Source organism: Suncus etruscus, chromosome 20 (assembly GCF_024139225.1).
Source record: "Suncus etruscus isolate mSunEtr1 chromosome 20, mSunEtr1.pri.cur, whole genome shotgun sequence".
NCBI lineage: Eukaryota > Metazoa > Chordata > Mammalia > Eulipotyphla > Soricidae > Suncus > Suncus etruscus.
In genome coordinates this window covers 19,018,113-19,594,828 of record NC_064867.1, presented here as the reverse complement: position 1 = coordinate 19,594,828, position 576,716 = coordinate 19,018,113, and the positions used below count along the sequence as shown (strand labels likewise).

Sequence of the window (576,716 nt, the reverse complement as noted above, 5' to 3'; positions counted from 1 at the left end):
TTTGAAGAATAAAGAAAAGGTATTAAATATGAACTGTAGCAGTAAAAATTATCATTTGTAGAAACAAATACAGATGTTTATCTACAGCTGTCACTGTATATAGGACAGAATGTTCTTTCTGGGAATACAGTTTATTATAAGCTTAATATATCCTCTATATTGTCTTGTATAAACTGAGACATTGGTGATACAAAACCCCATAGGCAAAATTTCAAGGCTTATAATTTTAGAAAATTGGCTACAAACAAACCTAATCTTAAAGTATATTGCATATCTTAAGTTCACCAATAATAATTAAAATATTTTATTCATTTATTTATCATAAGTACATGTATTTAAATATTTATATTTTATATATAGTATAGAAAAATTATCTTACATATATATTATAAAACTATAGCATAGCTTTCCCTTGAATAGGAAACAATGTCCTTAAGATATTATACCATAAAATTTAATTATTAAATGGTATCAAAATTTGATGCAACATATCATAATAAGTTTTTTCATAATTATCTTTATTTAAACACCGTGATTACAAACATGATTACAGTTGTATGATTACAGTCATGTAAAGAACCATAAAATTTAATTATTAAATGGTATCAAAATTTGATGCAACATATCATAATAAGTTAAGTAGTAAGAAAGATCAGAAATATAAAAGCTAAAATTCTTCTATTGAGTAAAAATTTCAGCTAAACTCCAGGAATGTTTAGAAAAGAACACAGAGAAAAGACATACATAATATGAATTATAAATTCAGAGTCAGGAATATGAATGAAAGAACACTCTAGTTTGAAAAAATGTTTTACATGATGTACAATAAAAAATTTAATTTGGAGCATATATTTGTCTACATATATACACATATTTTAAATAAAGTTTGTTGTATTAAAAGGAATTTACAAGTGTCTATAATTATTGATAAATGCATCAGGGCAAATAGAGGAAATGCAACTAGATACAACTATGAATTTAATAAGTTTAATCTTAAGAACATATATTCAAGATGAGAAATATACCAATCAAATGTCCAAAGATTAAACCATGGATTCTTTTTCTATCAGTCTTTACCACAGTCTTCTTATAAATGATTATTTCCTATCACCTGTACTATCCACTATGTTAAGGTGATCCTCCTTTTACAAATAAATTAGTCTGGCTATTAATATCCACTAAATAGATTCTCGGTAGGAAACAGAAAAATAACTTAAACAGAATTTTATTTCCATGCCTAAGCATAGAAGTTATGAAAATATTCACTTGTGCTGGGTTGTAAGGATCTCAGATTTAAGCACAGTAAATGACAAGAGTCCCTTTGCAGTAAAGCTTGTTATTGCATGCAGTGGTCATTTACTCCCACACATGCTCATTGTAGAAAACATGACACTGGTCTCATGTTTCCTGTGTATGTTTAATATCCACCCTTGATGCGATCTTTAGTATGAAAATGAGAAAAAGAACTCTTGGAGATTCAAAGAGTCATTTTGCACAAATTAGCTTTTCCTAGATTCTTTTGTCCAACCAGTCTCCACACCATTTTTAGATCCACCTCTTGAGGAAGATTAGCATCCTCCTTTGAAGATGATAACCACAAAACAAAGGACAGAGTTAAGATGTGACTGTGAGAAATGTCTACTCTTAAGTACTTACATAGATATTCATTCAGTGTTTAAGGGATTTTCTAAACCCACACCTGTCCACACCTCAACCATTTACACTTCAACTCTCTTCTATGAGATGAAGGAATCTAGATTCTATCTGTATGAGTGTCTTTGGGATTATCTCTCCAGTCCAGGAGATGATCATATGATCCACAAGATATTCCCTTCTACTTTCCACTTCTCAGGAGTTTTACTCTTCTCCTAAAACCTCAGGAGTTCTATTAAACCAAAAATGGGACCCAGAAAATTTGCAATTAAGTTTGGGTGGGAGTATGTTTTGGAGGATTTGTAGTTGAGTAGAAGAGATAAGCAAGCTTAAAATATCCAGAACTCCCTCCTCCCCACCTCCCCACCCCCTGTACTCGAGATAGGCTTTCTACTTCCCTCATTCATTCACATTGTTATGATAATTAATTATGTAAATGCTGATAGAGGAAGGAAGGATAGAAAGAAGAAGGAAGGAAGGAGAAGGGAGGAAGGAAGGAGAAAGGAAGGAAGGACAATATATAGGTTTCCATAGCCTATCTAATTACACTAAATGCATAGGTGTGCATATAGACTCTTGAATTACTATGTTATGTTTGTGTTCTTGATATAAAATCCAGAATGGTATCGCTGAATTTTACAAGTGTTTTCTATTTTTTCTTGTTTTTTGGTTGGTTTTTTTTTGAGAATTCTCCAAACTTTTTTTCATATAGGTTTAACCAGGTGGCATTACCAAGAGTGAAAACTATCTCCTCTTAAAATTTGTCTTCTTGTCTTTGCCAACACTTGTTGTTAGGTCTTTTTATATATGCCATTCTCACTGGTAAGAGACAATTATCTCATTGTTGTCTTGATTTTCCTAGTCAAGTGACAATGCATTCTTTTTTATATGCATACTAACTATCCATATATCTTCTGGGCAAAGTGTCTGTTCATCTCTCCCCATTTTCAGATTGAATTATTGAATGTTTTATTATTTTTTGATCTTTGTAAATGTCATATATCATGCATATTAGCCTTTTATCTGGTGTATTGTATGCAAATATTTTCTCCCATCAAGTAAGTGTTTTTTAATTTTAGCTTGAGTTTCTTATATCAATCCAAAAATTTTATATATTTGATAAAGTAATTTGCATATTTTTGTTTTTGTTTTCTTTGTCTGCTTTTCTATTCTTTGTCAGATAAGACACCTCTGATGTCCATTTACTGGAGAATTCTGCCTTTGTTTTGTGCAATGTACTTAACAGACTCTGGTTTAATCTCCAGGCTTTTAAATTAACTTCTGTAAATGAAGTAAGATATAGTTGTAGTTTTATTTCTTTACATGTAACTATCCAATTTCCCCAGCACCATTTATTGAGGAGACTAACTTTGCTCCACTTCCTGAACTTACGTCAGAACCTAAGCTCAAAACTGAGCTCAGAACTAGGAATACATCTTAAACACAGCCAGATATGGTCAAACCCTCCACCCAAAATACGTAATAATATTAACAAAAATACTTCTTACACCATATCATATCCAACAGTTTGAAGTTTTAAAGAGTCAAATCATTTAGTCATAGGACATCATCAACTGCTAGAAGTTTTATTATCTCAACATGATGTCTCTATTAACACAATCGGAGAACCACATAATCAACTCTTAAGTGCTAGAAACTGCAATAAGAATAAGAATATTAAATATAGATTTTGAGAATTATAAAATCCTTATACAGAAGTGATTGTATAGATCTAAAATTAGATTTACTAAGGTAAAAGTAATTACAAAAGTTGTTAAAATATCATAAAATTTTACTAAATGATTTTACCATTTAAAAATCTAATAGAATGGGTCAAAGTGATAGCACGGCAGATAGGGCATTTGCCTTGCATGGATGTGACCTATCAGGGTTTGAGCCCTAGCATCCCATATAGTCCCACGATCCTACTAGGAGTGATTTCTGAGTGCAAAACCAGGTGTCACCCCTGAGCATCACAGAATGTGGCCCCCCCCAAAAAAGCAAATAAAACAAATTTATTTATGAAGTGTAAAGTGTTGATTAAGAAGCTCCTCACTAAAATAATTTCCTCACCAATAAATCATAACTACTAAATGTTATATTTAAAAATGAATGTTTGGAAATTATCTTAAAAGCAGAGAACGCATGAAAAATATTTATTTCAGAATATCTTCACAATTATCTTGAAAATAATAAATCTGTTTTGATTTTGAATCACAATATTTTTCTTTGTTGTGTTGTGGAATATCCATCTGAGCTTTATGAGTATAAGAAGAAATAAGTTAAAAAATCAGTTCTTCACAAACATCAACAAAGTTGAGTTTACATAGATTAGAAAAATAGATTAAAACTAGAAAAATCAATAAAAATGATTATATATTACTACTATACTTAATAAATATCAAACAATATGAAATAATAATAATAAAGAAGAGTCAGAAAGATAGTACAGAGGGCAGGGTGCTTTCCTTGCTGATGGCTGAACCCTCTTCTATCGCTGGCACCCCAAATGGTCACCTGAGCCTAGTAGGAGTGATTATTGAGCACAAAGTCAAAACACAAAAGCACAAAGTTTTTGAGCACCACTGCCGGATATCCCCCCACAAGAAAGAAAACTATTTTAAGAATATAGTAAATTTAAATTAGCAAATTTTATATTAGCATAGAAAGTTTACATTCTATAAAAAATCAATATCTAAAAATTAACTGTATCTATATTTGCAACAAGTACTATAAAATAGAATTAAGAAAACCATTGTATTTCTAATATAAAATGCAAAATATTTATACTTAACTTACCAAAAGAGATGCAAATTTTTTACTCTTTTAACTAAATAGTGTGGCTAGAGTGATAGCACATTGAGTAGGACATTTGACTTGGATATGGCTGATACAGTTTCAATTGCTGGCATCTCATTTGGTTCCCTGAGCCTGCTAAAGAGATTTCTGAGCACAGATAGCCTGTGAGGGCCAGCTGGTGTGGCCTAAAAATTAAAACCAAAACAACTAAATAATATTATTGGAGAATTTTTAAAAGGCCTAGCCAAATTTTGAACTATTTGTTTCTCTAAGGGAAAAAACTTAATAGTAAAACTATCAGCATTGCAAACTTCATACATTAATTTACATGTTCAAAAATATCTCTTATTGGACTTTTTTGGCATAAATTGACATACTTGTAGTCCTAACATATAGAAATTAAGAAAAAAAAGCCAGCCAAAGCAATTTTAACATAAAATATAAGAAAAAATTGGAATCCACATTAATTTCATCATTTCAAAATGTAATATAACACTGTAGTAAGTAAGATGTGGCCCAAGCATAAATATGGGCATATCTATCTATAGAATAGAAATGAGAATACAGCAATAAGCCTTTATATTTGTGATTAGCTGATTCTAAAGCGTGCCAAAAGCCATTCAATGGAATAATAGTCTTTTCAGCATGTATTTTTGGAACAACAGGAAATCACATGAATTAAATATGAAATTATATTCCCATCCCATATTACATATAAAATATAACTGAAATTGATTAGCAACTAAGTGTAACAGTTAAATATACATAGTTCATAAGAAACAGGTATAAATTTTAATGGCATTGAATAGATGTTGTTTCCAAAACACAAAGTATGAGAAATATGAAAAAATTATCATCATAAAAGTGAGGAAAAACAATGTAGCTCCATAGGTACCAAAAAGGAAAAAAAAAGATGAGTAGTTGAAAAAGTGTATAATATTAGTTTTATATATATACATATATATCTTAAAAATCAGTATTAAATTAACTCAACTTTATTCACCCAGTACCCATCAGACAAGGGGCTAATATCTAAGATATACAAGGTACTAACAGAACTTAACAAAAAAAAATCTAACCAATCATTAAAAAAATGGGGAGAAGAGGGCTGGAGCGATAGCACAGCAGTTGGACATTTGCCTTGCACGTGGCTGACCTAGGACAGACCACAGTTTGATCCCCAGCATCCCGTATGTTTCTACAAGCCAGGAGTGGTTTCTGAGCGCATAGCCAAGAGTGACCCCTGAGCATCACCAGGTGTATCCCCCCAAAATGAGAAGAAATAAACAGGGAATTCCTCAAATAAATACAAATGGCCAAAAGACACATGAAAATAAAATGCTCCACATCAATTATTTTCTCAAACAAGAAATACAAATGACCGAAAGGCACATGAAAAAATGCTCCTTATCACTAATCATCAGGGAGATGTAAATCAAAACAACAATGAGGTAACATCTCACACCACAGAGACTGGCACACATCACAAAAAAACAAGAACAATTAGTGCTGTCAGGGATGTGGAGAGTAAAGAACTCTTACTCACTGATGGTGGGAATGCCGTCTAGTACAACCTTTATTGAAATCGATATGGATATTCCTCCAAAAGCTGGAAATCGAGCTCCCATACGATCCAGCTATACCACTCCTAGGGATGTACCCTAGGAACACAAAAATACAATACAAAAATCCTTTCCTCACACCTATATTCATTACAGTGCTATTTACAATAGCCAAGATGCTCTTCAACAGATGAATGGCTAAAAAGACTGTGGTACATATACACAATGGAATATTATGCAGCTGTCAGGAGAGATGAAGTCATGAAACTCTCCTATACATGGATGTGCATGGAATCTATTATGCTGAGTGAAATAAGTCAGAGGGAGAGAGGCACAGAACAGTCTAACTCATTTATTGGTTCTAAGAAAAATAAAAGACATTATTGTAATAATGCCCAGAGATAATAGAGATGAGTGCTGAAAAAATCAGCTCATGATATGAAGCTTACCACAAAGGGTGGTGAGAGAAAGTAAAGAAATAACTACACTAAAAACTATCATAACAATGGTAATAAGTGAGAGAAAGAAAATACCTGTCTCGAATACAGGCAGGGTGTGGAAGGAGGAGGGTAGGAGGGGTGTGGGGAGCATTGGTGGTGGGAATGTTGCATAGGAGAAGGGGGATGTTCTTTTTCTGAATGAGGAACACTGCAAACATTTTTGTTATTTTGAAGAATAAAATGTTTTTAAATAAATAAAATAATTCAACTAAAATAGGCAAGCAATTTAAATAAATTTATATCAAGACACTTATAGATAGTTTATTAAAAACTTATGGTCAACCTCATACATAATTAAGCTTGATATAAATTAAAACCCAAATTACATATCACTTGCACTATGGGATATTAAACTCAAAATATAGATAATATCAAGTTTTTGTAAAGAAATTAAATACTGGAATCCTTATATATTGCTGCTTAGAATGTAAAATATGAAACCACCTTGAAACCAGACTGGCAGTTATCAAACTCTTAACCATAAGGGTTACCATATAATCCAGCAAGGCTATTCTTAGTCATATCAGTAAAGAAATGTAAAGATAATTTAACAAGAAAAAAAATCACATATGGTGATATTATTTATCTGAAAGTGCAAACATTCATGTTCTGCCTATAAATGTAGAAGAAAACATATGAGATATACAAAGTATACTATTTAGCCAAATAAAATATGAAGGAATAATGTTATCACGTCATTGAACAATTCAAAGATTCTAAATGAAACAAGTATCAATAGGTCACATATATAATTTCAATGAGATAGAATATCCAATATATGTAAATCTATAGATAGATTAGTAGCGACTATAATAATAAGAGTTGTAGGGAAATGAAAATATTTGAAGATGGATATGGTTTTTCTCTTGTGGAATACTAAAATTTCTCTGGGGAGATTTTTGCACAAGATGCTCTAGAGGTCTTGTAACTTCATTGGTGATTTTCAGACAGTTCAGCGCTCAAAGGCTTGCAGGTATGATGTTTCTTGGGGTTTGCAATGAGGGGGTCATCTACTCCATATTGAAAAAGCAGTTGGACTTGGACACATTAGGATACCCCCATCCTAATGACAGTTGGGCCTGGACATGCTCCTTGGGTACATTATAAAGCCGATTATAATAGAAAAACTTGGATAGTTGAAAGGTGGAGAATAGTGGGCCAAGCAGCACCTGCCAGTCCGCAGAGGGTCGGAGATAAAGTATGGGTAAGATGATGCCTGCTTTGTCTATCCCTCTATCTTTATCTATCCCTCTTTTTCCTCTTTTATCTATCCATCTATCTTTCTTGAACCTGTGCCTCCGCCACCTCTAGTCAGTAAATCTCTCTCTCACTTGCTCTCTCTCTCTCGCTCTCGCTCTCTCCTCTCATTTTCTCTTTCTCCTCTCATTCTCTCTTTCTCATTATTTCTCTCTCTCTTTCTCTCTGTATATATATTCTAGGTCACTACAGATTTTTGCCCCTTGTTGGGCAGTTGGCCCCACCAGGAAGCTCGGCATCATTGGCCCTTGCAAGCCTTGTATTTGTAGCATTGGTATTTGGAAGCCTCTGGACCCTGCAGCATGCAGCTCTACAGACTTGCAAGTTCTTGTAGCCTTGCAGCAGCATCCGAGCACAGATAAACTTGCAGCTAACTTCAGTAACAGCAGCTTGGAGTTCTACAAAATTCTACAGGGTTGAGGTCCTAGTGATAGACCAGGGACCATGGGGTTATGCCTCGCATGCACCCTAGTTGCCATATTATCTTCTAGACATAAAATGTTCTTAAACTGTGTAAATAGTTGGAACAGGGTGATAGTACAAAGGTTAAAAGTAATCTTACTCCCTACACACACAAAATATTGCTAATGTTGGTTGCCAAACTCTGAATTTCGAATTAAATAGTTTAAATATGTGAATAATAGCTTATATTCATCTTGTTTATTTTCATTTAATAGAGTTCTAAGGATGTGCAGATTGCTAAATTTAAATTGTTTAATTTATATTCTTAAATTTTATTCTTTTTTTATTGTTGAGTTTGAGAGGGTTTGTCTGAATGGAACTTACCAGGTTTAGAATCCCTTGCACTGCCATGTTTCTATAAGTACAACCAAAAATGAACCCTAAGCAGAGATAAGTATGACCATCTCTGTGTAACCATTCTTCCCCCAAAAAATGCTTTCCTACTAAATGATAAACAGACTGGAATTAATATGTGATAGTCACAGATGTCAATGAAAAAGGCAAAAGCACAATGAAGTGACATAATTCTATGATTTTTTATCATATTGGTGTCATAAGAAAATTATAAAAAAGATTTTAGGCATTAGTAATAAATCTATTGAATGTTAACACAATGAATGGGAGAAGAAAAATATAAAAATTCAAGATAAACAGTGAAAGAACCAGTGTTGGATCACAGCCAATTTAAGATATAAAAATAGAAACAGGTTGATAATAGAATAACAATGATGAAAATTAAACTTCAAGTATAGAATAAAAAATAAATCAGGATGCTTATACTACAATAGAGAATATTTATATAAGAAATAAATATATCAGAGCTGGAACTATATAGCACAGCAGGTTGGACATTTGCCTGGTATGCGGCTGACCCAAGTTTGATCCTTGCATCCCATATAATTTCCCCAGCCTGCCAGGAGTAATTTCTGTGTGCAAAGTCATCAGTAACCCTAAGTGCAGCCAGTTCTGGTAAAAAATAAACAAATAAAGCAGAATAAAAATATCTTAAATATTTTATTTGTAAAAACCATCCTTTTAAAAATATAACAGTAAAATTAAGAATAAAAACATTAAAGCTTATCAGATAAATACAAAGACATTTTCAGTTGTATTAACTAAAACAGAATTAAATGTATAAAATACCAATTATTATGCAGTTAAGAATGTCTAAAGTATAATATATTATATAATATGATATATACTTTGTATAACATAATACAATCACTTTCTTTAAGATACATAAATTTTTAGTTAGTATGTAGGTTAACTAATGTATATAAAATTTTAATAACATAAGTAATTTTTATTTCTAATGCATATTTTGGCTTTAATACAAATTTAGATTTAGAAATTATAAAACAGGAAGTTACTACAAAATAAACCACATGAAATATCAATATATTTCAAAATAATGTCATGTATATTATGAAGATTAAACACAACTTAAATACAATATGTATTAATAAAATGGTTTAAAAGTTAAACATTAAAGGAAAACATTAAAATAGTAAAATATGCCATAGGCTTAGATAAAAGTGCACACACAAAAAACCCTATAAACTAGAACTTAGCAATGATATAATGACTAAATATTTGGGAGCTGGCAAGATTGTACAGTGGAAAAGGTCTTTGCTTGCATGCAGCCAATCCAATTTTCTTCCTTATCTCTATATATGAGACCCACCAAAAGTGATTTCTGAGCGTAAACTCAGGAATAAGCCCTGAGCACCATCAGTTGTGGCCCCCAAACAAAGCAAAAGCACAATGATTGGTGGTAACTTCACAATTCCAACTATAAAGTATTTTCATCTTTAATTATACATCTAAGAAAAAAGTAGGTTTAAATCAAATTAAATATTTAATAAAACTTAAAAAATTTAAATTAAGATAAATTAATTAAAATGATTTCAGTTTTATATTAAGTACAAGAACAAACAAATATGATACAAATATTAAATTTAAAATACCATATCAAACCTTACATCAATGGCTTAAAAGTATTGGCTCAGTTTCTCAAGCATCTAATTCATATTCAAAACATTTAACATTAATTTTTAAATGAAGGAAATTGGTGAATATGAATAAACTGCTATAAATTTGGTATAAAACATGAGTATTAAAACTAAATTTGGTATATTTAGGTAGAAAATTAATACAAATAAAAGTAATATGCTCTTCAGGTATTTTAACTTGGTCAATTAATTTCCAGCAGCACTAGCTAGCTCTATGAAAATTTTTTATCAAATTTTAGTAGCAAATAAATTTTTATTTATTTAAATTTTGTTAAATATACCCATCAGATAAGGGGTTAATATAAAAATATACAAGGTACTAACTACTTGACAAGAAAAATAACGTCTAACCCCATCAAAAAAGGGGGAGAAGAAATGAACAGACATTTTGTCAAAGAAGAAATACAAATGGCCAAAAGACACATGAAAAAATGCTCCACATCTCTAAGCATCAGAAAGAAAAAATAAAACAACTACGAGGTACCATCTCATGCCACATAGACTGGCACACATCACAAAGAATAAGAACAATCAGTGCTGGCAAGATGTGGAGAGAAAAGAACTCTTACTCACTGGTGGTGGGAATGCCATCTAGTCCAGCCTTTATGGAAAATAATATGGAGTTTCTTCAAAAAAACTAGAAATTGAACTTCCATCTGATCCAGCTATACCACTCCTAGGGATATACTCTAGGAACACAAAGATACAAATATTCCTCCTCACACCTATTCATTGCAGCACTATTTACAATAGCCAGGCTCAGGAAACAACCCAGATGCCCAACAACATATGAGTGCTTAAAGAAACTTTAGTTTCTTTAATTTAATTTTGATTGACATTATACTGCTTCATTATATTGTGAAATAAACAAAATTATTTTATTCTCATTAACATTGTCACCATAATTGTCAGAATTGTAACTATACTATAGTTATTTCTCTAACTGTACTCAACACTCTTTGTGGCGAGCTTCGTATAGTGAGCTGGTCCTTCCAGCCCTCATCTCTATTGTCTCTGGGCATTATTACAAACATGTCTTTTATTTTTCTTAAAACCCATAGATGAGTGAGACTTTTCTGTGTCAATCTCTGTCCTTCCGACTTATTTCACTCAGCATAATAGATTCCATGTACATCCATGTATAGGAAAATTTCATGATGACACATAATATTCCATTATGTGTATATGCCACAGTTTCTTTAACCACTCGTGTTTTCAGCCATTTGAGTTATTTCCTGAGTCTAGCTATTGTAAATAGTGATGTAATGAATATAGGTGTACCTATGCAAATGGCATCAGGAGAGTAATCTAGAAACAAGTTAAAAAGTCCTCATCCAGAATTTGAGGCGTTTGTAGTTAAAAGGAGGTGATAAAAGGGTCTAAACATGGTTTGATCTAAAGGTTGGTTTAAACATGGGCTTCTGGCAATATCCAATCAATAAGAGAGGGCATTTCTTTCTGGTAAAGTAATTACAAATTAACAAGACCCTAAGTAATCTTGAACTGAACCTAAATTCTAGAACTAAGCCCATTTTGTGCTTTATGTGACTGATATTAGATTGGATTCTACGTGGAGGCTTTATTATCCCTATTTGGGTCCAGAAAAGAGTTTTTACACCAAAACCATGGCCTTGAACTGAAGCATGATTTTTCTCTCTGTCTTTAGTTAAAAGTGGCTGTTATTTTGCATAGGTGCAGAAAGAAGGGAGATAGTAATGTTTTGTGGGTGTGGCCAACAATTGGTGGGTGTGACCACCATTAGGAGGGCACATGATGAGTGTGACTAATAGGTGGTTGTGGCCATCACTAGAAGTGGGCGTGATCAGTGGCACAATGGGCGTGGTCAATCGGTGGGCATGGCCATCATTAGATGTGGTCATGATTAGTAGCAGAATGGGCATGATAGAAGGGTGGGCATGGCAGCAGCCAGCATGGGTTTGGTCTTGGTAGCAAGTGTGAGTCCAGTCTGAACCAGGTGTATGGAGAACCTGGGAGAGGGAGATGGGGAGCACCTAGGGCTTGGGGCAGAGTCACTTTCCCCACCATGGGACCACCATGGGAAGTCCATTTCTCAGGGGTCTGCTGAGGCTGCTGGTTCTAGTCCTTCCACTGATGTTAATATGGGAAAAGTGCACTTTAAGTTGAGGTCATCCACAGTCTTAGCAGAGCTTTGTGAACCCGCTTTGGGTATCTTAGGGAAAGGAAAGGCGGAAAGAGCTAGTTGCAGTACAGAGCCAGGCACATGGTGGAGGGCCGGGTCTCACCTAAAAAAGGCCGAGGTGATGAGGCTCAAAATTCAGGGAAGCTCCCTTGTGCAGGTCCCTGCAGTGAGGGGAGTGGGGGGGGGCAGGAATGACTCATGGTTATCTAACTCTGATGCGCTGCTCAGTCCTTTACTCCAAGTCTCGTTGATGAAAAGACATCACTTTTGCCAAGAAAAGTTTCAAGTGCTTGTGGTCCACTGACTTGGGTATGATGGCCTGCACCACATATGTATAATTCCCCGAATTATGGCAGGATTAATCTGTGAGCAGTGCTGGGTGTGGGAGAAAGATAAGGAGAGAGGGAGGGAAGGAAGGGGGAGAAAAAAGGGGAAAAAGGGAGGAAGGGAGGGAGAGAGTGTAATTTTTAATCTAGATTTAGATTAGAGAAAGGTGACCTTTGCCAGGAAGCATTTGGTCTATATCAACTGCAGGCTGTGTTCATGTCAAGTCTTTTAATTTGCCTAAACCCAACGGGTCCTCCTTCTGGGTGCTGGGGAATATAGAAACTCATTTTCCTCATTTTCATCTAGTTAATAGCTGTCACTTTAAGACATCACAATTAACCCCTTGGTCTCTCTCATGCCAGGTTGGTACAAAACCTACCCCATTTTTATCTGAGACCCTCGGTGGGAATCACGTTTGGGGTGTTAGGATGTAAAGGCAATATCAGAGCAACTGAAGCTTAAGTCAAGCCAATATTAACAAGTGTTCTGTAAAATGTACCCGCAATTTAGAATTTTTGAGTTCCTAGGTCTAAGAGATTATCTAGGTCTAAGATTATCAATCTGGATCTATGCAAACAAGGAAACTGCTACAAAGTATTTTACAGACAGTTTTAAAGCAGGACCAGAGTTGGTCCCTGGAAATATGATCTCCAACTTTATGTGAAATTTGCAGTAACACGAGCACAGCATGTTCAGTCCTGATCAAAGTATATTGGAAGCACTGCACAGTATCTGTACTATTTTAACAGGAGAGATATAGCTGGTATTCTGTCTTCTCAGTACCTGCCCCCCAAACCTGTTATCCTACTACCACTTTGTAAAGGTTCACTGGATGCAGTCTTTTCGTGTTCAAGTTCCTATGTTTGGGTCCCTGTTCTCATATCACTGTTTAGGTACCAGCTGTTAATATAGATGGTGATGCCAGATCCCTGGAGAGTTTGAGACTGGGTTGCTTAGAGTGGGGTAGCACAGCAGAGGATGAGTACAGATTCAAACCATCTGGAAACTACTTTGAGGACATTACTTGATTTACTTTAAATGAGAATGGGATACTTGTAATGTAGTTCAGCTAGTCAGGTTAGGGGAAAGTAGGATGTGAGTTCTGTGCATTTAGGGAAAAGGAGGGTATGAACTCTGTGTTGAGGAAATTAGAAAAAATCAGGGTGTTTAGATATGTACAACTATTTACAAAAATATATTAATATACATTTTAATTTTTAAAAATTTACTCACTGTATGGTTATTCATCTATATTCATCAATAGTCACTTCCCACCAACAATTCCAGATCCATTTCCCTCCCACCAACCTGACATTAAGTATGTATTGGATTGTGGTTTATAGTACTATTGCTGATAGGGTTTCATACCTAAGGCTTTCAGCACTGATTGAATGCTTCCCTACACAATATTCATTGGTCCCTCCCCAGCCTAGCTAAAGAGGTGAAAGATCTACATAAAGAAAACTACAAAGCATTACTTAAAGAAATATAATAGGGCACAGAAAATAAAAACACATCCCCTGCTCATGGAATGGGAGAATTAATATCAAAATGGTATGCTCCCCCAAAGCATTATATAGATTCAATGCCATACTTATAAAAAAAAAAGTAATGGCACTTTTCAATGAAATAGATCAAACACCTATATTTCCTATGGATCAATACCTCCCACCACAAATAGTAATGTAATCGTTGGGAAAATGGAGATGGGAGACATCACTTTGTACAAATTCAAAATATACTACAAACTGGTAGTAATTAAACCTTACATTAAAACAATAATTAAAACAGTGAACCCAGATTCTCAGATCAATGGAAGAGAATTGAATATCCCGTGATTCCTAATAACTGTGTTCTCGGGAAGTTTATGACCTAGTTTTCCTACAATGAATTTCTAAAAATTGGTTAGTATAGATCAGGTTTTCCTATACTGTCTCTTGTTCCTGGTGGTCTTTATGGTTGCACTATCTCAAATCTCTGTATTTCCTGCTGATAAACACTTTGAGTATAATGATTTTATTGTGACCTAAATTCTCTGATGGATCTAGTAGAACTATTCAATTTGTTTAAAAATTTTAAAATTCTTTTATTTAAAATAAATACCCTTTTTAAGCACTATGATCAAAAACATATTTATAGTTGGGTTTCAATCATAAAAGTACACCCCTTCACCAGTGCAACCTTCCCCACCACCATTGCCACGTATCAGTTTGTTTAGCTTTCTATTGTTTCGGATTTTGTGTTGACTAACAGTTTCTTATTTGTGGGACTAAAAATTGGCTGGCAGTCCAAAGGCTTTTATTTTATTTTACTTGGGGGGCACATACCTGGTAGTGCTCAGGGGTTACTCCTGGCTCTGCACTCAGGGGTCATTCCTGTCAGTGCTCGAGTGACCGTATGGGTAGCTGGGGGTCTAACCTGGGTCAGCCATATGCAAGGCAAATACCCGACCTGCTGTGCTATCACTCCAGACTCTGATTTTAATCTCCTGTTTAAATGTATAAATTACTCTAACTTGGTTCTCTGGCTGCTGTCACCTTACCTTCTAAATCACTTAATCAAGTTAAATGTTCCTACAAGTTGCTATCAGTTCTTGGTGAACTACAACTGACATCAGATGTAATCAAATACTTCTGTCTTCTGCATTCAAGTTCATTGCTCATGTGAGTTTATCTTTGAATCTACCTGCATTTTCTCCTCATGACTGTTCCTCCTCATACATGTGTCCCTATATATGTCTCATTACTCCAATAAAGCACACCCTAAGTGTATTTAATTATTTGTAGAAACATTTTATATTTTCTGCAAAGAAAAGTAGTCTCTAATTATATATTCTCTATCTTTTATCTTTTCAAATGAATATTTATATACATTCATGCAGTTCTTTTTTCTCTTCCCTTAATATTCATATAGATATAGATTAATACATTTTTATCGACAATGAAGTTTGTTATAAATGAATACCCCTATAGCATTAGATTTTTAAACTAATTAAAAACTAACTTTTAGAGGCATTTTTCATTTAGAAAATAATTAATTAAACTCCACTTTTTACCAAGCACTGAGCACAGTGCTAAAGAAAGTAGATCTAAACTGTGCTCCAATAATATACAGGAAGTATCAGGGTTTATAAAACATCTCTATTTTGTAAAATGACTTATTTAAAATAATTATATTACTCATTACTCTGCCCCTTGCCTAGCACATTTCAATTTATCTTAAAAGGTTTTTATACTATAAAAACCACAATTCTGAACACCTCATATTTTCTGATTAAAAGCTTCCAGTAGTTCCCTGAATTTTCATGATTCAGTAGCAAACCCATAAAAAAACAGCATGTTTCTAATTTTTAGTTCCAAGCATACATCTCAAGATAGTGAATTTTAAAGCTTATTTCATCAGGCTGTACATTCTGAGTAAAATAATCATGCATTAATATTTTAATTCTTACGTGTTTATCACCTATGCTTTGATTATAATGTAATGCTACTTCTAAAGTTAAAATGGCCACATTACCAACTGAAATTCATCAAATATTATACCATAACACACTTACATAAGTTTATGCTTATCCCTGTGTCTAATCAAGTAAATACATCCTCATGTGAATCCATATAATTCAGATATTTCTATGTGTCTTCATTTCAGGTTTAAAGTTTTTCATTCAGAGGAGCCGATAGAATAACTGGTTAAAATTAATAGCATAACGTTCCACCAAAAAAAATGAGATGGCATTAGAGATTAGTCAAAAACCAAATTTTATAAATACTTTCAAAAACATTTGACAACCTTTTAGTTTTTACCTGAGTATTTTAACTTGCTACATTTGAGACAGAAAAAATATTATTGGTGATTCAGGAGTAATTTGAATCTCACTCTGAGGTACATTATTAGAAAAATTTCCTATATATTTTGGGGTAGATTACCATGAATAAGAGTTTCTGAATCAATTTTAATTAAAATGACTTGCTATAATGCTATCTAGTTACACATACCCCTATGTTCATTAACACACTTAGCACAATAACTAAAATATGGAAACAAAAATATGCCCAACTGCAGTTACATGGATTAAGAAACTGTGCACAATAGTATACTGTGCAGTTCTAGGAAAGAATAAAATCATGCAATTTGCACCAACATTAATACAACTAGGTATAGATAAATAATATATTTCATATATGTTACTTAAAGATACAAAGCAAGGTAGTAGCTACAAAACACAAAAGGCAACACAATAGGAGAACTGATCTACACAACTGAGTTGATGGGAGGGTGGTTTCCAAAGAAAAGATTATGAGGTCCTTTGGAAAGGGAGTGGGTACTCACAGGTTATGGATGTGGTTTTGGGATTATGAACATGAGATGCTATTACTAACCATAAATCACAGAATCTTTTTTTCCCACATTGATTTTCTTTTATTTTTGAAATGGAATTTTTATTAATATCTTTACTTAAACACCTTAATTACAAATATGATTGTAGTTGGGTTTCAGTCATGTAAAGAACACCTCCTTCACCAAATCACAGAATCAATATATTTTAAAACATAAAGTGGTATATTATAGTTTTTCCAGTTGTCCACTGTAAAGATAAGTTTCCCCTTTATGCTAGAGAGATATTTTTATATAATGTATGTATATATTTTTAGAATGATAAGACTATTCAGTTCTTTTAAAACTCTGTCTACTGGGACTGGTGAGATAGAACACTATGTCAAGGCATTTGCTTGTTCAAAGGTACCTGGATTCAATCTCTGACATCACTTATGATCTCCTAAGTATCACCAGAAATAATACCTGATCACAGAGCCAGAAATAATCATTGTGCACTTACCAGTAGTATGATTCCCTCGACCCCAAATACTAATTATATTAAAACAAAAACGTTTTAGGTTCTGTTTTTGAGTCATATTCATTGGTATTAATTATTCCTTGCTCTGTGCTTATGGCTTGGGTGGCCATATTTGATGCCACTGGGGATTAAACTGGGTTGGCAATGTGAAACAAAAGTTTAGTCTACTAATTTTAACATACTTAGTAGTTCAATTGCAATGATCATTGCAATTCTTACTGTGGTTTTTAAATAACTTTGTACTTCTCATGAATTTTGCATGTATTTGTATATGTTCAGCTTCCATGTTACATATTCATGTTACAAGGGCTATCTTGAGAATGGCTAAGTTCCTAGAGTACCTACCTTTCTAGTGGGAGGTCATGATTTACACTCTTGTCTACATGTGCTGAGCATAGTTCTGGCGGTTCTGCTCTTTGGAAACACTAATGTTGCAATACCATGTGTAATCTCTGCACTGCTAGATATGTACCAGCAACTAATGATGTGTGAGCACCATGGCCATAAACATATCATCTTTTCCCAAGTATGTTTGAGCACCACAACCACCACCAATGAGATTATATCCAGAGAGTACGTGAGAACCACAACTCAATGAGTACCACTTCAGGCAAGCATTGCAGTCAAGTGTGGGTCACAACAGTCAGTGACTGATAATTTATTATGGAAATTGCAGAAAATATAACAAAAATCTAAGGTTATTATGATACATTTATTATACAAATAAATAAATATTGACACATTACTAATATGTGTGATTATTCAGAATTTCATTTTTATACACCATCTTGTTCTCTGGTTATCCCACTTAGGATACCATTTCATAGCTTTTGTTGTGTTTTCTTTGGTTCTAATAGATTCTCAGACTTTGGCTTAAATGTTCTGAGGGTTTTAGACATACACATAAAATTTTTGGTAGGTTATTTTTTTCTATTGAAATGTTTGATGCATTTTCTTATTTTTTTTTTTGTTTGTTTGTTTTTGGGCCACACCTCTCAGAGGTTACTCACCCAGTGATGCTTGAGGTTACTCCTGGCTCTGCACTCAGAAATTGCTCCCGGCTTCGACGACCATATGGGACACCAGGGGATTGAACCGTGGTCTGTCCTAGATCAGCCATGTGCAAGGCAAAACGCCCCACTGCTGTGTCAGGAATGTTTGATGCATTTTCAAATTTCAAATTAAAGCAGAAGTAATAGTTATTATTTATCACTAATATCTAATCAAGATAGTTTTTCAGCTGTATTGTAAATCCATTCTTTTTAAAATAAGTTACTTTTTTAATTAAAAGTAGACTTTATTGGAAGGTACTGAGGAAAGAAATAGAGAGTTTAGGATAATAAAGTGAGAGAATAATGCTTTCAAGGGAAAGTATGGGCTTCTCCAAAGATAGAGAGCCCTGGCACACAACCCAGCATAAAAGTAGAAAAGTATATATCTCAAGAGGGGAAATGTGCCCAGGTACCATTTGTGCACACCAGGGCATACATGTGGGCAGTACCAAAATGTGGGCCTAGGAAGTTCATGAGCCAAAAGAAGTCATTTTTAATTGTTATAAACTTTAGTGGGATTGAATTTTATCATTCTTTGAGAAAAATTATTTGCATGGATGTAAAATTTCTGTGGGGATTAGTGCATGCATTCAATGCATTTATTCATACAAGTAGTATTAATATAATAATAGACTAGTACATATTTATTTTATATTTTATTATCTTATAAGAATACCTTCCTCTGTGAAAATTGCTTGTTTTGTCCACTGGAAGCCCATAGAAATTAAATGCAAATAATACATATTCTGGCAGTAAGATCTGTATCAAGAATGCACAGTACTTCACTAATTTCCAAAAGTACTTTAGGTTAGAATCTTTTTCCACACACCATTCAAGAAGGTGTTTTCACACATTGTAAAGGTTATTAGATTTTCTTGTTATATCTTCATCCTTCCTCAATTATCTAAACACATTTTGAAAAATTTAAATAAGGCTTATGTTTTATTCTATATTGGAATTGGTAAATGTATGGTGTTATATAGATATTATTAAAATATCATAGTTCATTTCCTCTATTCCAAAGCTCTTTATCCACCTACTTAAACCCCCACCTATTTTGACTCACACTTTTGCTTTCCCCAAAATGTTATAAAATTGGAATTGTACAATATATTCTCATATTTATGTTGAAGGCTACTGATGTTTGTTTTAGTAGTACAAGGAAGAAAAACAGTTTAATATTTGGACCAAGCAATGCCACCAGGGCTACCTATATTTGACTGGTGGTAGGATAAGCAGTGCTAAGACTTTGTATGGCTAATCTAATGCTGTACCACTTGCATTATTTTTCCAGCCTTACCTTTTATTTAGCATTATATATTTACTTCACATATTTTTGTAGTTTGACAGCTCATTTCTTTTTATGACTCTATCATACAAATGTGCCATAATTTATTAATTTAATATAAGCATTTACTTATATAATTTTGCATGTACATTCATTTTCAAATTTTTGAATCAGGATTTATGTAATGTTCAGAAAAACTTTTAAATTTGCAAGGAATTGATAAATTGTCTCTCAAATTGGTCACACTATTTTTACATTCCCATTAGTGATGAGTTTTTTCCTACCAGCAGTGATAATTTTACTTAGTAACTTTCATATAAAAATGCTATATTTATACTCAAAATTAGGGCATAATATGATTCTGAAAATATATACAAAACAATCATATTAAAATTGAATTAATAAATACTAGAAAATTGAGGGCAGTTTATAGGGCAGAGACGTTTTCACCGAGAAGTTAAATGATAGGGAAACAAAAATATCTTATTTGAGCTTTCAAATGAATAGGAATTAATGTTTGTAACTGTAAAATATCCTTAATAAGACTATCTCCAAGTTTGTAACAATGCACTGAAATGGGAACAAACGTATAAATATTAACAGAGATAAAGTATTTTCAGCTTTGGAAGTGAGGTATCTGAAGATTCATAGAGGAGAATGGCAGACCTCTTAATTGCCTCAAGAAAATCATAGAACACATGATTAACTTGACATATTGATATTAGACATAACACTATTCTGATTGAAAGAACATGGTTGAATTAGGGGGCAAGTCAGTCTCTGCTAATTCCCAAAACCACTCTACTTCCTTGATCCCTTGCTTTGAATTGCTGGTACAATTGGCCAAGAATTACCAGAAGTCCATGGATTTCTGAGGACTGTTTAGATGCAAACCTCAAGCTATTGATATTTGGCTCAGCTAGTTAGTTCCCAAGCCACTCTATGTTACTGGACTGCTTAGATACCATCCCATCAAACTCAGTAGACAAAAACAAACCAAAAACTAATAACCTATTTAATCTCAGATCACTTTCTAATTATAAGATTATATCCCAGAGATTTTGCCTACAGAGATAACATGCTCTGAATTGGAGAACCGAATTCTTCAATATTTTTTCCTGTGGGAAAATAGATATTCAAGTTTATTAAATAGTATTATGAGGTACTATTAATTTGTTAAGAGAAAATGGTGGCCTGAAATATAAAAAATAAGATTTATAACTTTAGAAGACTAGAAAAATTATTTGAAAATATAATACATTTATTATTTGAAGATTTTCTTTGACCATTTTTTCAGTGGAAAGTAGATGAAGAAAACACATAAATGTTCATAAAGTGATGTAAGATTAATTGGACTAAAGCTGAGTGTTTATAGAGGAGTAAAAAAGTATAATATTTAGAGAAAATGAGAGCAGAAAGGTAGCTGAGAGAATGAATAAACATTTCCATAAGTTGAACTGAGCACAGTATAGAGATTTTTAGGGGTCAGTTTTGGATTCATTTTGAAGGTCATTTTCCAATGTTTAAAGCTGTGCCATTAAATTATTATTATAGGCCCATTCTTCCTTCCTGATGATTGATTGCCAAACTATAGATTCTTTGCTTAGTACTGCTTTTGCTGAGTATCACAAATTATGATAATTTGTGTCTTGATTCTAGTTTGTTTCTAGAAATCTTTTGAGTTCCCTTTCACTTAGTCTCTGCCCTATTATTTGTACTGAATTGTTAATATAGACTGTGTGTTTTGGTATTCTCTCAATGTCTGATAGATTTAATTTTCTTAAGAAAGTCTACCTTGGGCCCGGAGAGATAGCACAGCGGCGTTTGCCTTGCAAGCAGCTGATCCAGGACCAAAGGTGGTTGGTTCGAATCCCGGTGTCCCATATGGTCCCCCGTGCCTGTCAAGAGCTATTTCTGAGCAGACAGCCAGGAGTAACCCCTGAGCACCGCCGGGTGTAGCCCAAAAACCAAAAAAAAAAAAAAAAAAGTCTACCTTGTCTGTATGGAGCCTCTTAAGCACTTATGTATCAGTAACATGAAAAAGCTTTCCATGACGAGTTTGAAACACATTAACTTGGTTATACAAGTTCAGTAGGAAGCAAGGCACTCTTGAAGTTAAAAATCAATAGCTTTGGTACACTGTGCTGTTTAATTAGAAATGTACTACTAAAAAAAGTTGAGTGGAAAAATATTTCTTGGAAGTGATACCTTACTATGTCTAATTCTGAAAGCATTGAGGGGGGGTACCATTGAAAGTATTTATTTTGTTTATTGATTTGAAGAATTACAAAGAATTGAGGGACAAGGCATTGTTTTCTTTCCTGTGTGCTGCATTTCAAAAAGGCTTAATTGAATGCAGCTGTGATATGGCACAGACCTAAAACAGGAAATGAGTATTTTGATAATTCTATATTTCCAAAGCACTTCATAAGACTGGTGTGAAAATACCAACAAAACCTTAAGAAAATAAATGTGAAGGGATAGATTTATCGCAAGCAACTCTTTCAGGAAACTCCATCAAAAATAATTCTGAAAAAAATTCCTTTTCTCTAAGCTGTCAGAATAGACAAAAGATAGTAGTAAAAAATGAGAAAAGAAGAAGAAAATGAGTATACTTAAAAGAAAAAGTGGTGTTCCAAGTAGACTTTTCTTCCTTGACTTTTGGCTGCCAAGTAGTTCACATTTTTTGATTTAAGAACAATCTTCTTCTGATCATTTTTTTAGTGGGAATGTGACCAGTGATGAAGTGCCTGAGTTCTTGGACAAGATTTTTTAAGAATTTTGCAATGATGCAGTTTGGGGAGAAGAAAAAACATTTTAAATTTAGACTTCCAGACTCAGGATGTATTTTGGATTACTGATGACTAATTTTGGCCTACTAGTTTTGTTATAGGCAGCATAAGAAATTCCTAGTTTTTCCAAGAAAAATTTGAATATTTCTCAAAAAGTTAGAATTTCCAGATGATCCAGCAATACCACTCTTATGGATATATATTAAGAAGCACAAAAACACAAAACAAAAATGCCCTCGCACTCCTATGTTCAGTTAAGCACTATTTACAATAGCTGGAATCTAGAAACAACCCAGGTGCCCCAAAACAGATGAACGGCTAAAGAAACTATGGTACATTTACACAACGGACTACTATGCAGCTATTAAAAAATGAAGTCATGGAATTTACCTATACATGGATAGAAATGGAGACTATTATGCTGAGTAAAATGAGCCTTATTTCATATGGTACCTATGTTCTCATTAATAAAATATGTTCATTTTAAATTTCACTTTCCTTTTATTAAAAATAGTTTTACTAGACTAAAATCATTCACTAATTTGGTTAAAATAGATGATTTTACCATTTGTTAACCATTTGCCATAATTTACATGTCTTCCATGTAAAGAGTGGATATTACCCTTTACTCTTTAGGTGTGTCAATTCTAATATAAATTGTATATATGGAATCAATGTCTCTGGAAGCAGTAGATGGTTGACACTAATGAAGAAAAAATTAATGTCAAATTAAATCAAGAAGCTTTTTTTTTTTTACTAATCCAGATCCAAGTAATGACCAAACACTGGTAAGTAGAGATGGATGGATGTATAGAACAAATACAAAAAACTATAAGGTATTTAGTTAAATATTAAGAAAAAAAAGATGACTTATCTATTCTTCCAATAATTGTATCAGAGACATTGATCTGAATATATTTATATTTAATTGCAAAAGAAAATGCACGAGAAGTGGCAGTTTGGAGTATTTGGATTGCTAAAAATTTCATGTAAGTGTAAAGCATATGGTGATTTCTTGTTCTAATCTGGGTCTCCAGATAAGGAGAGTTCTCAACGACACTCATGTACTTGCTCAGAGTGGAAAATACATAAGTGTGAAAACAGGGGGATTTACATAACAAATAGAAATCAGCAAAAACCAGAATACATAATATTTCAATTAAAGTTCCAGAGGAACTCAGATGGTAGTGAAATCATAGATTGAAACAAGAGGAGTAATGTTCCAAAAGGGCAAACATAAAAATAGCACTTTCTTTTCATGACTAAATCTGATACTGAGGAATTCAATAACTAGTTTACCTTCATAAAAAAGAGTTGAAATGAATCTGGGCATGAAAAAAAATTCAGATTTCTTGAAATGATAAAAAGTAAAGATTAGAAGACAGTAAATATCAAATATGTTTTGTCATTGTAATTTTTAAAAAGTTTGTTGTGGAAATAGACCAATAGTTCAGCAGGTATATGCTTGCCTTGTATGTGGCTGACCCCGGTTCAATCATCTACACCTCATATAATCCCTGGAGTACAGAATCAAGTTAAGCCTGGGTCATGTCCCCCAAAAATGTTTGTTGTAAATAAAAAAAATAAATATAAATGTAGAACAGGAGTTTTGTAATCATTTGAAGAAAATGTTAATAAAAGAAAGTCCATGCAATAAAAAAATATCTAAGAGACTTGGGAGAAAGAAGAATATAGGTAGTGAAATAATGTTAAATTTAAATATTAACATAATCATTGTGTATATCCATTGCTGTATGTGATTCCTTGTCAAGTGGACAGCCTGGACAAGTGGAACTATGAATATAGCTAGTGTTAGAATTTTAAGCTTCTATGCCCGAGTGTCTTACAGTCTAAATGGGCTGCAGAATTTTAAACAGTTGGAGGAAAGGAAGGTAAATATCATTTTCTACAGGAATTAAAAGTAATGTCAGGTAAATAAAGTTGATAGCCTGTGACAATATATCTTTTTTAATAATAACTTTATTTAAACATCTTGATTACAAACTTGATTGTGGCTAGGTTTCAGTCATGTAAAGAACACCCCTCTTCACCAGTGCAACATTTCCACCACTATTGTCCCAAATCTCCCTCCACCACACCACCCCCAATGAATGAGGGAAGTGGAAAGCTTGTCTAGACAATAAATCTTTTCTAAGCTATATCCATGGAAGAGGAAAAACTAAAAATCTCTTCTTGTAAATAAGCTGATTTGGAAATCAACAATTAAGACAAACCTGGAAAAAACAATCTTTCTCCTACAAAGTATGAATCTGAGTGTATTAAAGTTTAATGCCACTTAAAATATTGTTGATTCTTCCTTCTCACCATACTACTACTCATCAGACCTAATTTCTACCATAGTTAATATCACAATCATGGGAATGTTTAGATTTTCCAAAACAGTCAGTTTGTTTTGAAGACAGGTGTGTAAACTTGTTTCTCTCCATGATTAAATGAACCAGTGTGCCTTTTGACAGTCAAGCATACAAGCTTTCATTTTGCAAAATAGATCAATAAGAATGATCTTCTACAATGAGTGTCACTTCTGGTTTCCTCATTTGGTGCAATGACAATCTCCCTCTGAATCTCAGAGTTGATAGCTCCATGTATTATTTCCCACAAACAGAGCTGAATCATTTAGAGCATGTCTGGTCTATGATTAAACACAATGATAGACTCAGGAAAAACACACCAGAGACCAGATAACATATGTCATCACATGCCTATTGAGTATAAATATAGAACTAAGTGGTGTAGTTCAGAATCTTACTAGAAAAGTAAGGTATTCCTATTATTTCTTTGCTGTTAACAAGACTGGCAGAAATATAGATAAGTCAAGGTGTTCAGGGCAGGATTTTTGAGATTGACCAGGCAGGTAGAAAAAATGCAAGAATGATATTTGGTGATAAATAGTGAATAGACACATTGATTAAAGCTACTTAAAAGTTTTTGAAAATCTGGGGCTGGAGTAATAAGAAAAGAGGTCTTTACCTTGTACATGGCTATCCTGTGTTTTTTCCCTGTGTTCTATAACCACTGCATATGGTTCCCCAAATGCCAACAAGAATGATACCTGAATGTAAAGAAAGGAGTATGGTTTGTGGCCTGAGCAGTAGCACAGCTGGTAGGGCATTTGCCTTGCACGCAGCCTATTCAGGTTCGAACTTTGGATCTCATATGGTCTCTTCAGCCTACCAAGAGTGATTTTGAAGTGCAGAGCTAGAAGAAACCCTGAGGGGTGCCAGGTATGGGCCGAAAAAAAAAGGGAGGAGGGAGGATGAGGGGGATGAGGGGGTGAAAGGGAGACAGAGGGAGAGGGATAGGGGGAGGGAAAGGGATAGGGGAAGGGGAAAGAGAGGAGAGAGAGAGAGAAGTAAAATATGAGCATATCTGGGCATAATCCAAAAAATAAACAAAAAATGAAAATCTGATAGGATATTGAACCTGAGGTTTACTATTCATGAATAGAACTTGGAAATTAATTATTGCTTAATTACAGCATAAGAATTATATAAGTAATAATATATAAATTTTGTCATGAAATAAAGATAAGAATTAAGTCATAACATACTCAAAATTTAAGAGGCATAGAACATAGATCTGTATATTTCTGCTAATACAGTGTTTCATTTAATATCAAAATCTATATGAGTTTTGTAACTACCTTATCACCAACAATATGGGTATATTTGATGGGAAAGTATCTCCATAGCTGTCTGCTTAGAAGAGATTAAAACTATTGTTTTTAATCTGGAGAATAAAATTTTGAGAAATCCGAATCAGAATAGCATTCTGTTGTTATTTATTTTTTGAAGAAAGAAGTTTTTATTTGGTGGTACTGAGGAAGGAAAGGGAGAGGATAAGAAGAGAGAGCAACATGTTCAAGAGAGTGCACAGACTTCTCCAAACATGAAAACCAAATAGATTGACAGTTCTTTATAAAATTTGTTTTAGAGTTGTATGGCCTTAAAAGTCTAGGGAACTAACTGTAATAGTAAAATTGATTCCTGGGACAGAAGCAATAACACAGCAAGTAGGGAACTTGCCTTGCATATAGCTGATCAGGGTTTGGTCTTTAGCATCCCATATGGTCCTCCAACTCTCACCCAACGTGAAGTCTGAGTGCAGAACCCGGAATTGGGTGTGGCTCAAAAGTACTCATAACAGGGGCTGGAGAGATAACATGGCGGTAGAGCATTTGCCCAGCATGCGGAAGGATGGTGGTTCGAATCCCGGCATCCCATATGGTCCCTCCGAGCCTGCCGGGATCGATTTCTGAGCATAGAGGCAGGAGTAACCCCTGGTCGCTGCCAGGTGTGACCCAAAAACCAAAATTAAAAAAATTAAAAAATACTCATAACATTTGATTTCCATTTTAACTTTTTTTTAATTTTTTCATATTTATCATATCCACTGATGCTCAGCATTTACTCCTGGCTTTTTCTCTGGAAGTGCTCAAGGAATGAACCATATGTGATGGTGAGGTTTGAACCTAAGTCAGCCATGTACAAGTCACCTTCACTGTTGTACTATTACTCCAGCCCTAACTATTAATTTTTAAACTTTTAATGTGTATGTGGTTGTGTACAAATGCTTATGCTTTACATGTTCTGGCAATTTTCAAAGAGCACTATTCTATTTAGGACTTTTCCCATGCTGCTTTAAGCTCCTCCGTATACTTTGACTTAAACTGTTTTTTCATTGTCATTCTTACTAGAAACAAAATTCTTTTTAGACTATAAGATTAAATCTGTATCAAGGCTTGTTAAAGATGGATTTTAAAGTAGGCCATTAATCTGAGATTCAAAAGGTTTTGGATTTCATTTCCTGTCATGTGAAATGATCAGAATTGTCTGTTTTGTTGAGATAAGATGGACAGCTCTTAACAAGGTTTTTTTTTTTTTTATGGACTCTGATAAGCACCTTACTTAGTGGAAGAAAATTATTCAAATTAAGATGTCAACTCAAAATATTATCCAATAGCTAAAAATGTGACAGTAGAAAGGAAGATATCTCAAGAATCATGAGCTTTTAATACTCTAAATTGCAGGAATTTATGATACATTTTGAAAGACAGCAATATAAATTAAGAAAAAAAAACTTTATTTCATAGTGGTTAGATAAAAAAAACTTTCTAAATACTATTACTAAAAAAATCAACTGGGGCAGAAGATAGGTCAAAAGACTAGTGAGCATGCTATGTTGAACTTAATCCCTAGCATCAACTGTTCCACTGAAAATCTCTGGGAGGAATCCCTAAGCATTGCAGGAATGGCACAGAAACTGAACAGCAAACAAAGAAATAAAAATGAGAAAATAAGTTTTATTGCAGCAAAGATGCAGTCATCGCAATAAACATAGATATTTCCCAACTGACTTGCATTTGACTGTACTGAATGAAAATGTTCACAAATCAATGTAAATTATTTAATGATATTCTCATGCTACCCCCACTCAGCAATCCCTGTAAGAAAAATGGATCCCCATAGAATTCTACTTTGAGCTTTCCATTAGAATACTTTCAATGACTCATGTAATGATGCCTATGTGTCTGTTAATTGGAACAACTAGATCTGCTCTGTATCCTACTGTGAATACGTTTCTCGTATTTATCTCTTTCTTTGATAGACATTCCCCCTGACAAATTCATTGACTTGGCTAGAAATTTGTTCTGGAATAAAGGGACTGAGTCAATTAGGTTGGAAGCTTTTGATTCTGACCACTTAGATTTGAATTTAGCTTCTTTTTACCTCATTCTTTCACGTTTTGATATCACTCAGAATTTTATATAAATTGTCATCATGACCAACTGATTTATTTCAGCGACTCCTTATCATTTTATTTTTAGCAAATTAAATTTTTTATCTTTTTTTCTTTGTCTTAAGCCACATCTACTGGTGCTCAGGGAACATAATATTAATTTATATATATATATATATATGTATAAAATGCTGGAGATTGAATGTGGAAGTCAGTTGTGTGCAAGGCAAGTGTATACCTGCTGTATCCTATCTCTGGCTCTGTTCTTCCTACTTTAAAATAGCTATTTATAACATCAGCAAGAGTATACTTTTTAAAACTTTTCTATGCATGATTCATATTTACATGAGAGATTTTTACTTGGCACTAAGTATATCAGTAAAAAAAATCTGTAGAAACGTCTCTAGCTAGTAAATAAAAATTAAAATTAAAAAAATGTGATACGCATGGGGTTGTAACTCTAGACTTAAGAAGCTTGTTTCTACCTCTGGTCCAATGACATAGGTTAAAAATCAGTAAGCTAGATGGTGTTCCTATTTAGGCTGGCTTGGGGAAGTTTATGCACTTCTAGTTCTCACTTATTTTAGATCTAAGAGAGTTGCCCAGAGAACATGTCAGTTAACGGCACATTAAACCTCCCAATAACACACCTCTAATAAAATCCCAGTATAAATGGAAAGCTACCTAGAGGATATCCACCTAAATTAATTTCATTAAATTAACTAAAGATATCAATATCAGAGTATTATTTAACTCAGCCTTTCCTGTTTCCTATGAAACAGATAGTTGTGCAACTCACTATATGTGATACTCACTGTATGTTAATGCTAAAGTAGGTATCTGGGTTTATTTAAGGACCAGAAAAATGGAAGCCAGTCCTCTGAAATAATACAATCAAGACAAAAATTTTCCCATATCAAATTTTCAAGTACTTGGTCATTTTCCCAAGAAATTGTCCTTTCAGGCACACTTTGTTAAAGTATTTTGAACTAAAATAGTATGTTGAATGATAAAGATTATATGTAAACATCACATTTTTTACGATATGTGTCACATGCCACTATAAGTGAATGTCGTACTATTATATGAAAGGTTATATGTGAGGAAAGGTAAGTTTTCAAGCATATATAAGCTTGAAAATGATAAAATGATAAAATTAGATCAAATTCAAAGCCAGAGTGGTAGCACAGAGGTAGAGCATTTGCCATGCACATGGCTGCCCAGGATGAACCTAAGTTCGATCCCCCTTGTTCCATATGGTCCCCCAAGCCAGGAGCGATTTCTGAGAGCATAGCCAGGAGTAACCACTGATCATCACCGGTGTGGCCCCAAACCAGTAAAAACAAATTAGGTCAAATTCATGCACATTATATTGTCTTTTGCAGTTAAATCTGCCAGGTCCTGAGTTCTGGAACTTTATTAGGACAGTCTTCATTTTGTATTTTCTTAATTGGAAAGGAAATATCTTAGCCAAAATCTTCTAGTTTGCCTGTTAGATTTCCCAGTTTGTTTCACATTTGATAGTTTTCTTGTGATGACTGCTAACTTTTAATGTCTCTGAAAATATGTTAAAAATAGAACATCATTGCATCTAAAAATAGAAAACATTGGTTTTCTAGATCATTAATATACATTTAAGTGGATTTATGCATTGAAAGACATTTGCTACTAATGCATCATCCTATCCTTAGCTTTGCTTGGAATTCATCTACTCAATATAGCATTTCGGGGAATATAATTATTTACCTTCTTTCATTCTACATAAAATTATGTGTCGTTTGCATACCTTTTAAAGATTTTTTCTTTTTTCTTTATGATCTCTAAATCTTCATTGATTCTAAAATAAACAATTGTCCAGGGAGCCCATTGACCCACTCATTTATTTAATTTAATCTTTGGTGTTTGGCACTAGTAATGATCATCATTTCTGTGGAATAAATCATTCCTTCTTAAAGGCTGAATATTTAAATTTGAATTATATCATATATATTTTCTAAGAAATTGTACAGTTAAATCTAACTTATTTAATCATTTAATTTTTCTTTGGACCCTCTAGTACTCAGAGATTACTCCTGACTTTAGGGAACAGTTATTATAAAGTTCAGTTCAGTTTCTCTTTTTGTGTTTGGTCTCTTACTTCCATATCAAGTATTTTGTTTTTTTCCTACATCAATTTCCTCTTTCATTTAATTGTTTTCTTCTAGCTCATTAAGCTAAATGTAATTTCAATACAACACTAAGAATGTTTAATTAACTGACCTTAAACGCCATATGAGCAAAACAAAGATTTTAGACTCAACCTTTGTTCTTTTTAAGATCAGTTTGTGAAACTTTCTTAGTTTTAAGGTGAAGCCGCATTTAGTTGATTTTTGATCATCATTAACATTTTGTTATTCTCTGCACATTTGAGTAATTATCTTCTTTGCCAAACTTGATCAATTTGTATTTTGCATCAGGCAGTTGCATTTGTTCTCAGGTTTCTGCTTATAATATCCTCGAACATGTAAGACTTATTATAATCCCCTATTTCTTGGTTTGGGGGCAACTTCTCAATATTCCTAAACATGGATGGGATGGTGTATTACTGTCAAAAGAACTGCAGTAAAGAATTGTTTATTTGTTTCCTAATCAAGTGATATGGTAGAATGGCATTTCTGTCTAGGCTTCTTAGATGACTGTGAGTGGTTACTGTATTTGCTAGTAGATGAGATTATAAATTGTATTCCTTACATTGGAAGGGCATCAGGACTATTCCCACAGTTCTTGCAGTTCTTGCAACTTTTTGTTTAGGGACCTGACTTAAACAAGTATGCTATGTATTACTGTCTATCTGAGATTATGGGTTTTAATTCAGACCATAATATGAATAATAATCTTTGCTCAAGAAGTCTGATTATCAGACTTCTAAATGAATACAAACTATCCCAAACTCAAATTATCTGGTCCAACAGGACTAGCAATTGGGCTTTTCTCTTTTCTTTTTTTCATTTTCCTTTTCCTTCTTTCCTTTTCTTCCTTTCTTCCTTCCCTCCTTCCTTCCTTTCCTTCCTTTCTTTTTTCTTCCTTACTCTTTTCCTTTCTTCCTCTTTTCCTTTCTTCCTCTTTTCCTTCCTCCCTTCCTTTCTTCCTCTCTTCCTTCCTCTCTTCCTTTCTTCCTCTCTTCCTTCCTTCCTCCCTTCCTTTCTCCCTCCCTTCCTTCCTCTCTTCCTTCCTTCCTCCCTCCCTTCCTTCCTCGCTCCCTTTCTTCCTCTCTTCCTTCCTTCCTCCCTTCCTTCCTTCCTCCCTCCCTTCCTTTCTTCCTCTCTTCCTTCCTCTCTTCCTTTCTTCCTCTCTTCCTTCCTTCCTCCCTTCCTTTCTCCCTCCCTTCCTTCCTCTCTTCCTTCCTTCCTCCCTCCCTTCCTTCCTCGCTCCCTTTCTTCCTCTCTTCCTTCCTTCCTCCCTTCCTTCCTTCCTCCCTCCCTTCCTTCCTCCCTCCCTTCCTTCCTTCCTTCTTCCCTTTCTTTCTTCCCCCTCCCTTCCTTTCCCCTCACGCCCTTCCCCTCTCTTTCCTTTCCCCCTCCCCCTTCCCCTCTCTTTTCTTCCCCCTCCCTCCCTTCCCCTCTCTTCCTTCCTTCCTTTCTTCCTTCCTCGCTCCCTTCCTTCCTGCCTCCCTTCCTTCCTCCCTTCCTTCCTTCTTCCCTTCCTTCCTTCCTTCCTCCTTCCCTTCCTTCCTCCCTCCCTTCCTTCCCCCTCCCTTCCCCCTCTCATCCTTCCCTCCTCCCTCCCTTCCCCCTCCCTCCCTTCCCCTCTCTTCTCTTCCCCTCCCTTCCCCTCCTTTCCACTTCTTCCCCTCCCTTTTCCTTCCTTCCCCTCCCTTCCCCTCCCTTCCCCTTCCTTCCTTTCTCTTCTCCTTCCTTCCCCTTCCTTCTCCTTCCTTCCCCCTCCTTCTCCTTCCTTCCCCTTCCTTCCTCTTCCTTCTCCTTCCTTCCCCTTCCTTCCTCTTCCTTCTCCTTCCTTCCCCTTCCTTTCTTCCTTCCCCTTCCTTCCTTTCTTCCTTCCTTCCATTCTTCCTTCCTTCCTTCTTCCTTTCTTTCTTTTTTGCCTTTTATTTTTTTGACTGTTTCTGTGCCATAGAATTTTCAGAAGTTCTTATCTATTCTGGTCAAATGCAACTCATTGACACCCTCCACAGTGCTTAGGACATGTCATAGCTTCTTTCCTAGGCAGAAGTAGCAGGACCCAGGGGGTACATTTAGTCTTGACTCAAATAATCTTTCTTTGCATAACACTATGAACACGCACCACCCACATATCTCCAACCTGAACCAGACCTACCATGATTAGTACTGGATTTGTTTTGGGGTAATCAGCTCTATGCACATACCTGTCAGAGTTCCACTGAGCTTCCCAGCTTCAAAGTTTTTGCCAGTCTAATATCAAACAAAAAAACTTTCTGCATGCCTACTGGATCTGTGAAAATGCCTTTACCTTTTACCTCTGCAAACTTTGCTCTAAAGTCATAAATATCCACTTTAGAATTTGACTTGGGCAAATTTCTACCTGTGGAAGTTCCCTGGTTAAAGTGTTCCCTTGACTTATGGATCTTCAGATGAACAGTACTGGCTGGTTTTACTGTTTTGGCTCTACAGGTATGAACTCTGCTGAATCTTTGTACAGGTTGTTGCAGGTCTTCTCTGTCATATTCAAATTCTCAGTGATTGGGATGGTCCCTTGTTATCCCCTCATCATGCACTATCATAATAGGGCTCCATCAAAACTATATTTAACATTGGGGAGATGGTATTTTCCCCTGAGTTTTGTGTACTAGAGAAAACAGGGTCTAACTTGACAATGCTGTCCTTCTGGGAGATGAGTTATATAATTAATATTCAAATACATCTCTAACGTTTTAATGTATAGTTTGTTGTAGTCTCTGTCCTAGCCAATGGAAGGTCTGGACAATATCAACTTACTGTATTTCCACAGTGGTATCTTACTCTCAAATAATTATTAGTTGTTAACCTTGTCACTGGGAATCTAAGGTATGTTCTATTAGAATGACCTGTAATGATCTTTGTAATACTTTGCTTTAAATTTGTTGTAATTAAGTTACAAGGAAGTAAGAGTTTTTATACTTCTGCACGTATTAGAACTTGCAAATATTTTCTGGTTTAAATGAAAAACATATACTTTCATATAAAATAGTGCCTTCCAGTTTAAAGCAGAGTACCTTGACCAGTCTAAAGCAGCCTTCCAAAATAGATTCATCTGCTGACATGCAGAGAGATGACTGATAAGAGAGGAAGCAGTCCTGAATCCAGCATAAAGGTCCATGATAGTAAAACTTGGGAAATATCAAATGTCTAATGTGATGAAAATAAGAGTTTGTGGTATCATACTTCTCATAGTAATCTCATATGATCTTTGTAAATAAATAAATATGGATGCTGTTTTCTTTTTAATTCGCTTTTTCAGGTTTTCTTTTTCTTTCTTTCATTCTTTCATTTTCTTTCCTTCTTTGTTTCCTTCCCTTAATCTTCCTTCTCTTTCTTTTCTTCTTTCTTTCCTTTTCCTCCCTCCCTCCCTTCCTTTCTTTCCTCCCTCCCTTTCTTTCCTCCCTCGCTTCCTCTTTCCCTTCCCTTTTTCCTTCCTTCCTTCCTTCCTTCCTTCCTTCCTTCCTTCCTTCCTTCCTTCCTTCCTTCCTTCCTTCCTCCCTCCCTCCCTCCCTCCCTCCCTACCTCCCTCCTTCCCTCCCTCCCTCCCTCCCTCCCTCCCTCCCTTCCTTCCTTCCTTCCTTCCTTCCTTCCTTCCTTCCTTCCTTCCTTCCTTCCTTTCTTCCTTCCTTCTTTTTTTTTTCCTTTTTGTTCTTTGTGTATCTAGTTAAGGATTTGCCAATACTTTTTAAAAAAGAATATATATGTATTTGGGGGGGTTGAGCCACACCCAGTTACGCTCAGGGGTTACATCTGGCTATGCACTCAGAAATCGCTTCTGGCTGGGGATCAAACAGAGGTCCATCCTAGATCAGCTGCCTGCAAGGCAAACACCCTATTGCTGCGCTATCGCTCTGGTCCTGAAATTTTCTTAATTGTATTATGTTGTTTTTATTTCTTTAAAAAATAAAACAGGTTTTACCAAATCCACTTCAGGGCATTCATAATGCTGCTCTGATGCCAACATGCGTCAGTTCTAAATTTATACCCTGACAATGAGGAAATGGGAACAACTTGATCTAAGAGCAAGTTGTCCTTCCTCATCAGCCAACGATAAGACAAAATCAAAAAACATATCATCCTTTGACCCAAGCAAAAGCCAAGATCACTATATACAGATGGCTGGTTGTTGCAACCAGGACTCAACAGTATGCATCCCAGGACCAACAACAACAACAACAGCAATGAAAAGCTCTAGCCTAGCTTTTGGTCTACAGTCTGTTAACAAACAAGATCTCCAATTCCAGAGGTCTGACTGAGACAACCGCAACTGAACGGGTCTCCGGAAACATAACGAAAGACTATCCCAGGCTCCATCCTAGGAGCAACATAATGACCAAGACCACCAATTACAGAAGATGAATTAAAATGACACTGAAGAAGCAGAACTCTTAGAACCACAAAGAAAGATTCCATCATAAGCTCCATTCCTTGATTTGCACAGTCACCAAGATCTCTAAATACAGAGGTCTGAATTTATCATCCAAGACAAAGCAGAAGTCTTCCATATACCACAAAAGCACCAAGGGGAGAGTAAATGATCATGCAAGGAGTCTACAGTTAATTCTATGACGGTATACTTCAGGGGTGGAGAAATCCTGTAACTCCTAGGCCAAGGGAATTCCCTCTATAATATCCCCAATACTTAATGTGCCTCTGCAGGGGGGAAAAGAAAAAAACACACACAAAATAATCATCTTTCCACACATCTATTTATTGATTGATCCATTTTTTGACGTCTTTATTTTGTAGATATTGAAGATGATATTTCCAATTTTATTTCATTTATTTTATTTTATCTTATCTTTCTCTTTCTTTTTGCACTCCAGCATGATTTGATTTCAGAACCAAGACTATTGTATGGTGCTTATCTTTATTGCTGTAGTGCTCACTGGATATTTAATTTGATATTTCTTTCTGCATTACTGTGGTGTTTCAATTACCTTTTTTATGTCCTCTCTCAAACTGAAGTTGAAAGCTTCTAGAAGGTCTCCGCCCATTTTCAAAGTATTTGACTTCTTTTTTTATTTACTTTTTTTTTCTTATTTTGTACCCCATTCTATTGCTTTTCTTTCCTTCAAACAAAACCACATAACTCGATTTATCTAGCTCCACCTCTTAAATAGAGGGGGAAACAAGGAGGGTACGAGGACCAAACAGATATATGACCACTAATAGTAAGCTAAACAAAGAGGGGTCCACCTACTCTAGCAGCCTGGGGGATGATGGTGGGGTATATAGGTTGCAGAAAGGGAACTGGGATGGGGGGAGGAAAAATTTGGTGATGGGTATTCCCCTGATTCAATGTTAATATGTACCTAAAATACTACTGTGAAAAATATGTAAGCCATATTGATCACAAAAAATATTTTAAAAAATTTTAATTTTGTAAAATCAAATAAGTGATGAAGTCTATATTAATTTAACATTCTTAAAACTGTGTTAGGCTCCAACCATAATCTTTGCCTCTATTGTTTTATCCAGGATTGCATACAAATGATTAAAAGCAGATATTCATTTTATAAGCCCAATAAGTGGACTATGTAAACTTTACAAAAGCTTGTTGCACTATGCATTTCCCTTTTAATATTACTAGATTGTATTCCATAAATTTCAAGCATTTGTCTATATATTTTAATTTAATTTCCTGTATCCAAAAATTGTTATATATTTTTTTATCTCCTGTGGCCTAGTGGTTGTTTAGTAGTGGGTTTTTCAGATCCAAGTGTTTGAGTTTTCTCATTTTTATTTTTTGGTTAATTGCCACAGCAAAGCATTGAGATATGAGTGGATAAGTAAAGTGACTTCATTTATTTTAACTTTATGTACAGTTTTGAGACAAAGCATGTTGTTAATTCTAGAAAATGCTTCATATGTACTAGAAATGAATGTGTAGGCCTTATCCATTAACCCACTATGAACATACTTCCTTCTGATCTAAAGTGTTACAATGTCAGTTCACTCAACAACGTGTAGATTTTCTGTTCTCTTTAAATACACAATACATAGCATGCAATTATCATTTTACACTTCACTTTCTTTTCACTCAAATATAAATGCATGGAAAGGATTCACAGTATTCTTTTTTTCCTAACACATCACAATCTCATTTTACATAAACCATACTTCTATTAACAAAATGGTGTTATCTCTATACTTTATTATGTAAAGTGCTAAATACAGAAAATTTTACATATATAATTTTGTACTGTATAAATTGTAGCTGTGGAATATCTAGAAATGCGATTGTTAAGTACAAGAGTATGTTTTTGAAATGTTAGTAGCGTCTGCCAAATTACATTCTATAAGGGAATTTTTTTTATCATTTTACATTCCCACCACCAGTGTATATTTTCTTCATTACTTATCTCCAAAGCAACCTGTAAAACTTTGGATTTCAATCAATCTTAAGTAAAACTGATATAACAGTGCACCCTCCCCACATACTATAAAACTAAAACAAAAAAAAAGACAAAAATAAAACAAAGATATCTCTATTTAAAATAACCTTGATTTAAAACTTTTGAACATTCAGTAGAGAAGATGACATTTCTGCTATAGTTTTGGAGGCATATTCTTTGTGACTACTTTAGCTGGAATGCCTGTTTGGAAAACTAGTCATTTTTCTCCATGAGGACATTGTCCTCTAGGCAGACATATTGGTCATCTCTGATAGTGGCAGCAGCATTCCAGGAGAAAAATCACAAGCATAAATAACTTGTCTTTCCTGACATCCTAACAGCAAGACAAATCACATGACCCCAGTCAGTGTCAAATTGGATGAGAAAACTGTGGTAACAGTCTAGCAAAATCAACATGATTTTACTTAGTATTTCTTTAGCTAACAAGTTAGAAAATTGAATATCTTTAAACATTTAATAGAACTACTATTTTTTTTGCCAAGGTATACTATCTTTTTCATTCTCCATTATTTTGTCTTTTCTATATTTTAAGGCTTTCCCACATATTAAAGATAGGGTCACTTTTTTATAAATTGAGTTGCAAATATTTTACCTTTCTTAAAGACCAATTGCATCCTAAAAACTCATCTGTGGTACTTGCAGATTTCATATCATTTCATATTAAAATGTTGCACTCTTTTGGGTACTTTTGAGGCATTTTGTAGAGTGTACAGGTAGTAACTTATTGTAGTAACTTATTACTAGTCACTGCATTAAATTTCTCCAAATTGCCTTTTAGGTTTTCTACGTTTCTCTTTTACATTATTTTGGTAGGTGGAAAAACAGTAGTGCCCCATGGATTGCTTCTACAGACAATGTGGTGCTAGGGATTAAATTCAGGGCTTCTGTGTGAACACAAGCACTGGCCCACTTAGTTATCTCCTAAGCATGGTTTTGTTTTTGAATGGGTCTATAGAGATGTTTTTCTGATTACTAATTCATTTTGGTATATAGCATCTGCACAGATATCGTTTTTAAAAATGCAGACACTGTTCTATTGTTTCCTGTTTAAATATTAAAGTTAATTTCCTGCACTAGTTGTTATTTGTTGATTTTTTTCTAGAATGTATAGACATGAAAGAGATGTACAAATACACTTCCTTACAATACAACCAAAAGTACTTTTATTTGTACTATCTTGGACTTTGCAATACTTAAAAAAATGTATTCCCTTTCACTTTATGTTGCTTGGGCTCACATAAACTTAATTACACTAAGGATTTCTGATAGCTATATTACTATGACTACATTTTTCTCAAGTGTGGAGGAACTGGGTAGACTAAACGTTTTCCAGGTGTGGTAAGCTTGTAACCTCACATTTAAAAAACAGGCAGTCTGATCCTGAGTTAGATGCCCCCCCTTTTACTTTGCTATTAGAATAAATCTGCAGTACACAAATAGGAGTTTTTTTGCATGATTCATAAAATTCATATTGGCAAATAAGAGATAGCAGTTGTATTATAAAACTATGACTATAAAAGAAATAGACTTTTGGCTTCCCAAAAATTTCCCCAAATCTATCTCCTTCTCCTTTTGCTCTTCCTTGCTTTCCATGTAATATAATTAAATGACTGCTTTAGCCATAGTCTTTTTAGCCATTCCATATACTATATATAGTCCAAATTTCACTGAAATTAAGTTTATGAGAATTTCTTTTTTGCTCCTTTCTATACCTATTCAGTTGAGCCATGCTTCTTCTTGGCATAAACATCTTTATAATTGATGTATTTTTCTTTTTTTGTTTTGTTTTGATTTTGTGTTTTGGGTCCATGCCCAGTGCTGCTCAGGGGTTGCTCCTGGATATGCTCTCAAAAATCACTCTTGGGTTGGGGGACCATATGGGATGCTAGGGATCGAACTCAGGTTCGTCCTGTGTCAGTCGTGTGCAAAGCAACACCCTCAGTTATGCTATCTCTTTGGCCCTGATGTATATTCTTAAATAAATCGATTTCATGAAACAAACCATTATATAAATAACAAACAACTATATGTGTGCAAAATTATATAAAGGCTATCACAAAGTTATTGAAGTGAGAGACTAGTGAAAAAATAATGTTTGAGTTCAAAAGTCTTAGATTCATATGATACTCATACATTTACTAGTAAAATTATCAAATGTAAATTAATACAACTTTAATACAACGTCTTAATTTCTAATTTCCTATTTTGAAACTAGAAATGGGTATTCTTCAGTGTATTCTTTTTCTTGTTTTTTTTTTTGTTTTGGGGCCACACTCGGTGAAGCTCAGGGGTTACTCCTGGCTATGCGCTCAGAAATCACTCCTGGTTTCGGGGACCATAAGGGATGCTGGGGGAATCAAACCAGAGTGGTCCTAGGTTAGCGCAGGCAAGACAGACACTTGCCCCATTGTGCCACTGCCCCGGCCCCAACTTCAGTGTATTCTTGAGTGTTATAAGTTAATTATTATATATTACAATAATAATTGTGCATATAGTTTCTCAATGTATTACATTAATTTGAGGTATAGCTAACAGAAAATTGTATATTTTTCTGATGCAAACATATTAATTGGTTATTTGTATAAATTATAAAACAATAAAAATTGTTATTTTCACTCATCACTATATATAGTTTAAATATTACTAAGCAGGGCCAGAGAGGGAGAGCTTAGAGATTCGAATATATGTTTTGTAAGCAGAAGGGCTAACTGAGTATATCTCCTGGTCCCACATTTACAGCTTCAAGAGGCCTCCAACACTGCCTAGTGATTACACTTCCCCAAATTATGAACTACTTAATTATCATTTATATATACAACTATAATATTATTATTAACTATCTTACTATTATTAACTATAGTCAACAGGATGCATATAATATGATTTTCTCACATGATCTATTTATAAATTTATTTTAAATGATCATTTATGGTAATGTTTATTAGTTTCATTAACTTATATATTTCTTTCCTATTAGTTGCAAGGTTTCCACTTTCTTGTGCTCCTAGGTTTCTTTATATAATTCTAATCAAAACTTTGTCAATTTTCTGCAGGGAAAAGAATATCTGAGAATTTTACTTTCCTGGAACAAGGATGACCCCACACACACCCATACTGAAAAGCCCAGCAGAAAAATGATGCTTCTCCTCTACCAATTTCCTAAAGTAAGTAATGGCCACCAAGATATCTTAGGTAGTCTGGTGTGGAATGATACCTTTATGGCATTCTCTGAATGAGTGAGGGAAAATTGTCCTTTCTGCATGAGCTATAGCAGCTCAGCACCACACCCTACACTCTGACAAAAACAGCCCAGCTCTGATAGTTAACTTAATAATGCTGCCAAGTCCCCTAAACTATTTCAGATTTGTAAATCATGGAACCCCTTGACATTTCATAATTTTTAGTAGTGTTAGTCCAATAGTGTCAAAGAAAATATGCTGGGAAAGCTACATAAAAATCTATGAAGCTTAGTGAGCCTAGACAGTAACACAGAAGGCTTAATTAGTATAGCCAAACCAGAGCCCAGTAATTTCTTAGACACTGACTTTAGTAATACCATGGAGAAATACAACAATTATCTAAAATTGCCTCTTGTTGATCTAATTTTTATTTTTTTTTTTAGTTTTTGGCCCACACTTGGTGACACTCAGGGATTACTTCTGGCTATAGGCTCAGAAATCACTCCTGGCTTGAGGGAACATTTGGGATGCTGGGGGATTAAACCACGGTTCATCCTAGGCTAGCGCATGAAAAGCAGAAGTCTTACAGATTGTGCCACTGCTCTGGTCCCTGATCTAAGTTCTGATAATACTATTTGAACTAACTTTGTTTGTTCCTGAAAGGAGGACAGCTGTGGTGGTAGATTTGAAATTGGGGACATAGACACTGATAAAAGAAAGGTCACATTGGTGATAGAATTGATGTAGTAATTGTAGTATTTAATGCCTAAAATGACCAATTGGATAATCTCGGTAAATAACAGTGTTGACATTTCTTTAAAAATATTTTGCTAATTTTATTCTTGTCTATGTACTTGAAATAATCTTGTTTCTTGAGGTAAAATTACTATGAATTTTCCCCATGAAACTAGTTTTGTTGAATTTCATAAATATAGGGGTATTTTTTACTTTACTTAAAGAGATATTTGAGATTTGTTATCACAATTTTTGACCTATTAATTTTTAATTAGCATCCTATTTTATCTACATGTATTTTTTATTATTTTATTTATTATTTATTATTTTATTATTATAATAGATTCTTAGGTTTTTATAAAAGTGCTTGGAAGTGTTTCAGAATAAATTTCTTAAGACATGTTTTGCTCCCTAAAGTGCTATCCTGAATGATGTTCCCATTGTACTTGTTAAGAATGTAATTTTGGGAACCAGAGAGATAGCATGGAGGTTAGGCATTTGCCTTGCATACAGAAGGACGGTGGTTCAAATCCCTGAATTTCATATGGTCCCCTGAGCTTGTCAGGAGCTATTTCTGAGCATAGATCGAGGAGTAAACTCTGAGCGCTGCCGGGTGTGACCCAAAAAACAAAACAAATAAAAAAATAAAGAATGTAACATTGGGGATGAAATATTCTATATGTATTTATTTAATTTATTGGCATAATGTATTACTTTATTTTTCTTTAAAGATGGCATATTCATTGAGATAAGTGGTATATAAAATAAGTTATTATTATTGTGTTATTTATCTCTGGACCTTTGAATATACAAACTTGATTTCTTGAAACATAAAAGAATCCAAAAATTTTTTGTATTTTTCCTTAAACAAAATAAAAAGGCAAAACTACATTAAAACAGAAATATAGAAAATAGGACTAAAATTATAGGAAATATAAAAATATAAAAAATGTTAGGAAATATAAAAATATAAAAACTTATAAAATTAATTATAATACATACATAATTAATAATAACTTATATGAATAGAATTAAAATAGAAAATATAATGATAAAACCAGATATTAATAGATTCACAGATAAATAATAAAATAATATATTTATTTTCCACTTATATTAATGAATAAATACTTCCTAGGATAAATCAATAATAAATTATGTATATAAATTAAGATAATAAATAAAATTTAAACTGTTAAGATATAAAGGATTCTTTTTTACTAACCTAAAATTTTGTATGTTTTTGGGTGATATGCAGTGATGCTCAGGGACTACAACTGGCTCTGCCCTCAGGAAGTACTGTTAGTGGGTTCAGGGCACCATATAGGATGCCAGGGTCAAACCCAGATTGGCCAACTGTAAGGCAAGAGACCTACCAATATATAGGAGAAAAATACTGAAGAAAATAAAACCTATATAGAATTTTACTAGAGAAAAGATGTTTATATGAACTTTGATAGTTTTTTGGTTGTTTGTTACTTTATAATTTCTGTAGATGAATAAGCATTATTTTCTTTTAAACACTAAAGCCAACTTTTGCTTAAGATTCAACTGTTTTAATTAAAAACTATATTTCATGAGATTATGTTAAAATAATCTTTATTTTTAATAAAAGCCATTTGCAATTTGTCTTTATGTTATGTACACCAGGGCATAAATCAAGATGCTTGTGCATTAAAATTGTAAATAAACTATGTATTACATGATCAGCTATATAGGGAGTGAAGGTAATTTTATTTATGCATGTAATCTTAAATTTATTACAGCCTAGTTTTTGGAAAGGCTGTAATGTTAGCATATACTAATCAGTCTCACTTGGGGTGATGGTATTCCCCAAGTGAGAAATATTCATAGTCAATTAATGCAAAGAAGATAAGGTCTGGAGCAAGGTTAGAAATATATGCGTCTACATAGTGCAACCTAGGTTTAGGCAACTGAGGAATTAATTATAGTGAATTTGAGAAGACAGAAGGTCAATCAGTATTTCAGTTATTTAACCTTAGAGAATTATCTGTCTTGGATAATTCTGGAAACTCATTAAAAGACCTAGTGGATTAGTCTTTTCTCTAAAACTTGGACTGGAAATAATGGACTAACAAGTGGAAGCTGTGACATGACAAGGCCTAATTACTGGACTTATTTCTATGATGGGAACTAGAGAATTGATTCTGAAATTGTTTTGTCTTGTTAAATACAAGGAGGTAAGAATAAAGGTTTTTTTCTTAAACTAGGAAACTAGCAGATAACATTCTGAAAAGTTTTTAGTATGACTTAACACAGAAATTTCCCTAACAGGAATCAAAACTGAATTTTTCCTTTCTGAAATTGGTAAGTTTAAAAATAACCATTAAAGATAGCACTGATTTTAAGGGCAATGAATTAAACTAAAATCCCAATGTTTTTTACATTTTAATTTGAACATATAGGCAAATTGTATGCCTTTTTATTATTTTGACTTAAGAGAGAGTCCAACTTCTCTATGTACTCTAGTATTAATCTTTCTTCCATGGGAAGACATAAAATCAATATCTTTGCAAATCTGTAATTTTTTCCAGACAAAATATCTGGGTAACATAGAACAAATGCTATTTGCAGATCTTCCAGCATTTACATTTTTGTATACTGACATACCCATCTCACTTCTGACATCCCCATCATACATACTATCATATTTTTTTTGTTTTGTTTTGTTTTATGGTGTCACACCTGGCAGTGCTCAGGAGTTACTCCGGGCTCTATGCTCAGAAATTGCTCCTGGCAGGCTCAGGGGTCCATATGGGATGCTGAGATTTGAACCAACATCCTTCTGCATGCAAGGCAAACACCCTCCATCTATGCTATTCTCCAACCCCTACTATCATATTTTATGAGGAATCTACTAGTTCATTTTAGCTAATAATAGTTAATAGCTTAGGAGAGACACCAAAATAAAGTTACAAAATTTTTATGAGTATTAAAATATGTAGTTATCCAAAATAAAATATTAATTTTAAACTTTTTAGAATAGTGATATTATAAAATATTTTTCTATGTTCTTTCACCATTTCCCCAATTTCAATACTGTATATTTAATTTAATAATAAATCAAATGATAATATCTAAAAATATGTAGTTATTGGGCATGTCTGTAAAACCTGATGAGATGGCTGTATCATTGTCAGATTCCTTTGCATTAAAGCATGAAGTCAACTATATATGTAGTATGTCAAACTAGCCTATAACCAAAATATAGTTAAAAAATCCAGACATCAGGGCCTGGAGAGATAGCACAGCGGCGTTTGCCTTGCAAGCAGCCGATCCAGGACCAAAGGTGGTTGGTTCGAATCCCGGTGTCCCATATGGTCCCCCGTGCCTGCCAGGAGCTATTTCTGAGCAGACAGCCAGGAATAACCCCTGAGCAACACCGGGTGTGACCCAAAAACAAACAAACAAAAAAAATCCAGACATCAGCCTTTGTGAAAGTAGGTAGCCAAAGGACTTGCTATTGCTGAATAAAGGGAGAAAGGTTAGAATGCCATCTACACTCTTATGATATAACAGAGAAACTGCAGTGGCCTGCATTGAAGATCATAGGGGGACCTCAAGTGACTAAAGCAAGAGTTCGACACCTGAAACTAGGTACTATGAACAGTCTACTTTTCAGAGACCATGGCTGATAGTCTGCTGACACAGCTATAAGATCTTGCATAACAACTTAGACTGGAAGAGAGATTCAAGCAGATGCCTTGCTAAGATATAAGCAGCAGAATGGAGTCTAATCAGAAACTCAAGTTTTCAATACTCCAGAAAGTTTGGTCACAGAGGAGGGATTCACATAAATGAATGCCTAAGTCTGGATCCCTTAAACTACAACATTGGTGTCAATGATAAAGATTAAACATGGTGAGTGAAGCCCTCTTCTTTGGAACTAAATTTTTTTTCAGTCTACAGAAACTGCTCCACAAATCTGGCTGGCAGAGAATGAAAAAAAGAAAGAGAGAGAAGGGAGAGAGAGGAAGAGAAAGGAGAGAGGGGAGAGAGAGAGAGAGAGAGAGAGAGAGAGAGAGAGAGAGAGAGAGAGAGAGAGAGAGAGACTTTTCTTGGAAACCTAAGGAAATCTGTCTCTAGGATATGACACTAAAATCAATATATAACCACAGGTGACATATAATAGTGTTCAGCACTCTTTTAAACACCTATAGACTGGAACCTGTTTTTGCATACTATCCCATAGACCAGCAGTTAGAACCAAGATGGTAGACTAGTATTTGTTCAAATGTTCTATACCTGAGAACTAGCACTAGTCTGTGGACCTATGATTGAGAACCACTGGCTTAGAGGAAGGACCTGCAATCTCGGTTACAGAGCTCATATAGAGCAAAGGTAACAGCAAGGAATTTAATACTTGGTCTGCCCAACAGGGAAACTAATTAAATAAATTCATGACAACCTCTTACTTCCCCATATTCAAATTCTTAAAAATCAAAACAGCTCCCAAACTAGAATAAGCTCCTTCAAGATAAAAAAATTAGTCCCAAATCCAAATTATCACAAAATGAAACATTAATAAAATCATAAAGAAAATGTATGAACAAATTAAGTTATATAAGAAAGATTTAAGCCATTAAAATTTTGCTTCAACAGGAAATGTTGACTATGCAAAACACATCAAGTGAAACAAAAACTTCAGTACTAAGCGTAACAAGCCAGTTCAGTCATCAAGGGGAAAAGAATACTTAAAATTGAAGATTTAAATATACAGTAATGTCTCAAATGGAGACAATACATAAGATTTTGGAAAAGTAATGTTTTACAATTAAAGTCCATTAGTAGAGGAAACATTAGGATAATAGGTATATCAAGGCCAAAAAGAGAATGGCACAGAAAACCTAATTAAAGAAATAGCATCTAAGAATTTCCCAAATTTAAACAAAGTTTATAGAACATAGGAAGTTCTGAAAGCTCATAGAACATTTATACTTCTAAATGTGAATAGATCAATATGAAAAACACATCTAATTTTATTCTTCTGTAATTTATCTTTTTTTTTTGCTACAAATTTAGGTGCCCAAGGACAATGTGGCATGTGGTTAAACCATGTGTTCTAGTAGTTTTCCATCACTCTAACCCCACTACATCAATTTTAAATGATCAAACGTCAACAATATCTAATGATACTAAGGGAAAAAATATATGTAAAGGTACTTAAATAACTAGCATCAGATTTCTCAGAAGAAATTCTGTAGACCTAGAGTCAGATAGCATTAACTGAAATTAATTATTAGCCTAGATTTCTTTCTTTCTGCCTAGATTTTTAGCTTAGATTTCTTCACAAAATTATCACCCAATTATAATAGAGAAATAAATACTGGGTTTCCCAGGTAAACAGTCTACTGAAGTTTACCACCGGTATACCTTCACTAAAAGATACATCAAGATATGTATAAGGAATAAAATAAAACCCTGAGAAAGTTATTAAAGTTCATAAATAAAAAAGAAAAAGTTATACCGTAAGACATTAAAGAGAAAGAACAAAGTACAGTTTGTGTATTCCAAAGATGATGCACACACATGCAAACTATAATGGAAAGAGGCTCTAAAATAATTCTTGGGGATAACCACAAAATAAAAATCAGAGGCAGAGACACTTAGAATAATCAGAGAGACTGAGAAAATCAACAAGAAAAACAACCCAATTAACAAAGCAGATAAAAATGCTTGAAAAATGAAATACCCAATAACATTATCCAGCAAAGTAATTCTTTTGTTTTGTTTGGTTTTGGTTTTGGTTTTGGGTCACACCCGGCAGTGCTCAGGGATTACTCCTTGGCTTTATGCTCAGAAATCGCTCCTGGCAGGCTCGGGGGATGCCAGGATTCAAACCACAGACCTTCTGCATGCAAGGCAAATGCCTTACTTCCATGCAATCTTTTCGGCCCCCAGCAAAGTAATTTTTATTCATTTTAGTTGATAGAAAAAAATAATTTAGCCCCAAATACTAGTATTCAACTAAATACTAATGAAATAAATATACCAATCAAAAGATTGTATCAATAAAAGCATGACACATTCAATTATGCATGAAAGGAATTTTTTTTGTTTTGTTTTTGGGTCAGAACCAGCAGCACTCAGGGGTTACTCCTGGTTATCTGCTCAGAAATAGCTGCTGGCAGGCATGGGGGGGAGCACATGGGATGCTGGGATTCGAACCACCTTTGGTCCTGGGTTGGCTGCTTGCAAGGCAAATGCCCTACTCCTGTGCTATCTCTCCGGCCCCTGAAAGAAATTCTTATTAATATCAAAATATCTGTATCATTTACTGGGTTCAAGCATTTTAAACCAATACCACAGAAATAAATGTAGCTAGTATTCTGATATCGGATAAATTTGACTTTCTAATAATGTGATAAAGACAAACACTATATAATAATGAAGGGAAAAATAGACAATGAATATAGCATTGTCATTAAATGCTATGCACACAACATATTTAAGACTAGGAAATCTCAGCATCATTTATATTAAGAAAAGGTCAAAATAAATTAATGGGAAATTTAAATGAAGTAATCAATCCTTTTGAATATAAAGACAGACCAGAAATAAACAAGTTTAGCTAGAGAGTTGACAGTCTAAGGAGAAGGACAGAAAAAGATCTGAGGGCTCTTAATTTCTCAATTACCTGAACTCAGGCACCCATCTGAAGGCACAACTGGTGGAGTCCTGTATTCAGTCTTTTAATCTGTCACCTTTTCCAGAAGACAATCTTCAGAGAATTTTACCTAAACTTCCTCTTTCACCAAACATCTCTCTTTGAGATATAAAGACCTAGGTTATCTTGATTATCATTAAATAGGTATTTGCCTATTGGCTGCTGCCCTTTCTGTAACATTGATTGTCCCTGAACAATAAATACTGTATGTGAAGGACAGTCAGGGCTCTCAGTAAAAAAGGCAGGGAGCACTCTAACCCCATGCTTTTCTCTATTATGTCTGTCTTGTTTTCTTTTCTTTCTTTTTTCTTCTTCTTTTCCCCTTTTGGTTGGTTTTGGTTGGCCTGTCTTGTTTTCATTAATCCTCACAGTGCCCCTGCTTCTGCTTCTGCCCCTTTCACTCAAGGCCGTACTCTGGAAATTTCAATGGGATAATTAAACATATATAGATAATATCATCCTCAAGAAAATAAATATACAATCCACTAATGTGCACATAGAAAGTTTTTTGGGATGCAGTATATGATGGCCAATGGACATCCATCTAAGATGATTTCTTTTATGACTAGAAAGTTTCATTTAATCACAAAAACATTAGGAGAAGCTTAATCATGTAGATATTTAATACTATGCTCCTGAACAATTCTCAGGTAAGTGAAAAGATCAAATATTTGATAAAAATAGCTTGAAAAAAATGAGATGAGAATTGGGAGTATAAAATAAAACAGTGGTAATACTAAGGAAGATAATAATAATACAGATTCATATTCATTAAAAGGGTTAAATAATTTGACCTTAACTAATTAATATTAAAGTGATGCAAAATATACCAACAGAAAAAGAAAAAATCAAAACTATAGTAGAAAAAAAGAAAATAGAAATTTTAAAGATTTAAAATTTCAAATAAAACCAAAATCTGGTCCTTGTTTTAAAGGAAAGAAATTATTAGTTCTGTACTTGGCTCTTAAAAAAAAATAAGAGAGATGAAAATTTAACAAATAAATCAAAAATATGAAAGATATTAAGAGACATCAATAAATACTCACATTAAAAATTCAACAATCTACAATCAACAAATAAAAAACTTGAAATATAATATTCCAAGACTAAACTGAAAAGAATTATAAAGTTTGAACAGAACTATCAAAGGAATTCCTCATAACTCACCTTTATTATATTAACTAATTTATCTACAATGCCAGTTTGCAAATATCATGTGCCTTGGAGAGCCTTAATAGAATTTTGTCTCTAGAGATAAGTTCATCCATTCACATCCAACAGTCTGAAGAGTATTTGCCACACCCAAAGAAATTAGTTATGATTCCTGAAATATGTACTTCAATACTCTTAAACAGAGAATTAACCTTATTTATTCTTGATTCTCCCAAGTATACTTATAGGAGCCTTGCTTATAGTCTAGTCCAGTTAAAGAAATATCATTATTGGGGCCATAGAGATAATACTTGGGTTAGGCACTCATCTTGAATGGACACAACCCTGGTTCAATCCCTGGCACCATATAGTTTCTTGAGTATGTCCAAGAGTGATCTCTGAGTATGATGCTAGGAGCAAGCCCTAAGTACAACCTGAAGTGGCCTCAAACCAGACAAATATTATATTGTAGTGATATAAATGAACTGATTTTAAAAAAACTGGTTACATTTATTTCCAGTTTTTATTTACAAAATCTAAAGTGGAAATAAAAAATATGCAATAAATTGGGTTATTAGCCATATTTGAATAGTATCAGTGTAAAGCTTGAAATTAAGCAAGTGACAGGACAAATATCAAATATCAGAATTGATAAAACTGTTGGCCATATAAAAATAGTTCCTTCTACACACAAGCCTCTATCTCTTCATCTTGCAACTTAATTTCCATATTGTCAAAGTATGATAGGTAGGAATGTTTACTTAATTAGAGCTGGGCTGGGCAGATGATAACCACAAATATAATCTGAACAGCAGGTTATGTGCTCATCTCTTTACTCCAGAATGAGTAATTTTGTGTGGGAAACTTGGAAAGAGCATAACTGGAAAAACCATTATTAAATTAATTCTCTCATTTCTGAAAATCCAAGAATGGCTTATTTCACCTTTCATAAACCTACTGAAATTTCTATATTTCCCTTTAGGTTATTAGAAACCTGTAGGAAGTATTCCTTTTATTTTTTTTTTTTTTTTTTTTTTTTTGGTTTTTGGGCCACACCTGGCGGTGCTCAGGGGGGAAGTATTCCTTAATTCATTTTCCCTCCATTTTTTTTTCTGTTCTCTGAGGTGTAAGGGTTATCTATTCTGATCACACATATCAATTCTGCTTTAAATTTCCATGCAAAATGCATATAAAGTTATGACTCCTTTTTGTCTAACATTTACAGACTCTAAGGTATGAACATCCTCTGAAATGTTAATATGTATAGTTAAACCCTCTGTAGTTGGGTCATGAACTAGATCTTAAAATGTACAATTCCCTTATGGTACAGAAAAAATACTTCACCTCATTTCAAACAAAATGAGTAATAATTTTTTTAAAAAAATATTTTGCAGTTAATTTCAAGGAAAATAGATGCAAAAAAGCCAATCTGTTCAGAAATGTAAGTGGCCTTTCCAATACCTAACATTTCAAGTATCAAAGTATATGGTAAACATGCAGATAAAGAAAAGGTAACATATTTCCTATGTACATCGCAGTATTTTAAATCATAAAAATAAGTTCTATAAAGTATACCTGGCAAGTGATTCATAATATAGTCCAGATGTGACTTATTAAAACTCTCACTTGAATGATTCAATTGCAGCTTAATCAGAATAATTTTCTTTACTTCAGTTCCTTTTCTTTTTAAAGCAAAGCTTTAAGTGCATTTATATACACTATTATATATTACAATATATTATATGTCACATATACTCCTATTATTTTTATATACCTATATACTTGAGTATAAGCTGATCTGAGTATAAGTTGACTCTTCTAACTTTACCCTAAAAACTGGGAAAACTTAGTGACTCTAGTATAAGCAGAGATGGAAATGCAGCAGCCTCTGGGAAATTTTAAATACGAAAATATACAGCCAAAACAATTACAATAGTTGAGGAATCAGTAGGTTTAATGGTTTTCAATATTTATTGCTAAAGAAAAACTGTAAACTAGCAACAATAACTTTAAATAAAGTGCAGAAAACCGTAGCTTAACAGGTCATCAAGTTAAATTCCTTCAAAACTAGGTTCCTCCTCCTCATCATCTGTATGTCCAGAGCTTCAGCTATCTGATGGGAGGGTATCATCAGCATAGATTTGTCATCATCACCGAGTTTGCAGATATCATCCTCATTTCTGTCGGTCTCATACCAAGCACAGAATATTGTGTGTTCAATAGTTCAGTGGCATCCTGTTCAGTTCAGCCACCTACCTCTTCAGCTGAGCCACAACTTGTGGACTGAGCTGAAGAACTGGAGGCCTCCTCCAGCAGACTGGAGGCAGAAGACGACTGGAGACTATGTGCATTTGATTCTGTATACGCGAACAAATCAAATAACCTGTATGACCATAGTATAAGCCAAGTTCGGGATTTTGTCACAAATTTTGTGCTGAAAAACTCAGCTTATACTCGAGTATATAGGTATATTTATGCTACCTATGAAGCAATATTGAAGTTTCAAAATAGAAGCTTTTTTTCATCAAGTTTTCTCTTGTGCCTAAGCGATCTGATGGGCTCCTGGAGAAGAGCAAAGGTGGTTGACAATTTGGCAAGGACAGTGGTATGGGCTCTGTAAGGAGGCCTCAGCCTCTCTCAGACCACTGCCAGTACCAGCTGCTCCTTGCCTGGACATAAAAGCCCCAACAAAATCCTTCCTCTAGGTAACCTCGATGAACTGTAGGAAATCAAAATTTACCTGGAAGCAATTTAGTACAGATTGGCTTTAAAAGCCTTTTCTTTTTCTCCACACAGCAGCATTAACCGAGTGGCATGACACATGACTAATACCATCTGAACTTTTCCTGGTCCTTGCCACTCAAGCCTCATGGGCAATCACGAAAGGGGAATACCAGTGCTGTGGAGAGACAGTGAAGGAACAAACAAATATCTGACTGTGTGAAAAGTAGAGCTTTTCTTTGGTTTGCAACGACATTTCACATTTTAAGCAGTTACAGTGGACCAGGTGGCTGTAGAAGCAGCTTAACTAGAGCATCTTGGATCACGACAATGTGGACAACAGAACAAACAGGCTGTGAGAGGAATCGTAGACAATGGGAACAACATTCATGCACCTTTGTTCATTCTGTCTTTTGAAGCAACAGGCTAGACAAGGCTGATGAAGCCAAAGGCTTCCCTTTAAAGGAAAACGCTGTTCACTTGATTCTCCGTGGCTTCTCAGATTTAAATAGCTTTCCTCATCCTTTCCCACTTGGCTGCTCTTTAGATATTGTTCCTACTGTTCTAAAGTCTCTGTATTCATTTTATACCCCCAATTTTCCAGTTTGTTCTTGTCTAGACAAACTTGGCAAGAAATTTAATCAATAGTTTATAATCTTCAGCCACAGACGGTATACTTTATAAAACTTGTCTATGCTTCCATGATTGACACTCTAGGGAAAAGCTAGGAATCATAAGTACACAGCTCAAGAAGGTACATGATAAATGTTCTCTGAATGAAGAAACACGGTATAAGTCCATTATCCATTGAAGTAGGTTTTAATGATAAAAAATAGATTCATTCTTGAGTTTTTCCTTTGAATCTAATTTAAATAAAACTCTAACACTGCTTAGCAATTAGGTGGCTCACGTACTTAAAATAGAGTATAAATGGCGAGTTTTCAGCAAATTATAAAGATATAAAGTTTACCCTAAATGTGACAGTTTCATGGGCGATAATAATTCTTAGATGAAAAAGAAATAAAATATGATGCCGAAATAAGCCTAAGATCAGAATTTGAACTTATTTTCAGGAAAATATGGAGAACTTTGAATGCATCTTAATATAAAATCCTAAACAATTATAAAATATATATCTTATTGTGAACTCAAAAATGTAAACTATCTAGAGTATAGTCTATTGAACTCCCCATTCACTGATATTATAAATGTCAACTAGTTCAAGTTTTCTGATAAACTATGTGGATACTTCACAGAAAACTAGGAATTGAGCTTCCAGAAAATCTACTTTGGGGTATCTGACTAAAGGGTCCAAAAATCTAATCATAAAGGACATTTGCAATCTTATATTCAAGACCATCAAAATCTAGAAAACAATCCAAGTGTTCAAAAGCAGGTAACTGGATAAAGAAACTGGTGTGCATGTATGCATATTCTCTTTTAATTACATAGTATTATGCTAGCAATACTTTAAATTAAAAATAATTTGAGAAGCTGAATACACAATCTATGTCTTAACTATCACCATATCTAGAAAAGTAAAATGACTGGTGTATAATATTTGTTTAATAGTATATAATTTCAACTCAGCTATAGCTTATAGCTAATTAAAATTATTATAAACCCAAGGTCTGGGCATTTACGAAGCAGGACAGAGGTTCATCTTTCTTTGACATGCTATTCCTTTGGGAAAGTGTGATATTTTTTTCTGAGATTCCCTAATGTCCAGAGAAAAATCATGGATAACATACACATAAACACAGGATTTTAAGTTTCAAGTATGTAGTTTACAATTAAGGTGTTTGCTCTGTCAAAGAGACTTATTTAATATACATTATAGATTAATTTTCCTATTTTGAACATTTATAACTGCTTGTAGACTATATGACTAAATGTCTAATTATTCAGTTCAGTGGCCAAATATTAAGCAATGGCCATTTTTCCTAAATTATACTGTCCATGAAAATACATAACAAATATAAATTTGAATATTTTATTCTCACTCAAATTCTAGGTGATAAAAATTATGTGATTTATTAATTATTTTATCAGAATGTATGTTTGAGATATGAGTATTTTATATAAAAATCTGCTAGCTCTTCTGTAAGGATATGCCCATATAACTTGTTTTCAGCAATATTTGTCTAACTTTACTAGATTCATGAAATCTACGTGATCCTTGATGACCTCCAAGCTTTTTTCTGGAGAAGGGAGAGTACTTTGCATCTTCTTCCAATTCATCATAATTAGAAATAAATTAAAAACATGAATTTGAGTTCTGTATGGTATATAGGCTGGAAAATGCTCAGGGCAGCTGCTCTGCAACAATAGTCCTATCAGCTGCACTTCATTAGGAAAGGCAGTCGCCTTCACGGCGATTCCATGGCTATATGGCTATGCCATTAGAGGCTGGCCGACACAGCATTCATTAACCCTTTCCTGGGACTGAGTTGGCCTTTCCAGAAGCCAGAATCATTACTCAGAAGATTGACTCAACGTAGGAGTTTACAAGCTTCAGTTTTCTCTTTGCCAAAAATTTGCAGATGGCGGGGTGGGCAGAAAGTAAGATGGTCATTTTCACGTGACTGTTTTGTACAGTAGCACTTGGCTTTCCTGACTTCATTGCAGATTTGTGGCCAGTGCAGATCTGACTGGACTATTTAGCACCTGGTGCTGCACTGTGTGCATCAACTTCAGATACGACACACTAGTTGTGGAAGTTCGAATTGGATAACGACTTTACTGCTAACTGCTTTGTAGTACAACCACCTGCAAATGTACTCTCTTAGGACATCTTGTATTGTTTCAAATTTTCTTCTCTAGCAACTGCCTGCTCTCAAGATTCCCATTAAAGGCAATCCCCCTCCCTTTCACCTTCCACAGGCACTCAGGGATAAACCAAAATAGAATTATCTTGAAATATGTCACTATAATTTGTGGTTCTAAGAATAAAGAGACAAGGTAGCGCTAACAGTCTGCTTTACACACTATTTTTAGTTTACCCTTTTCACTTCTATCTCCTAGCTAAAAACAGTACTCAGCATTTACCTGGCGTATGCCAATACATCTTGGCAGAAATTTAGGTTAAAGTCAGTATTTGTATGAATAAATACAATTGTTGAAAATAGCTCCCATGCTACAAAGCTTAAGTATTTTCAACTATACATAAATTCTCAGTGTAACAATTATTTTCTGGCCTCATTTATAAAAATTTTAGTTGGAATCCTAAGTAAATCACAATCATTGGTGGCTTTGGAAAAGTCACTTTTTTAATGCACATCAATTTGTCTACAGCACTATATTAAATATTCAGAAGGTGTTTGAACAGTATTTTCAAATTTCATACTTTGGGGATATAGTGATAGTGCCACAGTTATGGTGTTTGAGTTGCATGTGGCTGATCCAGCTTCAATCCCTCTAAGAACTGCTAGAAGTTTCTCTTGAGAAAAAAAAAAGAAGAGTAATTCCTGAATATTCCTGAGTTGGCCCTAAAACAAACAAACAAAAATCAATCAAATCCCACACTTTCTATATTTATGAGGAAAGATATATATTTTTTTCTGTAGTTAGTAGCATCAAATATAAAAAACAGAAGAAATATTAGAAGTGCAACCCACACATTTTTTGGCTTGTTAATTTAATTGTTTGGTTTAAGGATTTAAATTAGAAAATGTGAATAGTTTCTGAGTTCATGAACATTTGTAAAGAATCATTGATTTTTCAGGGCAGTTGCATAAGTCATGTACTTACAACTTGCAGAAGTTCAGTAAGTTGCATAAGTAGCATAAGTCCAGTACTTTTATTATTCATGGAGCTTTTACAACTCCTAAATCTAAGGACCTACTATTTTACAATAACATTGTTCTTTATATTCTAAGAAAAATTATTTCTGAGCAAATATTATTCTTTCTTATTTCATAGAATATAAATTTTTATTTTTATGCACTCCCTAATTATGTCATTCACCAATTTCAGGACATTAACTAGTCCTCAGTACTTCAGAACCAACAAAAGCAAAAATAATATTCCTAATATTTTAATGGTAATGAATCTGTGAACCACACATTGGGAGACAATTATCAGGAAAGCTATAAGTCCCCCATTCAGTCTTTAATTCTTTTTATTGATGATTCAGAAAACAAATATTAAGAAAACAACTTGAATTTAGTCAGTTCTTTTATGACTCATGTTTAAATAATAGAAACCTGAATCCAAGCAATGAATCAAAGTGAAAATAACAGGATGGTAGAAAGTCATTCATATCTTTGTAAAAGCACAATGTTTAACTATGATCTATTTATTAAAATATGTATTAATATCTATACATGTGCCCAATATGTTGTTAAATAAGAGAACTAATATGTGTTTAGTATAGCACTTTGTTTAGCACCTTTAGAATAGAATGATGAGATCAGGTATCCAAAAGTATATCTCATGAAAGATTGAGACATAGAAGTAACAGGGATAGTGAGTGCTTTTATGGATGACATTATGAGATACATTATGAGATCTGGAGCATGGTGATGGAGTACATAGGTTAGGAGCAGAGTGAAGACAGAAATGAGACATGTCAGATGGGAAGTTTTCCAATTTTTAGGGAATTCATCATCAGTGAAGGTAAACTTTGCTGAGAAAAGGCTTCCTGGGTTAGATTGTGTGTGTAGTTTTTGTGTATTAAATTCCTTTTATTTTAAATACCTGTGTTTAAATTTCTTTTATTTTAAACACTTGTGTTCCTTGTTGTCTGTGATTGATTTGGAGTTCCTAGTAAAATGAAAATATAAGTTTCTCTTGATTTTCTAACCAAAATATGGTGAGAAATAATTATTGCAGTGTAGAAGTGGGGGAAATTATATAGTTGTTAGGTATAATAATAAGATAATATGAGAAAAACAAAATTAGGGAATTTTGGATAATTTCCTCCGTATGGAGAAAGAAAGGGCAGAGAGGAAAAAGTTCTACTCATATGTTACCTCATGATATCATCATTGATCATAACTATTTATTAAACAAATAAACTTTGGCTAATCTGAACTAAGCAATGTTTCAAAATATTTGTTGGATTTTATATATTTAGTATTAAATAAATATTTAACTTTAATATTGAATATCAGTTGAAATTTGAAATATATCTAATAGGTTCAATAAATATGGTACTTAATTTACTTTAATTTGTTCTGGTTTAAAAAAATTTTTAGGGGCCCGGAGAAATAGCACAGCAGCGTTTGCCTTGCAAGCAGCCAATCCAGGGCCAAAGGTGGTTGGTTCGAATCCCGGTGTCCCATATGGTCCCCTGTGCCTGCCAGGAGCTATTTCTGAACAGACAGCCAGGAGTAACCCCTGAGCATCGCTCGTGTGGCCCAAAAACAAAACAAAAAATTTTTTTTTTAGGTTTTATCATACCTGCTGTTGTTGAAGACTGGTTTCTGGCTAAGTGTTTAGGGCTCATTCCTGATGATGTTTGGGGGAACCATACACAGTGCTAGGAATTGAACTAGGGTTTGCTGCATGGAATTTAATTGTTTGATTTCTAAACCATCTTTTTGACCCATCTTTATGTTGTTTCTAAATCATCCTACAAATTTACATGTGACTTGAACAATGCTAAAATATACTGATTAAAATTGGTAATTCTCATAAACTCTTTTTATGTATTATAATCTACATTGCCTTAATTTCAAGAATTACATAAAGTCTAAACATACGTGGGAAGAATAAAATAATTTTGTTTCAAAAAACATAGGTAAGATGGAAAAATAATAGCCCTTAATTCCATAATTAGAAAAAATAAGCATGCAATTTCTGTGCACCTGAGTCTTTTGAGTAGAATTTGGAATGTTTAGGGGACAAGATCTATTTTGTACTATAAATAAAGCTATAAATTATGGCAATACAAATAGTAGAAATGAGAAAGGAGAGATATTGGGCTAGAGAGCTTAGCACAGCAGTAGGGCTTTTGCCATCCCATACAGTCCCCCATGCCTACCAGGAGTGATTTCTGAGCACAGAGTCAGGCCCCTGAGGGCCACTGGGTGTGACCCAACCCAAAAGAGAGAGAGAGAGTGAGAGAGAGAGAGAGAGAGAGAGAGAGAGAGAGAGAGAGAGAAATGACAAGGACCTCAGTTGCATTAATTGAGCAAGAATTCTCAAAAATAGTGCTAAAATACCAATTAATGCAGTGCAGATGAGATAAGAGTAGGGAGTAATTCAACAGGTATGATGATACTAGATAGCCATAATTTAAATGATACTTAAATTATGAATTTTATGTAAATCACACTATCTACTTAGAAATGTAACACTAAACTAGACAAAGATTTTGGGTTTTAGATAGGTTTGTTAAGAAAGAAAAAAATGTCATTTTCTTTGAAAATATGTTCACTTCTGTTGCTGATTTGTCAAGATCAGGAGACTTCACAACATGCCCTGATGTTGTAGACAAATGTCCTTATAAACCATTTTCTTAAAATCCACAAATAGATCTTATTTATAGTTTGGATGTTGAATACAACTATCTTACTCATCCTCAATTAAACATTTAATAAGAAAATCAGCTGCCTTTTAAAATATAGTAGTCAAGTGATGATCATAGAGTGAACAGCTACATGTAGCGGAAAACTACAGATGAAGAGTTCAAGGTCAAGGTTCAATAAAACAGACTGAAAATAATATAACCTAAGAAAGATTGTAATTCCTCTCAATATAAAATAGAGATGAGAATCTGACAATGTGTTTCCATTAAAATTTTACAAGATTATATAAGTTAACATGCTTTATAAAAAGAAATTTTATATAAATAAACATGTGATTAATTTTTGTTGGCTTCTATTTCATATTTATACACAAATTTTTTCCTCCAACAGAAATGTGAGTACATTTAGAAGTCAAGTTTTAATAATCTTCTATATTATAAATTTTGAACTAAAGAATACAGTACTCACTCACACCAATAGTAAATATGTATTGGTATGAGGGGTAGGAGTTTTATTGGAAGGGATAGGTATGGTTGTATTATTTGTGTGTATTTGTGCATGTCTGTGTTGAAAATAGGGGTGTAAGATGTATCAAAGCTAAAAAAATACACTTGATTGTTTTACCAAAAAATTTACAATTAACCCTACAGATCTGTTTATAATCTCAAAATAGCACAAACACATACAGTTGCTCTCATTAAGTTTGATAACCAAAGGAAAAAAAGAACAAATATTTACTTCTAAGCATATGTTTCCTGAATTTGGTTTCAGTGGCAGACATATGCTTTGACATATGATATACCTACCATCTTGTACAAAAATGCTTCTGACTCATATCTTAACAATAGCATAATGTACATGTGGGCATGTTGTTGTCTGAATTTCTCAAGTTTATCTCTAGAATTCTTTGAATAAACATATAAGCAGGACAATACATGGAAATGAAAAACTAAAATATGAAATATTCAAATTTTAATGCACATTATTCTCCTGTTCTGATAAAAAATTTGGTATAGTGCTTTTTATTTTTCTCTCCTGTGACACCTATCTGTCCTCAAATAACTTCCACAGTAATAAAATATACTGGGACATTTACTATAAATAAAATTGTCAAAGTCATTCTTTGTTTTAAGGAATCCAGTCAAACTAAACATCTTAAATAGTTTAGTACCTACTCTATTTTTAAAGTGTACACTCTGATGTAGTATGGGAAAGTTGTATGAAAAAACTATTATTTAACAGTATTGTAAGTCACAGAGTTTCAAATATTATAGAAATGAAGAAAAATGAAAGGAGAAGACAAGATTTATATATAAAATAAATCATTATCATAGCTAAAATGTGATATTATTTATTGAAAACTACTAGCTTCTGTCTCTACTGTCATAGTAAAGAAATTAATAGATAAAAGTAGGCAATGTCTTAATAAGGATGTGATAACTGGGTTATAATAAAAATGTGATATCTGACCTGATTTAAATCAAGGGATACTAAAAATATTTCAAAGAGTGAGCTGGCATTTTAACTTAAAGTAGTAACTTCACAATGTGAAAGTTAGAAACATTGCTTGTGCTAGTTGTGGAGGAAAGTTAATGTTAGCAAGAAAGGAGCTTTAGGGAAGAATTTATGTAAAATGAAATTCTTTTTTTTTATTTTTAATTATGAGAACAAAGATGCAAAGAAAAAGGACAAGGTAAAGTTACAGTGGAAGGACAATCACCCATAACATAATTCTCAGAAGTCCCCTTGCTGATATCTTAACTTTGAACTTTCAGCCAAAGAACATTAAGATAAATAAAACAAAATCCATGTACAATTACTTTGTCCCTCAAGCCCCCAGATTGTAACACATTATAATATTTCTTAACAGCACACAAGGCAATCTAAAGCATAAAACTTATGTAACTCCTTAAACATTAGAGGCATAGTATTTTTTACATTTCCATGTACATGCATATTAGCTTAAGTTAACCTCAAATTTTAAGTGGGATTTTTTTTTAAGGATTAGAGTCAAAGGAGCACAGTAAAAATGGTGTTAGAGTGGCAGTTGTTGTTTGCATAGGCTCAACAAAATATGAGGGGCATGGAAAGGAATAACCTTGGCCTAAATACAAAGAGACCCTGAAGTTTCCTGGCATAAGACCAACTCTAGGCTCCTGGCAAGCTAGATCGTCCAATCCAAGACATTGTCTGTAGAGCCAATACACTTTTCTTTCACACAGTCTCTGTTGTTGGTATCATGTTTCTGTATTAAAGATCCTGGAATCTGCATATTGGAATCTGCATTGAAGTCAGGATGTGGAACGTCCTCTCGTTTCACCTCACCATTAAAGGGCAATGCAGGGATCTAAACTGAATTTCACTAGAATCTTCTTCCTTCATTCATTTGCGGAAATGATTAAAATTGATAGGTATGCACAGTAAAGCACAAACAGAAATTTTCTCACCAAGAAATAGACCATGGTAACAAATCCAACACATCCAAGGACATTACCAAAAAAAAAGTATCCAGATACCCATTTTAAGTAATATTATTACATAGTATTACATAGTAATAGTTCTATTACATAATAATAGTTCTAGTTCTACTGAAATGTGAAACCGAACACTATTTAATCAAATGTATATATACTAACTTAAGAAATTATCACAAAAATCAGATAATTATACCATAAAGTATAAAATAATAGCCGATCCTGAGGCAGTAAAAATTATATAAATTTTCAAACAAAGAATTTAGGATGAAAGATAATACTCTTTTTGTTTTGTTTTGTTTTGTTTTGTTTTGTTTGGGGGGGCACACCCGTTTGATGCTCAGGGGTTACTCCTGGCTATGCGCTCAGAAGTCGCTCCTGGCTTGGGAGGACCATATGGGACGCCAGGGGATCGAACCGCGGTCCGTCCTACACTAGCGCTTGCAAGGCAGACACCTTACCTCTAGCGCCACCTTCCCGGCCCCTAATAATACTCTTAAAGAAATTGTTGCTTTACTTTGGGACCATACTTCGCTGTTCTCAGGGCTTAATACTAGTTTTTCATTCAGAGATCAGTCCTGGCAAGGCACAGGTGAAAATATGTAGTCGTGCTTGGCTATCAAATGTAGGTTGACTAGATTAAATAACTAATCAATGCATGAGCAAAACACAAAGTTCATTATAAAATTGAAACAAACAATCCTAAATAGAAAAAGGTGAAAAATGCAATATTCATTATAGATCTTTGAAAATGTGACTGTAAGGAAGACGCAACAATATGAAAGATGGAGTATTTAAAGTTACTTTGTTATAGAAGGAAAAGAAAATATAAAAAAGTGAAATGTATATACATATTATCTTCAATCAATCATCTTCAATTTACTTTTGTAATATTTTTTCTAATTCATGTAAATACTAGATGCATTAGCACAGAGTTATTGTTTGTATTTCATTTTTTTACTTAAAATTGATTTATAGTTTTATTAAATTTCGTATTAGCTCTACCTAAATATTAAATCTTTTACCACAACTGTGAGAAAGTGTAGTATGCTCCATAGCAATAGCACAGCAGTAGGTCAATTGCTTTTCACTTGGCTGACTTGGGATAACCAGCTTTGATCCATGGCATATCATATATTCCTTTGAGCCTGTCAGGAGTGATTTCTGAGTGAAGAGCTAGGAGTAACCCATGAGTGCCACAAAAACTTAAAAAAAAAAAGGTTTTTTTTAGACAAGGGTCTAGACAAGGGTTGGGAGGACTAGTCTATGGTAGGAAGATTGACACAGAGTGGAGGAGTGCATTTCATGCAGAGAAGGGATCACTATGACAGTGATAGTTTGAAATGCCCACTCTGGACAAGTACTGGATGCTGTAAGGAGATAAGATGACATGTATGGTACCCTTTTTATTATCAATAGTGCAAATCACAGTGTATAAGTAGAGAAGGAGAAAGAGGGAGGGATGAAGGAAGAGAGGATAAGTAGAGAAGGAGAAAGAGGGAGGGATGAAGAAAGAAAGAGAGGAATGGATAAAGGAAGGAAGAGAGAGAGGGGACAGAGAGAAGAGAGAGGGGAGGGAGAGGGAGAGAGAGAGAGAGAAGTAAAATGTCTGCCCCAGAGGCAGAAAGGGGAAGGGCAGGTTGGAAATTGGTGACATTGACAGTAAGAAATTTACACTGGTGATGTTGTTGTATAATGTATAACTAAAATTCAATTGTGACCAACTTTGTAACTGAATAAAAACTAGGGGTGATTTCTGAGTGCATAGCCAGGAGTAATCCCTGAGTTTCACCAGGTGTGGCCCAAAATACCATAAATAAATAAATAAATAAATAAATAAATAAATAAATAAATAAATAAATATTGCCAAAGCAATAGCACAGTGGGTAGTGAATTTTCCTTCGACATGGCTGACCCAGATAGATTCTTGTCATCCCAATATGGTTCCCTGAACATGCCAGGAGTGGTTTTAAGCACAGAGACAGGAGAAACCCCTAAGATATTCTGGGTGTGACCCCCCCCAAATAAAACCAGCTAAAAAATAGGTAGTATACTGTATTGTATTAAATGATTTTAATTTCTTGACACAGTTTAAATAATATAAATGTAAGTCATCACAAATTGAATTATTAATTTCTGATAATTATTTTTGCTATCCCTTTAACTTTTGTTAGAGAATATGAAATACATTTCTTATTTATTTAGCCAAAGGGGGAGAAGGCTGGGAGGTGAAAAGGGAACTGAAGCCATTGAGGGACAGAGGGAGGACTGGGGATATGACTGGTATTAGAACACTATATCCAGGACCAACTCTTTCATGAGCAACTTTGTAAATTTTGATGTATAAATAAAAATTAAAAGAGCAGGGGCCAGAGCGGTGGTAGGGCGTTTGTCTTGCACTCGGCTGACCTAGAATGGACCTTGGTTCAATTCCCTGGCTTCCCATATGGTCCCCCAAGCCAGGAGCGATTTCTGAGCACATAGTTAGGAGTATCTCTGAGCATCACAGAGTGTGGCCCAGCCACCCCCCAAAAATTAAAATAACAAAGAGAAAAAAGAGAAAAAGAGCTTATGTATACTCTCCAAATTCTATTGCTGAGTATCTTTATCAAGAACTCAAAAATATTAACCTGTAGGAAAGACCTCGTTTCAATCCCCACTACCCCAGTTACTCCTAAATTCAGACTGGAGTCAAGGATTCTTTGAGAGCAGAGACAGGAATAAGCTCTGACCAGCAACAGGTGTGGCTCCAAAACAAAATTAAAAGAACAAATATTTAATAATAACATATTTAGTAATAACAGACATATGACTATGCCATCTAAGATTCACCAATCTTCAGATATATAAAATGTACTTAGAATTTAACTACATGGGTAGAATTTGTAGTGGTGACAATTCAATATTCCTTGTTTTCTTGTCTACAACAATAATTCAGGATTACAATTCAGATGTTTTATAATGGGCATTAAAAATATTTTCCAGGAGCCAGAGTGTTAGCACAGCAAGTAGCGTGTTTGCTTTGCACACTGCTGACCCGGGCTTGATTCCCAGCATCCCATATCGACTCCCTGCCAGAAATGATTTCTGAGCACAGAGCCAGGAGTAATCCCTGCATGCTACTGGGTATGGAAGATTGTGTCAGATTACTTTTCCATCATCTGACTCCATTTTTATATTCCCTCTCCATATTATATTCTTGAAATTTCATCTTCCCAAAAATTCCTTCACCAAGCTCTAGTTTACAAATTTCAACCTTTCTATCAAAATCTCCATCTCCTTTTCTAACTCACTTAGTATGCTAGCCATTTAATCCATTTAATTTTATTTACATGCTCATGGCACATCTTTAATTTGTGGATATTATATATGTGTATATATGTTCATATACTATACACTCAAAAAGCCAGGGAAAACTGCTGTGGGGTTGGTGACTCTCAGGTCATTTTCAGTTAATCCAACCAACAATTCAATGCAATGGCTGCAGGATGTGATGTTGCTCTGATCATGATGTGACAGAGAGGACTCTAGTCACCCACATGATGCTGCTTAGGGCCTCCATCCAGATCTTAAGCAAACAGTATAGGGTCTCCTGGGTAGCATCTAGAGATGTCTGAGAAAGCATGCAATGTCAGGAACTGAACTAGTGTCAGCCTCATATAAGATATTTGCCGAAACCACTTTTATTTCTCTTGCCTACAGTATTAAAAAGTTTTGTTGGGCCAGAGAGATAGCATGGAGGTAAGGCATTTGCCTTGCATGCAGAAGGACAGTGGTTCGAATCTGGGTATCCAATATGGTCTCCTTAGCCTGCCAGGAGCGATTTCTGAGCGTAGAGTCTGAAGTAACCCCTGAGCGCTGCCAATGTGACTCAAAAACCAATAAATAAATAAATAAATAAATAAATAAATAAATAAATAAATAAATAAATAAATAAATAAATAAATAAATAAATAAAGGTTTTGTTTTGGGGTAAAACATGACTGTACTTAGAGTTTAGGGATTACTTCTGAAAATTGCCAGTGATGCTCGGATTGTCATATCCTGTACCATGGGATACAGGATCAAACGCAGGTCAGCTATGTATGAGACGAGTGCCATATCTGATGTATTATATCTCTGGCACCTACAATATTTTAAGGACTGACTATTTAAAAATATTATTTTACCTGAACAAATAATGGATGCTGGGCTTGACAAGAAGTGCTAAGAGAGTCCAGGGAGCCACTGCCATCTATTCATACCTAAATGTCTTGCTGGTACAGTGTGAGGACATTTCTTTAGGGTATTATTTCTCTAGGTACTTTTCTGGTATACTCTTATTCCAAATCCATTTTACCATAATGAAACCTCAACCTCATTATATAGTAATTTTTTTGCTCTTTTAAGAAAAAAAATATAGCATAGCTTATAGCTTTCAAGTAGTCCAACATATTCAACACTTTCAAGAATCCCTCTAATAAAATTTTTACACATAAAAATGACATCAGGTTAATTTTGGAGGGTCTTTGACACTTTCTGGAGAATGGAGGTAGAGTCAGAGTCAATTGTATAAACACTAACAATTTTAAATACTAATTTTTAAAATTAAAAAGCACAACTTACAAAGAAATTTTAATCCCAAATTTGCATTAGAACATTTGTGTCAAATAAAATCAAGAAATTTTTCTTATTCTCAAATAATAGCAAATAATTATTATTATTTAAATCTATAATTGTAAACAATTTCTTCTCATGGAGAGTTATCAGAGTTTATACTATTTCCCCCTTTTGAAAATAATTTGTTTCTGAACGAAGTCTATTTGGTTTATCAAATAATATTTGGATTGGAAATTCACACTTACTTATATAAACACTAAGATAACCCAAATAAGAAAAGGTCTTCAATTATCTTTGTATATGTATAGGTATAGCATTAAATAGATTTTTAACTAAAATTTGTTTTTTTGATATTTGGGCTAAACTGGATATACCTAAAGATAGAACCCTGATTAACTACATGCAAGGCAAATGCCCTACCTGTTGTATTATCTCTCTGGCCCTTTAAAAATGTATTTTTACTGTTTAGTTTGAATCTTGGATCCACAACTCCTTGTCATGTGCCTTTCTACAGAGAAGATCCCAATGCAACAAATCTAAGAAACAAGATGTAGAAGAATATAATGAGTCATATATAGGTACCAATAATACCTTGTGAAAATTTTATCTAGTCAATGTGTCAACAATAATAATCTTTCAAATTTTGGGGGGTTTGGCTTGGGGGCAACATCCATTGATGCTCATTTTGTACTCAGGATTGACACCTTACAGGTGTGTTTATATTTGACCATTAGGAGGAAAGGAGTCAGAATTGGGATTGCTCTTTATTTGGTTCTCTGTGTTTTCTTAGCTTTTGATCCTGCTTAGTGAGTTCATGATAGGACACATGAGCAATTGGATCCGCCTTTTGGCCAACTGCTAAGGCTCTGCTGGAACCCCAGAATGGTGTGCAGCATCCTCACCCTATTTCTGAAGACAGCAATTCTAAGGATTCCTCTGGCCGGGAGCACCCCGGGCCTGCATCATCTGTCCACCACGCGAACCAACTTGGATGAACTATGCCACTGATTTTGCACTACCATGCAAGGAAGCGCTCTGCTATGAGCTCTCCAAGCACTCCGAGCTCCCCTGTGGGAGTCCTTGCCAACTCTGGGGGACCTCGAGAGAGGCCTGCCCAGTCTGCACACAACTCTATATGTTTGGAGAACAAGTCCTTTAAGAAGACCCCCTCCAGATTAAGGAGTCCCGCTCTTGAGTGTGCTGAAGTCCTACAGATGGTCAAGCCAACGCAACTCTCACCACCTCCTGGCTCCGAAAACAAAGTGGAGAATCACCAAGAAGAACCAAGGATGGCTAATGTGGTGAAGTTGGCATGCCTACCTGCGATGCCTTTGGACCAGTGGCCTTAGACTCCAATTGAGCTGGCCACAGAGGTTCCAGTGGTTCAGTATTGTCTGTATCTTGCTGCTCCCTGCCAAAAAGTCAGCAATGCAAAGGCTGCCTGATGACCTGTAGTCCAGCTCTTCTGGTCCACTGATGAACACTGTGGCCATGACAGACACAAAGCCAAATTCTTCAGATGGCCCTCCAGGCAGCATTTTTTTCTCCAGATATTGCCAGCTGAAGGCCAAGCAAATGGGAACTTCCCATGTCATTGGAAATACTACTGTCTTTGCCTATGAACCTGCCCCTATCCTGGTGAAGTCGCCTTCACCTGAAAAGCCACCCTGTTTCTAAGTCACACAAGTTCATCCATTGATGCCTACCACTCAATAGAACACTACCATGCCTACTGACACTAATATGATTGACAGGAAGTTGCATAAAAGTGCATCATGCAATTCGCTCATGCCCTCAGAAATTATACTGTTGTGAAGGATATTACAATGCCACAATGTGGTTGGCCAACCTCCAAGGCCACCCAGTGGCAGCCCAATGAATTCAGGCACTGCTGGTTTCACTTTCCCAAAAAACACCCAGGCAAATCTTGGTGGAAGTCCAAGTATCTCCACCACGCATACAAGTGCATTCATGAAATTCGCTGATGCCCTCAGATATTATATCATTGTCAAGAACAGTATAATATCCACTAATACCAATGTCTGATCTCTACTTGATCTGACAGTATGCCAACTACTAGCAGATGCATGCCCTGCTGAATCAGACATCTTTACATAAAAACTTATTGTTATGAATCTGCCTCTGCTTAAGTATCTCTGTTTCAATTTAGTTATAGTATATGAATTGATATTTGAATGGGAATATATTGGACCAAACTAAACTGCCTACTTTCTTGTGTTCTAGTAACTGGGCAGGGAAAGGAATCACACATTCTAGCTGCACCTAATCTAGAAATAAGAGAATGAACACCCTTCACCAGTACACATTACATGCCACCAATATCCCAGAATCCGCCTTTCCCTCTGTTTTATAAGTAATTTACAAAATTTAATTACAGTGACATACAGTTAGCAAATATTTTCATGATTGATTTTCATTCATACAATGTTCAACATCCATCTTTTCATCAATGCACATTTTCCACCACCAATGTTCCCAGTTTTCCTCCCATTCTACCTCTGCTTTTCTGCCATCTACTATTTATGGCAGACATATTACGTTTGTATTTGGGTATTCATAACACAGTTTTTATTTTTCAAATAAGTTTATTTAAACACATGTACATAGTAGAGTGGTTTTTCAGTTACAATGTTGTTCATGATTATCAGTCATACAATGTACACCATCCTTTACCAGTGTGCACAGCACATTTCTTGCCACCAATTACCCCAGTTTTTCTCCCACCCACCCCCTACTTGGCTCTGTGGCAGACATTTTCTACTATTTATTTCTTTTTCTCTCCTCCCTTTTTCCCCCTTTAGATATTGGTTTGAAATTTTGCCCCTGAAAAGATATGCATATCACTTTACTTTGTTTCAGTATCCTATGCTTTTCCAGAGTGATTATTTACAACCATCACTGTCACTTGTCCCTTCTTTGCCCACACTGCACCCCAACTGTCATGGAAGACAGATAAAAGCTAGAAAAAGATACCAAGAATCGAAAAGAATGCATATAAACTGAAATTGTACATGGTTACACTACACAAGTATCTAGATTGTCAAAAGATCATTTTAAAAGCATCAGGAAAAAAGAAAATATATAAAATTTTCACCATAAGGTTTTCAGACTTCTTAACAGAAACTATTCAGGACTGAATTATCATATATATATAAAACCCTGGAAAAAAAGTACTTCACCAAGAAAACACTTCTGTAGTAAATAAATGCGACCTGACAGTTCCCCCTCTATTGTAGACTGCAAAAGAGAAAAAGGGTGGCAAAGCCTGTCTTAGATTGCTGCTGCAAAAAGACAGTAAATTTACCCGTCATTGGCAGAACAACAGCCTGGGTCTTTCCGAGAGGCCTGTGTGGGCAAGTCTCTGGAAGCCCTCTATTTGCAGCTCAGCTTCATCAGTTTGGTCCTGCTCTGAAGCATTTAGCTTAGAGTAGTGTACAGCCACTTGCTTGGCACCGATAGAATCAACCTGCTGCTTAATAAAGTAGGTCAGCTTACAAAACACCCATGAATATAGGAGTAAGGAAGGTATATTTGTATTGTACTTTTGTGTTCCTCGGGTATATTCCTAGGAGTGGTATAGCTGGATCGTATGGTAGCTCAATTTCCAGTTTGTGAAGGAATCTCCATATCGCTTTCCATAAAGGTTGTACTAGATGGCATTCCCACCAGCAGTGAAAAAGAGTTCCTTTCTCTCAACATCCCCGCCAGCACTGCTTGTTTTTCTTTTTTGTGATGTGTGCCAATCTCAGTGGCATGAGGTGGTACCTCATAGTAGTTTTGATTTGCATCTCCCTGACGATTAGTGATGTTGAGCATCTTTTCATGTGCCTTTTGGCCATTTGCCTTTCTTCTTTTTCAAAGTGTTTGTTCATTTCTTCTCCCCATTTTTTGATGGGGTTAGTTGTTATTTTCTTGCATAGTTCTGTCAGTACCTTGTAAATTTTGGATATTAGCCCTTTATCTGATGAGTGTTGGGTGAATAATTTCTCCCACTCAGTGGGTGGCCTTTGTATTCTGGGCACTATATCCTTTGAGATGCAGAAGCTTCTCAGCTTGATATAGTCCCATCTGTTTATCTCTGCTTCCACTTGTTTGGAAAGTGCTGTCTCCTCCTTAAAGATGCCTTTAGTCTCAATGTCCTGGAGTGTTTCACCTACATGTTGTTCTATATACCTTATAGTTTCAGATCTGATATCAAGGTCTTTAATCCATTTGGATTTTACCTTTGTACATGGTGTTAGCTGGGGGTCTGAGTTTGCTTTTTTGCAAGTGGCTAACCAGTTGTGCCAACACCACTTGTTGAATAGGCTTTCCTTGCTCCATTTAGTATTTCTTGCTCCTTTATCAAAAACTAGGTGGTTATATGTCTGAGAAACCTTCTCTGAGTACTCAAGCCTATTCCACTGATATGAGGTTCTGTCTTTATTCCAATACCATGCTGTTTTTATAACTATTGCTTTGTAATACAGCTTAAAATTGGGGAAAGTAATGCCTCCCATATTCCTTTTCCCAAGGAGTGCTTTAGCTATTCGAGGTTGTTTATTGTTCCAGATGAATTTCAGAAGTATTTGATCCACTTCTTTGAAGAATGTCATGGGTATCTTCAGAGGAATTGCGTTAAATCTGTACAATGCTTTTGGAATTATTGCCATTTTAATGATGTTGATCCTGCCAATCCATGAGCAAGGTATGTGTTTCCATTTCTGTGTGTCCTCTCTTATTTCTTGGAGCAGTGTTTTGTAGTTTTCTTTGTATAGATCCTTCACATCTTTAGTCAGGTTGACTCCATTTACCTAAGCCCCAGGGTGGGAGGCCTCGAAGGCAGCTATACCAGGAAGTTCTGCAAAGCAGCAGCAGAAGCAGACCAAGGGTGTGGGGCTGTCAGATCCCTGAAAATAAAGATAATAAAATCTAGTTTGAACAAGCAAATCACTAGGAAATTTATAGTCACTAGATGCTAAATGCTGAAGGTAAATGCTGAAGGTAAGCATTGTTGTTTTTGTTTGTTTAGTATCAGTGAAAAGGTATTAACATTATAAAAAAAAACAAGAAAGCTGTGTAAAACTCTGGAAAATGATAAACATACAGTAAAGTTAGAGTCAGTAAGAAAAGGATAACAGTAAATCTTTTAAAACTCTAGCTAAAAATAAAATTATACAGGTCAGAATGACAGCACAGTGGGTAGTGCTCTTTTGTCTTCTGTATGTCCAAACAACATTCAATCCCAGGTACCCCATATATTCCCATGAGATAATCACAGTGGAATCACTGACTGAAAATGAAGGGAAAATGTTCTAACAAATATTTGTGGATTAAGTTCCAAATTCTCAAAATTTTCCTAGTCTAATAAACATAAAATACATAAGTATGAATAATGCATTATTTCACTTGCCAGTAATAACCAGTATTTTCAAGAAGATAAAAGGAAGAGTGGGTAGAGCATTTACCTTATATATACGACTGACATTGATTCAATTGGCAGCATTATATTTGGTAACCTGGGCACTTCCAGTAGTGACCACTGAGCATACTTAGAATTCTTCAAAGTCTGTTTGCAATTAAATATATTTGACAAGGGACTTCTCTATGCCATCTGTGTCTAATGACCCAGTCCTCTTTACAAAGGCTATGTATGACCTTTTATTTTAACATACCATGCATATATGTCTTAATAGCCTCACCAATCCAAACAATTTTAATTATTTAGATTTAAACTTATCTACTTTGTAATAATATACATTAACCTGAAGATTCAAGTAACCTGCTTTTTATCTTTTCTACCTTAAAATTTTGCACAACACTTAAAATTTGCAAGAATTTTTCTTCCAAAAGACGGTATCGAATAAAAAGGCAGTGCTTCATTATTTTTATTGGTTTGTGCTTATTTGTTTTCAAAGAGAAGTACCATATTATTTATTGTTATATAACTATTGTTTCCTTGGTAGTGTTTGCGACTTGCAGGTTACTCTCAAGAATGTATGGTCCGGAGCTGGATGCCTAACACTTTCCTGACTAAAAGGTGTCAAGTTGTTCTATTCCAGATGTATGTACTAAAGAACACCAGAAGCATACAGTGCAGTATTCTGAGGCCATAGTCTTCTGGAGATTGAACATAGGGTTACCTACAAGCAAGGCATATATTCCAACACTTTGTCCTAAAATCAGCTCCTGAAGTTATTTCAGCTCAAATTAGCAGGCAAATGAAGCCAACCTGGCACCTATTGTAATATCTCATTTAAGTATCTTAAATAAACAAATGTAGTAAGCAATCACTGTTTTTTTCTGATATGTAGGAACCAAATATTGGGAGATTATGTAACTCTAAAGAATAAAAAACTAATAATGATAATAAATTTTTATTTTTGTTTTTAATTTTTATTTTGATCATAGCGGCTTACATATCTTTCACAGTAGTCTTTTAAGTACATATTAACATTGAATCAGGGGAATACCCATCACCAAATTTGTCCTCCCCCATCCCTGTTCCCTTCCTGCAACCCATATCCCCCACCATTACCCCCCCCCCCAGGCTGCTAGAGTATGTGGTCCCCTATTTGTATAGCTTACTATTAGTGATCATATATCTGTTTGGTCCTGGTACCATCCCTTGTTTCCTCTCTATTTGAGAGGTGGAGCTTGATAATTCGAGTTATGTGGTTTTGTTTGAAGGAAAGAAAAGCAATAGAATGGGGTAAGAAAATAAGAAAAAATAAAATAAATAAATAAATAAAATAAAATAAGCTGAAAACCGGTCGAGTCCTTCTAAAGGCTTTCAACCTCATTTTGAGAGAGGATATGAAAAAGGTAATTGAAGGCTGGGAAAATCTATGCCTACCCAGTGATTCCCGACTGTGAGAAACTGTGTTGCCTGTGCGTGATTTTCCACTGTCCTGTCTCCTGAACCTCTTGGGAGTGGGCCAAAAAGGGCCCAGAAAAATAGCTCTCCCAGAGACTCCAGAAGAGCACGGATGCGACTTCGCTTCGTGGCTGTGCACTCTTTCGAATAGAAGAACGCCACTGGAGGCTGTGCCTGTCTGTCTTTCCTGAATACCTGAAGCTCACCTTAGAGGCCTAGGAAGCACACTCCAAAAAAACTGTCACCTAGAGGCAGCAGAAGAGCTCGGCCGTGAAGTTTCGTGGCCGTGCACTATTTCTAACAAATGAACCCCACCACAGCACGCAGAAAAAATCACTCTACAAGTGTGACAAAGGGGAAACCTCGCAGGCAAACACCGTGCACAGCGAATGAAGATGATAGCTTATATGAACTAAAAAATTCCAACTATTTGATTAACCTCTTGGATAAGGAGTTTAGAATACAGAAATATAGAAGATGTTTGTAGAACTCAAAGGAAGCATAGATCGATTTGAACAGAACACAAAAACAGAAATCAGAAAATTCCAAACTGAAATAACAGATCTGAAAAGCACGATAGATCAACTGAAAACTCAGTGGATGGCCTCTCCAGCAGGGTAACAGAAGCTGAGGACAGAATCGGTGTGCTGCAAGATGAGATGCAGAAAAACTCAACACAGCAGAAGAAATTGGAAAAGAACCTTAAGATAAACGATCAGGCAATGAAAAAAGTACTCAAGAAATGTGAACAGATGAAAATAGAAGACTTTGATAAACTCAACAGAAACAACATAAGAATCATTGGAGTCCCAGATGCCCAGGTAGGAGATCTCCAGGAAGAATCAACTGTCAAAGACATCATCAAAGAGATACTCCCAGAGTTAAAGACTACATGCAATCAAATCCTGCATGCCCAAAGAATACCAGCTAAAAGAGAATTAATGAAAAATACCCCAAGACATATCCTCATTATGATGACAAATCCCACAGATAGAGATAATACTGAAAGCAGCAAGATCAAAAAGGGAAATTACATTCAAAGGAGCATCCCTAAGACTTACAGCAGACATGTCACAAGAAACTCTCAAGGCCAGAAGACAGTGGTGGGATATTGTGACAAGACTGAATGAAATGGATGCCTCACCTAGAATACTGCACCCAGTCTACTCACATTCAGGTTTGAAGGAAAGATATATAGCTTCATGGATACCCAACAGCTCAGAAACTTCACAAATAAAAAATCAGCCTTAAAGGAAAACAGAAAGGTATACTTTAAGACAAGAGAAACCAACAAACACAACAAACTTATCTACAAAGATGACATTAAATCCTATGACAATCATCTCCCTCAATGTCAATGGATTAAATTCACCAATTAAAAGACACAGAGTGGCAAACTGGATCAGAAACATGAATCCAACCTTCTGCTGCTTACAAGAAACACACCTGAATAGTCAGAACAAACATAGACTCAAAATCAAAGGCTGGAGAAAAATAATTCAATCAAACTTCATCCTTAGAAAAGCTGGTGCGGCCATATTAATATCTGATGACACCAAATTTATACAAAGACAAGTGGTAAGGGACAAAGATGAACACTTTGTTCTAATCAAGGGATATGTGCAACAGAAAGAAATCAGACTATTAAACATATATGCACCCAATGAGAGACCAGCAAATTATCTAATACAAATTACTGACAAATCTGAAAGAAGACATCAATAATAACACAATAATTGTGGAAGACCTCAACACAGCCCTGTCAACACTTGATAGGTCAACCAGACTGAAACCCAACAAAAACATACTAGCCCTGAAAAGAGTAATGGAAGAAAGAGGACTAGTAAATATGTATAGGACACTCCACGCCAAAAACACCTGGATACACATTTTTCACCAATTTACATGGGTCACATTCTCCAGAATAGACCACATGCTGACACATAAAACATACCTTCATAAAATCAAGAGGATAGAAATCTTGCAGGCTACCTTTGCTGACCACAGGGCTCTGAAATTAGATATGGACTACAAAGGCACACAGAAGAAAAACTTTAACAATTGAAAATTAAACAACCTGTTACTAAACAACCAGTGGGTTTGAGATGAAATCAAAGAGGAAATCAAAACTTTCTTGGAAACAAATGATAATGAAGACACAAACTGCCAGAATCTATGGGATATAGCAAAAACGGACCTAAGAGGAAAATTTATAGCTTTACAAGCACTGATCAGAAGGAAGAAGGAACATATGTGAATAACTTAATGACGCAGCTCATAAAATTAGAAAAACACTCACAAAAGGAACCAAAAATAGGGAGACAGAAGGAAATAACAAAACTGAAAGCAGAAATCAATATAGTGGAAAACCAAAAAACAATCCGAAAGATCAACAAAAGCATAAGTTGGTTCTTTGAAAAAATAAACAAGATTGATAGACCATTGGCAAAACTCACAAAGAAAGAGAGAGAGAAACCTGATAAACTATTAGAAATGAAAAGGGAGAGACCACGAAAGATATTGCAGAGATCCAAAGGGTAACCAGAGACTACTTTGAGAAACTTTATGCTACTAAACATGAGAACCTAGAAGAAATGGATAAATTCTTGGACACATAAACTTCCACAGTTAAGTAAGGAGGATGTAGCATATCTGAACACCCGCATCACTATTGAGGTATTTAAAAGTGTAATCAAATATCTGCACAAAAAGAAAAGCCCAAGCCAAGATGGATTCACTAATGAATCTGTTCAAACCTTTCAAGAGGAGCTACTACCAATCTTAGCCAGCCTCTTCCGTGAAATTGAAAAAACTGGAACACTCCCAAACAGCTTTTATGAAGCCAACATCGCCTTTATATCAAAACCAGACAAAGATGCAGCCAAAAAAGAAAATTACAGACCAATATTGCTGATGAATGCAGATGTAAAGATCTTCAACAAAATCCTGACAAATAGAAACCAATCAACATCAAGAAGATCATACACTACAACCAAGTAGGTTTCATCCCAGGAATGCAAGGATGGTTTAACATCCGTGAATCTATCAACATCATACACAACATCAACAACAAGAAAAATAAAAATCGCATATAATATCAATAAATGCAGAGAAAGCATTTGATAAGGTCCAACACCCATTCTTGATAAAAAAAAAATTTCTCAGCAAGATGAGAATGAAAGGCACCTTTCACAAACTAGTTAAAGCCATCTACCACAAACTAATGGCAAATATTATCCTCAATGGAGAAAAACTAAAAGCCTTTCCTCTAAATTCTGGTACAAGACAAGGCTGTACACTCTCACCACTCCTCTTCAACATAGTACAGGAAGTGCTTGCTATAGCGATCAGGCAAGAAAAAGATATCAAGGGAATCCAGATAGGAAAGGAAGAAGTCAAGCTCTCACTGTTTGCAGATAACATGATGCTCTACTTAGAAAACCCTAAAGACTCTAGCAAAAAGCTTCTAGAAACAATAGACTTGCTCACTTCATGGTGAGTGCAGTTATTGAAATAACTACACTGAGAACTACCATAATCATGTTAATGAATGAGGGAACTGGAAAGCCTGTCTAGAGTACAGGTGGGGGTGGGGTGGGATGGAGGTAGATTTGGGACATTGGTTTTGGGAATGTTGCACTGGTGAAGGGGGGTTTTCTTTACATGACTGAAACCTAATCACAATCATATTTTTAACCAAGATGTTTAAATAAAGAAAAAAGTTTTAAAAAAGGCAATTGAAATACCACATCAATACAAAAAGAAATGTCAAATTAAATATCTAGTGAGCACCACAGCAATAAAGACAAGCACCACACAATAGTCTCAGTTCTGAAATCAAACAATGCTTGAGTGCAAAAAGAAAGAGAAAGACAAAATAAAATAAAATAAAAATAAAAATAAAATAAAATTGGAAACATCAACTTCAACATCTATACCAAAATAAAAAAGTCAAAAAAATCAATCAATCAATAAATATATATGTGGAAAAATGATTATTTTGTGCTTTTTTTTCTTCCCCCCTCCCCCTGCATAGGCACAGTAACTATTGGGGATATTATAGAGGAAATTCCCTTGGCCTAGGAGATATAGGGTTACTCCACCCCTGAAGTATACTGTCATGGGATTAACTTGATGATTATTGATTAACTTGCATGATCATTAACTCTCCCCTGGTTTTTTTTTTGCTGTTGTTGTTGTATGGAAGACTTCTGTTTCATCATGGGTGGTAAAATCAGATCTCTGTATCCAGAGATCTTGGTGTCTGTACAGCTCAAGGAGTGGAGCTTATGATGAAGTGTTTCTTTGTGGTTCTAGCAGTTCTTCTTCTTCAGTGTCGTTTTAATCCATCTTCTGATGGTGATAAATTTTAACAATAAGAATAAAATGACAACAATGTTTGAACAATCAAAATTTCCACCTTAAATTCTACAATTTTGAAAGGGAAAATATGCATATTGTATTAATATTATATTATAGTGGTGCTGGACCTACAGCGGTGCTGGTAGGTCTTTTGCCTTTGAAGCAGCTGACCTAAAATAGACAGTTGTTTGATTTTCTGGCATCCCATATGGTCCCCAAACCAGGTGTAATTTCTGAGAGCATAGCCAATAGTAACCCCTGAGCTGGCGTCACTGGATGTGGCCCCAAAATAAATTTATATATATTATTATATTATCATATTAATAATATTTAACAAATATTATTATTTTGCAGTTGTTATTTATTATAACACCATGATTTACCAAATTGCTCATAATACAGTTGTTTCAGACATGAAATGCCCAAAACCAATTCCACCACCACTATGAGTTTACCTTCAACATTGACCCAGATTTCTCACCTACCACCCTAGCCTGTTGCCTTATATGCACCAACAAATTTACTTCATATTCTTTGTTCCAACAGAAAGGCAAATAAAATTATCAAAACTTACATCAACAAGGGTCAATTTGAAATAACTGTTCTATCTTCTACGTGCTGCAAATGTCTTTCATCTCACCATCTCTAGTGTGGATGAAATCCTTCATGAAAGGAAAGTGGGCACACGAATGGAGAAATATGAAATAAAGAGACCACACAAAATAAATTGTATGAGGACCCGCATCTTCAATAGACGTGAGACAAATTTACTCTCCATGTTGGAAAATATATACAAGTCTCTGATATGCAAGGTATTTCCATGCTAACTAAAAGGTGGAGTACCTTAGGAGAAACAACACAATGGTACCAGGCCCTAGAATATACATATCAAAAAACTAGCCTATACAGGCGAAAAGAATCCCGAGCTAAAAGGTAAGGAAATGACATGGTTCTTATGACAAAGGAAGAAAATTTTGATTTGTATTTTTACTAACCATTATGCTTTTAGAAATGCAAATTTATCTGGCCAGGGGGCAAAACTAGCAGAGCTTTGGTGCTGAGAATTTCCCTGAGTCATAAACTGAGGCCTGTCATTTTGGCCTGTATATTTGCAAGGGAGACAAAGCCAAATAATGGGAAAAGAGATTTTTAATTTCACTCCCATGTCAAGTATTTCAAAAATATAGCCAGTAATTCACATAGGGGGTATGATTAACACCCACCAACAGGCCTGCTGACTAAAAATTTCTGATATTTTTATCAGCTCACTGCACCAGGAAAGTCAATAGACAAATCTGCTGGGCTTGCTTCCCCTATAATGGAGATATCTATGCTGCCTGCCATATAGTATTACCAAAATCATTTTCTAAGGATTTACAGGGCTGTGGTTGAAGTTTTTGAACCTTCTGTGTTACATTTAAATGAACTAAACTTAGATTTCTATATTAGTTGCCCATCAAAATTACTTGGTTGACACTACTCTGAAATGTTAGGTGTCAGCAGCCATGGGGTTCAGGATCTATAGATCTGAAAGAAATTTGGTCAATTGACAGCTTAAAAAGGTAAGTGGTGGTGTTGGGAATGTTTCTTGTTGGGGCCGCAGGAGGCAAAGTCAGGGTGATCCTTGAGTACAAAGTTAGTAGTAAGCCTTGAACATTGGGGGGTGTGACCCAAACAACGAAAACAAAACAAAACACAAATAGATTCCTCTAGGGCAAGGCCACAAAATGTTGTACGAAGGGCTGTTTGCGGCCCACGGGCTTGAGATCCTTACGTAGGGTATGGCACTGTACTGCTGTGGCTTTAGGCACGGAAAGGAAATCTGCCTCCACCTATTCTGAGAATGCCTCAGAGGTGTAAATCTGGGCAATACTGTTGGCTACCGTGACCTGACTCAGTGGTTACTTTTGCAAAACTCCCTGCCATTTTTTCAGTGCTAAGTGCTGTATGCTATAAGCCCATAAGCCAACAGGAAAAAGGCAACCATCAAAGTAATAAAGTAACTTCTCAGCCCAGGGGAGGAAGACACAGCCTGATACCATGGAGCCAAATCTCCCATAACTTACATTCCTGAGTTAATAGCTAGACCCCATCGCCCTATGCAATAAAGCTTGCCCCACCATAAAACCTGCTGAGAGTTCCGGAAAGTGGTCTGCAGACCCTACCCAGGGTCATAGGGCAATTCCTTGAAAGCTGCTAATCTAGCAGGACTTGCAAGATTGTCTCACTGCCTTCCTTCCTTCTAGAAAATGATTTACTTTCTTTGTTTCTCCTAACCTATACTGGGCTTATACCTTATTTGGAATAATGAAGCATTTTGCGCGCCAAACGAATGATTGACATTGCCTTTTGCCTGCCCCCCTTTACCTTGTCTATATAAGAGAGTGCAGAATCATATTAAAGCGCCTTTGAACAAAGTCTGGTCTTGGGCCATTTTTTACTAACCTCTTAGATTTCTACAGGTGCGGTTTTGATCTGAGCTACGCAAAATAAAGGTGCGGCTGTCCGTAAGCCTCTCATCTACTCTCCGCTGGTTGGGCCCCCCCTGGGGGGCTTGCAGGCACCCGCACAATACTACCTGAGAAAAGAGAGTGGCCATTATTTTCTTTTGGAGCTTGGTAGAGGAGATGGACCACTATCTGCCAGGAAGATGGCATTGTGGGTGTGGGTTGCTGGGTTTTCCTGTGGGGGGTTGGGTATGATACGGTGTTTAGCTCAGCTGCATTCCAAAAATTATCCCAGATATTTTAGCCGTTAGTCTCTTCTCACCTGAGAAGGTTAGCTACTCAAATTATTGAAATTTCTTCAACTTCTGCATGCATATAGAGGCTCACAATTTGCTAAAAATTATATTAAGAAACAAATCATGATTTGCTTAAATTGAGAGACCAAACAGACTTTTTTTTAATCTGCCCTAGAGAAAGTAACTAAAAAGCCTATGTACTTTGAAAAAAAATTACAAAGCTTAAAACTTACTTTTTAAGTTTTTAAGTTTTTTACTTATTTTTAATTTTTTTTTTTTGTCTTTGTTTTTGGGTCTCACCCGGCAGCGCTCAGCAGTTACTCCTGGCTCAACGCTCAGAAATTGCTCCTGGCAGGCTTGAGGGACCATATGCTGGGATTCAAACCGATGACCTTCTGCATAAAGGCAAATGCCTGGGCCCGGAGAGATAGCACAGCGGCGTTAACCTTGCAAGCAGCCAATCCAGGACCTAAGGTGGTTGGTTCAAATCCCAGTGTCCCATATGGTCCCCCATGCCTGCCAGGAGCTATTTCTGAGCAGACAGCCAGGAATAACTTACCCTTGAGCACCGCAGGGTGTGACCCAAAAACAAAAACAAAAACAAAAACAAAAAAAAGAAAGGCAAATGCCTTACCTTCATGTTATCTTTTACTTATTCTTAATTTTAATAAAATTTTATTATTCTAAATTTGGCCACTGATTTTCTCCTTGCAACTCATGCTGCTGTATCAGAAACTTATTCCTTTCTAAATATTTCATTGGAATAAATAAATCAAAATTTGCTGATCTAAGTACAAAAGTAATAAGAGAATTAATAATGATTTCATTTGAGCGATGCATTTTTATGGTATATTTTCTTTCAGTGATATCTGCTTTTGTTTTTTGTCATGATAAAAAAGACATTTTAATGATGTATAAAGTTTAAGTTTTGGGATGTATATTAAGGCAAAAGACACAGAAGAAAAGAACAAGGAAAAATAATGTGAGAGAAAGAAAATAATAACAAATTGAAGTAGCTGTGTACTGATAACCAATATTTATTTCCCTCTAAGACATGATTTGTGGGACAAATTGAGAGATGCAGAATAGTCTCACTCATCTATGGGTTTTAAGAAAAATAAAAGTCATTTTTGCAACAATCCTGAGACAATGAGAGGAGGGCTGGAACTTCCAGCTCACTTCATGAAGCTCACCACAGAGTGGTGAGTGCAGTTATAGAAATAACTATACTGAGAACTGCCATAACCATGTGAATGAATGAGGGAACTGGAAAGCCTGTCTAGAGTACAGGTGAGGGTGGGGTGGGATGGAGGGAGATTTGGGACATTAGTGGTGGGAATGTTTCACTGGTGAAAGGAGTGTTCTTTACATGACTGAAACCTAATCATAATCATATATGTAATCAAGATGTTTAAATAAAAAAAGAAAAAAGAATAGAAATATAAAGGGAAGAGAATAAATAAAATTTAAGAAAAATTTAAAAAAAGAATGAAATTTAGCTTCTAATTGATGAGACATCATCAGCCCCATTGGTCTAAAAGCCAAAATGTCTCTGTCTGTCCAAGGCATGCCTGCTTCCATCATCTCAGGATAGTCAATTGCAAAGTTATTTTCTGTTGTTTAGGCCATACCCATGGGGTCTGAAGGGGCCTTGTAAGCCTGCAAAGCAGGTGAAAATACATCAGTGAGTTTTGGAGATGCCTCCAAATGAAGGGGAAGAGCCTCTGGGAGTGACAGAGCTGACAAGAAGGCTCAGGGTCTCAAAGGTGGTGGCAATGCAGGAAGGATCAGGAACATCCAGTAAGAAAAACATAAAAGAATCATGGAAAAGTTAGTCTGGAATGCAATTCAATGAAGTAGCCACACAGTACAGTGAAGAAAAAAGTCAGGCAAGGGATGATTTGGGTTGAATGACTAGAGGCTCTATGGTAGGATCATTTCAAGAAGCAACATTTGCCTTGCCTGTGAGTGGTCTAGATACACCTGTGTTTACAGACCCTCCAGTTAAGACAAAATTTGGTTATCATAATATTATGGTAGAAGGGAGACAATAATAGTGTATGAAAAGTTGAAATGTTTGATAAATTATTTACTTAAAGTAAAAAAGGAATGGATTTTGAGGCCCAGACACTAAGTTTTATCTTTCAGCCCTGAAAGGACAGAGAATATAATATATATCTGCATACTGATGTTTATTTTATACAGTCCAGAAGAACTTTGATGCTGAGTAGAAAATCCCATCCTAAATGGTCTATTGGGAAGAGGAAAAAGTCAGTAAACTATATTCAGTCCGTGACAAAACCCTTTTTCCCATTCTCTGCGCTCAAGAAATTTCCTCACTAAGAAATAAAACATTATAGTAAGTTCAACACATCCAAGTACATTGCCAAAAGAAGTATCCCAATACCCAAATTAAGCAGCTATTGAAGTTCTATTTTAACCATAGTATTAGTTCTATTTCTACTGCAAAGTGTGGAAAAAAAAACTGTTTAATCAAATGTACATATACTAACTTGAGAAATTATCACAAAATCAGGTAATTATACTATCAAATACCCTCTAATAATAGCTGATCAGAAGGCAGTAAAATTATAAATTTTCAGACAAATAATTCAGGATAAAGAATAATCCTCTTAAAGAATCTATTACTTTATGTTGGGAACCTACTTTGCTGTGCTGAGGGCTTACTCCTAGCTATTCACTCAGAAAATCATTGCTGCTAAGGAACAGGTGAAAATATGTAGTGCTGGGTATCAAACCCAGGTTGACTAAACTCAATAAAAAACCAATGCATTGGGCCCGGAGAGATAGTGGCGTTTGCCTTGCAAGCAGCTGATCCAGGACCAAAGGTGGTTGGTTCAAATCCCGGTGTCCCATATGATCCCCCGTGCCTGCCAGGAGCTATTTCTGAGCAGACAACCAGGAGTAACCCCTGAGCACTGCCGGGTGTGGCCCAAAAACCAAAAAAAAAAACACAAAAAAACAATGCATTGGAAAAACACAAGTTTATAATAAGATAGAAACAATCAAATGATCCTAAATAGAAAAAGTTGAAAAATACAATATTTATTATAGAGCTTTGAAAATTGAACTACAAAGAATGGTCAATAATATGAAAGATGGAGTACTGGAAGTTACTTTAGAGAAGGAAAATAAAATAATATAAAAAGTGAAGTATATAACATATAATGATATATATCATAATATCATATAATATATAATGCTCTTCTATTTCTTCTTTCAGAGGGAGGCAGTATACCCTTGTTAAGTTTTAGACTGATTGACTTATTAAAGGATGACAGGGTAGTGTAGAAATATCCCACTATTATTGTGTTGTTAATTAACGTCTCTCTTCAAATCCATCAGCAATTGTTTTAAAATTTTGCTGGTCCTTCATTGGATGCATGTATGTTTAGGAGTGTGATTTCTCCTTGTTGTATATATCCCTGATTATTAAGAAATGTCCATCTCTATCTCTATAAACATTTTAAGCATAAAGTTTTTGTTGTCTGATATTAGTTTAGTCACTCCAGTTTTTTAATGGAGTTGTTTGCAGGCAGCATAATATTGGATTCAACATTTTGATCCATTTTGCCACTATGTGTCTCTTAATTGGTGCATTTTGTTCATTGATATTGAGAGAGATGATTGTCATAGGATTAAGTGTCATATTTTATAGGAGTTTGCAGTGTCTGTTGGTCTATCTTGCATTTAAGTTTGTTTTTTTAAGGCTGGTTTTGATTCTGTAAAGTTTCTGAGCTGCTGCTATTTATCTGTGAAGCTCTGTATCATTCTTTCAGACCTGAATAAAAGTCTGGCTAGATGTAAGATCCTTGGTGAAGCATTCATTTAATTGAGTTTTGTTACTATATCCCACCACTTTCTTCAGACCTTGAGAGTGACTTGTAATAAATCTGCTGTAAATCTTAAAGATGCTTCTTTGTCTATAATTTCCCTTTTTTCATTACGCTGCTTTCATTATACTATCCTGATCTGTGGTTTTCATCAATGTGACTATTATGTGCATTGGGTGCTTTTATGAAAAATACAAACAGTGATGACTTCACTGACATGTACAGTACAAATAAATGAAGAAATTAGATAATCCCTTTTAGAACAAATCCTAAAATAGGGTCAATACAATTGCAATCTGAGGATTCTAAGAGGGTTGTGATGAAGAGAACCTTGGAATAGTGATGGAGGGATGCATGCTGGTGTTGGGCATGGTATACCAGCAGTGCAACTATAATATAATATATAATAATTATAATTAATATACCTGGATCAATGGCAGAAATTTAAGAATTGGAACCAGATAGAACAGTGGGTATGGGGCTGTCTTGTAAAATTAACCCAACTTTGATTTTGGTACTACACATGGTCCCCCAAACACCACTAGCACTGATCACTGAGGCAGAGCCAGAATAAGTCCTGAACCCACACATTGTGGTTTCAAATATTTAATTTGAAAACCCCTTCAACTTAAGCATTCATTTAGTAAGTAATGTACACTTATAGTCTTACATTCAAGAAAATGTGTTAATCTATTACCAAATCTCAAACCCTTCTCTTCATTATGTTTTACAGTTATGTTCAAGCAGGTAGCTTAAGTTGCATACTGCCAACTGGGGTATAATCTCCAGTACTCCTAATAGTCACCTAATAAGCCACACAGGAGTAACTCTTGAGTGAGAGTGAGGAGTAACTCTTGAGTACACTGAGTGTGGCCTGAAAACTAAAAGAGAAAGAAATATATCATGAGAATAGGAGATGATGAACACCTCTCATGTTGGGGATAAAAGGGTCAACCCCCTCACAAACATATATATATATACAATAATATAAACTGCAATATTCAATAATAAACACACAGTCAAAAAAGCATTTAGTAGGGTTTCTGGAGCAATAGCACAACATGCCTAACCTAGATTCAAACTCCAGCATTCCCTATAATGCCCAAGCCTGTCAGGAGCAATTTCTGAGAGCAAAGCCAATATAAACTCTGAGCCGCTGTCTGTGGCCCAACTCCTCTCCCTCAAATTATAGTATGTACTGAGAGATATTATAGTGAGTAAGGCATATGGTTTAGATGTGGCAAGATAATCTTTCAATCCCCAGAAAGCCATTTAGTCTCCTATGCCCTGCCAAGAGTTATTCTTTGAGAGCAGAGAGAATGGACTCTGACTACCAACTGATGTGACTCCAAAGCAAAATATCAACAACAAAATTTTAGTAATATCAGAAATATGCCTATGCCATCTAAGATTCATTTTTAAGTACCCATCTCCAAATATAGCAAATGTACTACAAGGGTAGAATTTGTAGTAGTGACAATTCAATATTCCTTGTTTTCTTGTTTACAATAATACTTCAGGAGTACCATTTAGATGTTTTATATTGGGAATTAAAAATATTTTCCAGGGGCCATATGATAGCACAGTAGGGTAGGGTGTTTGCCTTTGCATATTTCTAACACGTGTTTGATTCCCAGCATCCCAGCACCCCAGCCTGCCAGAAATAATTTCTGAGCTCAGAGTTAGGAGTAATCCCTAATTGCTGCTGGGTGTGGTGAAAAAGAAGGAAAAGGAAAATGGTCTTCCTGATTTAGAAAAAATGCCTTTCATTTCCTTTTGACTTTGCTCACTCTGTCAAAAACGCATATCCTTTCTATTACTTAAATACTTTTGGAAGATTATTGTCCCATTACTGTTCCATTGTCTGGTTCCATTTTTCTTTTCATCTCCATATTTTATTCCTTAAATTTTACCTATTCAACAATTCCTTCACCGATCTCTAGTTTATAAATTTCAACCTCTTTGTACAAATAATTTCCATCTCCTTTTCTAAATCACTTAATATGCTACCTAGCCATTTAATCCATTTAATTTTAGTTACATGCTCATGACACATTTTTAATTTGTGGATATAATAGATAGATAATAGATAGCTAGAAGGATAAATAGATCATCTATTATACACTAAACAAGCCAAGTAAATCAGGTGTGGGGTTAATGACTCTTCAGGTAATTCTTGGTTAATCCAAACAACAATTCAATGCAATGGCTGCAGGATATGATGTTGCTCTGATCATGAAGTATCAGGGACTACCTTAGTCACCTCACATGATGCTCAGAGCCTTCTAGTCTTACACAAACAGTACAGGGTCTCCTGGGTAGCACCTAGTAATGTCTGAAGAAGCATGCAATGCCAGGAATTGGACTTGTGTCAAACTCATATGAAGTATGTGCTTTAACCCTTGTTTGATCTCTCTGGCCTACAGTATTAAATGTTTTGGTTTGTTTTTGTTTTGGGGTTAAACTTGATAGTACTTAGAGTTTAGGGATTACTCCTGAAATTACCAGTGATGTTCAGGGACCGTATCCTATATCAGGGATCAAACACAGATCAGTTATGTGTGAGGCAAGTGCCTGACCTGATATACCATTTCTCTAGCACCTACAATATTTTAAAATCTAATAATTTAAACCAGGGGTCTCAAACTCAATTTACCTGGGGCCATAGGAGGCAAAGTCGGGGTGAGGCAGGGCCGCATAAGGGATTTCACTTACCAAATATTCGCAATAAAAAATCGCATTAGTAAGAAAATAATCGCATTAAACATTGACATATCCTGAACGGAACTGCTCGGGGTATGCGAATGTTTAATATGATTTTTTTCTTACTGATGCGATTTTTATTGCAATTATTTGGTAAGTGAATAATCGCGAATACTGGGATATTTGAAGGCCGGCAGCGGGCCAAAAAATGTTGCACGGAGGGCCGCAAACGGCCCGCGGGCCGCGAGTTTGAGACCTCTGATTTAAATAGTTTTATTTTACCTGAAGAAATAATTGATGCTGGGGCTTTACAAGCAGTGTTCAATGAGTCCAGTGAGCTCCTCTCAGTGATTCACAGATAAATAAATGTCTTGCTGATTCAGTGTGAGAGGGACCTTTCTTTGGGAAATCATTTTTCTGAGTACCTCTTGGACTACTCATTTTCCAATTTCCTTTTGCCATAATGAACCTCAACTTCATAATATATCAATTTTTTTCTTTGCACATTTAAGATAAAAGAGCATAACATAGCTTTCAAAGCAACCCAACATATTCAATACTTTCATGAATTGCTCTAATAAAATTTACACATAAAAATGACATTAGGATAATTTTGCAGGGTTTTTGACACTTTGAAGAGAATGGAGCTACAATCAGAGTTCACAAGTGTATAAATATTAGCATAATTATAAACATATTTATCTCGTGAAAATAAAAAGACACAATTTAGAAAAGAAATTTTAATCTTACATTTGCATGACTGTGACAATTTTGTTCAAACAAAATCAAGAAGTGTTCCTTATTAATCTGCAATGATAGCAAGTGATTATTTAAATCTGTAATTGCAAATGATTTCTCATGGAGAGGTTACCAGAGTTTATAATATTTTTTCTTTTCAAAATAATTTGGGTTCTGAACAAAGTCTATTCTAGTTTATCAAAATTTGTTTAGATAGGAAGTTCACATTTACTCCCCAAACTACAAAATAAGCCATATGAGTAAAGGTCTACAATTAACTTTGTATATGTAAAGGTAGATCATTAAATAGAATTTTAAGTAAAATTTGTTTTTCTGATATTTGGGCTATACCAGATAGATCTGAAGATAGAACCTGCATGCAAGGCAAATGCCCTACCTGTTTTGTCTTCTCTCTGACCCTTTAAATCTATTCTTACTATTTAGTTTGATTCTTGGATCCACAACTTCTCCTTGTCATGTGCCTTTCTACACAGCAACATCCAGATGAGAGAATATTCCAATGAAATAAATCTAAAAAACAAGATGTACAAGACTATAATGAGTCCTCTTTTTTTTTTGGGGGGGGGGTCACACCCGGCTTTTGCTCAGGGGTTACTCCTGGCTCCATGCTCAGAAATTGCTCCTGGCAGGCTTGGGGGACCATATGGGATGCCGGGATTCGAACCACCAACGTTCTGCATGAAAGGCAAATGCCCTACCTCCATGCTATCTCTCCGGCCCCATAATGAGTCCTCTTTAGCTGCCAATAATATCCTGTGAAAATTTCATCTAGTCAGTGTGCCAACAATAATAATCTTGCACTATATATTTTTGTTTGGTTATGGACATTGATGATCAGGGCTTACTCCTGGTTCTGCACTCAGGGCTGACTCCTTACAGGGCAAGGGAACCCTATGGAGTGCCAGGGTTGCATCCAAGTTGGCTGGGTGTTAAGGCAAACATCTTAGTCACAGTATTATCTCTCAGGCCACAACTTGACTGCTGAAATTTGAGACAGTAAGTTATGTGTGTGAGAAATCCCACAGCCTAGGATCAGTGGCCTAGAGTCTAATGGAGCAGGCCCCAGTGCTCCAGCAGGTCTGCTCTGTCAGAGCGGTCAACACCGCAAAAGCTGTCTGAAGACCCGCAGCCCAGCTCTTCTGGTCCACTGAACTCTGTGACCTTGGCAGACACAAAGCCATCAGATGGCCCTAAAGGGAGCATTTCTCCTCCAGACACTGCCAGCCGGAGGCCTTGCAAACAGAAACTCCATTGGAAACACTGCAGCCTTCCCCCTCTGGACCTGCGCCTGCCCTGGGGAAGAGGTGAGTCGCCTCCACCTGCAAAGCTGCCCTGTCTTGATATCACTCAAGTCCATCTACTGATGACTACCACTCAAAAAAACACTACAATGCCTGCTGATACCAATGTGGTTGACAGGAAGATGCATACAAGTGCCATCCTGAATTTCGCTGATGCCTTCAGAAAGTATGCCGTTGTGAAGAACACTACAATGCCTCCTCAGACTAATGTGGTTGATCAACCTCCAAGGCCACCCAGTGGCAGCACAATGAATTCAGCATTGGTTTCAGTTTGCCAGGCAAACCTTGCTAGAAGCCCAAGTTTCTCTTTCATGCTATGAGTGCCATCATGAAATTCGCTGATGCCCCCAGAAAGTATACTACTGGGCAGAACACCACCCTGCCTGCTGATAGCAATTTCTGATCGACCTCTGAACCTGGTTGGACTAGTGGGTGTATGCCCTGTGCATCCTAATCATTTTTCCTTTTTTTTTTTTTTTTTTTTTTTTTTTTGCTTTTTGGGCAACACCCGGTAGTGCTCAGGGGTTATTCCTGGCTGTCTACTCAGAAATAGCTCCTGGCAGGTCCCTGGATCGGCCGCTTGCAAGGCAAACGCCGTTGTGCTATTTCTCCGGGCCCCTAATCATTTTTCCGTCCCCCAATGTATGGACTTTTATTTTAGGCATCAGAGCATCAGACATATTTACATAAAACTTTATTGATATTAATCTGCCTCCACTTATATATTTCTATGTTTCAACTAAGCTATAGTAGATAAATTGTTATTTGAATGGGAATATATTGGACCAAACGAAACTGCCAAATTACTTGTGTTCTAGTAACTGGGCAGGGAGAGGAATCACATATTCTGGCTGCACCTAGGCTAGAAATAAGAAGCAAGGGGTGTGTAACAAAACAAAATGGCTTCTGAAGACTTATCTCTAGGTAAGAATTGTGTTGGGTTTAATATCACCAAGCAGGTAAAATCAGACTTTCTATTTTAAAATAATTTTAATAACTTATTATTAATATATTTTAATTTTAAAAACTAAGTTAATATTTAATTAATATTAAAACTTTAATTGTAAAAATTACTTTATTTAAAAACCATGTTTTAAAGGTTTCATAATTCAGATTTTTTCAAGTTACTAAGTTTTTGATGATTGAGTTTCAATCCTAATAGTGCACCCTTCACCAGTGCACATTTCCTGCCACCAATGTCCCAGATTTCCTCTTTTCCTCTGTTTTTAAAAGTAATTTACAAAATTGAATTACAGTGACATAGAGTTACAAATACTTTCATGATTGATTGTCAGTCATACAATGTCCAATACCCATCCTTTCATCAATGCACATTTTCTACTACCAATGTTCCCAGTTTTCCTCCCATTCTACCTCTGCTTTCTGCCATCTGCCATTTATGACAGACATTTTACTATTGTCTTTGGGTATTAATAACATACATTTTATTTTTCAAATAAGTTTATTTAAACACCATGTACATAATAGAGTGGTTTTTCAGTTACAGTGTTGTTCATGATTGTCAAGTCCTACAATATACAACATCCTTTTCCAGTGTGCACAGCACATTTCCTGCCACCCATTACCCCAGTTTTTCTCCCACCCATCCCTGTTTGGCTCTGTGGCAGACATTCTTCTTCTCTCTCTCTCTTTCTCTCTCTCACTCTTTCTCTCCTCCCTTTTATTCCCTTTAGATATTGGTTAGAAATATTGTCGCAGAAGAAATATGCATATCACATTGCCTCATTTCAGTATCCTATTCTTTTTTAGAGTGATTATTTACAACCATCACTGTCAGTTGTCAGATGTTTTAAATTATACTACAAAACTAAAGTAATCAAAATAGTGTTTACTGGAATAAGGACAGACTTAGAAATATGAACTATAATTGGAAGTTTAGAGACAGTCTCAGGTATATAGTCAGCTAAACTTTGATTAAGAAACTAAGAAAATGAAACAAAGTAAAATAAATGTGTCCTGAACAAATATTGCTTTTGGAAAACTAGTAAAATCACAAATTAAAATAATAACTCAGTTCCTTATCTCACAGGATGCACAATAGTTAATTTCAAATAGATTAAAGTCTTTAAAATTAGATCTGACACTATTAAATATTTGAGGAAAATATAGACATCAAATCTAGGGATGTCATCAATGATTCAATATGTTTATCCAAGTAAATGGAAGCAAAGATAACAAATGGTACTACATCAAATTAGGAATCTTCTGAGCAAAACATGATGACCAATATAAAATAATATTTCATAAGCTGGAGTGATAGCACAGGTAAGTCATTTGCCTTGCACACAGCCTACCTGGTCTCAATTCTCAGCTTCTCACATGTTCCTCCAAGCCTGCCAGGAGTAATTTCTGGGCACAGAGCCAAAAGTAACCCCTGAGCACCAGTGAGTGTGGCCCAACCCCCAAAACAAACAAACAAAAAATTTAAAATACATCACAAACTGTGAATTAATACTTGCCCACCACTCTTCTATCAAAAGTTTGACATCCAAGATTTTAAAACATTTGCAAATAGTAACAAATCAAATACTATTAGCTCCATAAAATAATGTAATAACCATTCGTATGTTGAAGGGCATCTTGGTTGTTTCCAGAGCCTGGTTATTGTGAATAGTGCTGCAATAAATATAGGTGTGAGGAAGGTGTTTTTGTATTGTGTTCTTGTATTCTTAGGGTATATCCCTAGGAGTGGAATAGCTGGGTCGAATGGGAGCTCAATTTCCAGATTTTGGAGGAATCTCCATGTCACTTTCCATAGAGGTTGGACTAGACAGCATTCCCACCAGCAGTGGATAAGAGTTCCTTTCTCTCCACATCCCCGCCAGCACTGATTGTTCTTATTCTTTGTGATGTGTGCCAATCTCTGTGGTGTGAGGTGGTATCTCATCATTGTTTTGATTTGCATCTCCCTGATTAGTGATGATGAGCATTTTTTCATGTGCCTTTTGGCCATTTGTATTTCTTTTTTTTATCAAAGCGTCTGTTCGTTTTTTCTCCCCATTTTTTGATGGGATTAGATGTTTTTTTTTTTTTGTAAAGTTCTGTCAGTGCCCTGTATATTTTGGAGATTAGCCCCTTATCTGATGGCTGTTGGGTGAATAGTTTCTCCCACTCGGTGAGTGACTCTTGTATCCTGGGCACTATTTCTTTTGAGGTGCAGAAACTTCTCAGTTTAATGTATTCCCATCTGCTGATCTCTGCTTCCACTTGTTTGGAAAGTGCAGTTTCCTCCTTGAAGATGCCTTTGGTCTCAATGTCATGGAGTGTTTTACCGATGTGTTGTTCAATATATCTTATGGTATCAAGTGATATCAAGGTCTTCAATCCATTTGGATTTTACCTTTGTACATGATGTTAACTGGGGGTCTATGTTCGCTTTTTTGCAAGTGGCTAACCAGTTCTGCCAGCACCATTTGTTGAAGAGATTTTCCCTGCTCCACTTAGGATTTCTTGCTCCTTTGTCAAAAATTAGGCAATTGTATGTCTGGGGAACGTTCTCTGAGAACTCAAGCCTTATTCCCCTGATCTGAGGGTTTGTCTTTATTCCAATACCATGCTGTTTTGATAACTATTGCTTTGTAGTACAGTTTAAAGTTGGGGAAAGTAATGCCTCCCATACTCCTTTTTTCTAGGAGTGCTTTAGCTATTTGAGGGTGTTTATTGTTCCAGATGAACTTCATAAGTGTTTGATCCACTTCTTTGAAGAATGTCATGGGTATTTTTAAGGGGATCGCATTAAATCTGTATAATGCTTTGGGGAGTATTGCCATTTTAATGATGTTAATCCTGCCAATCCATGAGCAGGGTATGTGTTTCCATTTCCGTGTGTCCTCTCTTATTTCTTGGAGCAGGGCTTTATAGTTTCTTTGTATAAGTCCTTCATGTCTTTAGTCAAGTTGACTCCAAGATATTTGAGTTTGTGTGGCACTATTGTGAATGGTTTGCCTTCTTGACTTCCTTCTATTCCCTATTATTATTGGTGTAAAAAAAGCCATTGATTTCTGTGTGTTAATTATGTGGCCTGCCACCTTTCTATGGTACATATACACAATGGAATATTATGCAGCCATCAGGAGAGATGAAGTCATGAAATTTTCCTATACATGAATGTACATGGAATGTATCATACTGAGTGAAATAAGTCAGGGGGGAGAGAGAGAGAGAGAAGATGAATAGTCTCACTCATCTATGCGTTTTAAGAAAAATAAAAGTCATTTTTGCAACTATCCTCAGAGACAATGAGAGGAGGGCTGGAATTTCCAGCTCACTTTATAAAGCTCACCACAAAGAGTGGTAAGTGCAGTTATAGAAATAACTACACAGAGAACTACCATAATCATGTGAATTAATGAGGGAACTGGAAAGCCTGTCTAGAGTACAAGTGGGGGTGTGGTGGAATGGAGGGAGATTTGGGACATTGGTGGTGGGAACGTTGCACTGGTGAAGGGGGCTGTTCTTAACATGACTGAAACCTAATCACAATCATATATGTAATCAAGATATTTAAATAAAGAAAAAAAGTTTAAAAAAAGATTAAAAATAATGGAATAAGAGATAGTTACTTTTTATAGAGAACATATATATGGACATCAGATATGTGGAAAAATTGCTCAGATTCACTGATTTTTCAGAGAAATATAAAGCAATAACAATGAGATGCCACCTCAGCTCACTGAGACTGGCACACACACACACACACACACAAAAGAAATAAAGAAAACAAATATTAATTGTTCCTTATCTTGCTAATACATGAATGTGGGGAAAAGGAATTCTTACGCATTGCTCATGGATTGTCGACTAGCTTAACAGTTTTTGGAAAACAATTTGGTTTCTTTTCAAAATATTCAGTTTTTAGTTTCAAAATGACCCATCTATTTCACTTCTTTGTATATACACTATACACCAAGAGATTGAAAACTATTCATTTAAAAAAACTTACACTTTTTGTTCCTTGCAGCATTGTCCATAATAACCAAAACCTTAAACTAACCCATGTATCCAAGAACAGATGACTGAATAGAGAAACTGGTATATAAATACAATGCAATACTATTCAACCATGATAAAAAAAAACATGCAATTTTCAGATTCAGGAATGGCTGACTAAGTCAGCCAGGAGTTAGTGTAAAATAATCTCATATGTGGGATGTTAAGAGGCACAGAAAGGAAATAACAAAGGACAAAGGACAAAGGTGACAGAGCCTGAGAACTGTTCTACATAATGAAACACACTGTGCTTGTAAGACTTGAGGCATGTGTTTTTGGGATTGAGAGCAGAAATAAAGTAGGGGCAGTGTCTGAGGATAAATATTGGGACAATGGTGAAGGAAAAGAGGTAACTGGTGTGGAGTGTAGTTATTGAACATTGTATGAATGAAATTCTATCATTACCAGTATTGTAATTCACAGGGCCTTCTATGATAAAAAATAAGCATGAAATAAGAAAATAATAGACAAATGAGCAAGTTTACATACAAAAAATAAGTAAATATTCAAGGTGCCTTTATCAACAAGACTTTCAAAGGCCTCTAAGATCCTTATAATCAGAATTTAAAAATAAGACATTCAGGAACTAGGTTTCTTATGTTCTTCTGACTCAGAAATTTAGTTTTTTGGATTCAGGTTTTCTGTGTGTTGGGAAACCCCTGTTATAAAAAGGACCCACAGGTTGTTTTTCTGCAACAAAGTTATTAGCATCTGTAAACACCATTAGAAGAATCACATTTTGATTTTTAACAGAATATTTATCATTTTATTTTAGCTTAGGTTACAGTTGCACAATGCTAAAGATTATAGTATTGATGTACAAATTTATAGTACACCACCACTACCAAGTTTCCATGATTCTTCCACCTTCCCAATGTCACTTTTAGAAACCACAGCTCAACAAGGAATCAATGAGAATATATTAGGGCTCATTTCACTGTTAAAATTAAGTTAATAAAAATTAAGTAAATAAAATTAAGAAAATTCATTCCACTGCTAAAATTAAGTAAATTCTGCATGTGGTTAACAAATTATCATAATTATCTCCAACAAAAATGTTATTATGATAAGAAATTTCAGACTAGGAAAGTCAAAAAATACAAACTTCCTTTTATGTGAGAAATAATTTATAAGGCTCTAATATAGAGCAAGTTGATCAGTCTGTAATAGCAAGCTGTACATTTGAAAGTCATTATTGGTAGAACTCAAATGTTCCTACCACAACAATAAAAAGAGGTAACCAAATATCGGAGAGATGGCTCAAGGGCTTGAATACATTATTTGCATCTTGGAGCCCAAGTTTTATATGTAATACTATATTATCCCTCAAGCACTACTAAATTTGTACGAGCACCACTAAGTATTATCCCCTACCAAATGGGCATAATGTGTCGTGAAAGAGTGCTAACTAAAAATTATGATGATAAACATTATACATATATTTCAGTAAATATTAAACCATCATAGTGTAAAATTTAAATGTATTGAATCTTCTGCATTCATAGTACCTCAAGAAACCTAGAAGAAGCACATCATGAAGGATATTATATAAAGCTTACATTGTTTTGGAAAAAAAATTTAGAGGGTGGATACACACCCTATGTTGCTCAAGGTTTATTCCTGACTTTACATTAGCAATCACTTCTGGCAGTACTTTAGGGGTAATATTACGTGCATCTATGAAATATGGGCAGCTGTGCGAGGAAAGCACCTTACTTGCTGAATACTTTTGTAACTGTATTACCTAAATTATAATAAAATTTTAAAATAAAAAGGGAAAAATATGGGGCCAGAGTGATAGCACAATGATAGGGCATTTGCCTTGCACGCGGCCAACCCTGAGGGACCTCAGTTCGATTCCCAGAAACCCACATGGTCTACTGAACCTGACAGGATTGATTTCTGAGCCAGGAGTAACCCTGAGTGCCACAGTGTGTGACCCCACCCCCCCCAAAAAAAAGGGAAAAATATGGCCATTCCTAGAGTTCATGATTACATATTATCTATGATGATAATTTAAAACTTAATACACTGTTCATTTTTTTCAGGCATTTAATGTATATGTGTGTGTCTGTGTGTGTCATATTTTTGTTTAATTCCTTTATTTTATTTCTTTCCTCTTTCCCATTGATATTCTGATGAATGGGGGGTATGTTAGTTGATTATAATGATTGGTGAATCACACATTAGGTGCAGCACTTACACTTTTCACCCCAGGGACTCATTTCCTTTAGATAGGTTCCTGCACGTGTGCTGGTTATAGTGCTCCCAGAGAATTCTGTGGTTCTCATACATGTGCTAATTATGTGGGGAGGGGCTCCCATTTCCAATTATAGTGATCACATACTATTTAAGTTTTGGTGTTTTTACATGCCTGACTTCAGTAAAACTGAAAATTACTTGTAGCACTGGGAATCACGAAGGGAACAGCTGAAAGCATATTTGTCAGGTATAAACATTAAATGTTAGGACTGTGCTTGGTGCATGTAATTGGCACTCTGGCCCAAACTCACTGCCTCAGATTTATAAGGCAGGCCCTTTACAAATGAGCTTTCTCCTCATTCTTTTGTCTATATTTTACAGTATAGAATAGATATCTCGTGTAAACTACTTGTTAAAAAAAATTAAATAAATAAAAGTCCAAATGCAAACTTTTCTACTCAATCATTTAAAAAGATGAAAGCAAAGATTCTTCTCATAAAAAATAAAATAAATTGAGTCTTTAAAATTAATTTTGAGACATTTGTCTAAATTTATTTTGATAACCATTTTAGTTTAATTTGAATTCTTTCTCACTGATATTTAACTAATGTTACTTACAGAATTGAACATCATTCTAATTTAAGATATATTCTCAAATAATTGTACATTGCTATTAATCTTTATAGTTTATATTCTCTTTTTCTCAAATGTTTAAAACAGAGCTTAGGGGTGGGAGCAAAAGAACAGCAAGTAGGGCACTTGACTTGCATGCAGCTACTCTAGGTTCAGTCCCTGGCACCCTATACTCTGGTTGTTGCTTTTATTAAAATACAATATAGTATTTTTATAACTCTTATTTATTGTTAAACCAGAAGTCAGTCGTGAGCAAATGGGAGTGAACAATCATTAGGTTCTCTGGAAACAGATCTTTGAAGGCTGCCACATATCCTCTGGTGCGAGAAATTGTTATTTAAAGACTTTTACCAGAAGAATCTCACCACAAACAAACTATATTACATAGACAACTGCATAACTGGACCTTATTTTACTATCCACAACCTCCTTATCCACTTTTTTCTACATAAAACCCAAGCCTCATTACAAAAGCAAGTGTAGCTTTTTTAGTACAAGTTTGTCATCTTCTCCATTTTCTAACATCTTAATAAAAAATGGGTATGTCAAAATAATAAAAAACCAACATTTTTGCTAACAGTTTACCTAAAAAGGGTAATTACATAAAAATATAAGCGATATAATATAAATAAAAATTGATTTTTAACTTTTTTTCTCCTACTCCCATCTCTCAAGTGTTGTCTGGCTATTTATTTTGGGGAACTCACAAGCAACGTTCATTGAAAAATATATCAGTATTACAAAGTCACAGTTTCAATGAATGATTTTTGACCTTTAAGCAATCAACACAAGCACATTTAACAGAAGAGTTTCACTTATTTTGCCAGTTTTATATTCTCTGAATTTGAGGCCACAGTAAAACTTGAATTGTAAAAACAGAGTCAGGGTGCTTTGCCTTTTGGAGGCACTTTTACTTCTGCACCTGAACACAAACACATGCAGAATCATAAAATGGCAAATTGTATGTTCAGATGCCAAACTGCAGGGCTAGATTGATATTTACACCTGCAATTACAAACCAAAATGCACAGTACATTTGATGCTCTAAAGAGATATGAGATCACATTTCACAGGCTAAGTCTGACTGCTGGAAATGAATCCTCACTGCTACACAATGAGTTTTCTTGCCTATAATCATGATTGCAGTTATGAGACTGTTTTTAGAGTTATGATTCAGAGAAAAGTTTCCCATTATCTGTTCAGCTTTAAGGATACTTCTTTTGCAAAAGAAATGGAGTAATCATTGTAAACAAAACAACCGAGAGAACAAAATAATTTTATGGGTGTTTGGTATTTGAGCTTTTGTTATTTTGGACCTGTCCAAGTAAAGAATTATTTTTAAAGATTTAAATTAGAAATGGAGAAGAAGAGCCGGAGCAGAGACGTAAGCTGTAGGGTGTTTTCCTTGCATGTGCTAACCCAGGATGGACTGTGGTTTGATCCCCTAACGTTCCATATGGTCCCTCAAGCCAGGAGCGATTTCTGAGCACATAGCTAGGAGTAACCCCTGAACATCACCAAATGTGGCCCCCAAAAAAATTTGAGAAGAAAAGAGAAATTTTTAAAAATTATATGGGCCTACTAAGTGTGATCAGGAAGACTGGGGTCACTCAGAGGCAACCCCTAGCTAATCAGGTCAACAGTTCAACACCTGGGCCTGAGGATGTAATGTTGCCCTAGGAATGCAATAGTTGAGATACTGGGGCCACCTCAGAGATGCTGGAATACTTCAGAACTTCCCCCCAACAATACTCAGACACCAGGTGGTGCTGAGAATCAAACTCAGGTTGGGCACAAGCTAGGCATAAATCCTCACTGCTGCACAGTCTCCTTGCCTAAGAAAGAAATTAATTTTTGTTAAAGAAGTACAAAAAACATATATTAAGATTTTTTTGAAATAAGAAATGTTGATTTATTTGATTTTTAGAGTGTGAATTATCTAGAGTAACACTTTATTTTTTAATAAATATAATTTTTATTTTAATCATAGTGGCTCACATATCATTGACAATAATATTTTTGGTACATATTAACATAAAATCAGGGGAATTCCCGTCACCGAATTGCCCTCCCTCCATCTCTGTTCCCGTCCTACTTCCCATATCCTCCTCCCTTACCCCTGGGGCTGCCAGAATAAGTGGTCCCCTCTGTGCCTAGCTTACTACCTAGTGGTCCTACCCCTGTTTGGTTTTGGTACCTGCCTTATTTCCTGCTCTAATTGGGAGGCGGGACTAGATAGTTCAAGTTATGTGGTTTTGTTTGAAGAAGAGAAAAGTAATAAACTTGGGAAAGATCAAATACGCCAAAAATGGGCACAGTTCTTCTGGAGGCTCTCATCCTAGGTTGGAGAGATGAAGGGGAAAAAGAAGGTGAAACACCACAACAGTACAAAAAGAGGTGTCAAATAAAATATCCAGTGAGCAATCCAACAATAAAAATAAGCACCACATAAAAGCCATGGTCTTGAGATAAAAAACAAAAAACAAAAACAAAAAAAACATGGCAGAGCACATAAAGGAAGAAGAGAAAAGAAGAAAAAAATATATAAATGGAGACAACAACTTCAATATCCACACCAAAACAAAGAAATTGACAAAGACTAGATAAATAAGAAAAATTGTTTTGTGCTTTTTTCTTTTTTTTTTTTTCTTTTTTTTTTTCCTTCCCTCCTGCACAGGCACAGTAAATTTTGGGGTCATTCGAAAAGGAATTCCCTTGGCCTAAGAGATACAGGGTTTCTCCACCCTTGAAGTATATTGTCATGTGATTAACTATAGACTCCTTTCAGTTTCATTTACTCTCCCCTTGATGCTTTTGTGGCATTTGGAAGACTTCTGCTCCGTCCTGGGTGATAAAATCAGACCTCTGTATCTAGAGATCTCGGTATCTGCACAGGTCAGGGAGTGGAACTTATAATGAAGTCTTTCTTTGTGGTTCTAGAAGTTCTGTTCCCTCCGTGTCCTTTTAATCCGTTTTCTGTGATTGGTGGTCTTGGTCTTTGCGTTGATCCTAGGATGGGGCCTGGGATAGCGTCTTTCGTTATGTTTCCAGAAGACCCATTCCGTTGCAATCGTCTCAGACAGACCTCTGGAACTAGAGATTTTATCTCATGGGGCTGGAAAGGAAGTGAGGCAAGTGAGACACTTGCTTTGCACACTGCCAATTCTGGTTCCATGTTCAGCACCTTCAATGATTCCTAAAGCCCCATCAGGACCGATTCTGGAGCATAGAGTAAGATGTAAGCCCTACACACCAGCAGTAGTGGACCCAAATCAAAACCAAACAACAGAACAAAACAAATTCCTATCTCATGTTAGAAATTACATATTATTTCAAATCTCATAGATTTTTTTGACTCAGAAATGTAGAAGAAAACAATAAAGAGTAGGGAATCAAATATATGTAGCTTAGAAAGATTTATATAAGGTAAAGTGTATTTGAACCAATATTTCTTTATCCTCCCAACAAAATTTCTGAAACTACAGATTCTTTAGCCAACAGGGATGGAGAAAGGACAACACTGGTGGTGGGAATGCCCCTCATTCATTACTACTATGTGTCTTAAATATTACTGTGAAAGATTTGTAATTCACTTTGCCCACAATAAAAAAATTTAGTAAGAACCTATATTTTTAAGACCTATATTTCAATTGTCAAAGAAATGGCTATAGATGCCAGATATAGAGATGAGGCATTGAACATTTATAATAGATAGTAGACAACCAATTATATACTTGTCAACAATTAGTGAATCTAGAAACAGGAAAATAGTCTTAAACCAAACACAAGAAACAAATTTTGAAACACGAGACAATTGAAATCTACTCCATAAAGTAATGTGTTTTCAAAATTCTAGGCTGGAAGATAATCAAAATGCAAAGTCCCATGAAGAAGAACATATAACATATTTGAAATCTTGGAATTAAAACACTGTTAAGGAGAAAACATAAATACAATGGTGTTATTGTTACTATATGTATTTAATGATACCATAGCTCAGTGATACAATACCTACAATGCATTTTTAAGGCCCTAAATTCAATCCCTAGCACAGAAAAATTCAAAATAAATATAATAATCATTTAAACTCTATGATATTTCTTTAGGAGATCAAAATATAGTCTCATAGGCAAACTTCTTGCCTTTTATGGGAAACAGTCTGAATTTAATCCTTGTTACCACATAGAGCTGTCAGTTGCCCATCAGGAATAGATGCTGAGCTCAGTCAGTCAGGAGTAATACTTGAGCATCCCCATTTTGTATTCTAGCCAAAATTAAAAAGATGTCTTCTGATATAATATTTCACTGATAAATGATAGGAGTTTTAGTTTAATCAAATATTAAAATCTATCAAAAATTATAAATAAAATTGTATATTAAGATATTTATTTATTTATACTTACCTGGCAGGGGAGATACCATGATCACGAAAGTGGTTTCCCCAGGGCGAGGCTCACCCATTGCACTCCGGGTGTGCTGACCCCTGCGATTTCCCCAAATGTGGGAAACTCGACTGCATAATTTGTGGTAGTGGGGGACTGCGTTCGCGCTCTCCCCTGATTAAAAAAAAAAGATATTTATTTATGAATCGATGTCTATATATATTTTGGTTTTTTGGGGGGGCCACATCTGGTGGCACTTAGGGGTTACTCCTTGCTCTGAGCTCAGATATCACTCCTGGCAGGCTCAGGAACCATATGTGTTACTGAAGATCAAACCCAGGTCAGTCTCAGGTCGACAGCAAGGCAAATGCCCTACCACTGTGCTATCACTCCAGCCACCTCTGTCAATATATTTATCAAAATAAAGCATGGTTAGTTATAGGTAACAGTCAGTTAATTGCACTAGACACTTGATGTATTTAAGAATATAGCGATTCTCTCAGCTACTGACTAAGTACATATTTCCCCAAATATTTATATTATTCTCCCAGGGCAGCTTTTATTTTCTTCAAACTTCAGGTTCATCTATAGTATTTCCTCCCTTCTCTAAAAAAACCAACATTGACTTACTGGTAATTTTATAAAGTAGCAATTTTTCAAACTGTATGCAAAATATACTTGAATTCAATATTCATCCTATCATAATTTACTTCCAAACATATAATGCAGGGTTCACAAGTCAAATAATTTTAAAGGGGATCTTAAAATTAATTACCATTTTAATTAACCCACTTGAGGATCTTTTGCTTCCTGTTTCCACAAAATCAGGCTCTAGAGGATTTCCTAGTTTTAAAATTTTGATTTTTTTTTTCAACTAAGGAACAGAAAAGGGATCCATACAATGTTAAGACGTATGGTAAACTATTTACAAAAATGCATTAAAATATGACTATTATAATCATTGTAGTGTATATTTTCTGAACTTGGCTTGAGGAATGATATCAGATGAAATGTAGATACAAAAGTTTGATGTCTTTGATTAACCTGGGTAATTTTGAAGACACAGTACCCATGCTTGAGTACACAGATGGTTATCTGAAGTCTTCTATAATTGTATAACAACACATATAATTGACCTATAATATATTATGAAATAGTATATTATATATAATTGATTCTATAATTGACCAACACCTTACTTTACTCAATCCTGCATCATTTCTTTTCCCATACCACTATACATCCAACAAATATTTCTTTTTTTTTTCTTTTTGATTTTTTGGGCCACACCCGGCAGTGCTCAGGGGTTACTCCTGGCTCTCTGCTCAGAAATTGCTCCTGGCAGGCACAGGGGACCATATGGGCACCAGGATTCGAACCAACCACCTTTGGTCCTGAATCGGCTGCTTGCAAGGCAAACGCCGCTGTGCTACCTCTCTGGGCCCCAACAAACATTTCTTAATTAACTTTCTAAATGTGAATCTCTGGTAATGAGGGAATCCAATCTACAATATTGTCCAAGGTAAGAGAGGATTAATTGCATCACTTTTGTCCTTCAGATAGAAAAAATAAACATACAAATGTGATTTTAGGGTCCGGGGAGGTGGCGCTAGAGGTAAGGCGTCTGTCTTGCAAGTGCTAGCCAAGGAAGGACCGCGGTTTGCTCCACCCGCCCCCCAAGGTCCCATATGGTCCCCCAAAGCCAGGGGCAATTTCTGAGCGCTTAGCCAGGAGTAGCCCCTAAACATCAAACGAGTGTGGCCCGAAAAACAAAAACAAAAAAAAATGTGATTTTTAAAAAGTGCATAGTAATGTACATAAAAGTGCAAAATATAACCTGGCACAGACCTCAGAAGAAAGGACATTCCCCTGAACCAGGGAAGCCATCCACAAAACATCCAGGCTGGTCTATAGCATCACCTGGAAGCAATCCTCTACCAAGGAAGACTCTACACTGCTCAGACATTGTCCTGCTCAAAAGAGACTTCCATTAACACTGAGAAGACTTAACAACAACAACGATTTGCTTACAGGACAGGGCTCCCTGCATTGCCCTTTGATTGTAAGGTGAAACCAGAGGACGCTCCACATCCTGACTTCAATGTTGGATATACAGATTCCAGGATCTTAAATACAGAAGCTTGATACCAACAACAGAGACTGTGTGAAAAATATAAGTGTGTTGGCACTACAGACAATGTCTTGGATTGGACAATCTAGCTTGCCTGGAGCCTAGAGTTGGTCTTGTGCCAGGAACCTTCAGGGGTCGGGTCTTTTTGTATTTAGGCCAAGGTTATTTCTTTCCATGTCCCTCATATTTTGGTGGGCCTATACAAACAACAATTGCCACTCTAACACCATTTTTGCTGTGCTCCTTTGACTCTAATCCTTAAAAAGAACCCAGTTAAGATTTGAGGTCAACTTAAGCTAATATGCATGAATATGGAAATGTAAAAAAAAAATGCTATGCCTGTAATGTTTAAGGAGTTATGTAAGTTTTATGGCTTTAGATTGCCTTGTGTGCTGTTAAGAAATATTATAGTGTGTTACAATCTTAATGTTCTTTGGATGAAATTTCAAAGTTGGGATATCAGCAAGGGGACTTCTGAGAATTATGTTATGTATTGTCCTTCCACTGTAACTTTACCTTGTCCTCTTTCTTTGCATCCTTGTTCTCATAATTACAAATAAAAAATTAAAAAAAAGTGCAAAATATAATGTTAAGTGAAAAGAAAAGGGGCAAGGTACAAAATAAAAGTATAAATAGGTGAGAGAAAGAGAAAGTTAAAAGTGAATATGAGCAAGAAAGATCCAAAAATATAATCAAATTGTTTATTTAGATTATTTAAACTAAAGACAAAATTAAAAATCTTTGTGCTTCTAGGTTTTTCTGAACACTCTAAATTTTTTATGCATCATTTGAAGTCGAAAGGAATTTTCTAGTTATAATCTCAATGATTGATCTAATAGGAAAGTTCATTGTAGGAATGTTCCGGGTCTTCTGATTGACACAGAGTTAGGAAGACTTCCTAAAATATACTATGGAAGACTGGGATAATAATACAGCTAGTGATACACTTGCCTTGCAGGTGACCAACTCAAGTTCCATCCCCACTACTCCTTATGATACTACCAAACCTCATCAGGTGTGATCCTTGAGCACAGAACCACAAGTAAGTTCTCAGTACTCCCTCTGGGTTTGCTACCAAAAATATATCATTTGAAGGTCTCTATTAACTACTCAATGTTAGTCATATGCAACAATTGGAATTGTCAATTTGCTTTCCTTTTGAGATAGAAAATTAAGTATTTGGAACTTTCAAATATATATCCTCTAATGACAACTAACTTTTTCACAATTATCTTCCCAGTAAAATTTTTAATTATCTGACTTTAAAGAAAGTCTCAGTTGTGGTCATGTACAATATACAATGCTTCAAGATAAAGAATAAGAATACAGGTCTTTGTTTTTGACCTGTGACAAACTAATTCACAAGCATTAAATCTATATCCATTATAACTTCAGGCTTCCAAAGAAGGATACTAAGAATATTAACTAATTACTAATTTCAATTACTTCATATAACATGAAACCTCCTCATGAGTCATTTCTCATCTGATAGATTATGCCCTTTATTATTCTTTTGCTCTTGGGAGAGATGCTTTCTCCTTCATAAATCAATTACTTCAAGAGTTGATTTCCTCTACATTAGAAAGATCTTTTATTTTGACTGACTTGCCGATGTGATGTCTGGTTAAATGATTGTGTTTGATGGGCTAACAGGAGTGACTGATACAGGGTGACAGGCTCAGGTAAGCAAAACAGAAAGCTATTGTCAGCTGCTGTTAAATGAATAATAAGGGGACTTATCTATACTACTTATAAATACTTCCAAGAATGGGAATATAAAAATTAGAACAAGAGAAAAGAAGTATTAACTAGTTCTCTATTGATATTACAGCTTTAAAAGGTGAACTGGAAGCCTCATACCCCATTTGTGAAAGAATTTGGCGAGTGCCATTCTGGAAGCAAATGCCGACACAGGAAATAATCCACACGAGAATGGAAAGAATAAAACAGGTTCGGGAAATTTCCACCACAAGCTTTCCGTTCACTAGCAAAAGACACCAGCAGGCAGATAGACAAGGTGTGGAAACCGAAACCGCAAGCAGCTTCTTTCTGAGACCTGATGTATTATTGGGAAGAGAAAGATCACCCCCATGGATGAAGAATGGGTGGGGTAAGGAGTCAAATCCAGAGGTTCTTCCAGTCATAAGTGACAAGTACAAGCAAAGAAAAATTATCTGAAGAGAATTAAACTGGTTACCTCAACAGAATAGGAAGACTACATTTTGTGGGCAAATCTCACTCATATAATTTCCTAAATTTTATATAATTTCTTAAGTTTCATGTTACCCAATATTAACTACATGAATTTCATTCTTTTTCCCATTTCCCTTTTTATAGACTTTCCTAATAAAATAATTTTCCAACAAATAGAAAAGAAAAAATATAGAGCATTTGTTATCAGAAATGAAAATATCCCTGCCATGCTTTTGCCAATTAAGTTCTTTGTATGCCCACATTTAATTTCATTTATTTTGAAGCAACTTGAACTTTTAAAACTAGCTAATAATTTGCATGACATACAAAGCTATTAAAGAAATTTGAATCTTTGAGCAAAGCTTACCGACAAATTAAGGAGACAGATGATTATCCAAGAAAGGTCACTATAATCTGAGGTTCTACACATTATCAAGTCAGTTCCAAGGCTTCATCAGCAGTTGATCTATTTTCAGCAATATTTGACAAGGCATAAGGTTACTGCATCAAAGGCATGAGGCAGGCTTATGGCATTCCTCACAGCGAAGGATTCAACTAAGTGAGAAGGTTTGGATTTATTTTGGAATCTTTTCTTCAAGTGCAAGTTATTTAGAACTGCATATGCTTGAAGGAGACAATTACGTTATCCCTTATGTGCCAAATTTAGGTGTACTTTCATGCATACAAAATTTGCCCCATATAAAAATATAAAATTTATCATTTCTAATTATGTCTTGCCAAGAAGACCCTCAATGAGCATATGCATTGAGAATAATTAAAATTACTAGAGAATGAAAGGTTCATAAAATAATAACATGAATACATGGCTATGAGTCGGAGTAGTTTAACTTAAAAAGAAATGACAAAATAATCAAGAACTTAACAGTTGATTTAATTTCATTGATTAATGCACTGTTTGAAATGGAAATCAAGGGGAACTATCTAAATAATTGCTTTTACAATAATTGAGACAAAAAGATTTCTAAAATATTAAAATAGAAGTTTTATTTATCCATTTCATTTTGTATTTCAAAATAGAAATTTTGAGATCTCAGTTATAAAAAACTTATGAAATGTTTTTAAGAGGAAACTAGGTTTACATATTTGCATAAGTATAAATTAATAGTGAACATGAATAAAAGTTGGTAGCTATTTTGTCTTTCTAAGTATTGAAGAGTTTGATATGTATGAATGAGTATTGATCTTGTAAAAATAACATATATACATGATTTAGAACTGGGCATTTATTTCTCACTAACACCTACAATCCACTTACATATTTATTTATTTATTTATTTGTCTTAGAGACCACAAGTTTGGTTAGAGATCATTCTTGGCAGGATCAGTGTTTCATATGAATTGCAAAAGATCAAACCTGGGTTAGAGTCAAGCACTTTACCTTCTTTGTCTCATATCTCTTACCCATAATTCATTTGTAACCCAAATAAGCATAAAATGTTAAAAGCATTTTATATAGAAATACCATTTCTATCCAACATTCCAATGGACAGAATTCTACTTTTCTGTCCTCTGTCTTCTAAAGTATTCATAAATGTATCAATTAGTTCATCTACTTGAATTCATTTTATTTCCAATACCATGATGAATTATGATAGAGAAAAAACGTTGATATAAAGTCTGTATTCTTAATTCCAAGAAGAATTAAGAATTCTTAATTCTATCACTAAGAGATAGTATGATGGAGTAAGTTTACAACTGTGCTAAGAATTTAGACTATTCTGTAATCTGAGTTTTCTATACTTTTCTATAGAGGTTTTATCTTGACATTTGCTCTAGGAAAAGAAATTTATGTTCATGAACTCCCAGAGACCTTTCAGTTTTTGTTGTAATAGTAGATTGCCCAGCAGCATTGAAGAGAGAGTATTGGAGGAACAGGGGAATGAGTAAGAAAAATCCTTAAAAGAGAAACAACAAATGTAGTGGGCTTGTTCAATCCCACCCATAACTCCTGAATGGAATTTTTATTATTATACCAGACTTTTTTAAGGCAAATTTAAAGATGGAGGCCAAATAAATAGATGACAGAATAGGAAGAAAAAGAACAGGAGAATCTGATGATTTGCTGAAGTGTCCATAAAAATTACAGGCTGCCTGCTTTTTGAATATTTTAAACCTGTAAGTTAAATTAGCATATTTGTTTTACAATTTATAAATAACTATCATTGGCTAATAGTATGTGCATCTCTTGAAAAATTCCAATTCTTAAAGTATTTTTTTAGTTTTAGTCGAATCTCAGTTTTGTTTGATGTTTATAAAACAAGCAAAATAGTAGGAGTTTGCACAAGAGATTTTTCCTAAATCTGAAACACCCTGAAAGTTCCTTCCTGTTTAAATAAAGGAAATTCTGCTTTAATTAGTCAGAATTTTTTTCTACCCGTGGTTAATCAAATTTTGAATATTATAAAGTAAATTATATAACTATCTTTTAATTTACACAAAATAATTTAAAATTTATATAAGAGTAAGACAATGAGATACCAAAAATAATCTCAGGGCAAGCCATTTGGTGACAAATGCAAATGCTTCTGTCTTCTGAGTTCTATGATATAATAGAATTTAGATGTAGTAAATAGTAATGAGTTGTACTTACGTCATTGTTATGCTAGGAAGGCATTGGTGGAGTAGAAAGCTTTTAGAAAAATCACCAAGAAAATTTAAGCCAGCTTTATGCTACAGTGAGAATTCAAAATCAGGGGAAATTTTATATGAAAAATACTAATAAACAATTGAACATTGTCTAATTGCTACTTTAAAAGTTAAATGAAGGTTTTGTTTATTTTATATGCATAGTTCTTATGTAATTTCAAATATTCCTAAAATTACATATGTATACATAGATGTAGCTTCTTCAGAAACTCTTTAAGAACATGTGCACATGGGGCCGGAGCGACAGCACAGCAGTAGGGTGTTTGCCTTGACACGTGGCTGACCCAGGATAGACCTGTGTTCTATCCCTGGTGTCCCATATGGTCCCCAAGCCAGGAGCAATTTCTGAGCACATAGAGAGGAGTGACCCTTGAGCATCATCAGATGTGGCCCAAAATACAAAACAAACAAACAAAAAAAGAATGTGTGAACAAACTCATGGTAAAGCTGTAAGTAAATCAATAAATGTATTAGGATGAACTGGAAATTGATAATGTGATTTGTAATTTTATTTAATGCTAGATATAAAGGATTTCTTAATTCAGCATGTTCATAAAATATATAGCAACCACAACATAACATTTGTTTGCTTCTAAACTTGATATTTAACTCAAGTAACACAAATGAAGGAAACAATAACTAATAAACACCAGTGTCTACATAACACAAGAACCCTGAGCTTGATGAATGAAGAAAAATGCCTAGCTGTGGGTGTACCTATTTGAGACCCTGAGACCCACCCATTTCTGGGAGGGGTCTTGGGAACCGGATAGTAGGTGTAACCTTACCTGCAAGACCCTCCCATTCCTGGGAGGGGTCTGGAAAATGTTAGATAAGGCTTGGACCAAGGGAATTCGGCCCTTTTGGCTCTTGGCCCTTTCTGCGCTGCTGTGCGCTTTGGCTTCTGGGTTTCTGTGTTCTGGTCTTTGACCAGCATGGAGCCCAAAGGGAAGATGGCTAACAGGAAATAAGATGCAGGGCTAGCAAAATATTGCTGTGCTTGAAAGGTTATGAATAGGCCACACACACGTGGTGGCTAGGGCTTGAATAAAGTTGTTTCTTCCTGGCGCCTGACTGTGAGTGAGTGATTTCACCTGGGCCTGGGACTCGCCAACTGCATGGAGGTTGCAAAGCCACGTGAACTGGAATGGCACGAAGAGAAATCCACCGCCATCCAGCCCCATCGTTAATTATTTAATGCAACACCTAGCATTTTGAATGATGTGATAATTAAGTAGGAAAAGGAATAAAATCCAGTACCATTTTCATAATGAAAGGTATATATTTTTAAGAACACAGATAGCCTCCACATTTGTTCAAAAGTCTACTGAAGATCAAGGGAGGACAACATGAAATAGGACAGTTGGGAGCTATTTACAACTTTGTGAAACATTTCTTTTAATTATTGTGTTACAGAATAAACTCAGGTTAATCACACTATGAGAGGGAGACAGAAAAAGAAATAAATCAGTCACAATATGAGAAAGAAGCTAGGAGATACATGTTACTCCCTTCTCCCAACTTCCTGTTTTGCTCACCTTTAGAGGCAGATCTACCCACATCTGAGAGGGGTGTTTGGCTTCCTGATTTGCTCACCAGGAGGATAAATTTGGGGAGAGATTCAGGAAGAGGATTGAGAAAGGATTCAGCAAGAGAAGTGGCTGGTAGATACAGGTTTGAAAGCAGGGCTACTTATGGAGCAGGCTTAAAAGGTTTAAAAAGCTTAGAAGCCACACATGGTGGCTTGGGCCTTCATAAAGTTGATGTCTCCTGAAAGCTGACTGCCTGTGTATCATTTCCTTCGTGCCAGCCTGAGTCGCCAGCTGAGGGGAGTTGCAGGCACATGGCCCTGGTCAGCAGAGAAAGGCTTCACTATCCCTCCACCCCATCACCATCCATTCCACTATCAAGGACTTTATAATTAATATTTAATTCAACAATACATATTTTACTTTGAAGATGAGAAAACAAAAACAAAGAATTATATTAGTAACTGATTTAAATTTTTATGAAACAATAAATATAAAGAGGTTTTTTTTTTTTTTAAATATGGAACACTTCACGAATTTGCTTGTCATCCTTGTGCAGGGGCCATGCTAATCTTCTCTGTACCGTTCCAATTTTAGTATATGTGCTGCCAGAGTGAGCACGAATATAAGGAGTTTTGAGATTAGCATAATATAATGTATATTTTGAAATTTCTGTCTTGTAAGTAGTTATCATATGGACAATTCCGATTTTTAATAAATTATGTTATAAAACAATGGCTAATAATGATGCAATAAAAACAGTACTTAGTTAAGTTATAAACAGAATAAAATTTTCTTCTTATGAGATAGCCTAATAGACTTATTTAAACCTATTTTAAAATAATGACATAATCATACAACAAAAATATTTATTTCAGTTATAAACAGAATAAAATTTTCTTCTTACAAGATAGGCTAATAGGCTTATATGTTTCTTTGATGAAATATAATAATCTCTCTCATTTGCTAACAGAGTTGTGTTTGTGGTAATTGTGAGGGGAAGAAATTGGTTAAGATCTGGAAAGACATGACTACATTTTCGATTGAAGTGAATAATAAATTTTAACTTAATTATTTTAGTCTTCCCTTTCCTGTTAACCTAATTTTCTCATGCTCTTTTAGTTTAGAATAAACTAGCATTATTTAATAGTTGTTTTAAAATATTAAGAGTGAATAACTGGAAGTGACAAAAATGTTCAGGAAATTAATTTTCGGGTTAAGTTGTAAAGTGAAAATCAATATGTTAATTTGTGCTTGTCTTCATCTGTTTTTACTTTTAAAAATGACAATCAATAGTATGAGTGGATTCCACGATAGTTTGGAAAGGGTTTGAATTATTCTAAAATTTAAAAAGTGAAAATTTCATTATAAAGTCCCTTTCTACACTTCTTGATTTGTTTTTGTCTGTGGGGCCATTAGTAGGTTTGCTGCAAACAGAGACCAGAATATGTACTTAAACATATAGTCTTTCTATCTAGTTTCTCTTGTGATTATTATGTAGTGTAGCAAAGGTCAATTTTATCATCTGAAAGAATCAATCTAAAAAGAAAAGCAAAACCTAGTCCATAGTCAGAACTGGAGACCCATATAGAGTTATCAGAAATCCTGAAAGAAACACAGATACAGACAATCTGATTGTTAGCAGGTTAAAAACAAGGTAATTTTTTTTTCCTAAATAGAAACCGGGAGTCTTATCACTTAGCTAAAGGATAAAATCTGTTGTATATGTTTCAACAAGCTTTAATAGAAATACTGCTGCCCACCACTCTTTTTAATGGCAAAATTCAAAGTATCGTTTCCTATATTTACATTTTCAATGCAAAATAATGTAAGGGTTTTGGCATAAAAAGAGTTTCAATACCAGCATCAAGCCATCTCTTGTCAGTGGAAATTTTCAAAAATAGTAATGATGAGGAATATAGTACACTTTTTCTGAAAAGTTACCCAATGGTAAACCTTTATTCCTATTTAAAAAAGAGAGCAAAATTCACAGTCTACAACTCACTATATTTGTACAGAAATATCATTAATGTTGATTTACTGATATGTAGCTTAAATGTAAATTGGCCTTAGGAATAAGTAAGCAAAAAATTTAGAAATACTTAACTCATCATATTAATCCTAAATTTTTTTTATTTAAACACCTTGATTACATACATGATTGTGTTTGGGTTTCAGTCCTGTAAAGAACACCACCCATCACCAGTGCAACATTCCCATCACCGATGTCCCAAATCTCCCTCCTCCCCACCCGACCCCCACCTGTACCCTAGACAGGCTTTCCATTTCCCTCATACATTCTCATTATTAGGTCAGTTCAAAATGTAGTTATTTCTCTAACTAAACTCATCACTCTTTGTGGTGAGCTTCCTAAGGTGAGCTGGAACTTCCAGCTCTTTTCTCTTTTGTGTCTGAAAATTATTATTGCAAGAATGTCTTTCATTTTTCTTAAAACCCATAGATGAGTGAGACCATTCTGCGTTTTTCTCTCGCTCTCTGACTTATTTCACTCAGCATAATAGATTCCGTGTACATCCATGTATAGGAAAATTTCATGACTTCATCTCTCCTGACAGCTGCATAATATTCCATTGTGTATATGTACCACAGTTTCTTTAGCCATTCGTCTGTTGAAGGGCATCTTGGTTGTTTCCAGAGTCTGCATCATATAGGCTGTATTTTTACCTGCAGTGAAATATAAATGGAATTTTAATTCTGCCATTTACTACTGACTGGGAAAATTTTACATTTCTGCTCTGTATGATCTATTATCTCTGGATGCCCGGATGGTCACACTCTCCTTGGCTTTGCCCATATTCTTATCAGCCCCTAATCCACCTTGACTAGAGTAAAAAGTACTCAGCTAACAAAAGCATAGTAGTATGAACAATCTTGCTTTATCTTGCTGTCAGATTGAAAGTATATGTAGTTTCTAAATGTGCATCACTTACTAATTGTATTCTAGAACTTCTAAAGGCATAGGAAGCACCAAGGTGAAGGTAGCCTAATGGGAAAATATCAACCTTATTTTCCTTCTTTGTACTAATGAGTCTAGGTAACCCACAAACTCTGGGAATTTTCCATAAGGGACCTGTTAAGATGTAAAAGAAGCAAATACAATTTATATGCAAGTGTGCTTTGATATTTATACCTAGGGGAGCAAGAAAAAGTTAAGAGCTAATTCAAATCATTGTGGAACTTCAAAATAATAGTTATGGTGAGCATTTTCATTGAATGTTTGAAAACAAAAAGTAAAATTTATAGCAACTATCACAATGGCTAATTTTATGTATCACTTTGACTGGGTCATGGGAACCATTGATTAAATGCAACGACTATGTCTGGAAAAATATTTCAAAATTAGATCAGCATTTGCATTTGTGAGTTGAGCAAGTAGCCATTTCCAAGGTAGGGGGTAATCTTTCAAACTAAAGTAGTTTCCAATTAGAATAAAAAGTCAGAGGAAAGTTCAGTTCACATGTAAGCGTAAACATGGAACTGTCTTCTTTGGTTTGACACTCAAATCGTCAGGACATAGATTAGAATTTGCAACAGCTCAGTTCCCTTAACTACATACTAAGGTAATATTTTTTGGTCTCAAGAGCAAATGCTGACAGTGGGATTTCTCAGCTTCCAAAATCAAGTCAACCAACTCTTGTAATAAATGTGTGTGTGTGTGTGTGTGTGTGTGTGTGTGTGTGTACTTTTGTTACTGGAAAACTGAAAAAGTAACCCAGAAAAATAACAGTGTTAAGTATAAATCCTAATCTCTGAGAAAATATCCACTCAAAACAGCGATTATTTTATTCAGAAAGGGAAAGAAATAATGTATTACAGACACATATAGAAAAGGTGGTAGAAATATTTACCTTAGAAATTTGATTTATTTATTCTAGACTGGGGGTAGTATCCTAATAATGTCACCCTGGTTTTTATTGAGGCTTGTCAATAAAAATTTTTCTGTCTTTGTTCCCAAGTCTGGGCATCTACCCTCTGTGTTGTTTCACTGGTGGGAAAATTCAAATGCATTAGATATTCTCACTCTCTTACCCTTAGAATATGCCAATTTTCATTCATTTATTCATACAGTCATTCCTTCATTTATTTTTTTTTTATTTGTGGACATTGAGATGCCACATATTAGGAAACATGATTTCTCGGAAGTTTGCCCCTTACTGTGTAAGCAGGATGGTCTTGGGAAATGTCTTCTGATTCACTGAACCTACATCATGAGAATGTCTGATTAACTTTCCCTACACTAAGTTTATCAGTTCTTTTTTTTCCTTGGAGAATCCTGATAAATAATATTATCTTTGAAAATGACAAATAAAATATTTTTAAATTAATAATGGATTGTTGGGCTAGAAGGTACTCAGGTTAAGGTCCATATCTTGTATGTGGACAATCCAAGTTCAATCCAGACCATGTATAATCTCTTGGAGCACCACTAACAGTGATGTTTTCCACTTAATTAGGAGTAATTCCAGAGTATTACTGGGTATGACACAAACCTCATATATCCTCAAAATAAATAGATAAAATATATTTGTAGGACTGTGCTTTTTCCCTAATTGTTTGACAACAAAAAGTTTAAGTTAAACATTTTAAAAGATTTTTTGAAAGAAAATTAATTTAAAACGAAAACTGAAATGTATATAAATGGTTATATATCAAAGTAGTATGTTTACACAGTTGCATTAACTTTGCCTGGAGCAAACTTGTAATACATTTGCAGAATACATTTAAGAGGATTTTTTGGTTTTGTTTTCCACTATACACTATTGTGTAAACTTATCTTTCCGATTTTTTCAACCATGACCTAAGCCAATAGGAACTTATCACATTTCAAATATTTCTGGCATTCTGTGGGAAAGGGAAACAGATGAAAAATACATTGCCATACTTGTAATCTGCCATGGCGAATTTTAAAATGTAAAACTAGAAACCACTGTGCCATTTCCATGTAAATGAACATTCAGGATATCATTACAGGAACCAGGAGGTTGTAAAAGCAGAGCAGGAATTAAAAGACATGAGATAGGAAGTAACTGAGAAATTTCCACACATATATCATCTTGACTTCTCTAATGAAATTTTGTATTCTTTCCTCCACCTACTGATTTTCCTCATCCCTCTCAGTGCTCAGTATTATTTCTATTTGTCTTTGCAGCTATGTGGTAACCTCCCCAGCATGAGATTTTGATACAAACTACAACTTTCATATGCTTAGTGAGGACCTCATATGGGAAATATGCAAAGCTCCCAAATAGTCAAGGAAAACTCCAGCAGTAAATCACAGTGAGTAGTAGAAAATGCATTCAGCTAAATCTGAGAAGACACAGGTTCTCTCCCATTCCTCCAAGGTACATTTGTGTGAGTCTTTTCATCTCTAACCTGCTCTATATAACAATAATGCTGAATTCAACCCAAATCCTGAAAACAAAAAGTTCAAAATAAGAGAAATAAATATTTAAATTGTATATAGTTCTAATACAAAAAAGCTAATCCCCAAATATACGGTAAGATTTATTAAAGCAGAGAATATACATCAAATCATGATAGTCAATAAAATTGCACACACAAATTTTTTGTTTCTTTTTTTTAGGGGGGGTCACACCCGGCAGCACTCAGAGGTTCCTCCTGGCTCTACCCTCAGAAATCGCTCCTGGCAGGCTCGGGGGACCATATGGGATGCCAGGATTCGAACCACCATTCTCCTGCTTGCAAGGCAAATGCCTTACCTCCAAGCTATCTCTCCAGCCCCTGCACACACAATTTTAAATTATAATGCACATCAGATACCAAACATTAGTTACAATGACAGCTTCTAATTAATCTTTTAAGACAAAGGCATGGCGTGCATGAGATAATACAGCAGGTAAGACACTTGCCTTGCTTGTGGCTGAAGCAGGATCCCCTGGCACTTCATATCAACCCAAAAGCCCTACCAGAAGATATCCTTGAATGTATAGCCAGGAGTAAGCCCTGATCAATGCTGGATGTAGCTAAAAGTCCCACACACTCACATACACCTATGCATACAAAAAATTAAAACAATGTCATGGGGGGAGGGCTGGAGAGAGTACAGTGGGTAGGGCTTTTTTCTTGTATGACGCTGACCAGGTTCAACCCATTGCACCCATATGGCCCCCTGATCCTGAGTGCAGAGCAAGGTAAGGCCTAAGATAATGCTAGGTAACATACTGGGGGGTAGAGGAGGGAGATATGGGATGCATACTGGGAACAGGGGTGGAGGGAGGACAGCACTGGTGGTGGGAATGCCCCTCATTCATTGTCACTATGTACCATAAATGATGCAGTGAAAGATTTGTAATACACTTTGGTCACAGTAAAAATTAAAAAAAAAAGATAATGCTAGGTAAGACACAAACATTTAAATAAATAAATAATAAACATTTTTAAAAGATATTTTTCAGTTTTATTCAAATTAAAATCTACCCTATACATATATGAGTTACCCAAGACATACTGATTTAAAAGGATTTAATAAAGGAGAAATAAAGAGGGAAGAGAAAAACTGAGAAAGCCTGATTATAATCCTATAGTCAAATAAATGCAATTGAAATTTTAAAATTCAGTAAATGAAACTAAAAACAAGTAAATTAAAACCCATCATATAACACTAAGAATACATGCCTGGAAAGAAACAAAAAGATAGCATCAATTTTCATTTCTGACTCTTTTTTAATAAGTTGAAATTCTAGGCAAGTAACCTGAGTTCAATTTTCTTATCTACGAATATTAACAAATATACCAATGAGTATTTTCCCTTTACAATTAATATAACATACCTTCAAAACATGGGGAAAAATGTCAACCACCACCAGATATTTTAATAATGCATAGAATATTTGTAAATATTTTGATTCTGATATTCATGTTTTTAAGTGCTTCTTTAGATTTTAAAACATCATATAAAACTAAAAACATCTGGCCCTTTAGACCTTGGCTAAGTCTAAGAAACTTTCCAGTGTCCTCTGGAAAAAATATTAAAAATAAAATTAAGACTAGTTCATCCAGCAAAATCAATTTCTCTTTTTCCTCTTTTGGCACCAATAGTCAATTATTGGATTCTAGTGCACAATTTTTTTTCCCTCATTATGGTTGATTTAATGTTAATTCTACAAATTTTTGAAACTATTTTGCCAGGTACTAAGGGAAATTGAACTCACTGATATAAACAGAGAGACATAATTCTTAGTGACTTCACTGGGTGGACTGTTTCCTATTTCCTTATTTGAGAGTGGTGGGCCACAGACAGCAGCATTCAGGGGTTATTCCTGAATCTGCACACAGAAATTATGCCTGACAGTTTCCAGAAACCATATGGGATGCTGGGGATGAAATCCTGGATCTCCTTAAGGCAAATTCCCTACCTGCTGTGCTATTTCTCTGCCTTCCTCCCTTATTCGAAGAAATTCTTACTCCGTTCAAGAGATTCTGAAATGCTTACTGGTCAGAAAAGTCAGTCTTGATCTTAAAAGTTTAGATGTGGAAGTAGTTGAGGTATGCACACAAGAGCTTAGAGTACTGTGAGGTGTGGATCAATAAAGGACCCTCCATACACACATCAGCAAGAATCAGCAACTTAACCCTCAAATCTTGACTTGGTTTCCTTAATTGCTGAGTACACAAAATTAGAGAACTTGCAGTCATTAAAGCAATACATCTGTCATTTGAACACTAAAAAAAATGATGGAGGAAAAAGGAAGGAAAAAGAACTGAATGTAATAAAAGAGTAAAGAAGGAAATAACAAAGAGAAAATCTTGTATATATTTATAGGTTTCAAACCACATAATTTGGTCTCTGAAGATCACTAGAATATACCTGTCTTTGACTTCAGCTTCTGCATTATGTATTTATGTAAAATACATTTAGCCAGGAGGAGACTTTGAAATTCTCATTACTATTCTATGGGGTAAAATTATAAGCTTATTCTTGCTTATACAAACTCAGAGAGAGTTGTCTGAGATTCTCAATTTAAATATTTAAACTTAACCTAATAGTGATGAGCCTTCTTTTCTTTTCTGCCATATGATTGATTGGCATGAAATTATCTCTTGTTTATAATATGTCATTAACACCATTGGATCCTAAGATCCTTTTTGTTATGCCATCATTCAATTTTAAAACCATATGCTACAATCAGTTAGATTTGATCTCTACTATACCTAATAGTCAGCTACCTACAGATTTTTCTTATATATTTTTAATTTTCAGGTCACTGGCGACTTTTGGATCTTAGATCATAATGAAAATCCAAAATGTTTTACTGAGATAACATATATTGAAAAAATAGTGTGAGTTGAAGTTGTAGTTCTTAATTTTGAGTATAAATAAGTCATTACAAGGCCACAGGAACCACATAACCATTTGGTTATGCAATTAAATGAAAGTCACACAGAAGTCCCAGTTGGGGCATTTGTGAACAATAGACCTAAACAATGATAAAGTTTTATCTTTATATTTAGTTTTGATTTGGGAGCCATGCACTGCAGTGCTGAAATATTCATATTCCTGGCTCTGTATGCAAGAGATCACTACTAGAGGTGTAACAAGTGCTCAGGGATCAGCTGCATAAAGAGTAAGCACAGAGTGAAATCACTCTGGCCCCATTAATGAGACACTTTAAAGTTGTAATTGTACTATTGTATGAGCGTTGGTCTTTAATATAGTCTCTGGGTTAACTGCTGGGCTTTTGTCAGATTAAAAGATTTAATCATTAACTTTGCAAAGATTGTGAAGATTTTCTAATAACTTAAATAATGAAAATGAATATAATTCTAAATACAATTCAGCATGACCCATATATCACCACAAAAATGACCTAAATGTCTGGTATTTTAATAACAGAATGAAATATATCTAGACTAAGATGATAAACTATCAACACAGCACTAGCTAAAAGTCAGTGTAGGAAAGATAATACCAAAACATATATGACATATGAGTCTCCCAATTTTGGGATGAGATAGGCAAGTACTTTGAGATCAATTAACTTTTTGCTTTACCTCTCAAAGAATTATTAATGTTCAGTCAAAATAACAATAATTAAATTGACTTAGTTTCCTCATGAATGTAAACAGACAGGCATTACATGTTGTAACACTGTTAAAACTATTTAAAAGAGAAATTTAAGGCAGTAGATGGGTTAAGTTCAACAACAGGAAAAAAAGGAAGAAACAGAAATGTTCATGGTTAGGGCTCATGCACATATGAATCAGCATTATTAGATCCCCAGTAAAACAGGGTCTCCATGCTAAGAGCATCTCTGAGTGTGATCTGGTGCCCTGGTACTGCCCAAGTAGCCCAAGTATTCCCAGAATCAGATAGCCTGAGCAGTATCATATTTTAGGACTCTAAAATTTTGAGAAAAAAAAAAAAACTGTTGGGGGCCCGGAGACATAGCACAGCGGCGTTTGCCTTGCAAGCAGCCGATCCAGGACCAAAGGTGGTTGGTTCAAATCCCGGTGTCCCATATGGTCCACTGTGCCTGCCAGGAGTTATTTCTGAGCAGACAGCCAGGAGTAACCCCTGAGCACCGCCAGGTGTGGCCCAAAAACCAAAAAAAAAAAAAAAACTGTTGGGTTGGCCAAAAATCACTGGTGGGTTCCTGGATCTATAAAAAGAAGAATGAAGAGAAGGAGGAGGTGAAAGAGAAGGAAGAGGAGGAGGAGGAGGAGGAAGAGAAGAAGGAGGAGAGGAGAAGGAGGAGGAGAAGAAGGAGGAGGAGGAGAAAAGGAGGAGAAGGAGAAGGAGAAGAAGAAAAAGGAGGAGAAGGAGAAGGTGAAGAAGAAGAAGAAAAGAAGAAGAAGAAGAAGAAGAAGAAGAAGAAGAAGAAGAAGAAGAAGAAGAAGAAGAAGAAGAAGAAGAAGAAGAAGAAGAAGAAGGAGGAGGAGAGGAGGAGGAGGAGGAGGAGGAGGAGGAGGAGGAGGAGGAGGAGGAGGAGGAGGAGGAGGAGGAGGAGGAGAAAGAGAAGGAGGAGGAGGAGGAGGAGAAGAAGAAAATGAAATGAAATGAAATTATATTAAATTAAATTAAATTAAATTAAATGAAACAGAGGAGTTACTATTTATAGGTCCTGGAAAACTTTTGAATCTAAGGACAAGTTATATCCAGAGTAGCCCCTCTCTTAGTGAGGTTAAGGTACATGAAGTCAGAGAGACAGAGACAAGACCCAGAGCACATGTATTTACTAAGGTTAGTTTATCTATTTATTTTGGGGTCCCCAGGCTAAAGTCAGATTGGTTAATTCAATCTGAAATGCATCACTGGGGCCTAGGGATTAATTAAGGATTGAGGATCTTTACTAAAAGTGACACTAGGGGAAAGCACTAGGAGAAAGGAAAAACTATTATAAGGGCCACAGGAAAAGTTCTATAAAAACATTACTGTGACTCAAGGTTGTCACTTGCATGAAAGACTAATGTCATTATAAGCTTTCACAAAACAGTTGTCTAAACAAAATGAATCTGCCAAGAAAACAATGCTGTGTATTGATTGATCTAAACTGAGAATCTAAACTCAGTCTCTAAAACCAAGACCTGGAGAGAAAGGCGTCTTGAAGCAAATGTCAATGCAGGAAATAATCCACACAGTGAAAAAGGGTTCAGGAATTCCAACACTCAAGCTAAGAATTCCAACAATGCCTTTCTAAGACCTCGGCTTTTTATTAGCAAGAATCAGACCACATCCTAGGGTGGAGAACAAATACTAAATAGAGAGGGAACCCAGGATTCCAACACCAGATCACACCCTGTAGTGGAGAACAAATACTGAGTTGGGAGAGACCCAGTAATCCAACACTAAATTTATGACAGAGGTTGTAATTCCTTTTATTGTTCAGTAAAATTAAAGAAACTGTGGAGAGAAGGGGGACTGTGGGGAAATCTGTGAACACTGGTGGTAGAAAAATGCACTGGCAAATTTACATTGTTTGACTGAAACTTAATCATAAACAATATTGTAGCTGTGAAATAAAACCTGGCTTTATTATGAAAAAATATATAAGTAAATTAAGTAAAGTTAATCCTCTTAATCAAAGATCACAGCTAACATGCCTTATGGATAAACAAAAAGACAAAATTTAAAAATAATTATGTACAGATTTTTCTGCCAATTTTATCAATGTACAGATTTTCTAAGTATATGAGTCATAAACAGAATTATACATCCACAAGTTATTCTATCCTATTAGATATTTTGACTTGAAAAATGTAATTTAAAATCTTTTAATTTGGGGGCCAGAAAGATCGCATGGAGATAGAGCATTTGTCTTGCATGCAGAAGAATGGTAATTCAAATCCCAGCATCCCATATGGTCCCCTGAGCCTGCCAGGAGCAATTTCTGATCTTAGAGCCAGGAGTAACCCCTGAGCGCTGCCAGGTGTGACCCCAAAACCAAAAGAAATAAAATAAAATAAAATAAAATCTCTTCATTTCCATGGTGATGAAAAAAAAAACATTCAGTAAACATAAGATATGTGTGTATTTTCCAAACCCAACACAGACTTTCATTAATCTGCATATTTGGTTAAATGAAAAAAATATAAATTATAAAAAAATTCCATTCAGATTATAAACTCCTTACAATAAAATTAAAATATTTTATCTTCTGTAAACAATGGTGCAAGAAGAGATTTTTTTGCTTATTTTTACATTGAGGTTTTATCAATACAAAGATTGCATCGTTTTTTATTTTCTTCAAAATGCACAGAAGCATTTACTCAAACTTGATTAAGAGATTTTTTTACATGTGTCTATAGAATAACTTTCAGTGATTCCCCCTATAAAAAAATAAAAAATATTTGAAATTACCCTTTCCCACAAAAAAAAAGAAAATATTGATCTACTGTAAATGTAGTTTTCAAGAACAGATCAAGATGAATGTTCTTCAATTTAAAAAAAAATCATGAAAGGTAAATAACTGGGCAAAATGATAATAAGACAGAAATTTACTTGCCTCTTCTCTAAAACTATTTGATGATCATTGAAAGACCATATGAAACCTACAAAAACATTAAATTATTGATCTTGAATTATTTTATACTGTGCGTATTGCAACAAAAAATTGTTCAGTGAAAAACATGACTAAATTTTTGAAATAATAGTGTTTAAGAATTGTTACTATGACTTTTGAAAAGTGAATATGTTTGATAACATTTTTTCACAATTTTACTAAAAATATAGCTTATATGGAATCTAGTTTTGATATCACAAGTTTAAATTATTTCTGTGCATTAAAATAATTTTCCTTTACATGATGATAAAATTCTGCATGCTTCTGGGTGCATAAAAACAATAGAAATTCTAGACAAGAGAAATATCTGTGAACAACTTCAGGTGTCAAAGACAATACTGATATGTAGCACAGATACAAAATAAGTCTATAGAGGGACTGTGCCTTGCACATGGCTAACACAGGTTCAATCACTGGTATCTCATATGGTCCCTGAGCCTGCCAGGGAGTAATTTCTGAGTGCCAAGCTAGGAGTATTCACTGAGTGCTGCCTGGTGTGTCTCAAAAACCAAACAATAACAACAACAACAACAAAATATGTCTATAGATGCCAAATAAATGACACTATTGTATTTTGATATTACTTATTCTTTTTTTTGATATTACTTATTCTTATACAAGTTGAACTGTGTCTTTTTAAAATTTGTATTTCATTAGTTACATGAACTTAAAACAAAAATATTTTTGTATGCTATTTTCATGGGTTTTTATAGTCACAGCTAATGATGTTCAGGATTATGTCTGATTCTGCTCTCATTGATTATTTCTGATAGGGTCAGGAATGGGAAAATAATTTGGGATGCCAGGATTAAATCTAAGTCATCCACAAACAGGGCATACTATACCGTATTTTTATGATTGTCTCTTTTACAATTTTAAAATTTTTTTCTTGATACTCACTTTTTATTAAATATGGTTTTCAAAAATAATTTTGATGTGGATATTGCCTATTTATTTTATAAACTGTCTCATAAGTTTTAATATATTTTATTTATTTTTATCAATTATTTTTCCCTATGAATACTACTTTTAAATTATATCTAAATATTTTTGAAAAATCTCACATCACCTAGATTGTCCATATTATCTTTGGGAAAATACCCTTGCATGTCATATTTAGATCTATGATAGATTTTGCATTAATATTTTGGTGAATATGGGGCCGGGCGGTGGCGCTGGAGGTAAGGTGCCTGCCTTACAAGCGCTAGCCAAGGAACGGACAGCGGTTCGATCCCCCGGCGTCCCATATGGTTCCCCCAAGCCAGGGGCGATTTCTGAGCACATAGCCAGGAGTAACCCCTGAGCATCAAACGGGTGTGGCCCAAAAAAACCAAAAAAAAAAAAAAAAAAAAAATATTTTGGTGAATATAATGTTTATCTAGAGTCCTCTATACTCTCTCTGTCTCTCTGTCTCTGTCTCTCTCTTTCTCGCTCTCGCTCTCACTCTCTCTTTCTCTCTCTCTCTCTTTCTCTCTCTCTCTCTCTCTCTCTCTCTCTCTCTCTCTCTCTCTCTCTCTCTCTCTCTCTCTCTCTCTCTCTCTGTCTCTCTTTCAGGTATGGCCAGATGCTTTAGTGTTTTAGCATTACTTATAAAATGGCTAGTCGTCTCTTCATGGAATTGCATTTGCAGTTTTGTTAAAGATTAATTGACTACATTTGTGTGGGTTTATTCGTGGACTCTAATTTACTACTTTAATCTATTTTCTCTTCTTTCAATATTACACACAGTCTTGATTCTTGTAGTTTTATAACAAGAAGGTAAAGTTGATTATTTCCTACAATTTTATTCTTTAATATTGTGAAGTTTATTCAAATTTTTTCTTTTCCATATATTTTATAAATAAGTGTATTGATATTCATTAAAATTTTGTTGAGTTAGGTACTGGGGTTTTAATTAATCTATATAAAATTAGAAGCACTGGCCTCTAAAATCTGAGTCATCATAAATGACAATGGCAATCTCTCAAGTTTAGTTTTTCAATTTTTTCTGTGTGTATGTTTTATAATTTAATTCATATAGCTTCATGTCTTTTGTTAGATGTTATTTAATTTTGGCACTGCTTACTTAAGTAGTATGAGTTCCTCTGTTTCAATACATGAATGTTAATTGCTAGTATATTCAGAAAATAATTGGATTTTATAGTTAACCTTGGATCTTGCAACTTTGCTATATGATTTATTTATTGTAGACATTTTATTAATTTTTAGAATATTATATATTGATAGCCATGATTTACTAAACAATATTTATACTCTTCCAAGCTTTATATATTTTTCTTGTCTTAGAACATACAGTTCAATGTTGAATAAAAGTAACAAGCAGGACATATATGCCTTGTTTCTGTTTTATTGGTAAAAAAAAAAAGACCCAATTCCTCACAATTAATATGACAGGACCAATAGGCCATATTTCCTACTTATTCTAACTATAAATTTTAGAGTTTAAATTTTCTCTAGTGTTCCTTTTTGGATTCTTCTGTTGTCCTTGGAGATTCTCAGATAAACTTAACTTTAAAATAGGGTCTGACATTTATGATACTTTCATTTAGTGTAGTTTTTGTTATTTTATAGCACCATTATCTTTTTCCTGGTAAACTCTGGAAGGAAAGGAAGCATTTGGTAACCCTATGCTGAGGTCTCAGTCTATGAGATACATAACTGACACCTTCATAAGTGCTATCTTAAGTAAGATTAAAAAAATTATAGGGAAATAGAGCTGAGTATATGTCTTTATCCTGTATTTAGATTCTGATTAAAACATACACATCTTAATTTCTGATGAAGTAGTTGTCCATCAAGGTAAAATTCTACAAAAGATAAAAGAATGCTTAGGCTTTTTTTTAAAAGTAACTACATTGCAGCTTCCTTTTCTTAAAGGATGAAGGTATTTTTTCCTAACCTTTACTTGGAAAATATGATGAAAGTCTTAAACATTAAACACACAAAGGTGTGTGTATTTCCCTAAAGATAGGTCTTTTGAAACATTTACCTTTAGTGTGTCAATACTGAAGTTTCCAACAGTTTACAAATGACAATTATAATATTTCTAAAACAGAAGCTTGTTTGGTATGCTTCTGCTTCTGCTAAATTCTATGTAGATCTCTAATCTGTTGTCTCCAACATAGAGAAAAGACTTGTACTGTGATGTCAGTTTCCTAGTAGATCCAAGGAAAGTTGATGTTCTTTAATATTGTTAGCCTTTCAAATTTTATTTGTTTTCTTTTGTCTTAGTTCTTGGGCTACACCGGCTGTACTTAGTATTTCTACTCCATGATAAGGTGTGATCTGGTTATTGCTAATAAAAGCCCAGATTTCGGGAATGCACAAACATTGGAAACATTAGAAACTTTTAGTGTGAGGTTAGAGTATTCAGTCCACATGTTTTGCATCTCACTATAAGTAGGAACTGCAAAAACAAAGAAAGCTATCATTAATGCTATTTGCATAAGGAAAAGCCAGGGTCTTCAACCAAAGATTAAGCCATTGTCACTACTTTAAACCAAATAGACATAAGCTTAAAAATCTTAACAGGTGCCAGAGGATAACACAATAGTAAGGCATTTGCCTTGCATGCAGCTGACCCAGAACAACCTCTATTGGATCCACAGCATCTCATATGGTCTCCCAAGCCAGGAGCAATTTTTGAGCACGTAGCCAGGAGTAACCTCTGAACGTTACTGGGTGTGACACCCCCCCCCCCCCAGAAATCAGAACAGTGAAATTCACTTAAGAAGCCACGAAAGTAACATCTCACCAAATTATCAGCAGAGTCCCTGTTACAGGCCCCTGTTCAGGTGTCACAAAAACCCTCTTCTCCTAAGGAGAAAAGTAGCTTAATGGAGAAAGACCAAAGAACAAGTGTCCTTGCCTTCCTGAAATCTAGTTTTTATTAGGATTAACCAGGTCACACCATATCATGGAGAAGGAATACTAAGTTGTTAGAGACCCAGTAATTCAACCACCAGATCACATCATAGAGTGCAGAATAAACATTGAGTTGGGTAGGACTCAGTAATCCAACAACTTACCACAGTGGATGCACAAACCTTTTAAATGTTTCCAAAGGCCTGTAAAGCCAAAAATTAGAACCAAGTGTCAATGGGCCAAGAGTGATAGTGAAGTGGAAAGGCATCGGCCTTGCACAAGGTGTTGCTGGGTTGGAGCTCTCTTGAGTTCTGTCAGGAATGATATCTGAGTTTAAAGCAGCTTTAGAAATTTTATGTAGAATAAAATATTTTAAATATATATGATTTTATATATAATATATAAATATATATAATATAAATATATACATAAAATATATAAAAATATATATGATCATATATTTTGACTGTATATATACATATATACATACATATATATGCATACATTTATATATACATATATATGTATGCATACATATATATATATATATATGGTCAAAGCCCATAATAAGAAGCAGTCCACAAGACTTACAATGTTGTAGTTAACATTCATTGGAAATGTCCAAAACAGGCAACTCTGTTGTTATCTAATGATGTTGATTAAATATTTATTTTTTTAAAAGAGACAGAACTCACGACTTCCTACCTCCATGCTCATTTTACCAGCAACTAAAACAACGTTATTGGAAAATTGAGAAAGCCTACAAATTGAAAAAGCCTATTATGGTGGTAAATAAAAGTCTAAAATCTTCATGTCTACATAATTTTGCTACTACATAATATAAAAAAGAACATTCTAATAATATAAGACTAATAAAGTTCAGAAGTCTTACTATAAAGAGCAAAAATTATTTTAGTTTATTATGAAGCATAAGAATTTAATAGTTATTTTAAATTAAACACTGGCAATATCTGTTTAAATTGTCCTATTGTATTTGTTCTTCTTTCAAAAGATCTTACATTTAGATATCTTGACATACACAATGATGGCTATAATTACAAAATAGTCCATGCAATTATGGTGCTATTGTTATTGTTTTGATTTGATTTAATTTGAGGGCTATACCCAATGGTTCTTTACTGGGGAAAGGCTACCTGTAGACTAAGAACAATTATTGTGCCTTAGCAGTTTGGGAGATAAAGGTTGATGTGGAGGAGGGAAAAATCTCTTTTTTAAGGCCTGTGAAGGCCCCAGGGCTGGGGTCCTGGCAGCAGGTCTTCTAGCCCTGCCGAGGACACACATCTCCTAGATGACAATGGATTCAAATGGTAGTGACACTGGGAGCTGCCCCACCAGACCTAGGCTACCTGAGCCACCCAATCCCGCCTGTGGGCAGAGTTACTTACCAGCGTTCCCTTCCCCAACCCCATTTCTCACCCACATTTCTGCTTCTGAGCTGGGGTGGTCTGAGTTCCCCATCAACCAGTGAAGGCCACGGGCCTGGGGTCCTGGCTGCAGGTCTCTTAGTCCAGCCAAGGTCAAGCATCTCCCAGGTGACAATGGATTCAAAAGGTAGTGACCTAGGTCTATAAACCTTTGAGTTGTCTCTTTGGCCAAGAGTAATCTTTCTTATAGCTACCTATGAGCAGGAGGCAACTAACAAGTAGTCACTCAAGTAAAAACCTGAAATAAATCCTATGAATTTATTTCAAATCCAAACTAATAAAGTATATACTCTCCCATAAATAATAAAGTATATACTGTACCATAAATAAGTCATCTCTAACAATTTTAAAATGTAACAAAATAATATTAAATAATGTTTGTCCTTTGTATCACAATAAAGAACAGAACTGTATGCAACTAGAAAAATAGTGAGAGAGACACAGAGAGAGAAAGAAAGAGAGAGACGATCCAGGACCAAAGGTAGTTGGTTTGAATCCCGGTGTCCCATAGGGTCCCCCGTGCCTGCCAGGAGCTATTTCTGAGCAGACAGCCAGGAGTAACCCCTGAGCAACGCCGGGTGTGGCCCAAAAACCAAAAAAAAAAAAAAAAAAAGAAAGAAAGAAAGAAAGAGAGACAGAGAAAATGTATATACTCTACAGATTAACAATGAAAACCAAGCAGAGGGGCTGAAGAAATAAAAGAATGGGTAGTGCACTTGCCTTGCAATTTCAGGCACCACTTAAGGGTTCTTGAGCCCTGCCAGGAGTGATTCCCTGAGCACTGCTGGTTGTGGCTCCAAAATCATAAAAGGAAAAAAAGTTTCAAAAATAAAACAACAAAACAAAGAAAACCAAGCAGAAGAATTTGTTAGTTTTGAGTCTCAGAGGAAAAAAAAAGAACAAGTAGCTAAAGACTGGGATAAACCATGAGGATCTTCATACATGAAATCTGAATTCTAAAGAGTCATCCAAAAATGACACTTTTAACAAAAGACTCCCCTTTAACTAATAAAAATAAAGAAAAACTTATACAAAAAGAGAATTCATATAACTAGAGTATCATATAGCTTCAAATATACCTGTCAAAACAGATCATAACTTCACAGACTCCTAGAGCTGTTGGAAGAAATGAGAGAGCTTAAAGAACTTTCATGAGTTTACGAGTTGGGCATAACAATACACCTGAAGTTCAAGTGAAAAAATCATAACATAAATGTTAATATTATTTTAATAAAAGATGAGGGTTTTAGGGGCCAGATCGAAAGTGCAGCAGTAGGGCATTTGCTTTGCATGCGGCTGACCCAGAACAGAACTCAGTTTTATCCCCAGAATGCCCTACGGTCCCCCAATCCCAAAGCAATTGCTGAGTGCATAGCCAGGAGTAGTCCCTGAGCATCACTAGGTGTGGCCCAAAAGGCAAAAAATATATATATGGGTTTTATACTAAAAATATTAACTCATTATATTATTACTATATTATTCAAATTATTATAATATATTGTAATTATTAATTATATCACTCAAATAACCTATTGACATTTACTGCTATTTGTTCCCAAATTTCTTCATCTTTTTGGAATTTAATGCTTTACAATTTTTATATAAATAATACTACTTATTTGATCTTAGACAGATGTTACTTCAGTTTTATCATTAAGGGTATGACTCAATGCGAATATTTTATATCTAATCACAGAAATTGATTTAACACCTAGCAGGCAAATATAGTCACATGTCTTAGTTACTAGCATTGTTTGGAAGGATGAGATGTCTTGGTACTTATACTATTGCACATGCAAATCAAAAGACTTGGGAAATTTTATTTGAGGTGTGGAAGCTTCTCAGCTTAATATATTCTCAACTGTTTATCTCTGCTTCCACTGTTTGGAGAGTGCTGTTTCCTCCTTAAAGATGCCTTTAGTCTCAATGTCATGGAGTGTTTTACCTATGTGTTGTTCTATATACCTTATGGTTTCAGGTCTAAATGGGAGAAGCTATTCACCCAATACCCATCAGATAAGGGTATTTAAAATATACAAGGCACTGATGAAACTTTACATGAAAAAAAAACTAATTCCATCAAAAATAGGGAGAAGAAATGAACAGACCCTTTATCAAAGAAGAAATACAAATGGCCAAAAGGCACATGAAAAAATGCTCCATATCAGTAATCATCAGGGAGATGCAAATCAAAACAACTATTAGGTACCATCTCACGCCACAGAGATTGGCACACATCACAAAGAATGAGAACAAGCAGTGCTGGTGGGGATGGGGAGAGAAAGGAACTCTTATTCACTGCTTGTGGGAATGCCATCTAGTCCAACCTTTATGGAAAGTGATATTCCTCCAAAAACTGGAAATTGAGCTCCCATATGATCCAGCTATACCACTCCTAGGAATATACCATAGGAACACAAAAATACAATGCAAAAATTCCTTCCTCACACCGATATTCATTGCAGCATGCTTTACAATAGCCAGACTCTGGAAACAACCAAGATGTCCTTCAACAGATAAATGGCTAACGAAACTGTGCTACATATAAACAGTGGAATATTATGTAGCTGTCAGGAGAAATGAAGTCATGAAATTTTTTATACATGATGTAAATGGAATTTATTATACTGAGTGAAATAAGTCAGAGGGAATAAATAGTTGCAGAATAGTCTCCCTCATCTATGGGTTTTAAGAAAAATAAACATTTTTGCAATAATTCTCAGAGACAAAAGAGAGGAGGGCTGGAAGGTCCAGCTCATGACATGAAGTTCACCACAAAGAGTGATGAGTTCAGTTAGAGAAATAACTACATCATCGAGAACTATCATAACAATGTAAATGAATGAGGGAAGTAAAAAGCTTGTCTAGAGTACAGGCAGGGAGGAGGGAGATTTGGGGTATTGGTGATGGGAATGTTGCACTGGTGAAGGGGTGTGTTCTTTACATGAATGAAACCCAAGTGCAATTATATTTGTAATCAAGGTGTTTAGATAAATATATTAATAAAAAAAGATTTGAGAAATTGTTGTAGAGTGAAAGCCAAAATATAGGAGTATAGATAGAGCAAAAGGCGGTGAAAGGCTAGACTTAAAGAAAGGTTGGGGCCAGGGAGATAGCATGGAGGTAAGGCATTTGCCTTTCATGCAGGAGGTCATCGGTTCGAATCCCGGAGCCCCATATGGTTCCCCGTGCCTGCCAGGAGCAATTTCTGAGCCTGGAGCCAGGAATAACCCCTGAACACTGCCGGGTGTGACCCAAAAACCACAAAAAAAAAAAAAAAAAAGAAAGAAAGAAAAAAGAAAAAAAAGAAAGGTTATGACAAAAAAAGGGGGAGTAGGAGAAGGGAAACAGTTGTTTATAAAATATTTATCAAAAATATGAACAATCTCAAATATTTTTGTATATTCTTTATTTGGAATATTGAGCTATTTTTTATTTCTATTTTGATCATATAAAATATTTTCCATCCTTTTGTATATCACCATTATAAATAACTTTTATTATTTTTATAGATATTGTGGTACTATATTTGTTGGCATTTATTAATTGAATTATTCCAGGTTTAATTACTGTATTTCAGAGTGGTTTTTATTTTATTTATTTATTGGTTTTGAGGCTATACCCAGTTGTTCTCAGATGTTACTTCTGGCTCTGTGCCTAAAAATCACTTCTGGCAGACTTGGAATATTTTCTTATTGTATTTTTTATTCTATTTGTTGGTTTCTACTTTGTCATAATATAAAATTACTATATTTATAGAGCCAAATTATACTTGATAATGTTGCAAGTCAGCCCTAGATGGGGTTGGCTGATGGAGGGATGGAGAATGAGGCCTTTCTCCTCCAGCTCGGACCACATATCTCTTACCCTGTTCAGTCAGCGGTTATGAGGTGAATGCAGCAGGAAGAAAGCCAACAGGCAGTCAGGCTTCTGAAGAAAACAGCTCTTTATTCCGTGTAGAGGCCAAAGCCAAAAGACCTATGAATAGGCCCCAGGAAAAAAGCCCCTCACCTTCCACAGACCCTTGCTTTTATGCCCCTGAATCAGGTACCACCTAATGCTGGGAGCAGAATCAGGTACCACCCCAGGGTGGGAGCAGATGCCAGGTCACACCCTAGGGAAGGGCACAATCACCAACCAGGGTAGGGTCAGTAATTTAATAATCGCATTAAAATGTTTACATACACAACAGATAATATTTGGCAAAGACTTTGATCAATATTTTAAAGAGAGGAGGGCTGGAAATTCCAGCTCACCTTATGAAGCTCACCACAAAGAGTGATGAGCTTAGTTCAGGGGTCTCAAACTCAATTTACCTGGGGGCCACAGGAGGCAAAGTCGAGGGGAGGCAGGGCCACATAAGGGATTTCACAAAAAAAAAATCCTCAAACATCATTTTTAACAGATTTAATTATTCTGAACATGAATAGAACATTCAGTGAAGATCATGAACAGTTCTTCTGAACATGGCATCTTTTGCCTATTCCTTTCTGCCAGAGACTTGACAGCGCTTCTTCTCACAAATCTGAACCACATTTGGCTTTAGAGAGGAAGCAGTTGAGACCCTCGGTATGGCTTGAAGATGATCATCATTAAGTCTAGATCTATACTTTGACTTATTGAGGTTCAATGTGGAGAATAACTTTTCACACAAATATGTGCTCCCAAAAAGGCACATGGTGCGCTTGAACATTCGGGAAAGCTCAGGGAAGATGGGGGCAATTCTCTGAAAAATTGCCCATGCATGTCTGCTTTTCCACTAATCTCCCTGAACTTGGCTTTGAGATCAGAGTTGCATTGCAGGTCAATGAGCTCCATTTGAAACACAGGAGGGGCATCTTGCACATCAAAGGAAAAGGGGTCCACAAAAATTTGGAAAGTGGCTCAGTGCTTTTTGAAGTCTCTGACCACTGAATGGTATGCCTGCACCCAGAAGTTTCTTGCATGCTTGGAAATGGCAAAGGTTTGTCTGAGAGGCAAAGATTTGTCTGAGAGAGCTGGGATTTCCATAACACAAGGTTTGTGTGGAATGCTCTCACGTTGCCATAGGCAGCACTGATAAGCTGCCCCGGGCCTTGTAACATCTTATTTAGTACATTCAGTTTATGTGTGATGTCAACAAAAAAAGCTAAGTCCATGAGCCATCTGTGATCACTCAACTCAGAAACAGCATTCCATCCTTCTCCATGAAGGCTTTCACTTCTCTCAACTCAAAAAATCTTTTCAGGACATTTCCCCTGCTGAGTCAACGTACCTCGGTGAAATAGAGCACATCTCCATATTCTGACTCCATTTCCTCTAAAAAAAAAAAAAAGCACGGAACCTCCTGTGCTTTAAGCCCCTGGATCTCATTTGGTTGATGCATTTCACAACAACAGACATCACATTGTCACACGGCAGGCATTTACTGCAAAGGGCCTGCTGATGGATAATGCAGTGAAGAGCAATGGCCTTCTCTACACCCTCCTCTTCAAGTTTTTTTTTTTTTGAACAAGTGCCACCAGTCCATTTTTCCTCCCTGTCAACAAACCTCTTCCATGGCAAACCTGCATTCTCAATGGCATCACATAGATGCCTAAAATATCTCATTAGTGGTGGTCTGGCCATGCATCGGAATTATTGTGAGCAGCTCCTCTGTCAATTCAAAATTGTAACCAACACCATGGACATAAATTGTGAGCTGCACAGTGTCTGTTATAGCTGTGCCCTCGTCAAAAGCAACTGACTATACATCAAAACATTTGGCTTTCTCACACAGTTGATGATAAATGTCACTTGACATGTCAGAAATGCGCTCTGCCACAGTGTTGGCAGAAAGGCTGATTTTGCTAAACTGACCTTTCTTTTCCAGACAGAAAATACTTGCAGCCTGTAACATGCATTTTTTTTTTTTTAACAAACTCTCCTGTGAATGGTTTCCCTGCCTTAGCAATCATCTCACTAATCATGTAACTAGCTTTGACTAATGCAACATTCTCTTTGGTTGCTTTCTTGAAGAAATCTTGTTGCCTCATTAGACATGCTTTAAGACTGGCAACCCGCTTGACTCTCATTTTCTTGATATTTTGCATATTCCTCAGCATGTTTAGTTGAATAATGGCGTTTCAAGTTGTATTCCTTGTGCACTGCAACTTTCTCTGAGCAAATAAGACATGTGGGGATGCCCCTGTGCTCAACAAAGAAATACTGCATCTCCCATTTTTCCTGAAATTGTCTGTGCTTGGCATCAGTCTTTCTCTTCACTGCAGGCTTTGATGAAGTCATGATGAAGGTATGACAAAATCTAATTCTGTAATAAACTTCTCTCCCTTCTTTCCCTTACGCCTCTGATAATGCAAGGGACAGCAGGCAGGAGCAGTGGAAAAGATGTCTGTACTAGGCACAAAGTATTCACGATTATTCACTTACTGAATATTCGCAATAAAAAATCGCATTAGTAAGAAAAAATTGCAAAAAATCGTATTAAACATTTGTGTACCCTGAACAAAACTGCTCGGGGTATGTGAATGTTTAATGCGATATTTTTCTTACTAATGCAATTTTTATTGCGATTATTCGGTAAGTGAATAATCTCGAATATTGCGATATTTAAAGGCCGGTCACGGGCCACAAAATGTTGTACGGAGGGCCGCAAATGGCCCATGGGCCGCGAGGTTGAGACCCCTGGCTTAGTTACAGAAATAACTACATTGAGAACTATCCTAACAATGAGAATATATGAGGAAAATAGAAAGCCTGTGTAGAGTACAGGCAGGGGTGGGGTAATGGAAGGGCGATTGGGGACATTGGTGATGGAAATACTGCACTGGTGATGGGGGGTTGTTCCTTATATGACAGAAAACCAACCACAATCATGTTTGTAATCAAGGAGTTTAAATAAAATTAAAAAATAATAAAAATATAAACAGATAAAGTTTACAGTTGCATACTATTTTGGTACTGTTATTTGTCTATTTTTGTTACCAGGGAAATTATTAAATTAAATATATTAGGATATTTTCTATTTTATGCATAAATAATTCAGAAATAATATGTTAATTTTAACATATAATAATTTTGCTGGCCTCATAAAATAATTATATTTTGAGAGGACATAAGGTAAATGCGCAGGTCTTTCAGTTACTTAATCTTAGGAATCTATAAACATATTCCAAAGGACATATATTCATTGCAGCACTCAGAACAAGAGCAAATATATGAAATTAACCTTGATGCCAAATGATAGATGAATAGATTATGAAGATGTAATATATTTATTTACATATTTACATTACTTACACATAGTGAAATACTATGTGACTCAAGCAATGATGAAATCATGCAATTCACTACAACTTGGATGAACTGGAAGATATCATGTTAAGTGAAGTAAACTCAGATAAAGAACAAACACAGGATGATCCCACTTATCAGTGGTATATAAAATAATTGAATGATGGAATGCAAGATGCTAACAGGAGAAATCTATAGATAACCTTTGATCCCAGAGTATAGAATGGGGAGTAACAGAAAAGGAAAGAAATTGAAGGGTAAATAAGAAGATATAAAAAGGAAGTACCAGATAACAGAGACTGTAGGCACATCCAGGATATAGAAAAACAGTTAAGCTATGTATGCAAACCGCAGAGTCAACAACACTGAAAGCAAGATATCTAACCTACAATAGACACTCTTGAAATGCTCCTGTCAGGGAAAAGGGTTGGGGAATGGTAGAAAACCTGGGGACAAACATAAAGAGAAGTTGACTTTCTAAGTAGGATTGGTGCTGAAACATGCCTAAACTCAACTGGAGGGGACCAGTGAGATAGTACAGAGGTGAAGTTATTCACCTTATACATACTTGACCAGGGTTAGATCTGGAACCATATATGGCTGCTGAACATCACCAGGAGTGATCCTTGAAGGCAGAGTCAAGAGTAAGCCCTAATCTCTGCTGGATATGGCCCAATACACAATCACACACATGAACAAAAAAATGGACTTAACTTTGTTAACCATGGTGCTTTAAGTAAATTTTGAAAACATTAAATTTTGAGATATATTTCTTACATAACTGCTAGATAGGGATCAGTATTATTTCTATGAATTAGATAATATCTATAAAATCTGTGTTAAACCATCCACTTAAAGCATATGCTCATTTGCGTGTATGGAGCCTGTAGTGATTCTCATGACAGTATGCTTCAAAGGCGAAGAAACCCAAAATCTCTTAGACCAAGGGAATTCCCTTTCTAACTTCCCCAATACTTACTGTGCCTTTGCAGAAAGAAGAAGAAGAAGAAGAAGAAGAAGAAGAAGAAGAAGAAGAAGAAGAACAAGAAGAAGAAGAAGAAGAAGAAGAAGAAGAAGAAGAAGAAGAAGAAGAAGAGGAAGAAGAGGAAGAAGAAGAGGAAGAAGAAGAAGAAAGAAGAAGAAGAAGAAGAAGAAGAAGAAGAAGAAGAAGAAGAAGAAGAAGAAGAAGAAGAAGAAGAAGAAGAAGAAGAAGAAGAAGAAGAAGAAGAAGAAGAAGAAGAAGAAGAAGAAGAAGAAGAAGAAGAAGAAGAAGAAAGAAGAAGAAGAAAGAAGAAGAAGAAGAAGCACAAACCTTTTTATTAGTTGTTTGTTGGGGTTTTTTGACTTTTTTTTGTCTTTGTCTTTGGGTTCTTTTTGTGTGTGTGTGTGTGTCTCTTTGTAGTAGCTGTCTTTGTTTATTTGTTTGTTCTTCTTGTTTGTTTTTGTTTGTGTTCTTTTGTTTTTGTATTTTTTCTTGTTATTGCTTTGTTGCTTTTTGGTTGTCATTGTTTTTTGTTTTTTGTTTTTTTTGTTACCTTTTTCTTCATTTTTCCCTTCTCTCTTCTAAATTGATATTTATAACACCTGGAAGGACTCCTTCTAGTTTTTTTTGCTTTTGCTTTTGCTTTTTCTATATCTCCAACAGAACCACATTGCTTGAATCATCTTGTTCAGCTCATAAATTTAGGGGGTAAAATAAATGATACCAGTCCAGACACTCACATGAATATTTAGTAGAAATAAAAAATGATCAGACCTGAACATAAACCCAAAATCAACAACAACATAATCTATACCTAATCCACAGCAAGCTGTACAAGGGGGGATCAGTTACACTAATATTCTGGGGGAGTAAAGGTGTAAGATATGAGATGCATGCTGAGAACAGGGGTAGAGAAAGGACATCAATGGTGGAGGGAATGCCCCTAATTCATTGTCACTATGTACCATAAATATTACTGTGAAAGATTTGTAATTCAATTCGGCCACAATAAAAATTAAAAAAAAAAAAACATGCTCATTTAAGAAAATTTTATAAATGTCTTATATACAAAACCTATATAAAAATAAATGTTAATTAAAAGACAATTATTTTGTTTTTCTATGAATTTCCATTTTATTTTATTTTATTTATTTGAACACCTTGATTACATACATGATTGTGTTTGGGTTTCAGTCATGTAAAGAACACCACCCATCACCAGTGCAATATTCCCATCACCAATGTCCCAAATCTTCCTCCTCCCCACCCAACCCCTGCCTGTACTCTAAACAGGCTCTCCATTTCCCTCATATATTCTCAATATTAGGACAGTTCAAAATGTAGTTATTTCTCTAACTAAACTCATCATTCTTTGTGGTGAGCTTCCTGAGGTGAGCTGGAACTTCCAGCTCTTTTCTCTTTTGTGTCTGATAATTATTATTGCAAGAATATCTTTTACTTTTCTAAAAATCCATAGAGTGAGACCATTCTGCGTTTTTCTCTCTCTCTCTGACTTTTTTCACTCAGCATAATAGATTCCGTGTACATCCATGTATAGGAAAATTTCATGACTTCATCTCTCCTGACAGCTGCATAATATTCCATTGTGTATATGTACCACAGTTTCTTTAGCCATTCGTCTGTTGAAGGGCATCTTGGTTGTTTCCAGAGTCTTGCTATGGTAAATAGTGCTGCAATGAATATAGGTGTAAGGAAGGGGTTTTTGTATTGTATTTTTGTGTTCCTAGGGTATATTCCTAGGATGGTATAGCTGGATCCTATGGGACCTCGATTTCCAGTTTTTGGAGGAATCTCCATATCGCTTTCCATAAAGGTTGGACTAGACGGCATTCCCACCAGCAGTGGATAAGAGTTCCTTTCTCTCCACATCCCTGCCAACACTGTTCATTCTCATTCTTTGTGATGTGTGCCATTCTCTGTGGTGTGAGGTGGTATCTCATCGTTGTTTTGATTTGCATCTCCCTGATGATTAGAGATGTGGAGCATTTTTTCATGTGTCTTTTGGCCATTTGTATTTCTTCTTTGTCAAAGTGTCTGTTCATTTCTTCTCCCCATTTTTTGATGGGATTAGATGTTTTTTCTTGTAAAGTTCTGTCAGTGCCTGTATATTTTGGAGATTAGCCCTTTGTCTGATGGGTATTGGGTGAATAGCTTCTCCCACTCGGTGGGTGGCTCTTGTATCCTGGGCACTATTTCCCTTGAGGTGCAGAAGCTTCTCAGTTTAATATATTCCCATCTGTTAATCTCTGCTTTCACTTGCTTTTAGAGTGCAGTTTCCTCCTTGAAGATGCCTGTAGTCTCAATGTCCTGGAGTGTTTTGCCTATGTGTTGTTCTATATATCTTATGGTTTTGGGTCTGATATCAAGGTCTTTAATCCATTTGGATTTTACCTTCGTACATGATGTTAGCTGGGGGTTTAAGTTTAATTTTTTGCAAGTGGCTATCCAGTTGTGCCAACACCACTTGTTGAAGAGGCTATCCATGCTCCATTTAGGATTTCCTGCTCCTTTATCAAAAATTAGGTGATTGTATGTCTGGGGAACATTTTCTGAGTATTCAAGCCTATTCCACTGATCTCAGGGCCTGTCGTTATTCCAATACAATGCTATTTTGATAACTATTGCTTTGTAGTAAAGTTTAAAGTTGGGAAAAGTAATTCCTCCCATATTCTTTTTCCCACTGATTGCTTTAGATATTCTAGGGTGTTTATTGTTTCAAACGAATTTCAAAAGTGCCTGATCCACTTCTTTGAAGAATGTCATGGGTATCTTTAGAGGGATAGCATTAAATCTGTATAATGCCTGGGGAGTATTGCCATTTTGATGATGTTAATCCTGCCAATCCATGAGCAGGGTATGCGTTTCCATTTCCGTGTGTCCTCTCTTATTTCTTGGAGCAGAGTTTTATAGTTTTCTTTATATAGGTCCTTCACATTTTTAGTCAAGTTGATTCCAAGATATTTGAGTTTGTGTGGCACTATTGTGAATGGGGTTGTTTTCTTAATGTCCATTTCTTCCTTATTACTATTTGTGTATAGAAAGGCCATTGATTTTGTGTGTTAATTTTGTAGCCTGCCACCTTGCTATATGAATCTATTGTTTCTAGAAGCTTTTTGCTAGGGTATTTAGGGTTTTCTCAGTAGAGCATCATGTCATCTGCAAACAGTGTGAGCTTGACTTCTTCCTTTCCTATCTGGATTCCTTTGGTATCTTTTTCTTGCCTAATCGCTATAGCAAGTACTTCCAGTACTATGTTGTATAGGAGTGGTGAGTAAGGACAGCCTTGTCTTGTGCCAGAACTTAGAGGGAAGGCTTTTAGTTTTTCTCCATTGAGGATAATATTTGCCATTGGCTTGTGGTAGATGGCCTTCACTATATTGAGAAAGGTTCCTTCCATTTCCATCTTGCTGAGAGTTTTGATCAAGAATGGGTGTTGGACCATATCAAATGCTTTCTCTGCATCTATTGATATGATCATGTGGTTTTTATTTTTCTTGTTGTTGATGTTGTGTATGATGATGATAGATTTATGGATGTTAAACCATCCTTGCATTCCTGGGATGAAACCTACTTGATTATAGTGGATGATCGTCTAAATGAGGCATTGAATCCTATCTGCCAGGATTTTGTTGAGGGTCTTTGCATCTGCATTCATCAGCGATAGTGGTCTGTAATTTTCTTTTTTCATAGCATCTCTGTCTGGTTTAGGTATCAGGGTGATGTTGGCTTCATAAAAGCAATTTGGAAGTATTTCCGTTTGTTCAATTTCATAAAAGAGTCTTTCCAGGATTGGTAGTAGTCCCTTTTGGAAAGTTTGAAAGAATTCATTAGTGAATCCATCTGGGCCTGGGCTTTTGTTTTTTGGCAGACATTTGATTACCGTTTTAATTTCATCACTGGTGATGGGGGTGTTTAGATATGCTACATCCTCTTCCTTCAACCGTAGAAGATTATAAGAGTCCAAGAATTTGTCCATTTCTTCCAGGTTCTCATTTTTAGTGGCGTAGAGTTTCTCAAAGTAGTTTCTGATTACCCTTTGAATCTCTGTCATGTCAGTAGTGATCTCTCCTTTTTTATTCCTTATATGAGTTATCAAGTTTCTCTCTCTCTTTCTTTATTAGGTTTGCCAGTGGTTTATCAATCTTGTTTATTTTTTCAAAGAACTAACTTCTGCTTTCGTTGATTTTCTGGATTGTTTTTTGGTTTTCCACTTTATTGATTTCTGCTCTCAGCTTTGTTTGATTAATATAAAATGTCCATCTTTGTCCCTTACGACCTTCCTGAGTATAAAGTTTGCATTATCTGATATTAGTATAGCCACTCCAGATTTTTTATGGGTGTTGTTTGCTTGGATAATTTTTCTCCAGCCTTTTTTTTTGAGTCTATGTTTGTTCTGACTATTCAGGTGCGTTTCTTGTAGGCAGCAGAAGGTTGGATTGAGTTTTTTGATCCATTTAGCCACTCTGTGTCTCTTAACTGGTGCATTTAGTCCATTGACGTTGATAGAAAGAATTGTCCTGGGATTTAATGCCATCTTTATATCGAAACTTGGTGTGTCTTTTGGTTAGTCTTGTCTTAAATTAGGTCTTTCAGTGTTTCTCTTAAGACTGGTTTTTAGTCTGTAAAGTTTCTGAGCTGTTTTTTGTCTGTGAAACCATGTATTCTTCCGTCAAACTGGAAAGTGAGTTTTGCTGGGTATAGTATTCTGGGTGAAGCATTCATTTCATTCAGTCTTGTCACAATATTCCACCACTGCTTTCTGGCCTTGAGTTCTTCTGGTGACAGGTCTGCTGTAAATCTCAAGGATGCTTGCTTGAATGTAATTTCCCTTTTTGATCTTGCTGTTTTCAGAATTCTGTCTCTATCTGTGGGATTTGTCATTGTGACTAGGATGTGTCTTGGGGTGGTTTTTCTGGGGTCTTTTTGGTACTCTTCGAGCATGCAGGATTTGATCACATTTATTCTTTAGCTCTGGAAGTTTCTCTTTAATGATGTTCTTGACCATTGATTCTTCCTGGAAATTTTCTTCCTGGGTCTCTGGGACTCCAATGATTCTTAAGTTGTTTCTTTTGAGCTTATCATAGATTTCTATTTTCATTTGTTCCCATTCTTTGACTAATTTTTCCATTGTCTGTTCATTTGCTTTAGGGTTTTTTTTTCCAATCTCTCCTGCTGTATGGAATTGTTATGTATCTCATCTTCCACAGCACCAAGTCTATTCTCAGCTTCTGATACCCTGTCCCAGAGCTTATCCATTTTGTCATTCACTTCGTTTACTGACTTTTTCAGGCCTGTTAGTTGACATGTTATTTCAGTTTGGAGTTTTGTGATTTCTGTCTTCATATTTTCTTGGTTCTTATTAGTGTTCTGTTCAACTCGATCCATGGTTTCTTAGAGTTTGTTGAGTATCTTCCATATTGCTAGTCTAAAGTCCTTATCTGAGAGGTTGATTAGTTGGTTGGTCATTATCTGGTCCTCAGAATTGTCATCTTCATTCTCTATGTCTGATACTGGCCTGCGTTGTTTCCCCATTGTCACACTTGTATTGTGGGTTTTTCTACGTGTTGTGGTGGTATTCATTGACTATATGATGCAGGCAGCACACTCCTCTGGCTCCACCCTTTCTGGATGGGCTGACTTGCTTCTAAGGGAGGGGAGTCCTCCGTGGATGAAGCCTCACACAGGATCAAATCTTAGGCCCAAGCACACAGCAGAGAAGACAGTCTGGAGAGAAATGCTTGCTTCTGTGATCCAGCACAGTTCTTAATGTGATTTTTTCTTCTTGTTGCGATGGTGTTATTTTCTTAGAAAGAGCGCATGGCCGCATAGCAAAGCAGAGCCAAAGTGCTCTGCTGGAGCCTCTTTTTGGCCCACTCCCAAGAGGTTCACACAACAGAATCGTAGACAGACACACACAGGCAGCACTCACAGTTTTTCACAGTCGGACCCCACTGGGAAGGCATAGTTTTCAATCGCTCGCTGGGCTGCTTCAGAATGCAGTATTTTTGGGGTTCGCTTTCCAGGACTTTGAGGAGATCTTCAAGAATTCAGGAAAGACAGAGAAGCACAGGACAGGCCTCCCTTCAAGTCCTCAGTTTCCTCAGAAGAAGCACAGCAGGGCGGAGACTCTGCAGGTAGGGCAATCAGCACTCTGCCTGGCAACCCCCATACCCAGCCATTTCTTACTCACTCACTCGCTGGATAGCTTCAGAATGTAGTTTTTTTTGGGTTCACTTCCCAGGGCTCTGAGGAGAGCTTCAAGAATTCAGGAAAGACAGAGAAGCACAAGACAGGGCTCCCTTCAGGTCCTCAGTTTCCTCAGAAGAAGCCTGAATTTCCATTTTAATGTAAATAAATTATAATTAAACCAGATCAAATTAAGTATATATATATAGTTTTTTTTGGGGGGGTCACTCCTGGCAGCACTCAGGGGCTATTCCTGGCTCTGAGCTCAAAAGTAACTATTGGCAGGCTCAGGGGAACCATATGGGATGCTGGGATTCAAACCGAGGTATGTCCGGTGTTGGCTGCTTGCAAGGCAAATGCCTTACCACTGCGCTATTACTCCAGCCCCAAATTAAGCATATTAAGTTTTAATTTGCTTTGGAGTAGATTCTTCATAGAATGCTCTATCAATTATGAAATACTAAGAGTTGTTGACAGGTATTGAAATCTAATTCCCTTCTTTATAGTATTAGTATATTGTATTGCAGAGGAGTTGAGGTTGCAGTTTAAAGAAACAGATGGAAAAGAACAAGCATAAAATAAAAATAAACAAATAGTTGGAAAGATTTAAGACACCACAGAGTAAGGTCTTATGGAAAGACCAGGAAACTCCCAAAGCTACATTTTAGAGTTCATTTAACACTGCATTCAGCTGTTTTTGAGGGCTGCAAACTTAAGGATCATAATCTTCTAATGTTTACTAAACAGTAAATTCAGAGAACACTGAGGAATTTTTCAAAAGCTTTATAAGTCAATAAAATATTTATAATATGAAGTCCTTATATAGAACTTTAACCTGTTTTTCAGATTGACAACTAATATTTACCAAATTTTAATTTATATGTCACATATGTGTTATGAGATTTACACCCAAAGCTTGTGCCAAGTACAACTCTGAAAACTAAATCTCAAAATATGCTTTTAATTTTATTTATTTATTTATTTATTTTTGTGTTTATTTTTGGGTCACAGCCAGGAGTGCTCAGAGGTTACTCCTGGCTCTGTGCTCAGAAGTTGCTCCTGGCAGGTTCGGGAGACCATATGAGATGTTGGGATTTGAACCGAAGACCTTCTGGGGTTGGCCAAGTGCAAGGCAGAATTCCTACTGCTGTGCTATCACTCCAGCTCTAAATTTTATTTTTAAAAATATAGAAATTTTATATGAGCTGAAGCAAAATATTGAGTTGGGAGCTTTTAGCTTGTACCTTAATGTAGCTGACCCACATTTGATCTCCAGCATCCAACATCATCTCATGAGCCCTACCAGAAATAATATCTGATTACAGAGCCAGGAATAAGACCTGAGCACCACAGGGTATGACCCCAAATAAGAAACCAAAGCAAAACTGTTTATTAATGGACTCTGGAGAAAACCATGTGGTAGAGCACTTTACCTGTGTAAAACCTGACCTTGATCTCTTGTATTACAAAATTTTTTTTGAGGGGGGCATACTTAGTGGTGTTCAGGGGTCACTCCTAGCTATGCACTCATAAATCATCACTGGTTTACGGGACCACATGGGATGCAGAGGATTGAACCTAGGTCTGTTCTGGGCAGCCTCGTGCAAGGCAAATGCCTTATCTCTGTGCTATCCTTGAAACTTCCAAGGTTCACCAAGGCAACACTGCTAGTAATGGCAAACCCAGGATGGCCTCTATTTTTTATATAATTTTTATTGTGATTGAAGTTCATTACACAAAATTATTTATGGTACATAGTGTCAATGAATGAAGGGCATTCCCACCACCAATGTTGTCCTCCCTCCACTCCTGTTTCCAGCATGTCTTCCATATCTCTTTCTTTTACACCACCCCCTCCCCCCAGAATACTGGTGTAACTGGTCTCCACTTTACAGCTTGTTGTAGGTTGCGTATCTATTCTGTTTGGTGTTCCAGTCTAGTCATTTTTTATTTACACTACATGTTCATACGATTGGTCCTGGTATCATCCTTTTCCCCCCTCAATTTATGAGGCTGAATGATTCAAGTGATGCTATTTTGTTGGAGGTAAAAAAAAAAAAAAAAGGTTAAGGAAAAGCCTCTATTTTTAAAAACGTAGAGGTTGGGGCCAGAGCAATAGTGCAGCAATAGGGCATTTGGCTGATCCAGGATGGAACTGGCTTTGGTCCCTGGCATCCCATATGGTCCCCTGAGGCAGGAGCGATTTCTGAGTGCAGACCCAGGAGTAACCCTGAGTGCCACTGGGCTTGGCCTAAAAAACAAACAAAAAAAGATTAAAAAAAATTTTTTTCCTTTCTCTTAGGAAGATGTCAACAGCAAAAAAAGGCAATATTATAATAGATCCTTAAATATCTGTCACTTTCATTACTTTACTTTATAGCTTTTCTTTTTATACATAGACCCACACTTGAAGCATGGATTATTTTCAGAAAATGTCAAAGATTCTATCATTTCAACCACAAATATTCCAGAATTCATGTCTGAAAAATAAGAAAATTCTATTGCTAAGGACTAAATAGCAATATTTTTATGACAAATAAACTCTTAATAATAAGATAAATATTCCATTAGTATTAGTCACTCAAGACACTTTGAGTGCAAAGGTTAAAAAATAGAAAAATACTTGTTAAATAAGTAATTAATATAGAGCATTATAATTAAATTAAGTATAAATGATATAATGCCTCAAATAAAACAGAATGTTAAATGGGATAAAATAATAACACTAAAATATGTAACTTCTTAGAAGAAATTTTAAACATAAAAGTACAAAAATATTAAAAATAAAGACTACAAAATCTATGTATGAAGGTAACTATAACAAAAGTTGTATAATGGTTATTAAAATGATTGGTTATCTTAATAAACAATGAGATCTTAGAGCATAAATTTACTATGGATTTTTATAGTCATATAATGATAAAAAGATTAGTCAGGTAAAGTAACAGTCCTAGTGATTTTTTTTTTATTTTAAGGGCTAAAAATGTGTGAAGCAGAACTGACAGAAAGTAAAAGATAAATAATAATGTCAATTTTTTTCAATAGGTTTTAACAAAGCCCTTCAATAACAGAAGAAAATAAACAAAACCTCGCTAAAGACAATAATTGGAGGGGTCAGAGAGATAGCATGCCTTGCATGCAGCCACCCAGGACAGATGTGGATTATATCTTCAGCATCCCATATTGTCTCTGAGCCTGCCAGGAATGATTTCTGAGAGCAGAGTCAGGAGTAGCTGGGTGTGGCCCCAAAATAAAACAAACAGAAAAAGAAAATATTTAGAAAAATTTGAATTATGTCATTTTAATTGACATTTATGAAATCTCCAATCCAATTTAACAAAATACATATTATTTTCTTTTTTGGGGGGACACACCTGGTGATGCTCAGGGGTTACACCTGGCTATGCACTCAGAAATCACTCCTGGCTTGGAGGACCAAATGGGACACTGGGGGATAGAACCGTGGTCCATCCTAGGTTAGCGTGTGCAAGGCAAATGCCCTGGTATACCACTTGCACCACTGCTCTGGTCCCAAAATACATATTCTTTTCTAATGCACACATAACTTTCATAAACTAGATCATTTCTTGGTCATAAAACAGTTATTAAAATGTTTTATAATAGTCTAACAAAAACTGAATTAACTGAAATATCAACAGAAATATGTTCAGAAAATCAACAAGAATGTTGTAATTAAAGAACTAAGTAAACTGTGGGAGTTCCAGAATAGTAGTTCCAGAGTAGTAGGACTCTTTTCTTACCTATGATCCCTCATAGCACATATGGTCCCCAAACACTGTTAGAGGTGACTCCTGTGCAATTAGTATATGAAAAAAAATTCTGCATCACTGATCATCTGAAAAAGGCAAATTAAAATGACTGAAATATATCCTCAAACCAGTGAGACTGGCATGGATACAAAAAAAAGTAGTTCTTACCCATTACTAGTGGGAAAATTGCCTGTGTAACATTTTTGGAAAATATTCAAATATCCTTTAGTAAAACTAAGAATTGGGCTTCCATACGACTCCAAAATTCCACTTCTTAGAACTGAGATAACTTAAGGGTCATTATGTTTTTTTTATTAATTTTTATTTTTAATTATGAGAACAAGGGTGCAAAGAAAGAGGACAAGATAAAGTTACAGTGGAAGGACAATCACCCATAACATAATTCTCAGAAGTCCCCTTGCTGATATCTTAACTTTGAAATTTCAGCCAAAGAACATTAAGATAAATAAGACAGAATCCATGTACAATTACTTTGTCCCTCAAGTCCCCAGACTGTAACACATTATAATATTTCTTAACAGTACACAAGGCAATCTAAAGCCATAAAACTTACGTAACTCCTTAAACATTACAGGCATAGTATTTTCTTACATTTCCATATACATGCATATTAGCTTAAGTTAACCTCAAATTTTAAGTGAGTTCTTTTTAAGGATTAGAGTCAAAGGAGCACAGTAAAAATGGTGTTAGAGTGGCAATTGTTGTTTGCATAGGCCCACCAAAATATGAGAGACGTGGAAAGAAATAACCTTGGCCTAAGTACAAAGAGACCAGACCCCTGAAGTTTCCTGGCACAAGACCAAGTCTAGGCTCCAGCTAGATCGTCCAATCCAATACATTGTCTGTAGTGCCAACACACTTTTATTTTTCACACAGTCTCTGTTGTTGGTATCATGTTTCTGTATTAAATATCCTGGAATCTGCATATCTTACATTGAAGTCAGGATGTGGAGCATCCTCTCCTTTTACCTCACAATCAAAGGGCAATGCAGGGAGCCCTGTCCTGTAAGCAGGTCGTTGTTGTTGTTAAGTCTTCTCAATGTTAAGGGAAGTCTCTTTTGAGCAGGTCGAAGTCTGAGCACTGTAGGTCTTCCGTGGTAGAGGATTGCTTCCAGGTGATGTTATAGACCAGCCTGGATGTTTTGTGGATGGCTTCCCTGGTTCAGGGGAGAATGGATTATGCCCTTTCTTCTGAGGTCTGTGCCAGGTCGTTATGTCAATGTTCAGGGTGTAAGGTCCCTTTGCACTACAAGATTTGTGTGTTCCAATCTCTATTAGATAGGATCTTATTTGTATGTATAGTATTTTCCCATTTTAATGTGCCTATGCAAATAAGAAGCAATGCCACATGGTGTTATTGGCGCATATGGGGGCCATAAGAACAATTACAATGATTCCCATGACATGGTTCAATTATAAGCATTAAACTGGGGGACTCTTCACCAAAATTCCTTGTTAAACAGCTCAAAAAGAGAAGATAAAAAGTGGTTAGAATCATCACTGAATAAGACAACATTTAGTGGGCCCGGAGAGATAGCACAGCGGCGTTTGCCTTGCAAGCAGCCGATCCAGGACCAAAGGTGGTTGGTTCGAATCCCGGTGTCCCATATGGTCCCCCGTGCCTGCCAGGAGCAATTTCTGAGCAGACAGCCAGGAGTAACCCCTGAGCACCATCGGGTGTGGCCCAAAAACCAAAAAAAAAAAAAAAAAAAAAAAAAAGACAACATTTAGTAAGAATTATAGCTGTCAGAGAAAAAACACAAAATATTCTAAAGAAATACGTGTCCATTTTATGTATCTTGAAACAGTTTGGGGTTGTCACACACAATCACAGCTTTGGACTGTGATTAGGATTGTACACTACTGAAGTTAAAAAGAGTAAAGAAGGTTAGTGATGTTTGAGAGGGGGTTAGAGAGTTAAGGAGTAAAACAGAGCTTTGTAGGGGTGTGGGAAAGGGCAGAATACAAAATGAACATTCTGTATACGCAAAACATAACATAAGAATAAGGAATATTCTGAATACATGAAGTACATGAAGTATGCGCGGGGGCTCATGCCCCCTTGCGGTTCTGTAGTTTTTAGGATGCCTAGGGAGGAATTTCTCACCCCCTCCCCCCAGGGCCCGATCAACCAGGCGTGGCCCTGAAGATCCGCCTTGTTGTGGGAGGGATCTTGTTCACCTGGACTAAGTGGTCAGCCCAGGGGTCCTATGGCTAGCTGTCCTGCACAGAGCCCCCAACATACCAGGCAAACACACCAAGAAATCCTGGCATGCGGAGTGTTCTGTGCCCAGCCGAGCCTCTGTAGTTTTTGGATGCCTAGGTAGGAATTTCTCACCCCCTCCCCCCAGGGCCCGATTAACCAGGCGTGGCCCTGAAGACCCGCCTGGTGTGGGGGGAATCTTGTTCACCTGGACTAAGTGGTCAGCCCAGGGGTCCTATGGCTAGCTGTCCTGCCCAGAGCCCCTATCATACCAGTCAAAAGCCCATGAAATCCTGGCATGTGGAGTGTTCTGAGCCCAGCCGAGCCTCTGTAGTTTTTGGATGCCTAGGTAGGAATTTCTCACCCCCTCCCCCCCGGGCCCGATTAACCAGGCGTGGCCCTGAAGACCCGCCTGATGTGGGGGGGAATTTTGTTCCCCTGGACTAAGTGGTCAGCCCAGGGGTCCTATGGCTAGCTGTCCTGCCCAGAGCCCCCAACGTACCAGGCAAACACACCAAGAAATCCTGGCATGCGGAGTGTTCTGAGCCCAGCCGAGCCTCTGTAGTTTTTGGATGCCTAGGGAGGAATTTCTCACCCCCTCCCCCCAGAGCCCGATTAACCAGGCGTGGCCCTGAAGACCCGCCTGGTGTGGGGGGGAATTTTGTTCCCCTGGACTAAGTGGTCAGCCCAGGGGTCCTATGGCTAGCTGTCCTGCACAGAGCCCCCAACATACCAGGCAAACACACCAAGAAATCCTGGCATGCGGAGTGTTTTGAGCCCAGCCGAGCCTCTGTAGTTTTTGGATGCCTAGGTAGGAATTCCTCACCCCCTCCCCCCAGGGCCCGATTAACCAGGCGTGACCCTGAAGACCCGCCTGGTGTGGGGGGAATCTTGTTCCCCTGGACTAAGTGGTCAGCCCAGGGGTCCTATGGCTAGCTGTCCTGCCCAGAGCCCCCATCATACCAGTCAAAAGCCCACGAAATCCTGGCATGCGGAGTGTTCCGAGCCCAGCCGAGCCTCTGTAGTTTTTGGATGCCTAGGTAGGAATTTCTCACCCCCTCCCCCCAGGGCCCGATTAACCAGGCGGGGCCATTATGTTTTATACCAAAAATATATTTGCTCATTTATAATCATTGCAGCACTATTCACAGTAGCAAAAATCTGGAAAAAAACACATGCCATGAACTGAGGACAGGATAAACATTGTATATATGATTTTTTGTGTGTATAAATGTTTATATATATTATATTTGTAAATCTCTTATATGTATGAGGAACAGATATAAATGTTTTATAAATAGGGTGCCCAGGAAAAATTAATATTTTATTAATATATACATATATACATACATACACACAGTGGAATACTACTTGTTTATAAAAAAAAAAAAAAGAAGAGAAAGTCAAGGGGCCGGAGAGCTAGCACAGCAATAGGGCATTTGCGGCCAACCCAGGAACAAAGGTAGTTCGAATCCTGGCATCTCATATGGTCCCCTGAGGCAGCCAGGAATGATTTCTGAGCAGAGAGCCAGGAGTAACCCCTGAGCACCACCAATTGTTACCCCCCCCCCCCAAAAAAAAGATAAAGTCATGCAATTTGTATCAATATGGGCACTTTATAGAATACCATGTTGAGTGAAAGAAGAGACAGATGCAAAATAACCTCTCTGATATGTGGGATATAAAGAATCATGTTAGGGGATTAATGCAAGTCCAAAATAAGGGAATCTAAGAAATGGTTTGTAGAGCTGAATCTATGGTAGTAAGCTGTGAGAAGGTTAGAATAAGATCACACACTAATTGAGGGAAACAGACACTTTTGTGGAGGTCTGATTTTAGCATGTTATATTTATATAAAATGTTATACAATACTACTATTGTATTAGCATTAAAAATAAATAACAATGACCAAAACAAATTATTAAAATACAGCAATTTTCTTTTTCTTTTTTTTTTTCTTTTTCTTTTTTTTTTTTTTTTTTTTTTTGGTTTTTGGGCCACACCTGGTGGTGCTCAGGGTTTACTCCTGGCTATCTGCTCAGAAATAGCTCCTGGCTGGCACAGGGGACCATATGGGACACCGGGTTCAAACCAACCACCTTAAGTCCTGGGTCAGCTGCTTACAAGGCAAACATCGCTGTGCTATTTCTCCGGCCCCAAAATACAGCAATTTTCAAAGATTAGATCTAAAGCCTTCTGGAAACTGTTTAAAATGTTTATCTAAACATCACTCTACATAAAATAAGTAAAACATTGTTTGCTAATCCAAACCACTCACATTTTAATATTTCTACATGAATCTAAGTTATTATCAGCTTTAAAATCTATTTGTTCTAATTAATTTCCACCAAATAACTGAGTTTCTCATGAAAGTAGATTGAATATTGCCATGCACTATCTCTCTTTTCAACACGAGTCTATAAATTGACTATAGCCTATAGAATTATAATTTGTTAAAATATTGTGTAAAAAGGAAAAGCAAGTATGTTAGTATTGAAGTTCATACCATGATTTGAACCTCAGATATTTTATATGTACTCATAGATAAATTATATAACTTCTTACTCAATGCATATGAGTAATAGTGCCAAACCCTACCAAATTAGTCAATAGGCATAAAATAGTTAGGACAGTATCAGGCCTTTAATAAATGTCCTTTTTTTTCCTTTTTTCTTTTGGACCACACCTGGCATTCCTGATGGTGTGCTCCTTGCCCATCACTGAGCAATTACTTCTGGCAGCCTTCAAAAGACCATAAGAGATGCTAAGAATTGAACCTGAGTTAGTTGTATGCAAGGCAAAGACCCTGCCCATGTGCTGTGGCTTTGGCCCCCAAGTTAATTCTTATTATATTATTCTTATTTCCTTTCTACCCAACTCCCACACATAACTTTTTCTGTAATTACTTTGAGCTTGTTTTTTTTTTCCTTTTTTTAAATGTTTTAATTTATGTTTAATTATGTGAACAATGATGCAAAGAAAGAGGACAAGGTAAAGTTACTGTGAAAGGGCAATCACCCAAAAACAGAGTTCTCAGAGGAAATCCCCCTGCTAACACCTTAATTTTGATATTACAGTCAAAGAACATTAAGAAAAATAAAACCAAACCCATGTACAATTACTTTGTCCCTCAAGTCCCCAGTTTGTAGTACATTATAGCATTTCTTAGCATATCTAAAGCAATCTAAAGCCATAAAATTTATGTAACTCCTTAAACTTGAAGGCATAGTAGTTTTTACATTTCCATACACATGCATATTAGTTTAAGTTAACCTCAAAAGTTTAAGTGGTTTTTTTTTAAGGTTTAGAGTTAAAGGAGCACAGTAAAAACGGTGTTAGAGTGGCAATTGTCATTTGCATAGGCCCACCAAAATATGGGGGACATTGGAAGGAAAAGCCTTGGCCTAAATACAAGGAAACCCTACCCCTGAAGTTTCCTAGAATAAGACCAACTCTAGGCTCCAGGTAAACTAGTTTGTCCAATCCAGGTCATTGTCTGTAGTGCCACTAGTTTTATTTTTCACACAGTCTCTGTTGTTGGTATCATGTTTCTGTATTGAAGATCCTGGAATCTATATATCCTACATTGAAGTCAGGATGGTGAGGAGTCTCCTCTAATTTCCACTCACAATTAAAGGGCAATGCAGAAAACCCTGTTCCGTAAGCAGGTCATTGTTGTTTAGTCTTCTCAGTGTAAGGGAAGACTCTTTTGAGTAGATTGATGTCAGAGCAGTGGTAGGGTTCTCCCTGGTAAAGTATTGCTTCCAGGTGATGTTATAGACAACTTTGGATGTTTCATAGATGGCTTCCCTGGTTCCGGGGTGAATGGAGAATGCTCATTCTTCTGAGGCCTGTGCCAGGTCATTATGTCAATGTTCAGGGTGTAAGGTCCCATTGCACTACAAGATTTGTGTGTTCCTATCTCTATTAAATAAGAACTTATTTGTATGTATAGTATTTTCTATGTTAATTTTGCCTATGCAAACAAGGAATTATGCCACGTAGGCATAAATCAGGGAACCACAAGAACAAGTTCAACAATCCCTGTGACTTGTTTCAAACATAGCATTAAACTGAGGGACCCTTTCACCAAAATTCCTTATTGAACAGTTCACAAAGAGAAGAAAAGATAAAAAATGGGGGAAATAAACCATCTGACATAAGACAGTGGACACAATTATCACCATTTAAGGAGATATTCAATAATAGCTATAGCGGTTGAGGGAAAATATCTACAATATTCAAAGGAGATATGCATGTCCCTTTTATGTCATTAGAGATAGTCGGGAGGAGGGTGCTGAATCCTGCACACCCCTGTGGTCTGTGATTTAGCCTTCTGGGGTCTGCAAAATGACTCCGCGCAGTTCCATTCTAGGGAAATGCATTTGAGTGGGAACTAATTAGAAACCTAGTATGGTAGCAACCACAGTTACACAATGAAGGAAGGAAGAGGCTAAGAGGCCACTGAGAGTAAACAAGTAGGAAAAGAGTACTGGTCTCTTCCCAGCCTGAGAGTCCATACTCTCATTTTTCTTTTCAATATATAAGGTACTCTCCCACATGGTTTTTAAAATGGAAACCAATGAGGAAAAAAATTACCAGTGAATGTCCCAACATACACCAGTGCTGCATTGGCCGGCCCTCTTCCCCATGCATCCTCCGATTATTGAAGAGAAAGAAAAGGGGGAAAGCAAGAGGACCACTATAAAGTCCATATGAGCCAGCACCCAGGGAAGGCCTGGAGTCCAGGGGAGAAATAGGGGAATGGCTGGGGGCCTGCCAGGCCTCCCAGTACCCCCCAAGCTAGAAAGAAAGCTTCCTGAGTGGGGTGTCCCCTAACCCCATATCTGGGAAGAGCTGGCCTCCAGGATCAGAGAGAACTGGAAGCCAAATTATCTGCCCGACTCCATCCAGTGCTCCTCCTCCCTAGAGTAGTGGGGGAGCCTAGGGCCCCTAAAAGGTCTCACCTGAATCCCACTTCAGGCCACCTGGGCCAGCACCCAGGAAAGGCCTGGAGTCCAGGGGAGAAATAGATTATCTGCCCAGATTATCTGCCCGGCTCCTCCCAGTGCTCCTCCTCCCTAAAGTAGGGAGGGGGAAAGCCTAGGGCCCCTAAAAGACACTTTGAGCTTCTTTTGATACAAATTCTAGGCTGTGATATTTATTCTCTTCTTTTTTTTTTTTTTTTTTTTTTTTATAATTTTTTATTATGAATTATGAGAACAAAAGATGCAAAGAAAGAGGATAAGGTAAAGTTACAGTGGAAGGACAATCACCCATAACATAATTATCAGAAGAAGTCCCCTTGCTGATATCTTAACTTTGAATTTTCACCAAAGAAAGTTAAGATAAATAAAACAGAATCCATGTGCAATTACTTTTTCCCTCAAGTCCCCAGATTGTAGCACATTATAATATTTCTTAACAGCACACAAGGCAATCTAAAGCCATCAAACTTACGTAACTCCTTAAACATTAGAGGCATAGTATTTTTTACATTTCCATGTACATGCATATTAGCTTAAGTTAACCTCAAATTTTAAGTGGGTGTGTTTTAAGGATTAGAGTCAAAGGAGCACAGTAAAAACGGTGTTAGAGTGGCAATTGTTGTTTGCATAGGCCCACCAAAATATGAGAGGCATGGAAAGGAATAGCCTTGGCCTAAATACAAAGAGATCCTACCCCTGAAGTTTCCTGGCATAAGACCAGCTCTAGGCCTCAGGAAAGTTATCGTTCACTCCAAGACATTGTCCGTAGCGCCAACACACTTATCACACAGTCTCTGTTGTTGGTCTCATGTTTCTGTATTAAAGATTCTGGAATCTGCATGTCCTACATTGAAGTCATGATGTGGAGTGCCTTTTCGTTTCACCTCACCATGAAAGGGGAATGCAGGAAGCCCTGTCCTGTAAGCAGGTTGTTGTTGTTAAGTCTTCTCAGTGTTAAGGGAAGTCTCTTTTGAGCAGGACGATGTCTGAGCAGTGGTAGGGTCTTCCGTGGTAGAGGATTGCTTCCAGGTGATGTTATAGACAAACCTCACCATAAAGGGGCAATAGAGCAAGCCCTGTCCAGTAAACAGGTCATTGTTCTTGTTGTCTTCTCAGTGTTAAGGGATGTCTCTTTTGAGTAGATCGATGTCAGAGCAGCTGTAGGGTCGTCCCTGGTACAGGAATGCCTCCAGGTGATGTTATATACAACCTTGGATGTTTTGTAAATGTCTTCTGTAGATCAAGGGGTAAATGGAGAATGCCCATTCTTCTGAGGCCTGTGCCAGGTCTTTATGTCAATGTTCAGGGTGTAAGGTCTCATTGCACTACAAGATTTGTGAGTTCCCATTTCTATTAGATAAGAACTTATTGGTATGTATAGTATTTTCCTATGTTAGTGTGCCTACGCAAACAAGATATAAAGCCACGTGGTGCTATCAGATATATGGGGGCATAAGAACATTTCCAACAAGACCCATGACTTGGTTCAAACATAAGTATTAAACTGAGGGATTCTTTCACACCAAATTCCATATTGAGCAGTTCATAAAGAGAAGATAAAAAACATGGGGGGAGGGATCATCACTGTATAAGAAAGTATTTAGCAAAAGTTATAGCCGTCAAAGAAAACACCCATAAAATGTTGAAAAGATATGTGTCCTTTTTATGCCTTTTAAAATAATTGGGTGGGTGATAACTCTAGGGCACCACTTTGGTCTGTGAATTAGGACTCAACAGTACTTAAGTTAGAAAGGGTAAAAAAGGAGTAATGATGATAGGAGTTAAAGAAGTTAAAGAGAAATATGAACTTATGAAGGGGTATGCAAAAGGGCAGAGTACAAAATGGACATTCTGCATACATAAAAACATAATTCAATGATAGTGAGTACTATTAATGTTTCTTGTGAGAGTACTATTAATGTTTCTTGTGCGCGCGGGGGCGATAGCCCCCGCGCGATTTTGAAAATGTAGACTGGACAGAGATTACCAGTGCCAGCCAAGCCTCCTCCTGCTAGACTCCCGGCTCCCAGGAAGGAGAGATCCTTCAAGAAGCTGGGAGAACAGAAGTTCAGAGCCCCACCCAGACCCTCCCTAAGGAGCCGCATGGATAGTGGGGGAAGGCCTAGGGTACCTTCAAACTCCACCAAGGGACCCAACTCACCGGCTTGCCCAGGGGTGTGGCCCGGGGAAGCCCTGGAGATCTGGAGCAAGGCGGCAGAGGGGTGTTGGGTTTCCCAAATCCCGCACCCCCCCCTAGGCCTGGCCAAGCAGGCCTCCGGCATGGCGTGGGCCTGCCAAGCCTCCTCCTGCTAGACTCCCGGCTCCCAGGAAGGAGAGATCCTTCAAGAAGCTGGGAGAACAGAAGTTCAGAGCCCCACCCAGACCCTCCCTAAGGAGCCGCATGGATAGTGGGGGAAGGCCTAGGGTACCTTCAAACTCCACCAAGGGACCCAACTCACCGGCTTGCCCAGGGGTGTGGCCCGGGGAAGCCCTGGAGATCTGGAGCAAGGCGGCAGAGGGGTGTTGGGTTTCCCAAATCCCGCACCCCCCCCTAGGCCTGGCCAAGCAGGCCTCCGGCATGGCGTGGGCCTGCCAAGCCTCCTCCTGCTAGACTCCCGGCTCCCAGGAAGGAGAGATCCTTCAAGAAGCTGGGAGAATAGAAGTTCAGAGCCCCACCCAGACCCTCCCTAAGGAGCCGCATGGATAGTGGGGGAAGGCCTAGGGTACCTTCAAACTCCACCAAGGGACCCAACTCACCGGCTTGCCCAGGGGTGTGGCCCGGGGAAGCCCTGGAGATCTGGAGCAAGGCGGCAGAGGGGTGCTGGGGTTACCCAAATCCCGCACCCCCCCCTAGGCCTGGCCAAGCAGGCCTCCGGCATGGCGTGGGCCTGCCAAGCCTCCTCCTGCTAGACTCCCGGCTCCCAGGAAGGAGAGATCCTTCAAGAAGCTGGGAGAACAGAAGTTCAGAGCCCCACCCAGACCCTCCCTAAGGAGCCGCATGGATAGTGGGGGAAGGCCTAGGGTACCTTCAAACTCCACCAAGGGACCCAACTCACCGGCTTGCCCAGGGGTGTGGCCCGGGGAAGCCCTGGAGATCTGGAGCAAGGCGGCAGAGGGGTGTTGGGTTTCCCAAATCCCGCACCCCCCCCTAGGCCTGGCCAAGCAGGCCTCCGGCATGGCGTGGGCCTGCCAAGCCTCCTCCTGCTAGACTCCCGGCTCCCAGGAAGGAGAGATCCTTCAAGAAGCTGGGAGAATAGAAGTTCAGAGCCCCACCCAGACCCTCCCTAAGGAGCCGCATGGATAGTGGGGGAAGGCCTAGGGTACCTTCAAACTCCACCAAGGGACCCAACTCACCGGCTTGCCCAGGGGTGTGGCCCGGGGAAGCCCTGGAGATCTGGAGCAAGGCGGCAGAGGGGTGCTGGGGTTACCCAAATCCCGCACCCCCCCCTAGGCCTGGCCAAGCAGGCCTCCGGCATGGCGTGGGCCTGCCAAGCCTCCTCCTGCTAGACTCCCGGCTCCCAGGAAGGAGAGATCCTTCAAGAAGCTGGGAGAACAGAAGTTCAGAGCCCCACCCAGACCCTCCCTAAGGAGCCGCATGGATAGTGGGGGAAGGCCTAGGGTACCTTCAAACTCCACCAAGGGACCCAACTCACCGGCTTGCCCAGGGGTGTGGCCCGGGGAAGCCCTGGAGATCTGGAGCAAGGCGGCAGAGGGGTGTTGGGTTTCCCAAATCCCGCACCCCCCCCTAGGCCTGGCCAAGCAGGCCTCCGGCATGGCGTGGGCCTGCCAAGCCTCCTCCTGCTAGACTCCCGGCTCCCAGGAAGGAGAGATCCTTCAAGAAGCTGGGAGAACAGAAGTTCAGAGCCCCACCCAGACCCTCCCTAAGGAGCCGCATGGATAGTGGGGGAAGGCCTAGGGTACCTTCAAACTCCACCAAGGGACCCAACTCACCGGCTTGCCCAGGGGTGTGGCCCGGGGAAGCCCTGGAGATCTGGAGCAAGGCGGCAGAGGGGTGCTGGGGTTACCCAAATCCCGCACCCCCCCCTAGGCCTGGCCAAGCAGGCCTCCGGCATGGCGTGGGCCTGCCAAGCCTCCTCCTGCTAGACTCCCGGCTCCCAGGAAGGAGAGATCCTTCAAGAAGCTGGGAGAACAGAAGTTCAGAGCCCCACCCAGACCCTCCCTAAGGAGCCGCATGGATAGTGGGGGAAGGCCTAGGGTACCTTCAAACTCCACCAAGGGACCCAACTCACCGGCTTGCCCAGGGGTGTGGCCCGGGGAAGCCCTGGAGATCTGGAGCAAGGCGGCAGAGGGGTGTTGGGTTTCCCAAATCCCGCACCCCCCCCTAGGCCTGGCCAAGCAGGCCTCCGGCATGGCGTGGGCCTGCCAAGCCTCCTCCTGCTAGACTCCCGGCTCCCAGGAAGGAGAGATCCTTCAAGAAGCTGGGAGAATAGAAGTTCAGAGCCCCACCCAGACCCTCCCTAAGGAGCCGCATGGATAGTGGGGGAAGGCCTAGGGTACCTTCAAACTCCACCAAGGGACCCAACTCACCGGCTTGCCCAGGGGTGTGGCCCGGGGAAGCCCTGGAGATCTGGAGCAAGGCGGCAGAGGGGTGCTGGGGTTACCCAAATCCCGCACCCCCCCCTAGGCCTGGCCAAGCAGGCCTCCGGCATGGCGTGGGCCTGCCAAGCCTCCTCCTGCTAGACTCCCGGCTCCCAGGAAGGAGAGATCCTTCAAGAAGCTGGGAGAACAGAAGTTCAGAGCCCCACCCAGACCCTCCCTAAGGAGCCGCATGGATAGTGGGGGAAGGCCTAGGGTACCGTCAAACTCCACCAAGGGACCCAACTCACCGGCTTGCCCAGGGGTGTGGCCCGGGGAAGCCCTGGAGATCTGGAGCAAGGCGGCAGAGGGGTGTTGGGTTTCCCAAATCCCGCACCCCCCCCAAGGCCTGGCCAAGCAGGCCTCCGGCATGGCGTGGGCCTGCCAAGCCTCCTCCTGCTAGACTCCCGGCTCCCAGGAAGGAGAGATCCTTCAAGAAGCTGGGAGAACAGAAGTTCAGAGCCCCACCCAGACCCTCCCTAAGGAGCCGCATGGATAGTGGGGGAAGGCCTAGGGTACCTTCAAACTCCACCAAGGGACCCAACTCACCGGCATGCCCAGGGGTGTGGCCCGGGGAAGCCCTGGAGATCTGGAGCAAGGCGGCAGAGGGGTGCTGGGGTTACCCAAATCCCGCACCCCCCCCTAGGCCTGGCCAAGCAGGCCTCCGGCATGGCGTGGGCCTGCCAAGCCTCCTCCTGCTAGACTCCCGGCTCCCAGGAAGGAGAGATCCTTCAAGAAGCTGGGAGAACAGAAGTTCAGAGCCCCACCCAGACCCTCCCTAAGGAGCCGCATGGATAGTGGGGGAAGGCCTAGGGTACCTTCAAACTCCACCAAGGGACCCAACTCACCGGCTTGCCCAGGGGTGTGGCCCGGGGAAGCCCTGGAGATCTGGAGCAAGGCGGCAGAGGGGTGTTGGGTTTCCCAAATCCCGCACCCCCCCCTAGGCCTGGCCAAGCAGGCCTCCGGCATGGCGTGGGCCTGCCAAGCCTCCTCCTGCTAGACTCCCGGCTCCCAGGAAGGAGAGATCCTTCAAGAAGCTGGGAGAATAGAAGTTCAGAGCCCCACCCAGACCCACCCTAAGGAGCCGCATGGATAGTGGGGGAAGGCCTAGGGTACCTTCAAACTCCACCAAGGGACCCAACTCACCGGCTTGCCCAGGGGTGTGGCCCGGGGAAGCCCTGGAGATCTGGAGCAAGGCGGCAGAGGGGTGCTGGGGTTACCCAAATCCCGCACCCCCCCCTAGGCCTGGCCAAGCAGGCCTCCGGCATGGCGTGGGCCTGCCAAGCCTCCTCCTGCTAGACTCCCGGCTCCCAGGAAGGAGAGATCCTTCAAGAAGCTGGGAGAACAGAAGTTCAGAGCCCCACCCAGACCCTCCCTAAGGAGCCGCATGGATAGTGGGGGAAGGCCTAGGGTACCTTCAAACTCCACCAAGGGACCCAACTCACCGGCTTGCCCAGGGGTGTGGCCCGGGGAAGCCCTGGAGATCTGGAGCAAGGCGGCAGAGGGGTGCTGGGGTTACCCAAATCTCGCACCCCCCCCTAGGCCTGGCCAAGCAGGCCTCCGGCATGGCGTGGGCCTGCCAAGCCTCCTCCTGCTAGACTCCCGGCTCCCAGGAAGGAGAGATCCTTCAAGAAGCTGGGAGAACAGAAGTTCAGAGCCCCACCCAGACCCTCCCTAAGGAGCCGCATGGATAGTGGGGGAAGGCCTAGGGTACCTTCAAACTCCACCAAGGGACCCAACTCACCGGCTTGCCCAGGGGTGTGGCCCGGGGAAGCCCTGGAGATCTGGAGCAAGGCGGCAGAGGGGTGCTGGGGTTACCCAAATCCCGCACCCCCCCCTAGGCCTGGCCAAGCAGGCCTCCGGCATGGCGTGGGCCTGCCAAGCCTCCTCCTGCTAGACTCCCGGCTCCCAGGAAGGAGAGATCCTTCAAGAAGCTGGGAGAACAGAAGTTCAGAGCCCCACCCAGACCCTCCCTAAGGAGCCGCATGGATAGTGGGGGAAGGCCTAGGGTACCTTCAAACTCCACCAAGGGACCCAACTCACCGGCTTGCCCAGGGGTGTGGCCCGGGGAAGCCCTGGAGATCTGGAGCAAGGCGGCAGAGGGGTGTTGGGTTTCCCAAATCCCGCACCCCCCCCTAGGCCTGGCCAAGCAGGCCTCCGGCATGGCGTGGGCCTGCCAAGCCTCCTCCTGCTAGACTCCCGGCTCCCAGGAAGGAGAGATCCTTCAAGAAGCTGGGAGAACAGAAGTTCAGAGCCCCACCCAGACCCTCCCTAAGGAGCCGCATGGATAGTGGGGGAAGGCCTAGGGTACCTTCAAACTCCACCAAGGGACCCAACTCACCGGCTTGCCCAGGGGTGTGGCCCGGGGAAGCCCTGGAGATCTGGAGCAAGGCGGCAGAGGGGTGCTGGGGTTACCCAAATCCCGCACCCCCCCCCAGGCCTGGCCAAGCAGGCCTCCGGCATGGCGTGGGCCTGCCAAGCCTCCTCCTGCTAGACTCCCGGCTCCCAGGAAGGAGAGATCCTTCAAGAAGCTGGGAGAACAGAAGTTCAGAGCCCCACCCAGACCCTCCCTAAGGAGCCGCATGGATAGTGGGGGAAGGCCTAGGGTACCTTCAAACTCCACCAAGGGACCCAACTCACCGGCTTGCCCAGGGGTGTGGCCCGGGGAAGCCCTGGAGATCTGGAGCAAGGCGGCAGAGGGGTGTTGGGTTTCCCAAATCCCGCACCCCCCCCTAGGCCTGGCCAAGCAGGCCTCCGGCATGGCGTGGGCCTGCCAAGCCTCCTCCTGCTAGACTCCCGGCTCCCAGGAAGGAGAGATCCTTCAAGAAGCTGGGAGAACAGAAGTTCAGAGCCCCACCCAGACCCTCCCTAAGGAGCCGCATGGATAGTGGGGGAAGGCCTAGGGTACCTTCAAACTCCACCAAGGGACCCAACTCACCGGCTTGCCCAGGGGTGTGGCCCGGGGAAGCCCTGGAGATCTGGAGCAAGGCGGCAGAGGGGTGCTGGGGTTACCCAAATCCCGCACCCCCCCCTAGGCCTGGCCAAGCAGGCCTCCGGCATGGCGTGGGCCTGCCAAGCCTCCTCCTGCTAGACTCCCCTATTCTCTTCTTTTATTCTATGCTTTTTCTGTTTCCATGCCTCAAATGCCATTGTATATCCTTTATTTTTTATAGAATGCTATTTAATTTTAGAACAAAATTCAATCATCATTTCTGCTATCTAGGAAGTTTCCCTCACACTATCTTTACCATCAAAAACAAAGGAGTTCATGGTTGTGCTATGTGATTTCTTTGTATACATGTTAAGCTCTTTGGGAGTCATTCAGGTTCACTTAAATTAATTCATTCATCCTTGGTCTCATAGCATATTTCAATTCTTGTAAAGGCTATTGAATTTACTTCTAGCTAGTGGAACTAAAGCAGATGTGACATGCCACTCTTTCAGATCCATACCCTCTCTAGGATTATCCACACTTTCTATGTCTACTACACTAAAGATTAAGCCAATTTTTTGAGAAGACAGAATCACTAAATGATAGATTCTGAATATTAAGCAAACCTGAGAATAAAATCAACCTAATCATTAGAAATAATCAGGCTGAAAAATATAGGATTTAATATCAGACTGTTTCATCTATTAGGCAGTTAGCATTAACCTAACAAATATATGTTGGAAGCACACTGAAAATATTAAAATTATATTTATACATACAAACCATGTATTAGACTATTTTAAGAATTCTGAGTTTAAAGACTATGAGACTTATTCTTATGTATGTCACTAATAAATGCAGATACTCAATGAATGCTAAATGTTTGAAGGATTACTTTCATAGACTAAAGATTAAAACATTCAGTGACACATAATAGAATCAACAAATTTAGGATATTTAAATCATAATCTCCTTTAGTTATCTCAATCACTCATATGAAATATGTAATTTTTACTTTATAAAGAAAAAAAAAGCAATATGAAAAAGCTAGTGATTTCACCAAGGTTGACACCCCATGTATTATGAATGAGAAATGATACCTGAAACTACCTAAATTTAAAACTTGCTTTACATTCTCAGAATATATGTCAAAGAATTTGTAGAAATCTTCAATTCTTATTAATAATTGTGTGTCTTTTATTTTCTTGAAAATGCTTAGGTCATAGTTTTTTATTCTATTGTTCTCAGAAGGAATAAAAATTATCAAAAATCCAAGAATTCACTTTTTTTTTTTAATAAGAAAGCTCTTAGAAATTATTTTCTAAAATTGTTTTGGTGGTCCTACATTGTTTTTTTAAGCAGTCTGTAGGCATCTCCTCGTATTAGGTACACAATTTTATATGTAAGGGAAAGGTGATTTTTCTTCAAACAATGAGGTAGTTTATGATTTAATCGAAAATAAAATACCGGAGACTTGTTATCTTCCAACAAGAACTCTGCAGTCCTTTGCTTGCACACTCCTTATTAGTCTCCTTGGCAACGGATAATCACTTGTTTCCCTTAAATAGATGAGATGCCAACAAATATGTAATAGTGGTTTGATACATCAGCAAAGAAAAGTGGTCTAATGACAGCATAATAAATCTGAACATGAAAAGTTAATAGCTACATTAGTGACAGCCTAACTATAGTGTGAGGAGCACATGGAGCCTGAATTTTCTGCTTCCATTTTATTTTCTTTGTGATACTCTGCTCTCCCTACAATGCCCTTCTCCAATCCTCTGCCTAGCCCCAAAGCTATAAAGCGATAGAAATACTTGCATATTAAAATATCCATTCTTCCCCTCCTAAGAAAGGATGTAAAATTTATGCAAACTCAGGTAAATATTTGTATTAAAATTTTTGACCATCGAATATTTTTAAAGAGTTAAGCGTGTAACATGATGCTGATATGCTGGGCTAAGTGCACTGCTTTTTAAATATCATCTTGATTTATTTCATTCAAGGTTATCAATATCCTTTAGGGAGTTTTCTCTACTTTCTGATTAACTATCACAGTTCTGCCATGGTTCACATTAGAACCCATGATTGAGGGAGTGGGCTTAGAATCTTTGTTTCTAAAGATATTAGTTATTGTGACCCTATTTACTTTATGAGGGACTCAGGCTTGAGTAAATGCTTGACTATATCATGTAAAAAGGAGATGACTTTATCATTAAAAAGAGATCTGTGTTGCTTTCTTTTCAAGAGCATATTCGCGTTTGGACTTGCATCTTGTTTGTCTGTTTCTTTGCCAATTATTTTTACTTTGAACAAGCTTTTATATTCTTTATATATAATATTATTTTTTAAATATCTTTATTTAAACACTGTGATTACAAACATGTTTTTATAGTTGGGTTTCAGTCATAAAAACACCCCCTTCGGGGCCGGGCGGTGGCGCTGGAGGTAAGGTGCCTGCCTTGCCTGCGCTAGCCTAGGACGGACAGGACCGCGGTTCGATCCCCCGGTGTCCCATATGGTCCCCCAAGAAGCCAGGAGCAATTTCTGAGCGCATAGCCAGGAGTAACCCCTGAGCGTCACAGGGTGTGGCCCAAAAACCAAAAAAAAAAACAAAAAACACCCCCTTCACCAGTGCAACATTTCCACCACCAGTGCCCCCTATCTCCCTCCTCCCCCACCGCCTGCCTGTATTTGAGACAGGCATTCAAAGAAAGCTTTATTTTTGCTTAAACATACATTTCCCTCTTGCTCTGCTTTCACATCTTTCTAAGCAAGTTTCAATCAATAAAAATTACCTTGCTTGACACATGCAATCACACACATTCACACACATAAACAATAATATTCAGATCTTTTGTCTCTTATCATTTGTTACTATATGCATTATTTGGTACTAGATTTATGAACATTCTTCAATGGCCAGTGGAAAGCACTTCTCCAAGAATTAATTGTGTTTAGTAGAGTCTCTTTGATTGAGTCAAAACTAAACCAAGGGGCCAAAGAGATAGTATAGCGGTAGGGTGTTTGCCTGGCAAGCAGCCAATCCAGGACCAACAGTGGTTCAAATCCTGGCATCCAATATGGTCCCAATACTTCAGGTTTCTTACAGTCTTTTCCACTTCCACCTATCCTATAGCACATAATTCTTTATTTTTCCTTGAAGTAGTAAGAGATTTCTAAAAAAAAAAAAAGAAGAAGAAGAGTATCATCTATCTGTAAACCAGCCAAAAGTAAAAGGGTGGAATTGTAGCATTAAACAAATTAGATCACTAGAAACCTAAATAAAATATAAATATTGTATTAATATAAGAAATTATTAGCACAGATCAAATATGTACTATGTGTCAAACAATAGTCTGAATACTAATTTCTACTGAATTTTTACACTACAAATACCACTTCCTTGAATATATATGCAACTGAAGTTTAAAAGATGAATAAACAACATTTTGTTCAGGGTCATATAACTACAGAGAAGCAAATATGGGATTTTGATTTACATCACTTTGTTGTCAAAATCAGAGTGGAGTTAGAATTCATTTGAGGTCAATTAATAAACATATTAACTTTTATTAATAAAAAATGTGGTCAGCCTTCATCCAGAATTTGTGGCAGGTAATTAATCATTGATTACTTCAGAAACTTGACTTCCAAGACATCTATTTTATTATTAATAAGAGAAGAATAACTACTCCTTATGTAATTCTTGGACTGTGTCAGCCTCACTCATAAACCAAGAACATGATTATTTATTCTATATTTGTGCCCACTGCAATCAGATACCTATCGTTTAATTATTATAGTTAAATGGCTCCTCTGTACCTTACTTAACACCATTTTGTTTATAAATTAGATTAGTTTCTTTCTTAATTCATAGGGTATTTATCATAAATAGATGGGGGTAACACACATATAACTATTGGAACTAAGATTGCATATAGGGATATTAAGTAAATACTAGTATAAGCAAGGCAATACACTAAGCAAATTATGTGTATTATTTATTTGTTTCTCTTAGTACCAACAATTGTATGTTATGGTGAGTGTGATTTTATAATAAAAACGAGGCTCAATTAGTTTTCCTAATTATCCAAAGAACATAGAGCGATCAAGACCAGATTAGGATTCTCTCCCAAGATTTATGTCTCCATAATCCACATTTTCAGCAGCTACACCCCTGGTTCCTTATTGCTGTTTAGCAGCATTGGTTATTGTTTCCAGGTGATGTCACACTGTTTGCGCAAAAAGTTAGTCTTCTGTTCCTAAGCATTGTTATTCATATAATGTTTATGCAAATGTATCTAGATTTAGGTGGTGCCAAAAATTGAACTGGCTTGAGCTCCTCAACAGCTGTACTGTGTCCCCCTTTTTTTATTTTGTGTGTCCCCTTTTTTGACATATTTTTTATGGGAAATTATTAAATCTTTAACTTTCTCAAACAGTTTTATGGAATTGGTTCTGTATCCTTTATCACATGAAGAAACATAAACACCCAGATTTAACTCTGTCTCAGACATGAGACACATTACTATGTGTTGGCAATGCATCAGGATTGCCTTAGTACAACTTTAGAAGAGTTGTTAACCTTTTATAGACATATTGCAAAAAATATCATAGCAATATGGACATTCAAACATGTAACCCAGGGACCAGAAAGAGAGATCAGTAGGGAGGGTTCTTGATTGTATGTAGCTGAACCAAGTTTGATTCCTGGCATTCTCTATGGTACCCTGAACAACTCCAGGAGTGAGAGTAGAAGTAAGCTCTGAGCACTGATAGGGGAAGCCCAGAAAACAAAAAAAAAATAAATAAAGATTAGTGAAAAATATACTCCAAATGAGAAAAACTTTCAAATTCTTGTATCTTGCTTAAAATATTACTTGATATACTTTTTCTTCCTGTGCTGAAGTTAAATCCAAAAACACTTTTTTCTTACTTTTTTAAATAATAAAGAAAACGTGATTTTTTTTTAAATTTTGTTTCAGGAGGATAAATAATGGTCAAAATTATTCAGAGAAACTAAATGAGAGATGATCTTTTGACTAAAGGGATAAAACTGTTGGAAGCAATTTCATACCTGCCATTAGAACAATAGACTTGCCTGTGAGAGTTTCCGATTTTATTTCCAGAACATCTAATCTTGATAGCTCCTCTCAAAAAAAATTGCAATTTAATGGGAGGTATGGATTAAAGTAATAAAATAAAATATGCAAGATAAAAACTTTAAGTAATTTCTACACAAAAATTCATGTTATAAATGTATATTTATGTTTTATAAAATATTCGTAATTGAAACCCACCACAAGCATGTTTGTAATTTTGGTGCTTAAGCAAAGATATTATAAAATATTTATGCAAAAATATGCAACTAAATCAGTATAACAGGTGTAATTTACAATGACAAAATTTCTATATTTTTTTCACAACTCATTCCTAACTCTGCACCAGGGTCTATAGTGAGGGAAATGAACATAGGGAATGAACAGACATCTCCTATACAAATGTTATTACTTGTTTACAAAAACAATTGAAGTATTATGGCATAATCTTTTGTATGACTATAAGCAAATTTTAATGTATATATCAATACTGTAAAATTGAGCCTTTCTGGGAGCCTGTTGTTACTGCATTTCTATCTAGTGGGTGGTTTACAGGCTCTTTCAGTTATGCCTACAGATGTCTTCTTACCTTCTAAAGGATGAACCTCTCTCGGCAGATGCTCTGCTTCGGATTGCAATTGTTGTTTTTGTTCCATCTGCTTAGCAAATAGTTGCTTCAAGAAATGTTTGTTAGGTGAATGGCTAAGTGGACTAATTAAGTGATAAGAACTAATAGCAAAAATCTTGGCATTACTACCTTTAAGGCTCACTAATTAAACATTTGTTAAATTAGAAGATGATTAAATAAAGTGAAAAGAGCAATTGGCTTTCAAGTAAAAAGAGTTTGAATTTTAATACCTATGATAGCAATTACTTGCTATTTGGTCTTGCTCGGATTGCTTAGCTTCTTGGACCATGAAATATTTCATAAATTAGGCCTAATAAAGCTTACCTCAAAGAATTTTTATGAAAATTAAAAAAAGATGATATGTAAAGGTTTGGCAATTATAAATACATGTATTACTATTTCTAAATCCAAGAACGACTCCACACTTTAAAAAATATATTTCTAGGAACCAGTGAGGTGGCGCTAGAGGTAAGGTGTCTGCCTTGCAAGCGCTAGCCCAGGAAAGACCGCAATTTGATCCCCCAGCGTCCCATATGGAAACCAGGGGCAATTTCTGAGCACTTAGCCAGGAGTAACCCCTGAGCATCAAACAGGTGTGGCCCAAAAAATAAAAAAAAATGTTTCTAAACTATATACTATTAAATACCTCACAGCATATAAAATCTACATATAAAACTTTAATATTAATTTTCTTTAATATTAGTGTTCATACCAATAAATTGTTTATCAGACATGTACATATGTGAAGATTAAATGCACATACACATCATGAGGGCTAATATATATTATATAATATATACTATATAAGTTATATATATTATATAATTTGTGTATATATATGTACATATATCATTACCTACATATCTCATATACAGTATGCCAGGTATTACTTCAAACACTTTGCATATATTGTTGGCTAATGGGCATAAGAACATGATGGTATGTATAAAATAGACAGTATTTTGGCAAGTACCTTGACTTGCATGTGACAAACCTAGCTTGAATCCTGGGACTACATCAGATTCCCAGAATATGACCAGTATGAACATATATGAGTCAGAATTAGCCTCTTAGAAATCATAAGCATCTTCTAATTAAATAGCAGGTCTAATCTCTGCAGCTAGTAAACAGTGTAATAATTTTGCAAGTAAACTAAGAGAATGACATAAAGTTACTTTATGAAACAGATGACAGTATAGGAGAAATTCCATAATTACAGAAAAATATATATCCACTATTATTGAGCTAAACTTCATTTTTAAAATAGCGTGACTATCAGAGCATACTGTACCAGTCAAAGTATGCATTCATAGACAAAAAAACTCTTTACATACTATGCAAATGAATATTGTTTTGTTTATTGGTTGCTATTTACTTTCATCTGAATTAAAAAAATAACCTCAGCCACAATACATTTCAAGCTGGGACACTTAATATCTTGATCCAGGGTGCCACTGGGATTTGGAGCTTATAATATGTTGTTGCAGTTTGTCCCTGAAATGGAATGCAGCAATGCTTAGGACTTGTAAATTCTCTAGAGGCTGCCTTAGCTATATAATCATATAAGATAGTATATAAATCTTCCCAAATTCTTGTATATCTGCATAATATCTAAGTCTAGTACTAGAAAATCCTCATGAGAAACAACAGGAAGACTCATTACGCACATTGTTGGACTCCATCTAGTAAAACATTGAGAAAAATTGAAGATAAGGTCTAAGAAATTGCACTAGATGAACACTGCTTAAAGGCATCTATAGTTATTTCATAGTTACCACCATATTTAAAGCTTCAGAAATAAAATAGCATTACAGATATTATCTCTTGACCCTTACATAATTACCTAAGATTGTAAAATATGCAGACATTCTTATATCAGATAATTATCTCAACTATATTACAGATTATAACAAGATCCTTTATTATGTGATAGAGATATTTTAGCTCTCAGAGGTTTTCAGGTGCCACCAAAAGGTCAAATTTGACCTTGTAATTTTTCTATTGTACTTAAAATATTCATTCCCTTTCATAGAGTTCATCTACATTATTCAAAACTCTTATTCATAAACAGTGAGGGAAACTGCCTTGTCCAGATGTCCTGGGGTCTGTGATTTCTGATTGTTCTTTCTAGAATTCATTAGGTTCAACAGGGTTTCTTCTTTAGGCTAAGTACTTGTTGATTCTCCTAAAATAATCTCATCATTGGATTAAAGTGACTACAACATACTGAAGATAATATTAATCAATTTGATATGTGTATAAAGCAGCTGTTGTAGTCAAGCAGTAATAATGTTGATGACTGGACCTAGACTTTATATTTTGGTTTGGACATTTTATATCATTGTATAGAAAATGTAAAACAGGAAAAAAATGAAATATTCTCAAACTCTCAATTTACCTGAGCTCAGCACTATCACCACCTTAATCTCTACGTTTGTTGTCTTATTTTTTCTTTTTTTAAATTTTATTTAATAGGGGCCCGGAGAGATAGCACAGCGGCGTTTGCCTTACAAGCAGTCGATCCAGGACCAAAGGTGGTTGGTTCGAATCCCGGTGTCCCATATGGTCCCCTGTGCCTGCCAGGAGCTATTTCTGAGCAGACAGCCAGGAGTAACCCCTGAGCAACGCCAGGTGTGGCCCAAAAACCAAAAAAAAAAATTTTTTTATTTAATAGAAATCCTTGTGATTTACAAAGTCCTTCATAGATTTCAGACATTCAATGAATCAAGGCCAATCTTACCACCAGTGCCGACCTTCCCACCAATGTCCCCAAACTGTATCCTATAATACCACCCTTTGTTCTCTGGCCTTCCAGTATAGCACGCCCATTTTAAGTTTAGATTGTTACAGTTTGGGTGTCTTGATTCTATTGTTGTTGACTTTGGCTTCTATATTTAGTTCTATCCTTTTTATCTTCAGCAATACACCTGAGACCTCTTGATCCTGGCCCCATCTTTTCTTTTCCCCTTATTATTATTATTATTATAGAAAAACACAGAAATATGAAGTAAAACAAAATAATTCTTGTCCCAAGGTTCTATGAAAATGGTGGGACCCTCTATCTGAAAGATAAATAGAGATGGCATTTTTTGCATAGGCACAGAAAAAGTTGGAGAAAATAGAAAAGCTTTGGCTTAAAAAACAGGGTGTCCCAACCTGTTGTATTAATTATTAATTATAGAGTCTTAGCAGTGCATGAATGGTGGACCTTGAGAAATTGGTAGAGGGACAGTGGCATTGGTGTTGGATGTGGAATTTGCACATTTTATGCCTGGAGCTATTCTGCAACCCAGAGAGATTAGATATAAATTAGAATAAAGAAAATATAAAAGATGCAGTGAAGACACAATGGAAAGAACTCCAATATAAAAGAATGTATTAGGGACCACAGTCAAGAGTCAGAACCTGAAAAGGTAAGAACAGATGATTGATTATTCTGAGTTTCTAAGAAGTTAAAAACCAACCCTTCCAAATCAACTGATCTTCATTTTTAGACTTTGAGAATTTCAATCTATCAGCATACATTTCTGTCATTGTAAGCCTCAAAAAAAAAAAAGATAATTTGTTTTGACAGCCATAACTAGTTACCATACCTATTTATATTATGTTAATGAATTATCATAATCTAACTGGCTATTATTGATAAGCCTCAGAAAACCCTATATAACATAAATGGTATGCTGATATTTTTGCCTCTTTCCCTTCCCCTCTCACTTAATCTGAAGAAAGGGAAATGTTAGCCAAAATCATCTTCATTTCTTAGAATTTTCCTTCTATTAAGTTGTGCGACTTTGGCTAAATAAATCATAATTTTTCAGAAGTTACATTTATGTAGTCTTTCCAATCATAACCCAATCCACCTGAAATACTCTGACACTCTTGAAAATAATTCCGGTTAATGAATAAAACATGATAAACTCATAATTAGCTTTTGAAGGTGAACTTTTTAGCAGGAGAGTAATTCAGTAATGTTCTAATTGTTTTCCCTAGCATTAGACCTCAGCTGACATTTTGTTTTAGCTTTAGCATAACAATCCCTGGGCTATGTTGAGGAAGACCATGAGCAATTTCACTAGCACTTGATTAGAAATTATTCAAAATGACTGAATTACACACCTTGAAAAATGTGAAGTTGTATGTTGTCAAGATTCAAAATCTAATCTTGGCTTACATTCCTGGCTTGAAATGCTCAGTAGGAATTTATAATCAGCAAAGAAAAATAATATGAAAGAGAACTTTGTTTAAAAGATAGAGGTAATTTTAAAATCGTGATTTCTCTTATCAGTATCCATGGGTAAGATTATTCCAGGTATATGGAAAGATAGACAATTTTCATGTTATGGTTAATTCTGTATTTTGAATTATTTTAAAAGTTAATAAAATACCATTTATATCAGTTTTCTACTAGTAATTTCATATTTTATATATATTTGGGAGAAATTCTGTAGTTAAATAAAAGGAGTCAAAATGCATTATCAAACATATGTTTAGAAATAAGAATATATTATATATTGTGCAAATGTGAAAAGAAATTAATATACCTAGAGTATATATTATAAATTATATATAATTTTAAATATAAAGTTTTAAAAATATAAAAATGAATAGATAAAATGTATTTTCCTATAAAATAAGTTTAATGTTTTTTCCTAATATCTAATCTCTTCTATTAACGATAGCCACTTGGCTGAAGGGTAACTCAAGAAAATATCAATCCCTTTCTTAAATAATATAATCCACTGCTTGAATCAATTTTTTCCTGAGGATCAACTCTTAGAAATATAGATAGATAGATAGATAGATAGATAGATAGATAGATAGATAGATAGATAGATAGATAGATAGATAGATAGATAGATAGATAGATAGATAGATAGATAGATAGATAGATAGATCAACTCTATATTATAAGATTCAACTCTTAGAAAGCTCCATCATTTGTCACATGTCATATTCTTATGAAGGAATATGCTTACTAAAGTTGGTGTTTGCAGCCAGGCTTCTTAGAAAACTTTCTGTCCACAGGAGAATTAAAATCATTGGAAAATAAAGCAAGCATTTATGAAATAGGAAGAGTGGAGAAAAATGCTTTTTTTGGAAAGACTCAGACTACCAAGCAAATAAGTAAGTGGTGGTTGAGAACTAGTAATCTCTATTGCATGTTGCAAATCAAATGATTGCACATGCCTAGAAAGAAGCATTGACCAGAATTGTGAGTGTACATACATTACTGTTGGTTATAAAAGTAGGTTTTATTTTTATTTTTTTTTGGTTTTTGGGCCACACCCTGTGATGCTCAGGGGTTACTCCTGGCTATGCGCTCAGAAGTTGCTCCTGGCTTCTTGGGGGACCATATGGGACGCCGGGGGATCTAACCGTGGTCCGTCCTAGGCTAGCGTAGGCACCTTACCTCCAGCGCCACCACCCGGCCCCAAAAGTAGGTTTTATTTAAAGGGAGCATTCACACTTCAAGGGCAACTAATAGAAACTTAATTGAATATTAACAACCACTTAATTTTTCTGATTTTTTAAGATTCAATATTTGGTTTGTTTGCTTGTTTGGGGACTACACTCAAAAGTTCTCAGGGTTTACTCCTAGCTCTGCACTCAGAATTCACTCCTATAGAGGCTCTGGGAATTATATGGGACTCTAGGGATTATATCCAAGTTACTTTCATGCAAGGAAAGCATTCTCCAGCCTCCTAAGATTCAATTTTTTAAAAAACTTCTTTTGTAGATATTTGGGAGTTAGTTAAAATTTGTTTACAAAAATAAATAAAACAACACACAGTTTCAGCCAAAATTGTTTCAGTCCAAAGGAAATGTGGATTATTATCTTCAGTCTCTTGACTGCAGTGAAATTTTATTTCCAACCATTGGTCTCAAAGTTAAAATAGCATGATTGTTCTGCTTTACATTTTACCAAAATGTACTTACTTAGCACTCAATAGAAAAATGCGAACTTTTGGGAATTCGGGACTCGTTCAGCAATAAAACACCTGCGTTATAAGCATCAGACCTGTGGCTCAGTAGACTTCAGTTCTATTCCTGGCACCACCCCACATGCCTGTGGGCAACCCAAGTGAGTTATATGAAATTCCTGTTGCTATCACAAAGTACATTGTGTTTAGGAAGTGTCTGGACAGCACAACAGTGTGTGACCTTTGGGAATTACCACAATCAAAATGTGCAAAGCACAAGAATAAAGTGCAAATATCCCTACCAAGTGTGGCTCGTTTGGGTGACCTTGGTTATCAAAGAAATAATAACCGGCAAATAATTTGAAAAATAATTAAATTTAGAAGTCTGACAAAAAAGAAACAGGGATAATGGAATAGTCACCATGTAAAATTAATGCAAATTGATCCTTTCTCATGCCATCATTTCTTAAAATAAATTTTAAATATCTGGTATTAAATGGCTTCACACATTCAAAGAAACACTAACTCTGAGCTATTCCTGGCAATGCTTTTCTTTTGAGAAATAGCCATGAGGTATGTTTAGAGAGGCACTGAAAATCTTATGTAGCTTTTCTGAGCAGTTCTAAAGCATCTCTAAATCGTGGGCTTGAGTGATAGTACAGCAGGTAGCTTGCAAGCAGCTGAGCTGGATTTAATCTTTAACAGATTTTTCTCTAAACTCACCAGAAGTGATCCCTGAACACTAACCCAAGAGTAAATCCTGGACATTGCCTTGTGGATCAACCTCCCTCCACAAATTAATACATAGAATAAGAAAGTGTTAAAACTTGGCATGTAGAGGAGCCGGAGAGATAGCATGGAAGTAAGGCGTTTACCTTTCATGCAGAAGGTTATAGGTTCGAATCCCAGTGTCCCATATGGTCCCCTGTGCCTGCCAGGAGCAATTTCTGAGCATGGAGCCAGGAAAAAACCCTGAGCACTACCGGGTGTGACCTTTAAACCACACACACACAAAAAAAAATCAAGAACAACAAAAAACAAAAACAAAAAACTTGACATATAGAATATGCCATTGATTTCAACTGTATATTCTAAAAGAAACTTGATACTTAAACTAAAAAGTAAAGTTTCCAAATTTCCAACATTGCCTATGTATTATTTGAGGATGAGAGGAAAATAAGCAACTCTCTAAATTTCATGAACTAAGAATAAGAACATAAATGTACCAATTTCCTGAAACCACTGGTAATGGTACATTTATCTGGACAATTTTGATTCATAAAAGAGAAGAGATAATGGCTTAGGATGTTCTCAGTGCTGCTGCAGAAACCAGCCAGGCTTTTATAACAGAAAAATATCACTAGTGTCTTTCTTTTATTGAAACTAAAACATTCTTTCTTAAAGAATTACTGATAAAAATAAAGATTAGTTTGTTCATTGCTGTACATTTTACCTGTCCTGGTGTGGCAGAAAAAAAATAAATTGTGCTGCATTTTTATTTTTCCCTGGAAGGTTGATAGAAATTTAATTTAATCCTGGGGAAAATATGGACATATGGTGATTTTATATAACTTAAAATAAAATGCATAATATGTTATATATGTTGTCCTGAGTATTGTTGTTGTTATATTTAAAGTTAAAATTTTATTGACATACAAGAGTTGATTCTTTGAGTCTGCAATTAAAATTAAAACATAATACTACAAATAATCAAAATCCAACTATAAAAATGGAAAGAAAACATACAAATTCCATTTCCATTTTCTATGCTCTCCTATACAATATCTGGAGACTTCCATGAAAGTTTATTCTGCATGATTTGACAAGATGAAAACAAGTTATTTCCTAAACACATGGGTTGGTAAGGTGAGACAAATTTGAATTTTTTTTTTGGCTTCTACTGCTCTACAATTTGGCTTCTATTGCTCTAATTAAGTTTTTGGATGTACAGGTGAAGAAGAAACATGCTATTTCTCCACAAGGTCATAAGATTATAGCTAACTGGTGAATTAAAACAGCATATCTATTATAGAGATAGCCCAAATACTCAACTACAGTTGAATGGAGCAAAAAGTTGTGATATATGCACACATTCATAGATATACATATATATATATACATATATATATGATATAGCATGGAGTTCTACAAAAGGATAAAATTTTGCAATTTTTTGCAATATAAAGAAAGCTAGAGAATATTGTGCTAAGTCACTCAAATAGTAAGACTATATACTGAATGATATCATATATATGAGATTTAAATAAGGAAAGATAGCAACAAAGTGCAAAAGGCAACAGAATGGAATACTTGATCTCCAGCCCTCTGTGAGTAGGAGGATCCAGTTGATTAAAGGTTGGATCTTCATCCTCTGCATTTTCCTTCTTCCAGGAAATCTGGCAGATGTAACCATGCCCAGAAAAGCAGTCACCATGTTCTAGCCCATAGGCTCACTCTATTTTCGAATGAGATTTAAACCAAGCAGTGAAAATGCATTGATAAACCCTCCATGCAGCAGAGAGAAGGCAAATCTCAGAATAAGAGAACAGGCCTAGCTCTGGCTCTGCTGAAGACACGCCTGCTGCATCCATCACCCAGAATTACCATTTTGCCTATGACTCTGCCTCAGTATTCCTCTACAATTCCCTTTGGGGACACGAATCTCACCAAATTTCAGGTATGTCAGTATTTGGGTTGATATCACCAAGGTTTTTTTGGAGCAAGTGTGGGCACCATCACCTCATAGCTTTCTTCTTCCAGGAGTCCTGGCAGCTGAGTACATACTCCTAAAAGTCTCTATCAGTAGTAGGACTTTAAATTTCTGAACAACTTCATTTGTTTAATGCAACTTCATTTATTAATTCTATAGGAACACTCCAATTTAACAGACAGGACAGATAACAGCAAAAGCTTATTAAATTTTTTGCCATTTTATAATGACTTTTTCAGAGATATAAGAATTTTCACAAATTGCTTGCTACTGTACTTATATTTTTATTATCTTTTGTTCTCTCATTATTTTTATTTTCATTTTTAGTAATAACTTTGCTCCCACTTATTAAGAAATAAATGTATTCTGTTTAACTATGTCAGCTATGTGATGCATTTTCTTCAAATAAAGTAAAAATAAATAGATGGGTGTTTTAAAATCTTGGAGACAGAGGCTATTACTAACATGATGAGTGTGGTGTTGTAATTATGAATACATGGTACCATCAATAAGGATATTTTAACTAACAGTACTTTAACCAAAAAATAAAGATTTTAAAATCCTTTATATGCTTAAATTACTTAATTTTATCCTAGTTTTTTTCTTTATGCAAAAAATAAATTCCTGTGCCATTTGTACATTTTATGATGTTTGTGACAATGCCTTTTCAAATAAGAATTCTTACTGTTATCAAGTAAAACATTTGCTGAGAGAAAATCCTGCTTACATTTGCTAATTTATGAGAATTCAAAATGAGAAAAATCACATAACTTTTTCCCTAAGTAATTTTCTTTTGCAAAAATAGGTACGTACTGGCTTCAGTTTGTGGTAACTAAAATGCTCTGTATGGGGCTTGAGACTAAAGTGCAAGTTATTTCATGTCAGTAAATGGGCTTAATTTACTTAATTTATTTGATTAAGTCGCTACCTAGTTCAAATGTTAAGAAAAATCATTTAAATATAATCAAACATTCAGTCATGAATATTAAATATTTTATCATTGAATAATAATAAGCATTTTTGTTATATATAATCATTCTTTCCCATCCCACTCTTACCAAATCTTTTTCTAGCACTACACTCTCTCATCCCTGATGTTATTTCACCCTATTTAACACTTTTTACCCTCAGTTCTTAACTCCTCAAAACCCAGAAAGTTCCCCCACCGCTAACCAGCTCCCAAAGTGAAAAGGCAGAATCCAAGCCCAACATAACTCAGCGCAAGAAGCTGCCACCACTGTAACTGCTGATTTGCTCTCAGCAGCCTTTTTTCTCCCGTATCCCTTTGCTGTAAACTGTTGCTCACTACCAGATTCGGTTTCTGAGAAACCCCCAACTTGAGAACATTTCCTGATATATGACTGCTGGGAACTATTTTTCAGTCTCCACAAGACCATGCTGCAGGCTGCAAATGTGATCTGGATTTTATCCCCTACCACACTATTTTAAAAGACTTAAAGGGGATATGTATATCTCCTTCATATATTTCTTTAGATGTATTTCTTTAATAAGTATAATTCTTACTGTTTATTTTCATACGTAGAGGTAGTTTTTCCCATTCTTTTTACTTAGATCTGTTCAGTAGGAAATCTAATAGATAAGTTTCTCTTGGGTTTTGAGTTCATGTTAGAACCAGGTTGTAGAGATTGTTTATCTTATTATTTCTACCCGCAGATGCACTGCTAGTTTCATGTGGCATTGTACCTTTTTGGCATAGGCACATTAAAATAGGGAAATTTTACATGTGCAAACAAGTTTCTTATCTAATAGGAATAAAAACATAATGTGGGGGGGTTGGGGCACACTCCATGACACTCAGGGGCTACCCCTGGCTATGTGCTCAGAAATTGCTTCTGGTTTGGAAGACCATATAGAATGCTGGGGGATCAAACTACGATCTGTACTAGGTCAGAAGCATGCAAAGCAAATGCCTTAAGGCTGTGCCACCACTCCGACTCCAAAACACATAAATTTTATATTGTTGTGAGGCCTTACACTCTGAACATTTGTCATTAGGATTCAGATGTTTGGACATTGGCCATTCAGGCCAAAACCTTGGGTGCCATTTATGGAACCAGCACAGTTTTCTGCACCAGCACCAGGGAAGGCCTTAATGCTGCCCTGGCACAGACTTGTTTCAGAGTGGGTTCATATGACATTCTGATGACTTGGTAACAACTTGCTTTCAGGGCAGGGATTCCTGCATCGCCACCTAACAGTGAAATGAAACCAGAAGCTGCTTAGAGATACCCTGACTTCGAAATAGGAACTGTGTAAAAACTGGGATCTCTAACTACAGAAACCTGACTATGACAACTATCATTGAAAAGAACTGTTTTGGGGTCCACAAAGAAAGACTTGGGATTAAACAACTTATTATGCCCAGAGCCTGTAGTTGGTCTTATGGCAGGATGCTTCATGGGTAGGGTCTCCCTAGTTTCAAGCCAAAGGTTTTTCCTTTCTGCTTTCCCCATCTTTCGCTGTGCCTATGCAAAAATCAATCAAACAACAACCAAAAAAAAAATCCTGCCCCCCACACACTTTTCTTTCTTTTTTTTTTCTTTTCTATTCTTTTCTTTTCTCTTTTCTGCTTTTCTATCTCTTATCTTTTGAATAGGGGCTCCCACCATTTTCATAGGACTTTGGAATACAGATTACATTGTTTTACCACATATTTCTGCATTTTTCTATAAAACTATAATGGAAAAAAAGAAAAGCTGAGGATCAGGGTCCACGTTGTCTCAGACATTGGTGGGAAAAAATTAAGGACATAACTAAATATCCAAGCCAAAGTCAACAATAGAATCAAGAGACATAAACTTTAACCATCTAAACTTAAATGGGCCTGTGATACTAACAGGCCAGGGGGCAAAGTGTGGTGGTATAAGATGCACTCTGGGTTCATTTGTGAAGAAAGGTTGGAATTCGTGGTGTATATCTGAAATTCAACTATGAAGGACTTTATAGATTATAATGGTTTCAATAAAATTAAAATATAAATTAAAAAATAATTGACTTAAATATAAACACTAAAATAAAAGAATTAAATTAGTTAACATATGAAAAATATATTAAGAAGCTCTTAAATATATTTTACATTAAAATTTTTGTATTTATATAAAAAAAACTTCAATTGAGAAAAAGATGAAGGGAGGGCAATAGGAATAGCACAGCAGGTAAAGCATTTGCCTTGCGTGTGCTTGTCCTAGGTTCTGTCCCAGCATCCCGTATTGTCCTCCATGCCTACCAGGGATGATTTCTGAGCACAGAGCCAGAAATAATCTCTGAATGCTGCCAGGTGTGACCTAAAAAAAAAAAACAACAACAAAAAATACAATTATCAGGGCCAAGAAATAGCACATCAGGTAGGGCGTGTGCCTTACATGTGGCCAAAGTGGGTCAGGTCCAATCCCTGGCATCTATATGTGGACCAAAACCAAATAAACAAACAAAAAAGATTAAGGAAACAACGCAACTATTTATTAAAGGAAAGCAGTGAATTGAGCATAGAGCTATATGTGTATGTAAGGAGATACTTTAAATTAATCCATAAAGCATTTTTCAGGACAAAATTGAGTATTAATATAGCTACATGTTGCTATATATTATGACATCATATCAATCTGACTTCAAATATGGAGGTTAAGTTAGTGAGTAGTACAGTAGTTTAAGTGTTTACCTTATATGAGGTTGACTTTGGTTAGATCCCTAATGCCGCTAATGGTCCCCAAGTCCTGCCATGGTGACCCCTTGACCATAGAGTTAGGAATAAGTCCTTAGAGTTAGGAATAAGTACAGGAGTAGATCAAAGTTTCACACACACACACACACACACACACACAAACACACACACCCCACCAATACCAAATATGTAGGATATGAACATTAAGCATAAGATTTGCTTTAAAATGGGACCAGAGCAATAGCACAGAGGGTAGGACACTTGCCTTGCATGTGGCCAAAGTGGGTTTCATCCTTGGCATCTATATTGATTTTATGAGCCTTCATGGAGTTATTTCTGAACACACAGCCAGGACTAACCCTTTAGCATAGCCAGGTGTGCACCCTCCCCTCAAATATATTTGTTTTAAAGCAATTTTATTAAAGTTTCTTGAAAGTATCCTGATTTTTGAAACTAATTTTAAGAATTAAATAACTTGCTTTTAACAAATTCATTCATGTTTAGGTGACTTTCCTGATAATGTGTGTTGAGAGCAGAAATTGTGTTTATTGTTCAGTGATGACCAGTACTGTTTCCAAATTTTTTCCAATATTCAAAACTTCAAAACACTTTTTTAACCCTTTAAAAAATGAAATAAGATACCATTCTCTGACATTCTCAACTGTTTTTGCAAATTGTACACTTTCCAGAATCTCAAGAGTTCTTCTCTATTTCTAATAAAATTAGTTAAAATTTACATTTAAACAGGGGTCTTACTCCAATATTGGCATCTCTAGTCTTACCTAATCTTACCTCTAACCCTAATGTCATCTGTGAAATAGCACAATAACATTTCATAAATTTGTTACAATAATGAAACTCACATTGATATTTTAGGGTAATAAAAATTCACTGTTATTATGACTTAATATTCGTATAGCAGGGGCCAGAGAGATAGCATGAAGGTAAAGCACTTGCCTTGCAAGCAGAAGGTTGGTGGTTCAAATCCTGGCATCCTATATGGTCCCCCAAGCCTGCCAGGAGCGATTTCTTAGCACATAGCCAGGAGTAACCCCTGCGTGCTGCCGGGTGTGACCCCCCCCCAAAAAAAAATCTGTATAGCAGCTGAATTTTACAATAAATTGTAATTCACTACATTTGGACAAGTCAAATTGCCAGTATTTACTCCCCTGCCCCCCCAAAAAAAGAAAGAAATTTGAGTTTTTATAAAGCTCTGTCAATTTTCTTTAGTCCTGCTTTATCAAGTACTATTTAAATTTGAAGATAATTTGCAAGGTCTCAATTTCTATACCTAGATTATAGTCAGTGGTACCACTGAAGTATAAAAATCTGACTGTTGGCATAATAAACTTACCCAAGAATTGAGGGAGATGGGGAGCATTGGTTGTGGGAAGGTTTCACTGATAAAGGGGGTGTACTTTTTATGACTTTACTTTTTATGTTTGACCCATTGTCAAACACGTTTGCAATTATGGTGTTTAAATAAAGATATTATAAAAAAATAATTGAGTGTCTTGATGTTATTTACATTTGCCAATTCCAACACCCTGAAATGATTGATTCTCAAGTGAGGAGTTATAGTTCTACTTCTTAAAGTATAACACAAGAGAGCATTTTAAAACAGATATATGTCATAATTTTGGAAGAATGAAAATAAAAAGTTATTAAATTCATGTAACAGAACCATCATGATAGGATAGTGAATAGGTTATCTTCCTTGCATGAGAACAACCTAAGTTCTTTTTTTTTTTTTTTTTTTTTTTTTGGTTTTTGGGCCACACCCGGTAACGCTCAGGGGTTACTCCTGGCTATGCGCTCAGAAGTTGCTCCTGGCTTGGGGGACCATATGGGCCACCGGGGCATCGAACTGTGGTCCGTCCGTCCAAGGTTAGCACAGGCTAGGCAGGCACCTTACCTTTAGCGCCACCGCCCGGCCCCAAGAACAACCTAAGTTCTATCCTCAACACTATATATGACACCCAGAGTCTATCAGGCATGATCACTGAGTGCAGAGCCAGAAGTAAGGTTGAGCACTGCTCGATGAGGACCCAAATTTAAAAATATGTAAAAATTATAAAATAAAATTGAGTAAATATACACTAAAATAATAACTGGCAGTAACCAATATACTTCAGTACTAATTTTAGTTACAATTTTATTTATAAACCCTATTATTTCTTAGATTCCTCCTACATGTGTAAAGTAAGCAATTGGAACTTGCTATAATTCCCTTGATTCATTTGCTAACATTACTGCCTCTGCAATTATTGAAGCATATCATTGAAATACCAGAAGACATGCCTCAGAAATTTGATTTGATAAAAACCAACACCAATAAAAACATTTATCAGAAATTATACCATTTTTGATATAACTATGATAAAATGGCATAATTGGTATCCTTTGGCAATGAAATAAAATAAAATAAGTGATCTTTAAATTAGTCATTAGTTAACCCAAGGCAGAATTAATGATTGCTTGGGGACTGTTTCTACAGAAGGGAGAAAGCATATTAAAAGTACTTAGGAATGACATTTAAAAATCTATTTCACATTTCTACAGATACTCTTCCTTTTCTTTCTTTTTTTTTTTTTTGAGGTGGATTTGAACCTCTGGTGTAAGTAAATAGAACACCCAGCGATTTCTCTGGGCAAATATCAGCTTTTCCTTTTGCTCAATGAAAGGTGTAAGGAGATGTTGTTGTTCTAGTTCTGCACTATCGGAAATCCATAATTAGGCAGTATACCATAGCAATGCTCAGGGTCCTCCAGGTTTGTGCCCAGTGATGATTAGAACGATATAGTGTAGGAGATTTAACTTAGTCTGACACCACCATGCCAGGCATGCACTTTAACTCCTATCTTTCCACTTTTTCCATTTTGCAAATGCCTATCCCTTAATTGTGGGGTTGACTTTGCTCAATAATTGTTTAGACTTGCAAAGATCCTATATGACTTGGTTGTTATTTCAAATGCAAATTACCCAATCTAAATGGTTGGTGTGGCCTATCATTTTATTGATAAGTATAGCCTCTTGCCAGAGGTAAATAGAAATACAAAATGTTTTTTAAACACATACAAATATTTGCGTAGTTGCATGGTCCACTACAAGCGAGTTTTATTTCTGAAAGGATAAAAGAAGTACTCCTTCAATTCATAAACAAGTGAGTTCAGCCTTAAATCTAACCTCAGCAATAGTACTGGCGAGGAATTTGCACAATACACCTGAAATAGCCACTTTGATGTTACCCTACAGGCCAGAGATAGTCTACAAAGGCTGATATTTTTTTCAGACATTATTTTCTATACTGTTCTATGAAACTTTCTTAGATCAAAGTTATTAATAGAATTTTTAGGTTTATGTATAAAAATGTGAACTCATCTTCAAGCACATAGATGACAAAAATTGATGACAATAATTTAAATTTTAATCGTAAATTCTAGATGGAAACATGAGTAGATTTTGCTTTCTTATCCCCCTTGGAGGCATATTTTATGGTGCTCAGGGATTATTCTTAGTTTTGAGTTCAGGAGAAAACTGCTATCAGGGCTTGGGGTACAGGGAATTGAACCTGAATTGACTACGTGCAAATCTAATACCCAACTTAGACACAATATGAAAATAATACAAACACATGGTCTCTCCCTATCACAGACCCACAACTATACATTCACATTTTCCTCTGAAATCCCTAAAATCTGACTGAGTGAGAAATAAAGTCAAATAGAAATGGGCTAAGGAGGGGCCGGAGCAATAGCACAGCGGTAAGGCGGCATTGTGTTTGTCTTGCACTGGGCCAACACAGGAGAAATCCCAGTTCGAATCCCGCCATCCCATATGGTCCCGTAAACCTGCCAGTAGCTACGAGTAGCTACATCTGAGCTCAGAACCCGGAAGTAACCTCTTACCGCAACCAGGTGTGAACCCTGTGTGAACCCCCCCAAAAAAACAAACAAAAAGTAAAACACACAAAAGAGATGTCGACAAGGGGCATTTGGGGCAATATTTCATGAAGTCCTCACCTCCATCTCTCCTCACAATTGGTTCCATAAACAGGTAAATTTTGCAGACTCATCATGACTCATAAACCCACAAGCCATTTCAGCTTTTTCAGCCTTTTGCATTTAGCCTTGAAATTCACCCCCACTTCCTCAAAGACTGACATTTAGAAATCAAGTGAACTCAAGAATCAACACACTTAAGAGTTTCTACTTACAGGCTACTGGTCCTATTCTGGCACAGTCCATTGTGTTCAGGCTTAAAGGACAAAGACATTCACCTGTTCATTTTAAGGCATTGGCCCAAAATCAAATATCTAATTAAACTAATTTCTACAAATGAAATTTACTATCCATGACTACTATGTATTAACTGTTTTTAATAACATGGGTGGATCCACAATAAACTACAGGTGATCCTATTTTTAAGACCACATTGTCTTTTAATATTAAATATTCTATGATTTATGACACTCCATTTCCAAGTGAATATAAATAGGCTCTTGGCTAAATAATTCCTTGGCAACAAAATAACTATATCAATGATAAGAGAAGCACATTATTGCAAATGACAAAGAGAAACCTGAGTACCTAAAAATTACAATCTTTGCAGGTGAGGTTGTGGTGATATAAATTGCCCAAGTCCAACTGTGTTTGCTTAAGTGAATAGGACAACCACTTTTCAAACCTTCGACCAATGAGAAGAGTAATTTGTCATGTGTAATTACCTGTTCTCTCAGTAGAGAAATATGGCACCTCCTTCGAAGACTGTTTTCCATTTGTCTAGATGATCTGGATGAGGTGCAACAATAGTTTTTCCAGAGGCATTTGGCTCTTGCAATGCATTTATATTTGTTTCAAATGAAATCAAAGATACTTACTCTATCACTTCCTTGCCATGGATGTGATTCATGGTAAAACATATATAACCATAAAGTCAGACCACCTTTCTGTATTTTTCAGAGCACCATTGCTGGCCAATCTGAATTATTGATCTTTATTCATGAAAAAGTTCCCTAAGGGAAAGGCAATAGCTTTACTGCAGTCTGAACTATAATAGATGTTGATCTACCTTTTGACAAATATGTGGAACAGAGGGAAACAATTCACAGAGAATCCATTGTAAGTTCTATGGTTAGGCTTCATCCTTTATTAGGTAGTGAGTAAAAGACAACTGATGCGTACAACTCCAATTTAAGAGACCATTTAAACAAAAATGGTTCCATTGTGAAGTGAGGCAAAAGGGAGTTAGGTATTTCTGAGCTTTTTTCATATGGCTGATGGAGAAAATATGGCTGAATTGTTTGTACCCAGAAAATCATTAACGTTAGTAACACTTTGTGATCTAGGACTCTATCCCACAGGCCCTACCCTCTAGTGGACTGGCTCATTCACTTTGGTGAAAATGAGGAATAGCAAACGCACATTGGAGTGAGACTGCATCAATTAACACCAACAGAAAAAGAGGTTTTAGCAGGTAAAAAGGTGGTTGGATATGGATTCAGGCTGATTTATAATGAAGGATAAAATATGTGACAAAGCAATAAACAAAGCAGTAAAAAGAAACGAAAGTTCCAACTGGTCATAAGGTCACAGGAGCTACAGAGAGAGCCACAAACAACAGACTCATAAACAACACTCCACCTAGATGAATAGGCAAGGTTTGAAGGTGACAAAGGACACACCATTGCTAGAAAGAAGATATAATAGTAAATGCAAAATGATCAAACATTAAAAAAGTTAATGCTAACTACATGTCTAACCAGAGAGATCTGCTTTAGAATTTTTCCACTGATTGATAGAATGCTTTTCTCTTTTTCATTCTTTTTCTCCATTATTTTGACTATTTTAATTTTGATTGTTTAACAAAAAGATATATAAAATCAAATGTTTTAAGATATGTTTATATGACAAATGCATAGAGCTAGATAGCAGATAAGAACCCAAAAGAACATGATTAGTATTGAGCACCAAGCACATATGGGTGGTTGTTAAATATAAAATGATGAATGTTCAATACCTATCTCTTAAATGTTTCATCTTGAATCTTTCTACCTTTTAAAATTACTATAGTTTAGATAAGAGTAATTTCAGGAAGGCAATATGGAGTCCTTCCAGATATTTTTAAATAGTCTTTACAAAACTTTTTCAAAAATATTTTTCTCTAAACCTAAATCACATATGGTTTATTTGTACATGTTGTATCATTGCTGTAAGTTTGAATGTCATTGTTCTTATTCCCCATCATAAGTGATAGGTATATGTTAGCCTATGGGAAAAAAGCATACAGCCTTTATCACAAATTAAAGGCACAGCTATTTTTATGCCATTTGTTACCAACTTCATGATAACATGTAACATGGGATGGAGATATAATTATCTTATATAGATTTTCTTTTCATAAGTTATTCTCTTAGTCTTTCTAACATATATACAATATACATATACATTTATATATACCCCTGATAAATCTTGTTTAATGGTAAAACATCAACTCTTTTCAGCCTTATGGTGAATATCCAAGGCTATCAGTTTTTCACAACTCCACTAGAGAAATGATGGTCGAATGCATCTTATCAGTATTTTTTTAACACTGTATCCTTGGCCTGCAAAAGACTCATATTCATTGAACTGTTTTTGCTAACATAAATATATATTAATGGTTTATATCATGTCAGTAGGAAATCTAAAAACGACAATAAAAAATAAAAGCCCAAACACCTATGTCTACCATCCTGTTCAAAGCAGAAACCTAAGAGACAGTCCTACTGATATGATATAAAAGAGATATTGCAGAGACATAATATTCTCTGGTTTATTGAATATATGCTAACATAAAAATCTTTTCTTAGCATTATCATCCTAGGTTTTAATTATTCCTTATCCATGAACCATAACAGTTGAGCTGATTTCTTTCTAAACACCCATGATACATGGGCTTATCTATTTTCACATAAAGGTGCATTACAGATAGAACATTCTCTACTTTCAGCAATTCTGCTTCAGGGTGGAAAAGTGCACTTTACTAGAAACCATGTTTATTAGCATCTCCCCCTCCTCTGGGCTTAGTCATGTTTTGCTTTTCTAAACTTAAGATCATCCCCATGCTGGCTGTGGGAAGGGGAGAAGGTAACCAGGAGACCTTCACACCACCATAGGTGTCGGTTTGTTTTTGAATGCTTATTGGCATGAAATAGTTGTTCATTCCACCATTTGTAATTCTTTAAAACCTAGTGGCAGAGATTTAGACACAGCACTATTGTTTTACAAGACATCTACTGCATCTACTTTTGTTGGGATAAATACCCAGGAATTGCTGTCATAGCAGGAGGACCAGCATGGGTACTACTATTCACAGTGTTGCTTTTGTTTTTGTGTTTTTTCTTTTTTCATATTATTTTCATCTACAGAGTAAATTATTCTATATACATCGGAACCAGTTAATGCCCTTAGACAATGGATAGGTGTTTTCATAAAGCAGGAAAGACAATGCAGGGGGGAAAGGTGCCCCAAAGCACAAGTCACAAAGGCTTCAGAAATTCTAGGATACCACTACAAGTCAATGTTGGTGATCACTTCTAAAACAATCAATGTTCAAGAGGAAGGCTTTAATTTGGAGAAAAATACCACCCTGGGCCCTCCCATTCCCAAACTTCCCTCCATTTTAATATTTTTTCTTTAAATAATCATTTCAATTCACTATCAAAAGTCCTGGCTCTTCAGATAGACTTTAAACTATAAATAAACACTGCATAGTTCTCTTTTGTTTGTTTTGTTTTTGTTTTTTGTTTTGTTTTGTGAAAAATTATTGCAGTACAATGATTCCCTTTTGGAATTCAATAAGGAGCAAACAGCACTGGGGTGTGGGCGGTCCGAATGGGCCCAGGGGCTGGCCTCAGGAGCGCTGGAGGAAGAGCAGATGTTTGGAACAAAGTTGCTGCTGGAGCAGTTCGAAGACTGAACGGGGAATTCACGGCCACCGCGGCTGCAGCTGCTGCAGCTGCAAGAGGATTGGGTAGAATTCTTGGAGCCAATGGCTTTGAGGGTTCTTTTGAAAATACTAACTTTACCTGCAAGGCAGAGAACAAAGAAAAGTGAAAAGGTTGTTTGGGGATTAACACATCATCCCGAAAGGTGATCAGTTTTGAAAATGGGATACCAGACAACTACAAAGCTATGTACATACACATTTGTGTACTAACAGACAAAAAAAAACAAAAAACAAAAAAACCTTGGAATCAACTTTCATTTGGGAGACTTGAAGCATAGTGCCCAAAATGTCTACCTAGAAAAACACTCAGGCTACATTGCTGGTGATATATTTATTCATTCATTTATTTAATTTTTACATTTATATTTATTTATTTTGTTAAATCTTCATTTAAGCACCATGATTACAAGCATGATTGTAGTTGGGTTTCAGCCATAAACAGAATACCCCCCTTCACCAGTGCAACATTCCCACCACCAATGCCCCCCCTTCTTCCCCACTCCTGCCTGTATTCCAGACAGGCATTCTACTTCTCTCATTCTTTAACAATGGCAATCTAGTTGTTAGTGTAGTTATTTCCCTAATAGCACTCATCACTCTTTGTGGTGAGCTACAAATTGTGAACAGGTCCTTCTGGCCCTCTGGCCCTTAACTCTATTGTCAATCTGAACTTGTTACAATAATGTCTTTAATTTTTCTTAAAACCCATAGATGATTGAGACTATTCTGTGTCTGTCTCTCTCCCTCTGACTTATTTCACTCAGCATAATAGATTCCATGTACTACATTTTTATTTAATAATTATATTTCCCAAGGAAAATGTTCTTCTTGAGATAAAACAGAAATTTATAATTTTACTCTTTATATTAATTATAACCATCATGAACAACGAACACCGTTTTAATTTTTAGGATATTTTTTCATGGGGGGAGGGTTTGGGGCACCACACCCTGTGTGCTCAGGGGTTACTTTCTGCTCTGCACTCATGAATCACTCCTTTAGATGCTCTGGGCTGCTGAGGAAAAAGACCAAGTCTCATGCATGCAAAGCAAGTGTCCTATTTCTGATCTTTCTAGAGAATAATTCATCAATGCTTTTAGTAACTACTAGGCTACCCAGATGTGTCAACTGAATAGCATAATGTGGTGTGAGTTATTAGCCACAGAAATAAATATAAGAAAAATTTATTTTCCACAAAGAAGAAAAGTGACGGCCTTTGAAGTTTGGCAGGGACTACTTTCCCTTGCAAATGGTAAGACCATTCTTTTAATCCCACTCTAGAAAAGCCAATGTTGTTTTCTGCCTTCAGCATTAATGAAGCATAGTTCACTAGAGAAAATGTTCTTACATGGAAGCAGTAATATGGTGACAGTGAAGAAAGAGCTTAGATGTGAGCACTAACACAATTGGACTCCATTGTTTATTTAAGAACCTTTTTTTGATTGTCAAAAACCTCAGTAATATTAATCAAAAGCATGCTCAAATATATGACTAGAGATTCTGAAACATCCATTCTGAGCTCAGAATCTACAGCTTCTCCTGGCAGCAAAGAATGGCTTCAGTACAAAAGAGTTAAGTGGCTTCATTTGCATTAAAATGGGCGATGCCACCAAATTAAATGGGTCAACTCACACTGAGGTCTCATAATAGATGATTGCAGTTTTCCTTTAACTATATTTTTATCTGTCAGCAGCACATAATAGAACCCACTATTAATAAGATCTATTTAAAAGAAAACAGATTTCAAAATGCACAATTCAGCACATAGCGCAAATTAGTTTTTCTTAACTTCTCCTTGAGCCCTTCGTCTATTCTATTCAATGATAATTTAGGTCAAGTCAATGAGTGAAAAGAACACATGCTTGCCCAAAGTGTCCTAGGATGTGAGGAAGATCATAGAACTCCCCTAAAAAGCCTATACATTTTTTTCGTGGTCACTGTATAATTATTCCCTGCCACTAAACATTCTTTGAAAGCACATATCACCACTCCATCAAAAAAATAAGAATAAAAACTAAAAGCACATTTCAGGTGATGGAAGAGAGATTTTTTGTTGTTGTTGTTTTGCATGGGAACCACACCTAGTGGTACCAAAAATCAAACCCATGACAGCTGACTGGAAGGAAAGATTGTTAATATCTCTTAGCACCTGGCTTGAACATTTTTAAGGAAATATTTCCTTCAAGTTTTAAAAAGTATCCTTCAGTGAATAATTACATAAACCATGCTGTTGGGCAGGATTAATCAAGATCCAAATTCCTTGAAAATTTTCATTTACCAGAGCTTTGTCTGGTAAAGATTTGCAGAAAGAAAGCAAGAATCTTTATTTCACTAACTGTTATTCTTCAAAGTACACTAAAGTTTAACCTAGATTTTAGATGATAATTTACCAAATGATAAGGACAAAGGCCAACAGGCAGGAATAGACTAGGAATATGCTTTAGGAAGGAATACATGGTCTAAACCATCACAGTGATGGGCCCAGAATATGCCTGATAAGCTAAGTAACCTAAATGACTCAGCGTTGGTCTTAGATGTCCATCTCAGCATGTGAACTCTAGTCTTACTGGCCCAGCTGCTTTAAACTCAGTAAAAAGTACTCATCCACATCCTTTTGATTTGAAGGTATAAAAAAATGGAAAGATTTTTGCGTTCCTCCTGAGATCCCTTCATTAACCTCGGATCTTCTTTGTTTCTTTTTCCCTTCATTTCCCTTCTCTTTTCTAGGGCAGGAGAGATAACACACTATGACTTTGTTGACTTTTATTGCCAGCACCCTATATCTTTCCCAAAATTAACTAGGAATTATTCATTGAGCACAGAATCAGATATAAGCCCTGAGCATCATGTGAGGTGGCCCAAAGAACCAGAGCAAAATACAATTTTTTCTGTATTTAGTTATCTGATTTAGTTACCTGCTTTCAATTTGATTGCTTTGAGAGAATAATCTGAGCACCTCTGTTCACTATAATACCACCTAGATCTTTTTCTATCTCACTATACTCTACCATAATCCTAAACCATACCTAATACTGATACAGAGATATAACATTGTTGGGTAGGCCTCTTGCATTGCATATGGCTGGCCAAGATTAGATTCCTGGTCCCACATAACTTCTTGAAAAAGGAAGTCTCCATTTCTGCCTTGCCAATTGTTGCTTGTGATTCCATTTAAATTGACATAATTCTACATTATAGAAATTCCTGCAAAGTCCTGGACTATCCCTGAGACTAAGTAGTTTATACTTTTGCAAGAACATAAAATCTGCCATGGGCCTTGGTTTCACAGGAGACTGAGAAATAATGTAGACAATACTGGGCATTTGATGGGATATATAACCTAAAAGGTTTGAAATAAACTATTTCTACCAACTAAATGGGAATTGAAGCTATTAATATTAGCAATATAAATAGATCTTAAATTAACATATAGGAAATTATAACCATCTGAGATTATTTACAAGGACAAGTAATATGAGAACCCAGTTTGCCTACTGAAAAAATAATCATACAATATTGGGGCTGGAGCAGTGGCACAAACAGCATGGCATTTGCCTTGCACATGCTAACCTAGGACGGACAACAGTTTGATCTCCCAGCATCCCATATGGTCCCCAAGCCCAGAGCGATTTCTGAGCATATATTCAGGAATAACCCTTGAGCGTCACTGGGTGTGGCCCAAACCCCCCCAAAAAAACATACAAAATGAATCATATTTAGTCCTATGCTAAGTTCCTCTCCTGTTGGGTAGTTACTTTCTCTTCTTACTTTCCAACAAACTTTTCTATTTTTTAACTGAATTGAGCATCTTTTTATCATAAAATATTTTCATTCTTGAAAATATTGATGAATTGGTGAACTGTGGATGAACAGATATCCTCCATCGAGGATTCTGCACCAGTAACTGAGCACTGCCAGAACTACTCATTGAGCACAGAGATAGAAATAAACCCTGAGCATTTCCAGGTGTGTCCCTAACCCCACAAATATTAGACACTGGTGTAAAGTGGCAAAATTCCCAAAGGCCTTCACAAGGCCAATAATTCCTTTGGTAGTGTGTGGGTTGATCCTCAAATCAATTGTCATACTTAGATATCTTCATTTATTTTATTTAATAACTGACTCCTCCCAAATGTTCCAAGTTGAGTAGGTGAAACATGAAGTATCATTATCATTTGAGAAAAAAAATGGCACTCACCCCCAGTGGATGTGCTGCCTTCTGTAGTTTGTTGTAAGGGCTGTATTTAGGTTTCGGGGGCTTCCCAGCAGCTCTGTCTTTGTGCCTTCTACTGCTAATGTGCTATTAAAAGTCATTAAAAATGATAACTTTAAAAATTTATCATAAAAACAAAGACATCTTCACAAATATTGCTTTAACCTGGGAGATCAAATGGATTCTTTCATGAAAGTTTCAGAAAAGCAGAAATAGAGAAGCAGACCTTTTTGTTCTTAGATTTGATGCCATTGGGACATGTATTTTCATTCTATCCATTTTAGTATTTTTTTAATAAATAGCAGAATCATCCTTTTCTTAGATTTTCTCCATATCACTGAACAGATCTGATTTTCTTTAGAAGAGAATTTTCAAAGAAGGGGAATATCTAAAGGAATTTTTCTGTGCAAATAAACAAAAATGGACCGGCAGGCGTGAATTTATTTCCATACTAATATTTACCTCACATTTGTACAGCCAAATGTCAACCATTTAAATTCTAAAGATAAATAACTAAGGTGAATAAAATTAGCCCAATATCACAAACATGCATATGAAACACAACACAATAAATAGACTAGGCTTTCCATTGGCAATGCGCAAAACGTATGTCTTTGGAAGGCTATTCAGAGTAAAAGTTAATGCGCCAGAATTAGATAGCAGGTGACTGAAGGATTTGGAAATAATGTACAATGTCATGCAAGGAAGTACATATAATAAAAGAATAAAATAACTAGCAGCTAAATATCTAACCAAGAATAAATGGAATATGACAATATACATGTTAATGAAAATGAAAATTTCTTGTCTAATACTTTCTAAAATGTATTAGTACCATTACATTTTAGAATTTCAGCAGCAACTGAAGTGATTATAAATATATTAGAAAGGTGAATAGAAGTTAAGTGGATGGATAGACAGATGGGAGATAAAAACATAAAAGGGAACAAAGGAAAAACAGCCATTATAGGCAGACCATGTTCCATGTTTTTATCTCTGGAATTGTATTGCCTTACCTGTTTAAGTTGTGTTTCTGAGTTGACATGCACATCACAGATTTCACAGTGAAATGTTTTATTTTGTAGACCTGTATTTCCCTTATTAACAGGTCCCTTTCCTTTCACTCCTGCCCTAGGAAAGGCTTTGATAGTCCCACTTCCATTACGGGCTTCTAGCATAGTTTTGTGCTTTGTACCTGTAAGGGATATTTAGATACAAAGAGAAAGAAAAAAGAGAGATAACTGAGCTGGTATATGACTTTAAAAAATGCTACACAAGAAAATAGTGAATTTTATCTAGTTTCTATGTTGTTCTCAGGATTATGGCTTAAGAATCTGACATTGCCATGAAGTTTAGTAACCAACTAATAGAGTACTATTTTAACTATTTTGACTCATTTTAACTACAGGACCCTCCATTACAAACAAGTACCACTACTCGAGTAAATTCCCCAGTCACTGGGAAATTAGACAGTTGTGATTCATTTTCATTTTCTTTTAATGCTAATAAGATGAGGAAGAGTGATTTATTTTGCTGAAAGTATAGTTGGAGGTGATGTGTAACAAATGTAATCAGGTTAAATATGATGTATTTACAGAAGTGGCACTAATGAAATACCCATCTTCTGAACAGAATACAACAAACTTTCTTGGTTATGTCTTTTAGTTTCAAAGAAGAATACTCCTACAAAGACATGAATATTTCAGAATGGGAGAAAACACCCATTTGAAGCACAAAATTTACAATAATTAATTAAATCATTTCAAATGTAGAAAAAAATAATCAACAGAATTAGGTGAAAAAAAACTGAATAAATGTTTTTTTAAGCCTCCTTGAACTCTCACACATAACTGATAAAACCACAAACATTTTAAAAGAACCATTGAAGATCATGGCCATTTTCTCTCAAAGTTTTGCTCACAATCTCTAATTAAATGTGAAGCATTATTTTTTTTCATTTAGTTATGGTTTTCTATAATATTTTTTCTAAAAATTGTCCTTTTTTGTTACTCTGATTTTTAAATCCAGTTGAATAGTAGCTTTTCCTAATATATGTTACATTATTATGAGTTCTACAAGCATATGCACAAAAGACTAACTTCTGATCCTTGGGCTAGAACAAATGAATACTAATGAGAAAACAGAGGTAGAGGACACTGCCAACAACTATCAACAAGAAGCAACACATACTTGAAACAAGTTCAGAAAGCAAATGGTTTTGACTTTACTCAGAAGCATATAAAAATGTATGTTCTTGCAATTTAGGTGTCCCACCTCTTATTCCTCTTATTCTTACATGAAACTTACTATGTTCTGATTACAAATTGGTAAGGAATAGAGACTCTCTCTCTCTCTCTCTCTCTCTCTCTCTCTCTCTCTCTCTCTCTCTCTCTTACACACACACACACACACACACACACACACACACACACACAGAGTGATGCTCAAGGGTTACTCCTGGCTATGCACTCAGAAATTGCTCCTGGCAAGGAGAACTGATTGGAATATTGGGGGATCTAATTGAGGTCCGTCCTAGGCTAGCACGACAAGGCAGACGCCTTACTGCTTGTACCACCACTCTGGACCCTGAGAGATTCAATATTTTATGAGAAGATGGAAGGAACTGAAAGACAGAGAGTTGCTTCCTGATGGGCTATACAACCACCAGTTTTCTTTATTTTTATCTCTTTGCTATATAGTTTCTTATTTTCATGTTCATGTAAAAGATGGCTTAAGAGAGAATGAGAAAAACATTGTTTTAGAGCAAGCATTCTTACACACTGTGTTGCAGGGATGGGTAGATTTTTTTTCTCATTCCTTGATCCCAGCAGATATTTTTTTTCTTATTCGTCTGTCTTTTCCATACAGAATCTTCAAACTGAGAGACCTTTTAGAACCAGTATGACTTATGAATGTCTAATTCCCATCCTGTTTTGAGGACTCAACTCACTTTCATTAGTACACTTTTTGATTGGGAGTTGGTGTTTAGTAATTGAAACCTAAATAACTCAGACTTGTTTTTACCTTTTCATTAGAACCTTCTGAACCATTAAGTAAATTAAAATTCCTAAGAGGAGGAAAAAATCAGACGGAGGTGCTTTGCTTCTGGATTGAAGGTCAGATGAGTTAGAGAGAAATGAGCACAGAATTTCAAAATTTGATTTAAGGGCCAAAGTGATAGAGTGGTGAATTACTTGCCTTGCATGCAGCCATCTTAGGTCTGATCCCCTATCCTATATGGTCCCCGATTCTGCCACAAGTGACTCCTACCTACACACATAATCAGGAGTAAACCTGATCATTGTTGGATATAGCCCAAAACCCCCACACACAAAATAAAGATTTGATTCTAACAGTAGAAATTTAGCAACAATAGGGGGAAAATTCTGCAAGTAAAATTTTTCCTATAATATTTTGGTAAGCTAAGCCCTTCCTATATCATGTAATTAGTGGAAAATCAAAACGAGACATGAGGAAACATATCTCATTTGAGAACATTTTATTCCTTATAAAATGTTGTTTGTTTTTAGCAGTATGATTTTAGAAAAGTCTCTGCACAAAGACAAAATGTAGTAAAGTACATTTATTATTTATATTACTTAATATTTTACACTAATCATATATATATGGTTAAAACTTGGAACCATATTTGGGTAATATTCTTAATAGTTTTACTTTGGGCTTGTTATCCATTATCAAATACAGTGGAAGTTTTTTTTGTTGTTGTTGTTGTTTTTTGTTTTTGGGCCACACCCTGTGACGCTTAGGGGTTACTCCTGGCTATGCGCTCAGAAGTTGCTCCTGGCTTCTTGGGGGACCATATGGGACGCCGGGGGATCGAACCGCGGTCCGTCCTAGGCTAGCGCAGGCAAGGCAGGCACCTTACCTCCAGCACCACCGCCCGGCCCCAGTGGAAGTTTTTGTATGATAAAATATCTCTCCCATTTAGTAGCAAAAACAACAATTAGATAGCTTTATAAGAAGTTAAAACTTTAACTGGGAAGTTGTAGCATTTTCTTCAAGTACACTGACAATGCAGGGAAGCACTTCCATTTGAAACAGAATGCACATCTGTGATATAAAAATGACAAGTCTTGAGATAAATCATTTTGCTTTTAAAACAGCACATGTTGTGACAAATTGTGCTACAGTTACATACTAAGTTAAGTGTTTTGTGGACAGAGAGACAGGGGAACCCATGTGTATTGGGAAAAAAACACTGTCTGGAAGCTAAATTGGCCCAGAGGCATAAAGAACTTTGAGACTCAAGACCCATTCGAAGAGACCTAAAAAACCTTTAATTACATTGCATTCCATGGGACCAGAGCAGTAGCAAAATTGCAGGGCATTTGCTTTGCACATGCTAACTTAGAATGGACCGTAGTTCAATCCCCCGGCATCCCATATGGTTACCCAAGCCAGGAGCGATTTCCTAGTGCATAGCCATGAGTAACCCCTGAGCATCACCGGGTGTGGTCAAAAACCCCCCCAAAAAACATAAAACAAACAAACAAAAGAAGATATTGCATTCCAAGTCAAGAGCATGGCTAGACTCCATGGAAGAAAATGTTGCACCTTGGAACAAAAAGTGCTCCAAGCTCTATCCTTTAGCAACTATCCTAGATACAGACTTTGGTTTGGCAGTGGTTGGGGGTAAATAAAACTGTATGTATACTAGAGTGAAAGAAGAAAACGGATGCTTGTGTGTTGCATTCTCCATCTTGGGAATTTGCTGCAGCTCTACTTGGAGGTATGCTCTTTACTTTATCCATTCTGGAAAAGCCTATGTTCTTACTTCAACTTGAATATCAATCGTCTTTCCCTATCATTCCTAGAGAATCGTAGTTCACTATTTATATTCTGAAATTTAATTCTTTATGGAAAGATAAAAGAAATGAAAAGCCTGGGTAGGTTTTTGGATTGACTTTCCTGCAAAGATTAATTCCTTACTCCATAGCACCTAGAGAAATCAGTTTTATTTCCCACACAATTAGGCAGAATAAGTGTGACTCAAGTGCTGTTTTATGACTGTTGCATACAACTGGTGAGGCTTATGAATGCTCACAGCAAATTTTCACAATTCCTACCTCTAAACTTCCCACAGCACTTCTCTGGGTGACAAAGGTGAGAGAAATAAAAGTGATACACTCTGTTCTTGAGACTGCTGCCTCTCTGTTTCCATGATGTAAGATGCTCTGTGCATCTTAGTCCTGTTGAAGTCACACAACCCACCCACAAAAATTATTTTCTAGGCTCTCAAGCAAGCACTTGATTAAAATAAGTACCTCCATGCCCTTTACATCTAGTCATGTATAGCATCTAGTCTGTATAGCAGAACACTGTGAAACATGATGTTATGACTCTGTCATGACCAATGAGATCAACTTATTTCAACATCGTGTAAACCTCTCATGAATCTCGTGCCTTCCTCTGGAATGAATGACACAGCAGGTGACTTCAGTATTTTACTTTTCTTTCTTCTCTGGTTAGAACCTTTAAGTTAGTAAATGGATTCTTTCTTCCTATCATTTGTACACTGCTGACAGGGATGATGATCTTTATGTGACACTTTATGACAATATTCCAAGCACAGAAATATTTAAAAAAGAATTGTTTCAAGAAATGCTAGTTTGTTTTGCTGTTTATTTCAATGACCTTGGATCAAGGTCCTTATTGATATTTTATCTGAGAAAACATAAATTAGACATGGTAGGTGGGGTGAAAGAGGCTTATATCCTCACCTTCCTTAGTATATTTACAACTTTCTCTTTGTAGGTGGAGTTTAAGTTAGGTGAAGTAGAGAATAGAGAAATAGGAAGGAAAGAAAACTGGCAAACAACTTTTTCAAAATTAAAGAAGCACATAAATTATTTGGTAATAGAACATTTCAGATAAATTTTTAGTAGATGAAATTATGTTCCTTCAAGAGTTTTTGTTATGGAATAGTTTTGATTTTCTATTTATGTATTTGCATTTAGATAACAAGGTGACTTTACATAGATATTCTCAGGATTTGACATATACTATAAAAATGCACACGATCTTTTATTGTTTATTGACCACACCTGAAAGGGTTTATTCCTGGCTTTTCACTAAGGGATTACTTCTGATGGTGCTTACAGAGACCAAGGATTGAACTTGGGTCTGCTATGTACAACTCAAGTGCCCTACCTGATACACCATTGTTCTGGTTACACAATGTACATGATTTTAAATGATTGAATAATTATAATATCTAATTAAAATATATCATAAAATGCATCTATTATTAGATATATGTCTGATCCTAATTTCCTATTCCCCAAAATTAAGTTATAGGGAACCTTTTACTCATTGAATCACTGAATATTTACATGTTTGGTTATTTCCATAGTACAGATTTTTACATGTGCTTTTACAAAGACAATAAAGGTGATCATTTAAGTTTCCCAATTCAAATTTCCAAATTTCTAAGTATTGTAGATCAATGCTTTAGAGGGATTCATTTTCTCAAAACTTTATCTGGCATATTTTGAAAAATTTCCCCTCTATAAAACACATTTTGGTAACAAAAAGTTCTATATTCTAAATATTCTAAAATAATAATCCTGAAATAAAATTCAGTGTTGGGCTGAACCATAATAAGTGCAGAAAATTACATAATGGTTTAGTTAACTTCTCATTGATAACTTTAGTACAAGTATTAGCATAAGCTTCAGTTTAATTTTAGTATCAGTATAGTTCAAAATACAAATCAGTGAGCAAGAAAGTTTCCACATCAGCCTATTGAAGCACACAAGTGCTTTTAAATTGGGTTTACTTATGACATTCAGTATACTAGCACTATAGTCCAACTTTTATATATCAAGTATTCCCTAAAGAAGAAAAACTATCTTGATTAATATACCTGAATTTTAAAATTGGCATTAAAATCCTACCATATTATTTACATTTTATTCCTTAAATGTTGAAATAAAACCTGTATGCACTATCTACTTTTCTTGCAATCATACTTTTATTTTGTCTTCATTCTAGGAAATCTTGCTTTATTTTTTCATATTGCCAGAAAACCACTAAACATCGGAATGACATCTATGATGTTAAGTGACTTACTAATATCATGAATGACTCAAAAATAGTTGTATTTCTGTTAATTTTCTCATTGAAAATAACAGGATGATTCACTAATAATATATTGAAAGTGCAAATTGCAGAGGTGACGATAGAAACAACAAAAAATGAAGTCAAATACTTACAAAAGGAGAAACTTTTATTTTTAGAAAAAACAAAAACTCAGTGCCTGAGAATATCTCCAAAAAAGGCTCTGCAGGCTCCATGAGCCAGTGTGTAGGTTATGATGTGGAAATAATCACAGGAATCAACATAGCTATAACTCTGAAGAGCCAGTATATGAGGGGAAATATCAGGCTTTGAGAATGCCTCTTTTATCCTTAATAACTGACTACAGGGAATACTGAAGCTTTCCCGTGCTGCTCTAGACATGTTTTTAACAACCTTTATGTGCACCTGTTTCATCTTCTTAAAAGCATGGAAAAATGCCAACCTGCTTTTATATCCATTTTCTAAGAGAGCCTTGCCAAAGGGTCTTCACAAATAAGCACAAAGCAATAAATAAATGGGTAAATTAGTCACTCCTTTATAGCTGGGCAGAGATAAAGTTGTCTTAGTTATTTATAAAAGCCATAGTCTCCCTTACCATTTTGCAAACTTTTTCTTTTAAAATTTTTATTATAAAAATGACACTTGCTCTTCACTGAAAACAGAATTAGATGGTAAAAGTAAAATTTTTAAAAGGCTGGCCACTTTTTAACTTTGATACACATTTTCAGTAAAGTTTCATTTTAATGTCAAAATTTCTAGAATTGGTCTAAATACCAATAATCTTCTCATAGGTTTGAGTCATAAAAGAACATTGGATTGGCATTCTACTTGGTATGCAAAGGAAATCACTCTTATCAGTAATGATCCTATCAAGATACACAGTAAGAATATGCATCTTGGGGCCAGAGAGATAGCGTGGAGGTAAGGCATTTGTCTTGCATTCAGAAAGACATTGGTTCAATCCCTGGCATCCCATATGGTCCCCCGTGCCTGCCAGGAGCTATTTCTGAGCAGACAGCCAGGAGTAACCCTGAGCACCTCCGGGTGTGATCCAAAAACCAAAAAAAAAAAAAGAGTAGTAAACCCTGAGCGCTGCTGGGTGTGACGCCCCCCCCCCAACTCTGAGGTCAATCTTGATTGTTAACCAGTGTGATGTCATCATTTTGAAATGACTATACTCTAACTTCTCATAAGTACATAAAAATTCTTTTTAATTAGGTAATATAGCAACTCTCCAAAATCACAGACCATAATTCTCAGACATTTTTCATGAAATACATATAATCCCAATGCTAGGATAGAAGTCTCTATTGTGATGAAAATCTTCTCCATTTGTTCAGATTGAAGTTTTTAGTACATGTAGCTCTTGAATACTTGCAACTAAACTATGGTGACTGAGAAATTAATTTGAAGCTGATTTTAAATTTAAATATCAATCTGGGTGCAATTGTTAGTCTATTATCATATAATTCTAATGGGTAGTTTCAAATACGCACTGCCTGGGCATGTGGATGAAGAAAGATGAATAAAAGCTAAATTTTACTTTTTAAATCATTTGTAGAAAGTTTAAATAAAATGCCACAACAAATCTGTGATAGTCTGTTTCCCATCAAGATGAAGTCTGGAAAATGATGATAGGAGTGGCAGATAAACTTAAACATTTCCTAATAACAAATTCATGAACACTGATGATAGTTGACTCTCTTAAATAAAGTTTGTATATAATACAACTGGCATATCCCTTTATATAAAAAGTCTTTCCATATTATATATGATATATATAATGTAATATATTATATATACATATAATATTACATATATAATATAAGCAAAAAGATGCAAATCAGCAACATGCTTCTTGAAGGCAAGGCCTGAGCTTTGGTATAATAGTATTCTCAGTTCCTGATTAACACTAGCTAGGTAAATAGTAACTATTGAATTATATATGAGTATATATGAATATGTATGCTATAAATTATATATATATATTATATATGACTAAGGAAATATTGTAAAGACCTAGGAACTCAAGCAGTGGGAAACTGTAGATTAGAATTAGTCTCTATCAACAGTATAATTTATATTATTTATGCCTCAATGTCTCTTCATTGTGCAAAAGAAAATTATCTGCACTACTGAAGCATTTAAAAGAATTTCTGTTTTAAGGATTGTTAATGCTATTTCCATGTGCTTGGCATATTTTAGCTAAGTACGCCATATAAACATTATTTATGTTTAAACATAGTATTAGAAATCCTTAAGAATCAAAACATTTATTTAATGTCATCCTTTGATAATTGGCCTTTCTATAAAAACTCATTGATGGAATGATCAACTTCTAGGAAGAGAAAAGATGAAATGAGTTTAGTGAAAATTATCAAAAGTGACCACATAAAGCATTAACAAAAAGTGACATCACAAATTAGTAATTGTAAATTATCCCTTCCCCCAAGGCCCTAAACTTCTGTTGAAATGTTAATTCCTCCAGGATGGTCAGACCTGCCCACACCTGGAATGGGTGGGTGATTTTGAATAAGAATACAGAGAGTTTGCCTAGGGGCAAACTGGAGGGAAGGGAAGAGAAATAAAGGTGGAGAGCCTGAGCAAAAAAAGCAAGAAGTGGCTAGGCAAAAAGCTTAGCATAGAAGCCATGTGAGGTAATGCACATGGCAGATAGGGCCATAGAATAAACCAAGCTGACTGCTTATGAATTAATTTCTTCGCAGTTACGCTGCAATCTTCAGACCCACTGGCTACAGGTGCTATGCCAAGGGAGGCCTCACTAACATATGGACTTTAGACTTTATATTTTATATTTAATCAACAAATAATAATCAGGGGCCTGAGGAGTGGCACAAGTGGTAGGGCATTTGCCTTGCACCGACTAATCTAGGACTGAACTTGGTTCGATCCCCCTGAGTCCCACATGGTCCACCAAGCCAGGAGCTATGAGCACATAGCCAGGAGTAAACCCTGAGCATCACTGGGTTTGGACCAAAAACCAAAAAACAAAACAAAACAACCCCCCCCAAAAGAAAACATAAAACAAAACTAAAATAACCCAAGTAACAATTATCAACTATATACATTTGGAAGTTTGGAGCTTTTGTTGTTTTTGTTTGAGTTTTGGTTTTAGAATCTCACCCATCAGTGCTCAGGACTTATCCTACCTCTACTCAGGCATAGCTCCTGGTCCTGCTCTAAGAATCAATTATGGTGCCAGGGATTGACCCAGAGTCAGTTAGATGCAGGCCTCCTATTCTCTCTCTCTCTCTGGCTTACATTTAGAAGTATTTAATTTAGTTATATATAGAAAAACTATCAAAATTAGTAAAGCAAAATGTTAGATATTTGAGGAAAATTTCTTCAAAAATAATAAAAAAAAGAAAACCTTTTGTAAATTTCTATACCTAAAACATACAAGATAAAAAAATTTCCAGACCTCATAAAATAACTGTGTCCTCTCCTACAATGACTTAAAAACTCAGATTATTTTATGAGTCCTGCATCTGTGACTAAGAAAAACTAAGGGGGCCAGAGAAATAGCACAGCAGTAAGGCATTTGCCTTGCATGCAGAAGGACAGTGGTTCAAATCCCAGCATCCCATAAGGTCCCCCGAGCCTGTCGGTGCCATTTCTAAGCATAGAGCCAGGAGTAGCTACTGAGCTCTGCCAGGTGTGACCCAAAACAAACAAACAAAGACTAAGGAAATATTGTATAGACCTATGAACTCAAGCAGTGGGAAGGTGTAGATTAGAATTAGTCAGACTTTAGAACTAGACCCAAATTTTGAATAAAAAAAATGTAGGGACCTGAGCAATAGCACAATATGTAGGGCGTTTGCCTTCCAGGAGGTTGACCCAGCTTCATGCCATATGGTTTTCCAAGCCTGCCAGAATTAATTTCTGAGTGTAGAGTTAGGGGGCTGCCAGATGTGGCCCAATATAAAGGAATATAAAAGCAAATATTATAGCAGAAATAGTTCAAATTCTGCATTTCAATTTTATGAAATATATATATGTAAATTAATTGCAACTTTGTTCACACATTAGTGGAAAATACTAAAAACTGAGTGAAATAACATAATTAACATTTTGAATGTTCTACGTACACAAATAATACTGCTATAAAAATTATTGTTGTGGTGGGTATAAAACCTCATTAGAGACATAGATTGAGATAGATTGAAACCGAGATTCAAAGAGGGCAATTGACTTGCCTGGATTCACATAAAAATATTTATGGTTAAAAGTAAAAATTGATTCTGATCATTTCTAGTTAAATACTGTACTATGTCACAGTTTGTTATTGATAAATTTGTACTCATCAAATGTGATTGTAATAAGATTGCATTTTCTTTGGACTGAGAGATAACACAGTGGTTAAGTTACTTGATATGTATGCAGAAGATCCTGGTTCCATTGTCTGCATTTGAACACCACCCAGCGTGATTTCTTGGCACAGATCCAGGAGTAAGCCAGTAAGTGTGTGTTCCCTGCTTCTTCCAATAATGCATTTCCAAGATTTTAAGAAAATATGGGGCCAGGAAGAGAGGTCAAAGGGTTGAGCATATGCTTTACATGCAGGAAGCTCAGATTTGATTCCCAGAACTGGACCCTCAAGCACTATTCAAAACCTCAAACACTGAGTATGTGGTTCAAAATATAAAAATAAATAAATAAATAAATAAGAAAATAAATAAATGTTGTGAAAGTTCACTGGAATCCTATGGTAAAAATCATAATTCTACATTCAATACTACAGGTAACATTTTTAATGATAATAATGTGCTTCTAAGGGTAAAAATAAATCACTGAACATTAAAATTTTCATACAAGGGATACTGCTTCCTAGCCTATAACCTGATTTCTTTTGATTTTAGTTGATGTTCAAATTTGGTTCTCTGGTATACATAACCCTGTCTCTATGGGGGTTTTCTAGAGAAGTCATTTAAAGTTATCTTAGAGGGGCCGGAGAGATAGCATGGAGGTAAGGCATTTGCCTTTCATGCAGGAGGTCATCAGTTTGAATCCCATATGATCCCCCATGCCTGCCAGGAGCAATTTCTGAGCCCAGAGCCAGGAATAACCCCTGAGCACTGCCGGGTGTGACCCAAAAACCATCAAGTTATCTCAGAGTAGTGGAATAAAGTGTTCATGCAGGCAGTGGAGAACTTCCAGTGGGTGATGTATGCATTCTGTTCTGAATGCAGGTGATAAGAAACATATTAAAGGTAATTAGAAAACAATAATTAAATAGACTATAAAAAGACAATTTGCTTTCCACAAACACTAGAAACTGGCAAATCTAATGTCAGGTACAAAAGACAAATACCTAAAAGTATTTTATTGGCCTCTATTCTAAACAATTGATGCCATGATTATTTAGATTTAGAACATATTTAATTAGCACATTGGCTTACTTCTCCTATACTTAACATTATTTGCTATTTGGAAATTAGTTTTCAGAACTCTCAATTTAGTCAACACCAAATACATGAGAGAATTTGGCTACAAGCAATTGTTTAGTTGCAAGGTTAATAACAATTCAATATCCTTTGAGCTTACAAAGACTAGCTAGTTCAGAATTTCAATCCCTGTGGTACTACACAATTACCAATGTAAACAACAAAGTATAAATAAATAATAACAGCACAGTGATTGCAAAGATGAAGAAACATAATTCAAGTTAGTTCAATTCTCTTATTCTCTGTGATAACTCTTAAGTTTTTATGTTTAAAATGGTGCATTAGAGAGTGAACTAGACCCCATTTGGTTTGTTGAGTGGTCCCCACTTATCCATGTTGTAACTGATGAAGGGGCATATCCCTTGACATTGGCTACCTTCCTTTCTCTTTTCCTTTTCCTTAAACCTGTTTTTCTATTGCACTTTCTAAAAAAAGATCCATCCTCAAATCCTTTTACTTAGATTTTGCTTCTGATGGAATTCAAACACAACACAAATCCAATGATGAATCTTTTGCCTCCTTCAATTCATTAAAGAAGAGTGAGTGGATAAAGAAGTTTTGTTTTGTTTTGTTTTGCTTTTGGGCTACACCTGGTGATGCTCAGGGGTTACTCTTAACTATGCACTCAGAAATTGCTCCTGGCTTGAGGGACTATATGGGACGCTGGGGGATCGAATGCAGTACCCCCTAGGCCAGTCATGTGCAAAGCAAATGCCCTACCTCTTGTGCCACCGCTCCGGCCCCAAGAACTTTTATGGTTTATTCCAAGAACAGTTCTGGGGGCTGGAGATATAGCACAGCGGTAGGGCTGTTGGCTTGCAAGCGGCCGGCCTATGTCCAATGTTGGTTCGAAACCTGGCATCCCATATGGTCCCCTTTGCCAGTCAGGAGCGTGACTTCAGAGCACAGAGCCAGAAATCACCCCTGAGCACCACAGGGTGTAGCCCTAAAACAAAACAACAACAACAACAACAACAAAAAAAAACAGTTCTGAAGGGAAGTATAAAGATGCACAGGGGAGAGGGATCATCAATAGGTACAGCCTGGGAGGGTCCACAACACCAGGTCCTAGCATTTATCTGAATGACCTGGAGTAATCCTGGTCTCCTGAGCAATACTCAGATTGTACCCAAAAAAATTCGGGGAGAAGATGAACAAAGTGGTTGGAAGATTGTTTACTACTTCCATGATTTTCTTTATCCTTTGCTCTCACCACTTTCAGGACATTAGGCTAATGTTAGATCAGAGTGAGACCTAAAATGAGCAATGACGTGAACTCTGGAAAATATCTTTGACATAGGAAAGGAAATCCAGGGTAAGGAATCCCAAGCAATAGCTAGAAGGAAGAGAAGTGGTAACAATTCCCTGATTAAGCTGAAGTCTTGAAGAGAACATTTCTGTAAAGGAATTCAAGTGAGTGAACTAATCACATTTTACTGCTTTGAATTCCAAAAAATGGTTATGGTAGTACTCAGCTCTGATTGAGCCATACTTGTGAGGGTTTTGTTTTTCTTTTTCTTTTTCTGAACACGATAGCTTAGAATAAGAGTTCCTAGCAGTATGTAAAATTTTTTTTCAAGAAAAAAAATAAATATTTAAAAGATGCAAAAATAGAGCCTGGGGATATGGATAAAGAGGTCAACCATATACTTTGCATGTATGAAACCCTATAGCTGATATCTGGCAATGTATGTCCTCTAACCAGCACCATTCAAAGCACACTATGTCTCAAAATATTGAATATATATAGCTTTCTGGAACCACTGGGTGAATTCCCAAAGTACCTAAATGTATATACTACATATATACATACATATTTATATATACACACAGATATGTATATTTTTCTGTTTTTTTGTTTGTTTGTTTGTTTTATTTGACCATACCTGGTGACGCTCAGGGGTTACTCCTAAGTAACCTATGTGCTTAGAAATTGCTCTTGGCTTGGGACCATATGGGATGATGGGGACTGAACCCAAGTCCTTCCTGGATCAGCTGCATGCAAGACAAACACTCTACCACTGTGCCACTGTGCTATTGTTCCGGTCCCAGATATGTATATTTTTAATGCTCCATATATAAATTTTGACACACAGAAATAAGACTAATATGAAATTAAAATAGAAATGACCTCATGTGATATAAACAAATATGTAATCTCTCTATCTTCCTAAATTGAATATTTCTGATAAGAATTCAGGAAGGATGAATCTTTTTTGATAAATAACTCGAGTTATTTATCAAAGGGCGAAGTTTATCTGTCAAAATTTATCCCTTCTCAAATGAATGCATTTTTCAACCTTTATATAGAATGATAAGAATTCTTGAAAATTAAATGAACTTCCAGTGATATTTATGTTCCCCAATTAACTTGTATTGAGGTAGAATGTACTCGCATGAGTAAATAAGGCAAATCTGCATAGTATAGATTCTGATTGGGCTAGATGCTTCTGTGTTTCGCAACTACTAAACTCCTAGACTCAATCTCTCTCTTTCTTACTTTTTCTTTCTTACTCTTTCTCTATTGATGTTGTATGCAGAAGAAAAAAGATACATGCTGAAGAAATTATTTTCCATCTGCAATTACCCACTTAGAGTCTTGAAGTCAATACTCTAATCCAACCGCTGTAGCACAGTGATTGGTCACTGACTCAATGAACCTAAAGCTGTGACATTAACTTAGAGTATGGTTCACAAATGATTCTTTTATTTTTATTATATTTGCTGACAGAGTTCTGGAAATGAACTCAGTCTTTTAGGGAAAAGCCAATTTTGAGCCAATCACTGATTAGATTCTCCAGAAGAGTATACATATATTAGTGTTTTAATGTTTTTATTTAGATCCACATATAACATTATATAGCTATCAACATAAATCTAAATATATATATATACTATTTTACAAATGTAGACATATTAAAAAAACAAATGTAGACATATTAATGGGAATAGGTAGATGATATAAAATATATTGGGAAACTATCCTTGGCATTTTCTATTACTATTAAAGTGTACTGTTTAAAGTGGAGGGGACTGCATTTGAATTATCATGGCCACTTAATTAGTTTTGCTTCTTTTCTGGGCTCTCATTATAAACAAATCTCCATTTTGCCAAAAATATAAATAAAACAGTATAAGTAGAAATCATATCTTAATGAGGATTCATAATATGCATTATACTTAATTGTCTAGGTCATACAGATTTCACCCAAACAATATTTCTTTGCCATAAAAACTAAAATAGCAAGGCCCACAAGTAATATGCAGTCAAATTTTGTAACCAATTTTGTTACACATTTAAAAAAACTACTTTATTTAGGAGCAAATCTAAGGAACACATAACAACATAAAAATATATGAATGCAAAGCTTATACTTTAGAATTATTTTTTACTTTATCTCCCAAGGCTCAATAAAATACGCAAACACATATACAACGTGGTATCAAAACCCTCTCTTGTAAAAGACACCTGCTTGTCATTTTCATTTTTTAATGCTTAATGAATTCCATGTAATAATTGCCAGTTTTCTGCCACCCCTTTGTCCCCTGCTGCAAAAGATCTAATCTATTCAGAAAAAAAAAGATAATTGCAGAGCTGTTGAGACAGAAGAGAAATCACTGCATCTCACCACTGTTGTGCGCCTCCAGCTGTGAGGCAGAGTTGACAGCAACCTTGCATAGGGAACAGTATAGGAGTCGTTTTGCCTTTTCTTCCTCAGTCTCTGTAGAAGGACATGAGCTATTGCCAGTGGCTGTCGTAGGACTTTTTTCCACTTTAGAGGTGATCTCAGTTGTCATAACACTGCTTTTGCGAATTTCCACAGTTGTCGTCGTCGATATTGCTGGTGTCCCTGTGGTACTGTCTGCATTCCAAATAGCATGGGGGTGGGAGGAGAGGGAAAAGACTAGTATTATCTTTCTACTTATTTTTGAAATGCATCACATTGTGTTAATAAACATAAAAGCAGCTGACAAATAACTGTTTATCAGCTAGGCATCAGGAGAACACTTATATAGATGACTATGTATAATTTTGTACAGCGATACAATGTGTTTAGACAATTTTTAAAAATATACAACAATATAAAATTTTACTGTGATGTGTAAAATATATTCTCACATTTCTCTGATATATGACCTTCTTAATGTAGCATTTACAATGTATTGCAGTTAACATATATTTCTTTTTTTTTTTGGTTTTTGGGCCACACCCGTTTGACGCTCAGGGGTTACTCCTGGCTATGCGCTCAGAAATCACCCCTGGCTTGGGGGGACCATATGGGACGCCGGGATCGAACCGCCGTCCTTCCTTGGCTAGCGCTTGTAAGGCAGACACCTTACCTCTAGCGCCACCTTCCCAGCCCCAACATATATTTCTAAAGAAATGACTTTTATAAAGTAAAATGACAAAAATGTATTTAAGGTATTTTTATTTGCAATCTCTTTATTCTTTTTCATTTAACACTTGTTTCTATAATTGAACAATAATTATTTGGGTTTATTGGTGGGGGAGGGGCCACACCTAGTAACACTCAGGGGTTACTCCTGGCTATGCACTGAGAAATGTCTCCTGGCTTGAGGGACTATATGGGATACCGGGGAACCGAACAGCAGTCCGTCCTAGGTCAGCCTCATGCAAGGCAAATGCCTTACCGCTGCCCTATTGCTCAGGCCCCAATTATTTGTTCTTTTATATATTGTCATGCCACAAAAAAATTAAAAAAATTATGTTTACATATTGCTTTGCTCAGATAAAAAATTTAGGAAATTATTGCTCTATTTATAAAGAGATGCATATTTAACACCAAGTATAAAAAACATAAATAAGATAATATGATAATGGTATCAGTAAGAAGGATTCTAGTCTGACATATTTATTAAATGAATGCTCTGTATTCAGTCTATAACATAAGTATATAAATTTCAAAAACCCTTTTTTATAAGAAAGTAATAGAGTGGTCTAATTACATAAATATCATAATATTTTAAAAGTTTAATGATCATGAAAATGTTGATAATACTATTTCTACTGGATCTAATGTAGGATCTATCTACCTATCTATCTATCTATTTAACCTATCAATCTTATCAATCTACTTATATCTATCTAGATAATTATATTAAGATAGTTAGATTGATAGATAATCTCTGATTCAAAGTCTGATTCTAATTTGAATGAAAAACTTACAAAGTAAAACATTGTATTCTAACTCATGTCAATATATACAGCTATAATTTCAAATATGCCAATTACCATGATGTTTATATTTAGGAATAAATTACAAATGAGCTCTACACTCGAGTTCATCTCTTTTAGCCATTTTGCTTTTTTCTCTTTCCCTTCTCCCACCACCTGCGCTCATTTTTATCTAAACATAATACTTTTATTAAAATAAATTTTCATAAAGAAGTATGAATGGAGAGAAAGAGAGAGATATTCAAGAGAGCAAAATATTCTCCAGAGTGGAAAAAGCCCTTGCTACCTGGTTCTTTCTAACTTTCTACTTAAAACCTTTCCAACTATACATACCATTGAAATGTTTCTCATACTATAAATTACCATGTCATTCTATAATGACATATTGGAAACTTTATAAAAAATGAATGGGCCAGTAATTATAAAGGACAGTGATCTGCTTATAATGAACTGTTTTCATGACAAATGTTTACTTCTGTCTTGCTAGATCATTAAATCAAATGCTGATTGCAGTTACAGGATAACTTTTAATTTGGATAGCCTATTTGATCCTTATATACATGGGAATTTAAATGTAATTGATTCTTTCCCAAATATCAATCAAAGAGAATGGACTATTGTTTAGAAGTGTTGTACAAAATATGTAATCTACACCTTATTTATTTTGCTTAACACTTCATAGATAATTAATAACATATTTAGCTGCTAAATCATCAAGTAAATCTTCAGTATCATGGAAAATATCTGCCAACCATGTTTTAAAAAATCTTGCTGCTAATTGGTCTGTCATGGCTGGGGCAAAACAAAATTAATCTAACACTGTTTTACCATCAAAATAAATTTATTCCCTGAACAAAGTAGAGTTCATTTCTGCTCAGTCATTATCTGCATACCAAAGTGCCAATGTTAAAATTTCAGGTAATAGAAAATGTTTTGAGAGCCTAGATATGTCATAAACTTAATGTCTACTTTAAAATTGTCCAGACATTATTCATTGCTCTCAGCATCCAGAAAATTACTGTTTGAAAGCACATACATGTTTATTATTAGGAAATAAATTTAATAAAATAATGTTAAGTATTCTATATAGATAATGACATTTACTCTTACACAAACATATACAAAAGAAGAACTTATATATTTTCTCTTTTTTTTGGCCACACCCAGCACTGCTCAGGGGTTACTCCTGTCTCTGCATTCAGAAATCATTCCTGGCAGGCTGGGGTACATATGGGATTCCAAGGATTGAGCCCAGGTCCATCACAGGTCAGTGCATAGTCTCTTGATGTGAAGTGATGAGAAAAAAAATATCTCTGTAACCCTCTTCCCTCAAGCTCATAACACCTCTTTAAACATAGAAAAATATAGAATTCAAAAATTCTCAGAATCAGTCACAATTTTGAGGACTCTAAGGAGACATGGAGATTAAGATAAGATGATGTCCTAGTAGAGGGATTCTGGGTCAAAAGAAAAATAATATTAAAAACTTGTGAAAAAATAAATAGACTGTACTAATTATTTTTCAATATTAACTCCTTAGTTAAAGTACTTGCAGCACAGCAATGTGTGGTGATGTTTAATAAAAGTACATGGAAACTTCATTTTCTATGTTTTTAAGTAAATCTAATGTTCTAAAAATAAGTTTATTAAATCAGATAAATTGATATATAAGTAAAATAAAGTTATATTCAGCCAACAAATAATCTGAAAAATAGGGATGGATCATTATGAGAAAAAAAAGAAATGATTTCATTGTATATTTCTCTTGGTTTGCAGATTTTCATAAAACTACTTAACACATATAGTAACTTTGGGCAGAAAATACAGCGTGACATTGTACTTCTTGATTCTAAACCCAGTGTTTGCTTACCATTCTATTGGAATAAATCAGGTTTTCAAGAGAGAGAAAAAGCAAGAAAGGAAGTGTGAGGAAAAGAGAGTTTATGAAGTGTGAAAATGACGAACTCTAAATTGGGATGAAGGTAACTCTAAAATGAAGTGTATCCCTTTATCTACTTAGCTCATAATTGTACTCTAACATTTTGTTTTCTAACATAATTGGAATGATTGTATCCTAACATAGTTGGCATAAATTAAGAACTCAATTTGTGTGTGTGTGTGTGTGTGTGTGTGTGCTTTTTTTATTGCTTTCTTTTTTTTTTTTTTTTTTTTTTTGGTTTTGGTTTGGTTTTTGGGTCACACTCGGCAGTGCTCAGGGGTTACTCCTGGCTCTATGCTCAGAAATTGCTCCTGGCAGGCTCAGGGAACCATATGGGATGCCGGAATTCAAACCACTGACCTTCTACATGCAAGGCAAACGCCTTACCTCAATGCTATTTTTACGGCCCCAGGAGCTCAATTTTTTATATAAACTCTTTATTTAAGCCGCATTATTACAAGCATGATTGTAGTTGAGTTTCATTCATAAACAGAACAACCCCCTTCACCAGTGCAACATTCCTACCACCAATGCCCGCCCCTCCTTCCCATCTCCTGCCTGTATTTGAGACAGGCATTTTTACTACAGTTACTTTTTTCTTTAAGTTTATAAGCATTTTTTTAAGGATAAGAGTTAAAAAAATACAATAATAACGGTGTGAGAGTGTCAATTGTTTGCATAGGCCCAGCAAAATATGGGGAAATGGAAGAAAATAACCTTGGCCTAAATACAAGGAGACCTTACTCCTGAAGTTTTCTGGCATATGACCTACTATGGGCTCAGGCATACTAGGTTGTTCAAGACCTGAGTCATTCTCTGTGATCCAGATGAAATATTTTTGCACATTAGCTGTTGTTGGTGTCAGGTTCCTGTAAGTTAAAGGTTCTGTAAGTTAAAGTTAAAGATGCATTTTCTTCATCGACGTCAAGATGATGTGGAGAGTCCTCTAGTTTCACCTCACCATTAGATGTGGAGAGCCCTGCCCTGCAAGAAGGTTGTTGCTGTTGATAAGTCATCTGGGTGTTAAGAGAACACTCTTTGGAGTAAGTCAATGCCAGTGCAGTGGTAGAATCTTCCTTGGTAGAGGTTTGTTTCCTCGTGATGTTATAGACAATTATGGTTGTTTCCATAGATGGTATCCATGGTTCATGCCCATTCTTCTGAGGCCTGAGCCAAGTTATTATGCCAATATTCAGGGTATAAGGCCCAACTGCATTACCAAATTTGTGTTTCTATCTCTATTATATAAGAACTTGTTTGCATATGTAATATTTTTCCATTTTAATGTGCCTATGCAAAAGAAGAATAATGTCACAAAGTATTATTGGTGCATCAGGGGCCAAGGGAACAAATCCAAAAATCTCTGTAACTTGGTTCTAACATGAACTCTAAACAGAGACTCAGGGTAAAAAGGGTTAAATGTGGGGTAATAGGTGGTGGGGGTTAGGGAGTAAAGAACTAGAAATGAGCTTGTAAGGTGGTGAACCAAGGGGGGTGGGAGAAAGTATACAACATAGACAATCTGTATATTGTCGACATAGATTAAACCCTATGATATCTTACTAAACTATCTATATTTTATGTGCAGGGGCATAAACTTCAAACTCCTTTAAACTCCTCCTAGGACCCACCTCGCTGGCCCTCTGTGGGGGGGGGGGGCACCTAGGGATAGCCCTAGAGTTCGAGAGGAAGGAGAGGGAATGAAAGCTTCCACTCCCAGAAGAGAAAAGAGAGAAACTCAATACTTTGAAAGGAAAAATGAATAAACAATTACAATCAATGACTATAAAAGCACTAAACAATTAATAATAGGTTAATTCAATTCCCATAAATTCAAGTCCCATAACCCCCTAGAAGATAGCAATCCTTTGCAGCTCTTTTTTGAGAGAAAAGACTGCAGTAAAGAGAAATTTGGAAAATTGCCTGCACGAGGATTGCCAGAAATGAATGACTTGAACTGTTTGGCTCAGAAACACATGTGTTCTATTTATTTTTAATTGCTAAAAATGTTAATTTGGGGGACAGAGTCTTCTAGTAAGCACTCAAGAGACTTAGGGGCCCCACCAGTGACTTTTAGCCAGCTGGCCTATTGTTTAATGCATATCCTCAGGATGCAATAATGCTCTGCCCTGTGATATTTGGGGATACTTAGGTTATCCTTGTGATGCAATGAGGCTCCACTGTCCTACCTGGACTCCAGGGATAGACATAGAAATGCTAGCTGGAGTATGGTAGGTTGATCATATGGGTTGATTGAGTCTAGTATGCACTTATCTGCTATATTGACTTTGGCCCTGTAAAAATAAACTATATATATCTATTGGTTTTTGGGTCACACCCAGCAGTGCTCAGAGGCTACTCCTGAATTTATGCTTAGAAATCGCCCCTGGCAGACTCGGGCCAAAAAGGGGTGCCAGGATTCAAACCACTGTCCTTCTGCATGCAAGGCAAATGCCTTACCTTCATGCTATCTCTCCAGCCCTAAACTATATACTTTTTATAAATAATTTTCTACTGCCTTTCAGGTAATTGAAGCTGGTCATTATTTATTATGCATGTTTGATGAGAGCATCTCAAAAATTAAACTTTATGAAGCCAAGATGTGCCTCAAATAGTAGGGCATATATATGCCTTGACTAAGGCCCTGTATTCCGTCCTTCAGGTTCAGAAACTCACTTTCTCATTAGCAGAACTGAGACTCGCCCAAGTGGTTTGGTGTTCCCACCACTATACTTTAAAAATTCATTTTAAGAAAAATTAAGTGTGCTAGGTATGCTTGTCCAATCACCCATTCATGCTCAATTAGAAAAAGGAAGAGAGAAAAGGTAATTGGAAGTTCTTAAATAACCTCTTGTTCCAAAAAAAAAAAAAAAAAAAAGTAATGCTGATGAGTTAGCACTGTTGGAAAATTTCTTGCCTCACATGTAGCATACAGGGATTTGATCCCCTGAAGCCTATTTGGTCCCCCAAATACCACCAAGATTGAATCCTGATTAACACCTGAGCACTTCCAGTGTGGCCAAAAAAAAAAAAAAAAGCAAACAAAAAAAAAATCAAGTCATGAAAGTAAGTGCATTTCTTTATTCTAAGTTTGTTCTTTCAATTATCAAAAGATGAGAAACTATGAGATTCACTATCTTTAGTAGTTTCCAAAGACGAGTTCACATTTCTTTGAGATTTGACAGGGAGTTAAAAAAAAATAGATGCAGTTAAGTGGAAAAAGAAGGAATTGAGGTGGGTTGGGTTTTGTGCTTCTGTTTCTTTGTTCTATCAGTGCTGTGCAACAAATATTCAATATTGCAAATAATTATTTGGTTTGAGAATAAAACATATTCCTAATATTTTATGCATTTAAAAAAATTGACCACAATGCTCAGGGGTTACTATTGACTCTGCACTTAGAATTATTCCTAGGGGTTCTTGGCTGGACCATATGGGGTGCCAGGGATAAAATTCAGACTCCATACAATGCAAATACCTATATTTTGTCTTACTCTTTTGGCTCAGAGTGGGGTTTTATCTATCTATCTATCTATCTATCTATCTATCTATCTATCTATCTATCTATCTATCTATCTATCATCTATCCATCCATCCATCCATCCATCCATCCATCCATCCATCCATCCATCCATCTATCTATCAATCATCTATCTATCATCTATCTATCTATCTATCTATCTATCTATCTATCTATCTATCTATCTATCTATCTATCTATCTATCTATCTATCTATCTATCTATCTATCTATCTATCTATCTATCTATATGTGTGTACTGATAATAGCCCAATATTGTTCCTCATTCATATACAAAATTATTATATAAAATATATATACACACATATATATTTTGTTGTTGGTTACACCCAGCAGGGCTCAGGGGTTACTCCCAGCTCTGCGCTCAGAAATTACTCCTGGCAGGCTTGGGGAACCATATGGGATGCAAGGGAATTGAACCAGGGTCCATCCTGTGTTGGCTGCATGCAAGGCAAACACCTTAACTCTGTGCTATCTCTGCGGCCCAATATATGCAAGCATGTATTTTATGATGCTATATTACTTTATATTATATTATTGAAGATTCCACATTCCGCTCTATATTATTGAAGATTCCATATTTCACTCTATATTATTGAAGATTCCATGTACCACAAGCCACTATGTTAAAAATCCCAAATTAAAGACTAAGATAAGATTCCAAGGGATGAAGCGTGAGTATTAATTCCTAAGCTTGATCTGTGGCTTTGCATGGTCCCTCGCATGATAAGAAGTGGCCCTAGTGAACCTAAATGCTTCAGGACCCAAGATTTCAGGTCTTCATTCTGAATTGAGCATTATAGGATTAACCCTGTTCTTCTCCATACCAGAACATTTCTAAATTACAAGCCTATATGAATCTAAACCTTCTCTGAGTTCTGTGAGTTGTGAGGTCACCACTTTTGAAAAGGTATTTCAGAAATATGATGCTTGAACTCCCACACAATGCTTATTTCCATAAAGTTTCAGACTCTGGTAACGTACCTTGACTGAAGTCCTCCCACTGAAAGCAAAATCTTAAAGGGAAATAGCTAATGCTAACCTTACTTTTCTATTTCCCAGATAATGTGCCCACAGTTACTCTTTGGAACAGTATTTTCAAAGTAAGTAATATTACACCCTATATTGAATATATCCAGATAGGTGGTGATAAACTTAGAAGAATTGGGGATAGGGATAGTTTCTGTTTTATCACTTAGAGAATGTATATGTTCAGGTGGTGTGAGTGATTTTTGTCTAAAAAGGGATTGAGTGGAAGGTCATATAAGTTTGCAAACTGCTTTTAAGAAAAATATATTCAGCACAAGTTATATACACTTGCTAAGGCATTTGCCTTGCAAATCAACTATTCAGGCATGATTTCCTTATGGTTCCCTGAGCCCTACCAGTAGTCATCTCTGAATATAGAGCCAGGAGTAACCTCCAAGCACTTCTCATTGTGGTCTCAAAACCAAAAAGTGAAAAAAAAAAATCAAAGAAAAAAAGGAAGAATTCATAAGGTACTCCTTCTAGGATAGAAACTTTAATGTGCTTTATCAGTTATGTGAAATGGTGTATAACTTAACATTCCGGTGATGTCCTCTTTTGAAGACAGGGTTCTCCAGACAAAATCCTCTCCATATAAAAATCATATATAAGTTACTACGAATATGGCTAGAGAACACTTCCGGAAATTCTTTACAATACTAACCCGGAATTCAATGCAAAGTCCCAAGTATATGGTGCCACTCAATCCTTGTTGGTTGTGTACATGAGATTACCTGAGTCTTACTCCAAAAGTGGTCAGTACTCATTAGGTCTTACCTGGCAATTCTAGGAGGAACAAGTAATTATAGATTTAAAATGTGGTTGGCCATATGAAAGGCTTGTGTCTTAAACTTTGTATTATATTGTCTCTGGATGCTCAATGGATGTTCAAGTTACTCCAACAATATCCTTTTGTGTGTGGTCATGTTGGAGGCTTGGTTCCTAAAATCAATAGGGCTGACAAACAAAACTATAATCTAGAGATGATAGTTAGATATATAACAGCTGCTATCAACTAATTGTTTTTGTTAGTTACTCTAAAGTGGAGGTGATATGTCTGTGAAAAGTTGGCAGATAGAAGAAACCAACATTTTTCAGTTTCCCAGTTCCAAAATATTTCAGAGAGAAAAAAAATCTCCAAGTGTCACATGCTATAATAACAGTTTCCAAATCATTCACAAAATACAATGAATGAAAATTTTGATTTCTTTTTTTTTTTTTTTTTTTTTTTTTTTTGGTTTTTGGGCCACACCCGTTTGACGCTCAGGGGTTACTCCTGGCTATGTGCTCAGAAATCGCCCCTGGCTTGGGGGGACCATATGGGACACCGGGGGATCGAACCGCGGTCCGTTCCTTGGTAGCGCTTACAAGGCAGACACCTTATCTCCAGCGCCACCTTCCCGGCCCGATGATTTCTTTTTTTTTTAATTTATTTAAACACCTTGATTACATACATGATTGTGTTTGGGTTTCAGTCATAAAAGGAACACCACACATCACCAGTGCAACATTCCCATCACCCAAGTCCCAAATCTCCCTCCTCCCCACCCAACCCCCGCCTGTACCCTAAACAGGCTCTACATTTCCCTCATACATTCTCAATATTAGGACAGTTCAAAATGTAGTTATTTCTCTAACTAAACTCATCACTCTTTGTGGTGAGCTTCCTGAGGTGAGCTGGAACTTCCAGCTCTTTTCTCTTTTGTGTCTGAAATTTATTATTGCAAGAATGTCTTTCATTTTTCTTAAAACCCATAGATGAGTGAGACCATTCTGCGTTTTTCTCTCGCTCTCTGACTTATTTCACTCAGCATAATAGATTCTGTGTACATCCATGTATAGGAAAACTTCATGACTTCATCCCTCCTGACAGCTGCATAATATTCCATTGTGTATATGTACCACAGTTTCTTTAGCCATTCGTCTGTTGAAGGGCATCTTGGTTGTTTCCAGAGTCTTGCTATGGTAAATAGTGCTGCAATGAATATAGGTGTAAGGAAGGGATTTTTGTATTGTATTTTTGTGTTCTTAGGGTATATTCCTAGGAGTGGTATAGCTGGATCGTATGGGAGCTCGATTTCCAGTTTTTGGAGGAATCTCCATATTGCTTTCCATAAAGGTTGAACTAGACGGCATTCCCACCAGCAGTGGATAAGGGTTCCTTTCTCTCCACATCCCCGCCAGCACTGTGTGTTCTCATTCTTTGTGATGTGTGCCATTCTCTGTGGTGTGAGGTGGTATCTCATTGTTGTTTTGATTTGCATCTCTCTAATGATTAGTGATGTGGAGCATTTCTTCATGTGTCTTTTGGCCATTTGTATTTCTTCTTTGTCAAAGTGTCTGTTCATTTCTTCTCCCCATTTTTTGATGGGATTAGATGTTTTTTTCTTGTAAATTTCTGTCAGTGCCTTGTATATTTTGGAGATTAGCCCTTTGTCTGATGGGTATTGGGTGAATAGATTCTCCCACTCAGTGGGTGGCTCTTGTATCTTGGGCACTATTTCCTTTGAGGTGCAGAAGCTTCTCAACTTAATATATTCCCATCTGTTAATCTCTGTTTTCACTTGCTTGGAGAGTGCAGTTTCCTCCTTGAAGATGTCTGAAGTCTCAATGTCCTGGAGAGTTTTGCCTATGTGTTGTTCTATATATCTTATGGTTTGGGGTCGGATATCGAGGTCTTTAATCCATTTGGATTTTACCTTCGTACATGATGTTAGCTGGGGGTCTAAGTTCAATTTTTTGCAAGTGGCTAGCCTGTTGTGCCAACACCACTTGTTGAAGAGGCTTTCCTTGCTCCATTTAGGATTTCCTGCTCCTTTATCAAAAATTAGGTGATTGTATGTCTGGGGAACATTTTCTGAGTATTCAAGCCTATTCCACTGATCTGAGGGTCTGTCCTTATTCCAATACCATGCTGTTTTGATAACTATTGCTTTGTAGTAAAGTTTAAAGTTGGGGAAAGTAATTCCTCCCATATTCTTTTTCCCAATGATTGCTTTAGCTATTCTAGGGTGTTTATTGTTCCAAACAAATTTCAAAAGTGCCTGATCTACCTCTTTGAAGAATGTCATGGGTATCTTTAGAGGGATAGCGTTGAATCTGTATAACACCTTGGGGAGTATTGCCATTTTGATGATGTTAATCCTGCCAATCCATGAGCAGGGTATGTGTTTCCATTTCCGTGTGTCCTCTCTTATTTCTTGGAGCAGAGTTTTATAGTTTTCTTTGTATAGGTCTTTCACATTTTTAGTCAAGTTGATTCCAAGATATTTGAGTTTGTGTGGCATTATTGTGAATGCGGTTGTTTTCTTAATGTCTATTTCTTCCTTATTACTATTGGTGTATAGAAAGGCCATTGATTTTTGAGTGTTAATTTTGTAGCCTGCCACCTTGCTATATGAGTCTATTGTTTCTAGAAGCTTTTTAGTAGAGTCTTTAGGGTTTTCTAAGTAGAGCATCATGTCATCTGCAAACAGTGAGAGCTTGACTTCTTCCTTCCCTATCTGGATTCCCTTGATATCTTTTTCTTGACTAATCGCTATAGCAAGTACTTATAGTGCTATGTTGAATAGGAGTGGTGAGAGAGGACAGCCTTGTCTTGTGCCAGAATTTAGAGGGAAGGCTTTTAGTTTTTCTCCATTGAGGATAATATTTGCCACTGGCTTGTGTTAGATGGCCTTCACTATATTGAGAAAGGTTCCTTCCATTCCCATCTTGCTGAGAGTTTTGATCAAGAATGGGTGTTGGACCTTGTCAAATGCTTTCTCTGCATCTATTGATATAATCATGTGGTTTTTATTTTTCTTGTTGTTGATGTTGTGTATTATGTTGATAGACTTACGGATGTTAAACCATCCTTGCATTCCTGGGATGAAACCTACTTGATCGTAGTGGATGATCTTCTTAATGAGGTATTGAATCCTATTTGCCAGGATTTTGTTGAGGATCTTTGCATCTGCATTCATCAGCGATATTGGTCTGTAATTTTCTTTTTTCGTAGCATCTCTGTCTGGTTTAGGTATCAAGGTGATGTTGGCTTCATAAAAGCTATTTGGGAGTGTTTCCACTTGTTCAATTTCATGAAAGAGTCTTGCCAGGATTGGTAGTAGTTCCTCTTGGAAAGTTTGATAGAATTCATTAGTGAATCCATCTGGGCCTGGGCTTTTGTTTTTGGGCAGACTTTTGATTACCATTTTTATTTCATCAATGGTGATGGGGGTGTTTAGATATGCTACATCCTCTTCTTTCAACCATGGAAGATTATAAGAGTCCAAGAATTTATCCATTTCTTCCAGGTTCTCATTTTTAGTGGCATAGAGTTTTTCAAAGTAGTTTCTGATTACCCTTTGAATCTCTGTCATATCAGTAGTGATCTCTCCTTTTTCATTCCTAATACGAGTTATCAAGTTTCTCTCTCTGTCTTTCTTTGTTAGGTTTGCCAGTGGTCTATCAATCTTGTTTATTTTTTCGAAGAACCAACTTCTGCTTTCGTTGATCTTTCGGATTGTTTTTTGGGTTTCCACTTCGTTGATTTCTGCTCTCAGCTTTGTTATTTCCTTCTGTCTTCCTATTTTTGGGTCCTTTTGTTGAGTACTTTCTAGTTCTATTAGCTGTATCATTAAGCTACTCAGGTAAGCTCCTTCTTCCTTCATGATGTGTGCTTGCAAAGCTATAAATTTTCCTCTCAGTACTGCTTTTGCTGTGTCCCATAAGTTCTGATAGTTTGTGTCTTTATTGTCATTTGTTTCCAGGAACCTTTTGATTTCCTTCTTGATTTCATCTCGGACCCACTGGTTCTTGAGTATGAGGCTGTTTAACTTCCAGGTGTTAAAGTTTTTCTTCTGAGTCCCTTTGGAATTCACAAATAATTTCAGAGCCTTGTGGTCAGCGAAGGTAGTCTGCAAAATTTCTATCCTCTTGATCTTATGGAGGTATGTTTTATGTGCCAGCATGTAGTCTATCCTGGAGAATGTCCCATGTACATTGGAGAAGAATGTGTATCCAGGTTTCTGGGGGTGGAGTGTCCTATATATATCCACTAGGCCTCTTTCTTCCATTTCTCTCCTCAGGTCTAGTATATTCTTGTTGGGTTTCAGTCTGGTTGACCTATCTAGTGTTGACAAAGCAGTGTTGAGGTCCCCCACAATTATTGTGTTGTTATTGATATTGTTTTTCAGATTTGTCAACAGTTGTTTTAAATATTTTGCTGGCCCCTCATTTGGTGCATATATGTTTAGGAGAGTTATTTCTTCCTGCTCTACATACCCCTTGATTAATATAAAATGTCCATCTTTGTCCCTTACAACCTTCCTGAGTATAAAGTTTGCATTATCTGATATTAGTATGGCCACTCCAGCTTTTTTATGGGTGTTGTTTGCTTGGATAACTTTTCTCCAGCCTTTTATTTTGAGTCTATGTTTGTTCTGACTATTCAGGTGCGTTTCTTGTAGGTAGCAGAAGGTTGGATTGAGTTTTCTGATCCATTTAGCCACTCTCTGTCTCTTAACTGGTGCATTTAGTCCATTGACGTTGAGAGAAAGAATTTTCCTGGGATTTAATGCCATCTTTATATCGAAATTTTGTGTGTCTTTTGGTCAGTCTTGTCTTAGATTAGGTCTTTCAGTTTTTCTCTTAAGACTGGTTTTGAGTCTGTAAAGTTTCTGAGCTGTTTTTTGTCTGTGAAACCATGTATTCTTCCGTCAAACCGGAAAGTGAGTTTTGCTGGGTACAGTATTCTAGGTGAAGCATTCATTTCATTCAGTCTTGTCACAATATTCCACCACTGCTTTCTGGCATTTAGTGTTTCTGGTGACAGGTCTGCTGTAAATCTCAAGGATGCTTGCTTGAATGTAATTTCCCCTTTTGATCTTGCTGTTTTCAGAATTCTGTCTCTATCTGTGGGATTTGTCATTGTGACTAGGATGTGTCTTGGGGTGGTTTTTCTTGGGTCTCTTTTGGTTGGTACTCTTCGAGCATGCAGGATTTGATCACATATATTCTTTAGCTCTGGGAGTTTCTCTTTAATGATGTTCTTGACCGTTGATTGTTCCTGGAAATTTTCTTCCTGGGTCTCTGGGACTCCAATGATTCTTAAGTTGTTTCTGTTGATCTTATCATAGACCTCTATTTTCATCTTTTCCCATTCTTTGCCTAATTTTTCTATTGTCTGTTCATTTGTTTTAAGTTTTTTTTCCAATCTCTCCTGTTGTATGGAATTGTTATGTATCTCATCTTCCACAGCACCAAGTCTATTCTCAGCTTCTGATACCCTGTCCCAGAGCTTATCCATTTTGTCATTCACTTCGTTTACTGATTTTTTCAGGCCTGTTAGTTGACATGTTATTTCAGTTTGGAGTTTTGTGATTTCTGTCTTCATATTTTCTTGATTCTTATTAGTGTTCTGTTCTATTCTATTCATGGTTTCTTTGAGTTCTTTGAGTATATTCCATATTGCTACTCTAAAGTCCTTATCTGAGAGATTGATTAGTTGGTTGGTCGTTAACTGGTCATCAGAATTGTCATCTTCATTCTCTATGTCTGATGCTGGCCTGCGTTGTTTCCCCATTGTCACACTTGTATTGTGGGTTTTTCTACGTGTTGTGGTGGTATTCATTGGTTATATGATGCAGGCAACACACTTCTCTGGCTCCGCCCTTTCTGGATGGGCCGACTTGCCTCCAAGGTAGGGGAGTCCTCCGTGGATGAAGCCTCACACAGGATCAAATCTTAGGCCCAAGCACGCAGCAGAGAAGACAGTCTGGAGAGAAATGCTTGCTTCTGTGATCCAGCACAGTTCTTAGTGTGGTTTTTTTCTTCTTGTGATGGTGTTCTTTTTTTAGAAAGAGTGCAGGGCTGCGTAGCGAAGTGGAGCTAAGTGCCTTCTTGAGCCTCTTTTCAGCCCACTCTCAGGAGGATTAGGCAACAGGATAGCAGAGAGACACACACAGGCAGCACTCACAGTTTTTCACAGTCGGGCCCCACTGGTCAGGCGTAGTTTTCACTCGCTCGCTGGGCAGCTTCAGAATGCTGTATTTTTGGGGTTCACTTCCCAGGACTCTGAGGAGAGTCACTGGCTCGCTGGGTAGCTTCTGAATGTAGTTTCTTTGGGGTTCGCTTCCCAGGGCTCTGAGGAGAGCTTCCAGAGTTCTGGAAAGACAGAGAAGGGTAGGACAGGGCTCCCTTCCGGTGCTCAGTTTCCTCAGAAGAAGCACAGCCGGGTGGAGACTCTGCAGGTAGAGCAATCAGCACTCTGCCTGGAAACCCCCACATCTAGCCATTTCTTACTCACTCACTGGCTCACTGGGTAGCTCCCGAATGTAGTTTCTTTGGGGTTCGCTTCCCAGGGCTCTGAGGAGAGCTTCCAGAGTTCAGGAAAGACAGAGAAGAGTAGGACAGTGCTCCTTTCAGGTGCTCAGTTTCTGGCTCGCTGGGTAGCTTCCAAATGTAGTTTCTTTGGGGTTCGCTTCCCAGGGCTCTGAGGAGAGCTTCCAGAGTTCAGGAAAGACAGAGAAGAGTAGGACAGGGCTCCCTTCTGGTGCTCAGTTCCTCAGAAGAAGCACAGCCCGGTGGAGACTCTGCAGGTAGAGCAATCAGCACTCTGCCTGGAAACCCCCACATGCAGCCATTTCTCACTCACTCACTGGCTCGCTGGGTAGCTCCCGAATGTAGTTTCTTTGGGGTTCACTTCCCAGGGCTCTAAGGAGAGCTTCCAGAGTTCAGGAAAGACAGAGAAGAGTAGGACAGGGCTCCCTTCCGGTGCTCAGTTTCCTCAGAAGAAGCACAGCCCGGTGGAGACTCTGCAGGTAGAGCAATCAGCACTCTGCCTGGAAACCCCCACATGCAGCCATTTCTCACTCACTCACTGGCTCGCTGGGTAGCTTCCGAATGTAGTTTCTTTGGGGTTCACTTCCCAGGGCTCTGAGGAGAGCTTCCAGAGTTCAGGAAAGATAGAGAAGGGTAGGACAGGGCTCCCTTCAGGTGCTCAGTTCCTCAGAAGAAGCACAGCCCGGCGGAGACTCTGCAGGTAGAGCAATCAGCACTCTGCCTGGAAACCCCCACATGCAGCCATTTCTCACTCCCTCCAAATTTTGATTTCTTATTTGATAAAACATATGTCATAGTTTTTCCAATAAGGTCCTCAAAGAGTTTATTTAAGTAGCAGAAGTTTTTTGCTGTCTGTCTTTAGTTTGGAAATATTGATTTATATAAAATGTAATGATTTATATAAAATGTAACTATCACGGGTGTAAAATAAGTTCACATGAAGTTTTTCCAATCCTAAGTGAGCTGGTCTGATGCAGGCATGCAAATTAACAAACACCAACTGAGTCAAGGAAGAATCATGGAATGGGTGACTTCTGTAGTTACCAGTTCAAATTCAACTGGGGGATGGGAGGGTTCAAGGAGAGATAAAAAGACCTTTTAGACTTTTACAAGACAAAGGACTTGGTGAAAAGAAAGAGAAAGTTGAAGAACACCTGTGTTTTGTGTAAAACCAAGGTGTAAGTGAACAGAATCAAAGATACTAGGAATGATCTTTGATTTGGATAAAACAAGGTATAAACCAGGGGCCTTCAAACTACGGCCCGCAGGCCACATATTGTATCTATTCCCATTTTGTTTCTTCACTTCTAAATAAGATATATGCAGTGTGCATAGAAATTTGTTCATAATTTTTGTTTTTACTATAATCTGGCCCTCCAACAGTCTGAAGGACAGTGAACTGGCCCCCTGTTTAAAAAGTTTGAGGACCCCTGGTTTATAGGGGCATATAGTTCAGAGGTAGAACATTTGACTGCATAGCTATTAAGAATTAGGCTATAAATGACCTTGCATCTTGAAAACATTTACGAAATGAAAGCAAACAATAAGTAAAAAACAAAATTACCTTCTGACTCATGAATTTAGATGTGGAGAATTGAGATCTGTCATATATAAAGCAATTTAGGATACAGACCTAAATTTGTATACAGAAAATGGAGAAGTAATCCACACCATAAAAAGAAAATAATAGGCACAGATTTTCAATCTGTGTACTGTAGAGCTGTCTCAGAGTTAAGAAATGAAAACAAATAAGGTGGAGCCAGAGAGATAGCACAGTGTTTAGGGAACTTGTTTGTACTCAGCCAACCTGGCTTTGATCCTCAGTATTCCATGTGCCCTCCCTCCCCCACCCCTTAGCAATACCTGGAGTGATTCCTGAGTGCTGAGCCAAGAGTTACCCCTGAGAACATCTTGGTGTGGTCTCTCCTCTCAATATAAAGGGTCACAATGAATGGTGCAGTGATAAACTATTTAGTATGAATATGTTTTAGAACATTGCTCCATCTAATATCAGGCATTTTATTGTATGATTAAGACTTAGCTGCTTAGTTACGATGTTACTGATTCATAGATTGACTATACATAAAATATATTAATATGCAGAAAGAGTGGAATGCACCTTTTATGCACTTGTTAGAATGTATTATTTAGCTCTCTAGATTAAGAGTTATTTTATTAAGATTATTCATATAATATTAATAACCTGCTGTTTATTAATAAATATAATTAATAATTATCAATAAATTATCAAGGATCTTTTTATGTGCATGGAATCAGGAAAGCAAATTTCAAAGAGTAAGTGCTATACATACATTATGGAAAATATCTCAAAATTTGAGGAAAATACAAAAAATGGTTCTTCACAACATTTTTTTCATAAAACATTTTTTTTTACCTTTTTTCATAAAACATTTTTAACAACTTTTTAACAACTGCTAAGCATTTTCTGTTAGGGAAGCAGGTTTGAAAACATCATATAATATAATCATAGATTGATATGATTTCTCCTAAACAGTCCCTTCTTTGTTATGAAGAAGTCTATTAAAGTCATGAAGACTTTCTTCAAATTTGGAGAAAACACAAAGTACAGTGAAATGTAAAATGTAAATAAAATGTAGAATATAAATGAAATTTAAAAGAAGAAAAATGCATTTTATGTACTAAATGTTAAATCCTGGAAAATTGATGGCACTTCTTGTAATATAATATACATGTCTAACTTGTCTAGAAAAACCAAAAGACTTATTTTCATTAAAGCAACATTTATTTTATCTAGATAAACCATATAAACAAATTTTCTAAAATTCCTGATATAAAATTATTATTCTTACAGTAAATAAATCTATGGAATATTATATCTTAAATAAATTTTATCACACAATAGATTCTTCCTTTGGCTTTTGAGAACACAATTCATTTAAATTGTATCACTAGAAGTTCCTATTGCATAATTGTTAGCACATGCTATTTAAATAAAGTTTTATCCGAATTTCTCAGAAATGCTACTTTATTAATAAAATAGTCATTTTTTCCTGTATAAATGGTACAGTAGAACTAATAATATTTTTGAGGTCTTCTTTAATAGAGTATGTTGACCTTATTAAAAAAAGTCCAATTTGTTTTTTGTTCATTTAATCCAAATTCAAATGTTGAGTTTTAGTATACTTGAAGAAAAAGAAGAGTTCTTGGTTAGCTCTGTCAATCATGGTGAATTTTTTGTTTTTTGTTGTTTTTTTTTGGGTTTTTGGGCCACACCCGGCCGTGCTCAGGGGTTACTCCCAGCTGTCTGCTCAGAAATAGCTCTTGGCAGGCACGGGGGACCATATGGGACACCAGGATTCGAACCAACCACCTTAGGTTCTGGATCGGCTGTTTGCAAGGAAAACACCGCTGTGCTATCTCTCCGAGCCCAATCATGGTGAATTTAATACATAAACATAAATATATCTTACTGCAGTTCTTTTAATAAAGAAAATACTACCAGCTAATAAAATTCAATGAAAATTGGTATTATCTCTGTTAGTACTAGCTATTCTAATCCTTTATATTGCTAAATATATATTTTTTATTTTTTGGGCCACATCCTGTGATGCTCAGGGATTTCTCCTGGCTATGCACTCAGAAATTGTTCCTGGGGGCTGAAGCAGTGACACAAATGGTAAGGTTGTTTGATCCTCCACCGTCCCATATGGTCTCCCAAGCAAGGAGCAATTTCTGAGCACATAGTCAGGAGAAACCCCTCAGCGTCATCAGGTGTGGCCCAAAAAACAAACAAAAAAAATCGCTTCTGGCTTGGGGGATTATATGGGATGCTAGAGGATCAACCAATCAACCATAGTCTGTCTTGTGTTAGCCACGTGCAAGGCAAGTGCCCCACCGCTGCGCCATCGCTCCAGCCCCTATATTGTAAATATTTTTACAACCATCAAAGTTTAGAACTCTAATTCCATCTGATCTGATCTGATCTTTGAGAGGATGCTGACACTTTGATTCCATTAAATTCTCTGGGATCTCATTTCATGAATGAAAGCAGAGGACTATATTAGTGTTGATTTGATATGATTAAAAGTTCTAAAATTTCACTGTTAAATTTAGATAAACTAACTTTAGGATATAACTCTGATGGTTTAGAAAAGGTTCTTATGTTATGTATACAGTTTTATAAATTTTACTATCTCTCTTAATTATAACAGAAACCTAATCATGCATATCAAAATTAAAAACTAAATTTATGAGTGCATTACAGGGCTTTATAAAACACCTTTAAAATTCTATTCTAGATTTTTTTTCTCTTTTATGTATACTGCTTTCTATTTAAAAATCAACAGTTGGTACTTTTAAGATGTATCTGGTAACATCTTGTTGATAACTGTGACTAGTTATATTCATATCTCACTGTCAGGCTTCTCTGGCTCAGGGAGAAAGTTAAGCCAAGAATGCTAACATTGCAAAGCTAATGTACTTAGTCCTATGATTGAGCAGACAGGGAGTATGTGAGGTAACCACATCCAAGTCTCAAAGTTGGAAGACTAATGCAAACCAGTCAAGATCACAGCCAGGTCCCAACAGTCAATTTAGAGAGCTGCAGAGAGAAGTTAGAGCCAGAAGGTAAGCTGGGTGTGAAGAATGAGTCCTGGCCATTTGAGAACAAGGTTTAAAACTATGGCAGACACACAAGGTGGTGGCCTAGTCTGGTTATTTTTAACATGAAGGATATACCACTTAAGCTGTCTTGTCATCATTTTACTGAAGACAGAGCACTCAAGGTCACTATCTGGTATCCTGAAGATAAAGAGAAGAGGCAAAGGAAAATATAGAAGCAGGATCTCTCTAGAACTGCCTTTTTGTGTGTGTGGGAGGGAAATTTTAGGCGAGCAGTACTCAGAGATTATTCCAGATTCTGTGCTCAAGGATTACTTCTGAAATAGCTCAGGGTACTAAGTGGGATTCCAGCAACTGAATATGAATTGGTTATGTACCCTATTTCTCCAGCCCCAAGGAGACCTTGTTCTTAACCTTTGGCCATGGTAAAGGCATAGGGATGGCTCAATTCCCTTTTATTCCTTTTATTTTTTTCTCAATTTCTTTACATTTTAGTCCACATAAAATAACAGCAAAAATGAATAAATAGTCCTTAAATCCAATTAATTCACCCTGTACAATTTGAATTTGCTCATTGAGACATTTCAGGAAGAGCAATTTCTAAACTTTTAAGATTTGAGAGGTGAAAAACAAAAACAAAACATGAATTGACCAAGGTTGCTTCAGACATCAATTAAGTTGTTTTGTGTTCTGCACTCGGAAGGTCATTTGGAGATCATTGCAGTTTGCCACAATTTGAAAAAAGTCTGTTTATTTATTATGTTTTCAACTAAAATTGAACTACCCAAGTAAATTTATCTAAATAATTTAATTTTCTAAAAAAATTCAGTGTTGAGGGAATTCTTAAAAAAAATGACTAGATAAATGAATTTATTTCATGGAATTTAATAATGGTTTAACACCAGAAATATAAATGTTTAGCAAAACAATACCATAATTTTAATAGCCCTTCTTTATGGCACAAAATGCAAATCTAGGACCTAATATTCAAAATACATATGAGGAAGGACCCAGCAAGGCCAGCACAATGTGGTGAGTTGGCTCTGTCCTAAGAGCAGCAACAAGGTGAGTGTACACAACTGCCCACACAGATTCTGTGAGACAGGGAACACAACTGTGTCCTGCTTTTCACGTGGGACCTAGAAAGACCAGCACAACATGGTGACCCAGCCTTGCATCACAGTGGGCAAGACTGGCACAAAGAGAAGAGTGCAGCTACTCCATTCTGCAATGCTACATTTCTTCTAGTCAATGAACTGAAGCAGAAAGCATAAAAAACACAGTAAAGGTCACATTAAGCCACCAGGTTTAAAGAATGAAGATGATAGCTCTGAAGACATGTCAAATATAGGCCACTTATATAGTTTCTCTGATAAGGACTTTAAAGAAGAAATGTGGAGGATGTTTTAAGGAACTCATCTGACCCAAGGAACAAACGAAATAAACCACAAATAGAATTAAAGAGGATATGAGTGTAGAAATGAGAAAAATTTAAACTGAAATAATAGGTTGAAAAACTTCATAGGAAAAAATAAAAAACTCACTGAAGTTTTCATTCAACAGCAGAGGAACAGCTGCTGAAGACAAAATCAAAAATCTGGACAACAAGCTCTATAACACCTCCATTCAAAAGAAAAGTTGGAAAAGATAATAAAAATAAATGACCAGAAGATGGAAAAATTGCTCAAAGCAAGAGAACAGACAATAATAAAACTCTGGGATAAATTCACTAGAAAAAAAAACATAAGAATCATGGAGTCTCAGAAATCCAGGAAGAAAACTTTAGTGAAGAATCAACAGTCAAGGATATAAATTCTTAGAAATTCCCAGAGCTAAAGAGTGTATGCAGCCACAATCCTGGATGACAAAAGATAACCAGCTAAAAGAGATCCAAATAAAAGCACCTCAAGGTATATCCAGTCACAATAACGAAAACCAGAGATAGAGAGAGAAAATACTGAATGCAGCAAGATTAAAAAAAGAAAATTAAATACAAACATGCATCCTTATGATTTATGCATGCTTAAGATTTATGCCAAGCAACCTCCAGGCCTAAAGGCAGTGGTGGTATACAGTAACAAAATTCAATTAAATGAACGCTTCACCAAGAAAACTATACCCAGCTAGACTTTCATTCAGGTTTGAAGAAAGTAAACACAGTTTTATGGATAAACAACAAACCAAAAATTTTACAGACTCAAAAGCAACCTGAAAATAACTGAAGTGTCAACTTAAGGCAAGGTAGACCCAGCAAATATACCAAGCTGCTACAAAAATATGGTAATAAATCCCATGACAATCATCTCTCAATGTCAATGGACTAAACTGCACCACTGAAGAGACACAGAGTTGTAGAATAGATTAGAAAATTGAATCCTACATTTTGTTGACTGCAAGACACACATTTCAATAGTGAGAATAAAAATAGACTCAAACTCAAAATTTGGCATACAATTATTCAAAAAAATAGCTTCCTTAAAAAGAATTGAATGGCCATACTAATATGAGATGACATAACTTTAGGCTCAAAAAGATTAAAAGAGACAGACATAGCATTTCTTAATAATCAAATGATGTGTAGATCAAGAAGAAACAACACTCCTAAACATATATGCACTGGAAGAGGGGTCAGCAATTACATAAAAAGTTGCTGATAGATTTGAAAATAGACATCAATAACAACACAATAATAATGTGAAATGTCTACATTGTTCTGCCACTCTTGATAGTTCAATCAGGCTAATATTTAAGAAGAATAACTGTCTCTAAAGGAAGAAATATGAGGGTGCTTTATATATATAGGAAAATGTGTAGCCAGCTTTCAGGGGATGAAGTGCCATAGATATATCTATCTATCTACATATCTATCTATCTATCTATCTATCTATCTATCTATCTATCTATCTATCATCTATCTATCTATCTATCTATCTATCTATCTATCTATCTATTTATCTAATATATCTATGGCACTTCATCCCCTGAAAGCTAGATACACATTTTCCAATTCACAAGGGACATTCTCCAAGATAGAGCCCATGCTCTCATTAGGAAAGTTGAAAAGAACTTAATAGCACAGCATAGGAAATAGGAAATAGATCAACAAAATGAGCTGAAAGTAGTCAGGTGGAAGAAAATAATAAAATTTAAAGCAGAATTTAATGAACTGGACACCCAAAAAATAATAAAAAAATCAATGAAAGCAAGAGTTGGTTCTTCAAAAAAATAAACAAGATTGATAAACCATTAGCAAAACTCACAAAAAAAGGGAGAGGAAAACTTAATAAGCAGAATCAGAAATGAAAAAGGGGAAGTCACTACAGATAATACAGTCATTAAAAAGATAATTAGATATTACTTTGAGAATATTTTTGCCACAAAAGAAGAAAACTTCGAAGAAATGATTAAGCTTTTGGCCTCCTATATTCTCCCAAGTTTGAGACAAGGCGATCTGCAATAAATGAACAGACATATTCCTATTGAGGTAATTAAAATGATAATCAAAATGCTTCTAAAAAACAAAAGCCTAGGTTCAGAAAGATCCACTAGTGAGTTCTTTCAAACATTTAAGGAGGATGTGCTGCTAATTCTTTTCAATCTCGTCTAGGAAATTGAGGAAACAGAAACATCATCAAATAGTTTCTTTGAAGCCAAATTCACACTGACACCAAAGGAGACAAAAACACCATAAAGAGAATTGTAGGCACCTCTCCTTGATGAACACAAATGCAAATATCCCCAACAAAACACTAAGAAATAAAATCCAATAACTTATCAAGAATGTTATGCATACACCATATTCAAGTTGGATTCATTCCAGGGACACAGGATGGTTTAATATATGCAAGGAAATCAACATAATACACCAGATTTTAAATAAAAATAACAAAATCTATACAATTATATCAATAGAATCTGAAAAAGCTTTTGACAAGGTCCAGCACCAGCTTATAATAAAACTCTCAACAAAATAAAAACTGAAAGAACTTTCCTCAATATTGTCAAAACCATTTATCATAAACTAATTGCCAATATTATACTCAATGTCCCCAAAGCTAAAAGCCTTTCCTTTATGATATGGCACAAGACAAACTTAACATTCTTATTACTTCCATTCAATATAGTGCTGGAAGTATTTGCCATAGCAATTATACATGTAAAAGACATCAAGGGCATCTACATAGAAAAGGAAGAAGTGATTCTCTCACTGTTTTCAGATGACATGATATTGTATTTAGAAAATCCTAAAGACTCTATAAGAAACCTTTTTAAAAACAATAGAGTTGAGTAAAGTGGCAGGCTAAAATATTAATATGCAAAAATCCATATCTTTTCTATAACAAATAATAAGAAAGAAGAGATATTAAAATAACTATCCAATTGACAATTATGCTTTAGAAAATCAAGTACCTTGGAGTCAATTTAACTATAGAGGTTAAAGACCTATATAAAGAAAACTACAAATTACTGCTTCAAGAAATAAATAAGTACACTAAAAATGGAAATATAGACCCTAATCATGGATTGGTAGGATTAAAATAATAAAAATGGCAATACTTCCAAAAGTATTGTACAGGATTAATGTAATTCCTATAAGAAAACCTATGAAATTTGCCAAAGAAGTTTATCAGACCCTCCTTACATTTATATGGAGCAATAATTAACCATGACTTGCTAGAGCATTTGACAAAAAAAATTGGCGGCATCACTTTCCCAAAGTTAAACTGTACTATAAATCAGTAATCATTAAAATAGAATAGTATTAGAAAAAAGACAGATCTTCAGGTCAAAGGAATATACTTGAATAGATGAACCAGAGATTTATGATCAATTAATTTTTAATAAAGGAGTAAAAATACATAGTGTGCAAGGAAAGTCTGTTCAACTAGTGGTGCTGGAAAAACTGGTCAACTACATGCACAAAATCCCATAAACTCAGATCTTTCTTTAACACAAAAGGTGATTTGACAAAGATAAAATCAATTAAAGAACTTGACATTAAACCTGAAACCATAAGGTACATAGAGGAAAATAGACAGAACACTAGCTAAAGGCATCTACAGTGATGAACCACCATTGGCCAAATGCAAAGATAAACAAATGAAACTACACTAAACTGAGAAGTGTCATCACTTCAAAGGAAACAGTTCAGGATACAAAGATTGTCTAGCCAATGGGAGAAATTATTGACCCAATATCCATCAGATAAGAGGTTAATACCAAAGATATAGAAGGCACTGATAGAAGGTTGATAGAAAAAGAGAGTCCTCCGCACCCACCAGCCTGCGCGCCTGTTCCCAGGGTGAATGCATTCCCCTGAGGCCACTCCACGTGGGCACACAGAGTCCTCTGCACCCACCAGCCTGCGTGCCTGTCCCCAGAGTGAGTGCAGTGCCCTGAGGCCGCTCCACGTGGACGCACAGAGACCCCCACGTCTGCCACCCTGCGCACTGGTACCCAGGGTGAGTGCATTCCCCTGAGGCCGCTCCATGTGGGCAGACAGAGTCCTCCGTGCCCCAAACATTGTCCCCAGAGTGAGTGCAGGGCCTGGACTCACAGAGACCCCCCCCCCCCCGCATCCACCACGCGCACTGATACCCAGGGTGAGTGCATTCCCCTGGGGCCGCTCCACTTGGGTGCACAGAGACCCCCTTGCCTGTCGCCTCACTCTCCTGTCTCCAGAGATCACCCCACCCAACCCGAGCTTAGACAGGGGAATGCAGTTCTCTCGCATGTAGCCAGTCAGAGACGCCTGCGCCAGACCCACTCTGTGCCGCTAGGACAGGCTGGGACCAATAGACTGAGTGAACTTGGGCCTGCCACCTAGACCTTTGGGTAACCTAGAGCAGCCCACCCCCCTGAGCCCCAGAGTGGACCTGGGACTCCCCAAGGGCTGAGGGCAGCTACCGGGTGGGTTTGGCTGCGGGAATTTCTTCTGCTGAGGCTTGGAGGGGGCAGAGCTCCATTGACTTCCCATTAGGGGAGGGAGGACAGAGAGCTAGGCTCAACAGTGCCCGCAACCATTGTGGCCAGGAGCGGAACTGCACCGGCTGAGAGGAATAAGGAGAAGGAAATTGACCAGACCCACTGAAGGAAGGCTGACTTCCAGGTAGCAGAGGGGTGGTGAAGGAGTTAGGCTCAACAGCGCCCTCCACCATTGTGGTCAGGAAAGGACCTGCACTAGCTGACAACACAACGGACCAGGCCACATAAAGAGCACAGGAGTAGCCAAATCTCAGCGAACTCACCCAACAACCCCCGCTAGAACCACGCTCAGGGAGGGGACCCATCCCCACACCACAGGGGACCAAAGAAGGCTGAATTTAGAAGGCACAGCACTGCAAACCACACCAATAAATGCAAAGAAATATGGGTGAATCAAGGAGAACCTTAACATCTGGAGATACGGAGACAAACCCTAGCAAGTTTCCAAGTCCACCAAAATGCACAGATCCTCGGGAAGGAGACCTAAAAGCAGCCATGAGGAAGGAAATACAAGAATTGAAAAACTACATGAAGAAAAGCTACCTACCGAGTATAAGAAATCTATGGATGAACAAATCAGCCAAATTAAAGAAGAAATATTAAAGAACATGAGAGATTCCATACAAAAAGAATTGAAGGAATTAAAGGACAAAGTAACAAGCCTTAAGAGCAGAAACACAGAGTTGAAGAAGCACATTGAAGAACTCGAGGAAAAGTGCAAACAAAAAATGAACAAGAAACTAACAAAGAAATAAAATGCAAAACACTGGAAGGAAAAGTCCAGTATCTAATGAACAAGGACAAAAGAAACAATCTAAGAATTGTGGGTATACAGGAAGTGGAGGAAGTAGGGAAAGTGAAGAACAAGTAATCAGGGAAATAATAGCAAAGAACTTTCCTACCCTCTGGAAAGAAACTTCAATGCTAATTCAGGAAGTGAAGAGAGTCCCTAATAAAATAGAGCCTATAAACCAACACCAAGACATATAATAATCCAAATGGCAAAAAACAAAACAAAACAAAAAAAAAAACAAAGAGAAAGATGAACTCCTTAAAGCAGTAAGGGAGAAAAAACATCAAGTACAAAGGAAGGGACATAAGAATCAAACCAGATCTCCCATTTGAAATAATTCAAGCAAGAAGACAGTGGAATGACATATTTAAACGACTGAATGAAAGAAATTTCCAACCCAGAGTCCAATATCCAGCAAAACTATCATTCATATGGGAGGGCAGACTAAAAACATTCTCAAACAAGAACAAACTTGAATTATTTGTGCAAACAAAGCCAATCCTAAATGACCTACTCAGAGATGAATTACACAATCCAAACCCCCAATTGTAACAACAACCACCCTACACAACACAACTGAATAACAGTCATCTCTGTCAATAATCTCCCTAAATGTCAACGAACTAAACTGTCCAATTAGAAGGCACATAGTAGAGAACTGGATTAGGAAAAATAAACCAGACTTCTGCTGTCTGCAAGAAACAAACCTACAAATATAGGATAAGCACAGGCTTATAATAAAAGGATGGAAAGTAATTATTCAGGCTAATGGAAAACAAAAAAGATCACGGACAGCCATTCTTATATCAGACCAAATTGCATTGAACCTCAAGAAAGTGATCAGAGACAAAGAGGGTCACTACTTACTGATCAGGGGAACATTAGATCAAGAAGTACTAACACTGGTCAATATCTATGCACCTAATGTAAAGCCAGCAAAATATGTGAGGCATCTGCTCACAAACCTAGAGAAACACATGAAGGAAAATGTGATATTAATAGGGGGACCTCAATACTCCACTATGACCACTAGAAAGATCCACCAAACAGAAAAATAGCAAAGAAATAAGAGCTCTAAATGAAAAATTAGAAGATCTATGGCTAATAGACCTATATAGTACCCTCCATTCCCAGAAAGCAGAATACACATTCTTCTCAAGCCCACATGGAACCTTCTCCAGAATAGACCATGTCTTAGGATACAAAGCCAACCTATATAAGACCACAAATGTAAGAATCATTAGAAGTACCCTATCAGACCACTATGCAACAGAGGTCAAAATAGACTGCAAGAAGAAGCAATGGAAAAAAACTAATACCTGTAGATTAAACAACATGCTGCTCAACAACAGCTGGATCAAAGAACAACTCAAGGAAGAAATAAAAAGATTCCTTGAGACAAATGATAATAAAGAGACAACATGTCAAAATTTGTGGGACACAGCAAAAGCAGTAATTAGGGGGAAACTAATAGCAATACAGGCCTATGTCAAGAAACAAAAAAATGACAAAATCAACAATTTAAAGGATCACCTCAAGGAGTTGGAACAACAGCAGCAGAGAAATCCAACCACAACCAGAAGGCAAGAAATAATAAAAACTAGAGCAGAAATAAACAACATAGAAACTAAGAAAACAATACAAAAAATCAATGAGACCAGGAGTTGGTTTTTCAAAAAAATAAAGAAGATAGACAAACCACTGGCAAAACTCACCAAAAAAAAAGAGGAAAACACCCAGATCAATAGGATCACAAATGATAGGGGAGAGATTACAACAGAACCCCAAGAAATACAACATAACATGAGATCATATTATGAACAACTATAATCATCTAGGCTAGAGAATCCAGTAGAAATCGACATATTCTTGGAAAAACACCCTCTTCCAAGACTGGAAAAGGAAGAACTAGAAAGCCTAAACAGACCAATCACCTCAGAGGAAATTGAAGATGTAATTAAAAAACTCCCTAAGAACAAAAGTCCAGGCCCAGATGGATTTACAGGTGAATTCTATCAAACATTCTGAGAAGTTTTACTTCCACTTTTCCATAGGCTCTTCCAAAACATAGAAAAAACAGGAATCCTCCCCAACTCCTTTTATGAGGCTAATATCACACTCATTCCCAAAGATGGCAAAGACACCACCAAGAAAGAAAACTACAGACCAATCTTACTAATGAACATAGATGCAAAGATACTCAGCAAAATCTTAGCAAACCGAATTCAGCACTTCATCAAAAAGATCATACATCACGACCAAGTGGGTTTTAAACCAGGAATGCAAGGTTGGTTCAACATAAGCAAATCAATGAACATTATACATCACATCAACAACAAGAAAGACAGAAACCACATGATCATATCAATCGATGCAGAGAAGGCGTTTGACAAAATCCAACACCCTTTCATGTTAAAGACACTCAGCAAAATAGGATTAGAAGGAACCTTCCTCAAGATAGTTACAGCTGTCTATGAAAGGCCTACAGCCAACATTATACTTAATGGTGAGAAACTAGAAGCATTCCCACTAAGGTCAGGAAATAGGCAAGGCTGTCCACTTTCTCCACTCTTATTCAATATAACCCTAGAAGTCCTAGCAATAGCAATCCGACAAGAGAAGGGAATCAAAGGAATCCAAATTGGGAAAGAGGAACTCAAACTATCTTTATTTGCAGACGATATGATGATATACATCAAAAACCCTAACGAGTCCACAGTTAAACTCCAAGAAACAATTATCCAATATAGCAAAGTGGCTGAATACAAAGTCAATACACAAAGGACAGTAGCGTTTCTATATACAAATAATGAAGTCGAGGAGAGAGTGATCAAAAATACAATTCCATTTAAAATAGTATCAAAAATATCAGCTACCTAGGAATCAACATTACAAGGGAAGTGAAAGACCAGGGAAACTTCAAAACACTTCAGAAAGATATTGAAGAGGATCTAAAGAAATGGAAGAACATCCCATGCTCATGGATAGGTAGAATTAACATAGTTAAAATGACTATCCTACCCAAACTACTATATAGATTTAATGCAATCCCTATCCAAATTCAGACATCATTCTTTAAAGAATTTGAACAATCAATCACAAAATTCATCTGGAACCACAAAAGACCCAGGATAGCCAAACACATTCCGAAAAACAAGAAGCTGGGTGGCATCTCCTTACCTAACTTGAAACTATACTATAAAGCCATAGTAATCAAAACAGCATGATATTGGAACAGAGACAGGACCTCAGACCAGTGGGCCAGAACAGAATTCCCAGACATAAACTCCCAGATATACAGCCAACCAATATTAGATAAAAGAGGCAAGAACTTGAAATGGAACAAAGAAATTCTATTCAACAAATGGTGTTGGCACAACTGGAAAACCACATGTAGGAAAGTGAAAAATGACCCATACTTCACTCCTTATACAAACGTCAACTCAAAATGGATCAAAGACCTTGAAATCAGACCCGAATCTATAAAGTTCATCAAGAATAAAATAGGCAGAACACTCGAAGACCTATATATCAAAAAGGTCTTCAAGGATGGAGCACCAATAGCAAGAACTTTAGCATCAAACATAAACAAATGAGACTATATCAAACTAAAAAGCTTCTGCATGGCAAAAGAAACATTACTTAACACAGGAAGACAGTTAACAGAATGGGAAAAAATCTTTTCAATCGACATATCAGATAAAGGGCTGATATCTAGAACATAAAAAGCACTCAGAAAGCTGAGCCCCCCCCCAAACCAAATAAAGCCATAAAAATGGGGAGATGAAATGAATAGACACTTCTCTGAGGAAGACAGAAGGATGGCCAACAAACACAAGAAAACATGCTCACCTTCACTCATCATCAGGGAGATCCAAATCAAGACAAGAATGAAATATCACCTTACATCAGTGAGGATGGCTCACATCAAAAATAATGGGAACAATCTCTGTTGCTGGGGATGCGGTATGAAAGGAACTCTCATCCACTGCTGGTGGGAATGCCCTCTAGTCCAACACCTATGGAGAACAGTCTGGAGAATGCTCAAAGAACACAGAATTGAGCTGCCATTGAACCAGCAATTGCTCTTTTAGGTATATACCCCCAAGTTGGAAGGACATTCATTCCAAAATACGTGGGCACCCCACTATTTATAGCAGCACTCAGTATAATAGCCATATCTTGGAACCAACCCGATGTCCAAAAACAGGTGAATGGATCATTAAGATGTGGTATCTATACACAATGGAATACTACATGGCAGTCAGAAATGATACAATCACAGACTTTGCAGCAACATGGATGGACCCAGAACATGTTATGTTAAACAAAGTAAGTCAGAAGACAAAAGCTAAAACATATACTCAGGAGCAGTGCCCAAAATACATGAAAAAGGAACTACAAATGAATACACATTATACCAAAAAGAAACCAGCAACACCAGAAACAGCAGCATAGAGAGAACAGATATGTAATCAGCCTTCTACAACAAAGGCCCATAATAATCCCTTAGAGATCATATACAGGATCACAAGTAAAGAATACCACGGGAAATCACTGACTCCAAGGAAAACATCCCATAACAATATGTTTTAATGCCTTTATCTTACTATATTTAAAATAACCTCTCAGCTTTTCTGTCCACAGGCGTTCTTGGATACAAAGGGTGGACAAACTAAGATGGCAGCTAGGGGCTCAGTCACAGGAGATACCATACCTAGCTTGCACTACAAGATGGTCCCAAGAAAACTCTTTAACATACACTTTATCTCTAGGTTATACCTTCTTTTAGGAATTGAAGCACATGACCAGTCAGACCACCAAAGCAGCAACTGCGACATACAGACTTAAACTACAGGCTCTACTCATCGAACACATTCAAGCAAACTAGCATTCCCTTGCTATTTTCTCCTCTCTTCTCACTACTTTCTTTTTTATTTTTTTTATTTTCTTTTCTTCTCTTTTCTTTTTTCCTTTTCTCTTCTCCCTTTTTTTCTAACTTCTCCCTTCCTTCCCCTTCCATATACCTTCCCCTTTCCCTTCTTTGGAAATCCAACTATCCCTTCACTCCTCAATCCCATCCAGACCTCCCATTGAATTAAAACTCTTCACTCTCAGTCCTTAATCTATTAGGCATCAAGATTGACCTCCTACCCGAACGAACCAGTATCCAGCACTCAAGCAAAGGGACACCCAGTCAAACACACACCTCGTCCCCTGCAAGAAAAGGCAGCCAACTCCCCTGCAAACTCATGCTGCATGGCCCTCCCTACCAATTCCCCCTAACGTGGACTGTTACTTGAAACTGGACTTAGTTCCAAAAGTATCCCCAATGCAAGAACTCTTCCAAGACTTCCCTGCCGCAAATCTTTTGCCAATCTGAAGAAGGTCAGGGGGTGTGATGGAAAGGTGCCTGGGTACCCACACACCATAAGAAAACCCAAAAGACAATGGGAAAACCTGTACTTCCAACATAAGCATAAGACCTGTATTACACCACCTTTTTACCTGCTTTTCCCCAAATGTAAGGTAGTCTTTTGCATCACTTTGGTCCTTTAAATACTTTAATTCTTTTTTTTTTTTTTTGTGGTTTTTGGGTCACACCCGGCAGTGCTCAGGGGTTATTCCTGGCTCCAGGCTCAGAAATTGCTCCTGGCAGGCACGGGGGACCATATGGGACGCCGGGATTCGAACCGATGACCTCCTGCATGAAAGGCAAACGCCTTACCTCCATGCTATCTCTCCGGCCCCTAATTCTTTTTTTTTTAAATGCCTGTTCTACATATACATATGTGAGCACATACATTTTTATTCCTATTTTTATCTTTTTTTGGGTGTATGACCTGTTTCTGTTTTCCTCTCTGTCCACCCCCAAGTACACTGATAATATAATGTAGCACCATTTCTCCCTGCAAAGGCACACTTGATAGGCCCCCAGCCTTCCACTCTTTTGCCCCTGGCCTCCAGGCCTTCTGGGTGGTAGCCCAGGGGGCCAGACAAGGTGGGTGTCAGTGGGTCCTTCCTGGATGGGGTCCCAAGCTTTCCCCGCCCTTCCCCCAGCTCTAGGGTGGGAAGGGCACAGGGTTTAGGGCGGGCAGATCCTGGCTTCCGGCTCTCTCCATACTCTCTTGAGCTGGAGGCTAGCTCTAGCCACATGCGGTTTGGGGAGACCCCATGTGGAAGGCCTTCTCCCTAACTTGGGTGCGCTGGGAGCCTTGATAGACCCCCAGCCTTCTCCTCTTCTGTTCCCGGGCTCCAGGCCTTCTGGGGTTCCAGCCCAGGAGGCCAGAAATGGTGGATCTTAACTTGGGGTGTGCTGAGATTTGCTCGGTTGCGCTAAGTTTGTCACTGGCAATTTCTGACTAGTCCACATATGGAAAATCGCATGGGGGCTAGCGCCCCTGCGCACACTGCATGTATTAAGAGTATCCCTTATCTTTATGTTTGTTTTGCGTATCTAGAATGTCCATTTTGTACTCTTCCCTTTCCCACACCCCTACAAAGCTCATTTTTACTCCTTAACTCTCTCACCCCCCCCCAAACATCACTAACCCACATTACTCTTTTAAAATTTAGAACTGCACAATCCTAATCACAGACCAAAGCCATGCATTGTGTGTGACAACCCCAAACTGTTTCAAAAGACATAAAATTGACATGTATTTCTTTAGAATATTTTGTGTTTTTTCTCTGACAGCTATAAGCCTTACGAAATATTTTCATATACAATGATGATTCTAACCACTTTTTATCTTCCCTTTATGAGCTGTTCAACAGGGAATTTTTTTGAAAGAGTCCCCCAGTTTAATGCTTATGATTGAACCATGTCATGGGGATTGTTGGACTTGTTCAAATGGCCCACATATGCGCCAATAACGTCATGTGGCATTGCTCCTTTTTTGCATAGGCACATTAAAATGGGAAAATACTATACATACAAATAAGATCCTATCTAATAGAGATTGGAACACACAAATCTTGTAGTGCAAAGGGACCTTACACCCTGAACATTGACATAACGACCTGGCACAGGCGTCAGAAAAAGGGCATTTTCCATTCACCCCTGAACCAGGGAAGCCATCCACGAAACATCCAGGTTTGTCTATAACATCACCTGGAAGCAATCCTCTACCACGGAAGACCCTACCACTGCTCAGACATCAACCTGCTCAAAAGAGACTTCCCTTAACACTGAGAAGACTTAACAACAACAACAACAACAACAACTTGCTTACAGGACAGGGCTCTCTGCATTGCCCTTTAGTGGTGAGGTGAAACAAGAGGACACTCCACATCCTGACTTCAATGTAGGATATGCAGATTCCAGGATCTTTAATACAGAAACATGATAACAACAGAGACTGTGTGAAAAATAAAAGTGTGTTGGCACTACAGACAATGTCTTGGATTGGACGATCTAGCTTGCCTGGAGCCTAGAGTTGGTCTGATGCCAGGAAACTTCAGGTTTTGGGTCTCTTTATATTTAGGCCAAGGTTATTCCTTTCCATTCCCCTCATATTTTGGTGGGCCTATGCAAACAACAATTGCCACTCTAGCACCGTTTTTACTGTGTTCCTTTGAGTCTAATCCTTAAAAAAAAAAACACTTAAAATTTGAGGTTAACTTAAGCTAATATGCATATACATGGAAATGTAAAAAATACTATGCCTCTAATGTTTAAGGAGTTACATAAGTTTAGATTTAGATTTAGCTTTAGATTGCCTTGTGTGTTGTTAAGAAATATTATAATGTGTTACAATCTGGGGACTTGAGGGACAAAGTAATTGTACATGGATTCTGTTTTATTTATCTTAATGTTCTTGGGCTGAAAGTTCAAAGTTAAGATATCAGCAAGGGGACTTCTGAGAATTATGTTATGGGTGATTGTCCTTCCACTGTAACTTTACCTTGTCCTCTTTCTTTGAATCTTTTTTCTCATAATTAAAAATAAAAAAAATTTAAAAATGCCTTTTTTACATATACATATGTGTGCACATACATTTTTATTCCTATTTTTATCTTTTTTGGGTGTATGACCTGTTTCTGTTTTCCTCTCTGTCCACCCTAAGTACACCGACAATATAATGTAGCACCATTTCTCCCTGCAAAGGCACACTAAAAAAAAGGGGGAAATTTTACATATAAAAAAGAGCTCTTATCTACTAGGGATAGGAACTCATAGTTGTTTACAATACAGGGATATCTCCTACGTTGAAAATATGTCACGTGGACTCAACTTAGACCTCAGTGATTAGACACCATCCATTCAGCCTTGAACCCTGGATCCCAGACATAGAAATGGCACAGTTCTTCACAACAGCTGCAGGAAACAAATCCCATCCGGGACAGCCTTAATACTGCTGGGTCACCAACAAGTGCCAACTCTAATATGATATCCTGACAATGAGGAAAATGGGAATAACTTGACCTAAGAGCAGGTTATCCTACCTCACCAGCTAATGATAAGACAAAATCAGAAGACTTGTCACCCTTTGGTCGGTCCAAAAGCCAAGATTGCTATTTACAGATGACTGGCTGCTAGAACCATGACCAGACTGTATATATCTTGGGACCAATAAAAAAGCCCTAGTCTAGGGTTTGAACTATGACCTGCACAATAACCATGATCCCCAGTTCCAAAGGTCTGGCAGAGACAATTGCAACGGAATGGGGCTTTTGGAAACACAAAGAAAGATGCTATCCTAGGTGCCATCCTATGTTCAGTGCAAAGACCAAGACCACCAACCACAGAAGATGGATTAAAGTGACACTGAGGGAACAGAACTTCTAGAACCACAAAGAAAAACTTCATCATAAGTCCCACTCCTGGACCTGTGCAGATACTGAGATCTCTCGATACAGATGTCTGATTTTATCACCCAGGACAGAGCAGAAGTCTTCCAAACACCACAAAAGCACCACCGGGAGAGTAAATGAACCTGAACGGAGTCTATAGTTAATCCCATGACAATATACTCCAAGGGTGGAGAAACCCCATATCTCTTAGGTCAAGTGAAATCCTTTTCGAATGACCGCAATATTTACTGTGCAGTGCAGGAGGGGAAAAAAGGCAAAAAGCACAAAATATTTTTTATTTTTTATATATTATTTTTTATCTTCCTTTATTATTATTATTTTTATTTTTATTTACCTATCTACTTTTTGTCGATTCCTTTTTTTGGTGTGGCTATTGAATTTGTTCTCCCCATTTATACTTATTTTTTTCTCTTTTTTTCTTTCTTTATGGGCTCTGCCATGTTTCTTATCTCAAGACCACAGTTTTTTTTTTTTTTGTTTTGTTTTGTTTTGTTTTTGTGGTGCTTATTGTTACTGTTGGAGTCCTCACTGGATATTTGATACTTCTTTTTGTACTGCTGGGGTTTTTCACCTTCTTTTTCTCCTTTGTCTCTCAAACCGATGATGAGAGCCTCTAGAAAGATTCTGCCCATTTTTGGCGCATTAGACTTTTACCCCAGTTTATTACTATTATTATTATTATATATATATACAATATATATAATATATTATTATTATTATTCTCTTCTTCAAACAAAACCACATAACTTGAACTAGCTAGTCCTGCCTCCCAGTTAGAAGGGGAAATAAGGGAGGCACAAAGACCAAACAGGTGCAAGACTACTAAGTAGTAAGCTAGGTACAGAGGGGACCACATATTTTAGCAGCCTCGGGGGTGAGTGAGAAAGATATGGGAGGTAGGATGAAAACGGAGGTGTAGGGAGGACAAATCGATGATGGGAATCCCCCTTGATTTTATGTAAATATGTACCTAAAATATTATTGTCAACAATATGTAAGCCACCATGATCAAAATAAAAATTATATTATAAAAAAATTGAAAAAAATAGAAGTTTGATAGAAAAAAATATGGCCCCATCAAAAATTGTGAATTAGAATTGAACAAACGTTTTCTTCAAGATGAAATACTGTGCCAAAAACCACATAAAATATACTTTTCATCTCTAATCATCAGGGAGATGCAAGTAAAAACAACGAGATATCATCTCACACCAAAGAGACTACATACATCACAAAGAACAAGAACAGTCAATGCTGGCATAGATGGGGGAAGAAAGGGATTCTCATTCACTGCTGGTGTAAATGCAGACTGGTTCAGCCTTTCTCTGGATACCAATATTAATATACCTCAAAATTTAGAAATTGAGCTTCATTATGATCCAGAAAAACCACTCCTAGAGATATAGACTAGAAGCACTAAAACATAATACAAAAATGTCCTCTGTACTCCTATGTGCATTGCAGCACTATTTACAATAGCAAGAATCTGGAAACAATCCAGGAGTTCAATACCAGATAAGTGGTGAGAGTACACAATGAAATACTACACAGTCATTCGGAACAATGAAGACATGAAATCTTATACATGGTTGGAGATGTAGATTATTATGCTGAGTGAACTGGGTCAGAGGAAGAGGAAAGACATAGAATAATCTCATACATTTGTGATATATAAGAAAACAAGGGATGATATGGTAATAATACACAGATACAATCGATATACGTGTCATGAGAATTAGTTCATAGTAGGAAGTTTTTCACAAAGAGCAGTGAGCGTAGAGAGAGTAGAGAAGTGTCTACTACGACAAAGCTAGTAGGACCTGATCACTCGGACAAGAACTGGGTGCTGTAAGGGGAAAAAGTGACATGCATGGCACTCTTTCCTTAACAGTAGTGCAAATCACAGTCTAAAAAAGTAAAGAGAGAGAGTCAAAGTGTGAAAGAAGCAAAATGCCTGCCCCAAAATAGACAGGTTTGGGGGTTGAGAGGGAAATGAGTGACATTGGTGGAGAGAAAAGTTCATTGGTGAAGGGTGTTGTACATTCTATGACTGTAACCCAACTATGAACAAATTGTAACCACCACGTTTAAATAAAGCAATAAAATATCAAAAATTTAAAAAAGTAGTATGCTTTGAAACATCACTGAAATGACCTGATTTTTATGAAATCCCCTTTCATATCAGCTTTCCTCTACTCACACTGAGCAGATTCAAATTTGAAAGCATTGTGTTTTTTGGACTTTTTTGTTTGTTTGTTTGTTTGGGGCCACACCCTGCAATGCTCTGGGGTTATACTTGGCTCTGCACTCAGAAATCATTCCTGGCAGGCTCACGGGACCATATGGGATGCTAGGGATCAGTCCTGGGTCAACAACATGCAAGGAAACATCCTATCAGCTGTACTATTGCTCTAGCTCCTCTTTTTTCAGTTTTATGACTAGTTTAGGTTGCCTCATTTTATATGATTTAAATGAGTACCTGATACTGTTTATTAGTTCAGATGCAATTATTTATTTATATTCTGTGTATAGAACATAATGATTTTATGAGAAACCTAATAGTGTGGTCATGTCTCTGTTCTTTTTTTAAAAATCAACTTTAATTGTAAAATGGCATAACATTAAATTAATTTGAATAAATATTCTTCACCATGAAATAATAGATATTCACCCTCAGACTATTAAGTTGAATAGGTCTAAATAATAAGAGCTTAATTGTATTTGCTTATAATTGTTTTTACTTAGAAAATTATTAAAGGAGAAAATCACTAGATATGCATCAAATTTACCCTTCTAAGTCACTGAAAAAAAAGTGAAAGAACTTTTTGTGAAGTTTCTGTTCTTGTTTTTTTTTTTTTTTTTTTTTTTTGTGGTTTTTGGGTTACACTCAGCAGTGCTCAGGGTTTTTTTCCTGGCTCCGTGCTCAGAAATTGCTCCTGGCAGGCACGGGGGACCATATGGGACACTGGGATTCGAACCGATGACCTTCTGCATGAAAGGTAAACGCCTTACCTCCATGCTATCTCCCAGGCCCGAAGTTTCTGTTCTTAATGATGTTTTTTATCACACAGTTTAGATAGTTTGATAAGATGAACCAAATCACAAAGTTTGGAGGAAATCTCTTGTCCTTCAGGTTTTGAAGTTTCCATCATTTATGATGGTATTTCTATTAAAGGATATAGCCTGTTAAGATTTCTGAAAGCAAATGGAAAAAGTGCCACCAGATATAATGATTTATAAACTCTGATGGATCTATCACCTAAACACACTAGTGATAAATGTCAATACAGTTTATAGTTGACTTTGCAGACATATGTTATATACTCAAAATGATAAATAATACATTGTGCAAAAGGAGATAATGATGTACTCTTCAACTATATGTCTCATTATCTTGCTATTTAAGTATTTCATGATACAGGATACATTTCTCAATAAGCTAGCAGTCTTTTTTGATAGAAACTTATTCTAAATGTCAATACCACTACATGACTCAGCTTTTGGGTATAATTGTGCTGTCACAAATATAAAATAAAAGATAATGACATTATTCAACAGGTAAAGACAATTTATAAGATACTTAATAATACTAGTATTCTACTGCATTCACCAATGTGGGTATGAGATTGATGGGAGGGGCCAATGTCTCATTGATGGAGAGAAGCTAACACTCTGGGATGGATATGAATCTACAAGACTGCACACATGAAATTATCATAAACAATATTGTAATTTAAATGCTTTTTTAAAATTGGAGAATTTTTTAAAATATAAAAATATATGGAAAACAATCATTGTTAAAGTCTGGAGTTTAAGTTAGTTTCTAAAAACTTGTATATATGCTTCTTTCCTTTTATTCTCAAAAAACAAAAGAGATCAACTTATTTATTTTATAAATAAGAGAACTCTTTTTGATATGAAAGAACTAGCTAGAACTTATATACCTGTTAAGCAGCAAGGCCATAATCAATACAGAAAACTTAAGGCTTATTCTTGCCATCTTATAGAAAATATTATCCTTGGGGCTGAAGAGATAATACAACAGATAGGGTGCTTATCATTTATGAAGCGAACTAGGTTCAATCCCTAACTCAAAGCACTACCATGAATGATTACTGAACAGAGAATCAAGAATAACTCCTGATGTACTGCGAGATGCTTCTCCAAACAAAATATTAAATCAAACCTAAAACCATACCAAACAAATATAAAATATATTATCTTTGATGATAAAGAGATAAGGGTCTACAATAATATTGATAGGGCAGTGAAGTGACAACAAAGTATCTTTTATTTTGATAAAAGTAGATCTAGGACAACTTATTTGCCTAATACACATTTTTTTATTAAGTTTATAAATATACTTTTAAATATTACCTTTTATAAATTTTTTTTAACACCACCCATCACCAGTGCAACATTCCCATCACCAATGTCCCAAGTCTCCCTCCTCCCCACCCGACCCCCGCCTGTACTCTAAACAGGTTCTCAATTTCCCTCATACATTCTCATTATTAGGACAGTTCAAAATGTAGTTATTTATCCAACTAAACTCATCACTCTTTGTGATGAGCTTCCTGAGGTGAGCTGGAGCTTCCAGCTCTTTTCTCTTTTGTGTCTGAAAGTTATTATTGCAAGAATGTCTTTAATTTTTCTTAAAACCCATAAATGTGTGAGACCATTCTGCGTTTTTCTCTCGCTCTCTGACTTATTTCACTCAGCATAATAGATTCCGTGTACATCCATGTATAGGAAAATTTCATGACTTCATCTCTCCTGACAGCTGCATAATATTCCATTGTGTATATGTACCACAGTTTCTTTAGCCATTCGTCTGTTGAAGGGCATCTTGGTTGTTTCCAGAGTCTTGCTATGGTAAATAGTGCTGCAATGAATATAGGTGTAAGGAAGGGGTTTTTGTATTGTATTTTTGTGTTCCTAGGGTATATTCCTAGGAGTGGTATAGCTAGATCGTATGGGAGCTTGATTTCCAGTTTTTGGAGAAATCTCCATATCGCTTTCCATAAAGGTTGAACTAGACGGCATTCCCACCAGCAGTGGATAAGAGTTCCTTTCTCCCCACATCCCCGCCAACACTGTTTATTCTCATTCTTTGTGATGTGTGCCATTCTCTGTGGTGTGAGGTGGTATCTCATCGTTGTTTTGATTTGCATCTCCCTGATGATTAGTGATGTGGAGCACTTTTTCATGTGTCTTTTGGCCATCTGTATTTCTTCTTTGTCAAAGTGTCTGTTCATTTCTTCTCCCCATTTTTTGATGGGATTAGATGTTTTTTTTTGTAAATTTCTGTCAGTGCCTTGTATATTTTGGAGATTAGCCCCTTATCTGATGGATATTGGGTGAATAGTTTCTCCCACTCAGTGGGTGGCTCTTGTATCTTGGGCACTATTTCCTTTGAGGTGCAGAAGCTTCTCAGCTTAATATATTCCCATCTGTTAATTTCTGCTTTCACTTGCTTGGAGAGTGCAGTTTCTTCCTTGAAGAACATCAATAGCAAGAAAAATAAAAATCACATGATCATATCAATCGACGCAGAGAAAGCATTTGACAAGGTCCAACACCCATTCTTGATCAAAACTCTCAGCAAGATGGGAATGGAAGGAACCTTTCTCAATATAGTTAAGGCCATCTACCACAAGCCAGAGGCAAATATTGTCCTCAATGGAGAAAAACTGAAAGCCTTTCCTCTAAATTCTGGCACAAGACAAGGCTGTCCTCTCTCACCACTCCTATTCAACATAGCACTGGAAGTACTCGCTATAGCGATTAGGCAAGAAAAGGATATCAAGGGAATCCAGATAGGAAAGGAAGAAGTCAAGCTCTCACTGTTTGCAGATGACATGATACTCTACTTAGAAAACCCCAAAGACTCTATCAAAAAGCTTCTAGAAACAATAGACTCATATAGCAAGGTGGCAGGCTACAAAATTAACACACAAAAATCAATGGCCTTTCTATACACCAATACTAATAAGGAAGAAATGGACATTAAGAAAACAACTCCATTCACTATAGTGTCACACAAACTCAAATATCTTGGAATCAACTTGACTAAAAATGTGAAGGACCTATACAAGGAAAACTATAAAACTCTGCTCCAAGAAATAAGAGAGGACACGCGGAAATGGAAGCATATACCCTGCTCATGGATTGGCAGGATTAACATCATTAAAATGGCAATACTCCCCAAAGCACTGTACAGATTTAATGCGATCCCCCTAAAGATACCCATGACATTCTTCAAAGAAGTGGACCAGGTACTTTTGAAATTTATTTGGAACAATAAACACCCTCGAATAGCTAAAGCAATCATTGGGAAAAAGAATATGGGAGGAATTACTTTCCCCAACTTTAAACTTTACTACAAAGCAATAGTTATCAAAACAGCATGGTATTGGAATAAAGACAGGCCCTCAGATCAGTGGAATAAGCTTGAATACTCAGAGAATGTTCCCCAGACATACAATCATCTAATTTTTGATAAAGGAGCAAAAAATCCTAAATGGAACAAAGAAAGCCTCTTCAACAAGTGGTGTTGGCAAAACTGGGTAGCCACTTGCAAAAAATTGAACTTAGACCCCTAGCTAACATCATGTACGAAGGTAAAATCCAAATGGATTAAAGACCTCGATATCAGCCCCAAAACCATAAGATATATAGAACAATACGTAGGTAAAACACTCCAGGACATTGAGGCTAAAGGCACCTAATACACATTTTATATTTGTGAGTTACTATATATAATACTAATAATTTAAATTAATATATTATTAGAATACAATGCCATATGTTTAAGTTTCACTTATATTTAACAAGTCTTCCATTGTTACTTTAAGAAACAATTTGGGGGCCACACCCGGTGAGACTCAGAGGTTATTCCTGGCTAAGCACTCAGAAATTGCTTCTGGCTTGGGGACCATATGGGATGCCGGGGGATTGAACTGCGATCCATCCTAGGCTAGCACCATCAAGGCAGATTCTTTACTGATTGTACCACCGCTCCGGCCCCTACTTTAAAAAATTGTAATAATTTAAAGCAAGGAACATCCAGTCTGAGGGGCATAAAATCACATGGATTGGTTCTGGTACATAACATTTTTCAAGGTCTAGAAAAATCAGTTGATGCATTTCATTAAGAAATATTTCCAATATTCTTCAGAACACTAAAAATAGGAATATATAAAAACTAATGAAATAATAAATATAAAAACTAATAATGTGTAAAATTCAAGACTAGGAAAATTTCCTCTCTCAACACATAACTATATTAAAAAATTTTAGAAAATATAACTAGATATCCAAGAAACACATTGAAACTATCTTTTTAAAGTCAAAGGTTAAAAACTGAAAAACAATTTTCTACTACTTTAAGTTTGTTCTCAATATAGATAAATTTTATAATTCATTAAATCTACATAATATATATACTACTTCATTTAATGTTTACCAATTGAAACATCATCATTGACTAAAAATGCAGGTTGAATTTTTTCCATTTAGTAAATCCTAGAATGATCCAACCAACTAAAAGTATCTACCTTTGGAAACTGTACAAACAACTTTTGAGCTAGTAGCTTAGAAAATCAGCTTCAAATATAATAGCTAATATGTTTGTTCAGTTATTTGGAAAGCATGCTAACAAATTTCCTCAAAATCTTAAAAATAAAATTACATATAACCCAGAATGTACCAGTCTATACATCCATACCTTCTTCCCATCCATACCTTCGAGAAAGAAAAATGTCATACAAATATAAATATCCACAAAGAAATTTTCAGAATACTTCAAATGAAAAAGCACCTACAAATATTCAATAGAAGGAAAAATACTTCTATATGTTTATATAATAAGTATTATTCTGACCAAGAGAAGAAGAAAGTCTTGATTATGCTGCATCAAGAAACAACTTTAAAATACTTTGCTAAATAAAACAAACACAAATATTATGTGTTATGTCATTCTACCTAAAAAAATATAGAGCACAGCTACATTTATAAGGAAAAAAGGATTATCAGAGTAGAATGCTTTGGATATAATAGAGAGTGATTGTAAAAAAAAAGAAAGGGTGATTTGTGGAGCATTGTTCTAAAGTTGACTATAATAGTGATCCATAAATAATGCATATACTAAAAAATTTACTTATATACTTTTTTTTTTTAATTTTAGGATCACACTGTGCAGTATTCAGGGCTTACTATTGGCACTGTGCTCAGGGCATCATATAGGATGCTAGATTGAACTTGAGTTGGCTATAGTCAAGCCAAATGTTGCTGTACATCTATAAACCCTAACTTGACATACACTTTTTTCGGGGGGCACACCCAGATCACTCCTGGCTATGCACTCAGAAATCCTGGCTGGGGGGACCATATGGGATGTAGGGGGATCGAACTGTGGTCCATCCTAGGCTAGTACAGGTAAGATGCTACCTTACCACTCCAGCCCAATTGACATGCACTTTAAAAAGAAAACGTTGTGGCTTTCGAATTTTATTTCAATAAAGAACCAATTGTTTTAAATTAGTAACTGTGGACATTTGGCAGGCTCAGAGGAACATATGGGATGCTGGGATTCAAACCACCGACCTTCTGTATGTAAGGCAAATGCCTTACCTTCTTGTTATCTCTCTGGCCCCCTTGACTGTGATTTTTTTAAATTGTGATCTACATGTTGAGATAGATCATTGTTGCATGTGATATAAAATTGACATATTTTGACTGATATAAGAAGTCACAAATTTGGTGGGTGGAAAATAGTGTGGAATTAACACAACACAAGGCATATCAAGACATATTTTACTCTCAGTGAGATCTCATTCCCCACGAAGGGAGCATTCTCCATGCTAAGTATATCTTATGTTGAAGACACATGATCCATTAGTATAAGTCAACTACTCTAGCTATAATTTTCCAGAAGTAGCATTACAAATTGAATTGGAAAAATGTATAGAGAGGCCAGAATAATAATATAGCAGGAACTCTTGTCTGTATACAGATGACCAGGGTTTGATTCCCACCAGCATCCCATATGATCTCCTGAGCACTTTAGGAGTAATTTATGAGTAAACTATTTATTTTAGTTTATCTATTTAGTATTTTGCAGTGTGTAGAGGAAGTAATATTTATAACTTTGTTTATCAATCACATACATTTAAAGGAAAAATTTAAGAAAAGTACTGACTTAATAAATTTCAATCTCAAAATTGGTGATACTGTAATTTTACTTAGTAAAGATGTAGAATTTTATATAAAAAAAAGCAATCAAGTAGAGTAACTAAATTTGTTATCTCATTCCTAAAAGACTCAAGGCCAATTTTTATGTCAAAAATTCTAATAATTGTATTCAATATCTGATTTTTTCAGCACTATACAATTTACTGAATGCTTTTATTCTCATTCATTTTCATGGAATTTTTTTAATATCAAAGCAAAAAATATATTTCTTTTAAAATGAGGTCATGGGTGAGAGACCACAGTGGGAAAAAGTGACTTTCATATAGCTGAACTGGGTTTTATCCATGAAACTTCATGTGGTCCCTTCAAATATTTCCAGGATTGATCACAGAGAGTAGGACCAGCAGAAAGTCCTGAGCACTATCAGGTGTGAATCTCTAATAAAAATAAAATATCATATTTACCGGTGTATAAGATTATTTTTAACCCATAAAAAAAACTTCTTAAAAGTCAAGGGTAGGGGCCGGGCGGTGGCGCTGGAGGTAAGGTGCCTGCCTTACCTGCGCTAGCCTAGGAGACGGACCGCGGTTCGATCCCCCGGCGTCCCATATGGTCCCCCAAGCCAGGAGCGACTTCTGAGCGCATAGCCAGGAGTAACCCCTGAGCGTTACCAGGTGTGGCCCAAAAAAAACCAAAAAAAAAAAAAAAAAGTCAAGGGTAAAAGTCGAGGGTCATCTTATACGTAGGTATACATCATGCTGAAACTTACTCCAGCTTCAGGGACGAGTGATCCGCCCCTTCTTACCGCCGCATCTCATCCAGCTGCCAGGCGTCATCACTCAGTCCTCTGCTTGTCCTGATTCATTTTTCAGGGCACACAGAGGAGCTGAGTTACCGAGTGCTGCATTCCATCCAGCCGCCTGGTATATGGCTTTCCGGTGCTCAGTCCTTTGTTCAGCTTTTATGAGACACAGAGGAGACGCTCTGTGCCTCTGCTCCCTCTCCCTGCTCTTAGTGTAAATCACAATTAAAAAATCACAGTCATTCATTGCAAATGACAAATGTAAAATTATTGCTGGCACTCCAAAGTCTAGCTTTATTAAACATATACTGTTAACCTGTGAGGCTTCTACTCTCTCTCTCTCTCTTTTAAAATTTTCATTTGGTGTGTATTAAAAGAGAAGTAGTTTTATATGGCAAATATAGCTCAAACCCTATATTTTAACAGGAAAAGTAGGGGCTAATCTTATACTCCCAGTTGTCTTATATGCCAGAAAATACAGTAATAAAAATAAAAGGAAACTATAATTGGTAACACTCTACAGTTAAAAATGTCCTTACATTTTGGTACATATAGAGTGGTGAGTACATTAACTGGATAGAGAATAATTTTACAATATGTATCAATTCAACATGATGTATACTGTAAACATCTTTAAAATTTATGTTAAGCATCTCAATAAAATATTTTTTAAAACAGAAGCAAAACTTAAGAAACATGAACTACACACTCCACATGCCAGGATTTCTGGGTCTTTGACTGGTATGTTGGGGGCTCTGGGTAGGACAGCTAGCCACAGGCCCCCTGGGCTGAACTCCTAGTCCAGGGGACCAAGATCCCCCCAAACCTGGTGGGTCTTCAGGGCCACGCCTGGTTAATCGGGCCCTGGGGGGAGGGGGGAGAAATCCCTCCCTATGCATCCCAAAACTACAGAACCGCGCGGGGGGCTCACGCCCCTGCGCGTACTTCATGTATTAAGAGTATTCCTTACTGTTATGTTACGTTTTACGTATCCAGAATCTTTATTTTGTATTGTGCCCTTTCCCACATCCCTACAAAGCTCTTTTTTATCCCTTTACTCTCTATCCCCCCCAAAACATCTCTAATCTACATTACTCTTTTTAATCAGTAGTGTACAAGCCTTATCACAGACCAAAGGTGTGTATTGTGTGTAACAACCCCAAACTGTTTCAAGATACATAAAATGGACAGGTATTTCTTTAGAATATTTTGTGTTTTTTCTCTGACAGCTATAATTCTTACTAAATGTTGTCTTATATAGTGATGATTCTAACCACTTTTCATCTTCTCTTTTTGAGCTGTTTAACAAGGAATCTTAGAGAAAGAGTCCCCCAGATTAATGCTTATGATTGAACCATAATTGTTCTTATCACCCCCATATGCGCCAAGAACACCACATGGCATTGCTCCTTTTTTGCATAGGCACATTAAAATGGGAAAATAGTATACATATAAATAAGATCCTATCTAATAGAGATTGGTACAGACAAATCTTATAGTGCAAAGGGACCTTACACCCTGAACATTGACATAACGACCTGGCACAGACCTCAGAAGAAAGGGCATTTCCCTGAACCAGGGAAGCCATCCAGGCTGGTCTATAGCATCACATGGAAGCAATCCTCTACCAAGGAAGACTCTACACTGCTCAGACATTGTCCTGCACAAAAGAGACTTCCATTAACACTGAGAAGACTTAACAACAACGACCTGCTTACAGGACAGAGCTCCCTGTGTTGCACTTTGACTGTGAGGTGAAACCAGAGGACGCTCCACATCCTGACTTCAATGTTGGATATACAGATTCCAGGATCTTTAATACAGAAGCTTGATACCAACAACAGAGACTGTGTGAAAAATATAAGTGTGTTGGCACTACAGACAATGTCTTGGATTGGACGATCTAGCTTGCCTGGAGCCTAGAGTTGGTCTTGTGCCAGGAACCTTCAGGGGTCGGGTCTTTTTGTATTTAGACCAAAGTTATTTCTTTCCATGTCCCTCATATTTTGGTGGGCCTATGCAAACAACAATTGCCACTCTAACACCATTTTTGCGGTGCTCCTTTGACTCTAATCTTTAAAAAGAACCCACTTAAGATTTGAGGTTAACTTAAGCTAATATGCATGAATATGGAAATGTAAAAAAAATGCTATGCCTATAATGTCTAAGGAGTTATGTAAGTTTTATGGCTTTAGATTGCCTTGTGTGCTGTTAAAAAATATTACAGTGTGTTACAATCTTAATGTTCTTTGGATGAAATTTCAAAGTTGGGATATCAGCAAGGGGACTTCTGAGAATTATGTTATGTATTGTCCTTCCACTGTAACTTTACCTTATCCTCTTTCTTTGCATCCTTGTTCTCATAATTAAAATAAAAAAATTAAAAAAAAAAGAAACATGAACTAACACAGCATTTGGTCAATACACCTTTCTTATCACAGAGGGCATTTAAGGAAATTGGGTTAGGCAAGGTTATATATGAAATTATTCTATTTGCCTTTCATCTTTAAAATAATGTTAATATTCAGTTTTTCTATTTTGAGAAGCACTTAAAATGGGGGGAGGCGAAGTGATAGTACAAAGGGTCTGGTGTTTGCCTTGCATGCAGCTGAACCCCTAGCTCAAAACCCAGCATCCCTTATGTTCCACTATGCACTATGAATAATAATTCCTAGCTAAAGAGCTAGGAGTAACTCCTTGAACACTTCAGAGTATATCCCCCAAACAAACAAACAAACAAAATTATAGGGGATATATCCAGTTGTATTTTGGAGACTGAGGACATTTAGGATACTACCAGGATGCTTTTTGGGGTTACAAGTTTGTTCAATTGTTGTCAGAAACAGTTGAGTTACAGTGAAGTACTAGGGATGGATCTGGGGGCCTCATATATGCTAGGCCTGTGGTCTATCACTTATACCATTTCCCCAGACTGGTTTTCACTTTAAAAATCTTCTTTGAAATTAAGTTTTAATTCTGAAGAAGACAAGAGAGCAATTCTAGTAACATCATAAATTCAAATTATTCATGTTGGGCTAAATGTTAAATAGTAACTTAATTGTCTTCAAAACTTCACAACAACTAATTAGGCCTCTAGCCACTTAAAATCACATGCTATTAACTTGTAGTTAAGCTGTACATATCAAATGTTTAGAGAACTGAGCTGGATGATCTTCTCTTAGTAGGTTTCCTGGTCATCTGCAGATATGCAGCAAAAAAGGAGTTGCTGGTACAAAATGGACATTCAGTCATATTAAATATGAATCTCCAGTCATATTATATGCTTTGCATTTATGATAGTTAAAGAAGTAGAAATAAAGTAGCAACTTAGTAAGCATTTTATGTTTGAATTATTATCTGTCATTAGAACATTTTTATTCTTAAACTGATAGTTTGACAATATCTGCATGTACAATAACAATGCAAAACAGAACCCTTAGACTAGGAACTACAGGTTGCTTCACAGTTCCATATTCAAACTGAAATAAAACCTTTCCTACTTTAAATTTAATCTTCCATGTTACATTCCAGAGTTAGGGTGCAAACATTCTTTGGTAATTGAGATTCTCCATGGTATAATATTGTGACTTAGGTTAGATCTCCAGGAGAAAAGTTATATAGTGATTATCTGTAGCAGGTGTCATGAAACCAACTGGAAAAGAGATTTATTACTTCAGAATTGAGCCACATGTCTTTGACTTCTTGCAATTTAGAAGAAGAAATAAAACTTATAGATATTATCAAATAAAATATTAAAGGTTGCATATTATGTCTATTTTACTTATTTACTCTGCAGTTTCTATAACAATTAAACATTAATGTAAGGGTAATACTAAAAGGTAGAATTAAAATACATGCAACATTATGAATTAAGTTAATATAAATTGAAAGTCAAAGGTATAAACAGGCAAACAAAAGATAAAATAATTTAAAGGTTATAAAATTGAGTCTATATGACTATTTTACAAACATACATAATAAAAATGGACATATTAAATAAATATATTTTATGAATATAATAAATAGTATATACTTATATAATTCATTACATAGTAAACTAAAGAGCTAAGCAGCAATACTAGGTAAAAAAAACTTTAAATATTGGTTGATGGAAAAAATGGCAAGGCTTTCAATGTTAAAATAAATGAAAAATATCACATATAATTAATTTTCTAGATAACTCAACTAGCACTTATATAAAAATTAAAATAGATTAGGAGTATAAACAACACCACAGAAATATAAGGAACCCCAAAATTAGATAATGTGATATGTTAATTTTAGGTATTGCTTTTTATATTAGAAAAAATAAATACTTCCTAAAGTAATGAAGCAAGAGCATGTAGAGGGACATATCAGGGTTTGATATGAATCTCATTGGCTTAGACTCACACAGAATATTTAAGGTTTATATGAAAGAGAGGTAGGAGACCTGGAGACTAGATCCAGACTGGACCACAATAATAAAATGAGTAGACCTACACACTTTCATATCTGACCTAGGAGATAGAGCTTTCTATAACAATTGACTAATATTTTTGGCAGCCATGACTGCAGACTTACTTTTTTCACAGATGCATGATAAATGTGTACAGATGCCATTTTCCAGATGGCTACAAACCAATACCAAAAAGTCAGGGAGTAGGGAGAAACCTCTTCATCTCTGATGTCTTAATTGAACATGAAAAGATGATGATAGATGAAATTTCAATGATAAATAATGTTAAAAGATTTTGGCTTAGAGAAAAGCAGAGAGTTTAGAGTTTATGGTTTTCTTCCTGGAATGTTACTGTCATGTAATGTATTCTTGAGAGAGCCACTTGGCCTCAGTTTCCTCAGACCCAGCAGAAATAAGGAACTGTGTTCTATCCTCTCATTTATTTGGCTAATTTTGTTTACTATCTTTTGATTTACAGTATGGGAGATAGGACCTAAGACATCACATATTCAAGGCATGTACTTGATCAGTAAGTCACATTTTGGTTTCATATCTCACTTGTGTTACAGGAGGCCTATACAGAAAATAATTGAATTGTAAATAAAAATGATTTTAAATGACATAATTTAACCAAAACCAGCTGAAGTAAATACTATATTGGATTCTTGGCCAAATGAATTGACTAAAGGATAAAATAAAACTTTAAAATTTACATAAATCTCAAGCAAAAGAAAACATTTAAGTAATGATATTCTTAATATATTTAATCAAAGAAACAGAAACTTTTAAGAAAGTACCAGCAATGATTTCTCTATAATCACTGCCAAGAAGTTTTTGTTTTTTGTTAAACTTACATTATTAAGAAAATTTATTACATGAAATATTTCATTTCCAGGGGTAGATAACATAGCATATACAGCGCTTGCCTTGCATACAGTTAAAACGCGGTTTGATCCCCAGTATCCTATTGGGTTCACTGAGTGTATCTGGGGTAATTGTTGAGTGAAAAGCTCAGAGTAGTCCTGAGAACAGCCAGGTGTGACCAAAAAACCAGAAAAACAAAATTTATTTCCACTCTGTCTTTGCCTTTCTTTCCACTTGTAGACACACATACACATGTGTTCCAGGAGCCAAACACTCAAAGCTTATAGCTGTTTTCTCTCTGGACCACTGTATCCGCTTCAAAACAACAGCAGTCAAATCTTTTCCAAACAGAATGGCTCTAGAATTGCGGCTGTAAAACCACAGCTGTTAGAAACCGCATTCCAAAGTTAATGTTGATGCTTTGTTGTCAATGCATAGTCTACAAAAATCCTTGTGTGTGTGTGTGTGTGTGTGTGTGTGTGTGTGTGTGTGTGTGTGTGTGTGTGTGAAAAGCGTAGCTATACATACTCAATAATTTTTAGCCACCAGAAAATAAACACTTAGAATCACTGTCACACATACACTCAACCACCATTTTTTCAATAATAGTTGGATTAAAAGGAAAGATTACAGCATATGTGTAGTATATTAAAAGGCACACAGAAATATAAACTATGGAAATATATATAATATACCCCTGCTTACCACAAATAACTCAGCGACTCTGCTTTTACAGTGGGGTGAAAGCAGAGGGAGTCAGACAAATTTATGAGGCCACCATCTGACCTCATAGCTGGCCAAAGACTCTGGTATGAAATAAGAAGCTATAAATTTCTTCCTCATTAAATACTTAGTCATCTTCACAGAAATATTTTATAGTCAAGTACACCATCTTCCTGTGTTCAACAAATTTCCAGATCATCTCCTTTTATATGTCATATGTTCTGTTAAATACAAAATATATTTCACATATGTTTTCACTGTCACCTAGACAAACCCAATATGGGAAAATACATTTATATGTGAGAAAAATATATAGTCTTCACAATATTTTTGTTTTAAATCATATTTTAATTTAATTCATTGTTGAAATACATAAATTTTAAAAGTTGTTTTTAACATCAGGCATTTTTTTGTGTTTTTTTTTGTGTTTTGTTTTGTTTTGTTGTTGTTTGGGCCGAAATGGCTCCTGGCTTGGGGGACCAATTGGGATACTGGGGACTGAACTCAAATCCATCCTGGGTCAGCCACATGCAAGGCAAACACCCAGCCACTTTACTACCACTCTGGGCCCATCCAGGCATGGTTAAATTCAGAACCATGATTATATAGGTGCTAGAAAATAGTCTATCAATGCCATATGCAATCTCATATAATATAAAACATTCTCTATCCACTTATACAGATTATACAGATGCTAGATTTAATGAACTTCTCTTTTCCTATCTTTTTTAGGTTTGTTTGTTTTTGGGCCACACCCAGTGACGCTCAGGGGTTACTCCTGGCTATGCACTCACAAATCGCTGCTGGTTTGGGGGACCATGTGGGATGCTGGGGGATCAAACTGCTATCCTTCCTAGGCTAACACTTGCAAGGCAGAAGCCTTACCACTTGTGCCATCACTCTGGTCCCTCCTATGCATAGTTTTTTAAGCTCTTCTTATTCTATCATAAGAGAGTCACATTCTTTCACTTGACAAAGATAGATAATAAAAGACAACATTGTTAAAGTCAGGAAATGTCATAAAATAGTTCATGTATCTGTAGTCAAACTTGCCAATTTGATCAAAGCAAAACAGTCAAACACCTAGAATATATTAGGGCTGGTTTTCTGCAATCTTGTTTCATATCTATTTGAGTTTTGATCCACTTGTTTCCTGTCCTTTTATTTATTCTCTCATTGTGAAAAGCAAGCCATTCATAGCCCTCCTGTAAAATTTTATAACATTTATATAAACTATTACCCATTTTATGTTTGCAATTAATTGCATGCTAGAGCTAACTGGAAACTGAGAATATGATTGGGCAAAAAAACAAATACAGTCTCCAGGCTGATCCTATCACTTAGATTACAAAATACTTACTGTCCATCATTCTTTAGTTTATGGTGATTGATATGAAAACAAAGACAGAGAGCTTATTTTATATAAATTGTGTTAAGTAGAAATTTTACATACCTACTAGGGTTTTCAAGAATTTTTGAATTTAGGAACAAATATTTGCATTGAAATATACAAAGCAGTATTTTTTTTAATCACTAAAACTATTGAACTAGAAAATGACACAATATCACTAAATTACCCAGTGAGATTTGTCTGGGCTAACAATTCTGGGCCTTCTTGAAATGGGGTGAACATATTCCACTTTCTGCCAGAATCCCAGTATCTCTTACTCACACCGAACATGCTATAGTATTGCAGTGGCCCAGTTCTACGTCATGTAGCCACCAAATTATTCCAATTTATAGTCTACATAGTTGTGGAAACCTTCAAATTTCTTAGTACTTACAGTCCAGTAGAACCATAGCAAATTTGATGGGAAATTGTGAAGAACTCAATGAATGAAAATAATAACTGAAATAAACAGAAGAGTCAAAGAGCATCAAACAGGTCAGTAAATCTTCAGACAATGGTTTTAGTAAAACTGATGTGAAATATAACAATTATAACAAGTTATATTATGCCTAAGTTTATAACAAGTTATGTGCTGCCTAAGAGAGCACAACAATTATAACAAGTTATAACGATATTATAACACTCTGGTGTTTATAAGTAACTGGCAAAACTCAGAACTTTAAAGAGGATATCATTTTTTTACCTTTTTATTTTGAATCACTAAAATATTTTACAAAGTTGTTCATGGTTGAGTTTTGGTTATAGAATGTCCAACATCTATCTCTTCATCATTCCTTCACTGTCCCTTCACATTAGCTGCCATCAATATCTCAGTTTGATTCCCCCATCCACCTTCATGCATACTTCTATGGCAGATATTTTACTTTACCTCCTTGCAGCACTAATTCTTTTCCAGTGTGATAATTCTCGACTATTATTATCACAGTGATCACTTCTCTGTCCTAACTGACCTCTCCTGCTCTTTATGGCAAGCTTCCAAATTATGGATAAATCCTGCTAATTTGAAAACAGGAAGATATCTCTAACTGTCAAACCAATTGATAATGGAGAAACTATAACACTAAGTGATGGAACAGAACAGCTTATTCCAAGACATTGATCAAGAGAGATGCATGTTCTGGATGTGACTCCTAAACTTCTTCAGTCCTGTTTTCTACAACTACACTAAGATATTTACAATAAAATTCATTAACTTTCTCTGTATATATTATTGGATACTTGCTCTAACATTTATTCATTTGTGCTGAGTAAAGCGAGATATAGCTGAAGTAAGTAGCATTTAGAACTTTTGTTTTGTTTTGATTTTTTTGGGTCACACCCAGCAGCGCCCAGGAGTTACTCCTGGCTCTATGCTCAGAAATTGCCACTGGCAGGATCGAGGGACCATATGGGATGCCGGGATTTGAGCCACCGTCCTTCTGCATGCAAGGCAAATGCTCTACCTCCATGCTATCTTTCCGGCCCCAGAATATTTTTTAATACACATAACTTTCTTTGGGAGGACAAAAATATAATGACATTAATCTACTCCTTTTTCTTTTAAAGATTTCCTTCAAAGTGGGACAGAAAAATGCAGTGTAAAATAAGTGAAATTTTAGCTACAGCAGTTAATATAAACTGACAATCAGATAAGAAAATAAATTTAGGTTTACATCATGGAAAAAAAGGTTTCAGTTTGTTTTAATTATGTTATCCTACTGATGTTCAAGTTTCATTTATTATTTTTTAAAATAGCTTCTTGACAATGTGAGGAGCTCAATTACTTAAGAAATGTTTTTAGTTTTCTTTTCTTTTCATGTAACAAAGAAATTGACATAGTCATGGACACTTAAAGCTCAAAGAATTATTAAAATAAAACTCAAGGTGTTAAACAGGCATAGGAGAAGACATGAAAAGATAAAAGAAGGTAATTATATTGTGGTCTAGAAGTTTATTACTGGAGATCCAAAAGCAATTTCTTGTTTCTTACATAGTATATCACAGAGCAGGTGCATTAAGAATAAATTGAAGAGTGAGAAGACTAAGAGTATACTTACTAATGGAATGTGTTGATTGTGAAGGTGGGTAAAATAAAAGTCATATAAAATAAATGTAACTGTATTTCTCTAAGAACTTTGTGTGTTATGTGTCATATTAGGTACTTTTAGCACATTATGCCTCCTGAAAATGTCAGTATCTATCTTTCTATTTTCTTGCTTCACCTAATTTAGAGTTATACAGATCAATGATTTGACAAATATGTGGTGATAGAATTAAATAACTTGGTTCACAGTGTGAAAGATTTTATACACTAAAATGTCCTGAATAGTGAAGGGATAGAGTTTGAAGAATAAAGACAGTTGTAAAAGTTTAGAATTCTCAGTCTAAATTCTCTAGCAGTGTTCTAAAATAAGATGAGTGAAGATCTGTCTTCTCTTTATTCTTCCCTTAAGTTTCTTAAAATTGTCAAAGCAGTGCTTCAAAAATTGATAAATACCGGGGCCAGAGCGGTGGCACAACAATAAGGTGTTTGCCTTGCACGCATCTGACCTAGGACAGACCGCAGTTGGATCTCCCCGTGTCCCATATGGTCCCCCAAGCCAGGAACGATTTCTGAGCACATAGCCAGGAGTAACCCTTGAGCATCACCGTGGGTGTTACCCCCGAGTGTACACTGGAATAATGGGCCTGAGTTGATGAATGTGACTGAAGCAGTTGGGGACATTTTCTGATTGTAGCTTAAAGGTAGATTTACAGTGGGATGGAGACAACTGACTGTTTTGTCTGTTTCTGAGAAGGAAACAACTTTGTGAATAGCTCTGTCAAACATAATGGGATAAAAAACAATGCTAAAAATTTCCAATAATAATTTAAGAAATTTATTTATTTAATAAATTTCATTAAAATGTATCCTCTAGGGTGACTGGAGAGATAGGTGCTAGTCTTGTATGTGGCAAACGGGTTAGATACCTGTAATTCTATATGGTCCACTAAGCCTCACAGGAGTCATTTCTGAGTGAAAACCCTGAGTAATATATGAGCATTGCTGGGTATAGCCATAAGACCAATTCCAAACAATAAACTTAACCTCTAGGGGCCAGAATGATAGTACAGTGGTAGGATAATTATTAAAATAAAATTATTAAATTATTAAAATACCTCTTACCCTTTATGTTTACCTGAACCTCCCTGAGTGCAGAGTCAGGATAAGCACTGAGCTCTGCTGGATATGACCTAAAACAAAAACAAACAAAAGAAATGTGTCCCTCAAATAAATTGATACCATAAAATGTATACAAAAGGTCAAATTAACTGATATTTAAATTTCCTTTTGTTTTTTAGAAAGCAAAACTAAAAATAATCTTTATAGCAAAGTGATAGGCAACATTACATATTAAGATATAATTTCCTTACCATAGCAGACCAACATATTTAAAACTATTCTGAATACAGACTGTATCATTTGGACTTGACTATGGAAGTGAAATCTATCTATCTATCTATCTATCTATCTATCTATCTATCTATCTATCTATCTATCTATCTATCTATCTATCTATCTATCTATCTATCTATCTATCTATCACCTATCTATCATCTATCTATCTATTTATCTATCATCTATCTTTCTATCATCTATCTATCTATCTATCCATCTATCTATCTATCATCTATCTATAGATCACAGCAAAACACAGAAGAAAGGGTCTGGAGTCAACTACTCTCTTGTATAAATCTTATTGCATCATCATTCCCAACCATTAGTCACCAACTATCTTTATATCCTGGAATATACTTTAGGAAGGTTGCAATTACATTTCAACATAAAACAGCCATCAGTGTCTGACAGAATACTAACTCAAGTAAGAGAACTCTGATTCATATTTGGTATCCAATTCTTCAAAGCAATATAGCTTAGTGACCCATTAAATTACCAAATTTTTCTAGCTAAAATGTAGGGTTCACATTGTAATTCTAAATTTAACATGAAAACACGGGGGTCCAGAAAAATATGGATCACTTACTCAAGATAACATACATACCTCATGTCAGCCAGTGTCAATTCCAAATTCTCTCAAATTCTGACTTAAAGGCTCTTCGCTACACTTTGCTTTATTGCGCTCATTCTCCTGTTTCTTTATACACTGTATAGCTCTCTTATCATTATTTCATAGGATCCATTTATACAAGGACATTAATTTCATGAACAAAGTTTAAGACATATTCTACAAAGATTCAGCGACTGTTTCACCTGTAATATAATTCTGTAACTCTCACTAAAAAGTCCAGAGCAACAAAGTAAATTAATTTTCCTCACAAACTATTAGCATATTATACTAATGGTGAAATATTTGTGTTAATTAGTCTACTACATAAAATTTATTAATAAAATATTTTAATAGAATGGAGTTTGAAAAACACTCCTCAACTCTCAAGTTAAACATTAAAATATTTTTATGATAGTTTTGTCTTATGTGAATTAAGCTGCATTTCAAAAAAGTAACATTTCCCTCTGGATCTTTAGCTATGATTCAATTGGGAAATTGATTTTATTCTTAATGTATTACTGGATCCTTTTAGCTTATCATTGTACATAAAATTTCTAAGACAAAAATAATTATTATTTTTTGTTTCTGTTTCCCTTTCTGTTAGATGGAAATAGAATTATTTATTTCTATTTCCATACATGAGTAAGTTCAAAAACCAAAATGTTTTAGTTACTATATTACTTTGCTTAATTCAGGGAAAAAGTATTGTGTAATTCTTGTTAGTAACATCGTGGACTTGAATTATGCTCAATATAGTGATGTGCATATTTAAATTTTACTAATCAAATTTTCTTCAACAACTTCTCAAGACTTATAATTTCTTATTTTATAATAAAGCCATGTGAACACAGGTTAACCATAATCAAAGGGTGTAACTTTTCATTTTTTTTGGTGTTTGGATCACACCCGACAGAGCATAGGGGCTACTCCTGGCTCTATGCTCAGAAATCGCCCCCAGCAGGCTCGGGGGTACCATATGGGATGCCGGGATTCAAACCACCATCCTTCTGCATGAAATACAAAAGCCCTACCACTGTGCTAGCTCTCCAAACCGTAACTTTTCATTTTGATTTAACATTTGTTGATATGTGTCACATATATTGAGGGGTAAACAACTAAATTTTGTTAAAATATCAAAAGAAATGTCTATTGTTAAATGTTTTTAGCAAAAAATTCCCTAACATGGGGTCAGAGTGATAGCCCAGTGGTAGGGTATTTGCCTCGCATGTGGCTGACCAAGAACGATACTGGGTTCAGTCCCCGGTGTCCCATATGGTCTCCCGAGCCAGGATCAATTTCTGAGGGCATTCCAGGAGTATCCCCTGAGAATCACCGGGTATGTCCCCGCTCCCAAGAAAAAAATCTCCCTAGGCAACTTTCTTAATTCCAATCAATGCTGGATTTCATTCAACTGTAAGACTGTTCCCTCCTTATTGTCAGTCCTAAGATCTTAACCTTCAATCCACCACTTCATGTTGAAGTACCTCCACATTTCATTCTAAATTTACATACATCAACTTAATGTTCTGTCTTATATCTCCACTTTTATTCATAGATGCTTTTATTAGGATTACATTTTTATTTTCTTTCTTGTTACAGCTTTGCACCTGAGGATGTTCAGGGGCTACTTCCAGCTTAGGCAACTGGTTAGTTTTGACAACTCTTGCAGGATCATGCAGTTATAGTGTTCAATTCCACTCCTCTTGTATGCTCTACATGTACTCCATCTCACTAAGTTAACTTAATACTTTACATATATCTCCAAACTACTTATTGTAAACAGTATCCATAGTCCTGTATTAAGTTTTATATCTTACTGTTACCCCTTTATAAGAAATCTTAGCCTTGGTCTATTATCAAATGAAGCTAGAAATGTTTAAAGTTGAGTAGAATTCATATATTTAAGTGTTAATGCTCTTTATTGTCACATTTCCCCTAAATCCTAAAGATAATTTCCTTTTCTTTTCTTCTTTTTTTTTTTTGGCCACACCCTGTGACGCTCAGGGTTTACTCCTGACTATGCGCTCAGAAATTGCTCCTGGCTTGGTGGATATTATTGGACGCCAGGGAATTGAACTAAGGTTCGTTCTAGGTCAGTCACATGCAAAGCAAACATCCTACCACTGCACCACTGCCCTGCAACCTTTATAAAAGTAATTTAAAATTCCCACCAACCCTTTATCCATGAGAAATAAATAGATCTGCTATTCATCCTTGTTGACTCAATTTTGGTATAAACTTTAGCACATAGGAGATATCCAAAATATTTCTAATGTCAATAAATAATTGCATTGTGGAGGTTTCATTGATCAAAATATTTAAATCCTTTTTTCCATAAAAATACTGTATAAAACTATTTCCCATTAATATTTGGGCTCTCTGTGACTATCAGAGCTTGTCATCCCCCTAAAAACCCATTATTAAAAAGTGTGAACTATGCTATTTCCTAGTAATAGGTTTAATATAAAATGTGACCTAACAGTTATATTTTCCTGTATCTTGAGACAAGCAATACCTAGATATAAATACTTTATTGACTATGTCCAAAAATGCAGGCATAATATTTAGCAGAGTCCGAGTAAAGGACAAGACTTAGTTTTTATAAAGCACTTGAGGTCCAGAGGTCATCTATGACATCACATAACTTAGTTTGAGCTGTCTGATACAGGAGATATCAAATATTTGAAGTAGGATTATTCACTTTATCACGGGCTCTGGAAAAAAGAACAATTTCTTTTATTCAAGATTGTGAATATCTGTGACATAATAACACTGCTGCCAGCAACATTGAAAATTGAGTGGACAGAGATATAAGCTCATTATGTTCCTTTACTCTTAAAATTTGGCAGCAAGAAAATTTTTAGGAAAGGATACATTAGGAATGTAGTTTTAATTTTGTAGAACATAAAAATCTTATACAACATTTATATATAATTAAAATAAAAATAAAATACATAAGATTAAGTGCCAATCATGCATACATTTGAATATTTGATGAATAAATTCTTGTGAATGTATTAACTAGTGCTTTTGTATTTGAACCCATAGCATGGAATTACTGGTATTGTTCACTTTATGGTAAGCCTCTAAAAAAATTCTGGAAATATAAATAAATTTCCTTCAATATTCAAGTATGAAATGCAGATCTCTGAATAATGTCTTTTAAGAATGGTTTTGAGTCTGTGAAGTTTTTGAGCTGTTGTTTGTCTGTGAAACTATGTATTGTTCCTTCAAACCTAAAAGTGAGTTTTGCTGGGTGCAGTATTCTAGGCGAAGCATTTAATTCATTGAGTTTTGTCACTATGTCCCACCACTGCCTTCTGGCCTTGAGTGTTTCTGGTGACAGGTCTGCAGTAAATCTCAAGGATGTTCCCTTAAATGTAATTTCTCTTTTCGATCTTGCTGCTTTCAGAATTCTGTCTCTATCTATGGGATTCATCATTGTGACTAGGATGTGTCTTGGGGTGTTTTTTCTGGGGTCTCTTTTAGTTGGCACTCTTCGGGCATGCAGGATTTGATCACATGTATTCATTATCTCTGGTAGTTTCTCTTTAATGATGTTCTTGACTGTTGATTCTTCCTGGAGATTTTCTTCCTGAGTCTCTGGGACTCCAATGATTCTTAAGTTGTTTCTGTTGAGCTTATCATAGACTTCTATTTTCATCTGTTCCCATTCTTTGAGTAATTTTTCCATTGTTTGATCATTTGCTTTGAGGCTTTTTTCCAATTTCTTCTGCTGTATGTAATTGTTATGTATCTCATCTTCCAGTGTACTGATTCTATCCTCAGCTGCTGTTAACCTGTGGGAAATCTCAAACATGTTTTTCTTCAATTCATCTACTGAGTTTCTCAGACCTGTTATTTGATCTGAAATTTCCGTTTGGAGTTTTCTCATTTCTATCTTCATATTCTCCTGATTCTTTTTAGTTTTCTCTTCTATACTTTGTTTGAGTTCTTTGAACATGTTCCATATTGCAACTCTAAACTCCTTATCTGAGAGACTGACTAGGTGGTTGATCATGTTCAAGTCATCAGAGTTGCCATCTTCATTCTCTATGTCTGGCACTGGCCCATGTTGTTTCCCCATTGTCACACTAGTACTGCGTGTTTTTCTACGTGTTGTGATTGTATTCATTGGCTAAATGCTGTGCACCGTCGCGAAGGGGAGCGGAGCAACCGTGCTCCTCTGGCTTCTCCCTTTCTGGGCGTGTCAACTCACCTCCACGGAAGGCTCACAGGAAGGCAGGCTGGCAGATGGGCCGCACCCAGGATGAAATCAGGCCAAAAATGCAGGACAGCAGAGTAGAGAGGCAGAACGGTGCTGGCATCTGAGATCCAGCGAAGTTCAGTGGCTCCTCCCTTTCTGGGCGTGTCGACTCACCTCCACGGAAGGCTCACGGGAAGGCAGACTCCCCGGAAAGCTCACAGGAAAGCAGGCTGGCTGATGGGCCGCACCAAGGGTGAAATCAGGCCGAAAATGCAGGACAGCAGAGTAGAGAGGCAGAAGGGTGCTGGCATCTGAGATCCAGCAGAGTTCGGTGGCTCCTCCCTTTCTGGGCGTGTCAACTCACCTCCACGGAAGGCTCAAGGGAAGGCAGACTCCCCGGAAAGCTCACAGGAAAGCAGGCTGGCTGATGAGCCGCACCAAGGATGAAATCAGGCCAAAAATGCAGGACAGCAGAGTAGAGAGGCAGAAGGGTGCTGGCCAGATCTCTGAATAATGTCATCTAGGTTACCACTTGAAAATATTACTTTTGCTTTTTGTATATTTTTGAAGATATTTTTCTTCTTAGAGCTGATCCATAATTTAGTATGTATAATTAACACATGTAATGATGTGCTAATGATCTCTTATTTATACAGAATCTAGTTCAATGAACACAAAATACTTTATTTACTTAATTCATTCTCTAAACATACAAGTGGAAATAACTTTAGACTTTAACTTCACTAAAATATACTTCTTTAAAATAATATTTATTTCAATGAAAGAATAAAAGCATGCTCTTAAAAACATATTTAAGGTTTTTGTTTTAGAATTGAATACCAGAAAAGTATTATTATTCTCCTATCAGTGTTCAGCAGACTCCTGATGTCTATCTAGAACTTTACATTTGATTAACATCAGAAATTTCATTAGTAATAAAAGGCTACTTGGCAGTTGCAGTTAATTTTACATTTACCTGCCTGTATAATTTGCTTTACTTATGAATGTCTATTATATTAATATTCATTACAAAATTCCCTTCTAATATTACTTGATTTGACAGAAATGCATTAGCTATGACAAATGCTTCATAATATACTCAGACAGTATTAATGCAAGCAAAATCTATGGTAATTATTTCTATTTAAAAACACAGATTATTCCTTCTGGTCTTCTTTAAAGAATAATATAAAATCTACAGGAACCAGAGGACAAATATATCTAATTTTTAAATACAATTTATGTTAATATTATATTTTCATAGTATGGAATATATAAGATAAGGGCATTTAATAAATATGAAAGACCCATATTCAAAGTAAAGAAGGAAAAAATAAATGATACAATTTTCACATATGGGAGAAAAGAAATGTCCTTTGGGAAGATGGTTAAATGACCCTCCAGCATGCAAAACAGAAGGGTTACTGTGGTCTCCAGTATGATGCATGTCCTTCATGCATCACCAGAAGCATCCTGAATGACTGATCAAGCTAAGCCTTCAAGAAATTTGTCTGTGGTCCAACAAAGAATACTCTAAAAAGAGGTTTCTACCACTACACTGCTAAGAAAGCAATATACAGAAGTCCAGAACACTTACTGCATAAATATGGTAGTTCTGAAAACAGAAATAGTATTGGCCACATTTATAGCCTCTCTGATAAGAAATTCAGAGAGAAAATGTAGAGGATGTTAAAAGAATGCAAAGAAGCCAGAGAGTGAATGGTGAATAGGACCTAAAGGATCTGAAAGTAGAAATTAAACAAAGAAACAAACAAAGAAACAAAACCTTTCAAATAGATGATAGAACTGAAAAACTTGGTAGGCAAAATGAAAGACTCACTGCAATGCTTCACCACAGAGTAATATCTGCTGAGGATAGAATCAATGAACTTGAAGATGAACTGTATAAAATTTCCAGACCACAACAGAAGAAAAAAATGTGTGTTAAAATAAAGAGATGGAAATAATCCTCCAAATTAATGAACAGATGATATAGAACTTAAGGATAAATCCATTAGAATAATAAAAATCACTGAAGTCCTAGAAAGGCAGGAAGAAAACCCCCACAAAGAAGCAATAGTCAAAGATATCATTGTGAGAAGTTAGCAGAGTTGAGGAGTATATGCACCCACATCCTAGTCAAAGAATTCCCGTTAAAAGAGACTCAAATAAAAACATCTCTAACAACTAGAAGTCACAATGATAAAAAAAAGTAGAATACTGAAGGCAACAATATAATAAAGAAAAATATATAAAATGAATTATCCTTAATATTTACAAGCAGATTTATCATGACTGACCCTTTGGTCCTGATGGCTAATGAAATAGTGGGAAATAGTGGGAAATAGTTGAAAACCTCAAAGAAATGAACACCTCAGCAAAAATAATTCACCCTGTTAGACTTTTATTCAGGTTTGAGCAAAGGATATACAGCTTTAGGGATAAACAGCAACTCAGAAACTGCACAGACTCAAAACCAATTTGAAAAGAAGAACTGAAGGGTGTACTTTAAGGAAAGACAAGCCCTATAAATGCACTATCTACAAAACAGTGGCAAAAAATTTCATGACAATATCTCTCAATGTCAGTGGACAAATGCACAATTAAGAGCTGCTGAGGCAAAATAAATCAGAAAATTGAACCAAAAAGTTTGTTGCCTAAAAGAAATACATTTGAATAATCAGAGCAAACATAGGCTAAGAGTTAAAGTTTATTAGACAAACCTTTGAGCAAGCACATCCCTTAAAAGTGGCTTACGTGACCATATTAATATCAGTCAATATAGACTTCTGGCTTTAAAATACTATAAGAGACATTGAAGTTAATGTCTTAAGAATCAAGGGATAATTAAAACAAAAACAAAACAAAAACAAATAACTGTTCGTTCCCCCAGCGTCCCATATGGTCTCCCCAAGCCAGGGGCAATTTCTGAGTACTTAGCCAGGAGTAGCCCCTGAGCATCAAACGGGTGTGGCCCCCAAAACAAAAACAAAACAAAAAGAATCAGGGGATAATTACATCAGGAAAAAATCATACTCCTAAACATATATGCACCAAATGAGGGTACACCAAGTAATTAAAATAACTGCCTACAAATTTGAAAAAAAAAAAAAGATAGCAATAGCAAAACAGTGGTAATGGGAGAATTCAACACTGCTCTATCACCTCTTGATAGATTAGCCAGGTTAAAACTCAAAAAGAATATATAGGTTTTGAAGGAATATAGGGACTTAGTATATATAGATAAATATATATGTATGTATTTATGTATTTACATTATATATAGGCTTTTTCACCCTTCAAAAGCTGAATAGACACACTTCTATGTACTGGAAATTCTTCAAGATAAACCACATGATGGAGCACAAAATATAATTCCATAAAATCAGAAGAATATAAATTATATAATTATCTTCTTAGACTATGATACTCTGAAAATAGGAATAAATTACAAGCATGAATGGGGAAATAATTTTCATACCTGAAAATTAAACAACTCACTACTGAAAAAACAGTTGTATACAAAAAACCCATATATATATATATATATACGCTCAGGAGTTAATCCTAGCTATGCTCTCAGAAATCACTCCTGGCTTGGGGACCATATGGGATGCAGGGGGATCGAACAGTGGTTCGTCTTAGGTGATCTACGTGCTAGGCAAACATCCTACCAGTGTGCCACTGATCTGGCCCCAGCAAAGTCAATATTAAGAAGAAAATTTGTAGCTTTGCAAGAATTCACTAAGAAAGATGAAATGAAAGTGCCTACATAGCATAGTTTAACAAACTTGAAAATGAACAACAAAATGAGCAGAAAGCTCATTTTGGAGGAAGAAAATAATAAAACTTAGACCATAAATTAACAAATTCAACACCTGAAAAAAATCCAAAAAAAATAAAGAAAATCAATAAATGTTTCTTTGAAAAAATAAATAATATTGATAAGCAAGACTCATAAAAAATAGAGAAAGACAACCCTAATAATATTAATCAGAAAAAAAGGGAGATTTCACAACAGGTAATACAAAAATTCAGAGGGTTACCAGGATTACTTTGAGAATCTTTATGCCACAAATGAAAGAACTTGGAAGAAATGGTTAAATTCTTAGATACCTATAACCTCCTAAGGTTAAAAAAATGTCTAGATTACTTAAACAGACTTATTACTATCAAGGAATTGAAATGGTGATCAAAAGTTTTCCCCAAAACAAAAGTCCAGTCCCACATAGTTTTACTAGTGAATTCTTTCAAACCTACAAAGAAGACCTACTACTAATTATTTTCAGGATCTTCCAAGAAATTAAAGAAACAGAAACCCTCCCAACTAGTTAGTATAAAGTTTAATATAAAGTTAACATCATCCTTATACTAAAAACAAAAACACCACAATAAAGATAAATTATAGGATAACATCATTGATGTACATCCTCAACAAAATACTAGAAATAAGATCCAACAATTCATCAAGAAAATCTCATACAATGACCAAGTAGGAGTCATTCTAGTGATGCAAAGATGATTTAGCATACTAAAGTAAATAATATAATGCACCATATAATTAAAACAAAAAAAATCATATGATCAAAGCAAATGGGTTGAGAGAAAGTATTTGACAAATCCAGCAACTATTTATGATAAAAAATACTCAAAAAGAACTTTAATCAATATAATCAAAGTCATTTAACAAAAGCCCATGCTAAACGTCATACTTAATGATAAATGAAGTAAAAATTTTTCTTTAAGAACTGGCACAAGATTTGCCCACTCTTGCCACTTCTATTTAATATAACACTGGAAATATTTCGCATAGCAATTAGGCTATAAAATATATCAAGTTCATACAGATAGAAAAGGAAGAAGTCAGTTTTTCATTAGATGTAGATACTTGATACTATATTTAAAAAATCCTAAAGACTCCACAAAATGGTATTTTAGAAACAATAAATTTGTATAGCAATTTATCAGGCTACAAAACTAATATTCAAAATCTATAGATTTTTCTATATACAAATAATGATAGAGAAGAATGATATATTAAACAAATCCCATTCACAATTATGCCTCAGAAAAATCTATTACCTTGGAATCAACTTAACTAAAGAAGTGGAAGATCTGTACAAAAAAAATTACAAAACACTGCTTCAAGAAATAAAAGAGGACACAGGAAATGAAAACAAATCCAGTGCTCATGGATTGAGAAAATCGGCATAATTAAAATGACAGTATTTCCAAAGTTCTGTACAGATTTAATTCAATAATTATAAGGATATCTATGCCATTTTTTTCAAAGAAATAGATCAAATGCTCCTAAAATCCATATGGTTCAATAAACCATCATGAAAAGATAAAACAAGCCTTGGGTTAAAGAAGATTGGAGGCATCACTTTCTCCAACTTTGAACTTATATAAAATAGTATTTAAAAACTGTGTGCTATTGGAATGAAGACAGACCTTCACATCAATGGAATAACTAAAAATTCTGAGATTGACCTTCAGCTATATGATCAGTTAATCTTTGATAAAAGGGCAAGAAATATGAAGTGGATTAAGAAAAAACTATTCAATAGTATTAGAAAAATATGTCAGTATATGCAAAAATACAAACTCTTACCTTTCTTTAACATCTTGCACCAAAGTCAAATCGAAGAGGATTCAAGATCTTAATATCAAGCCTGAACCCATAAGGCCCATAAAAGAAAACATAGGCAGAACAATTTATGAAATTTAAGCTAAAGTCATCTTAAAGGATGAAACATCATTGACCAAGAAAATAGAAGCAAAGATAGCAAACGAGACAAAATTAAACTATAAAGCTTCTTCTCCTCATAAGAAATAGTGACTTTGATACAAAGAATAGCCATAGCATGGAAGAAACTATTCACTTCATATCTGTCTGACACCAGGTTAATATCTAAGATATATAAGGCAGTGGAATGCTTAAAAAAAAACAAGAAAAATATCAAAATCATCCAAATATGAGAAGAATTGATAGACAGTTCCTCAAAGAAGAAATACAGATGCCCAAAAGGCACAAGAATAAATGTTCCACATCATTAATCATCAAGGAGAAGAAACTCAAAATAAAAATGAAATTATCATTCTATATCACAGAGACTGGCACACATCATAAAAAACAAGAGCAACCAACACTGGCATGGGTGCAGAGGGAAAGGACTTTTTCATTTCACTAATGGTGGAAATATCAACTGCTCTAACCCTTTTTGAAAACAATGTATATATTCCTCAAAAAAATAAAAACCCTAGAAATTGAACTCCCCAATGAACAAACAATAAAATTCATAAGAATATACCCTAGGAGCCCAAACACCTAATGCAGAAAAGCCCTTTGTTTTCCTATGTTCACTGCAGCAGTACTCACAATAGCCAGAATCCGGAAACAACCCAAGTGCTTGAGAACAAACAAGAGGATAAAGAAACAGGGATTTGTCTACCCAGTGGAATATTATGTATCTGCTAGGAAAAATAAAGTCATGAGATTTGCTTAAACATGGATGATATGGAGAGTATTATGCAGAATGAAATGAGTCAGAGGGAGAGGGATATACATAGAATGATTTCAGTTATTTGTTGGATATAAGAAAAGATATTATAGTATTAAAATTCAGAGAGTGGGACCATTCTATAGTAGGAATTTTGACACCAATAGCTAGGGAATGCAGTTATGACAGTGAAGGGAACGCTATGACAATGTTAGTTGTAACTCTGGACAAGAACTGGGTGCTGAAAGGAGATAAAGTGATAAGCATGATATCGTTTTAGCAAAAATCTTGTAAATCACAGTGTATAAAAAGAACAACAAAAAAGAAAAGAGATGGAGAGAGAGCGAAGTGAGGGAGAGAGAAAAAGAAAAAAGAGAGAAGAAATATATTTGTCTAAGAAGCAGGCAGGGTAGAGAGGGCTGGGAAGAGGCCAAAGGGAAAATGGGGATATTGGTGGTGGGAAATGTGTTCTGGTGAATGATGTTGTATACAATATGACTAAAAATCAATTCATGAGCAACTTCGTAACTGTGGAAAATAACTGCATTAGAAAACTTTGTATGCCCTGGTGTTTACATGAAGTAATTTTTAAAAATTAAAGAGTGGTCAAATGTTTACAAAAGATGTCTAAGTAACAGTTCAGCAGGTACAGCATTTGTGGACATCCTGGGATTTAGATCCTGGAGTATCATATGATTTCTGTGCACAGCATTAGAGTACACCTGAGAACCACTATATGTGGCAAAAGAAGATATTATTGGGTTTCACATTAAGGCTGAGACTTCTTATCATAAAATATGTAAAGATTTAATTATATGGTAAGTAAATTTGAAATTAGCCATCTAAACTGAAAAATTTAGATTACTAAAGGTTATTAAATTATATATGAGTAAAATTATTTAGGATCCTATATCCAAATACCTTCTGGATATTTTTTAAACAGCATAACTTTCTACCTCAACCCTACTGAATAGACCATTTTAGAAATTTTTGTAAGTCATTGGAAAAGAAATACTTTGCATGTTTGAGTTCCTAGATTACATACCTGGCAGAAAACACACACACACACACACACACACACACACACACATCCACAAGAATGAAAGGAGATATATACAGAAGGGTAACATGTTAGAAGACCAAGATAAACACCCATCGAACACCACAAACCCCAAGAACCCAGGAATCTCTCTCAAAAGCAGAAGTACCTTTTGCCTAATAATGCCTTTAAGTCAGCATTTTCCACATTTCTGCAATCAGAGGAATTAACTCTGAAATATTTTTAAATTTCCAAGTACTTCTATATTTGGATCTCAAGTATGGATCTACCATAGAAACTCAAGTATATGGCTTTGATGGCTTCAGTATATTTTTCTTAGTACTGTTTTTCTACATGGTACCCTCTGCTTATTCATCTTTTTATACTTGTGGTGTGTGTCTGCTTCATTTTTTATTTAGAGTAATATTAGGAACACTGATAATATGCAACAATAGCATATATTTTATGTAGTGTTCATTTATATTTTTCTAATGATAGCATTTCTGTATTGGAGTAAAATAATTAAAACTAGAAAATGGACATTGCACAGCATTAACTACAAAGTTTATTCAGAGGCCAAAGTGGTAGAACTATGAATAGGGCACTTGTCATATATGTGACCAACCTGCTTCAATTTTTGGCATTCCATATAGTTCCCTCAAATCAGGTCAAGAGTGATCCATGAGAACAGAACTAAGTGTAAGTTTACACACTGCTGGTTGTGGCCCCCAAGCAAAGTAAGCCAAATTCAAAATTTACCAGACTTAACATGCATTCATTTTTCAAAATATGTATTTTTCCAAATAATGTGAACTTCAGATATTATAAGGTTTCATTTATAGACTGAACTATTTTTTAATCAAAAGGGGTAGTCCATACATGGTGTTCAGGAAACCATGTGGTGCCAAGCATGCAATGCACACTACTGACCTACTCTCTGGCCCTGATTGACAACTTTCAAACATTTTACAGTAAATTTTATTGACATTTATGAGAATACTGAGAAAATGTAATCAAACATGATAAAAATAATCAAAACAATAATCAGCAGTAACAATGACCTTATTATTTCAGCAATAGCTACTGTGTACAACACATTGTAAGTGTGTTAACTGCAGTCAATCCCCTCACTATTATCTGACAGATAATGAAAATTAAATGGTACAAGAGAGATTTGAAAACATGTCTGCTTTCAATTGTAATCTAGCTTCCACAAATGTACCCCTGATTTTATGCTCCCACTAACATCAGCCTTTTTGTATGTACATTTAAGCATACTACAAATTGATAATTTTGTTTTATCTACTAAGAAGACTAAAAGCTTTTTTGACGAGTGTGATTTATCAAATATCTGAAGACACATATCCAGAATAGAATTCTGTTTTAGATGCAGTGGCTACTAATTATCAGAGATAAATTTAGAGACCATTTCCTTCTGGAAACTGATTTAACAAGAGATTTAAGGTATTTCTCTGGAGAGTACCAGCCTAGCCATTGACCAGCTGAAAGGTGATTAGTAAATAATGAAGACAGTCTAACTGATGATCATAATATGACCAGGCATTCACATGAGCACCCACTTCCTGGTGAGATATCGCTCTATAATTAAATAACTGCAACATATAGAGAAATAAACTGGGTGACACAATTGCCACTTGAAGCCTTTCAAGCGCACATATCTCAGAGATACATATTTGATGATGATACCTAATAAAAGCACCTATCGATCATGCCACTGTCTTCCATCCTGATTACATAGTGTATGCTGTCCATTTCTCTGAACATGATGACATGTAATCAAAAGATGATAAATGTCCTTACAAACAGGTTGGGTTCAACAAATGCTTGCAATATTTCTCTGTGGTTTTACTAAGACAAACTGCTTGACTGAATTTCCTATCTATATGATAGTAAAAATGAACAAGGCTTTACCTTGCATCAAAGTCAAATATAAAGAGATAAAAATCTAAGCAGCTAGGTTTGGAATAGACATGAAATTACATCAAGCATAACTGCAGTCTGGACCTGGAGCTTGCTCTAAAATGCTCCTAACTACTATTCACAAGGCTTACTAGAGTTCCACAGCACTTAGGAGTCCCCAGGAGGATTTTATATGATAGAATTTTTTTGGTATATGTTTCTGCACTTACTGCTTGCATCATAATATTTAATTTTCAGAACAGATTACTCAACAAATGAAAACAATCATAAGGAAGACTAGCATACTCCTGCTTTTAAGAAGCATCCATTTTACTGTAGATGCCAAATAAAAACAGTTAAATAAATAGATTATTTATGCAATAAATTGTTCATAAATAAGTTCTTTATATTGAACCTGGTGAATTATTTTAATTTTCACCAATTATCATTAATTGTACGTGTGCATATATGTGGAATAAAGATTTCACTTCTACGTGGTGATACACCAAACATTTGAGAAACACAGACATCTTGTTTTTATTTTGGGGAGAACTGTGGTTATTCTCAGTCCTTACTCCTGTCTTTAGACATAGGCTTCATTCTTGGATGTGCTTGGGTATCACAAAGGGTTCTAGGAATCAAATCCTGGTCAGTTCCATGTAAGGCAAAAGCCTAACCTACTGTACTATCTCTAGGGCCCTAGTGATTCTGGTATAGTACTTATATTCTATGATCCATAGTATATTTAAGTTAATATCTTAGCCTCAAATTGTCTCCAAGGAAAATGTGCTCCAAAGTGATTTGTAACTTTCACATTAGTCAAATTCTGTGACCCTCTTTCATCACTCAAGTCCTACATTCTATGTATTTTGGTCCTGCAATTACAGGGACACAATCTACCTTATATACTCATGATAAGTTGATATAATTAATTTCACAGACCCAATATGTAACGATGAAGTCATATGAATACATAAAAAGTAGTGTTTCTATTCCTATTCCTAGTTCCAAATACCACCTATCAGTCTGACATTAAATTTAACAATATCAACTTAATCCTGGTCAATACTGTGACCTTGCTTGTAACTCCAAATGCATATATTCTTGATTCAATACACCAATACATAACAACTAATATTCTTAAAAATAAGATGGATACATATGCATTCAAGAAAATCAAATAAAGTGTCCACTAAACTAAATTATCTAGCTGAATTATCTTACATCACTAAATTAGTAGGCTCTGGAGCTAGACTTGTTGAATTACTATTGTGGTTCCATCACTATTAGCTGTGTAATTCTGGTATAGTATTTATATTCTATGATGCATAATATATTTTAAAAATATGGTTAGAGTCCTAGTGAAGCTAAGATAGCAATAAAATAAGTCAATTTACATGAAATATCTTAATGTTTAACTCACATAAATTCTATAGCTGCTTGAACTATGGTCACTATTTCAATTAGAGATGCAATGAAGAGTCAATTTCTTATGTGGGAAGAATAAGCTAAGTCAGTCTCCCTTATCATTTGAATTATGTTTTATTAGGATATATGGGATGATGTAGATTAAATAGTCAATTTATATATTCATGTTTTTACATTCTCTAAAGGGTCATCATCTCTTCTGGATTTCTTGTTCTTTGGGGAGTCACACCTGGCTGTACTCAGAGTTTCCTCTTGGATTGTGCTCAAGGTGCACTGGGATTGAACCTGCTTTGACATGCAAGGTAAGCACTATATCTACTATATTAGATCACCAACCCTTTGATTATTTATAACTCAATGAGATGGAAAGCTTGCATGTTTCTTTCTCTTCTTGTGGTTGAGCTGGCTTTTCTTCTTTATTTTCATTAACTTCAGGGGGAATAAAAAATTGCTCATAAAATGTACTCTAACTTTCTAGTAGTCAGTAAAGGCAGAATATACCATTATCATAAGTGAGTTATAAGTTATCTTTGTTGAACCAAGCAGATATCTTCCTATCAAGAACACACACTTCTACCATACTATCACAAAGGCAAAACTCCAAATGATCTTGTGTATTTGACCTTGTAGAATAATTCACTCTGGTTTTCAACCTTCTTTCCTTCTAGTGTCACAGTTCTTTAGAAACAGGACAGAAATGACATTAAAGAGATTGCAACTGGAATAAACTTGAGCCCACTGGGCAGTTTGCTACTTAAGTCTTGGCTATTTTCTTAGGTCAGAGTTTTTAGAGCATGAATAAATTCAGTCAGTTTTGGCTCTGTGGAAAGAAAGTTTCAGCATTTATTTGTTTAATCTCTCCAAAGTAGTCCAAAAGCATTACCTGAAGGTAGAACTTAGAATTGAATTTCTAGTCCCAGAGGACACCATTGTTGCTGCTAGAATCACCCTAAAGCTCTAGCATGTAACAAGCACATTTTCAGTAAGAGTCTATTAATAAACTGATGAAAGCTCACCACTTAAAAGCTGAAGAATGCTATTTAATGCTCTCTTTTGCTTTTAATGGACTGAAACCTGTTAAAATGCTGCTAAATAAAAAGGCAAAATTTTCCTGTAGTTGCTAGAGGAAAAGGAATAAATACAGACTGATAATTGAGAGACTAATTCCAACAGACTCTACACCAAAATCAGAGGGAATGAAACAAAATCTGTGGTCTAGAGGGTCCAAGTCTTGAGATTAAACTAGAGACATTTCATTCAGATAGAACTTGAATGATTACATTATCAACTTTTTCTTGGACTATTAAATCAGTGGAGCAGAAAACAGGCACATTTGGTCTAAAGCTAGAGAGCTGGGGACAGTGGAGAGCGGATTAAAATGGCACAACAGATGTCTGGGGCTTTTGTATCAAGGTGCGTGCTCTGAAAGGCTCTTCCAGGGACTCTAATGCAGAGAATGGCTTATTGAACGCAAAAATGAGAGAACTTAAGGGACAGAGTTTTTCAAGGCTTTGCTCATTCTTTAACTTCCCAGATGGGCAGTTTCATCTATTTGTGGATCTGTGATGTCAAACTAACCAGTTGACAGTCATTTTTGGTGAGCTCTTTGCTTTTATGACACTTATTGGAATATAGCTTCAGATTCATCACTTAGCTCTCTTTCCCCAGCTAAGTAATAGTCCTGTTATATGAACCACCCTATGACATAGTTTGTCCTTGATGCCAAAGAGATCCAGTAAACCAAAAAGATTATGGAAGTTTTAAAACATGGTTTTGGTGTAGAAACATCTCATCTTTTCTAGTTGGAATTATTTTTCTAAAGTATTTCTTGCTTACCTAGCTTGTGGGGTGGGATGGCTATACACTTGGCAGTGCTCAGAATTTATCTGGTTTTATGTTCAGAGATCACATCTTAGCAAGGGTCAGGCAACAATAGAGGTGTCATGACTTTAACCCAAGTATGATGAGTGTAAGACAGGTAACCTCCCTGATGTACAATCACTCTGACCCCATAGATTTGGATTCACATTGTCACTATGAAAAATTTCAGCTGTTTTTTTTTTCCATGTGTTTCTAAAGCCAGTTGGCTTCAAACCATGGCTCTAGAGTTTTGAACCTCGTTCTAAACTGACTTACCGTATTTGCCAGTGTATAAAACGACTGGGCTTATAAGACGACCCGCTAATTTTGCAGTTAAAACATAGGTTTAGGCCTATATTCTCTGTATCAGACAGAACGTTCCTGTACGGCAACTGTATGTACCACAGTGAGCCAATCACAACAAGCAAAGGTTCAAAGGTTATACTGTAATAGACTTCCTCTCTGACTCTGGCCAATCTGAGCAGGCTTTTGACAGTGTAGATTCGGGTCCAGAACATTGTCTAATTTGCATGCATGGCCCGGAGAGATAGCACAGCGGTGTTTGCCTTGCAAGCAGCTGATCCAGGACCAAAGGTGGTTGGTTCAAATCCCGGTGTCCCATATGGTCCCCCGTGCCTGCCAGGAGCTATTTCTGAGCAGACAGCCAGGAGTAACCCCTGAGCAACGCTGGGTGTGGCCCAAAAAAAACCAAAAAAAAAAAAAAAAAAAAAAAACTAATTTGCATGCATAAAAAGCCTGCTTGGATTGGCTGAGTTAGAGAGGTGGTCCCAGCAGCCTGGCAGTGATTGGTGCAGGATCAAGTTAGAAATTTCCTTTTGTGGCAATATTCAGACAATTTTTGTTTAGCGGCATATTGAAACATTTTTCGGGATATACTCAGCGTATAATACGACCCCTGATTTTCGGTTGACTTTTTTGTTTCAAAAGTGTCTGGGCCCAGAGAGATAGCACAGCGGTGTTTGCCTTGCAAGCAGCCGATTCAGGACCAAAGGTGGTTGGTTCGAATCCCGGTGTCCCATATGGTCCCCCGTGCCTGCCAGGAGCTATTTCTGAGCAGACAGCCAGGAGTAACCCCTGAGCACCACCGGGTGTGAACCCCCCCCCAAAAAAAAGTCGTCTTATACGACAGAAAATACGGTAAGTTCCAGCTGGTTTAAGTAACCATATATAAAATGCCTTTCTCTTATGTCCCCATTTCTCCATTTCTCCAACTTCTTTGCCCAACTTTTCTTATCTTTTCTATTACTGTTATTCAATGAAATGGAATAATAATGTAGCAGATTTTACTGTAAAAATATATATCCTTAGAAATATCACCCATATAATGTCCATCGGTGAAATGGAGGAAATTTCAGCAAAGAGGTATAGAAAAATGATATTATAATTTTAGAGTTTATTTCATGAAAGTAAATAGAACTGAAGCCAGGATCTCTATTTTGAAACAAAATAGAGGTTCTTGTCCAATGGTCAGTATCACCAGCGTGAGTGAGGAAGGCTTTGGTATGACACCAAGAAATCTGGTATCCAACTCAAGATACATGGAAGATAGTCTTTACCTTCCACCAAAGCAAAAATTATCTAATTACTCAAAAATCATGCTAGCAATAATATGCTATTCCCATACAAAAATAGTACGTAACCCATGCATCTTTGTTGTTTTATTTCATAATTAAGTTGGGAGCAGCTTGTTTTGGATATACCAATATGTAAAACAATTGTTGCATAATTGAACATTTGTTACTACCAGGACAGGGAATACACACAAAATGATCTTTGGGTCAAAGTCAGCCAGATATATGTTTTCTTTAATTATTATTTAATTTTAGTCACTATACTTTGCATTTATTTTAATGGTAGAGACTTTTGCATAGATCACTCTAGAACCACACCTTCCATAGAGTATCCTCTTCCTGCCAACTATATTTTAGAGTCCCCCAATAAAAACATTACTTTGATTTTTGTTTGGTTTTTGGTCCACACACCCAGTAATGTTCAGAAATTACTCCGGAATTTGTGCTCAGGGATCACTTTTAATGGAGGTGGGGGACCATATGGGTGCTAGGGATTGAATCTGGAATGACTTTGTTCAAGGCTAACATATCACACACTATATTATTGTGCCACCCTAAGTCCCTACTATATTATCCCCCATCTCCAATTTCCCTTTTAGTAAGTTTTTCTTTGAAGTATAATTTTCAGTTTTCTTTGCCTTTGATAATTTGATATTATCCTATTATGTTTTTCAGTATCCCATATATGAAAGATTTCACTTGATCTTAGCCAAAAGGCCAAGACGCGATTCATATATGAGAGATTTCATTCTGTATTTTTCACACTGTCACTCCCTCTCTCAAAATTTACTCAGTCTGATAATCTTCAAAACTATCCATGTACAATCAATTTGCATAATTTTATCTTTTCTTATAGCCAAAGTATCCATTGTATATATGTACCATAGTTTCTTTTTCTACACTGTAAAAAACCAGTTGGGTTTTATTCACCAGTGCAACATTCCCACCACCAATGCACCCCATATCCCTCCACACACACCCCCTGCCTATATTTAAGACAGGCATTCTACTTCACTCACTCATTAACATTGTCATTCTACTTGTTAGTGTACTAACTGCACTCACCCCTCCTTAGGTGAGCTTCATATCATGAGCTGGTCCTTCCGGCCCACATCTCTGGATATTATTACAATAATGTCTTTTATTTTTCTTAAAACCCATAGATGAGTGAGACTTCTGTGTCTATCTCTCCCTCTGATTTATTTCATTCAGCATAATAATTTCCATGTACATCCATGCATAGGAAAAATTTATGACTTCATCTCTCCTGATGGCTGCATAATATTTCATTGTATAAATGTACCACAGTTTCTTTACCATTCATCTGCTGAAGGGCACTTGATTGTTTCCAGATCTGGCTTTTGAAAATAGTGCTGCCATGAATATAGGTGTGAGGAAGGGATTTTTTGTGTATTTCATTTTTGGAATATATTCAGTTCACTCACATATTTTCAATGGCTTCTTTTATAATAACAACCAAGTTGAAATATTGTGATAGAAATTTCATGGCAACAAATAACATTTCAAATCTTGCCCAATATAAAAAAGTTCTCTTAAATTTCTTTTTTTGTTGTTATGTTTTTGCGTTTGGTTTAGTTTAGTTTAGTTTTGTTTTGGGCTATACCCTGAGACACTCTGGGGTTACTCCCGACAATGTGCTCAGAAATCGCTCCTGGATTGGGAGACCATCTGGAATGCCAGGGATCGAACCAAGGTCTGTCCTGAATCAGCAAAGTGAAAGGCAAATGCCCTACCACTGCGCTATTGCTCTGCCCACTCTGTTAAACTTCTTTACAATAGAAGAAAACAAATCTTGGACCATTTCAGAGATACTGAGAAACTTTGAAGTTCTTCTTCCTGAACAGCATGTAAAAATTTTAGCATTTTATTTTTCTCTTATTTTTCTTGAATCCTCTAGAAAAATTATCAGTGGAATCAGACCTAGTTAAAAATAATAATGAAGTGCAAGTGAAATAGAATCATTCAGACAAAATATCCTATATTTTTACCCTGAGTGTGTTCAAATTGGACAAGCCCAAGATTTTCAAAATTTGTCACCTCAAGATATTTGACTCTAGCTTGCAGGTTATTTTTGAGCAAAAAGTAATGAAAGTTCTGGAGTACACTATGAATCCTTCCCCTAATCAAATGAGTAATCATTGCTTTCTATAATATGATTGAAGAACACTTTTGGGAGGTTATTATCATCCAGGCATAGGTTTCTCTGAAAATATGTCCTCTCTAATAACAGTATCTTTTTTCTCAGAGTAAAAACTGCCTCAACCACCTTTCTCCTTTATTTCTCAAGATCTCTCACCAAGAGTTACATACTTTTATTTTTGATAAAATGAGAAGTTTCTTTGAGAAAATGAGAACTCTGGAAAACAATATGAATATTCCTCAAAAAACTGGAAATAGAGCTCCCATATGATCCAGCAATACTACTCCTAGCATTATACCCTAGGAACACACACACACACAGAAAATTAAAAATTGTCCTCTGCACTCATATGTTCATTGCAGCAGTATTTACAAGGGCCAGAATCTGAAAACTACCCAGACACCGACAACAGCTAAAGAAACTGTGGTATATCTATATGATGAAATACTATGCAGCCAATCAAGAAAAATGAAGTCATGAAATTTTCCTATTCATGGATGGACACGAAAACTATTATGCTGGGGCCGGAGAAATGGCGCTAGAAGTAAGGCATGTAGTATATGAAAAAGTTTCCATAAGATTATTCTTGGAATTGTTGTATATAAAAGTATTTCCTTAGGATTGTTCTGTGACTATTGCCCCACCTAGCCCTTCCAGGTGGGGCGCTGTGGAGTTGGCAATAAATAGCTTGATGGACAGGGGAGAGGGATCCTTTTGCGAAAGCTGCAGGCTGCAGGAGGATTCTCTCGCTTTCTTTGCCCAATCTTTTACACCCTATCCTTCTTGTCTGTGTGGATTATTATTTGCTGAGGATAAATATTACCAAGGTTGCCCTCCGAAAGGGGACAAGGGGATGGGAAGTAATTTCTCATTCTGGGGACTGTTCTTGAATGCACAAATACCCAACAAAGGATTTAACAGCGAAGATAACTTACAAATGGCACCCGGGCGCCATTTGTTGTGTTAAATAATTAATACTTGAAGTGGATGGAGAAGGATGTAGATGGATGGAGGTGGATGGTGAAGGATGGAGGCCTTTGTTCTTAGGCCCCAGCCACGTGGCTTCATCCCCCATTAACCGGCGGGTTTGGGGTCCAGGAAATCTACGGGTATTGAACTCACTCACAGGCAAGCATCAGGAAGCATCAGCTTTATTCATACCCTATCCACCACATGTGTGTGGCCTACATCATAACCTTTCAAGCACTAGTTATTTTTGGCCCTGCATCTTAACTCCTTTCAGCCATTTTTCTTTGACCTCCATGCTGGTCAAAGACCAAAAGAGGCAAAGAGCCAGAGAGCTCAGCAGGGCAGCCCCTAATCCCCTGGCTAAAAGGCTTATATGCCTTTTCCAAGACCCCTTCCAGGAATGGGTGGGGTCTCGTAGGTAAGGTTAAGTTACCTAGGGAGAAAGGGTGGGGGATGAGGCTTCAAGGCATCTGCCTTGCAAGCGCTAGCATAGGATGGACCGTGGTTTTATCCCCTGGCATCCTATATGGTCCCCCCAAGCCAGGGGTGATTTCTGAGTGCATAGCCAGAAGTAACCCCTGAGCATCAAATGAGTGTAGCCCCCCAAAAAACAAAAAAATTAAAATAAAAAAGAAAGAAAACTAATGCTGAGTGAAATTAGTCAGAGGGAGAGAAATAGACACAGAATAATCTCATCTGTTGGATTTAAGAAAAATAAAAGATAGTATGATAATAATGCCCAAATACAATAGAGATGAGGGCTAAAAGGACTAGCCCACGATATGAAGCTTAGCAGAAAGAGTGATGAATGCAGTTAGAGAAATAACTACACTAACAACTATCATGACAATGGTAGTGACTAAGAGAAATAGAATGCCAGTCTCTAACACAGGCAGGGAGTAGGGAGAAAGGAGATGGGGCATTGGTGGCTGGGAGGTAGCACTGATGAAGGATGGTATACTTTTTATGACAAAAGCTCAACTACAAACATAGTTTGTAACCATGTGGCTTAAAAAAGGTATTATTGAAAAAGAAGTTGTCAGGTTTTTGGTAGATATCCTTAAAAGACTCCAATTTTTCTACTTGTGTTCTAGCATTTAGCATAAACACTCTTCATGAAAATGATTCAAAAGAGTGTGCAGTGAGAACTAATTCCACATTCAGTTTTCTTTTTCCTGATAGTAAACATCTTCACATCTATTGAGTGGTCACTTTTCAAATCTTCTTTGAAACAAATCTGTAATATTTTTGGTCATACTTAAATTTGAGCCAGGCTTCAGAAACAACCCAATAGCCCAATGACAAACAAATTTTAAAAAAGTTCTGGCTTATATACATGATAAAATACTATGCAGCCATAAGTAAAGATGAAATCATGCCATTTACTGATATGTGGATAGAACTAGAGAGTATTAGAGGCAGAGAAGCAAAATAAAGGACGAGAGAAATTTGTTATGGTGAATATAAGAAAATTCAGTCAGGAAATAACAAATGGTCAATGGTGACAGGTCCAGATAGTGGTCTATAGAACTGACTTTGCCAAGGAGGGTAGGTGGTGGGTGGCAGGAAAAACCAGAGAGACAGAGAGAGAGAGAGAGAGAGAGAGAGAGAGAGAGAGAGAATGAGAACTTGCATAATCATCATGGCTAATCTTGTCTACATTATTAAATTAAAATTTCCTTTTCTGGCTCATCTGATGTTGTTTTGATACCAGCCATTCCTAAATGGAACACAGAAGGATGGGAGGTTTCACTGCACTTTAAGCACCTTGTTGCCTCAGAGTTTGATGAGGCATAGTAAATGATTTATTCAAATTTAATAGTGCAAAATGTAGTTAAGGATGATCCTAACTTAAATCATAACAAAAGCAAAGCCGTCAAAGCACTGACCAAGAAACACAAAAATGATACCCCAGGGAGTTAAATGTGTTCACTGCCCTCAAGTTTAACCCAAACCCAGTGCCACTCCCTAGAATTAATCAGACTCAATCTGACTCAACAGGGCTTTTTTTGAAATGTTCTTAATTCTCATTAGAAATTGAAGTAGCACAGTAATTTAATGATGAATTGGAATGCAATTATGATCATTAAAATAGCAACTTAATTTTATACTGTCTCTGGGAAATTCTCAACCCAAGGGTTACACATTCAAATTCTGAGTTACACTGGTTAATGTCTTTGATTTGTATAACAAAGTAGATAAATGCAATAGAATTCAATTAGTAAAACTAATTATATGCATCCAAATTGTTACTATAGGTTTTACCATTAAAATATTCTCAAGATAATATTCATTACAATGAAATTGATAATATATTGATATTTTAATGTAAAAAATCTAGTTACTGTTATAAAGATATATGGGCTATATTGGTGTACATACTAACAAGGAGAAACCTTTATAAAGTTGGCAGACAGAAATTTACACTTCACTTTGGGCCATAAGAGGCTGTAAATAGAAGCCTGAAGGTAGAAATTGGCCAGATCAAGTGTGAATCTATTTGTCTGTTTGCAGTCAGGCATATATGTACTGCACACAAATGCGCATCTTTTATGCATCAACAGGTGAGTCAAGGGCCGGAGTGGCAGCACAGGGGGCTAGATCGATAGCACAGTGGTAGGGCATTTGCTTTGCCCACATCTGACCTAGTACGGAAGAGGATTCGATCCCGAGTATCCCATATGGTCCTCCAAGCCAGGAGCGATTTCTGAAAGTTGATCCAGGAGTAATTCCTGAGTACTGCCAGGTGTGGCCCAAAAAACAAACAGACAAACAAACAAAAACCAGGTGATTCATTGATCGGGAACGCACATGGAGAAATCTTTGAAATCAAAAGAATGCACAATCCTTGTTTACAATCTTCCCGTAAAAGTTGTAGGCAGCCAGTGATGGTGAACACATACTGGAAAATGAATAATGTCTGATTTCAGGCTTTGTTTGGAATTCACAGAACATCAAAGAAAATATCTTTTTACTTTAAATACTTGATTTAGTTTGGGTTTCACTGAGTCAGTACATGCACTATGTTTCCTGACTTGAAAAACTTGCCATTTAATATGTTTTATAAGTTATATATATATATATATATATATATATATATATATATATATATATATCAACAGATCTCCTTTTTTTTTGGTCTGATGCCTAAAAGATGCACATTTGTGTGCCAGTACATACATGCCTGGCTGCACACAGACATATATATATGTATATATATATATATATATATATATATATATATATATATATATATATATATGTAGAATTTTTGCATTTTGGGCTACACATCACACTTTGCTTAGAAATAAAAATTCTCAATTGACTATATATATTATTTTGTCTACATATATGTAGAATTTTTGGAATTTGGACCAAAACTCAAAATGCTCAGAGGTTAATCTTTATCTGCACTCAGGAATCACTCCTGATAGTCTTAGGGGACAATATGGATTGCTGAAGATTGAACTTGGGTTGGCTCTTTGCAAGGTAAATACCCTACCAGCTTTACTATCTTTCTGGTCCTTGGCCATATCTTTTAACAAGTGCTCATTTTACATGATCATATTTTATCACTGTTCAATGTTGTGTTACATTTAATATTTCTGACTTTAAAAATCATTATTTTAGTTAGATATTTTATTAAATGATTGCTTTCATTAGGTCAGTGGGAAATCATGAAATATACATATATACATACATATAAATATGTAAACAGACACACACATGAGAGATGTTTCTAAAAGTGTAGAATATGGTAGATAAAGCTACTGGGAATTTCATTTTAAAATTCATTCATATTTCTGACATTTTATAGCTATGTCAGCTTTTTAGTTTATCACTTATTTTTATTGCAATGATATTTCTGATGAAGAAATCCAAATTGTCACATGCAAGGAGTATGCACATATCACATGCAAAGGTATAAATATATACATTCCTAGTATATGTTGAACCTGGTGATTGGAATACAACATTAAATTAGACACAAGCTCTAAGTTTTGTTCTTATCTTGTATGCCATATTCCAGCATTAAAACAGAAAATAGACAATATATTCTTTCAGATATTTAGGTTTTTATAGCTTTGCTTGTTCACTATATTGAAGAAGACAATATGTTCTTGTCCAGATGCAGAATTCATTGTGAAATTCTGTACTGTAAGAAGTAGTTTTATGTATTGCATCTAGGTCAAAATTTTTATTCTTTAACAGAACCAGAAAAAAATCACTCATCTTGATTTTCTCAAGAAGTAAGAACAAGAAAGCTTTTTGCTGTTGTTATTTCCACACACTCCTAATATATAATTTGTTATCATTGATTCATATACAAATATCCTGAAAATCACAAATACACAATTGTAGGTGTTTTATTTTCTTTTTGAATTTTCTTTAAAAAAAAAATCTCACCAGAGATCTGTTATCAGCATGCTCTGCTAGCACTTATCACACATCTTGAGAAAGGAATACTTGATAAAGTCTCTTTCTTTGACCAATCTAAAGCAAGTCAGAAGCCAGTGGCAAGAAAAGAAAAAACACTTTAGGCATAAATGGTCTCACAGTGGTGCTTCAAATACTGAGCCAAGATGCAAGCAATGTGGTCTTTTATCATAGTAGTGATTGTCCCCAGGAGGCTTTGGTTAGGAGAATGGGTCACAATAGAAAATCCCCAGGAGCTAGTACAATTTCCATTACCTCAAGGGAATATGTGCTGATAGTAAAATACTCTATTCTGACTGCCTTCATATTACCTCAAACTTCAACTAAACTATGAATTCATGAGCCACAAAAATGTCTTTTAAAAAATATGAAAGGCTTATTATGAAGATCTGACATAGTGTAGAATATTCGAGAACTGGTATGGAAAGCAGATTCCTTCTTATAAGTAAACATGTATATATAATATATGATATTATGATATAGAAGTGATATAGAGGAGATAAAATCATTCACACAAATATGTAACAGAATGATATTATAATAATAAGTCCAACTTGTTGTTCAACATAATTTAAAACATTTCAGATTGTTATTTGAACTCCACATCAAAAATCTCTGAATAGGGGCCAAAGCAGTGGCTCAAATGGTAGGGCATTTGCCTTGCACTTGCTAACCTAGGATGGACTGCAGCTCAATTCTCAGCATCCCATGTGGTCCCCCAAGCCAGGAGCAATTTCTGAGCGCATAGCCAGGAGTAACCTCTGAGCGTCACTGTGTGTGGTCCAAAAACCGAAAAAAAAAAATATCTTTACATCAAGAAAACTTTTTCCTTCTATATTTATATTTCTATATTTATATTTTTATATATTTCTATTCTTATAAAAATAAAAGCAATGCTAATTCCCATTTGTACTGTCTATTTTCTAAATGATACTGGGGATGGTTTTATCTTTGGATTATTAATTTTTACCTTCTTTCTAGATGCTCATTATCAAATTTTGAAAAGGGAGAAATATATACCCTAAGGTTTTTTGTTGTTGTTGTTGTTGTTTGGTGGCAGTGATTTGATGGAAACAACTGGCTTGAAAAGAAATGTTCAGGAAAGAAAAGAACCCATATTTTTGTGAAAATACAATTGACTCATTTTCCCAAAGGCATTATTTTTAACATGTTCAATTACTGGCCATCATTTTACATCTGATTTCTTCTTTATCATAAATAATGCTTTTTATCGCTCTACGTCCCAGAACAAATAATGCACACTGCAATACAAATTTATAGTCAATTTCAGAACAAATAAATACTTGACATTTGTAGACTAAGTATAGATTCAAATTCTTTTTTACTATGGGAATCTTACTCAAATTAGTATTTTTAGTAAAATAATGTAAATCATGTACCTTGAATAAAATTTAATTTAAAAAAGAGAATGGGAAATATATAACACTAAATCACATTGAAAGTGCAAATTTAAATGGCAGTATAGGAGTTTTAGCCTACAAATTTATTTGTGATTTAATATTCATTCACTGGAATTAGAAAGGGGTCTTAGATTTATAGATTACATAATTTAATCAAGTCTACCCACTTAATAAGATAGCTAACTCTCTAATCATAGCTACCAAAGGGATATTAATAATGACAAATTTTATTTACTTGTACAACTAATGGCTAAAGGCTAACAAAAAGGCAAACTTTTAAGTGTTAGACTTGATGTCTAACACTTGTAATTCTGAAATTTAATTAGCAATATCTGAGAATTTCTTAAATATGCTCTCTTACATAATAATATATGCAGTTTTATTTTTATCATTATTATTTAGAAAGATATAATTTTTATTGAAAGGTAGAAGAGGAATAAAATTCCCAGTCTGTAAGAATTTAGTTTATAGAACCAAGTTTTATTTAAGATATATTCTGCAAAAAAAAAAAAGTTAATGAAAGGTTAATCAAAGTTTGTATTTTCTATGAATATGCCATTTAGCAATATAAGGTAGAGGAAATTAAATTTTAAGAAATGTATCTTAGCATTATTAGAAAGGTATGTATTTTCATTGACTTCTATGGGAAAAATTTGAAAGAATAATGCAAGGCATAAAGATGGCAAAGAATAGAATATTTTTAGTAAAGTATAATAGAGGTGAGAAAGGGAAGTTTGGAATGCAAGTTGTGGATAAACTATGAGGACCATGTGGTTCAGGAAATAGCATTGAAGGAGCTGGAGACATAGCTCAGCACCCATATGGTCTCCCAGCTTTCCAGGAGCTATTTCTGAGTGCAGAGAGTAACCCCAGAGAGTAACTGGGTGTGGCCCATTGAAAACTGCAAATAGATAAGTGCTTTGATGTTTGTACTTATATATATATATATATATATATATATAGTATAAATAAACAATGGAACAAAGGGCATGACTTTTAATTATAGATAACGTTTTTAAACAATAACTTAATTTAAGCATCATGATTACAAACAAGCTTATTGTTGGGTTTCAGTCATAATAGGTACACCACTCTTCACCAGTGCAACCTTCCTGCCACCAATGCAGCCTCCTCCCCTACCCCTTCCTGTCTTCAAGACAAGCATTCTATTTCTCTCACTCTCATTGTCATGATAGTTGTTAGTTTAGTTATTTCTCTAACTGCACTCACTGCTCTTTGTGGTGAGCTTTATATCATGAGCCTGTTCTTTCAGCCCTCATTTCTTTTGTCTCTGGGTATTATTACCATACTGTCTTTTATTTTTCTTATATCCGACAGATGAGTGAGGCTATTCTGTGTCTATTTCTCTTCCTCTGACTTATTTTACTCAGCATAATAGTTTACTTGTCCATCCATATACAGGAACATTTCAAGATTTCATTATTTTTCTGATGGCTGCATAGTATTCCATTGTGTATACATACCACAGTTTCTTTAGTCACTCATCCAGTGCCGGGCATCTGGACTGTTGGTCTAATACAATCAAAACTGAACTTGCATGAACTTTTGGAATACTGCAAGCTATCTCAGTAAGCCCAGTGCAATGGGCTTATATGCTTTACTAGCTTTCTGGCCACTAGATATTTTTTTATATACTAAGGAACTGGATTTTTTTTAATCAGGAAAGATTTGTTCAACTTAGTCAAAATATGTGTGTATCTTTCAAGTATAATAAACTTAAAATAGAAAACAATTTACAATAGCACATTGAAGAGCATGATTTGTAGTATCAGAGTCTAAGAAACATATCTTATATGTAGCTTACTACAAGTTGATTTCTGGATCACATAGTGCCTTTGCATTATCAGGGATGGATGGACCTACCTGGTGGACCCCTAGTACCATTAACGTGGCTTGGGCAATTATCGATACCTAATATCCTGGAGGAACACTGCATCCTCGGGACTTTGCCTAGTTGTGCACCTGGGCCTCCTACACCAATTGGGACAACACCCACCCCTCAAGAAAAATAACAATTTCAGGACTAAATCTCTATATCTGCCTCCAAACATATTATTCTTTACAGAAACAAACTTGAATTATCATGCTTTTTTTATTTGAAATTGTACTCTGTATAAGGAAGCAGAGAGTAAAAAAAAAAAGCCAAGGAATCATTTTCAGAAATCTCCATTCTGTCATCATAGATATCTCTGATTTATACTGCTGCCTATCTGAGACAATTCTATTAAATAACAAAGGAGGGAGTCTCATTTGACATTTTCATGGAAATTCCATTTAAAAAACATACTTTGACTTAAAATACTTGATAAGAATATTAAAATTTGTATTTTAACTCTAAAATTTAATGATTATTTTTTCAGCACCTTGGTCCTTATGAAAACTATGACATTCCTAATGTCCTTCATTTATTTGTTTCAGTTTTAGGATTTTTTTTAAGCTTTACAGACTTGTCCTATAAACTATTCTGCATTAGAAAACAATGCTTTTCATATAACAAATATTTTCATTTTGTAGCCTTCCTGGAATTGACTCTAGTTCCAGTTTGTAAAAGACAATTAACCATTTTTAAACAAAAAATAATTAGAGAAGGTCAGGTAGCTCCTGTAAAAATGTGCTTATTGTATTTATTTTCTCACAACTCAATTCAATACTTGCTTCCATTCAATTTACAACACAATAGAACCTTGGCAATTTTGGACTATTTTAATTTAGTCTCTAAATTTAGTAATGGTGTTTTATATATACCGTTCATTAACAAAATAGAGCCCACCTATGTGAAACTTTTTCTAACCCAAATAATTAGCTCTATCAATATATGAATAGCCTCATTGTCAGAGGTATCTTTGAGTTTGAAAGATAAATCTGGCAAATAGAAACTATTGATAAAACAGAGAGTAGGAAAGCTTGAAGGCAGACCAATACTTTACATCAAATTCTTGCCTTTAGGGGCCGGGAAGGTGGCGCTAGAGGTAAGGTGTCTGCCTTACAAGCGCTAGCCAAGGAACGGACTGCGGTTCGATCCCCCGGCGTCCCATATGGTCCCCCCAAGCCAGGGGCGATTTCTGAGCACATAGCCAGGAGTAACCCCTGAGCATCAAACGGGTGTGGCCCAAAAACCAAAAAAAAAAAAAAATTCCTGCCTTTATATCAAACTCTTTTGTATCAAAATCTTCTCTCTTATTTCACTGTTATACTTACACAACTTGAAAACATTTATTCAGGGAACACATAGCTTAAGGAATCTTAAATTTCACCACAATATTTGGGAGTAAAAATTACACCTATTTCATGTTATATTTATGCCCCAATAGTCCCTGAACATGAAGTTTTCCATTAACAGAGAAAAGATTAATTCTTTCTCTCTAAACGTATGATTTATATGTAAATTAATAAACCAACACAATCCAATTCAGTTATTGTTTTGTATGCTAAATAAGTGAACATGACAATAAGTTCATTTTTCTTTTATATTCTAGGTGACAAAATTAAACAAATCATAGGGAGGAAAAAAGGTGAGACAAAACTTAGCCACCCAATAGACATTTTGTCAACACCTACAACATGCCCAAGATAATATTAAGATGAGACTTGACCAATAGTACTGTGGAAATGCTGCTTGCCATGCAAGCAGCTGACCTGAGTTTGATCCCTACCATCCCATATGTTTCCCTGAGCACTGCCAGGAGTAATTTCTGAGTGTAAAGCTAGGAGTAATTGCTGAGCATTTCCAGGTGCTGTTGAAAAACCAAAAAAAGAAGAAGAATAAAATAAATTGCTAATATAATGTTATATTATAACATATGTTATATGACAAATGTTACTCAGTATTAAAGATTATAGAATTCCAGGAGAAGATTTGTGTGGTATATACTATTAATACCTGCATAAAGAGTGTAGCATGATCACAGAGATTCAGAAACATCATTATCACTTACAGATCAACAAAAGAACAACAAAAAATAAACCTGCCTATATCTTTTTCTACCAGATGCTGTAAAATTGTTTTATCTGTCTAATTTTTATGTGACATTTTGTATTTTCATCAATCACAACCAGATTTTCTTCTAGTTAAAACAATAACATCTATGTTGATAAGAACAACTGACATTTTCAGACTGAAAAAGTAAAGTCATTTTTTTCCCTAGAAATTGATGTATGCACATCTATGAATCAAACAGAACTTCTTTTAATGCAAATTCTGGAAAGGAGTGATCTTATATTTTAAAATTCAAGAATTCAAGGAAATCCCACTAGTGTCCCCTGCTGTGAATATACTAGTTGTTTGTAGAAACTATCCCAAGTGGCCATTAAGAGACTATTATTGCACTGTAAAGACTGTTAAAAAGAATAATTCGTTTCAATAACACTTACCTGTATTTGCTGAATGAATACTACCCAGCCATAACAAGCTCACAACCAAAGAGTTACTACTTAAAAACAATGCAATGCTTGGGATTTATGCTCTAAAACTGTCAGTAATAATGTCCTTATTGGGGCCTTCTCAATTTATTGAGCATACTTTGCTTTGTATTTAGAGTTAAATCAAATCTAGTATGCAGTTACAAGATAAGGTGGTGCATACAAGATGTGAACAATATACACTGAAAAGGTTCACTTTGCCAAAGGGTCATAGAAGACATAATTTCAAATGTCTTTATGATTTGTGTGTTCTTACGGAACAGCCATATGACTGTTTTAAATGCCAAATATGCATCGTTACTAAAAATTTACTTAATTGCTTAAGGATATTAGAAAAATGAGTGAAAGAAAACCATTGCCATTACACAGAAAGATGGATTAAGTATGAATCAATGCAACAGGAACATAAATAAATAAACATGAGGCTAGACAAGAGAAGGAACCCCAAAGAACACTGATGGCAACAACGAAGATCATTGCTTAACCTGTTTTGTCAGAGCTGGTATTGATGGTGTTGGTAGTGATGGAAGTGAAGGTAGTCTTTGCGCTGTCCTTGGCAGTTACAGATTTCTGCTTATTTTTCATGGCTTCCAGTGCTTTGAGCTTCTTGGCATGTTTCGTGCCTTTGTAGTGGGCCGCCGCCTGGCTCTACAAAGAAGAAAAAAATGAACCATGCAATCAGGCTCATTTCTAAACTGACATCCTCTGTATTACTGCAAATACAGACTCCCTTTCAATAAAAGGTACCATTCAAACAAATTCTGGCCATGACCAGACAGTATGATTCTATTTAGAATGATGCAAGAAAGTAATGAGAATTAAGCTTTAAAAATCTCTGGAGAGAAGAAAGAAAGGCTATTCTTCTCTTTAAAGAAATAGAACTGACCCCAAACACATCAACAACACTTTCTTTTTTGAAATGGGAAAAAGCTAACAATTGCATCGGTTTTGCCTCTGCTCTTCCGTGGCAGATGCTGGGTTCTCAAAGATAAACAAGGGCCAAAGAAAAGAATAATTATCACCCCCTTGACTCAGGAGATGTATTTTCTCTATTTACAATGTGTGGTATTAATACAGTGTCCAACAGATGTCTACAAGCAAATGTTTCTATATAACAAGTGAAGCAGGCACCCTGACGAAAGGAATGAAGTTTGAGCTCTCAAAAGTAAATGCATTACCTATGTCCAAAGGATAGTACATGGAAGCTAGGTAATTTTCCGATTTTTTTCTCCTTGCTTCCTATGGAGAGGTGTGTGAGAAATTCAAAATAGAGGCATTCTTTCAAAATACAAATCTACGATGCCCTACTTCATTGTCAGGAGGCTTCCCAACAGGGCCAGTGCAATGTCATTTTTTGACTATGCCTTTTGAGGATTGGTTATTTTTGTACTCTACAAGTTTCTTTTTCCTAACACTATTTTTTGAATACTAAAGAAAAACAGATAAAAAAAATCTCAATAAATAAATAAATAAACATTTATGATAGCTTTTTCATTAGGAAGAAAAAATCATTGTGAATGGGTATAAGCAGGAGGCTTCTGATATCACAAGTTTTCTAGCATAAAGCGTTTTAAAATGTCACTTTATACACAAGAAATCTCCATGAAATATTGCCTTTTATGTGACCCATCATTTCAAAATATTATGTAAACTCATTTTTTACTATCCTCTGCATCACTGGGAACTATAGTCAGAGAGAATACTGCAGTAAATATTCTTTATAAATAATAAAAATATTATTTGCATCATTCTGATAACTAATTTCCAAAGATTAGGTACCCTTATTGAAAGCACACTGGACAAGGAAATTATATATAAGAAACAGTTGGAACAGAGAAGACACTCATGCATCAGTTATAAGTTTTTCAATAACATACAACATCAAAAGACAAAGTGTAAGTCAAACGATGGTGTTAAGACGGTACAGTGAATTAAAAACCAGTGATATATTGGATTTATTGGTTTTTCCATGATGAATGCTACTAAATAGAGCAAAGTTCCTTTTAATTCTGTCTTGCCTTTCTTTTTCATAAATCAAATTGATCAGCTTTATCTTTTCAAAGCAATATGCTATGTTCAATTTTCTCCAGGTAGCGGGTTAAATTTTTTACCTTAAAGCAAAAAATTCTCTATTCTCTCTGCATTCTTTCCCCTAGTTTATAAGAAAATGCTTATGTATAACATACAATAAAATATCAACTATAGATTAAAATGCTATTTCTGGGGCTGGCGAGGTCGCGCTAGAGGTAAGGTGTCTCCCTTGCAAGCACAAGCCAAGGAAGGACCACGTTTGGATCCCTCGGCGTCCCATATGGTCCCCCCAAGCCAGGGACAATTTCTGAGCGCTTGGCCAGGAGTAAGCCCTGAGCATCAAACAGGTGTTGCCTGAAAAACTAAAAAACAAACAAACAAAAAAACAATGCTATTTCTTCTTATGCCTCAAAATATATATTTATATTTCTACCAAATTTGCAATTCAGTGATATATGAAATCGATAATTTACAGTTTTAATACAGTAGACTGAAGTTAATATATTGAGAAACTTACTTGTTTCATAATATTACTAATAGTAAAAATATAAAGAATTTTCAAGTTAAAATTTACTTAAATACTTTACTTCCAAATAGACTGAAAAGTAGTGCTTCTTTTTTTACTCATTTTCTTCTGTATTTAAACATCTTGATTACATAAATGATTGTTTAGGTTTCAGTCATGTAAAGAACAGCCCCTTCACCAGTGCAACATTCCCACCACCAATGTCCCAAATCTCCCTCCATCCCACCCCACCCCCACCTGTACTCCAGACAGGCTTTCCAGTTCCCTCATTCATTTACATGATTATGGTAGTTCTCTGTGTAGTTATTTCTACAGCTGAACTCACCACTTTTTGTGGTGAGCTTCATGAAGTGAGCTGGTGTTCCAGCCCTCCTCTCATTGTCTCTGAGGATTGTTACAAAAATGATTTTTATTTTTCTTAAAACCCATAGATGAGTGAGACTATTCTGCGTCTCTTTCTCTCTCCCTCTGACTTATTTCACTCAGCATGATAGATTCCATGTACATCCATGAATAGGAAAATTTCATGACTTCATCTATCGTGACGGCTGCATATTATTCCATTGTGTATATGTACCACGGTTTCTTTAGCCATTCGTCTGTTAAAGGGCATCTTGGTTGTTTCCAGAGCCTGGCTATTGTGAATAGTGCTGCAATAAATATAGGTGTGAGAAAGGGTTTTTTGTATTGTATTCTTGTATTCTTAGGGTATATCCCTAGGAGTGGAATAGCTGGGTCGAATGGGAACTCAATTTCCCGATTTTGGAGGAATCTCCATATCAATTTCCATAGAGGTTGGACTAGACCACATTCCCATAAGATAAGAGTTCCTTTCTCTCCACATCCCCACCAGCACTAATTGCTCTCATTCTTTGTGATGTGTGCCAATCTCTGTGGTGTGAGGTGGTATCTCATTGTTGTTTTGATTTGCATCTCCCTGATGATTAGTGACGAGGAGCATTTTTTCATGTGCCTTTTGGCCATTTGTATTTCTTATTTATCAAAATGTTTGTTCATTTCTTCTACCCATTTTTTTTATGGGATTAGACGTTTTTTCCTTGTAAAGTTCTGTCAGTGCCCTATATATTTTGGATATAAGCCCCTTATCTGAAGGGTGTTGGGTGAATAGTTTCTCCCACTTGGTGGGTGACTCTTGTATCCTGAGCACTATTTCTTCTGAGGTGCAGAAGCTCCTCAGTTTAATGTATTACCATCTGTTGATCTCTGCTTCCACTTGTTTGGAAAGTGCAGTTTCCTCCTTGAAGATGCCTTTAGTCTCAATGTCATGGAGTGTTTTACCGACATGGTGTTCCATATATACCTTATGGTATCAGGTCTGATATCAAGGTTTTTCATCCATTTGGATTTTACCTTCATACATGATGTTAACGGGGTCTATGTTCATTTTTTTGCAAGTGGCTAACCAGTCTGCCAGCACCACTTGTTGAAGATATTTTCCCTGCTCCACTTAGGATTTCTTGCTTCCTTGTCAAAAATTAGGTAATTGTATGTCTGGGGGACAATGTCTGAGAACTCAAGCCTATTCCCCTGATCTGAGGGTCTGTCTTTATTCCAATACCATGCTGTTTTGATAACTATTGCTTTACAGTACAGTTTAAAGTTCGGGAAAGTAATGCCTCCCATTTTCCTTTTCTCTAGGAGTGCTTTAGCTATTCGAGGGTGTTTATTGTTCTGGATGAACTTCATAAGTGTTTGATCCACTTATTTGAAGAATATAATGGGTATTTTTAAGGGGATCACATTAAATCTGTATAATGCTTTGTGGAGTATTGCCATTTTAATGATATTATTCCTGCCAATCCATGAGCAGGGTGTATGTTTCCATTTCCGTGTGTTCTCTCTTATTTCTTGGAGCAGAGCTTTATAGTTTTCTTTGTATAGTTCCTTCATGTCTTTGGTCAAGTTGACTCCAAGATATTTGAGTTTGTGTGGCACTATTGTGAATGGGATTGCCTTCCTGACTTCCATCTCTTCCCTTTCATTATTGGTGTATAAAAAGGCCATTGATTTCTGTAGGTTGATTTTGTAGCCTGCCACTTTGCTATATAAATCTATTGTTTCTAGAAGCTTTTTGGTACAGTCTTTAGGGTTTTCTAAGTAGAGTATCATGTCATCTGCAAACAATGAGAGCTTGACTTCTTCCTCTCCTATCTGGATTCCCTTGATATCTTTTTCTTGTATGATCGCTTTAGCAAGAATTTCCAGTACTATTTTGAAGAGGAGTGTGAGAGCGGACAGCCTTGTCTTGTACCAGAATTTAGAGGAAAGAATTTTATTTTTTCTTCATTGAAGATAATATTTGCCATTGGCTTGTGGTAGATGACTTCAACTAGATTGAGAAAGGTTCCTTATATTCCCATCTTGCTGAGAGTTTTGATAAAGAATGGGTGTTGGACCTTATCAAATGCTTTCTCTGCATCTATTTATATGATCATGTGATTTTTATTTTTCTTCTTGTTGATGTTGTGTATGATGTTGATAGATTTATGGATGTTAAACCATCCTTAAATTTTAGGATGAAACCTACTTGGTTGTAGTGTATGATCTTTTGGATGATGCATTGGATCCTATTTGCCAGGATTTTGTTGAAGATCTTTGCCTCAGCATTCATCAGGGATATTGGTCTGTACATTTTTTTTTGGCAGCATCTCTGTCTGGTTTTGCTATTCAGGTGATGCTGGCTTTATAAAAGCTGTTTGGGAGTGTTCCCATTTTCAATTTCATGGAAGAGCTTGGCTAGGATTGGTAGTAGCTCCTCTTGAAAGATTTGAAAAAATTCATTAGGAAATCCATCTGGGCCTGGGCTTTTCTTTTTGGGCAGATGTTTGATTACAGTTTCAATTTCCTCAGTAGTGATGGGGTGCTTAGAATACTTAAATGTGGCAGGTTATAAGTGTCCAAGAATTTTTCCATTTTTTCTAGGGTCTCATGTTTAGTAGCATGAAGTTTCTCAAAGCAGTCTTTGATTACCCTTTGGATCTCTGCAATTTCTGTCGTGATTTCCCCCTTTTCATTTCTAATATGGGTTATCAGATTTCTCTCTTTCTCTTTCTTTGTGAGTTTTGCCAATGGTCTATCAATCTTGTTTATTTTTTTCCAAGAACCAACTTCTGCTTTTGTTGATCTTTCGGATTGTTTTTTGGTTTTCCACTTCATTGAGTTCTGCTTTCAGCTTTGTTATTTCCTTCTTTCTCCTTATTTTTGGTTCCTTTTGTTGGTCATTTTCTAATTTCTTGAGCTGCATCATAAAGTTATTCAGGTATGCCCCTTCTTCCTTTCTGATGTGTGCTTGTAGAGCTATAAATTTTCCTCTCAGGACCGCTTTTGCTGTGTCCCATAGATTCCGGCAGTTTGTGTCTTCATTATCATTTGTTTCCAGGAAAGTTTTGATTTCCTTTTTGATTTCATCTTGGACCCACTGGTTGTTCAGTAGCAGGGTGTTTAATTTCCAATTGTTAAAGTTTTTTTTTCTGTGTGGTTTTGTAGTTCACATCTAATTTCAGAGCCTTGTGGTCAGCAAAAGTAGCCTGCAAGATTTCTATGCTCTTGAGTTTATGAAGGTATATTTTATGTGTCTGCATGTAGTCTATTCTGGAGAATGACCCATGTACATTGGAAAAGAATGTGTATCCAGGTTTTTTGGGATGGAGTGTCCTGTATAAATCTACTAGTCCTCTTTCTTCCATAACTCTTTTCAGGGCTAGTATGTTTTTGTTGGGTTTCAATCTGGTTGATCTATCTAGTGTTGATAGGGCCGTGTTGAGGCCTCCCACAATTATTGATTTCTTCTTTCAGATTTGTCAGTAATTGTATTAGATAATTTGCTGGTCTCTCATTGGGTGCATATATGTTTAATAGTTTGATTTCTTCCTGTTGCACATATCCCTTGATTAGTACATAGTGTCCATCTTTGTCCCTTTACCGCTATTCTGAGTATAAATTTGGTGTCATCAGATATTAATATGGCCACCCAAGCTTTTATGAGTGTGTTGTTTGTTTGGATGATTTTCCTCCAAATTTCAATTTTGAATCTATGTTTGTTCTGACTATTCAGATGTGTTTCTTGTAGGCAGCAGAAGGTTGGATTCATCTTTTTGACCCATTTTGCCGCTCTGTGTCTTTTAATTGTTGAATTTAGTCCATTGACATTGAGGGAAATGATTGTCATAGGATTTAATGTCATCTTTGTAGATAAGTTTGCTGTGTTTGTTGGTCTCTCTTGTCTTAGAGTAGACCTGTCAGTTTTTCCTTTAAGGCTGGTTTATCATCTGTGAAGTTTCTGAGCTGTTGTTTATCTATGAAGCTATGTATTCTTCCTTCAAACCTGAACGTGAGTCGGGCTGGGTGCAGTATTCTCGGTGAGGCATTCATTTCATTCAGTCTTGTCACAATATCCCACCACTGTCTTCTGGCTTTGAGAGTTTCTTGTGAAATGTCTGCGGTAAGTCTTAGGGATCCTCCTTTGAATGTAATTTCCCTTTTTGATCTTGCTGCTTTCAGTATTCTATCTCTATCTATGGGATTTGTCATTGTAACGAGGATGTGTCTTGGGGTGTTTTTCTTTGTTCTCTTTTAGCTGGTAGTCTTCAGGCATGCAGGATTTGATTGCATGTAGTCTTTAACTCTGGGATTATCTTTCTGATGATGTCTTTGACAGTTGATTTTTCCTGGAGATCTTCTTCTTAGCTTTCTGGGACTCCAATGATTCTTATGTTGTTTCTGTTGAGTTTATCAAAGACTTCTATTTTCATCTGTTCACATTTCTTGAGTACTTTTTCCATTGCCTGTTTGTTTGTCTTAAGGTTCTTTTCCAATTTCTTCTGTTGTGTTGAGTTTTTCTGCATCACATCTTCCAGTACTCCGATTCTCTCCTCAGCTGCTGATACCCTGTTGGCGAGGCTATCCATTGAGGTTTTCAGTTGAGCAACCATGTTTTTCAGATCTGTTATTTCAGTTTAGAGTTTTCTGATTCCTGTCTTTGTGTTCTGTTCAGATCGATCCATGCTTTGTTTGAGTTCTATGAATATCTTCCATATTTCTATTATAAACTTCTTTTTTTTTTTTTTGGTTTTTGGGCCACACCCGGTGATGCTTAGGGATTACTCCTGGCTGTCTGCTCAGAAATAACTCCTGGCAGGCACGGGGGACCATATGGGACACTGGGATTCGAACCAACCACCTTTGGTCCTGGATCAGCTGCTTGCAAGGCAAACACCGCTGTGCTATCTCTCTGGGCCCTATTCTAAACTTCTTATTTGAGAGGTTAATCAGGTGGTTGGAATTTATTAGGTCATCCGAGCTTTATTCTTCATTCTCTGTGGATGATGTTTGCCTGAGAGATTTCCCCATTGTCATGCTTATAGTGTGGTTTTTCCTGCATGCTGTGGTGGGGTTCTTTGGTTAGAAAGAGTGCGCGGCTGTGAAGCAAAGTGGCTGAGCTCTTCTGCTGCCTCTAGTTGACAGTCCTCAGAGTGAACAAAGGCACAGCAGGGCGGAGCCTCCACAGGCCAGAGACCTCAGCTTATTGGACAGCAACCCCCCGCAGCCAGAATGTTCTTACTGGGCAGCTTCAAAATGCAGTTTTTTTGGGGTGCGCTCCCTAGGCCTCTGAGGAAACCTTCAGGGATTCAGAAACACAGGCAGACAGGCGTAGAAGTTTCCCTTGAAGTCCTCAGAGTGAACAACAACAAAAAATCCCAAAAGTAGTGCTTCTAACAAGTAAAATAGGTCAGGGATCTGGGTATAGTGAAATGAGAAAATGGGCAATAGTTGAGAGTCACTGTATTGAGACACCATGTTATATTACAAAAGTAGAGTAAAACCAAATATTTTACAAAAAATATTTTTCTACAGAACCCTGAAGTATCAGAATTAAATTAATTTAATTATTAAAATGTGGCTTTTAGGGCCCGGAGAGATAGCACAGCGGCGTTTGCCAGAACCCAAGGTGGTTGGTTCAAATCCCGGAGTCCCAGGTGTCCCATATGTTCCCCGTGCCTGCCAGGAGCTATTTCTTTTTTTTTTTTTTTTTTTTTTTTTTTTTTGGTTTTTGGGCCACACCCGGTGACGCTCAGGGGTTACTCCTGGCTATGCGCTCAGAAGTCACTTCTGGCTTGGGGGACCATATGGGACGCCGGGGGATCGAATCGCGGTCCGTCCTAGGCTAGCGCAGGCAAGGCAGGCACCTTACCTCCAGCGCCACCGCCCGGCCCCCAGGAGCTATTTCTGAGCAGAGAGCCAGGAGTAACCCCTGAGCAACGCTGGGTGTGGCCCCAAAACAAACAAACAACAACAAACAAACAAACAAAAGCAGAAAAAGAAAAACAAAAAAATTTTTTGACTTTTAAAAATTAATTAAAAATAATAAAAGAAAACTTCCTACACGTTTGAGGGTAAAAAAAAAACGGTATGAAGTTTCAAATGATATGGAAACACCAAAAAACAGACTTAGAAGGAAATGTTGGTGTATAAAAGGAGTGAAATTCCTAGTTGGGACAATATGATAAAATTGTATAAGATTTTAGTTTCTTGTTGAAATGGATATAAAAGTTATTAACTTATTAGAGACAGGTGATCTTGGTGAATTCTTTTTCTTTATCTCCTCCCTCCATCCCTTCCTTTTTTCCTTCTTTCCTTCTTTCCTTCTTTCCTTCCTTCCTTCCTTCCTCCCTTCCTTCCTTCCTCCCTCCCTTCCTTCCTTCCTTCCTTCCTTCCTACCTTCCTTCCTTCCTTCCTTCCTTCCTTCCTTCCTTCCTTCCTTCCTTCCTTCCTTCCTTTCTCTTTCCTTCCCTCTCTCCCTCCCTGCCTTCCTTCCTTCCTTCCTTCCTTCCTTCCTTCCTTCCTTCCTTCCTTCCTTTCTTCTTTCTTTCCATCTTTCCATTCCTCTTCCTTCTCCTTCCTTCTCCTTCCGTCTCTTTCCTTCTCCTTCCTTTTCTTTCTTTCTTTCTTTCTTTCTTTCTTTCTTTCTTTCTTTCTTTCTTTGTTTCTTTCTTTCTTTGATTCTTTCATTCTATTTCTCTTTCTTTCTCTTTCTTTCTTTCTTTCTTTCTTTTTCTATCTTTCTTTCTTTCTTTCTTTCTTCTCTTTCTCTTTCTTTCTTTCTCTATCTTTCTTTCTCTTTCTTTCTTTCTTTCTTTCTTTCTTTCTTTCTTTCTTTCTTTCTTTCTTTCTTTCTTTCTTTCTTTCTTTCTTCTTTATCTTTGTTTCTTTCTGTGTTTCTTTCTTTCTTTCTTTCTTTCTTTCTTTCTTTCTTTCTTTCTTTCTTTCTTTCTTTCTTTCTTTCTTTCTTTCTTTCTTTCTTTCTTTCTTTCTCAGTCTGCACTTAATGTTTGTAAATTTTATTGGTAAGCTCTTGGATTTTATAGATATCACTTCTCCTAACTTCCAGCTATTGACCTATATAAGTCCTGGTCCTGCTTCATATAGGTTTGTCATACAAAAATATAGCTATAGCCTCTAAAAGGACTCCTCCCATTTGTTTGTTTGATTTTTGTACTCCCCTCTTTTTATTCTTTCCTTCTAATAGAACCACTTGAAGCATCTTGTTCTGCCTTACAAATTGAGGGAGAAGTAATGGAGGGTACCAAATAGTTATTTAAACATTTAGTATAAATAAAAATGATCAAACTTAAACACCAAATCCAAAACCAACGACAACAGAATCTATACTCAGTCTACAACAAGATAGACACAGAGGGGACCACTTATACTAGCTGCCAGGGGGGCAAAGGAGATTATAGAATGCATATTGGGAACATGGGTGGAGGGAGGACAACATTGCTCATGTGAATGCCCCTGATTCAATGTCACTATGCATCTAAAATATTACTGTGAAAGATTTGTAATCCACTGTGGTCAAAATAAAAATTATTTTTAAAAAGTATATTTATTTTATATATAAGAAAACCAGTTCTCCTTATTTCTTTGGGCCACTTCAGTGGATGATATTGATATTGATTATTTAGGATAGCTAAATCTTTCTGTGACTTTATACAAAGGTAAAATCTGAGAAGTAATATTGCTAGGATATTTGAAAAATAACAGTAGCCAGAGAGGTCTTTGAGGCTCTTTGAGCTTCAATGACTTCTTTTGGCAGAAAGAAATAAGCCCCATTCCTTTCCAGGTTGTTTCCTATTATTTATTAGTCAGTCTCTGAGTCAGATGTTTCCCAGAAATCTGGGACTTAACAGACAAAGACAGTTATTTTTCACAAGAATAATTTTGTGGTTACATCCTTATACTAATTCTGACATACAGCACATTTCAGAATTCTGTCTTTTAAAATTTAAATAAAATTAAATGGTGGTAGAATGCGTAAAATGAGAAAATATGTAAACTGGCACTAAACAACTTACTTTCAAATAATTTATAAAATACGAGTTTATTTTGTAATAAAACATAACTGCCAGCCTTTCAATAGTATAAAACACCTAAAAGCACACAAGTGTCTCCAAAGAGATCAATATAGATATTAAAGCTATGCCAGACATTTTGTACAATACAGTGCCAAGTTAAATGTCATTACTACACCTAGGGTTTCATACTCAAATATTTCATTTTCAATTTTTTAATAAACTTTATATTTATCAACAATTAACATATTCCTATTAGCATGAACATTTTGGCATTAGGTTTAAACTTCAAATTTTATCTAATAATTTCAATATATATTCAATTACATTGCGAAGTAGATAAAATATTGCTAAATGGCTAACGTTTGTTACAGGAGGTTCATTCTTATGAGATATATACACACATTAATAAACTGAGAAATCTGTGTAAATAAAATTATAAAATTTTTATATTTAATATATTTCAGATTATCCCCTGAAATTCACAGAATATTAGTAATAAAGTATCATGTGTACTCTTTGATTCAAAATCCCTTACAATTTTACTCTGAATTCATTTTCTATCATATAGTTTTGATTTTTAAATGAGAATGTTTATGAATAACATATCTGGTTAACAAGCTTTAATTAATTTTTATAGTCACTTTATTTAATAAGGAATGGAATAGTGTTTGTTAATGTAATACCACATACGCTTATATCATACAAAATTTTGTTGTTTTGGGGAGCCTCTTCTAGCTGTCCTCAGGTCTTATTCCTGGCTCTACACTCATCTATTATTCCTGGAGGGGTTCTGGGGGCCATATGTATTGCTCAGGAATAGAGGCAAGTGATTTACCCACTGTGTATACTATTGGCCTGGTCATGTAGTCTACAAAATTTTACAGCATATAAAAATTTTAGTAAAATAAAAAGAACATCATTGCATTACAGCATTGGATCATAAAAAGGAGGATTGATTATATTAAAAAATCACCAGTGTCAGGCTGGAATGTTAATGCAGCAGATAGGGCACTTGTCTTAAAGAGACTAATTTGTGTTTGATCCCTTGAGTTCCAGTTGGTCCCCTGAGCATGTCAGGGTGATCCCTGAGTACAGAGGTGAAATAAGCACTGAGCACAGCTGGGTATGGCCCCCAAACTAACTAGTTAACTAAATGAATTAAATTCACCAGTCCTGGTGTGTGCGTGTCAAGAGATAAAAATTGGGTCAGAGGAATTCTTTATTTTTATTCTTTCTGGTTTTTTGATGTTGTTGTTGTTGTTAAAGAGTGGGTGGAAAAGGTGGTGTTTGGTCACATTTAGATTATTCAGGAGCAACTGTTAACATTTTGCTCTGGAGTGACCCCGGTGGTGCTTAGGAGACCGTAATTATATCAGAGACAGCCATGTGGTTGACTGCATGCAAAGCATGCATTTTATGTATACATTGTATCTTCAAATGATTTTTAAAAGATATTAATTGATTTGAAAATTGACTTAGGGATTTTAAAATAGTACAGAGGTTAAGGCACTTGCCTTGCCAGTAGATGAGCATAGTATGTTCCAAATATGATTAAGTACTCTTATTGAAAGAACTCTGGAAAAGGAAATTACATAATATAATAATTTGAACAGAAACAATACTTATGCATTAGACATAAGTTCTAGAACTACATATGGTCCTTCAAGCAATATCAGAAGCAGTCTCTGAGAACAGAGCCAGAAGTAATTATGAGCAATGCTGGATTGTCCCACCCCAATCAAAATAACAAGAATTAGCCTAGCTGTTTTGGATAGGAAGGACAATAAAATCATGATGTGGTAATATGAACTCATAAATACACCTTAGATATATATTTTGAAACCTATTCAAATTACTTCAGGAAAAACAAGTAGTTTTATCTATCTTTGCACAGTTATAAATATGTTGCCTACATTCACTGAAGTCTGATAATGAAACTTAATTCATGTGAATTAAGGAATATTGTATGTTTGTCTGTGTACATTAAGATCAGTTATATGTACTAGATGTCCAGTGGCTAATAACTATTTTAAAAATCATATATATATATTTTCAAGTCCATATTTTATTTCAATTGTCTTATTATCAACTATTGTATTCATTTATTATATGGATAAAACATTAGATTTCTAAGTATGATTCCTAGACATTAGTAGCAAGAGCAACTGTTGGAAGCTTTGTAGGAATTCAAATATTCAACCTCTCTCAGATCAACTGAATCAGAAACTAGATTGGGAACTTACGCATTAGAGGTTCTTAAGTGATCCTATACTCATCTTAAATATTAGTGTAATTTCTCTTTCGATAGCACCTTCTTGTATAAGTAGCCTAAATCTACTATTTTTAGGTGATTAATAATTTAAAGACAGAATATTTATGTTAGCAATATGTATTACCCAAGATAAATAATCAAACTTTTCTTTCCTTAAAAACAAGTCACAGAGTGGTACCGGAGAGATTGAATGGAGGTAAGGACATTTACCTTGTATGCAGAAGGACGGTAGTTCAAATCCCAGCATCCCATATGGTCCCCCGAGTCTGCCAGAAGTGATTTCTGAGTATAAAGCCAGGAGTAACACCTGAGCTCTGCCGGGTGTGACCCCAAACCAAAACCGAACAAACAAACAAAAAGAACAAGTCACAGAGGCTTGAAGAAAATACATCTGGATTTGAGCCTCAACACCTCGTGTTCCTCCAATAATTTCTGGGTACAGTTCTCTAGGTCACAAAATACTGCCAAGATTTCCTTCTCCTGCTCCTTATTGTAGTGGCCTGAGCAATTTCCAATGATGAGCCAGAACAGTATAACATTCTTGGATTTTTGCATGGATCTGCTGACCTGATTGGCCAAGAATCTTTGATGCAATCTCCTTGCTACCCCACCAAAACACACACACACACACACACACAAGATCCAAGTGATACATAGTAAAATAAAATTCAAATTAATGTAAAGAAATCATAAATCTCTGTACAAGAGAGATGGACTTAAAATAATAATAACATGGGGCCGGGGCCGGGGCCCGAGCAGTGGTGCAAGCAGTAGGATGTTTGCCTTGCACGTGCTAACCCAGGACATACGGACCGTGATCAGATCTCCTGGAGTACCATTGGTTCCCACAAGCCAGGAGCAATTTCTGAGCGCATAGCCAGGACTAACCCCTGAGCATCACCGGGTGTATCCCAAAAAGCAAAAAAAATAAAATGAGATAAAATAAAATTGTAATGACAGCTTTGGAAATGTTATCATTCTATGACCCTGTGTAGTGCTTTTGTAATTATTTCTTCTGATTTCACTTTCCAAAAATTAACCTTTATTATTAAGTTAGTAATTGGTTACATCCTGACATTCTGACCTCATTATATTTCTCCTGTACTGAACAGTTTGTTATATTGTATTAAGGATCTCCATGCTCTAGGGAAAAAATGAACAAAATTCAACTCTATGCCATAACTATTAAATCTTAACTCTATGTATCTACTCTAATTCACTATCTTATTTATATTAAATTGATTTAAAGTTATTCATATTTAGGTTCCTTGTTTATATATTTGGAGAAACTCATAGCAATAGGAAAATGAAAACTACTTTAGAAAGTCAAAAAAATATCTTCTATGTTAATCCACACATTTTTTAAAAGAAGATATGAAGAGAAAAATAGCTCATTATATATTTTCATTCTGCTGTGAATGTACATAACTTTCAAGTTCTCTAATGCAAGGTGGAAAATGCTGTAATATAGGTATATTTATATTCCTTAATTACATGCACCCAAAAGAATATTTAATATTTTGTTCTAACTGGTGTTTGTGTAGCTAACATGTAAGTAGATGACTACATTATGAATACAAATGAAAGCTCATTTGCATTGGCTCCCAAAGTAGAAAAAACATGATTTAATCAAGTTACTCTTTCTGAGCTCAATTGATGCTTTGTTTTGAATGTGTTCCTGTCTTCTTTATACTTTTTTTTTTTTTTTGGTTTTTGGGCCACACCCGTTTGATGCTCAGGGGTTACTCCTGGCTATGCGCTCAGAAATCACCCCTGGCTTGGGGGGACCATATGGGACGCCTGGGGTTTGAACCGCTGTCCATCCTATGCTAGCGCTTGCAAGGCAGACACCTTACCTCCAGCGCCACCTTCCTGGCCCCATCTTCTTTATACTTTTATAACAAAAATCAACAGTAACAACCAAGGGATAGAAAAATAGAGGAGTAAGAAAAAACAAGAGAAGAGTGATTTTTATACTTTGCTTATATTCAAATGAGCCTAAAGGAAAAAATGTGATAATTTCTCAAATACATCAAGCAACTAACACTTATTTTACAATCAAAGAAAATATCAATTCACAAAGTTTTATATGGTCGAGGAAAAGTTCAAGTTGGGTTCGGTAATCTTTCTTGCCTTCTCAACTAGTCTACAAACGTCACAATTTTAAACATTAATCATTTGATGTTTTGAAGTATCTGATATGAGTGATCAAAATGAACTCTTATTTAAGTAAAAAAAAGTTAACTTGAGAGTTTCTGCCTACTTCTGGCAAATAAATCATTCGTTTTGTATATTATCTCTTCTCCAAAGAAGCTCCTTGTTAAACTCTAATGGCGGGGTCAGGATTAGGGCATTAAAAAAAAAAAAACAAAGTAGGCTCTGGAAACTTATGGAAATGGTGCAAATAAGTTAAAATTAAACATTTAGTCAAGGTTTTGCTTTATTAATCTTTTAAGAGATTGTTTTGAGCCAAAGAACTTAAATTTTAAAGCTCATAATATAATCTTAAAAAAATCTCATATGGAATTTATGAAGTCAGGAAATAATCTTCTCTTCTAATCACTCATATAGTAAACAATATCCCTTTACCATGTTCATAGCACTTAAACAATGTATGATTGTCACATGATATATGCAAATGTGAGGGTGATTAGACATTAAATGTTAGATCTAATTATCTCGAAGAGTCAAACTGTCACAGGTGTTGGTATCAGGAGGGGAGAAAAATGTTTATTTCCTGGCATTACATGAATGCTTTTTCTAAGTAACTCTAAAGTTGTTCCTGTATATAAAAATTAACTGGTTCCCCACCCACAGTAAACCTAATTATAATGACTGTTCTTTATTAAAAAATAAATTTTTGGTAAAGATAAATCAGCAAAATTTCTTCCTCTATTTTAAGGGAAATGCCATTCAAATAATTATTTTCCACACCTTTCTATCTATAGCATTTTATGAGCACCTTTATTTGACTGACTGCTGTCAGCCAAATTAACCACTTGCCACCTCTGTCCAAAAGTTTTGGGTATGCTAGTATGGTAGAACTTATGTCACTACTATAGGAAGGGTTGAATGACTGCCTATTCCCTCTAATAGAGAATGAACTCTTCAACAGGGGGAGAAAGACCTGATGTTACTCATATTTTTGTCCCCAGGACATAGTAGAGAGTTCTAAATAGGTGTCTATTAAATGCATGTTGAATTAATTTCACATTTGGATTTTAAAGTTAAAATACGCATATGGTGTCTCAATGGGTTTTGTATGTGAACAGGGTTCAACTTAATTCTCTGCCATTCTTTGGCACATTGCCTTATCTGTTGAACACACTTCAGGGAATTTTTATGGCACTTAATGCTGGAAAAGCATCTGGCACAAACACAAACTATTATTTTTTCTCTGGGACAAAGCTTATCATCAACTGCAAATTGTGCTATTTATGGGAGCTCTCATTGCCTAGAATGTAGCAAAGGAATAATAAAGAGACGGTCTCACTGTTTAAAAAAATTGATGAATAACTAACAGGCCTTTTTAATTGGTAAATGCAATCAATAATTCCAGGGATGATACTGCTTTTACATAGTAAAGAAAACAAGTTCTCTTAAGTATGCAGCTAAAATTTACAGTACTCAGAATAAGATATTTATCTGATAAACCATTTATAAAATTTTAACATTGAACTTTTTATGCTCTAAAACAATACAAAAAATTAATTGTGACATCATCATCCTATTTTCTCCCTAAAAATCCACATCATTATATATATACATGTATATATACATGTGTACTTTATGAAGAAGAGCACCTTTTTATTTGAGACAAATAATTTCAATCCTTATTTCTTAACAAAACAAGTCAGATTTTTTGTAGTTCTGTAGCATTCCTTATATATAATTCAAAACTTGAGAGTAGTTTTGGAGAATAGTTTTGGAGAGGAGTTTGGGGACTTTGTCCCCAAAATAAACTCTAGAACATGTACTTGTTAATTTAGATTCATTTAGTCAACAAAATGATGATTCATATTTGAGTCAGAACTTCTATTACCTTAAGTCTTGTGAAATATTTTAGAAGAAAAAAGAATCTCAAAAATGGATATTTTTATAAGTAAAAACTACCCGACTCAAGTATTTACACTGTTAATTCATTTACTGGAACTCACTAAGCTGTTATAATACATTATTGTGGGATCAGATATTAGTCGTAGAGTTAAGTGGACATAGAAAAAGTTATTGTGATTATAGGGTTAGAGTGGAGAACAAGTTAGAGTGATAAGCTATATTTACTAACTCCCTGTATTCAGAAAGAAAGCTTCAGGGGCCCGGAGTGATAGCACAGCCCTAGAATGTTTCCCTTGCACCTTGCTGAACCCTGAGCCTTCGAGAAGCAATTTATTTTTCTTTCATTCTTTTCTTTTTATTGATGTTTGGGTCACATCCAGAGGCATATTAGGAGAAACAATTTCTTTTTTTTTTTAATTTGACATATTTATTTATTTATTTATTTTTACTGGTAACCTTTTAAAAATATTTTATAGAAATCATTGTGATTTATAAAGTTCATCATAGTTGGATTCCAGAAATACAGTGTTTCAGGGCCAATCCCACCACCAGTGTTGACCTTTTTCCATCAATTTCCCAAAGTGCATGCTGTGCCACCACCCCTGCCTCCACAGCCTGCCAGCATAACACAAGCCCATTTTAAGTTTTTTTTAAATTTCTTTATTTAAACAAATTTATTACATACATGTGTTTGGGTTTCAGTCATGTAAAGAACACCACCTATCACCAGTGCAACATTCCCATCACCAATGTCCCAAATCTCCCTCCTCCCCACCCAACCCCTGCCTGTACTCTAGACAGGCTTTCTATTTCCCTCGTACATTCTCATTATTAGGATAGTTCAAAACTTAGTTATTTCTCTAACTAAACTCATCCCTGTTTGTGGTGAGCTTCATGAGGTGAGCTGTAACTTCCAGCTCTTTTCTCTTTTGTGTCTGATAGTTATTATTGCAAGAATGTCTTTCATTTTTCTTAAAACCCATAGATGAGTGAGACCATTCTGCGTCTTAGGAGAAACAATTTCTTAGCACAGAGCTAGGAGTAAACCCTGAGTGCTGCCGAGTGTGACTCCCTCCCCACTAATAACCTAAAAACAAAGATGTTGTAAATATATTTTAAAAAACATGTAATGTTCCCAAGTTCCAACAAGAAGCTATATTTGGGCATGTGAAATAATTAGTAGGCCCTTGCATTGCACATAGGCAATCTGAATTTAATCCCAGTACACAGCACCACGTGACATGCCACAATACTGCCACCAGGAGTAAGAGCTGAACACTGTCAAATATAAACCCCTAAGTAAGTAAATAAACAAAAAAAAGTTACATTTAACTTTACATAAAAATAGAAAACAAGGGAAAGAAATCAGCCATGAGAAAAACTGGCAGAACCTTCACCCAATTTATTTGTTTGTTTGTTTGTTGGTTGGTTGGTTTTTGGGTCACCCCCAGCAGCGCTCAGGAGTTATATCTGGCTCTATACTCAAAAATCGCTCCTGGTAGGCTGAGGGAACCATATGGGATGCTGGGATTCGAACCACCGACCTTCCGACCTTCTCCATGCTATCTCTCTGACCCCACCGTTACCCAATTTAATGATATAGGTTATGTCTAACTATGTGAAGCTCCTGGAACTAAAATAGGAGCTCAATAAAGAAAACAAATGTCAATCTTTGGTGAGCATAATGAAATGGTAAATTCCACTAGTATAAACCTATTAGGTTTCTAGGCTGAATTTCTGAAAATTAAGGAAAATTGTGAGTAAATATTAGTTCAGAGAAAAACTCTTCTGCATAAGTCAAATTTAGTTAACATATCACAAAAATTCTGTTTAACCAAAGAAGACTTTAGTGAGTTATTTTATGGAAAATATCTGAATAATTGATCCAATATTTCAAAGTGTCTTCAGAATGCAGGAAAATATTTGGTATATAGAAATTATGGGGGCCGGCGAGGTGGCGCTAGAGGTAAGGTATCTGCCTTGCAAGCGCTAGCCAAGGATCAGGACCGCGGTTCGATCCCCCGGCGTCCCATATGGTCCCCCCAAGCCAGGGGCAATTTCTGAGCGCGTAGCCAGGAGTAACCCCTGAGCATCAAATGGGTGTGGCCCGAAAAACAAAAACAAAAACAAAAACAAAAAAAAAGAAATTATGCATTTATGTTATTGTTCTTAGGGTTCATATTATCAAAGTTGACAAAAGAAATGGCTTTGAATTTTAAAAAAAGGTGAGCTAGAAATTGACAGAAACTACATTGCAGAAGTCTGAGTTACCATGACCTACAAAAGGGGCCTTATTTTTGGTTCACAAAATAGTTTTCTAATGTATACTAAATATCTCATGTTTACGGTACATGAGGTATGCAAGCAAGAAAGGTCATCAACTCCAAGATTTTAATGTTTAAGGTACTAAATGAACAATATTTTCTAAAAACATTAAGTAAATGTAGTTCATTTCTGGCAAGAGAAATTTTTCAGGGTAATGCTTGGAAGATTCAGTAGGTGCATAAAAGGCAAACTGCTGTTCTCTTAAATGGTGTTTTTATTTTTTTTTGTATGCAAAAGCAAATAAAGTACAGGTATGTCAGTTAATGTGTTGAAATCTACACAGACATATTTGCATTTCTTAAAGTAATTATGAGAAAATTATCACGGTAATTGTATTGATGAGAAAGATTGAGAACTAGTGCATTTACACACATTAAAGAACAAAACAATTCATTTATCCTAAGTCTAATTCAGAATATCACTTGTGTTGTGTGTGTGTGTGTGTTTTTTTAAATCAAAAATGGTATAGACAGCAAAAACCCAATTGATTTCATTGGCAGCCCATGACTTATTGGTCAGAAAGCATAATTAGTAGTACAATAAAAATAAAATTTATGGAATTAAAACATTATTTAGCCTTTGTATGATAAAGAGTTGATACAATGAATGTAAAACACATAAAACTTAAGACATAAACCAAAAATAAACAACCACATCTAAAATGGGGAGAACAGAACAGCTGAACAGTTTCTCAAAGAAGACATTCAGATGGTGAATAAATATATAAGAAAGTTTTCTATATTAGTTACTATCAGATAAATACAAATTAAACAACAGTGACATATTACTTCACAAAGTGAAACTACAATCACAAATAAAAAGGAATAGAACCAATCAGTGCTAAAGAATTAAGAACTGAGTTTTCACCAATTCCATTTCTTGACATTGACCCCAATGGTAGAAATACTTTTAAAAACCATTCCAGTGCTTTTATATTAATTGAAGTCTACTCAAAATACTCAAGTCTGGAAACATCCCAAGTGTCCAAAAACATATCAGTGGATTAATAAAATATGATATAAATTACACAATTTTTAGGGCTCAACTGTAAGAAAAGATTAAATTATGCAATGTGCTGCTAAGTTGATTGAACTAAAAGGTAATATACTGAATTAACTAAGAAAGGCAAAGAGCAAATACAGAATGATTTCTCTCATGTGTGAAATTTAAAAAACTAGCAAGGAAATCATGTATGTACAATGACAACAGAATCTGATAAATGAATTACAAATCAAATTTACCAATAGGGAGGTGAAGGTCAATGGGCATTGGAGGATGGGTATGTCATGCATCATTGGTGCAGAGAAGCGAAGACTCCTGTGGGGTTGTGAATTCAACACACTTTATACATGAAACTATCAAAATGAGTATTAAAATCATTTTGCATTAAAAACTAATAGGCACATAGATATTATATGCTTAATAAAAATTGATATGTTTAGTCATTAACATATACTTTTACTCACGCTCATTGTAGCTTATATTTTCAGTACTATTCCTATCATGAGCGAGAGAGTTTACTTTCTTCAGCTGATTCAATGTCCACTCAAAAGAAATTAATCTTGATGTTCTAAATTTAGGCAATCTATGTGATGTTGAGATTTTTCTATTCCAAAATATGAAGCATTCATTATCATTTACATATGTCAGCTCTTGTACAGAAAAACTTCTATGCCTTCTAAATTCAATTAAGAGCCATGATTTTTAATAACCAAACTTTGGTCTTAGACTACAAACCTGAAATTATGATGCAGTGTGGAAGAGGTGGGAGAGAAGGAAAGGAAGACTAGAAGTAATGTAAGAACAGTAGTGGAGGGAACTAGACATTTTGGAGGGGATGAGATGAAACAACTGCATGCTAAAACCATTACTATTAACAGTATATGTAACAATGTTGCCTAAACTATAATATTAATAAGACCAACAATTATAATAAAGAATAATATTCAGGGCCTGAAGATATAGTTTAAAATACTAAAACACATGCTTATGGCCCCAAGTTTTATCCCTGATACTACATGGCTGCTAATTCCAGCAGTTTTGGTAGTTCTCATGCACACATATTGCTGTGCCAAGCAACATTGTATTGCTGTAACATAGCATTGAACTAATTGCCATGTTTATAGGCAAATATTTCTGGCAATGGCTACCAGCTCTGGGCACTCCTGGGAAACCAGCTCCTCTGCACTAGCATTAATTATTAAAAGTAATAAAATATTATGTTTTGGGGTGTAGATTAAGTGAAGTCCTTTGTCCAATATCCAAGTAACAGAAAACAAAACAAATAAAGCAAAGTTGAATTATATTATCTCCCTTTTTAAAAGGATGGGAACAAAAAATTTTTTAGGAGTAAACAAAAAAAAAGGGTTGGGGAAATGGCTTCAGAATTCTACAGTACAGAGGAATGGACAGATATTATAACAGGCAGGGTGCTTGCCTAACATAACACCTACTGGGGTTAGAGCTCTGGCATCCTATTTGGTCCCCTGATCTTGCCAGGAAGATACTTGAGTAAAGAGCCAGGAACAACCTCTGAGTAACTGGTATGGCTCCAAAACCAAAACAAATAACAAATAAAAGGCTGGAGATAGGCTTTCTATGCAGAGACCTAATCCACATGATCCATTGAGTTCCATGAAAAGTGCATTTTCTCTTAAATTTTAAAAATTAAAAAAAATACACAATATATCCATTTTTCTATGAGATTGCTTTGATAAAAAGGTTAAATGAGATGAGAGAAAGGAATAATATATTTCAAATAAAACATGGTTACATTGGCAAATTTGATGCCAGGAAAGAAAGGAGAAATAGGGAAGAGCAATTTGATAAATATGTACATTGAAATGTCAAAATCAGTGTGGGGGGGCTAGAATAGTAGTCCCCTAAAATTCCTTATGCATTTCTGCTACATATAAATAAAGAGGTATTTTTCCATTTAATTATTGAAATTCCAAGATGAACACATGTTTGCAAAATAGGAGAAAAATAACACTTGTTTTAGGATAAATTGAGTTTTGCTTAGTCTTTAAAATAGTAAGTAGTTAGTAGGGTGGCTTTGAAATGCAAGATGAAATCTAGGCTGTAGCTAAACTGGGGAGTTATCTGCAGCAGATATAACTGAAGCCATTGGGAAAATGCCATTTGAAAAGCAAATAAAAGATATTTTCCTGTTCTAATACTGAATCACAATCTTTAATCAACCAACATCTGAATGAAGGAGAGAAAACTCCAATTGATAGTGTATAGGGTAAGATATTTTCTTAATCTTTTCTGAGCTTCTATGTTTCATCCGTTAGGTTTTTACTTTTTTAAGTATTTTATCTAAATCTTGAAGTGACATCCATTGGAGAAAAAAAATCACCCTTTTCATTCTTACACCAATGGTAATAGAAAGGACACATATTTCTTCTCTGTTGAATATCATATCTCAGCATTGGTTTTTAGAGGTCAAATTCATACAAATAGTTGATCTCTCAACACAGTAGTAAGGAAGACTGCTAAAGTTCATCTATTCAAGCTACAAATGTAATGGCTTCAAACCTGACAGAATGGTTGTTCTCTGTGAGCTAAAATTGAATGAATGGAATTAGCCCTTTACAGGAACCTTATTAAAGGGTAGGTCAAAAGAAATAAGGCAGGATAGGAGTACTAATCAAGGGCTGACTAAAATGTAAGAGATGTGTGCTTAATGAATATTATTAACATGTCTAAAGTAACAGTAAATTTGTGGAATAGGTTTTATCCTGACAACCAGGAAAGGAGAATTTAAAAATTAACTTCAAATAGTCTTTCTTGTTCTCTCTTAATATTGGAAGAAAACAATTTTAGCTCCTAACATGCACTCTGACCATTATAACCCCAGGAAAAAGAGACTGCTTCATGTATTATCTACACTGAAATAAAAATATATATAAAAGTAACACTTAAAATACTTTAATTATAAAATTTAAGCACCTTCCGGCTTCTACACATGAAGGTAAAAACATAAAGTTATAACTCAGGGAGGTGAACAGAACTAGGGTTCTGTTCTGTAATTTTTCAATGTTTCTAAATGTTAAATTTCACTTTATAAATACACCTTTAATTTCAGTACTTTGAGGCAGAATGTCAAAATAAGAATGGGATTTGACATGAATGTGTTTTTTTTTTTTGTTTTTTTTTGTTTTTTTTTTTTTGCTTTTGGTTTTTGGGCCACACCCGGCGGTGCTCAGGGGTTACTCCTGGCTGTCTGCTCAGAAATAGCTCCTGGCAGGCACGGGGGACCATATGGACACCGGGATTCGAACCAACCACCTTTGGTCCTGGATCGGCTGCTTGCAAGGCAAACGCCGCTGAGCTATCTCTCCGGGCCCGACATGAATGTGTTTTAAAATTAAAGTTTCTGTGATTAGTATTCCCAGATTTTCTTTAAATGAGAATAAAATGTTGACTGCAAATATTAAAAAAATTCTAGAAAGCAAGATTTTCTGACATTATCTGAATATGTAAATTATTTTAATTGATCAAGGTCAAAGGGAGTTAACAAAAGTAATGAACATTTATATTTTTCAGATAATTTGGAAACATTTTAATGTAATCTTAAATATACTAGTTGTCTTAGTGATGCTGTTAATGTCACTGCTTTAACTACTTAAATCAGTAAGTGATTTCTCCCCTTGGGCATATATTAATGATTTACATTTTGCAGACAAGTGCACAAATATGATTAGTTTTTGCAAATTGCTCTTTATTCTGTTACTGGTAAGTAAATTTTATATTATTACAGTGTAAATAGATGCTATTTTCCACTCCATATTCAGCTGTAATGAGCTAATCTAATGTGTTAAAATAACAAAAGAACTTCAAGAATGATTCAGTGATTTAAGTTGCATGTAAACCAAGAAAAAACTCAAGCATAAAATTTGCAAAATTATTTCAAAATTCATTTTTCCTTAAAAATTTGTTGTGTGGAGCCGCTGCTCTTTGAGATTGTTAATTAAAAAGTAGTGTTTTCACCTTTGCAGGATTGTCCTGTGAACAGTTTCAATGGACACTTTAATAGGCTATTCTGTCATCATGCTCCAATTTCCTGAAACTCCCAGTCAATACCATCTCTTTAGATTAAATATTAGATTTATTTATAAGCTTTTGTTCTGTTATTTAAACATTCAATGAGGTGTTTACAATGGGAGGCATTCTGGTATAAAAGGAGACATTATGGTAGTAGAGTAAGAAATAAAGACGATATAATAAATGGAAAGAATATAAAAATTTGAAAAGTCTCAGGTGGGAGATAGCATAAAGGGCAAGGGACTTGCCCTACACACACCAGAACAGGGTTTGGTTCTAGGACTAAGTCACATCAAAAGTGACTTCTGAATGCAGAGCCAAGAGTCAACGCTGAACATAGATTGGTTTGATCCACAAACCAGAAACAAACAAGCAAAGACAAAAACAAAACAAAACCTTGAAGAATTTGGTAACATAGAAGATGAGAGAGATAACAGCTTTCCATAAGGGGAAAATTGTCATTTTTGACATTGACTACCAATCTTATGTAAGAGAAAAGCAAAAATAAATGTTTACTAGATATGGTAAGATGTATATTTTGGTGAATGTGATAAATGACAATATTCAAAATTTAATAAAATAATAATAAAATACAATTTAAAAAGATTTGGAATAATTAAAGGATCTGAAAGATTGATTATCTATTTGGCAATACACTTACCTTCCAGATTCAAACTTTATCAATTTGATTCGAGTATTATTGATCACTATTTTCTTAATTCTATTAATATGTTTCTACATTATTAATATATAATATATTATAGATAATATATATAATAATACATAGAAAAAAGCATATATATATTTTGTTTTGTTTTGGGGCCAAACCCGTGACACTCAGGGGTTACTCCTGGCTATGCACTCAGAAATCGCTCCTTGCTTGGGGTACCAAATGAGATTCAGGGGGATCGAACTGTCCTTGTCCTTGGCTAGCATGTGCAAGGCTGACCCCTTACCACTTGCACCACCGCTTTGGCCCCAAGACTTATATTTTTATTTAATCATTTATAAAAATATGAATTGAACTTATATCTTAGATACCATCAATTTATTAACAAACATTTAAAAACATGGTCCATGATTTATAAATTATTGAAAGTGAATAAAGAAAATAAATTAAAGTACCATTAGTATTAATTTTTTGATGCTGTCTAGACTTTTTTTTCTTTCTAGAGACATGGTAGTATTCAATATCTATTTGTTGAGTAAAAACTATATTATACCAAAAATTAGAGAAAAATTATTATTCTCGCATAAACTGACTTATTAACTTAAAATTAGCTTCAGTGTTTCTATAAAGGTTATTTTTATTACTAATGCATGGTGAGCTCTAGCTTTATGGAAATATGATATAGCTTAATAAAATTAGCAACATACTAAAACACTAAAGACATTTCCCTCAGTTGGTCTCCAAACTTTAATGATGTATTTAACATAAACTAATTAATCTCCAATATGATATTTTTAGATTTTAAAATGAAGCAATGGGAGACAAGTTATATTACCACATTAATGGTAGAAATATTGACGTTTTACTTAAAAGTAAATCATTTGATGGAGAATAAATAACAGTATAACTCCAATAATCTATAAAAATATTTGTAGGCTTTCCTTTGTAGATCAGTATTTCAACTTGGCTACTCTCTGGGCTATTGAATCTATATTTCCAATAGTCATGACTTATTAAATAACCCAAATCACATTAAACAGTTTCATGACAACTGGCAATGGTCACTGTATAAAAAGACTGGAGAGATAGTACAATAGGCAAAGTAACTGGTTTTCATGTGACTTACATGGGTTTGATACTGCACACATTATTTGGTTCCCTGAGCCTTTCTAACATGATCCCTAGATATAGTACCAGCAGTTAGCCAAAACACCACCAGGTGTGGATCAAAAAAAACCAACCAAACAAAAACCAAACAAATAAAAAAGTAGACATCAATGCTATCCAAGTCTCTTAATTTCAAGTCTCACTATTATAGCCTTAGCATTGACATCATTTATACAAAATATTCTCAGGCATACACAAATGAAAAACAAAGAACATAAAATTACTCTAGTAATGAAAATAACATTTTCCAGAAATTAGTCACAATCCATTACATGTACTATTACAGGAACTTTGTGCAAAGTTGTAAAGTTTATAGTTTTATTCAAAACGAGGTGTTGTTGTATCCTTCAGACAGATGATGTCATTTTTGTTCACACTGGTTACATGACTAACCCACAATCCATACAAATCATGCAACAAAGAAGATTTGTAATCAGATCTTCCTTTTTCCAAAGTTTAATCATTCATCAATCCCTAATGAAGTTTTCATATGCATGTTTTAAATGACAATGAGTAAAACAAATATGCTCTATAACCAGTCCTTGCTTTACTAAACTTCCCATGCATAATTTTTCAGGCTTCTTTTTTCTCTCTCATTTTCTTCTCCTTGTTTGCTGGTCTAACATAAGAACAATAATCTTTGAAGAGACCTTTTAAAGATGCTAGAATACAATACATAATTTTTTGATTTCTAAATCACTTCTTTGAAGAGAAGAAAAATGAATTAAAAATATGACTTTTGGAGGTCAGAGAGATAGCACAGCGGTAGGGTGTTTGCTTGCATGCTGCCGACTTGGGAAGGACCCCGTTTAATTCCTGGCATTCTATATGGTCCCCCAGCCTGCCAGGGGCGATTTCCGAGTGCAGAGCCAAGAATAACTCCTGAACGCAACTGGGCATGCCCCCCCAAAAAAAGCACTCACTCAATAAAGTTTGAAAAAACATAACTTTTGGATATTACATGAGCAAAAATTAAATATATAGTTAATTAGTCGGAGGGAATTTCATCAAATTCATTCTCTATGGAAGAAATTGTGATTTCTCTCCAAAGGAAAAATAGATTTTCCATATGATAAAGTTATTCTATTCCTTAACATTGAACTCAAGAATGCAAAATCATTAAATTGAAAGGAGATGTGTACACATTGTTTACTGCAGCTCTAAGTACAATAGGATATGAGAAGAATCTAAATGTCTAATGACAGAGCAAATGATACAAAAAGATGATATGTACATACAATGAGATATGCATCTGTTAAGAAAATAAACTAACTCTTTCATGTTGCTGCAACCTGAATAGAATAAGAAGTTACCAAAGTAAAATACATCAGGAGAAGGGAAATACCAGATGATATCACTTATCTGTGGTATGAAGATAAACAAAAAAGGGAGAGACAATACCAGATGATAACGAACATTTGGAATCTAATTACAAAAACAGATTACAGACCAGCAAGCGGAGAGTTGGCAGGGGGGTGAAAGGAAGAAGAGACCTACAAGTAAAACATGAACAGTGGAGAAGTGAAGATCTAGTAACTGTCTATCAAACTATATATTTGGTGCTGAGAGATGGTGCTAGAGATTTGGTGCTAGAGAGATTAAGACCAAGATTAAGTGTTTCTTTCCTGCAACGTTGGATGCAGTTCTGGAAAACTTTCAAGCATCATCATGTGTGGCCCTGTTTTCAAACATTGCTAAGGACACTACAGGGTCCAATAGCACCTAGACCCTCTCATTGAAACACAGTCTGGTTGACCAAGAATTGCAAGCGGAGTACTAGGGATTTCATGAACACTTCTTAAACTCTCTTATAAGGAAATAAATAAAAAAAATAAAACTCATGAACACTATTGAGATCATGTGACCAAAACTACTACACACACTATATATGCTATATAAATATACATACATATAAATATATATATTTATATATACATATATCTGGAACTATAGCATAGGTAGCATTTAGGCCATTTGCCTTGCATGTGGTCAACCTGAGTTTGATATCCGGCATCCCATTTAGTTCCCCAAGCCTGCCAGGAGTAATATCAGAGTGCAGAGACAGGAGTAACCCCTGAGTGCCACTGGGTTGTCCTGCCCAAAAAAGAACTCAAGGGGAAGAAATAACTATAGGTATATAGTCAGATGTAACTTTCATTCCAATGCTAAATGCTATAATTATTTTATTTATTTTTGTCTGTTTTTTTTTGAAACACAGCCTTAAGTGCTCAGGGCTTAGTCCTAGATCTGTGATTAGGGTTCACTCCTGGCTGGGGTAGGGTAACCATATGGGTGGTGCTGAGGATCAAACCTGATTGGCTACATGCAGGACAAGTATTCTAACTGCTATACTGTTGCTTTCACTCCTTATCATGATTATTTTAAAGATATAGACATCAAGAAAATTTTTTTCCTTCCTTTATTAGTTATATAATTATAGTTAACATTACTTGAAATTATATTCCAGAGTAGTTTTTATATTCTTTGTGTTGTTTGTTGTTGTTGTGTTGTTTTGGTTTTTTTTTTTTTTTTTTTTTGGTTTTGGGTCCACACCTGGAGGTGCTCAGGGGTTACTCCTGGCTGTCTGCTCAGACATAGCTCCTGGCAGGCACGGGGGACCATATGGGAAACTGGGATTCGAACCAACTACCTTAGGTCCTGGATCAGCTGCTTACAAGGCAAATACCGCTGTGCTATCTCTCCGGGCCCATTGTTTGTTTTTAATTAAATGCTGACAATGATGACTATCATACTTAAGAGTCAATTCTCACTATCTTATTTTTTCTGTAATTCATGTCCCTAACAATATAGAGAAGGAAAAAAACATAGAGGACAAATGGTATCTTTTTGTTTGGGGGCGTAAATGCAACAAAATACTCTAGTTAATTAGAAGCAGAAAATATAAGGTCACATAGTCCTAAATTCACATATTGTGGTACCAAACTTAGCCCCATCAGCTGACGAGGATAAGGAAATTAGATATGTTTTAAAATATTAAAATTCTAATTGGTAGAATAGAATTAACAATCCCTAATTATTTATTTATTCTTTCCTCAAATGTTATAATCCCTACAGTTAGCTAAAAAAATGCTAAATACTACAAATGTAGATATGGAAAAAATACTCAAATATTTAAAAGCTTGGCTTTCAAGTGATTAAAGTGGATGGTTAATTCAAAGACATAAAATTTTCAAGACATTATAGTTATCTAAATTTTTCAGAATAATTATCATTATATTACATAGACCAATCTTTGCATACATTATGATGCTTTTAGGACATTTGTATATTTATATTTAATAAAAACAGCAAAAACAGTGCATTCTATTAACAGATGAAGTGTGTTTCTTCCACAGAGAATTGCTTACAGAATAACAAAATATATTCACATGCACATTTGTATTACTCATATTAAATTGCGAGTCTTTGATCATATCTGGTTTATAAAATATGTGCACCTGATTATATCAGCAATAGGGGAAAAGGAGTGTGAGAAGATTTGGAAGGAAAATACAAAGTAACACGAAGTATATCTCCCCCAAATTTTTATTATATTCAATATCATATACATTGTATATGATATATGTACATATAGTGATCCTTAGGCCAATTTTTTGTTTTATTTTTGTTTTGAGGTCACACCCAGCAATGTTCAGGGATTACTCCTGACTCTGCCCTCAGAAATTACTCCTGGCAGTGCTTTAGGGACCATATAGAATGCTGCCTGAGAGGCAAGCACCCCATTCACCATCTGGGCTGATGCTTCTTAGGTTTTAATACTTTATAAAAATAAAAAAATTGTCTTCTGACTATGGCTCCAATATGAATTCTAAAAACTAGTAAAAATTTCTTTTGAAATCTACACTTATAACTGCAACCAATGGAGGCAGTATTTGTATAAAACATTCTATCAGTTGTTCAGAAGACATTCTTCTTAGCAGACATTCTAGATAGAAATATCCAAAAACGTTCAGGTCATATTTTTCTTTATATTTATGTTTCATTCTTTCTCAATTCTGTCTTGCATTTACTGGATTTCCACAGCAATAACAAAATGCCTGTGAAGGCTAGGCAATATTCTAGGGACTTTGTGTTCAAAAACACGCTTAGGGAGTAAGTCAAAATATGTTACAGAGATAAATAACCTATAAAACTCATTTTTCCGGTATTCAAAAAATATCACTAACCTTTTTCATATGAGGGAGTTTGTAGAATTGGGACTTGAGGCTTAAAGATCTTGTATTTTAAATCCCGAGTCTGTAGTCCATGAAGAAGCCTATAATCGCTGCCATAAATCTATGAGTTATGCATAAAGCTCCAGTGACAAACAAGGCCACAAGTGATCACAGGTTCCTAAAATTACTGATGCACTACCAGAGTTTTTGGACTGAACAAGCAGGTGGCCCTCACCTGTATATTTCAGCTCTAAATCTTCCCAATGGAATGGGAAATAAGAACTTCACCATTTAACACGTGCAGAGGAAGTCACTTTATCTTTGGCCTGTCATGTGAAGTGCTGATACAAGAAACTTTTTCCCACTTAGAAAAACCACAAGTACCAGGCAATTGCTTATCATTTGGAAAATGTCTGACATTTTTGGCATAAGTTAACCATCTCGGCTTTGGAAATAAAGGCCAATTTCTCTTTTGAAAAACATTTTAGTACACTAAAGCATTTTTTTAAATTTTAATTGTTTTTACTTTCCAGTATTTGCTACATACAGTCTTGCCTGAAATGATAAACTTTAGAATTAGTGAGAAATAGATTTTTCTCTTGAGTTTTTAGAAATCATGTAGAGCTTCGTAAGAAGTCATTTGTTTCTTCCTTTATTATATCTTAAGATGCCAAGCCTGAGAAACCTATGACAAGAGTTTTACAAAGTGCATGAGTCAAAGTACAGTTTAAATAGGAATAAACACATGTTCCATAACTCCCAAAATATCTAACACAAATATTTCTTCCCTACAGTACAGCCTTTAGAGAACAGTGGTTCTCACCTGAGAGGTACTGGTGACAATGTAACTATGATGAAGAGGTGATACTAGTAGCCAATGGGCAGAACCAGGGATCTGTTGAACATCCTATAACCTACTGGATGAATCCCACAACAAGGATGAATCCCACAACAAAGCATCCAGTCTGAATGTCCACAGTGCCAGCTTAAGATCCCATGTTTCAGAGTTAACTACATGTGAATTTTTACTGGTGTATAAATTTATTTATAACTATTGCTGTGTATTATAACATGTATACATAAATGTGTATAAATGAGTATAAAATGTGTATAAAATGATTATAAAATGTGTATAAATGAGTCAGGAAACTCTGTCTGATACTTAAATAACAATGAACTGAATATCATTTTTGAAAGATGTTAGGAAAGTTTACATTTATTACACAAGACCTTGTGATTTAAAATTAGAAAGCAAGAATCAGGAAAACTAGGATCAACTTATCAGTTACATAATAAGGTCCTAAATTCCAAATAATCAATTCATGATTATATATAGTCTATATATATGTATATATATATATTTTTTTTTTTTTTTTTGGTTTTTGGGCCACATCCAGTGTCACTCAAGGGTTACTCATGGCTCTGCACTCAGAAATCGCTCCTGGCTTGGGGGACCAGATGGGACACAGGGGATCAAACCAAGGTCTGTCCTAGATTGACTATGTGCAAGGCAAATGCCCTACTGCTGTGTAATCACTCCAGCCCCTACAGTTTAAACTTTTAAATGTACACTACTAGTTCCATATTCAAGGATTTACTAGAATGAAGAAGTGAACAAGGGATAGGTACCTTGGCAGAGAAAAATAAACCTCAACATGGAAAGGTAAAAGAGCTATTGAATATGTAGCAATTCTTGCCACAGATTGATAACTTGTAATTTTGGCAATATATCCAGTAGGAAAATTTTTTCTATGTTTGTTTTTGGAAAGCGGAGAGTGTTGAGTTTCACATTGTTGGGCTCGAGGTGTAAATGTTTCTCAATAAAAAATATTTCTTCTGGGCCTCTGGACACCAAATGCAGTTCCAGAAATTGAACATGGATTGTCCTCAAGCAAAGTAAAACTCTATCCATGCAACTATCTCTCAAGCCCCAATCTTGTTTATTTTTATGGCAATAAAAGATCCAAGAAGTAAAGAATATTAATACTATTGGTAAATCCATTACTTTGCTTATACTACGTCTTTGAATTCTTAAAGACAGAGTTACTATTTTCATTGGTATTGAAGGAAAAGGAAAATAAAACCTTGCAAAATCAAAAACTAACAAGTATAGACTTTTAGTCTTTCCAGTTTTTAGAGCTGTAATAGAAAATATCCTAAAAAAGATCCCTTTCTCATATGAAAGCATTTTGGATTATACCTAAGTAAAGCGTGATTTTGAAATTATTTTTCAAGTTCCATTCAAAGATTTGAAAAGATTTCTCCTTAAGATTCTGCAGATATTTATTTTCTTACCTCCATCCCAGCCTAAATCCCAGAACAGGTGCCACAAAAAATGAAACAAACAAACAAAACAAAAACAAAAAGAATACCATCAGTAAACTCAAATTCCTTAGCAGCATTATCATTCACATTCTGACCAGAGAAGAACAGAAATTGTGCTCTTTCATATGCCTCTAACTTCGATGCACACAGCTGGGCTGAGGAGACCTCTCTTCCCAAATTCTACTGCCAAGCTGAATTTTATGATCTTCACTGGCAGATGATCAAATGCAAACTCTTAACTTACAGCCAAGTTATCTTACAGCAGCTGTTGGAAGAACTAATTTAGAATGCAAATCAAGCCCTTAATCTATGAGAAAACGGTTGCAATGATGGATGGTTTTAAAGCAATAGTTCATAAAGGACACTCCTGAAATCCTCTAGGACTGTAGAAAAAGAAACATTTATTTGCCATTTGTGCTTATTTTTCAAATTTTCGAGCAATAGTACCTAGAGACAGTACTGGTACACATTTGAAAAGATGGTCCAGGTGCTTAAAATCTGTCTCAATTTTCTTTTTCAAATAAGCAAAACTGAGATAAGTATATATACAAACATCAACTTACAATTAATATGTATTTTAGTATGTAGGAATATGCTATAGAAAAATCACTTAAAATGCAGGCATTAAGAATGGAATAATATATCAGGAATAAACAATGATGTCAAAAACTATCAGTGCCTATCTTGCCATCTTACTATCTTGCTAACTTTCTAACAGTGCCTTACTTACCAGGTGTCTAAAGAGTTTTTCTATTCCAACTATAGGTTATCTAAGAGTGATTACTTAATTATAAAATTAAAAGGCTAACATTCAGCTAACATTGACCTAAATGCTTTCATAAAAATGTTGAAGTGGGAGTTGGAGTGATAATACAGGGGATAGGATGTTTGCCTTGTATGTGCCTATTTTGGGATTGATCCTCAATATCCCATATGGTCCTTGATTCTACCAGAAATGGTTAATTGCAGTCAGTAGTAAGCCCTGAGTACAGAGTCAGGAGTAAGCCCTGAGTTCTGCCAGGTTGAGCTCTAAAATAAATAAACAAAATTAAGAAATCATTATACACACTTGCTATTTATGACATCATGTAGAAACACACTTAAAATTACCCAATCATGATTATTATAAAATTTATTATTTAGCTCAACTTTGGGGGCTTCTATAATAGAAAAATATCTCTCTGTTCCTGTTTGTAATGCACAGAGAATGATTCTTATGCAATTTAAAATTGATTCAAGTTATTATCAGATTAATAAAAATGAAGAGGGGCTGGAGTGATAGCACAACAGTAAGGCATTTGCCTTGCATGCGGAAGCACTGTGGTTCAAATCCTGGCATCCCATATGGTCCCCCGTGCCTGCTAGGTAGATTTCTGAGTGTAGAGCCAGGAGTATCCCTGAGCGCAGTCGGTGTGACCCCAAACAAACAAACAAACAAAATAAATAAAAGTGAGGAAATTGCTTTCGTAAACAAAAAGTTATAAAAGGGCCACAAGAACACTGTGCTGACTTTTGTTTATTTTTCAGTTAACTTTGTTTTATATTTTTAATAAATCCTTTGACTGAATAACCATGAGATACACAGTTACAAAGTTGTTCATGATAGAGTTTCAGTTATACAATGTCCAACAGTCATCTCTTCACCAGTGCATATTTCCCCTGACAATGTTCCCAGGATCCCTCTTCCCCTCTCTTTACTTTCCCCACTTCCTGCCTCTAAAGCTGAAAATTTTGCGCTCTCTCCTCTCTCTCTCTCTCTCTCTCTCTCTCTCTTTTTTCTTTTAAGACACTCTAATTTTCAATTACTGAAGGGGTATCATGCATATTACTTCATCTTCTTTCAGCACCCAGTTTTTCTCCAGAATGATAATTTCCAACTATTCTTGTCATACTGGTTCCTTCTCTTCACTAACTACACTCATGCACTATTTGTGGCAAACTTCCTACCATGGATTGGACCTCCTAGCCTTTTCTTTATTTTATTTGGTTTTATTTCCAAACTATTGTTTTTTTATAACCCACAATGAGTGTAATTATTCTATATATATCCATCTCCTTCCCTGACTCATATCATTCTGTATAATACTTTCCATATCCATCTATATAGAAACAAATATCATAACTTCATTTTCCCTAGCAGATGGATAGTATTTCTTTTTACAGATGTACCAATTTCTTTATCCATTCATCTGTTCTTGGGAACTTGGGTTGTTTCCAGATTCAGACTAATAAAAAATTTTCTTCATTGTGTTTTTGGCACCTAGAGTATATTCACAGAAATAGTATTGCTAGGCCACGTGGAAACTAAATTTCTATTTTTTTGAGAAATACACATATTGTTTTCCAAAAATGCTGGACCACTTGACATTCTCTCCAGCAGTGAATGTGAGTTGCTTTCTACCTGTATCCATGGGGAACAAAAACACTCCACAATATTAATAATCAGGGAGATGCAAATCAAAACTACAATGAATAATATTGTCTCAAACCACATAGACTGGCACACATCAAAAAGAACAAGAACTACCAGCGCTGGCACGGAGCTGGGAGAAAAGAACTTTCATTCACTGCTGGTGGGAATATTGACTGGTCCAGCCTTTTGGGAGAATAATATGGATATTTCTCAACAAACTAGAAATTATTTGTTAACAATAAGAACCCCAGATCACTGTTGTAATTATGAAGAACTTCAGGATATCTTTACTAATTTTCATTTATAATCCTCTTTTCTCCTCACTCATTAGATCAATAAGACTGGCTATAAAAACTGGGGTTAACTAATATCAGAAAAGCATCAAAGAAAAGCAAAACCAGAAATATGCATAATTAGTAGCACCTTTCCTTCTACTCATGTTGGCTCATGTGCAAGTGACTTCATGGAAAGAAAGTGAATAAAAATACATCATGTATGAAGAGAGGTTTTAATCTAACATGTAAAATTTAATTGTCTGGCCTACAAGGATTTCTAAGTTGCACAAAGTTAAGTTTTTTCAAGAAAGAGGATAAGGACAAACTAAAAAAAGTGCTGAAATATTATAGATCTTGCTGAAATAAGACTTAAAACATGACACGTAAGCATCATGCTGCTCACTTTGTCATTAATTTAGATACTTAATACCTATTTATTAAATACAACATATCAAGTACTTGTTTAGCACAGCTCTTCAATAAAATAACACATAGCAACATTATTTACCTTGTTTACAGTTTACATTTTAATTAAAAGTGGACAGTCAACATAACAAATCAATAGATGACTTATTCTAAAAGATGTTTAGTTTCTAAATAGAAGAAACCAATATCAGGGCCAAAAACTAAATAAATAAAAGCAGTCTGAGGGAGATGATGATGTCAAAACACTCATTTGGGGTTATACAGATAGTTCAATGGCTAAGTGTATGTTTTGCAAACATGGGGGCCAGATTCTATCTGCTGTATCATTTCTAAAAAACACCAGAAATAGCCACTGAGCACACTGAACTGGGCTAAAACAAGCATATACCTCAAGAAAGAATGTTCATATGGTTGTGTAATCATTTTAAGGATTTTGCTTTTTAGTTTATGAAATGCAGCACAAGTGGAAGATTTATAAGTAGAACAAATACCTATTCTCAACATAATCTTTTAAATGTGAGTATAAAGAGTAGGAACAAGGAGGATAATTAAGAAATCTTTAAAATAGTCCAGATGTGAGGTGATGGTGAATTGGGCAAGAGGAACATTTCAATGTAGTGAAGTATGGTGAGATTATAAATATAGTTTGATGCTAAGACTAAAATAATTTGTGGGGAGACCATGAAAAAGCTGATAGCAATTTTCCGGATGAACCAGAAAAAGAGATCTTCCTTTATCAAAGGAATACTAAGCACAAAGTAAGCTTGTTAGAGTGAGACGGTGTCTTTCCATAATTTTGAACATTTTATAGTCAAGACATTTTTCTTAGTTATAAGGCTACTAAACAGTTGATACTCAGGCATGAACTTGAAATTTCACTTGGAGATATATATATGGATAACATATTCTATATTGACAATGCAGTTCTCTATTTTACTTCTAGGGGCCACAGTAATTTTTTCTTAAATAAATTTGAGAAGTCTTACAGAAAGCTCATATTTTTTATCTAATAAGATAATTTGCTTCCACTTTTTACATTCCTACATTGTCTAGAAATTTTTTAAGTAAAAAAACTTTTGTCCACATGAAGTACTTATTATGTATATGCTACATTCTATGTAGTTTTACCTCTTAACATTTTTTTAATTTCAAATTAAAGGAGATTATATAAAATGGTACAATTGGCCACTACCATATTAATGCCAAATTTTCTCAAAATATGCATTAATTTGTTAATGTATAGTGTTCTAATAGAATTACAATGTAAATTAAAGTCTTTCCAATGAGAAATAAAAAAAAGTGAGTAGGATAAAATATATAATTATATATTATATATAGTGGCTATTTAATTTATAATGTTGTTATCAAAAAAAGAAAAGTTTTTAGTCAATATGAGCATTTCATTAATATAGAAACATGGCTCCAACTTGGGGTTGATTTTCGAAATTATTCAGTGATATACTGTGAATACTATTAAGACATATAGAATTTCTATGGTAGGTTAAGATGCCAAGTTTCTTTTGGAAGCTTTAAAATAACCTGCTAGCATAAAAAGAGAAATGAACTAACTTGACCTACTATTCTTCATGACAAGATCCAGTCTACTGACTCTCAATAAGGCATGATAAGAGTTATTCAACAAACTTTTCATTAATTACTAAACATGCATAATGTGAAAGCACTTCTCAGCACATCTAATTAACTTCTATTTGGGAAAGATATAGGACCACAAAGATACCAGTGGACCAGTTTCTTTTTTTAGCTCAGCTTTTTAAAACCAAATCCCATTTAGTATTTTGTGGTATGAAGTTCCTGCATGAATAATTTCCTTGCAGATTTATTTAACTTGTCCTTTTTTTGGTTTGGTGAATAAAGAACTAACAACATCTAAATATTGCTATAAATGCAAACATCACACTTTGTTTTCCTAATTTACTGAAAAATAGAAATATACCAGTAATAAAAATTTCAGTTATAGTAGAAATTTTTCTTATAGTCTCATAATAAAAAAGAATGATTTCAAAGTTATTCCATGTTATATGATAATTTAACATTCTATTCATATTTTTATGTTTTCAATATAAACTTAAGATATTATGCTCAGTGAATTACTTCTTCCATATTTCATAAAGCAATAGAAATAAAATAAGATAAAAGGAGAAAATGTGGAATAATCAAAGATATATCAAATGTTTAAGTATATTTACTTTAAATACTTTATAAAGTCAATAAATATTTTACATGAAATACTCTTGTCATTGCTCTAATACTATTCTAAAAATACCATTTTAAGAAATATGAGCTGGATTAGAGAAACAAGAAAAGCTTTCACTATGTATAACACATACTATATACACGCTAAAAGTAATGCTGACTGTGAGCAATAGATTTTAAAATAGTTACTTTTCAATGTCTTGTTAAACCATGGGATAGCTAGTTAGTGTTACTTAAAATAAAATGAAATTAAGGATAAATATTCCCTACTCTAAGCCAACACATAAAATAAAAAACCTAACTTAGGAAACCATTAAAAATCAACAAAATTAGACTTGCAAACATTCAAGGAAAACATATGCTAACGTGCTTTTTTTCAGAAGTACTGAATATTCATTGAATTATAATTCATATGATTTTAATTTCTTCAATAACTGCACTAAGAATGGGAAAAGTTCATGTGAAACCAAGGATACAACAGATCGGATGCTACTCTTGTGATTATAAAGACAAAAAAAGGATAGTAATAATAACATACAAATTATCAACTAAACTTTGAGAGCTATTATCAGGGAGCATTTTATATGAGAGAGCAGATAAAGTAAAAATAGACATGACAACTCAATGAGACTCAAATGTAAATGATGAAAACATCCACAAAGCCTTGAAGAAAAATGCTCTTCACATGTAGGGATGATTTGTACTGGACTCCAGGTGTAATATTATGTGCATTGATGAGCTGATCAACAGAACAGAACTTCTACCCAGCTGTAATCAAGAGTGATTGATGGCTGGGACAAGAAAGTTGATTATCATGACAAGATCTTTGATGCAGGGAAAATAAGCATTGCTTGAGAAATGGATAAAACCTGCTTGGAGACTACCTTTAGAAACTTATTTATAAAAGAGAGGTTTAAAGTTGTACAGAAGCAACCTACTATCCCAATAAACCTAATAAGAATAAATTTGCCTTACATCAATCTCTATAGATTGAGTAGGTAAAGGGAATTTAAAAAGCTCATTTAGTCCTCCCAAGGAAACATGAAACACATAGGTTCAACATTAAACTGAATGAATAAGTCTTAAAAGTTGCCTTGATTTTCAAGGTACCATGGAATAAACATGCACAGATGCAGAAAACGAAGCTTCATTTCATTTTCATAGCATTCCAGGTATTCATTTGCCTTCCTCATCTCTCACACTTCACAAGATATGAGCTCCCAAAATGATTTCTACAACATCCACCACTATCAGATTCAATTTACATCAAAACATGAATTTGAACAGAGCCAACAGATTCCAGAGGCAGTATTTTGCATTTTGAATTAGTTTTGGCAGGCTTCAAAAAGATGAATCTGGTCCAGAAAACTAGGGGTAGTTGTATTCTAAAATAGCAAGATCATCTGCTGATTCTGAAGGAATACATATTGAATCCTTTTTTAGTTGTTGGTTTTATTGTCATAAAATCTCTAACATTGTAATCTAAGCAGGGTGTGATTTTTTTGCATGCCTTGTACAATGTCATTCTTCTTAAACTTTGACTAAACAAAGACACTTCTAAAATAGTAATAATTAAAAAAGTAATAGGGTTGTCTAGAGAGATTAGACAGCAGATAAGACAATAGTCTTTTATGTGGTTGACCTGGTTATGATTCCTACAATACCATAACATCCCTCAAGCACTAGCAGGAATATCCCTGAGCAGAGTCAGGAGTAGAGCCCTAAACATGGGCCAAATGTGGCTCCTAAACCAAAATAAATAGATTTATAAATTAGGGGTGAAAAAGATAGAATGAATAGGTTCATTTTATGAATGACATGTGAACACTTGAAAAAGTAAGTGTATTTTAACACAATTGTTCTAGTTAATCAATACAGAGAATAAAAGGACAATGACAAATGACAGGTTGTTAAGAAACGATAGTTATAAAGTGCCACTTTGGGGCTATAAACAAAGTGTAAAGGCATCAAAAAGAATTATCTTTATCTTTTACTCAAGGTTCTTTGCTCTTCTTACCAGGAATAAGTCTTTCTTATTGTTCAATGTCCAGGTTATAACTGAATTGATGTTTTATAAAATGCTGATATAGCATATAAGTGACCTTAGAACAATAAGGTTATGAACTATGCTCGACAACTTACACATTACATTTTTATGCCAAAGTTTCACATTTAAATATTCAAACAACAAATGTCATTTTATTGAATCCTCAGATGCCAAAGCCATGAATATTTAGGGTTAATTATTAATTATATTCTCTTATTTCTTTTTCATTATTAGTGATTGAAACCAAAGACAAACATATATCAAATGTTCTACAGATGAACTATAGTCCTGAGTCCTATAAATTATTTTTAACTGTGAAGTGAGTTGTTGCCCTGATGCATGTAGTTCAGCAATACAGTGCATTAAAAATGGGCAAGGCACAGACAAAAAGTGTCTAAAATGAAAGGAAATGGGTGACAAAATTAAAGTTTGTAATTTCAATTATTAATAACCATTAATACAATTACTGTAATTGGTTGAGTTTGCTGTTGTCTGATAATATTTGAAATGAATATATTGCAAAAGATAAGTAATAAAATTTATATTATATTTCAAGCATTTTCTGGGCCACTAGATTAAATCATAAATTTATTCTATGGCTAATAAAGACTTGATTAGTCAGACACTGATGAGTTTGCTGGAATATTATAAAAATATCCATGATGCTTAATAAAATTGAAATAGAAGGTTTTTGAATAAAAAAAGATTTCAAGAGATTTTTGAAACAAAAAGACTTATTTTTTCTCAAATCAGCTAAAATTTAGTGATTTCCATAGGGCTAGCTTTCGGGGTCATAAGAACTAGCTTCTAGGTAGTGCTTCTATTTAATTCCACTTATAATCTTGCAAGTTATGTGAATATTCATTTTTTATTTTTAGGTTTTTGGGCCACATCCAGTGATGCTCTGGGGTTACTCCTAGCTATGCACTCAGAAATTGATCCTGGCTTGGGGGACCATTTTGGACACAAGGAATGGAACCACAGTTCATCATAGGTTATCTGCGTACAAGGCAAATGCTCTACTACTTGCATCATTGCTACAGTCCAGTCATTTTTTATGTTTAGAGAGAAAATTGCTAAAGTTATGGATCTTTTATTGCAGGGATATAAGGCATAAAGAAAAAGGACCCAATAATTCATTTTGGTGAGGTACATTTGTGATACTCATGGCTTACTCCTGGTTCAGTGTTTTAGGATCATTCCTACTGGGACTTAAAGGAAAATATTTTGTGCAGTTTACCAACCTGAGTCCAGGTTGCTGCAACCTGGGTTTAAGCACCCTACCTGTTGTATTATTTCTATGCCCTCTTAAAATTAATTTTAATCACAAGGTAGAAATTATTTTAAATGTCCTTAATGAAATTTAAGCGTAGAATTTTTTTGTTTGTTTTCTGGGCCACACCTGGTAATGCCCAGGGGTTACTCCTGCCTATGCGCTCAGAAATCGCTCCTGGCTTGGGGGACCACATGGGACACAGAGGACGTCGAACCACTGTCTGTCCTAGGCTAGCATGGGCAAAGCAGTCACTTTACGACTTCCACTATAGCTCTGGACCCATAGAACTTAAGTATTTAATTCTGCTGTGATTTTCCTTTTTGTCAATAACGAAAAGTATTTCTCACCCCAGGTATCTTATTTATTTAGTTTTAGCATTTATTGACTCTTATTTTTAGAGTATTTTTTTAAAAATTAATAGGCTGCTGAGCTTGTTCCTTTGGGTCTTGTTATCAACTTTTATTCAATTGAATTGAAAATATTCCTCTTATTGATCAACTCTTGCCTACAACCCCCCATTACATTCTGTTTCTTGTGCTCTGTACTTACTTTCTTACTTACTTACTTACTTACTTACTTACTTACTTACTTACTTACTTACTTACTTACTTACTTACTCTCTACCTTACTTTCTTTACAAAATGTATTACTCATCATAGGTGTTATCTAAAAAACATATTCAATGTATATATTTTATCATGTCCCCCCCACTCAAGTACTAGCTTATTGCAATAGTCTTGCCTGTAAGTGATTATTAACTTTGAGATGTGTTTCCAGATTCTAGCTGACCTTGACTGATGTGATTATTAACTATATTTTGCATTGTGTGCAAAATGAAGTGTCCAGTTAAACTGGGTTGAACCTATCAGAGTATACTAATGTAAATCTTAAAATACCCCTTAGGATATGCCCTCTGATCTCAAACATATAAGCAGTAGGTTTGGGATGGTGAGGGATGTTTCTAGACTAACATTTCTCTAACAGGGATAACCAGGTAATTTCCAAGAAGTATTATTATTTTCTGATGAGAAGGGGATTAGACATGAAAATCATGTCAATGAGGGATCATAGCAAGGGGGTAACAAGAAGCAAATGATTATAATTGGGTCAGATGAAATGAAAACCACTGTTCTAAATAACCTAGTGCACTAAACAGCTTTGAGACTTTAAAAAAGCCCTCTAAATATTCTCTGTCTTTAGTTTACCCATCTATAGACCCTAACAAATGGACATAATTATTCTGTAGGCATTACTTTCTAAGCTTTAATATAAAACAATCAGTAGGTGTTCAAAGTGCTTCATAAAAAAGTCCTCTTCAAGTAAGATTATGGTTATATATTATGGGGTTGAGGTTGCATACATATTAATGAGAGTTGAATTGTATTCAAATCAATTTTTTTCTCTTTTAAGTCCAAATTTCCCATATCTTTAGGTCAAAAGTAAAATTTGTTATACAGTGTCTCCACAGGAAAAAACTTAAAGAACTAGGGACTCTTTCTAAAAGAGTCTACATGTGAAGGTTTGGGAGACTAAAGCCTGAATGAGAGTCCTGAAATGTATTAAATTGTGAATTTTCATTTCTTCTGAAATCTTAACAATCAGACATAATAGTTTTACTTGGTCTTCTGTGTAGTTTTGTTTTCTTGGAATTACTGTTAGAGCCAGGCTTTATTCAAGAAGTAAATTTATCATGGCCATGTTCTAAGAGTGAGGCAGGAATACACACTCACTGGAGAAGTCATCCAAAAGAGATCTCCAGACACTTATTTCAAAGGCAATTGCTGCCTAAAGCTTATCACTGCATATTCTGGAACTAAACCACACTGAGGGCACTAACCGCCCAGAAATACCTCAACAGGTTCCTGGATATGTCATCTCTTTGATGGAGGCAAAATGGCCCTGTCAAAGAACTGCTTTGAAAGACGAAAAAGCACTGTGTAGAAGGTCCCATTGCTCAGGCCTAAGTTCCACATAGTCCTGCGAGTTGTGGAGACTAACAGAGGGACACTCTCTTATGAAAGAGATGTTTCAAAGCTGCCTGAAAATTTAATTTATACCTGAGTCCCTCAGAAAATCTTCTGGGAGTTAGTAGCAACTATCGATTTAAAGAGGTTGAAATTTAAAAAAAAAAATACAGCTTTGCTGGTGCTAAGTAAATCTCTGAAGCTATAAAAACATAAATATTTGCTAGACATGAATACCTCCAATATTAGCATAATATACATACTAAAAACAATCGTTATTGACAGAGCTTATCACCCTAAGTACTTTTCTAAAAGACAGAAAAGATTTTTAAAAAGATTTTGTATTTCGGGGTCGATGAGGTTGTGCTAGAGATAAGGTGTCTTCCTTGCAAGCGCTAGTCAAGGAAGGACCTCGGTTCAATTCCCCCCCCCCCCCCCCCCCCGCGTCCCATATGGTCCCACCAAGCCAGGGGTTATTTCTGATCGCTTAGCCAGGAGTAACCCCTGAGCATCAAATGGGTGTGGCCAAAAAAAAAAAAAAACCAAAACAAAAAATTTTGTTTTTCTTTGGAAGTAATTTAACATTTAGAAAAAACACTAGTGTAAATGTATTTCAATTCCATAAATAAAACTATTCTTCCTAATTTAATTTACAATCCAGTTTATGATTCAATTTTCTGCACGTTATAGCTTATGATCCTTACAAGATGTTTGTGGTGAATGTATTGTCATTTAAAATGAAATAGTTGTGGAACCTATACATTCAACAAGGAGCCCAGGAGCATATAGCCAATTAAGCAAGCTGCTTCTATCCTGACCCAATGATTTTTTGACTCACATTCTCCGGGAACTTCCAGGTTTGGAATGAAAGGATAATTTCTCATATGGAGACTTTTATTAACCTTCAGACTAGGATATGTAATAATGTAATAAATGTTAAAATATGATTATGACAATATAACAACAATAATATCAATGAGTTCTGAGTATAATTTGAGACTGCAGACAAAAGTCTTCCATTATATGGATGATGATCCCGTGGGTCACCTTTTGGAAGTGTCCATAATTTCCAAGAAGCATTATTATTTTCTGATGAGAAATTTTCTCTTACACTTCAAAAAAACAGTCCCCATATTATTGTTTGGCGGTGTTCTGTGTCATAAAGGACATGTTATTATTCCATTGCAACTCAGTAATTTTCATTTCTATTTAAATTTTCATCTTGCTTATAATTGTTTTCTGACCAAATATGAGTGATATAATAAGATACTTCTATAAACTCACAAAGAAGCAGACCCAGTAGTTTTCAACTTCTGGTCAATATATTTGTTCAGTCCAGAGTGTAAAAAGGTAATAAACCACAGAACAAATGAGACTCCAAAACAGCTCTAATTCCCTCCAGTTAGTTCACAGGAGAACTTGAGTTCCTCTCTCTAGTACTGTATAATAGAACATGAAACACAAGCTTCTCTCCCTGCCATTACTTTAGCAGCTGCTAGACACTTTGATCGACTTGCTGCCCTACCTAGAACAAATGAGGCAGAAACAACCAGGAAATGAAATTTATGCCTGCCAGCCAGCTACTGCCATGTGATATAGAATAAGTCTCCAACATTCTCTGTTCTATAGTTTCATCATTTAGAATTAGCAGAATGCTTCTGCTCTAAAATATTATCCATTCCTACTGTTACAAAGCTAATTATAGTGAACCTTAGGTATAGTGATTTTATAATGGTTTATATTTTATTTTACATCTATACATAAATGGTCATCATGTACTAATTCTTTACATCATCTTATATTAAGACTGGCCCCTCAATATGTTTCTTTCAAAACATATACTTAATAACTTATTTAACTCACTTTTCAAAATCATGCTTACTAACCATTGTCCAGGCCTCTGGTTATTTATACTTACTTAAGATGCTGTTAAAATAATTGGGCAAATTGAAACCTTTTATTCTTTATTCAAAAGCTTTTTTAAATAAAACCATTCATATTTCACAGAATAACACGTTTTATTTTTCAAAGAAAAAGCTTACACTAAAAGAAGTTGATCTGACTTAAAATATATGCAATATAATTTACTCTTTTTAATTATATTTGCAGGACAAAAAAGAAAATTGCACTGTAAACAGATATGCCATAAAGTCAACCCACAGAATTTTAATATAAAAGGGTTAATGATAAATAGAGGCATATGAAAAGGGAAATTGAATTTTCATGATGTAGAGATAAAAGGACCACAGGTTATTATTTTCATTGTAATGGGAAGAATCTTTGAAAATTTAAAAGGTTCATTTGGCAAAAAATTCTTTCCTATGTGATAGAAGATTCAATCAAGCATAAAAATGAATTAGTGTTACCTTTCCAGTCAGAGTCTACGTTTAAATATGAAATAAGAAAATGAATCTGAGATTTACCTGGAAAGAACAAAGAATCATTTGTATTGGTATTATAAAACATTTTACTTAGAGTAAAAAGATTTTACAACTTTTATATGGATTTTTATTATTAGAGATTATTTTATTATATGTTGATGAATAAATAATATATTCAATAATTCTTGACATGCCATATTGAATATTTGATAAAATTAGTATTAGTGGCTGGAGTGATAGCACAAGCAGGTATGGTGCATGCCTTCCACTTGTCCATCCTGGGTTCTATACGAGGCATCTCATATGGTTCTTTGAGCCTTCCAAGAATAACTTCTGAGCACAAAGCCAGGAGTAACCCCTGGGTATAGCCCAAAAACAAACAAAAAATTAGCATCAATGGACACAATCAATAAGTAAATATATCTCTTATTTCTAACATTAAGTTTTATTGACATACTAATCCTACCAGTGGTCCTCAAACTATGGCCACATATTGTATTTGTATCTGTTTTGTTTCTTCATTGCAAAATAAGATATATGCAGTGTGCATAAGAATTTGTTCCTAAGTTTTGTTTTTACTATAGTCAGACCCTCCAATGGTCTGAGGGACAGTGAACTGGCCCCCTGTTTAAAAAGTTTGAGGACCCCTGCATAGACCTTTGTTTTTAAATCTCAGTGGAAGTTAGAATAGAAGGAACTTTCCACTCCTATATATTTTAATTTAGCAATGGTTATTTTCCATCTGGAAATCATAGCTAAAATATTTCTAAATAATATATAAATTTAACTAGTGAAGGATGTCACATTTAAAATTACTTGAAATAATTATAAGTAGAAAAATATACTGAATTCATGAATAAAAATAAATACATAAAAGCAAAGAATGGGGGCCGGAGAGATAGCATGGAGGTAAGGCATTTGCCTTGCGTACAGAAGATCGGTGGTTTGAATCCCGGCATCCCAATGGTCCCCTGAGCCTGCCAGGAGCAATTTCTGAGCATAGAGCCAGGAGTAACCCCTGAGTGTGGCCGGGTGTGACCCAAAAACAAACAAACAAACAAACAAAAAGCTAAGAATGACAGTAAATTCAGCTGAATCCAGATTAAATTTTTTATTAGCTGATATAGTAGGTGGTCATGAAATTCAGTTCAAATTCAATGTAAACCCTAAAGAGTAGTAAGCAGAATACAAGTGCTTAAATTTAAATTCCTGAAAACTATGAGTGTATTAAATGACAGTGAAGGTTACATTAGCAGATTAAATAAAACAGAAATTGAGAAATAAAGGTTTGTGATATGATGGAAAAAGATAAAGGGGTAGAGTACATATCTGAGTTGAATAATTAGCACAAGTTTATCTGTGGGCACTTTACTTATAGGCCTGATAGGTTCTAAATCCTGCGGAATATTACTCTTGTGGTGACCCCAACCTCAACCAGGCCCAAAGTACAATAGTACTAGACCCAAATACTGAGCCATTATCCCATTGTAGATGTATGAGGAAAGCCAAGAGTATCTATCTCAATGGGAGAATTCTATTGAAAAAAACAAAACAACAGACAAACAAACAAAAAAAAAAGAGTAATGACACATAATTATTCAATCGAGTTTCTGGTGATTACCAGATTCTTTAAGTATAGATAATAGATGCAGGAAAGTGGAACATTCTTTTATAGGAATAGGGATTCAACCAGATTTTTATTTGCTTTCTATGAAGCTGGAAGGAGGTCAAGAGTGAAGGAACAAAGAGCATTTAAAGCATGACAAATAAAAGACAAAGAACTAAACTGTCCCCTAGTTCATTCAGAAGAAATAACCCTGCTGTTACACTGATTGGTCCAGGGAGACCTATTTCAAAGTCTTCACTTCCAAAACTATAAAACAACAAATGCATTGCTCTAAATCACTGAGTTTAAGTTGTAACCATGACAGAAGATTAATTCAGTGATAGCTACAGTATGACTGGACTAAATCTCTCAATTACCTTGGACATTTTTTACTTTGACCACAAGCCTGATAAAACTAAAAACAAAGTTATTATAATGAGAAGCAGTTATCCTTAACAGACATATATTGAATTTTATATTACATTGAAACTTTATCAAACTTTATTAACAGAATAGACTGTCATTATCTCTTTTCAGTGAACTAAGGCTGCATTTTAGATAAATAGTTTATAAATATTCTACACTATCTATAATGTTATACTTCTTAGTTATTGATTTTGTATGCATGTTTCTTAAACCCCATGTGACAATTTATCTATTTTTCAAAGATGGCTTTGATATTTATCTATTAGATAAAAAAATAAGGTAAGAAACTGCCTTGAAATAGTATGTGTATCCATAGGGAATTAGTCAATCAAAGAGCTAACCTATCTAAAGCAGATTGCTTTCTTACAGTTAGGGGAAAACTGGGTTCAATAAACTTGAAGAGACTTTTTGATACACACTATACAGGAATTGTTTTTTTATAACAGAAAATTTTTGACATGAAGAGCAATTTGAAATAGTTTCACAAATATAAGAATCTGCTAATGTTGATCCTGAAGATATTGTTTGGTTAGTTTTAAAATAACATAGTATGATTTAAAGGAAAAGAAATCAAGAAGGAGATACTTAATAGGCTATTTAGGAAACTATAAGATTATTTACTAAGTGTTAGGATCTGACCAAAATAGTAACTATTGAGCTCTATAGTCTCTCTTTTTTTCCTTTGGTTTTGGGGCCACATCCTGCAGTGCTCAGGGAATACTAAGGCCCTGCGTTCAGAAGTCACTCATGGCAGGTTCCGGAGACTATATGGGAGGCCAGGGATAAAACCCGGGTTGGTCCCAAATTGGTCAAGTGCAAAGCAAATTCCTACCACTGTTCTATCACTCTGGTCCCAAGCTCAATACTCTCATTTAACATGATGAAAGGACATTTTTTTAACAGTAGAAGAGATCACTATGTTAACATATATCCATTGAAAATACTCATTATTGAATTAAATGTAGCAAATGTATAAATAATCAAATTGAAATAATATAATCTAGAAATACTTAACAGCAAAATGAAACAAAGTGCCCACAAATTTATTTCAAATAAAGTACTGGTGTTGAGCCATAAAGATAGCACAGCAGTAAGGTGTTTGCCTTGCACACAGCCAACTCAGGACAGAAGGTTGTTCGATTCCTGGCATCCCATCCCATATGGTCCCCCAAGTCTGCCAGGAGAATTTCTGAGTGCAGAGCCAGGTCAACATCTGAGCACCGCCGGGTATGACCCCAAAACAAAACAAAACAAAATAAAAAAATACTAATTTCTTAGTGTTTTCCTATATATAGTAGGTATACTTCGATATTATGTAGGTCATCTATTTGTCTCTTTGGAAGTCATCTGAAGGAAATATAAACAATTATCTAATAATTTTACCAATAAGTGTGCTTTTTAAGGATAATATAAATCATTATACATAATTAAATAACCAGAGAAGAGTTACTTATATTTATCGCACAACCCTTATTTTTGTGCCTGATTGTTTATATGGCCATCCCCATAACTAGTACACCAAGAGAAATACTACCACTAGATTAAATACTAAAAGACCTTATAATCTATAGAAACTATTTTATAGCCAGCTCTACATTACATATAAACTTAGGACAAAGGAATGGCAATTTGGAAAGAGCAATTTGATAGAATAGGGCTTACGTTTTCCTAAAGTACCATCAATGAAGAATTTAACATTTCTTCCAAGCTCACATTCCCTCTTTAAGGTTTTGTTTGGGGATGAGGAATAGTATTTTTTATATTAGTCACAAAGCAAAAGTGTTAAATTGAACTGTGTTAAGCCCAGAGTCCATCCAATCATCATTAAAAGAGGAAAGATATTTGAAATTAAAAGCACCAAGATGCAAAGTGCTAATCATCTTCAGATATCTCTCCTTTTATTGTGCTTCCCAGTTACATTTTATTCATAAATTTTTATATATTTTAAAGTATCCTGTATTCACATTAAAAATAAAGTGCTTTTAGGGCACTAAATTGAGATCTATGATACAAATTAATTCAAGATGCCAAAGACTAATCTGAATTTGAGGATCATACCAAAGTTGACAAAAGGAATTCACAAATCCAAAATCTCAGTCTTAAAATATGACTCGTCACTGTCCCTATTTTAGAGGTAAGCCTATTTAAATCCTTACTGGTTATGAATTTTATTATTCTCCCAAGAAAATGTATTATCTAAAGTTAGCACTCCCAAGAGATCAAAATCAGAAGTAATTTAACTAGTAAACTTATAAATAGATAAATTTTATAACTCTAAAAGTAAATATTATATTATTTTACAATATATTTTGCATAAATATATAACAAATTGTATTGTTATTATATAACATAATGTGCATAATTGTATATATGTGCATTTTTCCATAGTAAACAAGCAATGGTAATGCAATAAACTCCAAAAAGCACATAAGGGGTTAAAATAGTATCTTTGAAATTCAACATGCATAGTTATTTGAGAAAAATGTTTAGGAAATCTCTTCTGCAAGATTAGAACAGCATAATATATTTTTGTGAATACTAAATGATAAACTTACATCAGAATTAAATCTCAACTGGCAAATGTTGCATGATATGATTTGCTTTCTTCGATGAGGAAGAGGAACCCCAAATGTATGATTTATTACAGCTTTCTGAATCGGGTCCATCTGTAATGAGAAAAAATACAACAAATAGAAATAAAGCTTGTCAGTTCAATTGGAATGTTGCCTATTTCATTAAAGAGTCAATCTGTACAGCTTCAATCTACTGCTCACATTATAAAGAACAATTTTATACTAAGAAATGGCATTTCCACTTTCTTGGAAAATAGACTACAATAAGCCTGAAGCTTAGCATGATAAGGAAATGATAAATGTACCCATTAGAGTCTGCATATTAACTGTTTTTCTCATTTAGGATCAACAATTGTCTCTGTTTGATAATCCTAAAATATAATTAAGGGTTTATCAAAATGCAAGTTACTGCTAAAGCCAGCAATCCACAGAGAAGTATATCTATAGCGCTGCTCAAAAAAGACTGCAAAATAGGCTTTGTCTGGGGAGCAGCTGTGAAAATTAATGGTGTGCCTAATATTATCCAATGTTCATTCGATGCTATTTTATACTATTTGACCTTAAAACTATAGTATAAAAGTCTTGCTTAAAATTTTTAAATATGAATATATATCACTTTTGTCAATAAACACTAACCATATAATATGTACTGTTTTCCTATTAATTTAGTGCTTGTTGTCTATGGTTTGATTTTTGTTTGTTTGCTGTGGGGTCACACCCAGCTGTGATAAGGGTTTACTCCTGGTTCTGTGTTTAGGGATCATTCCTGGCAATGCTTGAGGAAACCTTATGTGATGACAGGTACTGCAGCCTGGCTCGACATGTGCAAAGTTATATCCTGCCCACTATGCTATCTGTCTTGCCTCGAGGTTCATAAAATTTAGACCAAATGTCAATTATCTATCTAAACCCCATAAATAGGATAGGACAGCAATACTGAAAATAGAATGTCCACAATTCAGCTCTAATAAATCTTATTATCTCTGAATTAACTTTTGTCCTATGGAACACATCATGAATCTTAATGTTACTCAAAAAAGAAATTTTCAACTTTTTCTGGGTATTTGTACAGTAACTGTGCTTATATATCTAAATATTATGATTACAATAAGGTTCAAACATGATAATTCATCATAGATAATTAGCATTGTCTGTGCAGGGCACAATAAACATTCAATACATGTTAGCTATTAAATTTGTTTTTTCTTGTTTGTCTATCTGATTTTTTGATATGCAAAGATCCAGGTTAAACCTAGCTTTCAACTCTATGGTCAATCTTCTGTCTTCCAACTTTTAGTCTCTATTCTTTTGTTGTTGTTGTTGTTTGTTTTGGGGACACACCTTGAGTTATTTTTGGTAACTCAGAAGTTACTCAGGGGTTACTCCTAGTTCTGTTAATTCAGAAATTACTCCTGGCTGTGCTTGGAAACCATACTGGGGATTAAAGTTGGGTTGGCTTTTGCAAGACAAATGCCAAAGACAAATGTTACAGTGTAACACTGTAACACTGCTCTGACCTCTAGTGTCTATAATTTTGCCTTCTATTATAGTCGATGTAAAATAAACCATAGAGTATCTTGTCTTTTGTTTTTCATCGAGTGTCTATAATTTTGCCTTCTATTATAGTCGATGTAAAATAAACCATAGAGTATCTTGTCTTTTGTTTTGGCATCTTAAATTCAAAATAGTGATGTTAAAATTCATCCATAGTTCTTCATGAATTAATACATTATTCTTTCTGAGCAGTGAGTAACACCCCTTTGCATGTTTATATCATAAGTGTTCAACTATTGATCATCTGTTGAACACCCCCCAGTAAATTCTACGATATTTTCAAGTTTTGTTATACATTGTATTGTATTCCTCAATTAATTTTATTATTTTAATTCAAACATTATAAACTAGTTTAAGCTCATGATGTCTTCTCCTTTTGTTTGGATTAATTATTGGCTAGGAATATTAAAGCCAAATATTCGATTATTTACTATCTCTTACATATTACATATAATCTGTCTATCTGAATTTAAGTTTTCCATATCCTAACTTAACTTTCAAATATTACTTACATAATTACACTCCTGATAAATGAACCGACATGAACAATGCACAAAGACTGAGAAACCAGTAGGAACACAAATGTGTGGACTAGGAGTACAGCATTAACCTTTATTCTTCTCAGAATTAGTCTAGTAGTAATTTAAAAGTGCCATCATAATACTTTTATGACAACAATTCCAGAGAATTGTCAGGAATAACATTCCTTTTGGCCAACAATTGAAGGAAAATTAAAAACAAAACAAGGTCATCAATTTAGAAATAGGACTGCACGTGTTTTTGCATCAATGGATCTCGTTTCTGTCAGGGGCATTATGTCTATAACTCATTTAGAGATACTTAAGTCCCCTAAAATAATACTTTGAAACAACAATGAACTATATCTTTACATCAAAGTTTCTCTAAATATATGCAGTCGCTGTGTTTTTATTATAGATTTTGAGCAGCATATTAGTTTGGTCTTTCAGTAACACTGGGGAAGCAGTTACCATATTCAATTCAAATTTGTGTAGGAGGTATTGTGAAACGAGGCACTTCATGCAAATGTGGCATATTCTCTAAATTTAATTCCTTTGTGTGAATTGAATGATATTCTGATCACTGTGTCTATAAAATTGAATTTCAAACTACAAAGTAGTATATTCTTCTTTAGAGACTATTTTACTTCACAGTACATTTAAAAAATTAACTGAATTAGCTGAAAAATTGATTGTAGAAAATGCAACTAGATTGCCTAAAGTGATTTCTTATTATTTTAAGTATCTAGCAACAAAATGACCTAAGTTTAATGTATTTATTAATAAGTAAAAATCAATTTTGCATTTCTGACATATAGTAATAAATACATCTAAAGATGTTTACATATTTTGAAAATCCAAATATAAATAAAACCAGTTACATTATTAAATTGATAATTAATTGATAATATATAGTATGTAAAGAATTTGCATCTGCTATCAACTCAAGTGTTGCACATAGCCAATTGGACCACTTTGCTTACACATACAATTATTTATAATATACCATTTTCTTCCAAAAGGAAACTCATATGTTGGTTTCTCCCCATTTCTTTTACTATGTCTGATCTGCCAGAATAACTACACAAATTTCTGTGTATGAATTGTGTCACTAGGAGATATTCTTGTTAAATTAATTTCAAGAAATATTCATTTGTCTATGTATGAAAAATAAACTATATAGATACATGAGTGGTAGAAACTTTGATAATATACAATGTACAATAAAGTATTAAATCTTGGGGGTTATCTCACAACATTTTCTTAAATAAACGTTTGCTAAAAGAATATAATAAAATGTTTCATTGTTCATTTAAAAATCATTATCCTTGTTCAAAGCATACAATTTAGAAAAGGATGATCTGGAAAAATTGATATAATTATGTGAATAAAATGTAGATCCTTCAGTACATAAGTAAGGCATGAAACTAAAACTGCATTGCGGGCCTGAGCAATAGCAGAGCATCAGTGCATTTGCCTTGCATACAGCCAACACGAGACCTACTCAGGTTTGATTCCTGGCATCCCATGTGGTCCCCCAAGCATGACAGGAGTGATTTCTGAGTGCAGATCCAGGAGTAACCCCTCAGTAGCACCTGTAAGTGTGGCTCCCTCAAAACAAAACAACTGCATTGCATAAAAATCAAACCCAGAGAAACTTCCTTACATTTCACATAATCTGGACAGGTCTAATTTTTAAAAGTGTAATTCTACATGATACTTAAAATGTTTTAAAAAACATTTTTTTAACTTCTAATCTAGAATATTTAGCATCAGAATTTTCTAAATATATAATAATTCCACCTTCACCAATGCCAAAAAAAAAAGAGTAAAGAATAATACATTACCAATTGAAATTCTTATCCAAAATGCTAGATTAAAATTCAGTTCAACCTGAGCCTATGGTTTTATTTTTAAAGCCAAATGAATATGTTTTTTTATTCATTTCTGTTTTAAGGATCTTTATATTTCTATCTCAGCCAAACCTTTTCTCATCACACCTCTGGGCATTCTGCTAAATTGATTTGTGAATGAGTGTACAAGGGCAGCCTCAGGTGGAAAAGAGTTGAGCAAGGTTCCCTCCCTTAGGAAGTCAGTACATTTTAAGTCTGGATGGAGCTTAACATTGAATTTATTTTTCCTGCTCTTAAAGACCCATTTTGTCTCTTTCTATTATTATAGCTTTCCATTTTTTAATCAAAGACTACACACTTAAATGGCAGAAATTTTTGTTTTCCACATATATAAAGACCATCTCTGCCAGTTGACATTTCTAGGTAACAATGGTAAGTAACAATAATTTTAAAGGTTATACTAACATCTATTCTGTGGTTTAATATTTATAAGCATTATTTCTATCCTAATAACCACAGAGGGCTGTCGTGGTTCCTTAGTATCACACAACCAGTTAGTGTTAAGTGCCAGCTCAAACTCAGAAATTCCACTCTGTCCCCTGTATCTCTTAGGTGCCACAGTCAATCTTGGTAATATCCAGTATTCTGGCATTTATAAACTTGAAATAAAATGTGACACTAATTAAAAAAACCTAATAATTTATTCTCAATAATTAAGTACAAAATCTGCACTCATATTACTTATATATTCACATTAGAAAAAATTGGTCATTTCAACATTTTGTTTTTGTTCTTTTTATAGATTGACTGGAAAACTTAATTGCATTATTTTTATTGGCTGCATAACTTAAACTCAAACCTTATTGGTTGTAGTATTTATTTTTTAATGTGTACAAACTTCTACATTAAATAATCCAAATAAAGATATAGAACAGTTTAAGTATCATATCATAGAGTTCTCTAAACCTATTCCTATCCTTAACTATTTTGCTCCCATTTTACATATGATAATGTTTTAAGTACATATATATATGTATATATATTAACTGTATTAGACTGTTTCAGATAGGCTTCCTAGAACTGTTATTTAAATTCAAGAATCTGACACTAAAATATTTTACTAGACAGGCTGGAGAAAAAGTAAATGGGTATTGTGCTGGTCTTGTAAAAGGCTAACCTGGGTTCAATTCCCCGAGTCCTCTATAGATTCCAGAGCCTTCTAAGAGTGATTCCTGAATGCAGAGCCAGGAGTAATCCTTGAACATCACCAGATATGGCCCCAAAAGCAAAAATAAAACAAAAGAAAATAAATGAACTCTAATTATTAAAAAAATCTACTGGGTATTTTAATATAAAAACAACAAATATAAATATGATATGTTAAAATTTTTAATATGCAAAGAAAATACCTATAACATAAATAAACAATATATCCTCTGATCACACAAATGAAGTCTCTAAAATTACTATTTATGACAACATAACAATAGAAAAATATCAAAAGAACTTTTTTCTACTACTTGGATTTATGTCTCATGGAAACTCCTACATATTATAAAACTCCAAAAATCTTATGACCTTTTATAAGTATTTTTTCTGGTATTACTATTTCTAATTGTTTACAGGAGTGATTTATCAGCTTTGCCACTCTGATTTTCTTTGCCTCCTTTTGTTTTATTTTATTTTTTTAATTAATACATTTTTTAAGCATCATGATTACAAACATGTTTGTACTTGGGTTTCAGTTATAAAGGACACCCACTTAAAGGAAACTATGAATTGTCAGTAAAGATTATAATTGTTACTTTGGAAATTAAAGTTAAAATTAAAGTGATGTAATTATTTTGTACAGTTGTCAAAAACATATCTGACAACATTCATTATTGACAAAGATTAAAGAAAAGCAAAGAAAAAATTGACAGCACCTAGTAAAATATAAAATATGCTGAATATATGAGTTAAACTTGTAGTCTCTAAAAGAAATTTGGCTTGTGTGCTACACTAGATAGTTACTATAAATTATTCTAAAGTTTTGTTTGCATGAGCAAAATGATTAAAATATAAAAGATGAAGAATAAAAGAATTATTAAACATCAAAGAGCTATGTGATAGAATAACATATAGAACTCTACATCCATTTATCCAAAATTTATCACCTATATGTTGATTTGCTAAGTAAGGTATTTAAATATATATTGTTTGTTTGTTTTTGTTTTGGAGCCACACCCTGTGTTGCTCAGGGGTTACTCCTGGCTATGCACTTATAATTCACTGCTGGCTTGGGGGACCATATGGGACGTTGAGAATTGAACCAGGTCCGTCCTGCTTCAGCCACCTGCAAGGCAAATGTCTACCACTAGGCTATTGCTTCGGCCCAAAATAAGGTAAGATATATTGAAGGCTAATCATCAATATATAGTATCTGTGTTGGAATGGCATTGACAAAAAGCAGGAAGAATGTAGGCTCATGAGGCAACCTTAATTATTAAGGATAAAAAAGCATTTAGTTGCAGGCATTTGAGAAATTTCATGATACAATATGGTATGTAAAATAAATTAGAAGTGGAATCAAATAATGCATATTAGCAAGAAGAATTTAAATCTCATCTATTGTCATCAAATCACAAGTGAAGTGTTTGAAGTTCTTTTTTAATTTATAAGTGATGTGACAACAGAAGACCATTTTCTACTTGGCACTTTTCCTACACAAAGTTTAGTAGTAATATTTGTCCTCTAGTCTACTAAGGAGAAGTTGATTTTCTTCAGAAAATAAACGCTTAAATTGAAATGAGAAAAACCATTTGGATACTCTCCAATTACTTAGACTATGTCTAAATATATGAAAAATTTCACTGTCAGTGACTTTCTGCTATGATTATGTTCTCTAATGTTCTATGAGAAGGCTAATAAAGTGAAATAAAGGAAGTTCAAGGTAAAGGATGGATAAGTTTAAGGGAATCTTAAGACATTATTTTCTTAGAATCATTTATGTACTCAAGCAAATCACATTTAGCTAATAATGACCTTGTAATGAAATACTTATAGACTCTGGAAATTTTAAGTAGAAATACAGAATTCTACCAAAACAATTTCTCAGCCATGGAGGTTCAACCCTTTAGAAATCACTGATTTATGGAATTTTGATGGATAGGCACTAACTTTCATCCATGTTGATGCCCTCCTTTGATTCTATCTCCTTTCTATTAAATCCAAAGAATGTCCAACTCATAGTTAATCTTTCTACAACTTCTCATTTTCTAAATGAGAACAGACTATTCACCCTAGAACAGTTATGGAGTGAAGAAAAAAAAAAGGAAGAGTATAGGTGATTTCATTAACTGATGAGTCTTAGTTCTCTACAATTTTTTCCTACTAGCCTAAAGAAAAGTGCATTCAAAAAGAATAAATAAGGGGCCAGAGAGACAGCATGGAGGGAAGACATTTGCCTTGCATGCAGGATGGTGGTTTGAATCTTGGCATCCTATATAGTCCTCCCGAGCCTGCCAGGAGCGATTTCTGAGTGTAGAGCTAGGAGTAACCCGTGAGCACTGCCAGCTTGACCCAAAAACCAAAATTAATTAATTAACCTTTATAACACTAATATATAAAGGTCAGAGAAAGGCAGAGAAGACCCAGTTGAAAATTTAAATACTTTAGAAACCTTGTTATCTGCATTTCAGGGACTTTATTTCACTTAAATGTTTCTATTAAAATTTTGTTTTGGTAAACATAAGACCTTTCTTACAATCCAATGGGCCTGCCTATAAGATGGCAAATTTCTCAAAGATTTTCAATGCTGCCTAAGAAAATAAAGCTAAAAAATTTAAGAGTTTATTTTCTATTTATACAAAGACCAAGGCATTATTATTGGAGCAATATAAAAATTCCAGTTATTCATTTGATTAACAGTTTTTATTTATTTATTTGCTTATTTTTTGCTTGTTGGGCCACAAGCTCAGGGATACTCCTGGCTATGACTCAGAAATCATTCCTGGTCTAGGGGACCATATGGGACTCCAAGGATCTAATGAAGTTTAGTCCTGGATCAGCCGAGTGCAAGGCAAAAATCTTACCTCTGAGCTATCACTCCAGCTCCAATAGTTGTTGTTTTTTATTTATTATTTTTATTAGTTGTTGTTTGGTTGGTTCGTTTTTGCTAGTTTTTTGGACTACTCCTGACTGTGCTCAGAAGTTGCTTCTGGGGGCCGGCGAGGTGGCGCTAGAGGTAAGGTGTCTTACAAGCGCTAGCCAAGGAAAGGACCACGGTTCGATCCCCCGGTGTCCCATATGGTCCCCCCAAGCCAGGGGCAATTTCTGAGCGCGTAGCCAGGAGTAACCCCTGAGCATCTAACGGGTGAGGCCCAAAAAAAAAAAAACAAAACAAAAAAAAAAAACACAGAAGTTGCTTCTGGCTCAGGGGATCATATGGGATGCCAGAGATGCAAATGCCCTACAAGCTGTGCTACCACGCCGGCCCCTTGATTAAGAGTTGAACTTAAACTTTTTACAAACACATCTAGTTCCCAGCAATGTCATGTGACTAGGGTTAAATATCTTCTAAAAAGATATTTTTTGTATATAAATCACATATCACTAGGATTCTCTTCTTTGCAAAGTCCTTCCTACTTTTCTGTTAGATTTCTTTAACAATATTATGGTTATTATGCTGCATTAAATATATGCTGTGGCTTGAACAAACTAAGATGTGAAAGTTCTATATAAAATAGATTAATATTTCTTTTAAGTTTGTAAATCGGTATCAAGTTAGGAGAGATAGTGTTGGGGTCAAAGACTTGCCTATGTAAAGCCAATCTCAGTTCAACACCATATACAGATTTAAAAGTACTTCCAGAGTCATCCCTGAATACAGTGCCAGCAGTAGTTCTGAGCTCTACAGAATATGTCCAAAAATAAACAAAACAAAAAGTAGTTTTTAACTGTATATTAATTTTCAATGGGTGATAGAGCGCGATGTATCAAATATTTATTGATTCAAAATAATAGAGGTTCATTAACTTTCAGTGCTGGAAATTCAATATCTGAAATCAAGGTTTTGGTAAAATGATTTCTATCTACAACTGTAATGAGAAACATTCGCTAGCCCGTTTTTTAATTTCTGCAGTTGACAACAAACTTGAGCTAGTAATGCATCACTCCAACCCACTGCCTTCAATTATTACATTCTCCCAGCTTGTATTTGTCTCAATGTTTTTATTTCACATTTTCACAAGGATGGCAGACATATTGGATTAAGAACCACTGCTCTAAATTCATTTTCACTTTATTATCTATTTTAAAAGTTTATTTCAAATAAACAGATGGAAAAAGAGAGTAGTTATTATTCAGTTCATAACAAATGGAATGGAAAAATATAAAAATCTAGAAACCAATGTAATATTTTATCTAATTTTACTAAATTTTTATTGCCTAACAATTTTGGCTAAAATAAAAAATAAAAGAAAAGTAAGATTTCTTGTTTTAGCAATTATAGCAAGTATTTATCAATGATTCACCAAGATCACTCCTATTACCCTCTCCCTAATATAAAGATATTTTCACCTCAAAAAATTTGGTAATTCAAAAGATTTTTCAATCTCCAAAATAACAAGTTCAACGAAATTATACATAGGGATGAGAAGAGAGGAATGAAAAGTAGTAGAAATCTTTATAGAGAGCCATAAAATAATGTAGAAGCATTATTAACATTTTACAAAGTGAAAGTTATAAAATATACAGAAAACAACCAATGGTACATTGGTTTGAGCTATGTAAATGACTGATCTGATACTAATCACAGTTAATTAATAAAACATTTTCAATTGAAGCTTTATATTTTGTGTTTATTATTATTTTACTTGAGGCAACACTGAATAATGCACAGGGCTTACTTTAGACTGCACCCTGGTACACTACTGCCAGATCAGGCTCTGGGTACTATAAAGGATGCCAGGAATGGAACCCAGTTTGGATACATGTAAGGCAAGCATCTTACCCACTACACTAACTCTCTAAATTATGTATTTGATATTTTTGATTATTTTGAATATTTACTTCTATGTGTCAACCATCAATTGATTTTATAATTCAGTACAAGTTATAAAAATTTTTATCTCTATTTTACATGTTATCTGATTGTCTGATGAAGACTACATCCTAATTCTCTGTTAGATTTCTTTAACAATATTATGGTACTACTAAAGTATGTTGTGGCATGAACAAACTAAAATGTAGGATGGAAATTTAAAGATAACAAAGGTACATAGAATTAAGCACATAAAGATATATATACTTGCTTGTCTTCATATCTTTATTTCAAAATGCAAATAAGTTTATTTTCTTTTTTGGGGGGTTGGATCACACCTGGCAGTGCTCAGGGATTACTCCTGGCTCCATGCTCAGAAATTACTCCTGGCAGACTTGGGGGACCACATGAGATGCTGGGATTTGAACCACCGACCTGCATAAAAGGCAAACGCCTTACCTCCATACTATCTCTCCGGCCCCAAATAAGTATATTTTCCTACCTCTCATCAGTCAATTTATTATCTGTGTGTATCTATTATTATAAATACTTATGATTTATTTACTAGTATATATCCACCAGTCTCTTTATAGTTTCACTGCTTGAAATTGTCATGATTCAATTTCTTTTTGTATGTTAGCTCTTCTCTTAAAATATTCTATTTCTTTTTGTATTGAGGTATTCAATTACTAACTTAGGCACACATTACTCTCCATTCATAGGGCACTAAGCAACCTGAACTCTTAGATTATGATATAGAATTGAACCCACATGAGGTTCAATATTGATATTGACATATGCTTTCTGTGAGCTGACCTAGGACACACATTTTTGCATAATTTTTATCCTGTATTTGTTGTTGTTAAATGAACCTGCTGGTAATGCCTTTCATAATCCAATATAAATTGTTTCCTTATCTTTTGTACGATTCTTTTTTCTCCATCTTTATTTATGTGCTACATGTATATCTCCTTCCTATCCTTTCAACTGCTACTTGTTACCAAGAAGATTCCCTCTAGTCTCTCAGTAGGTAAAGCTAATTATCTCTTTTCTAAGTTTTTAAGATACCTGTATATTTAGTATTGATCCATATGTTATCCGTTATTCAAATATTTTTAAATGCGGTAATTTGATGTAAGCAAAAAAGAAACTACTAAAAAGTTAATGGAATTATTAGTGCAGAAAAAGGTATTTGATATGTAAAAAAAAACATTAAATTTTACCAAATAATTTAAGGAGAAACATGTAGCAAGAAATTATGACACACTGTTCAATTTTGTAAAAAATGCTGTCATGTGAGCTTCACATAGTGATTTAGAATGAAACATTATATATGGGTTGTATTTTAAAAAATAAAAATAATATTTGGCCTTAGAATTCTTGTAATGTTTTTAGGCCAATCATTCCCAACCCAAGCTGTATACAGAAATCATCAGGGGAGCTTGTTAAGGGTACCGAGTCAGAACCCCAACACAGAAAAAATGTGTTCAATGTTTCATAAATGCCCTGTGAAATGACTAAGTTGTACTGGTCAAAACCTGAGTAATAGAATCTACTTCCTGTATTAATGTTTTTACCATATGTTTAAAAAATAGTGTCTTCTTTTCTATCCATTAATATTTTTTATAAGTAATCTTATAATGTACACATTATTCTGTCTTTGTACAAATATAAACTGAGGAATATTTAATAAATTATTTGTCATGATATACTATAGGCAGCTCCAAAATTGAAATGAAAATTTAATTTTATTTATTTATTTATTTATTTTTGGTTTTTGGGCCACACCCGGCATTGCTCAGGGGTTACTTCTGGCTGTCTGCTCAGAAATAGCTCCTGGCAGGCGCGGGGGACCATATGGGAGAACCAACCACCTTTGGTCCTGGATTGGCTGCTTGCAAGGCAAACGCCGCTGTGCTATCTCTCCGGGCCCGAAATGAAAATTTATTAACATACAGTTTTCTTAACTTTCAAAAGTATAGTGAATTAACAGACTCTAAATTCTATCTAAAAACTACATCTAATTTCGAAATTTTAGAGATTTGGCAAATCACAGAAAAAAAAATAAAAAATACACACATATATTTTAAAAATCTAATGGAATTCAGAGAAATACTACAGAGAAAAAAAGTATGTGGTAAATCCCACTTTGATACCTGGCAATACATTTTATCCAAGTATTAAACCTGAGCAGAGTCAGTTGTAAACCCTGAACTTCTGGAAGTGACACAAAACAAAAATTAATTAAAAAATACTAAATACTAAATATTAAGGAAATAAACAAATATACTTATTTGCATTTTTGAAATAAAGACATGAAAGCAAGCAAGTATATCCTTATGTGCTTAATTCATGTACGTTTGTTATCTTGGAATTTTCATCCTAAAAAATGACCAGACAATCAATTACAGATACAAGAAAAAGATATCAAAATTTCATAACTCTTACTGAATTCTGAAATTAATTGATGGATGACACATATAAGGCTATGGTAAAGTATTTCTAACTTGCTTTCATATATTATGGTTATTCATATCCCTAAAGTGTTAGCAAAGCACTGTACCATGTCTCCATTATTTGATCATCATTATGTGATCTTCCTTAAGGATTTAAGTTTCATAGTTCATGTATACATGAAATATAGTTAAAGTTTGAATTGGGGAGAGCGGTTGGAAGGAATGAAAATTGGGTCTTCGTGGGACGGAGGTGAATACATTGATGATTTTGGAAATATATAGGAGAAACTATTTATAATAGTATTATAAACCATAGAAACTCTTTACAAATATATTTTTTAAAATATAAATTTGAATTAGATATAATAAAGGCAGAATACCAAAGAATGACGAAGTTAAAAGTATATGGTACTTTTGTAATAATTTAAACACAAAGACAATTCAATATTTTAGAATATCAAGTTGTCTGTCACATTTTGCTTTATATTAAATATGTTTGACAACAAACAGAAATATGTGAACATACATGTGAATTCCCAATACTGTATTGTCAAACTATTGGTGGCTTACAGTATAAATTAGATCAGTGATTTTTTAATCACTGGTCCAAGGACTAGTGCTAGTTCTCGAGAATAAGGATACTGAAAACCACTGAACTAGAGCACCATATGTGCACATTAAAATATAAACCAAAACCACTTAAATTGCCCTTCACATGATCTGCTGGAGTTTACAAATCTCGCATTAATTAGCATGAGCAAGAACCGCTGGTGTAACATGCAGCACATTTTGTATTTTCCGTGCATTTCAAGTCTTCTAGCATCATAACTGCCAGAATATACTGTGCTAAAATTTTGTTTTCATGTTTATCAAGTAAGACACATGGTAACATTCTAACAAATAAAAGAGCTTCAAATGAAAAAGCAAACCCATCACTTTAATTTTCCCATACCATAAAAAATACCTGAAATGCTAATTATGTTTTCCACAATTTGACTATGTACTTGAATTAGCTTTCTGATGTGATTATAGGTATAGGCATTAATAATGTTGAGAAAGTGACAAATACAGCTATTATACTCTCTATCTTACCTTCGATATGTTTTTGTAGACCTTGCAAAGTTTTATAAATTTAAACAGTCTATTATTATTTTGAAATTGTACATATATATCTACAACACAAATCCAGAGTTTATCATGATTATACAGTTATTTCACAACTGTATGCAAATATGTATGTAATTTATATGTATATATCTAATTACTATTTAATTTTATTAGCTGAATCAGTTTCAAATTCTCTGAAGACTTTTACTTGTCTTCTATCTTCTATTTCCAATTTCTCTTATACTTCCACAAATTCAAACTGAAATATTCGGTGGTCAAGAATGAAACCTTATTCTAGATACAGGCATCTTCAAGGAGGAAACTGCACTCTCCAAGCAAGTGAAAGCAGAGATTAACAGATGAGAATATATTAAGCTGAGAAGCTTCTGCACCTCAAAGGAAATAGTGCCCAGGATACAAGAGCCACCCACTGAGTGGGAGAAACTATTCACCCAATACCCATCAGATAAGGGGCTAATTTCCAAAATATACAAGGCACTGACAGAACTTTACAAGAAAAAAACATCTAATCCCATCAAAAAATGGGGAGAAGAAATGAACAGACACTTTGACAAAAAAGAAATACAAATGGCCAAAAGACACATGAAAAAGTGCTCCACATCACTAATCATCAGGGAGATGCAAATCAAAACAACGATGAGATACCACCTCACACCACAGAGAATGGCACACATCACAAAGAATGAGAATAAACAGTGTTGGCGGGGATGTGGAGAGAAAGGAACTCTTATCCACTGCTGGTGGGAATGCCGTCTAGTTCAACCTTTATGGAAAGCGATATGGAGATTCCTCCAAAAACTTGAAATCGAGCTCCCATATGATCCAGCTATACCACTCCTAGGAATATACCCTAAGAACACAAAAATACAGTACAAAAACCCCTTCCTTACACCCATATTCATTGCAGCACTATTTACCATAGCAAGACTCTGGAAACAACCAAGATGCCCTTCAACAGATGAATGGCTAAAGAAACTGTGGTACATATACACAATGGAATATTATGCAGCTGTCAGGAGAGATGAAGTCATGAAATTTTCCTATACATGGATGTACACGGAATCTATTATGCTGAGTGAAATAAGTCAGAGAGAGAGAGAAAAACGCAGAATGGTCTCACTCATCTATGGGTTTTAAGAAAAATGAAAGACATTCTTGCAATAATAATTTTCAGACACTAAAGAGAAAAGAGCTGGAAGTTCCAGCTCACCTCAGGAAGCTCACCACAAAGAGTGATGAGTTTAGATAGAGAAATAACTACATTCTGAACTTTCCTAATAATGAGAATATATGAGGGAAATGGAGAGCCTGTTTAGAGTACAGGCAGGGGTTAGGTGGGGAGGAGGGAGACTTGGGACATTGGTGGTGGGAATGTTGCACTGGTGATGGGTGGCGTTCTTTACATGACTGAAACCCAAACACAATCATGTATGTAATCAAGGTGTTTAAATAAAAAAAATTTTACAAATAAATGAAGATAAATAAATTCAGTGGGAAGAAGTTAAAAGCAAAAAAAAAAAAAGAAAATGATTAAATCTAAAAACTGATCCATACCATCACTATAATTGTGTTGCTGTTTATTTTTAATAGGAGTCACATGCAAGTGAAGCTGGGGGAGTAGGGTTATAAGGTCATCTCCTGCATTACTTAGCTCAGTTGTGCTGGTCCATATTGTAGTGCTGCATAGGCAAGGTGTTCATGTGTCATAGGGTACAGTATTGGCAGTCTAGGAGTCACACTCAGTGCATTGCGTTTGCTAGTCATATGTCCTTCTACATTAATTACCTCTGTGGCTTCTGTCATTGTTTTTTTATTTTATGAAGACAAAGATGCAAAGAGAGAGAACAAGGTGAAGTTACAGTGGGAAGACAATCACCCATAAACAGAATTCTCATTTTCATCCAAAAAGTATTAAGAAAAATAAAACAAAACACATACACAATTACTTTGTCCCTCAAGCCCCCAGATTGTAGTACATTATAACATTTCTTAGCAGTACAAAAAGCAATCTAAAGCCACAAAATTTATGTAACTCTAACATTAAAGGCTATAGTATTGTTGACACAGTTGATCACAATACATTATTTCATTAAGGATAAGCCAAAGGAGCACAGCGAAGAAGGTGTTAGAGTGGCTATTGTTTGCATAGGCCCAGCAAAATATAGGGGACATGGAAAGGAAAAGCCTTGGCCTAAAGATAAGGAGACCTTACCCCTGAGTTTTCTGGCATAAGACCAACTCTAGGCTCCAGGCATACGAGGTTGTCCAACCCAAGTCATTGTCCATAGTGCCAATACACTTTTATTTTTCACACAGTCACTGTTGTTGGTGTCAAGTTTCTGTAGCTAATGATCCTGGAATATGTCCATATCCTACATCAAAGTCAGGATGATGTGGAGTGTCCTTTAGTTTCAACTCACAATTAGAGTGTGATGCAGAGAGCTCGGTCCTGAAAGCAGGTCGTTATTGTTGTTAAGTCTTCTGGGTGTTTAAGGGACGTCTCTGTTGAGTAGGTCTATGCCAGAGCAGTGGTAGGGTCTTCCCTGGTAGAGGATTGCTTTCAGATGATGTTATACACAACCACGGTTGTTTTGTAGATGGCATCTCTGGTTCAGGGGTAAATGGACAATGCCTGTTCTTCTGAAGTCTGAGCCAGGTTATTATGACACTGTTCAGGGTGTAAGGACGCACTGCATTACAAGATTTGTGTGTTCCCATCTCTGTTAGATAAGACCATGTTTGTATATATACTAATTTTCCATTTTAATGTGCCTATGCAAAGGAAGTACAATGCCACATAGCATGATTGGTGCCTATGGGGATGCTAGAACAAGTCCAACAATCCCCTTGACTTGGTTCTAACATAAACTTTAAATGGAGGGACACTCCTACAGACTTCCTTATTAAACAGATAACAAAGAGAAGAATAGACAAAACAAATACATAGAGGGGAAATTTTGAAATAGTTGGGTAGGGTGTTAAATTCAGTGAACAACCTTGGTCTGTGATTTGACCTGTAAGCTATTGAAGGTAAAAGGGGGAAATAGGGGGAAATAATGGTAGGGAATGAGGCAGTAAAGGACTAGAAATGAGCATTGTAGGGCAGTGTCAAGGGCACAATACAAGATGGATATTATGCATATGTAAAATATATGCATAGAATATTATCAATATCTATTGTACGCACGGGGGCGCTGTCATTGTTAAATTGCATCATTTACTAATTTCCAATGCTTTTTCTGCTGAGCAGATAATGGTATAAATTAGGCTTATTTTTAATAGCTGCAATATGTAAGCCTTATACTATTTAAAAGTGACTATATTAGTATCAAGCAAAGAAATTTCTATTTTACATTACCAATAAGTGATTTGATAAGTGATATGTTACTTATTTTGAACCAATATATAAAAACATTTTTTTTTTTTGTTTTGGGGAAATACCCTGTGGCTCTCAAGGATTACTCATGGCTCTGCACTCAGAAATCACTCATGGGAGGAGTAAGATGCTGGGGATGAAACATGGGTCAGCTGCTTGCAAGGCAAACTCCTTTCCCACTGTTATTGCTCTGGCCCCCAAAAACAAATTTTTGCTTCCTATTTTTGCCTTTCCTTTAATATAAGTATATGTCTTACCTTATTATAAAGTTCATTTTTCCTCTTCTTCATTATTTCCATGCTTTCTGCTAATAATCACTCATAACATTACTTGCATTAAACTCTGATTTCAGAAGTTCTTTAACTTGATCCTTTTCTCTACTTTCTTTATATATGCACTCTCATATATTATCTGACTTCCTGCAATATTTATATTTATCTCTTGACCCAAAATACCTCCAATCTTTTACAGCTGTATCTCTATTTTGCATTTTTATGTTCATCGTCCCAGTTGAAGATAAGGGAATTTGTAATTGTATTCTAGGTAACAAATATAAAAACAGGAAATCTCCGTTTCTAAATGATATACTTCTATAGTAACTATTATTTTATAAAGGATAGTATGCAGGTATAATGATTATTGTTATTGTTATTGAGTAAAAACAAGAAACCTACATTTTAATAATTTATCCTTTTAGATATTACTTTAACACCCAGAACACAATTTAAGATTTCCTCTGAAGATTTCTGGGAACTGCTACCCTTTACCCCACCTCCCCCGCACTTTATAGAATACATGAAAATACTGCATGGCTATTTATTTTAGACTTTTCTTTTGGTTTCTTTGGGCCACACCAGGTAGCACTCAAGGGTTACTCCTGGCTCCTTGCTCAGAAATCGCTCCTGGCAGGTTTGGGGGGACTATATGGGATGCTGGGAATAGCTTCCTGAGTCCTCTGAATGCTGGGCAAACCCCCTACCGCTGTTCTATCTCTCCAGTCCCAATTTTATACTTTCTTGAATGCTTAATTTACTTGTTTTTTAAGTGAATTGTTTTTGTATATTTTATTGAAACCATTGTGATTTACAAAGTTCTTCATAGTTGGTTTCAGACATAAATGATTCAGGGCCAATTCCACCACCACTGTCAACCTCCCTCCATCAATGTTCCTAGAGTGATCCCATGCCACCATCACAGCTCCCCAGCCTTCCAACCTAACTGGCCCTTTTTAAGTTTTGATTGTTCAAGTTTGGGTCTCATGATTTCATTGTGTTCACTTTTGCTTGGATATTTAGTTCTGTCCTTTTTTAACATTACCAATACACCTGAGGCCACATGGCCCCTTCCTTACTTCATATTTAAGTTTCTCCTTCCCAACTCAATTTTTTTCCTTCTCCTTTCTATATTTGGGCCAAAAGTTTGAGACAACTCCCATTAAAACCATAATCTTAAACCAGAAAGTGAACTTTCTAAAATAGTTCTTAAGAGTTTCTTGGTAGCAATTTTCACTTTCTAAAGAATTCTTGGCTGAAAAAAAAGCAAACATTTTCAAAGGTAATGACAATGAAATAAACTAATGTAAAGACTTTTTTGTTCATTACCTGGGGCAAGAGATTCTGCATTATTACTTCTGGGATACCAATGTTAATTCTTAAAAAAAAAAAAAAACACACCACAGATCAAGTGTTAGGTTGCTAAACTGAATTTTAAACAATTCCAAACCTTTCAAAAAAATCTCTATACACTGATGACATAATTCATCAAGATCTTGTTCTTATAACCATTTGCCTTTTCTCAAGACAGATATAAAAATAACAAACAAAAAACTTCACAGGATTCAAAAAGAAGCAGGGTGATGTGTACTTTCAAAATGCAGAAATAAAATTGGTTCAAAAGTGTGTATAATATGTATTGTAGAATTCAAATGTCATAAGAGACAGATTATAATTTGTTCTCTGCAGAAATCTACTAAAAATTGACCTTAGAAATGGGTACTGAAATTAAGCTAAATAAAATAACATGTGAAACATTGAAACAGAGTCAGGAATGATCAAGATCAATAATTATTTTCAGACAACTTCATCTTCTATATATTAAGGGCCAATTAATTGAAGACATAATTAACATTTCTGTTTCCAATGCCTGAAAGACATTATTATTTAAAATTTTTATATCAATTTTACAAGCACATCAGTGTGGCAGAGGTTTATATAAGGGTATACATATGTGATATTTATGTCTATATATACACATATATAAGCTGCAGTGCCAACAATATTGAAAGCATAATATTTAAACTACAATAGACACATTTGAAAATGTGATTTTCAGGAGGAGATGGGAGGGAACCTGGGGATATTGGTAGAGTGAATTCAACACTGGTGGTAGAATTGGTGTTGGAATATTGTACTTCTGAATTCATATTTTATACAAGTTAGTAAAAATTAAAACAAGTGAATAAAATGAGACAAATCATGAGTTTTAAAGTTTTAAATATATAGTAAAAACATAGTAAAGTGAAAAGCAGCTTACTAGGCTTAGGCTGGTGAAAGGGAAACATAACATAAGCTTCTCCTGAATTTCACTGAGTTCTTCTAAGGAAGGATATGTAATTTAACAATAGGCAAATAAACTATTGCAAAACAAACTTGTTATCTCAGAAAAGGAACATAAAAATTAAAGTTAAAAAGCATGTAATTAAATTTTAGTTTTAATTAAACACATTAAAAATAAATATGATGAGAAAAATGAATTAGGAGCACAGGAGGGACTACTAGGTTTAGAGTTGTACTGTAATATGTCAAACAAATAATCATATTTATATTTAATGAGTTACTAGTTAATTAGACAAAATGGAGATCTAACAATTTTTGCAATTTTACTCAAGAAAGGGCCTATGAGAATGTAATGTTGTAAGCAAGCATTTAAAATCTAGGCCAGAGGAATGGGAGCAATAACACAGTGGTTCGGACATTTGCCTTGCATGCAGTCAGCCTGGGTTTTATCCTGGGCCTGCCAGGAGTAATTTCTGAGCATATAGCTAAGAGTAATCCTTGAGTGCCAACACATGTAGCCCCCAAACCAAAAAAATAAACAATAATAATAAAAAATAAGCTTGAACGTAGAACATGGTGAGAAGATATATAAGTGACAAATAAAATTATCCACTGACCTAATGTGTATCTATGCAATTAATTTGGAATTATAACCAAGGTGATATTTTCTTTATGGGGAGTGGGGATTGAATCACATTCAGTTATGTCAGGGATTATTCTGACTCAGGAACCCTTGTAGTGATGCTTGAAGGATCATTTGGGATTCTGGGGATCAAACTGAGGTAGGTTGCATGGATAGCAAGTACCATACACACTATACATATCCATTCCCTACAGCAGTAGTCTTACGCCTGCAGACAGGCTTTGCTCTGTGGATTGGTTGTTAAGTACTGCTACTCTAGACAAGTGGGACTGGGACTGGGACTGGGACTGGAGTTATAAAGAGATTATAAAGACCAAATTCTTGGTCACAATGCATAGTCCAGTGTGAGAGATTAATAGAGAGACTATTTCAAAATTATTCAAAAAGTTGTAAATGCTTTTGAACATTGTTAAAATTTTATGAATATTCTCAAAAAGAAAGATCATGGTAGAGAAACTAATTTTACAGGGTTCAGAGTGTGGTGTGGCGCAAGCGGTAGGGTATTTGCCTTGCATGCGCTAACCTAGGACAGACTGTTGTTCGATCCTCCAGCATCTCACATGGTCTCCCAAGCCAGGAGCGATTTCTGAGGACAAAGTCAGGAGTAACCCCTGAGCATCACCGGTGTGATTCCAAAAGCAAAACAAACAAACAAATAAACAAAGAAATCTAATTTTAATGGTGATAGAAATAATAATATCTTATGCTGGGAGAAAGATCATATGCTAAATTCGAGTCTTTTTCTTCATAATCAACCTTTTCCTGTAGTTTTTATATATATAAAACATGTATATATATGTATATATACATAAGTGTGTATTATTATATATAAGTCTTATGAAGCACTTATTAAATATTAAATATATATTTATTTATACTTATTTACATATATATTACTTATATATAAATAAAGCACCATGAGTTACAGAGCAGTTCATACTAAGACATTTATAAAAATACATTTTTGTTTCATTAGTTTAGTTACAGTTTCTTGTTTACCCGGTTATCTTCTGTACAGCTCTTCCTACCAAAAATAATTTTTCTTGCATGTCTTATTTATTCTATAATCTAAGGTCTAGAATTGTTTAGTTATACCACTCTTATTCTCTTAATTACTTGGCATTTCCTTGTCTCTGTTTCTATATATCAAATATAAGTAAAATCATATTGTATTTGTACTTTTTCTGACTTATAGTAGTTTAATGTATTTCTTTTTTATCAGAGTATCTCTTAGATAAATAGACATTTGGTAGATAATTATAAGTATAATCCATTTCTAAATATACATTTATTAAAATTCACATTTTATTACTTAATATTTATAATAGTGTTCATGTTTAAAGATAAACACATTCTGAATTAATTAAAATCTAATTATAGCTATGTTTATAGAAATAATAAGTATAGAAACTAATAAAGACAATTTTAAGATATAATGAAACACATTAAAATGAGTTGATTTTGGGGGACGGGATTTTTGAGCCACACCTGGCAGTACTCAGGAGTTACTCCTGGCTCTGTGCTCAGAAATTGCTCCTGGAACCATATGGGATGCCTGGGTTTGAACACGCATCCTTCTTGGGTCAGCCACTGCAAGGCTCTGTGCTACAACTCTGCCTTGTAAAATGAGTTAAAATATTTAAAATATATATCTATTCACTTCAACATTTATAGAAACAATAAAAATTGAATCAAGATTGTGATTATTTTCTCATAAGACTTGATAGGATAATTCTCAATTGATGTAGAAGAAGGAATTATCCTGCAAAAATTATATTTAAGAAAGTAAGATTTGGGACATTGGTGGTGGGAATGTTGCATTGGTGATAATCTTTGGTAAACTTTTTGTTTGATTTTTATTTTCACTCAAGCAAAAAAAAATAAATAAATTAAGATTTCCAGCATCCCAAATGGTCCACTAAGCCTGCCTGGAGCTACTTCTGAGCACAGAGTCAGGAGTAACCCTTGAGCACTGTCAGGTGTGAACCTAAACCAAAAAAAAGACATAAATAAATAAAACAATTCAGAGGGAGAAGCCATAAAATCAGATTATAAGGTGATCTTACTTATCTGTGAGTGTGGGAGACAAAATACAGCAATGGAAAATATTGGATGATCATGGTTCTTTGGCATTGAATTACAAAATTTAGATTATAGACTATGAAATAGGTTGAATGTGGCAGGGGGTTCAGAAGCAAACTCAAAGTGATGTGCAAAATTTATGGAAGTTTTAGATACTTTTCTGGAGATTTAAGGTGCAAAAACTGTATGCATCAAAGGCACAAACAATATTTCTGTAAATATGTTACCTAAGAAACAACATAGAAAAGCCAGATTCTATCAGACAGCAAGCCTTTTTATAAAGCCATAAATGAAGACAATATTACACATCCATATTAATAGAAATGGAGAGGCTAGAGAGGTAGTATAGTGGGATAAATACCTGCCTTGTATGTGGCAGGTCTGAGTTGATTCATGGCATCACAAATGGTCCCCTGAGCCCACCAGGAGTTATTCTTCATCCTGAAGTAAGCACTAAATGAGCATCACTAGGTGTCACTCAAAAAACAAATGCAAATTTTAGTATAGTATAAAACTAAACTAAAATAAACATACCAATGATACAGGCCTCAAGGGTATGACCAGATCCATTTTTAAATGTCATTTGCTCATTAATTCACTTGTATAATATGTGACCATTATGTGCTAAGTACTATTTTGAAACTGGTCATACAAAATGATTTGAAACCATCCTTTTCATAGTGCTTACATTACAGTGGGCAAGAGCATAATAATTATGTCAGGTAAATTCAAACAGCAATAAAAATGAGAAGATAAAAGCAGAGGGAGAATATTAACAAGCTTAGGGTAAATACTAATTGATGATATAAATAAACATGATCTCAAAGCAAAGCAAATCTAGAAGAAAGAATCTGTCACTATCTGAGCAAAGAACACTTCAGGCTAAACAAGTGCAAACATTCTGAAGTGGGAATGAACCTGAGGCATATATGACATTGTCTTTGGTGGAGTCAGAATTATTTACATTGGCTTACTTATAATGTGTCAGTTACATGACTATTGCTCTGACAATCAATGCTTAATTTTATGAACCAATGGAAGTTAATTCCCAGTTTTATTGTGGAATTTTCATGAAATTTTATGCCCAAAATTAATTGTGAATAATTTTATAATTCAAGGTGACTATAAAAAAGAAGACAATGGTATTGAGTTCAATATCAATACAAAGACAAATCAAATCTCTTTTTTAGTTTGTTTGTTTGTAGGGCTAATCCATTTGGTGATGAGGGGTCACTCCTGGACACATATACTGTAAATTTCATGCCCACTGTGCTGTCTGGTTCCTTCAATTCCTAACTCCTACCAGTACTGGGATGTTAGACTTTAACTCTTAAAATCTGAGATTCATAATTAATAAGTATAGATATTTGCTTGAGATATTTTTTGAGATTGCACTGTTCGGGTATATAACAAACTTTTCTAATTATAATATATAATCATTGAAAGCTTTATTAGTTTGTGTTAAGACAAAAACAAAAGAAAATGCATATGTAGATTTCCTGCTTGTTTTCCATAAGCTTGAAGCTTTTCTATAAGCTCCTTTAAAAGATCTTATTACTTTATCTCCTCCTTTCTACTTTTCACCATTTTGGGGGCCACATAAACTCTTCTGAAGAATCATGCTTTTCAGTGTTCAGAAAACTAAAATATGGTGCTGGGAATTGAACCAGGCTAGCTACATGTAACGTGAGTATTTTAGTGAGTTATTTAATGACTTACTTCCCTAATAATTCCATTACTTAAAAGTCTCCATGCCCCAGCATTCTATCACTACTTTAATTGCATTACTGTTTTACTTGTTATGCTTTGGTATCCCTATAAAATAATATGGCTTTTAAAAAATATAAACAAATATCAAGAGAAACATGTTAGTGATTGCCATAGATGGTAACATCAGTATATCTTGTAATTTCCTTTTCTGATTCCATTATTGTAGAATTTCTGTGTTCTTATAAAGACTTCCCTTTTCTTGATGAGAAAACTACTATTATTGCATTATGTGTAATTTTCTGCTCTTTACGGGAGGAAAACACACTTAAAAAGATCTGTCCACAACTAATGCTTTAGTTTGCTCAAATCCTGATACTCAAATGAGCTCTTTATGATGTGAAAGGAATGATGACATCTTTTTATTATGTAGAATCCAAGGAAAAGATACCTTTTAAGAATAAAACTTTTTCCATTTTCTTCTAAGAAGAAGGCAGTTAGAATCTGTCAAAGTACAAAACTTTCACAAGGGAAAAGCATTCTGGACCATAAACCCATTTACTGATATAAATCAAATGAAAAGTTGGAACTCTTCAGCAGTTTTTTCTAAGATTTTGTCAAAGAGATGCTTGACAATGTGGGATAGTCAGAACTCAACTCAGTCATGTAAAGTAATCCAGTATCTTTCCCCTTTTGTCTTCTTTCCCTTTTCCCATCCTTTCTCTTCTTTCTCCTTAACCTCCTTCCTTCTTTTCTTTCTTCTTTCTCCATCCATTCAATTCATTCCTGTCTCCTGCCTTCCTTAATTCCTTCCTTCTTCGCTTTTCCCGTCATCCCTCCTTTAATGCTTTCTGCCCTCCATTTTTTCCTTTCTCCCTTTTCCTTCCTACCCTCCTTCTCCCCTCTTTTCCTCCCTCCCACATCCATATTTTTCTTCCTTCCTGCTCTTTTCTTTCCTCATTCCCCTTTTTCCTTTCATTCACTCTTTACCTCGTCCCTTCTCTCCTTTATCGCTTGTTATCTTTTTTAGTGTGTGTGTTTGTGTGTATGTATAATCTGTGTATGGACCGTACTTGTCAGTACTGTGTGATGTTGGGGATTTGGCCTGGGTTCCACATGCAAAGAACATATTTCTGCCCTCTGAACTATCCTTCTGAAACCAATAGGTTCTTTCCTTAATAAACTCTAATACACCGAGGAACAAATATTCTTAACTGAAATATTAAATCATATATTTCCTAATGATTTCCTGACATGATATTTTATAGAAGATCAAAGACTGTTCTAAGCATCCCAAGCATATCTGCAAATACCAGTGAATAATAAACCCAGGTGGATGCCATTTCTATGCTGCTTCTTTGCAATGCCCATTATTCTGGTTATCAACTAGTTCATTTTGAGATCATTCAACCTAATTCCACTTCTCATTTTGTAGTGAGGCTATTAACTATTGCTATCAACAGGAAGGACTGGTGGACTAGTTTTAGTAAACAATAATAAACTCTTCTCCATCATCTCCATTTATTTTATTTCATTTTAATGGTTGTGATTTTAGCAAAGTTTCTGGCAACCCTTCCATCACTGCATGTCCCAGACAAATATTTGGTCTTGCTGGTTTTATCCTTGAATTTGTCCCTGATCTGAGCCAAAATACATACAAAAAGGCCCCCAAACAAAAATGTATTTACTCCATTTTTTGTGTACAAAATATCTTATTTCCCTATGAGTTTAAGTTAAAAGGAAAATATAAAAGAGGAATATAGGTCTAGAAATCTTTTTTGCCATCTCTTATTTTTAATATAAACAGAGTTTGATTATGTGGTCATAGTAGCAATGTTCAGGAACTGCTCCCAGTGACACTCAGGAAAGTCTATGGTGACAGGCATTAAACCCAGGCTTCTCATATGTAAAGTAGTCATGGTTTTAGCTTTTTGTTTATTTTGGCTGAGCTCAATATAGAATCAGGTCCTTACACTCTGAATACTTCAATGCACGATTCTACCATCAAGGCACAAGCATTCAAACAGCACATATATACACATAGAACATTTTACTTCTGTTTTTTCTTAATGATGATGCATTAATTTGTTAGTGTATGCTTTAGATGTAGTTTTATAATCCCTCAAAGTCTGTCCATGTAAATACCAATATTCTTCCACTAAAATGGACTACAAAAACTTGAATACAGTTTATTTTTATTTTTAGAACTGAGAAATATGTTATAGACTTAATTTGAAATAACAATACTGGAGCCAGAGAAATAGCACAGCAGTAGGGTATTTGCCTTGCATGCAGCTGATTCGAACAGACAGTGGTTTGAATCCTAGCATACCATATGGTCCCCCGTGCCTGCAAGGAGTGAATTTTGAGTGCAGAGCTATAAGTAACCCCTGAATGCCACCAGGTGTGACCCAAAAACCAAGATAAATAAATAAATATAAAATAAAATAACAATACTTATTCAAAGGAAAAGATCAACTTGAAGAGTTATCCCCTCTGGTGTTTATTGCAGTATTATTAATAATACCCAAAACATATAAAAACAACCAAAATGCCCTTATATAGAATACTGGCTAAAGAAGATATAATTTATATACACAATGAAATCCTATTTAACTTTTAAGAAAGACAACATTTTGCTATTTGCAACATTTAAAAAGTGATAGAAAAAAGTTATTCAAAGCAAAATAAATCATACATAAAAGAACAAATACTGGCAGCTACCAGTGGAAGGAAATAACATCAAAGAGCAGATAAAGCCAAAATATATGTTAGTCCCCCAGAAGAAAATGTATATAAGAAGAGGATTTAAATAAAGCTAAAGAAACATGCCAAGGCATTGGTCAGAGAGATTTTCTGCAGAGTTTATCCTGCCGTGGAAAGCTTAAGCCACCTAATGCTTTTTTTACTAAAGCTTACATGACAGATTTAGAGCTTAGGTGAGTGAGTGAATGGGCATGAAATAGTTAAAGAAGTGCAACTTCTAGGAGACAGAACAGTAGATTTTCATTGCAATTACTATCAGAAGAATACCGGAAATAGAAGACTCCCTAGCCTTCTAAGGGTGAGCTTCTTTAGAAAATGTTCAAAAGGTATTCTTTTGTCAATTTCCATATAGTCCTTGACATCCAAACTGCCAAAATTTTTGACTATTTTGCTAACTACATTTGTCCTTTGGCTTTTCTGTTTTTGCAGCATCCCCCTCAAAATGTAAATGATAAATACAGAAGAGGTATCTGATTAAAGAATTCTGTGAACCTTTGTTATAAAATAGAACTTTCTCAGCTACGACGCAAAGATATTCATTTTAGGATGTGAGGAATGCAACACTATGTGTGAAGAAGTCTGGAACTTCTTTCTGGATTTGGTGACCAAAGGGTGACTTTCAGTAATTTTTGGACAATTCTAAAGTCATTCAATGTGTGAGTCAAGTATGGGGTACTTCTCAAGCTCTTGGGTACAGGCTTGAGTAACACCCAACAGTACTCAGAATTTGATCCATATTTAGACCATGCCCAAATATGATTGAAGGTTATATGGCACTGCTTTGTATGCACTTAACTTCTACACCATCTTTTTGTTTTGTTTTGTTTTGTTTTGTTTTGTTTTGGGGCCACACCTGGCAGTGCTCAGGGGTTACTCCTGGCTCTATGCTCAGAAATAGCTCCTGGCAGGCACGGGTGACTATATGGGACTCTGGGATTCGAACCAACCACATTAGGTCCTGGATCAGCTGCTTGCAAGGCAAACACCGCTGTGCTATCTCTCCGGGCCCCTACACCATCTTTATACAAGAATTTTTTAGAGTCATGAGTTGATAAGAGACTTTATAAACATGAGGCAAGCAAGACAGGGCAGAAGCCAATCAGTGTTGGGCTTTCACTCCTCACCTACAACATTTTACCTCCCAGAAAACTTTTTTGCCTGATCATATAAAGTGTCTGGGGACTAAACTCTGCTGCAGTTTGTTCTGACCGGAGGCAAGGGAGTAGACTGGCATATTTTCACATCTGTCAATCACTGCTAAGGACTTCCCGAGGGAAAGTTACACTTCTAGATGTGTCTGCATTCTGCCTGGACTGAGACAGTAGCTCTTAGAAAAACAAGTGCTATCGTATGAAGAAATAGCAGAGGTACAGCATGTTGAAAGCAAAAGCAAACAAAAATCAAGAAGGGAGAAGAGGAATAAATGAAATGGACAATGCACAGTGTCCACTACAGTTCTTTCATGTAATTTAATATCCTAATAAAGATATTTAATCATATGTATATTGTAATGTCATAACAATGTTATAATCATGACTTATAATAAATATGAAGAACATAATACAGGGTATGACCACTCCTTACAAACAGCTATTATATATAATGATCATTAATATGTGCATTTAAGAAATATATGGGGATATTTACACATTAAAAATTAACATGAGTTTAGAGGTAAGGTGTCTGTCTTGCAAGCGCTAGCCAAGGAAGGACCGTGGTTCGATCCCCCCCGGCGTCCCATATGGTCCCCCCCCCAAGCCAGGGGCGATTTCTGAGCGCTTAGCCAGGAGTAACCCCTGAGCATCAAACGGTGTGGCCCGAAAAAAACAAACAAAAATTAACATGAGTCAACAGCATACAAGATTAAACTACTCATTTATTTATTTATTTATTTATTTATTTATTTATTTATTCATTTATTTATTTATTTATTGTGTTTGGTTTTTGGGCCACACTCGGTGATGCTCAGGGGTTACTCCTGGCTATGACCTCAGAAATCGCGCTTGGCTTGGGGGACCATATGGGACGCCGGGAGATAGAACCTAGGTCCATCTTAGGCTAGCTCAGGCAAGGCAGGCACCTTACCTCTAGCGGCACCACACCGACCCCCTCATTTCTTTTATGGATAAAACCAATGACATTAAATGTTCTGGCCTTTCATAACTAGTATTAAATAGCTAAGAAGCTATGACATGCTCCAGTTCAAGATTTTATAAAATAAGTTTGGCTTTATAAAACTTAGATGAAGAAAAGAGATCCTCAAAATATGTTTATCACTGTTCACACTTGGGAACAAGTTCCACCAAACTCATTCTTGGATCATGCCTAGGATTTCCCGCATCTACATAATACATTTGTCTATAAACTCAGACTTCTATTATTCGTTATAAACCAGTATAAATGTTTGTAGTGATCAGTAATTACAGGCCTCCATTCTTTGCTTCATACTTTAAACTCGTTGATTAATGTATCATGGGTCATCTTATTTCTGAAGACAGGAAATCACAGATTGAGTCTCATACATACTCATATACACACAATTACACACAGAAACATGAAGATGATGTTTAATTTCATGACAAAAAGAAAAAATTAAAATAGAGTTAAGGTTTGTTTCACAAAAGCCAGTCTTCCATTAGCAAGACTGACACTTCCATACTTCTTTTTCTGGCAATTGCTTTATACAGACCTCAGTCATGATATAATATCTGGTTTTATATATCGTTGAGCTACTTAACATTTTTTAATATCTGGTATAATTTGATAAGTTATTTGGGGAGCATATGAATTCTAAAAATATTTTAAAAAATAGTTTATATTAGTGTGTATTTTAGGAAAATAACTGCACGTTTTCAAAGTACAACCACTAAAAATATACCAAAACCCCTCCACCATAATCCACTGGACGATTTCTCTGGCTCAGTCCCTCCCCACTGATAATATTACATCTGCAGTCTCAATTTTTGGGTTTACTGGTATTGTTTGGTTTCATCTGTTCCTTTGCTTATTTTGCTTATGTACCAATATGAATAATGTGATTTAATATTTTTTCTCTCTCTGACTTACTTTCCTTAGCATAAGCCCATTCATTTCTATTAGTGTTGTTTCCAATGGCAAGACTTTTGCTTTTCTTCTTATGGCTGCATAAAGTTTTTCTGTTTGCTTTGTTCTATTTTGTTTTCTGGTTCACAACAGTTATGCTCAGGGCTTACTTCTTGCCCTGCACTTAGAATTGTTTTCTAAACTTGCTCAAGAGACAATATGAAATGTCATGGCTTGAACCCTGGTCAGCCGTGTGCAAGGCAAATACCCTAAACCATGGACTATCTCTGTGGCCCCTGCCTTCATAGTATTCTATTGTATTTATATTATTTGCTTTTATTTTGGAGGAACAACACTCAGTAGTGCTCGTGCTTACTCCTAGCTTGGAGCTCTGTGATCACTCCTGATAAATGGTTTCCAGGGACCATATGTGGTGCTTGTGAGATCGAGCTCAGTTCGGTTTCATGGATGGCAAGTACCCTGCCCACTATCTATGTATCTGGTTCCTCTATTGCTCATTAATATAGCACATATTCATTATTATTAATTTTCTTTCTTTCAGGGAAGTGAATTGTCAAAAAATTTTACCACATAAGTTAATAGAAATTGTTTCTTTTTCTTTAGTATTTTATAGAAACTCTACTTTCAAGTAACAAGGAAGACCTCTGGATAAAAAAAAAGTGGTATCTGCACATGGTACATACTAAAATAGCAGAATTTTATCACAAAACCTCCTCTCAAGTTTGGAATAAACAAAATCTCAGTGTCCTATTGCTACAAATATCCTATATGTCAACCTTTATGTCATTGTGACATACTACCCAAAACAGCAGCACATATTCACCATAAAGAAATGCACTGCTTTCAGCAGAATTACATTTTACCAACAAAATAATTTCTGAGAATCAGAAGTAATGATAAAAGTCTTTTATTGAAGCAAACTAAAAAAAAAAAAAAAAAAAAAAACACCTTAGACTTAAACTTTCCCAAGCAAGGATGACAAAGTATAAAAGATAAGCATGACATTTCAGTGTTATCTTCTGTGAATACCAATATGCATCAAATATCTGCCTTCAATTCTTCATTATGCATAGTTGTCATAAAAATAGTGCACAGTAATGATTGACTGAGTGTTTTCTAAAAGTCTTAGTGTAATGCATAAGTGTCAATACTATTTCACAAAACAAGTTTTATTATTCAGGTCACAAGAAACAACAATTCAACCGTTTCAAGACATGTTAAACTAGATATTCATAATGAATATCTACGTAAAGTATTCGTAGAAACTCATCAAAGTCTGATTCAAAGAAAGATAACCTAGGAGAGAAAACGAGCCAAAGTGATTCAGAATTTAAGTTAAAGCAGTTGCAATAAAGATAGCAAGCAATTTAAGATCAAGAGTAAGTTACTTTTAAATACTTCAGTAAATTTATAACAAAATTGAAGTGACAAATAAAATTTAAGAAGCAAAATTAAAAAGTCACAAACCACACTGTGTAGGTAACAAAACTGGGACATGGAAATTTACTATCATTTCTTCTTCAAATAGTTTTATAAGAATATGATGCAATGAAAGGGCACATACTCAGTTATTAAGCCTCTAACATAGCTAGGAGGAAATAGAAGCTTGGAGGAAAAAATAATCAATAAAAAGTTTTGATTTCTGTCTATGCTGCTCTGGATTTAAGTCTTTGCCACCCTCTTTTATTTTCACTTCACAGGTAACAGATATTGTCAAGGTTAAATATGGCTATCTATAGCCATCCCATAGTTTGACTCACTTGGCAAATTCTAGATCTAACAGTAATTAAAACTCAATTGAAGATTGTATTCCTCTGATGATATATAGTAAGCTTTACTTTTAATATTTATGTAAATTTTATTTATATGTTTGGGTCATATTATGACAACTATCTTGATTTTAAATAAAATTTTAGTCAATGCCTATATTCTGTAAATGGATACATTTAGATATGTAAAAGTGCACTAAACTAATACTAAGAGATTTTAATTAAATTGTTTTTCATAAAAATAAAACTTTGCTCTAGCTCAGGTTTTAATCACTGGCAATAATTTATTATATGATTGACTTCTGTTTTTTATAGGAATTCTCATAAATATTATTTTCAAATTGTGTTATCATGGGACTCAGGAAGTACTAAAATTTACACTGCCCTGATATTTATTCAGTGGAATAAAAGTTTTCTGCAGCTGTATTCCACTTACATGAGTCAGAAATTTATATTTAAAAATGAATCTAAAAAATAGGATTCCCATAAAACATACATAGAATGTAGACATATGAACAATGATAACTAATACATACACATAAAATAGCATAAGTTTCAGAAGAGTCACAAGAAAGAAAATTAAAAAAATGACTGACATAAACAATGAATGGATACTGACATAGGGGGAAACGATTATAAAGTTTAGAAAGGTAGCGCCACAAAAAATAGAAGTGGTAAGGTGTACAAAAGAGCATGCAACTACATATTAAAATAGATATATTTGCAAAGGCATGGAGAAAGAAAAATACCTTGAACCAAATTAACACCTTGTGACTTTATCTATAGATTTCAGGTGGGAATAGTTAATTAACTTTGGAAGATAGTTTTAAGATAAATTTACTGCAAGAACACATGCATTTTTGAGTGAGTGGAAATAGGTTTATGAACAGTCTTTGGAAGATTAAATTAACATTCAAGGAATGATGGTTGCATAGGGAAAAAGGACGAACACACAGAAACCTGTTTGTTAGATATCTCTGAGCAATGATTCAGTCAACATTTAATGACTGATGAAAAGCAAAAGTGAATTAGAAGATGACTAAAATGACAAAAAAAAGAATTAATGGAATTGGCACATTATGTAATGATCCATATGCTATTTTTATAAAGCCTACTGTTCAGTGATATATCTATTAGTAAAGACATGTTATACTTTTTTTTTATTTGTTTTTACATAACAATCACTTTGCTCAGGGATTACTCCTGGGTCTGTGCTCAGGGATATTTCTTGGCAGTGTTTGTGTTTTCTGTGTGTGTGTTTTCTGCGTGTGTGTGTGTGTGTGTGTGTGTGTGTGTGTGTGTGTGTGAGTGAGTGTGTGTTTGGGGGGTAGGTGGGGAAGTAATGCTGCAGATCATCAAACCTGAGTCAGCCACAGGCAAAGCAAGTGCCTTTCTGACTGTAATATGTCTCCAGAACCAAAAAATATACTTAGAAGGATTGAGATAGGACTGGATTTATTTTGGTGAGATGTACCCAGTGTTCTAGTATGAATCATAGTGAGGTACTTAAGAATTTCTCCAGTGTGTTTAGAATACTATGATGTGCCTTGTTCTCATATGCAAAATATATGCTACATACTTTTTGAGTCATAACCTTGATTCCAGATGAGGCTGATTAATTCATAACAGATGATAACTTCATAAATATTAGATAAAGTAGATCTTAGATCCAAACTAAGTGTTGGTTTTAGTTGTGTTTTCTTTATCTCTTTCAAAAGTAAAATTAATTTTACTTATATGAAAATAGATAATTCTCACATGGCTCATTTTCAAAGAATTCTGGATTTAAAATAGTATTCAAAAAGGTAATAATAGAATAAAATAAAATATAACATATGCATTTTTTATCTTAAGGAAAAACAAACCCAGAAAAATAATTTCAGAAAGTTTTATAGAGGCATTTTACAGAAAATTTTACAGACCAGGTATTTTAATTGGACTTATTCAAGAAAAATGCAAAAACCTCAAACAACAACTATACTTTCATTAATTTATGTCTCTATCATAAATTTAAGTGTTTTACTTTAAAGCAAAAATTAGATATTATTGATTTATGACAAAAATAATTTAGGGACTTAAAACATAATTGTCCATTTTTATTGTTTAAATGGTATGTCAGCAGTGTTTCTTCTGGCCCCTCAGACAAAAATAGAAACTCTTCACTTCTAAAGCTGTGTGTTTTTGCAACTTACTTGAAGTTTCCTGGTAAATTCATTATGTTGATTTATATTCTCAAATTGGGATTGCCTATATGATTGACCTGAATAGAACTAGGTAATCTGAAGTCTACCAGTCATGTTTAGAAAACTATTTTGGAGGGCCAGAATGATAGCACAGTGGTAGGGCATTTGCCTTGCACTCAGTCAACCCAAAACAGACCTGGGTTCTTTTCCTGGCATCTTTTATGATACCTGAGCCTTCAAGGAGCGATATCTGAGCTCAAAGCCAGGAGTAACCCCTGAGTGCTGCCAGGTGTGGCTGAAAAACAAACTAAAAAAAAAACTATTTTGGCTATAGTATTTATAATAAGTACTGAAAAAATACCACCAGGAATGGTATTGATTTCCAATAAAGCTACAATTATTTTCAAATGTAAATCATGGTTCACATTTAAACATTAAATATTTCTACAGGAAGAACTGAAGAGCAAATGCAAATTATACCTGCTGACTAATTCTATATAATTTAGAGAAACTATTCAACTTACAGACATTCAGGGCAAGTAAATTTTATAAATTTGCTTCAAGTATTATTATTGCATAGATAGGAATGGTAAAATTAAAATGGGTCTGGACTATTTCTAGGAATAATAAGTAAAGTGTTTGGAAATATTGAACAAATAATTCTTGAGATAGTAAGTTACATTTTTTTGAATAATATAGATATTGTTTTGGGCATATATAGACTAACTGAATTCTTGTGAAACATATTACATATATAAAGGTTTTAGAAATAAACATTAAATATTTAGGAATTTGATTTTCTAAGATGATCAGACATTTTACAAGTTAAATATTTAAAGAAAGATTAATAAAAAATCAATTTATAAATCACAACAAATTCAAATAAAAATATGGCAAAATTATCTTATCAGTGAAAATGAATTTATGTGCCTGTCCTCTATCATTTATCAAAATGAAAGCAATAATATAAAATTAAGAATTAAAATTATTAAATTGTCAGAGTAATTTATGTAGAACTTAGTATATTGATTTCTCTCTTCATATATCTGTATTTATGTCTAGATATTTATATATCTGTCTATATTTGCCAATATGTACTTAGAGAGATATTAATCTGCTTTTCCCCTGAGAACCACAATAGAGTCAAGAATTTTCTCCTGGAGCTGAAACTTCATGATTCAATTTAGAATTTAAACCCCTTAACTATACTGTTTCCTCTTCCCAAGTCCTTGAGCCAGAAAGTTGCCAGTTTTGATATTTATCTGTCCAGCACAGATGTGAATACATTCCAAGATAGAACTCTTATTTCCAGGAAAGTAGGCTATAGCACTTCTATCTCTCAGACAATATATAGCCTCAAAACTCAGTTAATCAACCAAAGTAACTAGTCTACAATTTCTCAACATACTCAAATAACCCTGCATGGTTAGGGAAATAATTTGAATTGGAGGTGTATTAGTAGTCACTATTCAGTGGACAATTCAACAGACCACATCTCAAGTAATAGGAAACCTGACATTCCACCATTACTAAAAAATGTCAAAGAACAATGGGAAAACTAAGGAGTTCACCTGTGTATAAAGAGAAAAACTTAAGCAAATCTGCACATGCATCAGATACTTGAGTCAATTGATAAGGAATAAATCAACACTCAATCCATTGATAACAGAAATCAAAGAAGCATTAGCTAATAAAATTAAGCAATCAATAAATGAGAAACTCAAGCAATTCAAGAAAGAACGCTTTTGAAAGGTGAAAGAAACCTTACAAATGGGATTAAAAGGAGCTAAAGACGACAATAACCAGATGTAGTAACACAGGAGAACTGTATAGATGAACATCAAAATAAATTACAAGCCAGCAATGATAAAGAAGTAAAAAAATATGAGACAAAAGAATGAAAGAAACTGTAAGGGACCTAATGAACAAAGATGAATAATCTATTAATTACAGGAATACAAGATAGAACAACACCAAGATATACTCTAGTAATCAAAATGTCAAAAAAACAAAGAGAGAAACTGACATCTTAGAGCAGTAAGGGAGAGGAAAAACCTTAAATACAACGAAAAGAACAAAAGAATCAACACAAATGTCCAGGTAAGAAACAAGTTTTCTCATATATTTCATGAACTCTAGTTAAAAATTAACTTTTGAGAGTGGACCATGAAAGTCTAATTCAATGCTCTATTTATATCGTGGCAAGATCAGTGGTGGAGGGTGATAATACTGGCAGCAGATTTTCATTAGTTAATTCTAACTTTAGTGTCTGGGAATCTTATTCTAATGTTTTAAATGTTATTGAGAAGAGTTATTCAAATTTATCTTTGGTGGCTGTTTCTTCAGGGTATTCATTAGAACTTTCTATTATTATGAGATAGACTAGTACATTAACTTCTAGCTACATGTAGACACTGAATATTCAGAAAGCCACGATTACAGTCAAGGTCCTGGAATTTCATTTTATTTTAGTTTATTAGCCAAATATGGCTAATAAACACTACACTAGGCAGTATACGTCTAGATATTGGGATATAAAAAAGAGTTTCATCAATTATTTTGGTATCGACTAGCTATATTCTTATTTAGCACATTCCCTACCTAAATGTCTACTTTGATATTTTCTTGTGTTGAATACTTTCAGGGACTATACCTAATGTTTTCCATGATAATTTATCCAGAATAATACAAAAATAGATTCCAGGTCTGTCTTTTAAAGCACAGATACTGTCTTTTAAAGCACAGATACTGTGCTTTAAACTCCACTGTGCTTAAAACTCCACTGATATGCTATTTGATATCACAGTGAATTCTTTCTTTTTAATTAAATATTTTTAAATTATTATTATTTACAATTATTCATAGTTGATGTTTAGCCATACAATAGTTCAGCACCAACCCCACCAGTGTCAATGTTCCTCCACCAATATTCCTGGAAGTCAATTCTATACATATTCCCTCCCCTGCCCCAGCCTGTCATAATAACAGGCACCTTTTTAAGTTTAGTTGTTAAAGTTTGAGTCTTATCATTAGGTTGATGTTGATTCCATAGTTTGAATAGTTGGTTCTGACTTTTCTTAACACACTCTATACACCTGAGTCCCTTTGACCTCTGTCCTTCATTATTTCACATTTTTCTCCTCCTCCACTCAATTTCCATCCTTCCCCTCACAATAATCTGGGCCAAGATTATGCCCTAGAAAACCTCCACTTAAACCACTGTGTTCCTTCACACAGTTATTTTAAAAAACACATAGAATTGACATCATCCCATATTTATACCTCTAGCTTATATCATTTAACATATTTCCTGTTATACCTGTGTTGCAGCTAACTGCTAGATTGCATGATTGCAACGATGCAGTATTCCATTGTGTATATGTACTACATCTTCATTAATAACTTGTCTCATTGAACATTTAGGGTGTTTCTAACTCTTAGTTATTTTACTGAATAGTACAATGAATAGTATTGTGAATATATCATTTTTTATTTTTTTTGGTTTTTGGGTCACACCCGGCAGGTCTCAGAGGTTGCTCCTGGCTGTGCGCTCAGAGATCGCCCCTGGCAGGCACGGGGACCATATGGGATGCTGGGATTCAAACCACCGTCCTTCTGGATGTAAGGCAAACGCCCTATGTCCATGGTATCTTTCCAGCCCCAGTGCATATATCATTTTGAATGAATGTTTTTAGTCCTGTGGCTAGACAACCAAAAGTAGAATTGAGGGTCATATAACAGCTCAATTTTGGGTTTACTGAGAACCCTTCATACTGTTTTCCATTCTGTTAAAACAGCATTCCAACCAGCAGTGTATGAGCATTCTTTGTTCATTACATCCCTGCCAACACAGATTTTCCTAATATTTAGATATGTGCCACCTTCACTGGCATTGTCATCTCAACTTGGGTATACCTAATTATTAGTGATAAAGAGCATTTTTTCATGTGCCTGTTGCCCATCTGTTGGTTTCTGTAAGAGAGTGTTAGTTCATTACTTCTCCCCATTTTTATAGAGTTTTTTTTATGTTTCTCAGGGTTAATTTTGTGAATATTTTGTATATCCAAATACTAACCATTTATCTGATATATTGACACCATTCAAAGAAACTGCTGAAAGAAAGTGCTATTGTACCATTATACTGTGTAGGATTGCTGCTTTTGCAGTTGGTTATTTGATTTTATTAGTGACATATCAATAGCTCATTGAGAGTTGATTTGGTTATAGTGAATGTTGTCAGATCTTTTTTGTCTGATATGTTTTTATTTTCCTTTCCATATCCATGCTGGGGAATGAACCTTCTTTCATTCAATAATGTAAATATGCCATTTCACTTGTTTATTTGCCTGGACTTTTTGTATATGGTTTGTTCTTATGTTCTTTACTTTATATTTAACGTTTTTCTTCGCCCTTAAATAGAGAAGTTATTTTTAAAAGTATTTAAATATTATATCCAAGGTGTGTGAGCTGTGCAAGTGTTAATGTGTATGCCTTGCGTATGACTGACAGTGGTTTGATTCCAGCCACTATATATGGTCTTAAAATCACTGCCAGTGGTGATCAGTGCACACAAGCCCATAAAAATTTCTGAGCACCACTGTGCACAATACCACATAAGTAAAATAAAATAAAAGGAATATCAAATGCAGTGTAAAGCTATTAGAATTTATAAAAACAAAATGAAACATGCAAAAACAGTATGAAATACCCCAGATGGTACCAAGGCCAGACAGTTGAATATTCATTTGATGAAAATAAAAACTGATCAGACATGAATACCAAATCCAAAGACAATGACAACAGAATCGATATCCAATCTACAACAAGCTGTTCAAGTGGGGAGGCAGTTGCACTAGCATTATGGGGGGAAAGGAGGGAGATGTGGGATACATGCTGGACACAGGGGTGGAGGAAGGACAACATTGATGATGGGAATGCCCCTCACTCATTGTCACTATGTGCCTCTAATATTACTGTGAGAGAATTGTAATTCACTTCAAGCAAATTAAAATTAAAAAAAAAACTAGGAATGTAGTTAGACAGTGTCCTTCATGTGAAAATATCAAATTTGCAAAAGTATATTGTCAGTGAATTTTAACATTTCTTGGTGGTGGTGGAATATATTAAATATCTAGAAGGAAAAATACAGTATAAAATTACAAAACAAACTTGAGAAAATGTTTTGAAAATTACAAACAGGCCAAAGCAAGAATCATATGTAAAATTGAAATAAAGGTTAATAGAAGGGCATTATTTCTAATAGAAATCCATGACATAAAGAAAAAAATGCTGAAAATAATGCAAATAAAGTAGTAGAAGACAATTATGAAATAGTTGGGTTTTATAAGAGTTTGGGGGTTACACCTGGAAATGCTGAATGTATTTATTCCTGACTCTGTCCTCAAGGATCATTCCAGTAGTGCTCAAGAGACAGTATATGATTCTGGGATTGTATCAAGGTCAATTGTATGCAAAATAAGATACTCTATCTCAAAAATGATACTCTTTCTAACCCATAGGATAAATATTTTATTGTTCATATGTTCATTTTATCTTTATTTCATAAAGCATATGTATTAATTAATAGAAGCTAAAATACTTAGTGTACGAAATATCCTACAATTTTACAAAATGAATTTGAGTCTATTATGTGGATGTTTTATTAAGTTATTTGCAATGTCATGTATTTGAGGGCATTAGAGTTGAGAATCCCATGATAAGGAGTGAGATTGCATAGCCGATAACCATGATAACACTCTACTACATTAATCTTTTAAGTTTACTCAAAAACAAAGTATTAATTTTGAATAAATCTTCTCCTGGGGCTTTAGAGGGATTGACTATGTTTGTGAGATCAACAGGATAAATCAAAAACATTTTTCTTTAAAAAAAAACAGCAGATAAATAGGTCAAATCACACAATTATTTTTCTGACTCATTTGCATTTATAAATAAAAAAAAACATAGAGATCTGTATATAGAAAAGACTGCAATTTTTCTGGTTTAGTGAAAAGATTTCAACCAAACTCCTGAAAGAATAGGTTGTTGAAGACCAGGGGCATATTTTTTATCCATCCAGATCAGCAAAGGTATAAACATTGTGTATTATCCAATGCCCAAGTTCCCAAATAAGTTGTATGGACAAAAATGAAATCACCTTTTCAGTTTTTCCCAATGCACAGATAATATTGATTCAAAAGACATACTATCTAGTAGTCACAATTTTACAGAATTCTTCAGAACATGTTATAAAATCATCCCTTCTAGTGTATACTACAAACAAACATTTCCTCACTGGGACCCAATCTTTTCAATCAGTTTTCAAAATATTCTAAGGATATTTCTTGACTGTTAGTGGCTCCAAAACTGAAGTTTTCAGTTTGATTCTATAATAAGTACACCTATATTATAACATCACTTTTTTTCAGTCAAGAGCATTGACAAAGAAAAAAAGAATACAAACCACAAAATGAAAGCTCTAGTTAATGAGAACATTTGTACAAAATCATTAGCATGAATACTTGCAATTGATCAGCACAAAGTATTCTAAGAAAACCTCTAGTACAAAGTAATATTGATTGGAATCTTCTATACTAAGATGGACTAAAATCTTGTAAATGAAGCACTGGAGAGTTAAGAAAAATATCTCATAACCAGGAAACTGAACCAGACAGACAAACCAGCAGTGGGGACCTCTTTGTGACTTAGAAGAATCATTTTCATTCCTTTGTCATTTTCTGTGCCCCAAGAAGGGTGAGCTACTCAGCTTTACTCTGTAGGCACACATTTCTTCCAGTCAATGAGCCAAATCACAACCCATAAGAAACACCATCATAACTGCAACAGTCACAATGGGAAAGCAATGCAGAGCACATCACACTTGGTGAGCTAAGATAGTAGTTCTGAAGACCCAACTAGTATGGACCATCTATATAGCCTTTTCTGGTAAGAAATCAAAGAATTATTGAGGATGTTGAAGGAAATGAAAGAAAATATATGAAGTGATTAGCCAATAATATTCAAGAGAATATGAAAATAGAAATGAGAAAGGTTCAAACAGAAATATCGAACTAAAAAACTTTGTAGGTAAAATAAAGAACTCACTGGAAAGCTTCACCAGCAAAGTAACAGCATTTAAGGGCAGACTCTGAGCTCACACATAAGCTACATACCACCTTCAGAAACAGCAGAAGATGGAAAAGAAACAGAATAAAAAAATAAACCATAAAATGGAAAATCCTCAAAACAAACAAACAACAATAGGACTTTGGAATGAATTCAACAAAAACATCTTAAGAAATACTATGTTCCCATTGAGCCAGGAAGAAAACCTTTATGAAAAAGCAACAAAGACTTCATTGCTGAGAAGTTACTAGAGCTGAAAAGTGTCTACACCCAGTTTCTGGATGCCCCAAAAGTACTAGATAAAAGAGACCTAAATAAAAACACCCAAGACACGTCTTAGTCACAATATTAAAAACCATACAAACAGAATACTAAAAGCAGGAAGATCAAGATAAACATTTCTGTCCTTACTGGCTAATAAAAATCTTCCAGAAAGAGAGATCTACAATTATTTACAAGAATAATACAAATATATCATTTTTATTTAGTACTTTTAAAAGAGTACTAATTGTGGGGACAGCAAAATTAAATGCTAATTGTTATAAAAACACTACTATTATTTTACAAAACAATAATCCCATCACTTATTTTCAAGCATCCATAATAACCTGTTGGCTGAGAAGCCAGGTGATTACATTCTTTTACAGATGTACTTAATACTATGATCCCCTTTCTGCAAAAAGAATGAAAATATCAGATTATGTGCTTATGGGGTGCTCCAACTATTAGATACCAGATTTCTTTATAAATCTGTGTTTCTAGCACTACTCACAATATCTTCATTTGGTACCTATTTCTTGGTACATTTGGTATCAAATTATTTCATTTGGTACCTATTCTCCATCTTAGTTCTGTATGCAAGGCAAATGCCTTAACCACTGTATTTCTCCAGCATAGATAATAATTATTTTTATTTATGTTAACACTTTTCTACTTGTTTTTTTTATATTTAAAAAGATTTATAAACTGTGCTTCTTAATAATTACACCCAGAACTACTCATAACATGGTCCAGCACACCTTGGCAGGTACATAATTTTTAATATAAAAATAAACAAAGGATATTTTTCTTGTTGAGATGAGAAGATGCAGGATTAGAAACACTAATATCAGTATACATATCAGCTTGCAGAAACAAGATATAGAACTTAGTTGTTGCTTCACTTTTTATTGTTTGTTCTAAACTTTTTGGGGGGCACACCCGGTGACCCTCAAGGTTTTTTCTTAGCTATGTGCTCAGAAATCGCTTCTGGCTTGAGGGACCATATGGGACACCAGGAGGTCAAATCTATTGATCTGTACTAGGCTAGTGCTAGCAAGGCAGATGCCTTATCGCTTGTGCCACTGCTCCAGCCCCTGTTGTAAATTTTTTAAATACCTTTAACTATTCAGTCCCTATTTAAGTGTCTCCCAAGTATTTCTATACACTTCTCCATTACCTAGTTACATCCCATCACCCCTATACTGGCAGACAAGATAATTTTAATTGATTTATTTCTTTATTTTATGGATTTTGTTCTTCACTAAACCATTCTTAGGACTTATTCCCAGCTCATCATTCAGGGATATCTCCAGGTACTTGGAGGACTATTAGAGAGTTTCAGGTTGACTTGGGGTCAGTTACATGCAAGGCAAGTGCCTTACACAGTACTATTTCTCTAGCCCTTATACTTACCATTTAAATGAACTCAGCTAATGATAGCAGTTTTATGAGCTAAAAGATGATCAGTTAAGTGCTTTGCATGCTGCTGAGCAGGATTCAATCTCTGGCTCTGCATACGGTCTCCTGAACAGAACCAGGAGTGATCTCTGAGCACAGACTCAAGAGTAATCACTGAGCAAAGCCTGGTTGAGCCTCAAAATGAACAACATTAAAAGATTTGTAATAAATCTTTATATACACTTAAAATTATGTAAATATAGTCAAGAAAGTAAAAATAGAGACGAATCATTTTTAAAGACTTGGAGTGAATATGTGAAATAGGGATTAATATGGTTTCATTTTTATCCATTAAATTGAAGTCTTTAAAAGTTTGTGCATGTTTATGTGATTGATAGAATAAAGAAATATAACTAATAAAAGAAAGGTTGCATGAAATTATGCTAGTAATGTATCCTAGCCATTGGAGTGGACATAGGCTGTATAATATTTGGCAGACACTGACTGGTAAAGACTACACAAAGTGGACCATGTACTCAAATATGATCACTAAGTATGGCCAGCTAAAGAACTATGAGAAAATTTGAGCACAAACAATATCTATCTACAACCAAAAATAGTGAAAGTGTTTATGTAGTTTACTTCAGTCATACACAGGAGAAATAGTGTTAAGTCAATGGAACAGAATTGCTAAAGGACTATAAGAACATACCTTGTTTCCCATGAAACTGCAAATGTGATCAATAAACTTGTACTAGGTAGCTACATGAGATTTTAAGCCATTCCCTTACTAGAGTCATGTCTAGTCCAGTTAATAAACAACATGAAATATAAAATATTGTTTATTTTTAAATGTGTATTTATATGTTTTAAGAGAATACCAACTATAAGTTGTCCAGTGGTATAGAAAAGTTCCCAGCAAATGATTTGTAGTTTAGAGGCAAATGAAAGTAGTGATCAAAATGCAAAGCTCTGGTCAATTTGTTTGATTTAAGATGATAAATTTAAGAGGTGGCTAAAGATTTTTGCTTTTATTTATTGGGGGGGGGCTGTTTTAACCTGTAAAGTGACATGATCAAAATATAGGAATTTTATTTACTTAGAAAGTTAGCATCACAAGGCCACAGCAATAGTACAGTCATAGGGCATTTGCCTTGCATGCAGCCAACTCTGCATAAATCATTGTTAGATTCCTGGCATCCCATATAGTCCCTCCCCCGAGCTTGCCAGAAGCAATTTCTGAGCACCAAGCCAAGAGTAACCAGTGAGCACTGGAAGGTGTGACCCAAACAACAACAACAATAACAACAACAACAACAACAAAAGTTAACATGACAATGGTAGGCTAGAGGGGTGCAGATTCAGAATTTAATTAATTTAATATAGAATTTCTAAACAGGAGATCTAGTTTTGGAAATAGAATAAATGTGCTCACCAAAGAAGACAGAAGTCTGAGAAGTCATGTTTTGAGTAACCTAGAATCCACAGGCAAAAGAGGAATGAATGTTCACAACATAAAACCTAAAGGTAAATAAGGAATTAAGTGATTCAATATATTGACAGATAAAAATAATTTAACAGAATAAAATGGAAAGAAAATAGAGTTTAAATAATGAGAAAGAAGACAGAAAATAGGGATACAGTGCAGAAGCACGAGAAATATGCAAAAAGGACACTTATGAGATCAGCTTGAGGAAGAGTGTGAGTTTTAAATATACACATACTTAAGTTATATATATATTTTAGATTATACAACATTTAACTTACATACATTTTAAAGTTAGTTGTCTGTTTATGGATTTTATATATCTGTTTAAATAGGAAAGCTAATGAAAACTTTATGGAGATAGTAAGAAACCAGTTAAGAGAATTTTGTGATATGATCTCCAAATTTGATTTTACAAAATCAAAGACATAGGAAAATAAAGTAGCCTGGGCATATTTTAACACCAGGATGAGATATGGAGAAAATAGATGAAAGTTTCTGAAGGTATAAAAGAAAAAATGCAATAAAAAATTAATGTATTCTAACACCTCTCAGGAGAAGAAACAGGGCATGCCCTTATATTAGAGCATTCAAGCTGTCCACTGTGTCAAGCAAAGAGGTCAATAAGCAGGGAAGTGTGGCTTTTGGGGGCACTAAACTTCTAGAAACAGACAGCGAGACATCTTTGGACATTTAAACATCATGGAGGGTTCAACTACACAAGGAAACATTCAGTCATATAACACAGCCTGGGGACAGAGTAGAAGAGAAGGGTCTTGATGAATTTAAATTGAGGTGAGAAATGAACAGTAAAGGTGTGAAAATGTCATATCTCTGATGGAATTTTCTAAATGTTTGGTCACAGATGTGAGCCAGAGCAGATAATTATGTGGGTGTTCATGGCAGATTATGAGCCAAACAGCAAACAGGTTACTGGGCACAGATGTGTTTTTGTAGTCAAGTATTTAGCAAGAGAAAGCATTTAGACCTTGAGAGGTCAGAACTTCTTATCTCTCCAACAAAAATGTCAACTTACAGAGGTTTTTAAGGTTAAAGAGCCCAACATTTTCATCTCCTTTAAGAAGTGTGATAACCCTTACCCACATGGAGTTTATATCTATAGCTCTCCTTTGCTTGAGGGTCACTACCTTTACCTGCATTGCACTAAAATCATCATGGTTGCAATTCAGATTATTTGAAAATAATGGGAAAGGGTGGTAGTCCAATTTCAGGAAAAAATATCACTTACAACTTACTTCTTGTATAAAGGATTCTCACTTCATTATAAGAGGGAGTATGAACTAGCACCCTAGATTTATTTGGGCACTAATTTTTCAGCGGTCTTTTCCTACTTCTTCCAGAGTCTCTTTTTCTTCATGTCTTTTCAGAAAACTCAGTGCTCAGAAACAGCTGGAGTAATTGTAAATTCATTAGCATTTTATGCCAAGAGCCTACATTTGACCCAACAGTGGTAGGTATAACTGAGTTAGAAAATCTTTTCTTAATCACACTGAAGATCATTTCTTCTTCAGTTGTCTATTTTTATGAACCTTTATCATTTTTATCAACATGACTTAGTTTGCTTTACCTATAAATATATGAACAACTACTCATAGGACTAATTAAAAGATGTTTTAAATCTCACTTAATAATTACTACCACCTGGTAGGTTAGGCATTATCATTAATTGCAAGGTTATAGATGAAGAAATAGAAAAATCCATGCTCCACACTTTAATCCAGTCATTAAAATAGTTGAATATAAACATTTCCTAAGAACAGCCTACTCAACATTATCCACCACTTGATGAAGCCAATGAAAAATGATTCATGCACACAGCATTCAGGAAAACTGTGTAATGCATAACTCAGAATAAGAAGAGTGGACAGATCAACCTCCTTGTGGCCACTCCATTCAATTCCGGAGATTTTGTTCTGTTCTTTTTTTCCCTGTAGAACTCATTATATAGGCCCATTATTCACTTTCCCTTCCAAATGAATCTTGTTTTTATTGAAACCATGAAGCCATGGAAAGATGGGTTGATAAAAAAATGTAGAAGTATCAGAGTATACTTTTCTACAACAGACAACATCTTCACACCTAATAACTCTCCTTTAAGATGATATAGCTTAAGTCCTCAGGGTGTTCCACCATCTTGTGCAGCCCAGCTTTCCAGTGGTCTTATTTTTCCACCTTGTCCGTTCATGTCCGTTCATGTCTAGACTGTTTTAACACAAGATTTTGGTTCCTTTAACATTATACTCACCTTTGAGCACAGTCCTTTAATATATCCTCTTCTATCAAGTATGATTTTTATTCTTATTAATAGCATGCCTGTGATACAGAGTATATCTGAAAGGTACAACTTGGCACATCAGCAATATAGTTGAGATCCATAGGGGACTTTAGAATGTATTTGAGAGAAAGCATAAAATTGTGACTGAGAGAAGTAAATTGGCTCTCAGCTTGCAATGCCTGGATGAGCAAAGTGGAGGAGGGCAGCTCACTCAACTCCCAGAACAGATCTGTGAGCCATCACCGCTTCTTCACAAGGGGGCCTGAACTGGAAAACTAAAGGTTTCAGTTATAGGAAGTAGCTGCAAGATAGGTAGTGCAGTTTCTATTAAATAAATTCCACTATCAGACCTTTTCACCCCATCGTCAGAACAGTCCTAGCATCTCTCTCTGTGGAGATAATTAGGATTTAACCTCCATGTTGGAGGCAGAAAGCTGCTAGGTTTCAGAAAGAGATGTTACTTAAGGGTCAAAACTATTTTCTTTTAATCAATTCTACTGCAAGTGGATGAAGTTCTGATATCTTCTTGTTTTGAGGTGAAGAGGCATCCTTTATCTCTCTCTTGCAACTTATAAAAATATCATATTTTTGAGCAAAAAAAGGCTCTTCACTAAAATAATGTCTTAGTCAGATAAGGCAGGGGGTTTACTTCTATTCATAAATTGAACTTTTTTTCAATAACCCAAATAATTTTTACTATTTATTATAAATAATCAATGGCAGTATTTTTAGGTATATACACATACAAACATATATTCACAGGTCAATCTATATATGGAAATGCACATATATAGATAGCATTTTAAAACTAATATGAAATTAGTTTAATCTAAAATAAAAATGACATTTATTTACTATTTATTTTGGAGAACTTTTACTGATTTTGTAAATATTCTAAATAAAGATAGCATTTGTAATTGTTACTTCATAGTGACAATGAATAAATGCATAGTAAGATGAATAAAACAATAAAGAAGGACAGCTTGCTTGAAAGTAGAAAACTATAACTTTGTACGTATGCATTTCTATATAAAAATCTATACTCTCAGTGTCTGAACTATAGTACAGTATGCATGGTCCTTGCCTTGCACAGAGCTGACCAAGATTCAATTTATGGCCCTCTGGCCCCCAAACCCCCAATGATGCCAGAATACAGAGCCAGAAGTAAAACATAAGCATCACTGGGTGTGACCAAAAACAAACAAAAATCACATATTCTTTGAGTATAGATATTACTCAACAAATTTAACATATGCTTTCTATGGAAGAGGCTCCAATTTAATCTCTAGCTCCTCATGGTCACCTAACCACCACCAGGGGCAATTCCAGAGCACACAGCCTGTGGTAGTCTCTGAATGTCACCAGATGTGCCCCTCCCAAAAGAAACAAAAGCAAGAATTATTTCAATATTTTACCATCTACAATCAATACATGACAGTTTTAACACTGATATAAAGAATAAAACTATTTGAGACTAGATTATTTTTTTACCAATGATTTCTTTTCAGTCTTTGTGTATCTTGAAAAACTTAGCCAACTTGTAGCATTATAAGGAGAACAATCCTCAGGCAAAATTCCATTTCCTTTCTTGTAAATTTAGATTTGATTCAAATTCTATTAGTATTTAAATGAAAACATAGTGTGGGAGCCTGAGCTGGAGGTTAGATCAAGGAGACAGACAGCAATAGCGTATCTCCAGAGAGAAGCAGGGCAGGACCCCTTAGTTGTGGAAAGAGAGATCTCAGTTCTTCAAGGTTTTTTAGTTTCATTCCTGTAAGAAGCCTAATTTCATTCCTCACATGAATTTTCAGAAAGATGTTCCTTTATCACTTACTTTGATTTACATAAGCAAATTTTAATAATTTTGTGATAATTGCAACAAAGTGAATGATAATGCAAAAATAATTTTAATAAGTCTATAGATCTCCTAGGACTGTTATGAAGAATAGGAATGCTCAATTTTCTGGTTATTAAACCATAACATTAATGAAAGCTCACATAACTAAAAAGCAGATATATCAAAGTGATTAGAAATTTGGGCTCTAGAGTCAGAGAGATAGTATAAATGTTAGAGTTTACCTTGAACAATACAAATCCCAATTCAATTCTGACACTACTTATGGTCCCCAGAGCATTAACAGAGCATAGAGCCAGGTAAAGTGTTGCACACAGCCAGGCATATTCCCCCAAACAAAACAAAATAAGAACACAAATTTAGGATCTGTGTTCAAATTCCTTTGAATATAACTAGTTCTGCTTCCTGTGTCTATAAATTATCTAAACATGTTTCATTCATTCATATTTTGCTTTTATATAGAACTCAAGCTTTCACTGACAAGAAAATAGCTCCAAATTCAGTTATAAAATAAAGCAAATAAAGTCATTAATATTAGCATTTAGAGTTTTTTCTGTATCTTCATTTAGATCTACAATAAGTAGTAGTTATAGTCATAAGAATAAGTTAGGATGCTGAAATTCTATAGAAATAAGGAGGAAACTTCATCTTAAACATCTTTTCAATAATGAGTCAGGGAAACTCAGAATTTAATTGAATAAAGTGCCTAATAAAAATTCTTGTCACATTTATAAAATAAATAACTGCAGTCACTTTGTCTATAATAACTGTCCTACTGTACTACAGAAAATTATGCTAAAGAATTTGATTTTTCAGTCCTACATCCTGATGCAGGTATTTTGAAATGAAGAAGAGTGTGTAGATTCCATATTTCAAAAAGAATAAAATCTACTATTTCACGAAGATATTTACCCATCACACCAGCCTCATTAACATGTAGCCCTAGCCAATTGAGCTAAATAATTAGGGTCAGCCATAGACAGAATTACCATTAATTGTTTTCATATTTCAATCTCTGGGCCTTTCATTCCAGATCTCTAATTAAGATAAGGAAGAAAAAAGTGCTTAGAACTGTTGATTCAATTTATGTTTTATACTTACCTATTAGCAAATAAAATAGCTAATTTATGAAGAATATTAAGTTTTCCAGTAGTAAATATTTAAAATCAAACACTTTAGTGTAATGTTGCTAAGCTGATTCTTGATGCTACTCTTTGCCAAATTAATATATTTTCTCATCCTTCTTTAAAGAGTAATTTCACCTATACCTCTCATCCCTATAAACAGTGTTGGATCAAAGGGCTATTGTTAGTATCTTAATAGTACCTTTTCCAGGGTAGCTGAAATTATTGATTTGAGGTTTCCATATCAAACCTCAATAATCTTTAACTAGGAATATTTTCATGATGAAAATAAGAAAATATTCTTGACCCATTTTCCTTGAAGTTAAACTAGATTGACTTAACACATTTCTAATGTCAGAAGAAAATAAAACATAGATGAAGAAAGAAATATGAAATGCAGAGAAATATGAACATAAAACCTGGTGCCAATTGAATCCCTCCTTCCATCTATGCTTGAATGTAATATTACTATTTCCACTATATAACCTAATACATTTCCCATTTTAGTCCACTTAATCCAGACTTTTGTGTCCTGCCACTCTCTTAAAATATTACAATTACTATGTCACTCTATTAGGATTACTTAAAAAACTGTTGAGTCTTGCTTTAATTCAAAGACTCTAAAATATTATAAGGGCAATTTAGTAATGTTAATAACTACTCTGATATATCTTATTAAGAAAAATGAAATAATAAACTATATATGATGAACTTAATCAGCCTTTCAAATCCAATGTTTACCAAGTATGTGAGTTAGTATAAAATGTTTAACCATTTTTTTTAACCATTTTTTTTATCTTCACATAATTTTAATCTCAATAAAGCAAAAATAATTTTAAAAATTCTTGCTTTTTGGTTTTGCCCTGCATATTGTTGACATTGGTTCAATCCTTGGCATCATATATAATAACCACTGTTCAATTCCCCAAGTGGAGCACAGAGTAAAAGATTAAACCCTCAAGAGTCAGTGGCACAACCCTCAAGTGGCACAAAAATAAATAGTGTTTAAAATGTACTTTCTAGGTGTGGAATGATAGCACAAAGGGCATTGTCAACCAGAGTTTGATCCCTGAAAGCACATAGGTCCTTTATTCCCTGCCATTTTTTTGTGTGTTTTTTTTTGGGGGGGAGGGGAAACACCCATTTGATCTCAGGGCTTACTCTTGGCTAAGTGCTCAGAAATCGCCCCTGGCTTGGGGGGACCATATGGGATGCCGAGGGATCGAACCATGGTCCTTCCTTGGCTGACGCTTGTAAGGCAGACACCTTACCTCTAGCGCCACCTCTCCAGCCCTATTCCCTGCCATTTGTTATCCCTAAGCACAGTCACAAGAAAGTCATGAACACAGCTGAATATAGCCCCAAAATAGATATTTACATATGTGGACACCCTATGTTAAAAAGAATATACTCGGGCCCGGAGAGATAGCACAGTGGCATTTGCCTTGCAAGCAGCCAATCCAGGACCAAAGGTGGTTGGTTCGAATCCCGGTGTCCCATATGGTCCCCCGTGCCTGCCAGGAGATATATCTGAGCAGACAGCCAGGAGTAACCCCTGAGCACCGCCAGGTGTGGCCCAAAAACAAAAAAACAACAACAAAAAAGAAGAATATATTCAAAAGAATAAAAAATAACAAGTTTAAGCAAAGTTTCAGAATCCACTCTATATTCAAGATAAATTAGAAAATTCTTAAATTTAATAGAAAATGTAAAAATTACATAAGAAATAAATCAATTAACTTTAGCTTGTAATTATTACATAATCACAAATAGACTAAGAACATATTGAGACAATTTTGTTTGAAGAGAATATAATGTCCAATGTAAAAACACATAATTTCTTTTAAATGTTTAATTTATACTTCAACTTGAAACTAGCAAGGGTGTTTTACTTGCATGCAGTTGATCCCAGCTTCAATCATTATTGACTCCCCAAGCACCAACAATGATCCATGAGCACAGAGCTTCATATGAGTATGCCCTAAGCCAGAGAACCTTGAATTCTCAAGATTCAAGAATTGAAGAGAATCTCCAATATTTTAACCTTTATTTTGATTTGATTTTGTTTTCGTGGTCCCACGAATTAAAAGCAGGATCTCTTACATGCAAAGCAAATACATGATCTACCACTGAACTAATTTACTAATTTACCACTGAACTAGATTTACTAATCTACATGTCCTATTACTCTATGACATTTATGTGTGTCTGTGAACCCAAAGAAATGGATTTTAATTTTAAACCACAACTATTTTTCAACTGATAGTAATACAATTGCATCAAACACCAAGAAAACAGCAGTAGTAACAATATAACAAATATTTCATAGTCACAGTTGTTTTAAATAAAAGGAAATCAGTTGGCTGATAAAGAAGGATCTCATTTTAATAAAGACTTATCACTGTGAAAGGATCAGAATTTATAGAACCCAGATATGAAGTTTGCATAATATCTATGACTTCTTTTAAGAAAAAGGGATGACTAATCACAACATAAAATAATATTGGCAAATAATTCATTATAATAAGAAAATATGTAACAGACAAAATCAAGTTGTCATGATGATATCTCCAACTCAGGGAAGAGTTGTTATTTTTACATAATCAAGTTAAATAATTTTTCTCTCTTTTCATCTCTTGAAAATTCCCTTGTTCTTTTTGACAAAGATTTTATATTGCAATTTCAATGAAGAAACCAAAGCCACCTTATCACTGTTCCTGTATGACTGACTTTCATTTCAAACTGAATTGTTTAGAATATGCTTTCCTCAAGCTGAAATCACCAGGACTTTTGTGGAGTGAATGCAGGCACTCTCTTCCTCCACCCAACTTCTTTTACTTCCAAAAGTCCTGGCAACTGAAACTATGCACCTCAAATGCAGTTGTCATATCTGCATTTGGACAGCTCCATAGACACTATATTCAAAAGAATTATATAACAAGCAGTAAAAACTCACATGTACACTGGCTATGCAAGTGAAAACAGCAGTTTCGGGAGGAGAAGGTAAGCCAGATCCCTAACCAACTGAAGCCACACAGCAGCATTCACTTCCTACAACTGCCATTTCTCCATTGGCTCAACTGCAGCACTTAACCACTGACTTCTACAGAATCACCAAACTGACCCAAACTCCAAATATGCCAGAATTTGGGCTGACATCACCAGGACATTTTTGTACTGTGGACACCCTTCCCACAATTTCTTTATTTTTTGGAAAGCCATGACAACTGAAACCATGTTCCACAAAATTGCAATATCAGACATAAAGCTTGGAATTATTAGGCCACACTGGTGCATATGTAGTCACACAATACCTCCAATTCTTTTCAATACTACTATCTAGTAAGAAAACATCAATTTAGATCCTAATATGGATTCAAAGTCACCCTATGTTCAGAAATAAAAAAAATAACAGAAAATCAACTAACAACAAATCTCTTAGTAAGTCTGCCAATGACAATGAGTTCATTGAGATACATTAATTTTCACTAACTTTCTAATTGCTATATATTTTAAAAAATAATTTTATTACCAATTACCTGTAAAGAAACTATATAAAATATAATATTTCATTCTAGCTAGAAAGTAGCTTGGGAATGCGTGGGAAACTGGGGGAAATGGTGAGAGGAATTTTATATTGGTTGCATGAGTGGTCTTTGAACAAATGTATTATGAGCAACTATGAAATGCATGGTCTTTAAACAAATAAGTTTAAAAGAATTTGTTTCTTTCATTCTTAAAACAATCCCCATTGACAATATGCAATAAATACATAGCTTTGTGACCAATTTTAGAACACTTGTAATAACTTTTTTAGAGATTTTCAGTAAAACATCTCTGCATGATTTCAAAGACAAATTATTATTTCATATACATATATATGCATATCTCAACTTTCATTTCTCCAATTTCAATGATATGTTTTCAGTATTATCCTATTTAAATTTAGTTCCCAATAAAATATAACATAAATTAATATCCTTTGGTATTAATTTTTATGTAACTGAGAATATAGAAAAAGAACAGTATAGCATGACTTGGTCAATAAGATCTATGGCAAAGTTTACAATGTTGGATAACTTGTATATGTAGAAATTAGTCATCTGATTACCTGAAGCAATAAATAAGCAATCTTATTTTTGCAAATTATAATAGAATAAAGATATCAGGATTGAAAGCTGAAATATAACATGAGTGTAACCCCACAGTAGTGCTCTAGAAGAAAATAAGACACACTTGAGCTTCAATTCATTTCCATGCACAAGCACATTTGACAATCAATCTCTGCAATATATTTGTACCCAGAAAGAATCTGTACAAGTTTGGATGGAAGTAGGCTGTTCTTAATAGACTTATAACATTAGAATTAATTAAAGCAATATTTAAATTTTGTCCAACAGACAATATTGGATATGAAGTTAATTGAAGTGAGAATCTAATCCATGAGATAATTTAGGAATTCTAGATGATAAAAATTCTATCAGCTTTAAATAGCAATTTCAGAGGTCACAGAACTTGTTAAATATCACTAATAAAACATAAAATAACTACCACAATAAAGCTCTGGGTGTTTTATTTTGCTAGTTAGTAGTTTTCAGTGGTTTTCAATTGTGGGTTCATGTACTTTTGTGGGATTTCCAACAAAAAAAAATTGAGAACTGTGATTTTAAGAGCAGACATCAACATTTTCACATTTCTGTCAATACAAATTCAAGAGCAAGGTGTTAGTATACAGGTGGCCATGTTATCACTAACTCTTCATACAAAGTAGTCTCTTCATGTGTGTGTAGCTGATGTCCCTATGTTTTCTAATCTCCATTTTTCTGGACACTAATCATATTGGAAAGGGTGCAGTCTAGCAACATTATATTAATTTAGTTAATTTAAGGATGTAATCTTCAAACACAGAGGAATTAGGAATTCCTTAGCATATTGGTGGAAAACACAACTGAATCTGTAATAGTCACTTTATAATTTTCTGAAATCCAGTCATGCAGAATTCAAAGAAATATAGAGCAAAATCATCCAATGATCTACAACATTACCTACTGTACAGGTTAATAATCAGTTCTTATCTAGAGCTCAGATATAAGCACAGAAGTTGTCTGTGCTTATAAGAAAAGTCTCCCTGGTATTAATTTTAGTAGTTATGAGTAACTCTGTGCAACATCATATAAAATTGTATAGGGACGTTAGTAAATGCAGCTCAGATAACTATATAGGCAAGAAAACCATCTCTCATTTAACTTGTTTCTTGCTCTTGTCTCTTAATTGTCTTAGTCTTGCTCACTAGTTAAGCCCTCAACCTATTATTTTTTTACTAAAGTTTAATAATGAAAGCTTTGTTGTTACTTCATTCTCTTTGCTTTCTTTTCTTTTTTCTTTTTCAATGAAAACCTTTGGATGATTTGGGATCCAGGTGGCCAAACAGTTTAATAATGCTGTTTGCTCCAAGCTCTAGAAATGTGGGGGTAGGGAATGTATGCTTGTGTATATGTGTGCTAAAAAATGATCAATTTAAAAAGAGCTTATTATACAGTGAAGAAATGAAAAATGAGTAACAAGCTAATCTTTGCAGCTTCAGGAATCTGAATAGTTTTATTTACCTAGGAGATGAAAAGAAAACTTTCTGAAAGGCTAATCAGAATTAATGAATAAAAAATTAAGGAATAAAATTAATGCATAAAAAACAGGAAAAGAAAATTTGTAATCAGGCATTCAGTTTTTTTCTATTTAAACAGGCTGAAACTATTAGAATTTAAAAAGTAAATTCACCTTTAAATTACCTTCCTCCTTAAAAGAAAAAAAATGAATAAAATTAAGAATTTAAAGAATTAAACTAAGTTTAATAGTGGTCACAGAATGTCCATCATACGATGAAAAAAATAAAAGGTCAATTCAGAGGTGATACAGACAATATCTAGTAGGTGAGTTAAGAATCCAAGCTGGCCACAATTCATGCTTCCCTTTTGAAAAAGAGACTGGGTAATAGAAACAGGTTGAGAAATAGCCTAATTCTTATTTACTGTTGGGGATATGTAGACATCTGACTCACTGATAGTGCAAAATTAGTTGCTTCTTCAATGATGCTAAAGATACCCTTCAGTATCTTCCATCAGAAAATCAATTTCCTTGCAGGAAAGTTTCTGAAGAAGGCCAAGAGATCTTCGACTATTATGCTAAATACTAGTCACAGCAAACTGCACTTTTATTCCTGCAATGACCTCTAGAAAAAGCAGCACTTTTATCTTGCAAACCACAACTGCTTCTCTGTCCCCTAAATCCATATAGCTGTACCATTTTAACAATTAAAGGAACAATTCAACACTTTGTTTATTTATTTCTTGTTATTCTTAATGTAAGTGGTATGTTAAAATGACTCCATGCAATCAAAAACTGCTGTGGCTCACTAATTGACTACAGATTACAAGAGAATACTTTTCATTCTCTCTGTATGCTTTTGATAAATAACACATAAGTTATATTCACAGATTATTTTGAAATTGAAATGTCAATGCATAATAAAAAGAATGTGTGTATTGTCTTCACTGATGAATCTGCAATAGTTATTTATGACTGCAAATACCCAAATTATTACTTCCTCTTGTGGGTCATTTTTTTATTTAGTCTTAAAGTTGAAAGTTACCACTTCTGCAAAATTATAAGCAAGCATTGATTTTTTGCCCCTTTTGCGTATCTTAGATTGCGTATCTTATATATTTTTCTTCTTTGTGAGAGCCTGAATTTCAGCAACCTCCTCTGTCCTTGAAACCTGCACCATCAATAACAATTTCTACATTTACAAGCCTTAATGGTTTGAGTAATAGAAAATTTTGCCTTCTCTGGCCACAGAGGATACCAAATTTTTATTTCTATTAAAATAGTTTCAAGCAAGGTGTCTCAATCACTCATGCACCTCGAATGATCTAAGTTCTTCATATTATTTTTATAAAGAACTTGGAGCATTGTATGAATTCTGGGTACAAAGAATGACTACATTGTAGAGAGCTAGATTTAACATATATTATTAAACATGTGACCTTAAATAAAACACCATTCATAGTACCTCCTAAATATACATTTGTCTATAGAGCAAGATTTTAAATGTCTATAGAGCAAGATTTTAAATGATATTTGCTAATGATATCTCCTGTTCTCATGCTATGCACTGCTCTTGTGGTCAGTTATTTCTCTGTTCCTCACTTGAATTATTTCTCTTCATCTTCAAAATTAAAACTTGAATGGGTTTATTTTTCATTTAAAATATATGGTGTCTGAGTGGTAGCACAGTGGTAGGGTGTTTGCTTGCACACGGCTGACCCAGGACGGGACATTCCTGGCATCCCATATGGTCCCCATAGGCAGGAGCCAGGAGCAATTTCTGAGTGCAGAGCCAGGAGTAATTCTGGAGCACTGCTAGGTGTGACCCCCCCCCCCGCCAAAACCCCAAATATATATATATTGGGGAGATGTAGGGCTATCCTGGTAGTGTTCAGGGATGTTCTGACTGTGTGCTCAGGGATCACTACTTGCAGGACTCTGGAACCATATGCAGTGCCAGGATAGGGATGGAATAACCACATGCAAGGAACGAGGCTTAACCCCTATACACTTCCTCCACAAAAGCAGCACTTTTGTGACCATTCATCTATAAACAGAGCAGCTCTTCATGTTTTGGTGAAGTTAAGAATCCTGCTTAATCAAATACATGGCTCAAAATGTTGTAGGATATGCATTTCATGTAGGAGGACTGGGTTCAATTCCCAAAACAATATGGTTTCCCTGACCTCCACTAGAAGTGAGTATTGCTGGAAATCATCCTAAAACTAACACAAACAAAAAGAATTCTGCTCAAAGTAACAATTAAGTGACACAGACTTATCTACCCTATATACGTTCTGGATACTATCAATCATTTTAACAGAGCTGACAGATTTAGTGTTCTGGTTGAGACTTTAGAAACAAATAACACAGTAGACGAAAAAGGCACCTGTCAACTGGACACTCCCTGTTAGACATTCTTTTGTTTGCTTATTTATTCAATGCCAGGATCTAACCCAGGGTCTCATGAACAAGAGATTTGTATTCTGGCTGAGTTACAACCCTTCCATGTGATACTTGTAAATAGTTGGGGGTAGGACTAGAGAGATTGTTTAATAGACTAAGCACAAGCTTTGCATGCCCAGAGTCTAGATTCAATATGTAGCCTTGCACCACATAGTCCCCTGAGCAGATCTAGTAGTGATACCCAAATCTAGGAGTGATAGCTCCTGAGTTCTCCCAGTAGTGATCAACAAACAAATTATTAAAAAAAATAAGTTGCATGTGCTACCAGATAAACTATCTGTGACTAATGATTTCTTAATATTCTATGGTATCAATACCTCCAAAAGGATTAAATTTTTCTCAATATGCCCAAAGTAGACTCTTCAAATAATTGTTTCCTGGATCAAGGGACAAAAGAACATGAGAAAATAAAAACAGTTGGTATTGTACATGAATGCAGAGTAATTTAAGAGCAGTGAAAATTCTGGAAGCTTAGGAAACATTTGTTTCTAACAAGTCTTTACCCCTTTTAATCAAAATAGTGAGTTTGTTTTTCTCTCCCCAATCCTCTATGATCTAAAACGATTTAGTTTAGGGTTATCCTAAGATGTCTATGTGTAAGATATAATTTAATCTATCTAAGAGACTTCCACCATTTTACTAACAGAATACTGATAAAGTTGTTCCCTTTGAGGTATATAAACTCCACTTGATATCTATATCCTTTAATGTTGAACCCAAATCCTTAACCCACTATAATTTACTTTAGAATTTGCTAGAATGTAAGTTGTCAATATATTCGTTTTTTTGTTTGTTTTTTTGGGGGGGGGTTTGGGCCACACCCATTTGATGCTCAGGGGTTATTCCTGGCTACGCGCTCAGAAATTGCCCCTGGCTTGGGGGGACATATGGGACGCCGGGGGATCGAACCGTGGTCCTTTCCTTGGCTAGCGCTTGCAAGGCAGACACCTTACCTCTAGCGCCACCTCGCAGGCCCCAATATATTCGTTTTATAATTACTCCATAAACATGTTTTTAAATTGATTTCTTTTGGATTTTTGTGCCACACCGCTGCGCCATCGCTCCTGCTCCTTAAATTAATTTTTTATATAGGTAACTTGGTTGGTGCCATTTGGATTAATAATACAGATAGAGAAATCAGTGGGGTAAGGATTTTCTCAAGTGCCTTAACAGTTATCTCCACTTCTCCATTTTTGCAGTTTTAATTCTGAATTAACCATTTATTTACCATTGGTAATAGAATCCTAGATTCCATGTACCATGATTTATTTCCTTCTATGTGCTAAGGTGAAAGATGGTCAATGAGAAGATATGCCTATGTCTTAAACCTCAGATCCTATGATTATTACTTAATAAATCATCGATAAATGCTGGCATATTAGGGGAAAGGGTCTTTGTAATTAGATGTAATTAGATGAAGCAACTTTAAACACTAAATGCTAAATAACAAGGCACAGAAAATTTCATTCCTCAAATGACTTTTACAAAACAGGCTGAATATTTATAAATATTTTACTATAACTTGCTTTACCAACAAAATACTTTCTTAAAACTTTTGCTTAAAAAAACAAGCATAGGAAGATTTCACACAAGAATCGAGAAGGACACAAGAAGATGAAAGAAGAGATTAAATGATAGACTTCTGATATTTCCAGAGAGCAGTGGAAGCTAAACAGTGACAAAACAAAATATTTTTTTTCTAGAACAATCAGAAGAAATAAATTCTGCTTATCTGTACGTGATTTTTCATTCTTAGCCTCCAAGATATAAAAAAAATTGCAGTTGCTTTAAAAATGTTAAGGTATAATAATTTTTATCAGGACCCCTAATAAATCAACATAATTTTCAAAATAAGATGGGGAAGCCAGAAATATCTAAAATCTTTATATCCCAATAGTTACATAAGAAATGTGCAACTAGCATGATCTTCTTTTAAAAAATCACATCATAGAATTTTTTTTTTATTTTTTGGGTAAAACCCAGTGACGCTCAGGCTATGCTCTCAGAAATCATTCCTGGCTTGGGGAACCATATGGGACACTGGGGAATCAAATAGCTATCCATCCTGTGTCAGCCCCATGCAAGGCAAATGCTCTACCACTCATCATCATTCTGGCCCCTAAAAATCACATGATAGAGATCAATATATCTTAGGCCAGTTATGTGTAGATTGACAGAAAAAAATATAGCAAGGAAGGAAATCTTAAAAAAAAGAAATTTACCTGTAAAATAATAAAAGTAGAACTATACAGAAAATGCAGCCAAGAAAACTTGAATTTGAAGAATAATTTTTGGTAGAAGCTCTGATTTGCAAGTACAAGATATGAGATTTGTAATCCACAGCATTACCCCTAGATTACTACTATCTCAATCTAAGTGTGCTCCCATACCCTCCATCTAAGTGTGCAAACACCACAACTCCCTGTATAAGCTGAGGTGAGAAGTGCAAATTAAGTGTGCTTGAGAAACACAGCTAAAGTTTGTAAGCAATTATTGTACAAACATCACATCAAAAACACAATATCTTTGCTTACAGTGACAACAGAAAATGTTCAAATGAGACAGAGTAGAGAAAGAGAATGAGAAATACTATGTAAAATTTAAATCTGCAAAGTGCATAGAAATGGTTAGATCATTTCAAGAACTCCTGTAGTTTTCCTAATTTAGAATTTTTCAAATTCTGAATTCCTTGCTCATTATCTAATTAAACCATTGATTAATACACAAATCTAATGATTTCATTTTTCTGCTGAGATGGTTTCTACATCAAAAATTACTCAAAAAGTTATGGTTTCTTAAGGATGGCCAGGATGGGTTGCAAAGTCTTTAGTGCCCTCAACCCAGATTTCCCAAGGGGATATCAGTTTGGAAAATTCTGCTATTATCTCAGTTTAATTGATGAAGTGACTTTATCTGCAGCAATAAAGAAATTATCAGAACTCAAGTTGTTGTAACATCTAGTAATTGTAACCACTTTCTACTAGAGAAAGACTCAGAGGAGGGAAGTAATTGTTTTGTTTTTATAAAACAACACTTTTTAGGACATTAGACATAGAAGAGTCACTTCAATGTGTGACATTAACAAATACGATGCAACAAATATGACACTTGTCTGAAAGCCCATGAGATTTAGCCTTGCAAGTAGTCAAGAACCTGTTAGTAAAGCATTTGAACATATTTCAGTGTTAACTGAAAGGCATTTCAGAAAGCAGTGAAGAGAAGATTAGAAATAAATATACCATCAGTAAATTTATCAGAGAAAAGTAAGGCAGTCAGAGATCTCTAGCTAAATGGTATTTTAAATTGGCACTAGAAAGAATCCATATAGGAGATATTCCACCTCTTATATTTAAACAGTAGTTTAAATGAGACAGATTACCATTAAAATGAAATATCCTAATTCATTTAAAGAACACTCCTTTTTTTTTTTTGCCTGTTTTGAAAATATTCCCTGTCTCCCACCTCCTAGGTTGCTTCTTAGTAGTTCTTTTTTTTTTTTTTTTTTTTTTGGTGAATAGATAGGTTATTAGGATGAGACATTTTTCCGTCTTCCAAACATGGAAGCATTTATTAATGAAGTGCCATTTTATGCTAACAAGATGATAATAGTCTCATTCAAACAGTCAATACATACAGCCTTGAATGCAGTTGAGTTCTCCATACATTCTGTTTTTTGCTGGGCTTGTCTTATTAGCAGTAGCATTGTCTGGTTGGGGGTTCAGGTCTCACAGAAGAATAAGCAAAGTATTTAAAACCTAGTCTACTTATTTTTTTCCATTAAATACCCTTAGCTCATCTGATTCCATGTTTTGGTTTTATTCAATATGCAGAATTCTCAGTCAGTGCCAAGGGAAATATGGGTGGCTGTGATATTATGCCTGCCAATACACTTCATCCCTGAAATGTCATGGTATAAAGCAGTTTTCCACAAAGGACTCATGAGGCAGAATTGGCAAGGGTCTCTAAATTCAGAGATAGAAAGCTACCTATGCAAATTACTCTGAGCATATTTTACTATAAAAATTTTTATATGGGAATGTGAAACAAACAGTTGATAAGTAAGGCCCCTGTGGCTACATGTAAGTGCATGATGGTACAAGCTTGTGCACATACAAACACACACAAAACCATGTACATTATTTATCTTCTGAATCAGTCAATTTCTGGAATGAAGTAACCATTAGTCAACAGAGAGCAATCTTTTTCTTATAGAAACCTGTACTACTTATCATAAGAAGGTGCCAGAGGTACAATTTTGAAAGGTGGACTCTTTGCTACAGAAACTGGGTGGCCTTTTCCTTCTGATAATTATGCATTTGCTGCCTAAGATTAATCAGAGAAGTTAATGATGCAAAAAATTACATTTATAATCCAGTCTGAATACAGCTGTACTGCAAGCTAAGTTCTAAGTTCTATTAAAGTAAATGGAATTAATGGGCTGTCACTGGCAATCTTTATATCTATCAGTTACTAATTAACATTCTTCTGTAAAGAATAGTTTGTGGTGGGGAAAAAATAAAACATACCTTAGTAGCAGCTATGGGAGAGCTTCAGCAAAGTCATTAAAGGCAAGTAGGGTATTCCCTATACAGTGTACAAAAAACTGCAAATTCCTCAAATCTTTGGATTAAGCAAAGTACATGTGTGTGTGTTTGTGTTTGTGTGTGTGTGTGTGTGTGTGTGTGTAAGTTGCATCGGCAACTGATCACAACTAAAAATGACCTTTCAGTGGGAAATGTTGACTGCAGCTAAGAAGGTATGCAAAGAAGCAAGCAAGCTTTAAATAAAAGAGTTTAAATTGGTTACTGTGGAAAAATGAATGGAGCATATTATCTGCATTAATACTCATGTACATTTTCTTTTTGAACCACAAACTTCTAAATTGATTACTAATTTTATATAGTCTGTTCTTATACTAATTTGTATCCCATTCAATCCTTTACCGGTGAGGGTCTTGTTCATTCCTCAAAACACACTAGTAAATGTGTTTCACTTATAGAGTCACCAATATTATTCTTTTGTACCTAGCTTTGCTTTAATTTTCTTATCCCAGAACATGTGCTTTGATGAGATATTTTAGAGTACAGAGGAGACTCAATTTGCTAATAAAGGGGACAAGTCTCTTTCACAGGAGATACAAAGAGTGTTCACTTCTATTTCATTACTCACAAATTGATATTGATGCAATAAAATATCCCTTAGGTCTTATCTTAGATAAAAAAATATATTTTAACAGGGAAAAAGTGACTGAAGAAGGCATTCAAAAATAATGTGAAATTCATTTTGGCACAAAGTAGATTACAGTCTAAAGAATTGATTTGTTTGTAAATATCCTAGAAATGCACAACTTTTTGGGGAAAATTAGTTTCATTTTTCTCTCCTATTGCAGAGAAAAATCATATGTTCTACAAAATTAACACAATAAATAAAATCTCAATTTTTTAAAACGCAAATTTTGATAGAAAAGATCAAGATTAAAATTGAAATTGACGTTTTCTTCCTAGGTGAGAATCCTGATTTCTTTCTTTCTTTCTTTTTTTTTTTTTTTGCCACCAAAGTGACAATAGTATATTGCCTTTTTTCTTTCAAAGGAGGTTATCAGGCAGTAAAGTGTTCTTCAACACAAATCAATTCTTTATTGAATCCTGTCTAACCCTATAGTTAAAAAGGATTGGTGTATCTGCACATAGTCTAGCAGAGAAGTTTATCTAGTGTTGGACCAGGAAATCAATATATCCTTACTCTGGGAAGGAAATCATCCTGAGGTCTGAATTTTGTGGCACTTGCCTTTAAAACTTCCAGCTCCCATGAGCATTCCCAGTTGCTGATTAGGATTGTGTCCTGAATAGTGAAAGCAGATGTCTCCAGACTTCAGAGATTGGCATCTCTGAGGTTGTTCTTCACAGATTGTGGCTAACCTGCATGGTTCTAGGAGGGTAGATGGTGTCAGCATACACTTTCTCAGGCTTGCAATGAAGTTATCTGTTGCACCAACACCTGATTTGTGCATGTTGTGGATTCTTGCATAATGACTGCCCAGTACAGACACTGCTTGAACTGTCTTTGTTGTGTATCCTGCAGCAATGGCAAGGACAGTGGCCCTGACTCTCACACCAACTTCTGACACATTGGAGGGCCACACACATCCACTGCATAGTCTTTCAAATTTCCCAATAGGCATTCCTATTTAACAATAGATATGTGGGTCCATGGATTGAATATTGCTTACTCCTGCCAACCTTATCTTCTCAACTTCATCTCAAGTTTTTTCAATACAGTTCCCAATGAGTTTGTGCTACAAAAGCAATAATTACTGCCTAAATTATTCATAATGCAGGCAGAAATATTTTACAAATAGCATTAGAAAACTTCAAAAAATTGTTTTTAATTTTCTTTAGTTTGGGGGTCATACCTGGTGGAGCTCAAGGGTTACTCCTGGCTCTGTGCTCAGAAGGAGGACCATTAGAATGCCTGGATTCAAACCACCATCTGTCCTGGGTTGGCCACATGCAAGGCAAATGCCCTACTGTTGTGCTATCTCTCTAGCCCCCAAACTTCAAAATTTAGAAGTAGAAAACTACAGCATATTTAACTTCACAAGAAAGAGTGAGAGTAAGAGAAAGAATTATTATTCACGCTTTCTTGCCCACTTGGAAGACTTGCAATCAAGAGAGAAGCAAGTTAACAACAATTGAAAGGGTGACTTGGAGTCAATGTTTGCCTGGAGCAAAATAGAGGAGGCTGCTCAGCACTCACTATGTGACAGTCCTTAAATAAAGTATGTTAGAGAAACAGCAGAAGCAGTAAATTTATTCTGTTTGGATACGAACCAGCTGAAGAGTTTTTGCACTAGATTAATAATACCATTCTTATCATCTTATTCTGGGAGATACGATGTCAACCAAAAATTGTGGACCAGACAATATAGAACAGATCCCATAAAGAAATTCTATCAGTAAATAGATAACTTTATCCATATTGTAATCTTCAATAAATTACTATTTTTAAGGACTCATGAAATACGATTTTGTAATCAACTTGTATTATAAACAATATTACCACCAAATATTATTTCCCTGAGCTCTGCATATACTAGGGCACACTGCTTTGCTTGCTGTTTTCTTTATCTACCTCCTCTCCAAAAATATAATAATAAGATATATAGACTAGGAATAGCTACTGCCATGCAAAAATGAACCTTTCAGTTGAAATTCCATTCAGTTTACATGCAATAAACACAATAGCTCTGGCATCTCAGAGCCCCAATGCTCTGCCTGAGAGCTGCCTGAGATCCTCAGAGGCATCCCAAGATTTGGCAAACCACAGCTAGTTTTATACCACCATAACAAAAAGATTCAAACCCAAGCAGGTATGTAAAGTGTCTGACTCACTACCCTGTGAACACTTCAGGGATCCCTGACAAGCTCTATAATCTAAACATGATTGGACTTCACAATAAAATTTGAGCCCCAACAATATGTGAATGTCACATGTAGTTATAAATTTAAATTATAAATAATATAATTATAAAATATAATACAAAATACAACAATATAAAATAGTATACATATAAGTTATTAATTGATAATATGCAGAGAATACAATCAGTTATGTGGGCAATCCCTGATAATCAAAACAACATCAACAGAGGGAAAATAAATTATTTTAATGCATTTAAAAATAAGGAATTTTAAGACAGGAGTAATAATCATGAAGGTAGAATGCTTGTCTTGCATATGGCTGACCCAAGTTTAATCCTTGGCATCCCATATTGTCACCCATACTTGCTAAGAGCACCAATTTCTTCTTGATGCTTAGTCAGAAGTAATTCCTGAATACCACCGGTTGTTGTGTCCTCCCACCAAAAAATAAAAAACAAAGTATATAAAATGAAAAAGTTTCAAAACACAAAGATACATGATACACACCAACACACAGTGACATATATATACATATATATATATATTGTTTATCTATAGAGTCAAATTTTGAATTCAATCCCTGAATACAGATTGAAGTCTGATTTTAATTTCTTTCAGACATGATTATTGATTTACATTTTAATGTTAAATAAGTGTTGTTCTCTATCTCTCACTTTACTCACGGATGACTATAATATTCCTATAGCCTTGGTTCATTTTAAATAAAATTTAGAATTCATCTGTCCTTTCAAAATGATTTATGTGGATGCTTCCAGCAAAATGCAGTCATAAGAGGAAATAACAATTGAAAAATTTTGGTCCCAAGTGAGGAAGAAAATGTTTATTAACTTTTCTTTCCAGCTTGTCACTGAAAAAATGTGATGCTAAAATAATGTTCTTAATTAGAAGAACTACAAGGTTTCATAGAGGCAGCATAACTTGTGTTTGAAAATACAGGCTCAGACATTATGCTGTTGTCACCTTTATTACAGCTTTTGTTGCTATTGGTCATGATTTGAGCTTCGGTTTTCTCATGCATAAAAAGAATATAGAGGTGAATAAATTACATATTTTACCTAGAAACTAGAATATATTTAACATTATTTCAACATTTTTATACATTTTATCTTCTACTGTATCAATGCTTTTACTTATAATATTTTAATGAGACTAAATATTTTATAATACAATTTTGTAGCTGATCCTGGAAATATACTAGAGTTTCTTATGTGGTTTTAAGTGTAATAATAGTACACATCTTTCAATCATATGTGACCTGGTAATACTGAGTTTAAACTATTTTATTTACATTTGCTTTGTCACAATAATTTGCTCGATAGATTTCACTGGCAAAAGTAAAGACTAAACCTCAGATCAAAAACAGTTTGTGTTAAATTATTATTTGAAATTAAAAGCTGAAAAATGTTACAATTATTAAAAGTATCTATAAAAAGGGAGTAATGACCCTAAGATATTTGTAAAGATTATGTTTTTAATGTTTTAAGACATACATGGTTCTAAGGATGAATCTATTCATGGCAGAACATGAACAGAATCATGAAGAAAAATAATAATACTGTAAAAAAGAAAATAAAGGGTATTAAGTTAATTTATGTTCAATTTAATGTAAACAATTGACTTTTGTTTTGTTTTGTTTTTTTTGGGCCACACCCGTTTGATGCTCAGGGGTTACTCCTGGCTAAGCGCTCAGAAATTGCCCCTGGCTTGGGGGGACCATATGGGACGCTGGGGAATCGAACTGCGGTCCTTTCTTAGCTAGCACTGGCAAGGCAGACACCTTACCTCTAGTGCCACCTTATTTTTTTAAAAAAGAAAAGGCACTAATTTAAGACATGTCTATCTCCATCATTTGAAAATAACTATTGTATTTGCTGGTGGAACTTTTCAGGTTGGTCATAGACTTTAGTACAGAGTCAGTCGATACAAGTGATTGTTTGAAACCCAGGTAGTTAGAAAAAAAATGCTGGCTTTATAACTTCCCAGTGAGACTTTGAGTACCTAGGCAGGACACTAGAAGGAAATCATCATTCACCAGCTCTAGTCCAACAGCTTTAGAAGTCCTATAGTCTCAGGCCCTGTGGAGATCTAAGACTGAGCCTTCAAAATCCAGGAGCCAACTTTGATTTAATTCTTGGAAGGTGAGAAAAGAACATTTTATTTCAACTGGACTTATCGAAGTCACCAGATTATTTCTTATTTTTAACTTGAAACTAAATGTGATTCCATCATAAGATAAAATAATATCTCCTCAATGTAGCCTGCTAAAGGCACCTCTGTGTCACCTACAAACTTTTTCTTCTAAAACTGAAGCTTGTCAATCTCTATTCAGTGGTGAATATTATCATATTGTGCCTCATGCCTATCTCTAACATTTTCATTCTTAGAAAAAAGCTAAAATTCAACACAGCAGTTCAACATTGAATTAGGCATTTTTTTAAAAATGCATAATTTTTTTCCTGTTTTTATTCTGTTTTGTTTTAATTTTTGTTTTGGTTTACACCCAGTGGTGCTCAGGGGTTACTCCTAGCTGTGCACTCAGAAATTGCTCCTGGCTCTGGGAACATATGGGATACCGGGATGGAACTCAGGTCAGTCAAGGCAAATGTTCTACCACTGTGCTACCAATCTGGCCCCACATAAAATATTTTGTTACAAACTGTTTATTGTTGTTTGGGGACTATACCCAGGAGTGCTCAGGACTGGTTCTGTGGTCATTTTTTGGTGGCATTTGGGATACCATACGGGGTTCTGAAGATCGAACGTGGTTTAAATCTAGAATGCAAGCAGCCTGCTTGCTAGGCTATTTCTCTGGACCCATGTAAAATATTTTTATGGCATATGCAGGATATCACATAAAGTACTAAAGATATACACTAATTAGCTTCATAAATGAGAAGCAAAGAAAACATTTTCTAATGATTCTAAATTCAAGGCAAGGGATTTTCTAATCTTTCCCAAGGTTCATATGCTTGCAGATGTAGGCATTTTACACGTTTTTGTTCTTCCTCTTCAGAGTCATAACATGAAATTATCGCAAATAGAAACAAAAGACAACATGAGAATTCTGTAGAGAAACTCGAAGGAAATTGATCTAAAACAGCCATTGTAGAGCTTTCATGAATCCAGGGACAGATTTAGCCACTGAAACTTTTTCTAAACTTAGTCCTCTCAAACAAAAATACTTAGAACATGTTTCTCTGCCTTCACTGGTGGCTATGGAGACATATACCAAATCCACAACACTGACCAATTTAATAGACCCATGCTACTATGTTAGTAAGTCTTGACCGGGACCCTTTGCCAATAGATTAAAATCTAAAATGGTTCTTGTCTATTTGAGGATGAGTGTTGAGTTTTAGATAAGTGTGGCTAATAAATACATTAGAGAAATCACCAATCAGTTCTGCGATCTCACTAATTGCTTTCTTGTGTGCTGTATTCATATGTGCACAGTAGTTTTGTCAGCATAGCCAGTTCTATCTGATAGCAATGTCCATATTCAATGCAAACTTGGTTGACATTTTGCTCCTTCTTCCAGATTTCTTAAAATTTTCTTTATTTAAAATATATTAATTCATAACTTACTTATTAATAAATTATATTATTCTAAAATCTGTAAGTATTTTCTACATTATATCTTCACTACCCCCTGAGAATAGCAGTTATAATTATAAGATATATTGACAGAATTCTGGGATAATTGACAACTGGAGTAAAGAGAAGGTAGTTTAACAAACTATCAAGGTGATATATTTAATAATTAACCTCAGATCTATCTAGTGCAGAACCTTACTGTAGGAAGCTTCTAGAATTTTAGGGCTATTACAAAGGCACAGATAAGGGAACAATCCCACCTAAATATTCTTCCTTTGTGCCTCTTGGTGACAACATGATGGGGAAACTAATAGTAAAGGAATTGATATGTTTTCAGAGCTGCTTTGCACTAGAAACTACAGCAAATAATGTTTTCTCAATTCTCAAAAGTTCACACAATGTCACACATACCTCAGAAAAAAGGCAAGAATCACTTATGTGAACTTAAGATGACAAGCGGCCTACTTACTAAAATGCGTGAAATGTCATTTATTTCTTGAGATCAGATCTGGTTTTGACTTGAGATATGTCCTCTCTTATCTGATGTCCTCGCCTATCTGATGTGAGGTAGAGCTCCTCAGTGGCTATGGCAGGATAAGGCACTGGGTTTTATCACTACCACCACCTTGTGACAACCTTGGCCACTGCAGCTACTCCACTCCCAAAGACCCCGAAGACACTGGAAGTAGACCTTGAAGGAAGATGCCAATGGGAGTGCCAAGAAGTGAACTTAAAAAGTACAGTTCACGGTGGGTGACTGTACAAGGGAATTCAAGACAATTATTGGTAGGTAAATAATGAAGAAATACCTGGTAGACAGGTTGGAGAGTATGTGGGAGAAATGGAGACAAACCAATGTGCTCAAATATATAAACAGTGAGTGATCCAAATGTAGCTCAGAGACAGATTTCAAACTGGTGGGATAGTTTTATGATTGAACAAACCTAAAAGTGGTCCGGAAATCCTGAAAGGATTTCGGTACTGAGACTTAGGGAGGAAAACTTGTCAATTAGAACATCAATGATGTACAGTACAATTTTAAAAATGTGGTCGTTTGGGGAGGTATTTTTAATGCAAACTAAATAACTACAATGACAGAATTATCCATTTTTCCCATTGGACGTTTTGGATATTTGTATTTTAAATGACATAATACTAATTTATATTCTAGCCTTTGCATTTTAATGCTTACTCTTGGCAATTAATTTAAATACTAGTGAACTATTATGTTAACTCAAAATGTGTGTATATGTGACAGAGAGAGAAAGAGAAACATTCAGTTTTATTGCTGGTTTGTAAATACTAAATCTAGAGCACTTTTGATCTGGGTTAACTAGTGAGCAAATTAAGTCCAGTCTCGATATTCTCAAGTTACAAATAGGCTACAATTTACAGAGGTTCTTAATATTTTTAAGAATTGCCTTGTAATTTTTGTTTAGAGGAGAAGATTCTTTAAAAGTTCAAAGATCAAAAAACATAAATATCAAATGTCTTTTTCTTACCAAAAATTTTTTTTCCAATTATCAAAACTTAATATGCCTCCATTGCTTTTGAGGGAGATAAAAATTAATAGACTGCAAATGACATACAAATAGTAATTTTTCAAGTTAAAACTATTTTTCAAAGCTTATAATTGTCTTAGAAATGTTCCAGGAAATATTTTTTTATAAAATATACTTGCAAAAGCAAGTATACTCTGTAAAGTATTTGCTAACCTGACTTAGAATTTTCTCACTAAAATAGTGCATTCTTTCAATCATTTAAGTGGAAAGAGGACTATTGATCCCCTAGCCACCTAAAATCAAGAAATACTTTTGGTTGACTTTCATTGATTTTTCAATCACAGACATAATCTGATTTTTAAAGAATTTATCTTAAATTCTGTTGTGCAAAGAGGCTGAGTATACTGAAGTCAAGTTCTGTGTTGTTTTAGTTTTTTCGAAAAATATTTAAATATGAGAAGAAAATACAGCCTTAATCTTTTTGGTGTGTAATTTGCAAAACAACACTGTGTCATGAGCAATGAGCCCATTTCTCTTTCTACCCCCCAAGACTCTCAACAGAGCTTTATGCAATGGGAAGTTCTACTTTAGGAAAGCATGAAAAACTTGACAGGTGGTAATGCATTTAGGACACCTGATGCCATAGAGCTGAGCAAAGGGATGGTCCAAAACAGCTTCGCCATGACACCATGGGCTTTAACTGGCATTTCATTGTCAGATGGAGTCACATTTATTACTTAGAAGCAGCAGCTCTGCTATTAGGGGAAGTGATATCAAACAGAAGTAGACTGTGGACTTTCACAGAGGACACAGTAATTGGCAGTGGGGGATGAGGGAAAAACAGTTATTCCCAAATCTGCTACTAACTAGCTTCGTCAGCTTAGGCCAATCAATTTTATTCATTTCCTGAGGGGGACTCTTGAATAGAAAGGAACTGAAGTGGTTTTTTATTATTATTTAAATATAAAGAAGAAAATCAATTAAAAAAGAAGAAAGCTGCTTAATCTCTCAGCCTCCATTTGCTGTCTCTTACGAAAGCAGGTGAATTTATTAATACATGAATTTCTAAGGCTACTAGCCTTGGAGTAAAGGAATCCATCTTCTTTATAACAAATTCCTTGAGATCACTTCTAAAGTCCAATAAAGTTGACCAATAGATATACGAACAAATGTGTATACCAGTGATTTTTAGGAAAATATAAATCAAGGTGACAATAAGGAATCAGCTCACATCAGTAAAAGTATTCTCTATTATAAAGTTGGAAAACAGTATGCTGATGCAGATGTGGCAAGAAAGGCACTCTGATCTGCTGCAGCTGGGACCATTGTTTGATTTGGCCTCTTTTAAAAAAATGGTTTGGAGTCTTCTCCAAAAATTAAGACTAGAGCTTCTATTTGCCCCTGCAATTCATCTATCCTCACAATCCAACACAAAACATCAATCTCTAAGGACACAGGTACACTAATTTCATATTCATATCATTATTTCTAATAATCAAGATCTGAAAACAACTCAAGTGCACAATAACAATGTGTGAATGAAGTGTGTTTTGCTGCAATTTAGAAGGAATTTGAGAAAATCAAATTGAGAAAGATAAACACCAGCTGATCCATTCACTGAAGAGAAAGAGAGAGAGAAAAGAGAAAGAGAAAAAGAGAGAGAAAGAGAGGTGGAAAGTAGACAATTGCTAGTGGAAACAACACTGAGATGACATCAGTAAAAATAGAAAACTAAGGAAATGATTGTAATGAGGGAAACCACAGAGTGTGAAGGAATTCTGGCACTCTGATGGTGGATATGGTGGGGTAGCAAAGCAAGTGTCCAACTAATATTGAAAAATTCATGGAATTTGTATTGTGATGAGCCCCAAAGTCAATACCATTACATCATTAAAAGTGGGGGAGAAAAAAAAGTGGTAGAGAAAAATTTCCAATGAAGCACTTTACCTCTTTCCTTCCTGTAACATACTGAAATTTTAGTCTGTTAAAGGCATTTGCTATGAGAGTACGAGAATGATAATCCTTTGTATATAGTCAGAGATGTAGTTTAGTAGTATGATAAGTGCTTTTTTTTTTTTTTTTTTTTTTGCATCTATGAGATCCTGGCTTGGATTCCTAAACACATTTTTTTAATTGTTTAGTATTTTTCAAAAGCTGGCCAAGTCTTCTTTGAATTTGGTGTGAAGGTCGTGAGCACTAGAAAAACAGTGCCAATTCACAATTTCTCCCTTCCAGTGCTCTATAAAAATCTACTTTGGGGGCCGGTGAGGTGGCGCTAGAGGTAAGGTGTCTGCCTTGCAAGCGCTAGCCAAGGAAGGACCGTGACCGCGGTTTGATCCCCCGGCATCCCATATGGTCCCCCCAAGCCAGGGGAAATTTCTGAGAGCTTAGCCAGGAGTAACCCCTGAGCATCAAATGCGTGTGGCCCGAAAAAAAAAAATCTACTTTGATTGCCATCAATTTTTATCCAGGTCTATTCTTTCTCACAAGCTAATAAGGCATTTTTTAGAACAGCAGAAAATATATACGTGATCTATATTTCACAATCCACTTGGAGAGGTTGACACACATGAGAAATACCCACTTGATCTGATATGCGCCTTAATCAAGCACAATTTTCTGCCTCTTCACATGCAGGGAGGACCTTATATTTATATTCCTTGTTTTCTTTTATATATTTTGATTGAAACTTATTTAGAAAGAAGGGAGGGGGGCTGGAGCGATAGCACAGCAGTAGAGCGTTTGTCTTGCACGTGGAAAACCTTGGACAGACCCAGGTTCAATCCCAGCATTCCATATGGTCCCCTGAGCCTGCCAGGGGCGATTTATGAGTGCAGAGCCAACAGGAATCCTTGAGAGCTGCTGGGTCTGGCCCCAAAACAAAAAAGAAAAAAAAAAAAAAAAGAAAAAAGAAAAAGAAAGGGAAGGAGGGGGAGAAGAGAATAATAGAAGTACATGTTTAATAGAGAACACAGGTTTCTCCAGAGTAAAAACAGGCCAGCAAAGAAGCAGACACAAGTTAGTGATGTGTTCAAGAGAGAAAACAGGCTTGAAGAGAAAGACCTACTGTAACCAGTTATGCACTTTTTTCAGTTCTCTTCTTGAAAAGGGTAAGTCTCAACATCCATCAAAATATATGAGACCTTCATTATGGGGAATAAACTTCAATTCCTATGCAGGATTATAAAGAATGCAGAATACACCCAAAGATACTCAGGGACTACTCATGGTTTTTTTTTTTTTTTCCTGGATTCATTTTAGGATGCTGTATGCAAGGAAGGCCAATGCAAACCTGAATATCTGTACTGTCTGACCCTCGAACAAAGGACCTTCCTTTGCCAGGGAAGGACGTGAAAACTCCTAACAGTATTTGTTTCAAGGATCTTGTGAAATGGTTAACAAATGTATAATGTTTCTCTGGAATGACCCAGGAAGAGAGTCCTTCTCTGTATATTTGTCCTCATTGCATCCTCTCATAAGTCCTGTACATAATGGTTTACCATCAATACGTTAAAAATAGAAGGTATAAAATATAAGTACTTTTCTCCAAGTATGTAGCTTGCAAACTATGGGATCAGAATTTAAAGTTGACATTTTTCAAATCCATACTCTGACTATCAAAAGTTACGCTGTACCTGTACTCATGAAATGCCACTTAGCACCACTAACTCACTATGTGTGCACTCAGCCATTTTATCTTTTAAAAACTCATTTTGTTCATCTTTAATTAAGAGATACTCATTTAAACAAAATTAAAAAACTAGTCCAGCTTCAATGAATCTGTAATATTTTAGGAGGGGGTGCTCCTGGCACGCTCAGGGGACCATAAGGGATGCTAGGGATTGAACCTGGGCCTGTCCCAGATTGTTTGCATGCAAGGTAAATGCCCTACTGCTCCGGCCAGAATCTGCTATTATTATAGTAATAAAAATTGTGGAACTTGAATTTCTTTTCATCATCAACATCACCATCATTATCATCATCATTCAATAGTTTTATATATTATATTAATATATCATCAGTAATAGCTACAACTCATCAGGTCTGATTTAAATCCATAACACACGATACAAGACAAATGCTATTAAATTCTCCTTTTCAAAGATAAGTGAAGAAAACACTAAAGTGTTCACATATTGGTAAGTGATAAAGATAAGATATTAATCCTAATATCTACAAAGTATAATATAAAGATATTAAGCAATTGTCTTTTGACTCATTAGAATATATTATAATACATTTCACAGCTTGTAACAAAATTATCATCAGTTCATTTTATATTTTGATTATGGGAGGAGAGAGGCAAGTCAACAGGACCTTAAACTTAGATTAAAATATAAACAATTTTTTTCTAGAATCCTTTCCTATGCTGAATCTGAAAAGTAGTATCATCTGGATCTTTGCTTGTTTCCTTCAAAAGATGGCCAAGAAATTCCAAAGTTTTTCTCTCCCACCTTCCAAGACATATCAACTTAAAGTTATCTGTGAGGACTGGCATTCTGTGTTCACACCTCAGGACTCAATTCCAGTAGTCTTTATAACAACAAATATTCTATGAGACCCTCTCCCTTACTCAATCTCCATTATAGACAGTGTGTTGATATAACTGGAATAAAACATAGAACATTTTTTTAATTATTTTTATTTGGGGCTGGCCACACCTGTTAGTACTTAAGACTTATTCCTAGTTCTGCATGCAGAGATCATTCTTTGCAGGGTTCAGACTATATGGGGCAAGTGTCCTACTCACTATACCTATCTCTTTAATCTCCAGTTTCTTTTTATTTATTTTAGAATTTCTAGCTTGCAAAACTATTGAATGAAGAACTTGTAAAATAAAAATAATTCAATAATTGATTCAGGAGGGGAAAGGTATTTGTGTCAGAATGTGAGTAGTGAAATAACATATCTCCTAGGGAACACTGGGATAAAGTTTATAAGAAGGTGTTATTATTTAAATCCCAGAAATGGAAGATTCTATTCTAAGAGGATACTCAGAGATAGATCCTTATTATCTTGAAGTTCATATAAATTCAAGTGAATATAAGTTTACTAAGATTATATATATATATATGTACACACATGTTTATTTATGTATATCCAGCAGAAATCACCTATATCTAGCCAAAGTTAGTTGAATCAATTTATAGGTGCCAGATTCTATTCTAGGCACCACTGACATGGCTATGAGAAAAAAATTATTTTCACAGAGAGTATAGTTATAAACAAAACTTTGTGTGCCTTTAAGCACCCTTGTACTATCACACTAAAAGGCATTCTATGGGGCCTCTATGGTCCCCTGGGCTTGTCAGGAGTGATTTCTGAGCACCAAGCCAGGAGTAAACACTGAGCGCCACCAGGTGTGGCCCCCAAAACAAACCAAAAAGGCACCCTACAATTAATAAACTAGCATTGTTTTTTTTCCATTTAAATGGTTAAAATAACCTATCTTGGGAAAGACATTCTTTTGGACTGGATTAGAACAGCACAGACTTTGGAATGATAAGGATCTGAGACCCTCAATGGACAGAGTTTTCAGTGGAGGTTGAAATAATAAACATCTGATTCAATCTGACTTATGTTCTCAATTTTATATACAAAATTATACCTCTCACAACATTTCTCTAACAAATTTGGACATATAATTCATGATTATGGTTGTTTATTGTGATTTTCTCAACTGTATGTGCTAATCTTTTTGGGTTTTGTTTGCTTGTTTGTTTTTGGCCACACCATTTTCACCCTCAGGGATTACTCCTGGCTATACACTCAGAAGATGCTCCTGACTTGGGGGGGAACTATATGGGACACCAGTGGATTCGTCTTAGACTAGCACTTGCAAAGCAGGCACCTTACCTCTAGCGCCACCACTCCAGCCCCCTGTGCTAATCTTTTCATTTCACAAATATGTATTCCATTTTCTTCTGGAAAAGACTTAACTATATAAAGTAACTCTACCTTGCATAAACTGCTGCACCACTTCCCCATTCTGAAGCTACAATTTTTTGCCAAACGATCTAGTTTTCTAAGTTTTCTAATCAATAAAGTTCTTTTTCAGCTGTTTTGTGAATTTTATATGGTAATATTCAGTGGTCTAAGAATTTCAGTTTAAAATGCGGGAGGGGATTACAGTATTCACATCTTTGATTGTTTATAACTAATTATCAAAAAAGATGCAAGCAAACAAATATGTAAAATAATGCCATATTTTAAAAAATTAAAAAATATTGCTGGAAAGGGGCCAGAGCATTACTGATGACATAAGAACATTTGCTAAACTTTAATTAAAACAGACTGACTTGAGACTCAATTTCTTAATTTGTTTCGTTTACTGAATTTTTACCATCAGTGTACACCCTTGGGAAATAGATTAAATTTTTACTTACTTCTCATGCTGATTTTTGTCAATTCAAAACAATTCTGCATGAAATGCATTAAGTTAATTTCCAAAAGAATGTAGCTAAGGGGGAAAAGGCAATATAATAGCATTTTGCTTTGGGAGATTGAACAGTAATATGAGATATGAATTGGACCACAGAGTGTATTCTTTAATGAAAGAAACCAGAGAAAGGAGACATAACAAATCTATTTTCAGATTCAGTTGACACGGACTGTTGCCTCTCCTTAATTTGTAGTGGAGTATACATCATCTTTGTTGGATTGGATGTGACAAAATTTGGGGACACACAAAAGAAGCCATTGTTTTTGGAGAAAATTGAAATAGAGTTACAATTTGTAGTTCTGACACATAGGTTTTTCATATATTTGAGTTATATTTTACCGATTGATGAATTAATTTATAGGACTGTTATTCTAGTTAGGTGAGACATTGTATGTAAAGATAGGGGAAAAAAAGAATATATTAAATCAGTACTTTAAATGTGTAGTCCTAATTTTACTGTACTATTTTGCTTTACTATTTTAGGTACTCTATCATCCATGCCTATTTGAGTGCCTTTGAGGGCTGACTATAACACTTAAATTATACAAAGTCAGACACTAGAGAAATAGTACAGTGGCAAGGTGCTTGGCTTGCATGTGGCAGACCTGCATTTGATGGCTGGCATCCAAAATGTTCCTCTAAGCATTGCCAAGCATGATTCCTGAGTTCAGAGCCATTAGTAATATTTGAACATCACCAGGTATGACCCCAAGACACAATAAATAAATAAATAAATAAATAAATAAATAAATAAATAAATAAATAAATAAATAAGTAAATTATACAAAGTATATATGTCAAAATGACATATTTTATTTTGAGAAAAACAAAACAAATAAAGCTAAAACAAGGGACAAAAATATCAAGTAAAATAAGCCATAAAATATGTTAGCTTTCACCTTATTTAATTAAGAAAAGTTCAATTCATAATTTATTACTTAATCAGTATATTCTTTTGGATTCATTAAGATGTAGCTTTTAGCAGTGTTCAGATAATAATTACAATAAAAGAAAAATGATAATCAAGTATATCCATTTTACAAAACTGCATAATTTTTCAAACTGTCTAGATTCTCAATGTACTAGTATTTGTTTATGCACACAAGTATACATACATTATCTATAACACTTTGGTAAAGTAAATAAGTCCATAATTTTTTTTGTTTTGTTTTGGCCACATCTGTTGACACTCAGGGGTTACTCCTGGCTATGCGCTCAGAAATCTATCTGGCTTGGGGGAACATATGGGACGATGGGTATTGAATCGCAGTCCATCCTAGGAAAGCACTGGCAAGGCAGATGTCTTACTGCTCCAGCCTCATAAGTACATCATCTTATAATTAAATACTTGTTTTTACCAAAGTTTTAAACTTTTGCTTCTAGTGCTAATACAAAAAACAAATAGGAGATAAAAATGTTCACTTTTTTATTTTTAGAAAGAAAATAAACCATAGAAATGGTCATAATACAAACCCATAGATTTCAAGCTCTAAACAGCATTTTGCTACATGTGCTATTTTTAAAAAGGAATTTAACATTAGATATTGTGAAATTTAAGAGGTGTTTTATCAAAATCTATTTATTGTTCCCCAGTCAGTAAAACTAAACATAGTTTTAAACATAAAGACTAAAAAACACTCTTCTACTTTTTCCAACTATGTAATTATATTTTGGTATGTATTTTATGATGATTTCTCAAATTCACAATACCCAGCTAAGCATGTCACATGTAAGCAAATAAATGTTCAAAACCTGATTATTTTCCTTCAGTTAATGCTATGATTTAAGTCTTGCTTAATTTTTTGGGTTGCAGTTTTTTCTCATAGATTTTATTTTACAGTGTGAAGAAAACTGTCACCTAGAGGAAATGCAATTTAAAATTCAGTCAAGAAAATCAAATTATTCATCAGAATATATATAAAGATAACTTGTGTCAATTAGCCTATAATTTCAATGGAATAAGCCATGTTATCATTTTTTTTCAGGTATAATGTGCTATCAAGAGGCATGTCTTTAAAAATACAAAACGATCGTTAGGCAAATAGAAACCGACATAGACCCACACAGATAGGCTCAGTATATTATCCACAGGAATTATTTTTAGATTCTATTTTAATTTAATAAAATATTCATTGTGGTTGCCTACAACTATAAAGATCTGTAAGCAATACAATAGGAGAATCAATCTACTTGACTGAGTTGGGCGGAGGTAGAAAGGAGAGACATTGGGAAACTTGGTGTGAAGTAAAGATGGACTTAGTGAAATTATCATAAAGTCTTGTGATTCACAGTACCTCAATCAATAAACTTTTTAAAATTATATATCTAAAATAACTAAATAAATACATATCATGTATTTTTGTATATTGCTCTGTCAATATGCTTAATAATTATCAATTTATATGGCAATCAAAACAGTCCTACAAATTATTCCTTTGTCAATGAGAAGACTAATGCAAAATAAACTAAACTTTTCCCACATACAGAGTGACTCACTCCAGAAAAGGCAGCCTGCTCTAAGGCTGTGTGAGCCTTTGAAATGGACCCTAGGAGAGTACCACCACCAATACATTTTTGACAAATAATTTTAATGTAGATTTTAAAGAATGCATCATCACTTAAGGGTCCTATTGTCTCTTTCTATTCTGCTTCTTTACTCCATTTCTCCCCATCATATCTAGGCATAATGAATATTGCTCTGTTGATAAGGCAATAAAATTTGAAGGAACTCCCAATTATTTCTACAGGTCCAAAGGGTCTACTCTTGGTTAGATATAAATTGAACATAAATTTTAGTCCATGCCACTGTCTCTGTACTTTCTATATTAATCTTTAATTGATCCTTTATTACACAAAAAATAGAAATTATACTTGAGAAAAATTATAAGAAACATCGTGGTAAAAATCAAATACTAGTGGTTGTATAAATTAATATAGATGTAAGCCTGCAACAATTTTTCATAGAAGCTCACATATATGAATAAACTCAGGCACAAATAAAATTTAAGAAAATAAATATAATTATCAATATATTAAATATGCAATATTCAATTAGAAGAAAATATTCCATGGGTTTTTATAGCTTTGCCCTTGAACCAAAAGACTTAAAGAGCTTTGTCCTGTTGGTACAGAAATTAGTCTTAAAATGTCTCTGATTAAAGAACAGATTAGTTCATTGACTACTGCAAAAAAGATGATGTTTCTATTAGGTCAAAGGTTAGGTAGGAGGGGCCGGAGAGATAGCATAGCTGCGTTTGCCTTGCAAACAGCTGACCCAGGACCTAAGATGATTGGTTCGAATCCCGGCGTCCCATATGGTCCCCGAGCCTACCAAGAGCGATTTCTGAGCATAGAGCCAGGAGTAACCCCTGAACACCACCAGGTGTGGCTCAAAAACCAAAGGTTAGGTAGGCATGCTACAAATCTCCTTTAAAAGAGTGAGACTTTGATAAACTCAGCTGTGACTCATCCCAACAAAGTGAGTCACCTCAGCCAGAAGTAACCAACTTGACCGTGAAGCTCAAGGTCACTAATGGACAGCTTTAGTCATAAGGCCAGGGGATCTAGTAATCGCAAGTATTCTGTCAGAATCTAAACCTGTGAGAATTGTTAGTCTACCTGTCATATAAAGTCAAGGAATGATCAATAAATTCCTTTAAATTTGTAATTCTTGGCCAGAAGGGAGCATCCCAAATCGTAGTCAGAGGGTTCTAGAGCCACTCTAAGTGATATTTGAATAAGCAGATCTGTGGGTTAGTGTGAGGCTGTGATCCTCAGAGTCTGTGCAAATAGGGAATTGACAATGCACAGGAGACCTCTAATGTCACCACTAGAAGGCCTTGGGGCTTTGCTTGAAAGCCTTTGGGGTTGCTCTAAGAAGTGTTTTGGGGTGGTGATTGGGAAGTTGATGGGGATTAAACCATGGTCTTGTCTTTGCAGGGCATGCACCTAAAATACCATACATTTCCATGAATATCAATCTCTTCAGCCCCAAGGTGAAGATTTTAAGTGCACATGAAATAATTTAGTTCAATAATAGGTATGCTGGTTTGTGTACATAAACCTATTTATTTCCATATTCATGTTTGATTTCTCATATTTCTGTAAGAACTCTAAGTAAAATATAAGCTTTTACTTGAACTTGGTAGGTCCTAATGTCAATTACAATTTAAATATTTAAATTTCCTCAATATCTGTAGCATATGAATATATTCATAGCCTTGAAACTACAAGGAAATGGCAATGTCAAAATAGATATTACCAAAGGCAGTCTCTCACTTCACCAGATACATATAAACAAATTAAAAAATTAATTTGTTTAATCTCACTACTACTCTGTGATAGCAGATTTCAGAACCTGCAGAGAAACTAATAATTTTCCAAATAATCTAAGGACATTGGGCTAGAATTGATAATATAGCAGGTAGGACATTTGCTTTTTACGTGGCTGACCTGAAGTTTTTCCCCAGTAGCACATATTGTCCCCTGAGCATGCCAGAAATGATTTCTCAGTGCAGAGGCAAAAATAAGTCCCTAGCATCATTAGGTATGACCACAAAACAAAAAACAAATAATCTAAGGACAATCAAGATATTATATGAGATTTAAAAATTCAATAATACAGAAAAGCACAACTAATGTACGTGTATTTCTTTTATCTCTTTATGAGTCTTCATATTTAAATATTTTAATATTAGAATCATACTATGTACATTATTTTTATTATGTGCCTCTCCATTAAGAAGCAACAGAAAGAACTCAAACTTTTATTCTAGACAATTAGAACTATATTTGGATATGATAATCAAAGTAAACAATTGATTGCTGAATAAATTAATTAGTGCATGAAATAGACATGCTGATTAAATTTTTCAGAAAATTTAGAAATACTGGGAAAGCTTATATGTAGTATTATAAATTAAAATATCATGAACCTTTCTTTGTATATTCTTTCTTTATATTTGATTATTTTATAATCCATAAAATATATGATTCCAGAAATTCTATTTTATGATATATCATAAAAATATTTCTTCATTGTAAATATTTGTCTTTTTTTAGCATTTTGACATCATCAATGATCTTGCTTAATATTTTCATAAATATCAATTTTTTATTATATAATGTTGCTTATGTATGACAGTCTCATTCCACTGAGTCATTTATTTCATGATAAATGTCCTTTATCATGAAAACCAATCATACAACATGAAAAAAATGAAGATAAAACATAAGTTTATGGGGCCAGTGAGGTGGCACTGGTGGTAAGGTGTCTGCCTTGCAAGCGCTAGCCAAGGAAAGGACCACGGTTCAATCCCCCAGCTTCCCATATGGTCCCCCCAAGCCAGGGACAATTTTTGAGTGTGTAGCCAGGAATAACCCCTGAGCATCAAACGGGTGTGGCCTGAAATACCAAAAAAAAATTATATATCTATAATTTATATATAATGTATAAAGCAAATTAGGAGCTAAGGATAGTATAGTATATAAAGCTCATGCCCTGCATGTGATCAACAATAGTTTGATCATGCCACCTCACATATAATCCCTAAGCACAATTGAGAAATGCCCTTAAAGCAAAAGCAAATCCTTCAGAATCAGAGGTGGTTCAGTGGTAGAATACCTGCAGTCACAAATTTAATTCCTAGCAACACTTCTACTTGCTGAGTGAGGGCCTTGTGGCATTGCTATCTAGGATTCCCAGTGCCCATAGCAAAGAATGAGGAAAGGGAAATAGATCAAATAAAATTAAATAAAAATGTTTTTTTGACTCATAAGAATCTCCTGGAGAGAAGAAATTCTGTCACCACAATATTATAGTTTAAAAAGAAAATTGAGAACAAGTACTTCAGACATAATTTTACCATACAAATAAGAGTTTTAATAGGCTTTAAGACTTCTGAGTGATCTTTCTGTTTTATTTCTCTTTCCCAGAGTTTTAAGTAACTAAACGTTTAATTCATTAACAACAAATTATATTGAGCTTTGAAACTGAAGTTCTATTCTTAAGAGTTTTAACATGTTCTGTATTTGACTCTTTGAGGAAAAGTAAAAGACCTTGAAATATACTGGATATTGTGGGAATTTTACACATTGTTGGAAAACCTGTTTTTTCCATGTTTTTCAACTCATACATACATACATTATTAAGATTATTTTGATACCTGTCATCATAATATTTTTACCTCCCTGGCATTTTTCCATTTTTTGATTGAGCAGATTTAATGTAGCATTAAAAAGAAAAAAGTCAATTTCATTCAAAGCATGTTCTTAACACCTACCTCAAATACAGATTACTTCAGATTCACCACTTTTTAATTCAGATTATTACAGCTTTCCGCATTTTATTTTTTCAAGATACTAAGAACTGTGACATTTAAGATGTTTTTATATGACAAAATAATCTTAGAGTAAGATAATAAGAAACCCTGCTATATAGGATAAAAACTTGCACAGAATATGGCAGGTTAAGAGTTAATATCCAAGATATACTACTAATCATAAAGTTTATCAATAAAATAATTCTTGAGTATACTTAAGGAAACTAACATATATGTCTAAACACAAATACAAATATGTCACATATTGACTTCCAAGTGTTATTGCTCAAACACAAATATACAGAATTCTTTTAGTAAGATATCTGATATCTCTGCTTCAGTTACTTCAAAGGTAGCATGTGTTTGATGACTTTGAGCTAATGTGAATTTTAGTACATTACTCTATTTTTCTTCATATTTTATTGTTTTAAAATCAAGTTTCAGTAATTACATAATATTATTCTACATGGTTGTGGTCTAAGTTTACTCACACATAAGCATGTTTTTGTTGATGTACATTTTAAAGTGGTGGGACTTTCCAGATTCTCATAAAAATTTCCAAAGGTTGACAGTTGCATTAGGCTTTTTTTATATACTAATTTGATGAAATAATTTTCACACTTGCTCCTGGAGTGAATACCATTTTATTGGTCTTCTTTTACCACAGTGCACACTATTTTATCTTCATTTGCTAGAATTATTGTATTCTATCACATGAATCAAACAATAAAATAATACAAAGAAAATTTTAGCATAAAAAATTCAGCATAGCTATAGACTTGTTGGAGCAGGAAGAAGAAAAGCAAGAAAGAATACAATAAAAGGAAAGAAATGAGGCTTGAAAAAAAGCAAAGAGCAATTATTTTATTATAATTTGGAATTTAAATCATCTGGAGTTTCACATAACTTACATTTAATAGTCTTGCAATATTTTTAAGCTCTTAATTCTTTTTAAAATCATTTTTGCCTCTGTCCATTTTCTTATTCCCACATATTTCCCCACTTTCTACAAACCAGGCAAGCAGAATTATTTTCACTTTACTCTCTAGAACAAATCAGCTCTTCTTTCAGTCTCCTTAAAAATCTCCTTATAAGTCAAGATGTGCTTTGAAATATTTTCACTCACATCTCATTTAGACAGGAGCATTTACTAGTTAATAGAAAGCAGGCCCTAGGCACTTACTCAAAAGATTTAAAAACAGACTGCAATACCTATTTGTTCACCTATGTTCATAGCAGCATTATTCACAATGATCAAGTGAAGAGGATCCAAATATCTGTAGATGGGTAAATTGATAAACAAAACATGATATATACAGAAAATAAAATCATACTCAACATTTAAAATTAAGATGAGTTTGGTATCAACTACAACATGAACCCGAAAGACATATGAAGTGATATAAATCAGATACAAAGAGACAAATATGTGGGAGTTGATTTATATAAGGTAAGTCAAAAATATAGAGATGATTATGGTGATGAAGAAGAAAAAGAAGAAGAAGAAGAAGAAGAAGATGATGATGATGATGATGATGATGATGATGAAGAGTACTCTTATTCAAGCTGATCAAAAGGAGAAAGAATGGTGGTTACTATAGGTTGAGGGGAAGACAAAATAGAACTTGTTTAAAGAATTCAGGATTTTAGATTTTAAAATTATAGAGATAGAAATCACTGCATGATGTTAATAAATTTAAATCCATATATTAAATGGATATTTTATAGTAAAAGTATATTGAGAGAATTAAAAATAAAATCCAGAAGCAAAGACAGAAATTTTATTACTAAAGACCAATAAATTCTAACAGATATCCTTTTATTGTTTGTTTGTTTGTTTACAAACCATAAGCTTTAAAGGCCACCCTCTATGAAGTTTCCACAATAAGGAACCAGACTGAGAAAAAATGCTTGCCCTGGCAAGAGTCAAAGATTTTTCTTTGTTTTTCACACTTCAAAAGGTAACACCAAACTCTGGGCTCAGAAAATCAATAGTGAGTCGAAGAAAACAAAATCAGAAAACTTGATGGCAAATAAGAATCAAGATCACAAGAGTAGCCAAATTACAGGTCCATCACCTGGTTTAGTGGAGAAAGAAGAGAAAACTTCTGTTTTGCTTTTATTTTCATTCACAAACTCGTCACTAAGGAATCTTAGAAAAAGAATGAAAAAAGGCAGAGCTTTTTTTTTTTTTTTTTTGGCCAGAAAATTCCAAGAAAAAAAGTAAGCCTGGATGGAGTTAGAAGAGATATAAATACATGAAGCAATGATCCAGAACTTCAGAGTTAAGGTCGTCTAGAATGCTTAAGCAGAACAATTTGCACCTTGTTGTCTTCAGAGCTAAATAATTTCATGCTGTTTAGAAATTGATAAAGTGAATTGACAATACAAAATACAGTGGTACTAGACACATGAGAGTATAAATAAGTTTATGCTAATCGATTACCTGGTGTTCAATAGCATTAGCCACATTTCAAAGTAAGACTAGTGACAAGAAGCTAGTGTCTATCCATTTACACTCTCATATGTAGAATATTCCTAACATGAAAAGAAGTTGTTTCAAAAAGGACTGGGTTAGACCTAAGAGCTACACTGGCAATTTAGGTGACAGGATAACTAAAATCATTTGGAATAGAGGCATTGTATCCTGCCTCTTACTAATAAGGACAGAAAAGGACAAGGAATCCGATCTCCTGTCCATTCACCTTTTTTTTTTTTTAAAACTCAGGATAATAGATAGCCCAAGGCATAGAATGCAACTTCAGTCTTAGGAAAAAATAAGTATAGAGCTTCCAGATATACAACCCAATGGATTAAAAGCACACATAAATCACATTTTCCTGAAATGAAAAAAGATAAAGAATATTCTACCGTGACCAAGAGACTTAGTACATTTTCAAAATCAAATTGTTTCATTCACCTCTACAAAAACTGAGTGCATACTATTCTTATGTCTAGGTCTTTCATTCAGATCATTAGTTTTTATTCAGATGGCTGATTAATAAACTTATGTTCTCATGAGTACACAAAATAAGGGTTAACATATTAGAAGACATACTGATTATGCTGAATTTACTCCTAGATCTGTGTACTGAGGGAAACATGGGATTATGGGGATCAAATGCAGGTCAGTTGCAAGCAAGCAAGAGCCTTACCCACTGTACTATATCTCCACCCTACTGAGATGTATTTCAAGTGGCATAGCACATGCAGAGCATGTGCAATGACCTGATTTCCTCCAGCAAGGGATGCCCCTCGAAGCACCATCAGGAGTAGACCTGGTGGTCTCTCTAGGGAGCTGCTGGAAGTAACCGTGTTTTCCTAGAAATAAAATTGACAAAATTCAATGGGAGAAAAAGAAGTTGAAAAGAGTAAGAGCCCAAGCCCTCTAAGTCTGGAAACAGCCTGGTGTTGATGTGTTGGTCCCTTAGAAAGTTTTGTGAATTTGAAATTGCAGCATAAATCAGCTCCGTGTACCTACTGGCAACAACAGAACTGGCAACAGCTGTACTATCAATTTACACTAATCAGTTAACAACTGTTCAAATCACATTGTGGCCAAGGTTGTTAGAGCTGCTGGTAAAATAACAATGGTTTGAGAGGGAGATGGGTGAAGCTGGTGAGATACCACCAGCAGCTAGGATGTGAGGTGTGAATGCATAGGCACAGGAAGTTAGATATCAGTTGAGACCTTTGAAATAACACACATTCAAAGACTCCAACAAAAGTAACCCTCTATCCCTCCTAATTCCCCTAATACTGGGGACCTTCGCTGCAACTGGAAGTGACATAAAGAGTGAATGAGCAAATAAACCTCAGTAACATTATTCCTTGACATGTGAAAAGAAAAACTGGACTTAAAAATAAATCATAATCCTCTGGCAGGCCAACTTGGGTATTTAAAGCTGGGCTGCAAATTTGAAGAGAAGAGCTATTAAATGAGCTACTTGGTACAACTGCTACGGATGTTTGTGTGACCTAGGAGTTTATGAGTTTCTGGAAAAGCTGAAGTTCCCTGCAATCCCCACCTACTTCCGCAGCAACCACCCACCCTCATTGTCAGCCAAGTTAAAAGTCAACAGACCCTGCGTAGGGGGCAGGGGAGGTGGAGAAAGTGAAACACGAAAAGACAACTGGACAAAAGCACCCTGACTTCATTCCAGCCCATTGTTTTCCCTCCTTCATCACGAAGTCACAGCTGCTGGAGTTGGTTTTAAATTTAGCTCTTCTTGGTCGATATTCAATATGAGGACACAGAAAAACACTACATTAATAAAACTTCGCAAAGAACTCTTTCCAACAAGTAGGATAGGTAGATGTTGTGTTTCATTATTTTAGAATTCAGTGAATTAGGTGAATCTCAAATCTATATCAAAGGACAGCCAAATTCAAGAACCAAGTTTAAACAAATATTTTATAAAAATTTCAGAAGTGTAGTTCTCTCAGATGATCTGAGCAAGGGCTTAGATGGAGAGTAGTCTCCAATAAAAAAAAAAAAAAAACTTGAATTCATAGGAAAGAGAATTCAGGGAATTTTTTTTTAATTTGTTTCATTTACGGTGGTTAGGGAATGCTCAAATTTCTTCTATGAATGGTTTGCTTATAGAGTTCCAGACACCTCATAGGTGCCCAAATACCACCAGAAATAGCCTGAGTGCTCCACAGGATGTGCCCTATCCAATTTATTTTTTCTTTCAAAAATTCAGAGTTATGTGATTTTGGGTGTGGAAACAATCCATAGCAATTAGTGGAAACAAAGATTGGATATGTTTGCAAAAAGAAAGAATGGTGGAATAGTCATTTGCTGAATATATAGTTATCTAGGACTTTAAATAAACAGGTGTTTTTTTTTAATCAAAGGCTTTATTTACTACTATATTATACAGCATTATCCTGATTTTGTAAATAAGGAATTAGTTTCTTCTTAAGTCAAAGCAAATAAACCAAGAGACACAACTGCTAGCAGCAAGATTTGATTTGAATTTAGATTGTTATTTTCAATACAAAACTGGAAACTCTAAAGCAGATTTATAAACAATAGATTATTTGCAGTTATAACTGAATCTAAAGCATTCGACCATAATACTTTCTGGTAGAATGTGAAAACATCAAACTAGAAAAAAATGTTTTGACAACTTCAACTTTCCACTCATTTTAGAGGTACAAGGGAAAAGGGAAAAAGTTTTCTCCTTTTTTCATGGTCACAAACTGCAGATGATTCATTCCTTTCATTTTTTCCATATATTATCTGCAAGTATATTCAATATGCGTCATGAAAAAACAGCTTTAATATTTCAGTCACAAAGCTTTGGAAAGTTATTGATCAGTCTATCTTTAGCAAAACTATAGCTTGGTCCTCTTTATTTGATTCTCTAATTTACTGAAATAAGGCACTGCAGAATTAAGTGCAAAGTGATTGTGTAATCTGTTACTTATTCTATGCTACCAGAGATCTTTTTAATAGGTAATGCATTTTGTAATGGCATATGTGGTTTCTCATTTTTTAAGAAAAACAGAATACAGGAGGAAAATAGCAGGTTTAGATAGATTCAAGACACTCGGTATCATATTTAATAGAATTCAAATTGCCAGAAGAATATTCATTATCCAAATTCTGATATTGTGATTTCATAAACTCTAGACTTTTGAAGAGATCACCCAAATACTATGTCAGAAAAACAATAAAAGCAAAAAATTCCTAGCTGTATTACTATAAATAATTTTTAGTTCTATAATTATTTGGCAGAACATTATGTATGAAATGGCAGCATGAATCAATGCTTCATTCTTTCCCTTCCTCTCTTCCTTGTCTTTTTTCATTATTTGCTTCCTTTTCTCTATTTTTTTGCCATTTAATTATGCCAAGCCTATTTTTAAGAACACCTTAAATTTCCGAAGTATACCAGAGAATATGGTTAACTAATTATTATTGAAATAACTGAATTCCTAAATCATTATACCTTTACATTTCCACTATGAGTATGTCTCTTTTTACCCACAGAACTAACCATGGTGGTAAAAGTTGTTTTTCCTATTATATTCCTGACCAGGTTAATCTAATAATTTCTCAAAATATGTCACTGTTCATTTTAAACATAGCCTTAACAGGTTAATAACTGCCTATATTTATGCTTAGGTTTTTTGCACTCTACTACTTTATGCCATCCATTAAATTTTATAGACTTAGCGAATAAAATCATCATTGATCTTTTCCATATGAATGTTATTAAGAAAAATGGTATAAACTTCAACTGATTAAAATGTTACTTAATATGCTTTATGAAAATTTATTTTAAAGCCATTTTTCTCATTAAGCCTTGACAAATCTGGAGGGCACTTCATTTAATCTCTTTTATGAGGCTAGGCTGTTTTGCATGCAAAGAAGAATCCGGAGGATCATGAGAGTCCAGAGAAATTTGGGAGGTCTATGCTGGATATATACACTATTATATTTTTTAGGTCTGCTCTGGAAACTATTTCTTACACAAATCAAGGTAAAAACAAAAGCAGGAACAAAAAAATTCCAATGATCTAATTTTTATATAAACAATGATAAATGGAGTAATGAATAACTGTCATTTGCTATCAGTGTGATTCTTAAACTCTTTTTGTGATCATTTGATTAAAGTATCTCATTATAGGAATTCAACATATTTTATAATATTAGGCTGTAATGAGAATTAGACAAGATGAATCAAAAAATGTCAAAGGAAGGCCTGGAGTAATAATAGCGTGAATAGGATGCTTGTCTTGCACACTGTTGATTTGGGTTTGATTCTTGGCATGTTTGGCCCCCACTAGTTTGTCAAAAAACAGATACTTGAGCATAGAGCCAGGAGTAATTTCTGAAGACCAGTGGGAATTCCCCTCCCTCCCCAAAAAAAGAATAGAAGAAATAACAAGGAACAATTATTTTAATTTTTAAAACTATTAAAAGTTAATAGAATATTTTGCAGTTAGATATATTGAAAGACTTTATTCATTTAATCTATAGATAACTCATGAGGTAGTAAATATACTATTATTCCTATTTTACAGACAAAGAAACAGTAACTTTATCAATCTATCATATATAAAATAGAATGAAAATATAAAGCACAGATTTTGACTACAAAAGTCATAATTTGAACTCTAGATTTTGTTCTTAATGTGTATGTAGTTCATGGGTGGGCAGCATTATACTTAACTATAACTTTGTTAATAGTCATCCTCTGGCTTAATTGTATACTGATATTTGAAGAATTGCTCTCTACTTATTATTTAAACATACTAGCCTATATTGTTTTATAGATTAATTATGATGCAATATGTACATATATACATAAGTGCAGGGAATGTAGATCAGTAGTAAAGTAAATACTTCATACAAATTGGGCCTGGAGTTTAATATCCAGCACAATTAATATTAAACATGGACAAGACAACACTAGAAGGCAAATAAGGATTATATTTGTGAAATAGAAAGAATATTTGGGAAGCAAAATAGCACTTGGATATCATTAGTGGCTATTTTTCCCAGTAGCTTATAAGATAATATGGACATGCTGTACTTTTAGACAATTATGAAGGGAGTTATAGTGATTCGTACACCCAAAGACTACATAGTAGACTGGCATCATGAAAATCTACCAAACTTGCTTATGAATGATAGTCCAACCACATTTAAAACTTTTATTTCTGAAATAAAACATTTTATTTATCAATTTTTTACTATAAAAAACATGTTTTGTGATAATTTACTTAGAAAGGAGAGAGATTTTGGTAAAGCAACTGTTAAGAACCAGAAAATGTTTAAAGTTCACTTTTTTTATTAAAGTTTTAAAATGTTCAAGATTAAATTTATTTTGAATGCAAATTTGAATAAAGCTATTTTATTTTAAAAAACACCAAAGTCAAGGAAAATGGGATGGGATAGTATATTTTTATAATGTTTTTCTCATATTAGAGCAACGTTTTCAAAGGAAATCAATCTGTGAAATTGAAAATAGTATTTGACTTAAGTAAGGTTTACTGGTTTCTTATGTGAGCCTCCTCAGTTAAATTTTGAGCTTATTCTTTATTCTACAATCTGCCAAAAACCTTTCATTCTTATATAATCTCTTAGAATACCTAGCATGATATGGTTGGATCTACATTAGTTATATAATAAGTGTTTATTAAAATATTATTAAAACCAAATTTACTCAGGTTTCCTGAATCAGCACTCATAGTTTCTTGGAAAAAAAGAAAAAATATAGATTTTAGTCATTTTTGAATTTTCCATTACTAGATCTTTGACAAAGTGTGAATATTTGTTCAATTAGGAAACAGGGGCTGGAGTGATAGCATAGTATGGAGTGATAGCATAGTCCAGTGATAGCATAGATAGGGTGTTTGCCTTTGATGAGGACACCATATGAACCCGGGTTTGATACCATATGGTCCTCAGAGCTTGCCTTACCAGGAGTGATTTCTGAATGCAGAACAAGCAATAACAGAGTGCCATGGAGTGCCACTGGGTATGCCCTCCACAAAAAAATAAAGGAAAATGCGAAATAGGTTTCATAAAAGTAGGAAGTTGACCATAGTCTGAAAGATTATGAAGTGTGCTAATTCTTTACAAAGTGGTCATAACTTTTAGTCCTCCTGACCATCATTTCTATTTTCTTTGGATATTATTAACCTGTAATATTTCTTTATGTCATTCTCTATCTGTACCACTGACTCATTACTACTGACTCATTTCACTTAACATAATATGCTCTATATTCCTATATACAATACATTTAATGACTTTTTACAATGACTTTATAGTATTCCATTGTGTAGATATACATTTCTCAGAGTACCTAGCATGGTATGGTTCCACATTACTAATCTGATAAATGCTTATTAAAACATTATTAAAACAAAATTTACTCAGGTTTCCTGAATCAGTACTCATAGTTTCTTGGGGGAAAAAAGAAAAAATATAGATTTTTAGGCACTTTGTATTTTCCATTACTAGATCTTTGACAACGTGTGAATATAACTTCTTTAGCTATAACACAGAAGGTCAAATTAAAACTAAAAATAAATTTAAAAAATAAAGCCTAGAAGCTATTTTATAGCTTCTTTAGCAATGCATTCGCCAGTTCTTGAGCATTAAGATTGTTTCTAGATTTTTATTTATTTATTTTTTATTTTTTTTAAAGCAGTTAGTTTGTTTATTGATTGCTTTTTGGGCCTCACCCAGCGATGCTCAGGGGTTACAACTGGCTCTGTGCTAAGAAATCAATCCTGGCAAGTTCGGGGGACCAGATGATCCCAGGAATAGAACTGGGTCCATCTTGGGTCGGTCTCATGCAAGGCAAATGTCTTATCACTGTGCTATCTCTCCAGCCCCAAGATTTTTAATACTGTGAATAATGCTGCAGTGAACATACAAGTACAAGTGCCTTTTTTGTATTATATTTTGGCATTGTTACAAGTGGTGATATGGGTAACCTTGTTTTATGTCCAGTTTAGAGGGAAGGCTTTACATTTTTCCCCAAAGACTATAATGCTTAAGAAAAGTTTCCTGGGCCCAGAGAGATAGCACAGCTGTGTTTGCCTTGCAAGCAGCCGATCCAGGACCAAAGGTGGTTGGTTTGAATCCCGTTGTCCCATATGGTCCCCCATGCCTGCCAGGAGCTATTTCTGAGCAGACAGCCAGGAGTAACCCCTGAGCACCACCGGGTGTGGCCCAAAAACCAATAACCAAAAGCCAAAAAAAAAGAAAAAAAGAAAAAAGAAAAAAATAAAAGTTTCTTAAGTTCCCATTCTGTTGAGAATTTTTATAATGAATTTGTCTGGATCTTCCCAAATGCCTTTTCTGCATCAAATAATATGATCATGTTTTCTTAATTTTTCTCCTATTGATATGATATATTGTGTTGATTGGCTTCTGTATATTAAACATACCTTGCATTCCCAGTATGAAACCCACTTGCTTATGGCATATGATCTTTTCAATGAGTTATTGGATTCGTTTTGTTATTTTCTTAAAGATATTCACATGTATATTCACTAGCGTTATCAACCTGTGTCTCTCTCTCTCTCTCTCTTTCTCTCTCTCTCTCTAGTGTCACTCTCTGCTTTTACTACCAGCCTAATGTTTGCTAAAACAAACTTTATTTTTGCTCTCATTAAAAAGGGTGATCACATTTATAGTGTAGTATAAATATTTAAATATAATTAATTATAATCTAATTAATTTAAGGTATAAATTAGCAAAACTACCATGTCCTAAAAGTCTATCAACTTTATTATGACTATTCTAGGCTTTATATTTTTATTTATTTTTAGTTTTAATTTATCCTTCTGTGTTATCTGTAGTAATCAAGTTGACAAATACTTATGTATTTAAAGAATATTTTCTCAAAGGTAATCCCTCTGTAAGTTTTTATTAACCATTAACTTTTATGATGGCAGAGCACATAATTTTGAAACATGCTTGATTATTTTAAAATAAGAATTAATTTGTTTAAATACATAAACGTCAATGCTAAAGACAGACACATTTTAAAGGTATAAATACAATTCAGATTTTATAACAAACTTTCTTTGAAGCCCATCAAATCCACAAATTTTTGTTTATTTCATTATTTTAAGTACATGGAGAATAATAAAATGGATTAATTCAAACAAGAGAGAAATATGTCATTTATTAAATTTCACTTTTCCCATTCCAGTTCAAAAACATAAAACACTGTTATGAATTAAAAATAATTTCTGGCAAACAGGCAAAACATTCATATTTAAATAAAACAAGTATATTGGAGATTTAGCACAGGGGTTAAGGTGCTTATATTGTATATTGTGTATATTGTCAATCCAATTTAGGATATTCTGTGCCACATTTGGTCAGGAATGACCACTGAGCACTGACTCAGGAGTCATCCTTAAGCATCACAATTTGTGACCAACACCAAAAATAAAAGTAAAGCATCTAAAATAGTTTTTTAAAGCAGATATGATAAATTTGTGATCATGTCACTATGAATAAGCTAATTATCATATTTACAATCAGTGAAGTTGGTGAGATACAAAGATATGATGAGAAATGTATTATAGAATTCTCGTATTAAAAAAAATCAGAAAGTGTAGAAAAATATCCAAAGTAACAGAGAAGCACAGTGAATTCACATTTCTAATAATATATAAAGTAGTATAAACAAAACAGACTTATAATCTGTCAAATTTAAATCTCTGAGAAAGCATTAAGGAGTCAAAACACAACTTGGAACATTTCCGTTGTTCTTGTGGGGAGCATTTTTTTTGTCAGGATGTTCTTTTGAATTTATTTGCTCTGCTAAGGGTGAAGCTCATGCCTCATGCTTGTCTCTCTGCCAACTATGTTGCCAGCTATGGCAACAGCCTTCTTAACCAGTTTCAAAAATAATAAACAGCTGAGTGGGAGGAATAATACAGCAGGTAGGGAGCTTGCCTTGCACGAGGTCAACTCATGTTAGATTCCTGGTTCTCCATATGGTCTCCAGAGCCTACCAGATGTGATACTGAGTAAAGAACTGGAAGTATGTAATGAGCACTGCCAAGTATCATCCCAAAACAAGAGAAAACAAACAAAAAAATAAACAGATGGCATAATATAAATGAGATGGAAAGGGCCACATGTTTTGGTTTTCTAAATTACGTATGAACTATTTTAAAACAGAAGTTTTTTTTAAAATCCTTTGAACAGTGTGTGGTCTTCAGCACAAGATTAATGACTTATGATATATAGGGGCTGGAGTGTTGGTGAAAGGGTAAGGTGTCTGCCTTGCTGGGACTACCTTAGGACGAACCTTGGTTCAATACCCCCACGTCCCATATGGTCCCCCTAACGGGAGCGATTTCTGAGCGCATAGCCAGAAGTAACTCCTGAGCATTAGAAGGTGTGCTCCCCCAAAAAAGATATGATATATAATGTAATATATGTTTAATAATTCTAAGGGCAATTAGAGCTCTCCATTTTCTATGTTTTCCACTCACAGATACCCAATGTTTTCAATCATATTTTAACAAGAAATCAGTGGAACTCAAAGTTTGAACTTTCACTAGATTCTTAACTATATTCCATTGGTATAAGAAGATTTTTGGTCCAATTCTATGCCATTTTGAATATTACAACTTTAAATAATAATATAAAAGCAAGATATACAATATCCCATATCTTTTGCTGATAATACCTCAGATATTTGGGGGTGTGATGAGTTCAGGTAAATTTTAGTAGATTTTATTCTAATATATTAAAGCTTTAATAGGAAATGTATTAAAAGTATATACATCCTTTTAGTAGGAAATATAATTTTGACAATGTTAACTCTTATAATTCATGAATATGAAATATTTTTTCTATTCTTAGTGTCCTCTTATTTCCGTAAAGATATAGGAATATTAAAAAGAAATTCACTGTCATTTATTATCAGGGAATGCAAATTAAAATTACAAAGAAGTACCAGCTCAAACCAGTGAGAATGGCATATACGAAGAAGACTTAAAACATCAAGTGTTGGCAAAGCTATGGTGAAAACTGAACATTCTTTGTTATTGGAATGTCATTTATTTCAACCTCTATGGCAAATTTTATGAGACACCTCAAAAAAATGAAGACTAGGGCCAAAGAGATCGTTTGTAAGGCACTGTTCTTATATATGGTTAACATTGTTTCAATCTTTAATACCACAAATGATCCCTTCAAGCATAGATAGGAATGATCTCTCTTATTATTTTTTTACTAAATTTTTAAATTGAATCACAGTGGAATATAATTACTAAGTTGTTCGTAATTTTCAGTTATCCAGTGCCCAACACCCATCCTTTCTCTCTCTGGTGCACACTTTTTGCCACTAATGTCTCCAGTTTCTCTCTTGTCCTCTCCCTTTTTTTTTTTTTTTTTTTTTTTGGTTTTTGGGCCACACCCTGTGACGCTCAGGGGTTACTCCTGGCTATGCGCTCAGAAGTTGCTCCTGGCTTCTTGGGGGACCATATGGGACGCCGGGGGATCGAACCGCGGTCCATCCTAGGCTAGCGCAGGCAAGGCAGGCACCTTACCTCCAGCGCCACCGCCCGGCCCCTTGTCCTCTCCCTTGACTGCCTCTGTGGCAGACATTTTTTCTTTGTCTATCTATCTGTTTGTCTCTCAGTTTTTTTTTCCTTTTGTACATTGTAGTCTGCAGTACTTTTACTAAATGATATCATGCATACTACTTAACCTCCTTTCAAGAATAACTTCAAGCGCAGAAAAAGGAGTAATTGCTGAGCATCAGTGAAAGTGTCAAAAATTACCATTACCTCCACCCCATATAAAACACTAAAAAAAAAAAAAAAAAAAAAACTTAGAACTTCATATGACTTGTATACTATTTTTTGGCATCTAAACCAAGAATGCCAAATCATTCATTAAAATTATTTTGCATAACTATTTTAATACAGTGCTTAACAGAACTGCTAGGATATGGAAACAATTCAAATGTTCTTTATCATTTCATTAGATAAATTTGTGATATATATAAAGGAATTCTATACAGCTATTAAGAATGTGACTTTACAGTTAGCCGAGCTTTGGTTGAAACTAGAGGACATAGCATTAAGTGAAATAAGTAGGGGAAGAAAAAAGTTGCTAGAAAAACTCACTCATTTTGTGGCATACAGAGCAAGAGAATGATATCAATCCCTTGGCCTTTGTTTACAAAACTGAGATTACCAAGTGTTAGGTTATACCTTATTTTACAAAAACCAAAGATCTCCCTGATTTCTCTGTATCTGTTTGTTTACAACTTGGTTTCACCCAAAACAAAGATCATCCCTGTTCCTTTGTATCTATTTATTTACAACTTGGTTTTACCCCAAAACAGAAATTGTCTTACATGTAAATCTGGGTGGGGCCAGCAAAGGATAGTCTGAGCTATCCTGTACTTACTCTCTCCTTACTTCCCCACATAGGGGAGTCTTCCATACTCAATAAAATTGACAGTTCTGGCATGCAACTCACTCACCATATGAAGTAGAAGATTGCCAGACTACAGGTGTTTTATCTGCAGCCTAGTCTGGAATATATTTCATGTGTGACCATCCTTTAGACTTATTGACTTGGGGCTGGAGATACAGAATGTGGGTGATTTTACAACCAAGTACTGTGGTTGTGGAAAGGCAGAATGGAAGTGATATAAGGAAGTGGTGAGGGCTCTTGGGCACTCTTAGTGGTAACACAGGCACAGAAAATTTGTTCACCAAATCCATGAGGTTTAAAACAATTAAACCTTATTACCTAAACTTCATTAAAATTAAATTATGTGTATATAAATGTTAATGACATAGAGATAATAAAAGATTACAGAGCATGCCTTGCATGTGATGAGCACAAGATATTTTCACAGTAAGATATGGTTCCAGGACCACCACCTGAAAAAGCACTTCAGAACAGCCAGCTGTGAATCAAACTCTTACCTCCATAAAATAAAAGATGTTGAGATTTTGTTTCTCATTTTGGACTTTAACAGATACTAAGTTTATCTTAGTAGATAGTGAAATGTGTTATATAGTACTTAAAAAATACTAGTCAATCAATTCAAAGACTTTTACTGTTTTAAAAGGAGCTGTACCACAACATTTTATAATAATACCGTGTATCAAAGTTCATAATGGGAAAAATATGCAGAACACCTCCCCCCAACTTGTGGCTGAAGAAGCTAGTTCTTGTATCCCAACCAATACCTTCATGACTTTGGAGAGGAAATATTATGGATGTTCAGCAAACAGAGAAATAATGGAATAGATAGTCCAGATGATTGAATAGGATCTGAGAGTATAAAGGAGAAAACTTCAAACAGAAAAATTAGGGCTGAAAAAAAATAGATGAAATGAAAACCTCACTTGAAAGCCTCACCAGAAGAGTAACAGCCACTGAGGACAGAATCAGTAATATAGAAAATGATTTGCATAACATCTCCAAAAACAGAAAAGACTGGGAAAATCCTCAAAGAAAGTGAATAGATGGCAATAAAACATTGGGATAAACTCAATAGAAACAACATAAGAATTATTGTAGTCCCAGAGACCAGGAAGAAAACTCACACAAAGAATAAACACTCCAAGACATCATTTCTGAAATTCCCTGAACTAAAGTGTGCATTCAACCATTCTGGATGCCTGAAGAGTACTAGCTAAAAAGAGATCCAAAGAAAAGCACCCCAAGGCAGGTAAATAAGAGACAGGGAGAGAATATTAAAATAGACAAGATCAAAGAGGAGAATTTTATTCAAAGAGGCATCCTTAAGAGTTACAGAAGATTTATCACAAGCAATTCTCAAGGACTGAAGGCAGTGGTGGGATATAGTGACAAAACTCAATGAAAAGAGTGCTTCACCAAGGATACAATCACCCAGCCAGACTTTCATTCAGGTTTGTCAGAAGGTTACACAATAGGAAGAATAAGAATAAACAATATCTATGAAACTTTATAGACTCAAAATCAACCTTGAAAGAGGAACTGAAGGGTCTACTCTAAGTCAAAGTAACCCTATAAACACGATAATCTCCTAAAATAAGATGACACTTAATCCCATGACAATCATCTCTCTCAATGTCAATGGACTAGGTGCTCCAATTAATAGCCACAGAGTGCGAAATGGATAAAAATGTTGAATCCAACAGTCTTCTGCCTGCAAAAAACATATCTAAATAGTCAGAGCAAATATAGTGTCAAAGTTAAAGGTTGGATGACAATTATTCATTCAAATAACTCCATTAAAAAGGCTGACGTGGCCATACTAATATCAGACAACACAGATTGTTTATTAATATCTTTATTTAAACACCTTGATTATAAATATGATTGTAGTTGGTCTTCAGTCATGTAAAGAACACCCTCCTTCACCAGTGCAACATTCTCATCACCAATGTCCCAAATCTCCCTCCGTTCTACCCCAACCCCACCTGTACTCTAGACTTCTACTTCCCTCATTCAGTCTCATTGTTATGATAGTTCTCAATGTAGTTATTTCTCTAACTATACTATTACTCTTTGTGGTGAAATTAATGTCATGAGCTGGACCTTCCAGTCCTCCTTTGTTTCTGAGAATTGTTGTAAAAGTGTCTTTTATTTATCTTAAAACCAATAAATGAGTGAGACTATTCTGTGTCTATCTCTCTTCCTCTGTCTTATTTCACTCAGCATAATAGATTCCATGTATATTCATGCATAGAAAAATTTTATAACTTAATCTTTCCTGACATCTGCATACTACTCCATTGTGTATATGTACCACAGTTTCTTTAGCCATTTATCTGTTGAAGAGCATCTTGGTTGTTTCCAGAATCTGGCTATTGTAAATAGGGTTGCAATGGATATCGGTGTGAGGAAGGAATTTTTTGTACTGTATTTTAGCGCAGACTTTTTTAAGCCCCTGAGAATCACTGGGTGTGGCCCCCCCAAAAAATTAAATAAAGAAAGAAATAAATTCTAAGCTGAAAACAAGTCATTTCAAATCATAGCAGTGGGTCTGATCAGTAGATTACAAGCTTACTAAATTCATTTTAAAAATAAAAATCAGTATATTATAATCTTTATAATATAATTTATTATTATAATTATAACTTATTTATTATTATAATTTTTATTAATTCAAAGAAAAGAGAATTTTAAAAAGTAAATTTTTAAGAAAATAAAAAGAAAATTTTTTTGTTTTTGTTTTGTTTTTGTTTTTTGTTTTTTTTGTTTTTTGGGTCACACCCGGAGGTGCTCAGGGGTTACTCCTGGCTGTCTGCTCAGAAATAGCTCCTGGCAGGCACAGGGGACCATATGGGACACCGGGATTCGAACCAACCACCTTTGGTCCTAGATTGGCTGCTTGCAAGGCAAACGCTGCTGTGCTATCTCTCCGGGCCCAAAAGAAAAGTTTTTTAAGAAATAAAATATACATTCTAAATAATATAGGATTTTTTAATTTTTCCTTATATTACAAAGGATTTATCATTTATTCTTTTTGTTTGATTTGGGGCCACACCTGGTCGTGCCCAGGATTTACTCCTCAATTTGTAATCAGAAACCTCTCTTAGTGGGCTTGGAGGCCTTATGGGATTCCAGAATCAAACTGATCAGCTAGAAGGCAAAAATCCTAACTGTAGTACTATGTCTCTGGATCTGGTTTATACTGTTTATTTAAAGCTAATGTGTATATTTAAAAAGCATTTGGATTTAGAAATCAAATTTAGGTATTCCTTGACAAAATCATCTAAATTTTTTGTCCTTTTTCAATTTATAAATATCTCAACTCGAGTGGCTGGAGTGATACTACAGTAGGTAAGATACTTGTGTTGCACAGAGTTGTCCTTGGTTCAATTCCCAGAACTGAAAATTGTACTCTGAACCCAGAAAGGAACGATCCCTGAGCACAGACCTAGGAGTAAGTCCTGAACACAATCATACCCCCAAACAAGACAGTCTCAACACTGACTAATAAGAGTTCACTGGGCACCTGTTTTGCATGCAGAAGGCCAAATTCAATCTCTGGAGGTTCTGCATAGTTCCTTGAGCACTGCCAGTAGTGACTCCTGAGTATGAAGCCAGGTGGGTATTTTCTTAAGAGAAATAGTCCCCCCCAAAATAAAAAAGAATTTATTTCAGGGGCCAGAGTGGTGGCACAAGCAGTAGGGCATTTGCCTTGCATGTGCTGACCTAGGACAGACCACAGTTTGATCCCTCTGCGTCCCATACGGTCCCCCAAGCCAGGAGTGATTTCTGAGCACATAGCCAGGAGTAACCCCTGAGTATGTGTGTTTTTGATGTGGCCCCAAATCCCTGAAAAATAATAATAATTCATTTCACTCAATCAATGATCTCTACAAATGCTGCAGCATATTTCATTTTTGTGTTCAAGAAAGGATGCTAAAGAAATAACTAGTAATTTTCTGCTTTATTATTTGCCAAAACTCAATATAGAAAGTGGCATAAATGGTTATTTTTTTTAGCAAAATACAAAATGCAAATTAGCCTTACTTTACACCCTTGTAGTATCTTGATTTATGAGTTTCAGAGTAAGCTATTTCCCACTGCTATAGCTCACCAGGTTTAGGGAAATTGGGTAGAGCTAAAAGATTTTAAAACAAATGATGATGTGACTTTCTCAGCCATATATTGTACAAATTGTCTAAATTACTTTAAAGTCTCCTTTACTTTTTACATAGAAGTAAAACTCTAGAATCTAGAAATAACAGAAAAAGCTTTTGAAATCTCTCTGCCAAAGCATTAACAAACACCATCAAGTTTTGGTAACTATTTTTATAAAATATTTTAAAAATGGATTAACTGGTAAATATATAAGTAATAATGATTTACATATTCTATCAAATTTTAAAAATCGTTCTCTTAAATTTCTGTAAAATTCTTCTAAATTCTTGGAGCCAGAGCGATAATAAAGCAGGCAGGGTGTTTACTTTGCACATGGCAGATTCAAGTTTAATCCCCAGAATCTCATCTCATATCCAAGCCCACCAGAAAAAATTCCTGAAGCAGGAAGCCAGGAGTAGCCCTTGAGCACAGTTGGGTGCCACCCAAAAGCAAAACAACAAAAAAAATCTTCTAAACTTCAGACCTTGCAATTTCTGTACTTAGCTCAGTGGGAGCCCTAGAAATAGCTCTTAGATCAGTACATATCTGTGAGACATGCATTAAGATGCCCTGTGTCTCAAACAAAAGTCTTGCAGGTAAAAATGTTCTTTTTCCTTTTGCTAAGAGAAGTGAGAAATAATATTATTATTCTTTTTGTTTGTGCTTGGAGATAGTATGAAGGTAACTTCCTTCAAAAGATAGACTGAAGTATAGAGAGATACCTCAATAGGCTGAGAACATATGTTGCCTGTCAGAGATCCAGTTTCTATCTCTGGCATTACATGGTCCCCAGAATCCAGCCAGGGGACCTTCAGGACAAACTCAAGATTAGTTTTTGAACACTATAAAGTGCTACAAACCCACCTTGATGCACTAAAGAAGGCTGAGAAGGCTATTTTTCATCTGTATTTAGCTATGGAATAGTTTTTTAACCAAAATTTAGTCACAGTACGGAAAATGTGATTTTCAAAAAGCTGCCTTAAAGTGGTTGTAAATAAACGAAAACAAGTAAAGTTGCTTACTTGTGTTCCAACATCAAAAGTTTTAACTCAATACATTTTCTTAGTCTCTACTTTATTTAGTACTGCTTTTAATTTTGAACATCTTCAGACACTCAGGAGGTCACTATGATTATTCTAGCTTCATAAATGTGAAAATGTAAATTTAGAGGTTTGGGATAGAAAATTAATAAAATATAGAATTTAAACATCTTAGAAGCTAAGGGCTTTGTGTGTGTGTGTGTTCAGGTTAAATCCTGAGTTTTAAGAACCCTTTGCTATGCAACAGGGTATAGATGCTGGACAGTCTAAGTATCCTTGAGTTGAATCAGATGTTTCTTGGCATTGGTTGATAGAAAATAAATGGAAGGGGCCCCCAGGCCTCCCGAGTAACAAGCAGGAGACACACACATATAAAAAGTGTTTGCTATTATTAGGTAGGCTGTATATCTATTACCACCCAAAATTATCCATCTCCTCTTATAATAATGGCCCACATACAACATAAATACTTCCCAACCATAGAATGTCTTGCAAGAAGTCATTTACTATCCTGGAGTTAAGTTTTCTGAACTATATCAGTTTATTTGATTTATAGTTACTATAGTAGTAACTATATATTTTATTCACAGCTATTATAGCTAAAAAAATTGATAGTTAAATCTAGAAACTACAAATTTTTACAAGCAAGAGATCAGCTAGCTTTATTGTAAATGACCCTGCTTTGGCCGTGGAGCTCTGAACCTAGATTTACCAGAAATTTAATAATTCCCAATTTGTATTAATTGGGGAAAATAATTTTAATCTCTTACTTATAATTTCATTATATTATACAGATAATAATCACATGCAATTACCATATAAATAAGATATTTTAGTTGATGCAAAATTGACTTCTTTAAGATTCTGTGTTGCTTTGATGGTAATTCACAAATAGTTCTTCTTAAAAAGATAAAATATTGTGTAGCATCTGCTATAGTTAAAGGAGATACATGAAACTTGATTTGGGTTCAAATAGAGCATTTCATCTAATGCAGATGACTTAAGGGTAAGGCTTGCTTAATTTCACTGAGGATAAAAGTAAAACTCAAGATCTAAAATAGTTAGAATAGGTTAGAATAGTCTGACAATGATGGGAAGATAAAATGGCTCTCAGAATGTTTTACTCTAAGGCTGCTATGATGAGATACAACATGTACATTGGCTTAAGTAATAGCACTGTTTCATCTCATAGTTCTGCAGAATGTGTGATTTAAGTTGGAAATAAAGTTTTATCAGAATTGTTTTTTTTTCCTGAAGACTGAGTAGAGATAATTTGTTCCAGACTTCCCTTCATGGTTTGCATGTGATTTTTAGATATCTATATCTATCTATCTATCTATCTATCTATCTATCTATCTATCATATATCTATATATCTATCTATATCTATATCTATCTGTGCATCTCTTCAAATAACCTTTACTCCATACCTATGTGTCCACATTTCCATTTTGTAGGATATATGGCATAATAACTAGAAATCACTCTATTGATCTCATCAACTGAGTAATATGAGATACCTGAAACATAATAAGAAGTTCATGAATACTGTAAACAAAGTCCTAAGCAAGGCTATGTATCATTGGATGAGGCTCTTCACATACAGAAACATAAAACACAACCCTAGAGATACTACACTAAGGTGCAGGTACAGGTACTCATCTTCCATTATTATCTAACAGCACACCACATCCATAAAAAGAGAAATTCCACCAGAATGGAGTTCAAGATTATTAAATTAATTCCTTTACCACAAAACTACTGAAATGTAATCTATATTTTAATATGCTCTCCTAGAGATGCACGGTATCCTAAAGTATAAAGAATATTATCAATAAATAACACAAAATCTACCTTCTAGTCTGATGAAACAAAATTTTCTGAATTAAATTCAAATTAAAATGACATTACAACTTAGGCAGTAGGTTGTTTATTGTTTGTTTGTTTGTTTGCTTCCTATTAGAATAACTGTACAAGCTAGAAAGTGTTTTCTCTTTGAGCCTGTCTATTTTTTCCTATTTCCCTTCTCCGTCTACTTCTTTTATTTTTATTTTTGACAAAAATCTTCTTTTTTTCTTTATTTAAACATCTTGATTACATATATGATTGTGATTAGGTTTCCATCATTTAAAGAACACCCCCATCACCAGTGCAACATTCCCACCACCAATGTCCCAAATCTCCCTCCATCCCAACACAACCCCTCCTGTACTCCAGACAAGCTTTCCAGTTCACTCATTTATTCACATGATTATGGTAGTTCTCTGTGTAGTTATTTCTATAACTGCACTCACCACTCTTTGTGGTGAACTTCATGAAGTGAGGTGGAAGTTCCAGCCCTCCTCTCATTATCTCTGGGGATTGTTGCAAAAATGACTTTTATTTTTCTTAAAACCCATAGATGAGTGAGACTATTCTGCGTCTCTCTCTCTCTCTCTCCCTCTGACTTATTTCACTCAGCATGATAGATTCCATATACATCCATGTATAGGAAAATTTCATGACTTCATCTCTCCTGATGGCTGCATAATATTCCATTGTGTATATGTACAACAGTTTCTTTAGCCATTCGTCTGTTGAAGGGCATCTTGGTTGTTTCCAGAGCCTGGCTATTGTGAATAGTGTTACAATAAATATAGGTGTGAGGAGGGGGTTTTTGTATTGTATTCTTGTGCTCTTAGGTTATATCCCTAGGAGTGGAATAGTTGGGTCGAAAGGGAGCTCAATTTCCAGATTTTGGGTGAAGCTCCATATCACTTTCCATAGAGGCTATACTAGATGGCATTCCCACCAGCAGTGGATAAGAGTTCCTTTCTCCCCACATCCCCGCCAGCACTGATTGTTCACATTCTTTGTAATGTGCGCCAATCTCTGTGGTGTAAAGTGGTATCTCATTGTTGTTTTGATTTGCATCACCCTGATGATTAGTGATGATGAGCATTCTTTTATGTGCCTCTTGGCCATTTGTATTTCTTTTTTTATCAAAGTGTCTGTTCATTTCTTCTCCCCAATTTTGATGGGATTAGATGTTTTTTCTTGTAAAGTTCTGTCAGTGCCCTGTATATTTTGGATATTAGCCCCTTATCTGATGGGTGTTGGGTGAATAGTTTCTCCCACTCGGTGGGTGACTCTTGTATCCTGGGCACCCTTTCTTTGGAGGCTCAGAAGCTTCTCAATTTAATGTATTCCCATCTGTTGATCTCTGCTTCCACTTGTTTGGAAAGTGCAGTTTTCTCCTTGAAGATGGCTTTAGTCTCAATGTCATGGAGTGTTTTACCGACATGGTGTTCTATATACCTTATGGTATCAGGTCTGATATGAAGGTCTTTAATCCATTTGAATTTTACCTTTGTACTTGATGTAAACTGGGGGTCTATGCTCGCTTTTTTGTAAGTGGCAAACCAGTTTTGCCAGCACCACTTGTTGAAGAGGCTTTCTATGGACCATTTAGGATTTCTTGCTCCTTTGTCAAAAATTAGTTTTCTATGCTCTTGATTTTATGGAGGTATGTTTTATGTGTCAGCATGTAGTCTATTCTGGAGAATGACCCATGTACATTGGAAAAGAATGTGTATCCAGGTTTTTTGGGATGGAGTGTCTTGTATATATCTACTAGTCCTCTTTCTTCCATTACTCTTTTCAGGGCTAGTATGTTTTCGTTGGGTTTCAATCTGGTTAACTAATCAAGTGTTGATAGGGCCGTGTTGAGGTCTCCCACAATTATTTTGTTATTATTGATTTCTTCTTTCAGATTTGTCAGTAATTGTATTAGATAATTTGCTGGTCTCTCATTGGGTGCGTATATGTTTAATAGTCGAATTTCTTCCTGTTGCACATATCTCTTGATTAGTACATAGTGTCCATCTTTGTCCCTTACCACTTTTCTGAGTATAAAGTTGGTGTTATCAGATATGAATATGGCCACCCCAGCTTTTTTGAGTGTGTTGTTTGCTTGGATGATTTTCCTCCAGCCTTTGATTTTGAGTCTATATTTGTTCTGATTATTCAGATGTGTTTCTTGTAGGCAGCAGAAGGTTGGATTCATCTTTTTGATCCATTTTGCCACTCTGTGTCTTTTAATTGGTGAATTTAGTCCATTGACATTGAGGGAGATGATTGTCATAGGATTTAATGTCATCTTTGTAGATAAGTTTGCTGTGTTAGTTGGTCTCTCTTGTCTTAGAGTAGACCTGTCAGTTTTTTCCTTTAAGGCTGGTTTATAATCTCTGAAGTTTCTGAGCTGTTGTTTATCTGTGAAACTATGTATTCTTCCTTCAAACCTGAATGTGAGTCGGGCTGGGTGCAGTATTCTTGGTGAGGCATTCATTTCATTCAGTCTTGTCACAATATCCCACCACTGTCTTCTGGCCTTGAGAGTTTCTTGTGACATGTCTGCTGTAAATCTTAGGGATCCTCCTTTGAATGTAATTTCCCTTTTTGATCTTGCTACTTTCAGTATTCTATCTCTATCTATGGGATATGTCATTGTAACGAGGATGTGTCTTGGGGTGTTTTTCTTTGGGACTCTTTTAGCTGGTAGTCTTTGGGCATGCAGGATTTGATTGCATGTAGTCTTTAACTCTGGGAGTATCTCTTTGATGATATCTTTGATAGTTGATTCTTCCTGGAGATCTCTGGACTTCAATGATTCTTATGTTGTTTCTGTTGAGTTTATCAAAGACTTCTATTTTCATTTGTTCGCATTCCTTGAGTACTTTTTCCATTGCCTGTTTGTCTTAAGGTTCTTTTCCAATTTATTCTGTTGTGTTGAGTTTTTCTGCATCACTACTTTCAGTACTTCTATTCTCTCCTCAGCTGCTGATACCCTGCTGTCGAGGCCATCCACTGAGGTTTTTAGTTGAGCTACCGTGTTTTTATATCTGCTATTTCAGTTTGGAGTTTTCTGATTTCTCTCTTTGTGTTCTATTCAGATCAATCTATGCTTTCTTTGAGTTCTACAAACATCTTCCATATTGCTATTTTAAGTTCCTTATCAGAGAGGTTAATTGGGTGGTTGTAATTTATTAGGTCATCCAAGCTTTCATCTTCATTCTCTGTGGATGGTGTTTGCCTGCGAGGTTTCCCCATTGTCACGCTTGTAGTGTGGTTTTTCCTGCGTGTTGTGGTGGGGTTCATTGGTTAGAAAGAGTGCGCAGCCACGAAGCGAAGCAAAGCTCTTCTGCTGCCTCTAGTTGACATTTTTTGGGGGGATGTGCTCCCTAGGCCTCTGAGGAGACCTTCAGGGATTTAGAAACACAGGCAGACAGGCATAGGCAGGAGAGTTTATTTTGAAGTCCTCAGAGGGAACAAAGGCACAGCAGGGCAGAGCCTCCACAGGCCAGAGAGTTCAGCTTATTGGTCTATGTCCCCCACAGCCAGAATGTACTTACTGGGAAACTTCAAAATACAGTTTTTTTGGGGTGTGCTCCCTAGGCCTCTGAGAAGACCTTCAGGGATTCAGAAACACAGGCAGACAGTCTATGTACTTCTTGATCCCTCTTTCAAAATAAATTTATAATAGAAGAGCAGCTTACAGTCAAAATTTTTGCACTAGTGAAGGAAGTTAGAGAACTTCTGGAGGCAAAAAGATAGTACAGTGGTTAAGTTGTTTGCCTTGCTTGTAAGCAGTCTGGGTTTGATTCTCTGTAACCCTTATGGTGTCCCAACCACTTCAGGTGTAATCCCTTAATGCAAAGATAAGTGTAAACCCTCAGTATAGCTGTTATTCTGATTTAAAAAATACTGTTTATCAAAATTGACTGGAATTTCTTTTCAACAATTTGAAATTAAATCAATCTCATAACTTTAGATTAGTATATTAAAATATATTAGAGGAAGGAAAACTGAAGAGAGAAACAGATCTTGGAATATTGCTAAGGAGATTGCAGTTATAAGTGTTCATTCTAACACATTGAAGTTCACTCTTCCATTTGCAGCATTTCAATTGAAACCTCAATTGCCTTCCTGACAAAAGAAAGCAAAATAAAACAGATCCAAAATATTTTAAACAATTTAAGTTTGTAGAATAGGAAACTGTGGGTCTGATGGATTTATTCACTTGCCCCTGAATCTAGACATGTTAAGGGTTTCTGATTCAACAGATCTTTACACTCTATCATGTTCAAGTCTTCTGTTAGCAGACCAGCACTGTCTTCCCTTTCTGCCACCTTAACTCACAAGTACTAGAAACCTGAGTGTGAAGTCCTCTTGATCTCTGTCAACATTGTTCAAGCTTACAGTCCACTAGAGAGAGAGATTTCAAAGGATTTGGATGAAAGTAACTAGGATTATTGGGTGTCCTTGCATTTCTGTAACTTACTGATGCCATGAAAGAAAGAAGAAAACTTAGAGTCAGCGACTGTCTTCTCTGACCTTTGTTTGCTCAAACCTCACAAGGTCTTGTAAGCATCTAAATTGTTATATTAAATTTCTTCCTGTGTATATGCTTAGAATAGTTTCTTTCTTATCAAATCTTCACAAGTGTAATCATAAAGCCTGGCTTAATTTATGTCCTATACTAATTTCTCAATAAAAATGAGCCCCATCGTGGACCAGAACTCTATAGTACAGTAAGTAGGGTGCTTGTCTTGCTTTCTGCTGACCTGAGTTTGACCCCAGCACCCAACATAGTTCCTCAAGCCCTGCCAAGAGTGAGTGATTCATGAGTGCAACACCAGAAGAAATTTCTCATCATCACCAGGTGGTTCAAACCCTACCAATAAAAATATCCCGTTAACAAAGATAAATTTATCAAACTTCTCTCTTAGAACTACTCCATGGAAGAGTCCATAACCATTTTGTCACCTTTGGCATATAGTTGATGCTTAATATATTTGACACAAGGTACAAATATCTTATACTTCCTAACATTCTATCCTAAACATTAACTCCCTCAATTTACAATTGTTTCTTTTCAAAAAATGAACCTCAAAATAACATTCCTGGGGTCAGATGGGTATTAAACATTGAAATCATGGTCTTAAGAGATTGTATGGTTGGGTAGGTAAGGTGATGATATCAAAGAATGTTTTCTTCATGCCTTCGAATATTCCTAGATCATTCATTAAAGGAAACCTTGCTATTGCATAAAACTTGGTTTTGAGTAACTAAAGGACGTTAATATTTTTAAACACCTTCTTTTTAATATCTATAAATCAACTCTCAGATTCTACATCTAGTTTTATTCCCCCCAGCTGTACTTATATTTCACAAATGTTTCATGATTCTTTAGGAATTAAACCAAACTCGATGGTTTATGATGTATGCTAAAACTCAGATAATAATCATATAAATTTATATATATGCATATTTATTAGTTTACTTCACCATTAGGTACCTGCCACAAATATGATTCTATACTCATATTTTCAAATGAGAACTGTAATAGGCAATTCTAATCATCATGAATTCTGTTTTAAAATGATCAGATTGGGCAAGGTTGTTAAATAGTGGGTAGGTCATCATTTTTTGGAAAAGGAATAAGACTTATATGGCATTTCTATGTAAGACTGACAGCTTTGAGATCCTTATGTGTACAAATCTATAAATTAGGTCCTAAAGGTCATGTTAAGTTCTAGTCTTCTCCTCAGTGCCTAACTGAATAAATAATTTGATGACCAAGGATAGACGGATGAATAACTGAATAAATATATAAATTTTTATATACAGAAAGAAAATTCAATTGTTTTTTATCTCCAGCCAAGTTAAAGGAGTTCTTGAACAAGAAATAGAATAAAATTGTAACAACAAAACTTCATATTGCACACACTCTGAATTTTTGTGTTGACATTTATAACTGCAATGAAGTGAGGAACTTGGCTATTCCTTAGTGAACCACTCTAGATACATATTGTGGATTCAAAGCAGCTAATTTTGGGCATGGAAACCATTGCTTTCAGAAAGGAATGACTTCTATTTGTCTAGTCGAAATTTGACTAGTCTGGACAAAAATAAATAGCAGGTTGTCAAAGCAATAGAGGGTCTTTTGGTTTAAATAGGATGAATGCTATCACAAGTCAAATCAATCACAAGAAAAACATAGTGAGGTTGGGCCCGGAGAGATAGCACAGCGGCGTTTGCCTAGCAAGCAGCCGATCCAGGACCAAAGGTGGTTGGTTCGAATCCCGGTGTCCCATATGGTCACCCGTGCCTGCCAGGAGCTATTTCTGAGCAGACAGCCAGGAGTAACCCCTGAGCACTGCCGGGTGTGACCCAAAAACCAAAAAAAAAAAAAAAAAAAAAAAAAAAAAGATTAAAAAAAAAAAAAAAAAACATAGTGAGGTAAATCTTTGCAATCAGACAGTGAGTTGCTACATTTAAAAATAAACCTATAAGCTAATTGTTAACATAACCTATATAACTTAAATGAAATAAGTTATTTTCCCATTTTTCTGATAAGAAATATATCAAGACATGTGGAGGCTATATGACTTATACTAACACCATCTTCATACTAAATAGCAGTGCAGAGATTTAAATCTGGTCAGTCTATCATAAATATGTTTCCACCACCATATTAGAGCTTAAAAGGCTGATGGTTATAAGCCCAAAAGAAAAGAACATCACATCTCTTTTATTTTATGTTAAAGACGAAGAAACATTAGGGACACATTCTATTGTGTCAGAGATTTAAATGTATCACTTATCTTTTTTTTTTTTTCAACAAACAATTCTTTGTCAGAGTAATCATTTTGTTTTTAATGTTTTCCAAAAGACATAAGAAAATTTTAAGTCCAGTCTACAACTACCTTACAGGTAATTTACCTCCTCTATTCTAAAGCTGATAGAAATCAAGTGACAAGATGCCAGAGTGGTTTAGGAGGTTAGGTAAAGCACTGTGATGAAACATCTCTGGTGTCTGGAAAGCACAACTATGCCAGGAAGCCACTTAACAGAACAGCAGATGAAGAACTCAGAGAAAAATAGCCCAGGGAACTTTATTGTGGTCATTTAAAAATCAGGGAATTTGATACTCAGTAATATGCACTGTGCTATTACTGAAACACCTAGGATTAGAAGCCTCAAATTTAGAAATATGATCTTTATGCAACTCTATGTACCTTTAATTTCAAAATAAGATTTCTCCAAGTAACCCATCACCCTCAAATATAAAAATCATTATAATTCTCTCTTACTCTATGGTGAGAACCCAAACTAGACTATTTCACTGGCAAGTTCAAAGTCCCTCTGACAAAGAATTATTAAAGAAAATAGAACCCACTCTGCCTTTTGAAAAAAAAATGCATGTGATTGCTGACAAAATTATTTATTTATTTTTTGTTTTGGTGTTTGGGCCACACCCGGTGGTGCTCAGAGGTTACTCCTGGCTGTCTGCTCAGAAATAGCTCCTGGCAGGCATGGGGGACCATATGGGACACTGGGATTTGAACCAGCCACCTTTGGTCCTGGATCAGCTGCTTGCAAGGCAAACGCCGCTGTGCTATCTCTCCAGGCCCTGACCAAATTATTTTAAACCCCACCTCCAGCAAAATGTAATCTGGATTATTTAAATCATTGGAAATCAGTGACTTCCTATCTTAATCCTCTTTGCACTAGTACTGCTGGCATAGCTTGTCATGGATAAATTCAGACCTGCATTTTAGCAAATGTTGCAAGCTGATTTTGATGATATGAAAGAAAAAGTAAAATTTATTTATTCGTTTCTAACATTTTCATTGCTATTACCATCCAAAGAATACTCATAGCAACACAACAACTAAAAAAGAGGAGGAAGATGAACATGAGGAATGTATCAAATTGTAAGAACACGCTTAAAAGTGAAAATTGAGGAGGTAGTAAAATTTGCATTGAGAAGACAGTTGTTCATAGCTAAAAAATGTATAATTAGGGGCTGGAACAAGCAGTAGGGCATTTAACTTGCACTCACTGACCTAGGATAAACAGTGGTTTGATCCCCCAGCATCCCATATGTTCCTCCAAGCCAGGAGCAATTTCTGAGCTGACAGCCAGGAGTAACCCCTGAGCATTATTGAGTGGGGCCCCCCAAAAAAAGTGTAATTGAAGAAGGAAAACTAGACTTGTGCAACTGTGATTGATCAGAATAAAAAGAAAGGAAAGGAAGAGAAAGTAAGAAAATATGAGAAAGAAGGAACAAGAGGGAGAAAGAAGGGGAAGAAAAAGGAAAGAGAAGGCAAGATCAAGAAAGGGGAAAGCAAGTTGAGGAATGTAGGGGAGAGAAAAGGAGGAAAAAAGAAGAAAAGGAAAATTCTTACTCCCAGAAACCTGCATTATTTTAGGTGAAAGAGGATCTGGTGTATGTGGAATGTGTTATTTTCCTAATCAGAAGGATCTTCTTTATTAACTTAAAAAAATGACATTTGAAAAGTGCAGGGTCCAGAAGTAAAAAAACACTCATTTAAGTTCTCAGACATACAACTAAATCAATACTTTTTACCTTAACAAACTAACCCATGTGGATAAGCTAGTAGTAACTTACTCAAACATTAGTAACTCATCCAAACTAATTAATTTGGATGTATTCTAGAAAAATTCACAAAATTATGGATGATCCTCAGAAAGACAAATTATGGGAGTCATGAATTCAGAATTAGCCCAATAAAACTAAATTTTTTTCTTTCCCCTTAAAAAAGCCAAGTTCTAGGAATCTTACATAACTAGATAGACAACTTTCTCATACCTTTCTGTCAAGCCATGGAAGGAATTATACAGTGACCACACAACTTACCCCTGCCTTTAGGTTGACTAGTATCTACAGCACTGGCAGAGCAAATTTGGGAGTGGGACTTACCGCATTAAAATTTGGGAAGAGGTTGACTGCGGCGGCAGTGTCAAGAGGAAAGGGAAGAAATGGTTTAATATCCAGCGATGGTTGCAAAGGAGGGGCTGGTGGACGGACCAGGGCTGGGAGAGCAGGGCTCTGGCATGTACCACCTGCAGAGAGGAGAGCAAAGGGAGTAATCAGGGACATAGTGCACATAAAAATAGCAATATCTCCTATAAGACTAGAAGGCCAGCTTTGAGGGTCACTGAAAAAATCAAGATGTGAAATGCATTTGACTTCACTTGGGAATCTGTCAATGAACTAATTTGCCATTAGGCAGAAGAATCTGCTAGAGCTGCTTTTTTTTTTCTTCTCTTTGGATTAAAAGTAACTGGTTATTAAGATAACAGCTAATATTGCTTACACTTCATATTACCCAGTTTATTCCTATTCTCCTGTCTAGTGCTTGGGACTGAGTCAACAACATATCAACAATCAAGACCTCTTGACTAGAAAAGCCATCCAACGTATCTCCATCCTTCTCTGAACCAATTTCAGTTCACAGTATGCATTCAGTCTGTCTCAGTAATTATTTTATGAAACTGCTCTTTTCCTCCATATCTAAACTCTGGCAGACATGATGATATGAACCTGGCATGGAAACTTAACCACAAACACCAGCAGCCATACTTGACTGCCCTGGCAATGGGAAGATTAAAACCAGAAAATCTATATACAAGTGAAGCAATCTTCATAGTTTTGAGCATGCAAACACACCTGCCTCCTTCCCAGAGACAAGGGCCAACACTGAGCAGGTTGTAGGATAATATGCCAACAAAGGCACCCCTTTCCATATGGGCATGGAATCAACAATTTGCAAGGTAGCAAACAACTTTGTCCCCTTTTCTATGACTCCACTGCACTCTCAAGTTGGAAGAACAGAAGTCCACCTCTGCATTCTGTCTCCAATTTTGGTAACAATCCAAAACATCAATTTACTGTTAATTAAAGGCTGTTTGAATCCTAGGAAACTGTTAAAATATGCCAGCATTCTTCTAATCTGAGAGGCAAGCAACAGACTGTAAAAACCTGCTGGTGAGAATCCAAAAAGCATTAAAAAAACAAAATGCAGTGGGAAATTTTCCTTCATCATAGAAAAAAATCCTAATAGAAAAGAGAAGAGAGATACTGTACCTGTCTTTTATTTGCCTGCCATTGTGTTTTTGGTTGTTTTATTGTTTTTGGCTTTTGGGCCACATCCAGAGGTGCTCATGGGTTTACTTGGGCTCTGCACTCATAAATTACTTTTTGTAGGTTTGAGGGACTATACAGGATGCCAGGGATTGAACCGAGATTGACAATGCCTGAGGCAAATACCCTACCTGCTGTGCTATTGCTCTGGCCCTTTATTTTTGAAATAAAGGAGAATTGCCTTCACAAATCTCACAGGCAATTCTGCTTAACTATATACGTATCATACATACAAATAACTCACATTAGTTATCTGAACACCAAGTGGATATTCTCTGATTCCCCTGAGTTAGTCCAACCAACACTACTGGATCAGAGGAGCTGATAACAAAGTAGGAAACTTAATACCTATAACAAGTCAACAACTTGGGATTTAATTAGCTAATCACAGACACACACACACACGCGCGCACACACACACACACACAACTTAGCTAATCTTGCTTCAAGATATAAAAGAGCTAGAAGCAAATTAACAAAAAAAAAATATAGCATTTTCTCCCCTTCTCTTTACTTCCCTCTAGAAAGGTTCCTCAAAAACAAAAAGATCAACATTTGGAAATTTGAATTTACAAATCAACTAAAATAAAAAAAGCTGGAAAAACTAGTAAAGAAGTAGAGGGTGGATGTTAAAATAAACAGAAAAAAAGAAGAAAAATGGAACAACTAATTCACTTTAGTGCATCAAAATCTTTTTTTATTGTTCACCTGGTATAATTGTCAAAAAACTTTTCTTAGAGTGTGTGTATTCATAAAATTTAGCTGATAGTTCTTTTATGAATTTAATATTGCTTAACACTTTTCTTTGAAATGGAAAACAACTGAAAATAACAAATAAAAACACTGAAAACGAGTGGGAGAAACTATTCACCCAATACCCATCAGACAAGGGGCTAATCTCCAAAATATACAAGGCACAGACAGAAATTTACAAGAAAAAAACATCTAATCCCATCAAAACATGGGGAGAAGAAATGGACAGACACTTTGATAAAGAAGAAATACAAATGGCCAAAAGACACATAAAAAATGCTCCACATCACTAATCATCAGGGAGATGTAAATCAAAACACTATGAGGTACCACCTCACACCACAGAGAATGGCACACATCACAAAGAATGAGAATAAACAGTGTTGGCGGGGATGTGGAGAGAAAGGAACACTTATCCACTGCTGGTGGGAATGCCATCTAGTTCAACCTTTATGGAAAGTGATATGGAGATTCCTCCAAAAACTGGAAATAGAGCTCCCATATGAACCAGCTATACCACTCCTAGGAATATACTCTAGGAACACAAAAATACAATACAAAAATCTCTTCCTTTCACCTATATTCATTGCAACACTATTTACCATAGCAAGACTCTGGAAACAACCAAGATGCCCTTCAACAGACTAATGGCTAAAGAAACTGTGGTACATATACGCAATGGAATATTATGCAGCTGTCAGGAGAGATGAAGTCATGAAATTTTCCTATACATGGATGTACATGGAATCTATTATGCTAAGTGAAATAAGTCAGAGAGAGAAAAAAAAAACGCAGAATGGTCTCACTCATCTATGAGCTTTTTGGGGTTTTTTTTTTTTTTTGGTTTTTGGGCCACAACCGTTTGACGCTCAGGGGTTACTCCTGGCTATGCACTCAGAAATCGCCCCTGGCTTGGGGGGACCATATGGAACACCAGGTTATCGAACCGCGGTTCGTCCTATGCTAGCGCTTGCAAGACAGACACCATACCTCTAGCGCCACCTTCCCGGCCCCTCATCTATGGGTTTTAAGAAAAATGAAAGATGTATTTTTGTTCACTCTGAGGACTTCAAGGGAAACTTCTTCTATGCCTGTCTGCCTGTGCTTCTGAATCCCCGAAGGTTTCCTCAGAGGCCTAGAGAGCACACCCCCCAAAAAACTACATTTTGAAGCTGCTGAATAAGTACATTCTGGCTGCAGGGGTCGCTGTCCAATAAGCTGAGGTCTCTGGCCTGTGGAGGCTCTGCCCTGCTGTGCCTTTGTTCACTCTGAGGACATCAAGGGAAACTTATTCTACACCTGTCTGCCTGTGCTTCTGATTCCCCAAAGGTTTCCTCAGAGGCCTAGGGAGCGCACCCCCAAAAAACTGCATTTTGAAGCTACTAAGTAAGTACATTCTGGCTGCAGGGGTAGCTGTCCAATAAGCTGAGGTCTCTGGCCTGTGGAGGCTCCACCCTGCTGTGCCTTTGTTCACTCTGAGGACTGTCAACTAGAGGCAGCAGAAGAGTTCTCTTCGCAACCACACACTCTTTCTAAACAATAAACCCCACGACAACATGCAGGAAAAACCACACTACAAGTGTGACAATGGGGTAACCTCGCAGGCAAACAACATCCACAGAGAATGAAGATGAAAGCTCAGATGACCTAATAAATTCCAACCACCTGATTAACATTTCAGATAAGGAGCTTAGAATAGAAATATGGAATATGTTCATAGAACTCAAAAAGAGCATAGATTGATCTGAAGAGAACACAAAGACAGAAATCAGAAAACTCCAAACTGAAATAACAGATCTGAAAAACATGGTTGCTCAACTGAAAACCTCAATGGATAGCCTTGCCAACAGGGTATCAGCAGCTGAGGAGAGAATTTGAGTACTGGAAGATGTGATGCAGAAATACTCAACACAACAGAAGAAATTGGAAAAGAACCTTAAGACAAATGAACAGGCAATGGAAAAAGTACTCAAGGCATGCGAACAGATGAAAATAGAAGTTTTTGAATAACTCAACAGAAACAACATAAGAATCATTGGAGTCCCAGAAAAACAGGAAGGAGATCTCCAGGAAGAATCAACTGTCAAAGACATCATAAAAAAGATGCTCCCAGCATTAAAGACTACATGCATTCAAATCCTGCATGCCTGAAGACTACCAGCTAAAAGAGACCCAAAGAAAAACACCCCAAGACATATCCTCGTAACAATGACATATCCCACAGATAGAGATAGAATACTGAAAGCAGCAAGATCAAAAAGGGAAATTACATTCAAAGGAGGATCCCTAAGACTTACCGCAGACATATTACAAGAAACTCTCAAGGCCAGAAGACAGTGGTGGGATATTGTGACAAGACTGAATGAAATGAATGCCTCACCGAGAATACTGCACCCAGCCCGACTCATACTCAGGTTTGAAGAAAGAATACAGAGCTTCCTGGACAAACAACAGCTCAGAAACTTCACAGATGATAAACCAGACTTAAAGGAAAATCTTACAGGTCTACTCTAAGACAAGAGAGACCAACAAACACAGCAAACTTATCTACAAAGATGACTTTAAATCCTATGACAATCATCTCCCTCAATGTCAATGGACTAAATTCACCAATTAAAAGACACAGAGTGGCAAAATGGGTCAAAAAGATGAATCCAACCTTCTGCTGCCTACAAGAAACACATCTGAATAGTCAGAACAAATATAGACTCAAAATCAAAGGCTGGAGGAAAATCATCCAAGCAAACAACACACTCAAAAAAGCTGGGGTGGCCATATTCATATCTGATGACACCAACTTTATACTCAGAAAAGTGGTAAGGGACAAAGATGGACACTATGTACTAATCAAGGGATATGTGCAACAGGAAGAAATTAGACTTTCAAACATATATGCACTCAATGAGAGACCAGCAAATTATCTAATACAATTACTGACAAATCTGAAAGAAGAAATCAATAATAACAAAATAATTGTGGGAGACCTCAACAGGACCCTATCAACACTTGATCAGTCAACCAGATTGAAACCCAACGAAAACATACTAGCCCTGAAAAGAGTAATGGAAGAAAGAGGACTAGTAGATATATACAGGACACTCCATCCCAAAAAACCTGGATACACATTCTTTTCCAATGTACATGGGTCATTCTCCAGAATAGACTACATGCTGACACATAAAACATACCTCCATAAAATCAAGAGCATAGAAATCTTGCAGGCTACCTTTGCTGACCACAAGCCTCTGAAATTAGATGTGAACTACAAAGCCAAACAGAAAAACGTTAACAATTGGAAATTAGATATCCTGCTACTGAACAACCAGTGGGTACAAGATAAAATCAAAAAGGAAATCAAAACTTTCCTGGAAACAAATGATAATGAAGACACAAACTGCAAGAATCTATGGGACACAGCAAAAGTGGTCCCGAGAGGAAAATTTATAGCTCTACAAGCACACATCAGGAAGGAAGAAGGAGCATACCTGAATAACTTAATGATGCAGCTCAAAAAATTTAGAAAATAATCAACAAAAGGAACCAAAAATAGGGAGACAGAAGGAAATAACAAAGCTGAAAGCAAAACTCAATGAAGTGGAAAACAAAAAAACAATCCGAAAGATCAACGAAAGCAGAAGCTGGTTCTTTGAAAAAATAAACAAGATTGATAGACCATTGGCAAAACTCACAAAGAAAGAGAGAGAAATCAGATAACTCATATTAGAAATGAAAAGGGGAAGATCATAACAAAAATTGCAGAGATCCAAAGGGTAATCCGAGACTACTTTGAGAAACTTTATGCTACCAAAGAAGAGAATATAGAAGAAATGGAAAAATTCTTGGACACTTAAAACCTTCCACATATAAGTAAGGAGGATGTAGCATATTTAAACACCCTCATCACTACTGAGGAAATTGAAACTGTAATCAAACATCTGCCCATAAAGAAAAGCCCAGACACAGATGGTTTTCCTAATGAATTTTTTCAAATCTTTCAAGAGGAGCTACTACCAATCCTAGCCAAGCTCTTCTATGAAATTGATAAAACAGGAACACTCCCAAGCAGCTTTTATGAAGCCAACATCACCTTGATACCAAAACCAGACAGAGACGCTGCCAAAAAAGAAAATTACAGACCAATGTCGCTGATGAATGCTGATGCAAAGATCTTCAACAAAATCCTGGCAAATAGGATCCAATGCATCATGAAGAAGATCATCCACTACGACCAAGTAGGATTCATCCCAGGAATGCAAGGATGGTTTAACATCCATAAATCTATCAACATCATACACAACATCAACAAGAAGAAAAATAAAAATCACATGATCATATCAATAGACGCAGAGAAAGCATTTGACAAGGTCCAACACCTATTTTTGATCAAAACTCTCAGCAAGATGGGAATGGAAGGAACCTTTCTCAATCTAGTTAAGCCATCTACCACAAGCCAATGGTAAATATTATCCTCAATGGAGAAAAACTAAAAGCCTTTCCTCTAAATTCTGGCACAAGACAAGGCTGTCCTCTCTCACCACTCCTCTTCAACATAGTATTGGAAGTTCTTGCTATAGCAATCAGGCAAGAAAAAGATATCAAGGGATTCCAAATAGGAAAGGAAGAAGTCAAGCTCTCATATTTGCAGATGACATGATACTCTACTTAGAAAACCCTAAAGACTGTACCAAAAAGCTTCTAGAAACAATAGATTCATATAGCAATGTGGCAGGCTACAAAATCAAGTTACAAAAATTAATGGCCTTTTTATACACCAATAATGATAGGGAAGAGATGAAAGTCAGTAAGGCAATCCCATTCACAATAGTGCCACACAAACTCAAATATCTTGGAGTAAACTTCACCAAAGATGTGAAGGACCTATACAAAGAAAACTATAAAGCCCTTCTCCAAGAAATAAGAGAGAAAACACGGAAATAAAAACACATACCTGCTCATGGATTGGCAGGATTAACATCATTAAAATGGCAATATTCCCCAAAGAATTATACAGATTTAATGCGATTCCTTTAAAAATACCCATGACATTTTTCAAAGAAGTGAATCAAACACTTATGAAGTTTATCTGGCACAATAAAAACCTCCGAATAGCTAAAACACTCCTAGATAAAAGAAAAATGGGAGGCATTACTTTCCCCAACTTTAAACTGTACTACAAAGCAATAGTTATCAAAACAGCATGGTATTGGAATAAAGACAGACCCTCAGATCAGTGGAAAAGCTTGAGTTCTCAGAGAACGTTCCCCAGACATAAAATTACCTAATTTTTGACAAGGGAGCAAGAAATCCTAAGTGGACCATAGAAAGCCTCTTCAACAAGTGGTGCTGGCAGAACTAGTTAGCCACTTACAAAAAAGTGAACATAGACCCCCAGTTAACATCATGTATGAAGGTAAAATCCAAATGGATTAAAGACCTTGATATCAGACCGGATACCATAAAGTATATAGAACAACAGATCGGTAAAACACTCCATGACATTGAGGCTAAAGACATCTTGAAGGAGGAAACTGTACTTTCAAACAAGTGGAAGCAGAAATCAACAGATGGGAATACATTAAACTGAGAAGCTCTGCACCTCAAAAGAAATAGTGTCCAGGATACAAGAGTCACCCACTGAGTGGGAGAAACTATTCACCCAACACCCTTCAGATAAGGGGATTACATCCAAAATATACAGGGCACTGACAGAACTTTACAAGAAAAAAAAAACAACAACATCTAATCCCATCAAAAAATGGGGAGAAGAAATGAACAGACACTTTGATAAAAAAAAAAGAAATACAAATGGCCAAAAGGCACATGAAAAAATGCTCCTCGTCACTATTCATCAGGGAGATGCAAATCAAAACAACAATGAGATACCACCTCACACCACAGAGATGGCGCACATCACAAAGAATGAGAACAATCTGTGCTGGCGGGGATGTGGAGATAAAGGAACTCTTATCTACTGCTAGTGGCAATGCTGTCTAGTATAGCCTCTATGAAAAGCGATATGGAGATTCCTCCAAAATCTGGAAATTGATCTCCCATTTGACCCAGCTATTCCACTCCTGGGATATACCCTCAGAACACAAGAATAAAATACAAAAACCCCTTTTTCACACCTATATTTATTGTAGCACTATTCACAATAGCCAGGCTCTGGAAACAACCAAGATGCCCTTCAACAGACAAATGGCTAAAGAAACTGTGGTACATATACACAGTGGAATACTATGCAGCTGTCAGGAGAGATGAAGTCATAAAATTTTCCTATACATGGATGTACATGGAATCTATCATGCTGAGTGAAATAAGTCAGAGGGAGAGAGAGAGATGCAGAATGGTCTCACTCATCTATGGGTTTTAAGAAAAATAAAAGTCATTTTTGTAACAATCCTCAGAGACAATGAGAGGAGTGCTGGAACTTCCACCTTACTCCATGAAGCTCACCACAAAGAGTGGTGAGTACAGCTATAGAAATAACTACACAGAGAACTACCATAATTATGTGAATGTATGAGGGAACTGGAAAGCTTGTCTGGAGTACAGGAGGGGATGTGTTGGGATGGAGGGAGATTTGGGACATTGGTGGTGGGAATGTTGCACTGGTGAAGGTGGTGTTCTTTACATGACTGAAACCTAATCACAATCATTTATGTAATCAAGATGTTCAAATAAAGAAGAAAAAAAGAAAAATGAAAATCATTCTTGCAATAATAATTTTCAGACACCAAAGAGAAAAGAGCTGGAAGTTACAGCTCACCTCAGGAAGCTCACCACAAAGAGTGATGAGTTTAGTTTGAAAAATAACTACATTTTCCTAATAATGAGAATGTATGAGGGAAATGGAAAGCCTGTCTAGAGTACAGGCGGGGGTCGGGTGGGGAGGAGGGAGATTTGGGACATTGGTGATGGGAACGTTGCACTTAGTGATGGGTGGTGTTCTTTACATGACTGAAACTCAAACACAATCATGTATGTAATCAAGGTGTTTAAATAAAATATATATATAAAAAAACACTGAAAACACTGAAAAGCTAAAAACAAAAATTATTTTTAATCTGTGTTATATATTATACTTTGAAAATGGCAGTCACACAGATTCAGCATATAGTTTAATATTAAAATTTCAGAAATTTGGTAAGTGCATATTTATTAAAAATAAGTTTAAAATATACATGTTTTTAATTTATTTTTGTTTTGGAGCCATATATGATGGTGCTCTGAGGTTACTCCTGGCTTTGTCCTCAGGATTTACTTCTGGAGGTGCTCACTTCATACCAGGGATTGAACCACTTCATCTTTATGTAAGCCTACTTCTATACTATCTTTGGGGCCCCATATTTATCCATTTTTGTTACTTCCACATAAGCATTCTAGGCTTCAGCTTGTAATTATGTTAAAATTTAATTTGCAAGACATCAAGAGCATATTCTATAATTATTGGCCTTAAAAGTTTTTCTCTAATTCAGGAAATTTAAAAAGTTAAAGAAAAGCTCAAATTAATTTTGCTCATCAGTAGAATATGAAGAAAAAATTATAAATAAATATAAAGTGATTATATAAAATAAGCAAATACATATAAAGAAAGTGATTATAAATAAATATAAAGTGAATATGAAAGTTAGGTAAATGTTTTATAATATTTTAAACACCTTGATTACAAACATGATTGTGGTTGGGTTTCAGTCATATAAAGAACACCACCCATCACCAGTGCAACATTCCCATCACCGATGTCCCAAATCTCCCTCCTCCTCACCCCACCCCGGCATGTACTCTAGAAAGGCTTTCTATTTTCCTCATACATTCTCATTCTTAGGATAGTTGTCAATGTAGTTATTTCTCTAACTAAACTCATCACTCTTTTTGGTGAGTTTCATGAAGTGAGCTGTAACTTCCAGCCCTCCTCTCCCTTGTCTCTGAAAATTATTGAAAGAATTTCACTTCTCTTAAAACCCATAGATGATTGAGACCATTCTGTCTCTCTCTCTTTCTCTCTCTCTCTCTCTGATTTATTTCACTCAGCATTATAGATTCCATGTAAGCTGAGAAGCTGAGAAACTTCTGCACCTCAACAAAATAGTGCCCAGGATACAAGAGCCACTCTCTGATTGGGAGAAACTATTCACCCAATACCCTTCAGATAAGGGACTAATATCCAAAATATACAAGGCACTGACAGAACTTTACAAGAAAAAATCATCTAACCCCATCAAAACATGGGGAGAAAAAATGGACAGACACTTGGACAAAGAAGAAATACAAATGGCCAAAAGCACATGAAAAAATGCTCCACATCACTAATCATCAGGGAGATGCAAATCAAAACAACTATGAGGTACCACCTCACACCCCAGAGATTGGCCCATATCACAAAGAATGAGAACAAGCAGTGTTGGCAGGATATAGTGAGAAAGGAACTCTTATCCACTGCTGGTGGGAATGCCATCTACTCCAACCTTTATGGAAAGCGATATGGAGATTCCTCCAAAAACTGGAAATTGAGCTTCTATAGAATCCAGCTATATCACTCCTATGGATATACCCTAGGAACACAAAAATACACTACAAAAATTCCTTCCTTACACCTTTATTCATTGCAGCACTATTTACCATAACAAGACTCTGGAAACAACCAAGATGCCCTTCAACAGATGAATGGCTAAAAGTTAGGTAAATTTTAACTTCTGCGTTTCTCTAAGGTGCTCATTGGCTATTGATGGGTAGAACACATTTGGTTGTGGTGCTAACACACTCAGTCCTGGACCTTGCCAGGAGCCACAGAATCTTTTAGTTGTGGCCCATAAACATGTGTTCCCAAGGAGTATTAGTGTAGTTGTGATGTTTATTGGGGGTAGGTGTGATAAATAACTTGCTCACTTTTATGTTCCCCGAGAGTTCATTCCTGCAAAGATAATTTTACCCTTGTTAGTTGTGATACTCACTGGAGGTTGATCACTTTAATTATAATTTTTGTGCAACCTAGTTGTATGCTCAATAGTACCTACTGTCTAGAGGAGCTAGGGGTTCGAAGTGGCAGAATTGCTTAGATTGGTGCATGTAGGTGGCACTGGGCATCTAACTTAGGTTCTCAAATCAGGCACTTTAGCCAATGAATCATTCTCAGGCCCCATATACAGCTTTTATATTAAAAAGTAAAACAAATAATAATAAAGATCATCCATTAAATAAGATTTTCATATTAATCCAACTATGTTGGGGCCACAATGATAAGCATTGACATAATTTTTTGATAAATATATATTTAATGCTTTAAATATTTGTTTTAATATATTGACATGTAAATATATTTTAAGCATTTTAAAAATAAAAACAGGCATATTCTTTGTAAAGAAAATGGCAAAGATTACATATTCTGATTCACCACCTGTATTTCTGTACAATGCACCATAGTGGCACTGGCCTATATCTACAAAAGGCCCAGGAAAAATACAAATATCATATAAAATATGTTTCAAAAACACTTATATATTTTACATCCTTTAACATCAATGTACCAAATCATAAAAATAAATGTGAGTTTGTGAACTTCTTTCAGAAACTCAAGGTTGCTAGTTGGTGATTATAATAGCAGTAATTGAGATTATTAAGGAAACACATTTCTTTCTCTGAATCTCAGAAAACCAAACTCCAATTCATATTTGTCTGTGTTTTATTGTGCTGCCAGATGAATGCTAAAAGCAGAAACTTAATTTGGGATAAAGGTTTAATATAAAATGGCTTGCTAATAAATTTCTTTCCAACGCTTTCATTTCTTTCTCTATTGGATTGCTGATTCTCCTACTAGGTTTTAGAAAATGAATCCAACTTCTTCATTGGGTCAATGTACATTGGCCTAAAAAGACTTGCCATCAGCTGGTCAATTCAGAAAATAAAAGAAAGGTCTGATGCCCAAGATCAGTTGACAGCACTGAGTTGTGTAGAATGGTCACTTATTCTGCCTTTGACCACAGAGAGAAATAAAGTGAGAATTGGGACTATGAGTCATAACTGGAACTCCATTCTGGAAACACTGATTCAAAAACATTTGTCCAGTTAAACTGTCAGTGAATAGACAATGACCCTTGAAAAGAAACATGTGTGGGTGAGCCGTGCTCTCACTCATCCAAATTATGTGTTCATTTTCAGTTGTGAACTTTATAATACTTCAATAAGTCACCTCAAATTTATTTTTGTATAAACTTAAGATAAAATCATATTGTTTCCTCTGCCACATCACCACCAAAAGTTATGACCAATATTGCAGGACAAATGGTTCAGTGGGTAGGGCTCTTACCTCACACAGTTAACTGGGTTCAATCTCTGGCAATACATACAGTCCCCTGAGCACTCCAAAGTGATTTTTTGTGTGCAGAAGCATGAGTAAATCCTGAACATTGTGAGGTATGATCCAATCCCCCTCAAAATATATACAAAATGTTTTTGGGGGGTTGGGTTTCATCTGGCTTCTCTTAGGAGTTACTCCTGGCTCTGCACTCAGAAGTTCCTCCTAGCAGACTTGGGGGACCATATGGGATGCTTGGATTTGAATCAGTGTCCGTTGGCCACGTGCAAGGTGAACGCCCTGCCACTGTGTTATCACTCCAGCCCCCGAATATTTTTAATTTAAAAAAGTTTCTCAGTTATACCAGTCACACTTCAAATATAAGCTATGTATGGACAGAGGTGAATTTAATAGAATAATTATTAACAACTACAAAACTTTCATCTGAGAATTTCCTATTGGACCTTACAGTTCCAGTAAAATGAAATATTGATTAAGTAACCAATGTGCTGAGTGAAGAAGAATTTACATATAAGAGGCATGCTACAGTCTGTTCCGGCTTTGCAAATAAAAGAAATTGAGCAGGAATGCCATCCCAGAGCCAAACATAGCCATTTTCAGAAGCCAGACAATGCTGAAATCATGCCAGATCAAATCATCATTCTTTGTGCTCCCCAGAGAATATGATAGGCAATCTATGAATCTTCTTGTATTCTCAAAGATAATACTATTCTGAAAGCTACTAGATTAAAATAAAGACATTTTACTGTTAAAATCAATATTAATGAATAATGAGTTCTTTGGATAAAAATGAAAGCCCATCTTTAAACCAAGAATGCAAAAAGGGGTCACTCTGGGGCAAATGGATATTTACTAATATTTGATAATCCTTAAAGTGCAATCAAAAAGCTTTTATTTCATCCAAGTATGTGTGTCAGCATCCAGTCTTAATATTAGTCAAGTGTTTAAATCAAGGTAATGTAGGCTTTTATATCTACCTACTTATATCTGTCTCTAAGAACAGTTTTTCTCAGAATATCTAGGTTTAAGTCTCTACTTTTTGAAAAGAAGGAAAAAAATAACAAGGTCCTGTTTCATAGCCTTATTTTTCCATGATCTCTGCCTTTTAATTGAAGAAAGTTTGTATTATCCTCTCTATGCCAGTACATCTGAACATGTGATTCTTCTGTAGACTGATAAATATCTTTTTCTCTATTTTTCCACATTATGTAAACATGTAATAATTTGTTTCATCCCCCAAGTACTTGCAATTTGCTGAAGGCATGAAATATGATCCAAGACATCAATGAAGCAGTTCCAAGTTTAAATGATTTAGGGTGGCTTTTCCTATGCCATCCTGGTGAGTTAGTTAAGAATCATACAAGGGGCTGGAGCAATAGCACATATTATAAGACATTTGCCTTGCATGCAACTAACCCAGCTTCTATTCCTGGCATCCCATATGGTCCATCGAGCCCTCCAGGGGTGATTTTTTTAGTGCAAAGCCAGGAGTAACCCCTGAGAACTGTTGGGTATGACACAAAAACTAAAAAACAAACAAGAATAAAATAAAACAAAAGAATTCTACAAATCATAGAACATGTATATATCCCTAAAATGTTCATAGCATGATGATGAGGCTTCTAGGAATGTTCAGGAAAGTTCAGGTCCAAAAAGAAGAACTTAACTTTAAGTTCATAACATAATATGAATTTCAGAAGATAGAGATTTGAACAAAGAAATTTTAACTTAGTCTTGAAGTTATTTTGCCCAGTAAAGAAGACTAGGTACTAGTGAAGAAAGAGCTAGAGGGAAAGGGAAAAAATGTAATCACCTAAAGGCAAAAAAGAAAAGATGCTTATTTTTTTAAAAGGTAGCTAAGCTGCTGACAGAGGGATGAGAAAGTTGTCAATGTGGAAGATTTTTGGTGACCTCTGTGAGGCATTTGATTACAATAATTTTAGTAGATAACATCAAAGACAAACCCCTTTTGAGAATCAGGAATTTGAAAGCTTTGGGAAGAAAATTAAAGTAAGATAGGTATGAAATAAATTTCAATGATATGAAAAGAATGGAGTAAAAAATCTAAAATTTAATGTAGTATACTTTTATGCATGTTTTAACTGATATTTAAACTCCCACAATATGAACCGATGGTACTAGAGTATATTGCTCATTCTTAAAAGTTCTTATCTCTCTATATTCTAACTCTTATAATCTCTAGATCTGAAGTATATCAATTTACCAATCTCTTTTGCCAGCTCAGGTTCATGCTTCAATATGAGTTGAGCTATTTAGTGGGTAGGGTACTTGACTTGCAATCTGATAGACCAAGGTTCTTTACCAGACACACCCATATGTTTTTCCAAGCTACTACCAAGAGTGATTTCTGAGTGCAGGTGTGACCCCGATAAAAAAAAAGAAAATTTTGCTACTTTTTATCTATTCTAATCTGCATGGCTTTTCTTTGCACACAATTAGATAATTGATTTTCTTCTATCACCATCTCATCACATGAGAATTGAGATCTAGAGGACAATGCTTCTTTTAGTCAATTTTCCTGTATATTATTAATAATTTGCCTTTTTCAGGAAAGAATGGTCAGATAAATAGATGGACAAGAACAAACGATCAATATTTTTACAACTCTTCATCTTATCTCTCTTTTTGGTTTGTTTTGTTTTGCTTTATTTTTGGCCACACCTGGCAGTGCACAGAGTCAGCCACAAGTAAGGTAAACTAACACCCTACCAGCTGCATATTGCTCAGATCTACTTTTCTCTTTTTAGAAAATTAGTTTCTGGAGTTAGGGAGCAAAACAGACTTATCTGAAGCTCCTTTTGGGAGGATGAAACAATCATTCTATGGGTTGGTCACATTTTTACATTCCTTTCACTTTGATTGGACTACGACTGTCTTCCTAAGATCTTTGTACTAAGTATCCCAGATACACTATGGACAGTATGTATCAGTAGATAATATATAATACAGCCCTCCTTGACCTATAGACAATCTTTTCCTAATAACCAAAGTTTAAAAAACTAATGCCCCTAAGAATATTTCTCTGCCATTTTCTAAACCTAGTATATAGGAGTTATGATTTTTTTACTGTTTATTCCTCAGCTCTGGTGTCTACATTTCCCCCTTCATAAATATGCAGGATTATTTTCTGAAAAACTTATAAATAGGAATAGGCTGCTATGCATTTTAATAGCACCATAAAAGAAAAATCAAGTTTCTACTTCTTTTAACCACCAATCTGTATTAAATTCATCTACTTCTATGATTTTTAAATAACAGATGTGAATATACACTACTCCTTAAAAATTTCCCTTTGAGGGTCAGAGCAATAAAACAGTAGCAGGGTTTTTGCCTTGCACACAGCTGACCTGGTACAGACCCAGGTTTGTTCCCCAGCATCCCATTTGGTCCCCTGAGCCTGTCAGAAACACTTTCTGAGTGCAGAGCCAGGAGTAACCCACTGCTGGATGTGGCCAAACAAAAAAACAAAAATTCCCCTTGGAACCACAAGCATGAGTGGAAAAAAAATTACCTCCTGCAAATGGGGCACAGTGTTCTGAACTCCCAAGTGTTTCCTTTATAATTTCTAGTCTTGTGGATAAAAAAAATAGAAATGGAGCAAAATAGAATTTAAGACAGTCTTTCAAGGTCACATTAATTTACTAAATTAGTATTCTATTCTAAGTATTCTGCTTCTAGAGTCAAAGTACATACAACGGCACCTGTATTTTATTCAGATTTATTTTTTTCAATAACATTTGGTAGAGGAAAAAGTACATACACACAAAAAAACTGGTTTTGCCTAATTAGATCAATATCTATTAAGACCAAAATCTTTGTAAGATTTTGAATTACTAAAGAAGCAATTTCCAAGTTCTAGTAATCACTTGGCTTTATAATTCAAATACTACCTATCATTTTTTACTTATATATTTGAGTGTTATAGACTAAATATTTGTTTCTCCTTGAATAAATGTATTGAAATCTATCCCCTCACCTCAATATATTAATTTGGGACCTTAAGGGCATAACAATGTTATACAGATGAGACACAAGGAAGACTCTATGACTATATTAATGAGTACTCAGAGAATAACACCATCCCTTCCAACATGTGAAGTAGCCACATATGTTTGCTTGTTTAGTTATTGGTTTGGGGACCACATCTGGCAGCGATCAGGGGTTATTCCTGACTCTGTGCTCAGAAAACGCTCCTGGCAGGGGACCATGTGGGATACCAGGGATGGAACCCTGTTGTCCCAGGTCAGCTGTGTGAAAGGCAAATGCCCACTTATAGTGCTATCACTCAGGTCCAAAGGTGTCCACCTATTAACAAGGTAGTGTGATCTCAAGAGACACAAAGTACTACAGGTTGTTAGAGAGTTATACCCAGTAGCCTAAAATAAATTCTGTGCATGATTCCCATGTAGGAATCCTGGATTTGATCCCCAAACCTTACAGTCACCAGCCACCACCATCATTGAATCCTATATAATGAACTGTAAATAGTTCCTGAGTGGCTCTGGGTGTGGCCCTCAAATAAACAAGAATTGACTGTAACTTGAATTTATTTGTAAGCCTCCAGATTATGATATACAATTGTCTATTGATTATAAGCTACCCAGTTTGTGGTGGCTTATAAATAGCCAAAGAAGATTATATCGTGTATTTATTCAAAAGGACTTGATTTCTTTTTTTATTAACTTGTTATTTGTCTAGTTCTCCTTTTGTGTTGTCTTCAGTTCCAAAGAAGAGAGTATAAAATAAGTTTATATCTATTCTAATTAATTAAAGACTTAATAAAAATATCAACTTAATGGAAATCTATATCTCTTATAACACATTTCCAAAAGCTCCCATTCATATACATTCACTGTTTCATTGAGATTATTTAATTTATTTTCACTTAAATTGAGTTTCTTTGCATAATTCAAAACTCATTGGAAATGCCAGTATAGTTGGAATGAAATGTCATTTAGAAATACCCATGGATAAAAATGTAAGGCACTAGCACCATGCCATCATCAAATTAAATCAACTGCATTGCAAACAGTGATGATCACATTTTTGCTCTCATTAGGGACCTAAACTTAGAAAATCCTGTTGTGATATCCATTCACTTCCAAGATTTAGGAACTATGAGCTCTGGTTTCTACCCCATTGGTGAGCATTTTTTACAAATTGCAATAGAAAAAGAAATTCTGATTTTGATTTCATCAGGAACATTCCCTCTGGAGCTGACATGTGCTCTGTTTAGTCTAAGCCTCAATGTGATTATTTCTTCTGGCAAGCTTTGCTTGAAACAAACCTAACTTTTTATTTTTCTTCCATTTCTGTAACATTTGGTCCTTGAAAATTATGTGAAATCAGTTACTAATAGAATTGCAGTAATTGTGGTATCCTGAAAATAACTAATTTTTAAAAGAAGAGAAAAAATTCTCACAAATGTTAATAAGCAAGAAGATACAAAGCAATCATATTTTGGGGGGGGATGGTTGGGTCACACCCGACAGCCTCAGGGGTTACTCCTGATTCTACACTCAGAAATCGCTCCTGGCAGGCTCGGGGGGACCATATGGGATGCCGGGATTCAAACCACCAACCTTCTGTATGCAAGGTAAACTCCTTACCTCCATGCTATCTCTCTGGCCCAGGCAATCATATTCTTTATAAGAAACTCTGTAATCTTGATCACATTATATTACAGATTCTTTGCTATACTCAGAAACAAAAATATCTCTTTATTTGTAAACTAATGGAGAATTATGTAGGGTATTTTTGTTTTGTTTCGTTCTGGTTTTAGATTTTCATTTGGGGGTCACACCCAGCGGCTCTCAGGAGTTCATCCTGGCTCTGCGCTCAGAAGTTGCTCCTGGCAGGCACAGTGGACCATATGAGATGCCAGGATTTGAACCACAGTCTGTCTTAGATCGGTGCATGCAAGGCAAATGCCCTACTGCTATGCTATCTCTCCAGTCTCCTGGAGTTTTTTATTTTATTTTATTTTTTTGTTTTTACCAAAGATCAGCCATGTGGTTAAATGTGTGAAACGAAGAATTAGAAACCAAAGTTGTCTGATTCCTAAACCCATAGTCTTTGATTGTACTATACCCTACTCTTCCTCAACAATCTACCTACTTATGATTTCCACCAATTTAAAGAAGACTTTCAGGGAAACAAGAATTTATTACCTCTGAATAAAATTTTTTTCACATTCAAATAGACAGAAGGTAGCATGGTCAGTTTTAACAAATTCAAAGACAGAAAGAGAGAAAGAAAGAGATCAATAACTCAACACAAAAAAGGGGACATCTGTATTATGATAACTAAAGGACACCCGAAAATAGCAAATTAAGTACAAGGCAATGAGCTGACCTAAAATCAAGCAAAAGCAAACAGTAGGAGTTGTCATTGCAGAGAGCCAACATTTAAGAAACCTGACATTCTGACATGTTCTTCAGAAAGACTGAGCACAGAAGCATCATGAATTAATTAAAAAATCCAAGATAAGAGGCCAATGTAAACAAGAGAACACAGGTTTTGTGGCTGCCATGATCAAACTTCCTATGAATTACTTTCCTAAATATAGAGAGTTTTTGTGGCCAGAGAGATAGTAAAGTGGGAACAGTGTTTATCTTGTATGTAGCCAACCTGGGTTTGACTAAATAAGTGACGCATAATCCTGAATGCGGAGCCAGAAGCAACTCCTGAGAATCACTGACACCAAAATAAAAAGAATAACAAAAATAGTGTTTTCTTACTAAATTTTACTTTTATAGATTTCTATTTACTACTTCATGGAAGTTCTAAAATATGGCAGCACAAAATTTAAAGAAAAATTTATTTTTGCTAGGGAAGATATGATATATGTATCATACCACAATAAGATCTAATTTAAAATTAAAATCTTTGGATTTTTTTGTTTGTTTTTTTGTTTTGTTTTGTTTTTGTTTTTGGGTCACACCTGGCAGCATTCAGGGGTTCCTCCTGGCTCTACACTCAGAAATCACTCTTGCTGGGCTCGGGGGACCATATGGGATGCCGGGATTCGAACCACTGTCCTTCGGCATGCAAGGCAACTGCCTTACTTCCAGGCTATCTCTCCGGGCCCTGAAAATAAAAATCTTAATGCAATATATTTTAGAATACAGAGTTGAAAATTTATTTATGTCAATGAGAATAGACAATATACTATACTGGATTAAATGAATCAAATTTCATTCTTACAATAGTTAACATCATGTAGCAATTATTACAAAATGACTTTGATTGATTTACTGATAGTTCCATTTGCCATTCTTTTAGGTTTTGTTGGAACAAGAAATATGAAATAAATTTGTTCTATGCCTGCCAAGGGGGAGAGTCTGGGGAATAGGAGGAAATATGGGGCAATGGTGGAGTGAAGGGGATTTTGGTTGTAGGATAATCATTGGAACATTGTAAGTTAAATTACACTATTTTTGAATAATTTTGTAAATCACAGTATATTAATATATATATTTTATACAGAATTGACTTTCCAGAGGCATATACACATCATGGCTTGCATTACTTGTTCACATCCATTTTATTTATATTGCCAGGACTAAATAATAAAGAATAGCTTAGAAGTTGTCTCTGGTTTTGCTTTGACTACAAATTCACTAGAAGTTCATCATATTATAATTACGAAGTTTGGGATGTCCAAAACAGTGCAGACCTAAATAAATTTCTAAGAAAGCAATTTAATTTAACAATAAGATAAAATTTTTAATAATTAAAGTATACTTTCTTGGCATGTAGTGGACTGTGTAGATTGAATTATTCAATGCAGTACCAACTTTTTTTTGTTTGTTTGTTTGTTTTTTTGTTTTTGTTTTTGGGTCACACCCAGCGTTGCTCAGGGGTTACTCCTGGCTGTCTGCTCAGAAATAGCTCCTGGCAGGCACGAGGGACCGTATGGGACACCAGGATTCGAACCAACCACCTTTGGTCCTGGATCGGCTGCTTGCAAGGCAAACGCCTCTGTGCTATCTCTCTGGGCCCGCAGTACCAACTTTAAGACATAATTGTAACCAGTAAAATAATAATACCAATCTCAAATTATGAGTATCATTTATGCTTAGGATTTTAGTTTTTAACATTAAGTTAGTTCTGAATATATTTGTAGAAACTAATTCAAAGTAGAATAAAATATTTCATTTTTATCTTTATCAATATTATTTTCTATACACTATTCCTATATACCAAAGAAAGAAATCTAATATACTGCTTTCTATACAAATATTCATAAATTTTCTTTTACTACTCAATCATGTTTCTATCTAATCTCAGACTCCTCATAAAACACCATACAGTAATATATAAGTAAAAGTATTTGTGATACTAAACATACAACTGACATAAACCTGAGGACATTATGATATCCTAACTCTTATCAATCAGATTAAAGAGACACAGAAAACAATCCAATTGTTTTGGGTGGCCACACAGAGCAGTGCTCAGGGGTTACTCTTGGCTCTGCACTCAGAAATAACACTTCGCAGGCTCAGGGGACCATTTGGGTTGCCAGGTATCAAACCCAGATCAGTTCTCAGATAAGTAGCATGCAAGGCAAAAGCCCTACCTGCTGTACTATTGTCAGGCCCCTATCAATCCATTTCTTTAAGATATCAAGAATGGGTAGAACAATAATTTTACAATAACTTTACAGGGTTCATTTTACTAAGTCATTTTGCAGTGTGTAAAGTCCTCATTTGGATAGAATCTGGTAATAGGACTAAATATATTTTCTGTTAAGTTTGCCCAGGTTATAAGTAGGTACATAGGTATTTACACATTTTCTTCTATAAGGAGCTTTTTTTTTTTTTTGCTTTCTACAATAATAAATGTTGACCAACTAAACACCATCTTTGATATCTCCTTTTGAGTCAAATATAATTCAATGTCTTGAGAATATGCATCTCTTATCTCATTGATTTGCCTGAGATAGTGAAAGCCTACACATTGAACTGATAATTTGAGTAGAGGCTCTGCTTACTGGCAGGAAAATTGGAGTTTGGCTTTTTCACAATCTTGGAACTGTTTTCCTTAAATTGTAAAGATTATTTTCTACTTTTGAAAGGACATTAATCTCAAGGGAAAACCAAAGCAGAATGAGTCAAATCGTTTTGAACAGGAAGAACAAGAAAGCCTGCTGAGAGAGGAAAGAAAATTCTCTAAGAAGCATCTCTTCTGAAATTGGTCTTCCATTTTCCTGAATGATTCTGCTCTGTCCTACATATTGGCTTCAAAAGTAATGATGTCTGCAAAGTGGTAGCAATCTACCTCCCATGTTATTAGTGTCACTGTGGCCTTTTCTTTACTTATTCATCTAATGTTATAATCTCTGCATATAAGAAAAATACTTACATATTAAATGTTGTGACATTTCTTTAGTTTCTACTGTCCTTCAAAGTTTAGCTGGCAGACTCACTCCTGGCATCTTCCTGTTTATTTAAACCGTAATCAATTTTCTCTTTTGCAAACTTCCATAGATTATTTTAAGTGACTAAGGTCATCAGGAACCTGAATCCAAATTCCAACACTTTCACATCTTAAGAAATTTAACAGCTAATTAGTTTCTGTCTATATAAAACAAGCAAACAAACAGAAACCCACACACATCATAGATTTACATATAAACCATATGGACAAATATTTATTAGAGTAAGTGCTAAATTGTAACTATAAATTTTACTTTAAAAATTACAATTTTATTCAAAAAGCTATACAATCAGTTGTTATATTCTATTTCAATACAATTTATTAATTTATTATTTAAATTTAACTATGATATTTCTGTCTTGTCGTTAACTATATTTCAGGAGAAATTTAGCTTTATTACAAGGCCCTAACCGCCATATTCCACATGGCTTATAAACTAAACAGCATCTCTCTCTCTCTCTCTCTCTCTCTCTCTCTCTCTCTCTCTCTCTCTCTCTCTCTCTCTCTCTCTCTCTCTCTCTCCTTCCCCCAGGCAATCCTATTATCCTCTCTTCAAGATACCTGGCTAGTCCCAGTTGTGGGCTGGGTTGGTCATCCAGATGAGATTAGTGTATGGAATTGGGGAAAAGGTAACAAGAATTGTCCATGTTTGTATTTACCTTACTTTTTTTACTTGTTTATTTTGGGACCACAATGACTGCACTCGGGTTAATCCTAGCTATGCACCCAGAAGTTGCTATTGGCAGGTTCAGGGACCACTTGGGATGCTGAGAATGGAACCAAGGTCAGCTGCATACAATGCAAATGCCCTATCCTCTGTGAAATCTTTTCTGAACACCTGTATTACTTTATTTTCCCCCCACAATGTTTAATGAAGCAGTTTGAAAATTCTAGCATCCAAATGTTCTAGTTTAATTGAATCAGACATTGTGTCTCTGAAAACTAATTCAAAGCAAATAAATGAAAATGGCACACTATTTAAAGCTTGTTTGTTTTGTTCCTACACATGGAAATGCTCAGGGGTTACTCCTGGCTCTGTGCTTAAGGATCACTCTTTTTCTTTTTTTTTTTTTTCTCTTTCCAGCTTTCTTTTTTTTTTTTATTTATTTATTTTTATTTTTTAATAATTTTTTTATTTTGAATTATGAGAACAAAAGATGCAAAGAAAGAGGATAAGGTAAAGTTACAGTGGAAGGACAATCACCCATAACATAATTATCAGAAGAAGTCCCCTTGCTGATATCTTAACTTTGAACTTTCACCAAAGAAAGTTAAGATAAATAAAACAGAATCCATGTGCAATTACTTTGTCCCTCAAGTTCCCAGATTGTAGCACATTATAATATTTCTTAACAGCACACAAGGCAATCTAAAGCCATCAAACTTACGTCACTCCTTAAACATTAGAGGCATAGTATTTTTTACATTTCCATGTACATGCATATTAGCTTAAGTTAACCTCAAATTTTAAGTGGGTGCGTTTTAAGGATTAGAGTCAAAGGAGCACAGTAAAAACGGTGTTAGACTGGCAATTGTTGTTTGCATAGGCCCACCAAAATATGAGAGGCATGGAAAGGAATCACCTTGGCCTAAATACAAAGAGATCCTACCCCTGAAGTTTCCTGGCATAAGACCAGCTCTAGGCCTCAGGCAAGTTATCGTTCAAAGGATCACTCTTGGTGATGCTCAGGGAACCTTATGGGACGCTGGTGACTGAACCTGGGTCAGCCACATATAAGTTTCGTATTGCTCCAGCCAGAAAATTGCTAGTACATCTAATTTTACTGTATAGTTTTAAAAATATCCATTAATAGATACTTTAAATCCAGGAATATTATATGGTAGGCATAGAAAAATATTTTAAAGAAAAGGGAATAAAATAAACAGGCAAGGAATTGAAGGGAAGTAATCTGATTAAATAATCACATCCAAATTATATATGCAGTTGACTTACTTGACATAGATAAAAATGAAATAACTTGTAAACAGCATATAAACTGCCCCAAAAGATTTCTCATAGAAAATTATCCACTTTAAATGATCTTATAACCACAGAAGTATGGGGTATGATGGAGGATTTATGTCATGTCATGAGAAACCATTATTAACAATATATAAATAAAATATAATTTTTAAAAATATATGATATTTGACCCAGAGTCATAGTACAATGGATAAGGTGCTTGCTTCGCATGTAGCTAATCCAGGTTCAATCCCTGGCATGCTCTATGATTCCCTGTGCCTTCTAGAAGAAATCCTTGAGAATCACGGGAGTTTTTACTCCCCCCAAAAGAAGTATGATCATAACTTACAAATAATACATATATTGAATGGTGTGGAGACTATTGTCTAATCAAGTAGATATTCAAAATATGATAGATTATTAATTAAACAATTATTGTTGGTGATTAAAAATGGACATATATTAATGATATTCATCCTATTTCTGCTTTGTTCTCTATGTCTTACCTACATAGTTAATTCCCTGTTAATGCCTCACCTTTCTCTATTCTCTCAGATTTAATTTTTGGCTCATTCATTCCCTCTCTAATAAACATTTATCAAATGGTTATTGGCTTCCCTCTCTGATAAACACATACATTTTTTTATTAAATTGCACATATTTCCAAGCCTCTTGAATAAAAATTAAAATAACAGCAATTGGGTAATTAAAATAACATTATTTCCCCTCTCCTATATTCTCCTGTTTCTCTTTTGGAATGACTTTATTTATACAATGAAATTATTATCTGGTCAGTCAAGTTAAAGTAAGCACATATAACTTACATATAGTGTCATGTATAAATAAGATAGTTTCTTCTAGGTAGAGTGTGCCATGAATTTAGTCTTTCCTGATCATTTCAAATAGTGCAGAATTCCACTTAATTTATTAAAAAGTTACATAAGATGTTTAATTAACAATATCAGGTATGACACATGACATTTATTTATCAACAAAAAGAAGCATGTTCTGATATTCACATGGACTAAATCAATGTCATTCTCCTTTGTGAATTTTTGTTGTTTTATTTTCTGCTATATTTTCACTGATTATTCCAGACAGACAAAGTTTTAGATGGTATACTAGCATTGAGGAACCTGAAAATAATAATTTAAGACATTCTTGTCTGTTGTAAGAGAATTTAATTAGTCCAGCCAAAATTCTAGCTGGCTCTTTCTTCAGATATTCTCAGCCAAATCACATAGTTCTATGTAAAAACATCCTTTCTTCTGTATCCTTAAATGCAAGCTCTTTTGCAAACATCGTCTGTTCTCCACAGATAGTCATTCGTATAGGCAGATTTTTTTTCTCCAATGCCTACTGCCTCAATGTCAGTGACAAATGTTTGGAATAGCCTACATATTTGTTTGTGGTTTTGTTTTGTTTGGTTTATTCATTTTTCTTTTTTTTCGGCTGTATGTTTTCAGGGCTTACTCCTGACTGACTCTAAGCCTAGGGATCACTCCTGGGGTTGCTAGCAGGACATTGTGCAGTGCCAGGGATTGAACAGAGTTTTGATGCACGCAGTTGCAAGAAAATGACATTCCGCATTTTTATTTTCAACTTTTTGTTTGTTTGTTTTTTGGGCCACACCTGGTGACGCTCAGGGGTAAGTCTTGGCTATGCGCTCAGAAATCATTCCTGGCTTGGGGAATCATATGGGACACCAAAGAATTGAACCGCTGTTCATCCTAGGCTAGCGCTGGCAAGGCAGACTCCTTACCACTCGGCACCACCGCTCTGGCCCCTATTTTCAACTTTGACTTTAATTTTTAATGACCCTTGTCTACATTTTTCACTTATCTAGTTTGAGTTGGTCCTCAGCTGATAAAGAGTTATGGGAAAATACAGTTCTGTTTGCAAACAGTGGAAAATACCCATTACATTTCACAGTATTGTACTGTTAACCAAAAAGCTCAATTTTTTTTCCTGGTAGATAAGAACATGGTAAGGCAAGTCTTCTCATCATAAATCAAGTTGCTTTGCTTTAAGTAAATCAGAAGTTTAGAAAACCTATGATAATACATTCAATAACTAAAATAATTTGATACATGTAATAGAAACTTGATTGACATAGAGCAAAATATTGGATTCACTTTACCTCTGTAAAAGTATAAAAATTAAATTTCATATAATGAAAGGAACAAAACCAGCAAGATTTTATTAAAAGGCTGATTTACCAAGTTTTGAGAAAATGGATAGAAATGGATACATGTCTAAAAATTTAAACTTGGAATCCTTGAATATGTTGAATAAAGTAGATGACAATAAAAAAATATTCCAGATACCAGGGAATATCTTCATTCAGTCAAATGTTTGACATCAATGAGTTCAGGATCAGAAAGTAAAAATAAAACTTGTGTTAAGTGACTTTTTTTAATGCCTTTTTTTTTCTTTTGGAGTAAGACCACATTTAATCAGTCTTAAATGAAATTAAGATGAGAAGACATATAATTAATAGAATTCTTACAGAAGAAAGAGCTGAGGCTCAGAATACTATAAGATTTTTCTGCCTAAGTGTTTAAGTATTAAGGTCAACTAAGTAGCTGCTAAGGAAGATGATTCAAAGAGCTTGAGGTTCTTCTCTGCATGCGAAAATTCCAGGTTCTATTCCAGCACTGCATCATCCCCTTAGCACCATTAGACAGACATAGCTTTAAAAAAAGGAAATAGTCTAACTCTGGTTGGTATGACAACTTGTGAAAAGTGTACACAGTATGGGAATTACACAATTTAGGGCCAGAAAGATAGTTCAGGAGTTAAGACATTTGACTTGCACTTGGGCAACCCTGATTTGATCCCTTGAGCACTGCCTAAAGTGATTACTGAACATAGAGTTAGGGTTTGCCCCTCCACTCAAAAGATATTATACAGACCAGAGCAACAGAAAATGGGTAAGAAAATAGGAAATGGGGAAAAGCTAAAGAGATTGACAATGTTGCCAAAAAATAATAATGTGATTCAATCACCTTAAACAAAATCATTAAAGGCCAAACAGTGAAAAATAGTCATTTTCATATAGAAAAATTAGAGAATTACTGTTCAGAGGAAGGATTTTTTTAATTGTATCAGGTGCAGTGGTAGAGAACCTTCTTTGTAGGGATGAAGATGAACATTCAGTCCATCACATTGCCCATACACTGAAGACAGCTCCAGTGGCAATACCTTTTGCCATGATAATGCAACCAAAATTGTAATTTCCAGCATATCACCACAAAGTGCCCATGTGTACTACACCCTAATATGTGACCACAGTTATTGCACCTCAATAACAAAGGGAAAGAAAGAGAAAACACTTTTTCTATTGTTCTAATTCTGATCATGATTTGAGGGAAATGACACCTTCCCAGTCCTTCTAAATGAAATGACTGTTAGTGTTAAACTCTTCTGATTTCTAAATCTCATGTACTCTGATAGGATTCATTGGGAAGATGTGCAAGATTTGAAGAGGCTACAATTTGAATGCACTTATGCAATCAGGTAATCTATTTTCTGATACTGAAAAGGCAAGCATTTAAAATAAATTTAAAAAACAACATTACAAATAATTTGGGTTTGTGAGACACAGAGATACTATTAAACCACAATTCACCACCATATAGGCATGAGTTGATTCCAATCATATTGTATTTACTAAAATAATACAAAGATTCATAAATCTCACATCTACTGTGGTTTAAAATGATGTCTAAAATGTCTAAAACGATGGATATCAAAATTGTGTGAGCATCAGAATAAACCCAGGGGCCAGGTACTTGTTAAAACAGACTGCAAGGACTGTAGCTACCTTGACTTTTTGAGTGAGTCTTTTGTGGGAGGAGGTGGGGACACATCAGTCAATGGAGTTAGCCAATACTGACAGAGCTCAGAGAACCATAGAGTAGCAGGAATCAAACCCATGTTTCCACATGTAAAGCACAAATTCTAACCCTTAAGCATCTCCTGAGATCCCTCTGATTGAGTCTTCATTCTTATTTCTTACTAATGGCCATGTGATGGGACAAATACAGGGACCCAAGTATTCATAGGTCAGAGAAAGAAAACCATAAAGGTATGCATTAAGTAGAAATACTAGATGATCCCCAAGATTTCCTGCTTCCTGGTATATGCAGGTGTCTAATTCCAGCACTATGATTTTGTGACTAGTCCAAATGTGTTTATTTTATGCTAGATGACATACTTGACCTCAACATTGGGAGACTAAGAGTGTGGACTGGAACCAATTACAATGGATTCCACATATCAAGTAGCTAATCCCGACCTGAACTGAGAAATATACTGAAAAAAAGACTTCAATCCTATAGCTATAGGATGTGAATTCTGTGCATATTCACTCTTTAAAGACCTTTCTTCTAAGGATATGCTTTGTTTCAGAGGGAGGCCACAAGTCCTATTCTGAGGCACAAGCTGTTCTGACTGCAAGCTCCAAGTTTGACCAAATTTCACAAAATCACTACAAGTCCTGTTTTCCTGGAAGTTGGTGATCAGAAAGGGTGGAGATCAAATGAAATTAGTTCTGTAGCAACCCCTAAACTCCAAAAGATCTTCAATGTTTTTATACTTGCAGATCTGTGGAAGTAGGAGAAATAGTTCAAGAGCCCTAGGAGCAAAAATAAAAACATTACTTGTAATAAGATTTTGTGTATTATTTTGTAAATTTATTACACAAAATTAAACTTCTTGTTAGTTAAAATTAAAATAACTGGGAACCAGGCAGTAAATAAAAATGCTAATATGGCATGCCTTGGACTTCTGTGAAAGCAATATTTCACTTAAATAGCATTAGTGTGAATGAAATCTGATGCTGCTGCTGCTAAAATTTGCTAGAATCCGAACATTGTGGTTATAGCAGTAATTCAAAGTAAGCGTTGTATTTGGCATATATTCACTTTCCTGAAAAGTCTTCCCCAACATATTTGTAAACTACAATAAGGCCAATAGCATCCCAACTTGTTGGGACATACTTGTTGCAAGCTGCGTAAAGAAGGATATAAACTACCTATTTATTGTACAAAATTTCTGTACTACCATCCTGGCTTCAAACATACAAACAATAATTTAATACAACAATAGTTAATACCATATGCATTAACACATTAATGGAAGTTAAGATGTTTAAATTTACATTACTTTTACATTAATACAGTTAACATTAAAGAAGTTAGCAGGCACATAAAAATTAGCAAGTACATTAAGGGCAAAGACTTGGATATTTAAGTAGCCAATTGGATGGCACCATTAAAATGTAGTATAAAGTCATGATAATTTCCTACCTTATTTTTGCCTTGGGGTACTTCACTGTCCTGATTTTTAAATTACCTAAAACTTGAAAAATTTGTTTTACACAGGGGACTATTCTCTACCTTGGAGTTTATGTTAGGGGAATGATTTTTTACAAATAGGTAGTCAGAATATCTAATCATTTATGATTCAAATAACAATTATTTGAATAATCGGTGATTAAAGGTGGTAAATATTCATTTATAAATTTACCACCGATAATAAAAAACCAAGATGATTATTTTTATATTTATATCAAAGTGCTTCCAGAAAACAATTCATTACTTGTTTTACTCATGAGAATTAAGTTCATTTGAGTTCATTTCTTCCTTCTTCACTTCCTCTTCTATTTTCTTCTTATTCTTCTGCCATATATTTAAGTGTAATGTCCATTCTTTGTGCAAGAAAGGTTTACTAGAACCAGGCTTTGCTCTCACAGAACCTGCTTTATTTCTTCCCTCAGTTTGGCAAGAAATATAGAATTACTCTATTCAGACAGACCCCATTCTGTATAGATGTGTTCTAAATTATTTTCATACTTTCACCTAATGTAGTGAACAGCTTGGTGTTCAAAGCTAAACACAAAACTTTACTTAGAAACTTTACACATCATTATCAAAGTGTTTAGCTCAGTTGAGAGATTCTTTGTATTAAGGAGTTTCCCAGTGGGTCACAAAACTACAGTTCTTTACTTTTCTGATTCCTGAACAATATTTAGTCTTGCACCACTGTCCACACACACTCTGTTCCATGGAATTAAATCTAGGCTCTACTAAAAATTATTCATTAAGAGCACTAAGTAGCTCCATTTGGGTGTCTAGGTAAACAATGAAGTCTTCTCTAATGTCTTTTTTTTTCTTTTCTTTAATGTCTTATTATCTCCTTTATTCCTCATGAAGCAAAGTAAAAAAGCATGATGGAGCTAAGTCACAAAACCTACCCATTCCTTTCTTTCTGCACAGCTTTATAATATCATTATCTCGATCAGGGAATATCCTCTAACTAGAGAATTTTGCAGGCAGGAGTCCTATCCAATGATCAACTCTTCACTGACTAATATCTAAGAATAAAGGTTTTACTCCTCACCAACTTTAACTTTATTTTTTATTAACTTTATTTTTTGTAGATATCTCAAGAGAAACTAAATAAAAGGCTGTCACTAATTTATAATTTTTTTACATTTGATTTTTCTTGACTTTTTATCTGATTGTATAATATTCCAAAATAATTCAGCACTTTATCTATAAGACTATTATACTTACAACACAAATGGTGGTTAAAGTTTCATAAACATAAGACTAACTACACTTTAGAGCTGAGATGATAGCGATTACATAGAAAATAAGTTTTGTAACCCTGATCAGATAGCCCACATTTGCTGTGATTATTTTTCTTCTTATTTTTTTAAAATTTATGTTGCATATGCCAAAATATCAACCCATTTTTTCTTTTTTTATAATTTTTATTTTAGTCATAGTGGCTTACATATCATTCACAGCAATATTTTAGGTACATATTAACATTGAATCAGGGGAATTCCCACCACTGAATTGTCCTCCCTCCATCTCCGCTCCCAACCTGCCTCCCATAGCCTCCACCCTCACCCCCGGGGTGCTAGAATGAGTGGTCCTCTCCATGCCTAGCTTACTACTTAGTGATCTTTCAATTGTTTGGTCATGGTACCTCCATTATATCCCTCTCTAATTGGGAGATGGGACTAGATAGTTAAGGTAATGTGGTTTTGTTTGAAGAAAAGTAATAAAATGGGGTAAAAATCAAATATGCTGAACATGGCCGGAGTCCTTCTAGAGGCTCTCATCTTCGGTTTGAGAGATGAAGGGGAAAAAGAAGGTGGAACACCACATCGGTATAAAAAGAAGTACCAAATAAAATATCCAGTGAGTGCTACAGCAATAAGGATAGGCACCACATACTTGCCGTGGACTTGAGATAAAAAACATAACAGAGCACAAAACAGAAGAGGAGAAAAGAATGGTGACAAGTCTTCTGATTATGTCTCATCCTTAGCTGGTGAGGTAGGATAACCTGCTCTTAGGTCAAGTTGTTCCCAAGTTCCTCGTTGTCAGGATATCCTATTAGTGCTGGGCCATGTTGATGTTTGAGCAGTATTAAGGATGTCCCAGGTGGGATTTTGTTCCTGTAGCTATTGTGAAGAACTGTGTCGTTTCTATGCCTGGGAACCAGGGTTCCAGGCTGGCCAGTCGGCATCTAATCACCTGGGGTATAAGTTGGGTCCACATGACATATATTCAAGGTGGGAGATGCCCCTGTGTTGTTAAAAAGTATGAGTTCTTATCCCTAGTAGATAAGAGCCCATTTTTAAATATAACCTTACCCTTTTTTTTTACTGTGCCTTTGCAGGAAGAGATGGTGCTACATTATATTGCCGTTGCATTTGGGGGTGGAAAGAGAAGAAAACAGAAGCAAGTTGCACACCCAAAAAAGATAAAAATAGAGGTAAAAATATATGTGCTCCCATATATATAAAGAAAAAAAGTGTTTTTCAAATAAAAAAATAAAAAAAGTAATTAAAGGAACAAAGTGATGCAGGAGACTACCTTATATTTGGGGCAAAGCAGGTAAAGAGGTAGTGTTATACAGGGCTAATACTTATGATGGAACTATAGATTTCCCCATTGTCTTTTGAGATTTCTTTTTTCATCACATAACCTGACCTTCTTGATATTGGCAAAAGATTTGCGGCAAGGAAGTCTTGGGTAGAGTTCTTGCATTGGGGGTCCTTTTAGAGCTAAGTCTGGTATCAAGCAACAGTCCGCATTGGGAAGAGTGGTAAGAAGGGCCACACCGCCTGAGTCAGCAGGGGTGTTGGTTGTCTTTTCTTTTCGGGGATGAGGTGTGGGTTTGGGTGTGTGTCCCTTCGCTTCGGTGCTGGATACTGGTTCGTCAGTGTAGGGGGTTAGTCTTGATGCCTAATAGATTAAGAACTGAGGGTAAAGAGTTTTAATAACATGGGAAATCTGGATGGGATTGAGGGGTGAAGGGGTAGTCAGATTTCTAACCGGGGGAAAAGGGGGAAGTATAAGGAAGGGGCAGAAAAGGAGAAGAGAGCAGATAAGATTGAAAATAAAAAGAAGAGAAAAAGAAAGTAGTGAGAAGAGACAAGGAAAGAGCAAAGGAATGTTAGTTTTCTTGAATACTACAGTATATAGTACTACAGTATAGCTCTGTAGGTCACAGTTGCTGCTTTGGTGATCTGTAGCCCACATTTGCTGTGATTATTTTTCTTCTTATTTTTTAAAATTTTGTGTTGCATATGCCAAAATATAAACTAATTATTTTCTTTATTCTTATACTGAGCTTACTTTCTGTGTTCTTACTGAGGTTTTGCTGTTTAACATTTCTTTTTCTCGTGGTAGTGCCCAGGAATCATGTGATGTCTGTGACCAAACCCACACCTCCAGTATGGAAATCATGCATGTGTACACCTTGTTCTCTCTCTCCCGCCTAAAATATACACATTTATTTATTTATTTGTGGGTGAATGTGAACACATGCTATTCAGCATAGGGTGTACACTTGAGCTCAGGGAACCATGTGAGTTTGGATCACTACTGGTAACATTCGAAGAACCATATACTATACCAGGATTCAGTCTCAGGTTGCTTTGAGAAGATATGCAACTTACCCACTATATGAGTTCCTAGTTACTATTCATTTTATCTTTTTACATAGTGTATATCTGGAAGATGGTGCAACAAACTGCATTGCATACTGTGTATGAGTTCCAGTTAGATCCATAGTATAAAGGTATATGCCCTGCCCCAACACAACTGGGTGTGGCCAAATATCAAAAGTAAGTTTTAATGAAGCATATTTTGTTCATTTTGTTTGGGGAACACACCCTGCAGTGCTCTTGACTTCCTCCTGGCTCAGCAATCAGGGATCACTCCTGGTAGACTTGAAGAAACACTTTACGTGGTAATGAACGAACCCAGGTAAGTTGCATGTAAGGTAAGAATTTTAACCCCTGTATTATCCCTCTATCCTTTAGTTCAAAATGTTTTTAAATAAAAAAAAAAAACACTGTCCTTCAGAGTTTTTTCTGTTTTTTCGCTTTAGCCCAGACAAGACCCTGATCAGAGTTTAGTCCTGATTCTGTGCTCAGAGACAATACTTTGTGGTATATATGCCATGCTGGAGATCAAGTTCATATTGGACTTATTTTCCCTACAAGGTAACTTAGTTCCAGTAGCTCTACTGTAACAATTATATTGGCTATCCAAAGAAATTTTGTATTATCTTCAACCTGGGAGAATGCAAGTGAAGATGACTCAAGGATGTCCCTGTTCTTCATCCCCACCTCACCCCCTTAGAGGACTATGGCCCTTCCTACAATGGGCTGTTTTACCAGCTCACACTCTCTATTCTTTGTATTTTTGGTTTTTTTGCTGCTTTATCTAAATTTCCATGCCTGATGTGCTGGGAAAATGACCCAATTCTAAAGGAGCCTCCAGTAATAGAATGAGCTTGGAAAATGGTTATCTACCTCCACTCTCACCTTCAGTGCCTAGACCAAAATTGACTCTAAGTTATATCTGGATTTCTGCCTTATGATGTTCTGAGCAAAGAACTCAGCCACAACAATGCTGACTGAAAACCAGTGGAAAGTAGTGTAAACTGCAAAATGAATTTTTGTCCTAAGTCATGAGTTTCTGGTAAATTCATTACACAGTAACTGAAATTTAAAACTGTATTTCCACATGTTAGACCTAAGCTACCTCCACAGTGCCAGATAAATATCTACTCCCAGACATCATAATTATCTCCAATAACTTACAGGCTGCATGGGTCTTACTCTACTTTTTGGGTCAGGTCAGGGGTTCACCAAACAACAACAAAAGCATCAATACAGGTAATAAATAGCTTGCACAGTTGGCAAACTTAGCCATACTGAGTCTAAAAAGAGCTAACTGTAATTTTTTACAGACAGCTCTAACATTTTTACTATACAATTCAAGTAAACTGACTATTCCAATGTTATGACCCTTTTAAGGATCTTTAGTATGCTTTAAATTCATGAAACGTTCAAAAATATCCTCTATAGTTAAGTATTATAAAATCACATTAATTTAAAAACATTGCATTTTTTTGACATTTAAAAAGTCTCTGACATGGCATACCCATAGTTTGATTTTTCTAATGTTCTCATAAAGGTCATGTTTATGGTATAATAAGCACACATTTGCAAGGGCTATTAATCAGAGCAAAGCTAGGTTGCAAACAGACTCCGAAAGAATTTCCCATTTTTATTCTGAACATATTTGCTACTTTAGAATGTCACATTCTTCAAGAGCTTACTTAGAAAAAAATTAACGTTAAATTATGTTCTAAAAGATGTCTTCATTTTAAATTAAATCAGAGTGAAGCTTAGGGGAAAAAAATGACATGAATGTATTTTGCTGGTTAAGCAAATGTTTATGGCAATCTGAAAAATTCTCAAGGCAACTCATGGGATCAATAATCAAATAACCCAGAGGGGATGGGGATGGCAATAATTTGTATGCTGAAAGAAATGCTAAGAATTGCTGCAAATATCCAAGTCCATATAGGTGTTATACTTCATTTTTCAACCACTTAATTATGCTTCCATTTGTCTCATCGAGTATATCACCAGATTTCTTTTTAGTTAATTTAAAAAAAAAGTAGGCTTTTGTAGTTTTAACACTTTTTAAAATTCCAATAAGATCATCCTGAAGAATTTTGTCATCATTTTTGAAAATAGCATTTGCCCAGTAACAAGTGTTTCACTTGCCCTTGAAATAGAATCACATTCAAAATATTAATATTTCACAGAGAAACAAACACACAATATGGCACAGCCTAGCAGTTCCTAAAAGACAGTAGAAGTGACAGACTCCTTAGCATCTAATTTTCAAATTTCTCCCTTCTAAAATTTCTCTAACCTGTGTGTGGTGTACTTTACAAAGCAAACAGATGAGCTGGCATTTTCACTTTGCTCCAACATGAGGACTCATTGGCTCCAAAGAGCTACTTCACCTGATGGTTGTTTCAAACCAACGGTTCAGCCAGCTTTCAAGGACTCTGCAGAGCATGGCTAACCAAAAAAACAACATGCTAATCTATTAGCAAGTGATGAAATCGGTCACCTGCATTGCCAAATTACTAAATTCAAAAAATTCTGGAAAACCTTTCTAGTGTGAAATAGCATAGCTGCCTTGATTAATTTAGAAGATCAAGTATGAGAATTAAAAATTCTAGCCACCCTGAGGTTTGGAACAGGAGACTAGTAAAGAAAAGAGCCAAGTTTAAACAGCAAGACAGGTGAATTCTCCAGGCAATAATCCCTCAACTGAAACAATCAGAGCAGGGAGAATGGGTCAGTCGAGAATGGAGAATGGAGAGCCAACATCAGTGAAAGCTGCAGGCAGGAACTTGTGGCTGTGACAGCTTGAGTGTTCACATGACTAAGGGATAAAGGCCAAAGGGAACCATCCAGCCCTTTCTGTGCCCTACATAAGAATAATAAAATAGAGATACAGGAACACAATAAAAAACCAGAAAGTAACTTTTTATGTTATCAACAAAATTTGGTAGTTATAAATATAAAAACAGCCAGAAATGTACCCCCTGTATAATAGTTTCAAAGTCTACTCACAAACATAATACCAACTGATTTCTTTAAACTTTGAAGCTTTTTTTTTTTTTGGCAAGTGTAGGCTATATATTGATACAAATAGATTTACAGAGGGGCTAGAAAGACAGTACAGCAGGCATGGTGCTTGCCTTGCATACAGCTCAGCTTTATTTGGTTCCCGACTGTAAAATCACCCCATACTCTGTATCTCCAACCCCAGGTGAACGAGTCTGAAATAATCCAAACCAGCCTGAGGGTGAAACACATGCAGTCTGGCAGCCTTCTACCTCATGTGGAGAGCAAGCTGACTTCCAGAAATGCCATTTTTATTGAGTACAGAGACCACCCCTGGTTAGGGCAGTAAGGACAGATAGCTCAGGCTATCCTGATCCAGTCCCACCCAGGTTTATACTCAAGTAAGACAATTTCTATTTTGAGGTAAATCCAAGTTGTAAACAAACATACAAAAGAACCAGGGACTTTGTTTTGGGAAAAATAAGGTGTAACCTAACACCTGACACAGTATATCGTAGTGGCCTCACTTGCAGTAATCCACCCCTGGATTACTCTGAAGCAGGGGCATAGCAAGAATTAAGATAACAAGACAGACATAAAGGAGAAAATCATGATGTTGAGTGGCTTCCAGCCTTGTGGACTGAGCACTGACTATCCTCTATACAAACTTTATTGATCAGTTTCAATAGAGGGGAGGTGGAGGCATAATTAACAGACAAAAGTAACTATCTAATACTACTCAAGACAAGGTGGGTCTTTATAACTCAAAAAGAATGGGAGAAAGAAAGAGGAAAAGCTAGAGTAAAATCTCTGTTTTGTGTTAAGCTACATCTTCCCTTTTTTGTTTCTTAAACACACACAAAAAAATTGAGATGTTTTTGATAGGCTGTGCTTTCTGTATATACTACTTTCTCTTCAAGAGGAATCCTTTCTAGAATCAGTAGTAGAATCACTGCCAACAGCATGAGTGAAGAGATTCTATATACCCTAAGCAGAGCTTATAGAAAAATGGTAAAAGTGGCTGTTATTTGGCATAGGTGCAGTAAGAGCTGGGATAAAAACTTTTAAACTAGATTAGATTATAGCATAGTGGTCTTCCCAAGGAAGTATTTGGTCAGACCTTTCAACTGCAGGCTTCAGGTTTGTCTCTTGTTTGCCTAACCCCAAAGGGGTCCTTCTCCTAGGTCTTGAGATAAGTAAAGGCTCCCTTCTAGTTAGTGGCTTTCACCTTAAGACATCTTACTTGAACCATTGAGCTTTCTCGTGTTCCATATCATTGCCAGGGTGGCACGAAGCCTGCCTGGTTCTATGTCATTGTCTGGGTCCAACAAAGCCTGCCCCAGTTTTATGTCATGACTGTTTGGGGGAAAGCAGGGTGTGTGCTCTGTGTGTTTAGCTACACATATGGTCCCTCAAGTACCACAAAGAGTAATTTCTGAGTCAAAAGCCAGTAGTTTCTTAATATCACAGGGCATGCCCCCCCCAAAAAAACAACAACAATAAAAAAAAACACAAAAGAAAGAGAGAGCAAGAGATTTAAATATATAACTGGGGAAATATTTAGCATGTATGGAGTTCTAGAGCCTCTTAGTCTCTGCTGTACCACCCTATATATCTCAATAAGTCCATTGAAAAGTGTTGGGAAGGTGCAATTATCCCTTAAAGGGCAGATATATATATATATATATATATATATATATATATATATATATGGTCTTTTAAATTGTCAATGGACTTTAAAAAGTAAAGGAGAATTATTCATTGTCACGTAAAAGAGCATATAATTTTCAATAGAAATTATATAAAAATAATCAGATGAGAGCATTAATAACCAACTATCAGGTCTGAATCACATATACTTTAAAATTTCCTCTAATTCTGAAAATAAAACTAAAACAGAAAAGTATATATAAGTAATGTTTATACTGAATTAAATTCAATATATAAAATAGATTTTGACAAATAAATAAACTTTAAGAATAGCTATTTTGGGATCGGAGAGACAGCATGGAGGTAATGTATTTGGCTTTCATGCAGAAGGACGGTGGTTCAAATCCCGGCATCCCATATGGTCCCCCATGCCTGCCAGGATCGATTTCTGAGCATAGAGCCAGGAGTAACTCCTGAGCACTGCCGGGTGTGACCCCCCCAAACAAACAAACAAAAAAGAATAGCTGTTTAAGGGTCTGAGTACAGTATATTAGGTGATTGCCTTGTAAACAGCTAACCTGGGAGCTTATATGGGAGCATCTCCAGGAGTGATCCCTTAATACAAATCCAGGAGTAAGCCTTGAACTCCATTGGGTATAATCCCAAAACCAAATGGAAAATAAAAATGCATATTAGAATGGAACAAAACATTAGCTTATCATTACAGCACAATTTAATAATGCTTAGTTCTAGTGGTACTAGGGATTACAGAAAATATATTTTTAACATAAAATTTAGGGGGCTGGGAGATGGTTTAGTAGCAAACAACAGCTGCCTTTACCAGCATTAGGTTGAGTTATATCCTGATGCCACCCACAATGTGATGGGTGTTCATGGATCACCTTATCCCCTTGTCACAGAAAGTGTGCCAGCCTTGTTTATACAAGCATGACAACTAAAGAGAGACCACAACTAAAAGATGTGAACACAATAACCAGAAATGTGACTCTAGTTAAGTACATATGTGAACACAGGTTTGCCCATCAAGTGTCACTACCAGATGTGCAAGATGAAAAATCAAGGATGTGTAATCTCAGTTATCACAATTGCAGAAACAAAAGAGATGGGAAGAAGGGTATGTTAATTACTTATTTAAAAATACTAAACGTATGTGGTGGGGATATCAAAAATATATCCTTCAAATGTATCAATTCAAAAAAATGTATCGAAAACATACTAGGGCCAGAGAGGTAGCATGGAGATAAGGTGTTTGCTTGCATCCAGAAGGACGCTGATTTGAATCCCAGCATCCCCTATGGTCCTCCGAGCCTGCCACAAGCGATTTCTGAGCATAGAGCCAGGAGGAACCCCTGAGCAGCTCTGGGTGTGACCCCAAAACCAAAAATAGACAAACCATACAAAATATATTAGTGAAAACTAATTTTTTAATTTTTTAATGTCCTGTAATTGGGGCCAGCGAGGTGGCGCTAGAGGTAAGGTGTCTGCCTTGCAAGTGCTAGCCAAGGAAGGACCGCGGTTTGATCCCCCGGTGTCTCATATAGTCCCCCCAAGCCAGTGGCAATTTCTGAGTGCTTAGCCAGGAGTAATCCCAGAGCATCAAACAGGTGTGGCCTGAAAAGCCAAAAAAAAAAAAATGATAACACACAAAAGGATATTATTCATTGGATATTTCTTATAAACTATAGGACAAGTTTTACCATTAACATTAACTGTTTTCTAAGTCTCAGTTGCTTACTTTTTAATTAATATATCTAGGTTTACAATGTGTTTGTAGCAAATTTTCAAATTCCATATACTACTGTAATCTAATAAAATTCTAATATTGAATTAACAGTTCAAATTCTATGTTTTAATTCCAGAAATACAGCATGAGAATGAAGTCCAATCTCATAAAATTTTGAATATGACAAATAAAAATTTCACAGTTCCCACTCAACAACTTTGTACTGTACCATATGTTTCGAAAATCAATTAAGATCACACCAGGGTATCTGAAAACAGTTTGTGTATACTCTAAAATTATTATAATTGCTTGTGTTCCCAACAACATACTTCAATACATGTAGAGAGAGATTTCTTAGCCAAAAAGATGATCTGGTTAAACAAATAAGTTAAGATAAATATACTCTGATGATGAAAGGAAACAAAGGTAGATATTATCAGTAGTATTCCCACAGCTATGATTAGATTCTCAACATCCACAGAGTTTTCTGATGTCCGAATATTTAGAATCATCTGGCCCACCCTAACACTTGCATCCAATCTCTGGAGAGGTATTTTCCTGGAAAGTAGCTTCACCCGTGAGACTTAGAATATCAGATGGACTGTCCTTCAAAATAATCAATTTTTTCCCCCAAGCTCACCAACAATATGCAATTGATGAATCTTTAGAGCAATCTTTGTATTGGAAAAAGCTATGAGAAACACTATCTCTGAAATTTCAACTACACATCAGTAACTGGACATCACGTTTGGATTTCATGTTCATTTAGCTCCAAAGTATTAATCTTTGGGAACCTGTTAGTTTCTTGTTGTGATTAGTGTCATATGTGGGAGCCACCAGTCCACCATCTCTCTGAAGCATCAATCTATAAGGAACTGAATTTCTCTTGTAACAAGTACAAAGATTTCTAGAGAATTTAATTTCTAAGAACTTCCACCGTGATGTAGAAGATACTGAACTGATGACTTTATTTTGGGAGATGCGGCCTTAAAATATGTCTCTCATACATTAGAATTGATATGAAAGCTTATACTAGTTTCTAAATAGGACTCTTTACAGATCATGTAAATTGTACTGTTGCATTCAAAGAGAAAAATGTAGCCTTGAATAATGTCTTCGACCAGCAGGGGAAACAGTTTAAGAATTCAGTTACTTTGTTTTGTCTGGGAAGTGTTTGGCCATGACAGTGAGAATGAGACAAAGGGATGGATGGATGTATTCAGGGAAGATTGTAAGCAATGATTAAGTATTGGGTTGTTTTTCCTGACAAGCAAAGACATTCACCTCTGCTAGTTCGTCTCCAGAGCCAGTCCCGGTTGCTGTCAATAGGAGAGAGAGTACTACAACAGAGTTAAACCTTGAGAGTATTACATGAGTTCCTGTTCACTTATCAGCCCCTAGTGCACTTGATATCTGAAATTCTTGCTCTCAAATCCTGAACTCTAGCTTTCAAACCTCTGATGATAGTGTCAAGAGTTTATTACATTTCCTCTATTTAAAATCTCTAGCCCCTAGATTATTTCTAGGTCTCATATCATCAGTCTTTCAATTCCTTATGGTCAGTTTCATTCCTTTCCTGTCTGGACTACATGGTCAGCCAATTAAATTGTATTCTCAAGAGAACTTTCTACTCTTCTAACTCTTTAACTTTTGACCGCAATAGCCTTGCCAATGCCATACCCTAAATCAATCCAACTGCCTATTTCTGAAGGTTATTTCTGTGTTGCCAAGAACTGCTAGAGAAAATGACATAGCCATGCTCACTGGCTCCATTACAAATGTATTATATCCAACCTCTCTGCTTCCTCTGTTACTTGGCAATACTTTCATTCTTCCCGTGTCTGCTTCCTTTCCCACACATAACAGCTGTTTCACGGAGCTGAAACTTTCTCCATGACCTCAACCTCACTTTCAACCTCCTTCTTTCATCAAGAGAAGAGCACCCAGGAAGGAGCTTTTAATCCTTTTCTCTCTTTATCTCAAGACAAACTCAAATATGTGCCCATCCTATCCTGCAAAAAGAAGTATCTTGGTTATTTTTATCATCCACTCCATGAATTTTCTGCTAATTACCAGTTCACTAGGCTCTTGATGCATATTATTGGTAGTTATAATCAATATCTGTTATGTATTATTGCTAAGCACTATCCCACCATAATTCTCCATTAATACTCCATTAAAATTGTGGCTGAGTTTACTACTTCAGTACATTTAGTTTGTATATTTTAGTGGCATTAAATATATTCACACTATTGAGTAACTGCTACCTCATTACTTCTCCAGAATTTCTACATAATCTTAAACCGACACTATGCACATTAAACTGTAATTCCTTGTTTCTCACACCTTCTAATTGGAAGCAATCGCCATTTTATTTTCTGTGCCAATGCCTATTCTATGTATTTCAGATAAATGTATTCTTACTTTACTTTTGTGCCTTACTTATTTCACTTAGTGTAGTGTTTTTAAGCTCCTTTAATGTTATGTCAGATAACAGAGTTTAATTTCTTCTGATGATTAGGTAATATTTTATAGTACCTGTAATACACATATAAATTTATATATACACACAATATTTTACTTAAGGAGTCATCTTCATAAAAATTTATCTCAAAGAATATTTGTGCTGTGTCATAAAACTTTTACGTGATCCTATTTTGAACTTCATTTTCAGATGACGATTTTAAGCTTTAGAGAAGATAACTTACATGTTCACTTTCACGACATTATTAAACAGGTGGCATAACAAATTTTCAAGTCCTGTAACTTTATATGGCTGGCATTTCCCACTATATCCCCTAGATTATAGTTCACACACTGACACTTATCTTGAAGATTATATTGTATCAGTTTTCCACCCTCAGTTGAGCTGGCTTTTTTCCTTCCAACCCAATCTTTTCTGAAATCATATTCCATTTTGTTCAATCTACCAAAATTCATTTAACTTCTCACATTATACGAACCTCCTAAACACTCCTGAATTTACTCACTAAAGGTCATTACTGATACATTTAGTGCCATTATGCCTTCTCTGCCTACAAAATGTCAGTCATTTAGTACTTCCATAATCTTTACTAATGCTTCTTTTCCATCTAATCTGTCAGTTACTCTCTCTGTTCATAAAGTTGCACACACACACAAGACATGCATCCCTCCCAAAAAGTGCCTTTATATATATTCTCATTTACTTTTTCTCCCTATAATGTCCTTTTAATGCATTTTTTCTAACAAATATCTGTTCAGATCTATTTCATAAATTCTATATATAGAGTCTCCCAGGCACTTCCTGTCTCTAACAAAAAACAAACAAACAAAAACCAAGAAAACCACTAATATATTTCTCTGGGCTGTCAAATTTTACTGATCAATATTTGAATGATATTTTCAACAATTGTTATCCCCTTTGATTCATTATTTCTAATTTTTATTATTTCAATTGGCTGGAATGCTATATTGCAAGGTTATATTTAAATATAAAATAAAATTTTCTTATTGGATATTTTTTTTATTTGGGAAACTCCATAACTTTATGGATTCTCTAATTGTATCCAGGGCAATCAGTTTCACAGCATTAGGATTCCTTCACAATGTGTGTGCATCTTTTGTTTTCTTCTCCAGAGCTTTCAGAGTAGTTACGTCACTAAGGGACATCTATGGAAGACTTGATTTGTATACATGTGCAGATTTGGATTTACAAAAAAGTTAATGCCTCATCTTGTTAAAGTACCCAAAGTAAATAGTAGATATAGTAAATAGTAGAGCTGTGCTTTTTTTTGTTCAGTCTCCTGAGTGAATATGTCAAAAAGTACTGACAATACAAAGAATCAAATAGTCAAAGTACAATTCAGCCTACTTCCCCATAGCACAGATCAATAATGTTCTTTTATTTTGCTTGCCCAGTTTTCTACTCTTATTTCCTGTGATCCCTTCTCAAATAAAAATCCTTTTAGGCCCTGGTCTCAGATTCTGCTTTCTGGGAAAATTCAACAAAGTAAACATCAGTATTCTAAATTATATTCAGTAATCTTTATTGAACTATAATTGACATAAAACCTTAGTTTTCTGGTATACCACATCATGATTTGCTGTTCGAATATATGCAGTAATGACTGACAGTCTGCTTAGTAGCAAAATAAATTATGTGTGTGTCTCTATGTGTGTATGGTTTTGTAGGGATAGAGTTCAGACTCTGACACTTGTAAGCAAAGTGCTCTACCATTGAGCTCATCCCTAGCTTACAATAATAAATCTTTAGAACATATTTACCTGTTGTCAGCCATGAAACCTTGAGCAAGTCACCTGATCACTTATGTTTTAGATTTCTTCATCCATAAAGAGATCTTACTGAGAAATATGCTACAGCAAAAGTTCATAAGTTAAAACTGCATGTATACACTTTTAGAATTTTAGCATATAATATTTTCATATTATTGCTATTTTTATTATTATTACTTTTTTTGAGATGCACTTAGCAATACCCAATGGCTTATTTTTGGCACTGTACTCAGAGATCATTCCTGGCATTCTCAGGAGGACCAGATGTAGTGCTGAAGATTGATTCAGGTTGGCCATGTGCCAAGCTGTACTATTTCTCTTTATTCAAAAATTTATTATTCAGAAATTTCTGAAAAATTATCCAATACAGGCATGTAGATCAACCAATGAATAAGTATGCTATGAATTTTTAAGTAACTAAGGTTTTGGGATGTGACCCTATGATACACACATGTCTTGCATGCGTCTTTCCTGGGTTTGATGCCTGGCACCACAAAAAACAACAGCAAACAAAATTATGTGTCTTATGGTAGCAAAGAAGTAAGAACTTTAGACAAAGTTTTGATGCCATAAAACTTGAGGAAATTATGTAATCATCTATTGAGCAATGTTTTTTGATACAAATCAGGATCAAGCAAAAACCCTGTAGTTTAGTTTGCATATTCAAGAGCATTATAATAATGGGAAAGGGCTCTGATTAGGAGTAATACTTCTGTTGGTCAGAAGATAGTTTCCCTCAGCTCTTCTAAAAAGGAGGCTCTTGAGAAAGAAAGACAATTAAAAAAAATAGAGAAAGAATAAACCAAACTACATGCTTTAGTGAACTAATTCTCTAAAAGGCACCTCAAGTGCCCATTTGTGCATCCTAAATATGAATATTGAAGAGTGAACAAGTTAGCCGAGAGTTTTTTAATGATAGATTTTTTTATTGTGTAACCTTAATATTCTATTTGTATTCCACCTTCTTTAATAGTTTAAAGTAAATTTAGCAGTAGCCTAATTTCACCAATTACTTAAAAAAAGCAAAAGAGAAATATTTTTTTCAAGTAAGTACAACTGGATGAATGAAAAAGTAAAGAAGGTAAAGAGAAAAGTAATAAGAGAATAAGGGAGAAATATTGTATAGATAAATCATATTGAATCTTGGCTCCGCCACAGAATTTCATTTGTGAGTTAATAAATCATTTAACTTCTCTGTACGGTAAATGCATTGTCTTGAAGAGAACATATGGTAAATACAAAGTTTCTTGCACATAGAGATCACATATAAACATACATTGTTTCTCATTGTTTTCATCATCTTCACTATCTTACATGCATTAGCATCTTACCAGCTCTTAACACAAAAGCACAATGTGACAAGTTCAGAGTGGGGCATCCAAAAGGACATCAAAAGAAGAGCAATGTAATGGAGTTTTTTTTTTCTCTTCTAAAATAGCTTTCGGAAATTACTTTTTTTTTTCCTTTTAAATTAATCCTTGAATGCCTCTGGAGACAGGTGATTTTCAAGAGCTTAGCCACAGCGAAGCCAATCTATGGTGGGCAGTAATACCTAAGAGATATAGCCTGGTTTTTGCAAAATGTGTGTCATCAGCAAGATGCCGCCCAATGCAGCACTTTTTAGTTCAAAGGTTTCAGCCACATGTGATTTTAAACAAGCATTGCCGCAGGACACAGAATGTCTTATGGCATACTTGAAACTGACCAAGATAGCCCATCCCGCTAACATAAGACCTTTTCCACAAATAATGCCAGATGCTTCACTGAAAGGTATAAAGCACATTTTCTATTTCCTCTCTGTGCTTCCGAACAAAAGAAAAAAACTTACTATTGATCTCAACCAGTCACTGAACTATGGCCAGAAGCATAAGATCTTGCAGCCTTCCTAATAATTTTATTTTTGCAGCAAAACTGCAGGTGGTATCAAACACATATAATACGCATACAGAGGCCATGCAGACAATTTTAAAAAAATTAAAATGAATTTTTCTATTTTTACTAAGTGCTGCTGTTACTCTTTAGGGCTAAAAGATGTAGTGTAAATAAGAAAATCATTTTATTCTCCTGATAAATATTGCGAGTATCAGTATTGTTGCCATTATTGTTATGGTTACCATTCTTCTCTTCTAGACACCAAACCCTATTCTAAGAAAATTATATATATGATTTTTCATCACAGTCCCTGTGGTATCTCAGTCTTGTCTGAATAAAAAACAAAACAAGATCGTGAGTAAGTCAGCATTAGATCACGTGGCCCAATTTTCTACAGGCAATAAGTGCTTAGGAGGAAGCCAGTAGTGTATAACTCCAAGGTCCTTAGAGCACACTTCCTCTGAAGATTTTTTTACAGAGCAGAGAAGCAGGGTCCTGCTGAGTTGCAATATTAAAGTAATATGAAAAAATAAGTGACGATGAAATATTGGCCAGAGGCTTTGGAATCGTTCATGTCAGATCACTGTCACTCAACATGTAAGTTTGCAACCTTAAAAAAGTTAATTTCTCTGGTGTCAGAGTATTGGCGCAGCAGTAGGGCATTTGCCTTGCATGTGGCTGACCCAGGAGGGGCCGTAGTTCAATCCCCCAGTGTCCCAGATGGTCTCCCAAGCCAGGAACGATTTCTGAGTGCATAGCCAGGAGTAAATCCTGAGTGTCACTGGGTATGTGTCAAAAACAAAAACAAACAAAAGAGAAAAGTTAATTTCTCCATCTCTGTTGTGTTAATCTGTGGAATGAACAGCATGAATTCCCATCCCCTACTGTGTTGGAAGTAGTCACAGGACCCAACACCTAGTCCTAGGGCAAGGAAAGCATACAGTAAATATCAGCATCTTGTATTATGATAAAGTATGCTTGTGTTATTATATATACTCATTGTGTCACAATCGCCCCTGACCCTGATATCCAGTTATAAAGAAACTGGCCTAGATGAGTGAAACCAAGAAAGTAAATTCAACCACTATTCAATAAATTTTAACATCTTTCTCTCGAACCACTTAATCAATGAATAATAAGTCTTCTCATCTAATTGCCATAACTGCATGTCCACATAATGTAGCTACATCCATCAAACTGCAGCTCTTTAAGCAATTGATCATTTTCCATCAAGCCTATACAACACATTTGCAACAAATTATCAAACAAAATAATGAGAACTTAGCTTCGAACAAACAATGCTTTATTGTGCGGAAAAATTCTAGCCCTAAATCAACCTTCACATAAATCAGTAGAGCATGCAATTACAGGGTCCACAAGGAAACAAGGGAATTACCACTAAACCAGGCTTCTCAGGCTAGCTATAAAAGGCCAGAAGTTATTGCATTCGTCAATGTATGTCTGCTTAATACCCTTTTGTGCTTTTAATATTATTTGAAACAAAGGAAAATTATAAGAAGAGTACTAGAAAATGATATTTTCTTTTTATCATTTTTATCAATGTCTTTAGTGTTATTTTAGTTTAGCAGAGCATCTTAGAGTAATAGTGTTTTCAAGAAAAGATCAGAAGGCCTGTGAAGAAACCCATTAACTAGCTGGGGGCCTGGGAACAGGCACTTTCCTTCTTATTAATACCTTTTCCTCTTGCACATGAGGGTCAAAATCAAGTTCTACTTACTAAAAGTGATATTAAATTGGGATGCTGATGAAGGGTGTTATGCCATGTATATTAAAGACATAAAGTGTCCTTAAAATGTTTTGTAGTAACATGATGGGGTGAAAGAGAGAGTATATATAGTGGATAGGGTGCTTGACTTGTACAGGCCAACCACAATCAATCCTTGTATAACACATGGTCCACAAAACAGCACCAGAAAAAATTTCAAAGTGCATAACCTGTAGTAACCCTTAACATTTCTGGGAATAACCCCCCATCCCAAAAATAACAAATTAAAAAGTTCTATAGTGTTTTTTCTTCCTGGGAGCCGGGAGTCTAGCAGCATGGGGTTCAGCAGGCCTCCGCCATGCGGGAGGCCTTCTTAACCAGGCCTTGGGGGAGGTGCAGGACTCAGGTAACCCCAGCACCCCTCTACCGCCTTGCTCCAGATCTCCAGGGCTTCCCCGGGCCACATGTCTGGGCAAGCCGGTGAGTTGGGTCCCTTGGCGGAGCTTGAAGGTACCCTAGGCTTTTCCCCATTATCCATTCGGCTCCTTAGGGAGGGTCTGGGAGGGGCTCTGAACTTCTGGTCTCCCAGCTTCTTGAAGTCACTGGTAATCTCTTTCCAGTCTATATTTTCAAAATCACGTGGGGGTGCTCACAAGATACATTAATAGTGCTCACTATCATTGAATTATGTTTTTATGTATGCAGAATGTCCATTTTGTACTCTGCCCTTTTGCACACCCCTATTTTTCTCTTAAACTTTTTTCTCTTAAACTATTTTTCTCTTAAACTTCTTTAACCCCTATCATCATTACTCCTCATTTACCCTTTCTAACTTAAGTACTGTAGAGTCCTAAGTCAAAGACCAAAGTGGTGTCCTAGAGTTAACACCCACCCAACTATTCCAAAAGGCATAAAAAGGACACATATGTCTTTTCAACATTTTATGGGTGTTTTCTTTGATGGCTATAACTTTTGCTGAATATTTTCTTATACAGTGACAATCCCCCCCCCCCTTTTTTTTATCTTCTCTTTGTGAACTGCTCAATATGGAATTTGGTGTGAAAGAATCCCTCAGTTTAATGCTTATGTTTGAACCAAGGCATGGGTATTGTTGGACATGTTCTTACGCCCCCATAGACTCTGATAACGCCACGTGGCTTTATTTCTTGTTTGCTTAGGCACACTAAAACGGGAAAATACTATACATACCAATAAGTTCTTATCTAATAAAGATGGGAACACACAACTCTTGTAGTGCAATGGGACCTTACACCCTGAACATTGACATAAAGACCTGGCACAGGCCTCAGAAGAATGGGCATTCTCCATTCACCCCTGATCTAGAGAAGACATCTACAAAACATCCAAGTTTGTCTAAAACATCACCTGGAGGCAATCCTCTACCAGGGAAGACCCTACAGCTGCTCTGACATCAATCTACTAAAAAGAGACTTCCCTTAACACTGAGAAGACTAAAGAAGAACAATGACAGCTTACTGGACAGGGCTTGTTGTATTGCCCCTTAATTGTGAGGTGAAACTAGAGGATACTCCACACCAGCCTGACTTCAATGTAGGATGTGCAGATTCCAGGATCTTTAATACAGAAACCTGATGCCAACAATAGGACTGCGTGAAAATTAAAACTGTATTGGCACTACAGACAATGACTTGGATTGAATAAACTAGTTTGCCTGGAGCCTAGAGTTGGTCTTATGCCAGGAAACTTCAGGGATAGTGGTCTCCTTGTATTTAGACCAAGGCTACTCCTTTCTATGACCCCCATATTTTGGTGGGCCTATGCAAACAATATTTGCCACTCTAACATCGTTTTTAATGTGCCCTTTTGACTAACCCTTAAAACCTCTTAAACTTTTGATGTTAACTTAAACTAATATGCATGTGCATGAATATATAAAAATACTATGCCTTCAAAGTTAAGGAGTCACATAAATCCCATGGCTTTAGGTTGCTTTGTGTACTACTAAGAAATGTTATAATGTACTACAATCTGGGGACTTGTGGACAAAGTAATTGTACATGGGTTCTGCCTTATTTTTCTTAATTTTTTTTGACTGTAAGTTCAATATTTAGGCATCAGCAAGGGGATTTCTTCTGAGAACTCTGTTTATGGGTGATTGTTCTTTCACTGTAACTTTACCTTGTCCTCTGCATCATTGTTCACATAATTAAGAATAAAAAATTAAAAAAAAAACGTTTTATAGTAACATGAAGAAAAGAGATTAATATAGAATAGGTCAAAGTAATCATTAGAGCCCTTTAGTTCTAGCAATAAGTTCTGTGATTTTTTTTCTAAATAATTAATTTATCATTGCTAACTCTCAAAATAAAATGAGAGGAAGAATTAAGATGGGTTATGGGCATACATCTGCACTCTACAAGTGGGGTGCACTTATCCCTAGTAACTATCCAGAGAATAACAGGGTAACTTATCCCTGAGAATGGTTGGTCCACACTGAAATGTCAAGTAGAGTGTTTATCAGGATAAAAGTGAATCCCAGATTTTAAGACATAAGTGTGAAGATAATAAAAAGTATCTCCAAAATGTTACATTAGTTATACATTAATTCATATTACACTATATTTATATTTATGATATATAAATATATTACATTATTATATATATTATATTATATTAAATATTATATTTATATTTCCTGTTGGGCTCTTTTATTGTTTTTATTTTTTAGACCACACCCAGTAACACTAAGAGGTTACTCCTGGCTATGTGCTCAGAAATTGCTCAAGGCTTGTGGGACCATATGGGATACGAGGAGATCAAACTGCAGTCCACCCTAGGCTAGCACAGGCAAGGGAAACACCCTACCATTTGTGCCACCGTTCTGGCTCTGTTGTGCTCTTTTTGACCCTTTATTATTATCTTGTGGCATAAATCAATCCTTTCTGACTGACTTCACTCAACATGGCATTCTCTTGTTCCATCCATGCTGCAGCAAATTACATAATTTAATTTTTCTTAGACCTGACTAGTAGATGATTGTGTATAAAAACCACACTTTTTAATTAGTTCATCCGTGGGTGGGTATTTGGGTTACTTCCATATCTTCATTATTAACGTAAGTGCAGTAGAGAACATTGGTGTGCATATATTGCTGGTTCATATGGAAGTTCTATTCCTATCTTGGAGAAATATATGCATATTTCTTTCCTAAAAGACTGAATCAGATGACATTCTCACAAACAATTTATGGAGGTGCCTTTCTCCTCACAGCCTCACCAGCACAAGCTGTTTCCAGACTTTTGATATGTGCTTTTTACAGTGACTGACAGAATATTTAACATTTCCTGTGTGTCTGACACTTGTGATTTTTCCAGATTAGAAAATGGTAAGTACTGGTTTGGGAAGAGGGCAGGGCTTGGAGTGATCAGGGAAGACCTTTCTCAATAGCATGATAATAAGACCAGAGGACAGAAGGGAGGACGTAATCAGATGTGTTTCAGGGGAAAACACTTTTCATGGCACTCAGGAGAAAATGGAACAATTTATGCTATACACTTATAAAAAAGGTCTGACCATAATAAAAGAATAAACTTGATCATATAAAACAATTATTCAGGCCCCAAGGCATAAACTAGCATTTATAAAATGCCTCATATCCTATAACAAGCAAATAAGCTAAATTAAATTAAAGATAAACTTCTAGAAAATAAGACCAATTTGTGGCTTGAAGAACATAATGTAACATTTATAGACATTGGTTTTTAATGCTGTATACTTGAAACTGATATAATGTTTGATGTTACATTATATCAATTAAATTAATGAATAAACGAACACTTTCAATTTTGTTTTGAGAAAGAAATATAGTCAGGATTTACCATCTTTAGAGACTTTGGAAAGCAAACTCTGGTTCTGACAAACTCACTGTTGTGATAATGTGTGAGGTTTTATTGGTGTGCAACATAAAGGTGAAACAAACACAAATATCTTTTTAACTTCTCTAGAAAATAATTTACAAATATATTTACTTACGATGCAAGAAAATCACACACCAAAATCCTACAGGAGTGCATACTTGTTAATTTCGAACTGAAAAGTACAGGGATCATATACAAAACAGTTCTAATTCTTCTCTGAAGGTCCACAATGCTTTATGCTATAAAGCATTTCCTTCAGGTGAAAAAGATAAATATCTTTACAGCTGCCCTGGGCAATTATTCTTTGTTCCACCATATGTAGTCTCAAATTCTCTATGCAGCTTCATTCAGATAGTGATCTTTAACAACCATGATAAGTTGTTTTTTTTTTTTTTTTTTGCCTTTTTGCCTTTTTGCCTTTTTGCCTTTTTGCTTCTGGTGACTTTGGTTATTGTAATGTAATAGATGATATACAGGGACAATGTAAGTTTGTGATTTTTTCCCTACTGGATCTGTTCTTATGGTCTGTACTTCTTTACCAATCTCCACAAAACAGCACAGTTCAAAGATTCTTTGGGGTTGGAGCAATAGTAAAGTAGATATGGCATTTGCCTTGCACAAGGTTGATTCAGATTTGATTCTTGTCATCCCGAGTACAATTAGGAGTGATCCCTGAGCACAGAGCCAGGAGTAAGTCCTGAGCAAGGCTAGACATGCCCTCCACACACAACACACAAAGAGTCTTTAACATGTCTACAGTATTACACAATCCTTGTTTTTTCTTTACATCCTATACCACCTCTGTAAAAAAAAAAACTTTATTAAATTCTTCACAATTTATTTAGTTTTATTATACATCTGTTTTTGCTGATTCTCTGAGAACTGAAAGCTATGTATCAAATAAAGTCTTAAATAAAAAAGCAGTTCTTACAACCTTAGAACAGCACATTATTCTCTACATTCTCTTACAAAATTATACAGTCCTTGGGTCAAGAGTTTGAATGTAGAGCATTTATCTTCTAGGTGATCTAGGCAAAACTCTGTGGTGCCACATATGGCTCCTGGAGTACTGCCAGAAGTCAGTCCTGATACAGGCCAGTGTGTATCTCCCCTTCAATAAAAAGAATAATAATAAGGATGTCTATCCTGTTTTGTAAAGACTATACTATAAATATTTTTCATGTTGGACCATGAGGCTTACCAAAAGCTCATATTTGTTACTTGTGGTTCCTTTTCTTTCACAACTTTCAGTTGAGGTAAGCAAAGCCATTTGCATAGCAATTAACTGCCAAATTTGCATATCCCTCCTAAACCTGTAATGGGAAAAGGTAAACTTCTCAGATCACTGAATATGTCAAATTCCTCACTAACTCCACTTGGCATACTATGTCCTTTCATTGGTGGCCAGGTTTGTTCACTTTATGGCTAGTCCTTACTTGCCTCTGCCAAAGAAAACAAAATCTGCAATGTGTTTCTTCCATTTTAAAATAAAAATACAAAACCACTGAGGATAGAATTAGTATATCTGGAAACTGAAAATGAATTTTCTAGGTTTTTGACCCTGCATAAGTTAGTTTCCCAAGGTCAAACATTTCTTATATTTTAGGTGACATCCTGTGGCTGTTTTAACTTAGTTTGTAATATGTTGTGCTTACTCAATTACTTCATCAGTGATCCTTTGGTGTTCTCTAAGATGGTACTCAGGTGCAACTTTCTGCTCAAAACTAAATTAGGTTTGGCATTTTCCTGTAGATCAAATGGTGGTAACATTGTGCCCCAAATTGTATCAACATTTATACCCTTGAAAATCAAATTTTACTGAAAATATTGAGTATTAGTCCTACATTATGAGTATTTGAAATTTATGTTCTTTACTTGAGTCATTAAAATGACTTGTCATTTCTGGATTATATATTCTTATATTTTTTGAAGGGGAGCACACCTGATGGTATGCAGGTCTTACTCCTGGTTCTGTGCTGAGGGATCACTACTGGTAGGCTCACCTGGGACCTTATAGAGTTCTGAGAATCAAAGTTGGGCTGGCTAAGTACAAAAAAATCACGCTCCTTGCTGGACTATCTCTTTTGTCCCAGAGGTTAGCATACAATTTATTACCCTTTCACCTCTACTACTTTATTAATGGTCTTTATCATATCTAAAAATATTTATGCTGTTTCTTTCTTTTCCTTTTACTTCACTTGCAGTGGAATTTCCTAAAACTATGTTTTGTTCATCACAGCACCCTTAGTAACCAGGATACAGAGCAGACACTCATTAAGTATCTGCAAACATTAACAAATAATTTGGTGTTTCTCACATATTGTTGAAAAGATCAGGTACTCAATACATGCTTGTTGACTGTGAAATAGCTCTGCTGAAAAGCACTCATTACAAGTGGTTTGCTGTCACTGTCATATATTTCCTAGAGGAGGTCACAGATGGTGTGAGGTTATCTATGGTAAACTAGAAAATTCAAGCCATATATAAGAGACTGCTAGAACTCAAAAACAAACTCACTCCTATATGAGAATTTAAGATTCCTTGCTGTATAATCTTTGCATATTTACAGAAAACATCTTATTATCCTAATCTTAAACATTCTACATTTTATTGATAATGTATCAAAATATTATAAAGTACAAAGTGATGCAAATGTAATGTTTACATGAGTTAATGCAGTAGATACTCAACAGGAGGATACTATATTTTATATCTTTGTCAAAGCATCCTTAATAATGGCAAACTTTAATAAGTATCTGTGTCCTGAACTAGTAAGCTCATTTAAAGGCATTGAAAGTAATTTCTTAATGAAGATTAAGAAGGAGCAGCAAACTTTCCATATTTATATTAAAAATATTCTCTGGCAGAAGTCACAAAGGGTATGAAACAAACTATTAATTAAATTTTAATTTGAAATTTAATCAAAAGTGAATTCTACTGTTGTAAGAACTCCAGAATCTTAATGATCCTATGACCTTCAAATCATTTGCAAAGGGATTCTTCTTCCTTAAGTTGGCATGAGAGGGCAGCGAATCGGAGAGTGAGAACTTCTCAAACATCATTTTTGCCAATCTCATTTAACAGCTGAGGAAATTAAAAGTGTAAAACAAGAGACTTGACTGAATCATGTGATGGTGATGCTGAGAAGAGAAACACTCTCTGTGTTTCACTGCCAGTCTACCACCCTCCAAATCCACTGATTCCCTCATGTTTCACTTCATTCACACTCTGTGCATAGAGGTTCTCCTTTTTCTTTCACTCAAATGTTTGATTTTGACTCTGAACTATCTCCTCCTTCCAAAGTTTTCAGTTCACCAGTTCACAATGAACCCATTCCTGTGTGCACCAAGCCCAGGTTGCCAAAATTTCAGCTGGGACATGTGCCCGGATGATGTCAGAGATCAGAAAGAAAGCATAGCTTGATCAATGATGGAGGTGGTAAGTGGAAATTTACCTTCCCCAAACACTGAAGAACATCTGGTTCTCTGCTCTGCTTTCTCCAAAAACTCAAATGCACTTCTATAAGATGATCTATTCTTAAAATAGCTTCTCATTGGGTACAGGACTGATAATAATAGAAAAAAAATTTTCCTAACAGGATAAAAATACAGCAGACTTCCAAAGGCCATATCACCTTACTTGATTGCCCATTGAATCATTGTAGAGCTCTTGTTGAAAAAAATTTTATACAGGGCAACCAGATTTTATTTTCATTTTTATCTAACAGCTTGATTGACAGAGAGTTCACAGTTCATAAAATTCTCCTCTTTAAAAACATTCAACTTTGATAGTTAACTCATAACATTTTAAAACTTTCTACCAAAAAGTAACACAGTGGGGTCAGAAATTAATGTTGCATGAGTCACAGCCTATTTTTAATTTGCAAATGCAAAAGATTTTATGACTCTTACTTTGGTCTCTAGACCAGAAACAGAAATTGGGGCTCTGGGAACATACTTTTAAACTCATGTAGATATTAGCTTTTCAACTTACTATTAGAAGTGCATGTTAACCTGGGAGTTTATTTCAGTTTCTAACATTTTGGGGTGATACTTTATTATAATTAGGCTCAATACTAAGAAGCCTATTGCTTTGTATGTATAATGCATTGTGAGGCAATGACTTGGGAGAGAGAATAACATGTCCCCTGATTCCACTTTCATTGAGGACAGTTGACAGCTTATTTACTTCTTTTTTTAAGTGACTATATCAGCCTTAATTCACAAAGACAATGGAAAAGCTTGATAAACTTTAAGTTCAAAGGCTTTCAGTAGCTTAACTTTAATATAACCCAGATGCAATTCAAACTTGAGTGGGCTGGCCTTTCTTGTCAAGAATATTTGTTATTATTTAAAGAAAATTGAGTAAATTGATGATCTGAATCACATTGCCAGGGGAGAGAAGTTTAGTTAAATCGTTATTATTCTTTTTTAATAACTCTTATTTGGATTGGTTTCATTATGTGTTTTACAAATCACTTCATATTTATTAAAGGCACTTAAAATATTCAACATAAAACATTCCAAATGCTTGATTTACTATAAATTGTGCACAGGTGTGGAATTGTTTATATTTCTTTGGTACAGTAGGAAGTCAAGCTTTCATTTAAATTTCATGGTGCAGTAAATAGCTTTTAACTCTGAAATGTTAGGATTATTACAAAGAGTCTTACAATATGAAGCAATTGTCAATGCATTTCAATTCATAGACTCTAACACACTATCAAGATATCCTTAAAGATGCTAGAAAGTGCTGTTTTGTTAAAATCTTTAAAGAAGATCTCTATGTTGTAAAATAGGGGTATAAGTCACTAATACATTTTTATACATACATTTATGTATGTGAATGCTAATATGGTTAAAACCTGAAATGAGTTCTCTAAGAATTTCAGTATGTGGAAAGATCAGGGCTGATCTAAGAAATACTATAAATTTTTTTCTAATGGTGAGATTGTTTCAGAACATACAACTTGTTTTTCCTGTGTCTTGGTTACTGTTTCTAATTAGAACTATCTAACCCTTAATCAGCCCACAGAGACTGAAAAAAGTATAAACTGCAGAAAATGACTGGTCATCTCTTAAAAAAAATATGAGATGAAAAGTGAGCTGAATTAAATAAATGTTTGTACAATCTGAATTCATTTATTTTAAGGTGATGTAGAGGAACTCGGTTAAGGGAAAGAATGCTTGATTATAATGCTGATCTGGATATTAAAAGCATGAAGTACTTGGGAAAGTCACAATTCCTATAGGACTCAAATATCAACAAAGCAACTAGAAATCAACTTATTTTTTCTTTTAATGCACAAACTCAAAGACAATGTGAGAGTTTGTTTGTTTGTTTATTTGTGGGCCACACCCGGCAACACTTACAGGTTACTCCTATATCTGAGCTCAGAAATGACTCCTGGCAAGCTCTAGGGACTATATGGGATGTCGGAAATCAAACCCAGGTCCATTCCTGTAGGTCACAGTGAAGGCAAAAGCCCTACCACTGTGCTATCTATCGCCCTGGCCCCAATAATGTGAGTTCTAATATTGAGTTGACGTTTTATTCTTTATTTAGTCACACTTACCTTGCACGTGTCAATTTCTGGTATTATACCCTGGTATTAATATTTTAAAGATATGTTGGATTAGTTACTTTAGTTACTTTACTATGGGAAGTGAAGTAACTAATGGACATATTTCTAGTGATTGAATGAAGAACTTTGTAAAATTATGTAATGCTTCCACCAATCCCTTGAATAAGTAATTATTTCCTTTGGGATAAAGAAAAAAAAGCTATCATGATGTAACTCATAAGTAGCAGAAATAAAAGCAAACTTAGATAAACTAAGAGTTCCTTGTTTTAGTGCTACTTTTTTTTTTTAACAACTATCACCTTTTATAATTTAGAAATCCTGAGTGTTTCAGATAATCTCATACCTTCTTCATCACCCCAGACTTTAAGGGCATTTAAGATACCTTCATATTTAGCAACTTGTTTAATAATTATTTCCTCTAACCACTATGGTCACGTATTTTTTCATGACTGAATCTTAGTTACACAATATACACCAAGCTTCACCAGTGCATATTACCCACCATCATGGTCCTCAGTTTCTTTTCCATCCATCTTCAGGTGTGCTTCTGGGGCAGACATTTTACTTCTTTCTCTTCCTCACTCTCTCTTCTCTCTCTCTATTTCTCCCTTCTTTTTCTTTTAGACACTTATTTGTTAAGTGTATTTGAAGAGGAATTATGCAGCACTCTTTTTTCAGCATCCAGCTCTTATCCGGAGTGATCAGTTCCAGCTATCAAAATCATAGTGGACCTTTTTCTAACCTAACTGCAATACTATATTTGTGGGAAGCTTCCTACAATGGACTGGTCCTCATGGCCCTCATCTCTACTGTCTCTGGATATTGTTACCATATTATCTTTTGTTTTTCTTATATACCACAAATGACAGAGATTATTCTATCTCTATCCACCTCTCTCTGACTCATTTCACTCAGAGTAATACTCTCCATATCTATCCATGTATAAACAAATTTCATTACTTCATTTTTCTTAACAGCTGTATATAGTATTGCTTACAATGTTAGATGTAGCACATTTTCTTTAGCCACCCATCTGTTCTTGGGCACTTAGATTGTTTCTAGATTCTGATTAATGTAAATGTAAGGCTTTTCTGCATTTTTGGGGAGTGGGATTTCTAAGGTACATCATTAGGAGTGGTATAGCTGTATCATATAGAAACTCAGTTTTTAGCTTTTTGAAGAACATATTGTTTTCAAAAAAGGCTGGGCCAGACAACATTCTCAACAACTGGTGAATGAAAGTCCATTTCTTCCTGTATCTGCACCAACACTGGTTGTGATGTGTACCAAATTCTTGGAGATGTGTGCCAGATGCTGTGGTGTGAGATGATATTTCATTGTTGTTTTGATTTGTATCTCTCTGAAGAGTAATAATGTGGAACATTTCTTTTCATGTGCCCTTTGGCCATTTGTATTTCTTCTGGATTTGTTTTAAAGAATTGTTTTAGCTATTCATGAATGTTTATTTTTCCATATGAATTTCAAGAATGTTTGATCCACTTTTTGATCCACTTTATGTCCTGATTTCTTTGGATTCATGAGGAAATGTCTGTTCAATGCTTTTCCCCATTATGGATGTGCTTAGATGTTTAATTCTTGCTAAGTTGTATCAGTGTGTTTTATTCATTACATATTATCCCTTCAAAAATAACTTTAAGTAGTTTAAATTAATTAAAATACTAATTTTTTTCTGGCCTCTTTATTTCTTTTTTTTTCCTGGTTTTTTGGGGCACACACAAACAGGAGAAGCCTGTTTTTTAATATCTCCTTTTACTCTTTTATTATTTGTATATAAAAAAGCCATAGACTTTTGCATATTATAGATGGCCACTTTACAAAATATTAATTTCTGAAGATTATTATTTCTGTAGATATTATTTTTGTAGATTCTTTAGCTATTTATGTATATTTAGTGAATAAATGACTTCAATGCCACTGAGTTTTCTGCCCATGTTTTTCCTCTATAAACTCATGGTTATAAGTTTTATATAATGGTTTTTAATTGATTTGATTTGATCAATTTGTACAGTATTAAAGAGATATTTATATTCACCTTTTTGTATGTATCTAACTCGTATTCCAAGCATCACATGTTTGGAGGGGCATTCCTTGCTTCTTTTATATTTCTTCCTTTTTATAAAGGATTAGTTGATTGTAGACCTGGGTTCACTCTCAGAATAGTCAAGTCTACTCCTTTAAGATGAATGTCTCTCTTTATTTCAGTATCATGCTGTTTTAATGACTAATACTTTATAGTAAACTTTAAATTGGAGAAAGTTATGCCTCAATCTTTTACCCAAGGATTGCTTTAGCTGTACATGGACATTTATATTTCCATATAAATTTCAAAAATGTTTGACTTACTTTTGAAAAATGTCAATGGTATTCTTATAAGAATTGTATTAAACCTGTGGAAGGTTTTGTTCTATTACTGACATTTCAATGATGTTAATCCTACCAGTCTATGAGCTCAGATATGTCCCTTATTTATTTTGACCTCTTATTTCTTGAAGCAGTATTTTGTTCTTTGTTCTTTTCTTTGTATGTTCTTTCACTTCTTTAGTTGAAATTACTCTGGGGTACTTTATTTTCTGAGGCATAATTGTGAATGTGATTTTTTTTATAAAAGCCATGAACTTTTACATATATATATTTATACAGATAAATATATATATAGTAGCTTGTCACTTTACTACAAAAACACTATTGTTTTCTTTAGATTTTTGGTAGATTCTTTAGGATTTCTATATATAGTATCTTGTTATCTGCAAACAGTAGAGGTTTTCCTTTCCTATCTGGTTACCCTTAATATATTTTTTCTTGCCTAATTGTTATGGCAAGTACTTACAATACTATATTGAACAGAAGTGGTGAGAAGATGAAACTTATCTTTAGTCAGGTCTGAGAGGAGAGAGGAAAGACTTTTAGTATGTTTGCCATGAGCTTGTGGAAAATATCTTTGACTACATTAAGAAAATTTCCTTTAATTCCCATCTATTTGAGAGTTTATTTTTTTTATCATGAATGTGTGCTGGACCTTGTCAAATCCTTTCTCTACATCTATTATCATGACAATATGATTTCTGTTTTTTTCTTATCTGCATATATTATTATAATAATATAATTTCTGTTTTTTCTTTTATTAATGTGATGTATTATATCATATCAATATGGTTGACCTGCACATATAAAAAGGTTATTTGAGTCCAAGAATTAATCCATCTTTTTTTTCAGGTTCTCTTGTTTTGTGGCACCAATATTCTCAAAGCAAACTCTGATTACCTTTTGAATTACTATAAAATCTGTAATGACATCTCCTTCTTATTTCTGATGTGGTTTATTGTTTCTCTCTCCTTCTTTGTGAGGCTTGTTAATGGTTTTTCATCTTGTTTATTGTTCCAAAGACCAATTCTTGCTTTCATTGATCTTTTGGATTGTTTTTGAGTCCAGATCATTAATTATTGTTATAAGTTTTATTATTCCTTTTGTCTGCCTACTTTTGTCTCATTTTGTTGATCCTTTTCCAATTTCTTAAGCTTTACCATTAATTTAGTTATGTAGGCCTCTTCTTTCCTGATGAATGTTTGCAAAGTTATAAAATTTCCTCCGAATACTGCTTTTGCTGTGTTCACAAATTCTCATAATTTATGTCTTCCTTCTTATTTGTTTCCAGGAATATTTGATTTCCAGGTGTCAAAGTTAATTATTTGTGTCTGTGTATAATTCACTTTTATTTTCACTGTGTCACAGTTCAAGAAGATACTTGATAAAATTTCTATCTTCTTAATTTTATGGAAATATGTTTATGGCCCAGCATGTGGTGCATTTTGGAAAATGCCCTATCTGCATTTGAGAAGAAAGCATTTCAACTTGTGGTAATAAAAAAGCTCTCTCTATTTATATTAGGTCTCTGTCATCTATATGTTCTATGTATATATATATCAGTAGCTTAATATTTCTATTCCATTTCTTCTATAAAAATCAGTATATCCTTGTTAAGTTTTAGCCTGGTTAATCTATTAAGTTATAATAAAGTGGTGTTGAAGTTTCCACTACTATTGTGTTACTATTAATGCCTTATTTCAAATCTATTAGCAGTTGTTTTAGGTATTTTGCTAGTCTCTATCTAGGTTTCTGTATGTTTAAAAGTGTGATTTCTTACTAATTATCACATCCCTTGATTATTAAGAAATGACCATCTCTATCTGTGTTATTTGATATTTTAAAGGGAACCAATATTTTAAAGGGAATCATATAAAAGCTTGTCCTCTTACTTATGACTTTGAATCTGCACCTATTTTAGACTCCATTTTGGATTCCATTTTTTAATACATTTTGCCACTCTTTCTTTAAATTGGTGAATTTATTCCATCAACATTGAGATAAAATATTTTAATGTGATTTTGCATTTTCTTTTTTGCAGAACTTTGGGGGAAAAAAGTTTGGTGTGCTTGTTGGGTCTGTCTTGACTTATATAGTTGACCTTTAGTTCTTTTAAGGTTGGTTTTGTGTCTGTAAAGTTTCTAAGTTGTTGGTTATCCATATGCTGTGTATCCTTTCTTCTGTTCTGAATGAAAACCTTGCTGGATAAAGTAATCTTTGCAAGACACTCATTTCATTGATTTTTTTCACTTGACTACACTGACTTTCAGGCCTGGAGGGTTGCTTGCACTAAATTTGCTATAAATTTTAAGGACGCTTCTTTTTGTGTAATTTCCCTTTTGAATCTTGTTGCTTAAGGCATTATATATATAGTTTTTATCATTGTGACTAGGATTGCCTTGAAGGGCTTTTATTTTGGTCTTAGCTGGTACTCTTATGTGTTCAGGAACTGAGTACATGCACTCTTCAGCTCTAGGAAGTCCTCGACTCTTGTTTCTTCATGTATTTAGCTCTCTGTAACCCAAATGATTCTTATGTTGCTTGTGTTTAATTTACCCCTGATTTGTATTGTCATTTGTTTGCTTAATTTCAATATTTTTCCATCATCTGTTAAATTAATTTAAGGCTCTTTTCCAACCTCTTCTCTTGAATCAATGTGTTATGAAACTCATTTTCCAGCTCACTTATTTTGTCTTCCACAGCTGTTACTCAGCTGATGAAGTCTTCTGGTGAGTTTTTTATTTCTCTGACCAAGTTTTTCAGTTCTTGTTATTTCTTTTAGAAGTTTTCTCATTTCTACTTTTATATATCTGTTAGATTTTACATCTGTTAGAAATTCTTTCAATGTTTCCTTTGAATTATTTGAACATCCTCAATATTTTCTTTCTAAAGTCCTTATTAGAGAGGCTATATAAGTGGCTGCTATTAGTTGGGTCTTCATAACTAAATTTTTTATTCACTAAGCATGATGGGGTTCTGTATTCTTTCCCATGTGACTTTTGTAGTGTGGTGGTGTGTAAGATGAAACCCAGGTATCAACCCCAAAGAAAGGTGTTCCCTGTTCCTTAAACCTCTTCCTTTGATATATAAAAGACCACGGCATAAGTAGTTTTATCTCACTCTCAACTTTCCCCTCCTTTGGTATAATAAAAGAAATAGTCGGTTTTGACTTGACACTTGTAAACACCATAAGAAAAAGCCACTCTTAAAAGCCATCAACTCTTGATTTTTCTAACTTAGTGTATTTCTTCACCTCTATCTTGCTTCTTCAGACCCTGCTGCATAAGGTTTAGAAATATGGTGCCTGGAGTGACCTCACAATCTATGGATTTTTATTTTATATTGGCATTTTTTCTTTCTTATTTTTACTCTTAATTCACATTTTATTATTTATTGCCTTTTTATAAATATAATCAAAGTTTCAGAAAAGAGAATTTTTTACAGTAGAAAAATTAATATTTTGTCATAGCTTGGAAAATGTGCCCCATTGTTACATTTTTATCTGGATTCACTTTTTCATTTATTTTTTAAAGATTAGGCTTTACATTTTGCCCCTGTATCCACTTATCTATCACAAGGAGCATGTATCCTTTCCAGATCTTGATGTTTATAAATGTAGTGAACAAAGGTACACAGTATCTTTACATATCTTTTTGAATTATGCTTTAGTGGTCTTTGATATCTGGGATAAAATTAATTGATTCTACTGTAGCTGTATTAACATATTTTTATGTGGTTACTAGAAAACCCCAAATTCTACTCACAGCCTACTCTTGGCATAGTGCAAGAGAGGTAGGGAGGGTTCCTTCTTGGAGTGTTTGTGAGATCACAATGTACCAAGGATAGAAGAGTCTCACATCTTCAGCAGTGGCTAAAGAGATAGTATAGTGGGCAAGACACTTGCATTGCATATGATCAACCCTAGTTTTCACTTCACAAGCCTACTGGTGTTTTTAATGTGTCATGATTGGGCTTATTGACTAGAACAAATGCGTGGCCAATCCTCTTGAGGTACTATAGTCCCACTCTTCCATCTCAAGGGTAATTGCAGTTCACCAAATGGCCAGCTCCTCTTGTGGTACACTGGTCTTATTCAGTGTCTGCTTTCTACCGGAGCCAAGGAGACCATATTGCAAACTTGTTTTGCTTTTCTCAAATATTTCTAGGACTTTGGGGCTGAAGAAATAGCATAGCAGGTAGGGCAACTGCCTTGCATGTGGCTGACACTGGTTGATACCCAACATCCAATCTGGTCAACTAAATACTGCCAGGAGAAATACCTGAACCAGGGGTAACCTCTGAGCACTCTCTATATATACTTTCTTTAAAGAATCATGTATTGCGGTACGGTAAGAAAATAGTATAGCAATTAGATTTGATACCTGGCCTATCTTGTCCCCATGTTTATGGCTGCAGCTCTGGAGTAAGTATCCCAGCACCACTAGGTGGCACAGTTATGCCCCTCATTCCAAGACCTCAGTAACAATGAAACCTCCAGCACTTGTACTGTACCAACAGTCCAGCTGACCAAAATTTTCTAATAGTGTCTCCAGAAGTTCCAAGTATTGCTTTAGAAACCTGTCTCCCACAATGCCAGAAATTATTTATTGCACACCCAATGTAGCTAGTGGAATCCAGGAACTGTCATTCAATTAGTGAATGGATTGACTATATTACATTAACAACAAAAATCGTGAACAAACATATATGAATAAACAACGAATTATGAAATAGCAAATCAACATGAATGAATCCCAAAGGTTTTGAGCAGTGATCTCAGAGGCTTTGGGTTCATCTAAAACTGATTAAATATTTAAAAATTTAATGTATATATCTCCAAAGAAAAATAACTAAAGTGTTATAAATTCAGAAGTGTTCCAACAGGTTGGGAGAAATTATACATGAGGAAAGTAAACAATAACAGTAGAAATTTTTGGAGTAAGAAATGGCTGACTGTGGGGACTCCCAGGTAAAGTGCTGATTGCTTCACCTGCAGAGTCTCTGCTCTGCTGTGCTTCTTCTGAGGAAACTGGGGACCTAAAGAGAACCCTGTCCTGTGCTCCTCTCTCTTTCCTGAATCCTTCAAGCTCTCCTCAGAGCCCTGGGAAGTGAACCCCACAAAAAAACTGCATTCTGAAGCTATCCAGCGAGCGAGTGAGTAAGAAATGGCTGACTTTACAAGCACAGAAAGGGGAAGCCACTGAACTCTGCTGGAACTCAGATGCCAGTACTCCTATCTGCCTGTCTTCTGTGCTGTGCTCCATTTTTGGCCTGATTTCATCCTGTGTGTGGCTCATCTGCAGATGGCTCGCCTTCCCTGGAGCCTTCCCTGGAGGTGAGTTTACAATCCCAGAAAGGAGAAGCCACTGAACTCTGCTGGAAGTCAGATGCCAGCACCCCTATCTGCCTGTCTTCTGAGCTGTGTTCCATCTTCGGCCTGATTTCATCCTGTGTGTGGCTCATCTGCAGATGGCTCGCCTTCCCTGGAGCCTTCCCTGGAGGTGAGTTTACAATCCCAGAAAGGAGAAGCCACTGAACTCTGCTGGAAGTCAGATGCCAGCACCCCTATCTGCCTGTCTTCTGAGCTGTGTTCCATCTTCGGCCTGATTTCATCCTGTGTGTGGCCCATCTGCGAATGGCTCACCTTCCCTGGAGCCTTCCCTGGAGGTGAGTTTACAAGCCCAGAAAGGGTGGAGCCAGAGAAGCACGACCGCTCCGCTTCACTTCCTGGCGGTACACATCATTTAGCCAATGAATACAACCACAACACGTAGAAAAACCCACAATACAAATGTGACAATGGGGAAACAACACAGGCCAAGCCAGACATAGAGAATGACGATGGCAACTCTGATGACTTGAACATGACCAACCAACTAGTCAGTCTCTCAGATAAGGAGTTTAGAATCACAATATGGAAGTTTTCAAAGAACTCAAAGAAAGTATAGAAGAGAACACTAATAAGAATCAAGAGAATGTGAAGATAGAGATCAGAAAACTCCAAATTGAAATTTCAGGTCAAATAACAGGTCTGAAAAACTCAGTAGATGAATTGAAGTAAAACATGGTTGAGCTTTCCCATGGGTTAACAGCAGCAGAGGATAGAATTAGTACATTGGAAGATGAGATGAATAGCAATTCCATACACCAGAAGAAATTGGAAAAAAGCCTTAAAGCAAACAATCAAACAATGGAAAAATTACTCAAAGAATGGGAACAGATAAAAATAGAAGTCTATGATAAGCTCAACAGAAACAACTTAAGAATCATTGGAGTCCCAGAAACCCAGGAAGAAAATCTCCAGGAAAAATCAACGGTCAAGAACAACATTAAAGAGAAACTACCAGAGTTAATGAATACATGCGATCAAATTTTGCATGCCCGAAGAGTACCAACTAAAAGAGACCCCAGAAAAAAACAGTAGAAATTTCTAGGTTTTGATTGTACTTTGTACATGACCATGAATCTGTCTAAATTTAAAGATCTTAAGACTAAAGGGCTAAATTATAACAATAAAATAAACGATTGTGTCCTTAAAGAAGTAAATTGGATCTATTAGCTCTAATGATCTGTGGAAATAAATACAGGGTAATTGGATAAATTAATGGAGTTATGAAGTTACCACCGTTGAATGAACTCACAGTAAAAGTTATGACCAGAGAATATTTTTTAAAGTTTTGTGACTAAAGGTAGGATACACACAAGACTAAAAATAAACCAACCTGCTCTAGATATTAATTTATGTCTCAGAATGACTTTGTATGCTTTGGAGAAATTAAATTGAAAATTCTCTGGATTGGGCAATGGACAGTAAACACATCATGGGATAACAGTACCTGAATCTATCTAATTATAAAGAATATAATAATTACAATCATAATATTATAATTATAAAGAATTATAAAGAATAAAGAACAGGATTACAGAGCTGCTGCTGAGGAATCAGTAAGATCACCTACCTACTCTGGAACCATTTTTCTTTTCAGAAATTCAGGTGCCTGATTTTACTGAATTCCTTTGAGAGGTTCTTATCCCTTCTATCTCCCAAATATTTATCAGAAGACTGTTTTCTGATTATTCTCAAAGTTCACTTTAAAATAGTTGTTCCCAGTACACACATGAACCAAGATTTGATCCTCAGTTGCTTTCATCTAAACTCAGGCATGTCTAAAACAAGATTTATTAAAAATAGCTTGTGGGGGCCAGAGAGATAGCATGGAGGTAAGGCGTTTGCCTTGAATGCAGAAGGACGGTGGCTCAAATCCTGGCATCCCATATGTTCCCCCGAGCCTGCCAGGAGTAATTTGTGAGCATAGAGCCAGGAATAACCCCCGAGCGCTGCCGGGTATGACACAAAAAACAAACAAACAAACAAACAAACAAATGAAAAAGAAATGGCTTGTAGTCATTCTGCAGATGCTGTGTTAGAAGTGGCCTGTAAGGTCTTCGGACTATGAACACTTCAAAATTACTTGCTTTGCTTCTAGTAGTTATGAATATTATTATTTTTATGTCTTTTACCTTTACTGCTTTGCTAATTTCTAACTTCTCAAAAGTCTAGGTATTGATCTTCCATTATGAATCAGAAATATCACTTCTCAGCATTTACCCCAAAGACACAAAAATTCTATTCAGGAAAACAATTGTATTATTACGATTGCCAAAATTTTGAAACAACCCAAGTGTTAAAAAACTGATACTGAATAATGAAACAATGGCATGTATACACAATGGAATACTACTGATCTATTTTTTTTTAAAAAATCAACCCTAAAATCATGCAATTTTCTGCTACATGCAAATGTCTGGAGAGTATTCTATTGAATGAATTTATAGAAGTTTTAGATTCAGAATATCTTCATTATATATAGGATATATAGAACAGAGTAAGGAAATAACAAGTGCAACAGAAACTGAGATTGTTTGTTTGTTTGTTTGTTTTTTGGGTTTTTGAGCCACACCCTGTGATGCTCAGGGGTTAATTTTGGCTATGCACTCAGAAATCGGTACTGGTGTGGGGGACCATATGAGATGCTGAGGGATGAAACCCTGGTTTGTCCTAGGTCAGTTGTGTGCAAGGCAAACACCCTACTGCTGCACCGGAACCACAGTTCCGGCCCCAGAAACAGATTGTTTTAGTAGAAAGCATGTCACTACATGATGAATCAGGGGCTGTAGTTTGTCAGGGCAACACTGGAAAAATGGAGCGATTTGACTGGTGGATGGTGTATTGAAATGATTTATGCATGAAACCCTGCTATTATCAATATTAAAGAAACATGACCTAATAAATTTTATTTTAAATATTATATACTATAAATATTAGTTTATGATTTATATTATATTATTAATATTTATAGCATAAACATTACTTCTTTTTTTACTTTGGGCCACATCCATCAGCGCTCAGGGGTTACTTGTGACTCTGCACTCAGAAATTGCTCCTGGTAGGCTCAGGGAATTATATGGGATACCAGGGATCAAAGCTGGGTCAGTCACTGGTTGCCACGTGCAAGACAAATGCCACTGTGCTATTGCTCCAGTCTCAATATAACCTTTTTTCAATACTCCTTTTTTTGGAGATCACATCTGGTGTTCTCAGGGTTACTGCTGTATTTGTGCTCAGAAATTACTCCTAATTTTTTACTTTGGGGGACCATAAAGGGTGAGGATATCAAGCCCAGATCAGCCAAATGTAATGACCTATTTACTGTGCTATGGCTCCGCCTTCTTGATGTTCTACCTTTTTATTTCAAGAAAATATTTAATATTTAAATCTGTGGGTGGGTGAATTCATCCTTATATGAGGTAGGCTGGTTATAGTTTCTGGTCTTTGATAAGAATATCTTCATAAAATTGAGTTACTTCCCACAAATCACATCCATCATATAATTTTTTGATTATCTATGCATGTTGACTTTCCTTATTCTGCTCCACCACATTGAAGTTAGTGAAAATGACCTTTTTAGATATCTTAAACCTCTTGTTGTCTTATTTTATCCATATTTCTAAGAATTTTTTTTATAAAGAAAACATGGAATCCTCTTTATTGTATTTTATTTTTTTGTTGTTATTGGGTTACACCCGGCACTCAGGGGTTACTCCTGTCTCTATGCTCAGAAATCACTCCTGGCAGGCTCTGGGGACCATATGGGATGCCGGGATTCAAATCAACATCCTTCTGCATACAAGGCAAATGCCCTGCCTCCATGCTGTCTCTCTAGCTCCTCGTAATTTCAAAATATATTTTACTTAATAAAAATGTATAATGAAAGGAGGAACAGTTAGAATATTTTCTTTTTTATTAAATATATTTTTTATTTAAGTAACATGATCATATTTGGGTTACAGTCATAACCAGAACACCCCCCTTTACCAGTGCAACATTACCCTCTCCCCTTCCCATCTCCTGCCTGTATTCGAGACAGGCATTCTACTACAGTAATTTGTTTTTATGTTCAGTAAGTTGTATTTTTTTTTCCTTAAAGAATAAGAGTAAAAAAAATATAGTAAAGGTGTAATAGTGGCAATCGTCAATGTTTGCATAGGTCCAGAAAAATCGAGAAAATGGAAAAAAAAATCCTTGTTAGAATATTTTCAATGATTCACCTATAATACATATGAATATTGTTTTTATGATAATTCCAAAATATGTTCACTATAAGAGATCCATTCCCGAAAGTCTCAAATTCCATATGTCATTAACAAGAAGTTGATAGTATCCTACAGAAAAAAAAATCAAGTGTTTATTTTTAAAAGATACTTATTCAGGACTTGAAAGATAGTACAGAGAGTGGGATCTTGCTTGCACACAGCTGGTCCTATTTTGATTACTATATCTCAGATGATCCTCTAAGTACCAGCAAGAATAATTCCTAAACAGAAACTGTAGTAATCCCTGAGTAACACTGAGTATATCCCAAAAGATATTTATTATTCCTGCCTTTAACTGTATTCAAATGATTTAAATATTTAATCTATGTTGACATAAATTCACCAAAATACTAAAAATTATTAAACAGCAATATCTAAGGCCAATGCATATCTCCTTATTGAACCAGAGAGTTATGAGATTTAAAGGTAGACAGTAACACAGATTAAAACTTTATCTAGAAAAAAGAATCATATACTTTTCCATATCAAGTGTCATAATAATAAACATACATAATTGTATACAAAAGTATATACATAATATATCCAAAATACTGACATGACTATTGTATTAATTGAAGCTTAAAAAATTCCATATAATCTATTATAATAAGAGTTTCTTAACTTTGTTTATAACACATATGAGGCTTTTTGGCCTTTCAATTTTTGCCTCCTCTACTACTACCTACTTTGTCCTATATCTGTACTTCAATAATACCCTTTATAATTTATGGCAATTGGCAAAAAAGAACTCCAAATTCACAGTGTTATTTAATATACATGAACTTTTAATCACTATAGTAACTAAAATTATCTTCCCACTAAAATATAAAAGTATCCCCCCAATATTACTTTCTAGTCCTTGGGCATGTTTATTTCTAAGGCACTAGAATATAATGCCCATGTCATTGACCATAACACCATGTCACCTGTGTACTTGAGACTAAATATCTTCCAATACGTCTCCCATGAGCACCTCATACCTATATGAACATAGTCTTTCTTCAACTTTGATCATGGTCTCTTTTTCTTTTACTCTTTTTTAATTTTTTTTTATCATAGTGGCTTACATATCCTTCACATTAGTATTTTAGGTACATATTAACATTGAATCAGGGGAATACCCATCACCAAATTTGTCCTCCCCTCTTTCCCGTTCCCTTTCTGCAACCCATTTTCCCCACCATCACCCCCCGGGCTGCTAGAGTAAGTGGTCCCCTCTTTGTCTAGCTTACTATCAGTGATCATACATCTGTTTGGTCCTGGTGCCCTCCCTTGTTTCTCCCTCTATTTGAGAGGCTAAGCTAGATAAATCGAGTTATGTGGTTTTGTTTGAGGGAAAGAAAAGCAATAGAATGGGGTAAAGAATAAGAAAAAAAATTTTTAGATTAAAATATGCTGAAAATGGGCAGAGTCTAGTGGCTATCAACCTCAGTTTGAGAGAGGACATAAAAAAGGTAATTGAAACACCATAGCAATACAAAAATAAATGTCAAACTAATTATCCAGTTAGCACTACAGCAATAAAGACAAGCACCACACAATAGTCTCGGTTCTGAAATCAAATCATGCCGGAGTGCAAAAAGAAAGAAAAGGATAAGATAAAATAAAATTAAATTAAAAAGGAGACATCAACTTCAATATCTACACCAAAATAAGGAGGTCAAAAAAACAATCAATCAATCAATATATATGTGGAAAAATGATGATTTTTTTCCTTTTTTTCTTTTTCCCCCTGCATAGGCACAGTAACTATTGGGGATATTATAGAGGGAATTCCCTTGGCCTAGGAGATACAGGGTTTCTCCCACCCCCTGAAGTATACTGTCATGGGATTAACTATAGACTCCTTGTATGGTCATTTACTCTCCCCTCAGTGCTTTTGTAGTGTATGGAAGACTTCTGCTTAGTCATGGATGGTAAAAATCAGACCTCTGTATCTAGAGATCTTGGTGACTGTACAGCTCAAGGAATGGAGCTTATGATGAAGCTTTCTTTGTGGTTCTAGCAGTCCTGCTTCTTCCGTGTCATTTTAATTCATCTTCTGTAGTTGGTGTTCTTGGTCATTATGTTGCTCCTAGGATGGAGCCTGGGACAGAGTCTTTCATTATGTTTCTGGAAGACCCATTCACTTGCGGTTGTCTCAGTCAGACCTCTAGAATTGGAGATCTTGTTTGTTGAACAGATTGTAGACCAAAAGCTAGGTTAGAGCTTTTTGTTGCTGTTGTTGTTGGTCCCGGGATATGTACTGTCTAGTTCTGGTTGTAACAACCAGTCATCTGTATATAGCAATCTTTGTTTTTGCACAGATCAAAGGGTGACATGTCTTCTGATTTTGGCTGGTGAGGAAGGATAACTTGCTCTTAGATATAGTTGTTCCCATTTCCTCGTTGTCAGGTTCTTTTTAATCATTACCATAAAACATATACTGATTGTACAATGTGCAACATTTTCACAGTTGATAGGGCTAAACCATCATGAAATAATGTTATTTTCAATAATAGAAAGGTACAGATTTAAGGAAAATTCCATGGTAATTGTGTACTCAGAAATTCTATTAAATAACTCTTACTTTGAGAAACTTAACACAAAACACATTGGTATTCAACATGAAAATTGTTTGCAGAAAGAAATAAAAATAGTTTGTATGGAGATTATTTAGATTTGCAAATATATAAGCTCTTGAAAACACGGATTTTACTGTTGTCTAAATACATAAGACCTGTTGGCTGCCTATCTCCTCTGAGCAAATAGAATTTTTCTCTGCTCAATCAAGAGTAATTTATTTCTTGAATCCATCATCATATTCTTTCAGCCTCTACTGGCACTGAATTAATCCATTCTCTATTTTCTAAAATATTGAAATGGGCTCCTAAATGGCTTTGATGCTTTCTGTCTTGATCCATGACACACAAACATACATATATACACATTCATTTTCAACAAATACATAGTGCAATGTTTTTATAATATTGCATTTCAATGTAAAGATTTTGTCTCCCCAATTTAATAAAATCTGGGATCTCTGATGAAGAAAACCAATGAAGCACACTGAACTTCAAGTATAATTATCCCTGTTTCCATTTCATAAAACACCAGCACTTCAATGCTTTAGAGTTACTTTCAACACTAAGCTTTGTATGTTCCTGCAAATATATTGTGACACTTCACTATCTTCTCACTGAAAGTGCTACTTCCTTCAGAGTAATCTCATCTGATGACTTCTTCTTTCTTTACAACCTTCCTTATACCATTTGTCATGAAAATATTGTATATTTTCACTGCCTTTCTTCTCACTCTCTTCAACTTCAAAATAGAATTTAATATGTCTATAGCAATTACTATCATTGTCACAATAACTGTTAAGATCACTACTGACCCTAAATGAGTCACTTCTTTTTCTTCTTCTTCTTTTTCTTCTTCTTTTTCTTCTTCTTCTTTTTCTTCTTCTTCTTCTTCTTCTTCTTCTTCTTCTTCTTCTTCTTCTTCTTCTTCTTCTTCTTCTTCTTCTTCTTCTTCTTCTTCTTCTTCTTCTTCTTCTTCTTCTTCTTCTTCTTCTTCTTCTTCTTCTTCTTCTTCTTCTTCTTCTTCTTCTTCTTCTTCTCCTCCTTCTCCTCCTCCTCTTCTTCCTCCTCCTCTTCCTCCTCTTCTCCTCCTCCTCCTCTTCTTCTTCCTCCTACTCCTCTTTCTCCTTCTCTTCCTCCTCCTCCTCCTCCTTCCGTTTTTGCCTGACTCTGTGATGCTCAGGGGTTACTCCGGGCTATGAGCTCAGAAATTCCTCCTGGCTTGGAGAACCATATGGGACACCAGGGAATCGAACTTCGGTCTGTCATAGGCTAGCGGAGGCAAGGTAGAGTTCTTACTACTTGCACCACTGCTCCAGCCCCCATCATTTCTTCTTGATGGCTTTCTACAAACTTTCTCCTGGTCTATTTTTGAAAATCATTTTGTTTATTTCAGTATTTGCAGTGTCAATAATTTCAGTTTCCTGGAATGTCTGTCCTTTGGCTTAATCTTCTACATTTTTTCTTTCTATATTACCTCAGAAACTTGAGACTGAATCTTGTCACTACCTATAACTATGATTGCACCATAAACTTAATTTGCAATAATTAGTTCTCCAAATACTACCTGTTCACTTTCAAGGTCACTCTCCTATTACACGAACTCAGTCTGTCATACCATAGACACTTATCTCACTGAACATCCGAAATCACCCTTCTTTCAATCTGTCTTCCTATTGTTTCTGTCTCCATTCGCAAACTCTTTGGTGAACCATTAGAACTTCCTTACATATATCTTCAATTAGCCAAACACTTGGTGAGTCTATATATTAAACCAAAAGTTTAAACTTAAATCTTAAATTGGTGCCTTCTCAATTTGCTGTTAAACTAAGCAAGAGAACAAATTAACCATCCTATACTATTTTAATTAAAATCTATGATAGTTTGCATTAAGCAGGTCCTTTCTGTTGTGCAATAAACTACCTTTGATAAGTACATTCATTCACTACTCTTCAAGATGATTTTTTTCTCCTTTTTTTGAAATTTCTTATAGTTCTTCTATGTTTATCAGTGAACCAGTGGCCAAATGATATCTCTCACTTAGAGATTAGAAATAAAAATAAATATTATAAATTCCCATAGTCTTAACTTTGTATTGACATTCCACTACCATTTTCTACAGATAAATTCTTTTCTTGATTTTACACTGAAATCTACACAGAGATATCATATTCCTTCATTTACTTTCTCTATTCTGCATTATGAAATTACCTCTCTACTATATGAGTTCTATTAATTTTTAAACACCCATTTTATATCTTAAAAAAAAACCAAAAAACTTTTCTGCTCCTCTATACTAACTGGAGACTAAGATAAAAATGCACAGGCATTACCTGAGCATATGGTGGAATATATAACATAAAGGTTTTAAATAATAGTTCTTCTCACCTGTTAAAGTGTGAATGTGAGATGTTAATCTTAATAGCACACATATAAGCCTTACATCAGTGGTCCTCAAACTATGGCCTGCGGGCCACATATTGTATTTGTATCTGTTTTGTTTCTTCATTGCAAAAAAAGATATATGCAGTGTGCATAAGAATTCGTTCATAAGTTTCGTTTTTACTATAGTCAGACCCTCCAATGGTCTGAGGGACAGTGAACTGGCCCCCTGTTTAAAAAGTTTGAGAACAAGACATCTCTGGGAAACAATTGTGAATCTGCTGATACTTTGAGAACACAGAAACCTGGTCTTATACTGAATTCTCACCTGGTGTGAAGTTTCTTTCTCTTTTACTTTCCAGGAAACTTCTCTATTTTCTAATTTTTGTCTAAGTATCTTTATTTTTCAATATTTCATTCTGAAAAATATTGAAGAACCTGGGAATCATACCATCACCACTCGAATCAGTAAGAAATCAAAAGAGATAAACTAAAATTATTAGTATTCTATTTTGGGATTAATGAACAGAACAAATAATGACATTAGATTAACTGTAAAACAATTATTATAGAGATTTATCAGTTAATTTTTTCTTAACTTTAAATTGTATTTTTAGTGATAAATTTATTTAAAAAATTATTGAGAACATTGTGAATTTACAAGTCTTTCACAGTTGTGTTTCAGGCATATAGTGACAGTGAATTAGAGCCATTCCCACCACCAGTGTTGACATTCCTCAACCAAAGTTCCCAACATGCACTCCATACCTTCATTCTTAGTCCCCTATTCTACTACTGTATAAGATCTATTATGTGTTGAGCTTGTTATAGTTTGGGTCTCTTAATTCTATTGTCCTTGACTTCAGCTTGAATATTTAGATCTGACATTTTTTTTCCCACTCAATACACCTGAGACCAATTGGCCTCTGTGTCCCATATATTTTTTTTCTCAATTTGGAGGGAGATATAGGAATATGAGGCAGAACAAAATAATTCATATTTTAGGGTTCTATGAAAAAAAGTAGTACCCCCATCTAGAAGTTATAGATAAAATTTTTAAAGGGGGAGTCAGATGTAGCAAGGGTATTTTTTGTTTGTTTTTTGTTTGTTTTTTTTTTTTTTGCTTAGGAATAGTAAACATTGGGGAAATTAGAAAGGGAATTCTTTTGTTATCTAAGCGACACTCATAAAGGTGTTTCTACCTATGAAGCATACTGTCATGAGACCAACTATAGACTCAGGGCATGTTAGTTGTCAAGCCCCCAGGTTTTTCTTTAGGTACCAAGAAAATTTCTGCTCAGTCTGGTTGTCCTAGTCAGTTTTCTGTAATTAGAGATCTTGTTTTTTTGCATAGATTTTAGGGTGTCATGGAGCATCATATGGTTTCATCTTACTGTTAGGTGGTGAAGTATGACAACCTGCCTTTAAATCAAGTTGTTGCCTTTTCCTCATTGTCTGGTTATCAAATGAACCTACGCTGAAGAAAGTTGGTGCCAGAGCTGCATTCGGGCCTCCCCTGTGGGGAGTTTGATTCCTGGTGTTGAGGAAGAAAACTGTGCCAGTTCTAAGGTTGGGATTCTGGGTTTGGGGTTGGACTGTAAATGTCTGGTCAATTGAGACCAAAGTCAAGTCCCCACCACAAATTTTCAGGGTTGAAAGCACTCCTGCAGTATAAAATGTGTTTTTATCACTATTAGGTAAGAATTTATTTCTATACTTAGTATTTCTCTATTTTAATGTGCCTATGCAAAAAGGAAGAATGCCATATGAAATAACTGGTGAATTTAGAATAAAAATAACAAGCTATACAGTCTATATGCCCTGGTTTTGGCTTAAGCTTGTATTCCAAGCAAGACTTGGAAAGTTGATTTCTTAAAATAATTATGGTTCAACAATAGATACCATCTATGGAAACAACCACAATTGTCTTTAACATTACCAGGATCCAAGCCTCTACCAGAGAAGACCTACCACTGCTTTGGCATTGATTTACTCCAAAGAGTGCTCCCAACACCCAGGCGACTCAGCAACTGTCTGCATGCAGGGCAGATCGCTCCGCATTTAATGATATGCTGAAACTAAAGGATGCTCCACATCAGCCTGATATCGATGAAAGAAATGCACAGAATCCAGAGTCTTTAAATATAAGAGTCTGATACCAACAATAGCTACAGTGTGAAAAAGTTTCACCGAGACCTTGAGAATGACTGGAGTTGGATAGACTGGTATGCCGGGAACCCAGAGTCTGTCTTATGCCAATAAACTTCTGGGGTGAGGCCTTTTTGTAATCAAGTCAAGGATTTTTTTTCCATTTTTTCCATTTTTCTGGACCTATGCAAACATTGGCGATTGCCAATATCACACCTTTACTATATTTTTTTACTCTTATCCTTTAAGGAAAAAAATACAACTTACTGAACTTAAAAACAAATTACTGTAGTAGAATGCCTGTCTCGAATACAGGTAGGGGATGGGAAGGGGAGAGGGGGTAATGTTGCACTGATGAAGGGGGGTGTTCTGGTTATGACTGTAACCCAAATATGATCATGTTACTTAAATAAAAAATATATTTAAAAATAATTATGGTTCAAATGATAGCACAGTAGTAAAGTGCTTTTCTGTACAGAGCTGACTTGGGTTGACTCCCCAATAGCCCAAATTGTGTCCCCCAAAAACTAGTTGCCAGTCTGCCAGAAATAATTTCTGACCACTAAATCAGAAGTAAACCCTGAGTATAACTATGTGAGGCCCAGAAATCAAGTAAACAAAAATAATTAAAGGCTTAGCCCAAACAAGGAGTAAAGGAAAATTATTCAAAAACCTTTTCAATGTTAAATGGCTATAAAGTAATCTGGCACAATTGCCTAGGCTGTGCCAATTTTCCTTGTAGAAGCTATTACCTTGTGTTTGTGGTCCTAGGTCTACTGTATTTTAATTTTAAACACCAATACTGTCCAGTCACAGGGACATTTTAACTGCCCTACTCAGAGTATAGTCTGAACTAGCTATATAGTCAGAACTCAGCTCTAACCCAGTCTTGCTGAGTCAGAATTGCATTTTAACAAGATCTCCAGAGACTCTAAAACAGAGGTCACATTATGCACTCATTATGCACTCCTTGCTCAATTTTAAATCTAGGCATACAGATAATGAAGTGTCTATCATGTAGTAAAAGTGTTCAGGTTCAGACACCAGGAAAACTCTTTTTCATCACTAGAGGAACAATTCTGAAAGAGCTCATATCTATTGGCCTGAATTTCTTCATTTGAAAAAATTGAAGAGAAAAAAAATACAGACCCAGTATAGAAGTTATCAAACTTATTTTTACAGCGAAATTATTGGAGGATCTTGCATAAATGCAGATGCCTAAATTTCATCTCTAGAAAAAGCAATTGAATTGGTTGATTGCATAGTGTAGCACTGGGAATTTTAAAACTTTCCCCAAGTGATTCCATGCATAATCCAAATGAAGGAACATTGACCTAGAAAAGTGTATCCATCGACCCAGCAGCTTGACTATCACCTGGCAACTATTTAGAAACTAAAATTCTTGGATGCTTCTTCAGATCTGCTGCATCAGTAGCTCCAGCATAGTTTAGCAAATCCTCCAGGAATTTGTATATATACTCCATTCAAGAACACTGACCTAGAGAAGTCATCCAAGTAATTTTCATTCTAGACAACTACAATTTTACCCCAAGTTATAGACTGAATATCTGTTTCATGGGCCCCAGGACAAATGTATGAAATTCTATTTCAGAGTAGTGATGACTATGGAAATATTACATTTCCAGAAGACTTTCTAACAGAGACCAAAATCATGCAGTGCTCAGGCATTTGCCCCCTTTCCTAATAAAATAAAATTCACAAGGAAGGCCATCATGGTAATGGGTCCCCTTTACATATGCTTTAAAAAAACTTCCCCATAAAAACTTTTTGTAGTGGGATAGATTAATTATTTCTATTGCAAAAATGATGTATTCTGCCTTGATCATACAACCCTCAATTTCTCCCTGTTTCTGAATGTTTGTTATTGGATAAAGGAAAAAGATGTTGACCTTAGTAAGAAGTACTTGACAAAAGTGAAATGCCACCACATCTTTACAGATCCAGAATGTTGGGTGATTTACATAAACCAAAAAAACTTATATTAGAAATAGTTGTACCTTAGAACATTGTTAAGACTCACCTGCAAAATCTATTTTTTTGACATTTAATCATTCTTTTGTTTATGACAACCTGCATTTTAAGCCTTTGCTTCTGAATTTAGCCATTATATTTTTTTGTTTAATCAAGATTGCTTGAGGATAAATTGCTTGAGGGTTTTATACCACTTAGTATATGTTCATCAACTGAAAAATAATTTCTTGGAATTCTACTTTGTAAAAAAATAAAACAACAGGGGAAGAATAGATAGTATAATTAAATTGATTGCTTCTATAAGACCACCCGGGTTCAATTCCTGGCCAACATATTTGGTCTCCTGTACCCAGGACGAACCACAGTTCAATTCCCTGGCGTCCATATGGTCCCCCAAGCCAGGAGCGATTTCTGAGTGCATAGCAAGGAGTAACCCCTGAGCATCACTGGGTGTGATGTGATGCCAGGAGTAATCTGTGAAAACAGCTGAAGTGTAGCTCAGACATGAAACTAAAGCAAAACAACAACAGAAGCCTATATTCAATTATTCATAAAAAATTAATAATTGTCATAAAATTACTTTCTAATGAGTGTAAGTATAAATACAATCTGGAAGTTATACTGCTGAAATTGAGAATTATTCAGTTCTTCTCCATTACTAGCTAGTCTGGTTGCCCAAGTATCCTGCAAGACAATCCCTGCTGGTTGTTCATATAATTTACATTGCCTATCCCCAGATAACAATCTAGGAATTAAATATTCTCACATTTAGGCAGAATTTGAAGTTGGGTATACAATATCTAAACATGACCAGCCATTTTATTTTACTATACAGATAGAGCAACTTTTTTTTGGGGGGGGGCACATCCACTGACACTCAGGGGTTACTCCTGGCTATGAGCTCAAAAATCTCTCCTGGCTTGGGGGACCATATGGAATGCTGGGGGATCAGACTGCATTATGTCCTGGGTCAGCTACGTGCAAGGCAAACACCCTACCACTGCACCATTGCTCCAGCCCCCAAATGAAACCTTTTAAATGAGATTTGTTTCACATAGGTCTGAAATATCTTTCCCATTATAAAAACAAATAATCTGAGTCTAAAGATAATACAGATGTTAAGATACTTGCCTTGTATGCAACTGTGGTTACAATAATAAGTAGATTAATCTTGGTGTCACATCTGATCTCCCAAACACAGCCAGCTATGGCCCTTGAACATCACTGAAGTTTGCAATAACCAAAAAAATCCAGACAAGAGAGCACCAAAAATTGCCACATGTTTAAAAAAGACATCATAAAAACAGGAACATCCTTATTTCTAAATACTTTTTATTATGCTTTGAGTTTCTTTAAGGCTTTCAAGTAAAAATTGGGACAAGAAAGTCCTATTTTGAGGGTACCTCATTTATTTTAAGATACTTTTGATTGTTGAATCCCTTGGCAATGATTATTTCATTAATTCTGATTATGTAAGTAATGCCAGTGAAGTGATATATTTTATGGAAAAAGATGCACATATAAATACACAAAACCTCTCTACTGCATTTTATAAAGATAAACCTGGAATCTGGAGCCAAGTCTGGCATTTTAGCTCCAAACTGTAATCATTTCCTATCTTTCAGAGAGATTTGCAAACAAATAACAGGGCAGCAGAGGTGGCGTCTGATCCCCAAAGAGGACAAGTAATGTAATCTAAGGGCTGCTGCCCCTGCAAAAAGGCTATTTCTCAGAAACATGCTGTACAATAGCATTGCCCTCTCTTGTGGTTGAGAAAACTGAACAGAGCTCTGGATAACATCTTTACCACAGATAAAGATTGATTGTAAATGATATGTATATTCAGCCTGTCATCCTCTCTTTCTTTACTCTACTTCTATTGAAAAACAATGCTTTCAATTCTCCGGTACTTAGGTCCTATGAGTTTGTTTTAAATTTTCTATTTCTTGGTTGCAGAGAATTATCCTGAGACAAACTGACAGAGGAGGCCTGAAATCTCCATATTGTACTGGAGGAATTTAGAATTTTGTCCTGAACTCCTGCTAACCAAGAACAGGTCTAGAGTAAGTCACTGAGCAAAACCTTTGATTTTCCTTATCCTATGCCTTCTGGGAGTCTAGGAGGGCTCATTGTGTCATTAAAGGAAGAAGAAAAAATCAGATGCCACCCAAAAGTATGCTGGCATTTCTTTTCTAGGCTCAATTTAAGGTAAAACTTACAAGCTCCCAATATTCACCAAAGATCAAGGTATATGTGATAGCATCACAAGATACACATTCACTTTTTTAAAATACATCAATTTAAAATAAATTAACATGTTTTCTTTTAAAGCAAAGGTTTCAACCACTTTGAATGTGCAGCAAAAAGCAAGCAATAGAAACACCATTCTTTCAGAAAACCTGTAATGGGTCAATTGATGCCAGTCCATTTAATTCCCTACACAGCATAAGATGCATATTTTTGCCACTTATTAAATGAGTAGATGCAGATTGTACTATCAATTATTGCCCCATTCACTCAAGCTCTTTTTGCAGAGATGTTATTCAACTCATTTGAATCCTTCTACAATTTAGACTTTCTTTTATTGTTAAAATTTCTGCCCAGCTCCACCCCACACCACAGCAAGCCAGTCATTCCTTGAAGACATTGCTAGTATTCTCTTGACTCGCCTTTTGCACTCAAAACACTTACTATCTTGTAATATAGTTTGTTTTCATGACATATGTTGGCTATCTAAAATCTGTTTGTTCTCAAGAAAATGTAAAAGTTTTGAAAGTAGGAATCTTTCGATTTTATTCCCTCATTTACCTCTAGTGCCCAGAACAGTTCAGGAACATGGCAGAAGTCAGCATATATTTGAGTAACCCATATTTGAAAACACTGAGTAACTTCATCAACCTCTTCTTAACTGTTGCCCCTACTTCGGTCCTAAGTGCAATCATAGAAATTATATTTTATTTCAGTCACTAGCACACTAGGCTAGCAATAATTTAGAATGGATGGGAAATAGAGTTATCATCTCCATCTGATCTTACTAATAATAACTATTGAAGTTCTAATTATTCCAGGATATATCACACTTCAAGGCAAAAATAACAAAACAAGGTTTTAATAAAACCTTGTAAGTGCAAGTAAAGAGATAAAGCTTTTTTAAAAATCCCAATATTTGGGGCCAGAGCTATGGTGCAGTGGTAGATTGCCATGCATGCGGCTGACCCAGGACGAACCACAGTTCAATTCCCTGGCGTCCATATGGTCCCCCAAGCCAGAAGCGATTTCTGAGTGCACAGCAAGGAGTAACCACTGAGCATCACCGGGTGTGGCCCCAGCTCCCCAAAAATCCCAACATTTGACATCATTCAAGACAACTGCTAGAATCAGACATATAATACTCAAGTGATCAGATTAAAGGAAGAAGGAATGGAGTCAAAGAACTTGTAGTAATCAAGAGAAAATACAATTTTCTAGTCACTTATTAACAGGTCGTTACTCAAGTTATTTTAGGCTTTAGAGGAGGCAACACTAATTTTATAACTCATAGTGAAAATGGATTATATTCCCACTCCATGTTCTTTTAAAATGAAACTGTCATTTCATGTGCAGTGAAAGGCAGTGTGACTCAAGGACCTCAAAATTCCTTTGACTTCCAGGGACTCTAGTAGGAGGGAAGCCTCCCTCTCTACTAGGTATTTTAAAGATTAGTAAGGTCAGAGACTTTCTCAGTGCTTTGCCATGCTGGGTTTCTATACTCTCAGAATTCAGTCCAGATTTGGCCTGTCACATAAATGGCTGCCACAGCTGGTAGAAAATTAAAGGTAGAAGATTTGGAACTGGATCTCAAACTATGGCCCTGATCCCACATGTGAACTACTGAGGACATTTATCTTGCCTACCAGATGTTTATGCTGCTGCTGTCTGTCCTTCTTAGCTGCTGACTTGTCTGAGCCAGCAGTGTACATGAGTGGGACCCCAGGAGTGCACCCCACTCTCTAAGTCCCCTCATTCTCTCTGTCTCTTGAGTCCTCCTCTGTGTCTCTGGCTAGGATAATAAATCTAGGGCCTACAGTCCACTAATGTTCATCATTTTATTTTTTCAAACTATAGTCCAGTCTTCGAACAGTCTGACGTACAGTGAACTATCCCTCTGTTTAAAAAATCTGAGGACGGGGCCGGCGAGGTGGCACTAGAGATAAGGTGTCTGTCTTGCAAGCGCTAGCCAAGGAAGGACAGTGGTACGATCCCCTGGCGTCCCATATGGTCCCCTCAAGGTAGGGGCAATTTCTGAGCGCTTAGCCAGGAGTAACCCCTGAGCATCAAACGGTCGTGGTCCGAAGGAAAAAAAAAATCTGAGGACACCTGATTTGGAAGAATAATAGCCCAGAAAGTGAGGGTGATCAAGAGGAAAAGTTTTTTTAAAAATCCCAACATTTGACACCATTCAATACACTATTTGACACCATTCACCATCTGCTAGAATCAGACCTATAATACTGTTTCACTTGTTCAGATTAAAGAAAGTTTGGAGGCTAAGAACTTGTAGTAATCAAGGAAAATAACTATATTCAATTTGGAACAAGTAACTAGAAGATATTTCCTTCTAGATCCACTAAGACATCAGGAGCTTCCCATCAAAATGTTCATGCTTTATTTATTAAGTAGTCATTTAGTGATGTAACTCACTAGGGTAGATAACAAAATATTTCAATCAAGGACATAACACTACACATTGTCTCACCTTTATGTTTTCTGTTTGTTTTTGGATTTTGGGATCATATCTGGCAGTGCTCAAGGGTTACTCCTGGCTCTTTGCTAAGAAATCGCTCCTGGCAGGCTGGGAGACCATATGGGATGCCGGAATTTGAACCACCTTCCTTCTGCATGCAAGGCAAACACCTTACCTCCATGCTGTCTCTCAAGCCCCTGACCTATATGTTTTGTCATTTAACAGCAACCCTAGGAGGAAATGGTGAAGTCTAGGATTTGTTTAGTCATTAGGCTAACTGGCACAGGAAGAGAACTAAAACCAGGTAGCCTGACAACAGAACAGAAGACTTATATGGCATTTACCAGCATTGTGCAAGAGATGTTTCCAACTCCAAAGCACTATAACCTGAAAGAGATAAACTAACCACACAAATTTGTTCTTTCTGAAAGAGATTCTTTCTTTGCCAGAAGGACACTGAAGAGGAAAGGTGCTTTTTTGCATGTACCCAATGCTCTTTCAATCTCTAGGGGTAATGTCTGATCACAGTCACAAAAATATCCCTTGAGAACTACAGGATTTACAAGAAAAGCATGATGCACCAACAAAGTTCCTGACCATTAGAAATGCCTGGGCATTTACATATATTTTATCATCATTTTAAACATATATGTATTCTCTTTAATAATGCTGACATAAACAAGAAAATTAAAATATGTGTATATGTATATATGTATATGTACATATACATACATTCACATGTACATATATATTCACATGTATATGTATATACATGAACTGCATTTTGCACCCAAAGCAATTACTATCTCGTAATATAGTTTGTTTTCATGACATATGTTGGCTATCTAATATCTGTTTGTTCTCAAGAAAATATAAAATTTTTGAAAGTAGGAATCTTTGATTTTATTCCCTCATTTATCTCTAGTGTCCAGAACAGTTCAGGAACATGGCAGAAGTGAGCATATAATGAGTAACCCATATTTGAAAAAACCGAGTAACTTCATCAACCTCTTCTTAACTGTTGCCCCTACTTTGGTCCTACATGCAATCATAGAAATTATATTTTATTTCAGTCACTAGCACACTAGGCTAGTAATAATTTAGAATGAATGGGAACAAGAGTTATCATCTCCATCTGATCTCACTAATAATAACTATTGAAGTTCTAATTATTCCAGGATATATCACACTTCAAGGCAAAAATAACAAAACAAGATTTTAATAAAACCTGGTAAGTTCAAGAGATAAAGCTTTTAAAATAATTTATATTCCAATGTCAGATAGCAATTGTTTGAGATTGGGAACAAATCATGTATCTCAAACAGAGATCTTGAAGACCCATTACTTTCTTATTCATATTGTTCATATCATATTCCTTGCTTAGCATTGTAAGACAGACATGGAAGGTGGGTAAGGTGCTTGCCTTGCAGACAGCTAACATAGATTCAATACCCAGGATCCCATATAATTCCCCAAGCCAGGAGTGATTCCTGGGTGCAGAGTCAAGAGTTACCCTTAAATATCACTGGGCATGGCTTCAAAAGAAAAACAAACAAGCTGGAGAAATAGCACAGTGGTAAGACATTTGCCTTGCATGCAGAAGGACCATGGTTCGAATTCCGGCATCCCATATGGTCCTCGAGCCTGCTGGAGGCAATTTCTGAGCAAAGAGCCAGGAGTAACCCCTGAGCACTGCCGGGTGGAAACCCAAAAACAATAAATAAAAAAAAGAAAAACAAACAACAAAAAAACCAGACATGGAGCCCTGGTCTACTGGCACATTCTGCTTTAAGACAAATGGTTCTATAAGTACAGATATGGAAAAAATGTGGCATGTTTGTATGTAGAATCAACTGAAATATTAGCAAATGTTATTATTACTGCTATTTTTATAAAAATATAATGTCCACTAGCAAAGAGCCAAACTTAAATTGTTGTTTCCACAGGGGGTTAAAGAAAATGTTTCTTTATTCCTTCTGAATCTTTCTCTATTAAATACTGTTGCTGCATTCTAGAAATTGTTTTGTTTATCACATCAATATATACTGATTCTTTCATGACTTCATAATTTCCCAACATTTTATAGGTACCATAATTTTATTGGATAATCTGCTATTGTTTTTCAATTCTTTTGTTTCTAGATTGTGATTTAAAAAACATTGCATTTAATATTCTCAATAAAAAATGAGCTCTTGGGAATAGGCATCAACAACAAGATTGCTAGAGCAATTTAACTACTTGCTATAAAATAATACATAGGAAGGAGCAGGGAGATTACTCAAAGTGTTGGAGTGACTTCTTGGCATGTAAGAGCTCCAGGTGTGATCCTGAGCATCTCAATGTCCTTCAAGTAGCATTGCATGTGTCACTCATATTCATCTATAATTAATTAATTTATTATTTATAAATATGTATAACATAAACACATGTGTATCTATAATATAAAACACATTACATGAAATATTTTCTAAGCATCCCTTACAAAGAATGTTCTACTATATTCATCTCTTAATATTTTTAATATTTGCTTTTTAAATATTTACTTATCTGATATTAAGAACTATATACAGGGGCTGAAATGATGGCACAGCAGTAGGGCATTTGCCTTGCACGTGACTGACCTAGGAAAAACTTCGGTTTGATCTTTTAGTGTCCCATATGGTTCCCCAAGCCAGGAGCAATTTCTGAGTGCATAGCCAGGAGTAACTCATTAGCATAAAAAGGTGTGGCCCAAAATCCAAAAAAAGGAGAACTGTTTATATATTTTAACCATATTCTAATTATGGATGCAATTGTTTTTGGTCATGTTTTGTAGAATCATATTTCTTTATTTGTTATATGGTACTATTATACAAATTTACTGTAGCCCACCAATATTACCAAAGTTCCAAATAACTTCCATCACTGTTCACATTTCACCTTTAGGCCACCTTTTTATTCCCCTTTCCTCCTACTTTTTGGTACTCTCAAATACAAAATCCAAGGCCAAAAGTTTGTCATCATTTGCTAAGTTTAGCCCCTTGTCTTGTTTCTCAGTATACCATCAAGGAGAGAGATGATATAGCATTTGTCATTCCTCTCTCTTATTTATTTATTTATTTTTTTTGGATAATACCTCTAGTTCCTTCCACTCTTTAGCAAACTGCAAAATTTCCTCACTCATTTCTTACAGTTAAGCTGTATTCAATAGTGCATATATACCACAATTTCTTTATTCATGCATCACATCTGCTGTTGCACATAGTTGTTTTCATAATCTAGATAGTGTACTAAGTATTCCAATAAACAAAAGTATATTTTGGAGCTGATGCTTTTGTACTTACATATTTTGACTAAATAAACTAATCAATAATAGCGATTAATATTTCAAATTTTGTGATTCTTTGATTCATCTTTATTTTTTCTTAATTTTTCCATATATATGTATATTCTTTTTATTAATATCTTTATTTAAACACCTTGATTACAAACATGATTGTAGTTGGTTTTTAGTCATGTAAAGAACAGCCCCCCTTAACCAGTGCAACATTCCCATCACCAATGTCCCAAATTTTTGAGTTACACCAGGTGGTGTTAAGTTATAGTTCTTTCCATACGGACCCCTCCTGGCAGTACTTAGTTCTACATGAAATAGTTTGAATCTACTGGGATCAGCTGAGTACAAGTTTAGCACCATAAAATGTCTATTTTTCAGCACCACATTTATTTATTTTGATCAGAGATATTTATAATTTCTTCCTTTTGTCTTGGGTTTGAGTATTAATTATAAATGCCACTTTTTAGGTTTTTGTTTTTGGGGAAGTCACACCTGGAGATGCTCAAGGTTACTCCTGGCTCTTCACTTAGAAATTGCTCCTGGCAGGCTCCAGGGATCGAACCCATGTCTCTCTGGGTCAGGCACAAGCAAGGCAAATGCTCTAACACTTGCTATAGCTTTGGCCCTATAAAGGCCTTTTTTTTTTTTTTTTTTTTTTTTTTGGTTTTTTTTTGGGCCACACCTGACGCTCAGGGGTTACTCCTGGCTATGTGCTCAGAAATCGCCCCTGGCTTGGGGGGACCATATGGGATGCCGGGGGATCGAACCGCGGTCCTTCCTTGGCTAGCGCTTGCAAGGCAGACACCTTACCTCCAGCGCCACCTACCCGGCCCCCTATAAAGGCCTTTTTAATTGCAAAAGTTAGATTTATTTATCTGGGCTTTCTTTACATAGTTTTGTGACTTCAGTTTATACATTAAACATTTATCAATCTATAATTCATTTTAGAAGAAGTGAAATATGGGTGAGAAATATAGAACAGCAGTAGAATGCTGTTCTATATTCACGTGTGTGAAATCTTGTGTTTAATATTTTGTTCTGCCAACACTAAAAATGGAGAATAGGAGTCAAATTCACTTTATATATTGATTTATTTAAATGTCAACCTAGTTTTATTCACACAATTTATTCAATAGCTCATGTCTTCAGCAATGAAATAAAATACAATTTTAGTGTAGCCAAAATTTGCATGAATTCAGGTTTACTTTTAGTAATCTGGTTTTTATTTCTTTATATTAGATTTTATTCAAAAACACATTATTTATTATGCCTATTTATTACTTTGGATGTCTCCCCTAATTATACAAAAATACTTTTTTAATTTCTTAAAACTATATGCTTGTGTTTATTCTTTCAGATTAACTAAGGTACTATTTGTTCTTAGTTTACAAATAAAATATAATAGCTTTTCATGTGCAATTACAGTACACATGTAGTTTTGTTGATGGGCCACCTTTGATCTTTAGATCTTAAATTTGTGAAGATAGAATGTGGATAAGGTGGGTTCTTCCATTCCTCAGGGTTCGATTCAATAAATCAAGAATGAGGGTAAGGGGTAATATAAACAGTTAAAAATATTCCAAGACTTTTCTTGAGACAAGTTTTGGAAAAATGCTGATGGAAAATCAGAGAAAAAGTACTATCTAATTCCTTTTATAAAAATTAAACAATTTCCCAAGTGTATGAGAATTCAGGTAGGACCTGCTTGAATCTGTGTAAGGTTATATTTCTACATAAAATTGCTTAAATATAGAAAAAATGAAAGAATTAATTAGGAATCCATTGACATTTAAAAACAAAGAAGTAAAAATAATCTATGCCAGCCACTAAAATTGATAATGCTGGTCAATACCAAAAAAATATCAAGTTGAGTCAGAACATAAGGAGCTTTAGTATAGAACAATCAACTGCTAAGCAAATCATGTTTAGAGCCTGAGCCATTTTGACAATGAGAATATGAAGTTTGGTAGCTCTGTATTAGAATATGAGACATAATGGATGCAACTAAATATATGTGCATTTTGGTAAGGAACTGTTAGAATGCCATCTCTGTAGCTATGCAATGGAAAAGCAAAGTATTGGTTGAGTCGGAAGCATAAAAGAATGAAGTCAGAAAATTCATTAGGAACAATGATAGCAGTTATACAAAAGATAAATGGTACACGAGGCTGACAATGAGAAATAGAATGAGGGAAACTTGATCATGTTTTTGGGGACTTGTGTGGGCTGTGGTGATTCACTGCTCCAGTAAGTTCCACCCATTTATTCCCACAGCTATTGTACAATCATGGAATTTTAGTGCTGAAAAGGGATCTTAAAATTCATCTGAAGTGTAAGGTTCTGCCCACATTCAAATAAAATGCTTTAAATGGCAGATAGGGTCCTTGAATCTGGGAAGCTGAGGAAGAGAAAGCATGGAAGTTTGGATACAACACTGTGCTCCCACACTTTCTGTACGATACTAGGTAAGTGACTTAAAGTCAACTTTTCCCACCTAAAAAATGAGAATAACCTTCAACTCCTAAATTCTTTGGGAAGAAGGAATAAGACCCAAAAAAGGCTATTCATTGTATATATACATATATATACATCATATATACATAACTCACTATGTGTATATATATATATATATATATATATATATAACTCACTAATTACTGGGTGAAATAATTAAACCAAGTATCATCTTTTTACATGCACACAAGGAAATAAAATATGTGTTATAATATTAGGTGTCACACAAGAATACAAGAATATATAATCTTCATATACAAAAATCTTTACTACATATCATATCAGTCTTGGCATCACAATCCACTTCTATCACTGTATTTTTATGACCTGCCTGCTGCTGATATTCATCCATGCCTCCATCATGTCCTTGCTGGCCATTGCTGTGTACCGCTACCTGAGGGTTAAGCTCACTGAGGCCTGTATGGTCACTAGGGTAAAAGATTGAAAATGACTCACAGAACTCAGGGAAAGTAAATTGGGCTCTAAATAGTCTGCACAGCATCCCTAACTAGCAAAAAGTTATAATAATTTACTGATACCCTTCACTCAATTTTTGTTGCTTTGACAGCACAGAGAACTGCTATGGTGGTTCAAGGAAACAGCAGGTGACATGGGAATCTGCATTTTCATTCTAAAAGAGAAAAGATGACGGCTTGTCCCTCCATCTTCATAAATCCTCCTCTTGGTACAGTCAATGGAACTATACCTTTGCAAGGGATTCTGAGATTGTCATTAAGACAAATAAAGTGAGTTGCTATATTTTCTTGTCATAGAATGATATTAATAGAACATTATTACTTTAGAAAGTAAATAAGTTGAAGTTTGCAAAAAATACAAGTGCTTAAAAGATAAAAATATCACTGTTTAGAAGTTTGTTTTTGTTCCTTTTAATCGAAGTAAGTTTAAAGCTATAAGTAATTTTACCTATGTCTATTTTTTGCTGTTGTTTTGGTGCCACACCTGAAGGTACTCAGGCTTACTTATGGCTCTGAGCTCAGGGATCACTTTGGCAGAATTGTGGGGTCATAGTAGTGCTGAGGATCAAACTCAGGTTGGCTATGTGTAAGGCAAGTGCATTACTCACTATACTATCTCCCCAGTCCTACCAGATTTCTGATTACTTTTAAGCCTAAAGTTCTAAAGAGAAACAATAAAAATCTAAAGAGTATAAGGTTAGAAGAACAAATAAAATACAGAACTATGCATAAATGTTTTTACCTTGTAATGCCTCCTGGGTATCAATAAAAATTGTATTTCCAATCATATTTTGTATTGAATTTTCCTTTATCAAGGTTGCCGCAGCAAATTCTAAGAATATATCTTATGGATTATAGCTATGTTTGTCTATATATACAGGAAGTTAGATAAATACAAAAAATTTTTATTAGTAATAGAGTGGAAAGATTGAATTTTCCTTTACAAGTATGAGTAAAATAAATTGAATTATGTGTACATGTTAGAATATCATGTAGTCATAAAATAAGAATGAGAAATATCAATATAATCTAAATGACAGCAATATGCAAACAGAGCACATGCTGTTTTCACTGTTTGTAGTAAACATAACTTCTCCATAGAATTCAGTCTTTTAAATGCAAGATGTGTATGAAAATAAAGGTAGGAAATTTTGTTTTACTGAAATTTTACATTTGTATAATATTTAATTTTTAAAACTATTCATGAATTAGCTTTTTAATAATAAAAAGTATTCTATTGAGGATTTAGAGTTCATATTCTCTTATTTCCTAATTTTGTATGATCTTTGTGCGTATTATTATTACAAGATTATCTCACCTGTGAAACATTTCATGATGTACCTAAAGAGAGAGGAAATATGTTCTAATTGAGAATATGATCCTAATATCAATCAATGATCAGTAGATCATTAATATTTTTCTGGCACAAAGAAATCACTTATTACTGTGATTGACATCATTGGTAAGCCAATGATATTGGGCTACTACTGAGACTATAGCTGTATATTTCATAAACAAGTATTTCTATCTCTTGTCCTAAGTCAAATTTTTGGGAGAGAGCAGCCATCTTTCTGTAGATATCTTTAGATACCATAACCAGGTCATGAATTTTGCTTGTGTAATAAAGCCTTTTTAGTATGCAGTCTAATTCAAATATCAAGCTGGTCTAGTTGGATAGGGAAAATATGCAGTTCAAATTTTATTTTTAGAGACATGTTTACTAAAGGTCCCACAATGCATTGTGGATAGGGGACATGTGTTAGACAGTCAGACATCCTGGGGAAAACATAACCTGGTTACTTGCTGTAACATTACTTCAATTCCTGCACCTCGCTTCCTTCACTGATACCACAAACTTTCTTCTGATTGGTCCTTCAAGGACTGGTATAAGTATTGGTTGACCTGAGAGAACAGTGGCCCTCAGGAACTAAGCACTAAATAAACTCTAATTTTTAGTAGTTACAATACTGCATGGGAGGTCGTGTGAGTTAATATTCTTTTAATTTATTTTTTCTGTGAGCTGACTTTCAAGAAAACTAATCCAAATATGCATAAGAACATTAAGATTTGAGTTGAATTTTCTATTTGAGTGCAAGTACCATACAGATACATAGATTTGCTAAACACTTGGCCTCTGTTTCTCTGTTAATGAAATGGAAACCTTTGCCACTATATACTTAACACACTTTCAGAATGGTTTAGGCTGACTTACAAAATTAGAGCGAGGGCCAGAGACAAGAACCTTTTAGTGGCCCTCTAAATTTAAAAGTGTAACGTATATTATGTTCTTTCTACAATTGTATTTAATGTTCAAAGAAAGCAAGAATAACTTCGGCATTGTCGTTCATCTGTTTTCTTGTCTGAAATTCTAGTTGACAGCAGTTCAGTCCAGTTCAGTTCTTACTGTGGAATAATGTGCTGCTTGAAGCAGTCCTACTTACTAGTCAGAGCAGAATAAAACAAAAGTGTACTTGGCTTCACATATCATAATCACATATTTGTGCAACTAAGCACTCTGCTAAGTGGATGGCATTTGACAGGAGGTAAGTAAATTGACTTTCCTAGTTAAAGACAGGCAAAGCCAGCCTAATCTACTCAAGCCCAGCCATTTGAACTTGAAGAAGTGGAAGCTCAGGTCTCCAATGAAAATTCACTTGCATCAAGTAGGGGAGAGCATGGATTGGCTCTGCACTCAGTAAACATTTATGAACTCACGGAACTCAATGGCCAGGCTCTGTGCTATACAATGTGTGGGCTAAATATCCTTTTTATCCTCTTTTTAGCACTTTTCAAATAGAAACTGATGTGCACATGGCTTGTTTGTCTGCCTTGTGTTGTTTTAAAGATATCATATTAAAATTATCAGAATTAAAGAATTAGCTTGGGAATTGATATTTGGAGGTCAGGTCAGACATGTCTTATATTCTGCAGTAAAAATTATTTTTCCAATATAGATTGCCTCATTTATTTTCTGATGGAGGAATACATATCAGAGGCTCATTCTAACCAAATGAGTTTATTATTTTTATAATTTTTATTATGGCTGAAATGAATTACAAATCTTTCACAGTCATGTTTAAGGTTCATAGTGACAATGCATTCGATTCATTTTAAAAAGTGCTTCCAGAAAGCTCAGAGTTCAGGTTAAGCTCATTCAGGGATCAACCCCCAACCGTTAGCTAGTTGAATGAGCTCAATGTATTCCTTTTCTTGGAACATGTACTTGAAATATTACAAAAAGCTTGTGCTTCCCTTTTGATTCTCAATGTGAAATCTGTAAGGAATGTGTGTCCTTATTTCTATACTTCTTCCCCATGATAGTATGGTCAAGGCTGCCTGAAGTCATTGATTCTGTACACATTTTCTTAGCCTAAATTTGAAATACTGGTACTATTTTAGTATGTTGTTTAGGGAACAAAAGATTTGCCAAAAGAGACATCTGAACTGTACCTTCATATATTTGTCAACTCAATCTGGTACATGTATGTTTTGTTTATATGGACATAACTATATATCATTATACATATAGGCATATTGTCACATATATGACTACATATACTCAGGGCTTAAAACAGCAATAGCTTAGGTGCGTAACTGTATCTACCATGTTATTTTTCTATTGACCCATTATGGCATTAAGAATTGATATTGTTTGTTTTTAAACTCAGGAGTTGAAAACATTTAATTATTGATTGTTTTCAAATTTACAATATTGGCTATAAATTTAAAAAGTGATAAAAATTAATCTCCTTAATTTTCCATTTTCTTCTCCATGCAACATATGATTGTAAAGGATGATAAATCACTTTCTCCCCTGCAGAACATAAGACATGTCCGACCTGACCTCCAAATATCAATTCCCAAGCTAATTCTTTAATTCTGATAATTTTAATATGATATCTTTAAAACAACACAAGGCAGACAAACAAGCCATGTGCACATCAGTTTCTATTTGAAAAGTGCTAAAAAGAGGATAAAATTCAATACCAAATACCTATACCTTTCCCAAGCAACTATTAATAAATTCCCTCAGCTTTTAACAGTTCTTTTTCATTAAATTCATGAATAAAAAAATAGATGAGGAGGAAAGTTTTATGCAGGGTTTCCGAGCTATTCACCTTTTCTCCTCTACTATTGCACCTGCATTTCCATTGGGATTGAATAAGTAACAAATTAGACATGACCTGGAGACCCAAGTAAGCCCTCAATCTCAGGAGTTGTTTGAGAACTAAATGCTCCGTCTCTCATTGCCCCAAAATTCTTGGCTATGGTGTAGGAGAGATAGCATGGACGTAGGGTGTTTGCCTTGCATGCACAAGAATGGTGGTTCTAATCCTGGCATCCTATATTGTCCCCCGAGCCTGCCTGGAGCGATTTCTGAGTGTAGAGCCAGGAGTAACCCCTGAGTGCTGCCTGGCGTGACCCAAACCAAAGAAGCAAACAAACAAACAAACAAAATTTTTGGCTAGACTTCTTACCTGCATCACTGAATACATATATCAAAGTTGTCTCAAACTTCCACCATTATCTTTTTAATTCACTTTTTGTACATTTATATAACTAGGTCAATTCACAAGGGACTTTTCAAATTATGAAGCATGCATTCAGCATCTCCTTCAACCTCTCTATGAGATATAAATGAAAGGGTTGAAAGTGACTGAGTGACACAAAGTTACTAGCAGAAGAGACAGAGCATATATTGAAATGGGAAGTATCATAAGAAGTTGGCCAAACCGTCACTTTTCCCACATTCTTTCTTGCATACCCCCAAGCAAATCACTTACTGAGAACTGATATTGTTTTTATAGAGCCATGATTGCATTTAAAGTCATAATTGCATCAATGTAAGATACTTCTGCAGGTCCTTGGCCTAAAGGCTCAAGATATGTTCTTCAAACATTCACTGTCCTGAGTAGATGCTGATATCTACTTAGACCAGGTTTTATATAGTTTAGTTCACCATTGAGAAATATAAACACTATTATATTTTTGGGGGCTGGGCCATACCCAGTTGTGCTCAAGGCTTATTCTGACTCTGTACTCAAGGATCCTTCCTGGTAGTACTCAGAGAAATATATGCAAAGCCTGAGATAAAACTGGGGTAATACAAATGCAAGATGAAGTTTGTTATTTCTCCAGCCCCAATGTTGCAATGTTATAATATGTGATTTGGACTAAAGGTAAAAGGGAGAAAAAAGAAAGATTCACTGATACCATACCATGTCCTTCTTGGTGCATGATATTTTTTACACTTTTTGTTTATTATAATTCTCAAAATAGAATGTGGGAGACATATGTAATTAATTATTCTCCCTTTTAACATTCAATATCAGATATACACATTAAGATTGGAGAAATAGTAAAAGTGATAAGATGCTTGCCTTTCATATAGCCAATCCTAGTTCTTTCTCTAGCACCCCACCTGGTCTCCAGAATCCTGCCAGGAGTGATCCCTGAACTCAGAGTCACTAGTAAGGCTGAGAATCACTGGGTGTGTCCCAAAATAACAAACAAAGTAATGTCAATTACATCTCACAAGGATACATATTCAGTAAATGGAACATCTAGGATTCTAACAGGAATTATTATTTTTCTCATTTATATTCTATTTAAGAAAGAAAAGGCTGGGGCAAAATTGATAATGTAGAGGGAAGAGAGCTTTCTCACATTGTATGTGGCTGACCCAGCTACAATCTCTGGCACCCTATATTGGTCTCCTTTTACCATCAGAAATGATTCCTGTGCACAGAGACAGAATTATACCTGAATACACTGGTTGTGCTCCCCCCAAAAGAGAGCAAAAAAATAAAAAAAAAAGAAAAGAAAAGAAAAGAAAGAAAAGTTTGGGGGTTCCATTTCAAACAGATATTATAGATGAAGATAGAAGTATTCTAAATATCAATGAGCTTAGAACAAATAACTTGAACTTCTTTACAAACTTTATTTAGAATGTAAGATAGCAGGAATAAAAAACACAATTAAAAGGATTCTTTGTATTTTGGGGGCTGGAGAGATAGCACAGCGGTGTTTGCCTTGCAAGCAGCCGAGCCCTGCATCCCATATGGTCCTCCGTGCCTGCCAGGAGCTATTTCTGAGCAGATAGCCAGGAGTAACCCCTGAGCACCGCAGGGTGTGGCCCAAAGAAGAACAACAACAAAAAAAGGATTCTTAGTTTTTAACGCATTCTCAAAAATTAAAGCAGAAAAAAAATCCTCCCAAAGACCATTTATTCTATGCATTCTATTATTGTCTTATAATTATAATTTTTATAAAATAATATCACGTAGAATAAATAAAGTATGAATTACACAGAAACCCATACCATCAATTATGATAAAAATAAAATCATAAAAATAGCTTAAACAACTTATTTTAGCTAGAATGTTTTTCTAGCTTTATAATTATTATTATCTATTCATAAAATTGCTTCCCTAATTTCTGTTTCAAAAAAATTACTGAGTAAATCTCAGAAATACTGAAATGGAATCCTGGTCTTTACATTTACTTGCTGTGTGACCTTGAGAAAGGTGTTTTAGTCAGCTGATGCTCAGTTTCTCATCTAAAAATAGGAATAATTATATTTTATCCACCTCATACAATGGGTCATTTTGAGGTTAAAGTATGGCAGAATATAGATCGACTTTGAAAAACACAAATGTTACACAAGTATGAGAAATTATATTTAGTACTGTAAATTTACATTCATGGCATTTCTATCTCAGACCAACTTGCCATAATGCTGCCCTCCAGCAATATAAGGGAATATAAAAAAGCTATGTGTAAATAATTTCTAAAAGCTATGCAAATGGTAGTCAAAATTATAAATTTTTTTTTCGACTTCACAAAAGTCAATCTTAGGAACTGCTGACCTTTGAGGTCACTTTAAGGGACATGTGCAACAGGGATTTCCCTGCCCTAAAAAACATGTTTGTAAGTCCCCATGTGTCTTGCATGGCACTAAGAAAGGCCTTAAATATGCAGGTAATATAAACTTCAATCACTAAATAAACTCTCAGCCAATCATCATGCCCCTATCCACAGATTTCACTCATCAGATACCTTGGTGCTTTAGAACTCATGGTTATTATGTAATGTGTCAAGCTTGACACTGCTGCCCATTTCAATCTGACCTTGGCCAAATTACATTTTTCCTTTCGGACTTAGAGAAATAAGATAGTGCAAATTAATAAAAATAAATAAATAAAAAGGGAGAGGAGAAGAGAGGAATAGAGAGAGAAGGGGAAGAGAAATGGGGTGGGGAGGGGAGGGCTGGAGAGAAAAGAAACATTCTCAGAGCATCCAGTCTAGTAATGATGGCATTCAGGTTCTATGTTAAAATTTGGAGTTTACATTCTATGAAAGCAAACTTCCAGCTCTTTATAATGTTTTTCGTGCTGCAACATAGCAAAACTTCCTATTTTCAACCCTAGTTATTTGGTTCAAGCATGATCTCAACCACTTTAAGCTTTGATATTTCTAGCCACCTCTCATGCTGTATTTTCTCTTAATGCCACCAATCATGTGTGAAATTCTGTTGCAAAACTAATCTTTGTTGGAAATGATATGTAATGACTTCTTTAAAGAGAGGCAGAGGAAAAGAGAGGGTGGTGACTGTAACCTTTTGACGTTTTATTTTTTGACGTGTTTATTTTTTCATCATGTAATTCAAATGGAAACACCTTTTCTCAAGGTCAAAGTAGAATTATTTTTCCACTTATGTATGCATCACTCTTCTTAAGCAGCAAAAGCTTTTAAAATTATTCCTATGATATGATATTAAAAACTAATTTATATAACAGTTGTTAAACTTGAATCCAATTGTACTAAAAAATATCTAACTTCTGTCTCATTAAATACCATCAATGGTAAATCTTTCAAATGATTCTAAGATATTTAGGAACATAAAATTTGTGAATGAATTATGGATAACATTTGGGTGTTTATAGAGTCAGATACTACTTAACAGAACAATGTTAAACATACACACACATACATACATAAACACATCAGTACATCTTCTTTTATCAAGGGTGGTTTGTCAAAAGCAGCTGTGACCAAGTCTTTTGAGATGAAGTCAGAAAGCACTAATTTAAATTTTTTCTTTTTTTTTTTTGGAACAATTAAACCACCCACAAAAGGGTAACTTTGCAAGTCCTCATTATCTCATGAATGTTGGAACTTATCTTTAAATAAACCAATCTCATTTCCATTTAATTATAGTAACTAAAAAAGTCCTTTAAAAACAAAGCTCAAAATTTAAAAATACTATAAAGAATTCATGTTCCTGGCAAATTGATCAAATTTGAAATTTGCCTCCTTACAATTACAACAAGTTTAGAGTTGACCAAAGGGAGAAATCCTTATGATATTTGAATTTCTCTTAAATTTTAGGATCCTGCCTAGGAATTTATCCAAAAGTCTGCTTGCATCACATTGTCATTCCTTGTTATGTGGTAAGTTATTGCATACCATTTGATTTCTTTGTTATAATTTTCAAACTTGAAAAGAGAATGATCTGGATGAACAAATTCATTCTGAAATTATTCTCTCCCTCTCAGCCTGAGGAAGAGATGAACACCTCCAGAGCATTTAGAAAATCTCAACTGGACTTAATTCCCTACAACAGATAGATCATTTAATACAAACTAAATATGAAGAATTATGTGTTACTACTGAAAACACCTAAAAGGAGAAATGATTTTCTCTGCTGACAACTGTTTTCTGACCACTCCTTCACTATTGCCTTGGCGGCTCTTCACCTAACTTATTGCTTTAGAGGTGAAACTTGATGGTCCAGCCACTACCAAAAGTATAAATGCTGACTTGAAAACATCCTGAATGTCCTTTGAGGAAACAACAGTCCTTTCTATGCCAGTTAACAAAAATGCATATTACAGGCAGGGAAATAGGGTTTTGATTTAGAATATTCCTACTGGATCCCCCTAACTGTAGCATTAGAATATTTTTCAGTCAGACATTTCTTATTATAAAAGGCACTGCAATAAGTATTTTCCTTTTCTTTGTTGTTTTTCAGGCATCAGAGGAAAGCAGCTGATCCACAATTAACACCAACTGAACTTGAATGACTCATTTACACTTCCAAATTTTGCTCGACCTTTTCTTCAGGTTTAATTACTATACCATTAATAGCAACATTTAGAGGGTGCACTAATATTTGTCTCTTGGTACTGCTCACTTGCCTAAATATATTAAACCTTTCTTCAGAAGTATTTTCACAGAGCCAGTCCAGCTCCTCTTAGCTGGACGCTCACTTTAGTCTCTATTTGGTTGACTTGGGACTGAAAACATCCTTATTTTTCAGCCACACTGAATTTCCTCTGTGCTATCAGCCTCCTATTTTCCCCTCCAGATGGCAAAGGGTTGTGACACAGCACCTCTCCAGCCAACCACGGACAATTTGTGAGGTTGACATGACCACTGGCAACAACTCATCACTCCAGCAGTGGAGAAATGTGTTGGAGCAGATGGAAAGGGGGAGATGAATCAAGCAAACAGTGCTTGATGCTTCTAGCTGGAGATGGTACACGGGTACAACCTTCTGACAGACACTGAGAAATAGCCAAGGATGCAATCAAGCAGTGAACCTGCCCTTCATAACAGCACCAGCCTTGCACCCAAACTGTAACCCAGTAGCTAAGGTCGATTCTACTGACAACTACCCACAGGTCTTTCTTTCCATAATCTAGGGAGAAGTCTCTTTAGCTGCCTTGCTATTATTTCTAGATAAATTATTAATAAATTATTCATCCTCGACATGTGTAATTTTTAACAATGTAAAATATTTATGGGGTGGAGAGGGCAAATTCATAAGTCTTTGTTGTTTTCCCTCTTTTTGATTTTCTTTTTTTACAGTGAATCTCACTCAGGTTGCTGACTGGGATTTTCCTTCCTATTTTCTTCTGTGTGAACCTTATTTTTATCTCCAAATAATGAATGCAAGATCAATAGAATAAGTAACAAAAGTATCCACGGTGACTTAACAGCAAACTCTTAAATCCCTGTGCAGTAAGTGCATATGAACAATTATTGAAAACACTGCACTAAAATTTCAATAGATGATAAGAGCAAAGCTTAGGTCATTAAAGGGCCATTAGTCTTGGAGGTCTGAGACAGCACACTCAAAACATGAGCTACTTGTGAGGATTGAAAATATTAGACATTCCACCCACTTGCACATATACAACTGACTCCAACTGAGCAAGGACAGTGTCTGATTGTCCGGTTCCGAAGGGAAGGAGGTGAACAGAGAAGCAGAGGGCTGAGCCAGCCTAGTCAAGCAATCACTCTTCTCTTATATTTGAAGAGGAGAGTTGCAACACTGACAAATTAGATTATTTATAAGGAAGCAAATATCCTGCTTGCATATTCATTCCTCCAGTACTAGAATACCACTATGCTCTTCATCACTCCCTGCTGGGAATTCAAGTAAAAGACTTCTGACACCTCTACTCCATTCCCACAAATCACAAGAGAAGCTCAAGAATTCAGCTCCTTTCTCCCTTTGTCCCATTCCTGATAAATCATTTTCAGTTCAAAAAAATGCAGAAAGTAGTTATGGGGAACCAGACTGCAATGTGAACAATTTACCTGAAATAGTTAAAATTCTGAATACCCACATGTATATAAAGATGCATAAATATCTATCATAATACACAGTATACCATACATACAGACTTAAGCTTAGGGGGTTGCCAACAGAATGTTAGACACTTAACATACCAGGATAATATAGCTCAATTCTTCCTGTCCTGGCTCTGATAACACACCTTTTATTGCAGAAATGTGAACTTGATCGAGGAGTTGCATAGCATAATCTTAAAGCAATGGCATTCCTAAACACACACAGCTACCTCATTCTGAATTATGGTACAATTGAACCATGCTCATGACACAGAAGCCAACTTTAGCCTTGTCTTTGAACAAATATAGTTTCATCGGAAAGAGGACGTCCATCACGTTTCAATTTGTGCTATTAAAAACTTGCATTACACAGTAAAACTAATTGCTCCATGAATCACACTGCTTTACAAGTTTGCAGGCTAGTAATAAGAACTAGGCTGGTGGACATTTCTACAGCAGTTATATGATAATTCAGCTCAGCATGGATTGTCTCTGATCTGGACTTTTAAGCTGTATTACCTTCTGGTTAACTCTATTTCCTCACCATAGTTACATAAAAAAATTGTTGCAAAAAGCTCAAAACTCTCTACTTCTCATTCTTCAAAATCCTATTTTAATATCAGCTATCAAAATTGTACTGGCCCCAAAGTTATTTTCTCTTTACAAGCAAGCCATTTATCATTGTTATGATAAATATTTCTCTTATTCTAACTATTCATAAATAAGCTTGTCATCCATCGTTGTCACTGTCCCCAGGAAAGAGGTGCTATTTCAATCTAAATTCTGCTTCAATTTGGATATGCAGCAAAGATTGCTTCTTCCGAACCAGCTTTGGTTATTTTAAGGCTTCTTTTCTAATATGACACAAATTATAGGGAAATCAAAACTGCTGTCAAGACATCTAAAAGCGTTCAGCTCTTGCAACTCTGGGTCTTCCGTACTTTCACAAATGTTCCCAAGGTTCAAGAAAACAAAACCGAACAAACAAACGACACACAGAGAAGGAAATGCCCAAGAAACTAAGACTGCCCCAACTCAGGCTTTAATGGGGAAATGACTGTTGATTTTCTACTTCAGGCAAACCAAACCGAGCAATCACCCCCAGAGCATTTGCATTCTGCACTCCTCCCCTCGCCCCTCTCCAGTTACTCTCACAAACCTTTTAATATTAGATGGATGCCCTTAGATGCTGATGCAGGGTGGAAGTTACAGAAGGAGAGCATAACTTCGGCGAAGAGAAGATATCCAGCCCTAATCCTTGGCTGCTGTTTATTTAGTGAAAGGGTTGGTTCTGCTTTCTCTTGCCAGCAGTAAGTTGCAGCGTTACAATGCAAATGTACAGCTAGCTCCCAGTTCGCTTGCAAGGCTCTACTGACAGCCCAGATCTGAGCCGCAACATGTTTTTCTGGAAATACACGCAGCTCGGCTGAAAAACCTGAGGGAGGTTTCCACCGAGGCACACAACTAAACTGCACAAATATTTAACAGCTCGGAGACCTCTAAAGGTTTTTCAGGATATACATTGTGTGCGAAGCTATTTCAGCTAGTAAGAGAACTGGCTGTGGTGTTGAATATTCTCAGCGGCTGCACACATGAAAGAAAAAATGTTTTTTTCCCCTTTCTGTCTCAGAATTAGGGAAAAAACCCAAAATGCTCAATGAAAAAAGGATATTGACTGAACCTTCCCAGCACCAAGAAGAGTATCAGGAACTTTGCTTTACATGCCATCAACTTCGTTCCTTCTTCCCAAATTCTCTTCCACCACCCAGCTAAAATAGCCAACTTCACGCAGCCAAAATCCAGGCAAAGTTTCCCCTCCCTAGCCCCCTCTTTTCTTTCCCAACTTCCAAAACTCTGCTTACCACTCCTGAACAGCCCCAACAGGGACCACAAAGGCATCTATCTCTATCTCTCTCTCTCTCAAGGCTGCAAACCAGCTTGCATTTCCAGTGCCAACTGGGCTAAAAATTTCATTGCATGTGCTCCAAATTCTCCTAAGCTGAACGAGCTGGGGGAAAGAAGGTCTTCATAGGGCGCTTACCCCTTAAGAACCTGGGGAACCCCAAAAACTGCATCATAGCAAGTGATCACTCACCAAAATACATTCTGTTTCTCATTAAGCAGACAGCTGGAATCCCCCCAGAGGCGACGTCTTCAGCATCGGCTCTCACCCCGACCTGACACGCAGAGCAGAAGCCCTTGCATGCTATGTATGCAGGCTACATGCACTGCCAAGGTTCCCAGTGGGGTGTGCGCTTCCAGGGTTCCAGTGGGGTGTGCGGTGTCTTTCCTGGGCTATGGTCCCCGGCAGCTGGAGCGTGCGTCCGGGCCTCCCTCTGTTCCGTACCCCATCCTTACTGTAATCCGACTCCTCCTTGCGATGTCCTTGCCGCGCCTGTGACATCAGGACCGCGAGTACTACCAATGGACCCCCACCCCACCCCACCCTCCCCGACCCCACCCCCGGAGCTGGGCTGAACCAGGAGGTGCTCCCACTTGCTCGCCTGGACCAACCATGGCTCTCGGGAAGCTTTGACGAGCCTCGAGACCTGGGAGAGGGCGGAGTGAGGGGCGCGGGGGGTTCTCTTAAAGAGAGAAGGGGTTCAAGATGCACCGAGCTCAGGCATGGGGGGACCCCCTGGTATGGATCAGGGGCTCCCTTTGAAACTGAGTTCTGCCTCCCGAAGGTGTCATTTAGACACACTTGTTTCTATCTTTTCCAGCGAATGGCATCCTTGTCGCTGAATTCCAGCTCCCCCTTTTGCACAATCCCCCCAAGTTAAAACCATCTCCGACGCTGAATGGGACCCGGGTGTCTGCATTCTCCTTGCCCAGGGCTTCAGGGCTCCTTGGCTGTGACTCTTTCGGTGATGTTTATTGTACCTAGCAGGGATCAAAAGAAGGATGCATGGGAACTACAGCTAGAATAATAGAGGTATTTTTTTTTTCACTTAGCTTCAGCTCACAGCAAGGTAGTAGGTAGTTCCTGAAGTTATATTTTTTGTTTCTGTAGTATTTGAGCAGCATAATATGACTTAACACCTGGAATATCTCTGCAACCCAAGAAATTTAAAGGGAGGGGGATTTAAAAATATGCTGATGCTTAAGTTACTTCCCTGTTTTACAAGATCACATCTGCTTCCTCTCCAGAGAGGGACCGTGTCTGTCCATTGAGGTTGAAGTGATCTTAACTTTTAATCGGGAGAAATATGGAGCCTGAAAGGTATCTGAGATTGTCATAATTTTATAGTTAAGGTGTGGTGCAATATGATTCTGAATAAATCTCTGTCTGTCTGTCTGTCTGTCTGTCTGTGTCTGTCTGTGTCTCTTTCTCCTTCACTCCCTTCCTCCCTCTTCTTTCTAAATTAAGATGAACATACAAATACAGCTTAACAAAGCCTCTGGCTCTTCCAATGGTCTAATGAATTTGCAGTCCGTATCTTACAAGGAAAAGGATGTTAAAAAGAAATCCCTAAGAGCACTGTTGATTAATACTTAAATTCTCAGCATGGAAAATAAACTCACACTGCTAGTTTTCTAAGGACTCATCATTTTAGACCAACTTACCTACAGGATCATTTAAACTAAACTAAGACAAAAATCACTTCAAAATGTGTGATGTAGGGGCCAGAGCGGTGGTGCAAGCAGTAGGGCGTCTGCCTTGCACACATTAATCTAGGACGGACCCTGATTCCATCCCCCAGCGTCCCATGTGGTCCCCCAAGCCAGGAGTGATTTCTGAGCTCATAGCCAGGAGTAACCCCTGAGCATCACAGGATGTGGTCCAAAAAAGCCAAAAAAAAAATGTGTGATGGAGTCTATGGGAGATGACAGTAGTTTTTATAAGCTATACTTATGATACTTCTATAATTCAGTATTAAATTTTTCAATTATCTTTCCTTGCACAAATGATTTAATAAATATTGGAAATTGTGATCACTTCGGCAGCACATATACTAAAATTGGAATGATAACAGAGATTAGCATAGCCCCTGCATGAGGATGACAGGCAAATTCTTGGTGTTCCATATTTAAAAATAAATAAATAAATATTGGAACTTGAGGGCTGACAATTAATGAGAAAAACACTCAATATTCCATTTTCATGATCGATTTAAAATAACTTAGTAAATATTAATAGGTAAATAAATGTAAATCAGAATATTACAATGAATTAGGGTAAGTCTGGTAATATTCTCTTAGGAATATATCATAATACATTTAAAGCAAATTGGAGGAAGGTTCATCAAGAGTTATTTAAGCTCTATTTTTAAATTAATATTAAAAATTTTGTAGAAAAAGACTGAAGAAAAGAGGGTACAGTGTTTTTTTTCCTCTTGGACAGATGGAAATAGTCCAAAAATGCAATTAATGGTCCTTTCCTCAGGCAAAAGTACCATCTGTGGTGAGCTTATTTGTGCTTCCTGTCTGCCAGATTGGGCTAGGGGGCACTATAGTTTAATGTAAGCATTTTTGGTCTTTTTTGAGTTCCTGTAGTTCAAATATGTAAATACTGAGAATGGAGCTTAAAAGAGTCATTTGAGACATTAAAAGGCATTCTTAATAAAGTAATAACACCCTAGAATTTACACAGAACTTTTGCAGTTACAAGATACTTTCACTTACGTCATCTTTCTTAAGCGCTATCAACCTGAGATAGACAAGTGAGTATTCATTGCTAATGGAAGAAACTGAAGCTCTAAGAGAAAAAGCTTCTGTCTTAACAATTAGGCCAGAGGGGAAACATTGTTTGGGGTCTGAGAGACTGGGAGATGAATCTGAAGATTGGAGTGAATGACATGTTCAAGGCTTGGACTTTGCTCTTTGACTCTCCTGGGTCTCCAGGGTACCAATACATGTAATATTAGTTGGCCCCAGCAACAGCAGGTGAGCAGGTCTGCATTGCCTCATGGAGGGCCCATCTGTAGGGTTTATCAGGCGCAAGGAGGAGCAGAACTAAGTGTCTTCTCTTATATAAATATTTGATTATGTAAATATAAATTATATTATAGATATAAATTTCTTATTGTAAGCACATGATTTAACAGTATGGTTAATAGTAGGGTTTCATTTGAGCACATTCTGCACTGGAATGTTACCTTCCCTCTACCCTCATGACCTCTCCTAGTGTCACCCACTTCCAATCCTATAAATTATAATAAAATGTAATTTTAAGTTAACAATGTTTAAATGTATTTTATTTGGTTCTAAAGCCACATAAAGTTGCAGTCTGGGTTTACTTCTGACTCTGTGCTCAAGGATCAGTCCTAGCAGTGCATATGATAGAACTGGAGTCAGGCATACAAGGGAAGCACCGTAAGCCCTGTGTTACCTCTTTGAACCACTATACATTTTATTTTAACCTGACTACCTTTTAGTAAGAGTTATCTGGAATACTGACACTTCACATACAAATAGCACTTAATAAAACATGTTTATATTTTTGTTTTTTAACCTAAAAGTACATAACTATATGTCTTGTATTGATAAGCATATAGCTATACTTATTTTAAGCTATACTTATTTTAAGCATATTAGCTATACTTATTTTAAGCATATTAGCATCAAAATACAGTAAATAAGGCTGATGTTAACTAGACAGGAGCTGTCTGAAGGATGTCTTCATATCACTTCAACAGAGTACCTAGAAACTTGTTGGAAGAGGTCTCAGCACACCCATGACTCTGTCTCTCAGAATGTAGAAGAAACTAGGATCACTGCTTCTTTTTTTTTGGGGGGGGGGGCCACACCCAGAGGTGCTCAGGGGTTACTCCTGGCTGTCAGCTCAGAAATAGCTCCTGGCAGGCACGGGGAACCATATGGGACACCAGGATTCAAACCAACCACCTTTGGTCCTGGATCGGCTGCTTGCAAGGCAAGCACCGCTGTGCCATCTCTCCGGGCTCGGGTCACTGCTTCTAAGGGAGAAATATATCCTAAACTGTTAAAATAAGGGATACAATCAAGCCAATTATAGTTTGGGAGTTAAACCATTATAATGAAAAAGTTGTCTGCCTATATGACAGGCTTCCTGGGTCCCCATTTTCTTCATATCTTGCTCTAAGTTTTATGACTTTAGCCATTCAGATTATGCACTCTTATATATTTACACTGCCAGTGTCTCTCCACTGGCATTTTATAGCCTCCTTTTCTCACTTAGAGTTAACCACTGCACCTATTTGTTAACTCTATGCTCCTATTTGTTCAATTTTATATCATATCAATAGGTTAGTAAGTCCCATGAAGGAAAGAAATTTTGCCAGTTGTTCTTGCTATGACCATTGTTTTTAGAAAGACATCAGATATTTTTTGCTACTCAATAAATATTTCAGAATAAATGAATGAGTACTATTAGATTATATCTAGGATAATCATACATTTTATTTATTGTTGAGACATCTTCAGGGTTGATTATGTCATATGTGAAGTATTTATACAACTTGAATTTGCCCACTTACCAGCAGTTATTCTTCAGTTTCATGCAGTGCAAATGCTAGGTGGAACCTCAAGTCACATTTATAAGCTGATTTGTTCTTTAAAGTTCTAGTAGCTGATATTAGTGATATAAAATTTTTAAATATAAAAAATAAAATAAAAAATAAAGTTATAATAGTTGTAATATAGTATCAAATTAGCATATCCAGTTTATTCATTGTTCACCTCTGAGACTTGGGTTAGTGCTCTTGGGGAGGACACATCCAGCATTGCTCAGGGGTTACACCCGGCTCTGCCCTCAGAAATTACTTCTGAGGTGCTTGGGGTACTATATGGAATGCCGGGGATCTAAAACAGGTCAGCTTCATGCAAGGTAAATAAACACCCTATCCATTTTGCAATCGCTCTAGCCCCTTGTTTAGATTTAGTGCAGTTTATTTTCTTACCTATATTTCTTTTATCCAATACTCTGACTCCAAGAAATTTTGCAGGTCTAATCCATTCTCCAGGTTGGTTTTATTGTTGTCTTTTACAAATAAATATGATCAAATTACTCCCTTGATTAATTACTTTATTAGGTTATATGAATCACAATCATGCCTTGATCCTTCTCTAATTTTCCCTTTATTCCACCTCTTTTTCCTCCCAACTTTCACAAGAAAAGGTTCATTTTTGGAAAAAAATTACACGCCCTAATACAAATCTATATTTAATAAATAAATTAAATTGTAATCTAATTAATATTAATTAAGTATATCATGTATAATTTAATTGCTTGTTTTATGCCATATGCAATTCTATATGATATACAAAGAACATTGTAGTAATTGCAGTGCAGAGGAAATGGTGGGACAAATCAATGTGTGAGAGCTGAATAGGCACTAAATGCAGCTAAGAGTTGAAACAAAATTCAGTACATGCAGCCCATATTCCATATTAGAAGAATTATGAATTTTTTTCTGACTTAAATAGAATTCTTTGAAACAACGTTGTTTGACATAGTTAACAGATTCCACTGTGGCTGGGGTTTAAGGAAGAACTAAAGGGAACAGGAAATATTCAAAGTAACCACTGTACTGATCAAAAAAAAGAAATGATGAGTGCCAGAGAAGGGTTAATAGAGGTGATCAAAAATAGTAGAATCTGTGAACATATGTCAAATAGACCAAGACAGTTTCTTAAGATAGGAAAAGATAGGTGAGAATAAAGAAGTAATGAATTATGGGAAAGCCTGAAATAATATGCTTAGCTGTGGATAAGAGTAAACTTATATGATATATACTCAGTTTAAGATTCTTGTAATACATGTACATGGCAATAGTCTATAGCAGCTATATATGTGACTGAAGTTTGAAGGAAATACTTGTAATCATCTTCAGATTTGAAAGTAACCCTTGTGTAGATAGTAATTAAAGTTATTAGACTTCTAGATATTTTCAAGGGAGTCTAGAAGGCAAAGGAGAGGAACAAATGCTTGGAGGAAATTGTGTGGATAATTGCTGATTAAATCTCTGTTAAAGCAAAACAATCACTTGAATGAATTTTTCTTGAAAATGGAATGACAATTGATAGGTTATTTAATTCAAACCATATTTTCCACTTTGATGTACCACCATTATCAAAAAATGGTTGATAACTATAAAAAGCAAATAGCTGCCTATATGAAAGTAAATGCCTACTTCACTTGCACTATATTATGTTTTGATTGAACTTTTCTAGATTATAAAACCTTCTTTCTAGCACATTAATTACTTTATTTCTAGATTTTGATTTGATGTTTGCATTCCAACATGCTGAGGAATCTTAATATGAAAAATTAAATGACTAAAAAAATGAGCTCGGTATTGTGATAAGAATTACTAGAATCCTAAAAATACCATAATATGCTAAGATTTCTGACAATATGGATTCTCGTGGTTTGGAGACATCCCAAAACTCTTTTTATGTTTCATCATATTTATTCAAATAGTGAGTTAATAATATTTATTTTAGAATATTTAGTAACAGGCATTGAACATGTTCTTATAAAGCTTACCATTAAGTTGCTTATAGATATATTTATTCATTAAAAATAAATATTACAGGGGCTGAAACAGTGGCGCAAGTGGTAAGGCATCTGCCTTAAGGTAAGGACGGTCTTCAGTTAGATCCCCCGGGGCCCTATATGATCCCCAAAGCCAGGAGCAATTTCTGAGCGCACAGCTAGGAGTAACCCCTGAGCGTCACTGGGTGTGGCCCAAAACCCAAATAAATAAATAAATATTACAAACTTTTATGAAAATAACTCTTCCAATAATGAAGTCATGGTGGTGAAATTTCCAAATTCTCTGTCTACATGGAGCTTACATTCTATTTAATATTGAAATAATATTAAATTATTTATTAAATTATTTACTATTTATTTATTATTTTTATTATTAAAGTATTTATTATTAATCAAATTAAATTAATTAAACTATTTATTAAATTATTTAAATTAATTAAATAAATATTATATTTTAAAATAATGATTGGAGCTTATTTTACCTTTAATGCAGAAGAATGGATCTAAAACATTCTCACATTCACTGACAAATTACAGTCTATTGCCTCTTTGTCCCCAATAAAATGGACATGGAGGGCCCGGAGAGATAGCACAGTGGCGTTTGCCTTGCAAGCAGCCGATCCAGGACCAAAGGTGGTTGGTTCGAATCCCGGTGTCCCATATGGTCCCCTGTGCCTGCCAGGAACTATTTCTGAGCAGACAGCCAGGAGTAACCCCTGAGCACCGCCGGGTGTGGCCCAAAAACCAAAAAAAAAAAAAAATGGACATGGAAACAGAGGCATGTCTACCATGCTATAATATTTAAGGCCTGAAAAAAGTTTTTAAACAATGGATGCTATGATATAACTTTTGGTGACCAAGTATTGCAAATACTTACTCTAGAAGCTGCTTAAATTTAATTCTATTGATAATCCTGTTACATTTCACCAGGTAATTTTTTTATTTACCTTTATTTACCTAAAATAAAATGAGATCCAGGAGGTTCAGTTCATGCTAAGAAATTTGCTACAAATTTCAATGGAGTGAATTTAGGGTAGAAAGGGGATCACTATGAAAACAATAGTTAAAACTGATCACTCTGGATAATCACTGGATATAAAAGGAGCTAAAGTGATATGGATACACCCCTTCAGTAATAATATTGCAAATGTTATGTCTAAAATATCTCAAAGGGAAATGTTTAAAAGGAGAAAATAAAGAGAGAAAGTGAGAGGAGAAATTTAAGTAGAGGAGGAGGAGGAAAAAGGAGAAGAGGAGGAGGAGGGGAGGGAGGAGGAAGAGGAGAAAGTGGAAGAAGAGGAGGTGGAGGAAGAGAAGGAAGCAAAAGAGGAGGAGGAGGAGGAAGCAAAAGAGGAGGAGGAGGAGGAGGATGCCTGTTATATAGATAGGCAAGAGAGAGGGTGGAATGGATAGCAGAACTTTGGTGGTGCAAAACGTACATTGGTGAAGAAAGGTGTATACGTGATGAAATTCATGAACAATTTTATAATTGTTATAAAAACCCAATTGTATTGTAAACGCCCTTGTAAACAAAGGTGTTTACATGTCATGGGGACTCGACTCAGACCTCATGTGATTGAACATCGACCATCCACGAACCTCGGATTCCACCTTAGAACTGACACAGTTCCCTGCATCGAAGGGCAGGTTTCCCTACTTTATCACCTAATACACTAGCAGTCCTGAGGGCTAAGGGTGGAGGTACGGCATGCATGCTGGGAACAGTGGTGAAGGGAGGTGAACACGGGTAGTGAGAATTGCCCTAATTCACTATCACTATGCACATTTAATATAATTGTGAAAGATTTGTAGTTCATATTGGTCTCAATAAAAATATATTAAAAATAAAAATAGTGTTTAAATAAAGTAATTAAAAATATTGTCAATCACCCAAAATTCTTCAGAAATTTTCTTTCTAAGAATTCTTCCTTATGTATGTATGTATTCCTTATTATGTATGAGCTGTTTATTTCTCTAATAAGTATCTAAATGTTATTTACATATCTCTATTATAATATTTATCCACAGTTTTTGAATCTACTGTCCAATTGTGTTTTTCCATAATGTAGGTTGATATTCTGTGTGAGTGATGAAATAGATTACAATTTCTCAAATGTTACAGCATACCCCAAAACATAGAAATACATGCCAATTATATGGTATATTATGCTAAAGATTGGATCATGCCATTAGTACTAGGAGTTCTCCATTATTTAGGATAAGCTAAGCTTTACTGTAGCCCAGTGCTTCTCAAATAGTGTGGGGCGCCCCCCAGGGGGGCGCAAGGCTTCGTAAAGGGGGACACATTTGACATCGGCAAACACTGTCATAACAAGCTAAGTCCCGAGTTTATGTCTCTGTATGTCTCTGGAGCTGTGTCCTGCTTCAAACACTGCTTCATTAAAAGCTATGCATTGCAAAACGTGATCATTGTAGCCATTAATCCAGACATCACCTCTGATTAAAAAATCAGCTCAAATTATTTTATTCATTTTTGTTTTGCAAGCTAAAGTATTTTTTTTAATAAAAATACTATTTACAGTCGCGCGAGGGGCGCGAAAAATGTTTTATTCTTCTAAGGGAAGAAAATGGCAGAAAATAATTGAGAGATAAGGATCATCAGAATAATACAGACAAGGAGGATATATTATGAATATTTTTGATATATACTTAAGGTAGAGAGAGAAATGTCTCAAATCTCTAAAGAAAATCCAGCAAAAAACCAGAGGGCAAAAGAGTCATTAAATAAAAGACAAAAATTATTTCAGATAGAGCAATTGAGAAGGTCAATATGGAGTCAAGTACTAGAATTATGAAGTAAAGTTAGAAAGATAAGTGCAAGAAAATCTATTCTCTTTTTTTTAATTTTTATTTTGATCATAGTGGCTTACATATTGTTGACAATAATATTTTAGGTACATATTTACATAGAATCAAGGGGGATTCCCATCGCCATATTGTACTCCCTACACCTCCATTTCTGTCCTACCTCCCATTTCCTTTTCCCTCCCCCCAGGGCGGCTAGAATATGTGGTCTCCTCTGTATCTAACCCACTACTTAGTAGTCTTGCACCTGTTTGGTCTTGATGCCTCCCTTATTTCCCCCTCTAACTGGAGGCAGGACTAGCTAGTTCAAGTTGTGTGGTTTTGTTTGAAAAAGAGAAAAGTAATAAACTGGGGTAAGAGTCTAATATCCCGAAAATGGGTGGAGTCCTTCTAAAGGCTCTCATCATCAATTTGGGAGATGGAGAAAATCTATTCTTATTAGTACAGTTCTCCTATTTGATTGCTTTATATTTGTTATAATATGAATGATTTCAGGAATGATTATGGACTTCTGTTCATAATACAGTTGGATTTTTAATCACAGTTACAAAATTGTTCATGAGTTTGTCATATAGTATACAACACCTTTCATCAATGCATGCTTCCCACCACCAATGGCCCCATTTTCCCTTCCACCCAGGAATTATCTAGAATTTTAATAGGTTAATTCTGATGTCATGCTAATATATAGTTAGGGAAGCAAATACCAATAGAATAAATAGATAATATTGAGATCAATAATACTGGTATAGATATAGATGATATAGATATATACAGAAATAGAGACTGTCTTCAAAACTCTATTTCTCATGGCAGATTACTTTACATATAAGAAACAAAAATATTTTTATTTGTTGCCTCCCATATAGGAAATGAAGACATTTCCATTGCAGAAAAAAAGTGAAAAAGGAAATTAAAATAAAAAGAAAAATATTACATAATAAGGCAATATATTACTGAATATTTAAACTACTGCTCTTCTCTAAACATTTTATGTCCCCTTTAGGAGTTGAAGCATATATCAAAAAATTACAGACAGTTATATAGTAAATGACTGACAATACTCAGAAATATAGGTTAGGGTTTTGTGATGGTGAAATTTTACAGCTTCAGATTAACCCAGAAAAGGTAGATTTAAGATGCCTATCTAATATTTGTCTGGCTGATAAAATGTACAAGTTTTAAATGTAAAAAAATTACAAATGGTATTTCTTGGATAAATATACAAAAATTATAATATTACAGACCAAAATTTCTAAAATTTTATAACACAAATATTGAATAAGAAAACATAAAGGACATATATTTTCATGACATATATCAGCTTTATTGTATTCCATATGTAGAGGGTGTTTGTTGAATGAATACATGAGACTCTCAGATGTTTCCAAAGATAGAAATGCAACAATATGTCACATGACATAAGTCAATACATCTTGTATAAACAGATTGAAAGAGCTTAGATTTTCAAGAAGTTTCTGAATTTTATGAAAATGAACTGGGCAGCAATTTGAAATTTATCCTGTGTCTCCCCATATACTCACATAACAAATGTACATGCATAGAAAGTGGAAGAAAACAACATCATATTAAATTTCACCTTTGCTTCCGACAAAAAATTCTTTGAGATAAATTAGTACAGTTCTAGGAAGTTTGGATGCTTTGTGTCATGGACATTCAATTTTTAATGTATACTATAATAATAACTACATAGAGTAAACAGAAACAATACAACTATTATCCAATGTTGTAAGTATTCACAGAGTAATTGGAAGTGTGTTAAAGTGTGTATAATTTTGTGCATCCAGTCAAATATCAGAGATAAAAATATTTATTTGATTTCCTCTGTCAAAATGTCTAAAATCTAAAGGAAATGTGTAAATAGAAAACAAACTGAATTCCAACATTCTTTTAATTATTTCTCAATTTCAGTGTTAGTTTTATTTCAAACACTAATAACACTAATGACTTATCTCTGATCCTTTCGGTGGATAAAATGACCAAAGGTGATTTTTACCCTTGACTCAAAAATGTCAGTTCTGGAAATCTACAGTATTTGTCACCATGAATACCATTTAACTGCAGCAGTACCCAAAGGAACTCTGCACAGCCACATGTGAATACAACTGGAGGAACTTAATTAATCTTGCTGTCACTTCCATGATGCTTTTCATTAGTTTTGCTGCTATCTGATCAAGTAGACTTCTCTGTATTGGAAATGACTACCCACAGCCTCTTGTAAAAGCATTTTCAGAAAGTAAACAAAGACACACCTATGTGGTTGCGAGCTTTATGTGGATGACATTACTGCTATTCTATTATAGTGGTTAATCTCATTTTAACATTGAAGATTCTAAATCATAGGGAACATTTATATATATATATATACACACATATATATATTTTCCAATCAAGTAACTACTTTAAAATCTATTAACAGAATATGCACTTGAAATAAAAGATCATATTTTTCTATGTTCTCATCATGAATATTGAAGTTAGAATATTACAGATATTATATATAAAATATATATTTCTCTCAGGAAATATATATATTTATTATATATATATATATATACTGAGTAAATGTAGAATATAATTCACAAAAACATTGAAGCTATTTTACTGGAAAACAGATTGTATAAGAGTTGGATTTAATTGTAGAATTAAGCAGCAGTTCAATTCAATTGCAGTATTTGTACTCTGTCAATTATATTTTAAAAGACAAAATATATATTTTAAGTATACTTTCTCTATATGCATTACTTTCATCTTATATTGAAATGGACAATAGTTTAACTCACTATTAAATGGTAACTTTTTTATACAAATAATAACTTTTTGGGGGTCACACCCGGTGGCGCTCAGGAGCAATTTCTGAGCACAGAGCCGGGATTTGAACCACCATCAGTCCTGGGTCACCTGCATGCAAGCCAAATGCCCTAACACTGTGCTATGTCTCTGGACTCAAATAATAACAAATAATAACATTTTGAAGCTATGAGAGTCAATTTATATTACAGGAAAGCTACAAAAAACTAGAAATGGAACACTAATCGTGCACCATTTGTGGTAAGATCTGACAAAGAAATGCAAGAAATCAGTGTGCTCCCTTTATTCATGTGTGAAGGCAAGTTTTTAAGATAATACTTAGTGATCCTTGTTTTCTGGTAGTCACCCTTTGCTGTAGTAATTTATTATTTTAGGTAGGACAGAACATAGAATATTAAAGAAATGACCACGTGTGACTTTCATGATTAGGTCATCAGAAATTAAAAATATAACTCTTGGTCTATATACTCTTATTTTCATTGACTATATATTCTAGAAGGCAGCTGTCATTCTATAAAGTTATTGAGAAACCCTATGGGTGTTGGAGATATAATACATTTAAACTTCTACTTTTTTATCTAGCAAAATATAATCCCACTCTGCTTGACAACATGGTCTTCCACCATCAGCTCATCAGGTATTTTCTCACACTTCCTTTTTCTTTTTTTTTTTCTGGCAATATCAGAGTAGAATTCAGGGCAACACAAATGTGTTCCACCATTAAGCCATATCCTTGGCTTATTCATCTAGATGCAATAATTCTATTTATATCTAATTATGAGAAATTCTTTTGCTTTTCTTTTGGTAAATAGAAGAGAGTCATTGGAAGAAACATTATGTTAAAATATAATGAACTTTTAATTTCCTTTTACACAGTGGTAGACTTGAAAGAATGCATAATAGAAAACTTTTAAAAATCCAAAATGCATAAAGTACAGCACAGTTTGATCACAAAATCATTAGCTGATGACCATCAAGGACCAGGCTCCTTGAGGAGACTTTTCTTGATTGCCATAGCTATAATTAGTGACTGCTATTCTCTTGCCTTAAGGGCAATTTTTCTTTAAAATTTAAGTCTTACTAGGTGCCTCTTCATGTCTATAATGTGAAATCTCATTTGTTAAAATTAATATGTCTCATTTATTTTATTGTCAGTGAGCATTTTTTTTATAGACTTTCTGCAATGTACTGCCCAGAGCTCCCTAAAATGAAAGACTAGTTGTTCATTGGCAAGAACTGCCTTGTGATAGAAAAAATTTCAAGTGCATTATTTAAGTCCTTGGAAGCTATACCGCTAGAATATTCTCCCTTTTGTGATGGATCATATCTAGTAATCAATGTGGGACTAAAATGACTAAGCACATGTAAGACCAATTTGGAGCAATTTTTTTAATAATTAAATTTTTGAATCACACCCAGCATTGTTCAGGGCTTACTCCTGACTATGTACTGAAGGATTACTCCTGGTAGTGCTCATGAATCATATGGGATGCTGGAGATTGAAGCAGGGTCAGCTACATGGAAAACAATCACCCTTCCTATCATATATGTGGCTCCAGAATCCAGAACAACTTCTTTGTTTGAACCTGTCACAGCTAAACTTCTTCCTCTCTGATATTTAATTAATCTTTTCTTTGAACTGGGATAAGCCTGAGAACTTCCTAGCACATATTTTGTCTGCTAAACTTACTGGATCTGTTTCCTGTAAATCTCATCCTATGGCACTGTCATAAATGCTTATTGGTATACATATATGTCCCAAGTATCATCAAATAAATAAAACTTATTATTTCCCCCAAAATGAGAGGATTAGTTGTTCCTGAGGAAAACCTTGAAAGAAAGATATCTTCCAGAGATTTTGGTGATTTTAAAATTGATTTCAGAAATAGGAAAATTTAGAATTAAAGTGGAAGTTTTGGTCCATGTACTCTGTCTGAGTAATTGTGATGGCTCAGAGCTGTCAGATCTGCCAGGAGATACTCAATCATGATGCTCATAAGAAAGTTAATCATCAGCAATTTACCTTTTGTATAAAGTGTCATTACTTTAAAAAGACAATCAAAGTCTCACAAGGGTTTCTCCATGGCACGTTTTCTCTTCACTTTCAAGGAAAAAAAAAACCTAATAATAATTAATTTGACAATGAAAAAATGAGTATATTGGCTTTGAGAAACTTCCAAATTTTGAAGTATAAAATTTATTGGGAAATCTTTTAGAATAAAATAATCTATTATATATCATGGTTTCTGTAATAATCATCATATTTTTTCATTATTTTGGATAATAAGCCAGATTATTCTTTTAGAGAAAACAAACACACATAATCTTGTAAAAACGTCTTATGTAGAGAAATATATAGAGAGCATACTTAAACCAGTAATGAGAAATGTCTAGCAGAAAGCCTATAGATTCAAAGCATATTGAATGGTATTTACTAAATGCGATGTAGCAAAAAATTTCTCAGATAATCATGTGACTTTGAGACTAACACATGCAAGAATGTTATATTCATCTGGTATAAATAGGCTTTCATTTCATCAAAAACAAAACCTATCTAGTAAGGAAAAAAAAACTATGTCTTGAAAGGTTAAGTGTGTTTAGCTAAAAACAACTAATTAAATCATTTTAATTCTTTTGTTGTTGTTGCTATTGTTGTCATGGAAGTTTAGCATGAATATAGAATAATAACCAAACCAGTTGATTTTTCAAGAATTGACCCAGATTAACCTTCATGTAGTAGAGTCATTGTATGGAACAGACTGAACTCTGTGACTGTTTTACACTGAAGTATATTTATCTATCACAACCCTACAATTGCTATAGTCTTATTTACCATAGAAGAAAGGGTAAACTAAAACTTTGAGAAAAATACTATATCTTTTGTATAATTTTACATTTATCATTATCAAACCAATTTTTCAATACTTTTACCTGCCAATTTTTAAAATAACTTGTCATCTTATAATGATCTATTTTTGAAGAGCCTCAAGCACTGTAGAATATTATGTAACTTGAAATCGCCTATAGCTACATTAAAGAAACAAATTCCTAGATTTTTTTTTGTGTGGTTTTTGGGTCACACCCGGCAGTGCTCAGGGGTTTTTCCTGGCTTCATGCTCAGAAATCACTCCTGGCAGGCACGGGGGACCATATGGGACGCCAGGATTCGAACTGATGACCTCCTGCATGAAAGGCAAACACCTTACCTCCATGTTATCTCTCCGGCCCCCTAGATTTTTAATAGATTGTGAGGTCCTACATTTTCTCTAAAATTAAAAAACATGACTTTTAAATTATAAAAATAATTCCATAAAATGAGATGTTTGTTATATAAACAGTATTATTTAAGGAAAACAAACACACCCATAATAAAAAGTTATATATATATAAAACACTCGTACACTTGATATGTAAGATATATATACCTTTCTGCCATACTTTTGTATAATTGCAAGGAATCAATCTTCCTGTAAAATATATAAAACCTTGATGCATTTCAGGGTGACTGCCAGATATTATCCTTTCTGAAGAAAATCCTTTTCCATATGAAATATACAGATCATTCACCCCTAGACATGACTGATTTGATTAGGGGGTCACTGAATACAATTTTCTGAGACCTATGACTTGTATGGCTTAGTTTGAAAAGATGAACTGAGACAATCATGTTTGTTCTGTAATACATAAAGTAAGAGATGGAATGTAACTTTTCAGTTGGCAATGGCACTGGTATTAGAAGGCTATCTTGGATTCAGGTCATATAGATTCATGTTTAAGACAGATAAGCAAAGAAAGGTTAAAAAAGGAGAGATAAAGTAAAAAGAGTATGTTTGATGCTGAATATAGAGATGGAATATTTTTTGGAGGGGCCACACCCGGTGACGCTTAGGGGTTACTCCTGGCTATTCATTCAGAAATCAGTCCTGGCTTGGAGGACCATATGGGAAGCCGAGGGATCCAAGTGTGGTTCTTCCTAGGTCAGCTGGTACAAGGCAAATGCCCTACAGCTTGAGCCACCACTCCGGCCCAAGATGAAATATTTTTATAGTTGTTGTTTTGGCTATTTAAAGCAACTTTGCAAAAATCTCACTTTACCAATAATTTCAGTTCTTGCAATAGATTTTTTTAGTTTACACTAAGTACTAGGAAGTCTCATGGTTTTGAATTGTATTCTTGCCTTTTGACTACTTCTATACAAGAGAACACAAGATGGCAGCATTGTGAAAAAGGGAGAAGTGGTAGCTTTGGAGATTAAAAAGTAAATCCATCTTTCTGATGTAATTCAGGATTTCCAGAGAGTAGTTACAGGATTGATTATGATAATATTTACAAGAAAAAAATGTCTTCCAGCTCTAGATAAAAAACTTACTCTCACCCAATTATTAATTTTTACTAACACTATATAAAGTCAAGTAAACAAAGTAAACAATGAGAATAAATTTTTGACTTAGTGTTGAAGTGCAGTCTAGATCCTTTATGTTTATATTACTAGTTTTCTAATAATAATTCCTTTATTGAAAGAATGGTTAAAACACCATTGATCTTTGATGTCACAGATAGTTTCCTATATTTTTGGGGTGAAGACACAGTGAAACACTTAGTGAAGTTTTATATAATGACTTATATAATGACTGGCTGATGTAATGAGTTATGGTCAAAACACTTTTTAGTGTTGAGTTTATTTTTTAACAGAGCATTAGTGTATCATGAATTTATTCTCTCTCTGTTACCCTCGTGTCTTGTAGGTCATTATAACTGGTATAAGATGCCAGTCTCTGGAGAAATCTTGAGATTATAATATTGTATTAACCACCATGAAATGTTAATTATGTGATAAAGGGTAATAGTAAATATGAGAGAGAAGAAACATAGTCTAGTAGCCAGAGACAGAAAAATTGACTAATATTATATTATATGTTTCCTGGGTATCATCAGGAATAGCCAACAATCATAAAACTCTAAATAGACCCTATAGTGACTAGAAAGCAAACACTACACACACACACACACACACACACACAGACAGCTTTCTGAGTTTTGTATAATTATTCTTATAATTATTTCTTAGTTTTGTATAATAATTCTTAGTTTTACATATTTATTCTATGAATTCTTCCTATAATTATCATATTTTTCTTATTCATCTCAGATCCTTATGTTATCAGACAAATTTCTCATGTTCTTTACCTCTAAGTTTAAACACCATGAGGGGGGTTTGTTTGTTGTTGTTTTATTTTTATATTCCCTCTCCTTTTAGTATTTCATGACTGCTAGTTCACCTCCTGAGTACTTCCTCAGCATAATCTACTTAACCATTATATATTGTTATAATTATCCTAATAATTAATAATTTATTTGCAATACTGCAAGTTTCTTGAAAGCAAATACTATGGTGAATTCATGCTAAAACTTCAAGGTATATGTGTGATTCATTTTTAGTAACAGTACATACTTATGTTAAATATATAGATGGATGGATGGATGGATGGATGGATGGATGGATGGATGGATGGATGGATGGATGGATGGATGGATGGATGATAAATAAGGCAAGAGTTGGGCAGGGCATAGGGGAGGGAGAGAAAAAAAATAAAGATTACGTATTGTCATGTGAGTACATCATGAGATAGTTATAGATATGTCAGTTACATAAATATAGCATGTTTTTAGAATATTTAAGCTTTTAAAGAGTCAGTTCTATTTAGAATTATAGGTTGAAGCCCCAAATCATGAAACAGTTTTATACTAATACTAGTCAAATATCTTATGGTCTAGTCCATGTTATGCATTCTTGTTGAGAGTTACTTATACTGTAAAAAACATAATCTGTGTAATTTTCCAAATAGGTATGCTCTAAGATCATAAAAAGATTACATAAATATGAATATATGTCTGATTTCTTCCCTGGTTGAGTACAATAATAGATGTTAGGAAATATTTTAGTAGAAGATGAAGAAAGAGTGTTTCAATGAATGACAGTATCTCCAGGGTCACTCATATCATCAGATCAATACCTAC

The 576,716-nt window shown here is 35.4% G+C and overlaps 1 protein-coding gene and 3 non-coding genes across 5 annotated transcripts; 2 read left to right on the top strand and 2 right to left on the bottom strand.

Annotated features, from left to right (window-relative positions):
• Positions 1-99,954: 99,954 nt before the first annotated feature.
• On the top strand, positions 99,955-100,118 carry LOC125998303 (U1 spliceosomal RNA). Its single transcript, XR_007491894.1, has one exon. It is a non-coding gene; the product is annotated as a U1 spliceosomal RNA (small nuclear RNA).
• Positions 100,119-108,975: 8,857 nt separating this feature from the next.
• LOC125998320 (U6 spliceosomal RNA) lies at positions 108,976-109,082 on the bottom strand. Its single transcript, XR_007491911.1, has one exon. It is a non-coding gene; the product is annotated as a U6 spliceosomal RNA (small nuclear RNA).
• Positions 109,083-182,963: 73,881 nt separating this feature from the next.
• On the bottom strand, positions 182,964-558,976 carry ZNF385D (zinc finger protein 385D). Of its 2 annotated transcripts, none has more exons than XM_049766069.1 (8): positions 558,657-558,976; positions 457,332-457,474; positions 344,811-344,921; positions 294,742-294,904; positions 205,226-205,459; positions 190,044-190,222; positions 189,013-189,114; positions 182,964-184,893 (listed from the first exon to the last, which is right to left on the bottom strand). In XM_049766069.1, exons 1-8 carry the CDS (start codon positions 558,676-558,678, stop codon positions 184,660-184,662), a joined length of 1,188 nt encoding a protein of 395 aa, XP_049622026.1. In that variant the 5' UTR covers positions 558,679-558,976; the 3' UTR covers positions 182,964-184,659. The 2 variants fall into 2 exon arrangements, with proteins under 2 accessions (XP_049622026.1, XP_049622025.1); XM_049766068.1 differs by lacking the exon at positions 558,657-558,976 and adding an exon at positions 557,721-558,089.
• A 1,517-nt stretch (positions 558,977-560,493) lies between these two features.
• Positions 560,494-560,596, top strand: LOC125998391 (U6 spliceosomal RNA). Its single transcript, XR_007491969.1, has one exon. It is a non-coding gene; the product is annotated as a U6 spliceosomal RNA (small nuclear RNA).
• The last annotated feature ends 16,120 nt before the right edge of the window (positions 560,597-576,716 follow it).

Excerpts from the sequence above, each read along its gene's own strand:
- ZNF385D (XM_049766068.1), bottom strand. The coding sequence starts at position 557,784 with ATGCTCTCCTTCTGTAACTTCCACCCTGCATCAGCATCTAAGGGCATC. Across the intron at positions 457,475-557,720 it reads CATCCATCTAATATTAAAAG|GTGGTACATGCCAGAGCCCT; the intron begins GTTTGTGAGAGT and ends TCCTCTCTGCAG. Across the intron at positions 205,460-294,741 it reads TACCAGCTCTGACAAAACAG|ACAGTACCACAGGGACACCA; the intron begins GTTAAGCAATGA and ends TTTGGAATGCAG.